At 24.9% G+C, this 562,402-nt stretch overlaps 9 protein-coding genes across 14 annotated transcripts; 5 read left to right on the forward strand and 4 right to left on the reverse strand.

Moving 5' to 3' along the window:
• Nucleotides 1-19,380: 19,380 nt before the first annotated feature.
• Nucleotides 19,381-56,646, reverse strand: LOC129606029 (transcriptional repressor NF-X1 homolog). The gene is made up of 3 exons (XM_055516080.1): nucleotides 55,801-56,646; nucleotides 50,616-50,744; nucleotides 19,381-19,463 (listed from the first exon to the last, which is right to left on the reverse strand). Exons 1-3 carry the CDS (start codon nucleotides 56,192-56,194, stop codon nucleotides 19,381-19,383), a joined length of 606 nt encoding a protein of 201 aa, XP_055372055.1. The 5' UTR covers nucleotides 56,195-56,646.
• Nucleotides 56,647-58,034: 1,388 nt separating this feature from the next.
• Nucleotides 58,035-60,339, forward strand: LOC129606117 (zinc finger protein 236-like). Its single transcript, XM_055516230.1, has 6 exons — nucleotides 58,035-58,199; nucleotides 58,262-58,368; nucleotides 58,448-58,894; nucleotides 58,960-59,139; nucleotides 59,203-59,496; nucleotides 59,553-60,339. Exons 1-6 carry the CDS (start codon nucleotides 58,101-58,103, stop codon nucleotides 60,244-60,246), a joined length of 1,821 nt encoding a protein of 606 aa, XP_055372205.1. The 5' UTR covers nucleotides 58,035-58,100; the 3' UTR covers nucleotides 60,247-60,339.
• A 12,103-nt stretch (nucleotides 60,340-72,442) lies between these two features.
• LOC129606143 (probable chitinase 10) lies at nucleotides 72,443-80,336 on the forward strand. Its single transcript, XM_055516264.1, has 6 exons — nucleotides 72,443-72,526; nucleotides 72,611-76,432; nucleotides 76,501-76,777; nucleotides 76,836-78,248; nucleotides 78,305-78,581; nucleotides 78,649-80,336. The coding sequence occupies exons 1-6, from the start codon at nucleotides 72,494-72,496 to the stop codon at nucleotides 80,039-80,041; spliced, it is 7,215 nt and encodes a 2,404-aa protein (XP_055372239.1). The 5' UTR covers nucleotides 72,443-72,493; the 3' UTR covers nucleotides 80,042-80,336.
• A 3,971-nt stretch (nucleotides 80,337-84,307) lies between these two features.
• Nucleotides 84,308-188,526, forward strand: LOC129606092 (ras-related protein Rab-30). Its single transcript, XM_055516196.1, has 6 exons — nucleotides 84,308-85,270; nucleotides 163,797-163,893; nucleotides 185,270-185,653; nucleotides 185,842-185,884; nucleotides 185,953-186,124; nucleotides 188,085-188,526. The coding sequence occupies exons 3-6, from the start codon at nucleotides 185,483-185,485 to the stop codon at nucleotides 188,365-188,367; spliced, it is 669 nt and encodes a 222-aa protein (XP_055372171.1). The 5' UTR covers nucleotides 84,308-85,270; nucleotides 163,797-163,893; nucleotides 185,270-185,482; the 3' UTR covers nucleotides 188,368-188,526.
• A 22,195-nt stretch (nucleotides 188,527-210,721) lies between these two features.
• LOC129606053 (inactive dipeptidyl peptidase 10) lies at nucleotides 210,722-388,858 on the forward strand. Of its 5 annotated transcripts, none has more exons than XM_055516111.1 (15): nucleotides 210,722-211,096; nucleotides 299,423-300,032; nucleotides 328,190-328,285; nucleotides 331,075-331,189; nucleotides 333,230-333,324; nucleotides 340,620-340,747; nucleotides 343,727-343,944; nucleotides 349,093-349,318; nucleotides 366,812-366,925; nucleotides 367,547-367,670; nucleotides 376,704-376,818; nucleotides 376,914-377,028; nucleotides 377,103-378,130; nucleotides 382,976-383,280; nucleotides 388,595-388,858. In XM_055516111.1, the coding sequence occupies exons 2-15, from the start codon at nucleotides 300,003-300,005 to the stop codon at nucleotides 388,655-388,657; spliced, it is 2,772 nt and encodes a 923-aa protein (XP_055372086.1). In that variant the 5' UTR covers nucleotides 210,722-211,096; nucleotides 299,423-300,002; the 3' UTR covers nucleotides 388,658-388,858. The 5 variants fall into 5 exon arrangements, with proteins under 5 accessions (XP_055372086.1, XP_055372088.1, XP_055372087.1 ...); XM_055516113.1 differs by having other exon boundaries at nucleotides 299,945-300,032; XM_055516112.1 differs by lacking the exon at nucleotides 210,722-211,096 and adding an exon at nucleotides 295,592-295,643.
• Nucleotides 388,859-492,540: 103,682 nt separating this feature from the next.
• Nucleotides 492,541-503,722, reverse strand: LOC129606114 (cytochrome b5-related protein-like). The gene is made up of 6 exons (XM_055516226.1): nucleotides 503,592-503,722; nucleotides 502,272-502,388; nucleotides 494,987-495,113; nucleotides 494,718-494,918; nucleotides 493,628-494,010; nucleotides 492,541-493,260 (listed from the first exon to the last, which is right to left on the reverse strand). Exons 2-6 carry the CDS (start codon nucleotides 502,379-502,381, stop codon nucleotides 492,762-492,764), a joined length of 1,320 nt encoding a protein of 439 aa, XP_055372201.1. The 5' UTR covers nucleotides 502,382-502,388; nucleotides 503,592-503,722; the 3' UTR covers nucleotides 492,541-492,761.
• A 4,276-nt stretch (nucleotides 503,723-507,998) lies between these two features.
• LOC129606087 (cytochrome b5-related protein-like) lies at nucleotides 507,999-510,617 on the reverse strand. The gene is made up of 5 exons (XM_055516188.1): nucleotides 510,220-510,617; nucleotides 510,005-510,131; nucleotides 509,730-509,933; nucleotides 508,967-509,349; nucleotides 507,999-508,908 (listed from the first exon to the last, which is right to left on the reverse strand). Exons 1-5 carry the CDS (start codon nucleotides 510,300-510,302, stop codon nucleotides 508,386-508,388), a joined length of 1,320 nt encoding a protein of 439 aa, XP_055372163.1. The 5' UTR covers nucleotides 510,303-510,617; the 3' UTR covers nucleotides 507,999-508,385.
• Nucleotides 510,618-512,257: 1,640 nt separating this feature from the next.
• LOC129606081 (cytochrome c oxidase subunit 4 isoform 1, mitochondrial) lies at nucleotides 512,258-513,852 on the reverse strand. 2 transcript variants are annotated; one of them, XM_055516181.1, is made up of 3 exons: nucleotides 513,786-513,852; nucleotides 512,593-513,042; nucleotides 512,258-512,525 (listed from the first exon to the last, which is right to left on the reverse strand). In XM_055516181.1, exons 2-3 carry the CDS (start codon nucleotides 513,008-513,010, stop codon nucleotides 512,392-512,394), a joined length of 552 nt encoding a protein of 183 aa, XP_055372156.1. In that variant the 5' UTR covers nucleotides 513,011-513,042; nucleotides 513,786-513,852; the 3' UTR covers nucleotides 512,258-512,391. The 2 variants fall into 2 exon arrangements, with proteins under 2 accessions (XP_055372156.1, XP_055372157.1); XM_055516182.1 differs by lacking the exon at nucleotides 513,786-513,852 and adding an exon at nucleotides 513,691-513,775.
• A 632-nt stretch (nucleotides 513,853-514,484) lies between these two features.
• LOC129606130 (intraflagellar transport protein 52 homolog) lies at nucleotides 514,485-522,648 on the forward strand. The gene is made up of 7 exons (XM_055516248.1): nucleotides 514,485-514,613; nucleotides 514,680-514,782; nucleotides 514,891-515,005; nucleotides 515,073-515,497; nucleotides 515,575-515,823; nucleotides 516,638-516,942; nucleotides 522,517-522,648. Exons 1-6 carry the CDS (start codon nucleotides 514,501-514,503, stop codon nucleotides 516,938-516,940), a joined length of 1,308 nt encoding a protein of 435 aa, XP_055372223.1. The 5' UTR covers nucleotides 514,485-514,500; the 3' UTR covers nucleotides 516,941-516,942; nucleotides 522,517-522,648.
• The last annotated feature ends 39,754 nt before the right edge of the window (nucleotides 522,649-562,402 follow it).

Here is a 562,402-nt window from a genome sequence, read left to right on the forward strand (position 1 = left end):
ACTGAACGATATAAAAATAATTACGATTTCGTTAAGCAAATCGAATAAATAAAGGCTCGTCTCTTAAAGGGAATTAAGAACTTCCCTATTGAAAGTGATTTTTCCTTGATAATAGAATTTTCTTGGAAAGAAATATTGTGAAAATATACGGCAGTGTGCCACAAATATTTTTTTACATTCCTTTTCTTGGAAAAAATTTTATATTGAACTTTGAAATTTCGAATTTATCTACAATTTTGATTATTTTGATTCTACTTTAATGCTTATGCATGCTAACATATATATGTGTACACACAAGAACGAGATTAAATAAAGATTTAAATAAATATATTCATATCAAGAGGTAAGGCGGCATACTCCCTTAAAAAAATATTTTATTTACAATAATACTATCTTACTTTAAGTTTCTAATTTACATACTTTTAGGAAAAACCACAAACTAAACAATGGTTATATTGGGAAACTAATTAGAAGGATCAAGATAAATATTAAGCTCAATGAATGAATGTAGAAGAAATTTCATGTTTTGGAAAAGCCCATAGTGTTGAAAAAATAAGTTGTCGAAAAGGTGACAAAATTAACAATCCATTGATTTTTCTACGAAATGCAAAATTTAAGAATTTTGCCATTTAGTGTCCCAAAAAAAAGTTATGCTAAAAATTTTAAAAATGCATTATTCAAGATACCATGTAATTCGAACGGGGATATCGTCTAAACAAGGCTCTCCTTATGTCATTTTTTGGCAGAACAACTGAATAGCTTTCTTTTCTTTACGGGTTTTAAAATTTGACGGTCGTTTCGGCCTAATAAGTTTTCAAAAAGAGAGAATTTTAAAATTTTAAGAGACTAAAACTTTTAAAGTATAGCTGAAAAATCTTAAATAATGAAAAAGCTTTGTCAAAATTGAAGCATGAACAAACTGAAAATGATAAGAAATATTTTTTCCAATTTTATTTTAAATGCTTTTCTAAAATACGAAATCAATTGAACCGTAATGAATAGTTGAGAAATTTTTGACAAGCATCATAAATAAAAATTTTGTTTTAGATCAATCACATCAATAAATTTTAAGATGTCGAGCTTAGTTCGATTTTGAGATGGTAAAGGAAATTGAAAACATTAATTCACGTACTTTACCGAACATTGTTTTTGGCGACTTTCGTATCCCATAATTTGTATGAAATTTGAAAAACAAACGAAAAAATTTTACGTTTTCCTGTCGCACTAAAATCACAGTAACTAATGTCACGTAAAATGCAAATGATATAGTACCACTATGACATTATGTGGCATGTAAAAAAAATATTTTCAAATCATTAAGTACTAATTAATGTCAGTAGAAAATTTTCCGAATTCTGCATAAAAATTTTATTAAATATTAATAGTTTTATACAATATTATACAAATGTGTATATAATTTTCATAATTAAAGTACATAAGTTATGCATAAAATATAAAGGTGTATTATGTGTAATTATACAATTTCATGTTTATTTTATAAAGAAATTAAGTGATTGATTTTTCTGGGAAAATAACCAACTTTTATTTACTTAATTATCAATTTTAACAATCAGGCAACCATAACTATATAATTATAATAAAATTTCCATAAAAAAATACATACATACATAAATATACAAAATATTTGTAAAATAACTTTTCCACAAGGTGTGTATATAATAATCAATCAACAGCTTGTAATCATCACACGTGAGCACACGAAAACCAATACTTAAAATGAGTTACAAATTTAGTAGAATAGAAACAAAAAGAAACTTTTAAAGAAAAATTACATAAAGTTCATGTTTCTAGAATAAAAATAGAAAAGGTGTATGTAAGTAACTCAAGTTGTAGATAAACCCTTAGGGAAATCAATCATTTAATAATCATTTAACCATTTATCATGGTTAAAATTGAATGATTTTCCAAAAAAAAAATAGAAGAAAATAGACGAAAAAATTAATTTATATTGTTTTTCTCTGTTTTCGAATTTTTATTTGAGTGAAATAGACGGAACAGAAGATAAAGGAAATAATAAATAAATTCCCAAGTTTTTTTAAGGATATGAAGTCAATTAGACAGCAATTATTATTCGTTCTCCTTATTTTTCACTAATTTTCCTTCTATGAAAAGTTTAAACTTGAAGTTAAAGTCTGTGCGCTTTTCCAAGTTAATTTTTTTTCTCTCAGCTTTAATTATGTTGACATGCTACATAAATGTAAAAGAAAATGAGACAATAAAGAAAATAATAATTGCCTATAATATTGAGTACAGAATGTCAATCATTTGAATTGAATAAGTGAGAGAATAGAAAAATGAGAAACTGTCACTAAACAAATGAATTGTGTGAATGTTTTGGGAAGACTTGGGTGTTAGAAAGGTTAATTGTGACTAGTTTGCGCACAATAATACAGAAACAAAAAATTAAGTTGTCATGGAAAATAATACTTATCACATTTTCAAAATACCTTTAAAAATTTTTTAAGTTCAATTTGGAAATTGAAGACAAAATTGGATAAATGAAGTAAAAAATATGGAATTAGTCAATTTTTTTTAATTGTCAATTGTGTAATAATCTTTTGCATCTTTGCAATTCAAGTTCATATGACTTTATTGCAGTCAATTTTTAAAAATCAATAATATCTTCAGATATTTTACTAAATGGTATGCGGTGGAATACATTGTAACTTTATTTGGAAATGAAAACTGTAAACTTGCCAGCAGTTTTCATATATCGTCGATTTTTGTTAGCTAAAGAAAATCTTTGGTTTAGAAGGTCAATGCCGAGAATTGCTATGACTTGTTCAGCCCAATAAACATTGCATACTGCATATAATAAATCACTTCTTGTAACTCTTATCTCTTTGAAGGCTAGATTAGTCATAGAAATATAGTTAAGAATTAAACTTTCATTTTTGTATTTCAATGTTTGTATATGTATAATATATGTAGATGTTATCAGGTAAATAAACTGTAAACTATATGTTATCAAGTTAATTAAGCTGTAAATTTTTTTTTAGGTCTTCAATGGTGTCCCTGCTTGCAGGCGCTCTTTACAAAACCTTACTGGACGTATATGGTAGATCTGGCGCTATTTGTCTTACAATTTATTGAAAAATTTTCACTATTTTCCAAAAATGTGAATTGTCTGCAAATTGAAAATATTTTGGAATATACACTACAATTTAAATTCATTCGTAGAGCTAATTTAATTTTCTATTCATTTAAGCCTTATAACAAGCTGGTGTCAAAAATAAAACGAAGAAACGAATGAAAATGATGGTAAAAAATAGAGAAATCGTCAGAACACTCCAGCTTTCCACTTTGACTTTGGAAGACGCAGGATGAATTTTAAAATGTGAAATATTGCATTTGCAGAGCACATCAGCAATGAAAATTTTAATTGCATTTTTAATTAACATGCTTCGTTCAGTACATCTTTAACAACCAAAAATTTTTGAACAAAAGCTAAATAACGTGGAAATGTAATAAAATCCAAATTTTTTTATTTTAATTTTACTTTTATAGTTTTGTTAAAATCTAGTTACATCAAAATAAAATTGTGTAGTTACATTTATATTAACAAAAAATCTTGTTGAACATTTGAAAAAAAAAAAAATTAACGAAATTATAATCAACTTTTCTCTTTAATAAAAAAAAAAACTTGAAAGGATGCTGTAACAAAATTAACAAAAAAAAATCAACAGTATAAGTAAAAGAAAAACAAATATGTAAGTACAAACTTTCTCATCTTTCATGAACAATATTCTGTAGTCTTTTTGAAACGAATACGAAAAATATAAAGCAAGTAGCCTCTAGATATTCTAAATATCAAATTAAAAAAGGATAAACTATACAAAGTCATAACTGCAAGAGAAAATACAGAAGAAGAAAAGTAAAGAAAAATGAAAATAAATCTAAAACTTATTTTTATTGTATAACAATGATAAAATCTAATGATGTTGATTGATGATGATAATGATGATGAAGATTAATTCCAGGAATACGAAAATGAAAAAATAAAATGAAATACAAGATATAAGAGAAAAATAAAAGAAAAGTAGAACGTGTAATTTCACTTGTAAGCAGATGTTTTCGAGATTTTCAAAAAACACAGTAAAAAACAATGTCCTCATTAGTTTCACTTGGTGGATAACAACTCGTTTTTGCTCAAACACATAGGAAAATATTACGTAGTATGACTTCACATGACCCAACATTAGTTAACACTATCAAAAGAAAAATCATTCTCCAAATGTAATTTTGCACACCAAATGTAATTTTGGAACTCTGCCACATTTTTATTAACCCTACTTTATAAATCCGAAGTTGTTACCCAGTATATTTCCAATTAATTCAAAGGTGTACAAAATCTTTCAAATTTCGGTTCATTACAGAGAATTGAATGCCCAATTGATATTCTTATCCCAAATATAGGGTTCTTATCAATGTATTTGAATTTTTAAAATGAAAAATTTTAAAAGAAAATTAATGCAAGCTAACTCTGTTTACAGACTTCAATACAATACAATAAAGCATAAATTTATTTTAATAATAAAATTACATCCATATATACGAGTAAACTCTTCTACTGCATGTTCATATTTATACTCGGGTGGGTCAATAGTGTATACGGAGAAAAATGAATGTAATTTGTTTGTATTGGTACATTGTGATATCATGTTGCTCTAGGCCTATAGTAAATATAATGATAAGATAACGAAAGTTAGTTATTTAGCATGTGCTTGAGTTTTGAAACTTCCTATATTTTCAAAATAAAAACCGCATTGCCATATCTTCAAATTGTAAATTACTTTAGAATTAAGTCAATGGTCAACAATATTAGAATTATTTTAACCATATCAAAAGCAAATTTAAAAAGTTTTGCTGCTATTGTTCGTTCTCACTTTTAAATTTTTAATGTTATTTCAACAAAGTATTTTTAACACTACGTGCGAACCCGATTATGTATAAGAACGTGATTATTTTACAATGGAACATGTATTCCTTTGGATGCCATTATTTAATTTTAATACCGTACATATTCTTTTCCAAACTTGCTATTCTATATTCGTAATATTATAAGTAGTAGCCAGAAAAATCAAATTTATTGCCAACCCTTACTATATCATATATATAACCACCAATTATTGAATGAAAAATTCAACTGACATTATCGTTGTTATATTACGAAACCAATAAATCATATTGCATGTTATATATATACCAAAGCACTTTTAAAAGAGAAAATTACCAGCCATATCAATGGCATAGATCTTCTAAACTATGAAACAATTCAATAAAGAATAATGGAATAATTATTAACTGGTGGTACCCGCTCGATTTTATCTTTATTTTATGTAATTTATACAGTCATTTATTGTAATTATAGCGAATAATTTAAACTTCATTTGGATAAAAACTAAAATGGGACGAAGAATGTACGAAGAATTTAAGTAAAACAAATTCATTCAGTTTCAATTTGACAACTGTCGTCAGGATAGCATTCAACTAGTTACAATATAACAATATTACTAGTATACACGTTAATACTATATAGAAGAAATTTAAAAAAAAAAATCAATTTTTTCTATTTTAAAATACAATAAAGTTCAGTGACATTGATCGAATCTTGGATCAAAAGAGTATTGTTAAGTTTAAAAAATATAAAAAGTACTTTTATTGTACTCTGATAAAGAAAAGGATTCATAATGAGGTCATTGAAAATTTTGGGAATTTTTGTGATTTTCTTTTGTATAAGAAATCAAGAATAAAATTTCTACAACAAAAAGAAAATAATCCTTTGTAAGTCAACTTAAAGGATATGTTCGGATTTCATAAAGTTGATTGTAAGACAGCGGATATACGTAGATCGTTTTTGAAAGGAAATACTTGGTATTAATTTCCGATAATAAAATTCTTTTTCAACAATGTAATCAAAAATAAAATTATGTTGATAATGCAAAAATTCATATTTCAAAAATATTTTTATAAAATCTTTAGAAAAAGTGAAAGTATTTGTGAAAAAGGATGATTTCAATTGAAACATCTCCTGAAGTCACTTTGGAAGAAACAATTTTAGTTATAGAATTGTAAATGAGCTGTTATTACCATATATTGAAGAATTTTCTTACAAGCTAATTAGGAAATAAATTGAGCAAACAACATGTAGAGGAACACATTGTCAGTTTGCGATGTGTTGTGTTCTTAATTAACATTTTGATACCTGCAGGATCATTAGTTTTTCTCTAACAATTTTCAACTACACAAATTTATTCAGGTCAAAAACTCTATTTTATTTAAATCTACAAGAATAAAAATTTATTTGGTATAATAGTGACATATTACAAAAAAACCATGTCCTAATAAAAGTTAAATGAATGTGGTTATATTTAAATATTTAAAAGGACCCTGGACCTAACACAGAATTTGATTCTATATATGTAAAATTTTACATTAATTTTCTTTTATAAATATTATTACATAATAATCAGACTCAGCTAAAATTAAATTTCTAATTTATTTTCTAATGTTGAATATTAATCTTAAATTCAATATTCATAAAATTTCATTTTATACAAAGCCACATAATAATGTTATTTTATAGTGGCTTTAAATACCACAATACCAGATTATCGTCACAACTACATTATTAATTAATTGAAATTAATTTGAGAAGAAGTAAAAGAAAGGAATGAGAAAATTTTATTTTAAAAATAACCTGAGGCTTTTCTTTTTTTCTAAACCAAAAGGATCAGTAGAAGGAACAAAGAGAGAAGAAATTACATCAACAATATTTGAATATATAGTATGTATAGATTAAGAGATTGAGAAAATATCTGATGTGATCAGCACATTACCGACCGCATTCTAAAAGGTTTGCATTACAATATGACAATTTCCTTTAAATATTTGCTTTAATTTCTATAAAAGACAGGAAGCAGGGTTTATTAGTGTATCTAGAAAAATTTAAATTTGATTTTTAGCAGAGGTGGATTTTTCGTGATCCAATTTTTATAAAAAACTTTCCTAGTTAATTTAAAAAAGTTACTAGTTCATTGTTGGAATAACCATAGTTGATTGAATAATGAATTGGTTGATTAGTTTTTTGTATTTTAGCGAAAATGTAAATTCTATTTATAGTAAAATCCAATAGTTAGGCGTGTTGTTAAATTGGCAGGCGGAACTTATATTGAAGGAGTCAGGAAAATCCTCCAAATATTTTCCTAAAAATAATGAAAAACGTGAAATCGGCCCGTATAAAGGCCCAGTTTCACAGACCTGAAATATTCGAAAAGTTGATCGAACCGTCTTATCCTCAAAGTAAACTCAGGTATGTATTTTAATGAAAATTGGTTCACTCGAACTTGAGATACTGATAGATAGACAAACAGACCGACAGAGATCCCTCTCCTAAAATAGTTTATTCACGCTTTCTTAACATGGAAACACAAATTAACGCCGAAAACTCGACATAATGTATGCATTGTGGATGTTAAAAACGAAAATATAAGGTAAGACGTTGAGCTTCTGTAATAAACGTGGTTTAATTCAAAATATACGATTTTATAAAAAATACTTTTAAGTTCACCAATTATCTCATCCGTATCTTGTTGAATATAGATATAGAAAAGGAGATTTTAAAAATTTTCATATCGGATTAAGTATAGTATGTTCTAACGAATTCTTATACGAAATTATCAACATTAGATTACTTAAGTATGCAATACAACAGTGGTCGACAAACTTTTTTGGTCGTGGGTAAAATTGGTTAAAAATCAGATTTTTTTAAACTCATAGCGGGTCAGCGGCAATTTTATAAAAAAGCAATTAAAAAGAATAGTTAAACGAAAAGTTAATTCATTTATTATATATTAATATAAATAGAAACATAACAGAAATAAATTCAATACACATATAATAAAAATAAATCAAAAAATAACAAAACCAATATTTAATATTATAAGTTCAAAATCAGTGACTTCCATGATGCTGTGCTGTTGCAGTTAATTTGGACAAGTTTGGTTCATATGTTGATACCTTAAGTCGGACACATTCATCAGAATGCTCCGTAGTCAAACTACTCCTGTTTTTATTTAATATATACTTCATTTGTGAAAATGTTTGTTCACAATTATAACTTGATCCAAATGCAGATAAAAGAGCAAATGCAACTTTTTTTAGGCATGTAAACTTTGCTGGAAGAGATGCCCAGCATGAGTTATCACGGCTACTACGAATTTAAAAATTCAAAAATCATAGTTTGTCAATAAATGGTTTGGAAAATAAAAAATTCTTTAATTTCGTTCAATTTTTTGTTATTTTTCTTACATAGATTTGGAAAGTTACTTTAAAAACTCGAAGCGGGTAACATAAAATCATGCTTCGGGTCACTCCGTGACCCGCGGGTCATAGTTTGCCGGGTGCTGCAATACAACTTAGCAAAATATTAAAACATACCCTCCTATTCTAGTCAAGCAGATGTTAAGAATAGCAAACGACTGAACAATAATATAAGAAACAATAGTATGATTTGATATATGAATAAAAAAAGTTATTAAAAATGAATGAAGAGCCAATCTAACCTTATAAATTTTTATTTAACTTCTAAAAACTATAATAAGCCGACAACTTTAATATTATACAACATATTGCAAGTATTAGTTTAACATTTACCACTTGAAAATTTTTTTATATTTTCAAATTATATTTTATTTTTACATTTATACTGTCACGGAAATTATATCTGAAGTTTTTTTTTATAATTTACATTTACAGATATTACTTATATAATCTGAATTTTGTCCCTTTCTCACCCCCTACAAAACTCCTTTATTCCCTTTGATTTCCTTTTGAATGAAAACAAAACGAGAAGGAAAATAATACATAAAAAAAGGAAAAACTTTATAATATGAATAATATTGATTAAGGAATGGTAAAAGAATTGTAGTCGACAGGAGGTGAATTGAAGTAAATGTAGGGATATGAAAGTGGAACTTATATTATGTTTAGATATAAAATGTTATGAATACATAAAGAAAAAATCAATATTTCCAGGTGGGTAAATTGAGTACACAAAAAAAATTGAAAATTATTATACATAAAAAGGAAAGGCAAGAATTCTTTTTTAGTAAGAGAAGTAGAACGAAAATGAAGATTATAATTGGGTGTTTAAGTTGATGTTTTTGGTTTTTATTTTCTTTTTCTTTTACTCTTAAATTTTTTTTTATATGATGTTGTTCTGTTTTTCTTTAATCATTTACTGAATTTGTATTTCCTCTCTAGATTTAATATTAAAAATTATTGTAGTTTTAACAATTATAAGTAGTTAAATCTAGTATATAGGATAATTAAATCAATTTCTGTTCAATTATTTAATGTAATAAAATTATTGAAACCAATATAAAATGAAATGAAAGAACTTTTATTGTAATAGAAAATTAATTAAAATATTGGCTCTCTCTTAAAAATAAGTGACGTTACTAAATCATAAACCCTGGAATTTATTAAAATCGCTATACAAAAGGCATTTAAAAGTACTCCAAGAAGCTGAGTACGTGGAGTATTTCAAAGACATATTAATAATTTAGTTGAATTCCATTAAGAAGCATCTTCGTATATATTCTATTCTTTAGATTTTAGAATTTGATTATATTTCATTATACAAAGCATTATTAAATTGTTAGTGAATCTTTTAGTTCGAAAAGTTTTTTGAAACAAAAAATTCACAATTAATTTTAATATGCGGTAGAAAATTCAACTTTAAACTCAAATCCTTATAAAATTTATATACCTAATTCACATTTATTTATTTCAAAGATTTTTTTTATATTGAAAATTTAAACGATATTCAACGAATATTTTTAGACTATTACCAATTTTGTTGATGCACCATTTGTACATTAATTACAATTAAACAATTGCAAAATAATTTTAAAAAATTGCTCTAGCATTGTGAAAATGGTTACCTAAGGTTAAATTAATATTAAATATTACAAAATAAAATATAAACGAAAATTCTATACAAAAATCAAAATCTTAACAAACAAAATGAAATCTTACATTGCGTTTAACAATCACAACATCTCCACCAATCTCACCTTTAAAAAAAAAACAATTTACGAAAAAGCAGTTAATTGTAATAGAAGTTATAAAAGCTGTTTGTTTTTAGAAAAAAAAAAATTAAAATTTTCCTGATTTCTACCAAATTTGTACGAATTAAATTGAAAAAACAAAAAAAAAAAAACACTGTAGTAACGTTGTAAGCAACAATTTTTATTTTTATTTTAACAATTTTTATTATCATTGTTATTGCATACTTTTAGGAATCTAAAGAAAAAAAATAACATTTACACATACAAAAATTTAACTTTTGTGTAATGCTTTTCTGCTCATATAATGTACGTGTGTGTGTGTGTGCTCTTTCACATTCAAATGGCGTAGGTAGATAATATTTTTGTCTTTTTTCGTGGAAAAATAAAAATTAGAAAAAAAATATAAAAATTTTCTTTTATAAAAAAAATCTCAAAATAATTTCTTGTTTTTTTTTTGTTTCTTTTAAAAATTTTTGATATTCTGTTGAAAAACAGATGGAGGCAATTTGAGTAATTAAATTAATAATTACATAACATTAATGTATACACGGAATACAAAAGGAAGAGATAATTATAAACGGGGAACTTTAGAATACAACGATCATGTTAATAAATTTCAAAATTTTCTTTTTCTTTTTTATTCTTTTTTTCATAAATTTTTAAAGAATTTTTTTTAGCGATAATTGAGTTAAAAGTTTGTAACAATTTCGTATTAAAATTTTAAAGTCTGCGAAAATATTTACAGAAAAAGAAAACAAATTTTGCATATTCTTAAAGAATTTTTAGTGAAAACAAATTATTTTCATAAATTTTAAGAGAATTAAATAAAACTTAAATGTAGTAATAAAAATATTTTTAGAAAATTTTACGCAATGATAGTTTTAAAGTATATAAGAGATAAATAATTTATTAGTAATGTTATTGTAGAATTTTTAATAGTTTATGATAATTTTAAAAATTTCATTAAGAACTTTTTATAATATTGAATTTCATAAAGCAGTTTAGACACATTTTAAGTTTTAAATGAGAAACTTTTCAGATTTATAACAAAATTTGTAAAATTTGTCAACTAGTTGCAATAAGAATCAATCCTTTATAAGTTTGGTAGTTTTTAAGAGCATTATAAAAAATTTTAAGAGCATTATAAATTATAAATAATAATTGAAAGTCTTACAGAGAATTAAATAAGAAAAAAATCTGATGTGGTCAGCACATAACCGACCGCATTGTATATTGTCTAGTTAAGTGGAATATTATAAAAATGTCTTTTAAATACTTGCTTTCAATTTTTAGGACATTATTGAGGTTATAGTTAACATACCTAGAAAAATGTAAATTTGGCTCTTAGTAGAGTTTCGCTTTGTGCTACCCGAATTCCCTGAAATGCTCGCCAGTTAGTTTCGGTAACAACCAAAACTCAAATATCAAATTTCAAGAAATTCCATCAATTTGTTCTGTGGATATGGTAAAAAATGTAAAATCGGCCCGCAAATCAGTTCTCGAGCCCTGATCTTTCCAAAAGAGTTATATGTTCATTGCTTTAATATGAGGAATTCATATATTAAATTTCAATAAAATCGGTTGATTATTTCTCTTTTTATACACAAAAGTGTATGTTCGGCCCGTAGTAAACGTCTAGTTGCCGATGCCTGATCTTTCCAAAAAATTTACATGTTCATTGTTTTAATACGGCGAATTCATATATTAAATTTCAATGAAATCGGTTGATTATTTCTCTTTATATACACAAAAATGTATATTTGGCCCGTAGTAAACGCCCAGTTGCTGATGCCTGATTTCTTCCAAAAGTTAGGAATTTTTGCATATGATCGAGCAAAGCTTATATATGAAATTTCAAGTAAATCGGTTGAATACTTTCTTCAAAATGGTGAAAAATGTAAAATCGGCCCGCAAATCCGTTTTCGAGCCCTGATCTTTCCAAAAAATTTATATGTTCATTGTTTTAATACGAAGAGTTCATATATTAAATTTCAATGAAATCGGTTGATTATTTCTCTTTATATACACAAAAATGTATATTTGGCCCGTAGTAAACGTCTTGTTGCCGATGCCTGATTTCTTCCAAAACATACGAATTTTTGCGGACGATCGAGCTGAGCTTATATATAAAATTTCAAGTAAATCGGTTGAATATTTTCTTCAAAATGTTCAAAAATGTAAAACAGGCCCGCTAAAAAGTGCAGTTCCCGAGGCCTGATATATACCAAAAGTTGATCGATTCGTGCCATGGTGGAAACAAACTTACATATAAAATTTCATCAAAATCGGTTCAGCCGAATTTGAGATACACGCGTGCACACACAGACCGACAGACGGACAGACCGACAGACCGACAGACCGACAGACCGACAGGTTGCTAAAAATAGTTTATTTACACTTCCCTACTATGGAGAAGTACGTTCCCACCGAAAACTCGATATGCAAAATTTGTTGCCATCACATAACCTACCTATTGTTTACACAATACGGTCGGTAAAAATATGTAAAAAACTTTGTTGTTAAATAATACAAAGATTGATTTAAAAATTCTTCAACACTATGCACTGAGAAAAATTTAATGTAAATTAGATATTTTTTTTAAGAGAATAAACATAAACTATATCCAAAATCACAGCAACCACATTTTAAAGCTCACATGAATGTTTCCCCCCTCCCCCCATTTATTTTTATTTTGAATATAATTTAAAACAGTTTTAGAAATATAAGGTTTTCGAATTAGTTCTCCTTTTGAGCCGTTTATGGAAATAAGCTATCTAGTTAGAATAATAAAAAAATTCTGAAATAATTGTGTAGCCTAATTCAAAATATTTTTAGCGGAATATTTATAGTCATATTACAAATAAATCTCCTCTTATTTAGTAACGTTTTGATTTGAATTTCGATAAACTTGTGTCCATCAAAATATTTTTTTTATTCAATCATATTTTATTTTGAAGAACACAAAAGAACTATTGCCAAAAGAGCTATTTATATAACTTTATTACAACATTCATATATCAAAATTGGATTTTCTACGAAATTGCTATGCATTATATCCCTTTAAGCTCTATTTTATACATATAATTGAAATTACAAACGTGTTTGACTATAAGAAGCATTGAAATATGTTAATGCCATGCCATATAAAGATAAAAATTATTTCTACTTTGAGCAAAAATATTACGATTTATCAAATATTTCATTTACATAGCAGAAATATGATTTTCGAAATGATTTAAGACCACTTCAGATATGCGTTTTTTTTGCCAGTGTAACTTTATAAGACATTAAATTTCAAATATATGTGCTTTGTGTCCTGAAATTGCCGGTTTAAAATACAAAACGCTCTTCTAGATCACTTTAGAAATTATAAAACTTTTTAAAAATTTTTCAAACAATCAACTACATAGTTTAATTCTTTTTATGGTTTCATAATTTAAAGGAAAAAAATCTCAAATATTACTCAACTTAAGTATAGTTTTTTTTTTAAAACAAAAACAAAAGTCCTTTTATTTCAATTAAATTAAAAACATTTTCTATTTTATATTGCTCTCGTACATTAATTTTTAATAGTTTTTTTATAATGTTTCTTTCATAAGTATTATGTTTTTTGCCTTCTATTAAAAACCAGAAAAATGGGCACAAATTAAACATTTTCTGCCACTGTCATTGTAATATGCATATATATATATTGTATGTTTTTTAATTATTACAATTTCATATTGCGGTTACGTGTTTTTTCAATTAAATTTAAGTAAATTAAAAAAATAGAAAAATATTTTCATTTTATTGTTGTTGTATGAAAGTTCTTATTGAAACTGGAAAAATAATAGGGTAACTAGGGAATTTTATATAATCATAGTGAAAACCATTCAAATCAGATAAACAATGTGTAACTATTAAGTTCTGGAGTTGCAATTCTAGCTCATATGAACTAAAAGATAGATCTTTTTTGAATAATTGCTAAAGCAAATGAAATAAAGTCTGCCGATGAAGAATATTTAATGAGAATCCCAAAGCAAAATCAAAGTATTGCTTTTGTTCGAAATTCATGGTTCTTTCTAATGCAATAGAAAAATTTGTAAAATATTCCAATTTTTTAATATTGAGTAGCCAAGTACTTCTTCCTTTTTAAGCCCCCAAAAGTATGCAATTTTCTGATTTTAATTTTTTTTATTCTTGAATTCTTCATAGAACAAAAACAAAAGTTTAATATGTTTAAAAATTCATTCATACTTGTTTTTATGTTTAAATGAATTTTCAATCCGTCTAAAATTCATTATTCATGTTATATCCTGTAAACAAATTACTTGTCATCAATCACTGTAGGTTTATTGTAAAATTCCTACAGCTTATTAACACTGTCCTGTCATATGACATAATATTTAGGAATATTATATTTTTTCTATACGAAACCGTTATTATTATAAAAAAAATTATATATGAAAAATTAATCTTTTAAATACCGTCATATAGAAATTTTCTCATCAAAATACAAATCCTTTTCTTTTAATTCCAAAATATCATAAATATTTGCAATTTTGTCATTTTGACGTACGCACAACATACCGTACAGAAAAAATGTATCACATACTCACTTATAACATGCGTGACAATAATCCTTTTTTTTTCCTTTTTTTACTCTTTTGATTTTTTACAATTTCAGTAAAGCGTTTCAATAAATCAAAACAAAAGATGAAAATCACAAAAAAAAGTATAAAAAAATAAAGCTCTTTACATAGAATCTCAGGTATCTACATAATAATGGCAAATACTTCAAATAATACCAATTTATAATACCGTAACAAAGAAAATAGAAAAAAAATTGGGGCTTTAAAGGAAAATAGAACAAAATAAGGAAGAACAGCCTAACTTTCTGCAACAAAAAATTCAAAATTACAGGAAGGGTGGATTTATTTTTTTTGAAAAAAATAATCCGTGATTTAGAAAAAAAAAGAGAAGAGAAAAAGAATTAAAAACCACTTTTTATGTCATTATTATGGTGAATTACCAAGATCAATCTATAAAAAAAGGTCGATATTTCCGACTTAATTTGCGATAAATACCAAATTGGGCCTACATGTATGGTAGGGGACTAAAAGTGTTTTTCTTTTTATTTTTATTAAGGAATTTGTTGAATTTTCCCTTTTCCATTTACAAAGCTTAAAAAACTATGAATCTGACAGTTCTTTTGAAAACTTCAGGAATTGCAACACAGATTCTACCTGTAAGACTCTATAACCAGAAAAAGTCACTGTTTTCTAAATAACCTTCATACTTTCTATTAAATTAACTTTCACTTTCATTTAAATGTCCTTTTACTTTCAATTAAATGTCCTGAGAAATCTATAATTTACTCTTCTTAAAATTTTCTAAATAAATTTTTGCATACTCCAATTTTAATTTTTGGACTATTTTTCCTAATATTGAAATTTACAAAAATCTTTTTTATTTTTACTTTTCTCTTTTTGTTTTTCGCTTACTTTTGACTGTAGGTAGTAAAAATCATTTCTTTTGTATTCTCAAAAAATCAGTAACAATGTGATGAGTTATTTTTTTTCATCAAATTTTTACGATCTAATCTTTTTGGTTGGTAGCAAATGTTTTTGTTAGCACGTAAACACAAATAAATTCTGCACACTTGTGAAAAAGATAAAAAAAAATTCCTCTTTTATCTTCGTTTATTGTATTTTTTTCTCCTTTCTACTTTTGTGTATTTTTTTTGCTAGCATTTTTGTTGTTCTTTTTTATTTTCATAATATTGATTTATATTTTTTTTTGTATATGAAGTATTTTGCAATCCTGTTATCCTTTCAAAAAAAAATCTTTTTAAGAATTTATAAAAAGAGAAGAGCAAGAAATAAATATGAAGAAAAGAAACAGAATGAAATAAAAATATGGTTTTTGTTTTTATTGTTTTACTAAAACAAAAACATGACGGAAATTTATAGAAACAAATTTATTTAAATTTTGAATGTCCTCTCATTTCTTTAGAATGTCCTTTAAGGATGTTTTCTAGTTTTGAATATATGCAAGAATAGTTTCAAATACGACAAGAAAAAACAAAGTTTTTAACATTTTGAAAAATGTACAATTGAAATGCTACACATGTGTTTTATTCGTATAAAGTGACATGAAAATGTCAAAAATAATATATTGCATATTTATAGGTGCATGACAATTGACAATTTAAAAATGAATTTTTTCTCTTCTTTGTAATAATTCGTGAATTATGACAATGTTATTTTAGATGAATGGAAGTGTGGCTAGATGTGACAAAATTTCTTAAAAATTTGAAATTCTAATTTGTATGCAAAACACTTCGGCATTTGATTGAAAATAAATTATTTTTGTATTCTAAGGTTGAGGAATCCTTTTCTTATAACAATCAATTTTTGATAAAAAGAAAATGTGGAACTATATTTAATTGCCTCTAGCTAATAAAGGAATGGTTAGAGATTAAATAACAGAATTCGAGATAGTTTCTATCGAATCAAGCCGTGCTTACATATTTAATGTTCTATAAATAAAATCATAACAAGTGTTCTTTTCAAATTTTTTGGTACACTAATTTTTTTCTTTAAAAATCTAGTAAAATATGAAGATAAATATTGGTAAAGTCATTAAATGAATGTTGTATTGAAAAATTGATCAAAAATGTTATAATATAATATAATTTTAATTGAATTTTAGTATAAAAAATCTAGATTAATTGTATGAAAATTCTAGAGATTTCTAAAGATTAGCTCCTCAATTAAAAAATTTGAAAAATGTATGTTAATTTTTTGAAATTTGTTGCGGCAGCAGGTCATTGTTTGAATTGAAAACCCACATATGTTATTTTACAAGATGAATTTTTAAGGAATTTTTCAATATTTCAAAATAGCAGAGAAAAAAATTTTTCCAAATTCTTACGGAACACGAGCACACTTAACTTTTGTATTCCTATCTCCTATCATCATTTGCATTTATTGGATGTGTACTAAAGAATTAAATGTTGTGGAGTAATGTGATTTTCAATTGTGATTCTCATAGAAAGCTTGATTTCGATTTTATACATATATACAAAATGTTTTTCAATTAAAATTATTCACTAATAAATAATTTGTATGAATAAACCTCGATACTCATAAAGCTTTAGTTTTCGAGGTAAATAAAAAATTCTATTAATAAGACAATTACAAATTCTATTAGTAAGACGACTAATTTTCTAAAAGCATAGAATAAGGTAATTACTTCTTGATTACTGTCTAATAAAAAAAAAATAATTTTCTTTTTTCAAAAATATGAGAAATCGCCTAATCAACATTTTTTGTAGGCTGAAAATAAGTTATTTGTTTTTTGTATTTTATTTCGCTTGTATTTTGTGTTGTAACATAATTTGTTTGCCATTTAAATTTTTACCTCATATTTTCTATTGTTGATGCCAAAATTACCATCATTATTCAAACACTTTAAAATTTTCAAATATAATATTTAAAAAAGAAATATTAAAATAAATAATAAAATTAGCTTATGGAAATATAAATTTTATTAAATGTGAAATTAATGTTAAAACAAAATTATTACTGCAGAGTAACAAAAAAAACAAAAACCAATGAAAACAAACAGTAACCTCAGGGCTTATACAAGAAAGAATCAGAATAATTTTTCTCCATCTTAAACAATTTAAATCTATTTCCCTAGTTGTACATTATGTCCCATCCTCAAAGCCCACTTATTTAATAGATTTTATATGAAATTTATGAGTAATAAAAAATATCAAAAAATTTAAACAATTTACGCACAGAGTATGTCATGTAAATGAGATAAGGATGTATCAAGTAAGAATTACTTTAAAATTAATAATTTCTTCTAAGATACTAAGAAATTGAAAAAATTAATAGAATGTGTTGATTTTAAGAATACTTTTAATAACGTATAAGACACCAAAATAAATAAAGAGCTTTCATTTCTGTTGCAAGATATAATTTATTATGGCAGGTCAATTCACAAAATTTACTATGGTTATTACCATTTTAACCAATTTCCGGTTACACTTAATGGAATATCGTGCAGTGATTTTATTATTTACTGATACATACATATATGTATATGTATATATTTTTAACCGTAATTTTTTTTCACTCTTTTGAAAAATAAAACCAAAAATAAAGTCTACTATATACACAGAGAGTAAACACCGTAAGTTATGATTTTATCAAGAGCTCGAAAATCCTCATATACAATATTTTCTGAGTATATGGTTATTTTTATGAGATTCCTTCACCACCAAAACACAGGAATCACAAAAAAAAACAAGTATAAATAAAGAAGTAAATACATGAAAATTGTTTAATAAAACAGAAAAGCAACAAAAAAAAAACAAGACAACAACGAAATCCACGAAATTTTTTAACGAGCACGCATTTTGCCTTTTCTTAATAAAACCATTTTAGGATTCTGTTTATTTTTAATTTTTTTTTCATTTTTCTTTCTTGTGCCGTCATTTCTTAACTGTTCTTTTTTGTTATCTTTAATAACAAAAAAATTTTTTTCTCTCTTATTAAAGTGTACGTATAAACTGCAAATAATGTTAGGCTCAGTGCGGTTTTTATTAGTGTAAAAGTGAAGTTTTTAATGAAATGAAAATTTGATATTAAAAAACAAAGTGAAAGAAAAATAAGAACATAAAAGGAAAAATTTCAACCCAAATGTAATAAATTACACTCATTTTTGGATTTTATACTCAAATTAATTTGGAGCATTTTTTTTCCTTTTGTTTTTTGTTTCTCTTAAATATAATAATAGAGGGCAAGAGAGCAATATTTAGTTAATTTTTTATTTAAGGGTTACCATATTTGCATTGTAATTTTTTTCTCGTTTAGTATGTCAAATTCGAAACGAAAATTTTTAAAAATTTAACAAAATCAAAAATCGGGATTATTTTATTGGTTTACATAATTATATTGAATTAATGACTTGCAACTAAAATATTTGTGTATTCATTCGCCTTTTAAGCTTAATATACAAGTCCTTATAGAATTCTTACATATATATGTATAACTCAAAACGCCATTTGTAGCTGGGATTACCAAAAATTTTAAGGTTATTACTTATTCGCACATGATTGTCATAAATAGTTTGGTTTTTATTCTCCTACACTGTGAAAGCCGGAGTAAATATCAAAAACTTTTTAATAATAATTAAACACTCCATCAAACTGAGTTGAGAGAAAATATTCTCTTTTTAACTGTACTTTGTAGGTCCGGCGCGTATTTTGAAATCGCTATTGCAATTATTTTTATTATTCAACTTGACTAACACATTGCATATAATCTGGAGTCCAAACATTAGGACCATTAGCACTCCCACCAGCCTTTTGGAAACCTATTAGAAAAATCAATTTACGCACCGTGAAATTAATTCTATTGAACTCTGTAACTTTAAATTAATTGTGTTGAACTGTATAACTGCAACTTCGCCGACAATTGGTTCTTTTAGGCTAGACATGTTTAAGAAATTTAGTTCTCTATAAAGTAAATATTAATTGATCTGGCAAACCTCTTGTCATATTTATTAAATAGGCAAATAAAAAAATTGTTATACCTTTAGAAAATTATACATATGTATAAATACAACTGCCCACATACTACGCAGATAATAATTTTAAAAATAGGATTAATATACCCCACAAGATTTTAAGCAAAACAAAAAATTAAAACTTGTTCTATTAAGGATAATGACGATGAACATTTTATGAATTTTTAAAATTTAATGAAAAAAACATAATGAAAAAACTAAATAAGAAAAAACAGCAATATTTTTTACCATTAAGTTTAAAACACCTAAAACGTCAAATAAAATAAGGAAAACAGCAGGATACCTCGGTTAAAAAAAAGGACGGCAACTGCGGTAATTAAAAAATAAAAACTGTTAAAAATTTTATTCTGTTGTTTTTTTATGTTTGTAATTCTCACCCCAAAAAAATTTAAAGAACATTTTATTATTTCTTACACTGTTTCCCAAGCGGGATGCCATAATTTTCTTAAATTTGTTTCGAATATTGAAATTTATTTGAATTATTTCTTTTGTAATGTTACGTAATCGCAGGATAATTTCCGACGACAAATTGATTACCGCAACCATAATAAATAAAATTATAAATAGAGAAACAAAAATATTATTCATAAATATTCTAGACGCGATGACACCACAAAGAAGGATAACTCAAAGAAGGATAAAAAGTATAAGAAAAAGAACAAAAATTTCATTGTGGTAACGTGAATTGAATAATTTTTAATTCGATTTCAACTTGTAAAATCAATATTCGATTATATGATACTTCGTGGAAAACAGTTTTTAGAAGGACTTTTTGGTTCTTTTCAATCACTATCTTAATATGCCCTACTACGTGCATTGTAAAACAACGGGGGCTAAGAATATTGGGGTGCGTTGAACACCAAAAATACTTCAAACATTTTTTGTGTTTTTGCGTAAATTTTTACTTAAATATCATGTCTGAGCCAAAATCTATCTGGTAATATAAAAACTCCATTATCTGCAGATATTCGGTGTTCAAGAACAGGTGTGAACTTCAGACTTATTTTTGGGAATGTGTAGTAAAATATTTCATTTGCCAGTCATTTTCAAGTTATCTTTACAAATAATTTTCCAGCAGAATTTTTAATCGAATTTAAATAACGACATCTTAATTGGTAATTCTTTTAAAATCGTCCAAGTTTCTGTACGGAACAATCTAGATACAAAAGCTATTTTTAATACTTTTACACAGATTAAATATATTTGTCTTCACTACATTTAATAAAAACATTCCCGAGCCAATCGATGTGGTTTAAATTTTAAATTGTCGGGATGAAGAATTTTAGAAATTCTTGTAATAGCAATTATACTCATACAAATTTACAATCCCTTCACCACTGGTATTAAAATAGTGGTAACAATTACTTAGTTCATTCATGCAATAAGTTTACTCAATAGTTCATACAATTTATGAACAACTCTATGTTCAACAACATGTTGCTCTGAACTTTTGCACAAAAGTATAATTTATATATAACATATGTATACATGTATACGTACATTTATTTATATAAATTTTTTATTCTATTAAGAATAAAAGGTAAAGTTTTTATACGCTATTCATCATGAATTTTGTTTATAAACACAAGGATTTTCTAAAAATAAATTTTTTTTTTGTATTTTATTATAAAAATTCTATTTATCTATATGTAAGTATATAAAAACAATTTGTTGATTATCCTTTCATAGTTTTTGAAGTGAAAAAAGGGAGGATTAAAAAAAATGAATATATATATATATAACAATATCCTTTTTCATACAATACGGGTGGTGCCAATGATATTTATTTGCAACCTTGTTTTTGTTGCTTTTTATATAAAACTAATGTAGGATTTAAAAAGATTCTGTAAATGAATAGTTGAATATGTTGATATTTTGGGATTCGATTTGTTCTTATAATAAGAAATCTACCACAAATTTTGAAAATAAATGAAAGCTCTTTGACCGCATTAAAGTATCTTGTATGAATTATTTTTAGAAATTATTTGCAAGGGTCAGTGTTTAACATAAATCTGTTCCCCATTGACTTAAGAACGTTAAATTGTGATTGTCTCAATCGTTTACGTTCAATTTTTATTACTTACATAATAAAATGATTAACAAAATTAATTTTCAAAAGAAATGAAATGAAAAGAACGATTGATTTACTTTTGGTTCTAGGATCCAAATTTAAAATTAAAATGTTCACAATTCAAATGTTAATTTTATTTTTTACGTTTTAACAATTGTAACTATACTTATAACATACATATAATTTATATAACCAAAAAAATTTTTTTTAAATTTTAATTTAATAAAAAAAAAATTTTACGTTGGTATTCACCTTAAATGTACAACAATGTCAGGAAAGCATTTAAAAATTAATTAAAAAAAAAAATACTTAAAATTCAAAAAGTCATTTTAAACCACGCAATTATAAGTATAGCTAATAGCATAAACCTATAATAGTGTAAACGGTAGCCCCATGTAAACTATTATAGATAATAGAAGGTGAACAATAAATTTATTTCGCGTAAATCTCATAGAAAAGAAAAATAAAATTTCACACCGCAATGCAACTGTATCCTTTAGTTCAACACAAAACATGCACTTGCAGAATCATTTTACAAATCATATGGTATACACTTGACTGGGAATTAGAAGATTATTATAGTTGAAAATTTATATAGAAACAAATTACATATAGTTTAACATTCTTAACATGCTAGCGAACACAACAAATGTTCGAAGAAATAAATCATAATAATTTTGAGCGACAAGCTAAATGAGGTTTTTATTGTTTTTAAACTTGAGAACTTTTAAAAATTTCAGCAAATTTTTTTTTTTTTGAAAAACTTTTATAGTTTGAAATATGAGAAATATTATACGAGTGTAAGAAAGTTTAATAAGAAAAATATTAGAAAATTATTTTATAACCAATAAGTTAACCTCTTGGTCACATCTGCTAAGAGAAAAAATCGCAGAAAAAGTTTCAAAAAATTAAATTTATAATTTCATTTATTTTTGATCCCATAAGATCCTTTTAGATGCAAGCAATGCTCAGAGAAATATGCAATATTAGGAAATTATAAATTCAAAATTATGGCGGAATAAAAATTTCTGCGTAATGAGTTCAAAAGTAAACTCAACTACAGAAAATATTAATACATTTACATTAAAACCTTATGAAGTCAAAATTACAATAATTTAGTAGAAAATTCGTATAACAATAAGAATTCGAATATTGTGGAATATGGAATATAAAAGTATTGGATTCTAATTTACTAGCTACTTTTCAAAACAAAAAAATTTAAAGAAAAAGGTGTTAGGTAATTAAATTATTTGCAGAATGAGACTTTAGAAGATAGTAGATTCATTAAACTATAGGCAAAGGATAACGTAGTTGGGCCACATAATTTAAAGACATTAAATGATAATATAAAGCTGAGAACGCAGAAAGTGAAGTGAGAGATAAATTTAGGCTGAAATGGTTGTATATTGTGTATTATGTGGTTCAAAAATTAAATAATTTGGAAAAAACTAGATTTTAGTTCCAGTTTATCTTTGTGATTTTAGACGGAAACTTTTTATAAACGAATTTTAATGTCAATATTCGTTGAATTAGAAATTCTTTTTTTTTATGATTCTATTCCAAAAGCTTAAAGGAAATAAGAAAATTTGACGAGAAAAAATTTGTATTTTCACATTTGTGAATCATTTTTCACAACACACACTCAATTAATACTTTTTGGGGTTGCTGCCGACATAATAAAAAGTAGATGTTGCATATTAAATTATAATTTTTATTAGACTTTAGGAAACAAAAATAATTTGATGATTAATTAAAATTAAGTAATTATCCTATTTCACTCAAGTTTTATGCTGATGATGGGAGTCGTTGGGTACCATTCATAAAGATATTTTCATGTTTTAGTACTATAGAACATTCAAGCAATGAAATTTTTAATGAAAATGTTTCTAATATAAGTAAAAGAAAATATTTTTGTTAGATAATTTTTTTGTGTGTGTATGTATATGCATGTGATTGTTTCACTTTAGGCATTTTTGGAAGACCGTGAGCAAGGTGGCTTGACAATGTAAGAAGTGTTCAGAAATTAGGACTTATATAAATTGGAAAAGATGTTAATAATTCTATTATATTGGAAGAGATGTGCAGAAGATCGAGTTGTATGGAGGCGAAGAAGAAGAAGTCAAAGCTATCGGGTTTTTTGATACTTTTTACTTATTACAATCTGAATTTCAATTAATTATAATTAGTAGTCGGAACACCTATACCGTAATTTCTTAAATTAAATGTTATGTCTGGGTAACTTTAATTAATCCTTTGTATAATATCTCTCAAAAATTACAAGTCAAATTGATTCAGATCTACGACAATGTATGCAACAAAATATAATAATACCATTATCTTCCAATTCCTCAAATTCGAAAAATGCTTACGTTTGATAACTTTAATTTATTAAAATGAAATGTCCTTTTATTTAATGATTCGTATCAGGGGCTTACTTCAGCTTTTTTCGTTTTAATTGAAAATGACAAAAAAAAATTAAAATTTAAATGAAAATTTTTCACTTATTGCGTGAAAAATAAATTAATAATTTTTCAGTGAATTTGCATGAAAAAATATTGAAAAATTTCTTATTATAATTTTTACCACTCGGGGGTCTGAAAAAATGCAAAAGTGAAATAATTGTTTTATTTATCCTTTTTGCTTCATTTGTTTTTAATTATTTAACACGTTAAATAAATTTTTGTATTTATTTTCAATATAAATTCAAATACCATCCTTATCACACCGACAAAATTTCGTTCATTACAGTTCATTAACATTTCTAACGTCAAAGTAAAGATGTTAGACATTCTGTTCTTTTATCAAAATTACCGATAACTCCATTCATGATCTTTCCATTTACGCTTTAAATGCAAGATTTTTTGAAAACTCTTTATGTATTTTTGGTAGCAACCTACTTTCACTAGCAGTTATATTAGTGTAAATCAAATGTTATTTTCAAAAAACACTATTTAATAAAAACTAAATAGAAGGAGTTCCAATACGAAGAACTTGGAAAATTTATAAGTCTTTAAAAATTGAAATTAAGAGCATTATTGTTAATATACATTGTTAAAAGTTTTTCCTTTTAAAAAGAAACAAGTGTTTATACAAGAGTATGATATTTCTTTTTGTAAATTTAAACTAAAAATATGCCTACCAGTATGATATTTACTCTTTTCTCACACAATTTATTCATTTAATCAATCCCATTCGGGTGCCTTAATATACAAGGATGTGCGGAATAAATATTAAATTGTCGTTTTTCATCTTAAATTTAATTTTAATTTCACAACATTTTGTATATGAAAATAAATTAATTCCCAGTATTTAATAAAAATATAAACACAGCAGGATATAATAAAGGATTTCTGATTTGTTCGTTACAATTTTTTTTTTTGAAAATGTAAATTATGATGTGGTTTACATAGGTGAATTATTATGCGGTTTAATTTCTCAATTTGATTGAATAATTTTTATTTTTTCATTTGCATGACATGACATTCAAAAATAAATTTTGCAAATATTGCGAAAAATATTCATGTTTGACTCAAAAGCTTGTAAGACATTTAATTTTTTAATGCATGAAAACAACAATTGTGGCGATTAAATTTATTTTAATTACATGTACTTATTTTAATAAGAAATATGTGACATTTTTACCATATATATATTATAATATTTTATAAATAACGTAGAAGATATATCTGGTACATGAATGGAACTGACATATGTATTATTTTATATTCAAAAGTAGCTATTAGAATGTATGGCAACTACTTGAACCTATGGTTCGAATTGGACTAATTACAATAGCAGCTCTACTGCACAAAAAATGTAAGAATTTCTGAAAGTTCTGTAGTGTTTTCTCTTTTGTTTTTGAGTTTGATTGAATGCGATTGAATCGTGTAATTACCGTTAGTTTCAAAACTCTCGATTATTACACGACGACGAACACTAAAGCATAATGTACGAATATAAAAAATTATAATTTTCAAATTAATTTCACTCAATGCACATATCGTTGTAAATTTTTTGTATTTGAAATACTAATTTTTAATATTTAAATAAATGACCGTAAAAATTTTTGCTAACGTGATTTGAATTCCCAAAAGTCTATTATAATTTTTACAGCACGTCACGCGCAAAAAAATTTTTTTTTCACTAAAAACTAGATAATTTAAATTAATTTTTTTAAATAGCTTTTTATTAAATTTTTTAATATTATTTATTTTATTGTCACATTTGGTACTCATAACTGAAGTGAAAAATTTTATGTTAGATTTAATGTTAGTAATTCATGCGGAAAAATAATAAATTTTTTTTTTGTAATAAATGTAAATATTTAGTAAAACACGTTCGAATAACTCCGATGCCTGTTGCTATTAAATAAAACTCTCAATATTTAGTGGAAAAAAGAATTCTTACGGCAAAGGAAAATTCAAAAACTATTTGGAAAATAATTTTAACTGCTCTTGAAAAGCCTTACTGAAATTATTTAATTAAAAGAAATACATATACTGGGCAAAGAGCCAAATGTACAGAAAAGTTAATGAAGATTTTACAAAATTTCGAGTAAAACTTATGTGAAATAGGTTCTTCTTTCAAGTAAATTTGCCCCACAATAATTAATTAAAAATTGTCTTCACCCTCAAATAACTTTCAAAATAATTTTTAGTTAAGTGTTTTCAAATTTTTATAAAATAAAATATTCAATAAAATTAAATAATAAGCGATCATTACCTTTTTAAATTGTTAAAGTAATAAAATTTTTCTTATGTGACTAGAGCAATAATGATGATGATTCAAAGTTAATTTAATTTTGCTATTCAAATTGAGATTCAACTTGTTTTTGCTTTTCTTCTTGAAAAAATTTTTTATAAAAGAAAATTTTACCATAAAATTTTATTTGAAAACTTTATTTTTCTTTCATTAACAGCCAAGTATATATGCTTAAGTATAAAATGTATGTATTTAAGAAATCATAGAGAAATTAAAGAGTCAATAAATGTATTTAAATTATTCTACAGAACTTTTTATCGAATAAATTTAAAATAAAAATAAAATTTAATTATTTTACAAGGAAAAAACTTTAAGCACATTTTAAAAAATTTCTGATTTTTTAATAAAGTAACTTTTTTATTATTTTAATATTTTTTTGATTTTTAAAAATTCCTAGTTAAATAAAATAAGAAACTAAATTTTTAGTAAAATAAATTAATTGTGAAGGTATTTTCAAAGTAGCATTATCGAAAAGAATTGTTTGAAAAATTATTGCATACCCATAGGATTAAAATCAATAAAGGAACTTTTAAAAGCTAAAATTTCACAAGCATGAAATTTAAATAAACATGAAATTATGGATCAAACATGGTTTGCAGACACAACTTATATCAATTAGAGCACAGTATACATAATAAAAGAAAGAAAGCGAAAGTGGTAAGTCACACTCTGCGGAAAGCAAACAACTTAATATCAAATCAAGCTCTGGAGTGGAATCCGCAAGACAAAAGGAAAGTGGGTACACCTCTTAATACATGGCATAGAATAATGTTAAAAGAAGTTGAAAGAAGCGGAAAACATCGTCAGAAATTAAGTACAGAGCACAAAACAGAGTAAGATTTAGAGGACATACAGAAATCTTATGTTCCGTACGGAATTTTCAAAGTGACTTTCAATAGTAATTTTTTTCAAAATCAAAATCCCAATTTTATGGAAAAAAATCAACCTTTATAAAATTGAGAAGAGCATAAACAAAATATTTTCCTTGTTTTTCTTTTATACTTTATATCAAATCCAAAAACAAATTCAAATGTTATAAAAATTTGATCCTACATATTCAAATTTTATAATATTATTAGAAAACTAATTTTAATAATAAAAATTCTAATCATTTTTTATTTAAATGAAGTGTTTATAGAAAATTTCTAACACCATATTCAATATATTTTATGACATTGGGACAACTATGTTAATATATCGACATAAGAGGAAGAAGTCATAAAAAAATTGTTAAAATATTCAAAAAATATAATAACACTATTAACTCTTTCATGCCAGCATTAAAAATTTGGATATGAAAATATTATTCTTTAGAAACACTAGCGTTAGTTTAAGCAGTACTAAGATCACTTTTATAAGCTCACAATCACCAGTTTCTCACTATTTCACTAGTTACTAAAAATATAAATGAGTTTCCGTAATTTCCTATAATAATCACAATAACGACTTAAAATTACAAGCCTTTAAAACTAGTGTGGTTTATTAAACACTATACAAAACTAGTTTTTTATTTCAATTTTTAAAACGTGTTGATTTGTACTTCTTGTATAATGGCGCTGCTAGCAAATAATTTCATTTTCTCAACAAAATCATTTTGTCTAAAAATTTAGAATTTTCTATACGCACTTAGAGAAGAGAAACGGTTAACAAATTAACTTTGAAAAAAATATGTGACTAAAATTTTGTATTCATGTCATAAAATTTTTCTATATATATAAAAATCTTTATGCAACAAATAAACACATTTGAAATTATAAAAGGATATTTTTATAAGTATCACACTATATAAAATACCTGGTTGATTAAATTTTTATTATGGTTATCCTTGTATAAAAATAAAAATTTAAAATTTGATTTTATCAAGTGAATAAAAATAATTTTTGGAATTCTAAATAATCAATGCTTATTTGTTTCTATAATAGTAGATTAAAATTATTATAATTTTATTTTTATAGACTTTTTTAAAAACTAAATTGTAAATTAAATCTTCAAACTGTATCTTAATACTTTTATAGCAAACTATATAACAGACATTTTAATATTTATTAGTAAAATACATATGTATGGACCATATAGATCGATACCAAAAGCAAAACAGGGAAAATATTACTGGACTAGCCTTTTACACCACTTCTCTCATTAATATGTCACAAAAATTAGCAATTAACAAAATCTACTTTAAACTACCAACTTATATTCATCCGAACAATAGCATATTGTGTTCCATATTAAATACAAACAAATCCTTGATCATAATTCTCTTACATAAACTTAATAGAAACTTTAATTAAAGATGCTATAGGAAACAATTTAAAATAAAAATTTCATATTTCATCACGTACTATGGCTTTCATTTATACATTACACAATTTTCTTCTCTTGTATGAAAAGAAAAATTATTTATTAAATATCAAATTCAAATTACATCACTGTAATTATATAAGCGTATACGTACATTTAAACTTAATTAATAGATAATTATTGTACTAATTATAATTGTACATACATATTCGCACATATATGTGACTACTATTTAATTAAATTTCTTATTATGAGCGCAGCTATACTAAAATATTTTTTTCGTTATATACACGTTCTATATAATTTCATAAAAAATGATGCTGGTATTTTATGGAAAAATATTTTTTTTTTAAATATATAATAAAATTAAAAATATCCTTTTCACGTTCTCTGGTTGAATAAAAGAAAAAATGAAGGAAAAAAAATTTCAAAAGAAAGTTTTTCTCATTAAAGAAATTCATCATCGTTTAAGGAAGACGCTATGTATATAGAATGTGATTACCGAAGTTATAACTTCAAAAGAATAATGTAAGAAATGGTTAAAAGAAAAATTCCTGAATTCTGGAATTTCTTTTAATTATAATTTTTTTTTTCTTCTATAACGTTAATCGTCCTATTTTATAATTATTAAATTGTCTAGTAAGGGAAATGTCTCCAAGCAAAAAAATTGCTTACTGTTAAAGAATGAAAGATTTTTGCAAAAAAAATTTTTTTTAAATTGTTGAAATTTTATAAATAATTCGTTAAATTTGTCCCATTTTTTGGTTTTAATTAAATTTAATATATATATACAGAGTGGTTAAAGAGTAACGAATTGAAGATGATGATCAGAATTATTTAGCTGTGAAAAACAATTAAAACCAGAAAAGGAGTTGGTTCCGAACCATTCAGGAGTTTTTGACATCTTTGCATTTTTTTTACAAGCTTGTTTACTCTCAATAATATGACCGGGATATCTCAAACCAATAAGGTATCAAAAAGGTATAAGGATATTATTTGTAAGCTTCTTAATTTAATTTTTATTTCTACAGTATGAAGAGAATTTCAATCTTGCTTAAGTGCATCTTTTTCAAGAAATCTGGTATATAATATTTTAAAACAAAAGGCAAATTCAAAAGTTTCTTTAACTTAACATACTTCATGTCAATAAGCACATACTTTCATTGCTCTTAGGTTTAAGCATACATTTTTCTTCCTCCATTTGTTTTAGCTTTGGAAACAGAAAATTTTGCAAAAATGTTTTTAAAGACTGTTTCGATAAATAACAAAATATAATGTCAAAATTTCAGTTCAATCAATTCAGTATAATTTCCGCTTCCTACATAAGCATATAAGGAACATCTAAAATGAATAAAAAACAGTACACTAGAAGATGTCAGGTCGAATTTATAAAATTGAACTAATTTATGTATCTTTGCACAAAATTTTATTTTAATAAAATGTACTTTAGAAGAAATGAACATTCAAAATTCTCTTTGAGAAAATCAAAATGATGAATAAGCAATAAGTAATAAAAATTCAATACATACATACATAAAAAATAAATTTAATTTGTAACTCTCAATCAAAACGTGATGATATTTTTACCTTTGTTTTCAAATTTCATTCAATTTTTTTTTTACATTTATGAGATATTTTTTATATGGAATGCCATTAAACATTATACATGAAATATTATATAACATTAGTATTCATATACATGTTTTGTTAATGTACTTTTCCTCAGAATGACAGTAAATTTGAATAACAAATACATTCAAATTAATTTCCATTCCATGAAAAATTGTTGATTAAATTACATATGCACGATTTTTATTCAATTCTTTTACTATATGTACATATTTAGTCGGAATGTCATTCTACATTAGACAAGTGAAATGAAGAATTTAATTTAATTTTGTTTCACATAAAACAAATGAACTAGTAATATAGGTACGGCGCAAAAAACATGTTTTTATTGTTAGGAACTATTTCGTATCTGTACACAAAATAATTGTATTAAGTTTTGCAAAAACGTTCTATACAATTGCATAGTACATTTTTCAGAAAAGTTCAAAGCAAAATAGAAAATTTTCTTAAATAACAATAATTCAACCTTTGCATTTTCCATTTCTCTTTTTCTTCTAAAACTTTCCACAAGGAGCAAATTATGAATTCATTCAGAATGAAAAATGATTCATAACTCTCCAACATTAATCAGAATGCACAATTTTCTTGAATTACTTTTCTTTTCCTATTAAGTTATAAAAACTTTTTTTTTTTACATTTATTTTTTAAAGCACCTTTACTATACTCTTTTGATTGAATTTTTAAAAGGTGCTAAGAGGAAATAATGCAAAATTGCAATTGTTACAGCAAGTCTATATACATAGATGAAAAATCCACTAGAGTAAAATTATTTCCTGAACTTTGTAATCATTTTATATCCTGTTTTTACAATTCTCCTGTTTAACATTCTAATAATAATAATAATAGTTGAAATTTCAAAAAGAAATGCTGTAAAAAGTGAAAAAAAATTTTTAACGTATGATAGAAATAATTGCATAACGTTAGGATGAAAGTAAAAAAAAAGTATAATTTTTCCACATCTCAAGTTTTCTTTGAATAAAAAAAAATTAAAATTTAATTCTTATGCTCTTATTTTGTTTTTTTGTTATTTTTACCATAAGCTGCACATTGCATAACAAAATTTATTTTACTTTATTTTTGAAATCAGTAAAAATGCCATTTAATACTTTTGGCAAGTAACTAGTTCTATTGCAGTTAACAAAAGGAATTTCGTACCCAATAAACATTTAAAACTTTTTAATTTACATTCAATATCGGATATTGCTCAATTAATTCTTTATATACTTATATAAATGAAATTTAATGCAATTATAGTATGATTTGTTATAACACTTTGAATTCATGTGAGAAAAATGAAAAATTTCTCGCATATTTGTGGTTGTGGTCACGAGAGTAGTATGTAAGGTTCAATCCTTTTGTCTTACAATGAAATTTTCGGTAATTTATCAAAAGTTTTCAATAATTATTGAAAATTTGTTAAGTATACCTAAAATGAGAATTTTACACAATGTTTGAATTGGTTTTGAAAGAATTAGTTTTTAAATAAATTTTTTATTCTTTTAACAATAATTGTAACTTTTGACGTGAAAATAGTTTTAGCATATATTTTACATTAAAAACTTATTGTAAGCAGTACTTTTCTTTATAGCAAAGTTACCTGCATTTAAAAAAAAAATACATACAAAAAAGCAGTTGTAGCTTATGCATTCAGTTATGTTTATGAACTCAGAACATGTACATACACAAAATTCATGCATTCCGACCCGAAATATAAAACTTGCTGTTATAAATTTAATACATAAATAGAATTGCAGAATGTAAAATTTTAAATCCTTCTCTGAATTAGGGCACGTATTTTTAAAGAAATTGTAAGTAAGTAAGGAAAATTGATTGATCTTCTCAGCTTTTTTGCTTCTATATGGCGACATGAGTCAAGTTTTTTTTCCTCACTCGCCCATTTTAATGTATGCTTCTAAACGAATACAATATATCAATTTTTTTAGAGTCTAAGATCATACAAAAGTTCTAGAAAAACCTATGTACAATATTTTGAGGGTTAATTTATATGATAAGATCTATGTAAAATCATATGAGGGTTAAATTAGAAGAGGACTTTTTATATATGAAAATTTGGTTACTTTTAACAATTCCATTTTCTCCAATTTCCTATAGTATATTCTTCAAACACTCTATAAATACTCTACGTATTTATAAAAATTTCCAAAATATATACTTATATTTAAACCTATCTGAATAAAATGTTAAGGTAAAGAAAGTGTTATACCAAAATAATTTTCTTAAATATTATACTTACATACCATCAATAAAAAAAATTTCAAATTTTCATGCTATTAAAACTAAATTACCCAAATATATATGCACATACACATACACACGATTGTATTATAAGTATACGAAAAATAATTTAATATTATGCTTTATAAAGAACTTAAAATTCATGTTCATATTAAATTTTATTATTAAAATTCTTTTTAAATTTTATTATTAAAATTCTTTTATTCAATATTCCAAATTTACTTACACGCACATATTTAGAAAAATTTCAGATATTAAAAACTCAGATCGCATCAATAATTTTTCAATAATTTTCAAAAGTTTAAAAAAGGAAAAAAAAATAAGAAGAAAAACAAGAAAATTTTTATAATAGAACAATGAAAATTTACATAGTTGATCTTGTAAATTATAAGATAATCGAAATGAAAATATAATTTAATTATTTTGAAATCTAATACTTTGGCAAACTTCTCAATTGAAAATGATTGAAAATTAAAAAATTTGATGAAAACGCTTATTAATTCCTGACACCAATTTAAAATTGTTTTCAATTTTTAATAAAATTCTAAAAATCCAAATGGAAAAAGCATGGGAAGGGATAGTCGATTGTTTATGGCATTTTCATTACTTGTATTAAATTAACGAAAGGCTTGAAGTATTGAGCCATTTACCATATTGGATTCAATTTGTGATATTCATGATCACTATATTCTGCAAAATAACCAAAAATCTACTAACACATTTGGGCAATGCCAACAAATTGTTCAAATTTACTTAAAAAATTTAATTAAAAAGTTGTTTTATCGTAAAATTTTGTGCAAACTATTGGACTCATTTTTGGTTTTAGGGGTTTAGCAATAAGAAAATTCTCATATCGATGACAGTTTTGATCACATTTTAAGAGACTCAAACATGAATTTATTATGTATAAGGTATACATAAATACAAAAAATACACATAAATTCATCATATAAAGGACGATCAAAATAAGAAAAAATAAACTTTACAAAATAAAAGAAAAATACCTAAAAGAAACATCCTTTAATTCACATATCCTTTAATTTATTTTATACATATATATGTATGTATGTATGTTATCTCATATTAAGTTTAAAATGAGTGCCTTTCTCTTCACCAAAATAAGGATAATATTTTTTTCTTTAAGATAATTTTCATTCTTTCATTATAAAAAGAAAATGAAAATTGCCTCCTGGAAATTCCTTGTTTTTTTTCTTTTCGCCTTCTTTTCTTATTTTAATTTCAACAAGTTTTTCTCCTTTCGAATTTCTCTTAAATTTTCGTCATGTTATTGAAAAATATACATTTTAATATAGTGTTTTAGTATATATATATATATGAATAAATATGTACAATACACGCAACGTATATTTTATGAAACTTCAAAGTTAGTTAAAGAAAAACAATAAATAACAACAATGATGATATTTTTCATAAGAAAAAGAAGAAAAGGAAAGGAAAAACCGGATTTTCACATGAATGAACCTTTGTAGAATGTCATATTTTGTGAAAAGAGACAAAATGTAATCAAAAACATGCGATACCCTTACCAGATGTTCCGATTTCCTGGGATTTTTATTTTCGTAAAGGATTTCGGAAAGTTCCCGCATCAAGATTTTAAATTGTACGGATAACAGATTTGATCAAAATATTTATGGTAATAAAAAATAATGTGACGCTTTGTTAATTTATGTTTTGGCTCAATTCCGTCCAATTCTCATACTACGTTCAGACAATGAAAAACCTATGATTTTCAGTCATTGTGACTGACAGCTTAAAATAAACAGTAAATATAGATTAGAAATCATATGATTCACAATTTCATACAAATATCTTTCATATTAACTCTATATTTGCCCTATACGTTCTGTTTATGCGAAAATCTGGCAAGCTTTTTCAATATAATACAATAAGTTCGTATAAGATATGTTTGTATAGTTCTTTCGTCTTCACGTGTTTGTAAAGTAATTTTCATTATTTGAATTTCAAATGTAAGTATAGATCCGATCCCTAATAAGTATATAACAAAGAAAATGCTCTACTAACTTATATTCTTTATACAAGCAAAATGAATAATACATTCCCGACATATACCTAATATGTATATATAAATGTATACACTCATCCATTGTAAACTCCCACAAAGAAAATGACATATCCTTCAGTAAAATATAAATAAATTGATAGATGATTATTATAAGCATAAAGTAACTTGTTGCTTAATATTTTCATTCTTTAAGAAACTTGACTAAACATACATAATATGTACATATGTGTACAATAAGTAAATTTTTAACATATTAAAGAAATTTCAAGGAAATCAAAAATAATCGAATTTTTTAAGTTTGAATTGGAGTATTAGGGTAATGAAAAAATTATTTAACAACGATTCATTAATTTTTTTCTTAAGAAAGTTTTGATTAAATTTAAAGCTCAGTTAAATCACAGAAGCAGATAAACTTTTTCAATTTATTTAAGTATTGTTTAAGCAAATTGGAAATAAAATTAGCGATTGCAGGTAACTTTAAAGTCAAATTTCATTTTTTCATTAAAAATTTTACAGATTGACTATCCCCGCATTCGCGGAACTCAATTGAGATAATTATGCGACTCCAAATTCTATTATGGAAAATTATTGCAGTAAAATGTTTAATAAAATTGTAATTTGTTATAGAATTTTGAGTTCGTCCTTTTAGTAAAGTTTAATTGCACATGGAAACTCCATATAGATAAATAAATTATTTTATAAAATCTGAACACTATTATCATATTCTTTTCTATCTAAAATAGCTTAAAATACAATAGATGAAGGCACGTTTTCTTTATTTAACATAATATTATTATTTTTATATTTCGATACATAATGCTGTTCTATAGGTTTATCATAAGAGCTTCAATTGTATATGGATAATTTTTATATTGTTAAACTACATTATTTTTGTAAATCCTGCTGGTATTTTCTGAACTAACCAAGTACACATAATCTATGTATAATTTGTGTTTAATTGAATCAGAAATAAGTGAAGTAACTTGTTGTTCATAAAGCACTTAGAATACACAAAAATACATTAATATATTTTTCCATATGGAAAACCAAAATGAACTCAAGTACTAGCATATTGCCACATTTATAGTACTAACAATATGTTAACAAAACTTATCTATAACGTTAGCAATAATATTGTAAGAGCTATGGTATAAAGTGCTACTACTTTTACTTTTTTTTTATATTTTTGATTCCCAACAGCATTGTTCAGTCTGTTTTTTCTTTTCAATATTTTCCTGCTTTCACTTTAACTTTATTCCCATTTTGTTTATGATTTTATGCTTCATCATTTTTTCTCATTGGACATTATTTATTTTTCCATATATATACATATGTACATACATATATATTAATATTTTTTATTAAGGTTTTAAGGATTTAATTCACATATGATTCTTTTATTCGATTTTTAAATGTATATAGTCATAAATATATACTTTAGTTTACCTTAGTATGATGAAAGGTAACTGAAAAATTATAATTTACCTGCAATGAGAGAATGAAAGGATATAAGAGGTTGATATAAGTATCCAGGAAAATTTATGACATAAAATTTTCGTGTTAATGGATTTTTTGACATTTTTATGTAATACAGTATTGTTTTTATGATTTATATTTTAATTTGAAATATGAAAAATTGTATAATAATGGTCGTTGTTCTTCAGAGCTCGTTTATATTGTATATGAAATCATATTTATATACAAAAAATAATGAGACGTCATGTAAATTTTTATATTATAAAAAACTCAATTTCATTGAAGAGATTAAGATCTACTACCTTCTCTTAATTTCGTACAACAAATAAATGGAATTCTTTTACTTTAAACTACAGTTCTTCCTCGACATCGAGAAGCCGAAATACTCTTCTATGATTATGTGTAAAAAAATTTTTTACGGATAATCATAGAGATGAGTAGGAACATGAATTCAAAAAGTAAAAAGGTTTAGAAAAATCATTGGTACGACTAGGAGTTTATAAGCATTACAACTTTATATCCTAACAGTCCGCACATATTCTGATACTCTTTAGAGAGTAAAGAAAAGCTTTTAGAGCAAAGCTGTGATTTGTTTGATTATAGTCAAAGTATTGTTTGACTATATTGTAAGGCAACTATTTATTATAATCATTTTAAATTTGTATTGTATCAATTAAAATTAATCAAGGATCTATTAAATTACAAAATAAATCATAGTACATTTCTCTGACCCAAAATTAATTTTAATTTGGTTATGCCGGCTTTCCATTAAAATTCTTTCTCTTACATGATATTTTTATTTGTCGTAAACAAAAATTTATTATTCTAGCACAGATATAAATTGATGTCACATCAATAATTTAATCAGTTTTTGAGCTTTCAATACATAAAACCACGATTTTTTTTTTGTTTTATAAAGATTAAAATTCATTTCAATTAAATTAAATTTTTGAAATGAAACTTTTGGTATTCAATTTTTTCCTTTTTCCAAAATAAAATTGATTCTTTATTCGCAAATAAATTCAATTATATTGAAAAAGCAATTGAAATCTGAGATTAAGATAATTTCTCCTATCCATATAATTCTTTTCTATTGTGTGAAAATTTAAATAAGAAGACAAGGATAAAATTCAATTAAAATTTTCGATTCGTGATTTTTCAATAATTCTCCCGAAAATTATTCTAACTCAAATTTACATTAAAAAGAGGAAGCATTTTACTGAATTTTTTCTCTTTATGACCCTTGAAAATTTTATTAAATTTCCTATTCTTTTTTCTATTAAAACATCAACAGAAAAAAAGAGAAGATTTGCAAACAATTTTCCGATTTTTGTTTTTTTTTGCAATTTTATTTCCTTTACACATAGAAATGAAAAATTATATAGAAAATAAATTTTTGAATAAAATTTATCTTAAATGCTCTTCCATTTCTAAGTAAACTCTCATGTCAACGACTCAAGGACTATATACTCTATTAAATTTACTTGGTTGTTCTTTCCTTATTTCTCATTATTTGCGCTTCACTTTTTTACTTTCTCTATTTACAATATCACTCTTAAAATCTTTACTTTCTCCTTTATATACAGTTTCCATATCTACTCAAATCTATGATATTGAGATTGAAATAAACATGTCCACTATATCCACGAATTTTACGTCCTTTTAAGAAATTTTATATTCATTAAGTGTTCGAAAACAAAATGACAAACAATAACAATAAATCGAAAATGTAAAAAAAATAATAAATTGAAAAAAGCATGTGTCCTTTTTGTTGTGGTAAAGCGAGACACAGAATCATTCGAACATACCGAATATAAATAAAGATATTCAAATTGCGAAAAATAAATTAAAAAATTCAATGAAATAGAAGATAAAAAATGGATAACGGTATTTTGTAATTTTCTCGGTCTGTCAAATATATCAAAAATAAATATTTTTGTATTTATTGCAACTTCATTGTTCATGAATTAATTTAAATTTTATTGTTATTAATAGAGGAGCAAAGCCATTCTTAATTTGAAAACGAAGATCAAATTTCTTAGAGGAATTTTTTCATAAGTTCCGCTAACACTTAGGATTAATATATCTTAATCATATTAACGACTTTATAGCAAAACCAAATATTAACTTATTTTTTATGAAATTTTAAAAGAATTGTAATTTAGCACTATAATTAAGAAGTGATTATAATACCAAGTTACTACTGTTAGTAACTTTCCGCTATACTTAGCAAACTACAATAATTAGTATATAGTGCGATAATTCAGTGTGAAGAAAAGATTTAAGCATATGTTTTAAAAATACTCAATAATAATCCGATTCTATTATCGTTACAAGTACGTCGAAAGTACAATTAACCTCAGGTGCATTTCATTGATAAAAATTTAATTCTTCAATTCAATACGACTATCATTTGAATGAAGAACAACCACGAAATCACTAGAAAATATTAAAACCCCTCTAGCTAAGTTTTTCCAAATTTCCGGGAATTGGAAATAAATCACGGATATTTCAACCTACATACCATTGAAAGGACATTTCTTTTAGTTTTTTTTTTGTTAATATTTATGTTAGCATTTACAAACTTTACATATATACTTTTTTATCTCCATCATTGATTTAAATGATGCTTATACTTCTTTTATTTTATTGTTCCAGTTATTTCAATAAATATTGCTGTCCTTTTCATACTGAAATTCCAACAATACGAGCACCTGATAAAGTTTTTATGATGAAAACTTTAAATATACAATCACTCTAATCGATTCTTGATGCGAAATAACCAAGTTTTATTGAAAAATTTCCTATGGATCACATTTCCGTAAGTATATGAAAATATTTTATGTACGACGAAATTGATATATACAAGTAATGAATATTGAAGGATGAGCAATCTCTTGAATATTTGTATAAAAGAAACATGTATATGTTTACACATATGCCTACGAATATATTGTGAAGGAAATGAGTAAAAAACAATTTTTATTAGCTTGCAATTTTTTCTACTTTATTGTCGTCATAAATTTTTTACAGTAACAGGCGCATACAAATATTTATTAATAATAAAATGAAATAAAAACAAAATTATTTGGCATTTTATTTCCTAAAATAAGCCGTTTTTATTTTTTGTTTTATTTTTTTTTTACGTGAATTGAATGATTGAAAGGAACCTGCATGAAAAACTGGATAGTTATTGTGATCTGTTTTACTCACAATTCTTTTTTTCCATAATAAGAATAAATAAAGTTGGGTGAAACCAATGGTTTGTAATGCACCACTTTTCCCTTCGACAGATAAAAATAATGCCTTTATAAACAATCTAAATATGTACTACATTATTAAAATTGCTTTCACTTACTTACGGAAAAATTTTAAAGATTGCATACATTTAGGTTTGAATAGTACAAATATGGTATGCCGCGGTAGAAGTCAGCTACTAGTTTCTCTATTTGCAAAATTTGAAAATTGCTTATGCTATAACTTTTATATGGAGGGCGGGCGAGGGAGATAGGTAAAAATTGTCTTTTACGGAAACAAGTTTTTAATAAAGATCTGTGTACATATGAACTTTCTGCTTTCTATTTTCAAGAGTGTAGAAGTTTTGTAAACATGTCTTCGGCCGAACAGACGGACAAAATGACACAAATAAGCACTTTTTTCAAAACTTTTTCGAAAAAGCGGTAAAAACGAAATATTCTAAATTAGAAAGTTTAAAATTTCAAAAAAAAAATGAAGAAGAAGTGACAATTTTTTGATTATTTTAACCACCTTTCCTGACTCTGGAAAGGTCGCTGACTTTAGGAAAACTTCTAGGATTTCTTAGACCATAGTTACGCATTTAAATTAAATAAACTGACAAGTGCGATTCCTACAATTCAAAAGCCAGTCATTCAATTTGATTTGTAATTTGTTTCACAGCTCTAAAAATATCTACTATATTAAAAGCAAACATCTAACCAGAACCATTCAAATATTTCGCTTGCAAGTAACATTTAAATCACTGAAGAAAAATATCAATATTTAGATGTAATATTTTACATTCGGTTTTTATATGCCTATATATGCGAAGGGATGTTTTAAAATAAATTCTTGTAAATAAGAATATTTTTTAGAAAAATATTTTGATTTACATTCGTACAAGAGAAATTCGTATAACAAAAAATATCGAAGGAAGATAAGCAATTTCAAATAATTGAATTGCAAAATTAATAAAAAAAGCAATCGTTTATAATTTTTTATTTGTTAAATTATTTGATTAAAATTGTCGAAAATATTCAAAAATCTTATAAATTTTTCGAATTCAAATTTAAAATTAAATTGTTTATTGTATGTATAGGGTGGAAGGTAGATAATATAAAAATTATTTTGATTCTTATTTGATTGATTGATCAGCTTTCATTAAACGATTAAGCACGTAAAAGTTATTTAAACTCAACGATGAATTGATTTTAAAAGCAAAAAATTCATTATTACTTTTCAATTGATACCATTTAGATGATTTTTCATTCATAATATAAAAATTTTCCCATAAAATTTGCCGATCGTATTTTATATTTTCTGAATGATATTTACAAGTTCTAATAAATCAGTCCCTATTAATTGAATGAAAAGATTTCAAATATGAAGAAAATTACAAATCCTTAAGTTAATAAAATGAAATCAAGAAAGGGAAATTGATGATTTCTGAGAGTTTAACATTAATCATTTAATCAATCGCAATAACCAAGTAAACCCAAATTTGCAAATTTGCAACTAATTTAGTTCAAACAAATCCAATATAAAGGAAAACTCAGTCGGCCAAACCGAGAGACCGGACGGTAGACTGATTCCTGGCTAAAAATTGCTTTCTGGTAGTTCTTCATAACGCAGCTATGGAGATGAAATAGAATTTACATCACTACGGCAGTTATTATTAATTGAAAATATTTATTGAATACTAAAAACTTTGAAATATTGCTAATTTACTTGACATAAAACATAAATAAATTCACACTTGAATTTTCAATTCATTCCTGTACATAAATCTTGTACACCAGGAGCACAAATATTTGAATTACGTTTAATGTTAAGCTCAAAAATCTAATTAAATGTAAACAATACACATTTGTGAGAGATACGTTTGTAAAACCGATGCAACTTACAGCAGAGTGAATACGTATAAATTACGTGAAAATTAGATTTTCCAAGTGTCATCGTGAAATAATATCAAAAATTTTGCTAACGCCCAAAGATATGCAATTAATTTTTTAATGCAAAAAGTTGAATTTCTTTAAATATTTAAAGGAAATCTTAAATTTGCATCAGAAATATTTTAATAAATATTTCACTTTTCCATTAAATTAAGAAAACTTTTTAATCTTCGTTACGTTTTATTACTTTTTCTTATCATTTTAATCAAGGATGGAATTCAAATCTAAATTAAAGAAAATATTTAATTAAAAGTTGAACTGAAAACTCCAAATGAATTTCTTATGAATCTACTGAAAATGTAAAATCAATTTATTGGCACGGAAAAAAGCCAGTAAAGAATTTCAAAAAATTAATTTGTAATTTCCCGCTGTTTTTTTTATTTCACTTTTTCTCCGCAAAATAATCGGACTTATTGAATCTCTTGATAATTTTCATAATTTTCTATTAAATAAATCCCTAAATCAGTCAAAAGAAGGAGAAAATAAACTTTCAAGGGAGTATTAAAATTTAATCAGGTCTCTTAAATAGTTAAAGCACTTCCCTTATTATAAAAGTCTTTTAAAACACAAAAATTAATAAAAAGAAAAAAAAAAGGATACGAAGGGAAAAAAATTTTATGAGTAATTCATAGTTCCAAAGGGAAAATTAACTTCCGCCACCGCCGTTACTTATAAATTCATTTTTTTTTCTATATAGAAATACCAGCCTTTCCTTAAGGTTTTCAAATTGTTTTAAATGACGGATGTACCAAAAAAAAAATATTCTCTTCTGTTGTTTTTTTTAATACTTAAAATCTATTTCGTAGCCAATGAGGAATGGGAAAACAAAACAAACGAGGAAAAATAAATATTTTCTTCCTTTTCATATCCTGCAGGCTTCAAATTCGCAACATTTAAATTAAAATATCCTTGAAATAGATATAAATAGGCAAAATAATATTCTCTTCTATTGTTATACTTGTGGTATCATATAGACAGAAAAAGTGAAATTTTAAAGTAATAAAAAAGAAAAATAAAATCCTTGTTGCGTCTTTAAAAGCACATTATCCTCTTTTCAATTCTTTTTGTGTTGTTCTTTGTCAAGGATACTTAGGAAATTTTTAAGATAAAATTAGCTGAAAAAAATGAAATAAAACACTGATTTAAATTTTATATTAATGCAGATTTCATTGATTTTTGATCATTTTATGAAAATAACAGACACAATAAAATGAAAAGATCTTTTCTATGTTATTAAGAATTTAAGAGTTTTTAATATTCTTCTATATGTTCAGAGCGTAAATATTAAAATATTGTATATGTATTCTTTACGCATTAAATTATGCTGTAAATTTAAGAAATCGAGCACGACGTTCATATTGTGAATTAACATAACGAAAATGGAATATGTATTTTCTATTGTTAGCAAGCAATAATTGTAGCGTTTTGTAGTAGAATCACAAAGACTATTGTCATAGCCTTTTCTAGTACATATATGGTACACTTATTTAACTTTGTTCGTCTTGAGTTTGAAAACTACAAGGTTTTTACGAAATTCCTAAGTCAAAATACATAATACTATTTTTTAAACTTTTGAAACATAAAATTGCTTAATAGAACTTTATCAATATATTAATATAAACGGATTTCCTATACGCATATATTTAAACATCATAAAGAAATGAATAATTGAAGTCTCGAATCGAACCCGTTGATATGTTACATTTTGATAAAATTACCTTTATTGTTGTAAACAAACGTACGTACACTGCTTATTAGAACCCCTCTATTTCAAGCAAAAACCAGATTTATAATCTACAAAATGATTTCCAAGATACAAGGAGTTCAAAATAATAAAAAAAATTCAATATAGGTACATAATATGCACATCTTTTAGCTTGTCATACCGCAAATATCGGAAATGCTTAACGCCTTTAATTTGAAATAACCATAATATTTTATAATAAAGTTGGATCAAACCAATGGTTTGTATTGTAGCACTTTTCCCTTCAACAAGTGAAAATTCTGCTTTTAAATACAATTTATGCATACCTATCACATCATTAAAATTATTTTCATTCATATTTAACTATTTCTAGGATTGCATATATTTAGGATGATGCATTCATGCAGTCTATGAAATAAATCAAAAATTAATATAAAGAGGGGTTAACATAATGCTCGATTTTAAGGGTTACTTGTGTGAGTTAAGAAAAATAATTATATTTTTTAATGTCACGGAATTTACCGCTAGCTTTTTATGTTTATAGAAATTTGAAAACGTTTGCGGTTTTTGAAATATAAGGCGCCAAAAATTCAAATTTTAAAAATTTCAAGAGGCGATAACTTGAGAGGGGGTGGAGATGGAAAAAAAATTTCTTCTAACGAAATGAACTATTTGTTAATGTCTAAAAGCCCCTACAATTTCAAGCTTCTACAGGCTGGGGTCTAGAAGAAAAACGAAATCAAAAATTTGGGAAAAAAGGTCTTTAGGTAACGGTAAATTTGAACGGCCATTTTGTTTTTCTAAAGTTTAACTATAGTATATCGCGCTAGGGGAAGCAAGCCGCTGCCTGTATGCGTTTGCAAAATTTCAAAAATGCTTATGGTTTCATTGCAACAAATAGTTAAAAAAGGCCATTTTTAAGGTTTTGGGGGGGTATAACTTTTAGAGGGGGGGAGATAGGTAAAAATTTTGTTCTACGAAAATAAGTTTCTAGTAAAGATCTATGTACATACAAAATTTCAGCTTTCTATCTTCAAGGGTGTAGAAGTTTTGTAAACAGACACACGGACAGACGGACGGACGGACGGACGGACGGACGGACGGACAGAGTGAAACTAATAAGCACTTTTTTTCAAAAATTTTTTGGAAAAGTGCTAAAAACAAGCGAATTCCTAAAATAATAAAATTCAACGGTTTGATTTGGATGGTTTTGACAAACATTTAAATTCAATTTGCTCAAGACCTTGCTTTTGTATTGTAAAAAAATTTTTCTATATTGAAGTTCTCAACTATGATTTTAAGCTCTTACCCTTTGTATCTCAATCTGTACAAGTGTTCTTTCATTAAATTATGTAAGTAATTTTAAATAAAGAACTCAAATATAATCAAATTTTAATTTTAAATTTTACGATAAAACAAAAACCATAATTTACTCTTACAGTGATTACTCAACTAGGAAAACTCAAAATCTTTCTTCTCTATTATTAAGTTTACTCTTAATTATCAAATTAACTAACAATTAAATGTGGAAAATATCTAAATATTTTTAAGTTAAAAAAAACTTAACAATAAAATAAAATTTTTTTTTATTAAATTATATATATATATACTTAATGACTATAATAAAGAGATAAAGTAAATTATTTTGCAAAAAAAAAAAATATTTCAATGTAAACATTTTTATCGCACTGCGTGATATACAACTGACTAACTATAATTATATAAGTAATATAAAAATATAGAAATGAGCGAACGCCGCATAAAACTAAATAAAACACAAAAACACAAAATTGTGTACAAAATGAATTATTTTATAAAGCGTGCAGTAAATAACCATATATACAAAATACAACAAGATATTATATTCGAAAAGAAGAAAATTTCAAAATGTCCCTACGGTATAATTCTCTTCCATCTAATTTTTCAAAAAAACAAAGCAAAAATTTAAGTATAAACAAAATTTCGCTTAGAAAAACATTAAGGTTTTTCTTGTTTTTTTTTTAGCTTTTACATCTTTATTATTATACCAACATTATGTACCAACAACATTTAAGATCTCTACATTTACTACTACTACAACCATCACAGTATATTTTGATATCCTAACACAAACCGTAATATAATTATTTATTCACTTTTACTTACGATAAAAACCATACGATTCATATGAAAATGACATGAAACTGTTATATGAAGACCTCAATTTCGACAAGTAAGTAAGAAAAAATATGGAAAAAAAATGAATATATTTTTAATGGCAGTGGATATGAAGAAGTTAGAATTTTTGGGGAATCTTTTTTCTTAACAACTTTGTTATTATTTTCTTATGAATTTTAGAAAAAAATTTATCATAAATTTAATTTTGGTATGCAATATTTATTATTTCATCTTTAATACAGTCCGAATAAAGGTTACATTTTTGAATATGAACCTGTTATCTATATAATCTCGCAAATATAAACCTGGTAACTGCAATAACAAATAAATTACTAAAATAATTAAATAATTAGTTAACAGTTTTTATATTCCCGATGGTATTCTATTTCAAAAATGGTGCTCCAAATTCTAAAACAACCAAGCTATTGAATTTTATAAATGCTATTATAAAAATTGAGTAAATTGTGTTTTAAAGAAATTTTTTAAAAGAATTCAATGATCTCAATAAATTTAATTCCGAAAACAATATTGCAATTACATTTTAATAGAACTCGTATAACTATAATATTAATTTGGCAGTCATAATAATTTTAAAAATCTGATGTGATCAGCACATAACCGACCGCAATGTGTATTGTCTAGATAAATGAAACTGTTACAGAATATTATAAAAATGCCTGTTAAATACTTCTTTCCGATTTTTAGGGCATTAGTAAGCTTATAGTTAACATATCTAGAAAAATGTGAATTTGGCTCTTAGAAATGCTTGCCAGGTAGTTTGGGTAACAACCAGAACTCAAATATCAAATTCCAAGAGATTCCTACAATTAGTTCCACAGATATGGTTAAAAATGTAAAATCGGCCCGCAAATCAGTTTTCGAGCCCTGATCTTTTCAAAAAATTTACATGTTCATTGTTTTAATACGAAGAATTTAAATGTTAAATTTCAGTTAAATCGGTGGATTATTTCTCTTTATATACGCTAAAATGTGTATTTAGCCCTGGTAAAAGTCCAGTTGCTGACGCCTGATTTCTTCCATAAGTTAGGAGGGTTCGCGGACGGTCGAGCGAAATTTATATTTGAAATTTCAAGTAAATCTGTTGTTCATAATGATCAAAAATGTGAAGCAGGCCCGCTAAGAAGTGCAGTTCCCGAGGCCTGATTTATCCCATAAGTTGATCAATAAACTTACATATAAAATTTCATCAAAATCGGTTCAGCCGAACTTGGAAACACGCGTACACACACAGACCGACATACTGACAGACCGACAGGTTGCTAAAAATAGTTTATTTACATTCCATTCTACCAAGGAGAAGTGTGTTCCCACCGAAAACTCGATATGCAAAATTTGTAGCCATCACATAACCGACCTATTGCATGCACAATGCGGTCGGTAAAAAGATAACTATAAAGATCACATTTATTTCCTCCTAAATTTCTACTTAATCATTTTCGAATGAAATTAGAAATCATTTTGAACATATCAATACCAATATAATAGAAAACACACAAAAGAAGAATAAATTTCTTCTTCATATATCCCAAATTTGGCCAGGTCAACGAGAACTGAGACCATACGTTAAAAAGTGCAATGTTCTTGTTTTTTGTTGTTTGCTAAATAACTTACATATGTAAATGAGTACATATATAAAATCATATAAAAAACATTTTCTTTTAAAGTACAATGTTAAGAGAAGAACATTAAGGATTCTGTCAGGATAAATTTTAGGATCTTAAGTAATAAAAAATGATAACAAAGGATGTAATATTCTAATTTTATAAAGTGTTAACAATGAAAAACAACAAAAAAACGAAAAGTTGTTGTATTTTTTCTTTATTTTTTTTTTTGGCTTTTGTGTAAGTAATTCATTGTTACATTATTGTGGGGGGAATTGAAATTTGTACGCATAGGTACTTATATTTTTGTTCCTTATCCATTTATGAATGATCTTTATATGTGTTTGATGTGAAAATATGTGCTTATTAGTTCTACAATAAAAATAAATTAGACAATTTTCTAGCAATATAAAAAAAATTGAATTCAAAAGTCAAAAATATTTACAATATGTAGTCGATCAGAGCCATGGTTTTTAAAATAGCACATTTTCCTTTTTCTAATTTAAATTAGTTGCATATGTTTAGGATGAAATGAAGGTAATAATCTCATAAGATATTGACTAGCAGCCTTAGATAAAGATCAATTTAAAGGATCAAATCTTTTATTTGTTCATTAGTTTTCTTTTATGTTAAAAGAAAAAAGTCGCTATCTTTAAAACCCAGAGACGCAGTCAAGGGAGTGGACAGACAAATATTTAAAGTGAAACTGCTAGAAAGTACTTTTTCTATTTAATTTTAAAAATATATGCAAAAAATTAATTCTAAAATATCCAATATTACAGATTTTCTAAGTTAAATATAAACAAGCGGAGTCTTTTACGAAAAGAATGAAAACAAAATGATTTAATAATGTAGATAGGTTAGTAGTAGTGAAGGTCGCAATTTGGTATTCCTGTAATTTATCTTCAAATATGGATAATTCAATCATTCATGAATTCTACGAAGATATATCATTCTTTTGCATGGGGTTCGCTAGATTGCAATTTAAATATTTAAAGCTATAATCCGAATTCAGAATTCACATTAAAGCTGCTTCTTATATGATTATAAACAATTTCTGATCATAATTATCAAGGCACCTCTTGTCTTACCGAAGTCGTATTGGAATTCCCTTATACTTGCGCATTCTCCAATTCCTCTTTAGTAACTTAAAATGCTTGTATTGAAAATACTTGTTCGTAACTCTTGTACTAAAGTTCTAAAATACTTAATGTTTAAAACAAAAAGAATAAGATTTTGTTGTTCTTCCGATAATTTATTCAAAAATATACCAATTCCATTTAACAATGAAATTTTTTCTCTCCGATTGTGGTAAAAACTTTCTTTTCGTTTTTTTTTTTTAATATTTATAAGAGTCAATTAAAAAGCTTTTATAAATTAAGAGCACCGCATATAAAAAAACCTACACATGCAAAAAGAAAAAATTCAATGTCCTTTTGTTTTCATCCTGTAATTTCTTTAAACTTTTTCTAATTTCGTTTTTCCAAAGAAATTACTTGGAACAGGGAGGATGGTAATGTTTCAGGGGATTTCCTTTTCATGTTTTTTCAACAAAAAGAAAAAAGTGTGATCTTATTTTAATTTTTGATTTCCTTTTTTCTTTTCTTTTACTTGTTTTACCTACCTACTAATTTTTTTTTCACAATAACTTGGACTTGACAAAGAATTCTAATTTAAAAACTTTTCTTTTAATATTCTTTTTATATAGTAAGTAAAAGGAATCTACATGATGTTGTAAGTTGTACGATAACAAGAAAAAAATTAGGATATTTTGGGAAATTTCGAAATTCATTTAAATAACACCAACAAGAGAAAAAAACAACAAGGTTATAAAATAAAAAAAAGTTTCATTATAAAGAACAAAGATCTGTTGAAGTTTTGTTTCTTATTCTTGGAACAAAAAATATAATATCAAATCTAGGGAAGGTAAAACAAAATTTCAAATTTTTGTTTTGGAGAAACCTACTTAATAGCAAAATTAAGTGCTAAAAAGAAAACAATTAAAAAATTATTCAAACAGAACTTATGCAGTCGAAGAAAAAATCGTAGTCGTTTAGTCAAAATTGTTAAAAAATTCATAAAAAAATTAAAGATGACAGCAAAAATTTCAAAGTTTTTTATCAGAAAAAATTTGCATAATGGCTTAATATTTTCATTGATAACAAGTTTCTATGTAAAGTTCTGTTGATTTTCGTAAAGAAAATGAAATCGTGCTTGGTGAGGCTGCGACAATATTCAATGAAATTCAAAATTTTCATATAATTTGGAAATAATTCAAATTAGTAAATGCAATACGACGGTATGGAAGGTTATAGTAGCTGAATTGAATGTCCTTATAGGAATCACATTTTTAACAGTATGCTTTTTAGGTGACTTAAATAACAATTTTGCCCTTCATTTTTCCTGTTCTATATTTTATTGCTTTTATTTCTAAATTTTCAAATAAAATGTGATAAAAAGAAATTGCATTCAATTCTATAGATTAAGATTAATTTGAAAATATTAAAATTAATAACGAATATAAAATTAGTAACTCCCAAATTAAATTAATTTGTATCCAATTCAATCAACAGATTGAATTAGATTGTATGTATAACAGGGAACAACTACTTAATTCCAGAAAATTAAATTCAATTGATTTGAAATTTAAAATTTAAGTAATATGAGGATTTTACTCAATGATTTAAAAAAAAAAAATGGAAGTATTTATAACACTTAAAATGAATTTCAATAAAATTAATGAGGCGAGAATTTTAAAACTTAAAAGTTTTCGGAAATTGAATTTCTCACTTGAATAGTTTTTAATAAGTAACTGTTTTATTAAATTGATTTTTGTTTTTTCTTTTCTTGTTTTTCAAAAAACTTGAATATTTTGCACATACATACATAAATTGAGTCTTACTCTTATAGTCAAATTTAAGATTTACACATTATTATTAAAATTGAAATTCATAATGATATTTTTAATGTTCAACTCTTTAATGCTCGAAAAACAGCTCTTCTTCTTAAAATCAAATATCTTATAAATCTAACAAAAATAATTGTTTTAATAACAAGTCTAAGTTTAAAAAGTTCTAGATTTATTTTGTATATATGAAGCTTCTATCAGCAGTTCATACTACAGAATAATTTTTTTAACAAGTTTTCCCCACAGTAGTAAAAAATCCTATTCTGCAACTTACCAACTTACAATTTTTTGCTAACTTCTTTTATGGGCACTACGCTTGCAAATTTATTATTGGCACTTTATATGCTCTTACATTTAACGAATTATTATAAAATAAATTATTATTAACATAAATGGTATAAACTTTTGAATTTTAAAAAAATATTAATAAAAAAAAAATTGTTATTTAAAAATTGTTCTGGAATATTAATCACTTATTTTAATTTTGAGGTTTAATTAAGACCTCAATTAAATTATTTAATAAATTATTAAATAAAATTTAATAATATTTAAATATATATGCATACTTATACGTACAAAAATGTAATGTTTTACAAATAGAAATAAAAACATGGGAATTTTACACATATACTTAAGTAAATGCAATAGAAATTGGGATAAGTAAAGTAAAATTAAAATTATGATGCACACATTTACACAAATTTCATTAAATTATTTTTTGTTTTTTATCAATATTAAAATTTCTCTATATTTATAAATTTTATAAGTAATTAAATATTTAAATTGTATAAGCAAAAAAAAATAAAAATTATTGACATACCTTCAAAACCCTGTTTAATTCTCATTGCATCATATTTATCAAGTGCTTTTTTAACAGCTAAACGTTCAGCATCATTTAGAGCTAAAACTAATTCATATGCTCTATCTTCATTTAATGGTGTTGTTGGTCCTGTAATTTATATATAAAATGAATAAAATGAATAAGAATATGATTTTTTTGATTAAATTAAATAGAAATTTTTAAAATATAAAAAATTATTGGATATACGAACACACCAGGATTAAAACCAATTTTATTGGAAATGTGAAATAGGAAAGCACTTACATAATAAACAAATACTACTTATTTAAAATGGGCCTGTGAATCAGATTGCAATCATAATTAGAAGCAAAGGTAAGCTAATATTATCATTTCAGATTCATGATTTTAGCAATTACTTAATGAGCAATTAAAAAATTTTCGCTTAAATTATTAATCCCATTACAAATCATCTTATTTCTTAAACTAACGGTATAATTATAAAAGTGCAATCCAATCCAATATGCATGAGTTTCCATAAATACTTAACTAAGTGCCCTTTCAACTATTCATATTCTTAATACGTACCTTATGACTTTATTAAGAGAGCGAAAGAAAACAAAAATGACAAAAGCAACATAAAATTTATTTGAATAAAGACACGACACAAAAAAACTGTTCAGTTGTACAAACTGAAATTCAATTACAGAAAATGGTTTTGGTTTCCTAATTTGATTTTCGAAATTGATGAACAAATGTGAATTTTATCTAAGAATTTATTTAATGGTTTTACTTCAAAATTGAATTAACTTTTCACATTTTAATGCATCAGAATGTTAAAAAAAATTTCCTGTTGCTTGAAAATCTAGGAATATTATGAATTTTTTTGATAATTTCTTTTTGAAAATAGAAGTTTTCAATGAAAATAGGAATTCGATAATTACTTAAGTAAAGAATATTCAAAAAAATAACAAGAATATTCCATAATTAATTAACTTTTGTTGTTCCATAGTATAGATTTGAGGATATAAAAATATTATGAAGTAAAATTTTTTATTACACAAAAACGTACGTATGGAAGAACGTTGCTAGTACCAAAATATGGTACTCACCGGATTAGCATAAATATATAATATGTAATTACTTATGTTCATAATTTCCGGTACATATATCTTATCTATTCCTATTACAAGATTATTATGCTACGTACTATGATATGTAAGAATATAGAATACAAGTACATATAAATAAGCGAAACTAAGGAGTCTCAAGCTAATACTTATTATCTTTTTATTATTATTACCCACATTATGAATTCGTATTTAAACTAATCATCTTTTTAATTAGAACAATAATATTCGTTCTAACATACCATATAAATAGTAATAAACAAACAAACATTAACTAACAAATAATACAAACACCATTAAAAAGTTTGAAAATGATATACTCACTTAAGTAGATATGGCAATTAATAAGTATATAATAAGATAAGAAGATACCTACTTATCTAAGAAATATTCATTTAAATGTATTTTGATCTAATCAACTATAGGTACTAAATTGAAATATAATCAGTTTCTTATCTCTAATCTACTTAATAATACTTATTACTAAGCAGTTGCAATAGAGTTACGATGTAGAAAAAAAAATTTAATAACAAATTTTTTCTTTAAGATTTTTTTTAAAGATTTTTTCTTTATTTATATAATTTACAAATATTTAGGCTTAACTTTATACAGCTTTACAAATAATCCTAACAAAATATTAAGCGACTAAGAATCGCAATGGTGTTCTTCAATCGAACGTATGTTCGAAGGGTGTACTAAATTTGTCTTACCGTTTGTAACGCTAAGAAAAAACTGTCTTAGATATAGACTCAACTGTATGTTTTTGATCAGAGGCAAATTCTGAGTTGATTTAGCTTTGTCTATCCGTCCGTCCGTCCGTCCCAACGATAACTCAAAAACTAATTGAGCTAAGTTCACCAAACTTTCACAAATGATTTATTGTAGTAAGTGCCAGAACCCTATTTAAATTGGACATGATTTTGGTACCGGTTCGGGTAGCTGCCATACAACTTCAAAATTTATTTGGCTATATCTCAGAAACTATAAAAGTTGTGATATTGAAATTTCACGCAAGCGAATATATTAGTAGGGCCGATGTGCTGGATAAAATTTGCTAAAATTTCTTGGCTCTTTCTGGTAGCTGCCATACAACTTCAATAGTAGTTTGGCACAACCATTATTTTGAAAAACACATAATACTAAAATTTTGCGAAAATTAATATGTTAATACGGCAACTTAAAGTCATAGTCTGCCCCATAGTTAGTTATGGCACATTAGTTATTCGCACATAGGATAACAAATTCGTACGGGTATCACAGATTTGACAAGGTCAACTCTATTTTTTTTCTCGTCTTACAACTAAAATTCATATATTAGAACAAAACTAAAAAGAGGTTTAAGTTAGTACTTAGTTGATTGATTACTATTGTTGATGAGTTCAATGTAAGAAAATTTCTAAAATGAGAAGTAATGCTAACAATAAGTAAATATATCAAGCCAATAAACTGAAATTATTTTCTGAAGTAATAACATTTACAGATATACATACATACATCATATATTTAATATAAAATGTATAGCATTAGTGAAAACTGAAAAGTAATAAAATTTAAGGTTTGATTACTTATTTGTAAAAAGATTTAGAAACAACACAATATTACCTACATAACTAGCTATACAATTACTTAAGTATATTTGCGTATTATATCCAACAATACTAAATCCAAAAGTATATTGCAATGTTGTAAAATATTCACTTCATAAGCAAAATATATACATATATATATATATATATAATCAATTCATACCTAGCTTAAATACCATTGAATATACATACGTTTACTAGGTAAGTATATTGTTAGTAAATAATATAAAATATCAAATCAATCTTCATTATTCATAATTTATTACAAAATCTATGTTATTTCTACAATATAAATTGAATATTTTTAAAATAGAGTAAGTAATTAATAACTATAAATATATAACTATAACTATATTCTTAAAAATATGTATTTTAATTTTAAATATTTCCACCCACATACTTACAAAAAAAAATTTTTAGAAAATTTCTAAGTCTCAGTCATTAATATAAATTTTTACATTAAAAATTCATTACATTCAAAAAATAAATATTCAAAATTAAATTAAGGAGAAGCAATATAAATAGGTTCGTAAAATTCATATATGTATATAAGTACATATATTTAGGTATTTATTTATACAATATACCTATTTATAACTAGGTATATTATTGTATATATAAGTACTACTACTTTATGTAATGTAATAAAATAAAAATATTAATAATAAATATCATGGCACCGGAACTGAATATATAAGGATATTGTATCTAAAGTATATAATAAAAACATAGTTTAATAATTAAGTAGGTATGTAAAATTAAATATAACATCAATGTATTACGTACGATTCTATGCGCTTAATTTGGATGGACTAAAATTTTCGAAATAGTTTTATTTAATCACATTAATTACTTTCTCCTCTCTTTATTTTAAAAGATATTTTCAAATAAGGAATTTTGAGGAATGCTTCAAATTTATTTATAAATTTGTATATACCCATACCTATATACACTTATACTTATAATACAGTTATTAACTAGCAAAATATTGTAATACATTATACATATTGCAAGCAGTTAAGTAATTAAGGAGATAACTACCTACCATAACGCACCTTGAGAATAATAACTTAACAACTAAAAACCGTTAATTTTATAAATAGACATGTAGATGAAAGCACAAAATATTTCTCTATATTTTGCCCCGAATCACGTAATGATACTACCGCTTTTATTCAAAATTTTCTGAGTTCAGTTTTCGGACTTTTTTTTAGGAATATGTTTTTCGTTAAAGTCAATACCGTGATATTTTGCGATATACTTAACCCAAACTCAAAATATATTTTAATTTAATATCGCGAAATACTGAAATAATGCACGGTTTTCTTAAATCAGTTGCAGCAATATTTTAATTTTTAAGTAACAATTTTATGAAAAGAAATCGAGATTTAAACCGCAAAAATTCAAAAAATTGCAGTTTTAAATTTATTTAAATAAAATAATTTCTTTTTTTATTGAATAAAACTCCGCAATATTTCGCCTTTTTTATTGTACATTTGAACTCAATCTATTTGAAATTATAAATTAAGAGATAAATTATACATTAAGAGTTACACTGCTATTAATAAAATGCTAGGTGCGTTTCTCAAAACATTTTAAATCTCTCGTTTGATAAAATTTTTTACAAATAGTTAATTAAAATTTTTTTATAAGAAAAAGAAAACGTCATTAAAAATTTTTAAAAATGCTTGCATGCGTGTATAATTAGAACAGTTGTTAGATGCTTATATAGCCAATTAAACAGTTTAATTGATGAATTATTGATTTACAGAATTTGAAGTGTTAGCATAAATTACTAGAATCACGCATACCTACATACCTATTTTTAGTTTCTTAGAATTTCCTTGTTTTATTACTTGCTTACTTAATTAATTTACACACATTAGGTCCCTACTTAACATAAAATAAAATGTGATCATATTTAAATTTTGTCAATATTTATCAATAATTCTGGATATATCTGGATCTCGAGAAACTACGTGTATCTTTTTTTGCATACAAATACATATACATTTTTCTTAATACTTATCTAACTAGTTTGTCAGATAAAATTTATATCACCTATATGCATAAATACATTTTTATCCGAAATATATTTTTTAAAAGTATAGTCTGTACAAGGTTTCAGCCCATTTTTTAAATTTTGTAATATATTTATTAACATAAACTATTTTTCGCGCTAAAATGTAACCTAACACTCCTGTAGCAATACCCTCTTGCAGAACTACAAGTGAAATTCGAAAACTTATATAAAATTTTTTTTCATGAAAAATTTATATAAAATTTTCGCAACAATTGCAACTTGCTTTCTTGCTTAATAATTAGTTAATCGATGCATAATCAGTTCAAATTCATAAATTCCGGTAATAATTCTTTAATAAGTACTTAATACGAAAAGAAGGCCTACATATAAATCATTATAAACCGCGTAATCTAAGATAAACATATATTAATTTTGAGCATAAATTACTAATATATATTTTAACAAACCTAATGAAGCAGTATGATGTGGATCTCTTACAGCTGCATTAAATTTTGATAAAGTTGGAACAGTGGCTGCTGTATAGAAATTCCTTTGATTAATCCTATTAAAATTGTTCATAATTTTGTCAACATTTATTTTACTGAATTGCCTTGAAGGTGTTATTGTTGTTAATGATTTTTCCTTCACTGCTGTAGCTATTTTGCTTGTAATTGATGGTATGCTAATATTTTTATTATTATTATTGTTGTTGTTGGCATTAAAATAATCTAAGGTTGTTGTCATCTTACTATTATTATTACTATTATTGAATAATAATTTCAAATTATTTGTATGATATTTTGCGAATGATACAAGAGTTCGACTAGTTGACATTGTTACCTTTAACAATTTTTGATTCATTTTGAAAAAAAAAATTATTTTTTTTTTCCTTTTTTTTAAATTATATTCAACTTTTCGTTTAATTACCAATGATGTCACGAGTCAAATTATTTTAAAAATTTAAATATAAACAAATAACACTATAGCCTTATATGTACATATATATGCATGTACATATATATAAAATTATACAATGTTTATGTAAATATAATACCTTGTATTATATCGTGTTATGAATTTATGTGGAAACACAAATATAAATAAAAAGAAATTCGATATCTAAAAACAACAAATTTTTTTCATTAATATTATAGACTAAATATTTTTTAGTTTTTAATCAAAATATTTTTTTTATATTATTTTGAGATTTTGAAAACAATATTTTAAATATTCGGATTTATTTTAAAATATAAAATAATTATATAAAAAAAAACACTAACTTTTCCGTTCAAATACCAATCAAAACAACACGACCGAAAGTTCTCACTGCACTAACACATGCATTAAGAGAATTGCAAATTTTTTTTTATTTCAAAATGTCAAGAAACATGTGTCAAAAACTGTCAAATGTCAAACTCAATTTTATATTTACAAATGTCAATGCACGTTAACGTTTAGAAATACGGCACACAAGAGCTTTTTGTGTTAATATTTTTTTAAATCTACTGCATTGAATGATTGTTGATTTGCGCAATAAGTTATAATAATACTCAAACGTTGGATCATGTTAATCATTTCAACTACACATTTAAATAATGGATTTATATCATGTAACAAGAGCTTTGTTTTTCAAAATTTGCATCTAAAAAATTTTGATCGCAAGTTTTGAGTGAAATTTTTCTTTTTCAAACAGGAAAACAATAACACGTTTTTATTGTGATTGATATATTTTTCACTTGAAGAATTTGAGAGCTTAAACGATTTCACATGTACTCTTACAAATATAGAAAAGAAGAATTGCAATTAACTCTATACGAATCAGAACATTGCACAGGGGACACTTCTACCGTTCTGTTTTCAACTGAAATGATTAGGCATTGTTTATTAGGAGCTGTAGAATATTGAGGAGTGATTCTTTTATTCACATTAAAAGCTATAAATTTAATAAGGATGCAAATGCACCCTTTAAAATTTGAAAACTGTAACATTTTTTCCAATGACTTCGAGTAAAATATAACCAAGATGCAAATCAGTTCTTTAACTGCTGTTTTATTTATTTAAAAAAAATAAATAAAACAACAGCAACCACTTAAATCAACTGTCAAGTCGCATGACGTTTCAAAATTAGAAAATAAAGCAATTTGAAAGTGCTGCTATAAAGCTGTACTCTTATTTCTTTCAAACTTTTAACTACTTAGAAGCAAATTTTTTTTTTTTGCAGCTGTCAAATTTTCAAGTGCCACTTTGACTTAAAAGACTTGCTTAAAGAATAAAATGAAATAAATTGAATTTGCAATTGAAAACTACATTTATATTATTATGTCATGTTTTTTGGTAAATCAAATGAACTTCAATGTAAATGACAAAACATCTATATACACTTTTGACACATTTATTTGCATTCTTTTATAAGCAAAGGAAGTTTTGAAGCAGAAGAAGAATTTTCATAAGAAGTTTCTTATATATTTAATAAACATATAAATTGTAGTTTTCAATAGTTTTGGAATTGAAATTCAATAACGTCTAATTATCAAATGCGTTTTACGTATGGTTCCAATTTACGTAGTTTATAACTGCACCAGCACAAATAATAATTTATTTTTGACATTTAAACTTTTGACATTTTAGCTATCAAATTTTTGAATTGTTTATATGTTTTTTTAATACACAAATTAAAAATTATAGAAATTTTTTCAAAAGGAAATTAGATTTTTGAATATTTTTGTTTAATCAATTTACATGTTTTGTTTAATCATTTACTAGAATAATGGACTCATTGGAATGCACACATTGCAATAAAATCTTCCAGAACAAGTCAGTACTAAATCGCCACTTACAATCTCATTTATCTCTCAAGCCACATCAGGTTTAATTAAAAATAATTTTTTTTTAATAAGTTCTATATATTTCATGTTCATAACTTTTCAGTGTAAAATATGCGATCAGAGATTTACTCAAAAATCTTCTCTTGAAAGACATCAACTAACTATTCATAACAAGGAAAAAAATTTTAAGTGCCGAAAATGTAATTTAAAGTAAGTATTTATTATCACTTTACATATTTATTGTAACTATATATATTTTAAAAAATAGAAATTTAAAAGATAATTTTAGATTTTCACAGAAATATAATGTTGAAATTCATATGCAACGTGCTCATTTAGCAAAAAAGAAAGGTGTTGAAAAACATTCATGTCCTAATTGTTCCTGCGAATTTAGTAAGTTAAATAGCTTAAATCGGCATATATCACAGATACATACAAATTTTAACAAATCTACTGATTCAAACAATGATTCTATCGGAAATTTAATTGAACAATTAAAAATGTTGCAGCAGAACCCTATAAATGTTGGTTTTGATTATATGGAATTGCAAACAGTTCCAGAAAAATTATTGTCGGATTCACAAGAAGAAGTTTTAAATATAAGAGAAAATTGTGAAGTTCCAAAAGAAAGTCAAGAAAAAAGAAAAGTAATTGAAAAGGAGAACTTAAAAACTTTACTTAATTTTCCCTGTATAGAGTGTGGAAGGGTATTTCAAAGAAAATTTGATCTGGTTAGGTAATTTTTTTTAAATTTTTGTCCAACTTTATGCAACCTATTTAAAAACTTAATTTACAATTTAGACATATTAGAATTCATAGAAAAATACGACCCTTCTCTTGTACAAAATGTGATAAATCGTTTACTTTAAAGTGTATCTTGGATAGACACATGAAAACCCATGTTGAAATGGAAAGGAAAATTCAATGTAGATTTTGTGACAAAAAATTTATTTCACAAGTAAAACTTGAGAAGCATAATAGGTAAAACAACTTTAACAAATTTGAAAACTAGAAAGTTTTGTGACTTTCGATATTATATTTTAGAATTCACATTTTACCAAAATCTTATATGTGTATGTTGTGTGCAAAAACTTTTAAACTAAAACAGAATCTTGAAAGTCATCAAAAACTTCACGAATTCAACAACATTCGCGAAGAAGAAATTGAAAAACGATTAATTCCACCCATAATGATAACTGATAATCCTCTTTTAGAAAATGTGGAATATAAATATAGTTGTACTAAGTGCGTACTAAAATTCAAATCCTTAGCACATTTAAGATATCATGAAGCTAAACATATTGGAATAAAAAAATTTAAGTGTAATATTTGCGAAAGGTAAACGTTTGAAAATTTAATGTTTTAATAAAATTTTAATTAGATTATTTATTTAGGCGTTTCCTTACAAAAAGTTCTTTGACATGTCATCAATTAGTTCATAATTCAATCCGTCAATTTAAGTGTCAAATATGCTTAGCTAAATTTAAAACCGCATCAAACCTTAGAAATCATTTACTTATTCATAGTAACACAAAAAGTTTTCTTTGCGCCTATTGTTGTAAAACTTTCAGAAGAAAAATGAGTTGCCAAAAGCATTTAAAAACTCATATCAAAGATGTTTTATTAGAATCTGAGCCTATATTCTCAGAAGACAATCCGAACATTAAAGAAGTACAAAGTTTGTCCAGGGAGGTTTATGTAAAATCAATCAATGATACAGCATTGGATACATATGATAATTTACTTCATTCTTGTACCATATGTAAAAAGAATTTTAAAAAACCAAATGATTTAGAGCGTCATAATAGAATACATAACAAAGAAAAACCATATCGCTGTGATAAATGTGATAAATCTTTTACTTTAAAAGGAACACTAAACACACATATGAAAATTCATGAAGAAAATCGAATTAAAGTTAATTGTACAGTATGCGGTAAATATTATGCAACTCAATCAGCATTACAATTGCATTTAAGGATACATACTGGTGAATTACCATTCAAGTGTGAGCATTGCCCAAAAATGTTTCGAACTGCTGGTCACAAAATTGCTCATTCAAAGCAGCATTTAAAGAAAAGAAAATAAAGTAAAAGTGTGTATTCATATACAATATTTTGGTACAAAAAAGTGGAAATACAAATTTCCATGTAAAGTTAGTATTAAAGAATTTTAATTTGATAATTATTAGAGAGTGCAATTATTTTATTAAATAAATTGTTGAAATGTGTATTAATTTTAAGAGAAAAAATCTGTTTTGTTTTCTTATTTAAATTTTTTTAATTTGAAACTGAAATAACTGAACTAAGTTTAGCTTTTAAAATTATTTTGAAAACCATTTTATTCAAACGAAGCAAAAAGTTTATTTTTTTTATTTATATGCATTAAGAATTCTTTTTTGGTTTCCAAAACAGGTACTTATGCATAAATATTAATTTATTAAAATATTTTGACTCAATTTATGGATTTGGACCAACGGTTTTCTTTTTAACAAACGATATTTGTTATGGAGTTTAAAGAATAATCGAAAAAGAATTTTAAAATCAATATTCTTATTTTTAGCTTTTATTTGGACTACTTTAAATTTCACAAGATTTATTATGCATATTTTAGTTACCAACTATCATAACAAAGTGATGTTATGACTGCTTAAGCTTTCTTTCTTTAATCTAATCTTTATTGATGAAGATGTCACATAAAAAGTAAAAATAAAAAAAGAAAACAAATTGTTATTCTTGAAAAAAAAAAAATGTTAAAAGGTTAATAACCAATAAAATGTAATTAGTTTAAAATTTTATTACTACTAAAGTAGAACAGGTTTTATATATTATTCTTGTGATGGAATTGAAATTAGTTTATTGTTATCAGTTAATATATTTTATTATTATCTTGTAGTATGTATTTTGGTATGCCGTGCCCCCGGGGATAGAACATGAACTTGAAATTAAATACAGAATATAAACTAAGTTCAATAACCTTTCATTATATTTAAAAATGGCCCCAAGTTATATTTTGTTTTCAAAAATTTAAAATAAAATTGCTCATTATTTTTATTTAAATTATTATAATAATAAGTAAGTAATTAAAATTAATTAACTTCAATTATTGCACACATGCATTTATACAATTTAAATATTAAATTTTATAAATTTTTAATTATAAATTTTCCAAAACAAAATTGAAATAATTAAACGCAATCTAATATGTTGTAAAAACTTGGATTATCAAATTTCGCTGATATTTATATAAAGTTATTTTGCAAATTTATTTGAAAATGAAAAATTTAGTTTATCTTTCTGTTTTTTTAAATAATTTTTAAATATTCTTATAATCTTTATTACCCGTACAGAAAGTCAATGACCTATTTAATTTTTTTGTTTGTTTCATTTTAAGCTAATCAAGTTTGATAGTAACCAAAATATTAAGCGCCATTATTTATAATTTCAGAAGCAAAGGATGGTTACTTGTTTTAAATAACATGTTTTTGTTATCCCTATATAAAATATTGATGGTGTCCTGCAGATTGAATTTTTTTTTTTGTTTTTTCGTGACTTAATTTGATGACAGAAGTTCGAATTCATAAGAGAAAAAGTCATTAACAATCATTTTTAAAAAGTAACAAAAATTCTTAAATTTATGTTTTCGAAATTTTTGAGTGTAATAAAATCAGCATTAAGTGATGAAGCAAAAAAAAACTTGTTAGTTATCTTTTGATCATAAAACCCATTAAGAAAATTTGTTAATAAAATTTTTGAAAATTAAAAGGAAACTGTATAAAAGTATAAAATTTGCAAATATTTGGAATAAACAGTTTAGCAAACTGAGAGCATTCATTACAGGTTCTAAAATATAAACGGAAGTTGGTCGGTAACATTTAGTTTTAAGTCATTTTAAAAGGCAGGGAGGATTAAATTAGGTCAGAAAGTCTAAATTACTTCTGTAAAGAAATTTTTAAATATTTTTGTAATTTTTTTTTTTCAAAATGTTTTAAATCATTCAGACAGAACGAGAATTGCTGATGGATTTAAAACTTGAAGAAAATTGTTAATAAATAGTTTTCAAAAACAATTATTTAAAGTTATTATTTGCACATTATGCAAATTACATTAATATTCAAATCAAAATATATAATTTAAAAATTCGTATTACATTACAATAACGATAACTGCTTTGCTAATTGCTTTGCTAAGGATAACTGCCAAGAATGGGTTTTAATGTATAAGATATAATTGTGATTAATGTACTTAATTGAAATATGAACATTTCAGCACTAGAAGCTGTTCTAACATTACGTCATGTTTTTTTTTCTAATTTATAAGAACGTACACTGCTTGCGTGTATTCTTCAAGTTTCATATTTGTATCAAGTTTCTCGCTTAAATCTTTGGATTATCCTGTAAGTATTTAATAAAATATAATGAAAATAAAATAAAATTGATGACCACATTTACGTATTGATTATAGAAAAATTTAATATCAAGCTTAAATAATGATAAATTGTTAATAGTGATAATTATTCTTGACACTTTTATTTACCATAATTTCTGTAACAGCAAAAAAGCAATGATATGGGACAAATCAGGATTTAGCAGGATTCAAAATTATTCTTGTTAGTCCGGAAATGCGTGAAGCTTTAACTCGTTCAAATTATTCTGAAATAAGTAATTTTTGTTTTTCCAAGACTATTCAAAATAGCAAGTAGTTTGCAAATTTACCAATAGTCTCATTTTTTTAGATCACAAATATTATCAGTAATTAATCATCTTTTTCAGAACACTTTTTTTTTTGAAACCTGAATAAATCCTTAAATTCTTTTATTTGTTATTTTCTTAAGAATCATTCGTTGACCTACAAAAAAAGGAAACTAAAAATTTTATTTTTTAATTAAATATAAACAAATTTATTTTTTTTTTTTAAATTTTTACTATATTTACCAAAAAAATAAAAAATTGTAAATTACGAACATAAACCGAAATATAACAAAAATCACACCTTAAAAATCAAAAGAAAAAGAAAAATAAACGAAAATTGTAACAAAAATTTCTTTTCCTTAATAAACACACAACTGAAAATCACCTACAGAATTTTTGTAATGTCGACCAAAAAATTGCAAAAACCAAAAACAGTGATTATGACAATTTTCAAAAAGATAAAATAAAATTTTAATTCATAAGTTCTATAGGATATTTGAATATTTTGTTTAAGTTCGATTTGATGTAAAGATCGTAAGTAAAAATGTTTTTTAATTCCTTTTTAAAGCCCATAGAGCTAACAAAGCCAATTTTTAATAATTTCCCACAAAAGATAATATAAGCAAGGAGATGTGATGCCCCGGCGAATAGTTTTTTTTCCAATAAAATTTAAGAAAATATTTAATAATTAATATTATAATGTTCTTAATTTAGTAAGAACTAAAGAGCGTTCGATCGTAAATATTTGCATGAGAGATCGGCGGAGCGAATGAAGTTTTTGGCGAATATGAATTTCTGGTATTATGATTATAGAATTCACTTAAATTTTAGGCGAATGAGCTGTAAAATCTGTCGAATGAAGATTCTGTGTGACAAGCTTGGCGAATGAAACCAAAAATCAAAATAATACATGTGTTTTTTGGATATTATAGCATTTATAGTGATATAATTAAAAAAGCTAAACTATTATAAAAAATATTGATTGTTTAATATTAATTTAAGTATGAATAAAACGAACCAAAAACATTTCGAGCATTTAAATAAATTAATGGACGCTACCCCATAATTGCTAAGGATAGGAAAATTAAATTTTTTTTGTAAAAAAGCAAAAGCAATGCACATATGTTTGGTGTTAACCTTATTATTTTTCGTAGGTTTTCTGAAGGTAGGAGTGAAAGCATTCTTCGATCATATTTTAAAATATCATTCGATTCGCCTAGTCCATTCGACTCGCCTATTCGCCGATCATATTTAGGGTAAAAATTTTGATTTTAATATTCTTTGATTTGAATAGCACTACAATTAGGGCTAATTTTTTGTTTTAAATTTTTTTTGAAAATTATTAGACTTTAAAATATTTGTTTAACTCTTCCTTATCAATAAAGGTGAGTTGTTTTAAAATTTTGTCGATTTTTATTATAATTTTAAAGCATTAATATTCAAAAATATCTTGGATTTAGCTATGTACTATGTACCCATTGTACCTATTAGTTGTGATTTTCTTATGTTAAATTCAAGTAATAGTGTTACAAAAATTTAAAACTCTCGTATAATACCATTTAAGAATAAGATTGTTTTGGTACAATTTATTAAAATCATCTATAAAGATAACAACAAATTAAAAAATAAAAACAATAATAAACAGCAAGCAGAAAAAAAAATCAAAAAAAAAAACACAAAAAAAAATGTTAATGAAGAAGAAGAAGAAGAAGATTGCGACGTCGCGCGATACGATAACTTTCATTTCGATCCAACAGGAGAAAAAAACAACATTACGTACGAGTACGTATAAAAGCGAGCTTTAATGGTTTTCAAAATGAAAAGATATATGAGGAAAATAAATGCGAGAACAAAGAATTTCTGGTGCGATTGGGATCATATTAAAATATTCAATATAAAAAGAATAAAATAAAAAAATATAAAAAAGTAAAAGAAATTTTTTCCCTATTGGGTTTTTTTTTTATAATTCTGATTGTATACTTACAAAAATTTTTGGGTATAAATAGAACATCGAATGTCTTTAGAAGATTCAGTTCTTCTTTGAAATTCTGTTGTGTCACGTTCGAAACCGAAAAACTAATTACAAAAAAAAAAAGAAAACGGTTCTAGAATATTTTGTGTGTATACGTTCTTAAAGAGATCGTAAAAATTTAAATTGAACTCGTCGGTTTCGGTGATCATTTCAATTAACAAAGAAATCTATTTCTAATATTTACAAATTAAAATATTTAAGAAATTTTAATAAATAAAATAAAAAAATTAATATTGATTATAGTGTGCTTTTAATAGTGTCAAAAAAACAAATCAAACCAAAAATTATTTAAATTTTTGAACAAAAGGATTAAATTTATGTTAAGAATTAAGTAAAAAGTGTTAAGAATAGCAAGTGAATACAGAAAGAAGAACAAGAATAGAATTTAAAAAAAAAATCATATGTACCTACATTAGAAAAGTGAGAAAAAATTGCACCTAAAAAATTTTTAATTCGTGATTAAAATTTGTGATTAAAAAAATAAGAACAAGGAAAATTGAACGAAAAGAGAAAAAAGAAGAAAATTTCAGAATTGTTTTTTAAATTCTTAAAAATTAATTTAAATGTAAATTTTTAATGGAGATATCAAAATAAATAAATAAGAATAAAGATTAGTGGTGATGTTTTAAAAAATTTTGAAGAAAAGAAAGAGAAGAAAAAAGAATATCGACAAGTTGAAGTTTCTCTACATCTTTTAAAAAATTATAAGGTTTTTGTTTTTATTTTTGGTTTTCTTTATTAAATTGATTTTTAACATTTTTGAGTTTTTTGATCTTTAATTTTATTGATTTCCAATCCAATGTCTACATTAAATGAATATTTGAAAAAAAAAAAAAAAATCGATAGAAGTTCATTTTATGGAATTTTAAAATTTATTATTTTATATACCAAAATATTAATGGATTTTTTATGAATTCAGTTTATTTTTCAATAGTCTTACAAAAAAAAAAAACTTTATGAGCAAGTGATTTTTATAGTTTAATTTGCAAAGTAACAAATTACAAATATTGTGTACATTCTGAACAGTGACTTCCAAAAATAATAATTTCTAAATCAGAACTAGAAATTAAAGCGATTATATACGGATATGCTGAAACAAGCAGTTCTTCTATATGGAATGATTAGTAACGCAATACCCGTTTCATCTCAATTTTAAGTCATCATTATAAAAATCAATTTCAATGCTATTAACAAGGGCCAGAAATTCATGAATTTTTTATTTTTGAGAAATAAAAAAAACGCAGTTTAACTGTGCAATTAGTGCATCTTTAAAAATTCCAGAAAAAACGAGATTGCAAGTCGAGAGCCACTGGTATAGTTTATAAAAATTCCCCACGTTTATATTTTGATTAGAATCCCTACGTTTTTAGATTCGAATTAGAATCTATAAAATGTGATTTTATATCAAGAAAAATTCTGTCACAATATTTTTCCAAAAATACCGTGCCTATATATATAGTTCTATATGAAATTTAAATAGTTTCATGTTAAAAATATTTCGCGTTAATTAAACAGTAAAATGACATTTTTTTTCTGATCCGGCTTTTTCTGATTCTGAAATGATCCGGCTTGAAATAATTTTCTAAATTGCTTAACTGAACTTCAGAAAATAAAGTTTTCAGTGATAAATCAATAAATCAAAATATTGACATGCTCATCTATTTTCATAAAAGAAAGTAGATACACCAAAGAGATTGTAGCTACTAAATGAGTCTGCATATAGTGCAATATTAATTGATGAGATGCATTTAAATAAAATCATCTGAACTTAAAATGTACACAAAAATATTTTTTATTTATTTATTCATTATCTCAAAGAAAGCGCAATTACTAGTACAGAGTGTATAATATTGGTAATGGATTTAAAAATGCATTAAACTCTGTTTGTTTACTGTAATTTACTATGTAAATTAACTAAATGCACAAAATATTTTGGGTAAAATAAAATTTCTTTAAATTTTATATTTGCTTAACATATTTAAGAGAAAACCAAAAATAAACAATGCAAAGAGCACATATAAATTATTTCATAAATTAAAATTTTGTTTTGAAGCTTATTACCCAGTTTCATCGTTTTATTTACTTTGAATTTATATTTTTTTTTAAGTAATGCTCCTCTTACCCCTATCACATATACTTACAGAAGGAGTTAAAATTGCTTTATTAACTAATACTAAATAAGTTTGAAATTAATGAATTTTTTTCTATCATGTCAGTTCAGAATAAATCTGGATCTATATGTTGATTAATTACAAATTACAAATTCTACTGTAAAATTTTGAGGAACAAACAAATAACTAGGTTTTTGAGTCTTGTTTGCTTTTATTATAATTTTGACCTAAATTAACCTATACACCATTCATAATGTAACCAAAATGGTTTTTAAATGACAAAAAATAACTTCTATATAACAAAAAATTTTTCCCTAATTTTTTATTCAAATTAATTTTTTCTCACATTTCATTTCCAAATACAGCAAAAAAAAATCAAATTTTAATAATAATAAATTAATAAAAAGTATTATAACCTTGCCAAAATTAAAATTTAAGATAAAAAAAAAATGGAAAAAAGTTCTAACGGTATTTTAATTATTTTAATGAACTTTAAGAACACCCCATAATAAAAGAACAAAATAAATAAATCTGAATCATATCGAAAAAAATTCTAAGTTTCGAATTTCTTTTTTTTTTCGAAAAAAAAAGATTCTTAATAAAAATTATTTGATGTTTAGAAGATTGTAAAGATCGAGCGAGTTAAACCTTCCCCTTTTTTGTCTTTTATTTTTTTTGTTTTTTTGTTTCTTCTGTTTTTTCATTTTGTTATTTATGATTTGCTTTTTTTTTGTGTTATTCGTAATTAAAGATTAAATCGATTTCATCGCGCTTTCATCGATGATTTCATTATTTCTACGTTCAATGTATCGTACACAAGTCAACTGACATACAACCATAATATACTTACAGCAATCCCTCGCTTAACGTAATTTTTGGGATGAAAAATTTTTTACGTTATAGAAATCCAAGATAAACCAGAGATTCCCAAAATTTTTTTCTCGTAGACTCCTTATCGTATTTTTCAATTTTTGATAGAGCCCTGCTTTGATAGATTTATATTTCTAGTACTTGCAAGGTACACCAATATATGATTTGAGAATGTTAAATAAAAACTTATTAAATTCAAATTTTTTTATTAAATTTAAATAATTTAATTATTAGTTTTAAATAGAAGTAAAGTAATTCCCTACATGAGCAAAATTAAACAAAAAAGTAAATTCACATACATATTTATAAAAAATAAAAATAATTTAATGGGAGGGATGAATTTGGTGGTTTGACAATAAATTATCAATGTGTGACATTAATATAGTGAGGTTCAACCTCAATTTTTAATTTTGTAGACCTCCATTTTCATTTAATAGACTCCCAATTTTTTTTTACCTTCGTAGATCCAGGTCTCCATGGACCCCTGCGGGTCTATATGGACCACTTTGGGAATCACTGAGCTTAACTAATACTTATTATTTGCCTAAACTAGTAAATGTTATTTTGATAGAGAGAAAATTAAATTTAAAAAAAATTAGATTATTAAATGATTTTACTTTTAAACACAAAGAAAACATAAAATATAATATACATATACATAAAACATATAAAATACATACATAAATCATAAAGAAACAAAATTTGTTTAAAACTGACACAAAAATTTGTGTCAAAAATGAAGTACACAACTATATAAAAATGACATTAAATGAAAATTGGTTGGAAAAGTAAAATTTACATACTTGTATTGAAAGTCTGTAGTAAGAGGTTACGCTATGGGCGAGGGATTGCTGTATACAAAATATGTATGTGTAACGTATCAACATAACGGAATTTAATCAAATAAATTCTATTTGAATTATAAATGAGAAAAATGGTTAAAAACCTTTTTTAATTTATTCTATATTATCTCACATTCTTACCTACATACATACAATCTATTTCTTTTATCTTTGAACATTTAAGAACATTTTTGTACATAATATATATGTACAATAACCGTTTTACAAATAATAATTTGTATGTATAGGTGCATGTGTACCCATTTACATAATATTACTTTTATATTCGTTAATAGAATAGAAAAGTGCGCCAAAATACCATAGAATACATGAAAAAAACGTAAAAACTTGATTTATGGTTATCATTTTTACTTGTCTACATTGGCACCTACTTTGGCTATGTGTATGAGGAGTTACTTAACTAAGTAAGAAAATAAGCAACTTGCCAGTTTTAAATGAAAAACTTTACCTTTAAAATTTTCTACTAATGAAGTAGTTTTTTTTTGTTATAAATGAAAAGAAAGTAATCAAAGATATAAAAAAGAAATGTTTGGCAGTTTTTTCTTCAATTTGGAATTATGAAAACGTCTTGTACGAAGTATGAATTAAAAAAGTATACATTCCTTATTTTCTTAGTTGATTCTTAGTACATGCTTACTTTTCTTAATATGACGTTCTAAAATAGGCTCTTGAATATTTGTATACTATTTTTTTTATTATTTTTTTTCTCAATAGGAAGATTTCAAGGTAGCCTCACAAAATTTTGAAAAAAAATAAAGATTTAACAGTTTCTTTTCACTTTTTACAATTAACTGTTTCCTTTCACTTTAGCTAGTAAATATGTAATTGAACTTGCTAAAATTTCAAGAAACAAAGACTTTTATTAAACTGAGATAGGTCTCAAACTGTAACCAACTGCAATAAACTATAAAAATACTCTATATAATAAATTGTACATCATTTTAAAATTGAAGCGACAAAGGTTTTAACTTACATTTGCATCTTAACACATTTTTTCATTAATAAATTGCAAAAATATAAATTTTTTTGTTACTTAAGCACTGTCAAACTCGACTCCTATGTGCACTGTCAATCTCGTCTCCTATGTGCACTGTCAATCTCGTCTTCTATTAAGTTTCTAGCTATAAGAGTAATCACAGTTGAAAATATATCAAATTTAATCTAATGTTCTATCCGAGTAGTTTGATTTTCGTCAAAATGTTAGTTAACCCTTTTGTTCACTTACCTCTTCAATTGTCAGGCGTGAAAGTTATAGATAATTATATTTTTGATTTACAGCCTTCATGTTTGTATTCCTTTTTCTTATAAAGTATTGGTAATACATAAATTTTAACACCTTCTCTTTTGCAACTAAATCTAAATATTATGTAATATTTATACAATACATAATGCTTATACAGTATTTGGACATGTGTAAATTCTATGTAAACATATTTATATGTAGGTGTGAATATAAAATAAAATATACCTATGCCACAGGCATACCGGTATACATACTCACACGCTCATACGTATATGTTCTCAAATCATTTTGTACTTTGACCAACCTGTTTTTATTTTGGTCACTTTTCTTTTTTATCTTTATTTATCTATTAATCGGTTATTTAACATATCCAATCTGCCGTAAAACTATTTATACAGCATTATATTATCACGTGTGTGGGTATTTTTATATTCTTTCATGCCGGTAAGAGTAAAATATCAAGAAAACTTTTTTGTATAAGTATATAGAACTTTTGCTTCAATTAAAAATCATTTATCATCTTTTACACAATATTATAAAAGGTGCTAATATGTAAGTCGGCGGTTACGCTTAAACTGTGATATTTTTTTTCTTCATTTGGTATAAGAATTTAGAGTATAATTAATTTCACTATGCCTTCGCTTGTGATTTAATTTGACCGCATGGTTTCTTTTGTTTTTTCTTTTAGTTCTTCTATTTAACAATTTTTATTTCTACTTTTTTTTTTGTGTTATATTTATTTCTTATGAATGAGTTGGGTATATGGAATGCTAAATATTATAGGATGTATGTATGTATCAATATACATATTATTACGAATATTGTGAAGTTTACCTATGTACACATTATGTGTAATGATTGGTTAATAATTACTGCTTATAAGTTAAAGGTATTTGTATTTCTTTATTGGCATATAGTAATAAAAATCATGTAAATATAAAAAATAATAAAAGTTAATATAATAAATATTTTAACAAGTGATTGCTGAACTTGAAAATTAATAAAATATGGAATCATTTTATAAATATGATTTTAATTATTTACAATTAGGTACATTTTAATGAATGAAGTAATAATAGTCAGTAATATACACATAATAGTAGTAATAACATTTGTTGTAGCTCAATTGGAAAATATCCAAAATTGTCATTATCTCAATTTGGAATGTTAACATTAAGTTGAGAAATTATTTTGTATGCTATGCTTACTTTGTCTGATAATAGTGAATTGTTTTCATGCTCACGTCTTTAGTTCAATTTTATTTAAAAAATTACATGAATTTTTGATTGTCTTAAGATGGTATAATTATTACTAACGGTAATAATTATGCCATCTATTTATTTTTTAAAAAATTTATCAAATATTTAAAATCGAAAAAGTGCTTTTCTCATTACAGTGTCAAACTATACATGTCGAACTGTACTTACATCAAAATACTTTTTGTAAAATTACAGTCTTACAAGTAGGTGCAGATATTTTCTATGAAATTAAAATAAGTAAGTTTAAGAAAAGCAGAATTTTTGTAACAGAATTAAACTTTGACAAAGAACAAGTACATTTGTATTTGAAATTTGAGATTTGAATATCGTATTTTTACCGTAAATTTATTTATGCTAGTAATAAAATATAATTAAAAAGCCAAGTGCATTACTGTATTAGGATAAAATTTGGACTACATTACAACTGAAATAAATATTTTTAACTCTATTATCACTTTGATGCTTGATACATTTAATGTCCTTGCAAATCGTATAGAAATAATTTTAATTTGAAAATATTTCAAACTTTTATGAAAAAGTGATTAATTCTATTTTAATATCTTTATCACCTTAATATCGTTTTCCTTTCATTTTATGTAGTTACATACATGTATATGTAACACATAAACGTACGTTTATATATAGGTATCATTCCATTGAACAAAAAAATTATTTATTATTAAATTTTCATAAAATTTAATTGTTTATATATTCAATTTATTAAGCGTATTCTGAACGTGTCACCTTTAAATGACTTTCATGTCTGGCATGCATTTACGGAAATTTAATGATTCACTTTATTGTAAACAAAGTCAACAGCATTTATTTAAGAAACTAAACTCTAAGGCATAAATATTCTTTTCATTATAATATACGTATGTATGTATGCATATATAACATGATTTGAAAAAGTTCCAAAAGAACTAAATATATAAATAATAAACAAATAATTTGTAAATTATTAAGGTCTCTTGGTCATTAGCCCATAAAAATTTATTAAAATTCATGTCACATATCATCAATGGTTATTTCTTTGAGGTGTTCTTGTTAGAAGCATTTCACTGCTTTCAATTAATTCAATTCCACTATCATCGTTTTTCTTTTTTTTTTGCTCAATTCCTTTGTTATTATAAAAACGAATAAAAACTATAGCTATTTTTCAAAGTAAATTCATTTAAATATTTTTTAAATATTTTTCTTTAACAATTTCATTATAGTTTGAACGCTGAACAAAAGAGGTACACCGTTACTGTGTGAATAAAATAAAATGATATTTTTAAATGGAGCAGCACTTTTGCTGGTAAGTTCGGCATTATTCATTATAAATAGAAAAAAAAATTAATTTGAAATATTTGTTATTTTCATTGTTTTTATTTAATTTTAGCTCAACGTGTTATTAGTTAGCGCTTTGCATGAGCCTGGACGTGGTATACCATCATTTGTAAGATCAGCAGTTGAAAGTGTATCAAAAGAAGAATCAGAAGATAATGGAGAATTTAATTTTAAAAATTTGGCAAAGTTTTCCATCAAACCAGAATTTGGTGATTTATTTTTACCTTTACGGAGTGCTGTCGAAACAGTACCTTCGATAGGACCAAAGGATGAAATATCAAATTTGGGAAAAAGTTTTATACGTGCAGCTGTTGAGTATATGCCACCACACAATAGTGAAGCATATAGTGCAATTGAATATGTAGCAGAGGAATCCCACCCAAATGCTGTGTATGTTGAAAATATATCACCAATTAGGAGAATATCATCATCGTCGTCATCAACTAATCAAAATATGGGTGAAAAATACGCTGCTTTTGTAATACCAACACAATATGAAAAAAATGATCCTCAACCGTATAGATATGGATCACCATATCAGCAAATTGTTGACGTTAATTCATTCCGCCAACAAGTTGAAGAATCAACATTACAGCGTTTACGAATTCGTGATAAAGATTTTAATTCAAAACCTAAAGTTTTATGTTATTTTACAAGTTGGGCTCATTATAGAGATGGTGACGGTAAATTCGCACCAGAGAATGTTGACACACAACTTTGTACAGCTCTAATTTATTCTTATGCATCTTTGGATCCAGATTCGTTATTAATTAAACAATTTGATCCCTGGGTTGATAATGATAATGATTTATATAGGAGAACAACTTCACTTGATATTCCTGTTCTCATTGCAATGGGTGGTTGGACTGATTCTACTGAAAACAAATATTCAAGATTAGCTGCAAGTGCATCTGCTAGAAAACAATTCGCCTCGAATTTAGTTCTATTTTTAAAAACTCATGGTTTTAAAGGAATTCATCTAGATTGGAATTATCCGAAATGTTGGCAGAGTGATTGCAGAAAAGGCCCCTCAAGTGATAAGCCAAATTTCTCCAAACTAATAGCTGATATCCGTTCTGAGTTTGATCGATCTGATCCCGATTTACAGTTGGGAATTGCTATTTCTGGCTATAAAGAAGTTATTTCTGAAGCATATGACTTAAAAGAATTGTCTAAAAATGTTGATTATCTAACTGTTATGACATATGATTATCATGGAGCTTGGGAATTGAAAACTGGACATGTAAGTCCTTTGTATGAAAGACCATCTGATAAGTATCCTCAATATAATGTTGATTTTACAATGCAATTATTAGTGAAGAGCGGTGCTGCACCTGAAAAGTTAATAATGGGAATTCCATTTTATGGTCAATCATATACCCTCCGAAGTGAAAGATCTACTCTTGTAGGGGAAGGAGCTGCAGCTGAAGGACCTGGAGAGCCTGGTGAATTTACTAAACAACCAGGCATGCTGGCTTATTATGAAATCTGCCAACGAATAAGAAAGAATAAATGGTTAACTGGAAGAGACCCTTCTCACAAATCTGGGCCATATGCCATGTTGAAAAATCAATGGGTGGGATATGAAGACGCTTCGTCAGTGGAAGCTAAAGCGCGCTATGCATCAAATAACGGTTTTGGAGGTGTAGCCGCTTGGACAATTGATTTAGATGATTTTAGAAATCGGTGTTGTGGTGAATCATTCCCGTTATTGAAAGCAATCAACAGAGCTTTAGGCCGTTTATCCAGTCCGCCTCCAAGTGGCACTAATTGTCAGAAACCGCAAGAACCAGTTACACCGGCCGCTCCTATAATGACAACTGTTAGTGAAAACGGCTCTCCTCCAATACATGAACATACAACATGGCCTTCATGGCATCCAACTTCAAGAAAACCAGAAACATCTACATGGTGGCCTATTTCAACATCTACAACAAGAATGCCTCAAACGGTGACAACTACTACAAAACCTCCTTCAAAGAGAACCACAATGACAACTACAAAAGTAACCAAACCACCAACAGAACATACAACCATTCCGGTTCCCTCGGTTATTATGCCTGACAATCCATTAGAAGGAAGGAAATGTGACGTTGGGGAAGTGAGACGAAATGAAAATAATTGCAATTCTTATTATCAATGCGTTTTTGGAGAGATGAGGTTGCAGTATTGCGCCGGAGGTTTGCATTTTAATGAAAACATAAGATTATGTGACTGGCCAGATTCCGCCAAATGTGAGCTTAATAAACGCGGCGAAACTCCTAAGCCAGTGGCTCCTATTAAGAGAACAACAACTAAACCAATGCCTTCAACAAGTATAATTAGAAGCACTACTACAAGAAAAATTACAACTACCTCAACGACTACGAAAATTCCTAATACAACAAAGCCTGCAAAGAGAACCACAACCAAAAAACCTTTCCCAACAACTGCAAGACCGACGTTTGGCGCTCTAACAAGTTGCGAAAATGGAATGTTCTATCCTCATAAAGAATGTGATAGTTTTTATGTTTGTGTTAATAACCGCAGAATTACACAGCAATGTGGTCCTGGTTTGCAATGGAATATTAAGGAAAGTAGTTGTGACTTAGAAGAAAACGTGAAATGTGTCTCAATTACGCTTTATAATAAACTTTTAAGAATTTCTCATCCATTATTAAAATCAAGTCCGCTTAAGGCTTTAGCAGATGATCCTTGCGATGGTAATACTTTTGTACCATACCCTGGAGATTGCAATCAATATCTTATATGTAATTGGAATAGACTGGAAGCGGCAAGTTGTTCTCCTGGTCTACATTGGAATCAAAATGCTCAAGTTTGTGATTGGCCAAAAAATGCCCATTGTTCGGAGGGTTCTGGCGGAAGTTTACCTGAGGTCGATAATGATGGACATGAAAATGATATTTCAAGTATGGTAACAACAAGAAGACCAGGATATGCTCCAAGTTTGGGAACAACAACCACTACAAGTCGCCCGACTTTTCCAAATGAAAAACCAGTATTAGACCCATTGTCTGGTTATTACAAAGTTGTGTGTTATTTCACAAATTGGGCTTGGTACCGTAAAGGAATTGGACGGTATACTCCAGATGACATAAATACAGATCTTTGCACGCATATTGTATATGGATTCGCAGTACTAGATTATTCAGAATTAACGATTCGAACTCATGATTCATGGGCTGACATTGACAATAAATTTTATGAAAGAGTAGCTGCTTTGAAAGAAAGAGGTGTAAAAGTAAGTTTAGCGTTAGGTGGCTGGAATGATTCTCAAGGTGATAAGTATAGTCGCTTAGTACGAAATCCTGCTAGTAGGGCAAGATTTGTAAGGCAGGCTACAGAATTTATTGAAAAATACGGCTTTGAAGGCTTAGATTTAGATTGGGAATATCCCGTATGTTGGCAGACTGAATGTAATAAAGGATTCCCCGATGAAAAAGAAGGATTTACTAGTTTAGTAAGAGAATTATCAGCCGTTTTCAGACCTAAGCGATTATTACTTTCAACCGCTGTGTCACCAAGCAAAAAAATCATTGATCTTGGCTACGATGTACCTGAATTAGCAAAATATTTCGACTGGATCGCCGTTATGACATATGATTATCACGGTCAATGGGATAAAAAAACCGGTCATGTTGCTCCATTATTTTATCATCCAGACGATGATTACGATTATTTCAATGCCAATTTCTCAATTAATTACTGGATAGAGAAGGGAGCCCCGTCTCGTACGATTGTTATGGGAATGCCACTTTATGGTCAATCGTTTACAATATCAGACGTCACAAATCATGGTTTGAATTCACATGCTCCAGGACCTGGACAGGCCGGAGAACATACGAGGGCTGCTGGATTTTTAGCTTATTACGAAGTAAATTATGAGATAAACTATTTTTATTTATTGTAAAATTTACATTGATTAAAATAACTCTCTTTTAGATTTGTGATCGTGTTAATTTCCGTAATTGGAATGTTGTTAGAGATGAAAAAGGGCGAATGGGCCCTTACGCATATAAAGACAATCAGTGGGTATCATATGACGATCAAGAAATTTTAAAACGTAAATCACAATTAGTTCGCGATTGGAATCTTGGAGGTGGAATGGTTTGGGCTTTGGATTTGGATGATTTCAACAATCATTGTGGCGAAGGCGTACATCCTTTGTTAACCACGATCAGAGAGATATTAAGAGATCCTCCAGGCGGTCCGGGATCTAGTAAGCATTTCCATATTAGTCCTTATTTTATTTTATTATTACTATTCTTTAAATATAGCTATTGACGTTGATTATAATAACAATAAAGAAGAGGAAGAACCTGGTTCAGAAGGAGATTATGAAGAATGTTATGATGAGCAACATGAGAGTATCCCAGATAATATTGAAACCAATATTGTGTTAGTAGAACCAACGTCAACTGGAGATTCCGAAATAATTGAAGCACCTCATGACTCAATGGATTACATCGACCCCAATATGGAAGTTGAAGAGAATGGAATTGGATCACCAGGTTCTGCATCTAGTCAATTAACCAATGATTTTAAAGTGGTTTGCTACTTCACAAATTGGGCTTGGTATAGACAAGGTGGTGGAAAGTATTTACCGGAAGATATTGACGCTGATTTGTGTACACATATAGTTTATGGTTTTGCAGTTTTAGATCGCGATTCATTGACAATAAAACCTCATGATTCTTGGGCTGACCTTGACAATAAATTTTATGAAAGAATCGTTGCTTATAAAGCTAAGGGTATTAAAGTAACAGTGGCAATTGGTGGGTGGAATGATTCAGCCGGTGACAAATATTCACGTTTGGTTAGAAATCCAAGTGCAAGAGCACGCTTTATAAGACACGTTGTTGAATTTATTGAAAAGTATGGATTCGAAGGTCTTGATCTTGATTGGGAGTACCCCGTATGCTGGCAAGTGGATTGTAAGAAAGGTTCTCCTGACGAAAAAGAAAGTTTTTCAGACTTAGTTCGTGAGTTGTCTGAAGCTTTCGTGCCCAAAGGTTTGCTTTTATCTTCAGCCGTTTCACCAAATAAAAAGGTTATTGATGCTGGTTATGATGTTCCACAACTGTCTTATTATTTCGATTGGATTGCCGTTATGACATATGATTTCCATGGTCAGTGGGATAAAAAAACTGGGCATATTGCGCCAATGTACGCAACACCAGACGATGATCCAACGTTTAATGCCAATTTTACAATCAACTATTGGATAGAACAAGGTGCTGATCGTAAAAAATTAGTGATGGGAATGCCAATGTACGGTCAATCATTCTCTTTAGCTGAAGCAAGTAATCACGGCTTAAATGCCCCTACTTATGGAGGTGGCGAGGCAGGTGAAGCAACCAGAGCTCGAGGATTTTTATCGTACTATGAAATATGTAAAAATATTCGTAATAAAAAATGGACCGTTGTTAGAGATAAGAGAGGACGTATTGGACCTTATGCTTACAAAGGAGATCAGTGGGTGTCATTTGATGATTCACCAATGATTAGGCATAAGAGTGAATTTGTAAAAGCCATGGATTTAGGTGGAGCGATGATTTGGGCTTTAGATTTAGACGATTTTAAAGATTATTGTGAATGCGAATCTTATCCTCTATTAAAAACAATTAATAGAGTTTTAAGAAATTACCCTGGTCCTGATCCTAGGTGTAGACTTGAAGAGAGAGCTGAAAGTAAGATTTATTTGTTATTAAGATACCTTAATTTAATTCAAAGTAATTTATTAAAGTTGAGTCTGATATAATGAGGACAACGACTCCAAAACCGCAAAAAACTTCAACCGTTTGGTGGTCTCCTTCATCAACGACGGGTGCTCCAACAAGAAGAACTACTCGATTAACTACCGTCTTCACAAACCGTCCTCAAACAGGAATTGATAAAGAAAATGAAGTGGATCTTGAAGAAGAAACAGTAAATCTTGATTGCGCGGGTCGAAATTTTGCTCCACATCACCGAGATTGTAACAAATTCTACACTTGCCAATTTGGTGTGTTGATAGAACAAAGGTATATAAAAACACTTTCATTCTTATACAGAATTTGACAAAGACTTACATACTTATTTTTTTGATAGATGTCCCGATGGTTTACATTGGAATGAAAACCACTGTGATTGGCCGCAAAAAGCTAATTGCATTGTTTCAGATAGAATGACCACGACACAAAAAACTACTATGAGACCAACTACACCGAAGACTGAAGCTACTACGACTAGAAAAATAACAACAACAACAAGTTCATGGAAACCTGAACAACGTCCAGGAACAACATCTAGGCCACAATCACCAGACTCAAAGCCACCGGTAGTGCAAGGAGATGAAAAGTATAAAGTTGTCTGTTACTTTACGAATTGGGCATGGTACAGACCAGGAGAAGGAAAATACAGGCCAAGTGATATAGATGAAAATCTTTGTACTCATATTGTTTATGGCTTCGCTGTTTTGAATAGTCAAACTTTAACGATTAAAACTCATGATTCGTGGGCCGATATAGATAACAAGTTCTATGAAAAGGTTGCAGAATACAAAAATCGAGGTATTCGAGTAACTTTAGCTATCGGAGGTTGGAATGATTCATTAGGTGACAAGTACAGCAGATTGGTTAGAGATCCTGAGGCTAGGGCTAGATTTATCAAACACGTTGTAGATTTTCTTGAGAAATATGGTTTTGAAGGCTTAGATTTAGATTGGGAATATCCAGTTTGCTGGCAAGTGGATTGTGACAAAGGCAAGCCTGATGAAAAACAAGCATTTGCAGCTTTTGTAAGAGAATTATCAGCTGCCTTTAAACCAAGGGGATTGTTGTTATCAGCTGCTGTTTCGCCAAGTAAAAAAGTAATTGATGCTGGGTATGATGTACCGGTTTTAGCAAAATATTTTGATTGGATTGCTGTTATGACTTACGATTTCCATGGCCATTGGGATAAAGAAACTGGGCATGTGGCTCCATTGTATTATATGCCAGGTGATAAATATGACTACTTCAATGGAAATTTCTCAATTCATTATTGGATTGAAAAAGGTGCTCCGCCACAAAAATTAGTGATGGGAATGCCATTATATGGCCAATCATTTACATTAGCACAAGGTGTTACAGAGAAAGGGTTAAATCAAAAAATAACTGGTCCTGGACAAGCTGGTCGCTATACAAGAGCAGCTGGTTTCTTGGCTTATTACGAGATTTGCGAGAAAGTCAACAGTGGCGGTTGGACGGTTGTACGCGATAATGAAGGACGTATGGGACCATATGCATATTCTGGAAATCAATGGGTGTCATATGATGACGTTGAGGATATACGAAGAAAATCTCAGTTCTTGAAACGTATGAATTTAGGTGGGGGTATGATATGGGCTTTAGATTTAGATGATTTCAGAGGACGTTGTGGCTGTGGTAAACATCCTTTATTAAGGACCCTTAATCAAGAATTAAGAGGAATATCTGGACAAAGATCAACAAATTGCACATAAAAACACAAAATTTAGAAATAAGTTTTAGATTTAAACTTCGGTTATATTTTAGATGTAAAAAGAATAAACAAAAAATGTTCTCATAATATAAATATGTAGGATATAAGCCTGGGGAAATTTTTAATTTTATTTATGAGTTTTGTTCACTGTAAATTGCATACATGAAAAAAGTAAACATTCCAAGAAAAAATATTAAAAATTGAAAATTCTTAAATCGACAGGTTTATGTGCCATGACAAAATAAATTCTAAATAAAATAAAGATAAAAAAAAGAAATTTATAAAGGATATATTTTATTTTCATTTATAATTCAAAAGGAAAAGCTATAACAATTCCCCAGTAAGGGAATATGAAAGTCGATAAAGGAAAGCAATCCACCAAAAAATATCCTTTTTTCTTTTATATGAAGGACAAGCCTTTTTTTGTTTTAAGAGTGTATAAAAAGTGATATATGTAAACTTGGAATAAAACTGTTATAATCTTTTAGTGTTCTTGTTATAATTTTGTTGTGTATGAGATTTTAGAAAATAATAAGAAAGCAAATTAAAGCAGTAAGACAGGTAGCCGTTGCTAGAATTTAAGTATTATTGTCTTGAAATATTGTCTTTTTAGAGTTCTAACAAGGGTGGTTTGATACAGCTGATTGAAGGGCACTTTAAAAATTTCCAGTTGGTTCTTCTGCCTGGAATATTATCTTGAATTCCCTTTTTGGTCGCAAAAGAAGACTGTTAAACATTGTTTCATGATGTAAAGAAAAAAGGGTTTTTTCGAATTTTTTTTCAATTATCTTAAAGATTTTCTCAACTATCGTTTCCGGATCTTTTTAGAATTCTGCGTTTTTGTAAATGTACTGCATAAAGCCATCGTTTCAATTTTGAAGTTCTTCGAAACTGCTGTTTTCCGAAATCTTTTGCTTATTTTATTTGAACAGCATTTGTTTTACTTGTTTTATGATTTTTTAGTTTTCACCTTCGTTGCTAATAGGAGGTTTTTATTGACTGCACTACTTTGTTTTAATTCTATTGCAATGGAGTTCTAAGTAGTTATATGAGACCTGAGTTGGTAGGTGGAAACTTGAACTTTACCGTATTTGACTTAATTATATTAAAATTAAATTCATATTGTGAGTTAAATCTGTACAAGCACAACTCTCTGTAGGAGCATTAAATATTCAAATTAAACATATAATTTTGATAATTACTTATAAATGTATTGAGATACTTGACAGTAAATAATAAAAATTTGCTTGACAGTAAATTCCTGTTAACGCTGATACGTTAAATATGTTTACATAAAATCTAAAATAAAAATATCTCACATATTTAGGATATCATTAGTGTTCGGAATCAGATATAAAAATTTAAGGTTAAAAATTTAATTATTTTTATCTATTTAAAGCCTTCCTAGACTAATACAATCAGCACTTTTATCAGAATTATTATTTCAAGTTTTTTACTAAATTCCAGTACTCAAATGTGAAGTACTCAATTGTATTTAAATATTTTGGTATCTACTCATCTCCTAAATATATGCAATATATTCAGTTTCTTATAAAATATAAAACATGCAGTATTGTAATTTACAAATATTTTTCTCTTAAATGTTTATTTTCTCTTTAAGTTTCATCGTTCTGTAGGTTAATGTATGTAATGTGTAACGTTTTGATAAACTTAAAAAAACTATAACAATTTTGAACCAAAGTATAAATGTAATAAAGTATATATGTATACCTTTCAACATTTCCAGCACATTTCCACAAATTCAGTTTAAAATTGCAGCCAAACGACTGTATCAAAAATGATGTCTTTAACTACAGACAATATTTTGTATGATAAAAAAAATTGTATTAGGTTTCTGTTAGCAGAGAAGGAAACTACTTTATTATTAGATGGATAAACCTTGCTCTAAAGCGACTGCAAAATTTTATATCTGCTGAGTATGCTTGTATTAATATATGCCCACTAGATTGAAATTTTATTATTATAGCAACTTGTGCAACAGAAATGCAACAAAGGTATGCATACGCAAGTCCACGTTATAGGTAATATTTAATGTATTAGTTGTAAGTTTTCTGTGTAGAAGCTATGCATTTGTTGCTCTTTTTGTGCTTCACTTGTTTGCTTAAAATAAAATTAATCTATGTATATAATTGTACATGGGTACATCTGTACTATATACTACATTTTTTATAAGTTTTTGTGTGTGTTGGTATACTCATAGTTTGTAAATAATACACATTTAAGATTCAACTAAGAACAGCTGTTATTGTTTATTTTTTTTCTTAATGTATGTGTGATAAATGTTGTTATTTTATCTGTTATACATGTAAATAACTAATAATAAGACTTTTCTCTAATATTAAGTATGATATGTCTACTACGTAAGTGTTATCGTTGTATGTTGTGCACTGTAGAAATTCAAAGCTATAAATTTAACATATAAATGAAACGTGTAATTTTATGTATTGTGTATTTATAAACTTAAAACCTTTCATTAATGTGGTCGACTAGTATAGTTTCAAGATACATATATCGCAGACAATTACATAGCAACTGTCTTTTAACATCTTTTACCCAAAGTTTTCTTTGTACGTATTATAAAATCATCAGGCCTGAATAATTAATTCCATTGATATTTTTTTTTTTTTTTTAATTTTACAATATCACCATAAAATCTTTCGTTGTCATTAAATATTTTCAAATACCGTAATATATTATTTGATTTATCGGACATACCTTATTTCTTAAACGGCAACACTACGCAAAACTCTCTTTTTAATTCTGTTTGTTTGTGTTAGTTTCCGAAAGGTGTAATGAATCTGTTATGAATTTGGCAATCCACCAAGAATGTTTTTACGTGAAAGGACTTTTTGTGTTAATTTAAAAATTTTAGTTATTAGCGCAGTTTTAAAAACTAAAAATTGTTTTATACATGTAACTTTTAATATTTATAATGCTAATGATTGCCGTATTATTAATATGATTTAAATTTTTCAAATCTTAACGTACAAAATCTTGAAAATCTTTTTTATTTTTTTTATTATAGAAATTTTTTAAATCAATAATAATTTTAAATCAATATTTACAGTCCATTAACCTCTTGTTTACTGAATTTTTCATGTATTATTTAAGCGTAATAAAGAAAAAGCATCATTGAACAGTATGTATAACATGATTTTTATTTATTTTAACAAATGCTTAAAAATGCTTCTAATCGTAATTTCCCAAAGGCCCTCTTTCGCTTGCAAGTTTCTGGTCCTATGCAGTAGCAACATACTTCTCCTTGAATGTAAGCTTTTCATTTTGTTTAATTTAAATTTTTTTTTTCAATATTATTGCACATTCTTATCAACGCTGGCCACCATTCAAATCAAGTTGATAGCAATTATCCATGGCTTGTATTTTTGCTTGAAAAGCAATTGGAAACATCCCTGTAGGTTTCAAATATAAAATCTATGGCATTAAAACAATCGCATTCGACAACTACACCGAAGTATTCATTTCATTTAATTTATTTCATAGTAGTATACATGTCAGTTAACAATAAAATTCAGTAACTCAGATTACAAATATAATACATGAAAAAGTTAAAATCATATTTTTGATATAAAAAAGCAAAATCTCGTTAATTTTAACGTATCTCCCAATATTACAACAATTTACTTTATATTTAAATATTTCTAGGTACAAATATTGATTTAATTATAAATGTAACCTCATAGTGAACAGGAAAACTTAATTTACACATTTTTACGTCATTATTTCACTTTTCTTTCTCTTATTCTTACTAGTGTATGTTTTATATTATATACATATTTACACACACCCGTAAACTAATTCTGTATAACAGATAACTTTTTTAAATAAGTAAATAAACACTGTAATATCGCAAATATTATATAAAATAACTGTTATACTACGATTATACAACTACAACAAAACTTAAATAAAGTCAATTTACTATAAAGAAAAATAATAAGAAACAAATTTATTTTTCAACTTTCATTCAACATTCAATTTCAAAAATTTTTTAATTTTCAGTTTAGAGTAAAACGGCATAGTGAAAGGTTGTATTTTGTTTGAAATTTCCGGCAAAAAAAAAAAAAAATTAAATTTTGTTGTTCTTTTTTTAATTATTTAATAATAAGAATATCGCGAATTTTGAATATTATTTGTTATACTTTATATTTTTATTGGAAAAATAATGTAAAAACAAAATTAATTTACTGTTCTACATTATTATATTATTTTTTATATGTTTATTGTTAGTGTTATATTATTATACTTATAAAATTATATTTTTATGTAATAAATAATAAATTTAGCGGTGTAAATAATATAAATCAAAAATTTATTAAAATTTTATTAAAATTCAATGAAAATAGCTATAAATTTATTTATTGTTATATTATTTTAATTTTTGTGCATTTAAATAATTCAAAATTATCACAAAATATTTTGGTGTTCTATTAAAAATTTATGCAAATAAGCAAAAAAAAAAATTTTTTATTGAAAAAATAAAAAAACTGGGGGGTGACAAACAAACGGAAGTTAAAAAAAATTTATTATAAATAATAAAATTTTTATTAATTTAAATAATAAAAAATAATTTAATTTATATTAGAAATAATTTTGAATTCAAATAAATTAAATTTGTTATAAATGTGTATGAATGTTATTTAAAAATTTATAACAAAATTATATTGATATACCTATAATAAATATTGGAACAAATGTGCTAGAAAAAATTAAGTTCAATTATTATACACATGTGCATATATGAGTTTGATAAAAAATAATAAAAATATAAAAAAAAAATAATTTTTGTGTACAAATGAGTAAATAATAAAAAGTATATAGGTGAAAATAAAATATAATTAAATTTTACAGCGAGGGTGAATATAATAATATCTTGTAGTACCTTATAAGAATAATAACGTTAAAAAAAATAATAATAAGAAAAAGAAAAGGCAAACTAAATACTTACAGTAGAACGGATGTATCTATATTGTGTTCGCGAAAGAACACATCATTTATCAGAAACAATAGCGGCAACAACAACAACAACAACAATAATAACAACAAGAATATAACAACAAAAAATATAACTAACATTCTTTGTTTTTTTCATTATTATTTTTTGGTGTTCCTATACTAAAAAAAAAAGAAGAAAAATAAAAACAATTTCTCTTTTTTTTTTTTTATTTTTTCTTCAATCATCATAGCAAAGGTGTGTGTCATGAATATTTTTTTAATATTTCTTTTTTATATTTTCTAGTGTTAAAATAATATAGAATGTAACTGTGTATGTACTTAATATTTATATACATATACACATTATATATTTGTAATAAATGTTATAACATATAATTTATAGTTAGAAATAGATAAAAAATTGTTTATATTCCAACGGTATAATAGTGGGTACATATATGCAAGTATATGTATGTATGTTGTCACATATAATATATAAATCTATGATATGAGGTTCGAGTTCATATGGCAATATAATTATAAAAATTTATAGAGACAGCAACTATAACTAAAATATGTATATAAGGTATATTTACCTAGATATCAAAAATACATGTACATTATATACGTGCATGTGAATATATACTATATATGTATGTAGTTAGATAAAATAAATAAAAATAAAGCAACGTAAAGAATAAAGCAAAGAAACGGGAAAAAATAATCTAGAAAAAAAAAAGGTTATGATTAAAAGAAAAAGTTGAAAATTCAAAAAAAAATAAAAGAAAAGAAAAAAGAATTCTCATTTTTTTAATATGTAGAAAAAGTTTGAGACAAAAAGTTATTTTTTTGGGAGAAAAAAAAAAAACCAAAATACTTGTATATACTTATTCTTTATTAAGAAAATGAAAAATCATAAGAAAAGAAAACCATAAGACAAAAAGAAAATGGAATTATTTTAAAAAATTAGAAGAAAGAAAATTTTAATACCGAAGAAAGTAAGAATTAAAAGCAAACAAATTACTTACCAAAAGTAAACACAAAAAAAAAAATTGAAAAAGTGTTATAAATTTTTCAATGTACTTCATAATATGAAAGATTTATATTTTATTTTATAATTAATGAATTTTTAATTGCACCCAAACCCCTGCCCCCTTTCACCTTACAAAATTTTATACTCGAATAATACAAAAATTCTAAATTTTAAGGTTTTCATAATTTATGTTTAACACCTTTATTATCGCGTTTAATACTAAAGAGATACCATAAATCAAATACATGTTATTATTTTTGAATTAGTGATAAACCATAACATTATTATCTTTATTTTTAGTAAGACGAAGTATTGTAATAATATTTACAGTTATTTTAAAAGTTAATTCTAAATTAAAAGCCTTAAAGTAGGCTGATGGTTATCAAAAACGAATTTTGATAAGCGACTCAAATATATAGCTTTTCATATACCGGAAACAATAATTAAGGTTACAATACGGAAACGAAGCGTATAGGGAAATGAATAAATTTGAAAGGCTAGTGCATATTTTTTTAATTTGTTGAATTATTATGAGAGTTATTAATGCAATTGCCATAAATCTTCAATAACTTAATTTAATCATATAGGTTTTGAAATATAATACAAACTATTTTAAAAACAAGGGTTCTACTCCTTATTTTAAAAAAGAAATCTATTGAAGAGAATATCTTATTCTTCTTTTAAAGAATAATGATTAATGTGTCATAAAATTAATTTTATTATTTAAGTTTCTAATTACATTTTTGATTAACATACACGGATGATGAAAATATCCAACAATTAATATCGTTTTTAGGTACCGAAAATTTACAATTTTAAATAAAATGATTCAAAGCGATTAATAGCTTTGAGCATAGTCTCAATGGACTAAAGTAAAGTATAAGGAAAAGTATAAGGAAATTCTAAGGTCTTACTACTTATATCAAGTTTTGCGAAATAGAAGAGTCTTTGTGCGAGGGATTACTGCATACATTAGCATAATTAGCTTACATATAACTGGATACATTTTGTTTTTCTTATGTTTTCTTTTTCGAGAACTGGGTCCGTCGGTTTAAACACATAAAGAAAAAGCCAAAAATAACCCAAGCTGATTTATAATAATAAAGTCTTAATTTTGTTTTCATTTATTTTAGGAATCAAGATTTAATTTACCATGTATAATTTAAAATTCAAATTTTTACCCTAATTTATTTTCAAACTGAATTACTTAGTATATTTTAAGAAATTACCAAAATTCAAATTGTAATTATATTTTAAGGAACTTTTAATTAAAATTAGGGGTACCAATTCATTAAAATATTAGTTATCATGAAATCTTAACTTATTAGATAGTTATTTTTAAATTAATAAACTTTTATTACGAATAAAAGTTTATTAATTTAAAGGTATATAAATTGTCGTACGTAATGCCTGAAATTGATTCAGTCGTTCGAACCAATCTTTGCCTAAATAACTGTTTACGGTCCAGATTGAAAGGAAATTTAATGTAACCTTCGTAACGTATATATACTTACAAAGAATGTAAATTAATGTAAGCCTGGTTTATAAAATTTACGTTTTTAATTTCGTTATGATATTGGAATTTTTTCAGTGATAGTTGGTTTGATTGGTTAACATGGGTATGCTATGACCCCAATTAGCATCGTACCTTGTAATATTACGGTTATTAAAAACATTATAACTATGAAAGCCTTATATAAAATGATACTGGAATGTAAATTACGATTTATATCAAAGCTGACGCTTAAATGCATTTGATTGAATTTTTAATCAAATTATAATAAATTTATTATAGACAAACTCAGATTGCATTGTTAAATGTTTCTGTATAACAATTTACCATATTAAATTATATTTTGATGATGAAATTTAAAATAATGAAATTATGTGAATTGGGCAAGACGAATTATATGTGTACGTATATGTAAATATTTTGTAATAAGATTTGATATTTAATAAAATCTATTTATACATACATACATATACATATTTTTATTTATATAAAATTTATTTATTGTATGGTGCATTTTTAGCGGTATAATAATAATTCACGTTACATAAAAATTTTATGCTTAAATAAATCCTTAAGTGATTTTTTGTTGTCTTTTGTTTGAAATTTTTTTTCTGTGTATTTTCTTTTCTTTCTATATACTAGTATAATAAAAAAACGCGGTGCATTGCAATTGGTATAAAAGAGTAAACAATATGACGATGAAAAGCGGAAATAATAATTTTTTTTTTATTATTTTTCATTTTTTATTTCTTTGTACTTCAATTATTTATATTATAACTATTGGATGGCATAGAATAACTATATATGTACATTGTGTTATACTAAACATAGGTGTATGTACAAGGTATGGCTAAACTCATTGAGTTCAAAATCGATTTAATAAATTGGAATAAAAATTATTATATATGTATGTATGTATGTGTATAACTATAGTAGTTTTTATTTTTAGGTTATAAACAAATGGAAAAATATTATTTTTTCTTTAGCTTCTGTTTACAATTTTGTTTTTGTTGTTATTTACTAAATTATTTATAAGAGAAAGAAAAAAAAAACGTATTAGCTAAATTTTCACCTGTATCGCGTTACCTGTTTAGTATTTATATTTGTTATATTGTATTATTTATTCAGTAGTTTTTCTGTTGACATTCACTTATACCTTAATACATAAGTATGTAAACATATACGTACATTTATATTGTATAAAATTTCATAACATGCACGAATATAATTTATAATATACCGGTAATGTTATAGATTTTTTTATTCGAGTACAAAAGATTAAAGTATTTTCAATATTGTTTGAGTTGAAAGTACTTTGTATAATATTGTTAAAAAGTTCCTGTATAAATATATATATACAAGTATGTATACATATTATATACTTAGAGTGTACTTAGTTGTTTTACAGTTTATTCGTGCATATTTACTTGATTAATACGAAATTAATGAGATATACCGTCTATAGTTATTTAAATATTTTTAAGCCCAATTAAGGGTATTTTAAAGGAATTTTTTTAAAATAATTAGTATTAGAGTACCTACATATATACTTATACTAAAATGCTTTATTTGTTGATTTCGCTGAGTTTATAAAATTTGTTTTCGAACTCAGTAATCCAACAAATGAAAGAAAAAAATTTCTTGAATAGTATACAAAATTTTAGTGAAATTTGACAAAGTAGTTTCCGTTTATTATAATTTTTTAAGACAGTTTTATAATATTAATTTTGTACACTGGCCATTCGAATTTTTAAGTTGTTTTATAAAAGTTATGGTAGACAGAATATTATGCCCGCAGTTTTTAGAATGTTTGATTTGTTTGTTTAATTTACACTCTAATGTATATTTATCACTTAAGAGCTTATGAAATTCGAAGCGAATCTAAAATTTTTAACTAATTATACGAACGACTTGAAGTTAAAAACAAATCCACGGTCTCGAATCAGTTTGAATTAACAGAAATTGTAGAAGGAATAAAGAGTTGTAAATTCAGTATTCCGTTCAATAAATATTTTTTTAGTGGCAAAAAAATAACAATGTTATTATCTTTGAAATTATTTATTGGTTTTAATTAGTATACAGAATTAAAGCTATAATCAATCTTTAATCACATACTCTAACAGTTTTTTTGGCTTTACTATTCGTATTGAAACCGTAGAACTATCCTATCAACTCATAACAAGCTGAATTGTGCTTTAATACTGTAAATTTGAACTCAGTTGAGTTCAAATTTACAGTATTAAAGTTCTTAACTCACTTGAGTTAAGAAATAAATGCGTATTAGGTAATGTGGCCAATTTTGTTCTGATTTTAATATTAAACATTTCATATTTGTACTTCTGTATTTTAAAAACTTATGCAGATTGAAAAAGTAAAAATTGCTTAATATGCAACATTTAAAGTATTTTTTTCTTTGTATTAAACTACAACCTAAAATGTACAAACTTTTTAATAATAATGTATGTAATTAACCAATAAGTATAATTAAATTATTAAAATTCAAAAAACAAAATAATAGAAAATCATATGATACTAATGATATTTTTCGTTCAAAAATATTTCTCTTATAATTTTAAATATATTAAATATAAAGTTCACGGACAACCTTGTCTGTTCCTCGAATAAACGTTTATAAATGACATCTGTTTTCTTCATGTAGAGCACGTAAAAAAATTTTCATGTTAAAAATTTTTCATTCAATTAATTATTGAAGCGATAAATGATTTTACAAGACGCAAAAAAATTTTAGAATTTTCCTAATAATTCATTATTTGACAATGATTGTCATGTAAAAACGTATGTAAGTTAAGTGTAAGTACATAATCATGTTAATAAGTTTTACACGCATATCTTAGAATGTTAAGGGGAATTTAGTTTACGATGAAAAATTGCTTATAAAAAATATATTGAAAGAAGATTGAAAACCATAAACGTGATTATTGGCGGAAAACCATAAAGAATTTTCACTGAGTTTTTCTCTATTTATACAGAATTTTCATTGTATGCCATAAGAATTAAGTTAAATAGGGTATATATAGTGAATATATCAGACAAAAATAGAATTACATTAGTTAATGTTATGTGACTTACTGTTTTAAATATTTTTATATGTGATTCAAGAGTAATAAGTGATTTCTATTTATGATTGGCAAGTAAGTATATAGTTTCATAATGGCTATCAGTCTGATAATATCACCTTTTGTTATCCTTTAGCTTTTATTGGCCTTAAGTTTGGTAGGCAGTAAATATAAGTATCTGCACTGATCTAATCTAAACAATATATTTATTTGATGACAAATTCATCACCTAATTCAGATTTTAATTTGATATCACTTAATTCTTATATTTGCTTTCGCTTTAACAATTCTAAAAATAACTCCTTTACTATTTTCAGTACAATAAAACCATCGCTAAAGTTCATCAGGGCTACAAAATAATCATCAGGGTATAAAAATAATGGGGTTTAAATAAATGGTGCCTTTTACGATTTTTTTTTTTTGTTTAATATCCAAAATTTGTTTAAAAATTTAAAACATTTAAATTAAAATAACAGTTCGCGGGGCTCCAAACCCCTTTGATATTCGACAAAATATGGTTTTAAAAGAAAGCGATAACTGAAGTTGACAATATGAACACAATAATTTTCCGATATCGTGTGATGTCCGATAGAAATAATATTATAAAGAGTGAATACGTCCGACGGAAACAATGTTATCAATTATAATAGGAAGTGAATTAAGAAGATTTCAACAAGAGTTGAAAATCAATTGTTGGTCGATTAGAAGCAACGTAGTCGTACTGAGATTGAGTACTCTCTAATGTTTTAAAAAAATTCTTTTATTGTTTTCCCTTATCCCATGAACAAATGATCAACGGAATTATTTTCTTCCTACACATTTCAATATAAAATTTGTAGAATAATTTAATTATGTACTTATATATATATATTTTTTCTGCATTACTTACTTTCCTCTTGCATATTTTAATAAATTTAGAAATTGAAATTATTTTGTAAATTTTGCAAAAGCATTACAAACTGCAATATAATAAAATTTTAAACTACTTATAGTTATAAGAATAAATATGCAAGAGACTCATATGGATTTATCTTAAATTCTTGGAACACTCGGAAAGAATTAATTAAAATTTATGTTGAATAAATTTTATGTTATTTAAATTGTTTTCTTTTATTTTTATGAATTTTTTTTATTTATTTTTAAAATTTAAATTTTTTTTTTAAGTATATATTGTAGTTTTTATTACGTAAATACAACATGTTAAAATCAAATATATTTTAGTATGTGTATGATATGGATTATGTATATCGGTATTTCCTAAAGAGTGGTTCACCAATTATCATTTATCAGAATTGCTTTACCATTTTATATTTTGTTGGGCCATGATGAATTCATACTTTTGAAAATATAATTTATAGCTTTGTAAGTACATGTAATTGTAAATTTTACCTATTTTCTAAATTTAGAAAATTTATTCAATATTTATTTTGGAATGAATAATTTTTCTATTTTAATTTGTTAATTTTGATTATCATTTCTACTAATATTATACTTAACCGAAGATTAGATTGGGCAGGAAGATGAGGAATCAAAAACTCTGCATAGACTAGGGGTGGGTTCATGGCGATAGCATGACAAAGTGGGTTCATTCTGACATGGAAAAGTGCATATACTTATATTGAAAGAATCATGCAAAATATATTTGAACTGATTGTGGTGTATCGTCTGTGGTAACTATTTGTATGAGAGTTTGAGGTTTATGATTTAGTTGCAGGTTCTATCTGGGCACTCTTTCGTTCACTTTTCGTATTTTAAATTCAAAATCTTCTTAACCATTTTTTAATAAGAATTTAATTTAAATTTTCGAAATTTTTAAGGGAAAAATTGGGTCGCGGTTACAGATCTCTGGGAATTCATGTTATCCATTCATACATCCAAATAAATGCTTATACATACATATATACATACATTATGTTGAGAATAAAATCTTTATACATTGTGGCAAATTTTATTTATAGAATATTTTTTGATATTATTGTTATGCTGTTTTGTTTCCGATGGTTTTTTGTTTTGTATAATTTTGGATTTTTCAAGTGCAGATATTTGAACAGCTTTTATTTACTCGTAAAAGAACTATTTTGTTCTAAAAAACAAATAACTACAAATTTTTAATTTTATGATAAAAGAATAAGAGCAGCGCAAAAAATGAAAAAAAAAACAGCATCTACATAAATAATTTCGAAATTATGTTTTTTTTTTAAATTTTATGTTATATGTACTCTTATATCCCAGATAGACAGGGGATTGGTGTTTGTAATAAATTAAAAATAAAAATTTTAGATTGCAGGTGAATTTTGAATATTGAAAAATATAAAAAAAAATCATGTAAAATGTGTACTCATTTTATTAGATTTTTTGTGGAATACCTGCTGTTTGAAGAATAGACAAAATTTTAAAAAAACATTTTTACAATCTCAAAGTTTCTAATGAATTTTACAGTTGGAAATACTATTTTATAAGATGATTAAGTATGAATACGAAAAAATGTATCACAAAAATGGAAAATATTAATTAAATTTCTGCTTTTTATTTAAAATTACTCAAACTCGATTTTACATCTTAAATTTCTATAAATGCACGTTCATTTAGAAAATTTTAAGCAATTCGAGTTTTTAAAATTATACGGAAATAATCTCATTTCATTTATAGAATTTCTTAAAGTTCACACTATGCTTATGCTAACTTAAATAAAATAACGAATTCCGGGATTTCATATGAAAAAAAATCTTTGCTATCAAAATATCAAGTATAGAAAATTACTTGAGATTTCCCAGCGATGCATAAGATCTTTGAGCTTACTTTGCACTCTTAACATATGTGCCAACCATAACTTGTTAAACACTTTATTCATTTAAAACGTGCTGTATAACAATTAATGCTATTATATGTGACTCAATTGGTAATTTTAAACATAAAAACTTGCTGGGAAGTCTTTTTTCCAACGTATCTAATATTTGCTGGTTATTCAGTTCGCCATCTACTCAATTCGGTTCTGTCTCCAATTTATTCATATATTTTTTTTTATTTTAATATTTTATATAAAATTATTATTTGAATTAAAATTTATAAAAAATTTTTATATAAAATAAATTTTTCACTTCATCATATTGTAAATGTGCTTCTACAGTACAATTTTGTCTCTTCCTGTTGTGTGGAACGAATGGCTCAGTGGTGACTTGATTTTATTTTTAACCACTATACGTAGTTGTCGAAGTTTTATTTTGTTTTTGCCATGAATTATTTATTTATGCAAAGTTTGTATTAAATTTTAGCAACTCAGTGGTTATTAACCACTATATAAAAATCATGTGTTTCATAATAAACTTTTGAAAAATTCTATTGTTTTATTTTATGATTTTATGACTTTATCCATTGCGCTATTATTACTTATAATTATATAAGTAAGTAATTATATTGTATAAGTTTATAATAAAAATGGTTAACAGAATTATGATCTCCAACGCATTCAAATGAAATTTTTAGCATCTGTTCGTTTTTCTGCTGCAGATAGTATACAATAGAAGATGTTGGAAGAATTAATTCGAAAATAATAAAAAATTCTAAAAATTTTACGTCATTTTAATAAGAACATAATTGGTTTCAGAGTTATAAAAAAATAAAGTGCTTTTTAGAAAGATCTGTTACTAAACATTCTAATCTTAAGGATGTTCTTTTTAGCACTGATGAAATTTTAGCAGGTTTTAGACATTAACAAGTAGTTAATTTTGTTAAAATAAAATTTTTTTCCACCTCAAGTCCGTCTCAAGTTATCGCCTGTTGAAATTTGTAAAATTTGAATTTTTGGCACCTTATATATTTGCGAAACCGCAAGTTTTTTACAATTTCTAAAGCAAAAAGCTAACAGTAAATTCCATGACATTAAAAAATATAATTGTTTTTCTTAACTCACTCAATTAACCATTAAAATCGAGCATTATGTTAACCCCACTTTATATTAATTTTTGCTTCATTTCAAAGACTGCAAAAATCGTTCATCCTAAATATATGCAATCCTAGAAATAGTTTCGTATATGAATGAAAATAATTTTAATAGTGTAGTAAGTATTCATAGATTGTTTTCAAAAGCAGTATTTTCACTTGTTGAATGGAAAAGTGTTACAATACAAACCATTGGTTTGGCCCAACTTTATTTAATTGTTACTTTGTCTCGATCCATTCTGCCATTCAGCTTTGCGACTATACCATATAGAACTTCCGAATTTAGTTACTATTATGTGTAACAATAAATACTTTAAAGCTAATTTAAGATAATTCAGTCTCTCATAGGGTTCACATTCTAATAGTACAAAATGTTTAATATAAAATTTTTAAAAAAAGTTGAAATAAAATTCTCTTGAATTAATCGGCTTTCATGTTAGACTAAACGACTTAGGTTATCAATTAGTACTGCTATAAGTAGACCTCATATCAACTATTTTGCAATATAATATTGGACTCTGTTATACTTTATACAATAATTTACAATATTCGTAAAACAAATTCAAATTAAAAAGTTTAATATTTTTTCTTTTGTAAAATTTCAAAAAAAATTTCTACTTGAATTATTTCAATAATTTTATGATTTTCCCCATTTTAAATATTTCGTGATTCATTGTAATGAGGAAAACGTTTATTGAATCGAAAGTATAGAATCGATTATTATAAATTGTACCATAAATTATACTTATTATTTATTACAAAGTTTCTTTTAATTAAATATTTGATTTATTCCATTTTTATTTTGATTACAAAATATGAAAATGAGTAGCATACCACTGCTAATTAATTTAATTTCATAATTTGCAATATTTTAAGAAAAATTAACTATAATTAATATAGCATAAATTTCAAAATTGAATACACTAATACAAAAATTTATTAAATTAAAAATATTTCTAAAAAAAAAATAGTTAAAATGTTGGCATGAAAATGCAAAAACGTGGAAGTTGAACAAACAATTTTTTTTCTTTTCGATTATATTGAACTTTTTTAATCATTAATCTAATCTAATTTGATTAAATAATCAAACACGATTAATTTTAATTTGATTGATTAATTTAAAAGAGCAAAAAAAATTCAAGTGTTTTCTAGAAAAGCTAAATACGATTTTAAATATGGTTAAAAGCGAATTAATTGGTATTCATGCATAAGAATATAATGAAGAAGATGGGTAGGGTTGCATAATCTTAAGATGATTTTCAGTAAGAAAATTTTAATATTATACTTATTCAGTCCGAAACTCAGATTCACAATTCTACATATACATAGTTAGAAAATTGAATTTAATATTTATCAAGGTCACAAATTGAAATGAATTTGTCAGGGTCACTTCATGAATTATTTTTTAAATCAATATGTAATTACAATAATTAATCTAGATTAATTCGATTATACTTTGTACTTCTTTGTATATAAATTTAATAGAAAATTTTAATTCAAGATGTTATACAATTTTAAACAGTGAAAATTTTATGGTATTTTTGTTAAATAAATGTCATAAATAAAATAGGTTTGATTGGCAACATTTTTATTAATTAAAATTTTTTATAATTTTCCATGGTGTTTTTTTTTTGAATTATTGAACTAAATATAATCTAATTTAATGTTTCCATAAAGCGGCAAATAATTTCAGGGATAATTCTTTGACCAAATTCCGATAGATGTTTCAGATTCACCCGTTTTCGAACTAGAGACTGTTACAAAAAAGGTACAAATTGCTGTGTATAAAAAAAATGCTTATAACTCCAAAACCATGTGACATTGAGTAACCATCGGGGTTTGGTTTCACAGACGATTGATTCCTCTTTGTTTCTGGTTCTGGAATCTATTTGCTTTAAGCTATAGTTTTCGAGATAAAACTAGTTAAAATCAGAATTTTTGTTATTTTCTTTTTTGAATTTATTTGAATTTTTAAAAATTCGAAATTTCTCGAAAATTTGTGTTATTATTTTTTGTTTTAAATTTTTCGAGATCTAAAAGTTAACCTATATAACATGGTTTTTGCAATAAAATGTGTTAAATGTAATTAAAAAACTTGTCGACAATACATATTTCATAAATTTTTAACAGGCTGTACCTCGAAAACGAGGATATATGCAGCTTTCTAATTATTTAATTTTTTGCTGGAAATTCATCAAAGAATCGTCTCTAAAATAATTTGCCACTTTATGCAATACACTCTGTATATGAGCTTATAGATAATAAATTGAGTGATAAAGTACTCTACCCGCTAGTGTAAGTACACGTTCACCAATTTTATTACACACATTGATAAAATATTATTATCAATAATTTGTGATTAAATAATTTTGATAATTTTAAAAAAGAAGAACGTGGCAGTGAGTGAAGATGATAACATTCATTCTTATTATTGGTCTTTTTTTTTGTAAATTTTTTGCTATTTTTTTAATTGACATAGGTGTACACCTGTTTGTTTGCATTATAGTAACCTGTTTAGTTAATTAAAATTTTTATAATTTTTTATTGCGTATAATTTTTTTCTTTCTTGTATTCTTTAACGATAAATTTTGCTTTGGCATTAATATTTCCATAAATTAAAATCATTCATCCAAACTGAATTTTTCAAAAATGAATTCTATGTAATTTAAAAACATTATTTTAATTAATTAGTGTACCTATGACTCTGCTTGCGATCATGGATTAATTAAGCCTTTTGTTCTACTTTTGTTGTCTTTTGTTCTATTGCTAAGTCTAATATTCTTCTATGATTTACAAGAATTGTGCAAAATTTTTGTATTCCACGTCTAAATAATTTTATTTATTTTTTTTTTACAACAACCCTACATACTTAAAGTTAAAACACATTACAAAATGTTTAAACAGTTGGAATAGAAATTCTGAAATATTCGACTGATTTTTCGATTTAAAAATTCAAATCGTTGGATTTACATATTTTTATTTATTCAATAAATTGTAGAACTAAATGAATTTTTGAAATTCTTTTAAATGTCTATATGCAAGTGAATATAGAATATTTTATGAATTTTTAATATCGTATGATAATTTACGATTTAAGGTAAACGCTAAAATATTATGTGCACAATACTAAAATTTTTAAATTGAAACTTTTATTTCTCATTTTCTAAGTATTTATAATTAACACCTTTAATTATTATTTTGTTGTTAATTAATAGTAACAGTATTAATAGATTTGTTGAGCAACAAATTAAAATTTTAAGTGCATTTTATATTAATGTTGATTTAATTATAGTTGAAGAAAACAAGAAATATCAAAAGATATTTTCCTAAAATTAAATCTCTATAAAACAAAGGAATGTTTCTTTAATCTTGTTTTAATTTTTAGTCACGATTTTAATATGACAAATTTGTGGTGCATTAACATAACTTAACTGCTTATAAAATCATGATCTTGACTTAAATTAAGTGTGCTATTGAGAGTAATTACATTGTTGTTTTAGCCATTTTGTAACTTATTACTTGTATTACAATTTGCCTCCAAATTCATTCACTCAAATTATAAATTCTCTTGAAAGTTATGATAATTTTATAGTAAAATATTATTTAAAAGAGTTTTTTTCTAACAGAATCTAATAATTTATTTAGTTAAATTACCTTTTATCTATTTATTTTTAATGTTTACCCTTACCTTACCAGCTGTAGATAAAATTGCGTTTCCATTATTTCTTATCTTTTAATTCATTTTGAATTAAATATAATTTTTTACCTTAATTCAATATTTGAGCGATAACAAATTTTTTTTTTGTAAATGAACTTGCATTATATTGATTAAAAGTTATAAAATTAAAAAAGTTCAATGTCACCGTTAAAATGTGTTCACATTTACGTTGACGGTCATTGATCGTCATTGATTTTCAGAAGCAGTATTATAATAACAACAATTTCCGAACACCAATTAATCCAAAAATCAACAATTTCGAACACCAAAAGAGAAAACAATAATTTAGAGTGGTGTGCTCAAATTTTTTTTTTTGATGATATTATCAAAATATAAGGTGTTTGCGTTAAGTGTTTCGGCGCCACACAAATAATTTCAATTAAAATTACGAGTATATAAAAAATAAAGCAAAAATTATAGTTAAATGTTGGTTATTGAAATAAAAATAAGGTTACTAAAATAATGATAAGTAAACAACAATTGCAAAATAATTGGTTTAAATTAATTTTTCTTTTCAAATTATAAAATAAGAATTGGTGATTGATTTGCATAATGCTAATTATATTGAATTTGAATATGAACCTTAAATTTTGTAACAAAGTATTTTCCTTGAACTTTTCAAGTAAATTTTTTAATTAATAATCTAAGTATGTGTTGTGTTATAGGAGTTAAGTGACGAGATATTTGAGTGTTAGTTGATAATTTTATTGAATTTTTTTATTGCATTTTATAAAACGAAAATGGTAGATATTTGTTTTGGTAATTTTCGTGTCGGAAAATGAAAAGGATTGCCCAATACTAATTTCAAAATTTTATTCTGTTTTTTTTTGAAGCAACATTAAATTGGTTGTTGATGCTGAACTCCATACTGGAAGACCGACCATACATAAGAATGCTCTGAAAACTCCTTTAAATATTAATATTTTATTTTGTTTATTGAACAAAGATTTTCTATTAATAATTGGGTATTTAGTAGTTTTGTTAAAAGATCTAATTTATTGACAGTCGTAGCGATATATTTGACTTAAAAAAGACTTTTTGTTAAGGTAAATTCTCAAGTGGATGATATAATTCTTTTCCCATTCTATACCTGATTTCCATTCGAAGCAAGAGCTCGATTTGGTAAAAAATTTCTCCTTCTGGTGAAAAAAATCGCCTTGGTATTTGAGCAATTAATTTTTATTTTCTACCTTAAAAGGAAACTCCTTATTTATTTTCTAGGTAATTTATTGTTTCAGTGGAGTTTTCAGAAGCTGTCAATAAAACCGCATTTGCATTGAGTCCAAATCTACAGTTCTGTAGTTAAGCCATGTCAGCTACAAAAATATTATAAACTATTAGAGATAGCGTAGAACTCTGTGGTATTCCCAATTTTAATTTAGTGAAACATATTTTAGATTAAGCTTATCTAGTTTGGGTAATATAAGCAATTTTATTTCTCTTTAATCGGAAAAATAATAATGCAGAGATCTCAATTAATAATGCATATTAACTATAGGTAAAAATAAAGAGAATTCAATTATTTTTAAATATCGGATTTAAAATAAGTAATTTTTTTAATAATTTCTATTACTGATCGCGTGCTCAAAATTAATGTTTATTCAATTTTGCATACAGTTTGTATAATTTGAGTTAATTTTAGTCAAAAACTTTTTTGTTAAATACAAAAAAACAATTTTATTTATATGCAAATTTTGAAAAAGCTATCATTTTACGTAACTAAATTGCTATTAAAAATTCAGCAAGTTTGACGTGAAACCTTTATTTATGTAAGAAAATTATACAAAAGTCTACAATAGAATTGATAATTTTTTCTCATTTTTATTTTAACTAATGAAAGTCTTACTAATATTAAAATAATTTTTGCATATTTTATAACATTTTAACACCCAAAATGTCATTTGAAATTTTCTCATAATTAATATTATGAATGCTTAAAAATTAATTTGTAGTTAAAATAAATAAAGGAAAGCTTTTTCATTTTAAATGTATTCAATTTGAATTTCACTTTGTTGCCCTATAACATTGTTACTTTGGTTAAGTTACTTTATATTCTGTGTCTTCGTTTATAACTTTTGCGGTAACTTTATAAATATGTTCTAAAATGATAGTGAAAAATGGTTAAGGTTTATAGAGGGATAAAAATTTTCTTTAACAGAAAAAACGTTTATATTTACAAAACTACAAGCTTTTCAAATTTCTATAAAAGCGAAAAAGTAACAGTAAATGCCATGCCATAACAAAACATAATTATTTTTTTTAATTGACTAACATAATCGTATACAATTCGACCAATTTGTTTCTCTTAAGTTTTGCCTTGTCTCATCCTGAATATATGCAATCTTTTGAAATACTGGTATATGAACAAAAGTAATTTAAGTAATGTAGTAGAATAGTAGACTGTTATTAAAAGTAGTGTTTTCACTTGTTCAAAGGAAAAGTACTTCTTTACAAACCATTACTTTTATTAACTTTATTTGAGTGAATTTTTCGAAGATATTGCATCTTTTTTGGTATTAAATCCTGATTGATTTTTTAAAAATTTCACAGGAACTCGAATACTAGTGGCATGTGTTCTTATCTTAAAGTTAGTTGTGACAACTACGGTACATTACTTCATATTTCATTATTGCATGATTTTTTTCTCAGCCTCAATGCTAGTCAAATTAAAACGCAATGTCAATGTCAAATATTAGCAAAATTTTAATTAGTTTTAAAATAAAAGAATATGAGGATATTAAATTAAAAAAAAACTAGAAAAAAAAGTAAATAAAAGTTTTGTTGAATTTCAAAAGAAAACGAAAAAAATTTTTTCTCTCAAAATAACATTAAAATTCATTAGGGATTCAAAAAATATTAAAAAAGAAAGACAATTTTTTCATTTATAATTTAAACAAAAAAGCTTTCAACGTATAATTTTGAATTTGTGGCTGATAATTATTTTTTATTTTAGTGTTTTAGTAATTTAATTAGTAAATTAACAACTGGTTGCACAGGGTGTGTGTATTTATTATTTAATCCGACTAAAGTAGCTATTACTGTACCTATTGAAGAGAAGATTAGAAAATTTTTCATAATTTTGAAAATAATACAAAACTTACAATTTGCTAAACTAAATTGAACATCGAAGGAAATAGTCAAAAATGTATATTTAAACATTTTTGACTATGCTTTCAAGTAAAAGTCACTTGATAACAGAATTATCGAGTTATTAAAAATAGGAATGACTTTAGGAAGTGGATAAAGCTGGCTGAAAGTGCATTATTAACAGGCAGGATATGCACAGTGATGCATTAATAACAGCTTTATAGTACACAATCGCTTAGACTAGAGCAATCGTTCTCAACTATGTTAAGGTGGCGGCATTTGGTAATTTCATTTTAAAGAATTGCGGCACCCATTTAACATTTTATATAAAATGACGATGCATGGCGTATTTCAAATGGCGCCATTTTATTGAGAGGCTTATAATGCCCCAGTTGAGAAATACCGGTGTTAGTGGGAGTAATTAAAGAGAAAAAATACTAATTTTTAGCTACTAAACTTAATCTTAAAACCATTTCTGAAGGGTATTGTGTATAAGGGTATTTGCTAAAAACTGAGTTTCAATATATAGCTACAGTTTCATCGAAACAAATGCAGAGGTTTCAAACACCAAAAATTATAAATTATAGAAATGATTATAAAAGAGGGCTTGAAAATGTGCTAATAGGGCTATATTTTGTAATTTTTGTACTTTTGGAAAATTAAGCAATCTTGTTCCACGTGATGGGCTTATACAATTAATAAATACTCTAATTAATATTCTAAAATTAAAAAATTTTGTTAAATTTTATTGCTTTTTCTTCGATTTTCTTAAGTATGTATACTAATTTATTTTACTTATAAAAATAAAAAAAAAATAGTTTTTGTTATACGAAGTGTTATACCGTTTTACATAATTTTCTTTTTTATTATTTACACAGCTTGACGCCAACTTTTTGTATCACCTACACTTAATTTCCTAATATCGTGAATTGCTCGTATTATATATTGTTCATGATTTGTGAGCTTAAATATATTTTGTCGTATGAATATATTAAAAATGCAACTATAATATAATAACGAAAGTAGTAAAATAAAAATTTAATATGTTTAATATATAAATAAAAATTTTGAAATTTAAATTTTTCACAAATTCATAAAATCGTATTATGTAGAAACAAAACGTGGCTTTATATAAAATTCTCTAATTTGTATGCATCGATACATAGTACGAATAGGTTATTTAAAATTTATCAATTCAAATGTTGAAAAATTACAAATAAATAAAAAAAAATTTTGATTTTATCGATTTGACAGCATTAAAGAAACATTTGGTTTAGTTTATGGTATAAAAAACAAATTTATGATATGGTCATAAATTCGGTTTTTACAAAATCATATTGATCACCCGCACTACTTAAGTAGTTGATATTTACAGTTTTAGAGCGGTATGTGTTGATAATATACAAGAATCTACATCATGGTTTGAAAATTTTTTAGCTCTTTTGTGAGGGAATCTTGGTTAAAATAATACATTTTTTTGACCTGCAATGCGGCTGGTATTAGGGGTTTGTAAACTAAACCATTTATTATTCTTTTGAGTCCCATCTATTGCTATAATACTTCTATAGTATTGCCCTTGTTCGGACATTGTCGCTCTACTTCATTATAAAATGCATTTTCTTATCTGATTCTATTTCAATTCTGCGGATTCTTTTATATGATTTCTGTCTGTGTAGAGTGCTTTAATCTCCTCTTCGTACATTACAGTTAGTACATACATAATGTATTTCCTTACAAAATGTCACTTACTTTCATTCTCTAAAATAATTCTCTAACAGAGTTGCAGATGTTACCGCTGCTTCCGAATCTCTCTTTTCTACTTGTTTTATGTTGCACTCAAACAGTTTCTTAACATAACCTACAATTCAATTTGTAGAGAAAACAATTACATTATGTCAAATGAGACATTTGGTGTGACGCAATGGTACATTTCTTATATACTTAATTTAATATTAAAACTATAACATGTAATATTGAATTACAAAATTATATTGTAAATCAATTATTTTGGATTCCATATGCCATTTAATAAAAAAAAGAACCTAATTTTATTTTTAAAGGAATTTTTTATTAGTCCTTGAATTGGACATAAATTTCAATAATTTTCTTTATTAAAAAAATATCGTAAATGCACCATTGTGGCATGATTATTTGTTTACATTCACAAATACAATTACATAATATCCTTCCCAACATATACGAAATGAGAGCACATATGAAATGAACAAGTGTTCGGATTTACTAAAGATATTGAAATCCTTGTACTCTCTTTTTACATACACATACATATACATATGTGCATGTATGTATGCGTGATATTGAAATAAATATTCAAAACAAGTTTTATTTTATTTATTTAGTTTTTTCCTTCATAATTACAATTTTACAAAAATAAAAAAATTCAAAATGTTTGATGGAGGGGTTGATTATTATACTGTTTGTTGTTATACAGAATTGAAATCAACCGCAAATAACAGTTATCATAAAAAATGCAAAAGAATAATGATGAAATAACGAAGCAACATACAACTGGCACCAAAAAAACAAAAATAAGGAAAAACCAAATTAAGGCAAAAAAAAAATGTTCAAACAGGGAAAAATTTTATAATATTTGGCAATTGTAGAGTTTTTTTTTATTGTGAAAGAGGAACCTAACAACGTTATTTTCATTGTTTGTTTTTATAATTTTTGTTCATGTTCTCATTTTGTCATTCAGTGTTTTCATTTGAAGAGAAAAAAATTAAAAAAAAAAACAGTACCCAAGGTAACAATCATTAATAACAGTAACTTGGAATTTTTTTTCTTTCTTATGTTTACATAGTTGGTTGCATACCCTATGATTCATGTGTAATTTTTTGTACATATGTACATGTGTTTGTTTATGTTTGGTTATTCATGTATTTATTCTAACAATTTTATTTTTTCTGTTTTCATATGAAAAGTTCTCTAGTATTAAGACAACGACTTGAAAATAGTGTACACAATACAATTATCTTTTACCTTAACGAACCAACTCTGTTACTATTGTATGGTCAACACAAAAAAACTTATAGAATGAACAGTAGTATGTAGTTAAATTGTAGATTCATAAAAAATATTCGGGTTACTTATACAAACAATAAAATTCCGTTTTCCACTTGGATTTTTTAATAAATTATGAATTTATTGCGTGTCAGAATATCAGCAGCGATGGAAAATTTTATTTTTCCAGAGTTCCACTATTTTCTTATGTATGTACTCGTACTTATAGTTTTGTTGATAATACTAACTAGATATATATGTATATGCTGCTGATGTTAGTTAAATAATTATCATGTAATTGTAAAATCTATTTTTGTGCATAATGTTATACTTTGCTTTTAGGGTAACATCTGTAATTATGTTGCACCTCGACGTTGCATCGAGTGAATACGAAACTTACGTATGGTTATGACCAAAAATTTGTTTCCCTCCAAACATATTGTGCCCTGTATTATGAAGCCATTTAAGTTTTTTTATGTATTTTTCTGTGTTACGCTTCTATGTCATTCACCTCTAACCTCTTAATCATGTCGACAATGGTAATGTGCATTTATCTCATATGAATAAAATTTTTGTTGAGGTCTGTTGAATTGAAAAATTGTGTTTCCTGGAAATTTTGTTTGGACTTAAAATTTTTGGGTAAAAAATGAACATTTTTATATGCTCTTATCAACAATTTTGAACTCAAGTGTGTAACGCCGATAAAATTTGTAAATAATATAAAGAATTCAGGCTCAAATTGGTACTCAGACTCCATACGTAAATTCAAAAATGTTGTAAAATTTTAAAATTTTCTCAAAAATTTCCGAATTTAATTAAATTTAAGAAATCGAGTTCGGCAACTTAAGCAGTTTTTTCTTGAAATCGCATTGTTATTCTATTGAATCATTTTATCAAAAATCAAACCCTCATCTTCATGGATATACTTATATGTTAGTGATAAACCTATGTCTATTAATATTTAATTATAAAATAAATTTAAGTTTACTATAAAAACAAAGCATATACAATGCAAACATTGGTAACACAACTTTAGAATTAAAAAATAGTAGCATTAAAAATATTCCATTAGCATGGATAAAGTGTGTTGAAATGCTAACTATAACTGGTATTACTAACATTAAAATTTAAATCCCTCGATTATTTTATTTTTTTTTTGTTTATGATTTTTCAAACTTATTATACAATATGATTTCTTTGTTATTAACTGTGCTGTTAACTCGCTATACTTATATATACGATTAATATTTTTATTATAACTCTTATTGTTATTATTATTGTTATTATTATCATTATTATATTTTTGTTATGCATATTGGATGCATGAAAACAATATTATTTAGTAGAGCAATACCAAACTGGTCTTTTTAAAATTAAAAAAAAAATATCAATACAAAAACAATAATGTGTGTACCTATTTAATGTGTGCATGAATATTTTAATAAAGTGGGCTTTAGAGTTGCATTGCATGGTATAACGATGGCATGTATGTAAGTTTAAGAGAAAATATAAAAAATGTTCACTCACAAAATGTATTAAGTTGAATTTTATTAGTAAGTTTTATGGTACCTGTTGTGATTGCTATTGTTATGACGGGCAATCAAATGTGTTATATTTTTATTTTTTTAGATTTAATTTTCTTTTTATAGTTAATTTAATTCTTGGCTTGTGTCTTTCACGTTTCTTTAAGTTTTAAAATTTTGTTGAATGAGAAATTACGCTAAATGGAATGATATCGTATTACTTTTAAAATTTTTTTTTGTTGTTGGTTTGTCTTGTTTTTGTTTTCCTTTTACTTACTTTAATAACTTGCTAAAATGAATTACATTGCATAATAATTTTGTTGATATAACAGTAATTATGTTCGTGTTAAATTACAATATATAGGATTCATTTTATTTTATGTTTAAAATTAAAAATATTTATAATTTTTCAAAATTTTTATAAGTAATTTTAACAGTAGGAGGACTTGTTGAAGCAGGGTTGAAATAGTTGAATTCAAAATTTTTTTGTGCTAATATATTATTTTTTTCTTTTTAAAGCAAATTAGAAGTTTTAATTTAATCAACAAACCACCACCTTATCAAATAAGTTGAGGAAAAGCTTTTTGAAAAATTGCATTGTTATTAAGTAAAAACCGCTAAGTAATTGATTTGAGTAACTGCTATAATTTTTCAAAATTATTTCATGTTAAAATTTTTAAGCTCGTGTTATCAAAAAGTCTGCTGTACATTAAAAACGTACATATTATTTTATATACAATGTGCAAAGTGCAAAGGCTACATAAAATTGTAAATAGATTAAATTACAGTAAAAGTAAAAACAATTGAGAAAACTTAATTAAATAAATTGTTATACAAAATTTTAGAAATAAAAAGGTAAAATTGTAAATTTTAGGGCCATGGAATTCACGGTTCAAATTTGTAATAGATTTTACCTCAACTCAACATAAACCAGCTCTTTTCCTATTAAATTTTTGTTATCAACTTTGCTTTAAATTTTTGCTTTTAAAATTATTCAGATTTTCGGGTTTCAAATGGCATAAATTATAAATTAAAAAAGTGGTAAAATTTTGGAGAGTAATTCTTATTATTATTAAATATGACTTGATCAAGTCCGAACCATTCCCATACAATGTTGGATTTTAGATTTGAAAACGAATATTTTGAATATTCTATTGCTGGATTTTAAAGTACCTCAATTAAAGCAGATTTGCCAGATCGCCACAGAAAAAACCCAAAAATTTTCTAAAGTTTTGAAGTTCAAAATTAAAATAATTAATTATACTAAACAAGTAATCAATTTTTTAACAACACAATTTCAATCAATTACTTAAGTTTTTTTTATAAAATCTCAAATAACGAAAAATTAAGAAAAGCATTTCCTTACCCGACAATCCAAAATATTAGAAAAGGTGACCTTTGTTTTGTACTTATAAAATTTATTTTTCTTTTATTTTGCTTCCTCAGCATTTTGTCTCTTTTTATTACCAATAATAATAATAAATTACAAATAAATAAAATTTGAACTTTAATACTTCGCAGAAAACTGCTTACTGTATATATTTTATATGACGACGATGACCTCAATATTTTGTTGGTTTTTTTCATTTTTATTTATTTTTTGTGTTATGAGAGAATAATAGTAGCGTAATAAAACGCAAGACGAACTACGACAATGATAATAATAGTGAGTAAAATAATAGCCATCAGAGGAATTCAACTACAGTATTTTTTAGTTATTTCGCGTTTTCTATAAACCTATACACATACAATTTTGATATGATGAAGATGGCGATTGGGAATGAGGTCTTCTGAAAATTTTTAACCGGATATTTTTTTTCGCGTTCTTTTTTTTTTATAAATAATTTCAGTACCTACATTAAAAAAAAAGATTCACATTAAAATAGAAAAATGAAAATGGTAGATTATGTCAGAAGGAGGAAAAATTTGTTAAATTGATTTTTCTTTGTTGTTTCCTTTGTTCTCATATAATTTTTTTCACATTTCGTATTTTTAGCACTTTTCCAAAAATTTTTTGAAAAAAAGTGCTTATTAGTTTCACTCTGTCCGTCCGTCCGTCCGTCCTTCCGTCCGTCCGTCCGTCCGTCCGTCTGTCCGTCCGTCCGTCCGTCCGTCCGTCCGTCCGTCCGTCCGTCTGTCCGTGTGTCTGTTTACAAAACTTCTACACCCTTGAAGATAGAAAGCTGAAATTTTATATGTACATAGATCTTTACTAGAAACTTATTTCTGTAGAACAAAATTTTTACCTATCTCCTCCCCTCTAGAAGTTATACCCCCCCAAAACCCTAAAATTGGCCTTTTTTAACTATTTGTTGCAATGAAACTATAAGCATTTTTGAAATTTTGCAAACGCAGAAAAGCAGCGGCTTGCTTCCCCTAGCGCGGCATACTATATTTGAACTTTAGAAAAACAAAATGGCCGTTCAAATTTACCGTTATCTAAAGTCCTTTTTTTGCAAATTTTTGATGTCGTTTTTTTTCCAAACTACAGCCTGTAGAAGCTTGAAATTTTAGGAGCTTTTAGACATTATTAAATAGTTCATTTCGCTAGAAGAAAATTTTTTTCCATCTCCACCCCCTCTCAAGTTATCGCCTCTTGAAATTTGTAAAATTTGAATTTTTGACACCTTATTTTTCCGAAACCGCAAGCTTTTTCAAATTTCTATTAACGCAAAAAGTTAACGGTAAATTCCATGAAATTAAAAAATATAATTATTTTTCTTAACTCACAAAATTAAACCTTAAAATCGAGCATTATGTTAACCCCACTTTATATTAATTTTTGCTTTATTTCAAAGACTGCATAAATCATTCATCCTAAATATATGCAACCCTAGAAATAGTTTTGTATATGAATGAAAATAATTTTAATAGTGTGATAGGTACATAGACTACATAGACTGTATTTAAAAGCAAAATTTTCATTTGTTGAAGGGAAAAGTGCTACAATACAAACCATTGGTTTGACCCAACTTTATTTTGTGTTAAACTTTAAATTCTCACTCATCATAATGTTTTATTTAGGTACATACCTTTAATATAATAAAAAATAATAAAAATAATAATTATGATGATGGTATGGTGCTAGTAAGTGGTAATTATTATTTGGAGCACCATAATTTACCATGAAATAATTTTGTGGTATATTATACCGTTTTAATTAGGTTGGGGTATACTTATTTAATTGTTTTGTTATACTTACTAGTACCTAACTATACATATACTTACATATGTATGTGTTAAACAGTCAAACATGTGCTAAACAGTCAACTCGTATATGTAAATTTGATATATGAAATATGATCAGAGTTATTAAGAGTTCAACTTTCAACCTTGGTTATGTTGTTGCGGTTTCTTAAAGTGATTTTTTCGTTTAAAATTTTATACCGAAACAAAAGAGGATTTTATAATAAAAAATTAAAAATAGTACATATAAGTATGAAAATATGTAAAGAAAAAAAAAGAGATTTTTTTTCTTTCTTAAATTACAAGAAAATTCATATTCCCATGACAAAAAAAATAATGTCAAGGCTACTATTATTGCTGTATATATACCGTTCCGTATAGTACAGGGCATTTTTGATTTAATTGAAACTGAACGGGTTAAAATTATATTGATAAGATTTTTCTGGAAATTTCTAGTAATCTAGTATGTTATAAAAAATTATAACAGTATAGTTTTATTATTTTTCTTTTATTAGAAATAAGTAGGGTTAATAACATTTTTCTGCTATTAAAACTATTTAAAATTCTTATCTTTTCTGCTATTTTGACCTCATATCAATGCCTTTCTGGTGAAATGGCTTCTTTTAAAACAAAATGTGGTGAAACAGGTTTTAACTACTTTGAAATGATAGTTAAAATTTGTCTCATTTCGAATCTGCAATGCTAATCGCCTTTGTTCACTTTACGGCCAACAGAAAGTACCCTAAAATAAAGGTTTTTGTTATTTACAAGCAATTGAATATTACAGAGGCTTATTTAACCGTCTACACTCACACTTATTTTCGTAAAAGAATTTACTCACACTGGGGTCTACCAGACTCTGATACAATATGTAATATTGCAGAAAAATATTAAAAACGAAATTATTTATAATTTAAGTTTTTTTTAAATAATTGTCATCTTCAAAAACACATAATATTAGAAAACATGAGAAATTCATATTATTTTAATACTATTAAAAAAACTAAACTTAAGTCGAGATTCATTAAATTAAATCGAATAACAAAAAATAAAATAATTAAAAAGAGCCTTCATTTAAAAAATTCTAATCATATATGTGTTTATGTTCTGCTTAAACCTAGGTTTCTTAGAAAAAAAAACTCTAGCCTGCAATATCAATCTTATTTCTTTTCCAAACCCGTTTATCAGATTTAATTCATAATTTACCAGCGCAAATAGAGGTGCCTTGTGTAAGTTTCAAATGGTCGAAAAGTACAATTTGCATGAGAAGGAACTTTTCTTATTGCCGGTCCTTACTGTTTGAAGAAGCAAATTTGGAACAAAAAAATTTTTATGAAAAAAAGACTAAAATCCAAATTTTTTACACAATACTCACACTGGGTCTCTCAGACTCCAAGGCTATTGTTTTTGGTATTTCAGTGAAAAGATTTTTACTGTTCAACTTCTTATTGTAGATTAATAATAAAAAAGAAAATTTATTACTTGTTGAATTGTTTACACTAACTTTGAAAAAGAAATCAATAAATAAAATTCTGTTTGGATCTACTAGACCCAAGTGTGAGTATCACATGTTAAGAACAGTTCACAAATTTTGCCGAAATCAAAAGTAATTTTAATACATTTTTTATCGTTCTATCAGGCTCAAGGGCTTATTTTACTGTGCAATATGTTAGAAAAATTTTTAACGGTATTTGAACTTTACTTTTTTATTTGGGTAATTTTTTATATTCGTTGAATAACTCTTTATATATTCTTGTCATTATTCACTTTCCAAATTATATTCATTTGCAATTTTTGAAACTAATAACGAAAATGTATCGATTTTTTTTAAATTTTCCTAATAATTTTCATATACATTTGTTATTAATATTTTTGCTCTGATACATTGAATAAGACGCGTCCTGTCATAATTGTAAACGAGTTTGATTTTGCTTCTGCGAGAAACGGGGAGAATTTCATAAAAATACGATGTGTTTTTACACGCAAGTTCCTTAGAACTTTATTTTTTATAACTTTTTATTAATTTCTAAAAAAAAAAATAATTTATGAAATGTATGTAAAAAATTGTAATGTTTAGATATGCATATGCACATAATATTAATACACACGTAAACTGTTATACATATGATATATGTAATTTTAAGATTTTTAACTTAACATAAATGCAATATCTTATCTATTCTATTCTCTTGTAAACCATATAATTATATATATAGCAACAAGAATAATAAACAGAACAGTAGCAATTTAAGCAATTAAGATATTAAAAATATTATTCAATGATTGTAAGTTGTTAAAGTTATTCTACATATTTTTCCATTTAAAGAGCATTATTTTACAAAATAAGAAGAAATAAAAACAGAAAATTATATGTTAGCATCGTGAATTCATGTCCAATGAATTTCAAGATTTTAAATAATGATTGTACTTATTATTCGAAATCATTTATGATTTTGAGATAATTTGACATATTGTGTATAAATAAGTATTATAAATAAGAAACCATATTTTTTTTGAAATCTTTTAGAATCACCGAATTGAATAAATTCATTTTGAATACAAATTAGTTGTATTTTTATAATTCGGTGGTTATAAGAAAAAGCGCTGTAAGTGAAGTTTCATATTTGTTTAATTCTATTTGAAATATTAATGCTTTTGCTTTTTCCGTTTTTCTCTTAATTTGGGAAAAGTTATGCTAATTCTTTATAATTTTATGTTTGGATTTTGTCAAAATTTGGTCAATTCCAACTCAAGAAGTTCCAAATTAAAAAAAAACAATGCCAGCAATAATTTTTCAAAAAAAAATAATGTACAAACTACGATCTAAATAATTGACTTCAAATATAATGTTTTACTTAAGGAATATTTTCTTTGAAACAAAAAAAGTTATGATTGACTAATTAGACCCAAATTATTTTTATGTAAGATATTTAAACCAGAATTCACGTATATTAAAGTGACATCTTTTAAGAAATTTTACAAAACTCTAATCAATGACAATAGTCAATTAAGAAACATGCATATTTCACCTTTTTTGCATGTCAAAGCACTGCGATACGTTCTAATCCTGATGATAGATCATTTCCATGATAAAAAAATTTGTATAATATGTAGTTATCCGAGAATTTGCCTCAGTCATCTTTGTCTACATATTTCTTCTTTAATAATTTATAGGAAAATTTTTTATGTGCAAATATTTTTTTTATAGAAAATTTTCACTACAATTTATTCATATAAAAATTTTTGGCCTTCTTGAAGAGCTTATTATTTTAGTTTTCTCTTTTTTTTGTGAATTCATCACTTGTTTACATTAATCTTTCTATGCGATAATTTAGAAAACTCAAGTACATACTATATATGTATATGTGTTCCTCAAATATGAAAACAAATTATGTATGTATATGGTAAAGAAGTTGTTTAATTAAAAAAAAAGAAAATAATCACATAGAATCTTCAAAAAAAGTATCCTTGGTCTTTATTTATAACCTATACATGATATATCAAGATTATGTTATAGCAAGGTGATCTCTAAGAATTTTTTTAATGAAGAATGTTTTATTTAAATAAAAGAGTCTATTGGCATAATTGTATTCATAACATTGGTATAAAAAAAGAGTATATTCTTTAAACTATGTATCTGCTTTAAAACAGGAATTAATATTATAAAATTGCATTATAATGTTGTATAATACTTAAAATAATTGCAATAACAATCATAATATTGAACAATGTGCTTCTGGCAATGCTGGTTTATTTTTTATACGTGCTAGTGCAAAAGTAGAAAAATAATATTTTTTTAGAATTTTATGATTGCTTTTTGCCATAATGCTTATAAATAAATCGATTATCGACGCAATTATTAACATACAAATATCTAGAGTTTTAGAGTTGAGTATGTAGCATATAATACACATTCTTAAATCTTCCATATTATGTTAAGGTATTTTGACTTATAGAGAAATTATTCTATTGATGTTGAAGTGTTCATTTGAATTGCTTATTTTTGTTTTAATGGTTCAATTTTATAAAATTTTTATTTTTCTCTGAAATTGAATATTGCGCTTCGATTTTCGGTTCTGAAATCATTAGAGTTCTATGCAAATTATATGGTGTGGTTTATCTATTTTCTAGGCACTTTTAAAAATAATTAAATAGAGTTCCAAATACGAAAACTGGTACAGATTTTGTGTAAAAGACATGGTTAAGATTATAGAAAATTTGTGTGACAAATTGGCGTTCAGAGCGTCATAGTGCTTTCGGGTTTTTGTAACACCAAGCATTTCGTGTTGACTGGATTTTAAATGTGTTCTCGAATCTATATTATTATTTAATTAAGTTTATAGTCAATATTGGGCAGTATTTTTTGACTTTTATATAAAAATTTAAAAATTTTACATAATATTCCAGCAGTTATTCATTTTTAATAATTTTTCTTATTTTTATTTTTCAGGTAAATATTCTATATAAAATATATGGAAAAAAATTCAACTTAAATTGAAATTTTAATATTAAGGTAAATTAAAATTTTTAAAATCAAAATGGTTTAGTTTATGGTTATTCATACTCAAATTGTTGTCGGCTGAGCTCCAAAGTGGTTGGTTTTAATTATTCAGGGATTATTTTTCAAACATAGCTATTTTTCGAATAAAATTCATGAATCCTTTTCAAATTTAACAATAATTTCCTTTAGATTCAAGTCCTTTTAAATATTATAAGGCTTGTCACAAGAACAAATTTTATATTTTAATTTAAAAATATTTGTTGGTTTTAAATTTTAAATTATGTATAAAATTTGCATAAGATTTTTTCAAAAATTTTTGCACGATTATTATTTTTCCAGAATTTTTTTCCTTTTTTTGAATTTCTGTTTAATTTTCAATTTACTACTTCAAAGAAAAACTACATAATTTCTCAGTCTCTTCCAGAAATTCATAAGTATAACAAATAAAGTTGTCTGGCAAATAAATTCAACTTTAGCCTTTTTTATTTTTCCTGTTAAGATTTATTTTTTTATATTTATAATGAATAATATTTTAAAAATTTTACTGACACATTAAGAACTTATGTAAATTAGCTGGAAAATATAAACTGCTTAACACAAACAACCTTTCTAATATTAAAATTCTTTAATTGAAAAAATAAATTAAGAAATTTTATTTTATTTGTGTCACATGCGACAAAATATAAAAAATAAAACTATTAATAGCTTAATCACATTTTATACATATATTTGGTGTCATAAATGCATTCACATTAAGTGCATTTTACATATTTAAAAGGTATACGACATATGTAGACAGACCCATGTATGCTGAATGCCTTTATTTGTTCATATTTAGAGTGCAAATGTACTTTCTGTGTTTAAATACAAAATATTGCAATTTATTTGTGTGTGATGAAAAAAAAATTTCATTTACAATTTTTTTTTTACCTTTATATTCGCGTGCATTTCAAAATAAATTGCGAAAAGGAAAAAATAATTTTCTTTTATCAGTTGAAGTTAAAATAGGTTACGAAAATTTTTTTTAGTTTTAATTTTAATAAAGAATAAACGAAGTAAGTAATTTTGTTTAATTAATGCGAAAATTTGATTAATTAAATTAATTTTTTTTTGCAATTTTTATCATTAAAAGACCTTACAAGGTTGCTTTTAATGCCTTGTTATTTTAAATGAAGTCGTTTATTTAAATGAAAAAAAAATGATTTTAAAGGACGATGCCTTCACGAAACATAATTTGGAGTGATAATTACGTTAAAAGGTTTGTAATGTATTGTAATTATACAAGGTGATTCAGTAATCAGTGATACATATAACATATACCATAAGTTAAGGTATGAAAAACGAATAAACTTTTTCAAATCTCATCGGTTTCCGAGGTACAGCAATTTTAAAGAATTTTTAGGAAATTTTTACTAGCTGAAGATTTTATGCTTTTTACTTCTCTTCCAAAAAAGATAGAAGCTTTAAATAAACAGTTTTTGAAAGGGCTACTACAGGGCTAGTAAAGCAATTTATTATTTGAATTTGTGTTTTGAGTACTGTCGGAATACCAGGTATTCGAACTTTGGAAAAAAAATAATTTTTCCATTCTTCAATTTTTTTTATTTTTCTCCAACCAGATAATTTTGTACGAAATTTTTTGAAACTTCAAAGTTTTTTCTTACAGAACTTTGACTACTTTCTCAAGTTTTAATTTAAGTAATTAAGTGTTAAAAAATCTTGTGTGATATTGGTATAGGAGATAGATGAAAAAAACCTTTTCTATGTCAAGATTATAAGAAACGCAAAAAAATGTAAAAAATCAAGAAATTTCCATTATTTTTGATTTTTATTGATTTTAAGTGCTACAATTCTTAATTATTATTGGGTTTTTAATCAGATAAATCATTCTCAAAAGCAGTTGACTAAATTATTGTATACATTATGCCACTTATTATATTGAACCCCTCTGTATAATTAATTATTCTTTTTCATGAATATTGTATTTTACAAAAGTATATTTGAACAGCGAAAATTCCATTTTATTCCACAATCCTTGAATTTCATATTGTAGTATTATATGGTTGTCAAACTCAATTCAGAGATTTTTTTGTCTAAGCTGGATTCAACGATTCATCTATGAAGGGCAGTATGTGGAATTCAAACTTGAAAGTTTTGTTTCAAACCTACAACATTATTTATAATTGAACTAGAGCCCGACCTCAACTAAGAGGTTTAATAAATAATTTTCAATTATTTTCAAAAGTATCTTTCTTAAAGTAAAAGAATCTTCAATTTTCGTTAGAATAAATCTTAAAAAAACCATGAACTTTATTTTATTAGTCAATACATGCGTAAATAATTTATATGTTAAAATAAGTTATAAGAATATCATAATTTATTTCAGGAAAAGTTTTTTTTTAGAAATTCTTCAGAAATTTAATTTTCATATTAAATTATTGTTGAAAAGTCCTTCAGGATTATATTTAAAATTGGTTTTTTAAATTCGATATTTTGCAATTTATAATAATATACAGACTTACGAACACTCAATAATTTGCAATTCAAGTAATTTAGGATGGAGATTTGAGGAAAAGATATCCTTGAAGCAAATTATTATATTTTGAACATGGTTTTTTATTTTATGTACATATGTATGTGTTTTTAATAAAATTCAATTCTGAGTATACCCTTGCCCTTACAGAAGTTGGGCAAAGGCATAATGTTGCAGTGTTTGGTGACTTTAATACATTACATATTTAATACAGTAATTTCTAGAAACCTTAATAAATTTTGTACTGAAATCAAAGCAGTAAAAAGGTGCATCATTGGGATTGCAAACCACAAGAATTTAAAACATAAAAAGTAATTCCACAATTCAGTAATTAACAGTCTGTTCGGAATTACATGATGAATTCACTGCTGATAATTAGCGTAATCCTGAACTAATTCAAGTTTTTTATTCAATTGCACCCAAATGCCATGGTAATAAATTTAAACCAAAAGAGCTTTAATAATGTTATTCAACTAATTTTTCATTACCAGATAAATACAAAGAAAAAATTCCTGCGAAATATTTTTTTTCAATAAAATATCTTACGTTGTGTGTACGTGATGATTAATTATAGATTAAAGTATAAATTAAATTTTTCATGCACTAGATCTCAGCTTAAATCTCTGATGAAAATCCTCTGAGTTTAAGATTCTTCTTTTGTTGTGTTTCTTTTTAAGCCATAATAATAACGAGAACGCGAATCTATCAAAGCAATTAATCAGGATATTGTTATCCTTTTTAATATTACTTTTTTTTGTCTTATTTTAATTACAAATTAAATCATATTTTCTGTTTTTGTCCTTTTTTTTCTTTTTCCGTCGTTTTAACTAATTTTACTTTATCTCTCTTTCCTTTCTTTTTCAGTATTATATACTTTATCTACTTTTTTATATCTTACGTAATACATTATTTAAACGATTTTAATACATAATAATGTAATTTAAAAAGGTAATAAAAGTCAGTTTAATAGTTTCAAAAGACAGTTAAGACATTGAGAAAAAAAAACGAAAAGCAAACAATAACTGTGATTAAAAGAGATTACGTAAAAAAAAATGAAATAAATAACCGTTATTATTACCCTTATTTATTATATAAAGTATGTAAGTATATGAAGACATATATGAACTTCATAATACAGGATGTCCTATTAAAAATTGAGCATGATTTGAGAAAGATGAGAAGGAGGACAGAAATAGGGCTACAGAAATAAGAGGTAAAGTATAGAGAATATAAGCGAAACTACAATGCTGCCTTGATTTACATTTCAACAATTTTATGTCATTACCAACCGCAATTTGCTGTACAATTTCTCAGTATAATTCAGTTTTAAAGTTATGTGATAAGCAAGTCATTAATTGATAAAAGTGAACTTCTAAGAAACGTGAAATTGTAAATAAAATTTTTCAATATTAAATTTTTCTCAGCGTATATCGGATATGATTAAAGTAAAAACTTTCTTAGTAGAGTTAAGTATAACTTTGGATTTAAGTGCTATTTTGCCTACATTCGTTTTCACATTTTTCTTCAATGTTTTCTAGGCTCAGTAAGTCTTGCCTTAAAACGAACGTAAGCATCCGTCATAATTAATTATTCATTCCATTTTAAATTTTAAATTAACTAAAATTACAATTTTCAACCCGTTAATATCAGTTAATACCATAAATGTAGTAAAATTTTTGTTTCATCACATAATTAATTCCTTATATGACACACTCTGTATATGTGTACATTAAAATTTTATGTAGTATTTCTAAAGTGAAGTTTACCAATCACTGATAAAAATCTTTACCTTTTTTTTTTTATTCTTTCTTCAATTTTATTTTGATTTTGATTTTTTTTTTCTGAATGACATCACAATTAAGTTGAACATTGTTGATTGCTGTTCAATAAAAAAAAAATTTAATCATAAAAAACAGTGTGTAGCTCAATTAAATAGCGATCAAACCAATTCATGTAAACTTATATAAAAAGATAGTAAGAAACATTGAAATTAATTTAAGAAATTTTTAATTTTTTTTCTTATGTATTAAACTTTCTTACTTATTATTTAGTTTTAGGTCAAATCGATGTTATTTGTGTATATAATGTGGTGCTGTATATGGTGTTATATGCGTAATGGAAAATTGAAAAGTAAAATGTATGATATAAGAAGTGTTAAAAAATTCCGTAATTCCAACAGCTATTTATTAGAATACCGTAATAATTAAAAGTTAGTAATATACTTAATTTGTTAAATGTATAACAGTTTGAGGTTTAGAAAGTTTTATTTAATTACTTTTAATTGATAGACATTTTACTTTCCAAAGATTTTTATTGAAGTAATCTTGTCTGTCTGCACGAAACTTGATAATAAATTAAGATTTTTATATTTATTGTAAAAAATATTGGAATTTTTAATTTTGTTTAACAATAAAAAAATTTGGTCGAAACTAAAAAAAAATTAAAATTCAATTAATAAAAAAACTACCAGTTTTTCGTTTTAGCGGGCGGGAGCACCAAAAAAAATTTTGGGCAAAGTTTTTTGGGAAATTGTAAAGCACTGCAATTTATGGGTTTGCAAACATTAATAACGTGTGATTAACTTTGTGAGAACAAAGATCATTTCTTTTTTTTTGTCTCCAGATTAAGAAAATGTTATTTTTTTTACGGTCATTTTTCTTTTAAAATCGCAATTCTTATGAAAAATTTTTATTAAAATATAATATCGTGATTTAATTAAATTAATTTTGTTGTTTAATTCTATTATTGTTTTACAATGTTTCGTTTAACTTCTTGCCTCCTAAAATTATGAAATATTAAACAATTAATATTAGTCATTATACAAATGTAAGGCTAGTTACCAAATTAGTCTCATACATTTTTTACGTTCCTATTACACGATGGCAAGATGCTTCGCTTCAAACAACTTCGGAATAGGTTGGGTAGTTTGTTTTATAGAAAGCACTACTTTGTATGGATATCCTGTTAGGATAGGGGTTAAAAACTAACATTCAATTCAAATATTTATGATTGGGCTTATTTTTTTTTTCAAATACTTGTGTGATGTTTCAAATACTTCTTTGTATAGCCTATAGTGAAATTGGAAGCTTCATACAACTAAGCTGTTAAAGTTTTATGGTATTATATGCTCCGAAATGGAACACTATAATAATTGCGTACTAAAATTCAGATCTAATGTCAACCTAGTCAGCTATACAATTTTAGTTTTTCAATTAATCTAAATCTACATTTAAGATCTACATTTATATGTTTATTTCGACGTTTTTGCTTGTATTCTTAAAATGTGATATGTTCTACTTAATTTTTTAAATCTAATTTAAGACGGCAAAATCAAAAACTTTAAAATGAAAAATTTGTCAAAATTTTGAATGAGTTTTTTTTCATAGTGTACTCATAATTATCTTCATAATTAAGTTGTAAATAATTCTGATTTTTATTGATTAACAAAAAAGATTTATGTTAAGTGTTTTTATTTTATATTTTGTTATTTGCTTTTTCTTTTAGATTAAGAAATTTACAGATATTGAATTATCAGTAATAATTATTTGTATGTAAATTATAAAACAATGAAAGTGAAAACAATTATTATTAAATCAATTGTTTTTAATCTCCCCCAATTATCACTATATGTATGTAAGTATGTAGAAATAACACACAACACAATTGTGTGAAATTAAATATGAAAAAAAAACTTTTATTCTTTAAAAGAGTATGGTACATAAATATTCCGTGAATATTATGCACGTGTGTGTATGTACATAATTATTTAGATAAGGATTATTTTAAGTACTCAACTGTATTGTTAATATGAGTACAATTTATTAATTAATTTTTTTATTTTGGTTTTCTTGATTGTTATATGAGAATTTAAAATGAAAATGCTGAAATTAAGATTTGTAGTTGAAGCTTAGACATAGTTCTTAATTATTTTGTGATTAAATCTGTGGTAAATGTTTTTATAAACATATACGTAATTGCGTCAAAATAAAAGCTTTCTTGAGAAAAACCTACAAAATATTTAAAATTTCGGAAAAAATTAAGTTTGTTTAGCGTAACAATATAGGTAAATGTACAATACAGCGATAGCTAAATATATATAAAAACCATAGAAATTAAAAAAAAATGATCAAAGTAGGCGGGAACGTACTCTAAGTAGGGTATTGCCTATGTTGTAACAAGGTCTACCGGTTTTTGTAAACAAGTTATTTTACAACATGATATTACGAATTTTACATGTCCTTTCACAGTGTTCAAAAGTAATATGACCATTTAAAATAATTTTTAAAAGTTATATAGAATTTTGAGCTCTTATTATACCATATTTGCCCATTCCTCTTCCTGTCGTTCCGTTAAAACGATTACTTTAAAATCGAATAAGCCAGATAGACCATCCTTTTACAAATTAATGAAAAAAATTATAAATGTTTTAAATTTAATTTTATTATAGAATTAAAACGAGCTAGGCGGTGGTTTATGAAATTCCATGTGAAATTGCGACAAAATTGCTAGGCGGTGGTTTATCACATTTCATTTGAAATTACGGTAAGGTTTGTAAAGGGACACTCCAATATTTACTTGCTTTGACATCCTTATAAAATTCATAATATACTTTCTATAAATGTAAATTTATTGGCCTGTTTTCAATATGATTTTTCACAATTAGGTCTACTTATCCGGAAGTACTATACGCAACATGAAATGTTAGTTACACCATAATGAACATACGTATTGATTAAAAATATTTTGCCATTAAAGTAATTTAAGTAATTTAATTTTTAAACAATATAAAATTCCTTAATACAATATAATATTGTTGCATTTTAAATAAAACTTTGTCGTGTAAAATTTATTGTGAAAAAAAAAATTAAATTAATTAATATACTCATTTTAAATAGTCTATTGTTATTTTAAATGCAGCAATTTTACATTAACAGCAATTATATTATTGTTTCCATTTAAGATGAAAATTATTATTTTTTTACATAATTTCCTGAATTTTAAAAAATAATTGCATTTTTTCTTTTGTATTGTCTAAGTGTTGAATTAAATTAAATTATGCTGATTATAAAACGCATTTTTTGCACTTAAATTTGAAATAAAATTTTTTTGTTTAATTTTAATGTCATTATTAAAGTATATTAAATATTTTTTAACTGTCAATTTTGTAATCAAATGTAATACACTATGTCCAGGGGACGGAAACTTTTTTCAGAAGGCGAGACATTTTCAAAATAAAATTTTTTCGCACATTCAAATGTTGCTTAAATAGAAATGAGATTCATATTTACCCTACTCATTTTTGCATTTCAAGTCAACGCGAACTCAATTCTTTGAATATACACTTATTTTGAGGCATAAAAGTGAATATACTTTGTAATTGAGGCAAAAAAGTGCTTTTGTGTAATCATTAATAAAAAAATAATATTAAATGCTTTTCTTTAAATTTTTGGTTATCGTCATTATTTTTTCTTTTCTTTGGTATTTTATTGTAATTATTCCTACTATAAAATATAAAATACTTTACGATTAAATTGAAAATAACATGTATTTTTTATTACCTATTGCCATACGGATCTAAATTTCAATACGTGTTCAATGCGCTAAATGCTCAAATGAAAGAATGCCATTTTTTCTAATGGCGAATGGGGCTCAAGCTTCGACAAAGTAAAATAGGTTTCTCACTGTGTTCAAATAGATTTCACTCATTGTCAAAGGATTTTTGTTGCCAACCACATTTCGTCACTTTAACGCTCTACAAGTTTCTTAATTTTTGTTTAAAATATAATGGTCGTTTAGCGGGCCAAAGAAAATTTTCAAAGGGCCGCAGATTGCCAACCGCTGCTCTACGCTTATATTTGGATTTTTAGACTTTTTTACTACAAATTTTATATTAGAAATTTAATAAAAATATATTTTTATGACTCATTCATTATAATATCTAACAAAATCTAATAAAAACCAAATACTTAAATAAAGTTTTCTTATATTTGAAAAAAAAAGCAATATTATGAGCATAAAGAAAATAATTAATAAAAATAAAAAAATAATAATTTTTTCTATGTTTAATTTATGCTTCATTTTAACAACCCTCATCGGATTTCAATGATACTCTCACTATAAGAAAAAAAAATTATTAAGTATATACCAAAGAAATGTGAAAACTATTTTATAAGTAGAATACATAATGAATATGTGTCTATTATGTTATTTAACAGGGTGTATGGAGAAAAAAGGATTAAAATTTGAATTGGTTTGAGGATCATAAATTTATTGACAATAGCATAAAATACAATGAAAGTAATATAAAAGAAGTAAATTGTTTGTATGCGAATATTTCCATCCCTATCATAAAATCTATTGTGTTTTTCCCTATACATTTTCCACAAATTAGGGGAAAAAAATTAAAAAAGTTTTATTAATGTGAACAACTTTACTGCTCTTAAAATTTTTAAAATCATTTTAAAATAATAAAAAAGGCAAGTTGTAAAATATATGTGTAAGTTCGGTATTAAAGTAGAATTATGATTTTAAATAAGCGCCAAATACGAGCAAATATAAAAATAAACGAATTATAAACCTAATTTTATGGCTAAATTTAAGGGCCTAGTTTGAGTCATTTTGTAAACACCGATATAGTTGAATCGCATCGATTCTGATCAGCAATGCTTTTGATAATTAAGTAAATAACATATAAGATTTTTGTAATTTTTCCGAAACTCACTGTCTTCCATTTCGTTTCTCATTGTGATTAAAAAATTATTAATTGTAAATGCTTTTTAATACAATCACACCCCTTAATAATTTCATACACATAATTATATAAGTAAAGCTATAGAATTTATAAATATACATATATATTAGAAAAGCTTAGGCAAAATTGATAATATATATCAATACACACTTAAATATATATATACGTATTTTTATTAAATGACACGGAAAATAATTTATATTTGCTTTTATTAATCAACATAAATATTGATTTTCATAAAAAAAACAGCATAAATTTTATCCTTTCGCTATTAATAGTGAATTATATATATAAACATATACATATATTATTTTATACTGAAATACAAGGTTATATAACACATACTTAAGAAGTTTTAATCAAATGTTGGAAAATTTTAACTTGTATAACGAATAATTTTCCGAAAATAAATTGTATACGTATTTAAGAATATTTTATAAAGGACATTTATATTTGTCGAATATCCACTGTAATTATTTTTTTTTTTTTGTAATTTTACAAAATGATTAAATAACATTCAACATTGTTTATTTTCTTTACAAGTTCATGATGATTTAACGAGACTAAAGCAGCGGAAATGCAATCTATACGAGCACCAAGTCATTTACGATAATTTTAATTAGAAATATTTTAAAATTATTTTAGTAATACTACAAATTTAACTTCCAAAGATGATCCTTTCGGCAATTTTCTATTAAAAGGGCCGAGTGAACAATTTTCCGTTGAGATAGCCATGATTCTCTTTTAGTTCTCACGCATAATTACTAGAGTTTTTTTATACCGGTTCCGGTCATGCAGAAGATTCTAAAACAAATGTGTACTTATATTTACATATAAGTTTATTATTGTTATAATAATATGTTATATAAAAAAAATTTCAACTCTTTCCCCAACTATGAATAGAATAGTACGTTGAGAGCGTACGGGAAAAAAATGGCAATAACAAAATGTCACCTTCACAATTTTAAAATTCTTGTTTAACCCTATATATGTATATGAATATTTTTAATTGAATCTGTAAAATTATGCAAAATGTTTATAAAAATATGCAGTAGTTTTCATTAATTTTTATTCAGAAGGATTTCTTTGCAAAAATCAGTTCGCTTAAATATTTATTAAAACAACTGTATATACATATGTATATAATTATGTATGATAAAAATATTCTCAAGACTCGTACAATACATATAAATAGATTAATATGTTTACAATGTGTGTGTGTTAATCATATAGCATAAAATTAGAATAGGTGAAATTCTTCTTCTATGTTAAGATCTCATTTTCTTTTTTATTATTATTTTTACATTTTCAATACTACATTCTAGTATATTGTATCATGCATAAATAAATATGTAAATATTTGCACATTTTACATACAAATATGTATTTTTATATATATATATATGAGTTTTGTGATTAAGTTATGATTAAATCACATTTTTTTCATTTATTTTGTGTAAAGGGATTTTCATAATAAAATATTCTTAGTGCAAGGACCTTTCATAATAACATTTATATTGTACCATGAATTTAATAATTTATAAGTAGATATGTATATGTGTGTAATATGGGGGCAAAAAGGAAAGTACAAAATTATTCTTAAAATAATATTTTAGATGAACAGATAAAGCACAAGAACCACTACAATTTGTATTTTATTAAAATATTTATGCACCTATATACAAGTGTGTATATAAATTATATTATTATTTTTCAACTTCCTATATAAATAAATGTTTACACATAATATGTATACATAAATATTAGATATTTCTTTGTGAAGGTCTAATTGTATATTTCAAGCTCTGTTTCTTAAAATAATATGGAATTTTTTCTTAAAAAAAAAATCTTTGTTCAAGTTCAACAATCTCATAATAAGTATGTTTATGATAAATATTTAAATAAGTGTATGTAGCGTTTCTTTTTTTGCATAAATTTAAGAAAATTCAAAGAAAAACAAAAATAGAATTGACCTAAATTTTTTAAAGGAAAATTGTTACAATGTGTGTAGAATAGAGTAATAGTGTGGCTTATATTTGAAACTATTAAGTTTGACTATAAAATACACTTAGTATTAAAAATAATAATATGCTTATCATGTATGATAGATAAATAAATAGTCAAGGAAATCATAAAAGCGTTAAATTAAATTGTTAAAAATGCGTTACGGTTAAATATGAAATTTTTTTCTTTTAACTTTAAAAATTACTTTAATATTTTGACTTTCGTTACAACAATACCGACAACGCCAATTCATTGTTATTTTTACTAGTGAGTCTCATATTACAATAAGTTTTAGTTAAAAATCAAACTATTTAACATTATCCGATGAGGAATTTATTATATCTGCAAAATGCGTGGCTATAATGGAGTCGATGAAAAGGTATAAAACGAAAAATGAATACTCATCTTGATGTCCACCCGTATATATCCCGTATATATCCCGTATATATCCATATATACCCGTATATATCCCGTATATATCGATATATACCCGTATATATATCATGACCCGTATATATTCAAAAATATGCAATTTATTTAAAATTCCAATAAAATTACAGGTTTTTTCTCGCTTTTTAAGAGTAATAAGCAGATAATCAACTATTTGTTTTCCTCTTTACTTTGATTATTCACGACAGTGGATGAACTTACAGGAACTATCGAATTCCAAATTTATTTTTCTTGCCAAATTCAAAAAATTTACTAATTTGGCTTATATGAATTTGCAAAACTTCAAACCAACCACAAACAATATAACAAAAACCATGTGGTTATTGTTACAGTGTTTTTGTGTCTTGAGAAGTAATGCATGTGCACTAAACAATTTTTCTTAATTTCATTTCATTTATTATTTATGAATATAGTTAATTTTCAACAGTAAATTCGTTTTCGCATAAGATCAAATTTTTAAATTAAAATTCAATGCGTACACGTAATTTTTTCTCAATTTTCCACTTTAATTACTTCACTTCCCAATTGAGCATATTTATTTCAATAATAATATATTAATAGTTATCGTGGGAACTTACAATTAAGAGTGACTCCAGTTTCAAATATAAAAAAATATATTGAATTTGTTGCTGAATTGTGAACGATTACGTTGCAAATTTCGAAAACTTAGATTTTTGCAACTTTTGAAATATTTTACCAGAATTAAAATCTTTTTTTGAATTATGTGTATTATGACTATAAAATTGATTGATTTTAATTATTGCCTAAATTCAATGTTAATTTTAATAACAAAAAGGGAATTCCAGACGGAAAATATTTTAGTTGCAGACAATTTAATTTTTCTTTTTTAGTAAGAAAAATTTATTTTTTGAACTTTATATTTATATTATGAAAAATTACTAAGATTTTAGATTTAATCTTATATTAAAATTATAAGTTAGTTTGAGAGTATATTTTAATTTTTGGGTTAATACGCAAATTTTATAAAATCATAATCCACTGAATGCTATAATTAAAATTTAAAGGATTTTAAATGTTACGCTTTCTAGCCAAAAAATTAAATTTTTAGTATATTAAATTTTGAAATTCTGAATTGATGAAAATTCAAAACATCATAAGCCAAAAACCATAATTCTGCAGGTAAAACAATTTGACACAAAATAAGTTGTAAAACTAAACGCAACGCAACGTAAGACTTAACGTAATCTCTGTAATTTTCAATTTTATATGCAAGAGAATATTAAGAAAGGGACTAAATTGTAAACTAAATACGTAGGACTCAAAAGTAAAGTGGTCTAACCCTCATTTCCAAACTTTTTGCTTTTTTATTCAAAATGTATATAAAATTAGGTCCCAATTCAATTTCATCGGCAAAAAAGTCAAATATTACCTATATTTCGTAATTTTTTTGGCCCAAATCCAAAACTTAATTTTTTCTAGTTCAAGTGGCCTGTAACATATTGAGTGAAAAATTTTTGGGGTGAAAGTTAGGCCACTTTGCTTCCGAACATTTCATATACCAACTGTATTCGTAAGTTATAGGTTAAAATTATTCAAGCGAAATTTGAAGCTAAGCTAAGATTTTTTTGATTTAAGACCATACACTTAATTGCAAAATTAAACAGACCATCAAATTAAATTTGTTTTAAATTTATAATTGTCTATTGTCATCAAATTTGACATGAAATTAAATTAAAAAAGAATCCATTAAAATTTATTTTAAGTCTTTATACTTGTTAAGTATGTTATTAAATATTTAAATAGAATATAGAAAAGAAAAATTGATGATTTTAGTTGGAAAATTTTTGAAAAGCAACCAAAACAAGTAAAAAGTTTCAAAAAAGCAAAAACAAAATAAGGTTCACTTTTCAATGATATTTATTTTAAGTTTAGATTTTATATATATGTACATACGTGTGTGCATTGTATTTTTTAGAAAATATTAAGTAAATAAAGATGGGTGCCACAAATATTATTATAATTTAAGAAAAATTGTAAAGCATCAACTATCAAAATTAAACAAAAAAAGAAAACAAAGATAAAAAAAAAATTCCAAAAGGAAAACTTTTTATTTTTCTTGTTTTTTGCGAATTTTTATTATTTTTGAAGAGTAATGACTCAAAAAACTTTTGGAGTGTAGAATAAAAAAAAAAATAAATATGAAAAAAAAAACTCAAAAGTATAGAAAATCTGATGGTAATCATATAATAATGATAATGATGATTATGATGATTTTGATGGTTTCAAAATGATAATGATGATATTTAAGACTAAGTATAAGTGTGTATGAAAGTTTAATAAATAATAATTTTGTAAAAAAAAATATAAAAAATTGCTCGCTTTTTTATTATTTTCTAAAAATCAGTAAAAAAATCTCTTAATATCACTGACTCTCTTTTATATACGTATATATTTAATAGTATTGGGAGTGTGAAGACAAGTTTTCTATACACATATACGTATGTATATGTATAAAAGTGCGTAAATGTATAATTATTCAGAAAAAATAAAAATATGTATGTAGGTTAGAATTAAAAAATTTTATAATAGAGGAGATTTTTTTTTTTATTATTTGAATTTAAATGGGGAATTTGTGGTAATGAAATGAGAATTTCATAAGATTTTTCAAGAGTTCCACCTCATTTATTTCTCATTTTATGTATAATATATGTTATAATGTTTGTATAATGTATGTATAATATATATATATATGTGTTGTCGTTATGGATACATTTAATTAATTTGAATTGGAAGTTTTTCTTTTTTGAATATAATCTAATTGAAATTCATATTTTAATGAATTTACAAGTGTAACTTGAAAACACTTTACATAAACTCCTTATATATATTACAATTTTATATGTAAGGATAATGCAATTTAAATTTTGTAAATATATATATGTAACTTTATATTAGATAACTATTCGAAAATTTTGTACAGATTGCTCAATATTCGGTATAACATAATATAAAAAAAAAAAATTATAAATGTGGAACTTTGTGGAAGAGCTAGGACGTATTTTGATTTGTAAGTTAAAAGTATTTTGATTTTGCAATTGTTTTTAAAATATTTTAGCAATTTAGTTGTGAATATATGCAGGTTTTGTTTAGTAAGTGTAATGAAGAAAATATATTATGTTGATATATCTATTTTGATCATATAATAAGAGATTTTTTTAGAAAATTTTTAGTTCTAGTGGTTTTTAACACACTTCCAAAATATTCAAAAGAAAATATAGCTACATAGAAGTAAATAATTACAGAAGTATCTTGATTCGACACAAAACTGTAAGTGTAAATTTCGACACAAACATGTAACTCACTATAAAAAATAGCAAGATTTTCAAACTCACATAATTTAAAAATTGTTATTAAATTCAATTTTATGTCATCCTAACTTACTGCTATAACTTGCATTATTATTGTATGGTATAAAATACATAATTATATTTTACTTTTTAGTTGGCCCACAATTCTAAAGACTGAGGGTCCTCTATTTAATCGAATTATATTTATGTAGTGCGTTATAAAAAAGAAATAGAATAAATACCCCAAAAAGTATGCAACTTTTTTTAGTAATATACAAGCAATTTCAGTTGAAGATTGTGGTTCTGAAGCACTCACTTTCGCAAATTATGCACTTTTCAAATTTTGAAAATATTCATTAAAAAGAGAATGCAATACATAAATGTATGTGCACTTTAAACTAGTAAAGGATAAATAGAATTCTCATATATTTCAACTTTATTAGAATTGGAATATGTAACTAAATAACATGTTTGAAATTTTTATTTAGAATAACTATAGAAAATGCAAGAATTTCTTTCGAATTTGCAAAAATGAAATAAAATTTTTGTTTCAACATTTTGATATTTTCATTCCAATTATCTACATTGGAAACAAAGTTTTAAAAAAATGAACTTGGTAAAATTGAAATAAAATTTTTCAGAAAAGGAAGTACTCTTAAATATTATTTTTTAAATAAATATTTTTTATGTATGTAGTTTTGTAAAACTAAGGATTTCATAATCTGAAGTAGACGTACATAGTATAGTCCTTTGAAACTATAATTTATTAAGGCTTATTCGATCGTATTTTTGTTCAGTATGAAGTCATCATATAATTAAATATTTTTGTTTTCGAACACTCTGTTTGTAGTTAAAAAATTTATTTGTAAGGTCTATTTAAAAGCATTTTCCTAATAGTGGAAGGTATTTGTGTATGACTTCATTTTTGGAAACCACATACGATCTTTAAATATCACAAATGATGCTTTCCTTACACTTGCATTATGAACCGTGAAATTGTAAAAATGAATCTCACTGTAACAACATTGCTAGTAAAAGCTCACCATGACAAATCTGTTAATCACTTTTGTCCTTCATAATTTTTAATTTCTCTCAAATTCAAAAAAAAATCTTCAGTTTTTTAAAATTTACTCCTAAAGAGGGAATATAAGAAATATTTAGAAACTAAATTGATAAGAGTTTATTTTGTTAATATTCCAGCAGGAGGTGTGTGTTCAATGATAATAATATTTCTAGAGCATGCAATTACATAGTCTTATACTTTTTAAGTATGCATTTCTTGTAAGTTTTATGTTTCAATGCTTTGCTATGTTCTTTTAATAACTTAATTGGTCAAAGATATACGAAACATTTCTCTTATATATTTTTATATATAACACAATTGTGCTTATAAGTGTGTAGGTAATTTTATTTAGAACCTGATTTAATTCTTATTTGTGGCATATAGTTTTATTCTAATTGTATAATTGCCTAATTTATAACACTGAATAGTTAAATAGTAATAGAAGAAATTGTTAAATTTCTACTCCTTAAATTTAAAGAAAAAAAACAACTTCGTTATCCTTTCAAAAACATTACCATATTTGACTCAATTATGTTAATATCTACAAACATAATTATAATAAATATGTAAGAGAAATTTTTTTTATATAAAATTTAAATAAGAATGTATCTCTTGGCTTTAAATGATATCCTTTTTAGTTTTTTACCTCATTTATTGTTGGTTTTTTTTTTAATCTAAATCAAGAGATTATAACTTTATTCCTGTAAGAAAAAAATAAAAGCAAAAAGGAAATAAATTCCGCAGGATTATAATAGAAAAATTTTCTATCTGGTGTTTTCTTATCTCAAGTCATTTTGTTTTTTTTTTCTCATTTTTCTTTTTCTTAAATAGATTTTATCCTTATAGTAAATATAGATATGCGGTGTAATATTGTATAATACAAGGGAATGAGGATATTATTTTAGTTTTCTCTTATTCATATACTATAAAATGTATATGAATATTTTGAAGAATATTTGAGACACGGCGGAAAAAAAAATATTTATATTTTTTTTCTCAAAATGTTGGGAATTATTATTGAAATAGTAGGAAAAAAATTATTTAAATAAAATATAAAAAAATGAGATTTCTAGGTTTCTCTTTCTTCATTCCTTCATTCTAGTTTTGTTTTCTCAAAAAAAAAAAAACAAAAAATAATATTCTTGGAAAATTTCCTGAAAAAATAAAATGATCATTTTTATTTCTTTATATTATTTTAAAGGATATAATAAATTTTAGTTTCCGCTTTTGATTTTCTGAAATTTATATAAGTTGGATAGTTCATCAGCTCGAGTTTTGCCAAGCACATTTTATGCGTAAGTTAAATGCAATATTTTTGTTTAGATTCCCTAGACATATGCAATATTTTATTTATTGATGAACTCGACAAGTTGAATTGTGTTATACAATCTAAGTCGAAATAAAACATAAAACAACAAAAGAAACTTTAACATTTAATTCCATCTAGAGATAATTTCGTATGATTTACTATAGAATTAGAGTACAACTGCATACAAATTTTTACGAAATTATGTTGAACAGTGCTGATTAGCATTTAATGAAAACATTTTTATGCACTAGGGACCAATTTTTAAGAACTTTTAGCTTCATTAAAAAAGAAATTTTCTAATTTTTAACCGAGGAGATTAAAACATTTCTACAAAGTACATACTTGTATGTATTACGTAATCTTAAGATGCTGTCAAGGATCCATGATCTGTTTAATAATTATTTTAAGTTTTATGGTATCCTATTTTTTATTTGTTGTGCACAATTTCATATTTTCTATTTACTATGAAATAAATTTGTTTCATTTCTTTTTTTTATTTAGGTTTTGTAATCTAGAATTTCTTGGCAAAATTAGAGAAAAGGAACCAAAACATTGAAAAAAAGGAAGAATAAACGAAAAAAAATTTTAATTCTTTATTTTATTTAAACTCAATTTTTTGAAAGATTCTAGAAAGAAGACACAAAAATGAAAACTAACTATTATTAAAAATTTAAATATCGCAGTGAATATTTTTTTTATTGCAGTTTCTCTTATTTGTGTTACCCTATTTATTTATTTAAATTAGATGAAATTTTTTATGATAATTAAAAAATCAATTTAAATATCAAATTTTGCAGTATTTTTGAGGAAGTTTTTGTTGTCAAATTTTTTATTAAAGGGTAATTTGAAATTTAATTAATAATATGTTTTTTTTTTTATTATGAAATCTAAATCTCAAAAGGACATTTGAGTAAGGTTTGGATTATTTTTTCGGTTGGTTTATCGTTGATGAAACTAAAGATATTTTTAATTCAAGCCCAATTTGTTTCTGGAATTTCAGTCGAGTTTGATTCAAATACGAGTATCTGCAAATCTAGAGCTCTTTATTTGAAAATACTTTGCATTGCACTAAAAATTTGAAGTATTAAGAACAGTGGTTGAAGTGGGATACTCAAAGTGGTGGGATGGTAAAAAGAAAAAAATATTATTTTAGTTATTTTTTAAAAAAATAACTCAACAAAATTTACCAAACTTTGGAAGTAAACTAACGAGAATATTTATATTCAAAATTAAATCAACTAAAAATTGAATCAAAAACTGTGCAAATTGTTACCATAGAAATGTATATACTATGTAGTAACGAAAATTTCATTAATAGAAAAAAATTATACGTTACTATTTGAAATTGGTCTTATTTAAAATTACATACATACATATATTTAATTTTTTGTTAAAAAAATTTTTAAAATTCATTAGAAATTTTTCTTAAATTTTAAAAATCATGTTCCGGAACTCATTTTTCTCTCCTATTAAGTAGTGGGATGGATTTCCAATTATTTAAAAATACTGGGATGGCATCCCACTCAATCCCGCCACACTTCGAGCACTGATTAAGAACAAAATACAAAATCCAATTTGAAATTCAATAATACTAATACAATAGTATTCACTGAGCAGATAAATACATGAACATAATATTATTATTGGGACTTCACTTGAGCAAGACCAAAATTTATAGGTTATTTACTAATAAACTGATTTAAAAATTCTATAATTTAAGAAAATAAATAGAAATATTACATAACCATACAATTTTTATATGGCTCTAGATTACCAAGTAACCGGTTGGTTTTGAATTTAGAAAGTATTCAAGAAGAACAAAAAAAAATTTTTTTTGGCGGAAAACGGTATTCAAGTATAAATTATTTTTTTATTAAAAAATACCACTTTTTCGAAATTAGCGGATATTTTTATTGAATATCAAACTAGAACTAATAATGGTTGCTAGCGTCAGACAAGTAATATTCTTCAATATTTTAGTAACATGTTGACCTAATTTATTTTGAGTTTTTTGCTTATAGATTATGCTTTTCTCAGAAGGAGAATGTTTTAGGCATTCTTAATTGGCTGTAATGCACTCCCATGTCTCAATTTCAGTTAAATCAATTTGAATTAGAGTTAATATCCGAGTTAAGTTGAGTTGCATTGATTAACTTTTGGAGTGAATTGAATTTCATTTTGCATTTTTGATTACAATTAGTACAACAAAGAACAATTCTGATTGTAATTTTATATTTTAACTCTATTTTTTCGCCCGGATTATAATAAGACTTGCATTTTATTATAAATTCTTAATATCATTTGAGAACTGTACAATGCCACATCAGAAATGTTCTGGCCCCATTAGATTTTTTAAATTCCAAAATCCTTAATGCTGATGTTTTCTGATATTGTTCCGCATGAACATATTAATAATTGAATAGTAGTAAAAGTATAATAGTTGGAATTTCAATCGGAAGTTTATTTATCCATGTTGAAAGAGCAAAAATTTGCCACATGATTTACATTATTTATAATGAATATTAATTAAAAACTCTTTGTATGATTAAAAGAAAAGCAGCTTTCTAAAACAATCTAAAAGTCTTTTAGATTTTTGCTCAAATCGAAATACTACACAAAACATTTTTGTCAGTTAAAACTATTTCTAAATTAAATTTTGCCGATAAAATTGGCTTTTTACAAGAGCCTTCAGCATTAATTTATTAAGAACTTTCTATTGAAATATTCTACTGGACTACTATATTGAGAGACATATAAAGGATAGTACATATATACACTATAATTAATTTCATGCATATGGTCTGAAATCTGCTTTCCCCAATAAGCAAATTATAACAATATTACTCTTCTTCTTTATGAATTTTCCTTAAAAAAATATGAAAATATTTTGTGTCCTTTAAATTTTTTTTTTAAATAAAATATTTATTTTCGCTTTCATTTTTTATGAATCTATATAGGTGTGCCAAAAATTAATATTCTAGCACATATGTGAGCTAACTAACTTAAATGCATATGTGTTTGTTTGGATGTGTATGTGATAAAAATAAAATTTTATTTTAAAACTAATAAATATTTTTCCTTCTTTTTCAAGGATATTTGAAGACAATAGGTGTGTCACAAATGAAGTTTTCTGTTTTTCTTTTTGTTTTTTCTTGTTTTGTTTTTATTATTTTATTGTTTTTGTCTTTTTGTTTTTATTTTGATAAAATATGTACGTGTATGATAATGTCAGTAAAACGTTTTTCTTTTACAAATGTTTTTCTTTTTGTTTTTATTTATAAGGGTAAAGGTCACCGCATTGATTTATCTTACACATGCTTTTATATTCATGCATAATAGATAAACATACTTACAAATGGTATATATACGAGTATGTGCAAGTGTATTTTGTTTACAAATTGTCTTTTTTTTTTAAAGATTTTCCCTTAATTTAAGTAATTTGTTTTTTTGGATTAAGTTTTAAAGAGGGAAAAATATTTTGTGTTTGTTTTTGTATTAATGTTTTCTCATAAGTCATAAGATTGCCTTCAAGCTAAAAAAAAGCGTAATGTGGACGGATGATATATAAGTTAGGCACGTAATGTGTACGTAGATATTAAATAATTTTTATCAATATAAATATTTTTTTGTCCTATAAATTTGGTTCATTTCACATTTTTCACGTTCATGTTAGAGCAACATATGTGGTGTTGTATGTATACGCATTCAAGGACTTAGAATTATATTATTAATGCTAAATCACATTGAGAACATTTATATATTTTAATTTTTAAGATAATGTGGAGTATGTACTAATAATTAGAAAATTTATGTTGCAAAATAAATTTAGTGTTGATAGAGAATTTTGCTTGAAATGACTACTTAATTGGAAAATTTCTTAATGATTAACATGTTGCACAATTTTTTGTAATTTCAAAAGTAAGTACAGATTTAAAAATTCGTATCCGTATTTGCTTTAAGTGTAGTAAAATTGTGAGACCAAAACATGTGATTATTTTGTAAGTATTGGTATAACAGCAATGAAAACATCGTCATTCTCTAATTAAATATCTCGCTAATTTTACAAATTCAAATTGGAATTATTATTATTTAAAATTCAATTACTATGTTTTAAAAATTCGAGGCATGTTATAAAATTTTCATAAAATTCAAGACAAAATCTAAACAAAATCAGAGTTTTCATTGAAAAAATGAAAAATTCTATTGAGAAAATGAGAATTTTAATTCGGTATATGCAACTCTCGTCTAGTGATTCCAAAAACGCTAAAGAGAGCAACGTTGTAAGGTATTTTGTGTCGGAAAGTTATTAACTTTTCCAAGTAAGTTCTGCACAGTTTTAAAATAATTTTCTTCTGTTGTTGTTTTGCGACTGATTTAGTCTATTTATATTAATTTATATGGAAAATTTATTAAAATTCCGATTAAAGAAACGATTCATATTTGCGTATTTTGCTCGTAAGATTTCATGAGAAAAATAACTGATAATTTTACTTTATTCCGTAACAAACTGCTAGGGTTTCAAACACTTCAATTACTTTTCTGTATTTATTCCTGTTTTTGATTAAACATTGGTTATTATTGCACACTATTTCCTTGTTCTTTCCATTAATTGCTCTTCGTTAGTTTTTAAAATGTTTATAAAAAAAAATATAAATTAATCTTGAAGAAAATTGTTATTTTGCATATCCTTTCCGGAATTATTTACTATTTCCTTTCTACAATTCTTACTTTTCAATTTATTTTATTTGAATAGGAAGTAAAATGGTTCTTAAATGACTTGTTTCTTTTTCGTTTTCAACCATCTTGGCATTATAATAATTAATCGTTTTGTAATATAATAAATTATTGAAAATTATAGATTGCTGTTAATGATTTCTGTAAATTTAAACTTATAATTTTTACTCTGGTCATATACATATGATCAGATTTTATATGTATAATTACAATGTATATACAGGAACGACTGTACATAACATATACAACAGGTGAAAAAATTTCGAATTCAGTATATTTTTTTCTCATTTTAAATGTATATACTTAATTAATGCTACAAGAAATTACAAAGTTACCAGCAAAATGAAAAAATATCTACCATTATAAAATTGTAGTAGAAAAATTAAACATATATAAATATAATTATAAAAGTATACGTACAAATGCAAGTGTAGAGCAATGGTATTTTGTATTACATTGTTGAAAATTTCGATGGTAATTAAATACGAAAAAAATATATATATAATTACAAAGCATTACTACTCTAAGACACAACAAGTTACAATTTTAGTTACGAAGTCAAAGTAAAATAATTGAAAAAAAATATAAGGTTTTAAATGTTTTCATATATTATGGTCGCGTCGAAAAAGTACGAGTTTGAATTTGAAATTTTAAAGTTTAAGAATTAATTGCAACTTAATTTTAAACCGAGACGTGTTTTAAGATTTTTAAACATTAGTATGCAAATTTCAATAATTTCCGATTTATTGATCTGTGGAAAATTAGTCTTAATAACATAGAATTTTTTTTAATATGGAAATTATTTGAACAAAGCTTTTTAATTGTGGGAAAATCATAGAAGAATTTGTACGTGAAGTGGTCAAATTCTTAGTTGTATTTTAGTTTTATAATGTAATATATTGGAGTGGAACAATAATGTCTTCTTCTTCTTCTTGTTTAGCATTACAGCCCCCTGCTGGCCAAAGCTTCCTCTCCCATTTCCATTTAGTTCGATCCATTGCTAGCGTGTTATAGTTCGTCACTCCAATAGTATGAAAGTCCGCTGGTTACATATCTAACCATATGCGTTTCGGTCTTCTTCTTACCCTTCTTCCTTGTTCCTGATGTGTGAATATTTTCTTGATTACACATTTATTTGGCATACGAATAACGTGGCCCAGCCAGCTAATTCTTTGTGCTTTTACAAATCTAACGATTTTCTGATAATGGATCAGTTCTTCTAATTCATGATTAAACCTTATTTTATATATGCTTTCAACTTTTATTGGTCCGTATATTCTTTTTAGATTAACAATGTCAGTCAGTTGCAATTCCGGTCACCTATAAGTTCAATTTTTTGTACTTTTTTTAATGCTATTATTTATATTGTAGTTCGATATAATAAAACTGAACACTCGTTAATTAAATTGTGTAATTGAGGATCTTTCAGTTCTCTAATACACTTTCGAAATATTCATTTTTCGCTCAAATTTCTCCTACAATAAAAGAAAACATTTTTTTAAGTTCAATTAAAAGCCATTAATTTTTATATGAAATCGATTAATCAAACAAGAACATGGAACCGATTCAATTAATTTCTTTCATTTTCATTTTGTACTGAATTCGAATATAATTTTTCTTTAATTCATTTTCTATAATTACAGTATTAAAAATAATGAAAAAAACAAAAAAATTATCAAAATAAAAACGTTAAAAATTAGTTTTAATATAACAAATATAAGCCAGTTAGTTTTTGCGTTACTGAATTTACCTGTTATACTCGTATAGCATAAATAAATCACCTTTGTTTTCATTTCTAATAGAATATTAATTTCGATTCGAAGAGAGTTGGGAGCGCGAATTATTTAAAATATTTTAACTCTTATAAATATTTATTTATTCAATTATAGTTTAACGTAGTTAAATTTAAAATAGTTAAGTCATTTGTCTTAAAATTGAAAAAAAGGTAATCATTATTATTGTAAATTTTTGTATCTAATTAATTTTGTAATTCATTATTGGTATGACTTAACAGTCATAATGAATGCCCATAATTGAGTAAATATTCAATGAATATCACAGTCTTATAAAGTTAAACAAGTTGAATGTCAAGTTAAAAAATTTTAAAATTTTGTATTGGGAATAAACAATGAATTTCTTTCAAATGTAATATTTTAAAAGTTATTTTATATTGATTATGTCAGATAAAATCCTAGTATTATGTATGAAAGAATTATCGAAAATAAGTCGAAATTTAAAGGTTAACCTATTATAGTTTAATTCAAGGTTTTCAGAATTTCGGCTAAATAAGGAGCCATTAAAAAAAATTGATCACTCAAAATTAATTGCTTTAATAAACTTTAATAGATCGTATTATTTAAAATTTTTATATTAAAATTTTATTTAAATCTGTTAATATTTTGTGAAAGACATTAGCCCTATCAAGAGTAAAACTAAGAAGCATCTAAGAAATTGTTTTATTATTGGAGTAAATTTATAAAATCTAATATTTACTATACATATTCAAATAATATCGACACAGTGACATTTTGAAACCAAACCGAAGTTATGACCTTTTGGTATTCCGGGAAATTGTATTCGTTTGTGCAATATACAACCAAAATTTTTTAGATTCGTTAGTGCCATTTTGAAGGCGACATATACATATATACATGTTATTGAAATTACTTTATTCTCTTGACTACAGTGTTATTTCGATTTCTGAGAGAATAGAAAAACGCGTATTAACATAATAGGAGAAATTACTAAAAATTTACACGAAGTTCTTTAAATTGTATTTAATTGCCTTAATATACTAATTGCTCTCCAAGAAACTATGTATACAGAATTAGCGTATAATCTGCCGCTATCTACTCTATTATTTACTCGAATTTATTATATATTTATGCTTATATAAAATATTTTTTATCGTTAAAATTTTTAAGTACTTTTATAAGTAAACCAAAATATTTTTATATTTTATCGAAAATTATACAGTCACGATCCTTATAATTTACAATTTTTCCATGATCTTATTGGTGACTTTAGGCAAACAAAAGCTATTAATTACATGTAGGTATACATACGAATTACAAGACTACGTTATTGTGTTGTTATAGCTATAAAGCCTTTGTTATTATAATTTCTTGTTTTTAATTTCTTTTTTGTTTCTTATTACTTATTTGAATTTATAAAACTAGTTTTATTTGCGATTGAATCTAAAAATTTAATTCTGAAAATAATTTTGGAGTCTTTTAATAAATTAAAATTTTTAATTCAAGTTTTTATTTAATAAATTCATGTAGTATAAAAAATATTGTAATACTGGTTTTTTATTTTTTGCTATAATTCTAAAAAAGCTTTAAGAAAATGTTCTACAGTGTCGTTTGTCCATTTGTTTAAATTTTTTTACAAAAATTTTCGCTTTTCAAGATAGAAGCATTATAAGTATAAATGACTCATTTCCATTCCATTCGGTAAAAGTTAGTAGTATACGACAACTCGCATAAGCTTCAAATTAAAACAGACATACTGACAAAATATTGGATATTTTTTTACTAAAACAAAATTCTGCTACGAAACTTTCGCTCCCCTCTCCCCCGAACACCATTCAGAACAAACTTTTACCGACTTTTGACACTCTAAAGATTACCAGTGGTATATATTGTTGCATCCCTTTCTAAATAACGCCGTATAAATGCAAGCTCTATAAATAAAAGGTTTTAATTAGAATTTCCAGTTGCAAATGTGCCATTTTATGAACGTTCAGTTGGATATTCCCAAAATTTGGCTTTAAATATCAATATAAAATAATATTGCTAAACAAAAATAAAATTTGTTAATTACGTCATTGCCTGATTTCTAAGGCAAAGTAAAGTTTCTATTTATTTAGAACTTTTTTAATTTACGGGTGATCTCAACTTAAAAATGATTAGTTCAGGTGTTTTTTTTTTTAATTTTGATTTTAATATTTGATTAGAAAAGTTTTATAAAAATTTTTTTTTTTTTTTAATTTTTATAATAAAAATAAATCTTATTTTGGATAGTCATGAATATAAACTGTTTAAAATGAATTTGAATGAATTTTTTTTATTCTATAAAAAAGTACAAAAAAAAACAGGGTCAACGTAATGAAATGCCGCCATTTTAATGTAGGTAAGTTTTATTGAGCAAATTTATAGTTCGCAATATATTTTTAATTTTGAAGTTAAAGAAAAAAATATTTTGGTCATATAAAATTATAATAAAATTTTAGAATTGTATGAATGTTGTAGGTGTTGTTGAATGAATAACAATTAGAATTATGGTATATGAGCAGCTTGTTTGTATGGAATCGTAATTTTATCAAGAAAAAACTTTGTTAATCTAAAAACTATACGTTGAATGCAAATTATTTTTTACAATATAAGGAATAAACTATTGTAAAATTGTAAGACAGTAGTAGGTTTAAAGTGGTTAAGTCATTATACACTAAGTAAGCAATATACTAATATAGTATAGGATAGTTGAACTTTTCGAATTTTTCTCAAAATAAATTTAATTATTTAGAGAAACACTTGTTAAATACCACAAATTGTTTAATTTACTCATAACCATTAATTAAATTCAATTACTTAATAATGATTTGCTGACAAATTTCTATTGTAGCTTTACCATTATAAAAATTGTCCAGATGATTTCGATTTTTTAAAGTAAAGATGTTAAACAGGTTTTGTTACTTGCACTCAGCTATCTTTTACTGTATGTTGACTAATTTATACATCAAATATCAAAAATGTGATTGAAAAAGCTTGAAGTAAAAAATATTTCATATACCTTAACGTAAGCGTTTTATATTTTTTTTTTGTAAATTTCAGTGATTCATTACTGTTTAATGGTGTTCATGTGTAGATTAACAAAAGTTTACAAGATAAAGTTTTGAACATCACAAATCACGACTACTTGTGTCATACTTTTTTATCTGAATATAAATAACGTAATGTGATGACCAAATAAGATTAAAAAGAGGTGATACAAGATGACAAGATTTTTCAATCTGTTCTCTTATTTGCATTTAGATTTTGAAATCTTGATAATATTAAACAGTACGTTTTTTTATAGGACTTGAAATGTTATAAAACAAAACAATATTATCAATTTAACAATATTTGTTTTTAGCCAAAAAGACTTTTAAATTTAGATTTTTAAAATATTATGAATTTTCGATTAAGTAAAAGCAATGATAAGGAAAACGAGGAGATTTAAACTTTCGGCGGGTAACAGTGTCTTCAAAATATTTCAAGATAAGGAGTGTAATATGAATTTGATAAATTTCTAATTTAGAAGCTGCATACGTAGATAGCATTTAAAATTTCATCAACTTTTCTGGATAAAACTTGTTTTGGTTTGATAACTCTAAATTGACTTTGGCATATAATAGTGGTCTTTTTTGTATTTGATATAGGTATCTAGGTGCGAAATCATTCTCCCTTGGTTCAAGCTAACATGAATAGCTATAAAATGAAATAAAATTACTTATTCTCCTTTAAAACCAAAATCTTTGATTATAATTTGAGTGAAATTAAGAGCAATTTGGTATGGTTAAATTTGTAAGTCAGATTTGATAACTTTCAGCGGATTAATATTGAATTAACTTTTATCTACTTAAAAAGTTACATTATGCACATAACTTTTAGAAATCCTTAGTTCCATTTTGTTATTATGCTTCCATTTTATTATTATTGTAGCTGCATAATAAAATTTTATCCTAAATTTTAAATTGTGAACAAAAATTCCCAAATGTATAGAACAGTTTGTCTCCTATTAATTTTGAGTACATGTGTTAAGACCTGCTATCTACTAGTGAAAAGGAATTTATACATAATTCTATAAGCACATAATTTTTTCCCAAGCATGTAGTATGAGTATAGTCAGCGTTTACACAGACTACATATGAATAGAATTTGAAGTAAAAGAGCTTTATCAGTAAATCTCATTTCCATATATTCATTGAGTTAATCATAATCGTGATATCTGCAAGTATAATAATAATATGTAGTTTGCATACAAAATGTGAGTGCAATATAGGTGGCCATATTTGGCAGATACTAACTATAATATTGAAATATAACTATAAAATTTGTTATAAATTTTACATGCACTGCAAATAATAAAAATATTCAAATTTTTTTCAAGACTGAAAATAAGTACAAACATTATCACGATTACAATTTACAATAATGTTGTTGGCCGGATCTGTGACTCATTCAAAGATTATATCTTATATTTTATTTGGTTTTTCAAGTTTGGTGTGATTTGTTTTTAAAGATCCGGTCAAATATTTAAGTAAATCTTAAACGAAAACAATTTTCTAAGATGCTTCGAATGGTTAAGTAATTGTTTGTATATATTTTACGTTATTTAGGTATCATAAATAAATTTTAACAAATACAAAAGGAAATTAAAAGTTATTTATACAATGTTAAACCTAAGATGCAATTAAAATCGTAAATAGTTTAATCGTATTTAAATTATATCGTAAATTTCAAGGTAGATTTTTCATTTTATTTTATTTTAAAAGCTGATATAGTTTCTTCGCAAAACCTTTAAAATTATTTCAATGTGTTGGTTGCTTACGCACGTATTGTTTTTGCTGTTTTTGAAGCCTTTACTTTTATACAAATTACTTTAAACAAATCTGAAGAAGAAGAAATAGCCCAAGGAATATATTTTACTTATGTTCGTGCAGCTAGGCTTCTTTGATTTCCTTTTAATAGGAGCAAGGGAGGCCCTCAATTTTAATCACCTCGGAATTATCCAAAATGATTTAAATTTTATTGAATTATAAATTTGAATCCGGAGACTCTAGATATTGCGAATTCTCTATATTACGCTAAGTAAACTTGGGCTATTTTGCTTTATTATAATAAGAAGATTATTTTCCTATTTAATTAATTACATTTTTCTTTCTAATCTAAAACCAAATGAAGTTGAAGAAAAGATAATTAAAAATAAACGTTATTTTTTTTTGTTGCATGACGAATTTTTTCTTATGACAATAAAATTTTAAAGCTTTCCTTTTATAGTTTTTGTATCTCATACTTTGGAGCTCTTTTAAAGGTCAAGCCATTAACCTTTTCTGTCATATATAATACTGTTCTTCTTTATGCCAAAAGAAGATGGTATAAATTTATTTTTAGATATAAAAAGAAAAAAATAAGCATTTCAATGGGAATACATTGTGAATTTTTATATTTTTGGTCTACAATTTGAAAAATTTGAACCTTATTATATATGGGAGTATGAGAGATTCGAGAGGGCTATGAAATGAAATGAAAATCTTTATCCTTCGTTTGTACTCTAATAATTTTAATAGAATTTTTATTTTTTTTTTGTGTATGATAATAAAAATTTACCATAAGTCCATAAATTTTCCATAAATTTGATTAAAATAACTTCAAAAATCGCAATATAAAAATTATTGTCTCAATGGTGGAGAAGAAGCTACTAAAATTATTTTTACCGACCGTATTGTGTAAACAATAGGTAGGTTATGTGAAGGCAACAAATTTTTATATCGAGTTTTCGGTGGGAATGCACTTCTCCATAGTAGGGAAGTGTAAGTACACTGTCGGTCCGTCGGTCTGTCGGTCTGTCGGTCTGTGTGTGCGTGCGTGTATCTAGAGTTCTGCTGAACCGATTTTGATGAAATTTTATATGTAAGTTTATTTCCACCATGGCACGGATTGATCAACTTTTGGGATATATCAGGCCTCGGGAACTGCACTTTTTATCGGGCCTGTTTTACATTTTTGAACATTTTGAAGAAAGTATTCAACCGATTTACTTGAAATTTCATATATAAGCTTTTCTCGACCGTCCTCAAAAATCCCTAGCTTTTGGAAAAAATCTGGCATCAGCAACTGGACGTTTACTCCGGGCCAAATATACATTTTTGCGTGTATAAAGAGAAATAATTGACCGATTTCATTGAAATTTAATACTTGAATTCCTCGTATTAAAACAATGAACATATAAATTGTTTGGAAAGATCAGGGCTCGAAAACTGATTTGCGGGTCGATTTTACATTTTTCACCATATCTACGGAATTTCTTGAAATTTAATATTTGAGTTCTGGTTAACTGGCGAGCATTTCTGGAAATTCGGGTAGTACAAAGCGAAACTCTACTAAGAGCCAAATTTACATTTTTCTAGTTATGTTAACTATAAGGTTACTAATGTCTTAAAAATTGGAAAGAAGCATTTAAAAGACATTTTTATAATATTCTGTAACCATTTCACTTAACTAGACAATATACAATGCGGTCGGTTATGTGCTGATCACATCAGATTTTTTTTATAAGTGGTTAGGTTATGTATGTGAATAACGTAATTTTTTATTAACTAATATTGTGAGGTAGGTTGAGTGATTCATCCATCAGTTATTATAACTTTTTATTTTGGTTTTTTTTATAAAAGCTTTTCAATTTTTTTGCTTTACCAATATTTTATTTACATTCACATGTATGTATAATGTTCAACAATTTAACTCTTATGTGTCGGTTAAGATATTATGGTAGTAGATCTAGTCATGACCAAAACATAAAAAACATGTTTTTTTTTTTTGAAGCACGCGTAAATTATTATCAGAATTACAATCATTAAAAGTAAAAAAAAAACATAAAATAAATTTGGTATTTTTTGTATGGATTAGTTGCCATAATTATGGCAGAAAAAGCGAGTTAAAATAAATATTATGCGGAATATGAAATAATAATGGTGTAATTTGAATTTCCACCTGAAACAATTTACTTATATGAATTGTAATAATTATTGATTTTTCTATTTTGGTAATTATATACATACATACATAATTTTTTATTAAAATTTAGTAATGTTTGTTAATAATCAATAATAATTGCAATAGCTATGATCACTTTAAATCGGAAATACATTTGGTTATTTTATGTCAGGCCTCAGTCATCATTTTTTAATATGCAACTTCCTGCAACATCAGAAACCCAAAGCAATTTACAAGAATATCAGTAAATTAATTTACAAAAATATGAAGAAATTTGGGTAAATTCGCTTCTCAAGCACGCACCTACATGTTAAGAGTGTTGTAAGGAATTAAGTGGAATGCTACACTCCGTGATGACACTTTTGTTTGTATTCTTTATGATGGGTTTTACCATATTTTATCTGTAAGCATTTTAAAACTAAAGTATAAAGTCAAATTAATAAATTGCAAAGCAAAGACTGTAATTACAAGAAAGCCTTTTCTTAAATACCGAAAAATAATTTGACTACAAGATAATGAACACAATGAACAGAGGCGGTTCAGTTAATAAAAATGTGCTTTCCCGGCTGAATTCAAATCAGTGTCTTTCAGCTTTTTAAGAAGGAAAAAAGATATTTAGGTTTTTATTAAGTAGTCGAATACAATGAAATATTTTTACAAGAATCTAAAGAATTCCAGTATATAATATTAATTGGGTTTTGATTTATGCATGTCCGATCTTTTGGGTTGAATTCCAATTTAATTAATATAAACTGGAAAGCTTAATATTATTACCAAAACTATTTCGTTTCAAATTTAAAATTTAAATGCAGAATTTTTTTTGATTTGGTAAAAGAAAATATTTTAACAATATCCTATGATGTCATGTCATAACTTTTACCAAAATGAAAAAATTATTTATGCATTAAATTTTTTTACTTATAAAGAATTTACTTTTATTTTTTTATTTACTTTTGTGTCGTAATTATTTTTGCGGTATAGAGAAATACCATTTACTTATTTACTTTTTACATTGAACAATATTAATGTATAACATTTTGTTTGAATAAATTGTAATGTGAATCATACAGGCGAGCAACTCTGCCATTGCACGTAAAAAAACCTCTACATTTCATGAATAAGAGAGCACTACATTGTACAGTATATAGATGAATTGATTTAATCGATTTAAAATGCAAAAAAAAAAATATTTTTTTTTAACTTTACAAAAAAAATTTCGATTCATCGATTGTAGATTATTTGTATACTGAAATTGAGCGATCGTTTTCTTGCCGTATTGAAATTTTCTCAAAAGAACAATGAATGACAAAAAATATTTAAAAGTACCAACCTACATATGGTACTGGTACACAATGCAAATCAATATTCAAAATAAGAACAAAATATATAAGCAAATCAAAAAAGGAAAAAAATATAAGTGACAACAAATGCAAAACAATTGAGATCAAAAATTATTATTAAAAAAAAATTATAAAAAAAAATTAAGGCAAAAACAATTAGGTAGGTTGGCCATGCCAACTTTATGATACCTATACATACACATGATTGATTCTGAGATTTATATGCCAGCTACCATAGGAATTAATACGACTAACACCTCGTTCAGTACGTTTTACTATTACGACTGAGGCAATCGTCAGAGATTCTGAATATAACAACACGGTCATAAAGAAAATTATGACCGTGTTGTTACAGCTCTTTAATTTGGATCTCAAGTTCTTCATCAGTATCTATAGTACAAAATTGTAAAGTGCTTTGGCAGAAATCGCTGTTTTTGATAGAATAAAATCTTAATAGGATAATAATATTTTAAACACTTTTGTAAAAATGAGGTTGGCTTTATTACTTACGATGATATTAAGATGGGCGGTTATATGAAGAGGATGGACAGACAAACGGGAACCCAGATAACCGAATAAGCATAGCAAAACTAATCCAAAATTTGATCCTGAACAAATATATACAACTTGTAATTTTTTATACCTTTGGTTTAAAATTTGAAGAAAAACATGAAAAATTGTAAAATACGCCTATAATTATATTTGTTAATATTGTTCACAGCTTTTCAAGAGTAGTTTTTCCATTAAAATATGGTTCAACTTCTCATTTTTGCGCATATTTCAGCTGGAATATCGCAAATTGGCAATATTATATGTTTAATGTTTTGTTCAAAAACTGCAGATGCACGATCGAAGTTGACGATCACAACAGTAAAGAATCACGCCAAAATGAAAAGTCTAAAACAAAAATACGTGCTCTACGCGAAAGGTAAATCTATAATACCTTGCTTATTTAATTCTCACGGGTATATCACAAAAAAAAGACGTCTGAAAGTGAACGATCGTTCGATCTAATATTACACATATGTAAAAAAGAGAAGAAAATTATAAAGAAAAAAAAAAATTGAATAACTTGAAAAAATATTTCATGACTATGGCTTAATATTGTAAACGCATATTTAGATCAGGTTTCAAGAGTTCAATAACAATAATTGATATTACATAAAAGAAAATATTGAAAAGAAAAAATTGTTGAAACTTGAAACATTTTAGTCATTGCGGATGTCATTTTTTAAGTAATTTTTTTTTTCAATTAAATTAGCGTTTGTGTTTTACTTTAAAGCTTTTTTTTCGTATGCGTATTTAGCGAACAATACTAAAAACCAAAAAAAAAAACTGGTCTTAAACCCACACCTGTTAGAATTTAGAATATTTTTATGGTTAGTATGAAAATTATAAAAAGTTATTAACTCTACTGTTTTTTTTTTTTGTTTACCATTTCAGTTAGTAATTCTTTTGAGTTTATTAAGGTCCATTTAATTGCTTCCGGAGTAGAGTTTATGGTTAGAATGATGGATGGTTGAATAAAATTTAAAATAAAAAATTCGTTTGGTATACCAGATGTGGAGATTTTATGAATATAAAGTAATATAGTTGTCCGACTATATTATGTATGTGTGTATGTATGTACGTATACTTGCAAATATTTGCACATATTCATACATCAACTGTATGTTTAAGTAAATATTTTATTATATGAAGGTAATATTATTTTATGGGTTGTGACTCATATACAAACAAATACTTATAAAATATTTTAGTGATTTTGGATTAAGAATTTATATTGTTAAAATAAAAAAGTGAGAAAATTATTAAAAAGTTTTTTTTTTCTTTCGTTGTTTTCTGTTTACTAAATTCATTACTGTACGCTTTAATGCGACCTCTTTTGTTTTTTTTTGGGTAGTTGTTATACTTAGTTAAGTTATGGAATGAAGATGAAGGTGATCTGATAATATATGAAAGTAAAAATACACAAAAAAAAATTAAAAGAAATAAAATATAAAAATAAAAATTAAAATGGTATTAAGTTTCCGCAGGTTTTAAGCAAAAAAAAAAAACAGGAAACTATAAAAAATTAAAAATGTGCGTTTCAATAAAAAAAAAAAAAATTTGCTTAATTTATTTGTTATTTTGTTTTTTTAAGCTTAATTATTGAAATTCGCGAAAAAAAATCAAAATATTTTTAGATATTTTATGTTTAAATAATTTTATTTCAAAATAAAAAATATATTGGACTATTGGACTTGATTCGGAAATTATCTTAATTCAGATATGGCATAATATGTGTATATGTATGTATATATGTACATATAAATTATGTTAATGAATTTATTTTCGAATTTGAAAACTTGAAATTTTATTGTTAATGTAAAATTATAAATTGTTTTTTTTTTTTTGCTTTTAATTGATTGCTTTAGAATAATACAGAATGTATATTATTCTGTCAGGTCGAAATATTCTATAGCTTAGGAGATAATTTAAAGTCCTATCGTCTATCTTGCTATTTTATCTTGCAAGTGAGAAAAAAGTATTGTATAATGTAATTTTCGAGTGAGAGGAATTATTCCGTATTTCGTATCTCGCTTTTTCTATAAAATGTATGCGAGACGTTGGGTTCATAATTTGTTAAAAAAAATTAAATTCAAAAATCCGATTGAAAAAGTAAGAAATTTTATTGGAAAAATCAAAATATTCATTAGAAAAACAGGGAAATCTGATTTGAAAGTAAATAACAAGTAAGAAGAAAATGTGAGATACACGATCAGGCTGTTAATAATCACTACCATTTCTAAACATAGAAATAAGTTGGTGACACTTAACCAATATAAAAAAAAACCCAATTTTTCTTCTTCTCTAAATGATAGAATATTGAATTATAGAGCAAAATTTTTTTAATAAAATTAATATTTTGCAGGATTCCTTACTTTTGCAAATAATGAAGTTCTTTTATAATTGAAAAATAGTGGGTACAGAGAATTTAAAACAAATTAGGGGTTAGGGAAAACTTTTAATTCCAATATACTTAAATTAAAATTCATATACTTACATAATTTACATTATTATACATTATTATTTTCATGATGATTACACTTAAGGATTGTAATATGTTTATCTTATAGTTTATTTACGTTTGAAATTCAAAGCCAGTTGAAAATTCAAATGTAATTTGTACAATTTACAAGTTTTTAAACTCCAAATTTTTTAATTATATAGGTAATTTAGAATTTATAGTTAAAGTGTAGGTGTCAGCATTATTTCAACTTCTAGTATATTGCATATGTTCTTTTTAATATATTGATTACAGTATTCGTTTAAAAATGTTATCGAAAATTTGTAATTTTACAATATTATGTAAATATCTATCTGAAATACAATAATAATATACATATGACTTTATCGGTTCCAATATTGGTATAATATTTTAATATGTGTACCTTATAGTACATTTAATTTTGGTATACGTTTTCTGTGGTTTATTTATTATATTTGGATAGATGCAGATTATAATTGAAAATAATTTATTTTCAATAAAACAAGTAAATTTATTTAATGAAATTATCGTAATATTCAGTGTGGTACATTTTAGTTTTAGATCATAAATGCAATCAAAATTGTCATTTGACAATAAAGTAGAAAATTGTTAATCATTATATTGCATATTGTTATACATTAATCATTAATTTTAATAATTACACATAATGATTATTAAAAACATAATTTTCAATAATTATTAAATAAATATTGAATAATAGACCACATCAGGGAATAAATTTATTGTTAATCATGATAATAAAGATATAAAAGTAAATTTAAAAAAAAAATATATTACATGACAAAATAAAATTACTAATGACTTTTATATAAAATTTTGAATATAATGGCAAGGTAAATGACCTTGGAGAATTAATTAACTTATAATTAACAAATATACTGTTGTATAATTATTAATTATTGTAGTTGCATCAATAAAATTTGTTTTTATATATAGGATGTAAACCACACCTTTTGTGTATTGTATTCAAAGTACAATAGATGACTTTGTAATATTTAGTGAATTTTTACCTACCAAGTGCGGTAAATTAATAATTTATGAAGATTTTTTTTCTTAACAATGATAAAGAAATTTTCATTTAACTTAACAATTTCTTTTTTTTTACTTTTTAACAGTTTCTTATTAATTATTTTTGTTCTTCGATATTTTGTAAGAGAAATTTCATATGAAAAATACTTCATTTTTATTTCGTGCATGTAACTAGTGGTTAGCGAGATGAAAAATTTTTAGAAGGGCAGTGAAAATTAACGGTGTTTATGAAGAGGACAATTTTTTGTTTAAAGAATGAAAGAACGGTTCTTGTAAATGATAGACCATGCGAAATACGAAAAATGTTGAATATGCTTATATCTTATAGTTAATTTTCAAATCCATACTTTTTTCTCTAAATTTTCACTTTTGTCTAAGGAATCAAAACTTGGTTTCGTATGGCATAGGGATGCTGAACTGGTAGTATATTATGTATGACGTCTCAAATATGTTTAAATGCAGTGCAGTCGTTGAAATTCATGTTAAGCAGTTTTATATTCTAGAATTAAATTAATTGTAAAGTGAAAATTTAAAGAATTTCAAAGCTTCGTTACCTATTTGTCTGTAATTTAACATAATTTTCTCCGGAATATATTCCTTACGCTTTCTTAACTTTTAACTCCTTTTTTACGAAAAATTTTAAATTCTACTTATTTCAAAAGTTCTTGTTTTTTTTTTTGGGTAAATTTTTCATTATTAGCAGAATTTAATCTCCACTACATACAAATAGGTAAAACATCGGATATATGAAAACTTAGAATACACTGTTTTTTTATTCATTCCAATTCCTGTCTACATTGCTGTTATTCTTCTCTTCTTTTGAAAATATTCAAATCTAATTTTTACATTTTCATCTACTTAAAAATAAAATGAGAAAAAAAAACGAGCTCATTAAACTTTGTAATTGAAGTTTTTGAACAGTTAACTCCATAAGTATATAACACTTTTTAAAAGATGAATGAAATTAAATTTAAGGATTTTTTTGAAGACAGAATGAAATGAAATTTAAAAGGAAGAAAAAAAATTTTAATTTTATTCAAAAAAAGTATGAAACAGAATTTTTATATAATTTTATGCTGCAGTAGGAATGCAAAAGAAAAATATAACACTTAAAAAAAAATTTTTTTTTTCAATATGCTTGCCTCTTTGGATTTTATGATAATTTTCAATTAAAGAACAAAAACAAAAAGAAAAAATAATAAAGAGAGTAAAAAATCTGCACTAAATTGAAATTTTTTTTTTTTTCATTCAACATTTTATTTTTTTCCCCATAAATTTATCCTTGTCTATAAATTTCAATATGGGGCACTCTGAATATATTCAAAAATATATACATACAAACAAAAAATAAATATATAATTTTCTAAGCGCATTTTGCACGTACAGACAGTTAATCCCAACTATCTTATATAATATCCAACGAAATATAATGATAAAGTCGGTGATGTTGATGATGATGATGATGATGTTGATGATTGTTGCTGAAAATAATGATGATCTGTTGTATAGTGTTGATGGTATATACTATGAATGATTCATATTTTTCCAATATCCATTGACATTTCATGAGCAAAAAAAGAAAAAATTAAAAAGTATTGCACATAAAGAGCAAGAAAAATATAATAAAAATGACTGAAGCAAAAAATTTCAAAATAAAAAAATTTACATTTTTTCGCATTATCGTTATTGCTATTTTTTGGTTGGTGAAACTAATGAATATTCAATAAAAAAAGTAGGCTGGATTATTGAAATCAATTTAAGTTTTATAATTGGTACATAAAATTGTGAAAATGATATTGCTCAGGCTTTTATATTTGATTAAAACTTGTCATTACATTTCGTGGCACTCGGGCAAAAATGTTCAAACCGACCATAAGTAAACACCAAGTATTTCAGGTTTTAAAAGTATCCTTGTTCATATTAATAATTTGTCAAAATGGTGTTCAATTCGGGCGTCGCCATTACAATTGAGAATAATTAATTAAATTAAATTGGCATAATTTTCGAGATAAAATCACTATGTTTTATACATAAATTAACAATATTGAGGAGGCTACTTACAATTTAAAATAATTTAATTTTGAATTTTTACTAAAATAATTCAAGAACTTTAAAGCAAAATATTCATAAAAAATTTTGATGATATTAAAAAAAACCATTTGAAATTATCATAAAATTAACCTATGTTTGTAAAATAGCACATTTCCTTTCAAAAACTCAAATGTAGAGCTTGTATTTATATAGCTTTGGATCGAAGTAATGAGAAACTATATAATAAATCAATTCTTGCATTATCATATGATTTTGCAGAAATTTACGATAAAGAAACAATTTTTCAAAATTAATACTACTATGAAGTTGGAATTTTAAGGCAAATTAATTTAGTTTATTTGCAAGCTGCGTTTGGGTAAGAAAACGATTATCTTTAGTGTCGAAGAAAGTGGGGCTCAAAAATAGATATGTGGCAAATATTTGGTTGTAATAACATCGGAAATGAAGCAAATATAAAGAAATTTTGGTTACTCATCCTTACTTTGTGAAGCCTAAAGCTGAATATAAAAAAAAATTTTTCTAGAGAAAATGCATTCACTAGAATCTATTTGTGTCTAAATTTCACCTTTTCTTTCTTCAATGGTATAAAAACCTTAAAAGCAAACGGATAGATGGACTATGGGCATATTTATTTCAAATTTTTTTAGAAATGTGGCAAAAAGAGAGAGAGAGAGTACAGAAAGTGGGTGGAAGTATCACATGAAGTGAGTGGTTGATGGGAAAGAAAATCAAAAGGAGAATTATTTCATTTTAAATTTAAAAATAAATTTTATTAAATTAAATTTTTTTTTTTCAAAATTTCAAAATTTATAAAATTTATTATGAACTTCTTACAATATTCAGTATCAAATATTTTTATTCCATTATATTTTAAAATATGAATATTTTGAATTTTTCATATTTTTTCCAGTTTTTCTTTGCAAGTCCTCTGTGAATATAGCAAGTATATTTTAAAGTGCATTGAGGCATACATTATTACATGTACATATATATATACATTGAAATATAAACATTATATATATATATATGTATATTTACTTTTACATACAAAATATATACGAACACATTTTATTAATTCAAAATTTAATTTTGTTCTTTTCTTGTTTAGTCAATTCTCTTGTAACTATGTGTAATAAAATATAGATATATGCATATACATATATATATTTTAGGTTATTATACTATACTATACATATAAAAGATATGCACAATATAGAACAAGATTAGGTTTACTCATATACATACATACATATATAACATAAACATATATACACGAACAGATAAAAGTTATTTAAGCGTCAAAAAGTTTTTAGCCTAATTAAAGGATAGGATATAGTAGGTATACATAGACTGAAATAATAAGTACCCGCAATTTACATTGTTCAACGTATTGGAATTTTTAACACTTCATTTCATATCCTCTGTTCTCAAAAGTTGCTCCTCTCTCTTTCTTTGAGCTTATGCAAGGAAAAGAGATGTGGAATTAATGTAGAGTTTTCAAAATGTTGCAGAGTGTAAATTAGCCTGTATAGATATGTAAATATATAATACATATATACATATAAACGCTAATTTCTCAAGTAGTAATTATAAGATATTATATCCTTGCTTTTTTATGTTGCCTTACTGAAGTGCAATATTCTGAAATATCATGTGACTTTTATAAGATATGATTGTGATTATAAGAATCCTTATATTTTGTTTTTTATTTGTGCTTCCATAAATTTATATAAATCGAAATATTACAGAATGCGATGCCAAAAATACACTTATATAGGCAAGATATTGACAGCACTGTTTTTAGTGTAAAGAGTAAAAATATGAAATAATATTGATAAGGATTTTATAATTGATAAATGCGGTGGAGAAAAAGTACTTCCAAAAAAAATAGGAGTTGTACAAAAAAGCAAGAAGAGAATAAGAATCTTGTAATTGATTGCATGTTTCAAATTTATTATTATTGGGTTATTATGTAACAATATGATTGTCGAATTTTTTTTCTGATAACAGTGTGGGTTAAAATTATGATGACAGGATACTTTTCATTTATTTATTTATTTATTTTATTTTTCTCATGTTTTCTTATATTTTTTGTGATGTTTCTCTGGCTCGCTATATCGTATCATAAATAATATGAGAATATAAAATTGTTGCTGTTTTCAGTCCAATAAAATAATATTATCCTTGTAGTTTTTCTATTTTATCTCTATAGAACATGGATAAATTCGTTCTTTTGGTCATAAGAAAAATTCATTTATATATCACGTACATTTAAGTAGATATAGACCCACATATTATGTTTGTAATATATATTATTATATGTGTAGATTTATATGGTGCGGGGTATAGTATAGTAGAAGAAAATTTCGATAATAAAAAATATTTTTGTTGTTTGTTTATTATTTTTATGAGGCACAATAATAATAATAGCAACTATCTACCTTCTTTCTTAAATCTAATAAATTTAAAATTTATCTAATATTTAAGGATAATTTTAAGCAATATGTGTGGTTATATTATCCTTTCTTTCTCATATATATGCAATTTATTATTTCGTAATAGTTTTTCTTCTTATTTTTTCCTGTATAATAACTGTATAGTATAGGAAATTTTTTTTTCAAGCTTTTAAATTGAAAATATATATGAAATAGGATTGTAGTGCATAGGATATAGTGTTCAAAAGGTTTAAGAATAATAAAAGTATTTTTTATAGATGTTAAGAGTTTAGATGAAAAATTCCATATGCGCACATATACAGTGGGAACACAAACCTAATACCTTGTTCGAAATTTTGAAATTTATATGATGGTTACTTTTTTTAAAACAAATAAAAAATTTCAATGTTTTTGAAATTTTACAAAGCTGAAAATTAGGTCAGTCCAATCTTTTTGTTTATTTAAAATTACTCTTTTTGCTCCGAATATCTCGATATGTACTTTATGCAAAATATTCAAATATAAATTAATTTAGTTTGCTCTTATTTATCCACAAATCTTTTATACTGTTTTGGATTTTCATGCTCGATTTTGTTTCTTCTTGAACAAAAGAATAATTTCATTCTAGATTTCATATATTCTAAGAATTTTCACAAAAGCAGTTACGAATAAGAATTTTTAATACACAATTTTTGGTATACGTAAATTGAAATGAGAGGTCAAAAACAAAATTTTAAATATAGTTTTCGAACACTGCTGTTTATGATTCGCATTTAATTTTCGACATAATTCTTAACCAAATGGTTTTACTTATAGCTTTTTGTTCATACCGCTCATAACACTCCCAAATTTGAATTAGTCATTTCTAGTTTCTTTTAATTAGGGACAAGAATTTGCACGCATTCTTATTTGTCGTTTGTAGCAGAATGCCGACCAAAGTCGGTGTCGCAATTGATTTGGCATCGCGGCTCTTCTGTACTTGTATATAATCTGGTTCTACAAATTATAAAAATTTATAATTTACTGTAAAGTTTAAAATAAATCTGCTAAATTATTAAAATTTTAGGCAAATTATCTTAAAATTCGATAACTTACACTGTACATCTGCCTTAGCTACTGGTTCTGTTTATTTTTGTTTTTTATATATGAATAGGATTCATTTAAAGGAAATTTTATTCATATTATATTTTCTTTTTTCTTATAAAAATTTAAGTTTTATTTTTATATTCAGAAAAAAAATAAATGCTTTATATTCCAGTACTAATGGTTTTAAATATTTATTGGAATGAATATTTATTGAGGTGAAGTTTTCTCTTCATATACATTATATACCTTGAAATATATACACTTATATGTAAGAATTGAAAATTTAGATAAATGACAGAAATATCATCATATTATATAAGAGAAAAAGTTAAATTTGCACGTATATTACACATTTATTCAATTTATACTTGTATTTACCTAAAATGAATATAAAAAATAAAAATAAAAAAAGAAAAGAGAAAATTAAATTAATTTAATGTTTATATGCTCTCAGGTGTATAACTATGCATGTATGTATGTGGGTGTGTGCATTACTGTAGCATATGCCCATATATGTGTGAACGTAGTAGAACTTAATGTCTATCAAAAATAGATTCTAAGCTTATTGTAATAGTTTGTTAGGAAATTAAGAATGAAAAAAGAAGCAGAAATTGTTTTTTTTTTTTATTTTTCCTTTTCTAAAGGATTCATTTTTGGTCCTTTTTAAGATGATTTTTGTTTTGAATTTCTTTTCATACAATGTTAAATTTCTTTTTTATATGTTTATAAAATTTATAGTATAAATATATAGACGATTTTTATAGAAAAATTTCTACTAAAATGAAAAATGCTTTTAAAAGTATAAAATTTTACAAGCATTCATAAATTTGTAGTATCTACATTAAAAATGGAAAATTTTTTGATGACTATGGAGTCTAATGAGAAAATAATGTAGCTTTTTTAAAATCTATTTTTTTTTTTTTTTTGTGAATTTAATTTAGTTCCCTTTAGGGGATTAATTTATTTAAAATACCCTAAAGTGAAATTATTTGCTTTATACGCGCATATATACAAACTTTGTATATATTGAGAGTAGATGTAAACTTTAGTCATGTGACAAAATTATTGTAAAATATTGTGTTGTCAAAATTAAGACTAAGACTTTATAAATATTTTAAAAACTTAATTTTTGTTGCTTGCGGGAGTATTGTAATTTTTTGTTCTTTCCAAATTTTTTATACAATTTTAATGCTTTAAATATTAAATTTTAAAGGTATTGTGTTAAGGTTAAACCAATCTTAATAATGTTGTCAATAAAATTGTAAAAAAAAAGTTTTAAATTCAAAATATAGTAAAAATAGCTACTTTAGTAATAGAAAATGTGAATTCCATTATTGAATTTGTCAGTCAAAATTTTGAGCTATAAAAACGCTTGTATTTAAATGAGATTTCAATTGCTTTAATGAAAGGAGCCCATTAAAAAATGAAGATGTCATAAAAATGAAAAAATGATTTAAATGAGAGGCAGACATTTTATTAGGGATGTGCAATTAAATTACTTTTTGGTATTCATGAATACTAGTTATTTCACTGAATACTTTTAATTGTTACTATAGGTACTTGTTACTTTTTACTCGTTACTAGATATTCCCTTTGTATCTTGGTAATCAGTAGTCGGACAGATATAATTTAAAAAAAGTATTCCTGGATTTTGATAATGAACATTAATTTCGGAAAAAATTTAAAAGTATATCCGCTCTTCTTTGCTCAAAAAATAGGTTCCAAAAAAAATTGTACCATTTTTTGGGATTTTTTTAATTTCTTATTGTTTTTTTAGCTTCTATTACACGATCGGAGAGTATGATTTTTGATTTAAGTCGATAAGAGTTATCAGAGCTTCTTTAATAAGAGCATATTGAAATTCTTTATCAAAACGCTATTCCAACTACAATTTACTTTTACACAAAATTCATAAATGCTCTTCACTTATACATAAGTACAATATTTTGATGTAATTAACATCACAATGTAATAAACGCAACTATACAACAACAACAACACATGAACTAATTCTATCAAGAGTCTGCCACATTCTCATTGTTCCATTTACTATTTATAAAAAAAAATAAAACTAATTAATACTAAGTACTAGACGTGGCAATAGGAAATATTGCGTACGAGTATAGAGTAACGAGTATTCTTGATCTACGAGGAACCAGTTGCTTGGAGTCATCGAAATAACGAGTAGTGGCTCTCTCTCTCTAATGTGCCTATCCACTTCTGGATGTTAGCGGTTATATATGTCGTTGACGATTGCTGTTCTTGTTATATTCTTGCAACGATGTTATTGTGCTCTTTACGGTTCGTCGCCACATGCATTAAGTCGCCTATGTTTGAAATGCCAGTCCAATTCCTGGTGTTTCTCAACCATGATAACTGTTTTCTTCCAATATCTCTGTTGCCTTCAATTCTCCCTTGAACTATCAGTTATAGAAGCTCGTATTTTTCGCCACGCATTATATGTCCAAAATACACCGTTTTTCTTCTTTTTACATTTGATAATAGTGGTTGTCAGTATTAAATTTTCCAACTTCATTTTTAATTTTTACTATCATTCGCATTATTTTGTTTTATATGAATTTGCCATCATCTCTTAAATTTTAGAATTCTCGTCTATACTTATACAATTAATTAAATTTAATTCTTTATAGCTAAATTAAAAAAAAAAATTTTAAACCATCATAAAACATTTAATTCACAATTTCATTAAAATTCATTCATAAAGGACTTTCTAAGTACATAATCTAATTAATTTCACATAGTATATAGGATACGAAAGAAACTAATGACCTGATTTTAAATTTGTTTTTTTTTTTTTTTTAAGGATAGCCAATTTTAAATATGATCATTCATTTGTACACAGAGGATTATGGTTGTATAAATGTGATTAACATCATTAAATTTTCGTCATAAAAACATCCTCATTCTATATCAAAAAGGCTATATAAAATTCTGTTATATTGTGTATCTCCTCATAAAAAAAGAAATGTGTATAAGTACGACGTGGTACTTTATCAAATTTGTGTACTTGTTAGGTAATATAAAGATTAAAATTTTAAAAGGTAAAATATCGTATACTTCACTTTTTTATAGCTCATAAAGTGCGGTAAATTTTCATTTATTTTTTTTTTGGAAATTATTCAAATGTCAGTAAAAAAATTCAGACACAACTGTTCTATGAAAATGCTTAAGCGGCTGTCATTTTTGTTTTTTTTTTTTTATAATCCTAATTTTAATATTTTTTGTTTGAAAAGTTTTTATTATAGACATGAAACGTGCTTGCTTATTAACTAAAGTGAAATTATTTTAAAAGTGAAGTACAATAAATATTTTGTTGTTTAAAGAAAACTGAAAATGCTGTTTAAAATTTTTAAGGTTGTTCTTTTTCCTTGGATTATTAATTAAGTAGAGGCTTTTGTCAATTCCAATGCATTTGTTTTAAATTAAAATTTAAGGAAATTGTGGTTCATTCGGTCAATTGTGGTTCTAAGGATTAAATAAAAATATCAGAAAAATTTTAAATAAATTTTTAGAATAATTTTTTGTTTTTTGGTTTCAATTTATTTATGTTAAAGTGTTTTGTGTGATTTTTTGAGAAATTTGAAGATTAAACTAAAAATTTTGATTTTGAAAGGGTCTGGCTCACAAGCTTTTTTATTACATTTATTCTTTAGCACTTTTCAAAAAAATTTCTGAAAAAAAGTGCTTATTAGTTTCACTCTGTGCATCCGTCCGTCCGTCTGTCCGTGTGTTTGTTTACAAAACTTCTACCTAGAAGATAGAAAGCTGAAATTTTATACGTACATGGATCTTTACTAGAAACTTATTTACGTTAAAGTTATACCCCCTAAAACCCTAAAAATGGTATTTTTTTAATTATTTATTGCAATGAAGCCATAATTATTTTTCAAATTTTGCAAAGGAAGAAAAATAGTAGGTGGCTTCTTGTATCTTGGAATACCATTTCTGGACTTTAAAAAAGCAAAATGGCGGTTAAAATTTACCGTTATCTGAAATCCTTTTTTTCCAAATTTTTGATGCCGTTTTTCTTCTACACCTTACGTTAGGTTACAGGAGTCTGATACAGTCAGCAGCTCTGAGATATTCATAAATATTTTCTTTCGTTAGAAGAAAATTTTTTCCCATCTCCACCCCTCTCAAGTTATCACCTCTCGAAATTTGTAAAATTTTAATACTTCGCACCTTATATTTACGAAACCACAAGGTTTTTCAAATTTCTATAAAAGTAAAAAGCTAACGGTAAATTCCGTGTCATTAAAAAATATAGCTATTTTTCTTAATTCACACAATCCTTAAAATCGAGAATCATGTGAACCCTTCTTTAAATTAATTTTGCTTTATTTCAGACTGCATAAATCGTTCATCCTAAATGTATGCAAACGTAGAAATAGCTCCGTACATGAATGAAAATAATTTTAATAATGTCGACGGTATACATAGACTGTATTAATTAAAAGCAGTACTTTCTTTGTTGAAGGGAAAAGTGCTACAATACAAACCATTGGTTTGACCCAATTTTATTTACATTGTTGTAAGTTTCTAATACATAGACAAACAGTTGAAAATTCTACTTTGAAACCAGCTGTCTATCCATGCAATTCAAAGACGATTTCATGATTCTCAAAATTTTTCGATTCGTTAACGTTATTGGTAGTAAAGATCTGTGTTATTGTTTGCAATTTTAAATTCAAACAAGCTTGAGAGGACACTCCTTATTTAACTTGCTTAACTTTCTTTTTCAAAAACAATTAATTATGTGCCAATAATATTAAACAGTATATATTTCTACAAATGACAAAGCTCCTCATTTCACAAATATTTACCTAATTTCCTTTAGGATTCCATGAAATATTCTTTTTGAATGAGTTTATTGACCATTCGCTTTATATTCCATTCAAAAAATTGCGTATTTTATCAACATTAAAATTGAATAATTTTTATTTCTAATTTATTTTTTTATCACAAAACCGAAAGTGAATTCAATTCCCTCACTTTCTGCTCTTAGAAATGATTCATGTGTAAACGTACTTATTTCCATGTCACGTAAATTTTTAAATAAAAAAATTTTAAAGGTATTGTAAGTAGTGTATAAGGTTTAAATGTAGTAAAAGTGTTCAAATGTAAATTTTAACATTTTAGTTTTGTATTTAATTCTTGTGTCCAGAGTTTTTCTAAATTTCGCTTTGATATGTTGATAGCAAGGACGTGATAAAAATAGTTTATAAGAATAACGAATGCAATAATTTTTTATTCTTCATTTTTAAGACGTAGGGTGGTAGAAAAATTTGGATATTATGGATCTAGATTGACAAAATTCTCGAGATTATGAATTATCACTGTAAAAAGCTCGTAAATAGAATAATTAGAGTATTGAGTAAAATTAATTATGAAAATTTGTTGTGACAGTTGGCGGATCACAATATAATTTTAGCTTAATAAAAAAAACATTGCAGTTATAAAGTTCTTTTTAAGTAGATGAGAATTAGTTGCTATTGATTTTAAAGAAAATTTCTATATTTGTAATTAAAAATAAAATTAAAAGTGAAATTTTGATTTTGTTTTCCCTATGTATGCCTTGATGTAGGATAAACAGCCAACTCATGGCCTATGAATAGTCGCTGAAACTGACCTATTCTACAATTGTTCAATATCATTTAACATTAAGAAAGACTTCAATTTAATCTAAAATTTATCATTGTGTCTTTGACTTTGATCTAAAACTTTTCGTGCTACCTACATATGGAGATTGTATATGTACGCAAATGATAGTACTGTAAATCTTATACATATTATGTATCGCAACGAATTTCGTTCAAAGGATTCAAATTGCAGTTGTAGTCCTACCCATGAAAATTTATACATATACATACGTCGGTACATAAATACATACATAAATTATTGCTTTCATTAGAAATGCTATTGTTAAAGATTTCTGGAACTACATACACAAAGTTTAACCAAATTTGAATAAAATCAAGATGAATTTTTCTATTGATTTTAAATTGATAGTGTAGAAATCACGTTCCCTTCAATGATAGTTTAATAAAGAATTAAATTGAAAACTTTAATAAAATTAGAAAAAAAATGATTTTATTTTATTTGTTGTTGACAATTTTCTTAAAATGTCACATTTTGTCTTTCAATTTAATAAAATAAAAAACGAGAAAAAAAGTAGAGTTGACCTTGTCAACTCTGTGATACCCGTACGAATTTGTTATCCAATATGCGAATAACTAATGTGGCATAACTAACTATAGGGCAGACTATGACTTTAAGTTGCCGTATTACCATATTAATTTATGCAAAATTTCAGTACTATGTGTTTTTCAAAATACTGGCTGTACTAAACTACTATTGAAGTTATATGGCAGCTACCAGAAAGAGATAAGAAATTTTAGCGAATTTTATCAAGCACATCGGCCCTACTAATATATTCACTTGTGTGAAATCTCAATATCACAGCTTTTATAGCTTCTGAGATATTGCCAAATAAATTTTGAAGTTGTATGGCAGGTACCAGAACGAGCCAAGCAATTCAAATGACTTTTATCGAACACATTGGCCCTACTAATATCTTCGCTTGTGTGAAATTTCAATGCCATAGCTTTAATAGTTTCTGAAATATAGTCAAATAACTTTTGAAGTTGTATGGCAGGTACCAGAAGGAGCCAAGTAATTTCAACGACTTTTATGAGACACATTAGGCCTACTAATATATTTGTTTGTGTGAAATTTCAATACCACAACTTTTATAGTTTCTGAGATATAGCCAAATAAATTTTGAAGTTGTATGGCAGCTGCCCGAACCGGTACCCCGATCACGTCCAGTTTAAATAGGGTTCTGGCACTTACTTCAATAAATCATTTGTGAAAATTTGGTGAACTTAGCTCTATTAGTTTTTGAGTTATCGTTCGGACGGACGGACGGACAGACAAAGCTAAATTAACTCAGAATTTGACGCTGATCAAAAACATACACTTGAGTCTATATCTAACACCGTTATTTCTTAGCGTTACAAACGGTAAGGCAAATTTAGTATACCCTTCGAACATACGTTCGTACGGGTATAAAGAGTAACAGAAAATTTTCCATTCAAAATAAATTGAAATTTGTTGACTGCGCGAATAACAACACAATTTTATATTCAATTGATGAATAAATTTTTTTCCAAAATTGTCAAATAGATTTTATTGTTATAATTTCTTTTATTTGTTTAGGTTTTTTCTATTGTTTTTTTTATTGATATTTTATAGTAAATTTTGATTAATATTGATTTGTGATTTATCTGGAACTGCAAAATAATTATATTGTCGGCAACAAAATAAATTAAAATATCAATGAAATACAGACACCTAAACCACGTCACACCCTGCCATGCCATTGAAATTAATTATTTAAATAACTAGTATATAACTATTATGGTAATGCCGTACGTATACAAAATGCCTTGTGAGATTTTATTCTATATAAGAATTTAAAATTTAATTTACTATCGATTTTTCGATCGAACGTCACCGAAAATGTTGAATGGTACCAATGAAATATAATATTAAATTGGAATTAATATAAGAGAAAAAAAAATTCCATTAAGAGAAATTTTCTCTTATTTTATTTTCAATATTGTCTCAAATTTCTTAAATTTGTACTATTATTTTTGAAAATGCCTAGAAGAAATTTAAAGAAAATTTTTACAGAATTGGGGCAAAAGAAAGAAAATTACTATAAATATATAAAATAAATTAAGATTCTAAGATTAAGATTTTATGAATTCGATTTTTCTATTTCTTATTTTATTTATTTGTATTTGATATTCAATCAAATGTCAAGATATTAAGTAACAAAATCTATCAATCATTTTGGTTTGATTACGATTATTTTCAAGTTTAGGAATAAAGTCAAATTTATTGTTAAAATCAAAATATTTTTATTTTATTAATACAAAAATCAGTTTATAATGTCGTAAAGTGCTGTATATTAGGAATTAAGTCTATATCAATATCAGGAGTCAATATTAGGAGTCAAATTGGAATCTACAAAGCTCAGTTAAATCGCGTGATATGTGAGCATTGTTAAAAGTCGCATTAGATTATATGAAACCAAAAGATTAACATGAGTAAGATTGTTTGTATTATTAACTTTTTTAATGTAAGTACATAAATCCCGGTTCATTCTTAATAAATAAATTAAAACTCAATAATTGTTTTTGCTTAGAAATAGTTTCATTAACTAATTATTTTATGATTTTTTTCCATTACAGATTCACAAACCAATGTCAATTTAAAATTAAATTCAAATGATGGTTTTTGGGACCAAAGATAAACAAAATTGATAATTGCTTTCAGAAATAAAAGCTGGTAAGTAAGGAAGTGTAATGTATGTATTTATAAAACATAGTGTTTGAAATTTGTAATTGTATTGTTTCATGATTAAATAGGGAATGCACATATAATATTATTTTTCAAAATGGATGTGATACTTATTATGTTCATTTCCAATTACTTATATTTCGCAGTTATTAAGTTCTCGGAGTAGTGTTGGCCTACGAAAATTTTCAAAAGAAATTTGAAATTTAAAATTAAAAAAGTAATTTTATTTTATAAATATTTATTTAATAATTCGACAGTGCCGAACTAAAATTAATTAAATGTGTTCGAACATAATTTTATATCCCTACTTCTTTGTTAAATAAAATCTATTTTAAGGAATTTTAAATGTTGAAATCTTGCAACGATCTTTCTTACTTTCGGGTTCTTTTAGGAAATTACTACCAATCTTATTTTCGTCCCCAAGAAGTATGCATCAGAAGGAAATACCACAATATCAATTTCAAATACAGATGAGATTATTGAGTTCTCATTCAAACAGATTAATTTTTAAAAAGAATGAATATTTAAAAAAAATGTCCTGCTTTAGAAGCCATTAGTTCGACCCGAGTTTCTTAACAATTTAATAATTTTAAATATTTCTCAATGTAATTGCAATGTTGATGTAGTTAGATGTAGAAAATCTATGAAAAAAATTTATGTATTCAAATCTCTATGATCAATATTTTCGGATATTATTAATTCATGACAGAGCAACAAATAAATTTCAGGCCTATATATTCGATGCAAGATCTTATCATCAAATCTGTTGCAATGATATGGAAAAAGAGCATTCAAAAAATTTGTTTTTGGTGTTATTTTTTCTGGTATAAATGACAACAAACTAAAAGAATTCAAATACACAAATGATTCATTTAGATGCAAATAGTGTTCTATTTTTTCATTTTCTTATATATTGGCAGAAAAAAATAGAAACCAAAACATAAAAGCATCCTTTTTAAATTTTCAAATCTAAATTTTTCTTTGTCACCACAATATTTGCTTAAGTCTTTTGAATACTAAAGTAAAATTTTATGTTCTTAAGTTTTTCTTTTGGTTTTTTCTCTATTATATTTTGTAGCTAGCTAGTTTAGATTTTCCAATACTGAAATTCGATAAGAAGTCCTTTTTATATGATAAATGAATTAAAAAAGCTCTTCAATTTAAAAACGAAAATTTTTTGTTTTATTCTAGATTCTGTTTGTTTTTTTTTTTTGCTGTTTTGCCATATAAAGTAAAATTAAATATTTACAAAAATGGTTTTAGTTTCTGTCTCTTGTTTTATACATAAAAGGACTGATTTTGTTTTCCTATAGCAATATTATAATGTTTAATGTAAGTTTGTAAATATATTACACATACAAACAATACCGACAGTATATTTATGAAAATGTGATATATGGCATACATACCTACATTAATATAAAATATTATAGAAAATTTAAAGCTTTTCAAGTTGAACTAATTTTTGTTATCGAAAAGCCTTGAAGTACGAATGAAATTTTCATTTAAAATATTTTTGGGTAAAATGATGGTTTGTACCAATTTGACTTTCATTTTGTTTTCATATTCAATACACTTATATATGTATGTTTACATACGTATATATATTTTATAAATAAATAAAATATATTATGTACGTGCTTACAATATTGTAAATCAATAAAATTTATTATATAATGACCTTGAAAAATAATATTAAAATGTCAAAAAATTAATATGTTTTTTTTTTTGGGTAAGAAACGAATTTGAAATAATTGCATGAGTGTGAAAGTGTATGAAAAATATTACAGATTTAATACTTAGGGTTATCCTTTTTATGGTATGTTAATTAATTACTTATATTATTATTGATATTTTAGTTAAATGGAAATTTTTTAAAGGTACCTTATCTACGTATATACCTGAAGAAAAAAGTTTTTCAAAATTAAAATTAGAAGATATTAAAACCTTAATATTTAATATATAGGACCTTATTTGTTTATTTGATCATACATTAATTTAAATCCTCAAGGATTTAAATTAAGAAAATGGGATGATAAAAAGGTAGGAATTAGGTATAGATTAGGTGTATTTTTAGAGTTATTGTCATTTAAATTTACTTAGGGAAAAATAATTTATTAAGGAGCTTTTATTAGTATTACCGTTACCTTATATAACATTTTGATTCTTTATGATTAATTTGAATTTTGCTGTAAAAATTTGAGATTGATTAAAAAATTTAGAACTACTTTAAGGGAAATTACTTGTATTTTATTCTATTAATCTCCGAACAAATTACTTATTATACATACTAAACTAATAAAATATTTGTGAATGTTATGTTTCAATTTTATAACTGTGACATTTTTCGCATGTTATTTAAACATATTTGAGACGTTTTAACTGGCAAGACTATGAGAGATAGAGAAAAATGTTATATGGAATAACTTTTAGAACACATTGTGGCGCACCAAAAAAGAAAACAATAAAAAATTAAATAATAACACGAATTTTCGAGAAATTTTCAGTTTTTTAAAGAAAAAAAATCAAAAACAAAACCAAAATTCTGACTTTGATGAGCTTTATCTCGAAAACTATTGCACAGATCAAATTGATTGTAAGACTGAAAAGAATAAGTAATAAATCACTTGCAAAAAAAGACCCCGGTGGTTACTCTATGTTACACGGCTCCGAAGTTATATATATTTATATATATGAACGGAAATGCTGTCACCTTTTTTATCAACAGGCTGTAGCTCGAAAACGAGTATATCTGCACCCCATCCCTACAAGTTTTTGTTGGAAATTGATCAAAGAATCATCCCTTGAAATTATTTACCATACTTTATGCACAACGTCCTGTATAAATCATTCAGAACTCAAAAGCATATGTATAATATGACGAGGCTATATTATAACTTGCAATTTGAAGGCATTATCATTGATAAAAATGAAATTTGTCATTTGGCAAATTTTTTTTTTTTTTGATGGGCACTGCCAACTCTGATAAGTAAGAAGTGATTTATACGCGAATTCAAAAATTTTTAGTAATTTAATAAATTTTGAATAAATTTATAATAAAAATAAAAAAATAATAAAGTACAAATGATAAAGTACCTAAGATATACTCTCATCACCCTGTATTGTATATATAACCATATTAATTGTTGTTGAATTCAAGTAAAATATTGTGTTTTTTTTAGTGAATTGTTCCAATTTTCCATTTGGTAAGAACACTCGCAATAAAGTAAACTCTTATTTTAGTATTTAGTAACGTGGTAATGCCATTTTTATATTTTCCAGTCATTTTTTAAATTTTGGAATCATATAAAGGTGACAATGACGTATGAAGGTAGAAATCACGTTCCCAAGATGTGTGATATTTCCTAACTTAGAAAATTGTGAAGAAATTTCAAAATGACGAATTGACCATTCTCCTGAAAATTATTGTAAAATACTGCCCCCTAACATATGCAATAAAATAAGACTGTCTAAAAAAAGTATTTGCGAATGTTTAATTTTTGTTGGTTTTTTTTTAACTCGTTCTATTATTTATGAGATTTTAAAATAATTCCGAACCATAGTTGCAAACCATGTAACATTGCCATATTCCAATTACCATTTGATAAGTAGACTGTATGGTTAACCTTTGCCATTTGAATAAATTAATTACAAAATAATCTCACATAATTTATAGTTTTCGAATTTTTACTTTTTTTTCTTAATAAAAAATTTCAGCAATAATTTCATAATTTCAAAATAATTCAAAATTAAAAAAAAAATATAAATCTTCATGAGCACAAGCAAATAAATTTGATTTCAAATTATCATTCATAGCTACTATCTTTTGTGTTGATTAAAGAAACTTTTGTTTTTTATTGTGACTCTTATAATTTAAAAATTTCCAAAGGAATTAAAATTTATGTTGATTTCTTGCGTTTTTTTTTAATAAATCTTAAAAAGAAATCATAAAATTGTGATCATAGAAAAATTATTTTTGATGATGGCGAGGTCAAGAAGAGAGCCAATAATTTATTTTTAATATTTTTTTTTTATTTTTTTTTAATTAAAATATCGCAATTTCTCTTTTATTTGTTTTCTTTTAATTTTTCCTATCATCAAAACGATCACGAAATAATTAATAATATCGTTGGAATATTTTTTTTTTTGTAAATAACAAAAGACTAAAAACCATAAATAGTTGTTATATAAAATTATATTTGAATTAGACTGTAGGTATATGGTACACTTTAACATACTTACATACAATATTTAAACACCAAGTCTATGTAGACATTAAGTGTGTAATCAAAACAAAATCACCTGCAAATCAGTAGTCTTTTCTTTTCTTTTAAAACTGTAATAATTGACTTATAAAAAGAAGAAAATTTTGCTAATAATATTTTAAAAATAAATTTAATTAATTTGAACCACCTAGGGTTATAGGGTACAAGGTATAACCTGTTTCTATAATTTGATCACGTTCATTATAAAGGTATGAATTGAAGAAGAATATTGGAAAAAATAATAATAAAAAAAAGTAACAAATTTAAATTCCAATTACAGAGTTAATCGCAAATCAGCAGCAACAAAAATTTAAACTCAAATTATTTCGAAAGTTTTTTAGTTTGTTCAAAATTTCCCCTATGTAATTCAAAATTTGCTTTCATAATATTCAACAGGTAACTTTTTAATTTTGACAAAATGCTGTGTAGAAATTTTGAAATGCACTTTTAATAAAACTTTTTTCCCTTTTGTTTTTGTGTTGCATAACACTCTATATGGCTATTTCGTAAAATCACCATTAAATTTTTCATATTCCAAATAAAATTCAAAATGTTCTTATTAATTTTATTGAGCGCGGCAGTTTGTTCTCGTCAATTTTTAGTTTTATTTATAGGGTCAGTTTGTCTAATAAACATAATATTAATCTGTCAATGCATATTATGTTTATAAGACTTGTACAACTTTCGAAATGTAATTTTATATTCGCCTGACTAGAGTAATTACCGACTGACCACTGAAGTTGCTCGTTATCTAGAATCTATAAATAGAAAGTTGTGAAAGTTTGTAAATTTAATAGCATTAGGACAAAAGATTTTTTATAATCTCTGCGACGCTTTAATCTCTTTTACTTCTTTCTCTTACGATTTTCTCTTAATCCAAAATAACTTAATTTAACACCGGTTCTTATTGCGTTATAAAGTTTACCAAATTTTTTACATGAGCAAAGAGGTAACACCATAGATTTGTTCCAGTAATATATGGATTTAATACAGGAAGAAATCTAGTGTGTTGCCTCTATATGTTATATTTTAAGTAACCTATACTTTTAGCAATTTATTTCTGCCGTCATGTTTCTAATTATACTTTTCCTACGCTCCTAAAGATATGCAATACAGTGACACATACGGAAAATTATGTCACTAAAAGATATCTTTATTTGCTAAGCATGGGGACTAAGAGGTTATATTAGAGATAAAGAACTCTAAATTACAACGGTTTATTTTAAAGACAACCAAGCAAAAAATGTTGAAGGTTCTATCCCGTCATTCAATCAAGTGAAATGGAGTTTTAATTCGTGCTGAATCTGTATGAAAACAACTATTTTAAATGATTCAGAGTATTAAGAAAATTGTGCTACTTCATTCAGAGTTCATAACTCTTAATTCAATTTCAATTTATTTAATTTTACTAAAGGCTTGAGCACCACATTCACTTCCGTTGTATTTATGTATATATATAGAAGTGCATTATTATCTGAGCACAAATTTTTGCACTATAATTGTGAACATTTTTGATTATGACTCCAAAATTTAGTTCGTATATGAAATACCATTAATAGATTTAAAATGTTGTTTTGTGTAATACTTTTGGGAAAATTTTTTATTACCAACTATATACGATGGTTAAGTTTTTGTTCATAGTTTCAATTTCAATTCAAAAGATAAAGAATAACAAAAATTATAAAAAAAAAATTTTTTTTGATAAAGTTGTTAATTAAAAGTAACTTCCATTGAAAATATTAAAAACATTTTAGGTAAAAAAAAGACACCTACTGATAGGCCATCAAATTAATGGATAGAACTGGCAAAAAAAAAAAACAAAAATAGCAACAAAATTATAACAAACATAATGGTATAGAAAACCGTAATGTTTTACAATAATAATTGGTTGCTACTGAAAGAAGGTGCATGTAATAAGGTTTATACAGCAAAATGCATATACGAATGTTCATGTAATAAGTATGTTTGTATGTTTTAAAGCTTATTGGAATATGTAGTCTATTTTGGCAACAAAATGAAGTTATTATAGGATGTGGTGTTTTGGTTTTTTATTTTGCTATTTTGCTTTTTGTCCATCACGAAATTTCCATTTATGGAATTAAAATTTTAGAAAAGTATAAAATTAGCCAACAAAAAAAATTATATTTAAATAAAATATTTTTTGTATATCAAGCAGTGTTTTTCAATTTTCGTTAGTAGAAAGGTCTTAGCAGGTTTTAGATTAATTTCCATAATATTTTTTTTTATTCCAATTACTTAAAATTGAAGAAAAATGTTAAATTGCTCTAACAAAAAGTAAAAGTAAAGCATATTAGCTTTCCTATGTGGTATTAAAGAAAAACTTACTATAGATTCTTGTTGTTTCAAGTAAATTTAGTTTAAAGGTTCAGCACAAATTCGAGTTTGAAGTAAAATTAAAAACTGTAAACTCGGCTCGGACAATTTGATTTGGTAACCACAGAACAAATTTCATTGCATGTTCGAAATGTTTTATTTGTTGTAATATGATTTTAAATTGTTCATAAGCTAACACATGTCTTAGAAATTATAGGTATACGCTTAGCAAAAAGTTAAAAGAAAAAAAAATATTTTCCTTCATTTAAAAATTATGACAAGGAGTTCACTTGATTTTTGGGATCGCTCAAATTATTTTTTAAATTTTTTTCGTATTTTCTTGAACAAAATTTTCAATAATCGAGAACATGGTTGATTTTTCTTGTCTCACAGCCTAGAGTTGTGTTCGTCCAGATATTTTTTTTAGTTTCAACAGTATTTTTCTCAATCAAACTATAATATTTTTAATTAACGTAAAGCGAATTTCTTTTTTGCTCATTGCTATTAGGACTATTATGTTTCTTTGGAATTACTGTGATTAGCGAATTAATTTCCATAACGAAATGAAATTTTACCATTCAGATTATTTTTATAGTGCTGGACCATTATTGTGTGAGAACCACTTTTTCTGAACAAAAGTGATAATTTGATTTTGCTTTCTTTCATTAATTTCTGTATTATTAACTTAACAGAATATTAAACGTTACGTTAAAGCCCTTAATTCTGAGACCATCTGATTAACAATGTAATTTTAAAAAGAAGAATATTTTGCACATCTTACAAATCCAATGATTATTTACAGCTCCTTTTTTGTTCACAAATGTTGTCATTATAAATTTTTTCTGACCCAAAAATATAAGAGGTGCTTGTATTGTTTTTAACAAAATACTTTCATATTTAAATGTTAATAAAGATCAAAAGCAATTTTAGCTATTTTAAAAATTTTAATTTAAGGTGAAGACACCTGGCGGTTATTTTGTAATTGAGATGTTCCACACAAAAGCAAAATCAACGTGTTTAAAACAAATAAACAAAAAAAAAAATTGTTTTCTCATTTCGAATCACAAAATTTTGTTACATAATCGTTGAAATAAATGTGAATTTACTGGCGTAATAATTGGGAGTAAAAGTACAAAATTAAATTAAATTTAATTGCATGGCACTTGTACAACACAACAATTTTCGATTATTAAATGCATTTTTTGGTTTTTGTTTTTCGATTTTAATTTTTATTTTATTTTGCAATTGTATTTTGTTAATTTTCTCTTAATAGAGCATTTTTATGTCAAACATTTAACATCAATGTCATTTAGAAGTTTACACGACTTGTAAACTCCCTATACGTAGTATAATATTTTTATTTTTGTTGTTATTGCAATTGAAATTTTATAAAATTTTTGTAATTGCTTAATATTATGTTTGAGTCTTTTGGTTGTTACTGATGTGAATTAGGTTATCGATATTCAATTAAAAATCAAGCGAATTGTATAGGTACTTATGTTGGTGAAGGGAAAAATTTCATTAAATTTGTATCGTTGTATGTGCTATTGAAATTCTGTATTGATTTTTTTTAGAAATATAAGGGCTTTTTTTTATTAACTTGGTGAGGTGGAAAGCTATTAAGAGATTTTTTTTATTTATTTAATTTATGCTCTTTTGTTCTTTTTTCTTAAAATTGTTGCTGTTTTTGTTGTTGTTGCTTTTGCTTTTTCTTATAATTTAATTGGAAAATAATTATTTTTCAATTTTTTTGTGTCGATTATTCAGAACTTTCGTTGTTGATTGTTAAAGAATTGACGGAAATGGAAAACTAATTAAGGAATCAATTTTGTTTTAAGAGATTTTTATTTTTTTTTTTGGATTTAATTTTTATTTTCCTTTATTTTGGGTAATTATTTATAAATTTATTTTATTTTTTTTTCTAAAATATTAATGAATGTAAGTCGGATTAAGTTGAAAATTTTAAATACTTGCAGATAAATGAATAATGAATTTACATTATATGAAGAAAATTTTGAAATACACAATTATTGTGTACCTTATAGTAATTTGTATTTGATGAGTTTGAAGTAGATTTTAAGACGATTGGATCGGGAGATTTTTTATATTATGAGAAGATTTTGAAATCCCTATAAGTATGCAATATTATAATATAAATATTTTGGGTATAAGCTTCTTTTTTCTTGTAAAATACCTTATTTTGGAGTAAATATTAAAAAAATTAAATATTTAAAAGTGACTAATTATTTATTCTAATCAGTAAGGAGTTTGTTAAAATCGTTAAAGAATAAGCTAATGTTTAATAAATTTACAAACAATTTGTTTGTTATAAATTGTTGGGTCATTGTTTATGATAGCGAATAATATGTAAAATAGAAGATAATTGAAAAAATAAGTATGAGAAATTAATAAACCTGCCTCGTACTATAAACATTTTAAAAAATTATTGTCACATTTCCATAAATTTTACCTGGGCCCATTAATTTACAATACTTTTCCGGTTTAAAAATATTTTCTTCTTTAAAATATGAAAGGCTTATAATCAATTTGCTTTGTTAATCCATGACTAATTAATAATATTCATGTTACGTATTAAATTCGATTATTATTTTCCCTTTCGGATTTTTCTCAATTTTTAAAATTAATTTTTGTTTAATAAAATTGTGAAAGCCAAATAATTTGTAGCCCTAAATCTTTTAGTTTTGTCAGAACTTCATTTAAAGTTTTATGACAAAATTTATTAAAATATTTTTAATTTAAATTTTTTAAATATTTTGCTCTTGATTTTATTGCTTCTATATAATTTTTGCTACCCATTTTTTAAATATACAATTGTAATACAAAATTCAAAAGGAAAATATGACAATTTTCTTAACACCTCTCCGATTACATCAGCATTATTCATCAGTTCATTAAGTAAAAATTTTTATTTTTTAAAAATTCGATATAAAATTATTAAGTGTCATCTACTTGGTGTAATTTGCCGTCTACACTTTATAAACTTCTCATTCCAAGAATAAAAGATTTCTATGAATTTTATGTTTGTGTGTCTTTCTTCACTTTAGGTTTATATTTACGATAAAATATAGACTTGTTGTATAACATTATAAGCTTTTAATGGAGAATTTTATATACAAAATAATTATGATGAAAAATATTTAAACATAGAAAACAATGTTTCTATATTATTCTATTAAAATCATATAACAAGATACAATAGCCATAAATTCAATTAAGATTTACGGAAATTAAAGATCATTTTACATATTTTTTCCAGAAAAACAAAAAAAAAACAATACAGGGAAAACCCAATTGTTTTGTTTCCTTTTTAATGTTAATGTTTTTAATTCATAAATTTTATCTTTAATTTTATGATAAAATTAAGTGATTTTTACACGCAATCTGAACGTTTTAAGATAAAAATTATATTTTATTTTGTTTCTATTTTTTTTGTAGGTTTGTATTGTTCTTTGATCCTTTTTGTCCTATACGTTTTAGTTTCATTCTTAGACGCAAATTACTGCGTAAAATAAAAGTAATAATATTAAAGGTTAAAAGGCAATCATTAACACGATTTTACTCTTCCATACCCAGAAAAAACATATGACGTGTGTAATAACTTTCCTAAAAATTAGGCTCATTGATTATTAATTATAGGTCATTAAGTTAATTCGAATCAATTATTCATTTTTGATTAAATTAATTTCATATTGCAATATAATTATTATTAATTTTTTTTTTATTAAAAAATTCTAATATGAAAGCCTTCAAAATAATTAATTTTCCACCAAAAATTCCAAATGAAATAAAAAAAAAAATTTGAACAATTGAAATTGATTAAATTCTGTGATGTAGAAATGCAATATTATAATAAAAATATTCAAATGCAATATTGATGTACTAATTAAGAATATTAAGATTATATCAGTTAAATAGGTCACTCCAAATTTCTTAAATTTTCGAAAATAGAAATTATGATTAACCCTTTTTGACGCAATCTCATTTATTATTTTCCTGGTAAGATGAAGTTAAAAATAAGATACAAAATTGAAATATAAATAAATTTTTAACCAATCTACATTGGAAGTGTCCCATTTGAAAATGGATAAACTAAATCGGAGTTAACAGGGAGTGGGCCATTTTATAATCAAAAATAATCAATAACATTCAAAAAATAAATAAATTTTAGGTTAGGAGTCTAAAATTTTAACAGTTTAAGGATACCAATAAATTTTTTAATTCAGTTGAAAAAATTTATTCCTCCATCTTCCGAGTCATAATTTTCTTTAATTTTATGATACTGTACAAATATTATTAAATTAGAAATCAATTTCTGATCGCCATATAATGATTTGTCACCATATTGATTTCTTTGACATTGTAAATTTCATAAAACTTCTGGAAGAGCAAAATTGGAATAGTGTAAACTTAGTGTGGATGTATAAATGTAATAATAATACTTTTATGTCTTAAATAATATAACTAACAAATGCCTAGGATTTATTTGCAATTTTCTCCTAAAAATATGCAATATTACAGGTTAATAACAATATTATGTACTTCCTTGGAACATAGCTAGTTTTCACTATTTAGAACTGAAAGTATTGTAATTAAATAAAAGTTTAAAATTTAAAATTTGAAAGGAATGCACCAACATGGTTTGAGTGAATTTTTGAATTTTTTAAATAAGCAGCTTAAAAGTTTTTGTAATAACTTTCCCGAGAAATTGCCAGGATTTAAAACAAATTTCTTTTACACAGAAAGCGAGAATTAATTAAATTTTGCCACATCTGTTTTTAAAAATTATATTGGAATAATTTATTTTTGATGTCGGAGCAATTATTTGAACGATTTTATTTAAATAGAAGCGGGCAAACTAGAAGCCAATCTATTCTTAGAAGCCAAATGCGAATAACTGACTTAAAAATTTTTATTAACTATAAAAGTTTTACATTTTTCATAAATTAATCTCATGTCTTTAATTAGCAAGAGAATTACAGACTAAATTTTACTCTATTTTAAAAAAAAATTAGTCTTAATTAAGTTAGTTGTAAAAATAAATTGAGTTATTAAATTTTTAAGTTTCATCAGATATTCTTGTTATACAATTTCAACTTCTTCAAAAATATTCATTAAAAATTTTCAAATTTTTAATAAGATATTTCTGTATCTACTTCCTTTTATATACAACAGCTTTTCGCAAAAATGTACTTACCAACAATTTCGTATTTTAGGTATAATCTAAAAAGTATCTAAATTCCGTGAAAATCTTATACATAAAATTACAAATTTAAAATAAGAAATTTTCAAAAAAATTATTTTCTAAATTTGTTCACACAATGTTGTTCTTAATTTAAAACATTAATCATTCTTATATTTAGGTTAGATTTTGGTATTATAATCTGTTTAATAATTTAAAAAGAAAACAAGGTTAAGGATCAGTTAATTTAGAGTTTGTAAAAAAAAAAGAAGAAAGCTGCACAATTAATCTCTTTTTATCGTATTATAAAAGCTTACAATTTTTTTTTGTAAATTAGAATTAGTTCCATAAAAACCATTCTAATTTACGTTCCATATAACAGGAAAAAATAACTGATGTGGTCAGCATACAACCGACCGCATCGCGTATTTTTGAATGCTGTGAATTTCGACAATTTTAGTTTCTGCGAGAGTGTGATTTTAGTTTTTAATGAAATATTACTATTTGGGATCCTATTCCCCTAAAAACTTGATTAGTACCTTAGATGCTGCCAAAAATATAAAATAAGCCTGTAATAAGGATCAAATCTCTCGTAAATACTTCAACCTTTAATCAATTCGTTAAACATCCAAATTTAGGTCATATATAAGTTTTCATTAAAAACGGCTCAAATGAAAATTAATTACTGAAGTTCACAAGTCACAATATGATCGCTAGACTGAAATCCAAAATTCGAACTTTGAAATTCGATACCCACACAATACCTCACCGTATCGAATACTTTCAGAAACAAAAATATAACTTTTGTTTTGTTTTACCCTTTGAAAATAAAGTCTCTAGCTAGAGGCATTAAATATTTTCTGTTCCAACATTTTAATATCCTTTAATTTTTTCCATATACTTTTTTTTTCCTTCTTTTCCTTATTTTTTGTATCATCATTTCATTTTCATATTAAGCCATTACAGTTGATAAAGATTTGACGTAATTATTCTAAACTTAGACTTGAAATTTATTCCAATTTCCTTCTTCTTTACTTAAAAAACATAAGTATAAGGCGACAATATAATATATTTATATTAATATAATGATTCAGGTTTCAAGGATATACAAGCATACTATTGTTAGATAAGGTGTCTCAGAAAAATTTCTTAAAGCATTTCAATTCGAAAGGCGTTGGGAATTTTTTAAATTTTTATTAAAAAATTATACTAGAAGAAGAAATCGAATGGTGAATTAATCTGCTCTAAGCAAGATAGCACCCAACTTGCTAAAAGGAAAAATTGGGTTTCCAATATATGGTAATAAGTTAAAATTCGAAAACCTCTATTCATAATATTATAGAGTCCATTCATTGGGATGAGGCTAAATTGTCGCACAAATTTGAAATCATGCGGAACAGGCCAAAATAATAATATTCGAATTTTGAGTCTACCTTGAAAAATTTACATATTCAAAATTTCGAATAGCAAATATAAAGCAATATGGCGTTAATGGTTCTAACTACATCTACGTGTCAAAGAATTCCTATTTAAAGCCAATGAGTAAATGAGTAACTTTTGCAATTCCAACCTTGTAGCTTCTTCAAAGAAATTTCTGTTAGTGTTTGTCTCTAAATCAAATAATATTAAGAAGACATTGACATGTCTATCGGAATTTCCACAACACCCTGTTAACTATTAAAAATTTTTGACATTCACAAAAAAAAAGAAAAACAAAAAATCATAAGACCGAAGTAAAGAACACTACAAAATGGTATTTTGCTTCCAAAAAAGAAATTATGACGCCTAATTTTTCTTTAGATTTTTTTCTCCTCTATTCTTTTGGTTTTCATTTTCATTATACTTGTTATCCACTTTAATTTCACTTTTTATTTTAGAGAATAGGAGAAAAAAGGACATAAGAGTTTTTAAGGAATTTTTGTCATTTTCATTACAAGTGAACTATTGCAGGACTTAGCAGTAAATTTGTTAGTTTGGTAGTCGTTTTTCTTGGCACCTGCCATACTTCATTTAACCTTTTTCTTCTCATGGTTTCATTTTCATGTTTTGTTTTATTGTTAGGTTTTTCATTTTTTCTGTTTTGAAATTTTCTTGTGGTAAAGTAGATTTGTAATTTTATTTTAGTACTTTGTTTATTATGCAAGGATTTTCTGTTCTTTTCTTCAAGAAATTAGGAATTTATAATATCGTAAAATAAAAATGAAAGGAAAAACAAATGAAGTGAAGGTAAAAGGGGAAAAAGAAAGATATAAATAACAGACATAAAGAATATCACGTAAAGAGATAACAATTACTAAAAAGAGAAAAGAGTTATAGGAAAAAAAAAATAATAAAGAAGAGGAAAAAACAAAATGGAATTGAAACAAACTGCAATGCAACAAAAGTACATTTAGTGCCAAAGGGCAAGTTAAAAAAAGTTTTATAAATTGTTGAGATACGGTTAAGATTTTATAAATAATAATTTAAGGGCTAAGAAGTCAAAATTTAAAAATTTTTAATGTTGAGTCAAGTCATAATTTACTACTATAGCTTGTTATGAAAGTGATTGAAATTAAACTAATAACAATTATTAATAGTGACCTTAACTTGTATTGAAATGAACGGGGCTTGTATGTTTATCTATAAAAATATTTGTCATAATTTATTCGTGTTATCCGTGTTGTTATGTATAACTTATTAAAAATTAATTACATACCTTAACTGCACAATATTGATAATCACAATATACCTTCCAATAGTTTCTTATTTATAAAACAACGGTTTATATAGGGTTTGTTTGTAACAAAATTGGTAAAAAAGGCGTGGGTATCAGTGTCTATTTACAATATTTTTACTCTTTATGGTATAAAGCTGCATTTAAAATCTAATTTTGTGGAAACTGCAAACATTATTTGGACTTCTTAGATTAACAAAAAGAGTGCCTTCCTTTTTCTTAGTGAAATATTAGTATAACAAACCGACTGATGCTATCTGAAAATCTATAAAATCTAACCCATAAATTTGAATACTGAAAATTTCATTTCTATTTAACTATAAGAACTATAAGAACGTTAAAATATATTTTATAATCTAATTCACATTCCTGTTGAAGCATTATTTGATACTTTTTAATATTTTGCCACCCTCCTAAGTTTATGCAATAAAAGAAATTTTTCTAAATTGGAATTATTGTTCAAAGGAAAGGTGCTGCTTATTGTTTGATTTGAACTAATGGCAATCTACATCTACATAAACTAATGTGCTCTTTTTTAAAATTCCAATTTTTAATTTAAATACAAGATGTAGGCAAAAATGTGGCTTGAGGAAGATAGGTATTTGTGATAGAAATTTAATTGGAATGAGAAAATAATAAAAACAAACGCTTCAGGTGTTTCTTTGTGTAAAGGAAAGAAAAAAAAAACCAATTTATTTGTGTGGAATAGGAAAGCAATAAAAATATAAACGGAAAATATTCAATTAATTAAATTTGATTATTATTGAAATTAAATATTGATTTTTTTTTCTAGTTTAACACCGATTGCGATATTTAAAACTATGTTTAATTGTTGTGGAATATTATGTTTTCCTCTTTGGGTATTGAATGCTAAATTTTTTTTCTCTAAGATTGAATTACGGAAACGAGATATTAATTAATTAAAAGTTATGACTGTACGTATATAAAAGTTATTTTGATTGTTGGTGTAATTTATTTATTACAAAGTATAAAAATTTTATTCATTTTATTCATTAAAACTATACAAAATTATTTTTAGTTGACTTTGAAATTTCTAATAAAATTGCTATGAGTTGCTTAAAAATCCAAAATGTTGGTATTTGTTTTAATATCCAACGACTCATTTAAAATTCTCTCGCCGTTGCGTTTGTTTTGACCATTGACTTACTTTCATAATTTTGATAGATTGACAGGAATTTCGTATAGTTCCGACAAGAGGCAGAAATTTTCTAGAATTATAAATAAATTTATATAGTTAAGGTTCTTAAATCAATTATTTTTAACCAATATTTCTTGTTCCACACTATTGATTAGTTTTTTCCATTAAGGCAATTCTTATTAACGTATTAATTTTAGAAATAAGCAATTGTTGAGGAATTACTGCATAGTCTACTACTTTAGATATAGGCTTAGGCAATTAATTGTGTTCCATTTTTTATTTTACGGGAAGCGTTCCCAAATATAGAATAATGGAAATATAGCAATTCTCATTTTAATTTTAGAAATGGATTGGAGTGGTATTTGTTGTATGAATGTTGTTAGAGCAGTATCAGATTACTAAGTTGAAAATATAAACGCATGATTTTCTGGTCCATTTTTAATCAAAATCGATGTTTTAATAGGTAATTTCGCAAAGTACATATCATTTAAAATTCGCAATATTTACGATATTCAAAATAAATTATTTTTATAATACTATTATTTTATTTTTAACCATTACCATTTAAATTAGCAATTTTATTCAAATATAATTCAACAAAAATATTTGTGACACAACGCCTGCTTTTTGTGCAAATAAACATTCATACAGGTTTGCTGATGATTTCATTGCTAAATTCTTCTATTTTTTTAATTATACTATGTATCTATAAAATGATTTCATTAAATTTTCTTAATGACAATTCGAGTTTTATACACTAAAATATGCTGAAAAGGAGAATTTTTTAATTTCTTACCTATACGAAATCTAGAGTAACAAGAAGACTTAATTTTATTCAACTCAAATTAATGACTCATTACATAATAATTTCTAATTAAAATTGCGTTCTGTATTAGAATACGCGGATATATGGTACATATAAGCATATATGAATAAGGGTGTATTCAGGTTTGTACGGTTGTATCTTCTTATGTCATCATAACATCTGTTATAAAACATGATGCAATTTTTGTTATACAATCGAATATAACAGATTTTTTTAATAATTAATTTTCAATATTATCATAATTGTAATAATTCTAAGTACTTTCATGATTGATGAAGGTGAAAAATTAGCACATCACGTGTCAAACAAATTGATGACAATGTTGTGAAAATAATGAAAAAGTAGTTGATAAAATGTAACAAATTATGAATATCGAGAGCAAGTGTTAATTTTTTGTAAATTACTTAATTCATAATTGTTGATTTTTTTTTTTGTAGCCGAAATACATTTAAAAATTTTAAATATATTTTTTTAAGAATTTTGTAAAATTTTATAATTTTTTTCATTTATTCATGTTATTACAACCATCATTATTATTTTACATGAAACCAATGAAGCGTTAACCCTTCACTGTCTGGCGCATTTTTCGATTTTGTTTTCACTTTTTCATTTCAAGTACATTCAAAAAATCTACAACAATGATAACTTCTTTTACAACTCCTCAATGTTATATTGTGTCTCGTTTACAACAATAATAAGAAAAAGAGAATAAAAATAATCTTTGAAATAATAAATTGTAAAATAAAAGAAAATAAAAATAAAATTATGATATTCACAATCAATCATTCACAATTCAATGATTTTTATATTCTTTTTTTGTTTAAATACATATGCAGTAGGATTGTAAAATTGTATGTGCAATTGTATAAATTTCAATTGGATGCTCATTTAAAAATATTTAAAATTTTTGTTTTTTGTTATTTTTTGTATTATTTGTGTAATAAATGCGATATACTTTTCATTATTGCTCTTTTCCACTAATATATTTCAATACAAACACATATTGCACTACAAAAACAAGAAAAAAATTAAACTGAAAAAGACATAAAGTATTGCACTCATCCTATATAATCATTCAACGGTATACAATAAAAATGTTAATAAAGTTTCCTCAATTTTCTATACGGTAGAGTTACCTGCATTGAAAATGATAAAAATATAATAACAATAATGTGTAGAATAAGAACAAAAAAACAATAAAGAAATATGAAAAATAAAAAAAAAAAGTGTTAAAAAATTTTATTGCGGTTTGGCCGACTATGCTCTTATTCGGAGATCCAACTGCAAAAGAAGTGCTCACTGTAAATTTCTCTATAAACCAGAGAAATCCAGAAAAAATAATTTTCATTTTCCAACAAAATCAGTTACTTATCAATAAAATAGTAATAGAGACAAGACAAGACAGTTTTTACACCGCTATTTGCTTAACATTTATCTCCTCTTACTTGAAAGCTAAAAACTAGTTTTGTGCGCTGTCTCAACCCCTACCGAATCACCAAAATCACTTGTGGACTATAAGATTTTCCGCTTTGAACTCGGTCTAGTAAGTAATCAAGTTTATTCAAATTCCGTTTGATCCGTAGATATATTAAGTTCGTTGATAACAATTCCGAAATTTGATTACTTCCTATGTTATCATAGTTAATACTGCAAACTAGTTGGTAACCAATTATTTTTTCATTTCCCTTAACATCACATATCATGATACATTACACCTCACGTCATATGTCACATCAGAGTAACCCAAGGAGCCCTTAAGCCCCGAAAAAGTTTTTCAATATCAAATTTTTTTTTTAAGTCTTTTATTTTCGGGAAATTATTTGCATAATTCTTTTAGAATAGACTGGAATTTCAATATCTATGAAGCCAAAGTTCTAATTTTTGTAATGGTCTTAAAATTCCATCACAAAAGAACAAATAGGAAATTATGCTATTTCGTGGTTTTATTCGCTTAGCCTATAGTCAGACGTTTTAGAAACCAAAATTTCAATATTACTTTTTTCTCATTCATATTATGCCACAAACATTTACTGCATTTCAATTTGTATAAATTAATTAAATTAAAATTAAAACCTTTTTTTTACTTATAGGGTAAAATAAGTAACTTACCTCACCTTCAAGGCTTTGTATAGATTATACAACATGTATACGAGTTTTCCACATATTTATGCTTCATATATTCTTAATATACCGACTTGTTGAATGAATTGAAATTATATATTGTGGAAAGAAGGTATTTAAGCGACATAAAATGTTACAATTATATACTTATTTGTAATAATTATTTTTATATGCATACATTATGTATGTATGTATGTATGTATAGTTTATATACATTGAAAAGACATGTATAAAATCAATGATAATAAGTTAACCGGATATTGATTTAATTGGAATTTTGTCCTTGTCGGCATTCACTGATAATGTCACTTATTTTACCATCCATTCAGTTATTTGTTATTCATATAATATATTTATATATTTATGGATTTATATATTATATCAACGGGGTTATATAACATATACTTGAACTTCATATGGAAATTTGTATCATTGTAATCATATGTGTGTATGTATAATTGATTTTCTTCGAAATATTTCAAATTTATTTTTTAATTTTAAGGGTTTTGGAAATTTCATTTTATGAATGAAATTTGATATTTTACATAATATAATGTAAATATGTATGTATATATGTTAAATATAAAATTAATAATGCAATTATGTATATCGTTAGAATGTGCATAGCATAACTTAATATAATTAAATGCATTGAAATGAACATAAAATTGAATATTGTGCTTTATTTTTGATCTGACCTATATAGATGCAAAGCAAAATAATTCACAGATATGGCAATGAACTCAATTAGAACTATACTTTTCATATTATAGAAAAATTTTCCATTTATAATGTTTTTTGTTTAAATCTACATGGTAACAAGTATTAAAAAATGATTTTTATGATTTGATATAGAAATTAATTCTTACATAGAACAAGACAATTCAACTGAATTAAAACAAAGAATTATTTGAAATAAGACTGATTTTGTAATAAGTAAAAGTAGTTTTTAATTGATTTGCTGCTATATTGCTAGTTTTTAGCTGCCATATACTTTTAGAATGCAATTTTTTCTCTTATTATGGTTTTATAAGGAAATATTTTTGATCTTGTGTCTAAGTCAATTTTAATTAAAAAGATTTTTTAAATATATAGAGTAAAATATTTTAATGAAAAACAGAACCGTGCTAATGAAATTCTCGTAGTTATATAAGAATAGAATTTTCATTTTTATGTTATTCAATAAAATTTGAAATTTTCTATTGCTTTAATGCTATTGTTTAATTAAAAGATCAACTAAGTTATAATTTATTATATATTAAAGATATTCAGATTGCTATACAATCGTACTTTCCTAATTAAACAATGTCATGTACAGTAAAGCAATCCTAATTCCAACAACTCTTACCTGTCGAAAATATAAGTTTAAGAAAGAATAAATTCGAGGAGAGAAAAGACAAACAAATATTTGAGAACCTTAGTTGGTTAAAAATTAAAAATAATTTCGATACAATTGAAATTCAATTAATGATGATTACAAACAAAAGTAGATCAACTGGTTCAACTGGTTAAAATTTAAAGATTTTTAGTTTGATAAAATTTATTACGAAAATTAATTTAATAATAAAACTATAATAATTAAAACAAGCCTATGGGACTGTAGATTATTATAGTTTTTTGTTGAAGAATATCTATTTGTATTGCTTTAAGCTGACAACACCTACAAAATATTTAGAAGAAATTCGGTTCATTACACGTTATTACTTAAAACTTATTATCAATTAGGTTTCACTGTGACACAATAAAACAGCTATTTTTATTAATGTACTTAACTTCTATGATATACATATATTTTCGTTACATAATTATAGTATACTATGCGCGTATGTATATGTTTTTATGTAAAATTTATTATAAATATACAAACTATATAATATTCTCCGTATATTGGCATATGATGTTAATTTATTGCAGATATTTAACTTGGAATTATACCTGTATGCCCACTAATATAGTCCATTGTACTTTTATTCTGAAAAAATGCATTATTCCGTGGTATCCTTAATGTACAATGAAATAATTACAAAGAACTAAGTGAGAATATAATACAGACATTATGATGACATTGTTATGACAACACATGCAACCATAAAATATAAAACGCAAAATATCAGAAAATTGCGAAAATTTCAAACTTATGTTATCGTTTATATATATGTATATAGAAAACAATATTCTCCTATTACGTTGATTAGTTCAGGGCACATTCATTTTCAGTTTTTTATTAAGTAATTAATTAAGAACAACAAAAAAAAATTTTTACAATATTCTAATGACATATAAATTTTTAATATTATGTACGTTATTGTCTTGAAATTGTATACTCGCATTATAATTTTACTGTTATAATAAAAACACACCTTAGTTTTCAACAATTCATTAATAATTTAAAAGCTTATACTCGTAGGTATTATACTTATATTTTTCGTTTTTATATTTTAAAATTAATAGAAGCATAAAAAACAGGTCTAAAATTACTTTTCTCACTTAATTAATAAAATAATTAAAAAATTTTGTTTATTATGTTTACTATTTTTAGAAAATTATCTGTTCAGGCCGATCCAAACCTAAACCTTTTGATTTTTTGACACTCTACCACTCCGCTCCCTCCTTCAACATTCTTAACTTTGTCACTTTGCAAATATTATAGCTCTATTTTGGAAAATTTTAACCTCTGATATTAAATTGAGAAAATGAAATTCAATTTTATTAATGACAAATTTTATTTTTCCTTTTTCTCTTACAGGTCTTCTCATTTTAACTCATTTACTTTTACTTATTATTACTCCAAGGGTTGTACTCCTATATATATACAGTCGTTTGTATAAATGCGACACACCATTTTAAATTAAAAAAAATATATAAAAGTAAAGAAAACAAAATAACAGACCGCAAAATAGAGGAGTCACTTTTAATATTTTAGGTGGCACACACATAGGAAAATAGCAAAAATTATACCATGGAGGATTATAAATTTTTATTTAAGGTTGTATTAGTTGGTAATGCTGGTGTTGGTAAAACATGTTTAGTTAGAAGATTTACACAAGGACAATTTCCACCTGGACAAGGAGCAACAATAGGTGTTGATTTTATGATTAAAACAGTTGATGTTGAAGGTGAAAAAATTAAGGTAAGCTAAATAATTAACAAGAGGCAAATTAAAATAAAAAAAAATAAAATTAAAACGAAAATTATTTTTAGAATTTTTAAGAGTTTTTATAGTTTATTTTTAAATTACAAATTAAATTGTAAATTTATTGAAAGTTGGCGCGGTTTTTGTGAAGTTTTTTTAACAATTTTATTTTTTGTTTTTTATAGTTACAAATATGGGATACTGCAGGTCAAGAACGATTTAGATCAAGTAAGTCTTGAAATTCCAAAATTTATTTCAAATTTTCATAATTTTTTTGTTTTTTTTTTATTTTCCAGTAACCCAAAGTTATTATAGATCAGCTCATGCCTTAATTCTAGTCTATGATGTTTCTTGTCAACCAACATTCGATTGTCTACCAGAATGGTTAAGAGAAATTCAAGAGTATGCAAGTTGTAAAGTTTTACAAATTTTAGTTGGTAATAAAACGGATCGTGATGATAGAGAAATGTAAGTGCCTTTCGAAATTATGTTTCTAAAATTTTCCAGTTTTTTTTTTAACTATTGTGTATTTTTAAGATATAAAATTTCATTCATGACTTTGATTCAATACAAATAGTACAAACATAAAAATATATGAATTTCATTATAAAATGTATACAAGGGTAATTTAGAATATTCAATTAGTTGACTCTACTAGATCTGGGTTACATCATAGGTTTTCTTCCTTGAATGGAAAAATTCAATAAATTTTAAATTTTAAATTCAATCGAAAGCGAGTGGTCTAACTAACAAGTTTTCAAAACTATTTTTAACTCGTAAAACAAACTGTTGTAATTTAGGAATATTGTTACGTTTGAGAGTGAATTTTTAATAATCCGTCGAAAAAAATTAATCACTGATTTCAATTTGGGGTTCTGGCAACCCTAATTTGTCATCCTTTAAGACTTGAATATTAATTTGTTGTGTAAAAGAAAAAATTCATACAGATAAACTATGCAGAAAATAAAAATAATTAAGTGCGAAAATGTTCTGGAAGAAAAAAAAAAGATTTAGTCACCATAAATGACGTGTGTTAGCGAAAAACTCAACACCAAAATGAAAAGGTTATGGACAACCGTAACATATGTCTACCATCAAAAAAAAATGGAGCAGTACTTCTAACTTCTACCAAAAGTTCTTTTCAATTTTTTAACATTTTATAGTCTATACAGTACAAATTCTAATTGTTTTTTCGTACATATTGAATTTCAAACACGCATACAAAGAAAATGGGTACCTACATGATTTGCCACTATAGCAATGTGGTATAGTTTTCAATTTTTCGAGATGAAATTAAAAGTTTGCAATTTTAAAGAAAAATATAAGAGAAAATTGTTTAACTTTTATTTGTTTTTTTGCTGAATCATGAAAATCGAAAAAGAATTTTTAAGTTCTTGGCACGATTTCAGAAAAACACAAAAAACAAAGTTAGTTGGTTTCACTTAAATTTTTCAACTTAAGATATTTTGATGAAATTTTTTTACGTTCAACATCTTTATTTTTCAAAATTAAAATTCAATAAAGAAAGGAAACCAATAATTTTTTTCACCAAACACTATTGATGTTTGTTAGAATTCAGCAATAAAATTCAATATTTAAAAATATGGAACTGAGAAGGATATAGTGAGCAAAAGTTTTAACTTTGAAATGACGGACTTTTATAATTCAAATATTTTTTATTAGAGTTTCTTATTCGATTATAAATTTATTGATTTGCTGTATAGATTTAGTAATTTGTTATTTCACTTTGTCAGCTTTAAGGATATTTTTATTGTATATAATATGAAGATTTAAGTCGAATTCAATTTTATTACTCTGACAAGAATAACAATTAAATATGATTTTAGTAATACTATTATTTAGCTGTTTCGATGAACTTGTAAAAGAACATTGAAGATAAACTAAGCAACGAGTTCCAAGTTTTAATCTAATTTTGAAAAAGAAAAATTTATAGACTTCGAATGATGCAAAGGGAAAACGTTTATATGTTGCTAAAATCTACTTAAAACTCATGTCAGAATTTGATTTTTTATAATTTCGGAACTAGTTGAAAAGCTAATTGAGAAACATTGCCAAAATTTTAGCTAACTATAGAATTCTGATTGGCAACTTTCATTTTAAATCAAAACATTATGGCTATCTTAGAAATTAATAAGATTTATTATTAAATTTTAAGCTATGCTAAATTAAAAAGAAATATACGATAAGCCTGCAAACATCGGTATATTCTATTGAGTAATAAACGCACCTAGTACATACTTGATTTTGGGCTTAAGAATAATATATTTGAAATGTATTGAAAGAGGGATAGAACTCATGATTAATTATATGAATCTTTTTCATTATTTTTTTATAATTTTTAAATTTTGTTTTAAAAATACATAATAATTATTATTTAATAGATAATTTTCTTATTTTATATTTTCAGACCTACCCGAATTGGTGAAGAATTTGCAAAACAACACGATATGTATTTTATGGAAACATCAGCAAAAGAAGCTGATAATGTTGAACGTTTATTTTATGAAATTGCAGCTGCATTAATAGACCAAGCAAGAACAAAAGATGCAACAATGTTACAACGACACAATAATAATAATGAATCATCGATAGGTTTAGCTAGTCTAACAGCTAAAGCAAATCTTTTAAGTCAAAATACAAGTAATTGTTGTGCTAATTTAGGAATACATAACAATGGCAAGGATATATAATTGTAAATATCCTGTTTATGAAACACAAATTGTTTAAAATTTTTCATTTGTTTTTTGTTTTTTTTTTTTTGTTTTTTAATATTAAAATATTTTTTAGAAATTAGGGAATAATTATGCAATAAAAGAAAAAGAATTGAGAAAAAGAAAATGGAAGAGATTATTAAAAAATCACAAACTTTAATTTTAATTGTGAATATCAAAACTATAAATGAGAAAATTTTATATAAGAAATAAAAATAATAATATTAAAATAAATATTAAAAAATTTAGGTTTATTAGTTTTTTAAAATAGTTGACTAAATAAAATATATAGGACAAAATATTGTAATAAAATAAGGAAAAACAAAAATCTGGTTAAAAACTTTAATCAAAAATTAATAATCAAAAATTAAAAGTAAAAAATAATTTGAGTAAAAAATCAAAATCACAAAATTAATATTAAAAAACTCTAACCAATAGAAAATGATGTTTTGGAATCATTAAAATTTAATTAATAATTAATTACAAATTACAATAAAAAGAATGTGACTTTTCATACGTATTGGTATGTGAGCTGCAATCAAAAATCTATTACTTAAATCTCAAAAAAATTTAAATTTAAATTTTGTGTTCCGAAAAAATTATTAGACTACATAAGACCCTTTCAATTTCCAAAAGTATATGTTTGATGCTTCTTCTTTTGCGGAACAAAATTTGTAAGGAAGCGTATACTAAAATTAAATTATTAATGTACACATTAATAATTAATATTAAGCATATGTAAGAATTTCAGCAAAAAAAAATTTTCCTAAAATCTGTGTATCTCGAAAACAGCTGATATTTCCGAAACAAAAATTTTACCTATTTTCAATCTTCTTACCATATATTTTTGCATACCTTTGTGAGTAATTCTTTGCATATATTAATGAAATAATGAATGTTAAATAATAAATGAGTTTGTTATGTCCGTACTGGATTCCGAGGTATTGAACATATTATTTGATATTTAGCCAATTTGTACATTCGGTATACTATTCATGGATACAATAAGTAAAATCTGTCTTAGGGAAATTTTTCGATAAACGTCAAATCTTTTAATTTAAATGTCTCGAAATGGAGATTGAGGCCAATATAAAAATAATAATTGGGGTCACGAAAATTATTCAATTTTACTTATTTAGCCGAAAATTCTGTTTTTTTACACTTTAATTTTAAATTATTATTTTATTACACACTTTTAATAATTTCTTATGTTCTTAATTTATTTTGTCCTACTTTATATTTTGCCCCAAAATATGTAAAATTACATCATAATTTTGTAATAGCAAATATAATTTTTTTCACATAAATATATTATGTATATTTGAACATGTATATGTATACAAATATATGTTTTGGTTATTGGTATAACCATGGTAATCTACCATTTATTACATGAGTTAAAAAATATGTACTTATAGAAAAAATGTCCTTACTAAATAATTTAAATAATCAATTTTCTTTTCGTATGTGTCCCGATTTTAATAAATGTTTAAGGCAGCCTTACTTGTTTCAAATTGTTAATTGTTGTACAAGTTGTTTAAAGTAAAAATATTGTATATTCAGCAAAATTGAGAAAAATTGAAACAAACAAATTATGAAAAATTATTTGGTGTTAGGCGCATTTGTACTTACTTATATTTTTGTTCAATATTCAAAAAAATTGGCGATCAATTATGTAGAACATTTCAACTTATTAGTCAAAAATCACAAATTTAATTGCAGTGATATTGTTGGCTATTATTTAATTTTTTCAGTCAGGGCCGGTTTATAATCATCGTTATAAATCATGTTCGATAAAATAAAACTATAAGATCTGCAACAGCTGTTTGTTCGATAATAATCACTACTAAATCGAACATTAAAAAATCTACAAAAGTAAATTATTTAAATTTGGCAGAGAATTAATCAATGAAAAAAGCAATAATATTTAAGTAAAAACCCCGATAGCATGATTGAATAATCACATATTCGATAATTTCTCAATCTAGGTAAGAATACAACTAGCTATGTATCCTGAAAAGTTAAATGTGTTTAAAACTTGACAGCCATTAAATTGTTGTTTATTATCTTCAGACATTGTTGGCAAACAATATTTTGACATAAATTCTTGTCTTTAATTTCATTGAATGTTTGAGTTATTGTCAAATTAGAACATTTACGAATCAAAAGTCACGTTCTTTAATTATAATAAAGACGAACATTTGAAAAAAACAATAATAATTTTAAAATAAAAATCTTTTGAATATCATAAATTTTAAGGAAAAAAAAAATTTGTTTTTTTTTTATTTTAGGGTATAAAAATAAAATTTAATAATTTTTTGAGAATCACCTAGTGCACTTATAATTTAAATATTAAAAATTTAATATTATAGAATATTGTAAATTAAATAATAAATTAAAAATATTTAATTAATTCTTAAAATAAAAAAAATTGGTTAAAAAATGTTCAGTTTGTTTAAAGAAAAACTGTTAGTATAAAATGTAAATTTTTTAGTTAAAAATTCCAAAAAAAAAAGTTATAGCAAAAATTTAAATTTAATTAAAATTGTTACTAAAAAAATTAATTATATTTCTTTAAAATAATTAATAATTTCTTTATTTGTATATGTATTGTAAATTTTTATATATGTATGTATGTAATTAGTTTAAAATTATTTTCAAAAGTCGGCAAAAGAACCTGTTGTCTAACTAAAGTAGAGAATTTTTTTTTCATAGTATATAAGTAAGGTGTGATTGTCGTTATGTTAAAATTTCTATTGTTTGGTTATGAAAATTATAATTTCGAAAAGAAAATTCTTTCTAAATTTCTAAAATACAATAATTCGGAGATAATACACAAGTCAGCAGGGTTAAACGTGTTTTGATGAAATTGTGAATAAAAATGTTGTGCATTATAAGATTTTTCATGTCTCCAAGAATTAGAAAAATGATTTAGGTAATCATTCTCCCGCTGGCCATACTTAAAGTTGCTTCTGTATTGATTTTCTATTTTCTTGGCTCAAACCTGTAAGTTGGTGTTCTAATTTGCCAATGTTCCAACTGTCGGAATAGTGTAGATTTAGACATTTAGCCATTTTCCTCCGACTTAGTGGTGTGGATATACCTCTAGCGCCTTCTCAACATTTGCTATTATCTCGTTTCTGATTGCACTAAGAATCTCATAATACTTGGCAAATCCCTTCGTTTGATCCTAAGTGGCTAAGATCCTTTCTACAGCCTTTTTCCATTCCCCCAGATTCAAGTGAACTTTAAGCTGAGAAGTCTTTTCCATTTTTTCCGATTCTTCTTGCAGTAACTCCTTCTTGTCTAGTTGTAGACTTCATAGGCGCACCTTTTCCCACTCTGCTGTTGTGGTAATTTCGGCCTTTGCCTACTTGCTGCGTGTTGTGTAAGGAGGAATTGCTCTAGTATTTCTGATTAAAACAACAGAAAAAAATAATTATTTGATTTGCTTCTTGTTATCCTAAATTAATGAAGGATATTTCACTTTTTTATCTTTCTACTAGTAATCTTATGTAGTTTTATTTAATTATTTTAATTCTAAAAAAAATTTCTTAAAATATTTGAAATTATTTTACTTTATTCCAAAAACTTTACCAAAATCTATGTTGGTTTTTTAGTTTTAAGATTTTAAAGTGATTTCAATTTCATTTGATTTCTGTGTTCTCCTCATTTTCTCAACATTTAGTTTATTTTGTAATTTTAAAATTTTTATTTAGATTCGAATTTTCACCAAAGCACTATTCACTCACTAAATTAATCACAATCTAGGTGCACCTGCTTGGGCGCCAAATAGTTTCTAGTGGCGAGTTTGTATCTTTTATTTTAATAAAAAAGGCTATTTGACTTTATTTTACTAGAAAAAAGTATTTTGAAAAAATTTTGAAGGTAGTTCTGACCAAAAATCTGTTCTGTTGACAATGTCGCAATTTGTTAAGTAATTTTTTTGTGAACGATGATAGGGTTAACGCCTGAAATAATGTGCAACGTTATGTTTTTTATATTGTTAATGGGTACAAACACTTTGTTCTTGTTGTTCTTCTGGTGAACAATTATGTTTCTGAAGCTCAGATTGTGGGCTTCTAAGCGATATGTGTATACCTCTGTTTAAGCTTGAGGTCTCTGTATCATTAACATCTTTGCTAATTCCCTATTCAATCCTCTGATAAATACACACAATAATTTGTTTCTTCAGGTTTCGATAACCGTCTCGAAACCATAACTTTGTGTTTTCAATTTGTTAATAATTAATGAAAGTTGATGGTTCACAGTGACCAAAAATGAGTCGCTACTGGAACCGATTTGCTTCAGCATAAAGAACTGATATTTGAAAATTTGCGGATATATTTTGACTAGCACTGAATCGGTTTCGGAATCATAGTCTTGTGTTTTCAATTTGTTGATGATTAATGAAAATTAATGTTTCTTAGTGGTGTAAAATGTAGTCAATAGTGGAACCGATAGTGATGAATAGTTCTTTAACTTTGTCAGGGAATCTTCTTATTTCCTGTCTACTGTTTTTGGTGCTGCTGAGCTTTGTAATCTTCTACGTATTTGACTTCTGGTAGGTGCAGATTCAAATAGACTAGAAGACTTGCAATTCGTTTTTCGAAGGGTTTCAGTTGTAGTTAATGTTCCATTTTACAGTCTGAAACTTTTAATTTTCAAACCCTTGAACTTATAGATTTTTTTTGCTGAACTTAGTCTGATTTTAATTATGCCTTTTAATTTTTTCCCCCTGTGAAAGAGTTTCTGTGACGTGCATGTAGTGGTACTGATACTTTCACTTTTAATATGATGAGTGCTATGGACGCGCGGTTTCGCATGTGTTATTATTCTCGTTTATTTTACTGACATTTATTTTCTGTAGTTTTAGGTGTGTTGATTTTTCCTTTGCTTTGTTGTCCGTCTATGGACAAGTAATTATACGGAGGCATTGTAAAATTCCTTTCTTGCTGGTAGCGTTCGAAAATTACTATCGGCCTGCTGCAGTATTAGTTACACTCACTTATTACGGGTCGTTTTAAAATTTTTCACTTGCTATTTTGCGGCCAGTCCCTGCTACAAAAATTATTTTTTTCAAATTTAAAAAAGCGTAATTATTATGGGACAAATTAACTTTAAACATTTTTATGCTCAAATTAATTACATTAATATTCTTAGTTACCAAGAATAAATTCTAAATCTAAGTTCAACCTAGAATTATCAAGAAGAAGCGCACACATGGCGTCAGCACTTTTTTGTGGGAACATATTTTAGAGGTGAGAATTCTCACGATGAAATATGTTCAATAGAAGCATGTTTAAACTTATTTTAACATAACGGTTATTTGACCTATTGTTAACTCGTATACATATTATGTTAATGGCTTATGTACATTTTTTAGTATATTTATATATCCATACCGTATAGAACAATACAATTAATAACTCCAAATCACAATGTTTGTTACTATTTCATTTCACCATGAGGTGAAACCTAAAAAATTTAAAATGAGATGCTGAATCTAAAACCGTCTTTAAATATCTGTTATAAAGTTAAAATTCTATTACCCTGTTTTGATTGGAATTTTTTTTTTAAATTGTGCTTATATTTAACAATTTAGCGTTTCCCTATTTTATTTTTTATATGCGAGTTTTCCCTATTTCTTGGAAATTCCCTATATGGGAATTTGGAATGATTTGAGTTCTGGAAGTCCTACGGTATAGCAATCAATCAATTAATAATGTTTATTCTAAAATACTTTTATTGTAGCCAATTATTATAAATTTTTTCTGTTATGTAGTGAGTTGTATAACAATTTTGTCCCCCATATTATAATTACATACAATACACAATATCCAAATATACACAAAACTTTCTATTTACATTCACATCTTACCAAGTATTTTAATTAATTGTCTACATAATTATTGTGTTTCGTTTAAAATTTGCAGATTTATATTTAAATAATAAAATTTTTATGTTAAATAACAATTAATTACAATATAATTGTACTTTATATATTTACAAATATTATTTACATACATAAATTATATAAATAATATAACATAGTACATGATAGGTGAATATATTATAGGTGAAAACGAAAACATGTCAATTTTAATTAAAATTTTACTATTGAAAATATAAAATATTGTTAATTAAATTATATATAATTAAATATTAAATTTAATTATTATTTTTTGTATATATTATTTAAGAAAAACTAAATAAATTACAGATTATTTCTGGTGTATAATACATTTGATTTTCCTTCTGATTTAATATTAATTAATATTGTAAAATTTTTGTATAAAAAACAAAACGTGTATTTCTTTTAAACTATTTTAAATTTAAATTTTATTTTATAGTTTAATTGTTATTAAATATACTATTATTATACAAATTTGTATAAATCTTAAGTTATTTAATAATATTGTACATTTTATATTGTAATGATTAAAAATTCTTTTACGTATAATTGATTTCACAAAATAATAATTTTCTATTTTATAATTTAAATTCTTCGATTGTAATTATAATTATAATTTGTATATTTTTTTCTATATAATAAAACAGAAATAAAAGCTAAATAATATTTATAAAAAATGATTTTTATTATAACTACCCAACTATTGTCGCTGTCGTTTTAAAAATAACCATTCGATTTTACCCGGAAGTACAGTGGTAAAATAGTAATAAGAAAATTCACCACTTAACCACAGAATATAGAGGAATTAAAAACGGTTAACATTTTACAGAAGTAGTATAGATGCCGCATAAAAATCTTAATGTAATTAATATGAAAGTTAATTACAGGTGAACTTTACATTCACATTTTTGTGAAAGTTGAAGTGTCGTTAAAAAATTAAATCATGCAACAATTCTCATTTGAATCAAAATTATACGCTTTAGTTTATTATTCAACATTAAAAACCTTAATATACTTTACAAGTGTAGTGATGCCTGCATCCAACAGATGTCACATAAAGCACTTAATGTATAAGATAAAATATTAATTCCGTTTCTTGTCGCTTACAATCAAATTTTTATTCGTTTAAATTTCTTTCACAAACTTAATTTAGCTGAAATTGAAAGTTATTTAGACACTTGTAAACTAACTTCCCTTTAGACACTTCTAAACTAACTGAATATAATATTGAACCGAATTGATGGAAAATGGCAGAACAATCTTAACAATCTTTCAAATATACTATAATATATTTAAAGTTTGATGTGACAGCTAGTGGACAAAATGTCACACGAATTCGGTAAGTGTTTTTAATTTTCATTTGGAGTAAATGGTGAATCATTGCATTTTTAATAATTAATAACAAAAGTAAATTTATGTTTACATTTGCACTGGCTATATTTTAATTAAATTTTCAATAAAAAAGTTGATAATGTAGTTTTATGAATTGTGACGATAAATATATATAATATAGTTATTCTATTATCAGCTAGGGTAACAATATGTAAACAAATAGAAATTTAATATTCATAGTTTAATTTGGAATATTCAGTTTAATTGAAAAATAATAAATTTACTTTAACCTTAGACTTAAACCAAATTTTTTTTTGCAATTATAACAGAGAAATTATGTAACTGTTTGTAATATTATTATTTGCGTTTACAATAAATAGTGAAGTCTCAAACCTTTAATTTGGGTTTTTTTTTTACTTTTAGTTCTAAAGAGACAAAATTTTAAGAGAAAACGAAATATTAATTGCAGGAATATTAAAAGAGAAAAATACATAAGGGAAAATCTGCAAAATTAAAATGACAAACGCTTGGAAAAAATAAAGAAAATATTTTCAATTTTCTTTTTTATGATGTCAAATGCCAATGTTATTTACTTTTTTTTTCTATTCGGGAATTTGGAAATCTGGAATGATTGGTACATTTTGTTATATTTCGCTATTACGTTCCGATCCCTCCCGTTTATTGGAAATATTTCTTTTTTCTTTTTTTTATTTGAAGCCTTATTTTCTTGGTCAAGTTTTCCTTTTTTTTTTCTACTTGTCGTATTTTTTTTTTTTTATTTTTTTTGTTTTCTGTTTTTGTTTGACTGATTTAATGAAATTTTAGTTGTTCAGTTTCAATTGAAACGTGAATGAGAACGGTTTGGTTATAAAAACGATTGCGGAACGCGATACAAAAAAAAAAATAAATAAAAATAAAAAAGAGAGAAAATAATTTTTTTTTTCTTAAAATATAAATTGTTCATTTATATATAAACATATTTATATACACAATAATATTTACATATATATATATATATGAAATTGTGTATTAAAGGGAAAAAAGAAGAGGAAAAAATTTAAGAAATTTTTCTTTTCAAGTTTGGATTTTTCCTTATCATAAAATTTTACTCTTTTGGAAATACAATAAAAAATAATTTAATATTAATATATGTACATATATGATATTCACATGTATATATATACAAAATACATACATACATACATGTATACATAAGAAGTACTACAGCAATAATTCATCATCTGCATAATTTTTAAAGTGGAATTTTTTACTATAGGGTAAACATTTGTTTTCGGAGTTGTATACAGTCGCAGCGATTGAATAACATTTAAAATTTAAAAACTCTATTTATTTTCTTTCGTTCAATTTTTTTTTTTTTTGTAATATTTAAATTATTTGTTTTTTTTCTTTAAATTTTCAAGTGGGAAAATAAATTGAATATGGCGATAAATTTTATTTAAAAATATTAAAAAGGTTTTTTTTTTTGTTTTTTCAATTCTCAATGGTGCATCATTGTAAATGAATTGAATTATTTGTGTTAAAAAAAAATATATTAAAAATAATTGAAAATTTTATTAAAATTTTAAAATATATTTTAAAAGCAAATGAAAATAAAACATAAATAATTTTAAAATTTAAAAATATTGAAAATAAAAACAGAAAAATAAAACAAAAAAATTGGTGGCATGTAAAAATTAAGAATGAAAAAAAAATTATTCATTAAAGTGAAAAACAAGTGTAAATGGGCAATGTAAAATTGTAAAAAATAAAAGTAAAAAAAAAATTGAATAATAAAAAATCTATTTTTAAAAACGTCTGGCAACTTTTATGTAAAAAAAAAATTTTATTTTTTTTGTTAAATTGCAATTTGGAGTAAAGCAATATTTAGAGCATTTCATTCATTTATTTTTTTCTTATTCATTTTTTGAAAAGGTATGAAAAATAAAACAAATAAAATATTTTAAATAACATAATTGCATACACATACACAATCTCGCAATAAAATTAAATTGAAATATGACAAAAAGTCAAAGAAATGAAACAAAGTATAGGTGGAACGAGTAAAACATGACAATTTTTTAATAAGAAATTTTACAACTTAATGGATTTTTAGCAAAAGTAAAATTTTATGAATTAGTTATCGCATATTTCTTAAGAATCAAGAGAATTTGCCAAAGAATTTTATTTAGGTTGAATGCATAATTTATTATGCATTTTTAACTCAAAAAGTTTTGAAACTCTTCCATATAATGTCAAAAAGCCATGAATTTTACTGTAATGCTTTTTAAACTCTGTTGCTCCCAAATCGTAATTTAATATTGAAATAGGCTTAGGTTTTTATATTTCATATTATCATAGGTATAGCTAAAAATCAGAATGAAATTATGATAATTGCATTAGGCTTTAGAAATTAATAAGGAAATTGTTTAGTGTTTACACAATTAATTTAAAACTTTATATGGCAGCATATTTCAGTTTGTAATTAGCTGGTTGTTTCGAAAGGAAAAGAATTAAAGACTTCTATGTTATTATTTATTCTTCGTTTGAAATTGAAATTGAAATTAAAATGAAAGAAAATTAAAAATCGATAATAATTTTCCTTATAGCGATTGACATTTTTTCATTTATATTTTGAAAATAATTTAATTAATATTAATCTAGTTCTGTTGTAAGTTAAATAATAATATTGTAAATTTAAATTTGTTAGATTTGTTGAAACTTTTGTAATTAACTCTTATATTTATATTGAGTATATGTTTTTGTTGTTCTAATGATTTAAATTTGTAAATAGAATATAAAAATGCTCCCCGAAAACTATGCCGCATTTCATTATTTTAATTTAAATAGATAAAATCAAAAATAAGTATAAAATGTTAGAATACTATGACCAGAAAAAATGTGAATTTTGAATTGAAATTCTAACGAATATAAAAGCGATTGGATAAAGGTAAAGAGACATAGGTGTTAAATGTTATAGGAATTATACGATATTATGTATGAAAGTGTTTTTCAATATTATTATACATATATTATTAAACTAGGCAAGCAGAATTTGCATGCAAATTTTATGCAAGTAACTTTGAACACCCAATACTAAAAAAAAGTTTCTTTTAAGTAGAAATGTTAGAATTAAATTCGTCACACGTTACATGTGTATGTTGGGAATCTATAATTTTAATAAAATCTAATTAAGATTAGATTTATTTATATTTAAATTAAAATTTCCCAAAAAAAATGTCAATTTTTCATTATGCAGATTTATAAAATTTTTCATTCCATACCATTCAATACTTGTATGAGCACAGTCTTCTATTTGGCCTTGTATAAAATGATAAATTTTCAAATCAGGCTCTCCGACTATTGATTGACATGATGAAAGGTAAAAAGTTTGCAGTCAATTCTCTTTATTTAACTTAAACTTTTGCAAATTTCTACAGAATTTTATTAAAATATTTTGATAACTTGTCATTCTTTTCTAATTACTATCACTTTCATTCCTATGACAAGTTCAAGTGAAAAATTATTACGGGTTACAGTTACGAAAATGCTCTTTGCTTGGACCTTTTCTTTCAATGGTATTTTAAGTATTAAATTCTGTTCTCATATTATTGTTGGATAGATTGATTTTTTTTTTATGATAGCGTTCATTCAATATTTTCATGCTATTTCAGTCGGCTATCGTACGAAATAAAAGTTTGATGAGAAAAAAAAGCAAAAGTTTAAGAAAAACTTAAAATTTATTTCTGACGTAAATTTTTCTTGTTTTGGGACCCATATACTTTAATGTAAAAATGTCTGGTCTCAGTCACAGGACATTTCGATGCGAAATTTTATAAAACAATTTTTTTTTTTTAAATTTGATTAACATAATAAAAATCCATTTTTATACATACATGTGTCTATACATATATAAAAAAAATTTATTTTATTGAAAAATATTTTTGCAAAAAATAAAAATGTGAAAAAAAGAAACAAGTAGAGGTTCTTTTTTTCTCTCTTTTTATGAACTCATAAATTGTGACATGATACGACAATTTTCGTATTTTTTCTTTTTCGAACATTTTCTTGTTAAAACAAATTAAAAGTCTAATAAAATTTGAATAGAACCCCTGAGGTAAACAAGAAATCTCATCCGAGAGAAATTTTCAAATTTCTTTTTTTTAAATTTTCCACCTCCTTTTTGTTTTCTCTTGTTTATATACATTGTGTCGCCAATAATTTTGCAAAGTAAATATATTTTTATCTAAATTTTTACGTACAGTATAATCTCGATAATTTTTACAAAAAGTATGCCGATTTTTGTTGATTGGTAATAATTTATAGTGTTTCAATTATTAAGCACATATGTAAGAGGACAAAGAGGCAAAGATGGAAAGTTGAACATAAAAATATCTTAGCGTAAATGTGCAAGAAATTTGATATTAGTTCAAGTCTTATAAAATATTTGAATAATTTAGAATATCAGGCTTTTACTTAGGCATTTCGTCGATTTAAATACCTTCTTGAATTAAGTGTTTATGTGGTGTGGCTTTATTGAAAAACAACAATGCGTAATTAGAGCGATAAAATAAATACGACCTACCACTTCTAGTGCGTTTGTCAATTAGCGTTTCCTAGATTTACTCTGATATAGAAAATTGGAATATGTTTTACATTATACCATTTAACCAACATTTTTAATGATATTGTCATCTTAATACAATTAAATCACATGAGTCTAATTAACTATACAATTTCCTACAATATTCAACTACAGTTATAAATTAATTTTGCTTACAACTTTCATACCATATGTACAATAAGTATAACCTTTATGACATTTACAACAAGTATGACAAGTATGAAAGCGAGTATGATTCTCGAAACTAAATTGCAATGTATAAGTTATATTCCATCAATAACCATATAGAAATAATATTATATAAAATGTCCGTCATTCTATTATTAATAAAATATAAGTAAAAGAACTTTTGAATATAATCTTGAATTGGCGGATTTATGAAGAAATTAAAATTAAAAAAGTTTAAATTTAATCTTCAATTTACGATTTTGTATAAACAAAAACAAAGACGGTTTAAAATTTAAACCACCGTAAATTCAAAAATGTTACATGATTGCCTTAATGTTCAGACAGACAGGTAATTTTTAGTTTTCCGATAACTGCTTGATTTTTAAATCGTTACACGCCAATCTAATCAATTAAGCTATTGCAATATTTCGAAACGATTGCGTTAACTAAAAATTGTAGTCAGTTTGTAAAAAACTACAAATTGTTTGATTGCTCAATATTGTATGAAATCAAACACGTTGCATTTGAATGCAAACATGTGGAATACAAATAAGCGAAAACCAGTTACAAAACTAAAAATTGCATGTTTGTCTGGACCATCACATTATTTTAAAATTAAATTTATGTAAATGCTAATTTAATATAATATTGTGCAATAAAATAATATCCTAAACCATATTGTGCACCAATATGGTTTAGGATTCAAATAATTACTGAATGTCATAATTTAAAATTTAATTTACAAGAAATCAGACACATCGCTATATTATTTTTGGTGTGTGATATATCGAGTGCTTATGGTAGAAGATTAATATATTATTATCATTGGAATGAACCTGCTTATGTCTGTGTATTATACATACATACGTACATACATTTTTAATATAAATAATCTTATATAATTTATGAGTTATTCTATATACACACGCACGCAAAGAAGAACCGGATGCCTACTGAAAGGAAATTTCAAATTTTTGTTTTGCTTTTTCCGGATTTAAAAATTTTTTTTTCTTTTCTTTTTTCACGGTATAGAGGAATTTTTTCCTTATTTTTCTTATTTTTATTCTTTCATTTTTGTTTATTATTCTTGAATCATATTTTTGCCCTTCATTCGTTTAAAATTTTTGACACTTTATTTTTCATTTTCAAAAAGCAAAACAAAAAAATTACCACTTTTTTTTACCTTCTTTTTTTTGTCGTCTAGGTGGGTTTTTTTGGAATTCTTTTTTATTACATTGTTTTTTTTTTTAAGGATATTTTGTTAATATTTTTTTAAGCAAAGAAAATTGACAAGCAAAAGAAAAAAATAAAAGAAGAAATGGAGACAAAAAATATTTTTTTGCTTTCATTTTGATGAAAAAAAAGCCCGAAATCAAAAGGAACCGGGAAAATAAAGTTGTGTCTAAAGTGTTAAGAAAATTTTTGTTTTCTGAAAAAACAAAACCAACAACACAAATAAAAAAGAAAAATTAAAGGAAAATTGTGAAATTCAAGCGGTTTTTCTTCTCTTTGCTCTTTCTCTAATGTTTTTAGGCCTGTTTTATTTTCATTATTAACTTTTTTTTTCTCATCTTACACTTCTGAAATTAAAATTTAAAAGGATATTTTTTTTGTTTCTCATTCTTTTTCAAAAAAAAGAAAAGAAAAATGTTGTACTGCTTGTATAGAAATTTGAATATTTTTTACTTTGTCTTAGAAATATGAGAAAAATTATAAGGAAATTTAAGGGTAATAAAATGAAAATTTATGTTTTTTTTTTTCAAAAAAGGAAAAAAGTAAACAATTTTTTTTTTTGATAAAATTTTTTACTTGCCTTTGTTTTTCTTGTACTGTTTTTTTTTGCATTTTCCTCATAGAGGACAAAAATTTCAGAGAGTTGAGATTTTCTTTGAAATCTAAGAAGAAAAAAAAATTTGAATGTAAAATTTTTACTGATAATTTTTTTTAGAAATATAAGAAATAATTTATTAAATTGTATAGGCTTTTAAAAGAGAACAAGGGAGAAACACAGGAATAACAAAATGAAATTATATTTTCCAGGGAAAAAAGAAAATGGAACTCAAATGTAAAACAAAAGAGAAAATTCGGATCAAACCAATAGTTTTTAAAAGTATCACATTTCTATTAAAATACAAGGAAATACTTTTAGGAAAAATGATTATTCGAGAATAATTACTAAAAAATGTTATAATTATTGCATACCGTACGGATGAGAATAAAAATAAAAGAAGCCGTAGTAATGATGTAATTAGATAGCTAATTTATGGTCACTCGAAATATTTTTTTAATTATTGAACTGTTTGTATAGAAATTTTGAGTTGTAATATGTTAGGAGTGGCAAAATGTACAGAGTACCTAACACCAAAGGTGCAGAACTTACATTTTTGTCAAAGCATTTCATTTTTGCATATTGCATTTTGCAGTAGAAAAGCAAGTCCGGAAATAATGCATTAGTTTTGTAAGAAACGGGTTTATCAGCGAAACTAATGTTTGAACAAAATTTCAAATTTTCCAACCTTACAAGTTTTCCAAACCATTAGGCGAGTGGGCAGTGTAAAATTAATAAATACATTTTGTTCCAATTTTTTTGTATAAATCTGCTTAAAAGTGTAACAATTTGAACTTTAACTTTTAAAATGGAAAACTTTTTTTTTGTTTTTAATGAAGGTTTCATAATTTCAAAAGAAATCAAAATTTTTAATAGAATTTTTGTTTAATAAATTTTATTTCGAAAAAGAAATATTTTTTCGAATTTATATGTAAGTAGTTTGAAAAATATTATTTCTTGTTGACTTTGCGAAGGTATGTAAGGTAACATGTTTGCTTAACTTTAAAATTAACTACCTTATATAGAAAATAAGTTTTTTATAATATCACTCGAGAAAAGAAATTGAAATTAAATATTAAATATTGCTAATTTTTTTTAAAATTATTGTATCCTGCATATTATTCAAGAAACTTAGAAAATTAAAGGCAAAGGAAAATATGAAATTACAAAAGTCGTCGCTGCTTAAACGAAGCCAGTACACAAGGTGGCGTAAACTAGTATGCAAGCGTGTAGTAAACGGAAATAGGAAAATTCTAGTATGAGATGATATAGAAAAAATTCCTATGTATATATTTGTAAGAATATATTTAATTTAGATTAGTAATTTACAATACCGTTGTATAGCACTGTTTATAGTCACTGTTTTACTTCTTTCATACTGTGATAAGGAATAACGAAAAATTATTCAAATTTTTTCTAAACGAAACCTAAGGGAGGAAAAATTCTAATCCTTCATTCTCATCAAAATTTATATGTATAACCTACCAACTATATAGAGTTTCATTTGAACATAATATTATTGTACAGAAATTTAATTTTCAAAAAAAAAAAAATCATAATTTGGAAATAGGCCATTCCGTATAGGAGGAGGATAAATTATAAAAAAAGCGCGGCTCTGAGATAACGATTAATTTGAAGATTCAAATCAGTTTGGTATCTGTTTACGCTGTATAAATTATGAAAACAAATGTAATGGACGAATTTTTCAGACGGACGGGCAAAAATTTTTTTTTTTGCAATAATTAAACTTTAAGGTTTAAAAAATCTTTGTCATTTAGTTACTTTGATTTTCACGTTAGTTTTCACTATGATTTTTAAAATATTATTAAAACTCTAACATTAGTTTGTATCCTGCAGGATATAATGAATATGATATCCTTACTCATGAAGTACATCAATCAAAACAAATCCAAATCAAGAGCAAAAAACAAAAATTATTTGTAAATTCATTTGAAATTCGAGTGGATTTTTTGGTTTAAAAATTTTTGTATTGTAAACAAAAATTCAGGAAAATGCATAGAAAATAAAGAAATGAAAATATTTATTTCCATTGAATTTCAAATTTAAAATATTGAATTCATAGTTTTCCGATTGCATTGCGTATAAAATAAAACAAATAAATCAAATTATTCAATTTAATATTAAATTCAAAATAAGTTGCTCAATGTTTGCTCAATAGAAAAATTGAATATTTTAAATGAAAGTTCTTTGAATAAGAAACTATTGTTAAAAAACATTCATTTTCAAATTCAGTAATAAAATAAATAGAATAAAGAAAATTTTGTAAGGAGTACATACATTATTAAATTTATTTTCGAAAATGGAATCAACGATTTCCGAAATGATCAATGATTTCCGAGATGGAGCAGATTTGAGAGATTTTGAAAAAAAATATATATATAAAACAATTCATATTTTCTCTAGCTGCAACTTCCTCTGTTCTGAAGGAAATAGAAGCAAGCCCCACGTTATAGGCAATTTTTTCCAGTTACTTCAACTAAAATGTGTTATAGCATTTTAAAATTCATGAAGTTTTACTGAAAAGTAAAATTATTTCCGTTTGTTGTAAATTTTTTGATTAATGATCCTATAATAATATTATACATTTTCTAAAACCACCCTGTAGATAGGAAAAAAATATGATAAAAAAAATTTTAATATTTTCAACCATAATTCTACTATAGCATTAATTTTTTATATGAAAAAATTTATTAAAGAAGTACACGTGCTCTTATTGTGTATCTTTTGTTCCTATTCTACTCAAGAATTATTGATTTTTCAAAGAAAAAAAATTGCCCTTATGGAAAAGCAAACAAAATTGAATAAATAAAATTGTAGGTTTTTAATAATTTTCAAATAATATCCTTTCCTTAATCTGTATAGATAGACAGATGGTATTGTGTGAAAGTTGAATTGAAAAATAATTGAAAATTCATAAAAAATATTAAAAATTCAAAATAAAATAACTGTAAGGGCGACATTAATTAAAAAAAAAATTTAAATTATAAAAATATTTTAAATTTAAAAAAAAAAATATAAACATATTTTTTAAAAATTTTTCTATTTAATTTTCATTCTATAAACTTTTGTTTCAAATCCAGACCATAATAGAATTTTAAAAGAATTTATAAGTAGGTCTATTTTCAGTGTGTATATAAAAATTACCTTTACAGTTTTTCTAAAAAAAAAAAAAACAAACCTTTCTTTAATATTCTCTTTGTATTGGAAAATAAAACTTGAATAAATATTATTAAAGTATCCTTTGATTTTCTTCTATACAATAACTTTTATGATGGTAAGAGAAAGTCCTTTAAAAGCTTTTTGATAAAAATTTAAAAAAACACAACGAAACATTAAAAGTTTCCGCAAGAAAAACAAGGATTTTACAATTTATTACTAAGGATACAAATTTTTTTTTTTATATTTTTTATTTTTTCAAAACAAAATCCACCTTTGTGAAAATCTAGTCCTTTTCTATATCAGGTGAATCAAATTGTTTATTTATTTATTTAATGGTTTTTTTTTTAGTTTTAATATTATATAATAGAATTTTCAGAAATGTACAATATACAGAGTGTTTCAATTTTGTAATGATTTAACGGAATGAAAGTTACATAGGGAATGAATATTGTCCCCTCATGATAGCAGAATCCAATTAAATAAAAATTTTTTTAAACCTAATTTATAAGGTTTTTAAAATTTTATAGAAAATTTTATAGCAAAACAAATTTGAGAGCTGGAATCAAGTTACTGAAGTAATACTAGTGCATTATGGTAAATATCAGGTCAAGTTCTGATTTCTTTAGCGCTCTATGTGGTTTCCAAAAAGTGAGCTTCTTCCACTTTCAAAGCAATGAACAATATCAATTACTATAGAAAATTTCGCATAATAAATACTTCGCTGTTTTCCGACACTCATTGCATATGCTTACTTTGCATTAATGGTAGATGCGGCACTGGTAATTATAGAAAAACAAAATTCGAAAAATTCAACTAATTTTCACTAAAAACGTGATTTAATTGCAGTAAACAGTCGCAAAGTATTCCTGTGACAATTTAGTCATTTTGTTTTGAGAAAATATTCTATACGAAATGTAGATGACCAGACTTATAGTTGTTTTCAATCGGACGATAATCTGCTTTAGAAATAAAGAAAACAGTTCATTATTTAATTAATTTATCATGTAAAAGATTTTGATATTGATATGCAATTTATAAATGTGCAAGGAAATTATAATGTTAGAGTTTTTGCTACCTATATACAAATATTATAGGACTTAAACTTTTGTTAATCAAATTTTGAAAATATAAGAAATTTGAGAGCTGAAAAGAATAACTAAAGCTGCAGAGTATAATTAAACATTAGAAAAGATCTTGGATTCAGCGGACACCCTCTATTTTGGATTCGTATAATTTTTCAAAACTTAATCCAGAAATGTAAATTTTTCTTAATATTTTAAATTGATTTTTAAATATTTTCAGTTTATATCTAAGGTTTTCTCTACAAAATAAGAAGTAACAAGAAAATTGGTTGGAAATTTTAAGCACAATATTACTAATAAAGTGAAAGAATGCAACCAAAAGAATAAAATTTAAAATGGACTCAATATGGTTAAAATTTAAATATCACAAAAAATAGTTTATTCTATGAAAATCTTACTGAACCACCTATTATTTGTCGACTATTTTACAAATAAAATATCAAGGACATTATAGTAATTTAGATTAATTACAAAAAGCATACCGAAGCACTTAAATAATAAAAATGTCCTTGAAAGTTTTTCGACTTAGATTTTATAATAATAATAATATAGAATTTTTCTATACACACATACATACATATACATAATATGTACAAATATATTAAGAAATAAGGAAAAAAAGACGGGAAAAATAAAGAAATTGAAAAGGAGAATTTTAAAAAGGAAAAGTCTTCCATGTTCTTGAAAGAAATGAAGGAAAAAACGAACGAAATATAAATTTGTTTTTGCCATTTTCTATTTTAAGATAATAAAATTCAAGTATGAAAGGATATTTTATTTTTCACTTTTTTTTGTTGTTGTTGTTATTCCTGTTTGATGTAAATTGTTTACTAATTTATCAGAAAACGTGATATCCTTTTTTAGACTTTCATTTTTTCTTTGTTTTGTTGTCGTATAGAAAATGATAAAACTGAGATTTTCTTTCTTTTTTGTTTTTGAATTTTTCAGACGCCTTAATGAATTTATAGAATTCCTTTTATTTTTTTGATAATTTGAATTGCGAGTGGAGAGAAGAGGAGCTTGGCCGTTAAAGTGAGTTTAGAAAAAAATTTAATTTTGGGAAGAAAACAATAAAAAAAAAACAAATTTTCTATTCCACTTTGTTCAGTGTTTTTTTCCACTTTTAAAGGATACTATTTAATTAGGATGATTAGAAAATGAAAAGGAAACAAAAGAAAAAAAACATTCTTAACTTTTTTTGTACTTCTTTTTTTGTTTTTTATTTCTGTTATTATTTTTTTTTCAAACATAGTGTGTTTCTTTTTAAAGGGTTTTCCGACTCCGTATTTTATGTACGTTCATTTAAATTATAATAAAATAGAATTAATTAATTATTGAGGAAATTTGATAAATTGTTTTGGAAATTAAATTTGGAAACTTTATTTAGAATGCAAGTTCTTGCTTATTAAATTTTATTTAAATTTTAGTTTACTGTTATACAAAACTACAATTATTTTTATGGTGACTTATAAGAGCTAACAAAGCATTTAGTTGAAATTAATATTTGAAAATTCTTCTTACTACAGTCCCTCTCCTTAAGGATTAAAATAAAATTACTATATGGGCCTCTGAAATCCATCCAATTTGAGAAGTCCTTCAAAATAAAAAACAAAAATGCCCTATTTAATTTAGATTTCGATGACATACAAGATGGTTTATAATGCAAATCATTTAGTTAACCGTCAAGTTATTATTCAGGTACTTTTCGAAATGAGATTCCTGAAAGCTTTAAAAATTTATTAATTTTATAAAAATAATTCATTGAAATGTTTAATAAATTTGCCTGAAATTGTAAAATTTCCTATTTAAAATTAAAAATAACAAATTTGCAATTTAGTTTAAATTATTACTTACCTGAAAATGCACAAGCAGAGCTAGATCCCAGATTGTTGAAATTTAGCTATTAATAAAACAATGGGGCTGGAGTTTTCGTAATGTGCAATATTGCAAGCATAAATCCCTTGTTCTACAAATCCTTTTTCTTTAGAATTATAGCCTGATTCCAAATTATTTAGGAAATTTCTTCAAGTAGTCAATCTGGAAATTATACAATATTACAAAAAACAGGAGAGTATGAACTATAAATAAAATGAAATTTTAAGAATTTATTCAAGTTTGTTATTTTAAAAGACATATGGAATTATTAATAAATCTACACTGAATTTTTTCAATTAACATGGGTACTTTATAGAAATTTAGAACTCATATAAAAAATTTCAAAATTATTGAAAATTAAAAAAAAAAAATCTGATGTGGTCAGCACATAACCGACCGCATTGTGTATTGTCTAGTTAAATGAAAGTGTTACAGAATATTATAAAAATGTCTGTTAAATACTTCGTTCCAATTTTTAGGACATTAGTAAGCTTATAGTTAACATACTTAGAAAAATGTAAATTTGGCTCTTAGTAGAGTTTCGCTTTGTACTACCCGAATTCCCTGAAATGCTCGCCAGTTAGTTTGGGTAACAACCAGAACTCAAATATCAAATTTCAAGAAATTCCATCAATTTGTTCTGTGGATATGGTGAAAAATGTAAAATCGGCCCGCAAATCAGTTCTCGAGCCCTGATCTTTCCAAAAAAGTTATATGTTCATTGCTTTAATATGAGGAATTTATATATTAAATTTCAATGAAATCGGTTAATTATTTCTCTTTATATACACAAAAATGTATATTTGGCCCGTAGTAAACGCCCAGTTGCTGGTGCCTGATTTCTTCCAAAAGTTAGGAATTTTTGCGTATGATCGAGAAAAGCTTATATATAAAATTTCAAGTAAATCGGTTGAATACTTTCTTCAAAATGTTCAAAAATGTAAAACAGGACCGCTAAAAAGTGCAGTTCCCGAGGCCTGATATATACCAAAAGTTGATCAATCCGTGCCATGGTGGAAACAAACTTACATATAAAATTTCATCAAAATCGGTTCAGCCGAACTTGAGATACACGCGTGCACACACAGACCGACAGACGGACGGACCGACAGACCGACAGACCGACAGACCGACAGACCGACAGGTTGCTAAAAATAGTTTATTTACACTTCCCTACTATGGAGAAGTGCATTCCCACCGAAAACTCGATATGCAAAATTTGTTGCCATCACATAACCTACCTATTGTTTACACAATACGGTCGGTAAAAATTATAAAAGATCTTTGATTTCAAATTTACTTTTGAACCCAGCTATAAACAAAAAAAATCTTTTTTTTTTAGATCAAATATTTTTTTGGATTGACATTTTCATTTCAACAGTCAATGAAATTTTTATATACGAAAATATGTAAATCGAATCAAAATAATTTTTTCAAATAAAAATCTCACACATAAGAAAAACAAATGAAATACAGTCGTTCTACGATGTGCTTCAGCCCTGTGGTCTTCGTATAATACTTACACGTCATTTGGATTTTAACATTATGCCGAAAAATTTTAAGGCTTTTCGTTTTTTGTAAATTTGATCGCGTATTTCTTTAAAATCACACATTTAGGTAGTTTCCACTGAAATAAAAAAATTTACAAAAGCATATTTCTTTGGTAAATAATCTTTGTTCTAATAGAAATTTGCGATATGAATTTTGTTTAGATATAGTAGAGCATTGGTTTTTTGTTTTGCACGTGGCCCACCAGTAAAATCAATTTGTTTGTACGAGTCTCTACTTGAAACAAAATGCTTTTTAGATTAAATTTTCATAAAATAAAGAATATTTTTATAAAAAAGTTCATAAACATTTTTTTATGAATCTCATTGAGAAGTGAGATATTTTCTGATACGAATAAGCCAAATTTTCATTTATCTGCCTCCATAATGAAGAACAAAATTTTGGCATGCTTTGAAACGAGTTGATGGAACGCAACTATTTCACTAGAAAGAAGATACTTCCTGAGTTCTCTATAGCTCTTATACGAAAAGTTTCAATGATTTCGTTACAATAATTTAGCTCCAACTCCACTATAAAGCAGTTTGCAGTCCAAACTTCAAAGATTGTTTCAATAACGCGTTCAGAAACACGGTAATAGGCTATGAACCGAAAAACGCACTATATGGAGGGGTTACTGTATTCAAGAACATTTTTTTCGGGACTTTATATGTATGCTTTTCATGTATTTTTATATTAAAATACACAAAAAAAAAAAGAATTAAACAAAATTCAATTTTTCTATTTTTAGGTTACAAAATAGTAAAAAGAAAAAAAAAAACAAAAAAAAAAAATACAGCCATCAAATTGAATATTCGAATAAAATCAGTGGTAAAAACAAAAATCAATAATCAATTAGTCTCTTAATAATTTTCAAGAGTGGAAAAATAAATAAAAAATTTTATTTGAAAAAAAAAGAAAATAAAAAAAAATTAAATAAACTAAAAATTAAAGTTCAAAAGTGTAAAATTGAAAATTTATTTTAAGAATTAAATAATTTATTAAAAATTAATAAATCATTTTATTATTTTGGAAAAGTGTGGAAAAAATTCAATTAAAATAAATTAAAAAAAAAAAATAACAACCTGTGCACAACCGTCAAATTTATAGCCAGCATCGCGATTTTCAAATTCAAAATTTAAGAGAAAAAAACAACAAAAATAGTTATGGTAAATACGAAAGTAAAAAATATTTTTATTATTTTTTACAATTTTTAATAAAATAAATATTTATTAATTGAAAAAACAGAGTGTTTCGGAAATAGTCATGAGCATTTTATATATTTGATAATTTTAAAATTAATTTGTAAAATTTTAAAGTAATTGCTGAAAATGCTTTCATTCTAATACCTTTTAAGTAATTTTATAATAAATTGAAGTTAGGCAAATAAAATATAAATTAATATTTTAACTAGCTATAATTCGTCTGCTGAGAAATGAAACAGTGTATAAAAAGAACAACGTACACGAATTATTAAATTACTTTCCAATTTTGAATTCAAATTTGAAATCCAAGTTATTAAACAAAGACTAGTTAACATAGTTAACTTAAGCCCCATTTATTTTTATGAAAATTCTACAGGTAACTTCATCATAAATTCTTATCATAAAATACAATGTAATATACTAATCTATATCTTCTCATAACCATTTTTGATACACATACCCATATATGCATATGTATATCAGTTTCATGTTGTAATAATATATTGGTATATGGCAACATTCTTTCATTTTGGCACTTGACCATTAATGTGGTGACCAGAACCTTATTAATTGAGTGAAGACTATTAATTAAAACTATTCAAAATTTAAACCTTACAGTGAATAATTTTATATTTTATTATTATTAATAATAAATAATTATCTTTTGACTTACAAAAAGAGGTTCTTGTGCCTTCTGCTGAATAATACAAATCTAGCATATAATTTCATTTGCATGTGCAATTTGAAAATTCTATACTGTTTTCTTACATTAAACTACATATTTGAAGTTTAATTCTTTTCTACACTAAAAGAAATATTGGTTAAAATTATGGCGAAAATTATTATTATATGTAGCTGTCCAATGTATGTAATTTGGGAATTATATGTATATGTGTATAGAAATTGAATATTATGAAGCTATTTTTATAATAATTTAAAATTTGTAATAAATTGGAATATTATAAATCTTTTTCTATATAACACACATAGCCACATAGGAATTCACATATATAGGACCTTATAGAAATGTATTTGACAATTAAATATTAAAACTATAACAGCTATTTCATTCAGTTTAACACTGACAAAATAAATTAAAATATAGACAAAAATATTAATTAAAATTTTCTAAAGTGATTTTTAAATATTTATAAAAAATTTTTAAATAATTAAAAATTAATTAATAAATTAATAATTTTAAATTATTAAAAATTTATTAATAATTAAAAATTTTAATATTTAAAAAATTTTTTTAAATATTTACGAAAATCTAATTTACTTTAGAATATTCCACATTGTATAATAATGTTGGAATGAAATATTCAATTATAATAGGATGGTGAGAAATACTAAATTGAAAAATATTTTATTAATAATTTTATATAATATCTTAGTAGTGATATAAAAATTGTTGAACAAATTAAAATAATGTCAATATCATGAAATGCTTATGAAGCGTGGAAAACTAAATTTTAGACCCGTTTACACTTTCATTCTTTTACCGTTATTGTTTTAATATTTTTCTGTTCTTCCTCTTTCTTATAATAATTTTGAAATCAATAACATGTCTCCTAAAAATATGTTTTTGTAATAAATTATAAATTTTAAAGTATTGTAAACGAGAAAGCGAGAGGGTCATTAGAGAGGAATGGAATAGAATGCTGAGCTAATAGAATACAAAATGTAAAGAAGCTTATTGGAATTTATTTTGGTATTTTTTTTTAAAATTAAATTTTTTAATCCAAAAAACAAGTTTTTAATTTAAAAGAATTGAACAAGTCAAAAATATGATTAAATTCCGAAACGCTCTGTTCATAAGAGAATGAATAATTTTTTTTTTTATACAAAATACTTCAATAATTTTTTCTAAAGCATACATAATATATATGAGTATATAATATATAAATACATTTACAAATATTTTCACATATTTTTTTTATTACACTTTATTAATAAAAATAATCAAAAATTTTTTTAATATTTCTTTTTCTAATTTTATTTCCACTATATTACAATTTTCTTTCAATTCAAAATGCTTCACAATAATTAAAAAAAAAAAGCAATAATGCCTTTGAAATATCAAAACGCATCACAAAAAATTATAACACATTTTTTTTAACACTATTATATTTTTAATTGTTACACTCACACATACACATAATAGCACATTTAGAAAGTCAAGTACAAATTTTTTTTATTAATTTGCTATAACATTAATTAATTATTAAAAAATCGTAAAAAAAAAAATATTTTTTAATTACGCAACAATCATTGCATAAATAGATAGAAATGAAAATTTTATTATAATAAAATATTTTTATTGCCTATAATTAGGATAAAATTAAGATTTTGCTTCCAGAATAAGAAATTTGATTTTTGCTTATTTATTTTTTGCTTCGCTTAATATAAAATAAGAAAAAAAAACTCATTAAATTTAAGAAGTAATTACTATAGTTTTAGATTATAAACAACTTAAGAGGAAAATTATAATTTTTTTTTTATGGTATAGTTGTATAAGAATTGTTTAATAAGTAATTATATTAATACGTAGTATTAACCCCCTTACCATATCGTCTCATCTTATTGTAGACTAGGGCATATAATTTTTAATTATAAAATAATTTGGAGATTTAGTATCACTTAGTGGTTTTTCAGAATAGGCGGCATTTTTTACTTATGTATACTCTTAGGGCTAAGATAGACATGCAATTTTTAGATTTGCAACTGATTGATTGCCTATTTGAATTCCATAGGTTTATATTCAAGTGCGCACACATGCAACTGTATGATCGCATGCAATTAAAGAATAAGATTGCAATTTTTAGTTAACCCAATCGATTTGAATTGATGCAATAGTTTAGTTTCTTATAGATGTACGGGCAACGAGTTTAAAATTGCATGTCTGTTAGAGGCCCTAATTTAGATGTATTAGATTGAATTATTTTCCTTATAAAAATTCTATTAAATTATAACGATACTATATTCTGGTCGAATTGCTTTTAATTAAATAAAATAGCTTTATTTTTTTAAATTAGTTTAAAATAGTATTTACGCTAGTATCGTGCTTATGCGTACCACGGAAAAATTCCTGAAAAATTTGAAAGTTGATCCTATAGGTATTTAAAAATTTATAAATAGATTCTTGATATTAAAAATTTTGTTTGAAATATGCAGATTCAAAATGCATTTGAATTCAAATATTTCAGATTCAAATATGCATTTGAATCTGAATAAGAGAAATTCCGAGGTACGGTCATATTTTGTTTAATTACATAATAAAGTCATTCAGTATTAATTGCAATATTTATGTAGTTCCAAGCTTCAAGTATTGTTATATGTGGTCCTGTTATTGCTTATGCCAGTTTGATCCTTCTTAAAAGGTCGTACTATTTGTGGGCTCAGAAATGCTGTAAAATAAAAAAACAACACACATTAAAAGGAACCACGTTATTGCGAAAATATTCCGATTATGGTTAAAAGTGTACTAAATACAACCATAGTAGTAATTAATTAGTTTATAAAGTTTTCAAAGTAAAATTTACCTTAATTTAGAAACCAAGATTTAGAAACAAACTCTTCTTAATATTAAGTTTGCCTGTCGCGTTTTCAATAGTTTTAATCATAGCATAAATGAACCAGTAATTATTACAAAGCGTATGATTAAATAACTCATAAATTAATAAATACGGATTTATTAGACCACTTGTTCTAACGGATTTTCATTAATACAACGACAGCACAATTTTTTTAATTTAATTTATAATTCAATTCAATTGGGAATACGGCACTGATTCTACTATAGCAATTTGTAATTGTCATTCTACATATTGTATGAAGTCTATTAAATTCTTTTTTTCATTAATTAAAATTTCATGGCATATGCGAGGTATACAAATTTAATTTATTTTAATAAAACTTAAATTAAGTAATAAAAACAAAACTGAAAACAGTGGCTTTTATTTTCAAAATAAAATTTACAATTGAGAATTATTTGAGAATTGATTTTAAATGAGGAAAAATGGGAGGAAAAGAAATAAAAATTATTTTCACATATAATATCTATTTAACATGTGTGAAGACCGCAAATATATTATAGATCGGATGAAATTTTTAATATAAAAATGGTATATTGCGTGTTATCATTTATATTGTATTGGGAATTTGAGGCAAAAAAAATGGTAAAATATTGTACAAGTGTACGTGTGTATATGTATGCACCCTTATAATACATTTTTTCATTTGGTTTTTTTCTCTCTCACAAGCATATTGCTATTATTGTATATTAATTTCATGATCCTAGAATATTACATTGAATTTTCTATATCTATACACAATTCCTTTGAGATAATAATAATAAGGTTCTGATTTTTATTAATACATTATTCGTATATATAAATCCTCTACGAGTATAATAATATAGAAATGTAGGAAGGAGATAAAAGGAAATAAAAAAATAAAACAGAAAAAAATAAAACACAATGTCCTTGTATAGATTGGATGTATTTATTTTTTGGTCTTTATTTATGAGATTTTCGTTTAATATTTATAATACTTATTTCTACTCAACTCTAGTTTATTTAGGATCACCTAAGAAAACACATTCATTGAAAAAGAAAAATTAATAGAAAAAGGTTAATATTGCCAAATTAATTGAGAGAAAAAATTATTTTTGACCTTTAAAGAAAAACCTTTTGATTTCTCTATAAAAAAACTTTTATAAAGACCATTGGGATTTCAAAAAAAAATTTTTCAAAATTTTTACGTAATAAAGTTTTATTAATATTTTTATTTAAAGGAAAGGTAGATAATTCAAAGACTTGAATTGTTTGAAGTAATGAAAAATACAAAATTTTCATTGAAATTAAGAAATTTTCTCAAAAAAGGCTTTAATTTTAAAAACTCATTTTTTTTAATCAGACAGGGAGGAAGAAACTAAACATGCGTTTAGAAATCTCATTCTTAGAATTTTATAATTTTCTCTTTTTAGCTAATTGGATTTCTCTTCTTTCTTTTCAATATATTTTTCTCATCGCTCTAAAATTACAGAATTTTTTATAACATTGTAGGTGAACGCGAATTTATATAAAAAAATTGAGACACATACTTCGTATAACACTTATCTTCCTCTCTTGAATTACGTTTTTTTTTCACTCTATAAGTAAAAAACCGAAGTAGTGCCTTTACCGATGAGTTAATTAATGAGATTTTACGATAACATGAGTCGTATATTAATTGATCATTTAGAGTTAGCAAATGTAAGTTTTGAGACAAATTAAAATTTGAAATTTATTGTAAATGCAAAATGTTATATGATAAAAAATATAAGAAAAAATTTCAGGGGCACAAATCACAACAACTATAAAATTTACTCTTTTGCGTATAAGCTACTATAAAAGATCATTGAATAATTTTCGATTAGAAAATGTTTTACACTAAATAATTTCTGGGTCCCGTATATTTATTAGAAACCAAGTCAAAAAATACCAAGAACGTGATATTTACAACATTCTAGTACTATAATTTTAATCTCAATATCTTGAAATTTTTAATTTTAATTTATTTCAAAGACGAGAATGATATTTAGAGATTTCAAGTACTCATTAACTTCTAATTATTCAGCATAATTGTGTAGTAGAATACAAAATATAAAGTTAATTACTTAAGTTTAACCAAAGTATGTTTTAATTGTTTCTAATACCAGCTTTTTTAAAAATGGCATTTCATTTAATTAAAAAAATTTTTTCCTTATTAAATTCTTAACAAAATATTATGGTAAACCCAATGTTAATAACTTCATTATTCTAATGTAATATTAAACACAATTTCCTGCTTCTTCTTCCTGTTTTTGTTTTTGACTTTTATAAATACAAAACCTATACTTATATAATTTTTTTTTAATTATATACGCAAAAATAAAATCTTAATTTAACGCATAAAATACAAAAAGCTACTTACATAAACTCCGCATTTAATACTTAAAAACTTAAAAATTCTTTATAGACACAGAAAGCATAAAACGTATATGTGTGTATTCACATGTGAAAAATTAAAACAAAACAAGTAATTCTTCAGTCATTTTATGACAAACAATTAAAAATGTTCATAAGGAAATATAAAAGAGACCTCAATTTTTCATGATGTCCTTGAAATTTTTTTTTGTTTTGTTTTTTCTATTCATTACGTGTACATTTACAATATCATATTTTTTTTTCTCGTTTTATACTTTTGTTTTCCTTTTTTATGGTAAATTAGGAAAATTAAGCCTACATGTGTTTACGGAAAAAGCTGATTTCGTATATGCATGTGTGAATATGTTTAGAAAATTTAATACAAGCGACCTAAAAAGAAAAAATTTATGATAATATGCATGCTATGCATAAACACACGTACATAGGCTCTCTTTTGAATATATCTAGTTCTCTATAATAATATTTAACCCTCTTTTTCCTGAAATATTTTTCCCTATGTGTAGTTTATAAATATGTGGATTTTTCATATTCATATTATGGTATACATACATGCAATCCAAATCCTATCCAACATATCTGAAATTTAAATTTAATATGACATTTATATTACGTCGTATTGTCCTTAAAGAGGAACTTGTGTTTGTTTTTTTTTATGTCGCTTTTATTATCCTTTGTAAATAATTGCATATATGGAAATTCTTGTATTATTTCTTTGTTTATTTTTTTGTTCTTGAATTTTTTTTTGTCAAGGTACTATAAACAAAAACATCAAGTAAATCCAATCTATGTAGGTACAGGAAATCAAAACTATTTAAAGTTATATGAGACCGTATATGCATATATTGTGTACGTATAGTGAAAATTGAAAGCAATTTTCATATTTTTTACCTTGACTTGCATAATTATTTTTGCTCTATAATTAAACAAAAAAAATTAAAAGAACATAGATGAAAAATAATAACAAAAAAAAAGAACAGAAAATTCATATCTTTTTAACAATATTGCATTAACGTATACCCCGAACTCTATAGAAAAAAATTTAATGTGGTCAGCACGTAATCAATAAACGAATTTCAAAATATTTATTTTCCTCCTATAGATTACAATTATTTTAACTAAAAATTAATCCACCAGATTACAGCAAAAGTGCAGTATTATACGAATTTGTTTTAAATCTTTAAGAAACTCAGTAAGGTGCTAATTAATTTACTTATAATATATACTTCTTAGAAATTTTTGTGAAAGGAAGAACAAAGTCGATAGACAAACAGATCAAGAGTCTCTACGAATAGTTGCGTCGCTCTTTTGGGATATTTGGGATTGGCCATTTTCATGGAGAAGTCAGCATGTGAAATTTTATACCATTACAATACCTTTCTTATTATATGCGGCACAGTTGGTAAAAATAATTTTATAATTATATTTCATACATGAAATATAAAGAGAAGGTTCGCTCTTCAAAGGAAAAATAAAAAAAAACGACGTAAAATTGAAGAATTTTCGAAATACATGGAATGTTTTTTATATAAAAGATTTTTTTGAATTAAAAGGGAAAAAATCTACGAATTTTTTTACGAAAAACGAAACAAAATGTTAAAAATAACAAAAAAAAAAAGGATATGTTTAAAAGTAATCAGCTTAATTTTAATGTATTTTTGTCTTCATGGGCCAGACTCTTGTTAATTCTAGTGTTCTCGTTCATACAAAATTTAGTTTATCACAATTAGTACGAGGTACTCTTGAATTTAAAACAAATGGTACTCAAAAAAACAAATTACAGTGCTTCTTTAAATTTAGAAAGCTAAAAAAATTTTTTGTTGATTTTATTAAAAGTATCGATTTTGTTCCATTCCGTCTCGGTATAGTTTACTTTTATGATATTTAAAATTTGGGGCGATTACTATGATTTCAATATTTAGTAAAAATAAGCTGCTCCGGTAGTCAATTTAACTACGACATAAGTTGAACATTGTAATATTTGTGAAAATAATGAGGACGAATATACAAAGAGAGTATATTTTGAGCTCGGAAGTTTTCTTATTTTGTTACAAATTTAGATTCTTAATAGCTTTAATTTATCTTCTGTTGAAATTTGATCTATGAAATCATATTAGTGTTATTTACAGTAGAATGAATGGAAGCTAATAAATTTTGTTTTTTCAGTATTCAAGTCTTAATTTCAATATAATTAGATTGGGTTTGTAATTATGTACTATATATGAATCTAATTTGTTCATTTTGAAAATAAATAAATTTTTACTCAAAATCTTTAATTGAATTATAAAACCAACTACAAATGCCGTTTTTTCATTTGTATTGCATAAACCATTTTCAACAAGCATAAACGAAAATCAAATTAACTTACAAAATATTGCATACCTGTTGGCGTTGGCTTTCATTTTAAATAAAAAATTTATTGATTAATTAGTAAGTCTTGTTTTGAAACTCCATTTTAATAAAAAAACACTTAAGCACCACTCAAAATGAGATTATAGAAGTATATTGGAAAATTTTTCAATAATTTGTGAATTTAAAAACTTCATACTAGATAGCTTCAATAAAATATTGAAATTCAATAAAAAGAAAAACAAAAAACTTTCAAAGAAAATATTTTTGTTGAAAATAAATGGAAAATTTTGTAAATAATTATTTTTTTTATATTAAAATGAGAAATAAATAGCTTAGTAATTGAAATATTAAAAAATTTTTTAAAGAAATTTTCCCAATTTTCTTCATTAAAGTACAAAATGCCAAAATTATTGGAATTTAAATCAACAATTTTTTATTAAAATTTTCTTTTTTTTCAATCAAAAGAAAAATCATACTAACAAAGCAGCAAATTAAAGTGAAATTTAAATTGCAAAATTTTTCGCAAAATTGAAATTTTTAAAATTCATACACATAGAGAAGCATCGGTCTTTACTTGACATAAACTTAGAGAGTTTTGCTGAAGTTTTCTCTGGATTTTCACATTAAGGTTAAATTTAGATTTCATTTAAAATAATAAAATAAAATTTTAAAACGTATATTCTTGAAATTCCGTAGTAGTTGCCATTTTTTAACAATATTATCCTTATAATTAAAAAATAACATTCGTCCAAGGCACTTTATGATTTTGCTTTAACATTTTTGTCAATTTTTATTATTGGTTTTTGAAATATATAGCGAATTTATTTCCTTTGTCACTTACCCCTAAACCCATTAATATTTTAGCGGGTGAGATACTATTTTGTAAACTGAAAATATTTGAATGCTTTATTGTTGATATTTACGAAGTTCATTCAGAAAACCACTGAAAGGCAAGCTTAAATAATTTTTCTCATTATTTTTTGAAATTCTTTAATTTTTATTAAAATTAACAAAAATATCTTCCCATTATTACATAGCATAATTTTCATATTTTTAAGATCTTCTGCATCCTCTATGAGAGTACTTATTATTCTGAAAAAATGCACAGATATAGAACGTGTTCCCTTATTTTAAAAAAAAAAAAACTTTAATTTTGATAACTCTTACAATATATCCAAAGATAGCAGTATAACGTAAACTATATAGGATCAAAGTAAATTTCATATAAAATTTTCCATTTATTTTAATTTATTCATTATTAATATCGATTATATGCAAAATCATTTTATATAAAGTACTTTATATTATGTATATTTCTGTAATCAAAGTCTGTATATTATGTAATATAATTATTGAGTACAAATTTTAATAAGTAATAATGTTATAATTAATTAACTTACAGTACTGTGCTCAATTTAATTAAGTCCCCTTTTGATGAAAATAAAAATGTGACAGAAATGATTCAACTGTTACAAGGATACTACTTAACTATAGACTGAAAATTTTATAAAATTTTTGAGGATTTTAGTGCACAATCTATTAAAATTTTAATATACAAGCATATTAAAATTTAGTAAAATTTAGTAAAATAAGTATTTTTTTTGATTTGGGAACTTTAAAGAGAAATTTTTGTTAAAATTTTAGATTTAAAAATTTTTATAAAATTTTTTTGCTTCTCATATTTTTCTTCTTCTATATTATTGTATGTGTGTTGGTTTTTATTCGTGCAAATCTATAAAAGCAGCGTTTTAATTTTAAAATTGCAATTTTTCAGCAAAGATTTTGAGTTTTCTTTCCATTTTGTTTTGCGGTTCGCTTTATTTATTGCCATAGAGATAAAAGCAATAGAAGAGAACACATTGAAATTTCTTCTGTTGTATATTCTATTCTATGGCATTATAAAATATTTTTTTATTTTAAATAAAATTAAGTGAATTTTAAGTATAATAAAAAAAACATAAAAATATGCAATTGAAGCTTTAATTATGGGCTTTCTATTAAAATGTGATTTTCCGATGGATGTTAAGAAAAATATTGTTGTTGTTTTCATAAATGTTAAAATAATTAAAATGTGGTGAATAATTATATTAATTTAAAATTATTTTTGATATTTTTTTTTTAAATCATCTAAATAGTCCCGCTCTGTAATTTTTTACTCTATTAAATTTTTTTATATGGGATGTTTCAAACTAAAAAGACTGAATATATAAAAAAATATGTGGACTTCAAATGAGACTTGCTCCAAGATTCGACTTGGTGTCAAATATTGTTTTTATGTATCAATTGATTATATCGTGGTTCAATTTTGTTTAAAATTTAAAAAGTTAATATCTTATATTAGTTGGCTAATTTAAAAATTTGTTGAATACATTCAAAGGGAATGCAGGCATAAAACACTTTTAAAACTTTTAGAAAAATACTTTTATATTTCAAAATTTTTTACAAAATTAATTTTTTCTGAAAATATCAAACAGTTTTCGTCAAATATCAATTAATTCAGCATGCTATATATTGAATACTTTAATGGAATCCAATTGGAAAACCATTAATTTGGTAAATTTCCTTATGGAGTATAAAAAATATAATGAGTGAGTTTACAGCCTTATTATGTATCTCACTTTTTTTTAGAAGAAAACGAGATACGCAATACCGAAGAATTCTTCTGACTCAAAAATCAAATTATGCAAATATAATATAATAGTTAATCACTTTCTTCTCGTTTGCAGAGTAAAATAGCAAGATAGACGATCAGACCTTTAATCTCAAAACAGACCTATTACAAATCACAACTACGAACAAGAATAATTTTGAAACCTCCTATATTAAAATTAAAAACGAAAAAGAAAATAATGATATTTTTGGAACTATACAAAAAAAAAAATTTAATGTCCGTAATCGTATTGAAAATTAAAAAAAAATGCCTTCAATAAGATGTGTGAATCTCTTGTTGTAGTTGTCTTTTTTTCAGCAATAAAAATTTTTTTGTAAAATTTTTTTATCATTGTTGCTGTTGTTGTTGTATCATCTTGAAAATTACCACTTTTTTTTTTTTTTCAACTATAAAATAAAAACTATATTTTTCTTCTCTTTCTATACTACTAAAATTTTAGCGTCGTTCAAATCGAAGATTGAAAAGACGAGTAAGCTATGATATTTATGAGGTAAATTGCAAATAATTTTTCTGCTTAATATTCTTCAAATTTTTCAATATTTTTTTAATAAAATGATGGCTTTAACATACAAGTTTTTTTTTTAATTAATTAAAAATTTAATATAAAAATAATTTTACTATGATTGTATTACTCTTAATTTCCCAAAATATTCTATTATTAATATTTTACTCAAATATAATGATATTTTTTAATTGGCCTAATAAAATAATTATTAATATTTTTGAAATTATATCCTTGCTTTTAAAAATTTATTTATAATTAAATAAAAATAAACTAATAAAGTAAAATTATGTATTTTAATTAAAACGCTTAATTGCATATTTATAGGGGTATTTAATTTAATTTACGTAATATTAATAATTTTAATCTGAGCTACTGCTGAATTTTTTTTTTAATGTTTTCTCTCATTTCTTTTAAGCAATTAATAAAATTTATTTAATAATAATAATTACATATTATATTACATATATATTTTATTTACTTAATTCATTTATTTATTTTTAATTTTATTAAAATTAAATTCGATTTCATCTTGTTATTTAATTTTATAATTATGTTGGCATTCTATATATTTGTATAAGATCAAATAAGTAATGCAAATAAGTAGAGGAAATAAGTAAAGAAAATAGTGAATAAATTTTAATCAATTTAAGTGAAAAAAGTAATAAAAAACAAAGAAGTATAAAGATTAATATTGGGGGGATCAACTTCTCATCAACTTGTCGTATTTTCTTTTCCTTTATAAATATTTGTAGTTTGTTAATTAATTAATTATTTTTTTTTTGGTTTACTTAATGTATAGTGAAATGTGTATTTACTGTATTAAAAAAAAATGGGTAAAAAAAAATTCATCAAGTTTGGATTACTTTGTATTTGTGTGCTCATAGATATTGAACAGACTCTCTGCTATGGATATGAGAAATTTTTTTTGTATGCTTAAAAGGGTTTTCATTTCTTCGAAATGTTTTTCAAAATTTTGTAATGGAAGTAAACACAATTTCGAAATTGTTCTTGCTTAATGCAAGCGGTAATTAATCAATTTTTTCAGTTTCAACCATTTTCCTACCATAGAGCCAATACATCTGAGAATATATTAAAATTCTCCCACAATATTTTTACTCGAATTTTTAGAATAGAACAAACGTGATTTTAAGCGTTTTTCTTTTAAAATGGTAAAATGAGTTATAAAAAAAGCTTCGAGTACATTAAAAAACTTTAAAATATTTGGCACAACAATTTCGAAAAAAAAAAATTTCATTATTAATAATTTAAAAACACAGTAAAATTTTAAGAAATTGTAGAAGAACTTCACATAATAAATTTAAATTTAATTCGTCTATTTTGATTTCGACAAATTTAATTTGAGACAGCTAATACCTAAATGTGGTAGTAAACAAGAAAATCAAAATAAGTTAAAGCTGGAACCACATTACAAAGAAAATAAAATTGGGTCAAACCAATGTTTTGTAATGTAGCCTTTTGCAATACTATGAAAATTATTTTCCCTCAGATACAAAACTATTTTAAGAATTGCATAAATTCAGGATCAATAATAATTTGTGCTGTTTTTGAAATAAAGCGAAACAAAATTTAAAGAAGCGGTAATATAATGCTCGATTTTAAGGGTTAATTGCGTAAATTAAGAGAAATAATTATATTTTTTAATGGCATTACATTAACCTTAGCTTTCTGCATTTATTGAAATTTGAAAAGTCTAGCAGTTTCGGAAATATAAGATGAGAAAAATTCAAATTTTACAAATTTCAAGAAGCGATAACTTGAGAGGTGGGGAGGTAGATAAAAATTTTCTTCTACAGAAAAAAGTTTCTGCTAAAGACCTATATATATGTATATTATAACTCAGTTCTCTATCACCAAACGTAAACATGTCCACGAACGGATAGGCGGACGGATAAAGTTAAACTAATAAGTAGTTGCTAAAAACTGAATATATTTTATTGGCTTACATTTATTCCTGATTGCTGATGAAAATTAAATTAAGCGTTCATGTTGCGCATTATATCAAAAATGACAACTGTAAACCACATACGTCTATATTTCAGCTCAAAGTAAAAATATCCTGTCGTATATCAAAAGGTTTTTTTAAATTTTACTTACTTTAATTAAATTTCTTTTCTTTTACCTTAATATCTTTCAGCTTTAACTTTAAAACAAATTTCTTATTTTAAAGAAATTCATAATTTAAAAAACATACATTTTTCTTAAAACTATATTTTCATTATATAGTCATTGAGTCGTTATAAAAAATTATTTTTAAAGGTAAAATAAAGGTAAAGAAAACATGAAAAACAAAATAAAGGAAATAATTTATATATGATAAAATATCCAGAAGAAAAAAGGATATAATATAAGGATATTAACGTTAAGAAGAAAAATATTATTTCCATCTAATAACAATGTACTATAAAAAAGGTAAACTACTCTAGATACATAAAAATATAAATATACATATTTATTTATTTGTATATAAATTTGTAATAACTGCGAGTTTATTAAAATACATCCGACATACATACACACACATTTACAAATTTTATTCCTTTATATGAGTAGTTATAAATAAACCTAAAAGAAAATTTATTGTTTATTTCCTGAATAACATGCTTACATATTATACACATAGATAGTACGTAAATGAAAGCTTTTATGGTATTGGTGAAACAGTGCTTTTCAATTTATTTAGTAAAGTTGATTTAATTGAGAAAATTTTTGTAGAACAATGTTCCTTGCTTTGTATACTCTAAATCTTACAATATTACTTATCCCTCAATCAAAGTTTTCTAAATTAGCTTATTGCTGATGGAATTTTCATTTAGCTAAATATCTATCAAATTTAATTATTTGTAGCTATAAAATTTAACAGCTATTATTAGGGGTTTTACTCGTAATTATTTCTTACCATATTAATAAAGAAATTTCATGAGTGCTATTATAGCTGCTTATGCAATTACATTCATTGTGGCTTAATCCTGGCCGCATAAAAAAGCTATACGAAATTTCTTACAATTTATCTCCTATACTTTGTGAAACACTGTTAAGTGAGCTTACTTTTGTACATTAATTTTATTCTTTATACTATACAATGTGCCTAAATACTACCACAATAAATGTAAATATTAAAATTATGCATGCAGACATTTTCAGTTTTCAGAGCTTTATTTATTTATTTATTTTTTTTTGTTGGTTTTCCTTTTTCCATATTATTTTTTCGCTTGGTTTTCTGCCATGTACGTAAATATTAAAAAATAAAGAATATAAGAAGGATATATACATAATAACTGAAAAGTCCTTGTATATTTTAATGGATAATTTATTATTATATATGGAATATTATGACATTTTTATATGCATCATAAAGCTTATAATAATAATTTTAAAATATATTATAAATTTAAATTAGGGAAAGACCACAAACCTAAAAAAGATATTAAAATTCCATATTATGTACATGTGTACTTTACATACGTATAAAAAATTTAAAGAAATAAATATGAAAATTTTCCTAAAATTCACTACAACATTATAGGAAGGAATTTTAAAAAAGAAAAGTTATTTTGCAACAATTTTGAATTTTGTAAATTGCAATTTCATGCATAATTTCTTCAACATCTTATTCAGCATCTGATAATGCTCATAAATTTATGTTATATTCTCGAAGTTTAACTTATTTTTTCAAAATTAAGTGTCTAAAATTATAATGTAAAACATTTTGAATAAATTTTAAAAATAGATTAAATTTATAGCTCTTAAAATTTATAAATATGGAGTAATATAAAATATTAACCATTTCGTTTGTAAAATGACAAAATAATTAATTTAGAAATAGAACTATATTCTTGGTTAGTCAGTTAGTTATTCTTGTGAAAAATTAATGTTAAAGTTATTTATTTGAAATCCAAGGCAGCTTCACAAAATAGTAGCTGTTATACAACCTTGCACATAATTATTATATTTGATTCAGTTAATGAAATAATTGAAAAAAGAACACTATTAAGTGGTATAAATGATTCGATTCTTACAACTACTCATTAGCGCGGGTATAACTAATATTTATTGGTCCTGGACAAGTACCTTCGTATTGGTCATGGAAAATTTATAGTGTAATGGTATACTTAAATGGAAGTGTTGTGATCCTTGAATGATTCTGAGGAGTAAGCAGATGATGGTTTTTGAACCCGTAAGCAGATAATGTAAATTTTATCCTTTTTTAGAGAAATTTGAAACCAAAATGAAAATTTAAAGCACTAAATTTAATAAATAGGAACGGAAACTTCACTTTTGATTTATTCTTTTCAAAATTTCCTTTCTCATTGACATTATTGTAAAAAAAAGAAAAGCTTGCAGCCTATACTTATTTAAGGCACCTGCACATAAACACCGTAATAATGGTTTTTCCTCATTGAATGTCCAATTTAAAGTACAAAACAAAAGTAATTTTCTTAAAAATTTCTGTTTACTTGCTCGTAAAACAAAATGACTCTTTGGTTTACAAAACAGAACAAAAAAAAAACCTTTAAGAAAATTGAAATTAATTTGAAGTGTGTGTTTTGACATTCAATTTATGCCTTTATAAATAAACAAAGCTATAAATAATTTGCGTATTTTGCCATCAAAATTAATATTTACACGAAATAAGAAAGAAAAAAACAACTACCTATGGTATACAAAATTTAACAAAAACAGATCCATTATCATTTATTTGATTATGTCAGTTTCTAATTTACATACACACATACAATGTCAATTTGTGTATATATACAATAATATTATATGACATTTACAAATACTAACGAATTTATACTTATATTCCTTAAGGATATATTAAAATGTCTTTAGGAAAATATTATAGGTCAAATTTTGATAATTTGTGTATTTGTTTTTCATTTTAAAATTAAATAATTTAAATACATAAAATATAATAAACTTCTTTAAAATTTACATATAAAGTGGTTTTTTCGATTTTATTATTTTATATAATATTTAAATATGTAGCTATAGCTATGCAGTTACAATAGGCAAAATTTAACTTTTGCCTACTTATAGGCTTTTATTTATTTAAAATATTACTATTAAAATTATGCAAAATAGATGAGTCTATATGCATATATAAATTATAATTGAATTTTGAGTATTTTAAAAATATATGAATTCTATATTCTGTACACTGAAAAAAACGAATATCTAAAGTGAACATAAACTATTTGGAAGATCATATTTCTGCTTTGTAAATAAAATATTTGATAATTCGTAATATTTTTGCTCAAAGTAGAAATAATTTTTATCTTTATATGATATAAACATATTCCAATACTTCTTATAGTCGAGAAAGCTATATTTATTTCAATTATATGGATAAAATTAAGCTAGAAGGGATAAAATGCATAGTAATATCGTTGATAATCAAATTTTGATATATATGAATGTTGTAATAAAGGTATATAAATAAGTATCGAATAATAATATAAATATAAATGAATATCGAATGTTTTCGCAGACACAAGTTTCTCATATTCAAATAAAACCATTACTAAATGAGAAAGAATTTATTTGTAATTGGGCCATAAATATTTTTCAATTCCCTGAAAAATACTTTGAATTTAACTATGAAATATATACAAAATTATTGTAGCTCATTGAGAATTTTTTTAAGATATTTAGCTATTTCAGAAGCTCTGGTTAATTTATTTTTCATAAAGGGCTCAAAAGGAGAACTAATTTGAAAACAGTACATTTTTAAAACTGCTTTGAATTATAAAAAAAAGGGTAGAAAATACATTTATGTGAGCTATAAAATGTGGTTGTCGGGATTTTGGATATAGTTTCTATCTATTGTTTTTAAGAAAATATTTAGCGTAGATAAAATTTTTCTCAATGTAATATTTATAATAAAAATGAATAAAATAATAATTATGATTTAATTTAAAGATTTTTAATAAAATAAACAAGTAAATGATTGAGCGAAATGATTGAATTTATATAAGCAAGTATAGTGACCTTAAGATCATAGTTTTTAAAATTATCCATTTGAATTGTCCACTAGAAGTTTATAATAGTTAATGCAATAAATTAAAGACCAATTAAAATGCTTGTAACGCAATTATTAAAAATTACTTTTGAAGTTTAAATTCAAATGAAAATGTTTCTTTTTCTACAATTTTTGATCTCAGAAACCATTACGATTCCAAAATAAACGTTATGCAAAGTATTTACTGTACTTTTAGTGAACGTTGTTTGTTTATTCTGTAATTCTTCAAAGAATGATTCTAAATTATATTTAAAATATGAATACACATAATAAAATGTAAGTTGCACATTAATCGGTTTATTATTCTTACTGGTTTATTTATTTTTAATGTCAATTTAGGTATTTGAATTTACCATTAATCTAAATGCAGTAAGTAACAATAAAATATATACATAGTATTAATTAATAACAAAAAAAAAAACAAATAATTTAAACTTAGAATAATGTTAAATGATTACAAATGTAAGAGGCCATAAAAAATTAATTTTATATAATTTTTTTATAATTGGGAGGTGCACATTTTGGAAACCACATAGGGCGCGAAATAAGTCAGAAGTGGGTCGGACTGAGCCTCGTTGTTATGAAGACATAATTATTAAACACTGACTTTAACTATATTGTAAATTGTTGTCTAAAATCAAAATGATAATATTTAATTAATCCCTTTTTGCTGAAGATTTTAGAAAATTTATTAAGTATAATTATACTACGTACTCTTATATTATATAATTTTAGTGGTTGAATCACTGAACATCATCACGGTCTTCATTATTTTATAGTCTCAATATTTATTTTACTCTCCCTTTTTTAATTTTAAAATATAGAAAAGGATAATTATACAAAACTATGAGTGAATTAATAATGAATTCAACAATATAACAATCAACAATAATTTGAATCTATTTTGTCATAAAGTTCAATATTTATCATTTATAAATACTTAAATTATAATTTAAATATTTAATAATTAAACAAAAATATTTTTAAAAATTCATTTCAAATTTTTTATTTATTGAACTAAATTGAATTTAATAATAAATTATTTAAATTATAAATTATCAAAATGAGATTTTACTAGAAGTTAATTAAAATCATATTGTTATTTGAATAAAATTATTTTATTTTTCAAATATTATTTTAATTTTTAAATAGTTTTGTATGTACATATGCAGCAGTATGTATACTTAATGAAATATTCTGATTATATTTAAATGTTAAAGGTATCTACATATCCTAGTTTTTGTTTTTTTATGTATAACAAATCTATGTGGAATTGAATTTAAATACAAGTAAAATATAATAGTTCATGATATTCAATGAAATTTATAATTAAAATTTTTTCTGAGTTGGTAGTCTCTTAAGCTCTCTTTTTATTGGAATTTCATTACAATTTCCATAAAATATATAATATGAATTTTATATTTTAGAAATGCTGAAATTCGATAGTTGTTTGTTATATTTGCTACTTATATAATTTGAGATACTAAATTGACTTGAATACTACGGATTCCGATAGATGAACTTCTTATATTTAAATTAGGATTTAGCTATCATTTTATAGAAATGTAGCTGAAGAATCCAAAACATTTAAATTCGAAATATGGAAAATGAACTACTACCTAGTAAAACGATCTAAATTTCGATGAAAGAATCTTCAAAATCAGTGTTGTGTCAAAATCGTTGTATTATTATTCTTCGTTCTTTATTAATGGCGAACATAAAAACTTTTATAATTTAAATATTATGCTTTAAATTAGCTTTTATACATAACATATATTAATATAACATTATTGCTATTGTAAATCAAAAAAGACGAGCTCTACTTTCATTTGTATTCTCTTTTTTTTTAATATATTAAAAAAAAATATTTGAGAATCCCCTAAAGATATGCAACTTTGATGAAATATTTAATATTACTAAAATTGTATAGCAGAGCTTTTTATTATAGCGTGTCTCCTTTCATTTCAATACAATATACATGCACAAACACATACAATTATTTGTTTGTATATTTGTTTCGAAAATTTCATATTAAAATATTATTCATCTCTGAATCTCAATATTATATCCTTGATATCTTTTAAAGAATTATTGTTATTTAATCTTAAATTGAATATGTGTACTACATGTTATTTTCATTTTTAATATAATAAATATTATGTATAAAACTTTTATACCCAGTATCTACGATATTAATAAATAAAAATTCAATAAATTCAAAATAATGAATCCATAAAAGATAAATAAATTGAAAAAGTTCCTTTCAATTTCATTAGGTACATACCAGTTATACATTGGAGGAAAAAATCAATTGAAAAGACAGAACACAAACACAAAAATTAATTTTTATTATAAGCTTGTATGTTGTAGGTGTTACCTTGACCTTACATCGAATTGAATATATATATATATATATATATATATATATATATATATATATATTGAATTAATTATGTATAAAGACGATGATCAATTTAATAATTCTGCTCATTAAATTTAACTAGCTTTATACAAAATAATAATATTCTTTTGAATAAAAGATTGTGTGTACTAAAAGGAAAAAGACCGTAAAGAGAATAATAATTTCTATAGAAAAATTGAAATTATATTGAAGAGAACAATTTTCTAATTTATTTTGAAATTTTTTATTTTCCACAATTTCTACCTAAAAAAAAAAAAAATTGTTTAATCATTCGCAAAATGTATAGGTATTGAGTGTGCATTATAATTTGTATTCAATTATCGTTTATATTATGATTCATAATGAGAAACGTTTTTTTGCCCACCAGTACCTTTGATATTAGTATGTGGGAATATGAAATGAATATCTCAATAGTGTTATTTGGATAATTTTCATGCATTCTATACTTTTATAAAATTTTCGGTCAATATATTTATTAAATATTTGAAAATTTCAGTCAGATCATGTAAGGATCGAAATAGGTTCACAAAAACTTTGTGATTTAAATTAAAAAATTATTTGAATATTAATTTTATAAAATTTATTTTGTTCCAATACCTTATTTCATACATTTTGCTGTTGTATAAATATTTTAGTTTAAATATGCTTTAAATTTCCTGGTTCTTTGCAACTATCTAGTATAAATTACTTATTTATTTAATATTATGAAACCAACTGGCATCGGTTCAATATTTTATCAAAATATTGAACGGCTCTATCTTTTCCATGTGATATCCTTGCTATGAAATTTTATTCAATTTTATAAGAAATGTTTAATTGTTCGTTTTATTAAGAATTTAAGAATGTCATTGTGAAAACTCGCACAATCTTCTATAAATCTTTAAATCGTGTTTTAATTTTTTAAGTCCACAGTGAGAGAAAATATGCTTATTTTTTTCAATTTGCCTGTACGTTCAGTAATTCTAATTATTTTAAAAAAAATTTTTACCTCCTCCATTGTTTTTATTTTGCAATTATTATCTTACTGTAAGCTGCAAAAATCTGAAATTTTAATTCCGTTTAAAATTTATTCCTTTAGAAGAAAAATTTTTATCAGAAAGATCATCTAAATATCATCTTATCAAAAATTATAATTAAATATTTTAGATAATCGCGTAATTTCATGAATTTATTGCTGGCTCTATTAATGTTGTTCTCATCCAATAGAATATCTCTTTTATTTAAAAATTAGTCAAGCTGCTCAAAGGAAATGTGCTATACTATAAAAATCGAAAAATATTAAAACATCGGTTTCATATGAAATTATTTAAATTCATATTTTTTAGCCAGGAATGTGACAAGGTTGTTTGAATCTATGTGAAACGCTTAAAAACCATGAAAAATTTTAAATAAATTTTTTAGTTGAAAGTATAGAGATATGTGTTTGTTTGTTAAATTTTCTTGTTAAAATTTCAAGGTTCCTGTTCTCAGAAATTTAGAATCCTGTTCGGGGTGAATTGTTCATATAATAAAAGAAAATTTCAATCACATACAAGTATTTCGGATGAATTACTCATTAACTTTTTTTCGCCTAAATGGGAAGTAATTTGTGATTGAAAAAGAATAAGTGAGTAAATTCGTGAGCAATTTTAGGGTATAAAAAATATAAATATTATTATAGAATAAATTTGTAAAAAAAATATAGAATAGGCATTGCTAATATTCGCAAGAACGTTATAATAATATGAACTGCAGAATTACATGAGTCCAATGAAAAGAAATCAAAATCAAATCGAATTTGATAGACTAAAATTGCAACTTCGGTCATTTAATGAAATACTTTTAATAATAATATTACATTTAACTAAATATAAAAATATAAAAAAGAATGATTAAATTCTCATTCTATAGAACATTTTTTTAAATAACAAAATTTTAACGCAAAAACACACAACGTGTACATTTTCATTCGTATTTGTATTAAAAATACAAGTATATTCATATATCAAGGCAAAAGTCTAACTCTATTTTTGTCCTCTTTGTTCTGTGTACCGTGAAATTTATAATATTACGTGCTTTGTGACTACAATGTGTTTTTATATCTGTTTATATAAGTATGTTTAAATGTAGTATGGAATTTGTAGTGTTGTACAGAAACCAGTGTTTTTATTATTGTTCGTGTTACTATTAATTTTTTATATCCTTTTTCTTCCTTTTTTTCCTATTACATTTCCTGATTCTATTTTATTTATCTGTAATTTTTAAGTAACTCTATGTGTTCATACGAGTATATACGAGTATAATGTTTTGAAAATTGTAAAAGTAGTTATACGAGTAGTCAACAAAGTACAAATATATTTAAAGAAATTTTTCATTTTTCTTTTATTGATAAGAGAAAATTCAAGGTCCAAAAGTATAGAGAAAAAGGAAAAAAGGAGAAATGAAAATGGGAAATAATTTCTATATGCTACTTTAAAAAAAAAATTCAATTGATTCATTTTCATTGGCTGATTTAGGATTTATTTTTTATATCAAAATTAAATTAGAACGATGAAATTTTAAATACCTAGAAACTGTAGAAAGTAATTAATGCCATAATGGACTTTATAACAATAACATAGTGCAAATAACAGTCAGGTATCTAAAAGCAAAAAAAACTACAAATAGAGCAACTAAATATGCTCAATAATGCAATAATTACCAAAAAAAATAAAATCTTTCTATGCTATTAGTTCAAGTAATGGGTTTTATAAAACATAATTGATATTTATTGCAGGATAGCACCGAAATTTGGTGTTTTTCTATTCAATTATTATTTGATTCTCAATTAAAATGAAATGAATTGGGATGAGAGTCAGAAAATCCAATATTTTTTTAGTAATGCTTTGTTTTTCTTAATACATAATATTGCATACCATCGGGCGTACTAAAATTATTTAAAACTTATTGTGTCAAATTTAATGCTGTTCTGAAGAAAACTTTTTAATAATTATTGTATGCTCCATAAAATTCTATTATTCGAACCTATTTTCCAATAAAATTTGCTCCCAATTTCACTTATAATTATTATTTGACTTAATGGTGTAATATAAATATAATGTAAAAATATAATATTAATTTTTCCCGACTAATTAGTGTTATACTGTTTTATTACATGTTTCTAACACATTTTACATTGGAATATTACAAACATATATTAAAATAAATTACTTTATATAACAAGGAAAAAACAAAAATAATTCATCTATAAATAATTTTAATTAGAAACTGTTTTATTACCTTCCATATTATTTTCGTTGATTCTTAGAATTCTACCCACTTAAAAGCCTTACATAATAATATATTATACTTACTTGTTATGTATGTGTATAAGAATATTTGTGTGTAATAATTTAAAAGTCGTCTATACAAAAATATTCTTTGGTGTTCAATATAATTCCTTATCTTTATTTTTCCCTTTAATATTAGTCTGCTTTGAATTCTCATATCTATGCATATAATAAAAATATCACAATATTTTTACGATGGAGTCTTATGGTCTATATGGTCGCCGCCTCGTCAGGTTTTTTTTTACTTTGTTTTAGGTAAATAAAATCATTCAGTTAATAATCGATATAGATTTATATATTATATATATATGTATGTATGTTCGTCTATATATCCTTTTTTTTAATTATTTACATTATTCTCTATTATTAACAGGAATTTCATGTGTTATAAGTTATACACGTACGAGTATAAAGACATAAATATTTTTTAGGCTGGTTCAAAATTATTTTTTAGGAAATTATTCAATAATAATTTAATAATTGGTGCTTTCAAAGGAAAAAGATAAAAAGGCATATTATGTAGTCTAATGAGAAAATATTGATGTAATAGAATAAAGACTATTACATACGTAGTAAGACAATAAAATATTTATCAAAAATGCTAGAAATTTGTACACAATCTATAAAATTTCGGTCAAAATGAATATTTTATTCACAGCAAGATTATGATCGGAATTGGTGGCTATGTGTCTTAAAATGGAAAATTTGTATTCATTATTTTCTCCTTGATATTTATTGGTTTATTGGTCGGACGCTTTTAACGTAATTTTTGTAATGGAAAATAAATTGAAATGTAAAAATTTGTTATAATAAAGAAGATTTATTATGTGTGCTATATACAAGTGTATATAATGAGTTAAAAAAAGTAATTATCGAAAATATTTTCCATGTACTTGAAACATGTATCAGAAAAATTTTGTATGTAGTTGTTTATAATTTTTATTATTGATTCCTGTAAGAATAAATAATTGAAATTTCTTCATACAACTGCAGAGCTGAAGGAACGAGCCAAGGCAGAAAAATTAATTAAAAAATTTGATCTTGGAACTCAACTTGAACCGGTAACCTACCGTTTTCTAGGGGGACGGTCTACCAACTGTGCTACAGAGGTATGAAGATATTACCGGTAAATTATTGATTGATACTGTAATCTACATGATTATTAATTATTGTTTTCTTGAGATGATATATTCAATCTTCTATTTGAACCAAACAGAATGAGAAAAGATGATTTAATCATACGCAAATTACAATTGAGGCTCTAAAAAATAAATTGGTCAAACCCATAAATTAACAATTTCGGAATAATTGCCTAATTTAAAGTATTGGGAGTCAAGCTATAAAATGGTCATTTCTGTTCATAAGAGCATTGTTATAAGCAAAAGATTTAGTTTGTTTTTGTTCAATTAGCTTTTTACTCCACCTCCTCTTAGTTCTGTTCTCATCCCAAAAATATGCAATTATTACGATGCGCAAATGCAATATTCAGAAGAAATCTTCGTTTTAAAACTCCTGGTTGATCCAAATTCATTCAGCTTTCAAATTTATAGAACTGTTGCAATAAAATTCACTTCGTCAATAACACTTTTAATACACTATTTTTAATATTTACAAATTTTGCTCTTCTTTATCAAAAATTCCAGAGTAAATTACCTGTAAATCACCTCCTTTTGTCGAAGATTCTATTTTTTCTGTCTCTTTTCTTTGAAATTAAAATTATTTGGGAGCTGAAATAAAAACAAGAAATAAATATTGATTAATGTCAGATTAAATGTCAAATCTTTGAAATCTCATATGTCATTCTTCTTCTTTATCACTTAAATTATCCTGCATAAATGAAAAATCAAATTCAATTTTATTTTCATATTGGTTATCGGAAAAAAGAATAAAAAAAATTCTTAAAAATTTTCTCTTAATTTCAATTTTATTTTAACTTATTCTGACATTTTATAAGTGTTCGTTTGAATATATTCGATCTGTCAAAATTTTAATCCCATAAAAATGTCAATCAATATTTTTTTTGTCATAACTAATCTCATACATATTATATGATTGTAGTGTTTATTTGTAACTTCGTAAATATTTACGTATGGACACGTGTGATACATTCTTTTTTAAGATTGCCAGTTTGATAATGTTAAAAAAAAAATTAATTTTGTATGAGAAGAGGTAATTTTTGTTTTTTTTTTTAGTTTTGACAGGTAAACTCAATTTTAGTATAAAATTTTAATATCCTTTGCGTACATCACCATAATAAGATTTTTTTTTTACTTTTATATCAGTTGATTTGATTATAACTTTAAATAAATTATGAATTTTCAATACCCTTTAGATAATTTTTGGGTGGAAAAGGGAGAGTAATTTAATATTTTAGGTGAGTAACTGTTATTAGAAATTTTGATTATTATTTTCTTGATATATTTTAAATTAGTTTTCCAGAAAAGTTGTTAAGTGCTACAGAATATGTCAATCAGCTATTGAGTTTTCGTCAGTATACGTGTATATATGAATATACTCGCCTACTCTCATATTCAAATATTATTATGACAATAATACATGGTGCCAATACTGTGAAAAAATATGAAACTACGATAAATTATTTCTTGTATTTTAACTTGTAGTTATGAGTCATTTAGATGGAGTTTTTCAACCAGTTCTCACTCTAACACCAATTGAACTCAAGAAATAATGTGTATTTAAAATTATTTTTAAATTTTCGACTAATATTATTTGACTTCTGCTTTCTTACTGTTGTTTGTATTATTCGACTTTGTCTAAAAATTTGATATTGGTATAAATCAATTACATTGTATACGTGGAAATTAACTCAAAGGAGCATTTAGGACCACTACTTAATTAAGAACAGATAAAGCCTTCTTTCACTTTTTCCTAGATCTGTTCATGAAGGATGTTTTTAATGTTTCAGCTTTTGTTGCAAATATTATAATAAGGTTGAAATAAGGATTGATAGGATGATTATGAGGATGGTATGAACAATAAAATTTTTCTTAATATGAAACAAAAAATTTTATTAAACTAATTATGTAAAGTTTGGTTTCAGTTTTCTTTCATAAATTTGTGTGTTAAACATTTCATAGCAAATTAAATTTTAAAAGTCCTGAAATTAGTTTTCTTTTATCTTTCGATCCCGTCGAAAGAGCAGTGTTATTATATTTTTCGAAAAATTTTTATTAAATTTTAAAAACAGTCGAACGTTTTCAAACTTACAAAAGCTCGTTTTAGCTTAAATTTAAAAAAATTTTAAATTTTGTGTAAAATTAAACTTGATGTTGAACATTTAGTTGAATTCTGAAATTTTCGTCATCGTCTTAGCCTAATAGACTGAAATTTCATATAATTTTTCATCATACAGGCTATTAAATTTGATATTTTGAATTCATTAAAACTAAAAGTAATTTCCCACACAATTTCATATACTTACTCATATTATTTTAAAGGACAAAACATTTTTTCAAATTTTTCAAAATAAAAATCTCGTAAAAAGTTAAGAAAAACAAGAAAATTAAAAGAAACAAACTTTTATTATTATCAAATCATAAAAATACAATTTATATTTTTTTCTTTGAATAGTTTTCTTATTTTTGCCTTTTTTTCTTTCCCATATATCCTTTTTCATTTTCTAATATTACATATACTTATAAACAAAATAAATCTCATTAGTATACTATAATTCCGAAAAGAAAAAAAAAATAAATGATTTTTCTTGGGTCGTTCATTTTTAGTTTCATAAAAATATCAAGAGAAATATTATTGATAATATGTGTGCGTACGTGTATATGTGGGAATGCGTAAAAGCAAACTTAATAGCTATAAGAGCACCCCATTATCATCTTTAGAATTAGTTTTTATGTTTTGTTTTTTTTGTTTTTATTACATGATTCATAAGAACAATATGTAGAGGGAATGAAATATGTAAACAGAATATAAAATAGCAGGATCTGCGAAAAAAAGGATCAAAAGCACATTATATAATAAGAACAGAGTAAGAAGAAGAAGAGAGGCAAAAACTAAACAAATAAAAAAAAAAGGACAAGATGATATTCTCATTTGAATTTACTTTGCTTCCGTTTTGACAATGTCGGAAATATTTCTTTTTTTCATCTTTTGAAAATAATATTGAAACTTTTTATAAAATGTTCTAGGCAGGCAGGAATGGTGGTGGTGTTAAGTGAGTGGATAATGGTTCATAATAAAATTAGAAAAGAAAAAAATTTTTTTTTCTCATCTCTTTCACTCATTTTATATTTTTTCTGTTTTAATAAAATGAAAAAAAAAAAAGGTTTTCAGAACATTAAAGGATTTTTGACTCGTCCTTAAAACAGAAATATTTATTATTCTTTTATTTATTCGCTTCTCTTCCTCAATATTTTGTTCGCGTTTTGCCTTGTACACTTAAAATATTTTTTTTCTTTGCTTTACTTTTATTTCAAATTGTTAATCTGTAGTAAGTAAGTGCGGTTATGATTGGTTTGTATTAGTATATTAAGTAAGAAGAAAAGAAGAGGAAAAAAATAAAATAAGAGGAAAAACTAAAATAAAGAGTGACATTTCGTTATTTTCCTAATATTGTAGATAAATTATCTTCCAATAAAAGATTGCGTTCAATGTTCATTTAGTAAATATTTTCTTTCTTCATTTTGTATACAAATTAGTTAATTATATTATACTAGTACGGCTGATATTGGGAAAATTGGTTCATTTACATTATTCAGAGTAGTGCAATAACTGAAAATTAAATACACTCTACAGCCACTCTCTTCAATTGATTTTCATATTATCGTTTAGTGAAATAGGTTGTATACAATTTTTGGATTTCCATGTGAATGTAAAAGAATAAGCACTGTTAGAAAGTGAATATTTTTAGGATCTATATAATATTATTGAAAAGGGAAATAAAAATTTGGTAATATGACTATATTGGCAGTGGTGCGTGTAGTGCTAATTTGATATATACAAAATCTATGTTTGGTCTTCAAACTTTTAATCACATTTCTGGAAGAATAATGTGGTCCGAAATTCGACTTCAGAATTTTAAAATGTGGATAAAATTTTCAATTATTTTAGAGTTCAATTTCCTATCCCATATGTTATGTCACTTAGATCTACTCTTAGAGATCAAGTTGAGTTTGAACTTTAATCTGTTACTATTGCCTTTTGAAATTTTTCAAATAACACCACATATTTTCATTTCATAAATTTGCATGAACAATCTTGTTAAGAATTGAATACATTTTAATTCATTCATAATATTTGAAATGTCGAATTCATATGATTCCCGCCGAGTTCTGTTATAAAAGTAATGCCAAACTGTGTCAAATAATTTGTGCGTTCTCTTAAATAATTAAACAGTTAAAAATTAGAATTTACAGTGGCAATGATGAAAAATATCAATACAATGTAGATGATTTTGTGAATTGACTGAAAGACATAATGTAATTAACAACTTAATATAAAAAACTACCACTACTGGCTACAAACAATTATCTTGTATTCACTCATTATGTAGACCAGTATGATGTGGCATATTCATTTTATAAATCTCTTTCTTTCCTTTCTTACAAGAAAACCAAAATGTCTGCCTATGTGTTTATCAAAAAAAAAAAAAAAAATTTTTTTTTTCTTTAAATTTATTTTTTTAATCTCATAAATTACGAAGCAAATTTTAAAGGACATGTTGTGAATTTTGTTTTTTTATTATACATTTTTTATTTTTCTCTTTTATTTTCCTTTAAAATAAAATTTTACTTAAATAAATATAAAAATACAGTTATACACAAATACACTATACTTATGCTTCGGCTCAAAAAGTACAAGAATATCTGCTTTTCTCCTGAATTTTTGTCAAATGTTTGTAACCAATGTGTTTGAATTTTGAAATGTTTTGATGCATACATCAGTTAAATAAATGGGCACAAATTGATGACAATATTGTTTGACAGTGTCATTCAATAAGAAAATTTTTCCACAATTATTGCCCTATAATTTTTAAATTTTCTTTTGCATAGCCATCAAGTATAAAGAAAGATTAGTAAAACATTGAAATATACGTATTATGTACGAGCAATTGGGCTAAATTTTGGATAATATTGAAATAAAATGGGGAAATGTAGGGCTAAGAGATCTCATTTAAATTCTTTTGTTAACCCAATGTTAGTAGAAATGACAAAATTTTTATTAATTGAATATCACTTTAATAACATTTCATCATTTCCCGGATCATAATTTGTAAACCTACAATATTTGAAATGCATAAACGTGGAATACATGAAAAATGGAAAATTCTTCCGTGAAATATTGAAAATTTTTTCAATTGCCGCGAAATATGCAAAATTATTCCCTCAAATATCGATCACATTTTCAATATCCTAAACATCAATAGCAAGAAACTACTTCTTTTGGAATCATAAAAGGATAGAGTGCTACTCTTACTATCCTTAGCTAGAATGAACAAAAGAGTCTGTTAAAACAAAAAAAATTACTTCAAAAAAGTTGAGGCAATAAAATAGGCAATTGCCCAGTTATATTATTATTACCGTCAAATATAAACCTACCATCATTGAAACCACATCGTTAAAACCGATCATAAAAAAAGAAAAACAAGCATAAACCAAAATTTAATTTCAAATTTTTTATTTTTCATTTCCTTTTCTTTTTTAATATTCTTTTATTTTTTTCTTAAACTAGTGACAGAAAATTTCATAAAGATAATAAAATAGACAAAAAAAAGAATATATCCTTGTATATTTATGCACACTCATACACACATACATACAAAAATATTAAATAAGAATGAAACCTTTAATGTCCTTGATGATGATTTCTTTTTCTTTTTATTTTCTTTACTTTTTATCATTTTATTTTCTTTGTTTTTTTTTTTTTGTGTTTTACTTTTATATTTTGTTGACGTAATTTTTAAGATGTAATGATGAATTTATTAAATTAATTCAATTGAGTGTATGATGTATTATTATTTTTCTTATATGTAAATTTGTTTCCTTATCTAAAATAAAACCATGAAAACATTTTTCATTCCATATCCTTTTGTTTTGCTTCTCTTTTTCAGAATAAATATTGAATAAATCAGAAAATTTTTTTTTTCGTTTATGAAATCGCTTAAGGGTTTTTCTTATGTAAATCTATATATTAAATCTTTTGTATGAAAAGGAGAAAAAAAACACAAAAACCAAAAAGAAATTGAATTAAAAATCACAATGCGATAGTTCTGATAGGAAATTGAAAATTATTATTGAATTTTTTAAAGTAGTTTCCAAATCCTATAACATAAAAATGATGTTAAATTCGAGTTTCGCATTTGGAATGACTATAAATTTATTTTCATTATACAATACATGCTTACACATATAATATAGAGTAATATCATTAATACTGATGAAGAGATTGAGATTTGACTATAATGAAATGAAAATATTGGCAATGCTAATATTGGACTTGAACAGCAAAAAATCGAAAAAAAAAATTAATTTTCATTTCAATGCCGGAATCGGTTATGAATTATTCATTTTAATTGAATTGCGTTAACAGAAAATAAATTTGGAGTCCTTAAAATTTTGTAGTCAAATTTTCAAATCATGAGTGACAAAGCTTTAGATATAGTTCAATTAAAATATCATATTATCATCATGACTTTTAAAAATTGCATAGCTAAACAGTTTTATTTTATTTTATTAAAAATTTTGAATAATTTTTATATTGAAATTTGAAAAAAGAAAAAATGGGAGAGTTTGTTAAATTGATTTTCCTCCTCCTCTTTTTTTTGCATAAATTTTTCTGTGTGTGAGTCTAAAGCAGAATTGAATTTTTATTAGAATTAATACATAAAAAAATGTGAGGACTTGAATGGATTTTGTGAATTTATTCTATATTCAATCAATGTTAAATATATTAAAATTTCAATTTTAATTCTTGAACATAAAATTTTTAGATTTATTGCTATTTATTTTGTGATGAATATTGACGGTATGAGAGTAAGTGATTTTGTATATCTTCAAAAATTTGTGTAGCCGTAAGGTAGAGTTGCAGAGCTTGCATAATTTGTAATAATCCTATACAAGTATTATTCGTACATCAATTTGCTATTAATATTAATATTAAAACCTGCTATTTAAAGTTTAAATGTGAGATTATTTTCCTTTTATAATAATTTGAAAAAGCTGGGATCAAACCAATAATTTTAGTGGAGCAACTAATTTTTTCTTAAACAATTTTAAGATTAAGAATAATTTTTTAATGATATAAATTTAATAAATCGATTCATTTAATTTGCAATATAAGGTTTGAATTTTACTTAACTTAATTGAATAAAAAATTTGAACTTTACTTAACCATGCAATATTTTAAAAGCTGAGGGCTTATTGAATATGAAATAAATTTTCTTATTAACAAGTAGTTTAGCAAATATTTGAAAAAATCTTTCCCTTATGTTTCATACGACATGCATACTTATACATTCTAATTTTCCTAAGAGTCTCTGCCTGCGGTAATAAACAATCAGTTGGAGTAATAATTTCCAAAAAAGTAATTGTTCATTCAACTTGATTACTATTTTTAAAGGTACATGAAGAAAGTTCCTTGAAAGAACTATTTCGTAGTCCGCGATTTAAAAATTTTAAGCTGATTTTTATTAGTTTTCATTAAAAAAAGACCGCCGTTTTGCCTATGAAAAATTTATTTGCTAAAATATCTGGCGCATTCTGTTATATTTCTGTAATGTTATAGAGAATAGTCTTATTAAAATCTTAAGTTTCCGACCAAATGAATAATAAAGTTGGGTCAAACCAATGGTTTGTATTGTAGCACTTTTCCCTTCAACAAGTGAAAATACTGCTTTTAAAAACAATCTATGTATATCCACCACACTATTAAAATTATTTTCATTCATAAACGAAACTGTTTCTAGGATTGCATATATTTAGGATGAACGATTTATGCAGTCTTTGAAATAAAGGAAAAATTAATATAAAGAGGGGTTAACATAATGCTCGATTTTAAGTGTTAATTGTGTGAGTTAAGAAAAATAATTATATTTTTTAATGTCACGGAATTTACCGCTAGCTTTTTATGTTTATAGAAATTTGAAAACGTTTGCGGTTTTGGAAATATAAGGCGCTAAAAATTCAAATTTTACAAATTTCAAGAGGCGATAACTTGAGAGGGGGTGGAGATGGAAAAAAATTTTCTTCTAACGAAATGAACTATTTGTTAATGTGTATAAGCCCCTAAATTTTCAAGCTTCTACAGGCTGGGGTCTAGAAGAAAAACGAAATCAAAAATTTGGAAAAAAAAGACTTTAGATAACGGTAAATTTGAACGGCCATTTTGTTTTTCTAAAGTTTAGCTATAGTATATCGCGCTAGGGGAAGCAAGCCGCTGCCTTTATGCGTTTGCAAAATTTCAAAAATGCTTATGGTTTCATTGCAACAAATAGTTAAAAATGGCCATTTTTAAGGTTTTGGGGGGGTATAACTTCTAGAGCGGGGGAGATAGGTAAAAATTTTGTTCTACGGAAATAAGTTTCTAGTAAAGATCTATGTACATACAAAATTTCAGCTTTCTATCTTCAAGGGTGTAGAAGTTTTGTAAACAGACACACGGACAGACGGACGGACGGACGGACGGACGGACGGACGGACGGACGGACGGACGGTCGGACGGACGGACGGACGGACGGACGGACAGAGTGAAACTAATAAGCACTTTTTTGCAAAATTTTTTTGGAAAAGTGCTAAAAAAGTAATGCAATTTTTTGCTTTGGAAAATCTAGAACATACTAATTATCCTTCTATTTTCATTACAAATTTCTTAAATTTACATTTGAAACATTTTTAAATATTCTTTGTAATTTTCATGTTTTTCATCCTTTTCTTGTGATTTTTTTTTGTACAAAATCTTAATATTTATTTTTTTCCTTACATATACATACTTACAAATATAAATTTTTTATTTATTTTTAGTTTAAATTTTAATTAATTCTTAACTTTATTCTTCTTAATCTTTCTAAAGTCATCTGTTGACAATATCATTCACAGGATAAATAGGCCTCTATTTAAATAACTAAGAAAATAAGAACACGAAAAAAAAACATACTTAAAAAAAATATTATAGAGAAAAGAATGAGGAGTAAACATTTTCAATGAAAGAGACAACAATTATTTCAATAAAAAAATATATATATGTATATTCTATACAATTCATATACTCGCACATACGTACATACATACAAACATTTTTACGTTTTGTTTACATAAAATTTTTATGTCCTTTAAATATTTATATAAATATCCTTTTCATTATACAAATATACAATTTGTATGTAAACACATCCATACACATGTATGTTCAAATAAAAACCGTTTACAATATAAATGTAAGTATATATATGTAGTACAAACATTTGTAAATTTCATTTCAAATTTCCTTTTTTTGTTTTTTTGAATTTCTATTTTGCTCTTTCTAAATTTTTATTTTCTAAGAGATGTTTCTTACATTTGTGTATACGAAAGTAGAAAAGACCGAATACACATTTCTCTTTTCAAATATTTTTTCTCAGTATACAAAGGATGTTGTACGAGAAAATAAGTGCCAAATATAATAAAAATTTAAATCAACATAGTGAATTGTAAAGGAGCATATTTCCAAGCGAAAATACTACTTGTTTTATGTTACGTGGTAAATTTGTAAGTTGCTTTCTAATTGTTACATAGGTTTAGGATGAGAACATGCAAGGGAAAATTTTCTTCAATTTGATCTATTCTCCTCGATTATTATAATTTCATCTCAGTTTCTTCAGAATTAAAAAAAATTAAACTGGTAGACAAATTAAAACTAACAACCAAATTGTTTTTTCAATTTTATTGAAAATGTTTTAGAAAGTCAAAATTTTTCAAATACACAAAAAAAATTTTTCTTCAGTATTCATCTCTTATTTGCATATAACAATTTTTCTATATAAAGTGTCGTGTGTGTGCGCTTTGTTTAATACACACATATTATGTATATAAAGAAAAAATATAAGATGTGGTCGGTACATAACCGATCGCAATTTTTTTTGTCTATTTTAGTGAAAATTTTGTATAAGATTATGAAAATGTTGTTTTTTAAAATTTTAAGGATGCTAATCAGCTTTTAGTTAAAATAAATAGAAAAATTGTAATTTTGGCTGTTAGTAGAGTTTCATTTTATGCCATCCCTCTTCCCTGAAAAGTTCGTTAATTATTTTCCGGTTATGGCCATTTCTATTCCCTGAAAAGTTCCTCAATAACTGAATCGAATATTAAATTTCAACAAATTTCATCAATTAGTAAATGTAAAATCAACGTTCAGTTCGGCTGGCGACTCCTGATATTCCCAATAATTTTATAAGTTCATTTTTTAAGCGTTCTGAGTTTATATATTAAATTTTAAGGAGAACAGTTGATTATTTTTCTTTATATGCTTATAAAATGTGAGTTTGGCCCGTAATAAACGTCCATTTTATAAGCGCCTGATTTCTTCCAAAGTTAAAGTAGTTTCTCGTATTGTCAGACGAAGCTTATATGTAAAGTAAATCTGTTAATTTTTTTCTTAAAAATTGTCAAAAATAAAAAAATAGGCCCTTAGTAAAGACCCAGCTGCTGAGACCTGACATGGCAAATTATGACATAACAAACAAATTGTAACATAACCGTTTCAGCCGAAACTGGATACCGGCTCAGTCGAAATTGAGTTGCAAACTGAACAGGCAGACTGACAAAAAGACTGACACGCATCTCTCTTAATATAGTTTATTTAAGCTTGGAAATATTATACTATTATGAAAAAGTGCGTTCCCACCGAAAACTTGACATACGAAATTTGGTGCCATCACACAATCTCCCTTGTTTTATGCAATGCGGTCGGTAATAACAACAAAAATGTCATAATCAAGGAATGTACACAAATACTATAATTATATTTAAATGCATGTTGATATAAGTATCCTTAAAAAAAAAGTAATTTTTCTTATTATTCTTATTCTCCTCATTCTTATTATATTGTTGTTATTGTTATTGTCCTTTAAAATTTTAACATGACATTACAAACAAATGTCACAGCTAATTAAAATTTAATGTGTATTTATACTTAAAAAAAATTTTTTTTCATTCCTACTTTCCTTTTTTTGTTAAAAGTGCTTAATGAAAATAAAATATAAGAAAAATATACAACAAAAGAAGAAAATCTTAAAAAGTTTCTTAAAAAAAGGACACTATAATAACAACAACAATCATTTTTTTTCTCTTTATATTTGTTTGTCATAAAAAACATTTTAGAAAAATTAAATAAGAAAACAAAAACACTTTTTTGAAAAATAAAAAAAATAAGCTGTCTATTTATTTTATTTCATTCGTCCTTTAAGGACTGTCGTTTTGTAATCATTAATAAAACATAAAATATTTAAAATAAGCAAAATATTAAAAGATTAAAATGAATTTTTTCGAATCTTTTACTTATGCAATTTTTAGAAATTTTTAAGTCTTAGAAAAAAATTATTAATTTTCATTTCATTTAAAAAAATCTCCAATTTGACACTCACTTGACCTTCAAACTTTAATAGTTTAACAGATATTATCTTTGAAGGCTGTTTATGTAGGTCCTTTTAAACTGTTTCCCGTCAAAACAAAAGATTTTAGTTCCATTACACGCTCTGACATAACAACATGTGAATTAAAGTTGCGAAGGAAATTTTTCAAGAAGAAAGATTTTAATGAAATCTTTCTAGGATTTTTGTATTGTACGAATAATTTTTTTAATTTTAAATCCTACGGAAATTAGTACACTAAACTGAAGTTAAGTGACCTACCTTTACTACTTATGCGCAAATAATTTGTTGAAAGTTATCACAGTCCAATTCGGAGTTATTAAGCTTCGTATTTCAATAGAAAATAATACCAATAGAAAATAAAAATTCACATTTCATCGGCTAACTGCTATTTTGATCTAAACGCCGCAATCTAAAATTTTGGTCGTGACTTTGGATTTAAGACTACTTTCATAGGTTTTCGAGGATAATCTTTCAGTATAACTATGCAGTTTTTCGCTATCTCATTTAATTTCATATATACACAGATATTATTTTGATCCTCTTCCATATATAAATCGATCTGTGACGCATTTTGATCCGTATCTAAAATTGTTGGCGTGCGGATGAAATTTTCTTATAAATTTTTTAAAATTATAATATAATTCATATAATTTTCATATAATTTTGTTTTATGCATGTATTTAAAGGACCGTTAATAATTCATTTTTCCAATTAAGCTCATTTTCCCTAGACTTCAACACTTAAAGGCTTTGATAATGTATTGACGGTTACATTTAAAGGGACTTCGATATATTTCCTAATACAATTTTAACGTTTTCCTCAAGTACTCCAAATTCTCTAAATTACGCAATTGACTGACATTTACCACATTGCCTATATATACGTAAAGTATACATTTAAATCATTTAGATATTTCACTTGAAAATTGTATGTATGTGCGGTTGTACAACATATCTTGTAATTTATCTTACATTGTACATGATGTGCATCCTTATATACATTACGTATTCGCATGATGTTATAGGACTAGATACGTAGGTGACTGTAATACACATATAAGGATACGACATTGTCATACTTATTATTTATTACCTTAAACTTATTAAGCTTCATTTTCTTTCAAGTGGATCCTTTTTTTTTTTGGGTTTTCTTCTCAGTACCTTTTGGTAAAATATTTATCATAAATCATAAAATATAAGAATAAATAAAACAAATTGTTATAAGAGGGAAAAGAAATAGGAAAAACTTTCCCAAAGTTTTTTAATTAGGAAAAACATAGACAACTTTTTTTTATAAAATAATGGAATGATTTTTTTTTGGAAAGGTCTCATAAAACTTCTGCTTAATTTCAACCAAATGTTAAAATATAGGGAATGAAATTCATCGCAAATTTTATTTCATTTTATTCAGTACCAAGTGACTAGCCAATGGTGTGAATTATGAATCATGGTTTAACTACTTGTTATCGTGCTCACCAAATTATTGAATCGTGTCTAAAAGTAATTTATTTGAATAAAATTATTTTAATTGGTTGTCCATGAGCTTTTTAAAACAGTTATGACGAATTTGGCGTCTGCATCGTATGTACTTTAAAAATAATTAAGATTTTGTAGGTTAACAATATTGTCTACGTAATTTTTTTGTGGCTGACCTTGATTGTGAATACATGCAAAGTATTATTTTATCTTGATGACAAAATAAGTACAAGAAGTTGAATAAATTTGGGGCTTAATTATTGTAATTTGCTATTTTTCATGTAATAGAAGCATTTAAGAAAACTGCAGAGAAGAGACCTGTTATATTTATATTTCTTTAAATATCTTACTTCAGTTGTTTCATTGAATCAAACAAAATTTAAAGCGATGGCATGGATAAATTGTTTATTTTAAACTTAAATGTTTCCAATTTATTTAGAAATTTTGATTTATTTTTCCAATTTACGAAGAAATTTTATCACAATGACGTTGCAACATCATACAATGTGTCATGTTGTATCGAACTGAAATCAAACTAGTTCGATGTTATTTAATTTACGCATCTTATTTATATGTTTAGAGCTCTTTCTTTTACGGTAGGTATAAATAGATGTAAATCTAATTATATCTTTATTTCAGTAGAATGCTAGTAACTAATTTTGTAAACAAGTGTACATAATGAGCAAAAACATATTTATGTATATACGAGAAATAAATTATATAGGAAGAGAGGGAATGAAGTAACAACACTAAACAATTGTAGTTAATTTGAGTTATTATTAAAGGTGAAAGTTTATTATATACCGAAATAATGAGAACTCTGATAAAAAATACACCAAAATTATTGTCCTTATGAAATATTTATGAAAATTTTGTTAAAATTGTATGACACATAAAGAAAATAAAATAACAACAAAAATAGATAAAAATAAAACAACAAAATGGAAGGAAAATTACATTAAAAATGTAAGAAATTTTTTAATAAAATTGAATTTTTTTTTTGTTTGAGAGAAAAAAAAAACTTTTATGATTCAAGTTACTCAAGCTGACATTTTGTGATGGCTCTCCAAAGGATGCTAAAGGTTAAAAGTTTTTCTGTTTTTTTTTTTTTTAAGGATTCTGATAATAAGTTTCCTTGTGTAAGTTTAAAAAGAAATTTTCTTAAAAAATTACGATCAATTTTAATAAATGAATGCAAATTTAAAATTGTTGTTAAACTTTTATATAAAGGATTTTGTTTGTTTGAAAACCTGCATACTTGTCTTTTTAAGGTGTATAAGTTTATCATAACATAACATTAAAGTTTTGGATGAATTTAAAAATTTTAACTATCTACTATAATAAGATGAGAAGGAACAATAATAAGAAATTCAACATGAATATGAAAACGCTAAATTCTAAATTCTAATTAATATTTGCATAAATTAGTAACAATCCGCAAAATAATTAAAAATAATTATTATAATATTCCTACATAGATATTTTATATAGAAATACATAAATATATACATAGATAGGATCTAAAGCAAAATAAATAAATAAAAAATAATTTTTCGTTATTAAAGAAATTCCGTGCGATAATAATTATTGCAAATATTTAAAAATATAATAGTTGTATAACAGTTTTAATATGAGCAATGTTGTTTCTACTGTATAAAGTATTAAAATTTGTATGCTGCCTTAAATTCAAACAAAATTGTTGAAAAATTTAAAAGAAAAATGAAAGCATTCTGTTTCACACCTCCCTCATCATCAGGGACCAATACTTGTTAAAAAAACAGTCATCCATTTTTTCGCTTTTCAAAAACAATTCTTATTAAAGAAGATTCGTTTTTTAATCGTATATCCTTTAGGCCTACACCTCCCTATACTTCCAATCGTTGAGTCTTCTTATATAAAGAATTCGTTAATTTATTTTCCAAAAGAAATTTTTGATTTTATTTTGTAATTCCAAAAATTTTTTTGTATTATTTCAAATTCAAAAAATTTGAAACAATGTTATGTGTTGTGTTGAATCAAACTCAATTAAATATTGCTCTAATTTCGTTAAAATTGAAAATTTTCACTGGGAACTCAAAGTATAATGCACTCAGATGCAACGTGTTCACAAACAAATTTGGAATAACTTTATGTTTACAAGAATATTGACTATTATAAATACATAGTTTGCTTAAAAAAAATGGAAAAATATTTTTGATAATAAATTCGAGCAGTAAAACGTTAATATTTCATTATATTTGGTTTAGAGCTTAAGATTTTATGTTGGTACCTTAATAAAGATCTTATCAAATGTGTGTATATAATTCCAAAACGTTTTATACTTCATTTACAAGGACATCATTCAACTTGTTTTATTTTCATTCCATAAATTGTGATATTCAATTTTCTTAAAAAAATTTTTGTCTTTAATATTTTCAAATTATTTTCTTTTCCTACGCTTCTTCTATGTACTTTTTCCTATTCTTGGGTTCACTTTTTATGTGCTATATTGAAATGAAAATTTAAATGAATGACCTTTATGTACCAACACACATTTCTATACATTCATAAATATAACTTTATTTTTGTTTTCTGGTCATAAGATTTTTATATTTTGTGATTTTGGTGAACAAAAAGCTGTACACATTTACACCCTTGCATATTATTATATTTTTCTGAATATAAACTTTCTCTACAGAGGTTAAAATTCTCATTTTAATATTTATTATACTATACCATATATATTTATGTATACGCATTATTATAATACATGAATATATTTTTATATTTTTATCGTTCTGGTGGTGGTAAAATTAAAGTGTGACACAAATTATAAGAGTAATAGAAAAATTAAAGTATAATACCATATTTTACGGGCATAAAATTTCGTGTGAAAGAAAATGTAATGTAAATCAATTTGGGGTAGCCGACTTTATTCAAACTGAAAATAACATTATTTAATTGAGGCTGGTTCTAATTAAAATATTAAAATTAGTTTTTGTATAAAAAGCCTTATTCACAAATATGTACGATCTCGAATTAGCTATTTGTAAATCGACAGATTTACAAGAATACGAGTATGTACGTATGTGGATCACAATATCAGTTGCTTTATAAAAAGTAAAATAGGGTTATGGTTGTAGTGGAGGGTGTATAAATTCTACAACATGTCCTTTGAATTTCATATAATTTGCGTTCTGTTATAGTATTATAGTAACTTTTAATTTTGACTCCTTTACAAAATCCAAGACTTTTTTAATCCCAGCCTATTTCGTCTTGTTTTTGTATGTGTATTTGATTTCGAGGATGATTGCGTAATTGTGTGTTATTTGCAACTTATTTACAATATAACCAAACTTCAAAAATTTACATTCTCTTAGTAGGTTGAAAACAAGAACAAGAGCGATTTTCCGCCGCGAAATGTCAGAATTTATATATAATACACATATACGAATGAAACTGTCCAGAATCAAGCAAATTCTAAAATTATTATTTTACCATTGGTGGCTTGTTTTGCGTCATCTGCTTTCATGTGTGTGTGTGACATTATATGCAAAATATTGTGCAATATATGCAAATATTGTTCGCAGCTTTGGTTCTGTTTCTACGGTTACTATAATATTGTGCTAAAGAATATACGAAACTATATCAAGCATTTATAAAATATAAATATACCGCCTTTAAGTATGCAGTCATAAATTAATCATAGGTTTTGTTATAGTAAGATTCAGAACTTTTGTAATTCCTGCTGTCCTTAAATTCTAATTTTTTTAAATTGGAAATGTTTCCTGTTTCAAATTACATCTCCCCTTTTAACGGAAATCTTTCAGCAATGAGTTTAACTGGTCAAAAATTGTGTATACACGTAATACATTAAAAACATATTATATGTACAAAATCATCATGAAATGTAAATGAATACTAATTACTTACGATTTAAATAAATTCACTACATAGTTTAAGTATATTATTGTGTACTTATATTTTAACTACGTAGATCTACATTGTACATACGTATATGGTATCCCATTTTTAACAATTTCCACCATATTACTCACATAAAAATTCTAATCAGAGAATACATTAACATTAAATATGTATGATCGTATGTGCATGTGTAGGTATAAAATTGTACAATTTTGCAAATAAACAAGATTAAAAAGAAAATAAATATTAAAATATTAAAGAATACGGTTACTGTTATACCTAAATTTCCCTTAACAGTAAATACGTTATGTATATATGTGTATGGCATGCACATTAAAACCAACATACATAATATAAATTTTTATTATATGCGGTTGGTTGCCTTTGTCGTAATTAAAAATAAAAGTAAATGTGAACATGAAAAGAGAAAATAAGTGTATGTGTACAAAGAATGAGATAAATTTTACAAAAGAATGAGAAAAAATGAACACGATTAAACATGTTGTAATGTAAATAGTGTATAGCAGTAATCGTTGTAATAAATAATGAAATAAGAAATCAGGTGAATTGAAAAATAACAGGAATTTCGTGATTAACTGCGTGGCCGAAAAATCTACAAAAGAAAAACGAAAAAAAAATGGAAGAAAACGAAAAACAAAGAAAACCTATAAAAGCGAATAAGCTAGATAAAATCTAAATATTTATTTTCTCTTTTTATTTCCTTTCTATTTGTTCTACGATTTATTTTTTATTTTTATTTTTTTTTTTTGTTGTACAATTTGATTATCCTGAAATAAATGAGTTTTTATAGTTTTAGTAGGAATAAAACTGTAAAAGGACTTTTTTTTTTGATTGTGTAGGTCTTTATAAGGTGGTAAACGGAAGTACAAAGAACCTAAAGAATATAAGATAAGAAAAATCAAAATTTATTATTTAAATAGAAAGAGATAGAAGAAAAATGAAATTAAATGTGGGTGAAAAAAATAAGAAATGTTCTATGTAAAGCGCAAAATACTTTTTGAGGAATTGTCCAAGAGTAAAACTTTTTGACTTTAATATTGAAAAATCGTGAAGTTTTCCTTAAAAAATGTTATTATTTACCAAAGATTTTTGTTTGATTTTTCAGTGTTTTCCGCTAAAATTACAGACTGTTTTTAATATCATGAGGAATATAATAAGTAATGTATTCTTTCTTGTTATCCATATGAGATGGAAATGTGATTTTACAGGAGTCCATAACTTTTGTAGAACAAAAGAAGTAATATGAGCATTCCCAAATTAGGTGCAATGAAAAAGAATATAGAATTTAAGTTAATATTTTTGCTCAACCATATTTGGTTATTTGAAAGGTTAAGAAGAAATCCAGATTTCAAGTGGCCTTTGAAATTACGAGTCGGAACTTTGGTTTGAAATTAAGTGAAACATATTGACAGCATATTGTTTCATACAAATTGTGTCAAATGGTTTTGGTTATTATAAAATACTATATGCACTAATTTCATATTAAGAATTTATAATTAATCCTCGTACATAATAAGGGAAGTTTTTATAATGGCACCTAATATAGAGAAATAATCAATCATATTCTTTAAGCAATATTGGATTTCGGGAATCAAACATCAGCCAGGAGCTAGTTTTCTATAATATTTCGCCATATTTAACAAGCTAATTGCCCCAATTTATTGAAATTCAATATATTTTGAATTATATTTTCAAAACTGGCGAACATTTTCTTGAAATCGAGTTGCATAAATTGAATATATACTGAGATTCAAACTTACATATTACTAGGTAAGTTTACTAGAAAGTTACTAGCTTCTTTAAAACTTGAAAGAATTGAAATGTGCAACATTTTCGTGAAATTAGAAAAAAATACTTTACGTTCGTTTGTATGATAAATTTTTTTATTTCAAATTAAAATAAAATAAATTACTCAATTTTGTACTCTGAGTAAAAATATTTTATTAAAAGAAACTTCTTAAACTCTTCCGAGAGCTTCCCCTTTTTTAATTCAATTAGAAATATTTAATTGAAAAACTTTCTAAAAAAAATTATTCACACTCATATCCTTAAAAGGGAATAAGGTAAAAAATGAGTAATTCTATAATGGCGATAAAACACACAACATAAAAATTTATTATTATTCTTTCTTTTGTCCAATTAAATTATTTTGGTTTTTTAAAAAATTATGAGAATAAAGAAAACAAAATACAACACTTTATAAGTAGAGAAAATTCTATAGAAAATGAAAATACGTAAACGTAATAATTTTTTATTTTTATAGCAAATCGAAAAGAAATTAGTATTAATGTGACATTAATGACATTTTATTATTATAATAGAATAATGCCATAATATTTTATAATAGGGTTGTTATTGTTGTGTATTATAATCAATAAAATAAGTAATAAATGAGAAATGAAAATTTTAATATTTTAGTAGATTTTTGTTATAATAATTAAATTTATTTTTTCGACCTAATATAATTTACTTGAATAAAATATTATAAAGTCTGTATTTTATTAGTTACTTTGAAAATTTCTTGCGTGATGGCTAGAAAATTGAACTCATTACCCATGAATATAAGTATAGGTAATACAAAATTAGCATGAACTGTTAAAAATTGACCTATGTCAAAATTCTTAAATTAAGAATATTATAAAACTAAATTATAAGGTAAGCATCCTTTCTCAAAAAAATTAATAGAATTTTCAAATTTCTGAGGAACAAATTGCAAAAAATAAATTAATGTTCAGTCATTCATTTCTTCGGAACTTCGGAATATTCTGCATAAAAAATTTTTCATATTCAGATACGTACTGTAAAATATTAAAAAATTTATATCAGATAGAAATCAGTTCTATTTCAACATGAGCAACTATTCACTACTTTAAAAATTTAACATAGGATTTTCGAGGATTTTGCCATTGATTTTTGCTGTTAAAATACATATAAAGTAAGTAATAATTTCTGAAATAATGAGAATTTTGAGTTCTCCATATCTCTAGACGAAACGGAAATCAGAAGAACTATTTTTAAATTTTTACTTGATATTCCTTTTCGATAATCTTCTGAAATATTCTCGAATTGTGTGAATATTCTTTTAATATTTTTTGTATCGAAATTAAAAATATTGCATAGCCTTATACAAATTCCAAGAAATATATTCATTATCGTATTTTTATTAAGATTTTAATCGTAATTATTGGGTATAAACTTTCCGCCTTTTATTACCAAGATAAATAAATAAAAAAATATAAAAGAAAAAAAAAGTTGATGATGATGGAAAAAATATTTTATTTATAGTTCATTAATAATAAATTAATTTCTTATTTTCTTTTTCACATTACTTTTATTAATAGGTTTATTGCTGTTATATACGGGCATTATTATATTGAAATTAAAAAATTATAGAAAGTACGGTACAAAATTATGAAGGGACTTAATAAGGGATTATTTGTTAGAATTTGTTAGAATATTCTAATTTTATATAATGAAAACAGCATGTCCATCTGTTATAAACGCAACAGTATATACACACTTTTATGTTCTTTACAAGTATTTAAACGTAATTTTATAAAATCATTCGATTATAATTTTCAATAACGTGCAGATCCGTTCAATAACGGATATTGGGTGCGAATCCTATTTGTTTAATAACGTACAAATAGGGCATGCGTCCAATATCCCCAATAATTACTGCAAACTTAAACTTTATTGTATCATACCTGAAATTACTAATTGTTATTACAATAATAATAAGATTTTTACGCCCAGATTGCATATATTCAGGCGTAGTATACAATTTTAATTTTAGTTAGTTTTTAGCACTTTTCCAAAAAAATTTTGAAAAAAAGTGCTTATTAGTTTCACTCTGTCCGTCCGTCCGTTCCCCCACTCTAGAAGTTATACCCCCCAAAACCCTAAAAATGGCCTTTTTTAACTATTTGTTGCAATGAAACCAGAAGCATTTTTGAAATTTTGCAAACGCAGAAAGGCAGCGGCTTGCTTCCCCTAGCGCGGGATACTATAGTTAAACTTTAGAAAAACAAAATGGCCGTTCAAATTTACCGTTATTTAAAGTTTTTTTTTCCAAATTTTTGATTTCGTTTTTCTTCTAGACCCCAGCCTGTAGAAGCTTAAAATTTTAGGGACTCTTAGACACTAACAAATAGTTAATTTCGTTGGAAGAAAATTTTTTTCCATCTCCTTCCCCTCACAAGTTATTGCCTCTTGAAATTTGTAAAATTTGAATTTTTGACACCTTATATTTCCGAAACCGCAAGCTTTTTCAAATTTCTATAAACACAAATAGCTAACGGTAAATTCCATGACATTAAAAAATATAATTATTTTTCTTAACTCACATAATTAAACCTTAAAATCGAGCATTATGTTAACCCCACTTTATATTAATTTTTGCTTTATTTGAAAGAATGTATAAATCGTTCATCCTAAATATATGCAATTCTAGAAATAGTTTTGTATATGAATGATAATAATTTTAATAGTGTGATAGGTATACATAGACTGTATTTAAAAGCAGAATTCTCAGTTGTTGAATGGAAAAGTGCTACAATACAAACCATTGGTTTGACCCAACTTTATATAAAGTTAGTTTAAATAAAGTTTTAAATAATTTTTGAAAAATTATTTAAAACTATTATAAATATTACCAAAATCACAATGTTGAAATTGAATTCAAAATTTGAGACAACAACACTAAATTAAAATGTCGCAGCTTTTAATATTTTTTATTGTAATTTGGATCTTTCATGTTATTTGGCTAATTTCAATTTTCATATTTAAATATTATTTAAAAATATATAGTCTCAGTTGAATATCTCAAAACCTGAAAAATCTAATATTTTCGAATTAGATCTGCATTAAGTTTATAAACTGAATTTAATTAAGAACAAGGTTCGAACAATTAAAAATATGGAAATTATTATTATGTAATCGGAAACAAGAACATCGGGAAATTAAAACATGTGCACTTAAAAATAAATTTAATTTCTACAATAAAAACCATTAAAAGAATTTATTTTATATTCCTTTTCAAATAATCCATGATATTAAAATAAAAATTTAATTTATTTTAATGATTCATACACAAGGAAATCACATTTGGTATAGCAATAATTAATGTTTTTTAATTATACGTGTATTATAATGGTATATTTAAAGTATTTGAGATGAAAAAAAAAAAATAATAATGAAAATATAAAATAAAAAATTTTCATTAAATTTCACAAAAGTATTTCACATAAGAAGAAATTAAATTGGAAGGAATTCGAAAATGTTGTATGGTAAAAGTGATTTTATATCATTCTCATATTCTATTTCTCAATTCAATAAAAATAATTTAATACAGGGTGACGTCTAGTAGTGACTTTTAAAAATTAAAATTAATACTAATACGGTTAAGATTTTGATCATTAATTTCTCATTCATTTTGTCTATTCTGCTGGATTTTTTCAATTACGATGTGGTAGTAAAATACTGTGATCAAAATTGTGTCGCTTGTTCCACAAGTTTATGTAAATAGCATTTGCAATTTTTTCATTATTATTGCATACAAAAAACATACCTATTTTTAGTATTTATTTAAAAGAGAAAAAAATTAAGATAATTACTTGCAGAATATAAAAAATTACGGTAACATTATTGAAAATTTAGTGCTCGAAAGCATTTCTTCAATTTTGAGTGATGTTAATTGTGAACAACAAGTAAAACTGAGTACTTAATTGTACTTGGACAATATATAAACATTTTTAATTGCATAGGATTTTTAAAAGTTGGGCCAAAGTATTGAACAGGAAAAATTTTCAGAACAAAATTGCATTTTAGAATTGTTTTAAGTGTAGCAACAATGCTTATGAAACTATGCAATTATTGATATTTTCACTCAGTAAAATATCGACTATCGTAAATCATTCAATGTGTTTCGCAGACAATAGACACACTCTATTTATATTTACTTTAATAAAATTCATACACAATTTCTTCAACTACTTACTTTAATTATCACACACAATCTTTATAACACCGATTGCTATGTGATATACTCTTATCGACGGGTAAATGTACATTTAATTTTCACACTCTTGATATCACACATTAATTAAAAAAATTTTTGTTCCATTTTAAATTGTACATGAATAAAAATTTTGCAACTACATCTTGAATTACTGTCCTTATAACTGTTCAACCCCCAGATTTATTTTTAATAATTTCTTATACAATAGAAAGGGAAAAAATGATTTCAATTTAATTTTCATTATTTCTTCTTTTTCTTTCTTCTTCTTCTTGTTTTTATAAAAATAAAAGGATATTAAAATATGAAAAATCTTATAGAAAAAAAAAAGCAAGTTGATTAATTTTGCACCTTAGGTGATTTATTTTTTAAAGATAAAAAACTTAATAGCATTTTGCAATGTACACAGCGTAAATACGTGTATGTATGAACCGTAAGAACTCTATGCACATTATCTTTACATCACAATAAAGGCAATAAAAGAAACAAAAAATGGAATGACTCAGGTAAAAATAACTTTCATGAGTCTTGTATAATTTATTCAGAAATAACAGGGTAGAATGAAAAGAGAAGGTTAAGTAGTAAAAATTATAAATTTAGACTTACATAAAGAACGAAAGAAGAATTGAGCCAATAATAAAATGAATAATATTGAAAAAGTGTGATAGTGCCAGAAAACAAAATTAATTTTTAGTGTATTTCATAAATCAATTTGATAAGACTAATAACTTGATATTGTCTAGCCAAGAATAATATCAATTTCAATTTGATTTTGATGAAAATTTAATGTTTAAAATTAAGCAGAAAAATTCATTTAAAAATTAGCAATCAAACATTCAAAGTTATTTAAAAAAATAGAATTTGTTAATTTTTCACCAGAAAGAATGAAGGGTATCTATTAAAACCAGTTTATTAGGCATTTTACGATTTTAATGTTCAAATAAAATCACAAATTCCTGGACGGACAATAAAAAATCTCGATCACATTCAATACCTATTGTATATGATCCTTTTTAAATGGCAATTAAATTCTAAAAAAGCAATGTTCTCTAATAACAAAATTATTTTCTGAATTACCAAAAGCTTGATTGCCTTGAATATTATCTTGAATCATGGATTTTGTCTCGCTTTATTTTCTGTTCCACAAATTTCTGCTCTTTATCAATTAACTCTATTGTTAAAATATTCTTCTATATTTCACTTAAATTAAATTTTCCCAGAATTATTAAATTCTTGTGAATTTTCATTGTTTTCTCTCAATTATTCTTTTAATAAAAATTTTTTGTAATTTAGTCATTAATTTTCTTTAACTTTACTTTTATATAATAAATTTCAAATTTAATATTAATTTTTGAAAAAAAAAAAAATAAATTACATAATAAAATTTTGCATATAATAAAAAATTCTTCAATCTTAAATCAACAAAATTTAGTATGCTTCTTACACGCAACTCAATTATACGCAATATTGAATAAACTAAAATACTTTGAATGAATTTTTTGTAGCAGACTGTATACAATTATAATTTTGCGTTATTGCATATGCATGTGTAGTAGTTTTTTATCTCTGTCTTTTCCAATTTATTGTTAAAGAGAAATGGTTGCAAAGAGATATCACAAGTGTTGAGAATTAAATAGAAGTCAGAAAAATTCTTAAAAAATATAAAGGAATTCTTATTGTTAAATGTGTGTTTGTAAACGTGCACAGTGGCAAATTTATATTATATAAGAAAGGAAATCACATATTCTTACATTCATATACATATGTATGTGTATATTTTAATATTAATATGTTGAAGATAATATAAAAAATAAAAATAAATTTAATACATTTGAAAAAACAAAAATGTCACATTATTTTTTGTATGGTATACATACATCTATACACGAATATATTCACTCTCATTTTGAATGCCAACAGTGAATTATTAAAATACTTATCATATTGTTTCAGAATATTTTAATCTTTTATACATATTACATACATCCATACATGTACATAAATGTATGTATATGAAATATATGAAAAATATGCACATATTATTAAGGACCTAAATTTTTGAACTCAGAAAATGAGGTTGCTTAGAATTACTTTATGTTAAACAAAAAAAAACAAAAAATAAAAATTATGGATAATGAAATAAAAAATTATAGGGTATTAAAAGATATTTTCGTGTCTTACACATACATACATATACTAACAAAAGTTATATGGGGTTAAGCATTTTTCATTCTTTTTTATTGCTTGTAATAATTTAAGATGGTTAAAATTAAAATTAATTAAAGGGGTTTTGAGGAAAATACAAAAAAAAACAAAAACACAATATTATTTTCTAAATAATTGTATAATTATTTTAAATATTAAAATATTAATGAGTTTAATTACATTGCATTAATTTTTTTGGAAGAAATTATATTTGGAATTTGGGTGGGCCAATTAAGTTTTTCTTTATATGAGAGACATTTTGCAAATTAAATGTGATTCATCTTAATTTGGGTAATAAATAAAAGAATAATCTTGTTTAAATTTTAAATAAGATTTTAATATAATTTTATTCCAATTTTGAACTCACAAGATCCGAAGCAGTTTCATCTTAGCAGATATTTTCTCTAACATTAATTTTCGATGGTATACGCAAATATTTTTCAATATAATTATAATAATAATTAATATACTAATGTCTTTATGGCCACAACATACTAAATCTGTTCTTTGATTAGAACTTTTCCACGAAAATTAATAAGTTATCATTTTTATATCTAGATAATATTCGAAAATTATTATAACTTTTCATGGAAGTTAAGGAAATCATATCATTAAAAAACTTATTAAAAGTTGAGAGTAATTTTGGAATTCTGAAAGGCATTAGTAGATCGAATATGAACACAATTTAGCTACTTTTATACAAAAATCTATGAGCGAAATTCATGATAATGACCTGCTAAACAGCTACCTATTTAAAACTCAAAGACACAATGAAACTAGGCCATGACTATCTATGATATCATGCAGCAGACCTATGCTTCTTTCAGCGGGGGAAAAAATATTTTCAATTTAAATAAAAAATTTAAAAATATATGAGATAGTTTGGTATTTTAAAATACATGGTACTAAAATTATTGAATTGACTAAAAACAATAGTTCAATAATTTCTTCAAAAAGAAATATAAACGGTCCACTCCTGATATTAATTAATAAAATTCTGGATTTAATCTTTTAATGCGAATTTCGACCAATATGTAATTATTTTGAATTACGCAATTTAAGAGACTAATAACCCGAAATAAAATAATTTAGATTTAATGTTTTGAATATTATTTTTTATACTCATTTCATATGGTGAATTCAGAAACATTAAAACCAAAATTAATTTTTTAGTTTATGCTCAAATTGTATTGCAATTTTAAATACTATTAAAACAGAAAATTTCTTTATACGAAGAAAAATTATAGTAATGGTAATTATTTTGTAACATAAAATTCAAAATATTCATTTTAATAGTTTTAATATTCAAATTTTAGAAGTCATATTGAACGAGTACAATAAATTAATTTCTTCATATGCAAAACGGAAAATGAAAGAAAATTTATAGGATAATTAAAGAGAGATAGCATTTTTCATTCATATTTTTTAATTAAATATAATTTATAAGTCTGGGAAATAAAGTCAGTTTTTTATGATATTCTACCAGTGTTTTAATTATCTCAAAAGTTGGTATTGTATGATATAAAGCTTTCTCATCCATTCAAGTCATATGCGCTTCAGTAAGACAAAGGAGAGAATTAAAAAGAAGCTCCGGAATTTATTCAGGATAAAGAAATTATAACCAAAAGCGCTGCAATAAAATGGAAGACGCGATTTGCAGTACAATAACAGATTTAGTGTTGGGCGTCTGTGTACTTGCATTGAAAAATATTGTATTTAAAATAAATTGAGTAATATTGATGCGGAAAAGAAAACAAGTTTTCACATGTAACGATGGAAAAGCAAGTAAATTTTACTAACTTTTTACAAAATTGAAACTTTCGATTCTTTTAATTTTAATTTCATGAGATTTTCTTAATTTTCGGCAAAAATCTATTCGAAAAAGTTTTTTTATCAATCAATTTTATATTAGATTTGTTACGGAACCCAATGTTTCCAAAAATTCCTTTTTTTTTTAAGTGAAATCGATATTTTAATTTAACCTAAATATGTTAAAAAAGCAAAAAAAACTTGATACAATATTTGAGAAAAATTGCATATATTTCGGCGCAATTGTTTTTTTTTATTATATTTTATAAGTGAATAGCATCCGTTGAATATTTTAATAAAAAAATAAAATAAAAAACAACAAAATATTCTTTGTAACAAGAATCTTGCAATTCAATTTCCACTGAATAGTCTCTTTATTTTGAGGATGCCAGCAATTTTATATAATATTACACATACAACGAAATATCCTGCTAGATATAAGACAAAATATTATTGATCGTTTTATTATGTTAAATGTATAGAAACTATTCTAAATATTCGCCTTGTCAGAATCATATTGAAAATTTTGTTTTTGTTTACATAACATACATACATGTTACAGAACATACATACATATAGATACTCTGAATATATTTTAAATGTGAATACAATTTTATAATACTCGTATTACATGATATAGAGTAAATATTTCAATGTCCTATCTCATCAAGTGCAGATGTTTCCTAGATTTTGTTTTTAAAATAATATACTATGAACAATAGAGGAAAAGGATATTCACTTACATTATTATGGAAAATGGAACTATCGTGTATAAGTTATTTTGTTGTTCACATGCATACATATATTTTGTGTATATTTTCCATTATTTATCACTGCTGATACTGAAAATAATATTTAAATTGAATTCATATTGTTCAAATAATAAAATATTTTATACAAGGTCTTTTATGAATTTGTTTTTTATAGTTTTTCACCAAAATTTGTTCTATTATGCCTAAATTTGGTGGGGACATTGAAAATTGCGCGCTTGTAAGGCAGCATTTGTTTTGTAATTCGGATCCACTTCTTGAGTTATAACAATTTTACTCTTCAAAATTTCATTTTCACTAATACTTCTTTTATAATACGAAAATATAAGCAATAAAATACTATTAGTTCTCTATTTGTTGTTAATTTTACTGATATTTGTACTTGTATTAATGTACTTTGATTAGTTCCGGAGTAAGAGTTGACAAATGTATAAAAAATTTTAATTTTGATATCAGAGAAGGCAGCTTTTTTTTCAACTTGGACAATGGTTTCTTAAACATGAAAAAATTTATTCCAGGATATTGTAATTATTGCTGATATTGAATTATTTAGTTAATTTACTTAAATGTTCCGTAAAATTTAGCATGATTAAAAATTTTAATAATACAAATTTTTCAAATCATATATTGCAAACACATTCATTTCCATTCAGATTTAGTTTGATAGCATTTTAATTTTACTAGAAAAATTTCTTAGAAAATTTGGTCATAAATTAAAATTTCAATGATAGAGAATTAAATAATTCAAGGAAAAGATTCCCGTTTCATATTACTGAGAATGAAATGTTTTAATTATAGTTTCTCAAGAATAGCTAACCTATTTCCATAAAATATATTCCAAAATCCATTTCATCTCCATTTAATCATCATCTCAGCCAATTATGCATCATAGCATTCTACACATATTACAATTTTCAAAAAGCAGCAATATTTGATTTGGTATAACGCATTTTGATAAAGCTCTATACTCTAAATAATTCGCACTTTTACATTCAATTCATATTGCAATTAAATTTTCAATTGTAATTAAAAATTGTAATATTATTAAATGTTATAATTTGCAATTAAATGGAGAAAAATTTTATTTTTAAAAATTATGGAATTGAAAATGACGTTATTAAAATAAGAGTCATTTAAATGAAAAAATTCCTCATAAAATAAGAAATATTAATTTTTTTCTATTAACAGCAAAATATCCAACAGCTCACCCTATATAATAAAACTGGGCTACACATAACATAATGCATTGTTTTCATAATGAAGTCAAATAGTAAAACTATTCATCCATTTTGTTTTTGTTTGTTTTTTTTTATGAAAATGAAATTATGTGATGGAATTCATTTTTATATTTTGTTATACATACATAATATGTATGTAGTGCAGATCCTTGTGTTATAAAATATAAAAATGTTTATATCCTTTTTTATATTCATATTATAATATAGACAAGAAAAATATCGAAAAAATTATGGCACTGGTTTAAAGAGATAAAACAGTGAATAACACAAGAAAACACAGAAAAAAAAAAATAGTGTGGAATGCTAACGACAACGCAGGAATTTATAACAATCTCTAATAGTTTACTGTATATTTGTTTGTATGTACATATATGATAGGTCATATTTTGTATTAAACGTACATATTTAGGATACAAGTATGTAAAATGATCATAGTAGTATAGTAATATAGATTATATATTTTGTTCATGTTCAATTCAAAGTATGTGTTTATGATTTTACACTTAAAATACATCATGTATGAATGGTATAGGACTTGTATACAATATATTATAAGTTCTTAAAATATCATAAAAATAATTTTGAAGGATTTTTTTTTTTTGTAAAAATTCATATCATATACATACATACTTGTATTCATATTATATATGTACATAATTTTTATATTATTCAAGTACAATATAAATATAACATTTTTGTATGTAAGCGAAATTATTTTTAGCATTGTAAAATTTCACTCTTAATATTAAATTTCCGCAAAATATTATACATAAAAATTTTTCAGTATTGTACCCTTAGGTTTAGGATAATATATTTTTAAAGATGTTTAGCATTTGAACTAAGATTGGCGCCTTAGCGTGCGGCTAATTGAATTTTCAATTTAATTTTAAAATTTTTATTTGATATTTTAATTTTAAACTCATAAAAGTTATCGGCTGAGCACAATTTTAATTCGTACGACATATTTTTGGAATTGCGAAAAAAGCGTCTTAAGTTTAGTAAAATTTTAGTTTTATTATAGTTTTAAGGTTTTGAATGCAAAATTTCGTTAAAATTTAACACAGGGCTCGAAAGTTACAGGAAGTTAAGTATAGTGGGTTCAGTACGAGTTTAATTCATATCCACGTTTTCGTTTTTAAATGTTCACTCTGTATGACTTTGATCAAAAATTTAATGGATATAGATCAGCACAAATTCAGCAAAATATTTGTTTTCTATTTCTCATTCACTTGTGTCATAAGGTTGAAAGAATTTGAACAATGGTTTTTTAATGAAATCTAAATTAGATTTGGTATGGAGTTTGTAACCACTTGAAAGAGTCCTCTGCAGTACGAACATACTTACATGCATTTATTGCAATTTAATTTAAGAAATTCCACTAAAATGTTTTGGTGATTTCTAAAAGTTTCCTATTTCATGCAGGCAAAGCCACATGTACTCGACTATAACCTAAATACAATGTGTTTTGTATCCAAAACTGTACAGTACGACATTTTTTTCAGATTTTAAATGAATTTTAGGAAATTTTGCAATTTTGCGGTCAGAAAAAATGCTATTGCTCTTGTTCACGCTCCCTATGTGTATTGTCATAGAATTTATAAAGATGAAAATTCGTAATTCATTTAAATTACATCGGGGGTGTGAAATATACAGAATTCTGCGAGCTCATTTTGCATTATGATTTATTTAAAAAAAAAAAACTTTTTTCTTTATCTTCTTTCTCATATTTTAGACATTTTTTAACAAAAAACGAAAATTATAAATTGCTGTTTTCATGTGTGTATGCAAGATTTTGGTCTTATTTTTTTGAAAAATTGAATGTGGCGTAAAGTAAAGAACAATAATGGAAACTTTTAAAGTGTATCCTTGAATAAAATAGAATCCTTATTGAGAGCATGGTACGGTAAACGTACAATATGCAAGAAAATTTGATTGATGGGAGGAATAAGAAAAAAATTTAATTTTTATTTTAAAAAAGTTTTCATTCTTTTTTGAATAAAAATTTTCAATTGAAGTTATTAAGATTTTTGAATTAAATTTTTTTACGGTATGTAAGGTAGTGTGTACCAAAAAAGAAAAAAGAAAATTCTTTTCTGTCTACTTAAAATTTGTCCTTAAATTGTCTAAAGTTAAGCATTATTTTTTTTTACTTTGAAGAAATATTTTCTTTTGTTAAGTCCAAAAAATTTTTAAATAATGTGTAAAGTTTTATTTAAAAGTATTCTTTAAATTTTTGTTAAAATTGTAGAATTTTCGTTTTTCAAGAAATTTGTTTAAAATATGAGATTAAAGTGAAAGTTTTTCTTAAAAAAAAATTAAAATTCGAAGACATTTTTGATTTGAATAATGAAAATTGTTGCTTTTCCAATTACTCTTACTTCGAAAATGACAAGATTTTGTGTTACAGATTTTCATATTATTAAAAAGGACGCTTTATTAACGCAAAAAGAAATGATATTTGAAGTGAAACTCTTACATAATGGAATACAAATCGGGATCAGTTTCTTTTTAATATAGAAATTCTTAATTACACAGAAATTGTTTCCTAATTCGAATTCCTAAAATTCTGCTCCAGATAAATTTGAAATAACATTGATAAAATGTCACAAAGATCTCATAAAAATTAATTATAAATGACTTAATTTTTAAGGAAGAATGACACTTATGTGTTGAAAACATTCAATTGTGTTCAAGAGTTAAAGCCATGTTTGTTTGAATAAACAGGACAGGGTTTTTTATCATTTCGTACTTTGATCCATAACAGTGTTATACTTCAGCGCTACTACATTTTACCATGTCTTTAAAGTTTTCTTTTTAGCACTTTTCTTCAAAAAAATCTTCAAAAAAGTGCGTATTAGCTTCACTCTATCCGTCATCCTCTCTATCTCATCCGTCCGTGAATCCACTTGCAAAACTTGTTCACCTTTGAAATCTAAAATTTCATATGTACATAGATCTTTGCTAGAAACTTATTTTCTCAAATGAATTTTTGGAACTTTATATTTCCGAAACTGTACACTTTTCCAAATTTCTATAAATGCAGAAGGCTAACAGTAAATAACATGTCATTAAAAAGTATAAGTATTTTTCTTAACTCACGCAATTAACCCTCAAATTCGTGTATTTTTCTTTTTCATCCTAAATGTATGCAATCTTTGGAATTTTTTTCGTAAATGAATAAATAAGTAATTTTAATAACGTAATAGCTATGTAGCAAACTAAATTTTTTTTAAAGCAATATTTACATTTATTGAAGGGAGAAGCACTACATTACAAAGCATTTGTTTGAAACAACTTTATTTAAAAGTTGTTTTCTCTTTCTCCTTTTGTAAACAAATGGTTTCTTGAATAATTTTGTTTAAACATTTTGCATTCGTTTCTTGCCAATTATGTCTTCTAATTCAGGTATATACACAGATCGCTTACTATTTAATAGGAATAAATTAAGACCTGAAAACTTTTAGTCATATATCTAGTACCAGATGATAATTTATAAATACTTTTAATATTTACAATATTGTATTTAATAATAATTTTACTTACATTATGTATATAAGAAAATTTGACGTCTAATCTTATAAAAAATAAACATACAATCATTAATACGTCAACGAACCTATCGGTCAATGCTAAAACCACAAATTTCGATTATAAACATAGTGCGTGTTCTAAAATGACATGTCAATTACATAAATCATTCCCATTTAACACGATAAAAGTGAGTGACGAAAAACACAAAAAAAAATTTAAATTAGTTTCTGTTTTTTTTTTATTTTCATTCTTGCGATGAAATTATTATTTGCTTTTTCTGGCGTTAATTGATAGCAGCAATAATCTTTGGTCTATCATTAAAGGAAACAAAAAAATAGAAAACAAAAACAGAAATAAATTGATGGAATTTCGTATTATCGAACTTTATTTGACACATAAATAAATGTCTTTCATTCTGAATGAAAATTGATGAAAAAGAATAATTTTTTTTTTATTTTCTAAATTTGTTGAAACTAAAATTGTGTAGAAAAATTAATGTTTAAATTCTTGATTAATGTTTAAATGAAAACGGAACTTTTCATCTGCGAATTTGCGATATAGAAAATTCAATTTGAAGAACAATATATTTTAAGAGTAACACATAAAGTTTTAAGGGAAAAATTTCCCAATTATTGTTATGTTTGAAATGGCAAAGAGCTCATTTGTTTAAAATAAGCGTAACAGAATTTTAATGGGTTCAATTATAAACTTTCATAGTTTGCTCAAATCAAAGACTTTTTATAAATAAAATTTGAAATATTACAACAAAATTTCATTACATTACTGAAAAAGCTGGTCACTATTTTGGTAACCATAAAACATAACTACTACTTTATATTTGAAGTTGGTAAGAAACAATTACAAAATTAGCAATATTTTTGCCTCCATACATGTTTATTCTATAATGGTATACATAATTGATTTGTGACATATAAAATGTAGCTAGATTTTATTGACCTTACGAGATTCTTCATGTATACATGATAAACAAAACATTCCTAAAATTGCTGCGTAATATTGAAAATTTAGCTTACTACTATGACTGTTTTTTGTTTGCACAGTATTAAATCATTGCTGCAATAGCTAAAATATATGCCGAAAATTTGGTCAATTTATATAGCTATCCTTTACTATATAGAAAATCTGGAAAGAGAATTATGCTTAGTTCAAGTAACATGTATGCAGTTTTGACTGAAATAAATAATTTTGAAAACAATAAAATTTTATGCTGTATCGGCAATAATATGTCGCTCTGAGTAACGAAAACAACTTGTATGTTTTAGAAGTATAAGACAAAAAAAATGTTAGGAGCGCACAAAACTGGGGCATATGCATTAATATTGCTTTTTTGAGTATAAGTTTTAAAGTTTGCATTTCCTCTAAAGTCAGACATTTGCTTTGAATGTAACGAAAGTGGAAAAGAAAGCTCAATTCTATTTTTTAACTAGAACTTACATACTATTTTAAATACAGCTCATTAAATAGTATTCTTCCAATTCTCTGGTGACAAAATATTTTGAAATATCAAGAGTTCCAAATTTTTTTTACAATAATTTTTAAAAATAAACTTTCATACGCCTAACCTGTATATATATTTTTTTTGGAATTTTGAGCTACTTTCACGTCATTCTTCATTCTAACGTTGCTGTTTATTAATGTGTGTTTATTTTTGGTACATTCTATTTTTAAAAATGAAAGAAATTTGATTGTAGAATAAAAATTTTTAATAACTTAATACAAAATTTTATTATTAATGAACTTGACTTGAAGGTACATCATGTCAAAATATTAATATTTAATATTACAAAAATCAATACTAATAATTTCATTTTTATACAAATGAAAAATAAAAAGATGTTTTTTAAGATTTTGTTAAGGTGTGATGAGAAATCTACACTATGAATTTATGTATATATTTGATCTATATTTAAACATGGTATTTTTTCAGAATTTTACAGAAATAATATTTTACCAATTTTCTTCATTTTAATTAAAGCAGTGATATATTTCAAGCTTTCAGTCTCCTAACCATTGCTCGTCCACACAAATTGTCAAATTTCGGTTTTACATTATGACTTTTAAAATAATGTCACAAATATAAAATTGTGAGCTGCTTTAAATCAATACAATTCGATAATATTGATAATTTTTTTAATTTATACATTTTATTAGGACCTTTAAAATTTTGATCTACAAATGGTTTTTGTGTTATCATTTCCTGTACCAGAACGAAGTTTTTTACATTTAGTGAATTAAATTAAAATTTAAGAATGTGGTCAAAATTTTGTAAAAAAATCTTAAAATTTCTAAAGATTTCTTTCGAAATAGTGGGGATAAAGAAAGCTAAAAAAATACAAAATGAAAGAAATTGGTATTATTCTAGAGTTTGAATGATTTTGTTTTCAAAAGCACATAAAATGCAAAAAGGAGTAGGGTTTACTTCAAGTCCTTTATTACGTCTTTCAAAAAATGCTTATTTGAATCCCCTATCTTTGGAACAGAAGCTATAAGCAAAAAAAATTATAGTTAAGTAAAAAGCTCCTGAAAATTCATTAAAATCCCCGTATGTCGGCATTCACTCTGAAGCAAAAATTTTATCCATTTTTGATCGTCTAACCCAGTAATGAACAACCAGCAGCCCGACAAATTTTGTTTTTACGACTTGAAAAAAATTGCGTTTGTTTCACTTATTCACTTATTTACTTATTGTTTAAAAAAAAGTTTTCTCAAAGACAATACTTTTTTTGGTTAAATGTTGGCTTTTCGCAGTATGCTCAATGCGTACTCAGATCTTTTGTACACTGTTTTGTTTTAGCACAGTCTAAAAAATTTAATTCAATATACATACATATCTATTTCTTATACGAATTTTTAATTTTAGCATTAGCTAAAATTAGTTTGAGTCGGTTAATTTTCATCAATACAAAAAAATAATAAAATAAGTTTGATAAAATTTTAAAAAATTAAAAACCACGCTTATATGCTCAGCAAGCCGAGCTGTTCTAAACCTCAACATATAACATATAACATATTTTTACAGCACTTTTGGGTAGTCTCTTCGGAAGTACGTACCTTTGCGAACAGCTTTTTTCAAAAATGAAAATTACTAAAAACTCAGCTCGAAATCAACTGAATGATGAAAGGTTGGAAAGCTGTTTACGTGTCGCAGTTTCTAATAAATCCGCAAATATTTTGAAACTTGTCGACAAGAAGCAGTGTCAAATTTCTCATTAAAACTTTTAATACTTATTTCTATTTTTTCTTATTATAATTTTTCAATCACTATTTTTATAATAATGTGTTTAATTTTAAGAAAATAATTGTAATATCTAAGATACATTCAATAAACATTTAAAAATAACTGCAAAATATCTATTAAAGTTACTTATTACAGAAATTAAATTTACTTATTACTGAAACTAGAAAATAAATCTGCTATAACTTCGGCCCGTGAAACGATTGCTTTTTCTCATTTAGCCCAATTTAAAAAAGGTTGCTCATCACTGGTCTAACCAATGTTGTTGCATACCTTTCTCAATCACCTTCTGTATTTAAAAATTTAATATCAATAAAATGTAATCAAGAATTTAGATTCTATATTTCTGATTAAAAACTTTATAAAGCAAGTAGTTGGATTCCACTATGTTATTTTTGTTATACCGAAATTTGAAATATTAAAATTTCACGTTATAACTCTATTATTATACCCGTACGAACGTATGTTCGAAGGGTATACTAAATTTGCCTTACCGTTTGTAACGCTAAGAAATAACGGTGTTAGATATAGACTCAAGTGTATGTTTTTGATCAGCGTCAAATTCTGAGTTGATTTAGCTTTGTCTGTCCGTCCGTCCGTCCGTCCGTCCGTCCGTCCGTCCGTCCGTCCGAACGATAACTCAAAAACTAATTGAGCTAAGTTCACCAAATTTTCACAAATGATTTATTGCAGTAAGTGCCAGAACCCTATTTAAATTGGACGTGATCGGGGTACTGGTTCGGGTAGCTGCCATACAACTTCAAAATTTATTGGGCTATATCTCAGAAACTATAAAAGCTATGGTATTGAAATTTCATACAAACGAATATATTAGTAGGGCCAATGTGTCTCATAAAAATCATTGAAATTACTTGGCTCCTTCTGGTACCTGCCATACAACTTCAAAAGTTATTTGACTATATTTCAGAAACTATTAAAGCTATGGTATTGAAATTTTGCACAAACGAATATATTAGTAGGGCCAATGTGTCTCATAAAAATCGTTGAAATTACTTGGCTCCTTCTGGTACCTGCCATACAACTTCAAAAGTTATTTGGCTTTATCTCAGAAACTATAAAAGCTGTGATATTGAGATTTCACACAAGTGAATATATTAGTAGGGCCGCTGTGCTTGATGAAATTCGCTAAAATTTCTTGGCTCTTTCTGGTAGCTGCCATACAACTTCAATAGTAGTTTGGCACAACCAGTATTTTGAAAAACACATAGTACTGAAATTTTGCATAAATTAATATAGTAATACGGCAACTTAAAGTCATAGTCTGCCCCAAAGTTAGTTATGGCACATTAGTTATTCGCACATAGGATAACGAATTCGTACGGGTATCACAGAGTTGACAAGGTCAACTCTATTTTTTTCTCGTTTTTGTATTAAATAAAGTTGGGTCAAACCAATGGTTTGTATTGTAGCACTTTTCCCTTCAACAAGTGAAAATACTGCTTTTAAAAACAGTCTATGTATATCCACCACACTATTAAAATTATTTTCATTTATAAACGAAACTATTTCTAGCATTGCATATATTTAGGATGAACCATTTATGCAGTCTTTGAAATAAAGCAAAAATTAATATAAACAGGGGTTAACATAGTGCTCGATTTTAAGGGTTAATTGTGTGAGTTAAGAAAAATAATTATATTTTTTAATGTCGTGGAATTTACCGTTAAATTTTTGCGTTTATAGAAATTTGAAAAAGCTTGCGGTTTCAGAAATATAAGGTGTCAAAAATGCAAATTTTACAAATTTCAAGAGGCCATAACTTGAGAGGGGGTGGAGATGGAAAAAAATTTTCTTCTAAAGAAATGAACTACTTGTTAATGTCTAAAAGCCCCTAAAATTTCAAGCTTCTACAGGCTGGGGTCTAGAAGAAAAACGACATCAAAAATTTGGAAAAAAGGACTGTAGATAACGGTAAATTTGAACGGCCATTTTGTTTTCCTAAAGTTTAACTATAGTATACCGCGGTAGGGGAAGCAAGCCGTTACCTTTCTGCGTTTGCAAAATTTCAAAAATGCTTATGGTTTCATTGCAAAAAATAGTTAAAAAAGGCCATTTTTAGGGTTTTGGAGGGGTATAACTTCTAGAGGGGGGGAGATAGGTAAAAATTTTGTTCTACAAAAATAAGTTTCTAGTAAAGATCTATGTACATATTAAATTTCAGCTTTCTATCTTTAAGAATGTAGAAGTTTTGTAAACAGACACACGGACAGACGGACGGACGGACGGACAGAGTGAAACTAATAAGCACTTTTTTTCAAAAAATTTTTGGAAAAGTGCTAAAAATAATAACTCATTGTAGATGTTGAAAATTTTTCTAGAAATATGTATGCAAAATATAATTTCGGAAATATACACAATAAAGCCAGTTATATGTGCTGTTCCCATAAAAAATTTTACTGCTTTAGAATGACAACGACATTGAGTTTTTTTATTAATTTTAGTTTATTTTACCAATTAAATTTCGAATTACCCTGTATATTATTTATCGGAATATTTTTATAAATGTTATGGAATAGAAATGATTTATATGTACTGCACTCATATTATGTACATTGCTGATTGGATGAATTAATTGGGCATATAATTTATAATTTATGAATGACATGAGTAACATTATAGCGAAAATAAAATTATGAATTAACTTTTATATAAAATCGTTTTACATATTGTAATAAATGGCCTCAATTTTCATTTGGCTGTTTTTTTTTTGTTTTTCAATATGATGCGGTCACTCGAGAAAAGATGTGGTCACTCACAAAATTACTTAACAATTTTATTTTATTTTCACAAAAAAGAAACCAAGAAAAATAATCAATTTTTTTTTCTTGTAATAAAGTACATATGTAATAAATTCCATTTAAGAACATTAATTTAGGAAAATTGTGTGTCCAAAACATTATAAAAAGTTTTTTAATATTATATTTATAATTTGTTTTCTGTTCATATATAAAAAAAAACTTGTGTATATTTGAATGCAATTTATTATAAATTATGATTTATTTTTAATAAAATTTCTTGTAAAATAATCAAATCATAATTTATTGGTTTCAATATTTATGAAATTACAAAAGTATATTTTAAAAATATTATTATTTTTCCGGGTCATTAAAACCAAACTGTTAAGAAAAGTATAGAATTTGTAATTGGAATTATATGAAGCCATCTCAAAAGCCATTTCTAAGAAACTAGATTTAAAATAAATTTATAATTTATAAATAATTTTTTGAACTGGAATAGTTTTTGTTGTATAAATCAATGAAGACGACATTAAAATAATTTTTATTGAATTCAGAATTATCTTGCAATAAATTTGTGGTATATAAACTTGTTTGTTATAGCAGATTAAAAATATTTAATACGCAAATTCATAAAATTCTGAAAGAATTTTATCACATAGCTCGTGAAAAATTTCTCAAAAAATTGACACACCTGCTGGAGTATACAACTATGTTTCAAATCATTGTAAATAAGGTGTATTAATACGAGTATTAACTTTTGAAAATAAAAAATTTGTAAAAATTTAACTGCTGGTTACTTCACTTCCCATAGGATTCTATTCTTAGTGTTTATAAAACTTTTCAGCATATTCAAAAAAATCATCTGGCATGACACTGATATTAAAATGATCTCTTTCGTCACTCCATCTCATTCCATTGTATAATTCCATTTTGATCCATAAACATTTTCTGTTTATATCAAATCGGAACAAATAGATCATCTTAAATTTTCGTTGTTTAATTATAGCAAATTCCAAGCAAAACTGCGAAAAATTCTGCTTATTAGTTTTAGTCAATCAAACGATTCGCTTAAAAGCCGAAATTTTATAATACGTAGTATATTTCTGTTTTTTATTGCGTTTTAGTCTATCATAAATATGTTGCAAGTATCGTTCTCGGTAATAATTCAGCATAAAAAGACAGAAAAATTCATAAATTCAGCGTAAAAGGACAAAAAATCCGTTAAAATCAAATATTCTTTTCTACAGGGTTTTTTCTGAATTTCAAATATAATTTTCATTTTAAGTTATAGCAATCTAAGATTTTTACATTTTGTAGAAATTAACAAACTGTTTATTTGTTGGGAAGTATTTTTGTTCCCTCTCCAAGCTGTAACAACGCAGAATTATTAAAATTCTATTCTTAATTCTACTTTTAATTTAAACTCACCTACATAAAAGTCGAATATTGCCATTACGTTAATGTTTCTTTTTCAATTGTTTTACTCAACCTTAAAATATGCAATATTTTTTACATGCACATTTATTAAATTAATACTTAGGTTACTAGTTAAGTGTTAAATTAAATTTTTTAATTAAATTAAATTCTTCTCATAAACAGCACTTTAATTTGTTCAAGAGAAACTTAAAAAAAAATATAAAATGTGCTACTTTACAAACCTTTGTTTTGATCTGAATTTATTTTCCTTTTATTTTATACGAAGTAAACAAAATCTAAATTTCCTTTAGTTGACATTATGTCATCAATAATTCAACATTAATAATTATTCCATCTATTGTTTCTGTTTTTGTTTCTTTCTTCTAAATTAGTATTTGCTTTGACAATGATTCTGAGGTTCCCTTGCCTATAAAAAATCAAACTATATTATTTATTGTTTCTATTCCTTATTTTATTGTTTAATCAAAATTCGTGAGCGTGATAAAATTTTGAATAAGGATTTTGACGGATCGCTTGTCAAATGAAATATTTAAAGAGAGAGAAAAAAAAAAGAACAAAAATAGAAGAAAAAAGGTTAATATTAGAATAGAAAAAAAAAATGTAGTCAAATATTTGATGACTTCTTTTCTAAACAGCTGTCGAATCAAATAAAAATGAATATGAAGAACAAGGAAATTACTAGATAAAAAATGATAAAAAAATAAAGAAAAATATTAAGAGGAAAGCACCGAGAAATCATATGAAAAAGTTATCCTTGTTAAATTTTTTCCTATTTTTGTTTTCTTAGTGTTTATGGAAACAAAAATTTTTTGACATTGATGTAAAAGGACTTAATTTTCGAATATACGAGTGTATATTGTATTATTCACTTTGAAGGAAAATAAAAGATATTAGAGAAAAAATCAATATTTTTATTAAACATACACGCCACGCCGCTCGTTATAGTTTATTATGGTTTTAAGAACTTTCGTCCATAAAAAAAGATTTTGAATGAATAAAAAATTTTTTTTTTCTTTTTGGACATGTCAAGAATTCATTAATATAGTTCAGAAATATAGTTTTGATGAAAATTGATTCATATTCGTCAATTTTTATTTTTGGTATTTTGATTTAACACCAATGATAATATCCACCTTAAGGGGATGAATATACATAGCAATGTATATTAAAATTAGAATATACCAAAAAAGTTTCTTTGAAAATTACAGTTGTTCTTTTTGTTTTTAATAAGAAAAATGGGAGAATTTTTTCTTGTAACACAATGAATGAGATAATGTTGAAAAAATAAAGTTTATTTTGGAAAAAAAACTTTTGATTAAATTATTTGATTTACATTAAAACTTAATGATTTTGTTAAGTTTTTCCGGAAATATTTTGATTTACAAAGGACTGCTTTCCAAACATAAGGTCCAATGTATTAGTAATCCATAATTATTTATGGTTAATTTTGAGAAAATTTTAAATGTTTAACCTAAAAGTATGCAATATGATTGGAAAAATTTTAAATTATTCCAAATATATTTTTAAAGATTAAATATCCGTTTAATACCACGTCATTAATTTTCTGATAGTAATATGACAAGTACTATTAAAGTCCTTTTAGTCCCCGGACGGTAAGCGGAAATACCAGTTATTTCTGAAATTAAAATAGGTTTACTTTTCATTTTCTAGTTTTTCTATTTTCTAAATGATCTTTTCTTCGTCTCCTTCCAATTATTTTTATATTTTGTAAATAATTTTGGTTTTTTTTTTTGGAGTCTTTCTTGCCAAAGTTTTCTTACTAATTGAAATACTACGTTACATTGATTCTCTATGTTGCACCTTTTTCTTATTGTTACAACAGAATATTACGTCGTTTAATATTGAGTACTTTTAGTGTACCTTTAAATACCAGTTACATAAATAATTTAATATAAATATTTTTGTTTTTCTTCAATAAATTCATTAATTTAACAGTTTAAGGGTTAAAATTAAAGATGCATAATATTTTGTTATAATGTTTGTTATAAAAATTTACATTCAATTAATTTATTTATAAATTTACAATATTCTATCTTTTTTTTTTGTATTCCCAAAATCAATTAATTAAAATTACATTAATATTTTGTTTTCAATTCCTTTGAGAAATGAAATAACATTATAAATAATGATTATTAATTTAATTATCTTGAACATATATATGTATAAAAATAACATTCAAAGATTTTATGTAATTAAATAAATTTTGTTAACTTACTAATTATCAAACTAATTAAGGAGAATTACAAAACAAATAGGCAATTTCCTGTTAAATTATTCTCTCAATTAACATATTATGAAAAATTTTTTACTCAATTTAACAAAATTAATTTTATAAGATGAATTTAATTGGATTAACATTACATTCAATTTACTATATGTATATATACATATAATATAAACATTCTCAATAAGAGAAAATAAATAAGAAAATTTGATTAAAGAGAAATGCGACAAAGTGCAAAGCAAAAGTAAGAAAAAAAAAATGAAAATTTAAAAAAAAATTAAGAGAAAATCAAATCAATCAGTTAAACAAAGCGTCTACAAAAAAACAACGACAGCAACAAAAAACATCATTAAATTTTTTTTTTCTTTACATGACGTCAAAATGTCAATAAACGCAAAATTTTCTTTTACTCAAAGTCAATTTCACTTTTACACAAATTTTCTAAAATTTTCAATTTAATTTTTAAATTAGAAACTCGTTTAGAATATATTTTCTAAAGAACTTTTGGAACGGAACTAAATTTTTGTTATACATATAAAAGAGAATATATAATTGTGAACAATTACTTTTAATTCGTGGGCAAGGAAATGGGAAATTTTATTAGTCAAACACTTGATTATTGTCAACAAGATTTTTACAAAATGCAAGACCATTTTTGAAAAAAACAAATTATTTTTAGTAAATTGAAGTTCTTTAAAATTCTAAAATCTAATCTGAAGATATTTAAGGTCCCATTTCAATTAGTGTTTCTTAAACAATATACTTCTTATTTCGCTTACCTGAAACCCATCAATACTTCGCCCCAAAATACTGATTTAATAAAAATTGTTTCATCCTAAAATTTTACTGGGTTTGTGTTTTACTAAAAGTTTGTGACTATTCTACTAGGCTAAACAAGATATTACTCATTAATTAAATAAGGTAAATCAATTATATTAGAGAGTATGAACAGAGGAACTACACTAAATCGATGTATGTCCTCTATAGTACGTTTCGTAAGTAAAAAACAAAAGAAAAACAAAAAAGATACGGAAATTTTTTACAATTATAATTTTCTCAATAACATTTTCTGTTTTTATTCAAAACTTTTTATTTCAAATTCTTGGAAATTATTGAAAAACTTTATAAAAATTATAAAATATCTTCAATTTCCTGAGAAATATCATTATGATTTTCAAAAGTATAAATTATTTAGTAGTTTTTTTCGTTATACGAGTAATAATTTTGATAAAATACAAACAATTGTAAGAATGACGTAACCAAAACGTAAATTATAAAGTAAATAACTGACCCCATACATTTTGAGAGGAAATTGTTCATTATTATTATAAAAATTCTTAATTATTACAAACGGTAATTTTTTAATATAACAAAGATTCCAAAAACAACTTCCTTTTACAAATATTAAAATTTTTTTGAACAAAATAGTTCTACAAAATTCATTTTTGTTGAGGCTTAATGCTATTCTACAGGCCCTTAAACAAACAAAAATCATCAATCTCGTACAATATTGAGTGTGGGAGGTATTATTGATGCTATATGGGCTGATATTTTTAAAAGTTGACATTAGCGATTTTTACTGTTAGCGTTCTGTGTATAATATAAGATGTCGAATATCCGAATTTACGAATTTTGAGAGGCAATAACTTAAAGGGCCGCTAAAATTTTAGAGTCCTATAGCTATATCGTCTAAAAGAAAAACGGTATCAAAAATATGACAAAAACGGATTTTAGATAACGGTTAACTTTAACGGCAATTTTATTTTTTCGAAACTCAACAAATCTGTGCCGGGGTAGCATTTGTAAAATTTTCAAAATTTTTGTGGTTTCGTTACAATAAATAGTCAAAGGCTGACATTTTTAGTAATTTAAGGGGCTAATTTTTATAAGGGGGTAGATAGGTAAAAATTTTGTTCTACGAAAATAAGTTTCTAGTCTACATCAATTCATGTATAAATTTTCAGTTTTCTATCTTCAAGTGTGTAGAAATTTTGTAAATAGGTACACAGACAGCCGCACGGACGGACAGAGTCTAACTAATAAGGAATTTTTTTCAAAAATTTTTTTTGAAAAAGTACTAAAAACAATTCCATTTGCTTCACAATCAACAGGATACGTGAATTTTATTTTTTAACATTGCGTATTTTTTTATTGATAAATAATAATAATAAGAAATAAAAAATTGAGTACATTCTAACAATAAAATAAACATTTGAATTCTAGCTATTACGTTTATAACAACATGATTAACACAACACAATTTTATTTATAAATAAAAAAATTCATGTTTGTTTGCCGAATAAATTTCAAAATATTGAAAATTTTTTTACATTAAATTCTTCATATCTTAATTTATTTTTTTTAGTTGTATAAAATTTTACTTTAAAAATAAACAAAAAATTTCAGAAGAAAAGATTTTTATAATCAATTAAATTTTGAGAAATGTTTATTTAAAGTTAATTTGTTTGAATTTAAATTAAAAAAAAATTAATCGTTCTATATAGAAATTGTTTTTTTATCAATAATAATTAAATTTAATTGCGCTTCTAAAGCAGATTTATTGATCCCCAACACTGTTGAGATTTTTTTTAAAAATCGCATAATTAACAAATTTTTCAAAATCTAATTTTTGACAAAAATGAGATCTACATGATTGTAGTAATATTTTTGAATGAAAAATTTACTCTAATCATTATTACAATTTTTGTAAAATGATAATGAATTACCGAAAGTCTATGTACACGAATAATGTAATATAAATAAACGATTTCAGTATCTCCTGAAAAATTTTATAAATTTGGAGTTATACGGTATTGCATACAACACGATGATATTAATCTTAAATTTCTCACATTTCATTTTCATCATAAGGCGTCTTGAATAATAGCTATGTACATATAGGCACAATTGATAATATTTTAAGTAGGTACTTATGTTTGTTTAATAAAATGAAATTCTAAATTATCTAAATATTAAATTTTTCAATTACAATTTTATATCATAAGTATATTATTATTTATTTAAAATTTAGGCAACGTGTTAAAATTATTTTATTCAATTTACAACAATAACAATAGAAAAATATGTGCCTATTATGCAAAAGTATAAAATTACTTAGTTATTCAATTTCGGGTTTTATTTTGTTTGTTTTCTTTTTTTTTGGTGGAAAAGCACGTACATTATTTTCGAATTAATTTACACAAAATACAATAGAATAAAAAAATAATATTGTATTTTTTTTTTCTTCGTTCCAACAATAATTCCCAAAATAATACATAAAACCTCCTAACATCAGGCATGTCTAAATTTGCGGGTAAAAGAAACAAAAAGAAAAAAAAAAACATTAAAATTCGTAACATAAATACCTCACTGTAAATAAATAAATGAATTTAAATTAAATCCTCATATGCATATATATATATGTATATATAGTAGGTACGTGTAATAATTCAATTTGCACTGAAAAAATTTAAACAAAAAGGTGATAAAGTATACAATTATTATGTGTGCAAGTGTGAGTAAAAGAGTAGTAGGGATTATTTGTACACACTTTATAATTTATGGTATTGCCAAAAAATTAGGAATATTTTGAACATAACGGTATAAAGAGGAAAATAATTTTGTTTGATGCATCCTTAAAATTTGTGCCTTGAGGTACACTGAGAAAAAATGACTTAGTTTTTAAATTTCTTTATTAAACAACATACGTTTCCGAGTAAGGGCAAATAAGTATTTTATTCGGTTTACTATATAAATTATTATTTTAAGGGCTCAGATAGATACACAATTTTTAATTTTGCAATTACTTCTTGATTATACCATCGTTGCGGACATATCTATACGCAATTGAACTATTTCGTCAATTCAAATCGAATGCGTTAACTAAATTCAGTTGCAGTCAGATTGTAAAAAATTAAAAGCTGTTTGATTGATTAATTGTATGCGGTCATACTGTTGCATGCGTGTGCCCTTTTAAGCAATTAAACAGTTGAACAATTAAAAATTGCATGTCTGCCGGAGCCTTAAATTATTTTTATCGAGATTTGTTTGAATTTCGCTTACCAATTTTTAATTTAAAATTACATATTAAGCTTGTCGCATTTGGTAAAACTTATTTTATATTGAAATTAAAACTGAATCAATTCTGTTCATATCCTGAACTAATTCTTACAGTATATGCATCATATTTGGAAATAAGAAATAGATCGCTGAAATCATTTCAGTAGCAAGGATTAACTTTTGACTCTATATTAATACCGATTTTCATAAAGTGAATAGTGAATATTCGAGTACCCCAATAACGTAATTATTAAAATTATTATTTTGACTTCACGAATTTTTTAGTTCAGATAATTTTTACAAAATTTAAAAATTTTGCAAATTTAGATGGCATTTTTTTTTCAAATAATTTGGTTACTCTCTTTTTTCTCCTATGCAATAGTAGCAATAAATAAAATATTATTTCCAAAACCTTTTGATATAAAATACAAAATATCATAAAAAATTATAATTATTACTAATTTTAATTATAAGGGTATGTGTATTTGATTAACGGTATTTAAATTTGCCATTTCACCTGGGTTTTGATTTAATTAAATAAGATCAAGAGTCAATATGAATGGATTTAAAAAATAAAAAAAAAACTAATTATATTTGAAATTAATCTTCTCAATTAAAATATAAATAAAATGTTATAAAGGGTTAAAGATTTTCTAATCTACAATATCAATATCAACTCATATTTCAATATTTTCATGATTAGCTTTAAACTATAATGAGTATAGAGGCCTTGAGCAAAAAGGAATCAATATCAATCGTGAACGACTCTGATGTTGGAATTCTTACAAACTATTTGTAATTTTTTATTAACAAAAACGAAAATTACTTCGATTAGAAAGTGAAAAATGGAAGGTAATTAAAATATTAATTGATTGGCAGTATTCTATTGAATTTGTCATATTATATTGAAGGCCGAACTCAAATATAAAATTTCATACAAAATTTTTTTAATTCGGCATTTGTAGCACGTATTGGTGTGAAAACAATACACCTTTTTTTCATATATAACCATTTGTTATCCTTTCTACAAAATAGAAAAAATATGAAACAAATTGAAGGCAAAAGGAATGAAAATTTTTCATTTCATTTTGCGGCTCCAAAATTTTTATGATTTTTCTTCGTTTTTTTTCTTTTTAACAATTTTTGTTTTTCATTTTATTTTTTCCATCTTTCTGTTTTTGTTTTCTTAAATATTTTATTCGAGACGAAAAAGGAAATTCGTGTTTTTCTTTAGAATTTCCCAACGCGTAAATGTAATTAAACTCATCCCTTTTAATCGTTCAATATTACTTGATACACGCTCATGAATTTTATTTTCATCATTTTTGAATCATAAGAGAATTGAAAGTGTGTTGAATTTTTTTTTTTCTCTATATAGGAACCATAATATACGAGAAATGTTAATTTTTCACCCACTTTTTATTTTTATGTATTTTTTTTTTAAATGCTTATATAGTAAAGTGTTGGTATAAGAGTACGTGTTTTATGGTAGAAGAATCAAAAAAATCTTAATTTTCCACTTAAAAATTTGGTACATTTTTTTTTTCTTTCAGTTTTCTGCCTTTATATATTTTGTAATCTTTGGTTGTATTGTGAACGCGGGAAATTGGTGAAAAGAAAATATGAAAAATTGAAACAACAAAAAAGATTATTTCTTGTTTTACACATATAGAAAATTTTCAGATTAAAAGAATTTTTTAATGATGGTTACAAATTCAATACTGTTTTTAAATTATTTGCAATTACATATACAGTAACCTTACGCTGAAATTGTATTAACTTAAAAAAGGTGATTTGTTAGGTTTTAACACCAGTTTTTAGACTAGATCATTTTTTAAGGTAGATTGTTTTGAAAAGTTGATGGAGCCATTCTATCAAAGATTTTGAAATGCTTTGAATATTAAATGAAAGGGGTGCTTTAGGTATGTTAAGACGCAGTCGTTCAAGAGATGCAATACAGACATTTTCGATATTTACTTACAGTCACAGAAAATCTTTTGATTTATAATTGTGTTAAATAGGTAAATTGTTAGATTTTGGCAATTAATCTGGTTTTACTGTAGTTAACTGCAGAGAATTTATGCAAAAATATGTTAACAATGCATTTGGAAACCAATATTTATTATTCAAGACCACAAAAATTCAAAAAGTTTATTTAAAATTTTAAAATTTTATTAAAGTTCGCATATGTGATACAATATTGAGGTTTGAAGTTTTGATTAAATAAAATTCAGGCCAACTCTCATTACAGTTTCCAAATAAGTAAGTTCACTAGTTTCGACTGTGACGTTAAATAATAATAGTTCTGAAATTAAAGCTTTAGTTCTCTTACATTCTTGATTAATCTATATATTACAGTGTTTTCTTGATTTCTAATTAAATTTCCTACTCAATCCTGTATTATTTTCAATGAATCTTCAAGAATATCAACAGCATTTTGCAAAAAAAAACAAAATAAAATTAAATTTGATAAAAAATATTTTTCAATTTCATTTCCTTAATGGTTTCCTACTAATATTTTTTTTATCTGTTATCATTTATCCTTCATTATTTTTGATATTCTTTGGTTTTTGTGATTCTTTTCTTGTTTCGTGTTTGATTTTACGTTGCGGTAGAAAATTGGTTTTCCACAATGATTTTAATATTTTTTTTTTATTTTTTTTCCGCTTGTAATATTTTGCTTTTTAATACATCAAAATTTTTATTGTAATAAAATAATGATGGTAAAATACTGGTAGATATTGAGAGCATATGGTAAAAATATACCAAATGAATTTTTATTTTACTTAATAATTTCATTTTCTTTTTACACCCAAATCAATAGAGAAAATATTTTAATATTTTTTTTACTTTATATTTACGAAATATCTACGATAAAATAAATCTTATATTTTAAATATATCATATAGTCAGAAAATTTTGTTAAGTAACTTAAGCTTTACTATTTCTACCATCATTTTCTATACCATTTGAATGGGAGCAAAAAAGAAAAAAAAAATTAAACCAAAAGTTGTCAAACGTAACAAATTTGATTAATGAACTTTAATTCAACTACAAACGATAAAAAGAAATTGGATAAAAAAAAATGTTTGAAATAAATTGGACGGAATCACGTAATTTTCCCGTAGAGCTTATATGTTTTGTCAAATACTTTACTAATACTTTCTTTGTTTGAGGCTTTTAATAAAATAAGGTTCGAACTGATTGGAATAAGAAATTTTTATAGATTTTCTGGGCACCGTAATACAAGAACATGGCATACAATTAGTAATTTCAAAAGTGTATTCAAAATAATGGCTAGTACACTCATAACTTTACAAATTTATTTAAAAATAGACATTTTCGCGAAAGTAAACTTCAAACATAATTGGAGATATTGAAAATTTTAGCTTGTCCAACCAAAATGTTATGTATGCTTTTATATAAAGAGAATTCTAAAATATTTAAACTAAGTGTCGTAAAGATAATTTTTTAGTGCTATAAGTGTTTATGCTAAAAATATCAAAATTTTACTGTTAATTGAATATTATTGGTGCTACATTAATATCATATTAAGATCATATTAAAAATATGACTGTGATATAAAATTTATAGTAACAGAAAATTATTCTTAAGAAGACCAAGCTCTCCTAAAGACAGTTTGAGCATTAACGTGTTCCTCTTAGTGTTTTCAATTGCCTTACGATGCAATATCGATTTATTTTCCGAAATAAATTCTTGGATCAGAAATTCTCTCATCTTAGGTATAATATTTTTTTTCCCTATAATTTATTAAAAAATTTAAATTTGTGTTCGTGTGTTATTGAAATTTCATAGAGCAGAACTATTTGAAATCTATAGAATATTTTCAGCTATAATTATTAATTATTAGGACTTAATTGGGTATTTCACTTTTTCATTTTGTTCAAAAATCAGTGAGTATCATAAATGTATATATTCGAGTAACAAAAGTTTTTTCATACTGTGTATTTCAAATAGACTTTAAAAATTTTTAAATACCTGAAAGGTGGAAAAAAATAGAAAATATTTTAGTTTCCTCGATTTTCTTTAAATTTCGACATTGTATCGGGAAAATGGAAGGATGAAATAAGCATGAATTTTTATCAATATTTTGCATATTCCAATTTGTGTTATATAAAGAATGTGCTCGTATACAAAACGTTGAGCCAATTGTAGTTATTGTTCAATATTAAAGGGAACAATAATTGTAAAGTCTCTAGCAAATTTTTCACTCATGTTATTTTTTTCCATTCATTTAGTGGTAACGCTAGAATGCAAATATTTTGTTTTTCTAGATTTGCAATAATGAAAAATTTTTAATCTTTAAGTCTGTCATTTTAATTTTTTTGTAAAAAAATTCAAGAATAAAATCTGTTTTTTTCTTTCTTTTATATGAATTTTTAAACAGACATTTTGAAATGATGCAGATTTAAAAAATTTGTGCTATACATTAATTTTTAATTGCAAGAATTTCAATTTATTTATGAGTATGAGGAAGTTTTATGACTAAGTGAAATAAAAAATACATTTAGATTTTTCCGCTTCCACATTTTCAATATAAATTCAGAGTAAGCATAAGCTTACTCTGACGAATCTCAGTAACAAAAATATTTATTTTGCAATTAATAAATTAAAAAATTTTTTGCAACAAAAAATTAGAAATAGATTCTATTAAATTCATAAATAAATTTTGTTGTTAAAAGCAAATATTGCATAACTACATTTCGATAATATTTCAATTTTATTCCTCAATCAAACCTTTTATAACTAAATTTTTAATCCCTCATGTAATTTTGGAATTTTCTTTGAAAATATATACGAAAAATTATCAAAATTTTTTCTAAAATTTCTGTAAATTTCTGTCATACAGTCAGCTGGATGAATTTATATCGAAATCAATTTCAACTTTCCACAATTTTCTGCTATTTTCTTAGATAAATAAATAAAATACTTAATAGACATTTTTGTCATAAATGTCTAAATTTATCAAGATTAGAATAATATTTAGCATAAAAAACATTATAATTTGGAAAACTATTTAAAAAATAATTTCATATTATCAAAGTTCTCTTTATGATTGTGAAGCATAGGCCTTGTATAATATAATGGCTGTTTATAGGTTTGTATGTTTTATAAGTTGGAAATTTTATGATTTTCTTCTACATTTTATTTGTCTACTTCATTTTAATAAATCAAAATTTGGTTTTTTCATTTTTATAACAAAAATAAAAAAGTTTCTTTTGCTATAGAAATGTTGTTGAAATTTACATTTTATCTAACACCATAAATCATTCATAATAAAAATTTATTAAAATTTTTATTGATTTTCGATAAAAGTCGGTATAATTTCCGAAACGAAAAGTCTATTGCAGTTATGAACATCAAAACATTAAAGATGTGTATATGAATGTGTTTCTTCTGCAAAACAAGAGTAAGTTTAAGAGAATGTTACTTGATTTTAAATCGTTTTAAAAACACGAATTTTGTGAAAATTGTAAGCTGCCCTGATTTTATACTAGTAAATCTCCATTCATGGAGCCAAAATACAAAATAACTTGTGAGAATTTGAAATTAAAATATTCAATTGAGAATTCTATATTTTCTGATTTTACCATCTGGAGACTTTGTTATATAAGCTTAACTTAAAAGCCTGTACAATGAAATTGGAAATCTGTCAAAAAGTACAATATTAACACGAAAGAATATTTAAAAAATAATAATAATTGATATGGACTCTAAGTTATTGATCAGAAATCTGCATAAGGTCATTCTGTTATAGATTTTTCTGGGGAGGTTGTACAGTTATAAGATTTTCTGATTTTAAAGGTAATAAACAGTTATTTTATTAGTTTGGATTTGGATGAATAATTAACCGCCAACCCAGTTACTTTGGCAAAGATTTTCATCTTTGTACCCTATAGTTAGACCATAAAGTTGGAAGGAATTTCTTTTATTCATTTTTTCGTTTTAACAGCACAAGCTCTGATTAATTTTACAAAGAATACATAAATTTTATGATATTTCTTTAATTTGATTTTTTTTTCTTTAGTATTTTCATATTAGTTATGTTTTTTTAATAAAAATATTTTATTACTTTTTGAAAATTTTTCTCTTTGATGAAACAGTCTTACTGTAAATTCACGGTAAATTACCCATTTTTTTTTAAGAATATTAAATTACATGGGTTGTTTTTTGACGAAAATATAAAAAATGGTAAACATAATTAAATTACCAACTTAGTTTATTAGAGAAAAAATTTAATTATGCAGTTTTGGAATTTTTGATGAAATATGAGAATAAGTGAATAACAAATTAAAACCGTATTTACCGACTGCATTGCATGCAACAAGAGAGATTTTGTAATGGCATCAAATTTCGGATGTCGAGGAGTGCATACTTCTCATTAGCAGGAAAGTATAAATTAACTACTTCTAGAGAGAATGATGTCGGTCTCTTAATCTGTCTGTCTGTCGGTGTATCGGTCTGTGTGTGCACGTTTGTCCAAACTAATTTAGATGAAATTTTGTATTGGGATTTATTTCGGCTATATTAAGGATTTGTCAACATTTGAGGTATGTTCGCGAATTACACCTTTCTGCTGGCCAATTTTACATTTTTGTGCATATAAAGAGAAACAATCAGTCAATTTCTGTTGAATTTAATATTTAAACACATTTTTATAATCACCTGTAAGATTTTGATTGAACAGGGTTAATTTAAATTGCGGTTATGTGTTGGTCACACCAGATTTTTTTAAAAAATTTTTGAGATGGCTATAATTGCGTTTTAATGGCTGCATTTTGGTGAAATGTCTTGGACTTCATGCCTTAAAATAGTGTTATTTCCGTTCTTGTTTGAAGAAAATGTGCTAAGACAGATAAAAATTCTCTTTCTCAATTGAAAAATTGATTGCTCAATAAACCAATACTTGAGTTTCTTATTTCCAAATTTACTAAATACTAAATCAATTGAATTTTAAAACTAAATTTGTTAAACAGTTTCGTAGTACACACTTCAAAGCATCACAAATTAAAATGGCAGCATTTTAGTACACGATCTATTAAGTTTCGAAAACATCCATCAGCGGTAATATTATTATCCTTTTCTTCACGGAAAAAGAAAACTAATAAACAATACGAACAGTTCGTGGCAATCATTAATTTACTTCTAAAATCAATTCTCAACTTATTTATCAATCAAAAGGTAGATTTGAATGAGTAAAAATGACTAATAACAATTTATTTTATTTTACTGCTTGGCGATTATTTCAAAAATTTTTTTTCTTTTTTAGTTTCCAAAATTTCAGTCATCATTTTTACTTTTTTTGATTAATTTCTTTCACAATATTTTTTATTAACAAAAGTAAATTAACGAACGTCTATAACAAAAGAAAATAGAAAGAAAAAACTTGAAACGCATAAATCCTTGTACGTTTCTTAATAAAGAAAATCAATAAATTTTCTGGAACCTTTCTTTTTGTATATATATATACATACTTAGTATTTTTACACCCTTAACATATTTAAATCGGATGGGGTCGTTTTAATGAGTTTTCTTTTTTAGTTTTCCTTTTTATTTTTCGCCTTTATTTCGCCCATTTTATACTTAAATAATATTGTATATTGTAATATTTAACTGAAGCAAGAATTATTTCTGTAAGTAATTGTTATATAACGCAGCAGGAGGTTAATTTTAATGTTCTTGATTATTCAACCAAGTAGGAATTGATTTGAAATCGTTGCGATAATGCGGTAAGCAAAAGTACATGAAAAATTAACAATGAAACGGATCATTGGAATCAGCAAAAAAAAAAATGTCTTTTTCTAATTCGAAACTGTGTAGGATTCAAAATAGATTTTTTTTCCTACTGATCGGTAATGACACACAAAATTTTTTATTTCCTATCCACGCATTCTTTGATTTTTTTTGGTATTAAATTGATTATTGCAATTTATCTTAATTAAAATTTTATCTCACTCTAAAAGATTTTGTGTTATTTTTGGCCAGCATGGTCAAACTATAGATCTTTATTGAAATTTTAAAATTGCCCCGTTTTTAAAATTATTTTTTGTTTTGTTAGTCTTTTAATTTGTTATGACGGATTTTAAAATTTTACCATGGAATTTTACATTTTCTCAATATTCGCCTCATTTTTATTTGAATTTGGCTCATTTGCCCTTCTCAAAGTAGCAACCCTGCTCGGAAATCTACTATTTTTGTAGATTTGTAGAGATTAATTCCTAATAATATGCAGGAAAGCCAGTAAATTCGATCTCAAAAATAGAGTGAAGTAATTTAAATAGAAAAGAACTAAGAAGATCTCAGTTGTGTCTAACATAATTTTAAATTTGGTTCGGGAAATAGTTATAAATAGTTTATAAGAGTTATGATCCCCAAAATTAGTGTAGTAGTCAATAAAACTGATAATAATTCGGTTATAATTTTAATGGATACTTTTAAGTTACCATGATTAATTACTATAAAATTGCAAGAGTAAAAAATAAAAACTAAAAAGGAGGCACCAACTTTTCTCCATAATTATTTCAGAAAGTGGAAAACAAGTAATCTTTTTACCCTTTTATAATAAATTTTTCACCTCTTCATGTGGAAATTTATCATTTATAAAGGCAAAGAAGGAATGTATAAAAAAAAAAGTTTAGTGTAAAGCAGTATGAAAAAGGGATCCTTAATTAAGAAAACTAAACTACAAACGCAATGCAGTGATGAAATTTTTAAAAGTTTTAACGCCATACTGAAATAAAAAAAGTTTTCAAATTTCTTTTTTTTATTTCTGAATTATTTTTTTAAGTACGAGTAGAAGGTAAAATATTAATTAAAAGTTAAATTAAATTATTCTGTTTATAACGAAACCAGTATTTTTCATTTACAACTCTTGTTAGTCGAACAATTAGTCAGACCCGGATCCAAGATAACAAAAAAAAACAAAAAGGTATAGATGCAAAAAAAGTATGATAATAAAAAATAACATTTTATATGCGGCAATAATTGGTTTAAAAAGCTTAAAAGGATAATAAAACAAAAACAAGAAATTAAGGGACCTAAAATTGAATCAAAAAAAAAGGAAGAAGAAAAGGAGGAACACTTTTTTTGTAAATGACTTTAGGAAAAAAATAAAAATCATTGGAAAAAATAAATGTTTTCTTTTTTTTGTTCCTCTTTATTCGAATAAGTCACGTAACCCAAAAATTATTATATGAATGGATTCTCAATTATTGTAAAGTTTATTTTGTTGAAAAGGTCTGGAAACCAGAAAAAAAGAAGAAAATTATCTAGATATGCGTGTTTCGAAAACTAAAAAGCGTTTAAGCATGCAATCCAATTAAATAATAAAAATTTTTTTTTTTGTTTTTCGATCATTTAATTTTAAAATTAAATAAAAATTTTGTCAAAAGCTCAAGAAAATAATATAATAAAAATATTGAGATTTCAAAAGTGTTATACGTATAAGTAACAAGTTTCCTTTTTCCATATAGTTAGCATTTTAAATTGATTATAGTTTGATAACTTGAGTTCTAATTGAAATATAAACGATTTTAGTATTAAAGAATTTAATCACAGTTTAAAATATGCAATTTAAGAAAATTTTTTTCTGTTTGCCATCCCAAAATGTAAAGACCATTAAGCGCAATGTACAAACTAGTTTTAAAAAATTCGAAGTATTTTCCTTTCATTTCAGTCATATATTTTGGTGTATTGTGACGAAAATTCTGATCCTATGATAATTTCCTGATATTAGAATATGGAAACTCTAGCAATTTTCATGATGAAAATAAGAGATGAAAAAATTAAATTTGAGAACAGAAGAAAAGCGATTTTCCGCGACGATATGCAAGAATTCTTATGGAATGCACATATTTAAATGAGACTGCCCGCCACGAAATTAATCGACGACGGTAAAATAGCTTAAATTCCTATTTTACCACTGGTGGTTGTTTTTTTGAAATCATGTGCGTCAGTATATGCAAAATAGTGTGGATTTAATTTTGTCGTTCCGCTGTTGCCGTTCACAGCTTAAGTTCTTCTGTTTTTACAACGAAACACAATATCGCTGAAAATACAATTATTATTAAATAAATAACATACCCTGCGGAATAAAGACGCTGACTATGTATAAATTTTAGCAAAAGTAAATTGAAGCAATTTACGATTTGTTGTTGTTATCATTGTCATTATCATTGTCACAATCTTGATTAAAATAAATTTTTTAAATTGTTATCGAACAAATGTAAAAGTTACTTCCCATATGCAAAGTTTTCAATGTGATTATACAGCAACTTGTGCGCCAAATGCGTTGAATTCCCGCAAATAAATCACATAAAAAGCACGAGACAATGGACGGGCTTTCTTATCATTTAATTATGTATGTATTACAACCTTTTTTTTTTTTTTCTTCACGCGGGCCGAGGCCTATACGTCCCACTCACGTCGACCCATAGGATCTTTTGTGATTCCCATCCCCCTACATTAGCTCAATTCCTAGGCCCCTGACAAACCGCAATATGGCAGCCACATCAAGCTGCGACATCCACCCCGGGGTCACAAAGCCCCCCCCCCCCCCGAAGCACCTCAGCCCCAGGCGAGCAACCGCCTCGCACTCACACAGTAATATAACCTTACATCATATTAAGATTTCATATTGGTAAGAAATTATCCTTAAAGTGGCAGGCATTTAACATAAAATCCATAAATTTCTTATATTCATACATTCAAACATATATAAGATTTATGCATTTGAATAAAAACTCCCAAGCGCACTGTTATATTCAATTATAGTTTTTTTTTTTAATAAAATATATTTCAATTGGACATGAAAAGCAATTATGGCCCGGATGCAATTAAAAGTAAAAATTTAAAAAAAAAATAACTCAAAACAATTTTTATTTGAGTAAGTAACTGAGGCAGGATATGCTATAATAAAAATCATTCATGATTCCAAATACTATGCTAGTGTATTGAATGAAGTGTTAAAAATAAAGGAAATTAAAGTTCATGCAACAAATTAAATACTAATAAAAAAAATGAAGTTTTTATGAATTAATTTGGAAATATCCGCATAAAATAAGCTGCAGTATATTGCAAATGAAATTAAGAGTTTTATTTTCATATTGGCTTAAAATTACTGTGTGATTTACATGATTTTAGAATGCAAATTAATTTATAAAATTTTTTTAATGCAATCAAGTAAAATTGCATGCTGAAATCTGAGCATTTAGAGAAGGAAAATTTATGTGGCAAGAACCATTTGTAGCACGATAATATTAAAAGTTAATATTGATGAAGTTCTTTTAGGGAAATTTCCGGCAATTATACGGTTTTATTATACGTTATAATTGTAAATGAATGGAAAATTTAAATTTCTTTTAATATTAAGCACGGGAACTTTTAATTTTGCTTTAAAACCGCATTATTTCTATAATAAAAATATTAATTCATTCGTGTATAAATGCAAATGTTAAATTATAAAAATTTTAATTAAAAATAATTTAAAATAATATAAAAATCTAATTTGCCTAATAAGATAATGATTATTTTAATAATTAGATGCAGACGCTCGTCATTTTATATATAGAAAAATTTTATTATACAACCTTTTAATGTACACATATAATTTATGCATTATAAAATATAATAACGCTGTAAAAATTGTTCACACCTTATTTATTAGAATTCTTGCTATATAAAATAACTGAGTGCGTATATACTTACCATTTCGAAAATGAAAAATAAAAAGTTCTTTTTTATGGAAATTTTCACTTCCTTTCACTTTATTATGCACCTAAATTACATACATTGTAACTGTGAATGTAAGCAAGAAAATTAATGTAAAATAAATGTAAAAAGTTGATTTTTTTTTTTTTGTACCGGAAAAAATAACCGAGAAGTGAAAATGAAAGTGAATTTTCGCACTTAAAATTCATGAATTTTAATAAAAACAAGAAAAAAGTAAGATAAAATGAAAATGAATATATAAATCTAATTATGTGCTCTTTAATTTGAATTTCTGATTTGACATTCAAAAGTTTTATAAAGGCCCACAACCATAAAATTTACAAGAATATTATTTTTTTTCAAAAAGACAAGAAAAAATGTTTTATTACTAAAAATTTATTATTACTTTTCATAATTTAGTATATGAAATATACTAGATTTTTATTTATATGGGTTCTGTGTGAACATCCACGCTCATCGGTAAATTTTGTATCGACACCCCACAACCCCACGTACTAAAACCCCAAAAATCAGCGAATTTTAAAATTTGCGCCAGATACAAACCCGTCAGATCCTCAACGCCATCAAAAAAGAAAGCCCAAGGATACGCCTGTTTTTCCATATCAGAAATGGACAGACGCAAAGGATATGTTCCACATCCTACACCTTCGCTATACCCTGACATCTTCGACATATATACTTATGCCTCTTAGTCACTTTCTCATGGGGGCAATGCCCTGTCAGCGTCCCCATCGTCTGAGATCAGATAAAATGCCTGTAAGGAATATACTCACAAAAAATATTATTTTAAGTTCAAATATAGCTTTGTCTTTTATAATTTCAAATTGAATTGTATTTTAATAAATAGTTCAGAGCTCCTCATACTGGTACTAGTTCTTTTATATAAAAAACATATAAAAATATAAAAAATATTTTTATATATAAAAATATTAAAAATTATAAAATAAATTTGTGAAGGTTGTACAAATTTCTGGCTTGATTCTTATATTCTTGTTTTATGATATTAGGACGTTCTTAAATTTAAATTCGAATCAAAATTTTATTTCCCATAAGAGTTTGTACTAAAATTCATTCTCTTTCTATGTTGATGCTTTAGAAATTTGAAAATATCATTTAAATATTTGAGAAATTCTAAAGATTCCGAAACAGAACGTTAACTTTCAGCATAATTGCTTAAAAAATTCTATTATTTTTTAGTAGTGATTAAATTATTTTTAAGAATAAATTATACTGTATGAAATGGGAAGAAAAAAACTTTAGTTTTGGAATTTTTGGCAGTAATGACTTTAAAAGAAGAAAAAAAAATTTATAAGGAATAAAATATAAAAGTTAATCCAATCTCTAAAATCGCTTCAAGCATTCAAAACAACTAATTTGAAATATAAATCAATTTTTTAGGCTTACAATCGTGTATTGAATGTGATCTATTAAGAGATCTGATAAGTTACTAAATAAATAAAATTTTTTATAGAATTTATTCAATGTTGCAAAAAAAACTTTATAATAGGCTCAAACATGTTCCGAATGATACTTAGTTAGAATTCAATAATTAAGTTTAATATTATTACACCAATAACATGCAGTTATCGAACAATTTTAGGGCCATTATTTTATTAAATTATTTTCATAAATAACTCATTGAATTCATTTATAAAATCATACTAATATGCTTGCTAAATCAACAATAACAAATGCAGATTCAGTTCTAAAATATTAGAGAATTTTAATATTAATTTTTTTTTGCATTAAAGCTTTATATACAAGTAAATAATTTTTTGGCTTTTATTTAAAAATCTGCTTTTTTTATATATTTACGAGTATAATATTTTATTAAACAACTGATATATTCCTATAATGCAAGTGCAGCCCCTGCTTTAGCCAACTATATCTAAACCAAAATTATAATATGCTTACACTTTAAGGAAACTCTACTGCTTAAAACATTACAATTACAATAATTAAAAAATTTATACAAAATAAATATTTACAAATTATTGTATAAAATATGAGCTACAATTTTTTAGAAAATTTTTTTTTTTAAATTTTAAAAATTAAACACAATTTTTTTAGAAAAAAAAATGTACAGCAATAATAACAATAAATTTACATATAGTAGTTTAACAGCACCACCTACCGAGTGAACAACAAATATATTAAGCGAGGTAAAAATAGAAGCAAAAGAAAATAAAAAAAGGCAAAAATTTTTCTTTTTTTGTTTTTTACATTTAGAAAAGTTTAACAAGGAAATTCCATTAAATTCATTAACTATCATTGTTCAAAATTTCCTATACCAAGCAGTCAACCACCTACTTAAATTTAAAAAAAAAATATACATTGATAATTTTATAAGTATAATATTATACACGCACTTACACACACAAACACACATATAATAAATTTTCCTAAAATAAAAGTTTTAAAATTTTTTTTTTTGTAAAAAGCGGAAATTCAGAAATGTTTTAAACTTTTTCAATAACTTTTTGTTTTAAAATTTTTCATTTTTCTTGTTTTGTTTTACATTTTCCTCTTAAAATTTGAAATTTTTGTTATATTTTATTCGTTCTAACAACACATACATATCACAAATATTTGTATGAGACACTTATACTTTTTACATATCACGACATACAAAACTGCCTAAAATTCACGTAATTAAAAAATTTTGAAACAGATTTTTATAATAAAATTTTCATTTAAAATTTTTCTCTACACCTCTACATTTTATTATTTGAATTTTTGTTAAAAACTTTTACAAAAATTTACAATTCTTTGTTTGAAAAATTTTAATTAAAAATTTCAGAATTTATTTAAAGGTCTGGTAATTAATATGTTTGCAATTAGAAATAATTTATAAAAAATTTTGAATATTTTCAAATATTTCAACTTCAAGCTTTTTTCTTCCTATTTTTTAATGGGCTAAATGAAACAGGGTATTCAATAGTTATAACATGTGGGGATATGAACAAATAATTTTAGTATGAACAAAGATTTTCATAATTTCGTTTATAAAACAATTTTTGTTTTGCCGCGCTCAAATCCGTACGGAAAATTAATAATTCAGATAATTTTGGATCAAGAATTGGCTTGTAACCCTTGCTGTGCCGGCTCTCGACAGTAAGCGAGACAAAAACAAAACCACAAATTTGGCTAGGAGCACATTTCGTATGTCATTACTTTTTTTTGAAATTAATTCGCTTAATAAGTTATGTGTGGTTCAAAAATTTTTAAAAAAATTTTTTGCAATAATTTAATTTAATGTTCTACCAAGCAATAATGACATCAAATTTATATTGTAAATCTATGTTCAGTGTCATGTTTTACCCTACAATCATGAATTTACAAATGATATAAGTTTCTTAATAAAAATATAATACGCAGTTTTCCGTTATCCACAGTTACAATGGACAAACTCACCTTCATAATATTTTTAGAGATATGAAATTTAATTGCTATTTTATGCTGCACATCATTCCTTTTTAATATAATGTAAAAATCCAAATAAATCACCGTTTCCATAATTTGACATTTCGAGTGTATTATTTACTTAAGGTCTTGAAAATAAATTTACATACCTACGCAAATATTGTATATAAATGCTGTGTGTGCAAGTATAATAAATAATATTGCTCTGTGTCTATTGAACAAGGAAAAAAATTTTATACTAAAATTGACGTTAATTTATCAAAATGTTATATGAGTTTTATAAAAATAGAAAATGTTTTCTATATTAAGAAATTTTATTTATATTTAAATGCTAATTGCTTTAAATATGCAAGAAATACATTTATTTTCCGAAAATAATAAATCCTAATTTAAAAATCTAAATATTTTACACGTTTGTATACATATTTTTCTAGATCGAATGCCCGTCTCCTCCCCGTTACACGCGCTCAAATAAGAGCACTATATGCACTATTAATTTAATTCACGATTTAATTTTATAATGAAAGCAATTTTTAAAAAATTATCATTTTAATAATTCCCCTAAATATATGCAAAATTTATCATGTGGAAATAATAACTAATAATTAATAAGAAATTTATTTTAAAAACTCATTATTGACAATAATTAAACGTAGAAGTTCAAAATTTAGCTGTTTAAAGCAAATATTCCATTTAACCAATGCCAGGAGTCAGGAGAACAGAAAAATCTTGCGTATAAGAGGGATGCATTAATAAATTCAAAAAACTGAAGACAAACCAAAATTTACGGCGCTCAATAAAAATTTTTGTTTTGTCCAATTTCAATAAGTTTGATCTAGCCCAGCTGTAATAAAAATAATTTATAAAATATTTCGAATTGCTCCCTTTCTCCTAAAATTATTGAAATATTATAGAAAAGGAAACTCAAATTCAATTCCATAAAATTTTTATTATAATTTTCATGTTCGTTTTATTCGTTATCTATAATAAAAATCTTAATTTAATTCAAATTCAATTTCAAATTATTTTCTACTAGATAAATAATATAAAAATTACCAGATAATCAAAATTATAATAAAAAATACAAATAAACATAGTAATCAATCAAAATCAATAATATTTGATATAATAATAGCAAAATAAAAATTGCCAGGAGGTAATAATTCCAATTTCATAAAATGTTTACAAAAAATATACAATATAAAAACTATTCACAGAAAATTTTGTAAAAGCACCATTACACACAAAAGAAAAAAATAAATAAAAATTATTAAAAATTACATTATTATTTAATTTGTATTTTAACCTTACACACAGCAATAGAAATTATTTTTGAATATACAGGCACACTTATACTCACATTCACTCATATTCTTATGTATGTATAGAATATTATGTACTTGAATTAAAATGAAATATAGAAATGAAAAAGAAAATTATTATTGAATATAATAAAATTAATTTTATATTATTATTTTTTTTCATTTTCTTACAATTCCAGGATCTTCCAAAATTTAAGAAACAAAAAAATAGAACAAAATAAATAAAATAAATATTATCAAACTTATTAAATTAAAAACAACAAATCAACTAAACCAACAAACCAATCAACCGTTCATAATAACAAATTTTTAGAAAATCCAAAAAAAAAATCAAAAAAAAAATTTAAAAAATCATATCAGATACGTCATTCTTCTTCCATAACATCGACATAACCGAACAAATCTTAAAGGGATTTAAATAAGGCAAAAATTTAAGAAATCCAAAAGTAGAAAAGTGGAAAAAAATTTAAAAAATTTACTAAAAATTTTATTTCCATTGTGAATTATTACTTTTGTATTTTGACATTCACCATATATTTTCTTTACACATATACATATCTACATTTACAAAAATTAAATAATTGAAATTTATTATTTGTTTTAAAATCGTACTCACCTGTCTTCGCTAATTTCATTTTCGCATTTACGATAATATAATTTTTTGATTTCATATCAAAAATTTTTGTAATCATTAAAAGAATTTACAAAAACAAAAAATTTTACATAATTTCTCTTACATCTTTTTATCGTTAAATTAATTGAGATACCATAAAATTAGAGATTTCAATCTTTTAATTGAAGAGAAAACGCTCGTGTGCAATATAAAATATAAAATTGCAATTATACACAAATATACGTAATTTATTATTCATAATAATTAATGCTGCAAAATCACAAAAACAAACTATTTCAATTATATTTAATAAAAATAATTAATAAAACATGTGAACTCAAAATTTACAAAATAAAATTGGTTTATGTGATTTTATGTATTTTAAATGTTAAATATTTATCTTAAAATTTTGAAAATTTAATAAACATAATTATTATGAGATTTAACGAGACTTAACGAATCTTAACGAAACTCAACGAAACTTAACGAAAGTTGAGATAAAACACATTGAACCGATTTTAATTTTAAATTTTTCATTTTATTTTAATTTTGTTTACTATAATTGAAAATGCATTGCGTCTAGTTTTAGTTATAAAAAAAACATAATAATAAAATTGAATGAAAAGTAAATTTAGAAAAATAATAAAGAGAAAAATATATTGGGGCTTTTCTGCTAAAATATTAAAAAATAACTAAGTAATATTAAATAAAAGAAAATTGTTTGTGATAAGTTTTGTGCAATTTTCAAAAATGAAATATTTAAAAAAGAAAATGCTTTAAATTTATTTGCTTTACAAAAAAATACAAGGAAAATGCTGAAAAATTAAAAAAAAAAAAATAAAAACTAAATTATGAAAATTCTGATATGAAAATAATAGGTTGATCCTGCTTTAGCAATTTTTAACAACTATACAAATAATAAAGCGTCGAAAAAAACAAAAATCAATGCAAAGTCAGAAAGCTCGAGCGTTTTCTTTCGCTAAATTTTTTTTTTGCTAAAATTTTCAAATATTCAGAAAATTTAAAATTTGTTTTTGTTTCATATTTTAATATAAAATTTTCAAAAATATATTTTGATCTTTTATTAAATTACATAATATAACAGACTAATAAATATTATATAACAAAATAAACTAAAACAAAAAAAAAATAAATCAAAAAAGATGACTGAACAAGATAATTTTGAGGATGAGGTAAAGTATAAATTTTTATTGAATAATTTAATTAAAATTTAATATGTAAATAAATATATAAATTTATTTTATTCTATATACTTACTTATATTCTTAAATTCTTAATTAGTTTGTATGTATACTAATAAATTAAAAATTTATTTAATATTTAGATTTAGTTTTTAGTTATGTAGTATTATCAGCAAAATTAAATAATATGCTAGATATCCTTTTTATATAATATTATTATATATTTTATATTATTCTTAAATATTGTTATTAAAATAAAATAAATTTATTTGTTTTTATTAACATTTGTGAAACTAAGAGACGCGTTCAAATTTTAAAATGGCATATGAGCTGATTTTCAAATTTTCATTTAATTTCATAAATCTATGTAATCATTATTAAAATTACTTAACATTTTGTTTTTAAATAAAAATTTATACTATTCAAAAATTTATTTAATTTTATTATAAAAATTATTAAAAATTAAAAATAAAATTTTATTATATAAATAAGGTGAAAATTAATGTCAATAAATTGAATAAATAAAAATACCAACTTTATTTTGGCTTAAATTTAATATATAGCGCAAACACGACAACGCATATATTGAAGAAATTGCAAAATGCATAAAACTTATAAGTAATATTTTTAAATTTCCGGGTTTGACTCTTATTTTCTGTTCCCATTCTGTTCTTCAAATATAATTTTCAAAATAAAAACGTAAAACGTAAAAGAATAAAAAATTTTTAAATTCGCTTAAAACTAGAGCCTTAAACTGTAATTTGTATAATTTATTTTTGGCTCTGTCGTTCCCGTAGCTACATATATGACAGTGTTGATAAATATATTAGTGCAAATATCCTTTTAGAATAAAATATCCATTTTGAAGATTCGATAAAAAAAAATTTTACGAACCATTCGAGATCTTCAGTTGAAGTTCAATTTAAAAAAGTAGGAAGCCAAAATTTCATGAACTTATGAATCTAGTCAGAAACCAAAAAGAATAACCAATGACATGTACAATGACATGATAATGTCGAAAGCTGTATTCGTTATAAGTAAATATCAAAAATTTTCGGTCATGGAAGTAACGCTACCATATTAAATTGTCAATTAAATTGACTTTTTGGTCAAAAGGTTTGGAATTTCAAAAAAAGTGTAAAAAAATTCAAATTGTGAAAAACTTCAGTAACATTAAAAATCCATAATTTTGAAAATAAATCTTCACTTTTGGTAGTACTGATATATGAGCATTAAAAGAAATTTACTCGCTCTGAGAATTTTATAAATTTCTAATATAAAACAAATCTTCTGACGTATTCTTTAATGAAATTATAATCAGAAGCTTCGAGTTAAAGGTTGTAAAATACTTTAAATATTTTAATAATTTTACGTTTTTTTTAATATTGACAGGAAAAGGTTAAGAATAAAAAAATACAAAGCAATATTACTTGTTTATATTAACTAACTTTTTCGAAAATATCAATTTATCTTGGTCGAATTACGTTTCGAATTCATTTCGTTTCGAAAATTTTCATTTCATAGAATTTCAGCTTGTAATACCCTTATTGTATTAAAATTATTTAAGAATATTGTAATTTAAAAATCAACGATGGTGATCTTAATCATTCTACGAAAATTTAAAAATAATTTTAGAAAAATCTTTAAAAATTTAAAACTTTGGTCCTAACATTGCTTTGATCCTTTTTTCCTATTTCTTCTTATATTTTTGTTTAATAATAACAATTTGGAATAACATCTGGAATTTTAAAGAACCTTGATTTTTATTAAAATTTAGTTTTGCTTACATTTCTTCTTCTATTTTTATTTGTTTATTGGGTGAGGCGCAATCCGAAGAGATCACGGAGTCTCTGTACTGCTCTGTATTGAAAATAAAACTTGCTGTAAAAGGAGCAATGCTAGAGAAATAAAGAAGTGACGTTTTTAATGCTAAATTGTACCTATTTCTTCTGGTAATAATTTAATCAGTAATTTATTGAATTAAGAATCTGCGAGGGCTGAATTTATATCAAAAGTTACTTCATTACCAGTATTACCAACGCGATGGAGGAACAATAAATTGTCTGAGAACCAAAAATTAAATTTTAAATAACAAAAAACCAAATCCGTCTAATAAGTCATTCACTTAATCATTCACCTACAAGATATCTATTAGGAAACAATAGAAGATTTATAATAAAAATAAAATTTCTAAAATTAAATAACCATGAACTGAACATATTTAGCATATGAGAGGAAACTGTAAACTTTTCAATGTCGCATATGTAAAATACAAAAAAAACAAAAAAACAAACAAAAGTTTCTAAAATAATTTGAAGAGGATCCTTGAAAACAATAGCATATGCAAACGTAGGAAGATATTTTATTTATATCTCTAAGTACATGGCACATATAATACCATATAACCTAATCGAAGGAATCAGTTTGAAAGTAGGTTTTCTATTATAGTATTTAAACAGAATGTCTCCTTAAACTTTTGATATTGAAAATTTGAATAAATTTGGGCTTTTTCTACTATTACACAAAAAATTGAAAAGCACATATGCTTTATCAATGTCCTTTTTAAAAATACCTATATAACCGAATTTTATTTCAACTTTTGCTATTTGATTATTTTTGTATAATATGTGTACATACACACATGCCGGTATATCAGTTTTTTTTGTCTAAAAATTCACAAACATAAAGTGTGTATTCGAAAATTTGTACAACCTTGAAACATAGAAAAACCCTTTTCGAATTATTTATTTTATACCATAAAGAAACTATTTTGCAGGACATAATATTATAAATTCGAAATGAAGTCCAGAAGTGCATTGTGCTGTTTTGCTTAATCATTTACGTGTACAAAAATTTTGAAGTAAATTCTAGAACTACGTTTTAATTGGTCCCAATGACAATTATGTTTTTATCAATCTGTTCAAATATGTACCAATAAAATATCATTGGAATTTCAATCCTGCGTTCAAAGATATGCAAATTTTAGTTTTTTTGTTCGAATTAATTTGAATCCAAGGTGTTCCAACCAGTTTCTATCAATCAAAATTTGTACCAATAAATTTTCTTTCAAAAATTTCTAACCAGTCTGGTAGATAATATTAATTTGCACAGATCAGACGATATTCCAATAAATTCTCTTTTGTAATTTCAAACCAAAATAAAAGTGATTACTTTACAAAAACTTGTTGATATTCCAAAACCTTTGTCGTTGCGAATACCCTAAATGTATTGCAGTACATAGGACATTTTCTACAGATTTTCATTGAAAGTTCCGCCAATTTGCACAACAGGCATAGGAATTCCAAAATATTTACTGTTTGCAAGAATGCCTGTGAGTTAGCCAGGTAACCCTCATTCATTCCAATTTGCAATATTTTTTTTTTTATTACTCTTATTTTGTTTTTTCAGAAAAATTTAAAAAAAAATTTCTACTACGGATATAAAAAAGAGAAAAAGATTTTATATTTCCTTTTCGTATTTTAAGGATTTAAATATTTGATAAATGTGATTTTCATATTAGGATGAAAGTATAATATATGAGTTATATAGCACTTTGATTTCCGGAAATAACAATATGCAAATATTTTACACATATACGATATAAAAAAAAAACTGTTCTATTTTATGTTGTTACTTAAGTATATTGCGTTATATCCTTTTATTTTACAAGATAAAGAAAAAAAAAACCTCAAACCAATGAAAATTTATATTTGATTCTAAAAAATCATCAGGATTTGGTTTCTTTTATTATTTTTATTTTTTGTACAAATTTGTATTAAAATTGTTATATACAATCATTTTGTTCTACATATCATTTCTTTTTCAGCTACTTATTCCATTCTCTTTTATGAGTGTTCATTTGATTTATATTGGGGCTATACAAATTTATTTGTTTCTTAACATTTCCAGTTATACTTATACAGTGAGTTAGGAAAATTATTTTCATATTACCGTGCACATTTCATTTTATTTTAAAAAAATTTGAAAAATATTGCATTTGATTAGCGTTATGAGGTTAAAATAAGTTTTGTATCCCCAACGGTGTAGTCCAATTGATATTCAATGGCAATAAAATGTTGAAACTTAAATGACATTACCTACTTTCAAGTGAATTTCTTACAAGTACATGAATAATTTAGAATATTTTTTAAGCAAAGTTGTTAAAACATCGGGCACTGTCAAGAATTTAAAAGTGCTTTTAAAAAAATTTCAATATTATTTTGAACTTTATTAAGTACCATTTTATTAAATGAGAACTTTAAGACCATGTTTAATTGTCTTTTTATTACAACAAAATAAAAAACCTATCAGAAGACCTTAAATTGTCGAAAAGAAATATTTTAAAATTATTTTGATGCACTCTGTAAATTGTGTATTAAATCTTTTTTTAAATTTTATTCGTACTCAATTTGTCCCTTTACTCTAAAATGAATGTGAAACAGCAACAACGAAATATCCTAAAATATTAAGAATAAATCTTGTGTATGTCAAGAGAACTTTATGATTGCACATTTTGGTTTGATTTTTTGATCCTATTTTTTCTATTTATTCTATTTCATTTTTTATACCACAAAATTAAGAGGATGAAATTCTTGTACGTTTTCATTTTGCAGTTTACATAAAAATTTAAATTTTTTTATTAATCTGACCCCATGAGTAGCTCTCAGATAACTTTTAGTACATACACGAATACTATGACATTTTTTTTTCAGAATTGATTTGATTGCAGCTTATGTAAAATATTCGCATGAAAATTTTTCTATTTAAATTTTCTATATTTTTAATAAATGATTTTCAATTTGTAATTTCAATTTTATTGCAATGTTATCGAACAAGGATTTTTTAATATTACAATTTAATTTCTATATGTTGATGACAATGTCAAAAAATATAACAAAATTTGCTTGTATGCAAAAAAAAAAGAAAAATGATTTAACATTTTTGCAATAGGAAAAATTCATTTGAAATTTTTCACAATGGAAATTTTTGAATTTCTAAATTGAAATTTTATAATTTTTTTGAAAGTTTTTCAAAATTGAGATTTTGGTTGTGATTTTTAATATTAAAATTATTATCCTTCTTTTACTCGTCAGCAATAATATACTCTTTTCAAAAGTTGTGGTTTTACTTGCTGGTTATGAGTATTATTTCACAAAATTCGATCTGAAGCAGTTTAAATACTTTTATCTGAAGTTAGAAATCATGGAAAGAATAAGAAAACTTCAAGAACATAAAGCTCAATAAGTAAATTTTACAATATTACTAACCCGATATTTATATTACATTTGATAACTTAGTTAAGACGTACAAAACTTGTTACCTTGAACTTTATTTGCTTCATTTAATGCTCGTTCCAAATACATAACCTCTTTTAAAAATTGCCAAAGTAATAATCAAGTGAAAATGAGTTGAATTTCAAAACTTTTTATTACATTTTAAAAATTTTAATACCGAATTTCAAAATAATTCAAGATCTAGTTTTAATTTATAAAATATTCAAGTAATTGCATTTGTAAAATTAATGGTGAAATTATTGAAATAAATTATAGATTATCCTTCTCCGTTTATCAGTGTAATTTCAGCAGAAGCTTATAAGATGATAAATTTTTGATTTTACTCAACAGAACGGGTTCTTGAAATGGAGTATGTATAGATTTTAATAATCCAAATTAATTATTTTGAATTGAAGAGCAGATCAACCAAACTGAAACAGAATTTGAGCCTCTAAATTTAAAAGATGAACTTTTTAATTTTGGTTCACAACATTCATTGAATTTTAACCAATTTTTTAAAAAATATCTAACGTGAATAGATCGATCTTAAAAATTTGCTGTAAAAAACAATATTTCAAGGCTAGTTTGCAAGAACATCTAGTCTATGAAGTTCGAATTTCATAAAAAATTTACTGTTTAATTTAATAAAGAACCAGTTGCCTGTAATCAGAATTGATGAAAATTTCATAGTCAATTCTAAAACACCACTATCTCATGAATCTTTAAAAATTAGTATAATTTGATTTTGATTCTCGTCTGCTCGCATTTTTAATGTCTAATGTTTCTAGAATTTTTTACTTTTATAAGAGAAATAAACTCAATAAATAAATGTCTAATTAAATACACATATATTCACACAATATTTTTAAAAAAAGAAAAATAATAAAAATATTCTATTTTAAAATATATTCAAAAGGGTGGAATGAAATTTAATAGGAGAAAATTTTAACACCTACAAAGCTAAAAACATATTTCCTTTCTTCATTTCTTTGATAATATGAAAAGAAATCCTAATTTTTACTGAAAATTACCTTCACGCACCCTAGCAATTATGTAATGAAATAAGATATGTTGTTATTATAATATATGTATATGTGTATACACATAATATTATTATATAATATGAGGATTTATAATAATATGGATGACATTATCAAAGTTTGTTATCTTTTAAAAGGAACTCCTTTCATTTCAATATATTTTTTGTTAGAAGGAAATAAGATAGCTCTCAGTATGGGGTTAAAAAAAAAAATAAAGAAGAAAACATACTGAATTTCAAAATATATACTTAAGCACTCTTATACACAGGGAGGTTCGGTGATGTTCGTGAATCTACTCAAACATATGAAAAGTAATGGGTGTAAATTAATTTTTCTAGTTTCTACTCACTCGCTTGGTTTTGTGTCACAAAGCTCATCAATCAAATGTGTATTTTAAAGCTAATCAATTTCTATTCTCAGTGTTGCTAGACCTAAAGCACTGACTACTATTTACTTTACAAAATATCTGAGAAATTTAAAGCCAAAATTTTTACGACTTCTTTTATTTGTACTTTAGAATGGGGCTTTACTGGCACGATTTGCTTAAAGTGAATAATAATTAGAGTTCTACTAGACCTTCATTTAACACCAAATCTCAAGAAATAAAGTGAAAATAATTTAAAAATCTGAAGTTGAAGAGTCTCACAAATTGATTTTATTAGATGTTTTCCGGAGTTTTTTTGGGAAAATGTAAAATTAAGAATATTTTTGAAGAAAACTAACTTTGACTCTCAATAATCCAAGAAATGGGGCTGTATAAAGAAAATATTCCCTATTATTATCAGGCTCTTCTATGAATGTTGTATTATCCTCTTGCGGAAACCAGGCACTCTGTACACTTTTGTAGACTTAATTTTACTTATGTGTGCATGTGTATTAGGTATGTATACAGATAAAAGGATTTAATATTAACTTTATGTTATCAGTTTATACAGTTCTCATAAGAATTTTCATTTCTTGCCTTCATTTTTTTTTTTTTGTTGTTGTCGTTATTACATACACATATCCTTTATGTTATTTCATTGTGCGTATGAAAACGGATTTATTTTAACTTGAGAAAGATATTTAAATCGCTTCAATGAATTTACTTTTACCGTGATTACATTTTTTATACTCATACTTATTACATACTTTTTACGTAAATATAATTATGTATATGTATACATAATATGTTTATCTATATGTTTTTTTTGTAATAGAAATGTGCATAATATAGGATCAAGATTTCAAAAAGAAATTTATTTCATTGATTAGTATGTTTTTCTTGTTTTTTTTTTTTTTTTTGTATAATATTATGTGAGTTTAAGTACTGCATTACATGGTACAATTTTAATTTGAATAATTTATTTTTTTTTTTACATTAAGATGAGGAAGTGTGATTTCTCTATACAAGAAAGAAGTGATATTGTATTTTTAATATTGCTTTTAGCTTGAATAACTTTTAATGTAGAAACAATTGTAAGATTTTGTCGAAAAAGATATGAGTCTCTTATATATTATAAATATTTAAAAATTTATCTAAATTCCAAAGTCTCATACAGCTTTAGTTAGAGAAAATTTGATATAAAAAAGTTTGATTCTAAATTTAAGAAGTTGGACAAATTATCCTTGCATTGAAAATAATTGAAATGTCGAACAGAAATTATGTAACAATATTTATTAAGAGTAAGTACTAAAAGTCCAGCAGCATATTTTTTGCGCACAGAGTAAAGACAAGAAAAAAGAAATATTATAACCAAAGTAAATGCAATCAAAACATGCTTATTCAAACCTTCTACAACTCAAACTTGTTGAATCAAACTCTTTTATTCGAAATTTTTTAATTTCGCTTTGTCAAATTCGAAATTTCTTCTCTATATGGAAAAAATTTATTTCTAACACAGATTGTAATTCGAATTAGGGAGACAATATTTTTATTTTAATTTTATTATAAATCAATAATTTTCCGTATTTAAATGTGCCTACAAATCATTATGTTTATAGCTTATAAATTGTTCCATAATATCATATGAGAAAAACAATCGAAAACAGATTTTGTGCCCTAGTATTTATATAAGAACTTTATATGAATCTTGATGACTGCTTATATAGTACAATAATTTTATTTATTTCAATCGCAATATTAATTAATATATGTCAGACGATTGCTTAGTACAAACATTTTAGTATAGGAAAATAAACATCATTTGGCCAATAAACGTCAGTAACTATTAGTAGGCTATCAGTAACTATAACAAAAACCATTATCATTTATAAATAGAAAGCGAAGAGAAAGAACAAATGTATACTATAATACTATTTATACGGCAAGTTAATAGAAAGCGTCACATAAACTAGGAATAAATTAAACAAAATCTGTACTTTATTGATTTATCTAGTCTTAAGCGCTCTCTTATTTATGTTAGCACTAAGAAAAAACAGACGAATACAAATTAATTCCATGCAACATACGCTTCGCTAACTCATGTATTATGTAGTCATAACTCTGACGCGATACGAGCTAATACCGCGCAAACATACATGTCGTTGACTCACGTATTCCAAAGTCAAAACTGTGACGCGTAAAATAGTAAATCTCGACCCGCTCAATCACCTTGACCGACACAAGTTGATGAATGAAAATCATATCGGAAACCACGAAAGAAGCGACTTTAAGTATAAAAGTTGAGGCATACTCTCATCAAGAGGCAATCTAAATGTATTTGACCAACCCATAACAAGAAAAGGGAAACGGAGGAAAAAAATAACATTAAAAAGAATTGTGTGAGAATTTTTGAATATACAAGCACCTTAATTCGTTGCATTAAATTGGTAAATAATTAAAATTTTTTACATACTTATGCATAAATAAGTACAATATATATGAATGATTCAAGTTATATACGAAACAGATGCAGCATACGCAAATTTTAACGCTAACTATTTATTCATAAGTACGTAAAGATTAGCATAAATAACTTTAAATGCATAATATTCTTCGAATTTTGCAAAGGTGCTCTTGAATGATTCATGTATTAATCCAATCGTTTTCAATAGAAAAATTCGTTCGTTTCATATATGAAAATATATTTTTTTTTGGTTCAATATTGGATTTGTATGTATACAACAGGCTTCTAATGTGTTAATGCATAAGTTCTATAAAACCTTTGTGTATCCAAAATATTGAAAAATATTTAAAACGTGACAAAAAAATTATGGAAACATATGGAAATTTTGTATCTATACCACCATATTGATTTTAATATTGGTAAAATTCGAAAAAAAAATTCTTTAAATACAGAAGAGTATGAAATTATAAATTGAAAAGAAGACACTAAACATGTTCGAATGATTTATTCAAGCAATTTTTAAATCCAATATAAAAAATTTTAATTCCTAAGTCTAAGCACAATTTTCTGACTAAAAATTATATGTTCAATCCTTTATGCTTTTAAGTGTTCGTCAATATTATATTGAATGGGATTTAATAAATTTTCAGCTACAATTTTCTTCAATTTATTTCTGCTTAATTTAAGGCAAAACTTTACCAACTTTTTCACAATTTTATATGGAACACTTCACAAAATAAATTTTATTTTTATTTTTTCTAAAAATATTTGGCAATTTTTTTGTTAAGAAATCTCCAACTTTTAAGAGTGCTAACTAAATAAGGATGTCAACATCTTTTACAAGGAAAGAAAAGAAAAACAAATTAAAAAAAAAAAAATTTCAATTTTATTTTCTAGAAACCCGAGAAAATTTTTTTTAGTTAAATTGGTTTTTTTTCAATTTGTAAAAATTTCGTAAAAAATTTTTTTACCATCAATCAAAACTTTAAAATTTCTGGAAAAAAAAGCCACTGTAAAAAATTCTTTTAAAGTAATTTCTTATGTTATTCATTTTGTTATGGTATTCGAACAATATACATATTTATGACGTCAGAAGTGCCTTGTAGAAATCCCCATATTGAAGAATATTATTATGTATTATGCTTATACTCGTAGTTCACACTGTATTTCTAATAAACGTGTTGGTTTAAAATTTTCTCACATAGTTTCGGTAAATCATCGGATCAAAATTAGCCTGACAAAAGCGAAAACTCAAGAATATTTCAGAATATATTTATAACAATGAGACTAATATCCCAAAGGTTACTATGCAACAATATTTGAATTTTTCGCAGCAAAGCACTGAAACTATTTTTACAATTCAAAATGTTCACCAAATCAAAGTTTTGGGAAACTTACTTTAAACATGTTAATACCAAGATTCTGATATGAATTAGAGTTTTCAATTTATTTCGAAAACTACTTTGATTTTTTAAAGTTTATTCAGTTAAAAGTAATAATTCCAACTTAGGTAGTTTTCTCTAAATGCCACAGAAATATTTAAGAGAATTTAATTTTATCTTGCGTTGAAATAAATTATTTCATCTCCTAAGACTTCATTAGAAAATTTATTTTGAAATGCGCTTTTCAGTAAAACAAAAAATGCGATTCATTACAGGAACAAAAATCATTTAATATCTATTCGAAAATTTCGGTTGAATAATATTTTATTTGATACTTGAGCAATATACATACATAATATTTGAAGTTCGAAACATCACCGACATTACAGGATTTTTCAATAGACGATAAAAGAGAATCCAAACCAAACCCGATTCCCAAATAATATAATATGTATATGAAATTATTCAAGCTATACATATTTACACTTATTTAATATACATACACACAAATATAACACTGAAACTAAAGTGTACATTTCTGTTTGAATTTTGTACGAGAACCATAAATTCATAAATAATTCACGAATATTAATAAAGTTTTTTTTTTTTTTCAAAATTAAAAAAATTATACTTTGAAAAGAAGAATTCGAAAAATATTAGAATGGTAAATTTAAAAAGAAAAATATTATCGTATAAGAGAAAATGAAAAATTTTTATTAAGAAATTATTTGAAGTGAAAAATAATGATTTAAGAATTTAATTAATTATGAAATATGAAAGAGAAGTGAACCACAAAGCGGCGCATTTTAAAAATAAAAAAACAAGAAGAAAGTAAAAGAGCATCACACATAATTACCAGAAGAACAAGAAGAAATATAGTTGACCTTGTCATCTCTGTGATACCCGTACGAATTTGTTATGACTATGGGGCAGTCTATGACTTTAAGTTGCCATATTACCATATTAATTTTTGGAAAATTTCAGTACTGTGTTTTTCAAAATATTGTGTGTGCCAAACTACTATTGAAGTTGTATGGCAGCTATCAGAAAGAGCCAAGCAATTTTAGCGAATTTTATCAAACACATTGGCCCTACTAATATATATTCGCTTGTGTGAAATATCAATGTCACAGCTTTTATAGTTTCTGAGATATACCAAATAAATTTTGAAGTTGTATGGCAGCTACCCGAACCAGTACCCCGATAATGTCCAATTTAAATAAGGTTCTTCCACTTACTACAATAAATCATTTGTGAAAATTTGATAAACTTAGCTCAATTAATTTTTGAGTTATCGCTAGGATGGACGGACGGACAGACAAAGCTAAATCAACTCAGAATTCGACGCTGATCAAAAACATACACTTGAGTCTATATCTCAGAGCATTATTTCTTAGCGTTACAAACGGTAAGGCAAATTTAGTATACCCTTCGAGCTTACGTTCGTACGGGTATAAAAATGACAAAAATAATGTCTATAAGCATTAGAAAAACGAATGAAAAACTTTTTGATTTAATGGAAAGGAAATTTCATAAATTCTAACTGTATAATTAAGATAAATCGAAAGTAAATGCGAATTATTATGGTAATTATAATAATAATCCAATTTTAATGAAAATCTTTTCTATCAAAGCGTTAAATTAAATGAAAATGAAATCATTAAGAATAAATGAAGTGAAAAATTTCAAGTACGTCTACAACAAGTACACGGCCTTTGTTCATTTGTGTGCAATTATATAAAGACAAAAATAATATGTTAAACTTTTCTATTACATTTTCCGTTTTCAATCTTATTTGAAATATTTTTTAAATATTTGAATATACTTAATTAAATTAAAATATTTCTCGCAATAATATTAACAGAAATTTAAAATTATCTAATTGAGCGTCATTGTTAACCTTAATTCACTATTCTTACCAAATTAATTACATACTTTTTTAGAGCATAAGAGAACAATTTTCAATAACTTTTATGCAAAATTTTAGAAAATTTTTTGGAAAAAACAAATATTCTTCTAGTTAAAGGCTGAATCACAAGGTTATTTGTGTATAAGACAAATAATCTTGTGATTCTAATCCTAATTAGTTGCATCAGAAAAATCATACCTATAGCTACTCCAGTACAATGTATGCATGCATAATCTAATTATTATTTTAAATTCAAAAAATAATAAAAATTTTAAATTTTAATAAAATTACAAAATTTTTGGTTTAACCGAGATCAATGTCAAAAATCGTTTATTCGAATCATTTGTGTTAGATAACACTAAATGCGTAAATGTGTCATTAAGAAATAATTTTAACAAATTTGCGTTTTCAAAAAAATTTATTTAAGTACTCTCATGGTGTAAACAATTATATTATTTTTTCAATTTGAAATTGTGTTGAGCCGTGAGCCTAACTCATGGTTAATAAATAAAGTTTACATAAATTTGGAATTCAAAAAGTTTGCATTTTATCTATCAGTCATCTTAATTAATTTGATCTAAACTATTCTTTAACTGGATTATATGATTTAAAATTAAGTCTTGATGACTCAATTAAAATGATTTTCAAAATTATGCATTGTAAATTATTTGGATATCTCAGAAAAATTTTTATTTTTAGTAATAGATTTCATTGTTATATACGCAGCGAAATTATTTCTGTGTGGTATTATCAACTTGTAATGTTCACAAACAATATGGTCTCAGAATGTTAGCAACATAAATTTCTACGAAATCAATCTATGATGTTTCAAGGGAAAACTAAAAATCAAATTGAACTAAAATAAATAAATAAATATTGCCTGGGTTAAGCAGTATTTTCATAGAATTTCATAAGTATTATATTCCTTTTCGCAAAACTGTTACAGTAATGAAATCTTCCACAGAAGCGTTTACTATTTTTCATTGTGTGAGATCTTATGAAATTTGCCATACAGCTTAAAAAATAGCCCTGATAATTTGCTTAAAATAGTTTGTGTAACAATCCTGGAATTAAATATGGCAAATATTCTCAAAACATTTTCACAAAATCATTGAGTTTCACATAATATTTGGAATATGATTTCAATAAATATAATTTTCCAATGTCTATTTTGCAAAATATTCAAGCTATAATCAGTAAAATTTACAGCAAACTATTTTGTTAACATATAAACAAAGTGGCACAAAGTTGAAAAGGTAAACCAAATTCTGTTCTCATTAAATATTAAAATTTTAATAAAAAAATTTTCAATAGTCTCCGATGGTGATACTCAAAAAGGTTTTGAGCATTTTTTATAAAAATTTGAATAGTTCACCAACTTATTTATTTTTTCTTCTCTCAATTAAATGTGTGCTTAAATAAAAAATTTAGTTTTTAAAATTCAAAAACGAATTTACTCTTACAATAGAAAGAAATTACACTCCTTTTAGAGCAAACTTTATGAATATCTTAAAAAATCTTTAAAAATATTTTCCTTAAATAACTTAAATACATATTTAGGTCACTTTCATAAAATCCAGACTTCAAAAATCTCATAAGTGTCTTGTAAAATAATTCAGTTACTTGAACTCAACTTCAACTTCATAGAAAAACCTTTAGAAATGGTGTCCTTCTTACAAATAAACGAAAATGAGATTTTATGAGAAGCAATTCAAATGTAACTCAATTAGAATCGGGAATGCAAATAAAGGCAAAGGCGAAAATTTTGTTAAAAATTTCATTTTTATTTTTATGCATGCTACTTCTACAATCGAAAGCGTAAATTTATTGAATTTTTAAGATGAAATAAATTAAAAAAATGTTTTCTTATTATAACAGTATGTAATCCTTTAAAAAAAACTCTTAAGTGAGCCTGATTTTATGCAATTTTTTAACTAGATCGCAAAGAATGTTATAATGCAAAGTAATCAATAATGAATGCGAACAAAAGAATGAATAGAATTGTTAAAAATTTTTCTGTTTTTTTTTTTTAATTAAGTTGAAATTTTACTTTCTATTCACGTTATTCTTAAGGATTTAGCACAAAAAAATTTTCATTTTTCCAAATTTTTATAATTTTATTTTCTATCTTTTTATTATAATGAAACTTTTTTTTTTATAGATTTTCTTTACAATTTCTCTCTTTTTTTTTATTTTAATTACATTTTCCATATAAATTTTGCATCTTAAAATTAAATAAATTAAGATTTCCTTAGAAAAGGAAGAAAAAGGATTATAAGGATTTTTCTTTTGCAAAATATATTTTTGGTTTTTTTTTCTTCAAGTGTACAGCGTAAGAAAAATTCTATTAATCTTTTTGTTTGCCTTCATGCACATTTTAAATAGAATCGTCTCTAAGCCAATAAGAAATGGTATTTAAAATGAATGCAATTACTATCCAAAAAAATTGAATTTAATATGTAATATTGAATAAGGAATACATTTGCAAATGTACACTTAAATTTGTAATACGCTACCCTAAATTGGAACATAAAAGATGAAGAAAATTGCTTAAGTATAGACAGTTGATACAGAAAACATAAACGCTTTTTAAACTTTATAGGAGTGTCTTCTAAATTTCTAAATTTAAATTTTCTAATTCTCCTACTAGATTATAAAAATTATTGAATTAATTAAATAAATTTACTATTACAAGTTCCAAATATAGCTTTTTTCTGTATAAGATTTCTATGCAGGATTTAAAAGTATACAACAATTATAAAAAATTCTGTGATTACAAGCAGTAATCATCCATCTTAACTTTCGCAGTTCTCAATTTCATTACATTTTCTCTACATTTAATTAAGTTTATTTAATTAAAAACTACATAGAACATTTTTAAAAATATACTTGAAATTGCAATGGATTTTATTAAGAAAATAATTTAGTCGTACGAAATTTAAAGACAGAATTTAAAGTCCTAGTCTAGAACCTTCTCAAGCTCAAAAATTTTTACAATTTTTCCCAGAACTTATTATACAATCCCGAATACATGATTGAATCTAAAAATATTTTAAATGTTTTCGTTATCAAAGTCCGCCGATTAAAAAATTTTATATTTAATAAAAATCAATAATTTTATTTAAAAAACAATTAAAATTAAAATTTCAGCTAAAATTTACATTAATTTCAGCCACATACCATAAAGTATAAAGTCTCAGAAATTTTATAATAAAATCTTAATTAACAATTTGCCCTTGAACTTTGACAATTTTCTAATCTTATTATTTGTCTTATTATTTTAAGAAAATTATATCCTTCTTAATATTTTATTGTAACTAAGAGATTCACAAATTTTTAATCATACTCGTAATGTTTCTTATTTATTTGTGAAATTTTATGTATAAAGAGATTTAAATGCTCTTAAATCTGAAGAAGTTTGTATAAGTGATACGGAAATAAGTACATGATTTAAAATGCTCAAATAATATTGATTCTAATTAATAAAGTGTATATAAGAGCATTTTTTAAGCAAAAGATGTTTTTAACTTAATATTTCCATTCCTGCGAAATAATCAATCAAAAAGTCAAAATATTCAGGATTATTTGATTAAAAAATCTTCAAATGAATTGATTTTCCAATACAAATTATAATGTTGTAGAGTGCTGTGTAACGTTTTGTCTTCAAATAAGAATTTTTTGTAAAGGATCGAAGTGTATACAATTTTTCGGCTGAGTGTTATTTTGATTCATACGCCACTTTCGTAATTTCTGAGTTAAGATCACTTTTGTAGGTTCAGAAAAAACTAAACGCGAAATATAAATCATCACAAAGAAATTCACAATTTCTTTCAGTCTAGTTCAGTTTTGAATTTCAAATATTTCTCGATTAATCAACTAAATTCAGCTCTTGTTGAGTAAAAGTTTACATTATGAAAAATTGAATTACGTCCAATTCCCAATATCACTGAAAACTATTGAAAAGAAGACTTATTGCTAAATAAAATTTCAAAATAAACTTAAATGGAAATTAAATTTTACTGTACTCAAATCAACTTTTATAATTTTTCTTAATTTATTCAATTAATTTTTAAGAAATTTATCAAATTAGTTATTGAAGCATAAAAATTTAAGATAAACTAAATTTTTTACCATAACATTTTTTTTTTTTTGGAAAACCCTCATTATTTTCTTTTTTTTTATAAAGTTTTCATAATTTAATGATCAGCTCGGAAATTTCTTCAAATATAATTTTATTAATGAGTTTAAAACAAAATTATTCTACGAACAAATCAAAAAGCGTCATAACTCATAAATACAAAAAATAGAGAGAAAGGGATAAAACTTACCTTTTCGGGGAAAAAAAAAATTTTCTACTTGATTAACTTTAAAAATTATTTAATAAAATTTAGAGAGGAAAAAGTATTCTTAATCTGAAGAGAAAAAAAAAGATAAAAATAAAAGCTAAGAAAAAAAAATCACATTACCTACATTTATTTTTAGCTCTTATAAAACTTTACTCTTAAACTTTAACTTGAAAAAGTAAACTAAAATTTAAACCATTTTTTCTTAATAAAAAAAAAACTTTTTCTACTTTTTTACTAAAATTAAATTTTTTCTCTCCTTTCTTTAACTGCTTATTGTATATAAAGTTTTATTCTAGAGTTGGGAATTTGCTTTCTTTTTTTTTGAAAAAACTAAAAGAAAAATTTCTGATGAGAACAGCACATAATCGACCGTATTAAATATTTTCTGGATAAAATTTATAAATTTCGAGTTGCCTGAAAGAATAAACTCCTTCTAAATATCTATCAATTAATTGTTAGATATGTTTAGAAATGGAGAAGCGGCTTCTGGAGGAAATCTGTTTCCTGCCGCCTGGTACTTTAACAAAATTTGAATGTTCATTGTTTTGGAAATACAGACTTGAGTTGAAAAAATTAATTTTAAGAATATTTGTTATTTCTTAATAATAAGCAAAAATGTAAATTCGCCACGCATTTCACTTTTTCGGCATCTAAATAGCCCGATAGGCCAGACATGTTGCTAGATAGAGTTTATGAAGAAACTTTCAAATAAATCTGTTTAATATTTTATTGAAAATTTCCAAAATTTCAAACTCGGCTCGTAATAGAAAACATGGCCCTAACTCCAAATATTGATATATCATCAAAAATAGTAGCATGGAAATTTTATACACATACAGCAAAAGAACGTACAGGAGACACGAAAAGGTGTGCAAAGACTGAGCAACTAACAATTTCCATTGTATAAAAAAAATGCGTTTTGAATTGAACACTTATATCATTTTGTATTCGATGCTATGGCAATACTTTCAATATTGTATACAATACAGTCGGTGAGAGCACAAAAAATTATTCTCATTAACATACAAACTGCTTAGTTTAGTATTAAATATTTTTTATTATTACAAAACTTGCTTTTTATACAAAATTTAATAAATGATCGTTCTCATCTATTTTTAAACGGCAATGTTACACTGGAAGTACTCTGGTATTTGAAATCTGGTGAAGAAAAGAATAGTGAAAAGAATTTAAACTTTAAAAGCTACAACTTCTCTATAAGCACAGTTTGAAAAATTATAATGTAGAAACAAATTTCCACAAGCAATTTCAAGTATGCTATTATCGACGAAGGAGTCATAACTGCAAACCAGATTTTACGAAAAGGAGCTCTTTTAGAGCATTTTCCAATTAATTTTCATAACTTCTAAGCAAAAATTATCTGTTAATAATAATATTATACCAACTCCAAGGTTATTGCCATTCTGATTAAGCTTTGAAATGTTCATATGAGGCTTAAAGTATATTGGCAAATATTTGCCAATATACAAATTATTAGCCAAGTTGGCAAATATTTTTTCATTTATTTTTTTGAGAAAATTAACAAAAATTTCACTGGAAGTTCAAATATTTGAGATCCAGATTTTAGTTTACTAAACACCTGACTTTTCTAATCTTTAAATTATGTTTTTATTTTATTTTTAATCTTTTTCTGTTGTTTTTTTTTTTGTCGTCATCATTAATTTTTAGTGTATGACTTTTTTCGGTAGAATAAATTTCTCATGAAAAGAAATTAAAGTGGGAAAGGAAAATTTTCATAGAAACAAAAAGAAAAGAAAAAAAAATCAAATAAATAATAGTAGGTATTGTACCTTTTTGTTTCTAAGTATTTTTCACCCAATTTAACCAGATGGCGTTCAAAGTCAATTTAGAAGAAATAACATAAAGACTAAAACAAGAAACTTAAGAGGAAAATTAAATATATTTGACTTTTTCTTCTACATAGTCGAAATTATAGTGAAAAAGGATTGAAATATAAGTACGGGAATGTTTATGTTTTGTCAAAAAAAGCAAGATGATGTGATTGAGTATAGACGAATATAATATGTGTGTACATATGTGTGTATTTAATTGAAATGAAGGTTAATAAGCATTAAGTTTATTTTGTTGAAACTAAAAAAATTTTAATTATTCTTTCCAAACCATTTTGTTAATTTGTTATAGCTATGTACGAAAAACGATAATGATTACGGTTTTAATTTTTCTTTTGATTTGTGAATAATGGCTGTAATATTTTCAAAAGAAATTTTTGCGGATTTGAGTTATAAATTTCCTAATTTAATAAAAATAAATACGAAATCAAAATCAATGAATTCTAAAAAAGCACTTTATCTTGAAATTAGTAAAGATGCTATTTTTCTAAAAGCAATTTTTTACTCAAATATTTTATTCATTGGTTAAAATAAAAATAAAAAATTGCATACTTTTCGGGGCCAGAAAAAAAAATATAAATGTTAACGTTGTGGAATTTCAGGGGTAATTAAATGAATTAAAATTGTTAATTATATTTTTGAATAGGACGAAATTTACTGTTAACTTTTTGCTTTTTCAGAAATTTAGAAAAGCTTGGCAATTTTAGAATTATAAAGTGTTGAAAACTGAAATTTTACTAATTTCGAGATGAGATATATTTATCTTAAAAGGAGAAAAGTTTTGATAACAGACCAAGGGGTGAACCGACAGCATGATATTAATATTCAGAAATTTTTTCAATTTTGTTTGCATGATACTAAACTTGATTTTAATGATGTCTTCGGCTCTAAAATTGAAAAATATTACAGAATCAATGAAAAATATAAAACACTATACAAATCATTAATTACTAAAAGTATGGCTCGTTACTTTTCGTTAAAATAATAGTTTTTCAAGTTTTTCAGTTCCTTTAGAAGGATGAAAATAATATTTAATAATTGAAGACTTTATTGATTTATACCACATGCAAAATGTTTGCAAAATTTACGGTGGAAATTAAATTTTTGAGAGAAATTTTAAATGCAAATGAAATGTTTTTATATTTTAATATTAAATGTTATACTACAAGTTTGAGCTAATATTTCAACTTCCTTTTAGTCACAACATTGCTTTAAAAGTGGACTACTACTTAAGCAAATTAGTATGGATAAGAGTCAATTGATTCATTTGAGGAGGCCATTTTAAATTATGGAAAAACCTATAGTAGGCCTTGCTCTGACAATTTAACCTATACCAATGCAATGTTTACTATAGATAGACATATCTATTGCTTTGTAGTCAAAAAAAACTAAGAAAAACAAATTTTCCTGCAATCAGATTTGAAAATTCAATTATTCTTCCAGGATAATCTTTAGTAGAGAAAACGAAAAGTATTTATGAATAACATTGTAATTGTTTTAAGTATAAATTTATAAAATTACAAATGAACAAAATATTACTAACACAAATTAATTCATAATTGAATTAATATGAAAGTCGGTACTTCAGGACAATAAAGGAAGTGAAAACAGAGGAAGTGCCGATTTATTAGTATAAATGTCATTTTCAATTACCATTTTAATTATTTAGATGCACGCGTATATTGTAGACTCGCCATTTTAAAATTTATTTTTGCTAATATATTTCCTTACAAATACATACACTACAATTCTACAATTTCATTATTAGTCCTTAGATACAATATAAACAATTATACAAGTATAAAAATAATACAAGACTGTAAAAGTAACAATAACAAAAATAAAACATCACAGGTGTAAAATTTTACCCAGAAATCCACTTAAAAAACAAAATATTATAAAAAAATTATGATAAGATTCTGTTTTCAACTGCTTATACCTTCAATGCCATGTATTTTCAATATTGAAAATATCCCCAGTTAAAGCTAAAATAAACGAACCAAAACGGTAAAATAATATTAGTGTACCAGGGAAAATGTTCTTTTCCTTATTATTATTTTTGTTATTCTCGTTATTGTTATTACAATCATTCTAGAAAAAAACACAATTTTATATACGAGGTGTGCCATTGTAGGTAATCATTTTTTATTCAAAAAATTTATAAAATATAAAGTAGAAATAGAATAAAACGTGCGTAGCATTTTCGTTGTTTTGCAAAATTTCAATAAAATTTAATAAAGAGTACGAAGAATTCAAAATTTAAGTTCCAAGCTTGCAACTACTAAATAAATGTTTTCTCATTACATGTTTTATTCGAATGCGGTTAAATACTTTAAAGTTGAGAAATTCTTCAGGTCAATAATTTTGAATGATTAGTTTTTGTACAAATAAAATTTAACCCATTAACTCAGGTCAAATACAAGTGCAGCTCAATATTTTATGTTCAATTACCAAGTTCAATTGCCATTCAGGAAAAAATTTGTACAAAGTTTTCTGATTTATTATTGCAATTTCATTTATTGGTGAATTTGATTATTCAAATTTCTGAATTAGATGAAAAAAATAAGCTTCGCAAAGAGTAGCATGGATAACTAAGAGTAACATGAGTAATAAGACCAAATTTATGGCTGCGTCAGGTATGCTCCAGAGGCCTACAATGAAAAATTAATTATTAATTTATTGTAATTTAAAATTTAATTTAAAACTCATTTAAATTTGCTGTGTAAGTTCCTACGTAGGTCATTGTAACTGTTCTATATAAATTATAAAAATTTCAAAATGTTCAGAAAATATTTTTAATTCCAAATTTAATTAAAAACGATTTTTCCTCCCATCGCTTAAGTTGTTTATTAAATTTTATTTTCAACAGGACACTTAATAATAAACTCTACATGAGTATACAAGAAATTGTAACATACTGTACATTAATTCAAATTATAACATTATGTACATATTATACAATGAATTAAAAAATACAAAAATCAGGTACAAGCGAACACATTAAATGAACTGGAAATAACATTCTTGTAACAGGTGTTTCATAACTTTTTATACTCATCCTTAAAAAGCAAAAACAAACAGCAAAAATAAAGGACACCTAAGAAAATTCATGAAAAACTATAATATACATATAAAGCAGTCAAGAGCAGAGAAAAATTTTATAGTAATTTTTTTTTTTGTTTTTGTAAAATATCCGAATATTATCCTTGAAAAAATTATAATTTATTGTTGGGTAGTTAAAATTAAGCGTACTATATAGAAAGTAATAATAAACCGAACGTACTAAGAAATTGAAAAATTATACAATATAATTGTGGAATTTAACACTTAGTTCAGTGAAAATGGAACCATCAAAAATATAAATAAGAAAAAATTTTTAACTAGTATACTCGTATAATAGATATAATAACGACAGGATTATTAAGGCCATTTCTAATAATGTAATAGCATAATACACCTTCAAAATCCTTAAAATATAAGAATGTAAAAAAAATTAAAATAAAAATATCTGAGAAAAATTTAGAAAATGGAAGAAAAATAATTTTTTATTTAAGAAATCCCATTAAAATTAATTCCAGACAGAGATTTATTATAATATCTTTAAAAAAAAAAGTTGAAGAAAATAAAAAATTTAAAAATGAAAATTTAGTCAGGAAAGCTAGCCCATATACTAAAGAGAAAATCTTTTAAGATGTAGGATTTAAAATCACAAGAGTATATGAGTGTGTACTTATAGAAGACATAGTCAAAACTAACAACTTCAATACATGAATGAGAATTTCTTGTGAAATCCCAAGAGGTTTTTCACAAAACAGATTCAATTTATTTTCTATTTATGCATAATTGAAAACAGAAAAATAAAAAAATAATAAAATACACAGAATAATTATTTTTTATGAAGCTTATTATCATAATCTTTTGAAAAAAAAATAAAAATGCAAATACTATGGAATTCACAGGAATGAAAATTCAATTTTCGGAAAGGGCTATATTCAAATTTTAGGACATTTTATCTCACAATTTCTTTAAAAAATATTTTTCAAATGAATTTTTAATTTAAATATTTTGTAATATTTTATTTTGTAAATATGAAATATTTAGGAATAAAAATAATTTTATATTTTAAGAAAAAATAAGTCAAAATCCAAATTGCAAAACAATTTGATAAAGTGTGTGATGTGTTGTGTATATTATGGAAATCAGTGAGCAAATGCAATATAAGCAACTCCAATACAAAATAATTAGGCTCAAACTTTTACTGGTCCATTGTCTGGATTTTTTTGAGTTTATATGAGCCTTTGGAAAATTTGGGAAATATAATATTAATTTTTAGCTTCTAGTACTAGATTTTATGATTAGAATATTACAAATTCTATATTTAATCCTGCATTGGAAACACTACATATTTGTTTCTAAAACTAGTCTTACTCAATATTATAAGAAATTGCATATGTTTAGGAGTAACTTAAAATATAATTTTATGAAGAAATGTAGCGTAAAAATTAATTTAAACTACCATCACCCGTCTGCCTTATATAAAGTTTCGATGGAAGGTCAAAATCTAAAACCTCAAAGAGAAGAGGATATAGCGATCATGTTGAACAATCGCACTGGTTTTTGAGCCTGTTTTATAGGCTTAATGAGTTAGGCAGGCGGAACAAAATTATAATTGGTTTATTGGGTAATGAGCGTTTTAACGTGATAGCGGGCACCAACACACTCTTTATGTGGACAGATCCATTCTGTGGAATTGGATCACAGATGATCCAGGATGAACTCAGCAAGAAGATGGGAGGAGCGAGTTTTGAATTATGGAGAGTCCCCCTGGGCTGAGGCAGGCTAAAGAGCTTTTGGAGAAATATTGCCAGAATCGATATAGGGAACTGATACGAATAGGTAAGAATCAGGTAAAAATGCTGTAGAGTTTTCTAACGACACACTGCCGGGTCATATTAGGAGGTTGGGCATGGGACGCAAAATAACTTGCAGGTTCTGTTGGGAAAACGGAGGAGATCATGATGCACTTTCTTGATGAGTGTGGAGCGTTGTTCGACAGCAAAAGGGATTCTTTTGCGGGTTGCATTCAATTGATCTTGACATTTCTTTTCAAATTTTTTGAGTAAGAAGGAATAACTTGCCAAGTATCTCATTTTCGTTGAATTTGTAAATTGACTGAAAAATAGTTAAAGCATAATTCAAGCAAAAATTGTATTTGTGCTTTTCGTTTTAAAGGGAAAAAAGATTGGAGTTAAAAAAATTTTATTCAGTTTTTTGTCTTGGGGTTTTGTGAACGAGCGGAAGAATAATTGCAAGCAGTCTGAAATTATTTTGCAAGTTTCTCTTCAATTTTCTTTCTAAATTGTTTAATTAGAAGGAAATTGAATTTATTTAAAATTTGCAATATAAATTTCAAATAATATAATTGGTCAGAAAATCTTGTTATTGTTCGAAATATTTTAGAATTTTAAAAATTTTTCACAAAAAATTCGATTCAATCATTTTGCAATTTTGAACTTTTAAAATTAAATTTTTTGGACACATCAGTTTAACTTCATTTACTCTTACTTATTTATTTCTTACACAATATGTAAGAACATGAAATATCAAGTCAACAAAATACTTCTTAAAGAATTTGTTCAATTCTTCTACATATTTAAATATTTAAATGAAATCTGTCTGCATCATATTGAGAAATTTTTACATACATCTTTCAATACAAGTATATATTTAAAATTCTAGTTGTTATTTACAGAATGTAATCTCATAATATCCTTTTGAGTTATTTTATTCTCTATATACATTTCATTTTCTTTTATGAATATTATAAGAAAATTCTATACATGATTCTGTATCCTGATATTGATTAAACAATTAGTTTTTCTGACAAAAATCAAAATCATGTTCAATTTAAAACATACAAATTTATAGTTTAGAAGTGACCACCCATTTCAAATCATTGAATCTTTATATATTAAAGTCAACTACATACTTTGTCTGATGGATATGTTTAGTATGCATTTGGACATATTATTTTACAAAGAGAAAAAATGTTATTAAACTTTACAAACCATTTGAAATGTAATTTCTGGCTGGGATTTTATTGCTTTAAGTATTCATTAGACATACGAATTGGCATAGAACTTTGAATATGATTGAAATGAATGTATTGTTGATAAAATAATTCCATATGGGATAAAATTAGAAAATACTTCCATAGAGTCGAAATATTGCTGTCATATCAAAAAAGAAAAAAACGAAACATGAATCAAATGCTTCACTCAAATCACATATTAAATTTTTAATAAAACATGCATTTAAGAAAAAAATTGTAGTCATTGTATGTGATTGAAGATTAAGGATAAAAATGTGTGTGTAAGGATAAAAGTAGAAACAAATTTCATTTTATACGTTTTCTAAATGACATTAATTTTTGCAAAATTTTTTAATATTTCAAAAAAAATTTTTTAGAAAATGCCATTTTTTTGAATATTTCTAGTATCCTTTTTTTAAGATCTTGTGATTTATGAAAAAGTTTGGGTATAACAATGAGTGATTTTTTAAGAATTTACTTTTAAAAAAAATTGCACCCGCAAAAGTTGCAAATTTTGTTTCAATTCGGTTCGAACTCAATCGTTGCCAGCTACTTTTCCAAACAAATTGCATGTCAATGTTGGTTATAATTACATTTCGGGATCCAATCTATACAATCTATCCAAAGAATCAAATGCAAAGTCTCTTTTCCGTATATTCTGGCCGGAATATTCGAAATTCTACGGTAATATGATTTTCAAAGATGTGATCAATTCCACGTGATTGATTTAAAAAGATATTTTCTCTAATATTCCAAGAAAATGAGTCCGGCAAATTCGATGATCAATTCACAGGATACCAATGCAACTAATGGATCACAATATTACCTGTTAGTTGTATTTCCATGGAAAACTTTTAATAATTCTTGTATCTTAACTTGAAAATACTTTTAAAATTTTCATTTCCTTGAAATTTTCATAAATAATTTTTTGTTTTATTTTTCGTTTTATAAGTATAGGCTCACTTGTTCGCATATTTTGGTATCTAATTAGTCAAAATTGTCAAAAGAATTTTAATTTGCCAAAAGGTACTCATTCATATTTTCAATCTAATTAAAAAATTATTACAAAAAATATTTAACAATTATTTTAATTAAAAAAAAAGTTTTACTGCAATTTTAACACATAAATAAAAAAAATCTAAAAATTGTCAGAGAAAATTTTAAAAACTTTTCAAATAGAGGCAAAATTTGAAGTTGAAATGTGAATTTTTTTTTTCAAAGAACATTTTAGAAATTCTGTTATAAATTTACTGAAATGGAAAAGTACTTTAAAAAATTTAAAATTTTTGAACCATTTGAAATGATTAATTATTTTTATTTGGCTCAATTAAAGTTTCATAAAAATTATTGCGGTCTTTTAACTGATTATTATGAGAAAGGCCAGTCTTTAACATTTTGTCCGTCATATTTCTCCGATTTTAGTGCATAGAAATTATAAATCCTTGTAACAAAATAAAAATTTTCAACAGTATGCTTCAGTTTTTTTTAAATTTTGGATTCATTGAATTCGATTTTACGAACTAGAGCAAATTTATTTATAAAGTAATTAACTACAAATCTCACATAATTATAAACACGATTAAACTAATTTTCTAAGTTCAGCAGACTATTAAACTTAAATAAATGTTTCTAAGTTTTAAAAAATTGGCACAAAAATAATTTGGAAAGATCTCAATAAAAAACAAATTTTTACTTTGTTCGCTGCCAAAATTTTCAGATGGAATTGAAGTGAAAAATACAGGGCGAAATATGAGCTTTTGCTGAATCAACCGGAGATGAGATATATAAAAAAAGCTACGAACTATAAGTTTATAACTGCATAAATTTTGAGAATATTTTGAGGAGAATATCCTTCGAATTCTTATCGGAATACCAATATTTAAAACATCCCTCCGAACAAAAATTGTAGAGCTTTGTAAATTTTTGCCGTGTACATATTTTTAGAATCTTGTTATAAGTTAGTATCAAGGATCAGTGTTATTAGTTAGTATAGCGTATATTTGATTAATTTTATATTTTTCGGCGCTATAAACTACTTACATATTTTGACTTTTTTGTTACTTTTTACATTGATAGTAATTGAGCTGATAACTTTCAAGACAATTTGTCAAAAGTTAAAATTGTATGTGAATTTCAAAATGATTTTGGCAAATTTAAATTTCAAATTTGTTCCGTAATGTAAATGCAATACCCTACAAGCTATTCTAAAAAAGCAGTATTTAAAAAAAAATTAACAAAGACGATCTCAAACCTGATTTTTTACCATTTGAATGCGAGGGTCAATTTCGTTTCTTTTAACATACATATTTGCCAGAATGCTCATTTTTCAGCAATTCACTTTGCTCATTTGTCAGAAATATTAAATGAACTGCTGATTGTACATACTCATTCCCAATTAAAAATTAATACACTTTGTAATGATTCCTAGGAAATAGAGTTTCTATTTCTGAATAATCATCAGATTTATATCGAATTTAATTAGGATAATCAAATATTAAAATATCAAAATTATGTCAGCCTTAGGTAGCTCTGGATGAGTACGATTTTGAAATAATCACAAGTGTTTGAATGAAAAACTTTAATAGCTCTTTGAAAATGAATAGCATGGGTTATGCTCCGTATAATTGTTGCAAAAAATGGATTGCTCTCTTTATAAATAAAATTTTTTTTTTTAATTAAGATTTTTAATACAAAAAGAATTCTGTTTCACTCATGCATTTTAATCTTCTGTTAAATTTTTATTTAAAAAAAAAATGTTTTTTCTCTAAATTATCGGTCTCACTAACTGTGTTATTCTAGCATATCTTTTGTATGACATTTGCATGAAAACAAATTTATATTTCATTAAAATGGAGAAAAAAATTGGGTTAAGCAGTATATGAAAAAAATTTATTTAAGATTGCATGCTTTGAATAAATTAAAATTAGAATTTAGATGTAAAGATGTCCTTAGCAGGTCTGATGATAAAATCAAATTTAATAAATTTTCATTTTATCTTTTAAATCAGAATAAAAATTAAAATTGTCAGATTTTGTTGTTGACTTTTATTTCGTTTTTTCTAGTTTTGTTGTTATCCTTTCAGTCGCTATTGTTTTTAATGAATTTGTTTTTTTTTTGGTTTTAACAATTTTAAGCTTGAAAGGATTATAATTTTAATTTTTAAGAAAATAAATTCAACATTGAATATTTTTTTTTGTTAGAAAATTATAAAAAAATATTTAATTTAAAATTAAAATTTATAGTATAGCAGTTTTGGAAATTTGTTATAGCAGAAGATTACCATTAGCTTTTCCTTTAGTGTTAGTTTTTTGATGTAGAAAATAATTAACTAATAAAATTATTTGTTATTTTTTTGCTAAAATCTTAATAAAATAGCAAGTATTTTCTATTAAAATTAATTTTATTTTTCAGTTGGTATCTAGCAATCCGAATCAAAAGAATTGGCGTGGAATATGTATAGCAATATTAGTTATAACAATTGTATTGGCACTTATAGTAACATCAGTTGTAAGTATTGATTTTCAATTTTAATGAAAATAATAATTTTAACATAATATTTTAGTAAAATCATCCTTGCATAATTGGAGCACCATAAATGTTTATTATCATCGCCATTTTTAATGCTAATTAATTCAAATAAAGTTCTTCTTTTAAGTTCTTGTGTTTTAGATAACGCTTTATTCTGCTAATATTCTGCCTTAATATAAATCGAGGAATTCATATAAAATTTATGCTCAATTGAATTAAAAAACAAGAATTTCGTCTAGGTATTATGATTTTTATGGTAGACCGTGAACGAAGTAGATACATGCCTTTAACGCGAATATTTGGAAAATGAATTTAACGAAATCTGTGAATTATTCACAAAAACTGAACAAATTTTACAGATTACTAGGTGCTTATTGAAATCGAGAGATATAAACAAGTGTTCTATTAGAGATTTTAAAAAAATTTTCTCTTTTTAAAGTGTTTCGTATTGAATTATTGTCAGAACACGTTACCTCCAAAAATAATTACTAAAAAATATCTTTATAACCCCAAAATTTTTCAAAAAGGTTCCATTGTAAATGTATAAAAATTGAAATTTTAATTTTCAAAACAAAAAAAAAATTCACCCTAATAGTCTTCTTACTTTTAATGAGATTAATAAGATTAACCCACAATAACAAAAAAAAAGCATAATCTTAATCTCAAATAGATTATGAACCATTTTACGATTTAATTCAAATATTACCAGTACCTATACACATAATACAATAAAAAATAAAAATAATTTTAACAAGAATTGAAGAAATAATCCTTAAGTATTTTAATTTCAAATATTTATAAAGGATTCTGTTTTTATTTCTCTTGTTTGTACCAAAGCACAATATTGAATTTTTTCCATTAAATTTCAATAATTCTGAAATTTTTGTTCATTTCGAATTTATAAGAGAATTGCAGAGAGTTCTTTGTTGTTGAAGAATATATGGCTTCGGAAATCTATACACAATTTTTTTAAGAAAAAAATTTCCCATTTTCCTATTTTCACTTTTATTTTATTTCACTTCTCATTCTTGAAACATTTTCCATTTAATTCTTTAATACTTTTTCTATTCGTTGAATCTTTTCAGTATAGATCCTTAATTAAGTACATATTTTATCAATTAAGCTAATTTTGTGAAATATTTTCCAAATCATTATATAATAAAGTTGATGAAATGAGAAAATTATTCTTAGAATAAATAAATGAAATATTTTTTTTTTTTTTGTTGTGCTTGAGATTAGATTCGGAAATTCCTATCAGTCGAATTATCCTATTTATTAATGTACGCACATTTAGAGAATTTTCATCTTTCTATTTTTCTTCTTTTCATTTTATTTTCTATAAATATCATAGATTTTATTTTTCTATATTTAGTAGTTATATAAATTTCTAAATTCAACTTGATTTTATTTGGAATTTTATAGTAATAAAATTTTATAATCTCATATACATTTTCTTTTATATACTCAATTATTTTTGAAAGACACTCTTACACTTATGTATTATATTGTGTAGGTAGTTACTAAAAATCTTTCCAAATAATATACTGAATATTTTATTTTAAATAATAAATCTTTTTTAGATCCTAATATGAACATTATATTAAATATTTAATCCTTGAAGAAATATATTTAAGAATAAGAATTAAATGAATTTATATACATAAATTTTTGGGTATTATTTTGATATTAATTGATTATAAAGAAAATAATATATCGAATTAAATTTGTCCTTTCATTGTATATTTATATACTTAATAATGAACAATATAAAATGTCCATTTTATAGTTTTTCTCAAAAAATTTCTTAAGGTTTATTATTTATGTATGAAATAAATTTATTATTAATATATGTATTTTGAAAATAGTTAAAGAAATAATGTGATTAATATAGGAAGATATAAATAGAAGTTATAATTTAACACGTTGGATCGAATTTTGGGCTATTCCAATCACAGAATTCCATTCTCAGTCGAAAAGAATGACAAATACAGTGCCAATATAAACACAATTAAGGTTAAATCCCTTTCAAAGTTATGTGAAATCCTTCAACAATGAGTTCAAATGTCGGAGAATCTTGTGCGAACCCAATAGTGGTTATCATTATTATGAATAATAATCACTATTGGGTTCGCATAAGATTCAAAAATCATAGGCTTTTCGGTGATAACTAACCTATATATTAGTTTTACACTTCACGTCGAATTCAATTTGAATTCACGTCGAATATGTTACCCAAATAATATAGACTTTATTAAAACTTTATTTTTTTTTAATTGTATGTATAATATATTAGAACTTTGAAATATTTTTCAAGTGTTGCTTTAAATATGTAAGACAACAAGATGATAATTAAAACTAAAATTACAATTTTTTTTAAAAAATCCACCAAAACTCAATAATACAGAGAAATACTCTTAAACAGCTAACGAAAATTTGAATTCTTAAAAAATTAATTGAATTTCAATAAAATATTGCATATTTTTAGGGATACTAGTTTTTCTTCAATTAAAAAGTTTGGAAATTCTTTTTTTTCTATTTAAAAGATGTGTTTGTCTTAACATTATTTACTTAAACAATACAAAGATTAATAATGATTGCAGGATACTTTATTATTTTTGATTTAATTTGTAATATTCGTAATGTATTCATAATTATTTTTACTAAGAATAAAATAAAAAGTTTTATAAAAGAAACATAAAGTTTTTGAAATTAAAATATTTTATTATTAATATTTTTTTTTTCATTACTTTTCTACATATTATGTATAGGTATTACTTACCCCTCCTGATGAAGGACCAAGAGTTAAAGGACAACGTATTAAATTACAAGACGTCATTGATGGATTATATCTGCCTCAGCGATCAAATGGAACATGGATAAATGGTAAATTGACCGGAAATAAAATAAATAAATAAATAAAGAATAATAAAAAATACAAGATAAAAAGAAGTTGTACAATAAAATAAAATTTATTCTCAAAAAAGGAATAAATAAAAGTTAAAAATAAAAATAAAATTCTTTTAGAAAACAAAAGAAACTTATGCACACGTTCTCAAGTTTTTCACATCATTCTGTTAACAAGAACTTAATATTGTATTTTATATAGTGCAATCTGAAATCTAACACTTAGTAATTAAGTTAAGAAGTCCACATATTTATAATTGTTAGTTAACGATTATAAATATGTGGACTTCTTAACTTTGAATTATTTGCTTGGCTTATAATTAGAATTGTATTTCACAAAAATTTTCAATAAAATGAAGTGAGAATCACGATTACACATTGGACGTTTACTATAATTGCAGTGTTATAAAACAAATTTACAAAATTTCTGAAAGTTTCTTAACTTTGTTCTAATCTATTATTAAATTTTAAAACCATCAAATCAAAAATGATCTTCGTTTTAGATTTTATAACATTATACTTTGTACACGAAAATCTTCTTTCAATACTATTAGCATTCTGGAATCTAAAATAATAACGAAAACCCGCAAAAATAAATTGTTGTAAAATTTTTAAAAAATTATATTTAATAAATTATCAATTAAGTAACAAATTAAAAGTTGAAATCTTATCTTCCAAGTCAGTTTTTATACTCACTATTACCGGTATATGTTCTTTGACAGTTTGACACTATATAAATTTTATACTTATGTATATTAAAAATTTTTGATATTTCATTTGTGTAACAACAATTTCTTTCTGAATTATTGTTTTACTTCTAAAAGGTCATCAAAAGTCTTATTTTATACAACAAATTATGCGTTTATCTCATACAATATTGACATTAAGATAGAGGCTTATCTTTTTCCAAAATCTACCTTTTAAAAACTTAAATATAGAAATATGTCGTACTTAATTCGACTCTACATAAGCTAAAGGATTATATAAAATGTTTACATTATTCTTTGTTTATAAAGTTTTATTCATATAGACCAGTGATTCCCAAAGTGGTCTATATAGATCCTCATGGGTCCATGAAAACCTACTAGGGATCTACGAAGGTAAAAAAATTCATAAAATTCAAAGTCTATCAAATGAAAATGGGAATCTACGAAATGAAAAATAAATATGTGATAATATTGTATGAGATTGAATTTATTTTTTGTTTAGTTTTTCTCATATAAGAATTACTTTACTTTTATTTAAATCTAAATGAATTTAATTAAATAAGTTTTCACATCATATGCTACTATTAGAAATTTAAATATATCAAAGAAAGTAGCTGGGGGTCTATCAAAAATTTAAAAACACGACAAGGGGTCTACAAGAGAGAAAAAGTTTGGGAACCTCTGATATAGACGATGGTGTCATAAAACATAAATTAATTAACGAAGGCCGCCTACATCCCACAATTTCTCTTAAAAAAATTTCTCTTAAACAAATTTCTATTCCTCTAAATCTTTAAAGATAAAATTAAATTTACATGGAAATTTAAAATTTTATTTAAACACCAACAATTCTTTAAAAAAGTTTTAAATTTTAAATATGAAGTCAAAATCGACAAAAAATAGTATGTATATATAGATAGACAGGATTAATATCGAAGTTCTCATATATTTTCATAAAGATATTTTTAAAATTATCCTTGCGAATCTTGATTTCTTCTTTTATTTTTCAATAAACTTTTTTATTTAGAGAAAAGAGAATATCTAAATTTATCCTTAGCACAAAATAAAAATAATCTTTATTATTGTTCATTTTTTTATTCTATATATTTGAGATTACGTGAATTTTTTACACAAGAATAAAAATTTTCATTATATAAGTGTAATATTATATATACACACTTATATATTGTACATATAATATTATTTTCTATCTCTTTTTCCCATTTCTATCGTTATTAAATGGCCGTCTATTCTAATTTTTATTTATTTTGTTTTTCATTGTTTTTTTTTTCTCTTTTTTGTGTAATTTTAGCGGAAGAATTTTTATATCAAGATCAATGGGGTCAAATATGTCTATTGAATGTTGCGAATTCATCAGATCGTGTTCTGATGTCCAATATTACTTTTGTAAGTATTACAATAATAATAAAAAAAAAATAAAAAAAAAAAATAATGATTTGTATTTAACCGCTATTTATTAAGTCAACACGATTGTTACAATGTCAAAACAATAAAAACACACTCAATTTCTCTTTATATTGCAAATGTATACATTTATAATGGTATAAAATATCGTAAAATTAGAGAGGACAAACAATTTTATTGCCATATCATTGCATTCTTATATATTAGGAGTAGATTATTTTCATATTGTTTTGTTGTCATACTTTTATTTCAAGTTGTTTTAATTTTTTTTTTTGTTACTTTTGAACCGAAAATATTCAAAGGACATTATCTAGATTAAATTTCAATATTTTGTTTTTCTTTTTGTTTTTCATTTTCTTATTCCGTACAAATGAATTGGTTTGTGATTTTGAATATAAAAACATGTAGATGTTGTATACGAGTGGTTTGTATTGTTCTTTTAATAAAATTTTTTATCTTTGAAAAAGAGCTGAACAACAGAAAAAGTAAGAAAATGCTGGAAATGAAAAGAAAGTATTTTTTTTTTGTTCTAGAAAAATTAAGTTGTTCAAAGTGTCTGTTACAAGGATACTAGTATATTGTTGATTATAATATTGTGTTTATTAACTGCGTTTAGATTATTCTGATAGTGTGGACGATTCATCTGAAATGGACTTTATTAACAAACTAATGTAAATATCGAGATATAAGGTCAAAGGCTTTTTGAAAGAAGAAAAAAAAGAGAGGAAATAAAATGTTAAGATATTCGAAAGTATTTAGGTAAATTGAGAGTATGGCAAAATTTTAACATTTTTTTTTCATTTATAATAAGTCGAAATCTGTAATTCTCTCACGATATCGACAAAAAGAGAGTTTTTTCTTTTTTTTAATTGGTGTGAAAAGAAAACTTCCTTTTATTCGGAATAAAATACTTTTATTTTTCGCTAATATATTTCGTGCGCTACATACGCACTTTATCAAAGCTGATTTTCTTCTGAGAGTTTTTTCTATTAAAATATTTGAGAAAGAGAAATACTTATTGTAGAGAGAACATTTTACTTACGAAATCATTTTATAAAATGTAAAATTTCCATGCATTTCCAAAACATACAATTATGTTTGTTAAATGCAAAACACGGTTATTTCGCTGTGACTTTCAATACCTTTTGCTTTCATCTGGAATACAGTATAAATGTAAATTTCAGCAAGTTTTATGAAAACGGAAATCCATGTATAGTCAGACCCGGCTCTATAGTGTCTTACGCGGTTTTCTTAAGTTTGCGCTCCTATATAAAAAATAACGCATAACAAATTACTTTCGTATACCTTTATCATTCTGATTACAGGATTAGTCATAGAATTAAAGCCTAGAATCAAATTCAAAAAATTTAATTATTTTTTTTTTTTATTTTTCATCCCTGCTTTCCGACGCCCATTTCAAATGCACTATGTGTATTAATATGAATTTTCTTAGGAAAACCCACAAATATCCTACACGCTAGAATATTTGTGGGATGCATGTGCGTATAGAGATATAGATACGTATAGGATAGAATAAATGAATATTTTAATGTAATATTCTTCGAATTAATAATTTTTGTTTCCGGGACTAATTTTAGATAGTATGAATCTATCGGACATCTACTGCCGCGTTGATTAAAAACTTAAATAAAATTTTATATTTTCATTTGAGATTTGCTCAACATCCAGTTTAATTAGGTCAAAACCTAAATTTATAAAAAATTATAGTACGTTTTATTCTCCCATTTTTAATAAACCTGTTTTTCTTTCAATTTTTAAAATTTTTTTATTTATAATTTATGTAAATATAAATAAAAAAAAAAATAAATTCAAATATTCTTTGATTTCAATTCGAATAAAAAAAGTATTTTCTTTTTTTTTCTCCCAAGGCATTCACTTGAAATAAAAATAGAAATATATGAATTTCTGTATCTGAGTACTTTTCTTCTTCATACCTTCCAAATATATAAAAATAATTAAAAAAAGATACTGAAGGAAAAGAATTAAGAAAAAAAAACATAAAAAATAGTGTTCATCCTTTAAATTTCCGGTCACACTTTCTTGAACTTACAATATCCGCCTCTTTAAAAATTAAAGCATAAATTTTGTATTCCTAAGTTAATTTGTCTTTAGGGGATTCGCAGGACAATAAAAAAAAATATAAAGAATCACATTGAGCATTTCACCATTTTATGTACCTTTGTTTTGTGTGCCTTATGCAAAATGGAAAATTCAAAAATACACAAAGAAGAAATTTTTTTTTTTTTTACAATAAAAGGAAAATGGAGACGAGAGAACAAAAAAAAAAGTTTTTCTTTAGGCTTGGACACGCTTTTAATTTTCTTTTTCGATTTAATAAAAGAATGAAATAAAAGAACGCCACAGGAAATTATTTTAATTTTAAATATTCCTTTCGGGAATAAAACCAGAAAAGTCATTTTAAAACATTTTCTATTTCTGTGATTTATTTTTAAGTGTAGAGATAAAGCTTACTAAATTATGTATACAATATGTATTTATCAGACCGGAATGTTAAAAGTAAAATAATTATTATTTACATAAGCCCAATAATTATTGAAATATTTAATTTTATATAGAAATTGTGTGGACGTGATCTGCTTTCAATAAAAATTTTCTTTTTGCCTATTTTAATATTCCCAATAAATAATCACTCTAGTTTTTGCACCCCTTCAGAATAAAAACTGGAAATATATTTTAAATATGATATTACTTTCCATGAACTTAATTTTGATTCATTCCCGCAGTTGATTTCCAACTATGATTTCATAAGCATTAGTTAGGATGTTAAGCCTTTCATTATTCCATCACAAATTTTCAAAGAATTTTTTTTTTTTGGAACAAGGCAATTCTGAGTTTTCTCTTATTTTAATATAGTTTGTTGGTTTTGCCGAATATTTTATTTTATTAAAAAAAATTTTTTCGTCGTCTCCCTATCGACGAATTTTTTTACCCTGAAAATTTTTACCATTACCGTGACCATCAGCTCATCATTGAGCGTAGAATTACAGGTGGTCTGTCTTTGCCATCCGTCCCTCTTGAGGAATCTATCTAAATAACCGATACTAATCTTCGATATTTTGTCCAGTCTGGCCAGAGCTAAATACTGGCAGTGATAGTGAAAAATGGTCTCCCTCTTGCTCATTTCGCGGCATATATTAATGTAATTCACTTAAATTAATTAACAATATAATTCAATTTTGTGAGAATTGTTTTCTTTATTTAGATTAAATTAAACTATTTAACAGAAATGTGCTATTTTATAAACCATACGTTTTGTCGAACGCATTTTTGATGTTTCTGCTGTATTTTTTTCGAAAATTTGTAAGTGAAATGAATTTTTAATAATTGTATAACCTTAAAGTTGAAGTCAATTGCTTACAAAATACACTTTAGGTACCAACTTATTTGAAATTCTAAAATTTCCATGACAAAAATCTAAAAATTAACTGTAAAAGTTCTAAAATAGTGAATGATAATAATATTTATGCGTACAACGAAAACAGCATTAAACAATAGAAGTATAAAATAAAATCCTGCACAAGCGTACAATGTGACGACAATATTTTTAACATTTTAGGCTCCTTTTTGACTTCCTTTTTCTACAATTCCAATTTCCTCTGTTCTTTTATTCATAAGGAATCATTCGTTTTTCAAATCATTCAATATTTTTGCAATGATCAAGGATAAAAATAAATTTCCGGTTCAAATTTTTTCAACTGAATGCTTCTTTTAAATTTGTTTCTCATGCAAGTTAAACTTGATTTTCAATTTTTCGTCTAGTTTTCAATATTTGGATTTTGTGTTGAATTTTCTTTTTCACTATCATTGGTGACAAACGGTGAAGTTTTGCCTTTCATTTTTTTGTTTTAAATACTTTTGGTATTATTGAACAAATGCATAAAATTTAAAGAATTTTTAATTCGTGCAAAAAAAGTATTGCGTCGTTTTTTTTTTATTTTTTCCTTTTTCTTTATAAAGGAAATCTGTTTTCATACTCCAATGAATCGAAATTTCAATATTGTACTTCCTATGGCATATTTTTTTTCTTTAAAATTAATATTATTCAGCGTTTAAGTTGACAAATTTTTCATAACTGGTAGATGTGAAAATTATTGTAAAAGTTCCAAAAATAATTTGTTATGCAATACCTGGTGAATATTTTGCTGAGCAAAACTATAGTACTGGTGGAACACATAAAGCAAATTAAAATTCGAAGAAGAGATTCGAATTGACCATTGTAATTATTAATTTCATCTTCAGTTTTCAACTACTTCTAATATTACTACATTTAAACTCAATTTCAATATGGCGTAAGTGTAATTTTTTATTCCTACATTGTTGGTTCAAGCTTCACTCTGCAGGGAAAGTTTTACTGATACAGGAAAATTATTTAAGCAGCACTAATTTTTAAAATTGTAATAAATTAAATTGGTGAAAGCAAAAATTTTAAAAACGAGCCCAGACAAATTCTTTTTGTACCCACTTGAGTTTTTTTCCTATTCGTTTAATACAAACCTTGTTTATGAAATCTACTGAAATTAGGTAGAGTAGAGAATTTCAAAGTCAATTCGAAATGTTCAAGCAATTTTAAAATTTTGGCTAACAAATTTATCATGTCTATCTTATGGTGCAAACCTATTTTCGTTTTAGTAAACTTAAACTTGGAAAATTCAATCGTAGAATCGGAATCCAATAGGAAATTTTGAATAAAAGAACATTTCAAAAATATAAGCAGTTTGATTAAATTTTCTATTGCAACAATTCCAAACACTTGCAGAAATTCTAATAGAATGAGATTAGAAATTCATTGAACATAAAAACTAATTTTCCAACTCTAATATTCAATAGCCAACTTACTAACTTTTATACAAGATCTTTACAGCAAATCATTACATATATTTATATCTAAGGAACTAATTTCAATTTTCAAAAAAGACATTCGAAAAATTTTTATCATTCAAGCCCTGGAATCAATATAATCAGCTAATATACATGCATACATAATAAGTATGAAAACTTAATTTAGGCAACATTATAGTTGATTGAAATGTGTAAAAGAAACTGATTGAAATTTTAGAAGAAAAAAAATTTCTGTAATGTCTGCCACTCTTGAACTTATTCATTTAGAAGCTCAAATATCTTTGTGTTTTGGACAAAGATTGATGATTTCTATTCAATTATTATTATTTACGTTATTCTCTACAATAATTTTTTTATTTATTTACTGTTTTTGATTGATGTAAATGTCAGAATATTTATAGTTTAAGTAACAAAAATAATATTAACCCGACATGTTTTTGCTGCCAGTGTTTTTGGCAATTTATAATTTGTCACAACCAAAATGACAAAATAGAAAAAAAAATTGAGATTTTAATAATATGGAGAGTGGAATGGAGAGTTTGTTTTGAAATATGAAAGAATATTATGGATTTGTAAATGTGATTAGTTTTTATTTTCTCTTTACCTCACTCTCTGCCTCTCTCGCTTTCTATTGAATAATATAAGAATGTTTTTGCAAATATTTGAATAACAATAATGAGAAAATTAAGAAATAAATTTTTGACATTTTGATTTAGAAATAAACAATTATTTTATATTATGTGTGTACATCTGTAAATGATTTTCAAATATTCATTAGTTTCAAATGGAACATTGAAAAGGAAGGTCATTTAAAGGATATATTTACCAATTCTGCTTTAAAAAAGAAAAATATGTGGACTTTTTTCACAAATTCTCCACAAATTTTTAAATTTTTTTCTTTTTATTAAATTTTAACACACATATAACAAGAAAAACATGTAAACTTTTTTCAAAATTTAATTATTTTATTTGGAACAATTTCAAAAAAGTTTTCATTCCCATTAAACTAAAAAACAAAAAAATTGAGCACAAAACTTGAGTTTTGAAAATTTCCCACATGTCATCATTTTCTTCGATTTAATTAAATTTAGGTACAAAGTTTTCATTGACTCAATTTTGAAAATAAACTTTATAAACATTTTTATTTAAAGTTTAAAAAAGAGATTCAATGCACCGATAAGCTCGAATAAATTTAGTTGAACAAGCAAATTGTGTATATTGAGGGATGGTAGAGATAATCATTTATTTTGAAATTATAAAAATTTAAAATCAATACAAAAAAAAATCTGAAATATTTTAGCGAATTGAGTGTATCGAAATCTTGTCAAATAGAGCCAAAATTTATTGTCAAAAGTGAAATATTTTATTTCATTAAAAATATTGCAGAAGAATAACCAGCGGCCTCACTCTGAAATTTGATTTTCTTGAAACGATTTTCGTATTTGCAAAAATGGTAAGGTAGTACTATAAAAATTAATTGGTAATATCTCATCATTTTCTTCCGAAGACGAAAATCGTTTCATGAAAAGTGTTTTACACAGTAAGGTCCCAGGAGTGTAAATTTTGTAAATTTTTTTTCTTCTACTTCTAAAATTATTTCTTTTCAATTGAACAGAGGGTTATTAGCAGCAATACTACTGTTTATAATAATTCCTGTTTACATTTTTTCCTTTTCCATTCCTAGGAGGAGTATAGGGCTAGTGCATGACGTCATTTACTATATAATGCCCCAGTTTCATTGCGTCATAGAGTTTTAACTATAGGTAGGTGACTAGCGTGCCTAAATTTGTTAATGGTTAAACGGCTGATTTTAGATTTCACATTTCCAAATTGGGTAGAATACTGTACACATTTGCGGAAGTTCGGTAACAATATTTAATTGTGTCCGAATTCAAACAAGTATTCGTAAAAATAAATAATAAGTTGTTGAGTAAAATGACATTTTTTAGCAGAGATTTAGTTAAAATAATTAATTTACATAAGCAAAAAATCATATTTTTTTATGATTATTGCCTAAAAACAGTAAGTTCAGGATCTAAATGAAATTTCATATCAATTCGAATCCTCTTGGATAATTTGATAATTATTTCGACAGAACATCATTTTTATTATTTAATAATCTACACTTACTCATATATAAGTTTTAGACCTATAAACAATTTTTTAAAATGAAATGTGCTATTTTACAAAAACAAATGTGTTTTTAATCGACTACATTTTTCATTCAAGTGAACACTACATGAAATTGCAACAAGAATATTGTATTTAAAACAAATTTTTTACCTAATCCTTAATATTAATCCTGTAAAATTTGAATACATTAAATTAAGACATGTTGTACATTTGTAAAAATATTTTAAATTTTAATCATTTTTATTACATTTTTATATTTGCAGAAGGATTTATCGCCATATACATTTTCATTATCGCCTGACAAACGTTTTATATTGGTATCACAAAATGTCCAAAGGATATATCGACATTCATTTATAGCACAATATACAGTGTTTGACATTCAAACGAGGTAAGGTTTTTTTTAATATAAATTTTTCTATATAAAAATTTACACACAGTATTTTTAGTAATATTTTTATTGTACGTATATAGGGTATATGTGTGTCTTTTATATAATGTAATAATATATTATTAGTTTAACTAAAAATGTATAAAGGACCTGCATGTTTTTATAAACACAAGGACATATTTTTACCTGTTCAATGATGTGTTAATAAAATTACAAAGTAAAAAAACATGTTTTGAATTTAAACATCATGTCAATTTTTACTTTTTCTTTTTTTTCGTCCTTTTATTATTTTCATCATTTATTGTACAATTTAAAGTCATGTCCTTCATTTTGAATTGGTGTTAGTTATTGAAAATCTACAGCTATAAGTTTTTCTCTTTTATTTTTTGTTGTCTTTTTACAATTCATTAATTACACGATATGGGAATTTATTTTTACAAATTTAAAAGTTGATATTTTTATTTTGATAGTTTAATTGAAGGGAAATGAAATGTCAATTTTTTAAAACTTAAAATCATTTTAAATGCCATTAGAAAATTATTTAAATACGATGCTTACACATTTTATGTGAACTAGAATATTTCAAATTTTTTTAAGTGATCTCAAATTTTTTATTGAAATATACAATTTTATAGGACGAAAATTAATTCCTTAATTGAATGTATTGAGCATTTTCAGAATGGTAATTTCAATAAACGGCTTTTAACTAAAACAACAGAGGCTTTTAGGATTTTAAAGAGTTCTCAAAATTAATTTAATTTCCATACAAGAAATTCTTCTAAATTGTTAAGTTTGTTTTCAATAAGAAATTGTTTTCAATAAGATTTAAAATCAAAATAATTAAAAAAAATATATATAATTTTTATAAGAGTGTTTCTCAATTCATATTCATAACAAAAAATCAATCTGTTCTTATAGGGTTTGAAATTTAGAGAAGCCTCGAACCAATTGAACCGTTTAGTTATTACAACCAAACTTGTAGTATTCAAACTTGGTGAAAATTTTGTGCTTTTTGCGATATACAAATTCAAAAAAATTCCATATTTTTTTATAAGGAGGCCTACAATAGTAGATTAATTCCAGGTTCTAAAAAAAAATCTTTCAAGAAAATTTTGTTGAAAACATAGAAAAAAAAATTTTATTAAATTGAAATATAAAGTTCTAACTATATTATAACTGTCCTCCTAAAATTTAAGTGGAAGGCAGAAGGATTTTAGTAGTAAAAGTAAAAGTTCATGTAATTTTTACGTAGCCCGGTTAATGTGAGACACGTTATAGAGCTTCTTTGTAACACAATTCATATAGAATCTGGAATTTGTGTTTAAAAAAAATGCAAAAAATTGCAAATACATTTAAAACGTTTTATTAGCAGAACAATGAGAGCTAGAGAAAAATGTTATATAGGTTAACTTTTACCTCTAATTATAGCGCATCGAAAAGAATAAACCAAAAAAAATTATAACACAAATTTTCGAAAAATTTCGAATTTAAAAAACAAAGTCGAAAAAAAAGAAAATTCTTATTTTGACGCTTTATCTCGGAAAGAATAGATCAAATTAAATAAAACATAAGACCGAAAATACAGCGCAATCAATCAAGCCTGTAAAACAAGTCATCGATAGTTAATCTATGTCGCATGCAAAAAAAATCTTGTATGTTTTTAGAAAATATCAGATTACTTCCCCCCCCCCCCCTACACCCCCCTTATATAATTTTTCCTGGAATTTTTTATCTTCTTTGATAAAATTCTTTCATCCGAATTTCATTCTTCTGAATGATTCTTTCGTCCCTGAAATTATTAGCCACCTTATACGAAATACCCCGAATACTTATATTTCCCACAATTTGAATCTTTCAGAATAATTTCAAAATCATATGAACTTTAATTCTGTCATTAGTTCTAATCCGAAAATTTTCCTATCTGGTACGTTTATACATTTCAAAGAACGTGGTATCGGTAGCATCCTTGCCAATTAAAGTGTGTGGAAATTTTGTTTTAATAGGTTGCTTTTAACTGTAATATTATATAACTATATGCTTTCATACAGACGGTATGTAATATCCGTAATTTTTACTTTCAGATAAATTTAGTTTTTATTTCTCATTCGTTTAATAATTCAAATCACTTTACCGTTTTTATATTTCTATATTTTGTTCAGAAATTGATGTCTTCCATACATTATAAAATTTTTATCTGAACTTGAAGTTTTTATGTTCCTTGTAAAAATTTACTACAAACATAAATTATATTTGTTCTTAAATTATACGAGTATATAATAAAGAATATTCGAAAAGAAAAAGACCTCAGTACTTAAAAATAATATGAAAATAAGTGAACCGCTTAAAGTTTATATTTTTCTTCAATGTAAATTGAATGAGTCCAAGGAGAAAATGGTTAAAGAAGGAAAAAAAAACAAATGCCACATCCATAAGAATCCAAAATTATTACAATTTTTCGTTTTGTTTTGTTGTAACGTTGTACAAGTAAACATTTGACATAAAAATAACATTTTACCGTTTTTCTTTTTTTTTCTGGTTTTCATTTTTAATGACAAACACCATTTCCAGCTCATATCAGGTTTGTTTTTTTTTTCATTTTTATTGTTAAAATTTTCCATCGTCTTACCTTACCACCTTGTTTTACTCTTCTACGTTCTCTCATACACTCTCATACATCAAACTTTTGACATTTCATATAATGCAATATCGTTTTTTTTTTCGTTGACTGTTTGTTAAAATAAAATGATGTTCTAAGTGATGTTGACATTGATGTTTTATGCTCTTCATAAAAATAAAAAAAAATATTAATGATTATTTTTATTCTCTTTTCTTTTTTAATTCTCTTTTTTTTAACATGTATGTAATCCCGATGCATATAAAATAATATGACATATATAAAATAATATAATATATATAAAATATGTGAATGTTATATGGAACACAAACCATAATTAATAAAAAATTAATAAAATGAAACAGTGAAAGTATAAAACTTTCAATACGGTCACGTGAAATTGGTGAATCATGGCCATATCTGCAATATGCTCAATTTATACCGCAAGGAAATGCAATAATAATGATCTATAATTCTGATATATTTTATACACAAGGACCACGTTCAAAACATATTTATCGTGTTACAAAAGATGCAAAACCGGGAATCATATCGAATGGTGTTCCTGATTGGTTATATGAAGGTAATTTTAAAAATATTTGTATACTATATTTTGTAATGAAGTTATTAGGATATTGAAAAATGCATTATAAAAGTAATTATGTGTTAATATACTTATTTACATTTAATACTGATTTGAAAAATTTCATAAATGGACGAGGTACAATATTAGCACGGAAAATAATTAAATCGTATCAAACCAATGGTAATTCAAGAGTAGTGAATTTATTTGCAATATTTACTAAATATCATACAATATTTATTTTATTGCATACATTTGGGGGTAGAGCAGAAAATTAATGTTACTGAAAACAAAGAAATTAACTCTCACTAATGGATTTTCAATTAGTTTCTAATGAATTTTATTTGGTGCACGCTTAAATTAATATTATGTAGATCAATATAAGTGTATAAAAATGCATTAATAAACATCCTTACTTCCCTCATTAAATTTATATGTTACCATGCCACTTCCTAGAAATTGGTGCTTATAAAAGATTATATCCAATTTGAAATCGAAAAAATCCAATAAACTGCCATCATAAATGATAAAAAATTAAAAGTTATTCGTCATCATTTTATTTTGCCCATTTATTATGGTGTAATTTCCAGATGACACTCTAATAGCTAATTAAAGATTTTACTATCCAATAATTATCGTTTGCTCATTTCATGAATTTTTGATTACATTTGACTATTTTAAATGTATATGTATGTACAGTTGAAATTAAATTGCGGTTTGCTAATCATAAAAACATCATTTTATTGAGAAAATTAAATTGTAATGATATTAAACTAAGGATGAAGAAATAAAATAAATTTTCATATTTCTTTTAATTAAAATAGTCATTTTCATGTTTATTACTTAATTAGTTACGAATTAAGTATGCATCTAAGCACACACAGTGGCTGAGAGCAATAAATATAAATTTTATCTGGATACAATTATAGTAATCACGTTATTGAAGCAATTTGTTATTTTGGAATTCTGTAATTTATAAATTCGTAATTCAAGTAAGTTAGTAATGCCTAAAGAGTCTTTTGAACTTACTGAACTGATTACTGGTTTAATAAAAATTGCGAATACGGAAAAAAATATGGATCGATAATGTCACCCTCAAACCTTTAAGCTTTCAAATTAAGATTACAAATTTCAGAAAGCAGTCATTTACTAATAATTTTAGGTTAGTTCAACGATTTTCAGTTGACTTTAATTCACAAATTATAATAATCAAAAAAATTAATATGTAAAATTTACTAAAACTTCTGTGTTTAGTGTACTCGTTAGCTACACATATCTAACCTGCTAATTTCCATATAAATCAAATGAAATTTTAACATACCATCAGATGGAATATGTAAACTATAATATCAATTTTTATTTCATTATAAATAACTATATACAAAAAAAAAATTTGAATTAATAATACAAAAATGGATTCAAGAGAAAAAAATAAGAGCATCCTCTTGAGACTAAAGAGCAATAAAACGAAAAAGAAAAAAAAAATTGTTTTCTTCCAATGGGAAAATTTAATTATTTCAAAGATAACATAAGATAAGCAAAAGCAAAAAGGTCAATATATCCTTGCTAGAGGCAAAAATTTATTGAGTGTAAGTGGTAGTTGCAATTACAGTATAGTTATTGTTTTCGAAAATAAAATAAACAAATATTTAAGAGGGAAAACAGCAGTTTGTATTACTTTCGTAATAATATGAGTAAGATGGTAAATTAATTCTATAAGATCAAATAGATTTAATAACAAAATCTGAGAATATTTATACCTGTAATGTTAATTTACTTTTATTATAGAATAATTATTTTTACAGAATTTTGTAGCTTAGCATACAAGAAATGTTGAATTTTTATTATATTCAAGTGGAACTCGATATTTGAGTGGCAACAATTTATTTGATGTTTTGGCTTGAACAGAAGAAATTCTGGCCCTCCAAAACAAAAGTACAGTAATTCTCTGAACAAAAATTTCAAAAAATGAAAATGGACTTTGGTCCACAAAAGTTAATGATTTATTAAAAAAACTGTTAAGAAAACGAGGTTAATAAAAGTTCGTAAAAAAATAATTTTAGATAATGGTAAATTTCGACAGCCATTTGCAAGAAGCAAGTTAATGTTTGTGGTTTCGCTATAATAAATTGTCCAAAAATTGAAATTTTAGGAACCTTTAAGGATCATCAATTTTAAAAGTACATTATTTTTAAAGTAAAAAAATGAAATTTTCACGTTCCATTTAATATTTCATATTTTGTCATTTACATTGTTTTCATTTTGGGCAACCAAATTGTATTACAGTATAAAGCAAATTATTATTATTGGATATTTTCAGTTTTCTCAGTTTTATTGCAAAATTTTATTTTTTCCTCGAATTTTAATATCATTAATTTATAATATAGGTTTGCAGAATTTTTATAAGTTCCTAGAAAGCACGCTATTATTTTGCACTGAATATTATTTTTATAAATTTGTAAAATATAAATGTGGTGGTGATGATGATTTCAAGAATCAATTAACTTTGCATTCTTATTACCGCATAAATTACAATAATTTCTGATAGAGTTAAAGGAAAAAAAAATAATTAACCCTTTTCATTTAACCCTTCCTTCATTTAAAATCTAAAAATTTCATGTATGAACTTTATGAGCACCTCTTTTTATGCCATATAATATTAATCAGTCTTTTCGCCTCAATTAAATCAGCTTAAATAAAAAAACACGGCCAACTTATGTAAAGGATAACTTATGTGGACAACTTATGAGAACAACTTATGTGGTAACGCGCATTTACTCCGCTAAGAAAGAATTCGGAAATCATTTCTCAAAATTTTGCTGCTCAATAGTTTACCAACACATTTTTGAATTTACAGAAGCTATTATTAATGTAAAACTCCTTAATTTCCACATTGGTTTGTTTGTAAAATTTCAATATTCAATTACATTTCCTCAATATTTATTCTTCCTTATACACAATGCACCTTTTGATAAAATTTATCTTTATCTGTTCATCTTGTTTAAATTTTCTTTCTGAGTCAAACAACCATAAAATTTTCTTAATTATCACAAAAAAAAATTAGAGATAAAAATAAAAAAAATTTAATTATTTTCCAATCAATTTACTACACTGGTGATGAGTACAAATTTTTTCAAAATTTATAGAAACATCTCTGACGACATCTGCAATGAATTATGATTTCAATTTGTTATTGGAAACGTCATGTAATGCCTAATCAATTTTATTGACATTTCGAATTCATTCGCTTGTTTTTTTATTTTATTTTATTTATTGAAAAAATTTTCTTTTATTCACTGTTGGCAAAATAAATAAATCAGAAAAAAAAAGAATAATTTTATCACACTTTTCATTTAAAAAAAAAAATAACTTTCCAATTTCTAAAGAAAACAGATTTTTTGATTTTTAAAGAAAACAACGCCAAAATAAAAACTTTGTCTTTTCAATTTCGTTTTATTTGATTTAAAAATTTTCTAGGTCTATAATGGTACTACAATTGAACAAATTTAAAGTGTGAACTCCATTACCGACGTGCATGCAATCAAATCTTAAACGTTTCTATCGTAAAAACAAAGTAAACTGAGCAACTGAGCGGCTGGTATTTTCAAAAGCCGCTATTTAAATATTGTTTCTTGACTCCTTTTACTTAAAATTAAAATTCTCATCCTTTAAAATTGTATGATGATCTTAAAATTATTATTGAAGGAAATATGGCAAGGAACAGACTACAGTAAGAAAATATATGGATTTGAAGTTAGTTTTGAAAGAAATTGAAACAACGTTTCTTTAAGAGGCCACTTGGTTGCTCAATAAATCTGACGGGCTTCGCCGGCAATGAGCAAATTCAAGAGATGTTGAGTGATCCTATACAAATTAATAAAAGCAAGACATGCTGGTCTGCACAGCCACGGTTCTCAATATAATACAAAAATATTTTTTCAAAATATTATTAACTATTCTATACAATATCTTTTGAATCCGAATTTTTTAACAAATTAAATTATGAACAAAGAAGTTAGTGAACTAAGGGGTTACAGTATCTGACCATTGGTGTAGTGGTTATAGCACCGGTCCTTTATCCGAAGGGTCTCGGGTTCGAACCCCGGTCAGGGGTCACTATAAAAAAAAATTATATTCAATATTATAACTTAATATACAATACTAATAAATATTATACAAGTAATTTTCATATGTTCATAATATTCGATATTAAAAAAAAAAATAAGAAAAATAAACTATAAATATTAATAACCTTTAATAATATTTAATATAAAGAACTACGGCAGGCTAGTGACCTAGTAGTTAAAACTCTATGACGCTATGAAAAACTAGCATAATATCATGCACTAGCCCTGTGCTCCTTCTAGAAATGAATAGAGGAAAAAAACGGGTTATAGTAACTTACAGAGCTTGTTAAGTTTATTTCTAAAATAGCTTTTAATACTTACATTCAACAGTTCTGCTCAAAGACCTTATATTGTTGCTTATGTATTTTGATATTCCGTGCTATTTCTCTTTGAAATCGAATTAAATATTCAATATTGAATATGAAGTGTAATTATGTACATGAAAAAAAAATATTAAATTTTCTTTTATCCTCCACTGAATTAACTTTTGAATTTTCAACTATTCACTTGATTTTAATAATGCCAAATTATTTTATTAGAGGTTATGGTATTTTATTGATAAAAAATTATACCCTTAAGGTGACGTACTTAGAAATCGACTCTGTGTATACACATATTATGTATATGTACATGTAATCTATGCATTTATTTTATGTAATGACATATTATTTACGAAAGAAGTTTCTCTTTTGTAAATAACTTTCTTTTTATTGTTCTTATATTATTTTATTATCCTTTATATTTGTATTTGCAATATTAACAAATATGTTGTTTTCTTTTTATTCTTATTTTTTTTTTTTGTTCATTGATTGCCTTTATCGAACTTGCTCTTCTTGAACTTTTTTATTGTTAAACAATGATAATCAACAATAATAATAACAATAATAATGATAATAACATATAACATAACATATAACATAAAATTGAAATAAAAATGTAAATCGATATCGATCGAACGATGGTGGAACAAAACGAACAAAATCACAAATGAATGAACAAAATATCGAATAATAATATATAGAGGAAGTTTTATATTCGAATCATGCAATTTGGATGTCAGATGATGGCCATCAAATGTTATATGCTTCATTTAATGATAGTCTTGTTGAAGAGCAACATTTTGCATGGTATGGTACACAGCAACAATATAATAATGATGGTATAAAAAATAATTTCAATGGTAATATTGGTAATAGTAATTCTGGAGGAAGTGATTCACCATTATATCCAGAAATTAAATCTTTAAGGTAAGTGTAAAATATCATATTTTGTGCATTTTTCCATGTAATTTTAAATTTAATTGCATAATTTTTGGGGCATAATTTTGAAAAAAAAAAATTTAAATGAAAATTTTTATGTAAAATGAAACCATTTTAGTAAATTTGAACAGAAACTAAACGAACAAATATTTAAGTAAAGTTATCTTATAAAATTTACAGGTTATTTTATACTTTAATGATAAAAGGAGAAAGGAGGAAATCCATTAACAGAAAATTTTGAAAAGTTTTCATTTTCTGTTTTAATGTGGTGTAATTTTATATACACACACTAACAGAAACCATAGATTGAATGAATTTTCTGTAAATTGAGTATTGAATTTAATCAAGAACATATACAAAGCTATTAGTGGGAAAATTACATACATATAAAAAAATTTGTGTTTAATATTTTGCTGTGGGAAACTTTCCATTGTGATAAAATTTTATTAAACTAAAAAAGTTTTTCTTTTATTTTCATTACTTTTATTAGATCATAATCGATTGATTGAATCGAATAACGGTTTACCATAGGAAATGGTAATTTTTATATTACAAGTTATTTTAAATGAATTTTGATAGTGTTTAGGTAAAAATGTTTAATATAAGAATTTCATTAATTTAAAACGTAAGACAAAATTAAGGAAATTTAGTTTAAAAATTCATTAATTACAAAGATAGTCGACGTTAGGTTTCATACTATTTCAAGTCTGAAATATTTTTCAGATGCATTTCAGTACCTTGTTTAGTCTTACTAACTTGGCTCCTTTGAACTCACCGCTCTTATTCTGATTAATTATTTAAAAAACATAAAAAGCGATTGATGCTATAGCATCCCTAAATTTTAATCATCATTAAAATGATAAGCCTATGAAAGAGAGGACGTCTATTGCTGTAAATTATTTCTAACTTGTGCTGTTCAGAGTGCATTTCCTTAGATACAATTAAAAAATTACGTGGAGGACGTTAACAAACGATTCGTATTCTTTTCTCATAACGCATAAATTTGTTATTTTTTGCTATTTGGAGTTTGAGAATTTAGGAAACAATAGGAATTTAGTAGTTTAGTCCTGGAATTGGAACAAAACGTATAATTTCGAATAAATTCATTTTATATTGGTAACTAGGCTTCAATAGAAACCATAGGTATTAGGGAACATTTAAATTTATATGAGCTTTTTACAAAAACAGTTAACCTGTTATATCAGTATTCAATACCAATAAACAAAAACATATTCAAATTGAGCCTTTCGGAATTCCACACTCGAGGTTTTAATGTATCCGGGATTGTAGGCTCATAAATCCTTTTAATTTTTAGTTGAAATATGACCCGCAAACTCCTTGAATTCTTAGAAATGTTATTCTAAATTAAAACTTAATCACTACTCTAAATCTTTTGAATTTATTAAAATCTATTGTTTCAATTTATTAACAAAAATAAATTCTAAATGCACAGGAAAATTTCATATGTCACGTTAAATTCTCCTTTAAAAATTTCGATTTTTTGCTCTAAATATTTTAAATAACATTTTCAGAATAAAATTTTTTTTATTTCGTGATTTTTTGTTCTTCTTTTTTTTTTTGATGGCAATATAAAAGAAAAAGAACATTTTATTTAGAATTTTTAATAAAATCAGGAAAATATTAAATAACAACCGCATAACTTGTTTGCGTGTAATATAAACTAAACGTAGCACTATTTTACCACAATAATGGTTTCCCATATCTACTACATATCTCTGTACGTACACACTAAAAATAATCAATATTTTCAACAAAAGAAAAACAAATGGATTGTATTCTCTTGGAATTTATAATAAAAATACAAGAGAAGTATTTATATACACACTAATATGAACTGATTTAAAAGTTTTTTACATTTCATATCGGAAAAATTGGAAAATACGCGAAAAATTTTTAAACTAAAAACTAAATGACTAAGAGGGTTTTCAAAAAAATATAAACACTTGGTGGTTGAGTATAGAAAAAGCTATGCTAATCTATAAATTATGTTTAAAATGAACTAAATTAAAATTTACACATAACTTAGGAAAGAATTGAAGTTGATTAGTGGAATATAGACTCCGCTATGAAAAATTTGAATTTCTAAAACAGAACTATCGGACTCGTCAGTATGCGACTTTACATGTCAATCATTTTTATCACATCAGATTAATGCAAAATTATTTTAATTGAAGTTTCGAAGAACAAAAACTTGAAATGTTTTAGGAAAATAATCAGGAAATCTGCAACAGGAAGGTAAAACTGCCCAAATTGAAATTAGAAAAATTGTATTGTATTTTTTATAAAGCAAATTAAGGAATTTGAAGTAATTTTTTGAAATAATTTCTGAGTTTAAAACCAATATAGTCTTCAAATTAAAAAACAATTCTAATTTCGATAAATATTTTTTATCAACCTAGCTCTAGAGAATCTACCTAGCCCTTTATAATATTTTTTTTTCCCGATTTTCATCTGATTTACAAAGCAATAGTACATTTTTCCAAAAAAAAATAATTTGACCAACTATGAGGCTATTTTTATTTTAATATGTTTATCTTTAAAAGGTTCTAGTTGGACCAAAGGTTTACTGAATTATAGATTTCAAGCCTAACTATTCAATTACGAGTATGCAAAACAATATATCAATTTTCTGCTTAGATGGCTTAAGTCACTTTCCATATTGAGATTACTTGATTTATTAATCACCAAAACAATTTGTATTTTCTAAAATTTAGAATAAAATTCAGTGATTTAATTGAATACAAAAAACTATGACGCTTACATAGTATGCTATTTTTGTGTACCAGAGTATCTTAGCCAAACAAGAGGTTTGGAAAACAAAGAAATTATTGTTATCTACTAAAAACATGCTTTTCGAATTCACTAAGCAATTACGAGATACCGAACGCTCGAAAAAGTCCTCTTAGAAAATTTATCGCCCTAAACAGTTTTATTGAGGTATGAGCTCCTAAATCAGGTAATCAGGTGAATATTATTGAAATATTTTATTTATTTCTGTTCAGGATATTCAGAGTGCAAGTACAAATACTTTATTTTTTTTTAAATTACAATTTAATATACATATAAAATTCTTTTTACCGATATAACTTCCTTTTTCAAAGTGTTATCGTTAAATTCGTCAACTCCTCATTCTTCATTTTACAAAATACATTATTCTTATTTTTTTAATATCCTTCATTGCAATATGATGATAAGGTTTTAATGCGCTCGAATACATTGTTTGTATGTGTTATGAAAGGAACAAAGAAATCTTTTTCATCAAAAATACATTAGCGAACAACATTTTACTTTTTCACTTTTTTTTTTATAACGGAATTATTAAGGAATCGTCTTCATCGTCGTCAACAATATCTGCTTTGAATTTAAAATAAAACGTGTAAGTTTCTAATAATAGAAAAAAAAGGAAAAGGTTGAGATAGACACCATAAATTTAAAATGGGCATAATTTTTTTTTTCCAACTTTCAAACAAAATATTTTACATAATTTAAGGCGTTTCTAGTATTCTCACCGTAAAACCAAAGTTGATGATAGAAAAAAAATAAATAAATTACTTTTACGTTATGAATCACTACTGTATTAACTTGTAAGCGATACTCACCTGTTGCATTAACTGTAATATTAGTAAAAGAAAAAAAAATATTTACCACGTTATATTCGTTGTCAGTAAATAAATTATAATAATATTATGAAATAGAAATGAACTGAAGAAATAGAAGAAAATTTATTTTAAGTAGGACAATATAAAAGTTATGTAAAAGCGGTAAGCCTCATTTAAAAGAAAATGTTAGTCCTGTCTATCTATCATAACATTATTAAAATCGTTATTTTATATTTAAGTTAGACATAGAAATCTTCTTCGCTCGTTATAATTTCAATTATGACATAAAAATTTAAAATCTTGCAATATTTAGAGCGAATTTATTAAGGAAATTGGTTAAATTATAATTTTAGAGCAATCGGAACGCTGTTTAATGCAGATTCATTTGATCTGTAGTTCTTTTGAAAAAATTCTGCTTATCGAATTAGAAATAATTTTAGAAATTAAATTATATTAGAGTTTATCAAAGTTATTCTGCTATTATTCACAAATTATTATCAACAAATAAAAAATCCAACAGCTCGTAAAGGTATTGTGTTTGGTATATTTGCCGAAATATCAGCACGTATTAATAACGTATTTAAATTAACGTATAAAATATTCAACTAGCTCGAGAAATACTCAAAATCTGTGAAAACAAAGCTTTATAAATTAATATAGGCCGCAGTTAAAAGAAAATAAAAATCATCACATTAACCTCAGTTATTGATCTAAACGACAGTGTGCTAAAAAAAATCCCGATACTCCCAGTTTTTAATAATCAATCCAAGCTATTTTCGGTTACAATAATTAGCTTTTTAAAATTCTAGAAAATTCATGAGAAAAGGGCTAAAGGAAAAAAAGTTATCGAATGTAGTCGTGCATATCATGAAAAAAACTGAAAACAACTTTACATAAAGTTTTTACCAAGAATTTATTTGGAAATCGATCCTGCTAGATTCCAGGTTTCTAAAAGGCTTCTGAAAAGACATGAAATAAAAAATATCAAAGTGACACACCGTTATAGATCTTGTGCTATAGCTATAAGTCTTATAGATCTTGGAACTTTTTTTTCGAGGGCATTCTACTTTTGGTTTTGAAAAATTTATCAATAATAAGTTGTTCTCGTAAAATAAAAAATTGAAATTGAAGTTGACTTGATCGGAAAAAAATTGTGGATTTTTGCTTTCTTTTTGAATTACAACATTAATGATAATAGAAATGGTGCTATTTATAAAAAAAATTAAAAAATTTCGGATAATGTTTCTCATATTCTCTAATTTTGTCCAGTTCTAATAGATAAAGGTGAATGTGTTGACATTTCCGAAGTAAAATAAAGAAATCCTAACAAATAATTTATTCATGTGGTGAACACTTTCAATTCAATTTTTGATTCAAATTTTTAATTGCATAGCCATTAGAATGACAAGTAAAACATGTTGTCCAGTGTTTGAAAATTTTGGTAGTAATTTTGTTTTTTTAAGTAGAAATGGTGTTGCTGACGTGTTTGCATAACATTTTTGTTTTATATAGTTTCCGTTCATATAATTTAACTTAAAAATTAATTGAAAAAAGATTAATTTGAAAAAATATGAAATTTTAAATTAAAATTAAAAAGTTTGAATTGCAAAGCAAAAAATTCAAAACACGTACAAAGTAATTTCATAAGTGTCACTATCTAATCAAGCACGTAGCACAAATTAGTCACACACTCCTTTAGATATTTTGTACACTAGCTTATAATATAGCAATATTCTTCTTGATTACCTGATGAACAAAATTCTTATTTTAATTTTTAATCCACATGAACTGAAGCTTTTATTATTGCACAATCAAAATGATTAGTTTTCTTTTTCTTTTTCTTTCCCCTTTTATAACTAATTTAATCCTTTAGAAAATTTAAATTTTCACAATCTACTTCACTTATATTAAATATTTACATTTTCATATAGTATGAGACTCACATCTCTTCAATACCATGGCATTATTATTACCTATATATGTTTAAAATGTGTGTGTGTGTGTGTTGCTTTTATTACATTCTAAAATGTTAAATCCGTAAAATAAATGACAACTAAAACGTTTTTATTACCTTTACTTTTATTTAAACATTACATTCGATATTTTTTCTTTAAAATTTCAAGTTAATTTGTAAAATTTTTTTACTTTATCGTAAAATGTATATAAGAAGGAGCAACATATAAAAAATAATACAAATAAGGAAAATTTCGTCCTTCATACAATCACCTTATTTTCATTTTGTTATTCCCTTTTTAAAATTCAAATCATGAAATATTTTTTCAATATTAAGAGAAAGTGTTATAAAATAAATTTATAATAGCGATATCAAAGTGAATTCAATACCATGACACTTCAGCACGTTTTGCTATATGTCCACAAACACACATAAAAATTTCGTATATAGCATATTTTAAAATGAAACCCACATTATAACAATTTTAAGTTATCAATATAACATAATACTGGTGGTAATTTTCTTGACAGGACTTTTAAGACTAATGGTGTGTTCGTTTATACAAAACGGAAATATTTTAAATAAAATAAATAAGGGAAGTATTTTTATCAATTTTTCATTGATTTGAAGTGTTTACTCCATTTATTTATCTTAAATCTATAAAATCGACTCGAATTATAAGCATGACTTCATAAATGATGAGTGCATGAAATAAGTAACTTTTCTTACCGATAGTATTATTAAAGTTCTTAGTATTCAATAGGTTGTGAATTCTACATTAATTAAAAATTGGAATCACAATCTTAGCAAAATCAGCCTATTTTAAACTGACCGACGTATTAATTTTGGGTATAATTGTAAGACTTGAAGACGTTGCACTTTCGTAGGATAATCTTTGACATGGTTTTCATTCATCAACTTATTTCGGGGAACATTGTTACGCCGTTTTTGTTGCAGCAGGTGTCTGTTAGGGAGAACTGGAACAGGTCGATAGATCACAATGCGGATTATGTTAGGAATGAGCTGATAACTAAGATACCTGATTGCGTGCCGCCAATTCTAACTCTGGTTAATTCGATCTTGGTATCTCTGGTTATTTCGATCATTGACTTTTATTTTTTCGACTTTTTATTATCTACCAAACTTCTTAGATTTAATATGATTTTCCTCTCTACAATCTGCGAGCAAAATTTTCCCTTTATAGACAGATAAAGACGGTTTAAAATAGTAAGTGTGATCGAATTGCGTAAATTTCTATGAATATGAATTAGGCACATAATATATTATGGTTGTTATTAGTTCAGATTCAATTATTTGTTATTGGAGTATTTCCACATTGAATTTTAAAAATGGGGCATTGTTGAGTAGACGCAATTTATTTGTTTGAAATGAATGATATCTAAAATCAATATCGTGCTAAAAGTCATTATACTCAAAATATTTAATAATATTCCGAAATTAGTAAAAGTCTTATAAAACATTCTAAATAAAACTAGACAAGTTTTATTGCCACCATTTTTATTTTTAATTAAAAATCTATTAAAACTCGATACTATATCAAGGTTCCTTTGAAATTTTCAACTCTCATAAAAAATTGGAATCGCGGTAAAGTTTTGAACGTGCAATGCTGATTTGTGCCAAAAAGGTTGAAAGACTCGTCATCATATTTTCATTCTAAAACTCAAAATATAATATTTTTAGTGATTTTTTATTATCTCTCAAATAAATTTATGAATACACGGTCTAAGTATTCTCATTAATGTGGTTGTAACATTCATTCAACTTTTTCATAGATCCTTTGCAATAATAAACATTCGATAAAAATCAGTAACACATAAATATTTTTCTAACAAAATTAACTTAACAGAAGAACGAACGTGATTTTCGAGAAAAATTTAAATTAAATTTAACTCACTCCCCAGCTAAATTTTCATAACTTTTTAGAATGGAAAACTAATGAATTTTATGTTCTTGTATGAGTGAAAGGAAAAGTTTTTGAATCCGCTACCTACATACATATAGATATCATAATAATTTCATAACGTTATGAAGTTAGAACGTGTATTTTCATCCTTTACTCATGTACAAAATAATTGTCTATTTAGTTTTAATAAACCTAAATCATCACCATAAAAAATTGTTTATAATTAATTTTTAAAATATATACTTTTTTTAAGGAAACCTCAAATTATGATTCATAAAATATAATAGTTATTAAAATTAACTGCCATATAACGTAATCAACATAAAAATAGTTTAAATGAAAACCAAAATTTTTAGTACCCTTCAGTATAATAAGCGTATTAAAGCGTATATGTAATTAAATGGTTAAATGAAATTTTAAGATGTTTGGAACAGCTCTATGTCGCAAAAAAACTTGAAAGGACAAAAATTAAAGCAATCATTAACATAAATTGCTTGAATTTGGCGGTTAATCAAATCATTTAAAATACAAATATGACGTATTTTCTGACTGTAAGACACCTCTCCTTTCATAGAAATTTGATAATTTGTAAAATTTCAATGAAAACAATCACGGAAACTTGGAATTATTCTAATTTGTAGGAGATATAGAAGCACGTTAAAGTAGTACAAAAAATTTAACTAGCGAAATAAAGCGTATCAGTAATCTGCTACAATTTAAAACTCAAACATCTCCAACAAATATTGCTATTTTTCCAATAGTCAAATATTTAGGAATCCTACCAACAAGATGGAAATTAATAAAAATTTTCACCTCCTCTAAGATTTCCTATAAAAAGACAAATTTGTGTATGAAATTGCAATTTTCTATTTTGAACAATATTGAACACATAAGACCTCCTTACCGAACGAAATTTGCTAAATATAATTACAAAAATTTCGAGATAAACGTAGTAGCAAAATATTATTCTATTCTCAAAGCAACTTTGTCATACAATCTTTTTCACGAAATTATAAGGGTTTCTTTTAATTTAATATCACAAAACAATCCCTAAATATGCGAATGAAGATATTATAACATATAAGAAATTCCCTAAATTTAGATTTATCCTTTTAGTAACGATTACACATAAAAAAAATCTGATGTAGGCAGCACATAACCGACCGCATTGTGTATTGTCTAGTTAAATGAAAGTGTTACAGAATATTATAAAAATGTCTGTTAAATACTTCTTTCCAATTTTTAGGACATTAGTAAGCTTATAGTTAACATACTTAGAAAAATGTAAATTTGGCTCTTAGTAGAGTTTCGCTTTGTGCCACCCGAATTCCCTGAAATGCTCGCCAGTTAGTTTGGGTAACAACCAGAACTCAAATATCAAATTTCAAGAAATTCCATCAATTTGTTCTGTGGATATGATAAAAAATGTAAAATCGGCCAGCAAATCAGTTCTCGAGCCCTGATCTTTCCAAAAAAGTTATATGTTCATTGCTTTAATATGAGGAATTCATATATTAAATTTCAATGAAATCGGTTGATTATTTCTCTTTATATACACAAAAGTGTATGTTTGGCCCGTAGTAAACGTCTAGTTGTCGAGCCCTGATCTTTCCAAAAAATTTATATCTTCATTGTTTTAATACGAGGAGTTCATATATTAAATTTCAATGAAATCGGTTGATTATTTCTCTTTATATACACAAAAATGTATATTTGGCCCGTAGTAAACGTCTAGTTGCCGATGCCTGATTTCTTCCAAAACATACGAATTTTTGCGGACGGTCAAGCTGAGCTTATATATAAAATTTCAAGTAAATCGATTAAATATTTTCTTCAAAATGTTCAAAAATGTAAAACAGGCCCGCTAAAAAGTGCAGTTCCCGAGGCCTGATATATACCAAAAGTTGATCGATCCGTGCCATGGTGGAAACAAACTTACATATAATATTTCATCAAAATCGGTTCAGCCGAACTTGAGATACACGCGTGCACACACACACCGACAGATCGACAGACGGACAGACCGACAGACCGACAGGTTGCTAAAAATAGTTTATTTACACTTCCCTAATATGGAGAAGTACGTTCCCACCGAAAACTCGATATGCAAAATTTGTTGCCATCACATAACCTACCTATTGTTTACATAATACGGTCGGTAAATATATAAAAAAAAAAATTTTTTATATAAAAATGTCATCGCAGGCACAGGAAAAAAAAGAGAATCATTATTCGGAATTCTCAAGAGAAACAAAACGAAAAATTTTTCATTAAAAACAAAAGGAAACCTTTTACATGGCTTTTACATTTACAACATTAATAAAAGGAAAAAAAAAAATTCGGTTGCCCGAAATAGAAAAATAAAAGGAAAATGAAGGAATCAATTTAAAAAGTAAAGTGCTGTGCGAAAAATACAAATTTGAAACATTAATAAAAACAAGAAGAAGAAGCAGGGGAATAATTTCATATGAGTATTATTAGAATTGCTGAGAAATTTGACAAATTTTTCTATTTTTCAAATTCTTAGAAAATAAAAATTTATAAAGTGAGTGAAAACTAATATTAAAATACCATTTCTTAATTACTTTTATGGCGGTAATACTTATGTGAGACGCTTTGGTAACTTGAGACGAATTTGGTAACTCTCAATTTTATTTAAAATTTCAACTACATTTCTTCAATAAAAGTAACTTACTTTCGATGTTATACAGTAAAAAGTATAAAAAGCATGCTTCAGTGCGATTGGGACTATTTCAATTGCGTCTTCCAGTATAATTCAAGTCATTTAAGATAAATTTGCCGAAACTTCAATTTCTCTTAATACCGAATCTTATGCATATATTAGACGGTCAATATCAGATTTTGTCTCGGAATTCGGCTTAGAAATTTAGGCAAATTTAAATCGAGCAAGGTGGAAAGAAATTCTTTCGCAGTGAGCGTGTGAGGGAATTATCTGTATAGCTTTGATCCCAATCGTGTTACTATATCACACTGAGAAATTTCTTACTGCTAATCACAAATAATCATAATTTTCAAACTTTTTTCTTTAACATAAAATTAATAATTATTGAATATTTGAGTAATTTTGCCACTTTGATTCGCGGAACAAGTTTACGAAAGTAAAAATTAAACTCAGGTTTTATATTAGGTTTTAAAGGAGCTTCACTTAGCTGACATTTCTCTTACAAGTTGTATGAAAAATTTTATTTAGAACCCACTTAATTTAATGTGTAACACATTAATAAATTAATTAAAGAATTCATTTTTCTCGCAAAACCTTGAATAACAAATTATTCAGCTTGTGAATTTCTATGAGTAATCCATTTGAATTATTTTGATGCACATTTTAAAGAACGTTAAGATGGAAAGCTATCATATACAAGTATTGCTCATATGTTGATATAAAAACAATTTTATACAATTTCCGTTCAAAATTTTATTTTAAAATATTTTAAAATTAAAGAGCTTCCGGGAAATAATAACATTGTTAAAATGTTCTATTCATGTCTATATACATACCTAATGTGCAGAAATTTAATTCAGGTACACGAGTATGTGATTCTAAAGAAATTGAATTTTCACAAAATTTTCAATGTTTTTTTTTTTTGTTCCCAGACATTCGTAATTTTCTTTTGAAATTAAAATGTTATTTTTAAAATTTCAAAATTTAATTATATATGTGGTTCTTTTGAAATAAATACAAAAAAATGTGGTTCTTTATTTAAAATTGTAAGCAAAAAGTCAACTTACATAATATATACATACAATCATATGTAATAGAGGTTAAAGGTATACATATTATGCTTACATTTATTCTTCTACTAAACAATAATAATGTTACCTAGGTAGTTGTGTGCTAGCATTAAATTACCGTCCCATATTGTAGAACATTTTATCGTAATGTAAAGCACTTTATATTCTACAAAATACAATTAGTAAAACACCAAGAACATAATGTAAGAACTACATACATATAAATTTGTATAGAAATGTATACGAGTATGTGCAGAAATTGTACAAAAAAGCATATTATATAAAAGAATTAGGCATCCATAAAAATCACATCTTGCATTATAATTTCATTATTTCCTCTTAGACAATTTGCAACATTTTAAATGAGAATTTTCATACTATTTAAAAAAATAAGAGAAAAAAATTTTATTTTTTCAAAGTATAGGGTCTTGATCTATTGAAAATTTTATAAAAATTAAGGTTCAACTGTTGACTAAAATTGTTTAAATGTCGTTGATTTAGTACTCCCAAATTTTCTTAGTAAAACACACCAAACCAAAGAAATTTTACCTAAGTTTTGATTGTGTATACAGTCAGGGATGGATCTATCATTTATGCAAAGTAAGCATTTGCAATGGGCACCAGTTAGCAGAGGTGCCATTAAATTAAAAAAAAAACCTAAATTTTGAAAAATTAAAATTTTTTCCAATTTATTTTATTATGTGTTTTACAAAAATTTTTTTCTTTCTATTTACAACCAAACTAACTTGATACCATATCTCTGCATACAAAACATTGCAAAACAAAAAGCTGAACTTTTAATTCTAAGCGTCAATTCTATGAATAATCTTGCATTCAGCATCATAAAATTACAAAAATTTGTTGCTTATTTTTCATTTTTTTTAAAGTGAGGCCGCATTTTTTAGGGCCCGAATAGGGTACTGGAACTGGGCCTGTTTACATTACTTTATTAGTAATAACATAATTTGCTCAAATTAATTGAATCGCATTATTATAAGGTGACTTTTCATTTAAAATGAAATATTGCAAATTGAAACCTTTGCATTTAGAAGAACTTAAAAATGTGCCAAAATAACAATGTGTCACTTTATGTATATTTATTTTTTCCTACAACTATATAATTTCCTAGAGCTCGAACTATTTACGTTATCATTTCTGAAGAAACCAAAAGAGTCGAGAGATCGTAAATGGTCATATTCGCGCTACTTTCAAAATAAAAATAAACTACTCAATTTGTTCCGCAATAACCCTATTGCTATTGAGTTAAAAATTGAAAATTTTAATGGAAAAATTATTATTTATAAAAACTTTTCAAATGTATTACAATAATGAATGTGTCCAGCAATCATAATGGACAGAAAAAATTTAATTAAAAAGTTGCATTTTTCCATTAAAATTAAATTTATAATTGGTTTTCTTCTGGAATCTTTTCAATTCTATCACATTTAGATAGAATACCATTCTATTTATAATTTCTATGATTTTTAAGTGACCTTAAATTTTTGAGTAAATATAATGTCTATGAACTTGAGTTCCTTTAATACAAATTTACGTTTTAATTAATAATTATTTAATTTTGTACATTATTAAAATAAATTGCTCTTTTGATTCATTGAATTGCAATTTTTAATGCACCAATCCAAAATATCACTTCGAACTCATTATTTTTTTTAATTAACTACTCTTTAACTATTTTCATACTAAATATTTAATAAAAGCTAATTTCAATTGTTAAAAGTAAATTCAATTTTCTATTGATGAATGTATAAAATTTAATTGATTTTCAATTTAAATGCTTTTAAAAATTAAAAGATGTTAAATAGAACAGTGCCGGTCACCTGTTATTATTACAATAGGACAAAATTAACCACATGATTTGTAAGAGCAGCAACAAAATATTGCGTTAATTCTAAATTACGAAAATTTCTTGATTTTCATTAATTTTAATATTCAGATCCGGATTTTACATAGGGAAAATTGTTTTAGAAAAAAATCCTGTACCAATACTAACCTTCACTAATTAACAAAACAATCATCTTCTGTAACACAATTTGCTATAACTAACATTAAAACATGACCTTCGAATTACTGTTTTACTTCCAGAATTAAGAAACATGAGTTTATGTTCTCTTTTTGTATTGTTGTATTAGTAATTTCCTTTCAAATTTTTTTGAACAATTAACAATAATGCTTAATCTTGTGTCGTGTATGATAGTGACATGCAAAACAATAATCTTCATGTTATTCGATGCCTTTTTGATTTTTTTCAAAACCGAATGGGATTAACTTCTGCTAGCGAAGGGTAAACAGAAAACAAACTAAATCATTCATCTCCAGTCCTCCCCATTTTAGTCTCATTTACAATAAAGAAAAACATAGGAAAAGAAATAATGCTTTACAACAACATTCATTCTTCAAATCACTCGTGTTTTAAGAAAGCAATTGAAAAACTGAAAAAAGGAAATTTAAAACCACTATAATTATTATGATTTGTTGCCATCATCACTTCCATAATTTGTTGTAAAATAGTAGTATAAGTGCTTTACTAACATCATAAATCCTTTATTTCTTTTTCCATATAGCAAATTTAATGGACTTTAATGGATGCTTTATCAAACAATATCAAATAAATTTTATTGATACTTTATATTGAAAGAGAATAGGATGCAATTGGTTTTTTATTGATTCAATTGTTTACTCTTAACTTTTAAAATTATCGCAATATTATTTTTCTATTAGACGCTTTTAAAAGTTTTTCTTTTGTGTATCGTATAGCCGCCACAAAAAATCTTTTTGAAAAACATTGAGAATATTGATAAAATGAAAAATTAATTGCTCTTCTCTAAAGTAAAATTTTAAATGAAATTTATTTGTTTTCTTTTTATTTTGGATTTAATTTCTTTTTAAGTATGGTATTTAATTAAAAAATAAATTTACAATTGAATTTAATGGCGAAGGAAAAAAAAAACCATAAAGCTGCACATTTTTAACTAAAATACTTAAATAAGTCAATTTTAGTAAAACTAATTTAAAAGGTTTATGTAACCATCAAAAAAGTGAACAATTTGAAAGCTTTGCATAGCAGTGTATATAAATGATTCAAGCAAAGAATGAAGAGGAATTGCAAAATAATTTGTAGAAGAAAATAATATTACGTACCCAGCAATATAAGCCATATTTCAAGTATGTTGTGATTCTGATTTCTGAAGAATTTGTGTAATTTATATTTTTCGTTGTTTCGGTTAATAAGCAATGTTCAATTATGAGTCAGATAACTCACGTCCATTTACTCATTTTATGCATTATTCAAAAATGTAACAAGTAGGGCTTGCCTAAAATTTCCTTTTATTGTAGAGAAAAGAATTACGACTTGAACCTTAATTATCTTCGATTTAATCAACACGTTGAGTATGCCAACAACATTAAAGCTAACAATTTAATTTAGACGCAAATATATTCGAAGCTTGTGATTTGTTGTAGTTGTCACATAAATCTTAAACTATTTGAATGTTTCTTTTAAAGCTGACACAATCATATTTGCCGTTTTTTGGCTTTAGCTTGTTATAAATCAGAAGCAAAATACCAAACCATTAATTTACCGATTAAAAACAAAATTTGTACTTACCAAAATAATATAATATAGATAAAATTCTAATATATTCCAATTTAGATATTTGTTACCAATTTATAAGAATTTTCCAAGTTTTTCAAATATTGTCGACGCACTTCTTACAAAATAATTTGAATTTTACACTTAACATTAGCAAAACAAATCTGTTTCCAAGAATTCCTTTTCTATTGTCATTATTATTACTATAATTTATTGAAAATCACAATATAATTCTCAAGGATCTCAACTACATATGTATACGATTCTAATCCAAATCTATTATCATAAACTAGAATTTATTCCTTTCCAATACCACGTAAATGTTTAAATAAAAGTAATGGATTTGCAAATTTTATTATGTAAATTGAAGTTTCCTTTAATTATAATTCTTAATATTTTGTGCAAATCATCCTGTATAAAATTTTTTTTTGTACTCGCATACAACAAGTTAGAAATCCTTTAATATTACAATCCTTGTATCATTCTAGTTTTATTTTTTTTTTTTATTTCCTGCTCTATATAAAGTTATATTAGTGAAATAAAGCGAAAATGCCTATTATCCTTATACAATCACATTTACTAAAATAATACATTATGGAAAAAAAACAAACTTTAATCTCCATATGTATGTTATGTCCTTTTTGTTTCCTACTTAAAATTCAAAGTAGGAAATTAGAATATTACAATTCTCATTTAAGTTATACTATTATAATAGTATAATATAATATAACACATTATGTTTTCCCGTACATTTAAATGTATGTATTTTTACAAGGTGCTCATTTAAAGCAAATTTATAGTAGAAATCAGGAGAAATATTAAAATTCTTTTAGGCAAAGGAATGTATGTACAGAACAGTCATTGTCAATAATTGTCATTCAATTATTTCTTGATATTCAGGAGATTAAATTAAGACGTTTATAGAACGTTAAACTAGATTTATTTACCACATTTCTAATTCAATTAAGTTCAAAAGTCTTGAGAATCGATTAGATTAGAATTTACGTTCGCATATTGCAAAAATATCGAATAAAACAATCATAGAAGCCTACTCAATGTGTCCTCTTCTTTATTTTTCACAGCAACCTTTCCAAAGAGCTTATTCGGGATGTTAGTCGCTATATACACCAGTTAGAACGGATACCCTTAAATCTATAGTAGCAATAAAATTTAATTAGAAACGCATTCTACCATAGATTTCAAAGAATTTCAATTTTAATTGTTAACAAACACGGCCAAAGCCTAATAGTAATGAAGTAATCTCAACACTTTTGTAATATTTACGGTTTCCTCACTAATCTTATATTTTCTACTATTATTTTCAGCAAATCTTTCCTTCAAAAATTTTTATATAATTAAATAGTAATATAATAACAAATAATATTAAAGAGGCTTCTAGTGATTCTATTTTCCTATACATTGAAATAATTTTGACGATCATAGTTTGGCTAAATCTCTCAATGATCAAGCATTTTTCGTATCAACTTGTATGAAATATTTACTCTGTTTGAGAACAATGTTTTTTTTTGTTAAATTCTCTAGGAAAAACCCAAATATTTACCTAATGTCTTTACTATTATCATTACAATATTCAAAAGTCCTTTTTAGGTAAATTGTTTTTTCGTTCAAAGATTTTCAAAAGAACTTTGCAAAAACCCTTTCTGGCAAATATGTCTGTGTGGAACATTTATTTTTGTTCTCTGTTGCTTCTTGTAAACTTTTATTTTTTTATAAATAATGTTGGAAATTGTTTCTTTTTTTTTAACAACAATTTTAATAGTGTGTACTAATAGGTTCAGTATAAACAAAAATTAATAAATAAGGATTTATGACTTTTAGAGTTCTTTCTTTTTTTTTGAAAAGACATATTAAAAATTCCAAGAATGTAGTCTTTCTATAAAGAAATTCGAGATTGAAAATTGAGTTTAAAATTTATATTACAAATTGAATCAATAATTTCAATATCGATAGTGTTAAGTAAACTGAAATAATCAAAAATTATAAATGTAGTATGAAATTATTTTCCTCTTGTACAGCAATTTAATTTCGCAAAAGACTTGTATACATTACAAGAATAGGGAGGTTAGCATAGTGAATTTCAAAATTTTAACATTAATACATAATAAATATGTACTATTAAATTATATTACAAAGAGCAGTAGATCATTAAGCTTCAATAATTCCAAATAATTTTTTAAATTTAGGATTCATATGGTCCGATTATAATATCTCTATAATCGGATCACATCCATAATTTTGTTCAAATTTTAAAGGACATATGTGCATATATAAAAATCTATTTTTCTAGTTTTGGTTAGATCTGGACCAATAATTTAGACTAGACCGACAGGAAATGCTATAGTTCACGTTAACAAATATCAGTTGTCCATACGATTGAGTATACACTACAATTATTAAATAACGTCATACTCAAATATTAATAATCATATGGACTTTATAAGGTTTCGACAAACTCTTTAGGTTAAATTTTTATCTAATTTCCTAGTATCTTAATTTCCATTCAAGACGATGTCAGTGTCGTTATTTATAAAAATTAAATTATTTTCTAAAATATTGTGTTTTTCTTAATAATAACAATTAAAAAATTTTCGTTTTTCAGATATCCAAAACCTGGCACACAAAATCCAGAAGTAACATTGAAAGTAGCTGACTTAGCAAATCCGAAGAATATTGTTACAAAGCATGTTCGTCCACCATTATCATTAAAGGATGTGTAAGTTTTTATTTCTTTTTTATTGTCTTAATTGATTAATTCCATAAATTTTAACATTCATTAATAACATAGTTAAATTTTCTATTATCGTATTGGTTTCAATTTATTTATGGTTTACGAGAATAATTCGTATTTGAAATAAAAAGCCACGTTTTTAAAACATATTTTTAATTCACAAGCTAAAAATTATACTAAATTTCCAAAGAAAATATTGTCATATTTATTTCAAAACGCGCGCAAATACTATTATGGTTGTAATACTGTAAAAATAAATTTCTATTTATTCAATAGTCCTGATTTAATTGACATTACTCAACGTAGCCCCATAAAATTTGTTCTTCAAATCATCAAAAACTTCTACTACATTCGGGACAATTAAATCAATAGGGATTTAATTCTTTGAGTGTCTATTCTTGTGATTAATTGATCATAATAAATTTCAAGTGTTCTCGTAAAAAAACAAAATCAACGACACCTTTTTCTCTATCACCTTTTGTTTTTTTGCATAATATCATTGTAGTTAAATCAAAAATACGATCCTGTCTAGACATTTTGTATTACTTTTGTAAATATTTTTAATTATTTATCATTTTGTTTTGGTTTTATTAAATATAATTTCAGGGATCATTATTTTACGAGTGCCAGTTGGATAAGTCAAACAGAAATTTGTATAATTTGGTTGAATCGTGCACAAAATATGTCAATAATTTCATTATGTAAAAGCCCTCTATTCCATTGTATTGAGGTAAGTAAAAGAACTTTTTATATTTTTAATAAATTAGACAAATAATATATAAGGACAGGCGGTTAAAAAATTTATTGAAGAAATTAATAAAAAAATAGAGAATTAGTCTTTTAGAACTTTAATAAAAATTCAGTTTTTGAAATTACCATACGTTTTGCTTTTACGCCCAAGCTGTGAACATCGGTAGGATCACGAAACAACACAACAAGCCTATATGAAAATAATTTTCTAGGTTTTCGAAAAAAATCATAACAAAATGTTTCCTAAATTCTTGCAATTTCTAAACTAGTCGAATTTCATGCCTCTTTAAAATGTCTTAGTTGAAAGATATGAATATTTTGGACATTAAGCAGCTCAGTTTTTTCTAGCAAATGTTTAAAATTTAAAAACATGTCTTAATTAACAATAATTGCATTAAATTGAATTTCACAAATTAATTACCAGAAGTGTTTACTAAATTTAAAATACAAGAATTAAATTTTTCATTTCAATTCAAATTTGTACTAAATTGTGAAGTCCTAATTAAAATAACAATAATTTACAACAATAAATTGCACCCTCATATAGTTATTTTTAGTATACATAAATATAGGGGACCAAAATTACTCATATACTCGTATTCAGAAAATATTTATATATTTGCACATAATTCTATTTATGTAGAGAAATCTGACCACTGATCTGTAAAATGTAAACCATTTTAATGTGGTTTTCTTTAAAAAAAATTTTTTTAGTTTATAAACTTATTTTTATATCAGAAGGTAAAAAATATTTTTATAGGTTTCTTTTGTGGTTTTTATGTGGTAATGTTCTGGTTTTTAAATATATACAAAATAATATTTTAAGGATTTTATTTTTATTATATTTTACAAGTTTCAATAATACTGAGAAAAGACAAACTTTAATACAAAAAAATATTAAAATTTGTGGGGTTTCCATAAAGAATACATAAATTTCTTTTAAGTTAAAAATATTAAAAATATTAAATTTATATAAGAAGCATATGTAATAGAAAGCTACGCAAATAAGGATATTATTAAATTTTTTAAATTATAAACGAAGGTGAAATTGCATACTTTTAGGGACGTCATGTAATTTTTTAATTTTTCTCGAATACACTAGCAAATGCAATTATATTAGTAAAAAACTCTAAGTGTTTCGACTTGCTGACATTTAGGAGACATTTATTACTTTAAATTTTCAATAAAATTTCAATCATTTAACTGTGCCTTTAATTTAATAGGGCCTTATACCAAGTAAAAAAAAATTTTATTTAAAATAATAATTTGAGTTATCAACTAGTCACTAGTGTACAATGAATTTTATTTTGCAATGAGAATATTTCAAGGTTTGTATTGAAACTAAAACTGATTTGAATCAGAAAAGATGTAGAATTTTAGCAAATTTAAAACCTTTAATCAAATGAAAAATTGAAGTTTGAAATCATCCGCGCTTAATAGTTTTTTATTTCATTTAATAATAAATTATCTTGGAATCTTGTGTAATATTGATAAATTTATTAATAAAATAAAATAAATATTTCATGAATTTCCTCTGAATTTATCAGAGTGCAAATTATTTAATTTTGTTTAACCTGTACTTTAATCATTGCTTCATATTTCATAATAGTAATATAAAATACAGAGAATTTGGTATAACTTTTATTTCAAGCCTTATTTTAGTACCTTTACAACTATTTGATGTTCGTCTTTTTCATGAATGAGTGTGACATATAAAACGGAAAATGAGCAAGCAAAAATTCAGTGAAATTTTCCAAACAAAAATCGCCTATATACAAATAAATTGACAAAAACTCCATTTTTTAAAAGCTAAATTGCATAAAATCTTAATAAAACTGAATTTTCAGAACAGACACATTTATTATTTTAAAATTTATTTCATATCACTTTATTGTAAGTCATTCAATTTTCAAAATTAATCGATTTTAATTTTCATTTAGAATCCTAGTGGTTACACAAAAAATTGGTACTATAAACAGGGATATCATAAATACATCGATTTTCAAAATATTTTCTACTCTCTGCTCAAATACAACGAATTAATGAGAAATTATATTTCTTCTTATATACCATGTTCTATATAACCAATAATAGAGGTTCTAACCCTATCATTCAGTAGCATTATCAAAAATGAAATTTCATTATAACAAAAGAAAAAAAAATTTAATAGATTTTCTTCCAAAAGAAGATATCCTTAAAATATTTTTCCTTGATCTATTTTTTGCTATAAATTACAATCAAATATCATTTTTCTTCTCAAGAAACCAATATTGATACAAAAGAGCTATTTTCGTATTTTCGGTTATAAATCACACAAATTTTTTGAATTGAAAACTGTTTTCCTTTTTTTTTCATTTTTCTTAAAATAAATAAGTAGATGTATATATATTAAACACACACACATTTTGGCAATCGCCTATATATATGCAATGAATTTACAAAGAAAATTCTTTAATATAAATTTGATTTTACAAGAAATTGACACGTGCGTTTCTGCTACAGCTAGTTGCGTTAAAAATCAATTCATGCTGCTTATTACTTGTATTATTATTTTTTTGAGTGCCATGATGAATATTATTGTTGAAAAAGATGAATACAAGCAAATATAAATAAGTTTTTGCCAAACAAAGGATAAATTATTTATTTTTCCTTCTTAATTTATCACTTTATTGAGAGGAAAAACTCACATAAAATAAGGAGTGTTCCCTGTCTTTTAAACGATTCCCTTAAAACGTGCTTGCATAAATAAAAATTGGGTCGATTATATAAATTAGTTGTAAAAGAGCACATTTGCCTTCAAGAAATTAAATCTAAACTTGTATATAATTTTAAGCCTTAATATTAAAAATCAATTTCAATAAAATTAAGTTTCTTATTGCTAATATAATATTGCATAGGTTTAGGAGAAAAATTTAGCGATGTAATTTTATATAAATTATGTATTCAAATTATGTATTTAAAATTTATTTCGATAATAGCCAAACTATAAGAAGTACAAGAGTACTCCAACATAGCGTTATTTAATCATTGACAATCGCCTATATATATGCAATGCTTATTTATTATTATTTAACAATTGATCATTAAACTAATCATTAAAAAAAACTTATAACTTAACCTATGATAACTTTACAAATTTGGTTACGTCCCTAAAAGTATGCATCCGCCAAATTTTAAAAATACTTATTGCTAAAACACAGTAACTTTTTAAAAATTTGCAATTTAACGACTCTAAAGAGCTACAACTTTTTGAAAAGGAGTATAGGTGATCAGTTTGTGCTAGAGCTTTGTTTTGGTGAAAGAGTGAATTTTTCCAAATCTTGCACCATTTAAATTATACATTAAATGAAAGATTGTGAGAAACAGCGAAACTTGGATAGAATTTACTAACAATCTCCTTCAGAATTGATTGAGAAACGGGAATATTTTGACAATTACTTTAATATTCTTTAAAGTTTGACAATAATTGTAGGCAACACTAACGTATTTCAAGTGAAACCGTAAACTTATGACACAAAATCTCCTCTAGGCTGTAATATTTAAAGGCAGGAGCTTGAAGAAAAAATTCATGTACTTCAGAATAATAAGTATATTTATAAAAAAAAAAAACTTTTTATAAAGGATACAAACATTTTAATGAATATAGGTCCGAAAAATATTTTCAGACCCCTCTTCAACAATGTAAACAACAAAAGATAACCATTCGGAAAAAATTTAATTCATTTTTTTTTTGCTTTTGATTTGGGATGGCAGGCAGAATTTTGTACCAGCAGCTCTCCATTGTTATTATTTTTCTTCCTTTAAATCTCATAAATTATTAAAATGAAAATCTTAATTTAATATTCTTAATCTATTTTTAAACAATATATCATTACCCTTTTTAATATATACAAAATTACACAATATCTACATTATGAACTAAGGTTAAGTTAAAATGTAAATTTCAAAAGGATGTACAAGGATGAAGGTATAGCTTAAATATATCAATTTCAGTTTTTTCTAGTGTGGTTGCTATAATTTGAAATTTAGATGTAAAATCTAAAATTATCCGTTTAACATAAGTATATTTATATAATGTTCATATTATACACTATAGATAAATTATAGTAAAGGATAATAATTGACATTACGTAACTGAAGGTCAAAATTTCACTAATTAATCAAATAAACTTAAGAATTTTTGTAAAAATTGAATTTTCGTGTTAAAAGAATTTTTGTGCAGAAAATGAGGAATGATTATAAAAAAAATTGGTACATCCGACCCTCATTATTGTTGAGAATCTCAACCTGCTATTAGTGTTAATAAAAAAAAATGTAAAAATTTTAATCAAATTAGCAGAATTTTGAGCCAAGCCTAATTTTTCTATATTTCATTTTTGACAATTTTACCATAAATTTGTTGTAGTTGGCAACTTTAAATCGATTCATTTACGTCAAAAAAAAAATGAAAAGGAAGTGGGCCTCTAGGCTTATTTTCTTTACAGGCAAAAAAAGTCATTTTTGTCTATCATCTATTTGATGTCGGCTATTGCTTTGGAAAACAACCTAAACAAATATTCTGCCGAAATATGAATCTCAAAATTGATTCTTTCGATTTGACCATCTAAAATAAAAAAAAAAAACAATAAAATTTACATAAAAATTTTCACCTGTTCTGTCTTTTTCTTTAAATTTGAAAACTATTGAAAGTATCCGTCAAGGTTTTTCTTAATTATAATTTGATATTTTTTTCACGAAACCAAACACTCATCTTACATCATTTAAAGATACTTAAAATTGATAAAATCCGATTTGCTTGCCAAATCATTTGTTAAAACGAAAAAATTATTTTATTTGGCAAAATTATCATTTCCAAATTAAATTCTCTAAAACCATTGTACGTTTGTATAACAATTATGTTCAGTATATTAAAACCATATTTTGTATATTGTATGAAAAATATTAATTATTGTGCAAAAAATTAGAAAATGTCACAGTCAGATATTGTTTTTTAAAAAATTATAACAATTTATATTTTTTAATTGCAAAACTATTTTGCAATAATTACAACAAAAAAAAACAGATAGTAATTACACAGCTAAATAAATCTGGCCTTGTCACGCAAGATGACAAAATTTTTTTAACATTATACCAATAACAGAAAATTGGAGCATATTTTTAAATTCAAAATAAATTGTTGGAAAATTTAATTGTTATGTAAATCTAAATTTTACGGAAATCCTTTAAAAACTAAATTTTATTTAATATTTACAAAATTAACATGTTGCCTTCTTAATATAAATATAAAAAGGATCTCAGAACAGTAGTTGGTAGTGATTTCATTTATTTGATTTAAGGTCATTATGATAATAGCATTATATCCCCGTTTCGACTACTCAAAATTCCCATATGAAATTTTATAATTACAATTCGTGCCTAATATGGAAAACTGAAATATTAAGTAATGGCAAAAATTTATTTGTTCATCAATTGTTATAAAAAAATCTTCAATTTTTTAAGGACTAATAACAAAAGAATTTAGGAATTTGGTTTTTAGATCGAATTTATTTTTACACTGAAGATGAGCATTAAAGTGTTTGGACCTTAAGTGGAAAAATGTTGTTTGATTGTGAAAATTTTTATCGTTTTTCATCAAATAGTACAAAATTTTCGATTTTCAATTAGCCAACACTGATTTCATTGCAATATGAAAGTAATTATATGTAGAATATTATTTGTTATTTATTATAGGTAATTAAAATAAATTAATAATTTTGAATAAATTACAAAATGTTTTCATTATTCTGTTGATATCTACAAACATATTTCCCCATATTTTGATTACAAATTAAATATTCTATATGTTATTTAGGGTTTTCTATCTCAAGGCTTAAATCTAAAATAAAATAAATTTGTGTGGCTGAAAATATATAAGGAGATGGGTAATTTATTTTTAAAAATTCTCATGTTCTGTTATTAATTTAATTATACATAAATAATACTTTGCTTACGAGATTTTCAATTTCCAAACGAGTTTTTTGGACAAAGAAATCCAATCTATTGAATTGAATTGTTTTTGATTTAGATCAGATTTCATAATGCCTAAGAGATATTACTTAGTAAGTTAGAATGATTTAGTTTTAGAAATTTGAAATTTTTAGATTAACACCTAATTAGGTAAAATCGGTATATTAAATTTTTTATAAAGAGAATCTTTAGTATTGTCACAACGTTTACATATCATCATCGCGTTAAATAATTTTATGACTAAATTGCTTCAGTACAGAAATCAAAACTTAACAATCATTTAGAATTTCATATAAACATTAAAAATCGGAATTAAAAGATGTACACACACAGAAACATTAAATTAATAGGTTTATTTTGTTTTGCTCATACACACATTTTCCTCCTGAATAAATTAATTCTCATGCACTAAGAATAAAGTTAGAAAATAGGAATAACCGCACACTTCAATTGTATGATGAAAAAATTTTTAAAACTGAAAAATTATTTCATGAAAAAATTAGTAGTGTGTCATTAACTTTGACTTTATACAGAAGTTAAGGCAGTCACAATATCATGATTGCATATTGCAAAGTGTACAAATGCAAAACAGATTGGAAAGCCAAATCGTTGATATTTATTTTACTTTTTCATAGACGAACAAGCAATATATTTGTGTATAAACAATTTAAGTAAAATTTAATCTTTAATTTTCCAAAATCTTAAGCCTTAAACATTGGAATATGATTTTGCCACAACAAATACGAGTTGTTCAGTTTTAAATTCAGTCCATTGTACCTCGGATAAATACAAATAATCCTTTAATCATGTTTTTCATAATATGTACCATAATCGAACGGCATAAAAAGAAAAAAAAGTCTGTTTCAAGCTTTTAGTTTGGTACAATATTATTTTGTTTATTGTAATATGCAAACAAAATTATAGCACATTATATGAAGGACTCAAGAAATTTCTATATAATAGCACAACTTTCAAATGACACGCTTTTATTTATTTAATATAAAATTCAAATGAAGAGGAAAATAGCAAATATTTAGTAAATTATTTATGTTAGAATAATTAGAGAAAATAAGTACACATTTTGAAAAATAATTTTGTTGTTTGCATTAAAATTTAATTTTAAATATGCAAATATAAAATTTTCTTTAAAGTTCATGGATTCTTTTCATTTCATTAAAATATTATAAGAAAATTATGTATCAGACTTCCTCTTTCAATGGAACAAAATATTTAAAAATAATTATTAATATTTTAAAATCGTTTTAATTATGTAGGTGTTTGAAATCGTACTGAAAACTTTTAAGTCGCTAACATGTTTTGCATTTTGAATATTTAGAATACAAGTTGCCAAATTAAGAACAAAGTGAAAACACTCATTAATCTTTTCAACAACAATATTTTCCGTTTTTTTAATGCTTTTAATGTAGCAGCTCTTATTATACTAGTGATAGTAATATTACACTAGTGACAGTAACACTGTTATACAACTTCAAAAATAATTTATTTATATCTGTAAAACTCCTAAAAATTAGGGTAACCAAATTCAAAATAAACTTGTCTAAGCATAAATAAATCAAGTATTTCTTTAGAAACTTTTAGTTTTTACCTAAATCACCAAGTTAATAATTATTATTCGTACAAGTATTGTAGAGCTCAAGCACTCCACTCCAAATCATGTTGAATACAGTTAAATTTAACGAAATGAAAATTTAGAAACTTTTCAATTGAATTTTCTTTAGTAGAATTAAAATTGAATTTTCAGCAAATTATTAATATTATTTGAATTTTAAATATTGTTGGAACTGAATATGTTTAATATTATGCTGAAATGTTTATTCTTTAACATAAAACTAAAAAGCACAGGCAACCAATGTCATTTGAAATAATTTTTTCTTGATCACACTCAAAAAATCTGTTCTGCCGTCCATTTGTCAGCAAATAGTTAAATATCACAATTATTACTGAAAATGAAATTTTAAAATTCATTTTTTATTTTGAAAAAACTCAGAAAATATTTGCATTTTTAAAGTCTAAATTTTCACTATTCATAAAATGAAAATTAATATTTCAAAAGTTGTAAGGGTAACAAAATATTCTTAATACAAGTTTCGAGCTCATGTATAACTTAAGTAAACTACTTCCCATATAATGGATTCAAGATTTGCACCTTTTGGTTCAAAAAAAAAATTCCAAAAATTCCAACACCTTCCAACTAAATCTTAAAATAAAGTTTATAATTATTTAAAGAATTCCACTAATAAATTTCAACTTCATATTTTCAAAAATATCTATAGACACCTTATCTATTTTATTGTACGGCAAAACCCTTTAAAACAAATTGCTTTTCCTACATACATAATTCGTATAGAAAAATGAAGGAAAGTTATGCAAAACTGAAATTTTCAGTTCCTTTTTCATACTTGGGAGAAAAAAGGACTCAAAAACTTTTACCATTAAATTTATTATTCTTTTTTTTTATGTTTGCTATAATTTTTCCTTATTCAAGTAAAATTTAAAATAATTTTGAAAATAAATATTATGAGCTTTGTTTCTTTTATTCCACAAAGAAGAGATTTTAAATTTTAGAAAACCATAAAAAAAATAATTTTCGGAAAAAGGATATTAAAACTAAACATTCTAAACATTTTTTAAATAATTGCATTGCAGAAAGGATACAAAAACCTAAAAAAAAAAATTCATCCTTTTATAAAAAGTTCCTTGAAATATTTGTGGTTTGAATTTTAAAATTTAACTTTCTTTTATGGTCACATTTATTTTAGAGTTATCAAAGTTAAAATAACAAATCACCTGTATATTCAAGCTTATATTTTATAAGTTGAGATAATAAAAAGTTTATTATAAGAGTAAGGTAATAATTTCTTTAAAATTATATCGTAATAATTCTAAAGAAGAATAATAAAGGATATTAATTTACTATACTTTTAAGCTCCCTCAGAGAGTTTTGTATTTAAATAAATCTTTTCTTGCATTTTATTTTTTATTACAGAATATTCGAATTAGTTCAGATAATCGAGGTTGGGTTGATACATTGTCTGTGCCATTTTTTGCTACAAATTCTTCATCTTATATAACAATATATCCTTGGAGAGATGGTGCAGCAGGTGCATATCTTGATTTTAAATATAAAATTTTATTATATAATTTAATAAAATTTAATGAACAATTTCTATTTTTAAAATTTTCTCAATCTTAAAAGGATATTTTAAACATTTGGTACATGTTCAAGTTATGGGAGGTAGAATATTACCATTAACACATGGTCGTCATGAGGTCAATAGAATATTACATTGGGATCAAATACATAATATTATGTAAGTTCAATTACAACACTTTTATTTACGATAATAATATAAAAACTGATTGCATATACATTAAAAAATTATAGTTATTTTCTTGGAACACCAGAAAGATTACCATCCCAACAGCATTTATATAGAGTATCAGCAATACCGCCAAGATTAGGACAACCAATGCCAGATCCACAATGTATGACATGTCCACCAATAAATAAAGGTGAAACAACAACAAAACCACCACCAAAATTAGTTACAGCTTGGGATGATGATTGGGAGGAACAAGAAGAAGAATTAGTAACATTACCACCACCTCCAACGCCACCAACACCACAACGTAAAAATAAAATAATTGATGATTTTGAATCAAAACCATGTTTATATCATACAGCAAGATTTCCACCAACAGCAAGTGCTGATTATATACTTATAGAATGTCTTGGACCAACAATACCAACTAGTGTTATTTATTCAATAGTAACAAAAAATGTTAGTATGTTCAGTCAAACATCATCATCATCATTATCATCATCGTCATCCGAATATTCAAATAATAATCATATTAATAATCAAATACCACCATTGGAATTATTAATGACTGTACAAAATAATACGAGACTGAAACAAAAAATTGCAAAAACAGCAATGCCACAAATACGTGCATTTCCAGTTATGATATCTGGTGGTTATCATGCACAAGTAAGATTATTTTTACCACCAGGTTTACGTGATGATGAAATAACTAGATATCCAGCAATATTACATGTATATTCTGGTCCAGGTACACAATTAGTTACAGATAATTGGCATGTAGATTGGAATACATATTTAGCTAGTTCAAAAGATTATATTGTGATACAAATTGATGGTCGTGGTTCTAGTGGACAAGGTTATCAATTATTACATGAAGTATATAGAAGACTTGGTACTGTAGAAGTTTCTGATCAAATTGAAGTTATGGAATATCTTAGGGATAATTTTGCATTTATTGATGGTCGTCGTATTGGTATATGGGGTTGGAGTTATGGTGGTTATGCAGCAGCATTAGCATTAGCTAGTACACAATCAATATTTCATTGTGGTGTTAGTGTATCACCAGTAACAAATTGGAGATTATATGGTAAGGACTATAATTATTATAAATTCTTTGTTTATATAGAATAACATTCAACCATCCTTTTAAGCTAAAACCTAGTTTCAAGACAATAAAAGACCCAATAAAAAAGTCAGCAACTTCTTGTTGAGTTTTCATGAAAAATATAAAGAAATATGCTTTTCGGGCTTATGCGTTATAATTTGAACATTATGTTCGCTTATATTACAATAGTATAACAGTTATTGCGGTAATTTTATTTAAAAAAAACGGAACCATATCATAGATGAATGCTATTAAGGATTAATATTTTTATTTTTAAATTCCTACTATATATGAAATTCAATTTTCTCATCCTTCTATGTCAAATATATTTTCTTCTCAAAAAAGGATAAAATATTTTCTTTGTTAATTTAATTTTTCAGTCACTTGAAAAATATTGATTTCATCGTTGCTATCTTAACCCGGCTTTATAAAATTGGGAAAAAATTATAACAAATACTTAAAAAAAATTTTCAGGAGGTCATTTAAAATACCCTACACCACATACAATATAAACTATAAAAGCAAACTTCCATATAAAATTGTTGAAATCAAATATCATTTTGTTGAGTCCTTCAGAAACATTAACGGCAATAACAGCTTGCGGTAAAGAACGTCATTAAATCCGTATCAGACAGCTTCTCTAAAAATTTTTGGTTTGTACTTAATAAAAAATATTCAATTATGTGAATTTAAAACAAAACAATATTTGAAATTCTATATAGAACTTTCAAAATAGAAAATTTAAATAACCTAGAATTTCGAGAGAATTTACTTCCAAAACTATTCGAAAGAATTAAGTCGGGAAATTATATAGCGGAGAACAACAAAAATATTCACAGAAAATTTCTTTACTTGCTTATAGGGTATTACACGAACATTATCAGAAGACCTTGAAAAGAAGCTTATATAAAAATAATAATAAACCTTTTTTCAAGCAATATTGATTTGATTCAAAGATATACGAGTACGGTGGTAGTATTGACGTACAGCATAGATGAAATTCAATAATTTTCTTTATTGTGATCAGAAAATTTTCTTTACAAATTTTTCTGATTTTTATTGAAAACAAAGTTGACCTTCGCAAATCAATTTATACTATGTGACGTCATAGAGATGTTAGCTAATATGGCACAAGAGACTTTTGTCTTAACATTTATCGAGAGAAAAACCAAAACAAACGTTTACAAAGAGAACTTAAACTGTCTTTGAAAACTTACACTTCTTTAATCATTCAAGAAATCAAATGTCAAATCAATGCCTTTAATATTTGAAAATCTCTAATCAAATGCGACTTGACTTGAATTTTTGTTACTTGACTTAAATCTTCATCTTTTTAGAATTCTGACACACGCCACATAGTACTTATAAAATGACTCTCAGAGGCCATTACAATCATTATTTTTCTTTACCAAATTCTAATAGCTCTTCAATTTTCATGTCATAAAAGTTCAATCAAATGAGAAGAAAAATAAAAAAAAAAAATCTGATGTGGTCAGCACATAACCGACCGCATTGTGCATTGTCTAGTTAAGTGAAAGTGTTACAGAATATTATAAAAATGTCTGTTTAATACTTCTTTGCAATTTTTAGGACATTAGTAAACTTATAGTTAACGTACCTAGAAAAATGTAAATTTGGCTCTTAAAAGAGTTTCACTTTGTGCCACCCGAATTCCCTGAAATGCTCGTCAGTTAGTTTCGGTAACAACCAGAACTCAAACATCAAATTTCAAGAAATTCTATCAATTAGTTCCGTAGATATGGTGAAAAATGTAAAATCGGCCCGCAGATCAGTTTTCGAGCCCTGATATTTCCAAAAAATTTATATGTTCATTGTTTTAATACGAGGAATTCATATATTAAATTTCAATGAAATCGGTTGATTATTTCTCTTTATATATGCAAAAATGTATATTTGGCCCGTAGTAAACGTCTAGTTGCTGACGCCTGATTTCTTCCAAAAGTTAGGAGGTTTTGGGGCCGGTCGAGCGAAGATTATATATGAAATTTCAAGCAAATCGGTTGAATAGTTTCTTCAAAATGTTCAAAAATGTAAAACAGGCCCGCTAAAAAGTGCAGTTCCCGAGGCCTGATATATACCAAAAGTTGATCGATCCGTGCCATGGTGGAAACAAACTTACATATAAAATTTCATCAAAATCGGTTCAGCCGAACTTGAGATACACGCGTGCACACACAGACCGACAGACGGACAGACCGACAGACCGACAGACCGACAGGTTGCTAAAAATAGTTTATTTACACTTCCCTACTATGGAGAAGTACGTTCCCACCGAAAACTCGATATGCAAAATTTGTTGCCATCACATAACCTACCTATTGTTTACACAATACGGTCGGTAAAAAGAACAAAATTATAAAAAAATTTTATGATCTCTTGAAAAATTGACTTATTTTTTTGATTAAAGATTGCGGCATCCAATAAATTTATTTATTAGAAAATCGCATAACCTTCAAAATTTTTAATACAATAAAATTATTATTGCTATAAGGATATTTTGAAATGATATTCGATAACAAAAAAAAATTCAATTTTATTCATGATTTAAGCTGAATTTTTTTTTTATGAAAATAAAATTTAATAAAAATTTTATGTAATTTTAAAATAAATTAAATTTTTAAAATGTCTACGTAGATAAACAGATTAATAATTATTTAATTGAAAAACATAAATTTCAAAAAAAAAAAAAACATTTATTTAAATTGAAATAAACAATGTTGTATTGTTTCAGAGCCGAATTTCGAAATTTTTAAAGACAGCTGATTTTTAAAGACAGAATTGATCTGAGTTCTATTTGATTGAATTAAATTAGATATTGGACAGCTTCCTTGCCTAGAATTCTGAATTTTTTCTGTATGTACAACTTAAAACTCCCAAAAAAGCAGAGTAGTGACTCTTCCATAATATTCGACGACGCATTCCTGTGAATTTTAAAATTTTCCCATTTTTATTATGATATGAAAAGAAAAAAAAACGCCTTCTTTGTAGATTTTTTTATTATGATTATCCCGTTTCCAAAAAGTAATTACATTCAGAAGAAAATTCAGATCTCAATTACAATTGTTCCGTATACTCCCTAAAATGGAACAACAAATCTTCAATTTTTTTTAATTCAAAATCAATTAAGTCCGCTTAAAAAACATCCCACAAATCCTTAATCCGAACCTGTAATATTAAAAAATAAATAACAAAGATTTTCATGTTTATTTATTTTATTTCTCTCCTCTTAATCATTTAATTTATTTTTTATTAAAAACAAATAAACAATTTTTTTAATTTAAACAGGTTGATATACAAAAATTATTACCAAAAAATTTTATGTTTACTTATTGATAATAATACGATTATTACCTTGTTATTAATTTTATGTACAAATATGAAAAATTCAGTCTATATCTGAAAGTATCAACAATTAAGGACCATAATATTTGGTTTTCAAAGATTATTTTACCTCATTTTCACTGAAAATTAATATGAAATACAAAAAAATTTTAATTAAAATTTAATTATAAATTGAATATATAGTGCGTTAGGGTGGGTCACAAGAATTTTTCTGTTTAAATCCATAATAGTGATGTGCGAATACTAAATACTCGTTATTTCAATGCTAGTTACTTTGAAAATTCAATGTAACTGGTTCCTTGTAGAACAAGAATACTCGTTACTCATTACTAGCAGATAATTTTCATATTGTACCTAATACTAAACTAGTATTATTTCTATCATATAGTTAATGAGATAATCAGAATGTGACAGATTTTATTAGAGTTGATTCATGTGTCAATTGTGTTGTATAGGTGCGATTATGACATTGTTATGTTAATTACATTAAAATATTGTACTAATGTATAAATGCAGAGAATTTATGAATTTATACATTTAAATACTACCAATTATTATCGCATGTAAACACAAGAGTAAAATTAAAATTTAGTTTGAAGAGCGTTAGCGTCACATTGACATTATAATTATGACTCAAAAAATGTATTACTGGATTTTAATAAAGAAATTGAATATGCTCTTATTAAAGAAGTTCTGATATCTTGGGAACCATAACTCCAATCGTCTTAATTCCGATATTCTCCCGACCCTGTAATAGAAGCTAAAAGAATTAATAAAGTCCCAAAAAGTGGCACAATTTTTTTTTTGGACCCCTATTTTTTGAGCATTTGGCGCGGTTATACTTTTCAATTTTTTTTCGCAAATTGATGTTCTTTATCGAAATCGAGGAATACGTTTATTTAAATAATGTCTGTCTGACTTCTGGTTGTCTAGATGCAATATTACAAAGCCTTAAAAAAATTTTTAGGAGTACCTAGTCACTAGTAAAAAGTAACGGATATCGATCTGTAAACGAGTATTCATGAATATCATAAAATAGCCGGATTGCACATCCCTAATTCATAATATTTAAAATATATGTTAATTTGTTTAGGTTACAAATTTGTAATCAAGCACCGCAGATTTCCTATAGTTTGTGGCTTCCTATATCTCCCTAAAAACCCGATTTTTTTTTAAATTTTCTGATTTTTCCCGGAAAACAATGTACGCCGCAAAACCATCTGTCCTCTGTAATGTCATAGTCTATGACCGGACAAAATTTATTTTATTGTTATATGAATATTTTTTGATTGCCCTTACATTTTTGAAGACAAAATCTCTGAAAAACCAAAACATACGTCTTAAACTGTCGGCCCACCCTAATTTACACATCAATTTAGCTGTTAATTTCCATATTTTAACAATATATCATAATTTTATATTATGTATTACAACAATTTCATTAAAATATTATTATTATTATAGCATCAACATATTCTGAACGTTATTTAAGTTTTCCAAATGTTACCGATAATTACAAGGGTTATGAAGAGGCTGATTTAACAAAATATGTAAATAATTTACGTGAAAAATATTTTCTATTAGTACATGGTACAGCAGATGATAACGTACATTTTCAACAATCAATGATATTAGCAAAAGCATTAGCATCAAAGGGTGTTCTATTTAAACAACAAATATATCCAGATGAAGGTCATAGTTTAGCTGGTGTTAAAAGACATTTATATCGTTCTATGACCGGATTCTTTGATGATTGTTTTAAAAAACTGGTAAGTTAATTTTGATTACCAATTTTTAAGATCAATTTTTGTTAAAAATAAAAATTGTATTTATTATTTTTTTTTTTTATTTTATATAAAGTGAACTTTTAATATTAGTTGAAAAAAGAAAGAAAACTTTATTTCAATATTTTGATATTTTTATTTAGAAGAAAATTTTAAACACTCAATTTATTTAATTATTATTTTATTTATTTTTTCAACTTTATAAATATTTATAACTATTAATTTTCTAATTTTCGAAATAAAATAAAAAATAAAGTGTTATACTATTAGTTAACTAAAAATATTCCTCTATTATATATAAAATTTTCACAATTTTCCCTTTTTTAATATCTTTTATATTATTTTTGTAATCATTTTATAACAATTTTTAAAAAAAAAAATGTCATCATTATAAATTTAATATTATATTATATAAAAATAAAAATAAAATACAAAAAAACCAAAAAAACCAAAAAAAAAATTAAAATTATTTGCATCATACTTTTCATTGGTCTAGATTGAAGATGATCCACAAGAGAGTTCTGCTGAACATTTTCTAGAATTCCTATAAAAATCTTATATAAAAACTGAAATTAATAAGCGAAACGCAAGAGTACCTTAATCATTTTAATCAAAAAATATTCATATAACATTAAAATAATTTTAATTTTAATATAAAAAACAATATTAAAAATGTTAATGAAATATAACAAAATATTTTCATAAAAAACATAAATTAAATGTTGCCAACAGAAAGTAAAAAACCAAAATTGTGAATTTCATTCAGTGTGAATGTGTGAGTGCATACAATACAAAGAATAAATAAAATAAAAGTCAAGACGAAACTCTGAATTTTCGAATAAAGAAAAACCAAAAATATTTAGAAATTTAAAAAATTATTGAATTTAAAATTTAAAAGGATGAAAGCTAATGAAAGAAAAACTATTTATAAAGTAGACCAAAATTATTTTTAAAAATTTAATAATTAGAAATATTTAGAAATTTAGAATTTAATTATTAAAAATTAATTAATAATAAAATAAATCAATAGAAAAAAAATAAATTTAATTAATATTAAAAAAAAACATTTAATTAACAATTTCGAAAAACAAAAAACAAAATTTCCGTGTTTAAAATTAATTAAAAAATTTTAATTAATAATTAAAAAAAATAATAAATTAATGTAATCATTTGTATAACATAATAATTATATTTAATTGTCATCATCATCACCATCAGTCATCATTAATTGTATAATCATCGCATACGAACACAAGTCTATCCAAAATCGAACACAAAAACCTTATTATAATTATTATTATTAACCTTTACATTTTTTCGATTCACTGAGAAAAATATGCATTTTCTATATATAAATGTAGGTAAAAAGAAAAAATAATATACAAACCCTTTTTTTACTAAATACAAATAATGTATGTATGTATGTATGTATATTGTAAATTACTTATTTATTAGTAAATTACTGAAAATAATCAGCAATTAGTATTAGGTATTTTACAATATTTAATAAATTGTTAATAATTATTGCTTTTTTATTATAACAATTATATATTGAATTTTTAAGTTTTATTTATAATATTATTCGTTAATATTAATTTTATTTATACTCGTAATTGAAATTATTTGAATTTAAACTTGTATTTATTTCGATTACACTAATAATAATGAATAATATCAGCATATATAAAATAAATGTAAATTTATTTGAAAAATTAATTACAAGTTTAGTTTGTATTGTGTAATTAAAGAAACTGCTTTAGTTATTGTTTTAAAAATGGTTTCTATTATTATTTTGAATGCTATATGAGATTAGAATTGTACAGAGTAACAAAATTATTTATTATTTTAAAAGTATATTACACCTGTTTCAATTCAATTATTAAATTAGATACACTAATTTACATGTAACTAATACATGCAAGAAATTTACAAATGAATTGAAGAATTATTTCATTATTAATTGAATTTTAATTTCTAAAATTATTGAGTCAATATATAAATAAGCGCATATGTGTTATAATTGAAAATATTTGAAAAAGGTGTCTAATATACTTATTATTCTTTCGTACACAATCGAATTTTGACTTTAATTTTTTTGACTTCTGTTTGAATAAAGGAAGACAGTTGTTTGACGTATGTTAAATAAATAAATAAATAGCAACGATTTCCCGTTAATTATCCCGCATTATTGATTTTTCTGACTCCATTCATATTTTTAAATTTTTCATTATTATTATTTAGAACATAAAATAGTGTTGTTTTGAATATCAAATTTTCAAATCAAAATAGTTATGCTGAAAAAAATTTAATTTCAAAATTATTACTCGATGCAATGTGACCCAATGCGAAAAGAAGAAAATGAGAACAATTTAAAATGAGTTGGGACATTAAATGCCTGCTCAAATTTAAACTCTTTTACCTATGAATATTGAAATAAATACAATAAATAAACAAAGAAATTTTGATATAATATGAGATGAAAAAATTTAATTAATTATAAAAAATTCGATTGTGTTACAACTTGAACAATATAAAAACTTAAAACACACACACATTTCATATTTACATAATTCTTATATTCTACATTGTTATTACATAAAATCTTTCTTTCCTGCATTAGTACACTAAAATGTAAATTCATTTAAATTTTTTCTCTGTGTATTATTTCCTGCCATTTTTTTCCCTAGCTTTATTAGTTTTAGCTATTTTTCAGTTGTAAAATATAATTTTTAAAAATTATGAACTCTTAGTGAAAATTTTAATTTTGTTTAATTAATATTTTCAATTGTTGACCATTGATATTTTGACATAATTATGAATTTTTAATATTTACTTTATGAAATTTTAATATTAAATATATTTAGCATAATAATGCAAATTTTTCTACACCGAAATTTTAGAAAATTTACGAAAAATAGTACTCTAGTAAGAAATGTTACTTTCACTCTCAACTCCAAAAATTCTAACAAAACAAAAATATTTCGCATATAGGCAAACAATTTTTGGAATCTTCAATTGATATTCGCTATTTATTAAGGTACTATGCAAGCGTTGTTAACTGTAGCTGCCTTTAGTTAGGAATTTTGACTATAATATCGGTAAACAGTATTCGAACAAAATATTACATAGAAGAGCATTGTTAACAGATGATTTTTCTGCAATTTCATTTTTGGTCTCTTAATACGTACGATTACCACTTATGTACGATTCGTCACCATGTTGTCAATATCGATCAGTTCATTTTATTCTATCTTCCATATTTCATGAAATAGATTTATTTATATTTTAAAAGCGATTATTCAAATCTACGAATTTTTATTATTAAAACACTATCTGATTATTAAATTTTAATTAATTTCGAGTCCTTGAACCATTAAACTATTTCCAATTTCAATTCAGCATAATATGCATATAGTATTATAGAAACAATTATGTAATTAATTTTAGAAAAATTAATGACCCTCTTTATGAAATATTAACGAAATTTAATTAACAATTCAAGTTGCTAATGAAAATACGTGATTCTGATACTACAAATCCTCTATAATTTCCACTTAACAAAGAAAAAATATCAACATTATTATTAAAATTTCTCTATATATGTTCAAGTTTGTGCGTCAATGCGAATTACAAAAATGCTTTGACAAACAAAATAAACTTTAATAATAATATAGTTTTTATTTCAAAAATGTTATTCTTTCATTTTAAAAATTTATTATTATAACCCTTAATATCGGAACTCGGAGTATTAAATCAATTAACATAGATGACACCAATTATCATTAAACAACATTAAAATAATATTTTCAACTATTTTTGTTACAAACATAGAAAAGGAAATTATGAAAAATTTAAAAAAAATATTATCTGTGAGCAACTGATAAGGATTAAATTAATGCTAAATTTAAGGTTTAAAATATTTTAATTTTTCTATTGATTGGGTACCATTCATATCAGCTCATTTTATTCACTAAATACCGAGAGGTATAATAGAATTTTCAAATTGTTTCAATTTAATTCGCAATTCTCTATAAAATAAAACCATAATAATAGCACAATAATTTTAGAGCATTTTTATTTTTCAATTTTTTCACAAATTTTATCCCAGCTATATCAAATAGCTTTGTGTAATTTTCGTTATAGATTAAAAAAAAAAAACTATACACGTCTATGTTAAAAATTTGTAGAAAAAAATGAACAGTGCAACAAACATAAAAATTAATTAAGCGAACGTAATTTGATTATTTATATTTTAATGAACTGGAAATGGTGAACAAGAACAATCAGACATTTTATAACATTGAATATTGTGTATTTTATTTGCATTATTGATTTTAAAGGATATTTTCTATAGTACATCGTATGATTTTGTTGTATCTACATTTAAATGAACGTTTTAGGAGGATATAAACAATTTAAATTTAATTTTACAATTATTATATTTTATTTGTATTTTAAAATATTGATGAAACAAGAATAGGAAATTAAAATAATTTTTGATAGTGAATCACAACAGAATTTTTTTAAAAATTTTTGTGCAGAAAATTATTTTAGCTTTTGTATTTTTGAAATTGAAAAAATTTTTTAACTATAATTTCAAAATAAAATTTTAACCTACACATAGCATGATTATAGCCGGAAGGAGGGGGGGAGGCACTGAAATTTTAGTAAATAGCATTTTATTAAATATTTATTGTAAATAATCTGGTAAAAATTTCATATTAAAAATTAAGGTCATTGGGGCCATGTTTAAAAATTTTTTCACCTAATTTAAATTATTTGAACATTATGAACTTTGAATTTAATTATTTACATTTTGTATGAATTTCTAGATATTTTTTGTGGAATGGAAATTTAGTCTACTGATATTATATTAAATTTCTTACTTACAAGAAGGAAAATTTTTAAATTAAAAAAAATTAACCCATTACGGAAATTTGAAAAAATTTAGGATTGATTTCTGTATTTTATTGTATAATGCTTAAAATGAAAATTAAAAATTATTCCAAAAATTTATTTATTTTTTTTTATTATTATTTAATTCATTTTTGCTTTTTAAAATATTTAAATTTAAAAATATGTCTATGGATAACCTTGCATTCCTGTTAAACTTTTTAAGTGTCTATATATTAAAATTTTGAATAATCAATGTATATATTTTTATAAAATAATAATGTAAATCTATATGTTAATATTAATTTAAATAAAATTATATTTAATATATTATTGCATAATTTAAATATAATTACTCATTTATTTATATTATAAATATTATTATATATTTCTTTTATTTTTACAGGTTCCACCAGAGACAAAGGCTGGTTTAGGTAATGGTGGAACAGGTGGAACTGGTGAGCAATAAATTAGACTTTCTAAAAAATAAATTTAAAATGAACGCCAAACGTTCTCGTTTATATAAATAATAATTAAATAATATGCTAGAATAAAATCAAAATAATTAAAAATTTAAGAAAATATTATTTAAAAATAATTATTTAGCTAAATATAAAAATTTCTTCCATTATTTATTTGCAAGAAAACTTAAACCAATAAAACAAAAGCAAAAACACTATAAAATTTACTTTTACTATAAAAATACCTTTAAGTATTTAACTATGTAAAGAATTCTTTAGAGCAAATTAAAACAAAACAAAAACTCAAAAAAATTAATTTAAAAATTAAAAAAAAAACAAAAATTATTTTATAATTGTAAAATATTATGGTTGTGATAATTAAAAAGCAAAAATAATTTTAATATTATTATAAAATTAATAAAATTACTCAAATCTTACACAAAAGAAAAAATTTTAAGGTTAATTTTAAATTTAAAATTTAAAAGATTGATTATTTAAAATGGGCGCCACTATAAAACACTAAATTTTATTATTTTATTTAATTTTAAATACCACGATATTGTGAAACAATAAATAAATGATTAAAATACTATTTATTTCAAAGTTCACAATATTTATTTAGTTTTTGATTTATAAAATTCTACTCTATTAGATTTTATAAAAAAATTGCATATTTTGTGGAACACGGGGGGGGGGGGGGGGGGGAAATACTCCTAAAATAAAATAATATTTGAATATGTTTATGCGGTTTTTAGCACTCAGATTTATATTATTACGACTTCTTCTAAATAAAACATTTAAATTTAATGAAACGCATACAAATTATATGAAAAATAATAAAATTTTCATAATAAGGAAAATACAAGCCAAAAATCATATTAATTCGGCCATACTTGAATATTTATTGTCATTATTCATTATTATTGAAAATACAAATTGTATTGATTGTTTTTTTCATATTTATATATATATATATATATGTTTTATATATAAAATGAAATCCAATTAAAATCTTATTTAGTATGATTAATTGTGAATTATTTTATCATGTAAAAAACTGACAACAATGATTCGGGAAAAAATTGAGAGTAATATTAATAGACGGCGTTCTTATTTACAATGCAGTGTAAAATTATTGAAATTAACAAAATGAAAATTTGAAATCTCTAATAAAAATTGATCTATTTAGTATACAATCACTTGTGCTTGTATTGCTTATTCAGAAAGAGGGGATAAATTAAATTTAAAGTTCAATTATCGCTGAAGCCCTGTGTACCTTCTTTATTAAATTTTTAGTTGTTAACGTTTATAATACAACCAAAGATGAAATTATTTAACATAAATTCTGTTAACTTTTAACAGAATTATTTAACATAATTTTGTGTGGCTGGATTTTTTAAGTAAGACAAATTTAACGTTCTTTAAAAATGATTCTAATGATTATTAACAATCCATATTTTTACATTAAACTATAAGTTAAGTTTTAATTTATTATTAACATAATTTCAATTTAAAAAGATTTTAAAATTTTCAATTTATAATTTTCAAAATGATTCAGTACATTATAGTTTAAATTATAAAAAAAGCCATAATTAATTAGTTATAAGGAATTAATAATGAATTTTTGCTCAACTTCTTTAATGCTAATTAAAATACGTAATATCTGTATTTTGTTGAAGTTTATAGATTCAAATTAATAATTATTATTTAGGGAAAACTAATTAATTAATCAATTATAGTCATAATTGGTTTACTATCATAAAATTATTATAATTTGCTTCTTAATTTTGTTATTTTAATTAATTTTTCATGTTAATTACTAAAATAAGAGTTAAATCCATAGTTGGCATTAATTAAGGAAAATTTATCTTCTGTTCCATAATAAATAAAATTTTCAAATCTAATATAAAATCTAAAAGGTTAATGAAAAGAAAATCAGGTTTCCCACGTTCAAATACATTAAAATTAACTATAGTGCTATACTTAAAACATGCACTAGTGTTAAAATCCAGGATGATTTAATAGAAGAAAACAATCTTTGCATATTTTTCATATGTTATATACGAAACAACAGCAATTTTTGTTAAAAATTTCAAAGCAGCGTGAAGATCTATAGTACTTTGTCAAATAAGGGTGGGACTTTACTTTGCATACACCACCTAAAATATTTCATTAACAAAATAAATTTTTTTTTGCAGATTTTTAAATTGCAATTAATCAAAAATATGTCATCTTACTAATAAAGTTTATGACCTTTCTTAAGTTCCCAATTATTATAATTTTTATTTATCCATTAATTATTCATTTATTCAAACTCTTGAAAATATTGGGGTCTTAAGACACATTAAATATATTCATGTATTTTGAAATTGCAAAAAAAAAAGAAAGTGTTATAAAAAATATTATTAATGACTTTTATTTAAAAAAACATAATGCATGCGCTCATTAATAATTATTATAGATTCATAGAAGATCTTTTAAAAAAATTTAACAAAAAATTGTAGTAAAATTTCTAAGAAAATGAAAAGAAGAAAATATAAAGAAAATTTAAAAGCTTCTTACAAAAATATTTAAAATAATGAATTTTTTAACCCTGCCATTCAGTTAAGTTAGAGTAAAATGCCAACCCAATCTTGACATCAAACCATTAACTTGCTTTTTTTTTTATTTTAAGAAGAACGATATTACTAGTACAGCACCAATCAATTAAGTGCATCACTTAGAATAAAAAAAAAAATAACATAAATTTTTGTTTTTGAAAGCAACCATTTGTCAAAAGAAAGAAAAATTGCTCATTTTTTTTTTATTTTTTCCTTAAATAAAAATTTAATAAGTTTTAATCTACGATATGTCCATGTATGTATATTTGTACGAAGAAAGGGTTGAAAATTTTATTTATCAAAAAAAGATAATCTTGAATGATAAAAGTCTTTCGTAACTGTTTATAGCTTATTTTCTTGTCAGGTTTAGAGAGTAAATTAGTTCTCATTACGTTTAGATAATACTAATCATACAATTTTGTTCATTAGAGTTAGAAAGAGAACAATATAGATTTTTAAACAAAAGTTTCTTTATTAAAATGATAATGACAAGTTATGAAATCAATCTAAGCAAGAAAAAAGCCCATTCGTTAGGGACGTAAAGATATTTTCCAAAAATTTATTATACTCAAGACTTCGAATGCAGAATCGAAATAAGAGTTGGTTGAAAATTTTTCTTTTTACTTATTGTAAAAATGCTTCTATTACCAAATGTTTGGGGAATAAATCTTTTCATTAAATTTTAGCAAATTCAGTAAATTTAAAAAATTTTGGATAACTTTTGCCTAATATCGGGAAATTCTTCCTAAAACTAAAGCAGAAGTTAAATACCAATAAATATTTATGTTTATTGAAAATGTTTGATAAGTCAACTCCACGGGTTTTGAAAGTAGTTTTCCTTATATACTTATCATGCTTATCTGTTCCACTTCTCAGCTCCACGGCCGAAAATAGAGTACATAATTGATCTAAAAAAACACATATATAGTTGAGTTCAATTTTAAGTACAATTTTTACAAACAGAATAACTTTGGCCAGAAAAAAAGCAGCACAAATGTGCGTTTCAAATTAAGTAATTATGATATTGAGTCTGGGGAAAATTAATTGATATTAAAGTAGGTACAGCCTACAAGGACCTGATTCTGGTATTCAATTGTAATAATATTTGTGTCTTCAGTTACTTATTGTGCGGAAGTTGGAAAAAATTTTCCCTTATTTCACATTTTTAATATAAAATTAAAGCTCCGAAATAAAAGACCACCAAATAGTCAAGAAGAGCCAGTTATAAAATTTTTTGACCTTCTCTTACAATAAACTAATTATTATACATATATATTTATAATATATATATATATACATAAAGATAATTTTATAAAATATTTTCTTTAAAAAAAAAATTGTTTGTAAAATTTTTTCCATTTTTACTCTTAAATTGCTTTTTGTACACAATTTTCTTTTTATTTTGTTTCATTTCTTGCATCTATATGATGCACTTTTATTATACATTAATTGTCTATAAGAGATAAAAATTCAAGTGTTTTGGTATTAAGTGGCACTAAAAAAGAAGATTCCCTTTTAATTTTATTTTAAAGATGTTTTTGTAATAATTTTTGTTTTTATAATAAAAATCGATACAAACTGTAATTAAATGGAATAAGAGTAAAACAAAAAAAAAAATTCTTTCTTCTTCTTCTTCATCATCTTCTTCCATTCTTGAATTTTCTTGTAACCTTAAACTATCCTTTATAAGGAGTTCAAAATAAAATATAATAATTATAGTATCATTAGTATTAAATGAAAATCTTAGATCATAAAAAATATTGTCTGTGCTCATTGAACCAATAAATTTGTATATAAAAGTTATAAATCTTAATACCTGTCTAAATAATAATGTTTAGGTGTTAGTAAATTAGAAAAAAAAATAGAAAAATTTAAAAAAAAAATTTAATTAATTATAAAATAAGCTAAATAGTCAAGTAGCATGTAAAATTTATTAAATAGAATGACATAAATAAGTTGTGACATTTTAATAAATTTGTGTTACAATTGGTTGAATTTTAATGCATCCTATTCATAATTGTTGTAGATACATATTTAAAGCCGAAATATTAATGTATATATGGATTCTTAAGCATTAATATCATTAGGCAAAGGTATAATAAACAATTAAGCTTCCCGGAATGAATACATAAGGGTAAAAGTAAGTAAGGCTCTGTACTACGGTATAATGTCATATTATATGTTATTGTTGTCAAAACCAAAACAATAAATTTTACAACAAACAAACTCTACACTGCATAATATATTCAAAGAATAACTTGAAGAGTTTAAAAACCTAATTAACTAAGAGTTTGAAAACTTTAAGAGAGAAATTAGGACTTTAAATGAGATTAAGTAAATTTTAAATTGTGAGTTTTAAAATAGTATTAAATTTTCCATATATTTCACTAAAATTGGTTTATAAAATGGGCCAAAGAAATTCTGAAACAAAAATGTTTATTTCTTAACTTAATTCATAGGATTCCGAAAACGGAAGCTTTCAATGGGTTATTGTTAATCGACTTGAACTATGCGTGACATTTATTTGAAAAAACCATATTTTGAACACAAATTTATTAAATCACAACTTATCCTTAAGAATATTCGAACCTATTATTATACTTAAAAAAATAAAGTTACCGAAAATAATTAATAAATAAAAAAAATTCAAAAAAAAAAAACCTATACTACTTACATATTTTAGTTAAAAAAAAAAACAACAAAATTTGACCCGGAGAACAGCGTCTTAATATAAAAGAAAAAAAAATTAATTAAACAATTTCTTGAAATAAATCTAAGGAAATTACTATTATACTGTGCCTTTCCATTATTTAAAAATTTAAATTTTAAAAACTAAAAAATATGAACAAAATAAATAAATATATAAATATCAATATATATATATATATATTATATATGTATATAAAATTTATAATTTACAATCCCATTTTAATATAGAGGAGAACTTGTTGAAAGTAAACATGTTAGTTGTCCAACAAGTTGTAAACAGTTTACTTATAATTTAATGCACGATTCCTATAAGGACACTTATAAAATATGCGCACACATTGAAAATTTTAATTATTTAACATTAAAGTTTTTTCTTTTATCTCTTTCACTCCAATTTAAAAATAAATTCTAAACATTCATTTTCTTTTTTCTAAAATTACTACAATGTTATTAATGAAAAAATACAACAAAAATAATAAAAATAAATAAAAACATTTTTCAATCGAAGAAAAAAAAACAAACAATAAGGAAAACAAAATTAAAACTTTACCAAAAGTTTTAATGTATCCTGTCAAAGGATATTACATTAAATATTTTTTTATTGTTCTTGTTCTTATTGTTTTTATTTTCTTCTTTGACTAAAATTTTTTTTTACAACAACAATATATATTTATAAATTACATGATAAAAATTAAAAAGTTTGTACAAATATTCCATAAAATTTAATATTTTTTTTCCTTTTTTTATAATTTTTGTTTTTATGTAAAAATTATTTAAAAAAATTTTCCTACCCACAATTTTTGTACATATTTTGATATTTTCCTTTAAAAAATTTTTTTTTGTATAACTTTCATAAATGTTCCAAATCACAAAATTGTATAACATACTAGGAAATTTTGGGAGAGAGAAATTTAAAAAAAAAAGAGATAGTTTTGAAAAGAGAAAAAAGTAATAATTTGGATGAGGGGATACGAAAATGAGGGCTGAGAATACTGAAAGGAATTTGCTAACAGGAATAAATTTTTTTATTTTTATTTTTGTTTTTTTAAAAGATAAGAGAATTTGTTGTTTTTCTTTTTAAATTATTTTGAATTTTTTTTTCTTATTTTGATTAATTTTTACAAAAATATTTTGATAATGATACCGAAAATTTTTTGTTAAAATAAAAATTTACTTTAAAGAAAATTTGAAAATTATTTTCTGTATTAAAAGCATACCGTAAATCATACACGTGTTCCATATTTGGAAAATGAATAAACGATTAAACAAGATGTTTTCACTGCTTTATATGGTTGCATGAGACCTGATAAGTCTCTTTCGCAATCCAAAGTATGGTGTCAACTTTCACAATCCAATACATTCTAAGATACTTGAACTTGAAGTCTTACTTGAAGTAAGTCTTTCGACTAACTTTTCTATTTTTGTGTACAAAACAAATTGAATTCTCTAATTTAAATATATGAACTTTAATTTCGTTAACCGAACATCTTTTTATATCTGAAATGGTCTAAAAGTTATTGGAAAAACAAAATTACAAAAACATTTAAGAAAGGCATTCAAAATGCTTTCTCTATGATTTTGTAAAAATATTTTATAAAAAAATTTAGTCTTTAGATTCTAGGCTTCAAAAGTCTACTTATCTTTTTCTAATTTAATTTTACGTAATTGAGATAACAAGTTGTAAATGCTTTAACTTTCTATGCTCCGTTATGGATACATAAAAAACATTTCATTAAAAGCAAACCAAGATTCCTTTATGTAGAAATATTTAGCTCGAAAATTAATGAATATACGAAATTAATAATATCATAATGAATATTTTAAAAAAATAAGGAAAACGAACCGTTGCCATTCATTTTTATTACAATTCATTTGTGAATTGGAATATTTTCTTTTTTATTCAAAATTTATATACACAAATATATTTAAAATATTTTTAATGGTCCTCGTTAATTAATATTTATATAAGAATTACACAGAGTGCAGTACCTTAAAACAGATATAAAAAAAATCATTAGAAAATTTTGTAAATTCCCAAAATTCTGGGAATTATTTTCTCACCACTCTCGTTTTCACTTCGATATCGTTATAATAATTAAAATTTTAAGGGTCCAAAAAAAAAAAAAGAAAAATAAAACAAATAAAATAAAAAAAAAAAACAAAATAAAATACTCACCATATGGTCAATATAGCGAATATTTAAAATATTAATGGTATTATTAAAGAAAATCAAAGAAATTAAAAATTAATTTTATAATACCAAAGTATTTAATAAATAATATTATAGAAAAATAGAACTACAGCCATCTATGTTGAATAAAACAAATTAAAAAGGTGAAATTAAAGTTGAAAAATTCTCAAAACCAAATAAATTCTCTGTACCTTAATTACCATAAATAGCACATTATAACCAAAAAAAAAAAATTAGCAAACTCAACAAAAAATAAATGTGAAAATCATAGTTATTAAAATTATAGTTATTTAAATTTAATTCAAAAATTACATCAAATCAAATGAATATTTAAAAATAAATAAAATTTTATAAAATAATTAATTATTATCTTGTTAAATAAAATTCAAAAAGCAATAAAAGCAATAGAAACAATAAAATTATTTAAAATAGAACTAGAATATTTTTTAATTTCTATTTATAAAATATTATTTTATATTTGTATATCAGTTGGTGTATAATAATAAACTTCATTTAACATACTCATATATTGACGAACGTCATACAGGCTTACACATTTTTTAATATCCCGGCGTATAAATCTACAATTTTGCCACAAATTACATTTCGATTACTTTTTGAACAAATCGAATTGAATTAAATGAATTGATTTTGAAGCTATTTTGTTTGGTCCGAATATGCCAATATGCCCATATTTGTAAACTGAAGAAAATTTAACTCATATTTTTGTCTTTTTCTTGAGCATAACAGGCATATGCTATTTAATTTGCACAAACAGTTTTACGATATACTTTTCATTTTATAATCCAATCTATTATTTTAAAATGAAAACGTCCTACAATGTTACATACATTTTTCCATTTCAACTACTAAAAGTTAGAATTATTATTTTCAATTTAACATTTGAATTATTTACTTTAGAAAGAAATTTTATTTTAAATTTAATCTAAATTTAATCTTAATTTAAGATAATTCGACTCCAATAGTTAAGTTTAATAAGTTTTTATATTTCCAAAAAGAAAAATAAATAATATTATGTAAATTCTTCTATTTAATTAATTCATTTTTCAATTTTAATTATAAACAATATATTGTAAAAATAATAAGTATTTTCAAATGAAACCCCATAAATTTTAAGAATACATTCTAAAATCTTGTTTGTACTTACATTACAACACTTACATATTTATGATATACATATATTTGTAAAACATACTTAGTCTACAATAATTTGGAAAAGGAAATTTAATATAGAGTTCCGATGAATATTAGAAAATGATGTAAAATTTCAAATCAACTTTAAACTAAACAAACTATAAAAATTATTACAATTTGATATACCAAGAAAAATCGAATGGTGAAAATAAATAAATTCGACACAATACACCAAAAAGATCATATATAAGATCATTATATAAACGTTTAAATTATAAAATTATTTTTAATTTTAATAACCATATTATTATAACTGGTCTGAAATCCGAAAAATTTGGTCAAATTGTCCATAATATTGTTTCTGAAATCATAATTTTAACATGGCTAAAAAAAATTTTTATTATAAGGTATTGCCATATGTTATGATAAAAATTAAATATTTTTTCAATTTGAAAATTATTATAAAAAATTTATTTATATTAAAACTAAAACATCAATATATTTAATAGAAAATAATTATTTGTAAGTATATAGATTCTAATATAAATATAATTTAGAATAAAATTAAATAATAAAATAATTAATTATTAAAAAATTATTAATAGAATATTATGTTTATATTAAATGTATGTGTATGTGTGTCGAAAATATTAAAATAAAATAAAGCCATTAATTTTATGTGAATATTATACGAGTAGAAATATTAATTTTAAAAATTAATTTGTATATATAAATGTAAATTCTTAAAATAAAATATATAAAATATAATATAAATCGAAAATTTTAGAATTAATAGTAGTGTAGTGGTATTAAATAAATTTTATCTCCATAAATAGGAATATTATAAATTTTTAGAAATTTTTAACTAAATTTTTTAATTTGCTTTTCTGTTTCTTTAAATTTAATTAATATAATATTATGGCAATACTCAATTATGTAAAATATTGCTTATTGTTCAAATTATTAATTTGCATGGAAACTATATAGAAATTTACTTAAAATTTTTTTCTATGTATAAATAAAGAATGAGTATAAATTTGCTCTACTTATAGACTGAATAAATTATTTTAAATAAATTTTGAATTAAGAAAATATTCGATTATTCCTTTATAATTTTAAAACATCTAGCAATTCTATTACTCAAAGAGTTTAATTAAAACATTTCAAATTGAATTGTGTTTGTTTTTATCTAAATTCAAATCACTCTATATGGGATATTCTAAGAATAAACGCAAAAATTTTAGAATGAAAATTTTGAAGAGTTTGAAAAAGAAATGATTTCTTGTAAAATTGAAATAAAGATATTTAATTTTGTTAAGTAAATAACTGCAACTGGCATCCTGAAAATTTTTCATTTCAGTCTCTTCAATAAAATTCTAAAATTTACTCATTTGCTCTTGGATCCCTCCATCTTTTATTTTTCTTTTGTAGAATTATGCAAAATTAAATTCAATAAAATGTCAATAATTAATAAAATATTTTCGAAATTCGAATAGTATTGTACACTAATATCGAAATATTTAAACTTAACCTAAAAACTTGTACCTAAACTGTATAAATAGTTTTAAATAAAAATTGAAATCAAAATAATGTAGATAATAAATTAGTTATGAATAATAAACTGAAAACAAAAATTATTTATTAAAAATTGTACATAAATAGAGAATTTAGATATTCCAAAAATTTAGAATATACATAAGACATTAATTGGAATTCCTTTAAATTAAGTTAATTTAATTATTTATAAAATGTTACTAAAATTTTGTTTACGTATGTATCTCAAAAATATTGTTAATAACAAAAAACAATTAACTATTCGTATAATTATTTTAACCAGTCAGTAATTCTATTGTTGAAATTTAATAGTTGTCTCGAGAGAAATAGATGAGACACAATTCGACTCGGCTGAATTTAATTTAATTTTAAATATTTGATTTAATTTGCTCTTTCGTTACATGTATATTAAATAATAATGTATAAGAGAAAGAGAGAGAAAATTGTGCAAGCCCGAGACAAGATTACCTAAATTTTTCACACGAAGAGAGAAGAATTTCTATATGTAGGTGAAAAGAACTGCTTGTATGAATAAATCTAATAAAATTTATGTAAAGATAATTTTATTTTAACTTTAAAATCGTTTCAGTTCATAATAGAAAAATCATCAGTTTAATTATAATTACAGTAATATTGGAATTTTCCCTCAGTTATGAAAATATTTTGATAGTTCTTTTGGAATATCTATCTGTTCTTCTTTTAACATTCTAACTATATTTTAAATTATACATAATAATTATTCAAAAGAACTCATTATATACGTTTCTCGTTTTTTTATTATTCACCATAAGAGTTCTCAGAAATTTGAGTAAAAATATCAAAATTTAATCTCTCTCATTTGAATAAAGAAAAATGTAGTCAATATTTTTACATTAGGAATTTAATAGGAATAACTAGAATTCTACATCAACATTTTCTTCCCCTATGGTGAATATAAAAACGAGCTATATAAAGCGATTCTTAATTCTCAAATTAAATAATTTTTCAAAATTTTTACAATAATAATATAAATTGTACATAGCTATAAAAACTCAAATATATTATTAAGAAAATTATGTGTATAAAATTGATTAAAATTTATTCCATATTAGAATTTTCGCATTTATGCAAATTAATAACAATTAGAAATCGAAAAAAATATTATTATATAAAAGGAAGAAATATTAATAATTAATTAATATAGAAATTAACAAATACAATATTTATAAATTAAGACTAAATAATAAATGAAAACTATAAAACTCTATACAATATATTTTCGAATACTGAATTTCCTTAGATATTATTATTAGAAGTGAAGTAGTATGAAAAATTCTATATATACATGTATGAAAATTCCTCCCAAAAATCTAACTATTTAAATACCAAAAAAAAAAATAATAATAATGGGTGGAATATAATATTAGAAAAAAATAAATATAAAAAAATTGTTAAAATTATATTTACAGAATATAGAAATATTATATTAAAATATACATACATAGCTATATATATATATATATATATATATATATATATATATATATATATATATATATATATATATATATATATATATATATACTTATAGTAAAGTAGAATGGTAAAAAATATGTGATTTCGTCAATACTATTAAAGAAAATTATATAATAATTATTAAAGAGAAAATATTATTCTCTATATATACATACATATATAATTTTTAATTAATTATTCATTTGAAAATTTACAACTAAGTTTAAATTTCTGTAAAACAATTAAATACCAAAAAAAAAAAAAATGTAATCTGCGAATATAAAAAAATATTTATTTTAACATTTATATCTAAGTTTTGACTTTGTATTATTGAAAATATTATATTTTATCTGGTTATTATAATTTATAATTCGAAAATCTAATAAAAATTATTATCTAAAACATAAAATTATAATTTACAAGTTATTTTCTTTATTTATGAACTGCAATTGAGTTTGATTACTTTCAGTGCCCCCGTACTTATGCAATATTCACCAAATTTAAATTTAAAATTTTTTTATTGTGGAACTCCTATAATAACAAAATTAAATTTAAGTATTTTCAAAAATTTAAATGTATTGCTATATACACCTTAATACATAGCTGATTAAAGGATTGGTTTCGCATCTATTACGTGTGTATATACTGGTAATACTCCAGATTCGAAATATACCGTGAGCACTATTGGGATCTGTAAGGTCATCTACAACAATTGTAAACTTTTTTCAATATGAAATTCGTAATAAACCATTTGCTAAATTCCAAATCAAACAATATTAATCGGGCAAACTGATTCAGACTTTATTAACTTAACTGATTATCTGGAACTACGTATATATACCAGTTTTATTTACAAATATTAAAAATTAAGAGTTTGCTTTTCAAAGTCAGTTAATCAATACAATTACTTACAAATCTAGAATACTAAAATTGTCAATATTTGCTGTTATAATAATATGAAAGATATCTGTAAAGCAGATACTTAAATTGGCTCTGATATTATACTTAAATTTCAGTTAAAGATGACTATGACATTTGTATAGAACATTGTAAGTTAATAAATACAACCTGTACAAAAATAATTTAATCTTAACACCATACTATTTTGCACTTCATCTTAACAAAATAATAAATCATATAGATTTTTATAAATTAACATCTACGTAGAAAATGATTAGCCCCGGAAGTTAATATAAAAGATTTTTCATATTAATGTCCTACTATTATATACTACCATTTTTGTCCTCTTAACCTAATCACAAACTTTTTCCAAACCATTAACTACAGAACTTTTTTGTTTTCCCTTTTTTTTTCTTAATTCACTTTAGTCTTCTAGCTAAAAGAGCCAACTTCCGTAGAAAATTTATCAATTGAATCACCCTCATCTTATAATCTATTTATTTAATTTTTATGGCAAAAAATTTATTCTAGATTAATATACAAAACCCATATATAAATAAAATATATACTTATTTTGTTATATGTATAACAATTATTATTGTTGTGATAACAAAAAGTTGTCATTCTAATTCCTTACCTTTTTATGTTATCTGTGAAAAATCAATTTACTGTATTGTTTTTTTTTTCTATTTGAATGATTCTAACTAATTTTTCTTACACCCACAATTCGAAAAAATAATATTTAAAGATAAAAATTAAATATACAAAAAATTTTTTGTTGAAGATTTTTTATAGAATTAAAACCTTATCTAAAAAATTGGAATGAGAATTGTGTAAACATAAAAGCAAATAAACGACATTTAAAGAGCATTAAAAGAAGATTCGCTTCAATGATTATTTTTAATTCGCTTATAATTTTTAAACTTTAAAAGTCATTTTTAAGATGCTATATTTACTGATGAATTTTTAATAAAGTGTGGGTGATAAATTAGTTTGAATTTCTGATTTTTTAACATATTTTAAGAACACATCAAATTTTTCAAAAAGGTGAATGAGAAATTAATATTGAAATTGCCGTTGTAGGTTACAAAAATGTTGGAAACAGAAAATCAAACCAGGAGTATAAATTTTCGCGTCCTGTGTCTTGATATTAGTTCAAAATTATACAGACGGTACAAAAAAACACACACGTAGTAGGTATGGAAATAACATATAAACCCTCAACTATCAACTCTCAGAGCTCATACGAATTTCGTATTTTGCACAATTATTTTGATTTCTGTTGCCCTATAAAGCACATGAATACTTATAGTGATTAATGGAAGTTACTTTATTGGTGTAAGAACGAGACCTGAATAACTTCAATGTATCACTACGAGCTTTAACATGCATAAACAAAAATAGAATCAATGCGACCTGGAATATTAAGCCTAAAGTACAAATACAAAAGGTCTAGTATAAAACAAGAAAAACGCTCTAAAAATATTTTGTAATTTAACGATACTGGATTGAAATAGGAAGGTGAATATTATTTGACCGGATTAAACTGATCAGCACTTTAAATTTTAAAAAACTCCACAAATGAACGCCCCTTAATGAAATAATGAAATTTTTAAAATATTAAAAATAAATTTCTCAATAAAATTCTCAAAGTATAATAATATGATTTTCATTTTATTATCTTACAAAATCTCTTTTAAAAATACCTCAAGCCTAAGGCTTGTAAATTTACAAATAAAAAAGATTTCTACCAAATCATATTTAAAAGATAATTCTGGAGCATTTACAGATATAAAATAAAAGTCCTATACAGTTGTAATCGCATTAATTCCGTAATGAAGATTAGAAAAATTAGAAAATAGTAGTTAGCTGGTAGAGTGTCTAGACCTAGAAAGCGGCAGGCCACTGATTTGAGTCCAATTCGAGGAGAAAAATTTTTTAATTTCTCTGCTTTTAGCTTTGATTACGTTTTCCATCTGTTCTGTAGTTTTAGGACGAAATTTCGATTCTATTATGAAAATAGAATTTTTTTTAGAACTAAACTGCGAAGTTGTCATTAAAATTAATCATATAATTGAACCGAATTCGTCTGAATTATTAAAAAATAAATCATACGCACGCATGAAAAATTTAAAATATCTTTAAAAATAAAAAAAACCTTTTACTCCTTTACATAAATCCTTTTTCATCACATCGTAAATTTCATCAATTACGTTCTTATTTCACATTTTCAGAATTCCTTCACTCCAAATTTTATATAGGTATACTTTTACATTTCCCTTTTTTTGTACAATTCCTCTGAGATTTGTAACCATATTGTAGAACTTTGAAGAATTCTTTTTATAACTTGACCACAAAAGTATCAAATCAACTTAATCGTATAACCATACATCGATTAAACAATATAATCCGTATGAGATTTCAAACGGAATTTTCACACATGATCAAAAAGGAAACCAAAAGAAAAAAAGAAATTAAATTTTTCTTTGCAAAAACTTTTCTTTTCCCTTATACAATCTAATACATGCTTACATATTTTGAACAAAAGTTTAACATATTTTAATTCTTGTATGGAAAATTTTATAAATCTTAGAAAATCCTGTGATAAAAATTAATTCTCAGCAAGAAACTTACTAGAGTTATCACACCAACTTGTTCTTTTACTTTATACTTTATTTTCTACTTTATTTTAAAGTCTGTTATTCAAAGTTTTTCATGAATTTTCAAAAAAATTATTGAAAAATTAGGCAAAGGATAAAAGCTTAGAAGCAAATATATGAAGGGAAGTTTAAAATTTTATGAATAGAATTTCAAGTCAAAAAAGGCTTGCTAACGAGTAACTTCTAAAATAATTAAAATTACAAAAACTGGAACTACTTTACGCTGAATTCATCATTGAATTGTTCCAAATTCCAAGCTTAAGAAAAACTTTGTGTAATCACTATATTAAGAAAAAATAAGTAAAACCGTTTTACTCGGTGCAAAATGATTGAATTATACCCTGCACCATTTTAGTGAAATCAGTTTTACAGAAACCGGACATATTTAATCATAACTGGCTACACGTCTACCAAGTTGCATAAATCTTACTTTACTATTTTCCAAATATTTAAAATTAGTCTTTGAAGTTTTATGGTAGCTATCCGAATCAGTACAGCCATTTCATTAAAATTCAGAACATATCAATGTTAAATGTAATTGGACACACCTATACAAAATTTGATATTAACATCTTAATTAGTTATTGAAATATTTAAAATAATTCCTTAAAGTTTTATGGCAACTGCACAAACCCCTTGTCCAAATTGACCTAATTACAATAGCAGTCACTCTTGGCAGAAAACAAATAACTTGCGATAGTGTGGTGTCCATTTTTTTATTTGTTTTTGAGTTATCGTGAGATCGGACGGACGGAACAATATGCACACATGTCCATACTGCAGATGACTCCTTCCAGTGGTTGAAAACTCCGTACCAAAGTTAATATACCCTTCACGAAAGTGTAGGGTATAAAAGTTGTGAATTATCTCTATTATAAGTGGGACATTACTATGGCACCATACTCAATGTTTAAATTAAATTCAAATGTGTTTTTTATATGTGTCTAACGTTTTGTATAGGATCAATATAAATTCAACTGCCCTTTACTTGAAACTGAATTTTGCTTTCTTATTTTTTTCTTCCATAATTTTCATTTTTTCATACATTTTCAACTTCGAACCCTAATTATATGTTCAGATTTATATGTCAAGTTTTGATTTAGGTTTTGTATCGTACAGTTTTTTTTTCTTTTTGTAAAAAACTACCAAATTAAAATTATTCTGTAAATTTATTTTCAATAGCTTTAAGAATTTTAATATAAAAAATATTTACAAATAGAATAGCACGTATGAATTTCGAAGAAGTTGCATTGATTAATTTTATTTTGATATTTTCCGTGAATTTTGAATGGTAATTTTTCATTTAATGAATTTTTTTATTTAAACTAAAATTTTCATTCAATATTCAAAAATTCTTTTAAATGAATTATTTAAAGAGAGGAAAAAGTATAAATGATCCATAATATGGTTAAGTAGATAAAACCAGAAAATTTCTACCAATCCAGCAACAGTTCAAGAGATTGGTATATGCTGAGAAAAGTTGGATTCAACAATAATATTGAAAATTATTGTATTCTGCAAACTATATCCAAACAAATGACCTATTCGTCTTTCAAAATCTGATTGAGAAGATAATATCGAAATAACGCTATGTCTGCCGATATAAGAAAGTGCAAGCAATTGTTTTTAACGATATTTCTCTCATATTAAAAATTCTGATGTATTAGCATAAAACTATCGTGTTAGCTTTTGAAATTTTATGAGGGTTAAAACGTTATTCTTTGAAACTACAAGCGAAATCAAATTTCTATATCAACCAAACAGGAAAAGTAAAGGTCTTCTAATCAGAAAATATATAATTAACTACTTTCAATGACCAACTATGTAAACTTCTTACAGTTTCGTTTAATTGTGTCTCCATCACAAAATGTATGTAATAGTTATAGAATATTTGAGAGTATTATTGAGTACAGCTTAAATAGAAGTGCTACTTTTTAATAACTTAAAATAAATTGACAACAATCACTAACAATAAAGAGCGTTCTTCAAAATTTAATTCCCAAAACTTCACAATGCATTTCAGCAATTTATCAAAATTCACCCATTTCTCTTTAATTTTCATAGCACTAAAGATGAAAAATAAAGGTCATTGATTTAACAATAAAAATAATTTAAAAAAAAAGAAAACGATAACGTCCAATGCAACCGGATATATCAAAATACCAAAATAGAAGAAAAAACATCCTTTTTTACAAATTTGTAAATTATTCCGCAACACAAAAAATGGCAAAAAAAAAGAAAATTAAAAATTTTTATATTTGATTCGGATTTTTTTCCTATTGTTCTTTTCATTTCATTTTATCTTAACTTTCCTTGCCCAATAAATTTTTTTTTTATTACATTTTGCAACTTCTACTTCTTACTCAGGAACTCAACTGATACAATATCGACGAACAAAATTTTTTCAATTTGGTTTACATTATCCTGCAAGGATTCTTTTAAAAGGGGTATTCAATAAAATTTCAAAAACAAAAAAAACAAATCCATTCTTAACGTCATTTAGGACTGTTTCTGAATGATATAGTTCAATAGTTCTTCATTTCTGTAATTCAATTTTTAATATACGTTAGTTAAAATCCGATGTTGAACAAAAGAATTGCTCAATAATGGAAAATTTTTATTTGTTTGATGATCCTTTTGTTTTATTCCTCTTTTATTTTTAATCGCTCGAGCATTACAAAAATTTTTCTGAATATGGTGTGATAAAAATTACCTGCGATAATGCAAAATTCATTTGTAAATATGAAAATTTTTTGAAAGGGAAACAAAAAACTACATAAAATTTAATTTATTTTTGAAATTTTTAAAAATTATTGAGAAAAAAAATATAAAAGTAATTACTTGTCAGCAAAATTACGTGTTCCTGTAGAAAATCAGTCTTAATTTAAATGATTATATTAAAAAAGACTAATATGGGTAATACAATATCGTTCTGTTCCAAACTGCAATCATTTAACAAAATTGAAATCGTAAGAAACGCCAATTGGCTTAGAGCTGAAATTGTTTCGGTTAATGACTGAATATAAGCGAATAGAATGTTCTAAAACAACATATTAATTCTAAAATTTAAAAAACTTTAACTACTGCGGCAATTTGCATCTTCTAATTCAATTTTTAGTGCTACACAAAAATTTGTTTTAATAAATGACCATTTTTTTATTAAATTTTAATAATGGAATTTGGTTTAAAAACAATTCATTCATTCATTTAATGCAAAGCAACAATTTAAGGGAAAAGAAGCTTTAAGAGAAATAATGTAAGCACAAAACTTATTATTGATCGTATAAAACGAACTTAAAAGAAATTTTTCGCAAAATACTTTAAACCCCATTTAAATAAAAATTCTAGTTTTCCGTAAATAACAAGAGTAATACTGAAAATTTAAAATTTAAAGTACAAAACTATAAAGTTAGGGTTTCCCATTTACCTTTTCTACAAAAATTTTATTTTTAAAATAATAAGGTACACACACGCAGACACAGTGTTCTCCTTGGAACCATCAATATAAATATAAAATTTCAACTTAGTCATCCTACCTATACATTATATTATTTCTCTATACATTATCCTTTTAAAATCCTAATGTTTCGTTTCACATAAATTAAAGGAATAAAATTTAAAGAATCATTTCCATTTGGGAATTTATGGAGGAGAATTTATGAAAAAGAAATAGAAAAAAAAAGAAAAAACCTTAATTTTTTTGTATTTTCAATGAAAATTCTCATTTCTCATTCAAGTCCAGTTCGAGCTTGGTAGGAAAAAAGGAAATTTCAATATTCCAATAGAAGAGAACCTTCTTTTTTCTATTAAACAGCATAATATTTAACCCAAAATGGAAAGATGAAATTCAATTGTTTCACCTTTTTTAAAGGAAGTTGAAGCGGAAATACCTTGAAAAAATTTCTCTAAACAAAAATCTTTAATGGTTATTTTGGTAAAAAAAAAAAACAGTAACTAAAGAACTTGTATTTTAGTTTACAAAAAAAATGTTGGTTTATTGATTAATTTTTTTAAAGCTACCATATTGTGCATGGTTGGATAAAAATCCTACTGGGGATAATAATAAAATTTGTTTATTATAAAAACAAAAATATAGAAGTGAAACTAAAACTATTGTTGAAAAGTTTTTCATAGATTTTTCTTCTGGTTTTTCCTTCATTCTTTTTTTTTTTTAACTTTAATTTTATGATAAAAATATGGGCAGAGGGAAAAAGAAAATATGAGATTGGTACTTTAGAAAATTCATTTCTACAATTCTAAAACTTTTATAAAAAAAAAAAGTTTATGATGAATAGAAAATTTCTACTTCTTTATTTGTTAAATTATTTTTAAAAAAACAAAGTTTTCCAATATAGAGATTAAATGATTTTAAATAGAAGTTGATTACAAGTAAAAGAATCTTGAAATATCTATGAAATTGAGATCTGATCAAACACAATAATGTTTAGAATATGCAATTAATAAAAAATTTTTGTGGTTATAGGAATTTGTTGGACCAATAATTGCGAACTCGATATGATCTGAAATTACTGGTATCTCATTATGTATTTAATAAACCACACAACGATTAAAAAAGCGAGATGCAAAGTACTTCTATTAATCTTCGAAAACAAAGTAATTTTAGATCCTACATAATATACTCAGCCACATTTTCGTAAAAAAACAGACTCGCATAATCCAAAAATATTCCTTTGAATTTAAAATCATAATGAGCAACACTAATTCAATTTACTCTAGGTTTGGTTTAGGTTGAAGCAGCTATCCCAAGATACACTTAGTCAAGGAACGCCCATTGTGATACGGTTGGATATCCATATCCTCACCCTGGCGTGAACCAGCACGAGTCCTTTACAGACCGGTTTATATCACTTGAAATCACACTCGTCAAGTCCGTTTTCCGCAAAAGGAAATGCGACCTAGGGAACGTTCGCCCTTTCCGTGCCAATGTTGGGCATGAGCACAGAAAATGAGTCTACGTCCCCTCCTCCTTCTTATCATAGCAGTTCCTGGCGTGTCGGCAACCAGTTATAATTCTATAATAGCTTCGATGTTACGCCGAGGGAAAGACATCAGATCCGCCATTAAGTTTAAGTCAATCAAAATTAAGTTAATTAAAAGTCAAAACTTTTGATTGATTCGGAACGGACCTTCATAATTGAATATTTCTTAAAATGTTTTAATTTCTAATTACTTTAAATTTGATTGCCCAGTTAATAAAAATCTGTTATATAATATTGATTAACCTTATGAGGAATACAATGAAAAAAATTTCATAAAATTTTATAACCCTTTCTCTTTAGATATTAATAAAATATTTCTTTTAAAATATGTGATTTAGGTTAAACTAACTTTAAATGTGTATAAAATATAAGTATTGGATTACATTTTTTCTACATTTTCCATGTTAAGAGCCTAGAAATATTCTCTTATTTATAGTTAAATAAAATTTTATATAAGCACAAATAAACAGAATTTTAAATGAAGTTTTCAACTAACACAAAAAAAATTATAGTAAAAATAAAAATCCTTGAAATTTTTTCTTTCTGTTGCAATTTATAATCTACTACTATGGATCTATAGTGCAAGACCTCATTAGTACCAACATTAAGAATTAATATGATGTAATTTTAAGAACAAGGAATTATTTTAAAAAAAGAGGAGACATTCAAATGAAAATTTTATTTAATTCTTAATTAATTATGTAGTAAAACTATGACGAATTTTATTCTATGAATTTCTAATTAAATGTTAAAAAAAATAATTTTTAAATATTGTCCTTTTATGCATAATTAAACATTTTATTAGCATTCTATAAAATTTAAAGCACCGTAAAATTGAAGATTTTGTTTTAAACATAATTATCTTAATAATTTTACTTAAACGCATTGAAAAATTTAAAAACTAAGTTAACAAAGTTTGGTCAAACCAATGATTTGTAATGTAGCACTTTTCACTTCATCAACTAAAAATATTGCTTTTAAAAACAATCTAACTATGTACTACTACATAATTAAAATCACTTTCATTCATATACGAAAAATTTCCAAAATTGCATACATTTAGGATGATACATTAAAAGAGGCGTTAAAATATTGTTCGAATTTAATTGCGCGAGTTAAGAAAAATAATTATGTTTCTTAATGGCATGGCGTTCTGCACTTGCGGAGATATGGAAAAGCTGCCTAAAATTGTAGACTGCCACATCGTGTGGTCTAGATTTGATTTTTTAAAATTGAAATATGATATGCCGCGGTAGAAGAAGCAGGGCACTACTTTTCCGCGTTTGAAAAATTTAAAATGTAGCATTTTTAGCATTTTGGGGGAATAAAAGTTTTCTAAAAATTTCCACGGACGGACGGAGAGAGTGATACTAATAATTATTTTTTTTTTTAAATTTTCATGAAAAAGTGCTTAAAAAGCAGTTTAGTCAACTTATCAGAAATATAGGGGGATCTTTTAAATATTTGAATTTTAATTTAAAAAAAAAAACGGAGAAAAATTGCAAACATTTTGTAATTCTTATGTACAGGTCTATAAAAATATTGTTGTTATTTACATTATCACGATCACGTTTCGTTCATTCCATTACACATGAATTTGATAATATTCCATTAGGGCCGAAATTTTGTCAAATCCACATTATATATTATTTTGGAAAGCTGAAATTAGCACATAATTGTTAATATCAACATAAGCAGTTTCGTGTTCATTCAAAGAAAACTATGTAGGAACATCAAATATTCTGATTTTGACTGATCAATTGGCAAATCAAAAACATGAAACTGATTGCTAAATTAACAGAATTTTATAAATAATATCTTTAAATATTGATAGTTTGAACGAGTTGTTCGATTATCAGTGCTTCATTATCATAAATTTGAAAACCAAACTCGGTCGAGTTGATTTTCAAAACTGTAACAAATTACGCAGTGAACGAAATCCATTAGATGGTCATCGTATTTACTAAAGGTACATGATATAAAGTGATGTGCCTTGGAAATTGAAAACTGTTTAAAGTTTCTTGAAAATTTTATAAAATCCTACATCAACTGTACAGCTTCAATGTCACTATTTATATAGCACACTAAAAATTTATAATTTAGTCAACTATTTTATTTTTAATTATTTTTTGTTTTTCTTTCTTCTCTATAATTTAATCAGTAGTAATTTTTTATATTATTTAGAAAGCAAATCACTAAATTTTCCATTTAAGGATCATTAACAACATCAGAATATTTCAATCTATCTAATTTTGGAATTAATCTAGTGAAAAAAGAAAACTTTCCTTACATTTTAAATATATCATTCAATTTATATATAACTTGCTTTTGACTTTTGTATAAAGTAAAAGGATGATAATTTGACATATAAGGTTAAGTAAATCTAAAAGAAAAGAAAAAAACAAGAAAAATTTCATAAAAAATTAACCATTATGTCCAGAAGAAAGAGAAAAAAAAATATTGGAAATTTATTTTTGTCAATAAAACAATTTAAAATATGTGCATCATCAAGAGTAAAGATAAATTAACTTCAAAATCCAAAACTGGAGATAGCTACAAATAATTTATTTGAATTTCATCCTTTATTCCATTTTATTTTATTTAAGATTTCAGACACTTTTTGATATTCATTCTTGTTCGAAGTCATACATTGTGTTATAATCAATGGTCGGTTTAAGCCGATTTCTAAAAAAATTGCTATTCAAAAAGAGCAGTAAAAGCCGGATTTTTAATCAATTTATTTTCTCTTATATACCATTAAACATTATTATTCTAGCTTTCTAGAAGTAACAAATGAAGTTCAGTTGAATTAGAGCACAAAATATCTACCTTCAAAGTCATGCTATTGTTTAAAGCCAATTAGATAAAAGTGAATGGTTTAGTAACTGTTTATTCAATAATTTCAGTTATATTTTTGCCGCAAATATACTGATTTTTGACAAATTTAATTATTAACTGTTTCTAACCCTATTATATTGGGATTATTAGCATTTTTAATGCCAAATTTGCCATAATAGACTTTAGTTTTGCATTAAGTTTTTAAAAGATTAGGCCAAGTGCATTTTTAGCATAATCGCATTTTAAACAAGCATTGATTGAAAAATCATTGAAAAAATAAAGTTCTATAAGGTTTCATTTTTGTAGACAGCTTTCATTGTGTGATATATGCATTACATGTTTTTGTTAATCAATTGGCTCTGAATAGAATCTTGCAAATTTATTACTTCTTATTTTAAATATTAAGACTAAAAAGATGATATCTATGCAAGTTAAACAAAATAAATAATGTTTGTTTTTTTTTTACTAAACTCCTTTAAACTACCAAATTTTTGAAATTTGGTATAAAATGGCCTTGTATTTTTATTAATCTAGAGCAATTTGCTCGATCAAATATCCCAACACTGATTAATAGAGACTTTCAATAATGATGTAACCTGAAGATTCTTCTTTTCAAATTTAATTTACTATTAAAACGCCTCTAGTATTTCAAATACGACATCTTTTTTAAATTATTATGAAATCTGCTAAGCACATTAGAGCCTAAACACTCTTTATTGCGTCTCAGTTATAGATAGTCAGTGAAAAAGAAAGCATTTAAATATTTTTTTTCAAAAAATAACATTTTCAGTTAATAGAATTTAGAGTTAGTGACTTGATATCAGCTACAAATTTCAATTTATCTAAACCTCTATTGAAATTTAATAAAGCAAAGTAAGCGAAAGCCACTTATCAACCCAATATTGAGGATATTCAAATTCAAAAGATCTTTTAAGTTATAATAAACTAATATAATTGATTTTTTACGTATAAAACTTAGGATTATTAATGAAATATAAAAAAATACAAAATATCACTTTCGGTAAAATATCTTTCGAAAAATAAATACGACAGACCCTCTTGCCTGTATTAATTCTTAAAAGAGTATTGAACCGATCAACCATGACAAAAGCTTTTTTTTTTTTATATATACCTTATACGAACTTTAGAATAATATCAATACATATTAACACTATACATCCTTTTATCCTTTCATGCTCACATCTATGTGATATTAAAAATAAAATAATGATGATAATGATTTTGAAAATGTCCATTGATATTGATGTTAGTTGTAATATTATGATGATTATACCCATTTTTAATAGTATATCATAATATAGATAACAAGAAGAAAAAACAAAATAGAAGAAAAAATAAAATAGCAGCAAGGACATATTATGAATTTGACTTACAAAATCTACACATCCTCTTAAAAAACCATACTCAGACACATACATATGTACTCGTATCTACATAATATTATATGTAGACATAAATGAGAAGAGAAAAAAACAAGAATATTTTCATTTTTTTATCAACTTTCCATTTAATCCTTTTTATAAGTATTCTTGTATAATGTTCACTTGAACAAAATAGTCAGAGTATATAGAAAAGAAAATATTTTCTAATATTATATGCATAATGTCCCATTATTTTAATATTGTATAGTATACTTTTAAGAGATTTTTACAAAAAAAAAAAATAAGTGGCAAATATATGTAGAAATATTGTATTACAGTTAAGTGAAGATGGCCATTCATTCGTAACAAAAAGCTATAGCATTTCTTCTATTTTTCTTTTTCTCCTTTTTTGGTTTTTGAAATTTATACATGCTTTTTATAAGAACAAAATTATAAAAGTTATTTTAGTGTAAAAATAACATAATTTTTGACCATATCAAGTAAAAATGTAATGAGAAAATGTTTTTATAAGAAATTCAAGTGAATTAATGAAAATTAAGTAAAATTCATTGAGATTTCAATAAAAAATGTAGACCTTATGTACAAATTGTCTTTAAATTCAAAAAAATTTGGTAGTATAAATTTTCTGTATCATTTTGTTATATTAATGGACTTTTGAACCTCAATTTTTAACTTGTATAAATTATAGAAAACAAAATTTTATTTTGTATATAATTTTCATGAACATTTTTCGAAAAATCATTTCCAATTCCTGAAATAATTCTAAAAGAATCTCAAAACTCCCTAATTTCGACATTTTCATATTAAAAGTGTCTCAATAATAATTTAGAACAAAAGATTTCTTTGGAATTCGTATAGTTTATAAATAAAATTCAAGACTGACTTGAATTGATCATCAATTTTGGGTATAAAACCTATACTGAACTGGAGTTGTAAAATTCTTTTATAACGATTCCTGTAGAAAATTAAATATACAATGATTGTTTACAATGAGTGAATGAAAACTGCTTCACGATTCTTAATGATTTAATTAATTGAATATCGAAAAACACAAAACCAAAGCATTTTAAAATCAATTTACAGTCAAACGTATATAAAACAACATATCCGAAATGTGAATAATCTACGTATCTATATAAAATCACTTATAAACGATTCTAAAACTCTTTCTCCATTTTAAATTTTTTTATCCAATTCTACTACCTATGAAACTTTAACATTTTTTCCACAATTTTCTTCGCATCTTCCTTCCTTCGCATCTTGTAAAAGCCTCAAATTTCTAATAATTAACTTCAATAACGTAAAGGAAGAAATTATTAGGTAACTTTAAATATACACCAATTACGAACTCAAGAACTAGCTAATTTTGTCAAACATATGTTCCCTTTATGCAAATTTTTTCCATACTTCTACATAGCATGTATTACATGTACTCAGCATCTGTTATCCTGGAAGTATGCCTTATTATATGACTTCGTTTTTTATACGAAATTGCAAGAAACTTGTTTTAACAAATAAAAACTGGTGTTTTTCTTAATGTCAACTTTTATAATTCAATTTTATATTTTTGTTTTCAAAAATACAAAAACAAAAATTATTATTTTTCTTCACAAAACTTTATGCAATTAAATTAAAATTTTGTAGTTATTTTTCTATATTTTTTTTTGCACAACATTTCATTCCTATATAAAAACGAGAAAAATATATGTATGACCATGTCAACTCTGTGATACTCGTACGAATTTGTTGTCCTATGTGCGAAAAAATATGTCACAATTAGGTATGGGACAGACTATGAGTTTAAGTTGCCGTATTATTTCAATAGTTTCTAAAATATAACCAAACAACTATTGAATTTGTATGGAATCTACCACGAGGAATCAAGAAATTTTATCGACTTTTATCACTCATAACAGCCCCGGTTATATGCTTGTTTTCGTGAAATTTCTATAATATAGCTCTAATAATTTCTGAGATAATGTTTAATAACTTTCCAAGTTGTATAACAGCTATCATATAAGCGCTCATGATATCTCAATAGCTTCTACACAAAATAGTGGCCATGTTATTAATAGTTTCTAACTTATGAAGAAATAAATTTTTAAGTTGTGTGTCAGCTACCAGAGCCACTACCCCGATCACACCCATTTTAAACAGGATTCCGGCACTTATTATTATAACTCGTTTGTGAAAATTTGGGTATCTTAGTTTTTGAATTATCACTGGAAAAGATGGGCGGAGCGACGGATAGGCAAAGCTAAATCAACTCGAAATTCGACGCTGGTCAAAAACATATGCTTGAGTCTATATCTCAGACCATTATTTCTTAGCGTTACAAACGGTAAGGCAAATTTTGTATACCCTTATAAAAGCAGAATACAGTGAAAATAAGGAAACACTCGTAATAATCTTGTTTGAGACAAACACACTAATGATATTATAACAGAATAAATCTCTTGTATAGACAAAGAACATCTAAATAAAAGTCTTAAAAATAAATTGAAGCTTTTCTTAAATGCATTGTTCTATATTATTCAAACAAGAAGTATAATGATGGCTGGATGAAGATAAAACATAAACTTTATCATTATTTTGAAAATTTGTCAACTGAATAATGTAAAAACAAAGAAAATTTTTCTTATAGAAAGTAAAAAAAAAATATTAAAATTTAAGAAAATTTTGACATTTTACATGTTTGCACAAAAGCAAAAAAAATAAAAGAAAAGTTTTTCCACTTACACAACAAAGATGTGTGTAAGAAAAGTCTTCCTAGGAAAAGTTTTTTGAGTACATGCCATGAATTACATTTTAATTGGGATTTATCTATATTCGTTCACACATCCATATATACATAAAGTGTTAATGCTTTGAGATAAAGTGTATAATAGCCATAGCCATATTAAACGGAAAGAAGTATAGAAGACAATGTCGATTAAACTCATGGTTTTTAAAACAGTGCATTTCTTTTTAAAAATTTAAATAAAGAATTTAAATTTGCTTTACCTAACTATGTAGATCGCTTCCAGAAATAATATTGTCTTACTACTATATTATAATTTTGCATAAATTTAGGAGAACGGTTAAAGAAAATTCTCAAAAAGATATGATTGCACTATTAATTAATAATTAAACTTACATCCAAGGCTAATGAAATAAGACCATATGATAAGAGGATGCTTGCCACTAAGATTTTTGCTTTAGTAGAAGTTCAGTTTAGCTTGTAGTAGTAAAGAAATGGCTGATTAAATATTATCTTCGTGAGAACGGGAATCTAAAAAATAATTTTTTGCCAGTGAAATAAAAATTTTTCGTCTTCTTCTTCGTCAAAATTTTAGTTTAATTCGGTATTTTTACTTATATGACACAAATTATTGCATAAAATTTGGGGAAATTCAGCTTCAGATAAGCCAAATTAATATTAAGAATCTTTTGTTATATCTGAAAACTATCTTTTGTTTTAAAAAAGTAAAAATATTTTAAAAAACCAAAACTTCCATTTTCATAACATCAACAAACTACACAGGAGCTAGAAAAGGGAGATTTGAAAAGACAAAAGTTCTATAGGAATAATATGTGTTCACCCACAAAGGGCTAGTTATGTAAAAAATTGCAAATTTCCAACATTTTTTTCTATTCAGTTTTTTCCCATATAGTGCTGAAATTTTATAAACCGAATAACAGTCTGACAAGCAGAATGAAACCAACAAGTACATTTTTTTTTTAGAAATGTGCTGAAAAGAAATTTCGAAGAAAAATATTTTTCTTAAAAATTACTATCATCACTTATAAACTCTAAAGGATTAAGTAAAAAAGAACTACTTAAATTTAGAAAAGGATTTTGAAAACTATCAAGTAAATATTTGATTAATTTTAGCTACTCTTGTCGGAAGTTCAAGTATAAATAAATCACATGAAATTAAATTAATGATTGAGATAATAAATAAGAAAAATATTTTCAAATGGACAAAAATCAGATTGGTTAATCAACTACAAAATCGAGCAATTGAATTTATTTATGATGCACTTTCGATAAAATTAATTTATTGATGAAATATTTTATGGATTACCGTCTTTCAATTTACAAGATTTGAGGAGAGTGTTGAGTAGTTTGTAGTTTAAATACAGGATTGCCTCGAAAATAATAAAATTCAAGAGTAAAATGGTAATCGGCTACTCAAACAATATATTATATGATTGAGAATGTGGTAAAATTATTTAATCCACCTTTATCAAATTTTTTATATATGTTCAGTAATAATTAAGTAATATATTAAATATTTTCTCATAAACCCAGTGCCGGTTCTACCATTTATGTAAAATATGCATTTGAAATGAGTACCGCATAACAGGGGCGCCATTGAAATTAATTTGATGATACGTACAAGTATACAAAGATTGCAAACATTGCAAAAAAAAGTATCTGATAGTTTAACTCCAGACTTTAATTCTCTAGGACTAATCCTAAATTCAGCTTGAATAAATTATACAAGAAAGTGATTTATAATACGCAATCTGCAATATTTATTGAATGTTGTTCATGGATTGTAAAGCAAAACGAGAGGAAACGCAAGATTTGGGAACCGCGTAGGATGTCGAACAAATCAGAACCCGGCCTGCATAGACCCTTTAATTAATAAATAAATTTTTTGAACCAAAGAAATTCATTTAAAATAAAAACAAGTAATTACTATTCTATTCGAATTTCTATTATTTTCTATTTAACATTTCGAAACAAAAGTTTAATAGAATGAAAAATGATGTCGACTTTTCAATTTCACATATAAATAACCAACATAAATAGCTCTTGTACTTTTAGAAACCAAAAAACAATCAATTGAATGAATAACAATAGAAAGGAAAAAAAAACAATAATATAATAATGAAAAATTCAATAAAAACTAGAGAACAAGAACGAATCGGTTGAGATCCTTTTTTGATTTTTTGCACTTAACTAAAAAAAATTATTATAAGATATTTAAAAAAAAACCCTATATTGAATATGAAAATTGGGAAAAGTTAGAAATAAAGAAGAGAAAACAAAATATTTTCAAATAATTTTTGTGCGGAAACAAAAAGAAATGTTGGTAAACCAAAACACAACAAATAAAAAAGGAAAATATAAAATATTTTCTTTTTCAGATACAATAATTATTATGTATGTCCTTTTTTTCCTCCATTATTCTTGGGAAACATTGACCTTGTTAAATAGGAAAAAAAACCTTAATAATCAATAACGAAGGAAGGATACTTATTGTTTAGTGTAAAATAGAATTTAACAAGTAATTTTAGTAAACCACGAAAATTGAGAAGGAAAATTAAATCAATTAGGTATTCTATTTCAGTTTAAAGAAATACTTATATAAATATTATAGCCAAAGTAATTTTGGAAATAGTTGTACTTGTTTCTAGGAAAGCACGATTCGGAGTCGAAGTGCGAATTAAAATTGGATTCGGAATCGAGTCTAAAAATTAAAATTAAAATTTTAAAGAAGTTTTGATCACTGTAAGAGGTTAGAACAACTAATTTTTGGAAATTAGTATGCAAAAATCAGAAACCATATTAAATTTGAAATTCAAATTGTTGAATCTACTCGAATTCTCGCCTACAACTTGCAAGTGCCAGACACTATTATCAATTTAATTCCATTTTATTTCCCAAATGTTTTTTAAATATTCCTAGATATTTGAAAATGGCAGTCTAAAGGAGTCACCTACATATGTGTATGAAAAAATCTAGGATCTATTCAATTTTCTACACCATTCTTCAAATAACTCAAAAACTTAAACCATTTAAATATTAAAAATTGCAAGCTTTCAACTTCTTTGTCGCATTTTTACTCACTATGGATTGAAAATATGCAATTAATATTTTACTCAGTCATAAGCAAGATTAATAATATGCCCAACTTTTCTACAAACTAAAACAAATATTTACTTTTGGGTTTGTATTCCCAGGGTTTGTATTCATTAAGGAAATAAAATAGAAATTTTCAATTTAATACTAAATAATTTCATAAATTAAAATCTTAAATCATATTATTCATTTCATATATTTACTTTATTTTTTGGAATCTATTTTAACTACTATAGTAACCCACACTGACCTTCAGGTTAAGCAATTGCATTCGTACAATATACTGAACCTACATGTTTTATTTAAGGTAAAATTTTATTAAGATATAGAGCAAAAAACAAATTAAACAAAATTTTGACTCTCTTCTCTGGAATAGTGGATGAAACACAAAAAAAAATTATGAGAACATTTTAAAGATTTCATTTGTAATTCGTATAATAAGAAAGGGAGACAATAACAACAACAAGAACAAAAATAAAAACAAGAGAATTTTTTTTTAAGAGAGAAGACCAATCATAATAATTTGTAATAGACGCACATGCACACACGTACACCAAAAGTACTTAATCATGAAAATTTAATGTAAAAAATGTTCGCCGTACAAAATAAATTTTTTCTTTTTTACAGGAATCCCTTTGAAAACGTGAAAAAATTTTATTTTTCTTTTTTAATGGTTTTCTATTAGTATGTGTGCTTGTATTTGTGACCTTGTTTTTTAGAGAATTTTATTTTGTTATGTTATATAGCTATACACTCTGCTACCTTCTTTTATTCAAGGTTAATACCACATAGTAGAAGATATTTGAAAATTTCCCACAGGAAATAATAATATGAATATTGTTGTAAAGAGATGTACATGACATAAGGATAAATGAAAAATAGGATGAAAATTTTTCTCCTCTCGCATTTTTTTTCATGAAAAATTTATAACCGCACGATATTATCATTAATTAATCAAACATCCTATAATAATAACTAAAAATCTATATAAATTCAAGTATATTCATAACATTCTGTCCAATATAATAATTCATTATCCTTTGAAAATATTCAAAGAGCGTTTATGAGAAAAATAGTTAAACGGTAATTGTTATACGAATTGGGAAGAGAGGAGTTGAAAAAAAAATTTATAAAAGAATTTAAATTTCTTGTCCTTCTGATCAAATTCTCATTTTATTTTCAATTATTGAACGACTCATCTGAATTTATATAGAGTCCATGCAATAATATTGTTTTTATCGTTGTTTTTGTTCTTTTGTTGTTAAGAATAAAGATATCAAAAAAATGTTTTCTTGTAAAGAAAAACATAAAATTCAATAGAATTTTGTTTTTTTTTCTTTTTTCTTCATTTTTTTTTTTACAAAGGTGAGAAAATTAATTAAAAATTTAATTAAAAATAAATTTAAAAATGACATCAAAAATACTCTTTTCTTCTTCTACGTGTATATTGTAACAATGGCATTGTAGTATTTTACACTATTGTTAAAAAAGAAAAAAAAAATTTTGGTTTTTGGTTTGAACAGCATGAAAAAGAAATCATGAAACTGAAAAGAATTTCAAAATGGAAATTTATGGTGAAATTATGCCAATCTATACTAATCAAAACTGACACCAACCGCACACAACCATTTTAAAAGTTATAAAAAATGTAAAACATAATGAGGGCATCAAAAAGAAAACTGAAAAAGAAAATAATGAAAGCTTTACATAATAAGGAGAAAGGAATTTAATTAAAATGAGAAAATTGTGTATATGCGAGAATCCTGACAAGATTTACCTCGTATTCGAAATGTAAGAGAAGCAATTTTTAAAAAACTATGCTTTAAACATTAAATCATGCCTAGTTCGTATTATGGAAAAACTAAATTAACTGAGGAATGTTTTAATAACGATTTTGTAATTTTAGTTTTCCAGAACTAAAATTATTGAACTTTATTAATTTTTAAAAATTAAGTTTCTTAACCGGACCTGAATATACCCTTTAATTAAGTTTCTTAATCAGTTTGTAAATTAGTCATTGCACTGTTGCCCCCGTTGTACAAATCTACAAAAATCTAACTAGTCATTTATTGCACTTAAATTCAAGTAAATTAAGGCAATAATGTGCTGCACATAATAATAATAAAGAAATCCAGAAAGAGTCAAAAATTTGTTCAATGTAATTAATATTTAAAGCAAAAACTCTTCACAACTCAAGAATCTTCATTGAGCAGAATCCAACTCAAGAATCCAAGTAGAAACTTGGTTATAATGAAAAAAATTTTTACACATTTCTTCCTTCTCTAAAAATTTTAGCTTTTTAAAATTTTTAATATGTTCCGGTTAAGTCCTGATTAATATGCAAACACCAAGTTATGCTGAAGCAAAAATTTTCGAATTTTATTAACTTATTTGAATTTCAGATTACTCGAGTTCGCTTAAATACACGAACTGAATTTATATAAAATATAAAATGGCAAAATGTTGTACTACACTCTTTATAATAATTGCACTAATTAAGAGTTTTACAAATTTTTTGGTGGAGTGTAAGGTAAATTTTTAAAAAGTTTTATTCATAAATTTCATTTGAGCAAAAAAAAAACATTTTTTATTTTTGGCACACTGTCAACAAAATTGGAAAAAGTGTTTAATTATCTTAGTCAGCTTTCCCTTCTAAACAATTTGATAAAGAAAGCTGAAATTTCATGTACAAATAGATATTTTCGGAAAACCTATTTCTAAAATAGAATGAGAAAATTTATACTAACCTTGTCCGCTTAAGATGCTATGACCTCCCCCCGCCAAAATTCATTTTATAACAATTTGTTGTATTGAAACCATAATAATTTTGTAAATTCCTCTGCAATAGGAAAATGTGTTTTGCTTCCACTCTCACGAAAATGCGTAGGCAAGTACTACAATGATAAAATGGTATCTGAAATTAACGGGATTATAAAAGTTATACTAAATCCGCTTTATTTAATTTTTGATATCATTTTTGTTTTAGACAGTAAGTTGTAGGAGTATGAAATTCTAGACATTGATTCTTTTCGTCAGATGAAAAGTTTTTCCTAATACGCTAAGTCGGGAAGTCTGCTTGGCTTGCGTTTTTTTGTCCAAACCCTCTCCCCTATAAGTCGAAAGGCCTCGAGATTTACATGCTGTTCCAAATGTGCTCTATAAATCACGGCACAGTTTCTTATTTCGTCATTTGCTTGGGGAACACCCAGATCGCTATGAATATCATTATTGCGAACATACAATGGAGATATATTTTGCATGGTCATGAAATAACTCAACTAAGCGATTGTTTGCATTACATTGCAATATATGCAAAAATTGCATATATTGTTCAAGTAAAAAGTGCTACTTTACACACCATAGGGTTATTCTAACTTTATTTAAAAAGAAAAAAATAAAAACAAGAGTGTGCGTACTCCCATTTTTGTTTTGATAAACACTTGATTTTTAATATTTAATTTTTAAAATGCTTTCATTTAACAACTCTTTCAACTTTCAATTTAACAAAGTTCAAAAAAGAAATAACAAAACTTTTGTCATTAAATTTTTTGTTTTTAAAATAAAAAACAAAGCAAAACACTGTTTCCAAGGGACAGGATAGATTATTAAAACAGAGAAAAAATAAAAAACTTTCACGTCATTTACAATAATTGAACGAAGATTCAAAACATTTGAGCACGACAAAATAAAGGTCGTAAGGATAATTTCGGTAATATGACAACAAAATTTCCAGGACTTTTTGTTGTTTACGAGACAGTTGATTGTAAAAATTTTGTACAATTAATTTAAAATCCTTTAACAATTTTCCAAAAATTATGAAAAATTTTAATTTACTTAAAATGAAGAAATGCAATTTTATTTTATGATGGTCGTTTAAAAGTTATAAGTTCACAAATTAAACTCAAAATATAACATGAACGCTTCAAAATAACTCAACTTTTCAGCTATTTGTTTTGTTTGTTCATGCACTTCATATTAAATCGATTTTGTATGCCAACTGTTACACTCATGCATAACCTTGGGGTTCATTTAACAACATCGAATAGACAGGATACTTTTTTTGCTTCCAAAAAAAAAAAAAAAAAATTCCTAAACAATGTTAAATTTCTGCAAGTTGTTGTGAAAGGCCTTACTTCTTTTTACAAATACAAAACAAACTACAAACCTAAACTAAACAATTCATTCTATTTTCCGTAAATTCACTTGTATTGTTTTTTCTCTTTCAATCCATTGTTTGCGGAAAATTCTAAAACAAAAGAATGCCAATAAAAGGTTTACAATGTTTTCTAAGGGCATAAAAATGTAAAAGTGAAGCGTTCATTATTTTGAAAATAAAAAAAAAATATGTGCTTTTGTTTACTTATTCCAAACCGAAAAAAGGAAGGATTCAAAGATGTTTTGAATTTTGGATTTTTTTTTTTGTTTTATGCTCACTAGATTTTATCAACCATATATACAAAAAACAACCGCTAAATTGTTAATAGTATTTTTGAACAAAGGATTTTTTCTTTTGTTCTTTAATTTCCTTGAACAATTAGACAGTAATTTTGATGTAAAATGGGTGAAAGTTTCCTTAAAACGAAACATCAAAAAAAATCTGATGTGGTCAGCACATAACCGACCGCATTGTATATTGTCTAGTCTAGGGTTACATAATATTATAAAAATGTCTTTTAAATACTTGCTTTCAATTTTTAGGACATTATTAAGCTTATAGTTAACATACCTAGAAAAATGTAAATTTGGCTCTTAGGAGAGTTTCGCTTTGTGCTAACCGAATTCCCTGAAATGATCGCCAGTTAACCAGAACTCAAATATTAAATTTCAAGAAATTCCATCAATTCATTCCGTAGATATGGTGAAAAATGTAAAATCGGCCCGCAAATCAGTTTTCGAGCCCTGATCTTTCAAAAAAATTTATATGTTCATTGTTTTAACACGAAGAATTCAAATATTAAATTTCAATGAAATCGGTTGATTATTTCTCTTTATGTACGCAAAAATGTATATTGGGCCCGTAGTTAACGTCCAGTTGCCGATGCCTGATCTTTCCAAAAAATTTACATGTTCATTGTTTTAATACGAGGAATTCATGTATTAAATTTCAATGAAATCGGTTGATTATTTCTCTTTATATACACAAAAATGTATATTGGGCCCGTAGTTAACGTCCAGTTGCTGCTGCCTGATTTCTTGGAAAAGTTAGAAATTTTTGCGGACGGTCGAGAAAAGCTTATATATTAAATTTCAAGTAAATCGGTTGAATATTTTCTTCAAAATGTTCAAAAATGTAAAATAGGCCCGCTAAAAAGTGCAGTTCCCGAGGCCTGATATAACCCAAAAGTTGATCAATCCGTGCCATGGTGGAAATAAACTTACATATAAAATTTCATCAAAATCGGTTCAGCAGAACTTGAGATACACGCGTGCACACACAGACCGACAGACCGACAGACGGACAGACCGACAGACCGACAGACCGACGGACCGACAGGTTGCTAAAAATAGTTTACTTACACTTCCCTACTATGGAGAAGTGCATTCCCACCGAAAACTCGATATGCAAAATTTGTTGCCATCACATAACCTACCTATTGTATACACAATACGGTCGGTAAATATAGTCTAGCATTTTGGGTCCTTGGATACGCTCTTTGCTAACGAATTCGTTTAACATTAAATTTACTCTTCTCTAAGTAATAAGACAATAAAATAACAATTTCGAATCTAAAATAAATAAAATTTAATATTTTTTATTCCACAATTATAATTTAATAATAGCAATGACGCAAACTTACTATAGGTACATTTTGATTTATTTCGACACAAAAAGTTATGAACTAATTGGTTACAAACAGTTTTGAGATCTATGTTTAATTTTTTTGTATTTCTACAAATTTATTAAAAAATATCGAACTTTGAATAGAATTTTCCAAAACTACTAATATTTGGCAGCAACCTGACTAATGGTGCAGTGTTTATTGAACTGGTCCTTTAACTGAAGGGTCTCGGCTTCAAGCCCCAGTCAGATCACTATAAAAATTATATTCAATATTACATAGTTTTACTTTCATAGTAATTATATTCAATATTACACAGTGCTATAAATTTTTTTTTTTTTTTTTTTTTCCTTATTCACTCCTAGAAGGAGCATAGGGCTAGTGCATGATTTCTCATCTCACACAGTGCTATAAATAATAGATTTTAAATGATTCACATCTCTTTCAACATTGAATATTATAAATTTAGAAGAGAAGGGATCAACACTCTCATTCAATTCTTACTATGCAATTGACGCATAAAATTTGTGTAATATGAAAAAGGTATGTATAAATATTAAAAATTCTAAATAACTTTTTATATAACAGTATAATCCAATAAACCTTCAAAATATGCTTAAAAACAGATTATCTTAAAAATTATTAAAGAAATTGATTTAAGATTCTAAGTGTATATATAAACCAATTCATTATTAAAATATCACTAACAACAACTACAATTACTACACTATAAGTAGCCATATTTAAAATTAAAACTAACTAACTAAAGTAACCATGCCTAGAAATTGGAAATGGAAATCACGTGCGTAAATTCAAACACCTAATCCAAAGAAAATTCGTTTTTCAATGCCAACATAATACATTTTCACCACAAATCTGCTCTTCGACAAAATTCTGTTACCTACATGAATAACAATTAATATTCACATATTAATATAATATCTCATTCCCATTATTTATTTCTGCTTGATTTCCTGTAAGATTTTCTATTGCAAAAAAAACCTGAATAATAATATGTTAAACATTATTCAGGTTCTTCCTCCCATATCTCATTCACAATTGATATTTAAGGCACAACGGCATCAGCTCTTTTTCCTTTTCTTTGTTAATTATTTAAAAAATAATATTTAAAATTCAATTTTATCAAAAATCTATAGGTACTACAAAGAGATCAACATTTCAAAGTTTTCGAATTTTTTTCAAAAATTTTCTTCAATTCCTTCATCTTTTTTGTTTTCATTCAACTAAAAAGTAATAAATAATTCAGGAAGAAAAAAAATATAATATAACAAAAATTTTATATAATAAATTCCCACAATTCAAAAAAATAAATAAATAAAACAAAAAATTGTAATAAATTATATAAGTTTTCCAAAAAAAAAAAAAAATAACAAAAAAGAAAAAGGCGATGGACGATAAGCGGAAAACGTAAAAATAAGAGAGCATAATGAAAAACTGCTGACGTTAATGTAAAATCTACCAAAAATAATAAGGATATAATAAGAAAAAGCAAAAGAACAAAAATATTACAAAAGAAAACAAAAAGAAAATTTCAGTTTCTTTCATTTCAATGGCCATGATAAGAAAAACTATACAAAGAAAATAAGGAAATTTTCCAAAAAAAAACGAAAACTCCTCTTACGTTCTTATTTTATTAACAACAAAAATTAATCCTTTTTATTGTTTCTCATCCTTTTTCCCAAGAAAAAAAAAATTCTTTAAATAATTTAAACCTCTATAATAAACACAACAGAGAGTATAAATTACAATATTGCTTTACTTATTGCTTTCCCACCTCTACACAGAAAAAAAAATTAAAGCAAAACAAAAAACATTAACATTTAAGGATATTAAAGAGCAATAAAGTTGAATAAAAATTGTATTTCTTTCGTTTTTCTTCCTCTTCATCCCTTTATAATAATATTTTCTTTTATATTTCTTAATATTAAATTTCAAATTCGTAAATTATAAAATCAACATTGTAGATTTTTGGTATCATTTTTTTATTCCTTCATTAAAATTTTAAATAATAATTATTTTTTTTTATAGTAAAAATAATAATTATAAATATTATATTTGATTATTATGATTTTTGTTTGTTTAAATTAAAAATTTTAATATACAAAAAAAGTAATGCTAAAATTTATGATTTTTCTCATTAAAATAAAAAAGTTTGCCCGCAATAAAGATTGTTCTTTTAAATGTTTATGCTATTTGAACTTAGAAAAATTTTATTTGAAATTTAATTACGAATAATGATTAATTGGATAATAGAAAATATTTTATTAGGGGTTGAAAACAAATCTGTAAGACCAGAAAGATCTCATTCTCAATAGTCAGTACCCAATTATAAAAAGTTCTTTAATATTATACATATAAAGAAATACACATTGCATTTGTAATTAATTATAATAATATCTTTAGTGTTATTGGCACAATACCTATTTATATGTTCTTATGATTATGTGTTTCAAATAGAAGATTCCATTTAGTATCTCATGTAAACAATACTTGGTGTACGATCATACAGATTTCAGTATTAAATAATGAATTATTAACAAACAATTATTCCCCGGAAATTTTTTCATACATCTGTAGTCAATAGTAGCGGTAGAATTTTACAATATTCTTTTAACTCTAAACCGGATCATAAAATATTCATTTTGGAGTCTCTCTAAATTGACCATCACTGATAATAGTTTTTCTAATTCTAATTTTTTTTTTCTATCTGATAATACGTAGCAATAATTCTATCAGAATTATTTCTACGTATTTTGCTGTGTAATGGGCTAATATTCTAACTTCATAAAATTTTAATTGTGGTGAGTCTACAAGTAGATAGTTCTTAGATATTGTTACACTACTAACATTACTGTATCGCCTGCAAAGATAACCATAGATATATGCAAATCATTTGTATAAGGTAAATATATAATATAGGACTTATAATGATGTCTTGAGGCATGCATACTCTAATTTCCCTAAGCGTACAGTAGTATAAGAGTACAGTTGTTTCTCTAAGCGTGCAGAGGGCATTAGTTATTTACTACTCTTTTGTTTAATTCTGTTTAATTATTATTCTAAATTGTAAAAGTATCAATGTGTGGAGAAACCCTTTAGAAACCAAAGTAGCATGTGTTAAACCAATAGGAAACCTTTATAACAAACCTTGCGAAACTCTTTGGGCCACTTTTAACGGTCATTGTCGAAAATGTTCTTTTCTTCTATTGCTTTTCCTGTAATATTTGTCATTCCGTGCACTTGGTTAATTGTTGCATGCTTCGTTCGAAAACCAAGCTGGAGGATTGGAGTTAATTTCTTACCTTCTGTTTTCGGAAGCCATATCATTTAACATGACACAATTTCTCTTAGATTTCTTTTAAAATATCGAGTTATGGCATTTTAAATTTGAATTTAAAGCATTAATTTCTGTATGCTTACGCAAAACAGCTTTTTTTTTTAATATATCGTAAATGTTAAATAATAAATTACTTTACAATTTTCATATTATCTTCTTTCGTATGCAGTGCTACACATTTATTAAGTATTAAATACTACCATACTTAAGCAATTTTGTATGTTAAAAAAAATTTATTACAATGTACAATTTACACCTGTTTAGACATTTGAAAAATGAAGACTCAAAAGAATTTTTTTTAATCATCGTTAAAATATTGATTCGTAAAATTAATATTGGAAAAAAAAAAATAATGACATGACAAAAATGAAAATCGGAATTTCTTTAATAATGTGAAAAACATCATCAATTTACTGCCATTATATTTGTACATCAGCATTGAAGAATTCACGTAATAAACAGCAAAAATGCCTGTATTGAAAAATACAAAAGAGAAAAAAACGAGAATTTCCCTGATCATTTTTTAAAAAATTGCTATAATATACAAAATAAATTTTTCATCGATTTTAACAATAAAATCGATTCTCTCTTTTATAATAAGAAAACTGTACAAATTATTTATGTTGTTCGTGATAACGTTCAGTTGGTTCTGTGGATTGTGGAATTTTTAATTAACAGATGGCCATCATATTGTCGTTCTTAATAAAAATGTGATGAAATGCAGATTAAATCATTATAAATTTTAAAACTAAGGAGCATTATTGTGCTACACTTTAAAGATTTTAAAATCGAAATAGAGTGATCTTGGAAGGTGTGACTGGTTTTTATATTAAATGTATTATATGAATAGGTTTGATGGCAGATGGAATAGTAAAGAGGGTAAGGAATAGACAGCCGGTATGATTACAATTAACTATAGCCGGTATGATTAAATTAAATTTTATGGAAATTCTCGTTCTCTTCTAACTAAAATCTTCATAAAACTAAAATCTTCAATTTCGTGTTAGTCGATGGAGATTGTCCATCAATTTGGACTCTCTATATAATAAAGCATCTATATAAATTTATATGCTTTCATGCATGGATACATGGATGTATACGAAATCATCAATAGAAATACGAAGAAAGGATTCCTAAATAGTTCACATTGAGAATTTATCTTTTGTAGTTCAGTACGTATTTATGTGTTTACGTTACAATTGCAAAATTGCTCCATTTATACTTGGAAAATTTAATAAAGTTTTTAACATTCTTCACATTATAAATTGTAAGTAGGACAAGTCTTAATAATGAATCTTGGAAATAACACAAATATCTTGTAAATTATTATGTATATTTCAAAATATTGCACGCCTGTTACTCACATTTAATTTATGTAAATAAAATTGAAAATTTATTATATTTTCACTCTACATTTGAATGGTACATACATAAAATATTCAAAATTTATGATTATTTGAATTATCTTCTGACTATATACAGAAACTTAATCAAAGACAAGAAGTTTTTCTATGAAATTCATTTAAAATATATTTAAGAAATTGCACATTGCGTAGGAGAAAACCTCAAGGACTTGAATAATCCATTAATTAATTAAATAAATAAGTAATGTTATAATAGAAGCGTTCAGTTTATCAACTACCAATCCAAGTGTATTTTTTTTAGGAATTTTATTTTCTTTGTAAATTCAATTCAACCTGACTTATATTAGTACAAGGAATATACGACTTACATTTACAAAGAATGTTTTTATTGAATAAAATAAATTAGCCTCTTAAATCAACTTGAATTGAAAATAAAGAAAATTCATCTGATTGAAATTATTTTGAAATTCATACAAAGTTGCATTAACTAAATAAAATTAAATAGAATATGTATAAGAAGGAGCAATACAATTAAAGAAAACGTTATCTAAGTGCATTCGTAAAATCTTTTATTTTTTATGAGTATTGTCGCAAAATTTTATAAGTATTGAGTAAAAATTACATTGTAAAATTTAAGTAATGGGTTTAAAGAATACCAGCAAACTTTACGAGAGTACTGAACCTTGAGTGCATAAATATACAAAATTATATGGAAGTATGAAAAAGGTATAAAAAAGGTTCTTTAAAAATTTAATTCATACCTATACATTTTTTGACATTACAATACTGTTTGCTGAAGTATATAACTTCATAACCAAGAAATTCAGGATGATTCCATATTTCAATCACTTATTCATAGTCCCATATTTCAACACTTATTCATATTTTACAGAGGTAAACTCCTATCGTTCAGTTAAAATTTGAGAGCTTTTTATCTCAGTTAAACAAACCGAATGGTTTTCTTATCGGATTCTGCGAAAAATTTTCCATGTAACAAGAAAAATGTTGCAGTTTTCATGTTTCATTACCAGATTCTTTTTATATGAAAGTAGTTCCTTCTAGCATTTCTCCAAAAAAATTTTTGAAAAAAGTGCTTATTAGTTTCACTCTGTCCGTCCGTCTGTCCGCGTGTTTGTTTACAAGACTTCTACTCCATTGAAGATAGAACGCTGAAATTTTGGTTGGTACATATATCCTTAATAGAAACTTATTTCCGTAGAAGAAAATTTTTAGTTATTTCCCCCCCTCCTCCCTCTAAAGGTTTTACTCCGATTTATTGAACGAAACCAAAAACATTTTTCAAATTTTAAAAAAGCAGAAAAGTAGTAGTTGGCTTTTTTTACCGCGGCTTATTTGAACTTTAAAGAAAGCAAATAGGGCGACACTTTTATTATTTTATTGTTACCTAAAATTCAAATACGTTTTTTTTTTCAAATATTTGAAGTGATTTTTCTTCTAGACCTCAAGTTATAGAATCTGCTTTTTAATAGCTTTTTGACACTAATAAATAGTTTATTTCCGTTAGATGAAAATTTTGTTCCATCCATCTCCACATCATCTCAAGTTATAGTCTCCCGAAATTTGTAAAATTTAAATTTTTGGCACCATATATTTTCGAAAATACAAGCTTCACGAAAATGCAGAAAGAACGGCAAATGTCATACCACTAAAAATATAAATTACTTCTTAACTCACGCAATTAACCCATAAAATCGAGCATTATGTTAATTGGAGCCATAAAATCAAGGCTCTTTCAATTTTTTTTTGTCATCCTAGATTTATGCAATTTTTGAAATTTTTTCTTATATGAATGAAAGTAATTTTAGTAATGTATGTAATCCATGGATCGTTTTTAAAAGCAATATTTTCATTTTTTAAAGAGAAAAGTGGTAAAATTTTGGTTTGACCCAATTTTGTTGTTTCAATTTACCAATAAGTAACTAATTTTTCAAAATAAGAAAATCACTGTGAGATTTTCAATAATGGTTGAAGTTTTAAAAATTAAAATAAATTATATAAGAAGTTAGATAAATAAAATGCCAAGCTCATTCCATCTTTTCAACTTATGAATTTTTCACCAACCGATTTCTTCTAAAATAAGAGGAAATCTAAGCACACATAAATTGGAAATTTTATTTGAACAAAACTTTGTACAAATACCTTTAATCTAGGGTATCCTTAATATAATTTGTAAGCAACATTATGAAAATAACATTAGTTTCAATTACATCTAATTTAATTTTGCATATAATGTTTGCAACTAAATCACATTAATTATAAAAAATAATTTAAATAGCTACCCTAAGTGTTATTAATTTTAAGCTAATTTTAATTTTTAAAATTATAATTTTAATACAAAATTAATGCCTTTGAACACAAAGGATAATAAATTCACTTTTACTAAAAGGAAAGAAAAAAGCCTCTAAATTAAATTCAATCAATCTACTTAATCCTTTTTTTTAATTTTAATTAAAAAATAGTTATCATCATCATTACATCTGTTAATATTTTTATATGACCTTGAACTGAACATGACACAAAAAAGCGAAAACTCTGCTAATCATTTTTTATGTCATAATTAATTTCCACTCAAAAAAAAATTCTTTAATAAAAATGTCAAAATCTCCAAAAAAAAAAAATAACAAATATAAAACCTATTCTAGACAACACAATATAGACATGAGACCTTTTTCAAAAGTCCTTTAAAAAAAACTCTTTATCTATAATAAAAAAAAAATCAGAAAATTAGAAAAAGAAAAGCAGAATTTATTTGCATGTTCACTTACACTCAGGCATCCCATATTTAATTTTGTATTCATAAAATATCAAAGGTAAGCTTTTAAAAAAATTTATTATACCCCCGTTAAACAGCATAATCTTTATTCTACAATAGAAAATGACAATAACAAAATCTTGCGATAACAAACAACAAGAATAACAGCAATAATAAAATGTTGCGACGTTGCGTGAATAATATATGACAGAAAAATTAACAAATCTAACATACACATACATATATATATATATGTATGTATATGCAATTTAATTAAATGTGCACTTATGTAAACAAAGGTTATTTAGTGCATAATATCACGATACATAAATTGATTCCATGTTACTAAGTGTGAGCAAAATCTTCAAGGCTCTGCCGAAGATTATTTTAATAAAAGGTTCCTAAAAATATATTTAGATACATGCATTATTATTAATTTGTCTGTCTTATTTCTTGTTCTTCAAATGACCGTAATCTTGAATTTCTATAGGACGAAAAGCCTATACATTTAATAATTGTGGAACAGTAAACTCGTGATAAATTGCATTTTATTTAAACACATATACTTATATATTGTGTACTTACGTCAGAAACTCAAACAAACTATCAATTATTTCAATTTATTTCAAATTAGCTAGTTCAAGGATCATAATGCTACGAGATTACGAAAGCAGAATGAAATCAAATCAAATTTCACTCGCACCTTTTATATTCATAAAATATAATTTGCAAGGTGTTGTTATCCAAACTATTCTAATGTCGTTTCTCAAGAACAACTAAAAATATTGAGAAATACACACTGTAGTTAAATTTTTTTCAGTCTCTTACATAGCTTACAATTTCTAGAATAGAAGATTTGTGTAAAATAATATTATTCACTGAACGTAAATTAAAATATATAGAAATTAAGTACATTTGATGGTTATCAAATTTAACTGCACTTAATCTAACAAGAAAAGATACGCATATCATAAAAATTTATGTGAAAAATAAATTCCTATCTTGACGAGCGAAAAATTTAAACAGATAAGAAAAGCTTATATTAATTCCGCTATTGTTTATAGAAAAGGTGACAGAATGCAAAAATATCCTTTATTTCATTATGGCACAATTTCATTGATTTTTACAAAATCGTCGGGTACAGCAAAATATTCTCCCCTAAAGTTATGCATAAGAATAAATTATATCTAGCTCAATATTTTATTCAGCACAACTGAGATGGAAAGGTTAGCGGGCTTCTAAATCGTAAAAATATTCAATTTTAAACTTCCTTTGGAAGCAACTTTTTTATTGCAATATACATAGTTATTTGTTTTTGGATTATAAAAGGAAATTGAAGTTTACATTTGTATTATGATCATATTGGCCGATTTCTGTTAAAACAATAACAGTTTATGCTGCAGAAAATAACAAAACAAAATTAAAAAGGGAGAGCTTCTGGATGAAAAATATAGAATGAGTCAAAATTGCACTACCGATTTGTGTACACCAATTTGTAACACTGCATTCATACGAAACATGTAAATTTGTACAAAACATCGAAAATATTTTCAAGGGTGCTCTCTGCTTTTTTCTGGGCACTGAAAACTGTTTTCAAAGAAATATAGAATACAAATCTTCATCAAAATTTTTCCATAAACAATATGTAAGGCGATGCCTCGCCACAAAATTATGACAATTTTTAGAACACTAAAATCACTTGTATTTTGATATCAAGAGGACCAATCATATAAGATATTTTTTATTTCTGTGTAAACGTACGGATATCACATATCTGCAGAATGTAAAACAATAAAAATAAATTTCAATTTTTTTTTCTCCTTCTTTTGTTTTTTTTACCTAAATCCTAGATGACGTTTTTAAGTATCCTTATACGCTTGCTACATTCATACATATGAGATAAAGTGAATTTTTATACTCGTATCATTCTAGATAAAAATTTATTGTGCAGATAAGCGCGTTCTCATATTCCCATCAGAAAAACATTAAGAGAACTTTTGCGTTTTATTTTCATTATTTTTGTTTTGTGAATGCGAAAAATTAAAAAAGTAAAAAATAAAAATGAAAAGTAACTGTATTTTATGTTCATCTCTTTCATTAAAAAAAAAAATAAAAGAAACATTTTTCGATTTATTCAAAAAGTTTGGGTATATAAAATATCTTAGTTATAGCAGTCTTGTAATTTACGATCAAAATAATGACTTATTTTCAAAGAAAAAATTTATTATAAGGACATGAAAAATGAAAATACCGTAGTAAGTATAGTATTAAAAACGAAAAAGAATAAAGAATCAAGAATTAATTTTTTAAAAGCAAAAAATTTATAATAAAAATTCCATTAAATATTATTTAAAAAAATAAACATTTAAAATATTTTTTAAAAAACCTATAAAATGCTCTTAAACGATCGTTGGAAGTGCTTCTTACTACGATACCTATGAAATGTCAATTTATTTGATCTATAAAATTTTCTAAAAATATTTAAATATTCAAGGCTTTGTATGAAATAGATTCCAGCAGACTCAATATTTTTAATAGTAAAATTCTAACAAAATGAAGGTTTTTCTTTTCCAGCTTCATCTATTTATTTACCTTCCACAAGCACCCGGTATTTTCAATTACATTTATAAAAATTTCCCTTTTTTCTCCAATGTTCTTTTTTCCCATGTCATTTTAGAAATATAAGTATATAGAATAAAAGGATAATAATAAAAATAATGTCCTTTTCCTTCTATACCATTATAATTATTATTTTTCACAACACTTAATCAATTCATGTTTTGAAGGATATAAAAGATTTTCATATTAGAGATGAATAAAATAAAAATAAAAATTAACGATTTGGATGACCATTTACATTGTATTCTAACACGGATAAAATGTATAAAATTGTTATTATAATTTTCAATGTTATGTGGTATATTTTTGGAATGGTAAATTAAGTTTGATGTTTTAATAAAAATTTCTTTAAGGATTCAATTCATTTCAGAAAAAAATTAAAGTTTAATTTTGTATTGTCATCCCTTAAGGATCATTTTTTGTTCATTCTTTAAAATTGGATACAAATACAATATATTAGCGTGTCCCCTTTTTTTAGCATTATAAAAAAAAATTTTGAATGGATTATGGTTTCAGCATCGTTTGTTTTTACCTTTTTTAATATACTGTTAACACTGTAGGTGAGAGAGGAAAAAATGTTATGTTTACATTGTTTCCCCTTCAATAAAGTTAAACAGCAGCGTATTAAAAATTACGTTCTTTCAAGTTTATTATTTGGGAAAAGTCATACCCGTATTAAATTTAATCTTAATTAAAATCAAACAAGCCTATTACATTAAATCTAAAATAATTATAATCTACATTTTCATGTATACTATTTAAATAACACGTTTACTAAATTTTACACATTATACCATTGACCTGACCATTCTTCTAACCGTACGCTTGTTTACAACTGTACGTCTATAATTTTCTATACAAATAGATTTTTGCGTGAAACTCAGAAAAAATTTTTATTAACCTTATCCCTTTTGGAAGTTATAAACCTTCAAAATCCTAAAAATATAAATTTCTTAAATTTATTATGTCGAAGACGCGGAATTTTGAATCTGGAAATTGATCAAAATCAATAATTTACTTTCTCCACTGCGAAACGCCATTTTATCAAATATTTTATTTTACAAAATGGACGTTGAAATTAATCTTTGAATTCAAACACCATATAAACGCCTTTTCTAATTTTTTTTTGTCTCCCCTAAAAGTATGCAATTTTTTCATATACATTTGTTAATGAAATAATTTAAGTATTAAGTAAATAATTTATGTATTCACTTACTCGAGAGAAAAGTACTATTACACTAACCATTCGTTTGATACAACCTTATTTAGTATCAATTATAATTGATTTATAGACGTATATTTTACATGCTTTCTTAATGCAAACAATATATTCACTGTATATTCTATATGTAACACATACAATAGTCTATTCTCAATACAAGTTAGGTTGTTCTAACAAGAACTGACATTTTATTAGAATAATTTTTTAAAATATATAATTGGGGCATTATATCTTTAATAACGAGTAGGCCAAATATCTTTTATTAAAATAAAAGAATGTATTGGAATTAGGTGGGACCAAAACATTAGTGTTTTATAGATATATGAGTTTTATATTGTTTAAGTTTTGTAGTATATTAGTAGGGTACTCAATAAATTAAAATATTAGTAGGGTGTAAGTAATTTTCTTTTTACAATTTTAAGAAGGCAAGTGAAAGTGATTGTACAAAAATGTTTTGTTTTTGCACGTAACAAATCGTAATTGGAATTTGTAAATTTCTAATCCTTCGAAAGCTTTTGATTTGAAATGCGGTGGCTAGAAACATGATTTGATTTTTTGTTTTGTAAATCATAATTTATTAAAATCTAAGACCACATGATTTCCTAATAATAGTACAAACAAATAAACTTTATTTTTCTCCAATATTTTCCTTTCATATTCTTACATAATTGAGTCATTATTATTTTACAATTTATTCAGAAAATTTCATTCAAAAAATCGATTCAAATTCAAATATTAAACATAAATTTTCTAATTCAATCAACACTGTATAATATTTTAATATCATACAGAATACTTGTTATACACATTCTTCCACTTATATGTTAGCTATATGGTGATAACTCTATCAAATAATATGAGCATATTAAGAGCATTAGAATATTATCAAATCTATTTACACTACAATTACCATAAATTTTTAGTTCAATATTCTAAGACTAATTGAACTATTCTGAAATGATTATTGAATCCAATTTTAAAGATCACGTTATAAAAAACCATCTCAATGAATTCATTTACATTTTATATTAAAACTATAAAGATAAAGAACTACGATAATAATTTTTCTTTTTTACTTTTTCTTATACTTCTTATTAAATAATTCAATTTATGAAAACTTCTGCTAGAATAAATTTTAAAAAATGAAAACATTTTTAGCTTCCATTGATCGTACATTTTGGATAAATGCATTTTTTATGTACCCCCATCAAAACTTGTACATTATATTTTTTGTAATAATATGCAAAAACTATCCGTTCTCTTAGTGCTCGTCTGTGCAACAAAGTATTGAATCAAGACAAAAAACTTGTGAAAACTTCAAAATTGCAAAACTTTACATAATATGCAATATTGTAAATGACAAGAGAATAAATTTCACTTCAAAATTTTTGGTTTTTTTCTTTGTTTATTTTCTTTAGTAACAACTGACAAAAAGAAATCAAAAGTAAATGTGAAATATGGAAAAAGTTCAAGAAAATAAGAAAATGAAAACTTTTTTACTTGTGACACAAAATTTATTCTAAAAATCGTTAAACATAAATGTAATTTATCAAAACTCTTTCACAAAACTAATAATATAGGGTGCTGCAGAAATTAATCTAAAAAATAAGATTTATTAATAATATTTTTCATACTTTGGTTATTACTCATATTTAATTTGGTTTAATCAAAAAAAAATTTTAAATTATGAGTTTAGCTTCTAAATTTTGGTTTATAACACGTATAAGAAAATTCATATTGTTGTAAAATAGAATAGTTTGAATCATATAAGAGCTATGCCTTTAAATTCAATAAATTTTTCATTAACCGGTCAATTATAGGGGCTGTTGGGCATGTGTTTTTCAAAATGTGGCCACCGAACCATTACGTGAAAGAAATCTGAGATATATAATTACAGCATCACCCATTATAAATTCAATAAATTAAGAGCCGATAAATGCGCATAAATGCTCAGTGTTTCGAATTCCCTTCTGCTCCTTCAATATTTTGTGCCGTGATTTTTAATTTATAAGTGCAAAACGTTCTTAAACTTACTAGCATCACATAATTTAAATCCTAGAACTCAGTTTTAACAATATTTAACATAACACAAAAATTTTTTAAATTCACTTTTACAACACAAAATCAAATTCAGCTGTCTTGTATATTCAAAAATCGAGAAACATGAATATAAATTACAGCGTGGTTTTAAACCTTTTAAAAATTTTAAGTTCTAGAAAGTAAATACAAAATTATTATTTTGGCATATGCTTTAATTTTAATTAGCAATTTAGTGTAGTTTATTACAATTAAGTGCAACAAGCTTCCCGAAATTCCACTTAATCATTCATGTTTTAGCCTCATATTAAAATTTTTCAACATTAGCTTGATAGCATAATGTTATTGTAATCGAAATTAACTTAACCAACTCAACTTTATATGCACGAAAATTCCAATAAACAAAAATAGATCTCTATAAGATCAATTTCTGGACCCTGTTTTAAAATAGTTCCTTTGTTAAAATAATATTACATTTATAATAATAAATAAATAATAAATGATTTTACTATAAAGTATTCATAAAATAAAAATATTTTTTTTGGAATTTAGCCAAGACGCATATTGAAAAATGAAAATGTAACTTTCAGTTTTTCCCTAAATGAAAACGAAGATAAAATAAAGAATTAAATGTTGTTCAACTAGAAATTGTTATCAATGAAATATCACGAATTCATGATTTTCCAAAATTTCAGCAATAAGACAACAAAAAAAATTACACAAAGTTATTGGATCTTTATAAATTTACTCTTGTTATTTGGTCTTTTAGATTTGCAATAAAATAAATTTCTTTACACATGAAAGGAAAAATGTTTTTTGGCAAACAATAAAAAAATATTGAAAACATATCTTTTTTTTTGCTCCAAAAATACAAAATCAAAATATTCAAAATTTAAATTATTTAGGGCAAGATAATGCAATATTTATATAAAAACTTTATTCTCAATTTATGTGCTCTGAATGACTTGCAACAGAAACTCATTCTGCGCGAGAACCAGATTCTTAAATACTTGAGAAATAAAATTTGTTACAAATCTATTTGACCTTTTATAGCTGGGTACCATTTCTGTTTCCATACATACAAGCTAAAGAAGGAAGCCGTCGATTAATAGGCAAGTTATACATTAAATGTTGTCCAATATTCGAATATTTGAATACTATGCGAAAATTGCAATATTGACATCGATACTACATCAATAATATGTCGGTAATAATCACAAAAAATCTTCCTTCTTTAGGAAGATTTTTTCTTAAAAAATGCTGCTTTTCAAAATATTAAACTATTTTAGTTTCAGATCCCTAAAGTTATTTTAATTTAATTAAATTAGAATTTGAATCAAAACAAAACTCAATTTTCTAATAAATTTTGTTCAATTTATTGTAAATTGAAATATTCCAAATATTTTAACATATTCAGTTTTAAATCCGTCGTCTCTTTACAGCTCTATCACTTGATCTCAAATTTAATCATTCAACTAATCCAAATTTTTAAAATATTCCAACTGCATACAAAGAAAATTTTAAATGTATCATTTGTAGCAGTTCTATACAACATAAATGCACTGATATTTCAAGTGTTTCCATTCGTCAACTCAAAACATCTAAAATAGAAGTTCCCCTAAAGGCATTTTAAATTACCCAAAGGAATAGTTAATCTTTGTATGAAAGAATCTACTTTAAACAAATACAAAAATGCCTCTGTAACAATTGATTAAATCAAATAAATCATTCAGTTTGTAGTATAGCCTTAAGCGCAACTTTACTTGACAAAAAAATCAAAGTTCAAAATATTTAGTATGTTATTTTAGTGAATTCATTACACACTTCAACGCTTTCATACACCACCAATAACACAAAATACAAACAGAATAGAATAGTTGTTCAACTTAATCAAAAAAAAAAAATTTCTCATACACACTTTTCACATACAAGCAGAATTGAATTCCATCTCCCTATGGGGTGTTTTAGAAATTATCCTTAGAATGTTTTTTTATTGTTTTGTTTTTTTTTTCTAATCTATTTGTTCAAATATTTTTTTTTTGTTTTCCAACTCATAATGAACTTTATTAAATTATTTGCTGAAATAGAAAAAATCAGAATTTTTCTTTCTCTTTATTGTTTTTCGTTTTTTTTAAATGAAAAATTTATTTTATCTCTTATTGACTAAAAGAATAAATAAATCCTTTTGTAAAAATGTTAGCTAAACGAAAAGTAACCTAAAAAAAATCATCATAACCCGATTTATATTTTATTTTTTATTTTATTTTTTGTGTAGTTTAGCCGGAATAGGGATATTATCTAGAGACAAAATTAAATCCTAGAAGTAAATAAATAAATTTCATCGTTCCTCTACTCAATTTTAGGGTTCTCTTAACTAGAAAAATTATTTACAATAAAGGTTTAAACTGCATTTCCAAAGCATTTCTTAAAATTCCTTTACAAACGGCAAAAAATTGTTATTTAAAGGGGGTCGTTATTTGAAAACTCTAAATGCATTTTTATACTCCAAACAATTTCGGTGTAGTTGAGATCAATTTCGGTCTTTTGATCAATTTTGTCTTGAAATCCTGTAGAAATGAACATTATCCCATTATTTTAAACATTAAAGATTTGAAAGTAATTAAAAGTTTTAAATTTGTGGCTATTTGATTATAATCAAATAAAAAAATATTTCAATTAACATGCATCATAATATTTTTCTCTGTATAATCTTCGCCTATTCTGCAAAATTCTTTTTAATTTCTCAATAATCGATTTTAATATTGATCCTTACATTTCATACATTGAACCTGTATACATCCTAAAATGATCCTATATAAATCAAAATAATGATATCATAAACGAAGCTAGATATTTTATACAAGATACCCAAAACATTACAATATTGTAAAAATGGTTAAAAAAAAATTTTATAGAAAAAAGAAATATTTGAACAATTTCCCTGTGGTTTGAGAATTTAATTTTAAAAACTGAAAATAATCAAAATTTTTACTGTTTCCCAAATAACAGCTGATTCTCAAATATTACAATTATTACTAGCATTCTTAGTTGATTTGTTTTTTTTTCGTACAGCTTATATAGCTGAAGTGATCATGCATTGAAATCTTAAAAGCCTATTGTATCTGCTGCTCAGCATTAATGTCCAGCAGCTTTCCACAACCGATAGGAAATATTTTCCCTTCCCTTACAAATCAACGTTCCTAAAAAATTTTGGAATTTTTGAAAATATTTAAATTTCAATTGTTTCATAAAAGCACAAAGCAAGGTCGACAAATTGAAGAGTTTATTAAAATTTAAACACTGCATATATCAAATATTACACTTTATAATAATATCAAACACATTCTGAAACACTGGGTTATACCAACAGTTTAAGATTTTGTTATCATATTTAGTTTTGTAAATAACTACCCCTTTATATCCTTGATTTTTTTTTATAATATTAAAAAAAAATTTTGGGATTTATTATTATTTTATTGCAAATATTTTTATTTCATATTAAATTATAATAATATTGTAGGTATTATTGTCATCCTTCGTATATATATACAATAATTTTACATATTATGCATTAAATATTTTCTATACTATGTACGTCCATATAGCGTTATACATGAAATTTTCATTTATATATAATAAAATAATGTTAAACTCACAAAAATATGCCCAAGAAAACCTTTGTATACATAGCTAGATTTTTTTATAAAATAATATTAAATTTTTATAATTATCAAAAAAAAAAAAACAAAATTCGAAAAATTTAAAAACTAAATCATAGAACCTAAAAAATAAAGACCCAAAATATTATGGAATTCTTAGAAATATTTCGGATCTTACATAGCATTTGTAAATTTTCCAAAAAAAAAAGAAAACATTACATATGAATTTTTAATAATAACTATGTAAATGAAAAACATAGAGAAAAAGGTTTAAGGTTACCTCTTCTTTCTCTTATATGCAAGTTTACCAATAACTTAAAAAATATTTTTATTATTTCCTTTAATTTTAATACAATTTGGATTTTACGAGTATAATGTCATAATTTAAAATTTTTTTTCTAAAATTCATTATTATGAAAAATATTTTTAGGAAATTTAAATTTTTTTAATTTTATACGTTCATTTTAAGTAGACCTAGCAAGTTCCATGTCTATAAAATGAATCTGTTGTGAAAAAAATTTTAAACGAGAAAAAATAGAGTTGACCTTGTCAACTCTGTGATACCCATACGAATATGTTTCCCTATGTGCGAATAAATATGCCATAACTGACTATGGGACATACTATGATTTTAAGTTGTCGAACTACCATATTAATTTATGCAAAATTTCAGTACTGTGTTTTTCAAAATACTGTATGTGCCAAACTACTATTGAAGTTGTATGGCAGCTACCCGAACCAGTACCCTGATCATGTCCAATTTAAATAGAGTTCTGGAACTTACTACAATAAATCATTTGGGAAAATTTGGTGAACTTAGCTCAATTAGTTTTTGAGTTACCGCTGGACGGACGGACGGACGGACAGACAAACCTAAATCAATTCAGAATTCTACGCTGATCAAAAACATACACTTGAGTCTATACCTCAGAGTATTATTTCTTATCGTTCAAACGGTAAGGCAAATTTAGTGTACCCTTCGAACATAAGTTCATACGGGTATAAAAATAGTCCTATACTCGTAAATATAAAAATTTAGAACTTTTGTTGATAGATTTCAACAAATTAAATGATTAGTCGTTGATATTTTCTGTTGAAACTTAATTTAATTTTTGTTCTTTGTTAAATTCCAAAAAATAAGCGAATTTATCCGGTGAATGCTACACAAGTTTTAATTGTCGCATTATTGAAATTTTTAGTTCAAAAGCTAATTTGCTATTGGGTTTTGCTTCATAATTTTGTTGGAATTTGGAATATAAATGTATGCAGGTTGTTTGCAGCAAGGGGGAGGGCAGATATGATTATTTTCAGCCTATTGAAAAAAAGGTGCCAAATTTGCATATAAAAAAATCTGATGTGGTCAGCACATAACCGACCGCATTGTGTATTGTCTAGTTAAATGAAAGTGTTACAGAATATTATAAAAATGTCTGTTAAATACTTCTATCCAATTTTTAGGACATTAGTAAGCTTATAGTTAACATACTTAGAAAAATGTAAATTTGGCTTTTAGTAGAGTTTCGCTTTGTGCTACCCGAATTCCCTGAAATGCTCGCCAGTTAGTTTCGGTAACAACCAGAACTCAAATATCAAATTTCAAGAAATTCCTTTAATTTGTTCTATGGATATGGTGAAAAATGTAAAATCGGCCCGCAAATCAGTTCTCGAGCCCTGATTTTTCCAAAAAAGTTATATGTTCATTGCTTTAATATGAGGAATTCATATATTAAATTTCAATGAAATCGGTTGATTATTTCTCTTTATATACACAAAAATGTATATTTGGCCCGTAGTAAACACCCAGTTGCTGATGCCTGATTTCTTTCAAAAGTTATGAATTTTTGCGTATGAACGAGCAAAGCTTATATATGAAATTTCAAGTAAATCGGTTGAATACTTTCTTCAAAATGGTGAAAAATGTAAAATCGGCCCGCAAATTCTTTTTCGAGCCCTGATCTTTCCAAAAAATTTATATGTTCATTGTTTTAATACGAGGAGTTCATATATTAAATTTCAATGAAATCGGTTGATTATTTCTCTTTATATACACAAAAATGTATATTTGGCCCGTAGTAAACGTCTAGTTTCCGATGCCTGATTTCTTCCAAAACATACGAATTTTTGCGGACAGTCGAGCTGAGCTTATATATAAAATTTCAAGTAAATTGGTTGAATATTTTCTTCAAAATGTTCAAAAATGTAAAACAGGCCCGCTAAAAAGTGCAGTTCCCGAGGCCTGATATATACCAAAAGTTGATCGATCCGTGCCATGGTGGAAACAAACTTACATAAATTTCATCAAAATCGGTTCAGCCGAACTTGAGATACACGCGTGCACACACAGACCGACAGACGGACAGACCGACAGACCGACAGACCGACAGACCGACAGACCGACAGACCGACAGACCGACAGGTTGCTAAAAATAGTTTATTTACACTTCCCTACTATGGAGAAGTACGTTCCCACCGAAAACTCGATATGCAAAATTTGTTGCCATCACATAACCTACCTATTGTTTACACAATACGGTCGGTAAAAATGTAACCTCTCTCCACATATAAAATTTTTTGCTGGAAATTGATCAAAGAATCATCTCTTAAATTATTTGTTACCTTATGCGAAAGACCCTCTATAATAATTACGAATATGCATACATTAAAATACATTCAAAATTATCTACTTATTCCAGATTAACTTCTCAACTGTAGTGAAGAAAGTTCTTTAAAGAAAAAAATCCCAAATAAAATAATTGATTTTCTCCTAATTCCAAATGCGTTCGGGATAAATTTTTCATATATCAAAGGGAAAATAAAAACAGTACCTACATGTTTTGATTGTTAATTTAAAATAATTTTCATAATTTTGTTCTTTTCATCCCAAAATCAATATCCTTAAGAATGTGACTAGAAATTAAAATTTTATTTTCTTTAATTTTAAACCAACTCCCGCTATATACAAATAAATTATTAAATTTTATTTGTATCCCAAACCAGAAAAAAAACATAAACATTTTATTTAAAAATAAGGTCTAAAAAAAAATTAAATATTCAATTTTGATAAAGGTCTCTTAAAAAAAATAAATACAAAATTATAATTTTCCAGTGTTAAGAAAAAAAATATAAACAAATTTTGTCTAATTTGGACCCCAAATATAAAATAAAAAAATAAAATAATACAAAGTAGCGAACATTTTTTTTTTTTTTTTCAAAAATATGAAAAATTGTGTACTCGTATAACCTTTCGAATACCTTAAAAGTTAAGAAAAAGTACATAAAAAAAATAATGTAAATTTATTTGCAAAATATTCACAAATTTCTTTATAATAAAAATTTCTAATTTAAAAAATCACAGGACCAAAAATAATTATTTCAAATTAATTTTAATTGCAATATATTTCTTATTACCTTAAACTATGTTGAATTTTTGGAATATACTTTTACTTCAATACCCGCATACTCAAAAACAAAACGATTTCTAAAAGTTTTTTTATGAAATTAATTAAGAAAAGTAAGAATAAAAGAATTGAGTTTTTTCTTAGTATGCTTCACATTTTAAATATTACAGGTCTAAATTGAAATAGTAGAGATCTTTTTCGTAATACTTTACACGAGAATTGTAATTTTTTATTTTCTCGTTAACACCGAATGTCTTGTCAAGTTAAGAAGAATTTTTCCTATAAAATTTCAAGGATTATAAAATAATAATATAAACTCGTTTACTTTGAATACTCGAAAATAAAAAGCTTATTGTGCATCTCAATATTTCATTTAAAATGATGACAAGAAAAGTTTTTGAATATCACATATTCTTATAATTTAATTTGCAAGTGACAAAAACCTTTTTGTTATTGATATACCCAAAAATATTTACGAAAATCAGTCGTACCTCAGTGTTTTGAGTATAATGAGAAGTTTTATCAATATTTTAGCATTTGCATCCGAAATAACAACTAGGACGTTTATTATGTTAGGTTTTTATCATCCTCATTCACCAATTCCTCTAACAAGCTTTTCGAAATTTTTGATTCTTAATAAGACAACTCTTGAAACAGAAATTATAATAATTCTAATATTTAGAATCTATAATTTCATATTCAAATTTAACCCATTACATTTAATTTGGAGTGTAATAATAATTATAAAGCTCTCGGATTTATTTAAATGAATATTTAATGATATTTTGTATAATTACAAAATTACTAAATTACCAAATTATTACCATTACTAATTTATGTATACAACTTTAATGTCATCAAAAATAAATTGCCATTTTTAAATATCACCGCACTCGAAAGCTTACATGAAATTCTAATAATCAAAAATTAATTACGCTTTGAAAAAAAATTAATAATTTCCACAAGTATTAAATAAAATTTCCCTTTATACTTAGATATTTTAGTCCTTATTTAAACTAATTATTATATTTGTGCAAGTAGTACCAATATATAAAACAGTTTTAATATCACGTATTACAAAAAAAATAATTAAATAAAATTTTACCCTGTACCATGAACACATTTTTTATAAAACTAAATTCATTAAAACCTCAAAATTAAACATTGCAGTGATTAAAATTATTTGCAAAACATTTCCCATATATCCAGAAACTATAAACTACATTATAAATGTACAATTCGAGCAATTTCAAAGGATTAAATACAAAATTATTTTAAAATTTTTTAGCCATATTGTATAAATTTTTAAATAACAAACATAAAGTTCTAAATAAATTTTAAAATTACCAACATTAAAATTATTGTGGTCTTATGGTCATCGTTACTTTTCCAGAAATTTTTTAACTAATATTTTTATTCATAAAATTTTTACTGCATAATAATTAATTTTTAATATCCTTAAAACAAAGTATATGTATTATTTATGCCGAAAAACCGAATAATAATGATTTTTTTTTTTGTGTTTTTTTTTTCATTACAAATTTCATTTACCATACTTTTCGTATCCTTATAATTATTCCTGTCATATTTTATGTATGTAAGTAATTTTGATTTTTATGTTAATATTTTTCATTGTTTTTTGTTTTTGTATAATATGTATATATAATATTTATTTCACACATTTTAATGTTTACAAAAATAAAGTATAAAATTATTGCCCAACAAATTATTTTTTGCTTATAGCATGTTATCCTTGCTAATTTTTTTATATCACGCATAAAATTGTAATTTTATATTTGTATATTCATAGAATATTATTTTTTAGAAAATTCAATCCATATTTTTCACTTAGATAAGAATTTGTTAATCTTGTCAATAATTTTATAAAAGTTCGATAACTCGATTGTTTGCCAAAATTAATTGCAAACTACACCAAATCATCATTTTAACATGCTCAATGAAGCTTTATATTTAAAAATTCCTGTTGATAAAATTGATATTAAAAATCCGCACAAAATCTGATCAAAAGTCTTTTTTAAATTTTTTGAATTGCGATACTGAGAAAATACGATTTTTAGGTTAATGAGGTTTTCCACTAAATTTTGCCTAGAAATATGGAATTTTTTTTTTTTTTTACAAAACTTTCAATTTATGTATTAATTTTCCGGAACTAGCTAATAATCAAAAATTTATATAATCAATATAAATTGAGAAAATTTATAACAATCTGCACAGACTGTATATAAAATGAAGCGCGACACTCTTAATAATTTCAGATTACAATAAGAAATAGCCACATGTGTAACTTATGCATGCATATAATTTTCTTTCTGCAGAAGATTTGAATTCGGCTGGCATTGTATAGCATTTTCAATTAATTTTTGGAATTTTTATTCATTTTATGTTTAGAAGATTTTTTAACTTTAATCTTTAATAAGCAAAACTAGACATTCGGGCCATCGTAACCGTCTTAAAAATTTCATTTTATACTCAAAATTTATTACCGTTGTATCTTTCATAAAATTTATCAATTAAGTTCAGACAAACCGATTTTAATTCCGATTTCATAAATTTATTTATAATAATTTTTTTTCTCTTTTATTATAATCTTTATATGGATGTTATAAATTTTCTTCCCTTTCAAGAACATAATAATATAATTAATAAATCCTGAACATCACATTATTTCAGGAATTCATAAAATAATTCAACTTGGCAATAAAGAGAAATGAATATTAATTTTAATATACAAGTATGTTGTTACTTATTTTTATGTTGTATACATAAAAAATTAATATACCTATACTATTAAGCCTTAAAGAACTTTCGGATAGAATTAAGTAAGAGAAAAATTTTTATATAAGAAAATGAATAATTGCATTTAATACAAAAATTTTCATTTTGTTTAAAGTTTCTTTATTTAATTTATTTTTAAAGACAAAACAAAACTTTAAAGAAATAACTAAATATTTTGTAAATTTTAAATTAAATTTAAAATTTTATTCTTAAAGATTGAATAAAATAAGAAAAAGCAAAAAATTAATGAAGAAAACAAGAAAAATTATTTATTCCTTGAAATTTTTCTTTTTAAAGAAAATAATTTAACCTTTCTTTATGGAAATTTTTATAAATTATTTGTTAAAATTCAACAAATTAAATTTTATGAAAATTGAAATAAGTAAAATGAAAAAATAATGATTCTTGACAAAATTTATTCAAATTGAATTTAAAATTTCTAAGAAAATTTTAATATACAATGTTTTTTAATAAAAACTCCAACTAAAATATAAGAAAAATGGTAAAATTTTAGCATCATTATTAATATTTGAAAATCAATTAATTTGACCTCAATTGTTATAAAATTTCAGAGTTGTAGAGGAAATATAACATAACCCATAGGGCCTGGACGATTCATATCCAAATTGTAGGAAAAAAAAATAAAATTTTATTATGATATAAGTTGAATTTTGGTTTATTATGTTCAGGGTTGGGTGGAAGTTGATTTTTAAAACTTTTGAAATGATATTTTAATTTAATTTAATTCAGATCCAATTTAGGGTCTCAAAACCAGAACACAAAATTTTCTGAAAAAAAATAGAATTAATATAGAGTGCTATAAGTTTGGTGCTTGAGGCTTTAATCTGGAGAACCAGAATAAAAATTTGAAAATCAGAATAAATATTTGTATTGAAAGAGTTTTGGAAAATTAAATTTTTTTCAGGTTTTGAATCCAAATAACTACTTTTAAAGTATAAAAATTTAATTCTAAATTTGGTATAATAAATCGTGATTTGAACTAGAGTAACTTCGTGTTACAAAAACATATAAGAAGTGTTTTTGGAAAGTATTTCAACGTTCCTTTGTTTTAATTTTTCATTTAAAAGTAAATGACATTGAAATTTATGTTGTGTTTTGAAATATTGTTAAAAAATTTCGTAATCTCAAGCATATTGCTATAAGAATCAGAACTCATATTTTTTCAAAATTAATTTAACTAAAATTTCCAAAATTTTAAATTTTTGAAATTATAGATGCTTTAAAATGTTTGTATATACCCACTTGTTGTGACAGCTTTTTAGAAAATAATTAAATAGGTCGTCTATACTTACACAAATAAAAATAAAGCCCTAATTCTAAAATGCAAAATTTTAAAATTCTTTAAAATCATCAAAATTTTTAATAAATATAGAAAAATTAAATCTCGAAATAGAAGAACTAATAAATCTTCTAAAAAAATCAATTAAATTTTATATTCAGCATAAAAAATATTTTCTAAATTCACACATGTACCAATTTGCACAGATGGTATTAAAAATCGTGTCTGGTATATAAAAATCCAAATAAATTTTAGATTTAAAATCAAAAACACTTGAAACCACAGACGCTGATTTACATTTCTTTTTCATTTTATACAGAAAAATTAAAATTTTATTTTATTAGAATTGAATAATTTTAGGAGTACAAAAAAAATTTAATTTTGTCTATACCTAAAAGCATTACTTTTCTGTTTTGTACGCTAAACAGAATCGACAAAATTATCCTATTTAATCTTCTATTTTTTTATGTATATGTATATGGGTTCTATTCATTGTAAGTGCTGTTTTGATCTGATAATATAATTAAATTTGAATTAAAAATAAATTTCTATTCATATTCCCAAAAATCTACCACTACACATAATATACTTAATGTACGCATTTTGTTCCCAGTTAGTAGTTATAGAACATCTATTCAAACGTATATTATGAAAATTATTCTATTTATCCAAAAGCCAAAGAAGTATGATTAAATGTAGATTATATCGGCGATTCTATAATTTTTTCTAAATAAAAACAACAAAAATTAACACATGGTGCTTATACAATGCAAATTACAAAAAAGCAAAAAATAAAGAACAGTATAGCTAGGATACTAAAATTAGAAATATGGTTTCAGTTTGCTGTAACCTTTAAATAATTTTGTTGGTTTATTTTTGAAGTCTCAATACAAAATGTTAAATAAATTTATTCAAGGATAAAATTAATTTTAGTTTACTATATTGGTAAAATACAATTAATTTTATACATCTACAAATTTAACGTTCGCCACAGCAATATTTCAATTAAATAAAAAACAAATTTAAATGTATGAGCCGGACTACATTTTTAAGAAAATTTATGATAGAAATTTATACAAAATATTCAAAGGGAAATTTGTTTTAGTAAATTATGTAGCTATCTGACCAAATGTAAAATGGTCCTGACTCAGTTGCTTTTATATTACCTTCTATTCAATATATTACATTATTTAAATAGTGGAATGTTTATCTATAAAAATAATAAAATTATAGCAATTGCTAGAGAAACTAAAATTATATTAGTATTAGAATGAACAGTTTTTATTCCAAAAATTTTACTCAAAAAACAGGATTTTCTTTATTATTTACTTTTCTAGAATTATTAGAAAATTATTCGAATTCATTAAAATATTTTAAATGAATTTGAGATTCAAATACTTTTGCTAATTCGAGATATTGAATTGCTATTGCGAGATCCTAATTGTTTTCAAATAACACAGACAAACGTGTCAATCTTAACTAAAATAATGATTACATTTTAAAGTGAGTTGTATCGACTAGACTTGCCAGTTGCCCATCTTCTAATTACTACCATTGTGCCGTTCTAAATGTATAGTTCGTATATCATATGCAGGCGAATGTCGCCTGTGTAATTTGAAATATCCCATGAATTTTACTTTTTGTGTACACATTCATCTGAAGTCATAATTTGCTTAATAATGTACAGCATATAAAAAAACTTTACCAGCATATTTCCTTATAGTCAACACACGATATCTGATACTATGTACCTGTTTTTTTTTGACAGTATAACAGAAATTAGAACTCGAATCGATCTTTTTAGCACTTTTCCAAAAATTTTTTGAAAAAAAGTGCTTATTAGTTTCACTCTGTCCATGGATACATTTTTGTTTACAAAACTTCTACACCCTTGAAGATAGAAAGATGAAATTTAATACGTACATAGATCTTTACTAGAAACTTATTTCCATAGAATAAAAATTTTTACCTATCGCCCCCCCTCTAGAAGCTATACCCCCCACAAAACCATAAAAATGGACTTTTTTAACTATTTGTTGCAATGAAACCATAAGCATTTTTGAAATTTTGCAAACGCATAGAGGCAGCGGCTTGCTTCCCCTAACGCGGGATACTATAGTTAAACTTTAGAAAAACAAAATGGCCGTTCAAATTTACCGTTACATAAAATCCGTTTTTTTTTTAAATTTTTGATGTTGTTGTTCTTCTAGACCCCAGGTTGTGGGAGCCTGAAATTTTAGTAGCTTTTAGACATTAACAAATAGTTCATTTCGTTAAAAGAAAATTTTTTTCCATCTCCACCTCCTCTCAAGTTATCGCCTCTTGAAATTTGTAAAATTTGAATTCTCGACACCTTATATTTCCGAAACCGCAAGCTTATATAAATTTCTATAAACGCAAAAAGCTAACGGTAAATTCCATGACATTAAAAAATATAATTATTTTTCTTAACTCATACAATTAACCCTTAAAATCGAGCATTATGTTAACCCCACTTTATACTAATTTTTGCTTTATTTCAAAGACTCCATGTATGCATCATCCTAAATATATGCAATCCTAGAAATAGTTTTGTATATGAATGAAAATAATTTTAATTTTGTGATAGGTGCACATAAACTGTATTTAAAAGCAGAATTTTCACCTGTTGAAGGGAAAAGTGCTACAATACAAACCATTTTTTTGACCCAACTTTATTAATTTACTCAAACTGCTTAAATGCTTAAGTAATTTGTTTAAATAAAAAATCTACGCATTTACATAATTAATGAAAAGTTAAATTTAGGGCTTATTTTACAATTTTCTAGCTTTTTTTTTAAATTAATTTTCTTATTTCATGAAAATTAATTAATTTTGGTTTTTGTATTTTCAAAAAATTTAATTAATTAAAATCTTCAGTTTCCGAGAAAAATTCTCCAGTTCCCGATGTGCTATTGAAAATTTAAAACATATACGTAATATATCTATAAATATTATAAAATAAATTTGTTTGATTAAAATTGTAAATTTATTTGTTTAATACTAAGTATGCTAATATGAAAAATTGCAGTTAGATTTTCCATGAAACTCTCAAATAGTGATGTAGCAATGTTTGGGCAAGAACTCGTAAAAAATTTTAATGTTATTAAAATTGAAACTTTGGCATTCAATATAAAACCATTACATAGAATCCCCACCAATTCCTTTTAGCCTCTTCATCAACTTCCAATAATAATGAAATATCTACAACATTACGAGTAATGAAAGGTATTCGGAAGATCAAATGTGAAAAATTATCTTGATAAATTGCAAACTTGCATTTTTTCATACAAAAATTTACAACAATTAACCTTTATTTTTTTGTTTCAGTTTTAATTTAAAATACTACTTAAATACTCCTGTATTATATAAAAGAGTTTTCAAAACTAAAGCAAATAAATAAATCATAATTATTTACAGAATATTAACTTGATAAATGCTCTTCACCTTCTATTTAAAATCTAATTAAATTTTTATTATAATTATCCTGTTTTTTTGTTTTTTTAAATAAAAAAACTTTTATCATTCATTGCTATTATTTTATTCATGAAAATTAAATTAATAGAAATGGGGTTTCAACAATTTTACTTTGCAATAAATAATATACGAAACAGCTCTACCCTTATACACTTTAAATATAGTTTTATTTTAGAAAATAAAAATATAAATATTCTGTTGTACGTATATACATATAATGTACGTATACATAAAATGTATATATAGTACTATTATTTACAAAATACAAGGATTATTAATATTTTCCAAAAGCTTAAAGTATGTACTCCTCGCATTTTGTATAGCTTATTCTGAGAATTTATCTTTTTTAAAATATTTATTTCATAATTTTGTACAATAAAGTTGAAGTACTGAAATTGAAATTAAAATCACTATATAAAATAAAAGATAATAAAATTTCAATCATTCTCTATCAAATATACAGACTCTATCAAATAAATGAATTAAATATTATTTTCAATCCCAAATTATTAAAAAAAATTCAATTTATTTTTAAATTCCAAAAAACGCTTAATTTTTAATTCATAGCTGTTCTCGGTTTAATTCCTTTTTTGATATAAAACCTTACCAATTTCAACTGAGGTTCCGCCTATGCTTGATATAAATAGTAACTTAAATGTAATACCGTAAAATTTATGCCGAATATCCTAAAGGTAATAATATGTTCTTTAATGTCGTTAATAATGTGCATCTAACGAAAGCTTCATTATGCACGATTTATTAATAATTGATTGTGTAATTTGAATATATGATGACAGGGTCCAAGAGAACAACAACATTTTTGAAAACGTTTATAGAATATAAGCAGTCCACGCAAATTCATTTATATGTTGCGGCATCATATCATACGATCAAACAACAAGCTTTTATTTTAGCCACTTTGCGGGTATTGAGTGCTTTGAGTGCTTTCAAAACTTACGAAAAAATTTTAAATATTAATAAATTAGACCTCTAAAATTTTGCTAGTCTTGAGTGTTTTAAAGTCTATCAAAAACCAAATAGAATATTTAAACGTCCTTCTTCCAAATGAGTTGATAAAGAAATGATGTACCGGAAAATTGTTTCCAAATAACATTCTCAAAAATAATTTTTTTTTCGTCAAGTAAGAACGTAGACCAAATATTAGAAAACGAGATTATTAAGTTTTATTCTAGTATGTTTTGCTATACTTTTCTCTCTATCTGGCTGATATGAACATAGTTCGTACGGATTTAATATTAAGTTTCTATGTATGTGATTATAACCTTCATAAGCTTACATGCCGCATTTATTCGACCTAAAAGTAGAACGCTTATTTTAATAATATTTTGTTTTCATTTAAATTTTAAAATTTACGTGCTATATTGTTATTTTCTATGTGGCGACATAAGAAAGCGGTGACATAAGGATTAAAATTCTAAAAATCTGAAACCTTCTATTATGCTTTCATTACCTTTAAAAAAAAATATAATAGTCTTCTATTCGTTTTCGGTTACGTTGTAATTTGACCATATCAGTTTTATCCTTATAATCATTATACTTTTTACATCATCATTTTCTTTTATTTTTTATATTTCATTATTTTCATCTTAAATTTCACTTTAACTTTATTTTGCTCCTTTTTATTCACATTTGTTTTGTTTCTCTTTTCCCATTTTTCTCTTTTTTTGTTATTATTGTTCTTGTTTTATCCCCCTTTAGTTTCAATTTTCATGTTTACTAAAGTATAAACCTGAAAAGCGCACATTTGGACCTCTTAAAATCCCTTAAGTACAAATTGTGTATGAATAAAGAAAACAAAAAAAAAAAACAACATGAAAGCAATAACAGTTCTTTCACTACCACTCACTATACATACACTATTGCAGGTCCTTGTTGTTGTTATTTGTATTTTTCTTTTCTTGTTCGTGTTTATACTTTCCCATTTTGTTTTTTAAAGTTGATCTTTTGATTTCCTTTAAAAATTTGTTATACATTCATAGATAATACTATTATAGAATTGAAAGTTAAAAAAAACGAAAAAAAAAAATGCTAGAAACGCCTCAACACGTCGCTATATTGAAAATATAAAAATTTAATATAAGGAAAAAATCTGAAGAGTTACTCACAAAAAAAAAAGCAAATATTGCTTTTTTGTTTTTTTTCTTAAACTTTATTTTTTTCTCTTGATTTTTCAAGGATACAGGATACGACCACAATTTTAAATATAAAAAAGTACTTTATTACATATTTATTCAACCGATATATAAAACTATTTGGTTTTCTTGGTATACCAAATTTTAAATCAATTTTAAAACATCAGAAACTTACATAGATTCCTACATATAGAACGTATATCAAAATAATTATACAACCTTAGGATATCTTTATTTTAGAGAATGAAATAAGCAACTCTAGAGTACAATCATCAATTGAAATGGGGTAAAAAGATTAAATTTTCTGAACAAATATCACACAAGCTGATTTTTTCGACATGTGAAAATAATAAGTCAATGAAGAGGTAAGTGAACAAAAGGGTTAACTAGCATTTTCACGAAAATCGAGCTGATGAGTGAATGACGAATCTTTCTTTAAAGTATGTACTCCTTGCTTATTTTACAGTAACTTTTCTGATCCTACAAACTTCTCTTGGAAAAGTGGTAATCATAAAATGAATTTTACAGAAGTTTTTTTGCGAATTATAAAAAATTTTTTTGAAGGAGAAAACAGATGTACTTAATATTTGAAATGTTCATGAGATTTCCATATGAAACAACACATAATAGCTTTAGTAATTTCAAAATTTAATTTTTTTCAGCTTTGAAAAACTTTATAAAAGAATTTTCTAAAAATAATGAATAAAAATTAATTCTATGTCTCTTTTGAAAATTCATTCGAATTTGGCAACCATTCTTGTAATTGCGAATGTCATTTCAAATACTTACAGACAGCAAAAGCACCCCAATTTTGAAATTGAAAGACCAATAATACTGCAGTTGATTAATTTTGCATATATTAAGGTCAGTATAACATAAATTTTAATTAACTCAAAAAATAATCGTTTTGGTAGCGCCCTTTCAACTCTACAACCTTTCATATTTTACGAATGTGTATTAAACTGAAGGTCAAAAAATTTTTATTGACCTTATACTACGAGTATATGCATGTTCATGAAAAGATTATGTATTTTTGTTATATAATTGTGTATAATTGTAACATTATTCAACAATAATAAACAATTTTCAAATCCTACATTCTTTTTATTTTAACAAAAATTTTATATACAGTATTGCGTTGCATAAGGAGCGAGGAGGATGGAATACGATGCAAAACAAAAAAAAAGGAAATTCAAAACGAAAAGCTAACAAAATTTTTTTGTTTTTTAATATTTTATAAAAATTGTATAAAAACTCATGTACATATTATAATTAGTATGTAAAGTGTTTGGATCAAGTGAACATAAAAATATCGGACACGATGTTTACACACTTTGAATAAATAATGATGATTTATAAAATAAAATAAAAATTAAAAACGCTTAAATATTTAAAAAAAAAAATTCAAAATGAAAATAAAATTATTTTCCAATTTTCTTGTTATACGGAAACTTATTATTAAATCACACACAAAGTATACACGCAAATATCATATTGCTACCTACATGTTTGTGCATTATTTATGATTATGTACATATACAAGCAACACAATGAATTAATATGTATGTGTATGTACTATGAAAATATTGATGCAAAAAATTTTAATCTATGATATTTAAAAGTTATTAAAGGAAAAAATAAGTACCGTAGAAAATTTATGTATGACCTTTAATATGATCAATAATATTGACCTACATAATTTAGTTGGCAAGGTTAGTTCATTATTTTAATTAAGTGACTTTTGATAATTCATTTTTCTGTTAATATATCAGAAATTATAAATATTTTAAAAAGACAATATTAATTTATTATCAATTATATGAAATTAATTGACATTTTTTATATAAATTATTACGTCATATAAATATAAATTTTCCGGTCGAGCCAATTTATACTATGTGAATTATTTCATGTCCATATAATGATTTACATAATATATAATTTAATTAATTGGTCTTCTTAGGTTCGGATGCCTTACTAAAAATATGCAAAAGGATATTGAAATGAGCACTTAAAATTCTTTACGATTTTGAACAACGTCACAACACCGCAGATATGTACAATAAAACAAAAATCAACACCCAAAGGTTAACAATTGTACTATAAAAGCTGCTATTAATGCATAATGGAACATTAAAACATAATATCTCTTATACAGGAAGAGGAAATATTATAATTAGATCAGAACTCAGAAACATTTTAACAGCCTAATACCCTCGGTGACTCGAATATACAATAGACTACCTAGACAGCTACAATAAATTGATAACCACATTAAATTCAAAACAAATGTAAAACCATACAACAAAGAAAATTTAAGCTTATTCTAAGCAATTATAAAATATTGACATAGTTCCCTTCTCTGAACGAAACCGCGGATACACTTGCACTTATACATTTCATGCAACACTATACTATTAAAACCTACCTTTCATCCCAACACCAGCAGGGCTGAGGAAGATGATACAATTTTATTTTGATACTTTGTTAAATACATTTTATAAAAAATAAAATTTATTAAAAATTGAAATATAAAAATAAATAAATAAAAAAAAAATCATAATTGCAACCTACGACAGCGTAAAAAATCCCTAAGAGGGCGAGAAGATTCATCAATGACAAATCATTGGGAAATTTTCGTAAAATTATTCACAGAATCAACTGAAATTGTTTACTAAACTAATGAGACTCTTAGGTCAATAAAATATTAAATGAAACTTTGACAAAATCACATTTTTTGACAAAATTAATCAAAAAATGTGATATGGTCAGTTAAAAACTGACACCAAAACCTATACTTTCTAGTTTAATGAAAATGTTCAACAAATTAATAAAATGTTGTAATAATCATCTATTTTAAATACTTTTAGAGAAGGCTAATTGCTAGTTAGATTAAATCAACAAAAATGTAAATTTGTTTTTGGTTTTAATGAAGTCCACTCTGTTTAATTTGGTTTCCTTCTAAAGTTTATCAATTACTTTTGTTGGTAAACAAAGCTCGAATATTAAATTTCAAGCAAATGTAAAATCTATTTGTAGTGGAAGTTCAATTCCCGAGCTTTTATATTCCGAAAAAAATGACTGAATATATTAAAATGTCTAGTATCCAAATTTTCATAAAAACCAGTTCAGCCGAACACAATAGTATTAGGGTTTCTCTATTAATATACCATGTATAAATATTTTCTATATGGTAATACCATATAATAATGCCGATACCATGTATAAATATTTTCTTTTAAATTTTAAATAAATTCCAATTAATAATTTATTTAAAAAACTTTTCAAATTAAAATTAAAAAATTTAATAATTTTATTTTTTTCCTGATACACATTTACAGTAAACCTTGTATATGTATACTTGAGTCCATTGTACAATTTTCAAATAAAATGAAAATAATAATTAAATTAAAAATATTTTTTGGATAAATTTCTTAAAAGCCTGTGCGTTTTAGAATCCCTCCAATATAAATAATTCTGTTGAAATCCCAATACAAATTACGTTGAACTAAGTTCCCTCCTACTACGTTGAATCCTAAGTTAAATTGAATACAATTTACATATATAAATATAATGCACAATAGGTTCTATTATATTTGGCATTTACGCACGTACATACATACGCATTTATGAATATTTTATAGGTCTATTATACACCTACTTACTATATACATATACATTGTTTAATAAAATTAAATAAATTTTATTTAATATGACAATTTAATGTTCTCGCTTACAAAATATTATGATCATTGAAATAAAATAATATTACAGTATTACATATTTATCATTTTTAATGCTTTAGAATAGAAATAAATGTGTATATGTGCAAATTTTATAAAATAACTCTTATATTTTTAGGTATTTAATATTTTTTTTCTGTTTTGCAATCTCCCTTAAGTGTAATTCTTAAAATAAAAACGTTTTCAATTGTGTTCATGTAATATGTATATAACAATTTACATGTTATTTTAGATATAGAAATACTCGAATATATAAACAGATTATGGTTTTTATAAATTACTACTAAATGTTCATAATACACTTGTATTATACATACATATATTACAGTCAGTCCCAGTTATAAGCATATAACGAAGATACAAAAATTTATGCGATTTTTCTCGCTTTAAAAAAACATGTTTTGAAAAGTGTGTATTAATTCGATTCTGCCCGTCGGTCTTTGGACATGTTTACAAAACTTTTACACCCTCGAATACTGAAATTTCATAAGTACATAGATCTTTACTAGAAACTTAATTCTTTAGACTTTTTCCCACCCTCTATAGCCCGCCAAACCCAGAAAATCCCATTAGGATTTTTCAAATTTTGCAAACGCAGAAAAGTAGTGGCTGACTTCTTCTACCACGGCATACCATATTTGAAATTTTAAAAAACAAAATGACCGTTAAATTTTACCCGTTTTTTTATTTCCTGAAATTGTTTTTCTTTTAGACCTTAGGTTAGATAGGAGTCTGAAATTTAAGCTGCCGTTAGACACTAATTAATAGTTTATTTCGTTAGAAGAAAATTTTTACAATCTCCACTCCCTCTCAAGTTATGTCCCATCGAAATTTCTAAAATTTGAATTTTTTGTACCCTATATTTCCGAAACCTCAAGAATTTCCAAATTTCTATAAATACAGAAAGCTAACGGTAAATCCCATACTTTTAAAAAATGTTTAAAATAAATTAATGTTTTTTCTTCTTAACGCACACAATTTACCACTTAAATTTAAGCATTATATTAACGCCTCTTACAATTTTCTATTGCATCACCCTAGATTTATGCAATTTTTTGAAATATTTCTGTGTATGAATGAAAGTCATTTAAAATGTAATAAATTGTTTTTAAGAGCAGTTTTTTTCACTTATTATAGGAAAAAGTGCTATTTTTTGTTTAACCCAACTTTATTTGTATAGAAATATATTTCAAATAGGCATGTAATAGAATTTTGAATAATGTTTAAGTTCCTTGAAACATAAATTATAACAGTTTCAATGTCACAATTCCGATCTATATTCATGAACAAAAATTTATGTTCGAAAACTAGAAAAAATGAAAAATAAAATTTGTTACACAAATATAAGATTTTTGCTTTCATGTGAGTTACATACATACCGGCCTGACTGTATTTTATCTAAGGAAATATTTTAAAAAGAAAAACAATATTCGAGATAAATTAATATCTCAAATGACCAATAATTTTTATTTTCCAATAAACAATATTACACACAACACAAGAATTATTATAATTTACAAAAAATTTTGCAATCTTATGAATTTCATAAAACGTTTTAATCAAAATTTTATGAATAATATCAGGAAATATTTGTGGAAGATTTAAAACTAATTTTCAATTTCGATTTTATAATATCAACCATTAGGTTCATTCGTTTGTTTTAAGAACACTTAAATTGATCGCATTCATATTCTATTACCTGATAATTGCTGGAAGTTGTTTAAAACATGATTTGGCAATAATACAAATTCATTTCCTTTTAGACGTTCAGTTTAGGTTTGGCATATTATTGCAAACTTGATCTTATTATTAATTATGACCACATATACCTAAACACTGTCCCAATTATTTATGGTTAACACGTTTATTCTTTAGTAATTCCTCTTCAATATTTGTAATTTCCTCCTCATCTCATATTCATATCTGAGTACAAAATTGCATTTTACAGGCATTTGCATTTGGATTTCTTTCACTTGAAAAAATTCCATAAATTAGTTTGTTTCGAATTAAGTATAGCTATTTTAATATATTTTGCAAAACAATTGAAAAAAAATTAATTGTAATTGCTATGACAAGAACTTTTAAAAGAAGTATTGTAAAGCTCTGATTTTTATTAAATACTTCTTGTTAGAATTCACCAAATCTATCACAGTTCGTTATAAGCCCACCTTTACTATTCAAAATTTCAAAAATAATACAACACATACAGTTAGTACATGAAAATTTTTCCAAAATTATTTTCTTAATTTAACAGTTTATCTTTTAAGCGCACAGAAGATTACATTGAAAAGCATATTTCCAATTTTCATTCTGACACAAGGGCACTTCTATATAAAAATATTTTTATACAAAATGCTACTATTTATCGTGAACGTTAAAAGAGCATAAACAACAATACTTCATATAAATTATTTTCAGCAACACAAATGCTGTTAATGAGCGTCACATCTTCCTTACATTTAACTGACACATTAATTATCTTATGTCTTGACAAAAAATTCAAAAACCATTGTGGTAATTTTCATAATCATTTATGTATACATATATGTGTATAATGCAATAATTATGTAGCATAATATTAATCTATTTTAGCAGCAAAAAAATACAGCCAATATTTAATTTAATAATTATAATTAGTAGATACTCCCAAAATTTAAATTAGAGGAGGAAAATTTTAAATTTAATAAAGGATGTTATTATACTGATAAACAAGTATACAGACCCGGATTTATCATACATGCAAAGTATGAATTTGCAATGGGCGATAAAAAATAGGGGCGCCATTGAAAACTTAAAAAACCCCTAAATTTAAAAAAAAAAAAATTTCACCCAAAAAAAGGATTCCAAATTTTTTTTTATATATCAATTTATAGCGAAATTAACTTAATAAAATCTACCTACATGCAAACATAATATTTTGTTCCTACACATATTTTCTATTTGCACCATATAACAAAAAATGTTCATAGAATTAAAATTACTCATACATTTCTTTACTCTACACTACTCTTTAATTCTTATTTTTTATACGAATGCAGAAAATATTTTTTTGAATGATATGCATCATCAGATTACAATTATTAATATTATTACTTTTATATACATTATAGAATGAATTTGTATATGCCTATAAACACAGAATATTATTTCACACAGCTGTATACATTCAATCGTTCATATATATACATAAGTGAAATCGTCTCATATAATATACATACATATATAGAAGCAATGTACGCAAAAAATAAAAATATTCAAAAACACACATGCACACAATTTATATTGTTTAATATGAATAAGATCAACATTCATGCGTACACATATAATTATCTCATAAAGCAAAATTTTTATTTTTGAGATTGCTCCCTATCAACACTCGCTCGTACACATACGTATAATTATATCACAAAGCAAGGTTTTTATTATGCTTAGTGATCGTCCTGGCTACACTCGTTCGTACACATTATATTTAAATTGTTTCATACATGCAAAATTTTATTTATGCTTAGTTGTCGCCCACTCACCAAACAAACAAACACATTATTATAATGTATTACTTTTTCTGTATACTATTGCATTAGTAAACTACAAGAACAAAAAAAAAGAGAGAGAAGAATGAGAATAGAAAGAAATTAGAAAAAGAGAATGAGAGCAATATTCTTAAATGATGGAAAGCATAGCTTGATATTGAGATTGTGTATACCAATATTTTCTTTTTGTTTACGAGTAACAACAAAAATTTTAAATGAATTTCAACATTACATGATCGTTATGAATTTCTACTACTATATTTTGCTTTCTTTTTTGAAAAAACTGTTATCAATCACAGAATTAAATATTAATTGGTAATATTATCTACAACTTATATTGAATTGGAAAAATGTTGTTTAATAATCAAGCGAATGTTAAGAATTTTATGTTGAATTGATTTTGTGTAAATCATCCAAACAATAAAAGTAAAATGAAATGGCGCAATAATTTGTTTCACACATTTAACTCCAAAATTAAAAATGCATTTATTTCAATAAAATCTAAAAAATTTAATGAACAGTATAAAAGCTTGTACCAATATACATAAAAAGCTTAGTTTTCAAGTCACAAATTTTAGAACGAAACTTTGATTTTCTTTAAATTTTTAAAGGATACATAATATAAACTATAAATATAAATATTCAATTAAGAGGATTTCAATTATACATACAAATTGTAAGAGTTATTAAAAAGCGAGAAAGTAGCAAATAATTTTGTTTTTTGGAGAAAGTTATATATTTTACATTTGGCAACGATTGTTGAATTCAGAAAATTTTGAGAAATTACACTAAAATTGATTTTGGAAAAATCTGTATATCTAATTTTCAAACTCGAACTAAAAACTAAGACCTTGGCAGCCTTATACCATTTTTTTTTTTCAACTTCTAAAATTTTTAGCTTATTTGGTATGAAACTTGACTATTCGAATAAAATCCGTGCTATCTCAAAAAATTTTTGGTTCTGATTTTTTAGCCCAGCATAAGTTAAGGTATTGAAACAAAATCACAAAGTTAATTCTACTTATATTATGGCTTATGTACGTACCTTCTAAGGCCTTAAGAGCAATATGCCAAATAATTGTGAAATCTTAAAAAATCGCGAACATTCACATTAATTCTTAATACATTTCTAAAACCTTATGTTTAAAAGTATGTACAAACCTAAAATTGAGTAATTTCAGATAGAAATCGCAGTATAGCGTTTGTTTCTTTGTGTCAAATACCTAGCCAAATAATTTCTTATTTATGTATATTTTTCAATCAAATAAAAACATTTTCGACATTATCCAAAATACGTGACGTAAATAATCGAAGAAAAAGGATATTTTTTATTTTATATTTTCAATTTCTTCTCCGCAAAATTTTTTCTCCATTTTCTTTTCTATTTCTTTCCATTGCAGCAATTTCAATTTTAAATATTTTTGTTTTGTGTTTTTGTTGAAATTTGAATCCTTCTTCATATGAAATCGTTTTCTATTGGTTATTTAAAAATTTGTAAACAAAATAATAGATTTAATTTAAAAAGCCTTTTCATAACCTAACCGATAAAAACTGAATTTTTAGGAATTTTTGTTCTCTAGCAAAGAAAAAAAGGCATTATTTTGGATTGTATAATTTTAATTTCGTTTGGTAATAAAATTATGAAATTATTTAATTATAATTATTTCCTAATTATAAATAATTAGGAAATTTCTTGCATTTAACAGTGATATTTGCCAATAAATATTTGGTAAATTTACGTTTACCTGCACATCCTTTACAAAATTTAACCCAGTTTTAAAACAAATATTATTGCAATTTGCTATTTAAAATGGTGAATGCAATTTATGACTGGTATAATAACTACCTCAAATTTTGTTACATAAATAAATTGTAATTATATGTTAGTTTCTTATTGATTAGGTTTATTCAGTTATAGTTGGCTGATTAAAGCTGATTACAGTCAAAAGTAAATTTTGACGGACCATTGTGAAATAATTTTATGAAACGTTTTTTTGCTGATTTCAATGCAGGTAAAGATCTAAAGCTTTAATATTTTTGACGCCAAACCCAAATTATAATTTATTCATTGTTGATAACAATATGAAAAATTCAGAAATTAAATTTGAATAAATCAGAAACTGTAGAACATATTCAACTTGCAAAATACGATAGTTCACTTTGAAAGAAACCAATATTGCGATAAAATCTCAATAGCGAATAACATGCAAATACATTCTTCGACAGCAAAAATTGTCAAAGGTAATTTCAATTAAAGTCGTCGGATCTCATTAAATGTTAAGAAAGTCAAACTTCCAATTAAACCCTCAATGTCTAGTGACAAAATTCCTGATAACGAAACACATACTTTTTCACCGTGTTTTAATTACCACCATTCATTGTTTTCACCTCGTAAAATATTAACAGTAATTTTTATCACTTTAATAATAAAAAATTTTTGTATCAAAAGTCTAGACTTTCAGTAAAACAAAAACAATAAAAATTACAACGAAAAATACGTCTAATGTTACCGATTTTTATACGAAAAATAATTAATTTTTGTTGAAATTCCCACAAAAAAGCACACACACACAAATTGGGAAATAACAATATAAGTAAGATTTCAATTGCGAACAAAAGAAAATTAGACAAAAAACGTCGAAGAAAACTTTTTCTATTTTATTATTTTTCTTTTTTTCTTATTTCTTGTTGAAAGGACAAATACGAAATAGGCATCCAAAAAAATTATCTAGGTACACCAAAGTTTTTTTTTTCCAGATTTCAAAATTTCATAACAAAAGATTTTCAGCACTACAAAAAAGTATAAAAGAAATGAAATTCCTTTCAATTACAATAAACTTTGTTAACAAGTGCGAAGCAAAAAGTTTTCTTCAGTATAGAAAAAAATAGGAATTTAAAAGGATTTGCAAGGACTTTTTGAATTAGAAATATTTTTTCTATTATAAAAATTCGAAAGTTTTCATAAACACTTTGCATTTTATTTAATTTTAAATTTATAAAAAATATTGTGTATTTTATAAATAAAATTTTTATTTAAATTGAAAATGATAAAAGTTCTACAATTTGAATTAAGAATTTATTGAAGTTAGTAAATAATAATTATATATGCAATTTATTTGCCATAGTTAAATGGGATTAAATAGAAAATGAAATAGGTGTTTTGATCGAATGTGTTCCTTAACATATCGGTATTAGCAATTCAATCCTCTTCAGCGTATATTACACAATCGTGTTGTGTAGCTTTCAGTTCGTAGAACTACAAATAAATATTTTGTAGTTTTATGTAGTTTATAAAATGAAAATTAATATTTTGAAACAGATTTAAGCAATCAGTTTTTTTGTCTTTTCAAAACATATAAAATTAAAACCATGTTGTTCTTTTGACAAAATATGATTATTGTTCAACATACATTCAAGCTCTACAACTTTCGAAAGTTAACTCAATATATAGAAAAGATTAAGTATAGAAAGTTACTAATAATTGAAGCGGTTAGCGTACAAAGGATTCAAATTACATTTACATTTAAACACTTTTTTTTATTAACAATTTTGTGAAAATATTAATCTTTTTGTTACTTAACTCCTATGTACACTGTCAATTTCATCTTCTATTAAGTTTCCAGCTATGAGAGTAATCAGTTGAAAATATATGAAATTTAATAATGTTCTATCCGAACAATTGTCATAAATATATTATTGAAACAAACAAATATTATGAACCCTAAAACATAAGTAATTACGCTAAAAACCAGTTAAAAAGCAGTTTCCAATGTCATGACCAAAACATTAATTGCTCCTGGGCCTATCTGGGCCTATACCAATTTACTGGAGACATATAATATCCAACACTTGTATATACTCAACACTCGAAGATCTATTGCTTGTAATACGAATTTTTTACAAAAATTTTCTATATTTATTTACACAAAATTTAAATGACTACACAATGAGTCGGAGGTTCATTTTCACTCTTAGAATAATAGTCTCAGTAATATAGAGAAATGCTGTTTTTTTTTTTGTAAAATAAAATACATACTATGGCTGTAGTGTGCCGTACTTTTTTTTCATTCTTACAATTCCAATTTTCCTTTCAAATTTCCTTAAAATATTCAATTCACTAAGATTAAATAAAAGAATATTTTATACATTACTAGCATCAACAGCTATAAAAACTTACAGATGTTCAAATAACATTTTCATCATTTTACCCAAAACATTTACAAAACTTGTTTCTACAATAAAATTTAATATAATATAAAAAGCAAATAGGCGAGTCCTTATAGAATAAAAATAATATTGTGTAATAGCATTTCCTTTTCCGCACAAAATAACAAAACAAAAACATGGGACAAAAATGTCGCGATTAATTTTTATTTAAAATACACAATATATATATATATACATAAGTATTTTATAAAAGTTAATGAAAATGAGACAAAAAATTCTTAAAATTCCAAGAAATTTTATAAGAAAATTTTAACCGGCAACATTGGACACATGTTTCTTAGCAATTAATAATACACTTTATTGCTATTAACTTTTGAGTGTGGTATGAGAAATACCCTACCATTGAATTATGATTATTCTCTAATTAATTTTACGAAAAAAATTTTTTAATAAATTTTCAAACTTTCATAACCAAAAAGAAATTTTTAAAGAGGGTATAGCAAATTTGTTTTATTCATTCATAATACTTAAGATTTATTATGGCAATTGAAATCGTATAGTGACTCGTACAGTATGAGTTTATACATCAAGCATTTGTCATTGGATCTTGTTTCATTTTTTAAAAAATATAATTTAATATTGAAATGTTAACGTTTGTGAATCTCGTATAATGAACGAAATTGAATCGCGTCCAAATAATGTCAACTAATTGCTTGATATCTAAACTGCTTAAATTTTAAGTAAGTGACTATGAAATTAATTACAATTTACTACTAAATTACTATATTTTTAGCAATGATCTCCAAAACCCTAAAAATATCATTTTTTAACTATTTATTCTAACAAAACCACAAACATTTCTTAAATTTTGGAAATCAGAAAAATAGTGACTGGTTTCTTCTACCGCGGCATACCATATTTGAATTCATATATTTAAAAAGATAAAATGGCCGTTAAAATTTACTGTTATTCGTTCAAATTTTTTTAAATTTTTGAAATCGTCTTTCTTTTAGACCAAAGATTGTAAAAATCTGAAATTTTAGCAACTTTTAGACACAAATAAATAGTTCATTTTGCTCGAAAAAAAAAAATTTTCCACCTTCAATCCCTTCCAAGTTATTAACTTTTGAAAATTGTATAATTTGAAATACAAGTGCCAAGTATTTCCGAAACTGCAAGCTTTTGCAATTTTTGATAAATTCAGAGAGCTAACGGTGTCATCGAAAAGTGTAATTATTCTTCTTATCTCACGCAATCAACCCTTAAATTCAAGCATTTTGTTAACTCCTCCTTAATTTGTTTTCTTTTGTTTTATCCTAAATGTATGCAATTTTAGAAATATTTTTGTATATGAATGAAAGTAATTTTTATAATGTATGTAGTAGAAAAAGTTCTACTTTACAAACCATTTGTTTGACCCAACTTTATTCATATGCCATTATTATAAAATAAAAATATTTTATATATTCCAACACATTTTGTATCCGAAAGGTGATGTTATAACTCACATTTATAAAGTTTATCGAACATTTCCTTGTCTTGTAATTAAATATGAAATTTGAATATCTTTTTGAAAAATTGAAATTTTCTATGAAATTTTCAATGAAAATGATGAACTGAAAGACAAGGGAGGCAAAATTGAAAATTATAATATAATTAATTCTTAAAATATAATTTCAGTTAATGCGAAACTTTTAAAGGAATCTTTAAAAAGTATTAAATGTCTATTAAGTCATCATAATAATATGTCATAAAGGAAGAGAATGAAACTTTTATTGTTAAATAAATATTAAAAATAATTTTCTATTTAAAATAGGATTAAATTCAAATTTAGATTTGAAAATTTTTAATGAACAAAATTTTAAGCAAAATATTTATATGTATAATTGTATGTATTACGTAAAGACGATTATAAATAATTTATATTCAATTTTCTTCTTTAAATTCTAATTTTAATGAAATAAACACATAATTTTCAGATTATCGATATTAATTAAATTTTGAAAATTTAATAGATAAATAAAATAATGTTGTTAGTAAAGAAAAAAAATTTTGAATATTAAATATTTGGAAGAAAATATTGAGATAATTGTTTTAACATAATTAAGTATTATAACAAAATTTTCTATAATAATTATTATAAAATAAATTTATGAAAGGATATAATTTTCTGCATAGTTTATTACACACTTAACAAGCAATTAGCGGAATAACATAAGTTAAATATGGTGTATTGAAAATTAGAATGCATTAAAATAGGGATTAATTTATTTAGGCATTCCATCTCATTACTCATTTATTATGAAAATTATATGTTGATTACTTTGTTTGCAATTACACATTAATTCGATTGCATACATCATTTTTGTAATTTCCATTTAAATTTGTCTATCACAATGACACAATTTATTATAATGGCCCATTCCTCCATTTTTTCTAAATTTGGTGTCAATTTTAACATCTTTCAGATACACGAGAATTAATAATAAACCAATATTCAAGAATTATCATTTACAAATTATTGTATAAAATAACTGCTCGATCTAAAAATATTTAACTCGACTTTAAGTGAAATTACCTAGAAATATGCAATTTTTTCATTATTAAAAAAATAATATTAAAAATTGCACAAAATGAAAAATATACAGCTTGGATGGAATTTCCAGTTTGAATTTTATTAAATGACAAAAAATTACAATTATCTTAAATGTACTTGTGATAACATTCTATATAATATGTATATTCACCATTAGAATATTTAAATAGGAAAAGGAATATTAAAAGGAAATAAAGTGAACTGAACAACTCCCTGACTACCTCTGAAAATTACATATATTGACTGCTGTGCATAAAGAAAGTCTACTGTTTTAACATCCGATCTTATTAAATCATAAATCATTGGAGTAACAGTTGTATCAGTACACTTCTATTTATTACAAATACAAGAAATACAATTGCAATAATAAAAACCATTTAATTTAGCAGGCCTCTAATAAAATCACATTTTACAAGAAAAGGCAAATACAAGAATGGCACCATAAATTTTCGGGAAAATTTTTGCTTTATAACAATTTTTATATAAAACATTTTTGGTCATTTAACATCCTCCTTCTTTAAATTTCGACCCAAAAAATAAAACATTTTTTAAAGAAAATTCCAAGCATTAAGCAGTTAAGTTAAATTCTATTCTAATAATAAATTTTAATTTTAACATAAGTACGTAGAACCCTTAAATATAATCTTATATACAATTTGTGTTCTTGGAATTCTTTTACATAAAAATGAAGAATAACATAAAAATTTTACATTAAATTCTTTCCCAAAAAAACACCAAAGAATTCTTTAATTTGTTTTGAAAACAAAAATAACAAATTAAATAAAATTTATTACGATTTTTTTTTTAAAAAAATCCTTTTACAAATTTCTTATAAAACACGTAAATTTTCGCTTATTTATCCATTAATACAATAATTATTTCGTACAACGTTTCTACTTCTTACAACATGGTATAAAAGAGAAAATCCAAAGCCGTTTTAATCTAACAAAAAAAAATCTGATGTGATCAGCACATGACCGACCGCAATGTGTTGTCTAGTTAAGTGAAGGTGTTACAGAATATTAAAAAAAATGTCTGTTAAATACCTCTTTCCAATTCTTAGGACATTAGTAAGCTTATAGTTAACATACCTAGAAAAATGTAAATTTGGCTGTTAGTAGACTTTCGCTTTGTGCTACCCGAATTCCTTGAAATCGCCAGCTAGTTTCGGTAACAACCAGAATTCAAATATCAAATTTCAAGAAATTCCATCAATTCGTTTCGTAGATATGGTGAAAAATGTAAAATCGGCCGCAGATCAGTTTTCGAGCCCTGATCTTTCCAAAAAATTTACATGTTCATTGTTTTAATACGAAAAATTTAAATATTTAATTTCAATTAATTCGGTTGATTATTTCTTTTTATATACGCTAATATGTGTATTTGGCCCTGGTAAAAGTCCAGTTGCTGACGCCTGATTTCTTCTAAAAGTTGATCAATCCGTGCCATGGTGGAAATAAACTTACATATAAAATTTCATCAAAATCGGTTCAGCCGAACTTGAGATACACGTGTGCACACACAGACCGACAGACCGACAGAGGTTGCTAAAAATAGTTTATTTACACTTCCCTACTATGGCGAGGTACGTTCCCACCGAAAACTGGATATGCAAAATTTGTTGCCATCACATAACCTACCTATTGTTTACACAATACGGTCGGTAAAAAACTAGTTAGGACTTTTTACATTTATTTTAAAGCTTTAACCCGGTAGTTACGAGAAACTTACTAATAACTTCAATTTAAAAGAAAAAATGTAAAAATTTTTTTAATTTTTTTTTATTTTTACTTTTAAATTGTGATATTGAAAAGTTTCTTCTTAAATATTACTTTTTTCTTCCCTGATAAACAAGTACAGAAAAAACATTCATAGAAAATCGATTAAAGACTTCTAAGAGAAAAAGAAAAGTTTCAAGAATTTCTAAATGGAAAAATAAAAGTGCAAATGCACAAGAGAGAAAAATATTTTTTTATTTTTTTTTTATTTTTTCAAAATTTAATATTTGTTCAGAATACAAGATTATGCATTAATGGATTGATAGAGAGAATTTTGAACAATGCTATTTAGAAAGTAATTTTTTAAAAGTTCATAATAGGAAAAACAAATTTATGGGCAAATTAACATGCAAAAATAAATTTTTTTTAAAAGATTTGTTTACCTCATAAATTTAAGTTCTATTAATCGAATAATAGTATTTGGTAGAATCTAGTAAATAAGATAAACCTGTAGTACAATAACGTATTAATACCTTAACCCCTTAAACCCGTTTTTTACACCCTGTTTCGTATAAATCCAATTCAAGGTAATAATATATTGCCCTCATCAATGATAGAAAGAAAGGAAATTTTTATAATTTTACAGTCGAAATATCTTATACAAACTTTCTATAAAATTTTGTTGACTTATACGTTTTCAATGATTTGATTATTTGCTCTTAAGTTTTGTCTTGAATTCGAATTTACTATACTTCAAAATATTGGGACATTATAAAAATTGCACGAGTTTTTACACTAAAAGTGATTCTCTTAATATTCAAATATAACTTATATGATTATGTAGTACGTTCACGTTAAGGGAAAAGGACCTGTTTGCTGTTCTATTTCTTTAAACGTAAGATTGTGAAAAATTTTGATTGTAAGATTATGAAAAAAATTTTTCATAATCTTACAATCTCAGACTTTCACATTTTTCATTGAAATAATGCATTATAACGAAAGGAATTAAATGCATCAAAGCAGTTTAAAGAAATAGAATAGCGATGACGCCATGCTCTCATTTCCGTATAACTTAATAAAATTTTAAGGACAATTTCTTGGTTTTAATTCAAGAGCAACTTTCTGTTTCAAATTAAAACATAGAAGAGAATATGAACATAAAAAATTACAGGAATAAAAAAAAAATCTTTATTATTATTTTAAAGACGTTTTACACTTCACAAACTACAAATAATTTGATCATGAGGATCTCATACTTTGTTCTCAATTTTATGATTATCAGCTAACATGTTGCTAGTACATCAGGCAATATGTTGCAAAGCTATAATAAAAAGAATATGCAGAGCAAATACATAAATTTCTTAAATGCTACATAACTATCAATTAAGTGGAATTGATTTGATTATGCTTCAAGTTCTATACGAAACCGAGCACCTCTTAAGGAAGGAAAACGAGTTTTTTCATTATATTTCATCTTAATGATTAAATTATTGCAATAAAATATTCATCTCTCTTAACTATGTAATGGTTTTGGTTGATAAATTTTTTTTTTTCAATTTTACCATTATACCTAAATTTGTATTTCCTGTAAGCTAATCATTCAAGAAATAAATCATTTTCATTCAATTCGTTAAATATCTAAGAGAAATTTAATAAAGGAACAAAAAAATCAGATAAGAAAAGTTTTTTTTGAAGGATATTGAAAATATTGAAAAGTGCATTTTGAAAATTCAAAAAAATAAATGTGAAAAATTTAAATGCATTTCTTTTTCTCCCTCTCGTTAGAATTTCAAGAATAAGGAAATTATTTTTTATATAAGAAAAATTTTTCAAACTTTTAAATTCAAATTATGTCAAATTTTATGCTGATGCAATAAATTCAATAAATTATTAAAATGTCAAATACATATAAGAAAAATTCATGTTTTATAGTTTACATTTTACACACAGTAATTACTTAAATTGGAAATTTTATATTTGAATTTTCGTTTAAAAAAAAAATAATGAATTTTCATGAAAATATTATAATGATTTGCTTTTATGTAAAGAAAACAAGACGTTAATGGACGCATAAAAATTCTAGGTTTTTTTTAAAAAAAAGGTCCGAAACTATTCTACTGAAACAATAAGATTTTTATACAAAAAACGAGAACAGGTATAGTTGACCGCGTCAACTTTGTGATACCCGTCCGAATAAATTATTTTAAATGTTGGAGATACTGCTTCATACAACCTTTTGCTAACCTTTACATTTCTGGTGCTATTATAGACTAGTGTCTAGTGAGTTTTATTGAAAATGATAACAACGTAAACAGATTCCTTTGTTTAAGATTTCAGTTTTGTAGCCCAGAATAGTTTCTATACTATGAACAAATAGCTCATGAAATGATGGGGCAGCTACCATAAGCAGTCGAAAAATTTCAGTCGACTTTTATCAAACAACCGCGCTAACAACATATTTACTTGTGTAAATTTACAAAATTATGCGCTGAATAGTTTCCAAGATATAGCTATATCATTGTTGAAATTGTATGGCAGCTAACCGAAAATTTTATGCTCTAAACTTAATTTGTTTTTGGCTCTTCTTAAACTGGATTTTTGTTTAACTTTAGAATAATTTTTCTCCTACAGCTACTCATTAACTCAAACATATCCTGAATTTATAAAAATTTAAATAGCAGCAAAAAAAATTGCAGTAAATTATTTTTATACCAGTACGAACGTATGTTCGAAGGGTATACTAAATTTTTATACGCGTACGAACGTATGTTCGAAGGATATACTAAGTTTGCATTACCGTTTGTAACGCTAAGAAATTAAGTCTTAGACTCAAGCGTATGTTTTTGATCAGCGTCAAATTCTGAGTTTATTTAGCTTTGTCTGTCCGTCCGTCCGGCCCAACGATAACTCAAAAACTAATTGAGCTAAGTTCACCAAATTTTCACAAATGATTTATTGTAGTAAGTGCCAGAATCCTATTTAAATTAGGCATGATCGGGGTACAGGTTCGGGTAGCTGCCATACAACTTCAAAATTTATTTGGCTATATCTCAGAAACTATAAAAGCTGTAATATAGCTACTAATATATTTGTACAAACAAATATATTAGTAGGGCCGATGTGCTTGATAAAATTCGTTAAAATTTCTTGGCTCTTTCTGGTAGCTGCCATACAACTTCAATAGTAGTCTGGCACGTACAGTATTTTGAAAAACATATAGTACTGAAATTTTGCATAAATTAACATGGTAATACGGCAACTCAAAATCATAGTCTGTCTCATAGTCAGTTATGGCATCTTTATTCGCACATAGGATAAAAAATTCGTACGGGTATCACAGAGTTGACAAGGTCAACTCTTTTTTTGTTCTTGTTATTAATTAAATCTAACACTACATACAAAAGATTCAAATTCTAAACAATAATTTATTGGAGAACAATGTTTTATCTTACAAAAATTAGGTTTGAACAAGTTTATTTTTTCACAAAACTTCAAATATTTGTCAGAAATTATACAAAAACTAGGTAAAATTTCAATGTTAACGTTTTTTTTTTTAAATTTCTCTTGGAAAACGCGAAAATATTCTAATCTATTTTTCGTCAGCGCTTAGAGAATATTACAGATTAACTAAAAACTTTCAATTTTTCCGATCAAACTGTAAAAATAAATAGGAACAATAAAAACCTTGAACATTTCTCAATTGATCATAGCACGAAATTTACTATGAAAAATTAAATACTTTTACAATGATAATTATCAATTCTTTTTTCATTATCCTTATTTCTCTATATGTTTAAGAATATCAATTTCGATTATTGCCTAAGTTTTTTATATTTTTCACACAATTCCATATAAATCGCAGCAATAAAAAGTAATTTTAAACTTAGGTAGCAATAATGGGTGTATAATTCGAAAATCTTTCAAATTTTCAATTCTATTTAATATCCTATATATATATATAAATTTGAATCCTTAAATATAATAATTCAAAAAAAAAAAAAGAAGATATAAAATAGAAACGAGGCTTGTTCTTCCTAAACTAATTAAAATAATATGAGTAATTATTTTAATGTTGAAAATTTCCTATTCTTCCTATAATATTTTTTAACCTTTACCTTTTTCGCCTTGAAACTTTTTAATTATTATAGTGTTCTTTTCGATATTTTTTTTACTATTGCTTTTTTTATTGTTTTTTTTTTATTATATTTGCAAAAAAAGCATATTTCTAAACACAACACACACTATATACCAAGTACATGTAAAAGTATGAAACAATAATCTGTATGAGTTTTTGAACTTAAAAACTTTGAATTTAAAAAAAAAAATATAGAAAAAAACTCAATTAGAAAAGTTTTTAAAAACATAAAAGTTTTCATAAAATAAAAAAATAAATATGTACATGCATAAAAAGGATCCTTATTAAAACGAATAGACTCTTATTTTTTTGTTATTCTCCTGAATTTTACATTATACAATATAACGTAAGTATGAGATGCTTATCCTTACAAAAGAGCTTGAAGTTTAACGAAAATAATAAATTTTTTTTTTCTCTTCCACTTTAATAAAATATTCTTGTGCATTTTAATTCTTACAAAAAAATATTCTATTAAAAATTTTTTATTTCAAGGAAATATACAGAAAAAAAACGGATGAAAGGATTCTGGTCTTCATGGACATTGTTACTAAAAATTCAATTTAAACTTTACATTTCAATTTCGAGAAAAATTAATTTAGATTTTGTACGAATATTAGTTATTCGTTCAATTTCATTGTTAAGATAGAAAAATGGGTACAATTTTTTTTTAGTCCTCTATGGTATTGTTATAATACGAAAGTTAAACTCACAATTTCTTGTATAGTAATAATCTTTAAATTTCTCATAGAAATCGGCGAATTCTTTGCTAACAATTCAGATTGAAAAAGTTAAGCATTCGCTCTTTAATTAATTTTTTTAATATTTATTGTAAATTAAATGAGCAATAATGGCGTATGCCTTTCGAAAGCTCGAAAATTCAAATTTTGTCTTGCTAAATTAGTAAAAATTTCTGAACAAAATCATTATTTTCAATCTTCTGCAATTAATTTTTAATTATAAATATGGGCCATGATATTAGTAATTCCAAATTCAGAACATCTTTTGAAAAAACAAAAATTTTTTGATTTAAATTATTAAATTTTGATTTTTATTTTAAAAAATCATTCCTTTACACTGAAAAAAAAATTAATTTTATCATATTTTGAATTTCTGTATTAACGAACGAAGATTTTAGTACTTAAAATTAACAATGAAAATTAAATAAGCAATGAAAATTTATATTAATTTCAACAGAATTAAAATATTACCACCTATTCCAAATTAGCTTTCTCTATTGAAATAAATTCTGCAAAGCAAAAACCCTAAAAATTAAATAGTTGTTCAGGATTTCTTTTGGGGCCTGAAATCCGGGTAATTTTTAAATATGGTAACAAAAGAAAGTTTCAAAGATTTTTTAGATTCTTTCAGGAATACGCGCTACCTAATCACATAATTTGTGAAACTTTTTTAAATATTTTAATGGATAAACTTATTTAATCATTTCTATTGTTAGGATGGGTATCCTAACAAGTCCATAATTTTTATAAAATAAATATTTTTGCAGATTTTAAAAATTATATTTCTTCAGACTTATGAGATTGGAAATGCTTTTTGTAACGTACTTAATTCGGGAGGAATTATTATATTGGTTGATATACACAAGGAAGTTTTCATATATTCGATTTTATAAGCAGCCATAAAAATTATAGAATTTTCGAATTTAGTTTTACTTCTTGTAATGAAATACAACAGCAAAGGACGAATAATAAATTTCAGATATATACAAAATCCTTCAAGTCTAAGATCAAAATAATTGTTCTTTCTTTTCCACGAATATTTATGTAAAATTTTAAAATTTTTTTACTAACAAGTCCCGTAAATAAAATAACAATAAAATATAACAAAAACTTTTAAACTCTTATATAAAATGTGAACTATTTTTATTGAATTTTTAATAAATTTACATACTGTTTTGCATACATACCAGTACATTAAATTTTTCATGTTTAAACAAAGAAAAAAAATTCAAAAAAAAAGAAAAATACAAACCTTTTTCTTTAGCACAGTACAAAATTTGATTTTGCTTTTTCAGAATACAAAAAAAAAAAAAAACAAAAACGAAAATGAATTTACCTGCAATTTATTTATCCTTTTATTTTTTTTGTGCTACTCCTTTTCTATACTTCCACACTTTTATTTGTTATCCTTTTCTCTTATTTAGTACATTAGACTTCTTGAATTTCTCTCTTTTTTTTTCTTTTCCTTACTTTCTACATATGCAAATTACAATTATTCCACTTGAGAATTACTTATACGAAATAAAAGAAGATCACAAATAAAAAAAAAATTCACAAAAAAAAAACAAAAAGAAAATCTATTTATTTTGCAATGAAAGAAAAATATCCTTTTAGTCAAAAAAAAAATCTTGTTATTTTTTTCAAATTTTTTTTACTATTCTATTAGAATTTTTAGTTGAAGTGGCAGATAAAGACAAGAAAAATGTATTATGTATGTGAATATGTATACAACCTTACAAAAATTAAGGAAAACTAAAATATTTGCAGCTGGTATGTAAAAAAAATGCTTCACACTTCCTCTACATATTCAAAACATAAAAAAAATTCCATTTCCATTCACAACCATTTTTTTTTGTAAAATAGCCGTCAGGTTATAAAAACGGAATAGAATTTTATATAAAAACTTTAAGAACAATTGAAAGGATTGCGAAGAAAAGAAAAAAAAAATTAAAATATTGAAAAATAAATTTTTTATTTCATTGCCATAAATTTATTTAATGCAACTTTTATGAAAACTGAAAACTATACACATGGCAAGGGGTCGGTATATATTTCTGACTGGCATGGTACCTACTACCAGACATATGTACATGTAGTTTGAATATTTATTCCTTTTAATCTTAAGGAAAACTCTTGATTTTTCTAAATTCTGAAAAACTTTAAAAATTCCGCAATGCATTATGGAATTAGCGCGAATATTCCATTTTCAAAGAATGTAAAATTTACATACTTACATATATGTTGGATAAAATCAGATATAATATATCCCTGAAATTAATAGGCCGCCTGCAAATTTTGGATAAATTATAGCCGCATCTAAAAAATGTGGAAAACACAAAGTAATTGATTATTGCAGGACTTTAATTTTTATGTCAAAAATAATTTAGGTAAAAATGTTCAAACTCACAAATCAATTATTTAATCCAATGAATATTTCTCTTGCAACAAAGCGACAACTGGCCAACTGATGTGTAGATCATGTATTTTTCAGTGATTTTGCAGAAAATCTTTCATTAACAACTTTTTATCACGATATCTCCGATACTCTTCGTATATAATTGTAGCAATAAAAAATATTCAATTAAAAGCAAAAAAAAAACATGAAAGTAAGCAAATAATAATTAAGAATAAATAAATTGGAATTTTGTCAACAGCTGAGCAATTGCTCTATAAAAAAGAAACCGACATGTGTGAAAAAACAGACTGAAAAGACAAATGCCTGTAAGCGCAAATGGAGGACGTCATAAACATCCCCGAGTTATAGAATAAGCTATATAATAGAATCTCAAAAAATCAAAGTCTGCAATAGAATCTTCAATATATGGGGTTAATTTACTAAAGAGCTGACAAAATTTTTCTGATATTGCACTCTCCTTTTCTTTTATTCTTTATGTCAATTAATCAGACCTTTCAATGTAATAAGTTAGAAAAAAAATTTACTTTAAACATGAATCCAATCAATTATTTTATTTTTAGCTGTAAAAAGTACTTCTGTTTTTCAAATCACCCACAAATTACCCTAATATTACCACATTTATCAATTTTTAAAGGAAAGATCTTAATATTTATTCACTTTTCATAAAATTGAAGATATATCGTTCTCTTTCTATAGCATTATGGAAATCGAAACGAAATTTAATTTCTTAAAAAAGCCTTATAAGCAATATTTTTTTTACCAAACATTTTAATAAATACATAAAACATATTCGGATACCTCCTTAAAGTCCTTAAAAATAAATAAATATTTACTTTTTCCGAAATATTTTCTTTTACTCCTTTATATAATCACATGTATACAGTTAAAATTGGAAAATGTGCTTGGAAAAAAAAATTTAAGGAAGAGGAAGAAAAGATAACATTATCCTTTCAAAATATTTTTTTCTTTTCCTCAAGTATTAAAATAAGTAGTACTCGACTTTTGGTTTTAATCTTTTACACCTGACCTAAAAATAAAAAAAAGAAACATGCTTATAAGCTTAACGTACTTTCACCATTTTTCCACCATTTTTATTTTTTTTTTTTTCGAGAAAACCAGAAAATAAAATTCTTGTTTTTGTTTTTGTTTTTTTAAAAAAAGATCGTTTAACATTTTTAAATAGTAGGTCTTATGCATCTACTCTTTTAGTACGGAGAATAAAAGTAAAATTTACTTCCATTTTCTTTATACATAGAAACCATAAAGATACTTAAAAGGACGAAAAATAAACATATGAAACAAAACCAGAAAAAAAATATAAAACGAGCAAAGAATGTTTATTTTAAGAGGATTCTTAGGAATTTCGAAGAAAATTTTCCCTAATGTTCAATTCTTCAAGAGTGGGTTTAAGTTGAAAGTAAATTTTGTTATTTTTAAGCTATTTTTTTCTTAATAAGATGAAGAGAACTTACACACGCGATCTATATTACTCGTACATGTTAAGGTCCACACATATACATAGAGAATCTACACATTTTGATGGTTACGTAAACGAATCCATATCATACCTCTTTTTACTATCAGAGGCATTCTAATTTTACCCAAAGGATTTGAAAAGAACTTTTTTTTTCTTAAATTAAAAAAGAAAAGTTAAATTTTATCTTTGGTTTGACTAAATTGTTTTAATTTTTGTTATTTTTACTTTTTTTTTGGTTTTTTGCTTACTCTAAATTATTATAAAAATTATTACTTGCAAAGGGACTCTGTTTTACATACAAACAGAAAAAGACGAGGAATTAAAAGAAAAAATCAGAAATTTTTTTTTTAATGTTTTATAAAGGATAAAATAAAAATTGAAATATTTTTTGACTTGTTTAACTTTACGCACATTAAGTACTTGAGGTGCCTATGGGTAAAAAGAAAAAAAAGGAATTGCACAATTAAATTTCTGAGACTTAAAAGTGAATTATTTGAATTTTTTTGTTTAAGAAAAGCGAGAAGCATCAGCCATTGTAAAATAAAAATAAATTTAAAAAGCTATTTAAAATTGGTTTTGAATCTTGATTTGAGATGTAAAAAATTCTTATTATTCTTTTTTTTTAAAGTTACCTATTAATACAATGAGTTTAAGACCTTTAAATTCTTTGAAGTCAACTAATGGTACAAGTTATGTTATGTACTACAGGGAATTAAAGAATGTAAAACGATATTCTTATTAAGGACCTTGTATAATCCTATCTAATTAAATGTTATATCTTGGAGACAGTAAAATAAATTCGCAATGTAGAACTAATTCTCAAAGCCTCCCAAAAAAAATTAAACAAGTAACTTAAATTATTCCGATTAATATTCTCGAAAAAAAAATTTACAATAGAAAATATTGCATACTTTTAGGGATAGTAGTAAAAGTTTAATATAAACGTTAATGTAACGATTAAAATCGACGGTTCATTGGCTGAACTAAAATAAATCGGTAGATTTTTTGATGAAAACGTATCTACTGACGATTTTTGTTTTTATAGAAATTTGAAAAAAATTTCAGTGTCAAAAATATATGGTGTCAAAAATAGAAGTTTTATTAATTTCGAAAGGCAATAATTTGTAAAGGGCAGGGAGGTGAAAAAATGTTTTCTTCTACAAAAAATAAGCTATTTTTCAATGCTTAAGGACTGGAAATTTTGGAATTCCACAGCTTATACTATCAAAAGAAAAAAGATATCAAGTATTTGAAAAAAAATCGCTTTGAGATAACAGCCATAATATAATATAAAAAGTGTTTCTGGTTTCGGTATAATAAATAGCATTTAAATAATTAAAAAAATATAATTTTTGAAGTTTGAGGGAACTATTACGAAAAACGGACGTTTATATGTAAAAACTTCAAATTTCTATTTTTAAGAGTAGAGATGTTTTATAAATAGACGGACAAATGGACAGACAGTGTGTACCTCAAGTTTGGCTCAATCGATTTTAATGAAATTTTATATGTGAGTTTATTTTGGCTATGTAATGAATTGATCAACTTTTGGGATATAAAAGACATCAGGGATTGGACCTTTTTGTCCACTGATTACAAAACGAAACTCTACTAACTTTCTCTCTACTACTCTCTAACTTTCTTAATATAGTGAAGAAGTGTTTAAAGCAGATTGCGATCGATTATGTGCTGATCGCATCAGACATTTTGTCTTATTCTGGCATATATTTCGATTTGATTTTCAAAGCTTAACAAAAATAAAACTGAATGAGTTTGCAGGAGTTAATAAAAAGTGTCTCTCTGTTGAAAGAAAACTTCTTATAAAAATTCGTAATGTTCAAGATAAGATTAATATTATATTCAAACAAACAAATCAAAGATCTAAATATGTGTTAATTATGGTTTCTTGAAATCTTTAAAAATATGACAGTTTCACAAAATTTATTTAACAAAATTAATGGTGTCTTTTTTTTAGTAATTCTAAATTAAAAGTTCAAAACAAATTTTCAATTAAAATTATGAAATAAATAAACTTTTAAATTTATTTTATATTTATTTATTTTTATAAAGTTTAATAAACTTTATACACACACACAATTCTTCTTCTTGCAAAAATATTTTTCAAATGCAATTTCAAATGTAAGAAAACAAAACAAGAATATTTTTAATAAAACTTTTCAAACTCAATGATGCTGAAAAACTTAAGTAATTATGTGAGAATATACTTTGCAAGTTAACTAAAACTGTTTGTAGTTGTTGTAAGACAAGATTTCAAAACAAATTGAAAACTTTCTTAACAGATTTAGTATCAAATTAAGTCGTCGTTTAATTAATTTTTGCTTCCTTTTTTTGAAAATTATGAGAAAATTTAATTATTTAACTACTTGCTATGTTCTTAATTAAGTAGCATTCCAAACATAAGCATAATATAAAATTTAAAAGTTCAATAATATATTGGTAAAATAAGTCGTTTAATCAACTATTTATTAAAAGTTGAAAGAACTAGTTGAATAACTTATTATGACAATTTATTAAAGGTTAAATGACTAGTTACGAAAAAATATCATAAAATTACCGGACCATTGATAAAACGAGTGTTAAACGTCGCGATTTTTCAAATTCATTTACAAAATTAGATCAATTAATGTTCGGGTCAATCTTGATTTCACAGATTATGTAAACTTTATATTGATTTACCATTTTCGTTAAAAGAGCAATTCTTACGAATGGCATTTTAAAATAAAAAATTTATGAATAAAAAGGAAAGTAATTATTTAAATTACTCGTATATAGTTTCCTTGCATAAAACGTGATTTCAAACTTTCATTAATTATGCAAGCTAATGATTAAAATTAATATTTTAATTGATTTTAAATTCCAAAACTAAGAATTATTGAAGGTCCCCTCGCAATTTTGCTATCATAATATTAAAATTGATTTACTCATACAACTTATATGTAGCAATTCTTCAGGACTGCGTTTAAATCACTTTATCACCTTGCAATTTCTTACTGTGCAGAAGCACAGTTTTACAAAAGTACTTAATTATTGTCTACCACAAAATTCCGCATATATAAAAACCCAATGCCATTCCAAAATAAAAGCAAATTAAAAAAAATTTTTTTTTGGAAAGAATAACAACCCCAACATTTTAATCTATGCAAAATTACAAATGCATATTAACTTCATCTAAATTTTTTTCTGCATTCCACAATAATTTCACAGTTCACAGCTTATAGTTCTACACAGCAAAGCGATGCAAAAAATTATTTTATTTTAAAGCATTTTTTTTCCATGTAAATCTTGCAAACACCCTATTTGTCTTGAAAATTTTCCTCTAGAAAATATTTTTACTAAAAAGGAGAATTACAAATTTTTCTATTTCTCGTAACTACATTTAAAATTTATAAAATGCCATTTAAAACATAAATTACAATATTTTTTATAATGTTTTTCGAAGGAAGAATGTGAAATTGAAATGAAAACAGCTCCCGTGAAATTTAAAAATTTAAAATATTAAAAGTAAATTTTTAAAATAATTTTATACAATTTTTAAATGTGAGATTTTGGGATTTTTCACCTGAAATCGGACAATAAGCATATTATTTATACATAAATTTTTACTTATAGTTCATAAAAATATCACAAATTTCACTCTTAATTCTTTCTATTTGAAAGAAATTTTTAAATTAATTAAAATCCCTTAGAAGTTATTAAGGAAAGCTTAAGCTACATCCTGGATCATTTGCGTACCATAAAACTTAGTATTATCCTTTTCTGTATACCCATCTGTAATGAGATTTAAACTTAAGCAGTTTTATTAAATTTCATAAACGAAATAACATTAGTCATTAATAAAATATGAAAATATTTTTATCCTTATAACTTAAATGTGTACATGCAGATTATGGTAAATAAAATTCATTAATCAAAAGATTAAATATTAAAGGAATACATTTGAATTTATTATAGGTTTGCGTAAATTTTTTTATTTTGTGGAATATAGTAAGTTCAACAGCGTTCAACATTAAACTTAAGATGTTGGGTCATAGCAAATAAAATTACCAATTTATTGGTAACCAACTAGACTAGGTACCCCGCCGAACAGGACTAAGTACCCTAAAGAACTAGTTATGCGTGTGTTTATATTTTTTGCAATAATTGTACTCCAATAACAATATGAAGTATGATTACAATTGGTATAAACGAATGAGATTGCAAAATACAATAATGTCAGCTAAAGTGATACGCTCGTCAACCAAGAAAGTATTGCGGATTATAATTTTTTATTTAAGATTTTTAAAGCTGCTATTATGTCTTCTTTAGCGCTCTTTATGACTTGTTTATTATTCTGCATTATACTGAGTAATGAAAATACCCATTCACGTGAAACTGGAAGGATTTTATTAGCAACAAAGCTAATCCGTGCTGTTGAATTTCAGCTTGTTGAAAGCCATTTTGTACCACGCAACTATGTATTAGCTAAATAAAAAATGATTGCGTTACTTTTAAGCAAATATTTACCATCAACTGGATTCGACAGCTGCAAATTTTACTGTTGGGCATTTCTCTAAATATGTATGTAGAACTTTTTTTAGTTTAATCAGAAACAAATTTTTTTCGAATTTACTTTAACACCGGAAAATTGTGCTGCTTTTATTTTTGAAGGCACCGAAAATTTCATCCTATGCTTTCCAGCCAATTTGCCACGGTTATGTTACCTTTGAAATATTCAATAAAATTTTGGAAAAACGACAATTCTTTTGTGGTGAAAACCAATACAAATTTGAATAGTGATGAGGATGGAAAAGTTAAGTCGCTAAAAAATTTCCTTTTCGTAAAATGAGAACAGTCTCTTATCATTATTTTTGCTATTTATTTTTTCGGAACTATGTGTAATTTTCACAACCATTAGCATGGTATCATAATATCCTTTCAACAATTGCCTACAATTACTGCAGACAGTCAAAGTTCATATCATTTTTTAACTGAATTGTCCTTTTCATTTTTACTATACAAAACTTATGTTCAGAAGATCAAGCATACCAAAACATTTCAAATAAAATGTTTAACTTTAAAGAGTTTTATTAAAAAGGAAAGAAATAAACCAAAACATCTTCATTCATTTTATCCTTTCTAAAATATTTATAATAATATGTATTTTAGTTATCCTTCCAGACAAAATGGAGACTTTCAATTGTAATTCTTTTATACATTTGTAGTGTATTTTATTACTTTTTCTTCTTTTATCTCCTTTACTGATGGTTTAAAAAAGAAATTGCTGCTATAATTTCTATAATAATACAAGTGGTAAGTAAGCACTTTTCATATTATATATATATATATATATATATATATGTATGTATATGTACACTGAAATCTGATATCTAAAGAAGGATAACCATATTATAGATGAATTACTGTTATGGTTGAAACAAAATATTATTAAAATATCCTCACTTGAGTAATGAAAATCACATTTGAGAGTATAAATAAAATCTGTTGTAAGACTTGAATAGGGAAAAAAATGAGAAAATTTGCCAAAAATGTTTAAAAGGATAATACGAGAAAAAAAAGAAAAAATACTTAAATTTAGTTCTGATTTTCTTTTTCACTTTAATTGTAACTTTAAATTTTATAATTTTCTTGATTTAAGTTTTTAATTAAGTAAATCTTCAATTTTTAGGGTTCTTTAACTCAATCTTATTTAAGGAAAGGGCTGACATTTTGATTTGTTTGAATTCTTGACATGGTTAGTGCAGTAAGATCACCACATTAGTACGAATATTATTGCATTCTATTACTACAAATGTGTCGTTTGCCTAAGTCGACCCGTTCTCTTGGAAAATCTATCTAAATCCCTGATACTAATCTTCAATATCTCGTTCAGCCCCGTTACACATGCTGACATTTTAGATAAAAAATTTTATCAAAGTTTATCATTTGAAAATATGATATATAATTATGAGACAGGACCCAGGTAGAGTATAAGAACCTGAAATAATGAGAATTACTCCTTTAATAAAAAATTTCAGAAATATTCGTTTAATTTAAAGAAGTTATTTAATTACGAGTACTAGAGGATATTCGAATCATCATCCGATTTTATAGCAAAATCTTAGGAACAGGCTTTCAGCAAAAATAACAAAAATTAATTTAATAAAATCAATTCTTGAATAAATATTACAAGTTTTTTTAAAACAAGACTATAGAACCAAACTTTTGAAAAGATTTACTTACTTTTAAATTTACATTAAAAATTATAGCTGCAACTGTTCTGATGTCGAAAGTTCTGAAGTTTTCAATCTCCTGCTCGCCTATCACAACAATTTTCAATAAAATATAACTATTTCTATAGTAAAAGGCCCTCCGCTGATTATTTTGTTTAAAAATTATATTAATTTAATTTTAACATCTAACAGAGTAAATCTTCTTTTCTTCAAAATTATTTTTTTAATATCCATATTAAGGAAATCTTTAATACAAAAATGATGAAAGCGAAGTGAATTGTTAAAAATCCTTGAATTTTTTGTAAATTTAATTTACATAAAATCAGAGTCCTTTTCGTTTCTTTTTTTTGTTAATTTGACTTCATTAAACAAAATTTTTGTATTACTAATGAGCGACTAAATTTACTTCTTATTTTGTTTTTTTTCTACGATGATATTTAAGAATTTTCAACTAACTGTGACTTGTAGGGAAAATTGTTCAAAACTTAAATTTACTTAAAACTTCTTTAATTTTTCGTATACTTTTTAAACGAAGGTTATTTTTGTTTTGTTGTTTTGGAAAGGAAAAACTTATCAATATGAACTTTCCAAGGCAAAAATTTTTTTTTAGTAAACCTTAAAGAATTTTACTGTAAAAAAGTTTTAAAAATTTAATGGTAAAAAAACAAACACAACTATGACGAAATGAAATAGATTACAAGAGTCTTTTAATTATTTTAAAACAAAATTCACAAACATATTTAATTTCAATATTACCATTGATCATTAAACCAATGATTTGCAATGTAGTAAATGTGATTTGCATCATTTAAGTGCAAAACTGAAACACTAGAGCTTTAAAGACTAGAGATAAAGAACGGACTGCCCTGCAAAAGATCTCTGCATGAGCCATGACGTGGAGGAGGAGGAGACGGTGGCGCATCTTGTTCGGCTTTGGTAGGAAAATAACGGAAATTCCTTGGACCATTTTTCTTTTTACGAACTACAGATCCGACGAATGTAAATGCTAGGGGCCTTAGGCAATTTCTGAAAAGCTCGGGATAGTTTCTGGAAAAGCTCACGAAAACCATCCGAAGATTTTGTGGATATAACCGTATTACAACGGGGCTTATTGATCTATGTGTATCTTTCGGTAACCGTTAACGCGATGGAAATGTAGGAAAAGTAGTTCTATTAAGATTATTTACGTATTTCTAACACAAACTCATTGCATATTTGTAGACGAGATGTTATGCAATATAAAATACATATTAAATGAATGTACCTGTACTAGTTAAATTAGAACAGTAATTAAGATGATTAAGGAATATAAGCTTCATTTTCGACGAAAATATAGAAATAACTACATAATTTTCAATTCATCATCAAATAACTTTTGTTGAAATTCTAGAGCACACAATAAGAAAGAATTGCAAATATGTTAGACTTCTCAACAATTTTCAAATGAAAATTTTCAAAATTTTAAAATTACTTCCAAATTATGAATTTAGATAACTCCAGAATTACTGTTTTCCATTCCAATATAATTTGAAAAAAAAAAAGTCAATAAAGAAATTATTTTATCACCCTATCGGTATATAATGGACATTCTGTCTAATAAAAATGTTCTTCTTTTGTTTTAAATAAATTTTGATATTTTCAATTTACGATCATAACACTAATATGACAATATCATAACAATATTAATAATAATAAAAATAAACGATCTAACATAACATAAATTACGATGCTGATGTTATATAAGAAGCATAAAATGTCAATTAACTTCTATATACATTCAACACACATACATATTTCGTACATATATTGATGTATGTGCCTAAAACATAGAAATTATTATTTACAAATAGCATTATAACGATTGAAAATCCCCTTCTCTTTAATAGGTTTACTACATATTCACAAATATATTACTTAAAGACCATACACGTATGTACATATGTATATTTATACAAAAAATAATATTCTTACATATATAGATATGTAATATATATATTTACAACTATAACAACCAACTTAATATATTGAAGTATCCACAAATAGCTATCGTTCATCCTCCACGTTATTGCCTGCTGTTATTACTACAAGAACCTTGTAAATGCTTATACCTTCTTTTGCGACTGGTGTATATTTTGATCATACCCACTTAAAATAATAATATATACGTACTTAGTATGTATTTATGTTTGGTAGGAATAAGTTTTAATATTTTTCTATATATGAGGAATGTAAAAGAGAAAGTTTGTATATCCTTCTTATTATGTTTGCTTTACCCTGCAATTCAAAAATTTTTATTCATTTTGATTTAAGTAGAAAAGCCAACAAGCTTTTCTTTTCCCTTAGTTGTTTTTTTTTTTTGCTTTTTTTTATACTAATATTTGTGAGAATAAATTTTGTTCTTAAACAGTTTCTTTCAATATTTTTTCGAAAAAATTTAAGTTTAAGAGATTTCGTTCTGCTTGAATGAAAAAATTTCAAAACTTCGCTACTTATTTGTTATTTATTTTAAATATGATATTTAGTTAAAATATAAACTTATCTGGTAAAAGTGGTTTGACTAAAACAGCCAAGTGAAAAACTTAAAAATTCTCGAAAATTTTCGATATTCCCCACCGCAACTTAAATAAAAACAGCATTCTAATTTTAATTTTCTTTTAATTTATTTTGGTAAGTTTACTCAGACTATTACTCTGCAATACTGGCTCCATAAATTAAAGAATTAAATACCTTTGAAAACCCTCAATTCGACTCTTCGGCTCAAACATTTCAAATGAATCACTCGACTCCAATCCCGCTTGCCTAATTTAATTAATTAAATTAAATATCAACTTTATTTTCTAAATATGCTCTGTAATTTAACAACACTACTTTACATTTTGAAAATTAAATATTCGATGGAAACAATTTTGATGGTTTTTCAAGAGCAAATTACTGACATAGTGTTTGTTTTGTTTATTTGAAAGGTAAAAAATCTCATAACAATTTATTTGAGATTCTTCTATAAGACCCGTAAAGAAAATAACAAGATGTAGAACATATAAAAAAGCATGAAAAATGAAAAGGCGAAAAATATGTTCAAATATCCTTGAAAATGCTTTGATGACAATAAATTTCATTGTGAGTGTTGTAACACCATACTTAATTGAAATAATATTTCTAATGTAAACGATGAATAATTTAGCACTTATTTTAATTCTTTAATTGAATTGTGAATAAAGTAAACAATTTTTGTCCTAAAGTAGTGAAACTTTCTTTTTTAAAATTCTACAAACTTATTAAAATTTCTGAATTTGTTAAAATTTTTTTAAATATTTTTTTCATTTTATAATTAATTTATTTTGTAGTGTAATAGCTATGCAAAAATTTTAGTGCAAACATTTAACAACAAATCGATTAAATATTTTCTCCCAAAAGTATGCAATTTTGTACATATTAAATTAAAATGCATGCACACTTTTTAATTGCATTAAATGGTGTTTTAAGAGTGAAAAAAAACTCATAGAATCCTGTTTAAGCGCTATTAATACAAAAATAATAATTTTAAAGTTTCTTTTTTTATGTTGTTAATAATAATGATATAAGACGATTAAGATTATTAGAGCATCGTCATTATTTTGGCTATGATTTTACTTTTATAGTGAAATTTTCTTTTATTTGACAGAAATAGTGTTTTATTTCGACTTGTAAGCGTCAGCTGATGTAATTATTATTACTACAATTTTTTTTTAGAAAATATATTATTTTAATTTCGGAAATTTATTTGGATATGGCACGTTTTTGTAGCTTGCCGCAGAAGCTTTCCGTTAATTGTTGGTAGAACTGTAAAAGATTTTCTGTCAAATCGACAGCACAAAATTTTTTTTTTTGCTTTTATATTCATAACCTCAATTAGTAGAAAACTTAATTAGTAAAAAATATAAATCAAACTTTTTGACACCTAAATTTTTGTTGGCAGCACTGCCTCTGTAGTTCCAACAGCTCAGTTTTAACTTATAAGATCCCTCGGAGTCAGAACTGCGAACGCAATTTCAGCCTATGATCTAATTTCCTTCAAATTAACCAATTTTATTATACAGAATCCTGCTTGATTCAAAATTTTGCTGCAACAGTCTTCATAAAATCAATTCGAATCAGACGGTATCATTCATCTTATATTAAGACCCAATATTATATTTGAAGAATATATTACTCATTTCATTCAGTGATATTGCGGTTATTAATTCTATGAGAGGAAAAAAATATTAAGATCCAAAAGCTTTCAAATTCTCGATATATTTAACGACTTCATTTTCGAAAATATATCATTCTTCTAATAAATGTGCGATTAAATATAAAACAAAGCTAAAAAAATAATATTAGTTTATAGCATTTGGCATTCTTAAAAATCATCTGATTCAATTATTGTTAAATTTTCACACAAAATCTAAAAATCTTTTCCACATTAGAACAAAAAACAAACAAAATCTGAATAAAAGATTTATTGTTAAATAAAATTTTTTTATTTCTGTTCTTTTCGAAGGATATAAGAAGGAAATCTTTACCACTAATACCATAATCTATTGGCTATCTATGGATTAATTTTAATTGAATTTAAGGGAATTTTTTATATTTTTAACGCTAAAGGACAAAAGATTTAATTCTGTTTTGTTAGTCTGAAATAAAATAAGGCAAGCGATTCAGAAGGATAATAAAATATTTTCTAGTTTTATTTTTTGTTTTTTGTTTTTTTTTTATTCCTTTGTTGTAATCTAATGTATATAGAAAAATAAAAAGTTTCTCTAGAATTTTTTTTTAGTTTTTCATTTCTCACCAAAAAAGAAAAAAAAACTTTTTTTTTATTTTACATAAAAATTTATGTATGCTAAAATAAACACACATACACATGTAAACTAAAAGGAAAATTTGTGAAAAAAAAACTGTTTCGAATAATTTATAGAGATTTTTTCTGAAAAAGAAAAAAATAATAAAAAAAAAAACAAATAAAAGAGCAACGAAAATAAGTAAAAAATTCGTGACATTTTTGTTGAATTTTTAGTCCTTCTATAATCTGTTATACGTAATATGTCTCAAAAGTGTATGGTCAAAATTTTGATTACTGTATGTAATGAATGTATTTTAACATGTGTGTAGGCTCAAAATTTACATATTATTTATATTTTAGACTTAATAAAAATAAATATATCAAATTTACTCAACAATATGACGTTTAACATACATGATTAATATACAACCACACATTTTTCCCATCAGATGTTCTGAAATAAATAAATTGTGATTTTCATTCAAATATACATTATAACTATGTGTTATTTGTCAACATAGAAATTAATAGGACTTTATATTATTCATTTTATTCTTTTATCTACATGTATGTATAATTTAGAATAATTCAAGTAGAAGCTCAGAGTTTTGATATTATCGAAAAATTAAATTAAAATTTTTCTTTCAAAAAGGACATCAATTTGAAATTATAAATATGATAAGCCTACACATATTATAGTTTATCCTTTTTAGATTTAATTTTAATGAAATAGTCCTTAACTAGATAATTTCAATAGAATTATGATTGAAGAAAATTTACTATATATATTTATGTACATTTACAATTATATAAGAGAGATATTTCAGAAAATTATTATAAACTGTAATCAAAGGACTGGTACATATATTATTTTGGTTCTTCAAAAATATTATCTAGGTATATTTTCAAATCTTTTAAGAATTTAAGAGATTTTAAAGGACAAAATATCCTTTTCAGAAATTTTCGTTTTTTAATCAAAATATTTCTAAATTAATCCCTATATATTCTCTTATAATGTAACCATAGAATTTTTGACAAATATTGGTATGATATTCAATTTCATTTTTAGATATCTTTTATTGGGAATTCAAAGAAATTACTTGTATAAAAAAATTGACTTGTTTTAAGAATTAAATCTTATTAGGAGATATAGAATTCATAAACCAAATATTTTTAGATAATATTGAAAAATTTTTTATAATTTCTGAATGCAAGTAATAATATAGCAATTAATTAAAACAAAAATCATTTAAGTAGAATAAATTGGGCATTATGCAATATAATCAATCAAATATGTAAGATTTTATAAAAGAATAGGGCTGATGGCAAAAATGATTTAATGTTTGGTCTTAAAAGAAAAAATCACATAAATTTCTGGGTAGTTTGAAGAATTGAAATTTACTACTTACTTCTCACTTTGTACAACATGGTTTTTTTATAGAATATGAAAAAATATTGAAGAATCTGAAAAATATAGCAATAAAAATTCAACTTTAATCAAAATATCATTATGAAATTTTAATTTTACTGAGTTGATAGATGGTTCCTACTGTTAAGACTACATTTAATTCGAATTGAAATGTCATTCATATTCAGCCAAAATTTCATCGATCCCCGAATTCGTCGATTACGCGAATTTTAACGTGATTATTAAAAATAGTTTGAAATCCGTTAATATTTTTTTTTTTTCAAGAATTAAATTTGATTCACTACCTAAATCGTATCAAACACAATATTTTTCTGTATATACAGTGGAGATAACATGGAGATCTTATGTGACAGCTTATATTTTTCAAGCGTTGTACAAAAAACCAGCCTATAACATGATTCTAGGGAAAAGCTTTAAAGAGGTCATTAATATCAAATGAATACGGGATAGTAATTCGGTTGACTGTTCATCATCTCACAAATTCCATATATGCAAAAGAAACACTGTCTTTGGTTCTAGTATAAAATGATAATTTCAAAAAACAATTATTTTTTTTTGGTTTTTTAAAACTTTATTATGGTAAAATAAAAACTTTTCATTCCAAATTCATATAATAATAATAATTATTCTTTCACCAACTCATAAAAATAATTCAAAATCAGGTTTATTAAAATCTTTAATCTCTTAAACTTAAAATTTCTATATTTATATTAATAAAATAATATTAAAAATATCACAATCACAAAAAATTTATAAAATTTTTGTTTTAAAATATTAAATAAAAAATTTTGGTATACAAATAATATCAATATTAATAAATTTTATCCTCTTGGATATTTATTTGGTTCAATTCTAGCTAATTGCCTGTAATTACCTTTAATATGATCTAAACGTGTAAATTCCCTCCAATCAATATTAAATTCTTTTAATGTTTCAAATAATATTGGAAATAATTGTGGTAAAATTCCATGATCTAATGTTGGAAATAAATGATGCAATGTATGATTACCAAAATGTGTTAATGTTAAAAATTGTGATCCTTTAACATCAGTTGAATCAGCAACAGCATCAATTTGATATATACCCCAATCTTTATCAGAACGTATTGCATCACCATCATGTATAATATCTGGTGAATGATGTGCAGCATTTAAACCAATTAAAACAAATATAAAACTACATGCAGTCACCAATAAAATCCAATATAGAAAAACTTCAATTATTGAAGCTTTTGTAAATAAATACATTGAAATTGGTAAAATGAATCCAATTAATTCATCCCAATCTAAAACATTTTTTTTCAATATTGAATAAATTATTCTAAAAAAATAAAATAAAATAAAATAAATAAAATATGCCTTTTGTTATGAAAAAATCCAAAATAAATTGTATACAACGACACCAGTAGAATATACAGAAGCAAAAGTGTAAACATACAGATCTTTTACAGATTTACAGACTTACACAAGAAAACTTACAGATTTTTTTAAAATTAATAAGTTAAACGCATTTACAAAAGTTTTGAAGCAACAATTTAAAAATTGTGCTTATATCAACAAATACATACGTCACTATCCTAGGATTTTGTTCCTAGTATTCATTTAATATTCACTATACTTTGCATCAATATACTCTATGGTGTCAATGTACAAAAATTTCATTTCTAATATGCTATATATAAGTATACCTTGAAGCAAATTGTTCCCAACTTGTTAAACTATATATTATTGGGCCATAAAACCATGAACCAAATCTTTGTATCCATGTTTTTAAATTACGATTTGGTATATATTGAAAGAATGGTTCCAATAATGTTATCTCTAAATCATGAAATGAATTTGTATATATATGATGTGACATACAATGTGATATCCTCCATTCTTTATAATTTAACATAGATAAATTAAAGAATAACATACGCCAATTATCACGCTGATGAAAATAATTATGTGATGCAATAACAGTCCATGTCATTAATATTGATGTAATCATAAGACCAATAATACTGTGTAGCGCAACACTTGTTATTGCTGTAATAAATGTTGATAGTAGCAGCATAGTGTGAATTAACTGAAATATTAAAAATATAGATTTATTTTATGTATACATAAATATATGTTATGTTTATGTATAATATACGATATGTATATGTTAGCTTAGTATAAAAATTTATATTGGTAAACCGAATAAACATTTGAAGGACTCTAACTAGAACCGATATTATAGAAATTATAAAAAATTTTTATAATTCTAATTGTGGCATCCTAAAATTGTCTGAAATGAGTAAAATTTCACTCTCGATTATAGATTCAAATACGAGAAATACGCAAAACCTTTAATATTCTCATTCTTTGCTTTGTAAACTTAGGATTTTTGTTCTTATTTTGTTCTGTTAGTGGTTATTTAAATAACAAATTTATGAGTATATCGTGTATATTGTATATATCGTGTATTTATGAAGCGTATGGTCCCAAACAGAAAGGTCGTAAATTCACTAAAACAATTTCCTTTCTTTAAAGCCATAACATAAAGAATTTTCCCATTTAACGATTACGCTCCTTTTTGTTATTTCCAACACATTATTAAGCATTCAATTACAATTTTTTTTATTCGTTTATACGTTTCTACAGAATTCCGCCTTTCCAACTCAAAACGAATCAACTATTCTCCTTGATTTTATGATAAAGAACATGTTAAAAGTATTTCAACAAGTAATTCAATTTAAAAAGGCTGATACGCGTCCGGAAAAATCGTAAATTTAAATATTAGTGACTTACATCAGATTTGTTAACTGTATGATCAATATCCTTAATTTTTTCTCGTGCTCTTAATTTTAATGTTCTATAAAAACCATCATCTTTAAATGTTAATATATAATTTCTTGGTTCATTAGCATCACGAACTTTGTATTTAGCTAAAATTTGTTCAGGAATTGAACTTATATGATGTGCCTCAAAAGCTTCAGTTATATCAGTTCCCTACAAGAACATAAGAATATCAAAATTGCAATTTTTTATAAAAATAATCGTTTATCTAAGATTCTTACCTCAGTCATTTTTAACCAAAATGAACCACCAGGATGAATTTTTACAAAATCTTTTAAATCATACAAACCATCATGGATTCTCCAAAGTCCTTCAGCACCCTCGTCAATTCTTTTATTATCCAGCCAACTACACATAATTAAAAAAAAACGAAATAATTATTAACGAAAATCAATATATGAAATCTTCGATATCTAGTTAATTTTAATGTCAGTGCATGAAGAAGAAAACAAAATGAAGGAGCAATACTTATTTATATCAAGAATTATTAGATGTACTTTACTAAAACTTAAAATTTAACTATGTGCTTGACTTAAAAAATTTTAAGATAATCTGTACAGCCCAAAATTTCAGATACAGTAACACTACTGCAGGTAAAAGTAATATATATATAAGAATTTTTCAAGCTTCACACGAAGCTTTACCAGAAATTCCGACTGACGATTTTGAAAATTTTTTTATATAGTGCAATTATAACATTTTTTCTGTTAAATTTTTAATTACAGAATGGATCCGCATTAATTAAGTACAAAATTATTTTTAAAAATTTCTAAATTTTCAAGAGATTCAAACGTCCCAAACGCTCCAAGTCAATTTTATTTTACATAAATAAAGTTGTCTTGGTGAGAATTTTCATGTTATATAAATACAGCATCCTGTAATACAATACATGAAAATTCAATAAAATTTTTCATAACATTCTTTCTGTACACATCAATAAGACTTTAAATACCTAGAATTTTAGCTTAACGTTGTAGTTACACCTATTAAAATTTGGATAAAAGTACAACATTTCTTCTGTATAATTATAAAGTTCAATTAGACGCTAAACTCCAATTTAAATTAAATTTGCATACTTATTTTAAATTTAATTAACTTAATATAATTTTGCACTACAGCACATTGCATTTTAATCAAAGAATACTTTTGAAAACACAAAAGAAATATGCAAATGCATATTATTTACCTTTATATATGCGTGGTATATAACGTAAATATAGAAATTTTGTGTACAAATAATTCCCAATACACACTATAACTTTTACCATTTAACTTTATAATAATCTCAAATCACCCATCTCTAATTATCACATCATAAAATTCAACCTAAGAGTTATCAATTTATTAAAGCATACACATGCATGTAGATAAATATACATACATATGTACATATATATTATAGTATATACGATGTATGTATGTATATCTTAATAATAATTTTCATGTTTCACATTTATGGAATTAATTATCCAAAAATTCATTATTTTCAATTAGAAACTCCTTCGGATATATTAAAATATGGTGTTTCATACATTAAGCATTTATTAAGCAATACATATAACACTTTTAACATTATTCAGGTGATTATGTAATATGCGTTATACATATAATATTATAATTATTGTGTATACCTTGTATGTGGAAATATTATAGGTACGGATTACAAATTGATTAATGATTAATTTATTTATTATACATTTAATTATATTTTTTACGCTTTTTAAATCTTCTTCTTCTCTCCATAATATTATGGAAATGAATTTAATTATTAATTTTAGAATTAATTAAAATTAGATAGATGAGGTTTATTAAAATAGTTTTGATAAAAAGTTTATTTTTTCTATTTCTATTTAAGAAAATTATTAAGACATTATGAGCGGTTCGGGTACTAGTGCCCGCTTGTGTAGATTATTATAGGCATCCTATTATAGGCAATATGGATGTAGAAACTTATTCTAGACATTTTTTTTATTCTTATATTTTTTTCAAAAACTTGTTATTTTTTGAGTAATAGGGCCCACAAACTTTTTATATATCCGGATGTATACATTGTATATATTGGCCCGCTACGCAACATTGTTGCCCATGCTAGGCCACTCGCTCATAATGTGTTAATTTATTTTAAACATAAAACTAGTGCCTCGAGCACTGTTCAAAAAACATATCAATTAACCCTAAATTACATAATGTAGATGAAAGTTCAATTTTTTAAATTCAGTTCAGAAATTCATATATATATAAACTAATTTTGCAATTTGGAACTTAACACCACAAATCTTTTACTCTAAATTTTCAATAAAACCTTTTGAATTCTAATTTGTAATAGAACCACAGTAAGGGAAATATATACATGTAAATTAACCTCGAATTTCTGGTCAATTGGATCTAATATAAAAAACAATTTTATAACAATATTAACTGACATATATACTTACCGTATATATATCAATGGCTTACAACATTTTCCATACTGTTGTAGAAAAAATTAGATCTTTAATGAATCTTGTCTAAAGTGGAATCATTGAAATTAGAAAAAAAGAAATGTGAGAAAGATTTTTTGTTCAAGAGCTATAGAGTTTGTAGTTCTGTTCTTTTTTATAATTACAAAATCGAATCTGAGCTGTTAGATCAAATTAGTGCAAAGATTTGATATATTTTATTACAGAACAGTATTTGTTAATTTTTTTATATCGTACATTAAATATATTTTTTAGAAATTAAACGATCTTTAAAAGTTTTGAAAAATGGTTGGAAAAACGTGGGCTCCATATATGCGAACGTTAATTTAACAATTGATTTATGTGAACATGAGAGTAGAAATGTCCGGGTTGAAAAAAGGAGACTGAGAGACTCATACAAGCACTTCGAATTAAATTATTGGATGTAAGAATAGCAAACCAAATAAATATTTAGATAATAAATATATAAATATTCTTTTTTGGCAATTAAAATGTTAGAAATATTTTTTACTTTTGCACTATAAAATTTTTAACAACTAACAAAACTTTTATTCTGAGAAATTTTCGAACAAAACCTATATTCTAATGATGTTCAAAATACAAAAATTCAAAAATTTAAAAAAAAGTTTTCTAGAATTTTCTTTGAAGAAAAAAGTTCTCTCTGAATTTCGATTTGTAATAGCAATGTTCGGAATTTCTTCAAAAAATGTTCCACCGAAATATTCATAATAAGAGCATTAATTGCACTACACGTTATACATATATCTTTTATTTTCAAATAAGATTAAAAATGAATTTATCGGGTGATCGTACATAGCATTATACCTTCACACTTTAAAATCTTCCTGTAACACTACACATAATATCAAAAATGGTGAAAAATTTTGTCATTAATTACAAACTTGTTAATTATTTTTGTTAAAAATAATTTTTTTTTTTTTAGGAAAAGGAACATTCCACCTACCGATATTCTTTTAAAATTATTAATATAGAATAAGTAATTGTAAATTAATATTAAATCTGGATTATATAACAAAAGAATGCCGGTCAGAGTAAAGCTACAATTTCTTTTTGAACTTGAAAAACAAGTTTTCAATAAGATATTGGGGGATATTTTTGTTTTTGCTTTATCATGCATGCTTTACTGAAATAAAGTTCAATAATTTTAATAAGTAAAACAAGTTTTATACCTACGTCAATTTAAAATACAAAAACAAGTAGAACCTATATGTGTTAGTACAACAATATGTGGCTGTTAAACTTCAATTATAAATAAACTAGTATACAATATTAATCTTAACACAATTTATTGTAAGAATATAATGAATATTTAACTAGTAATAAAATGAATGTCATAATTTCTTAAGTTAACAATCTGGTTTTTGAACAGAATTAACACAATAATATTTTAACCTAGAAACCAAATTTCTCAGAATTATAAAGTTAACGCATATATAACAGGATTCGAAAATTCAAAAATCTTTTGTATACCAATGGTTACTCTTAACACCCAAGTAAAATACGTTACAGCACCTACCGTAATGCCTAATCAAAACTCAAAAATCTGAAATCGTCAAGGGTAAAGATTACAAAAAATTCAATTTCCGCTAAAAGTAAATATTAATTAAGGGCAAAAATCAAAAAAATTTCAAATTGCCGTTTTCTTACCTATTGCCTATGAAGACGTCATTATAGATTTTTGAAAGATACAGTAGTTTTTTAGGCGCATATACAAAGTATTAGCGTATAAGAGCTTATTAGTAATTTAGATTTTATTCCATAATTTTTGATAATTTTAAATTATTAAAAAGTTTTTGCATGATTTCCCTCCAAATTAATATGAAATTCGTTTATTTCATTTATGTAAACAAATTGAACGTGAGAATATTTGAAAAAAGATATTAAGTATAGAATATTCTTTTGGAAAGTTTGAATAAATTCTGAATATTCTCCAAAGTCACATTTAGATAAAGAATAATTGATGACGCTATTCGCAATTTATTTAAATATTACGATATTGTTAAAAAAAATCACTGAACTCGAGACTCCATTCTTAATGATTTGATCAAATTCGAAATTTAAAATTTTAATATTTCATTTAAATTTATAAATAATTTTTTGAAAACACTAATGAGCATTTTATAATTTTTTATAAAAACTTTATAAAATTTGTTTTTTATTCTCCACCAATTCGATATTTAATTTACGATATATTTATATTACTAATTATTACAGAGTTCAGATTGACTTGTTAATCTTTTCAACTGTGAAATAAAAATTTATAAAATATAATCATGTTGCTTATTTGGGACACTGCCCAGTGAAGTACCACCTGCATAGGCTGGGGAAGTCGGACTCACCCCTGTGTAAATTTTGTGGGGGTGGTGATGAGATCGCCGTGCACATTCTCTGCGGCTGTCCGGCACTGGCTGTTCGGCGCCGCAATTGTCGTGGACATGGGTCCCTAATTGTTCGGGAACTGTGGTCCACCTCCATTAGAGATATCTCCGGCTTTGTGGTTGGGACGGAGATATTATAGGTAGGAGCGTGGGGAGGCTACAAAAAATCAAGAGTGGCTGCGGTGCTTGGCTGCCCCACTCGGTTCCTTTGAAATCTACAAATCTACAATCTACAAAATGTTACTTATTTATACATCGGTACATTATGTATTTGAATTATAAAATTTCAAAAATTATATAAATTTTTACAATGAATTCGGTACGATAACGTCACATATAGCTACATTTACGTTATACATATTATTTACGTATGTCAATCACCGAAAACGCGAATTACATTTCCGCGTAGAACTAGACCTAATCAAATTGTTCTTACGTGCTTTTCGTTAGTTATTTGTACCCACTTCATTTTAATTAAAATTGTTTACAAAATGAACATTTAAAATATTTTATTAAAAAAAATAAAAACAAATTTAACTTTTTGATAATTTAATTAAGGTATGAATAATTTTATAATATAACTGCATAAATACCTGTAACTGACCATGAACACTCTATGTCATTTGTATTAAAGAATTAAAATCAAAATGAAAAAAAAAAAAGAAAAAGCTCTGAAACTTAATTAATTTCAGATTATATAATAAAATTTAAAAAAATATGCCAATATATAAATATATGAAGGTATGTGTGCATGTACATAACAAAATATATATAAGCGGTCGTAGTAAAATAAAAAAAATTTACACTTAAAATTTATTCAAGTTATAGTTGAAAAAAATTAAAAATTTTTTGGTCAAGTTCAAGTTCATGGAAAAAAAAACGCTCAAAAACCAATTGATTTGATTTTGTTGTTTTTATTCTTTCTGCAAATCATATTTTTAGATATTAATTTTTTGTTTGCGGTAATTATCCCAGATAACTAATTTTTATACGAATACACGTCCTTGGGCACCTTTCAATGAAAATTGAAAGTGAATGTATTGAATGGATTTATTTCGTGGGTCATAAATAAAAAATAAATAGACGAATATATAAATAAAAAATCAATAAAATTTGAAAAATAGCTTGTTACGAAACAATTTAATGAAGCTCAATACAAAAATCTGTCCATCATGAAAATTAGATATATGTAATACAATTCTGTAGGAGATGTAAATGTTATACTTTTTAGTGATTTTTAACAAATCACCATTATTCTAATGTTCTAATTATATTACCTTGTATTGTGATGAAAACATGAGAATTTTAAGCTAAATAATAATTATTAATACTATAACACTAAATTTAATACTAATAACACTAATTAAATTTAAAATATACTTTAGAAATCATCTGAATTTAAGAAAGAAAGTTTTAAATTTTTTACAATTTTCCCACGATTCAAGTAATTTCAGTTTTATGGTATTTGGCTTGCTACTTAATTGTTTGTTTAATTATGGATATTTTAGATACGAGTAATGCAATATGCTTCGGCATTTCTATAACTTAGAACTTAAATAACTTAAACTACCAAAAGACTCAGCAGCAAAACTTCAAATTTGACATTAGCAATTGTGAAAGTCTAAAATTGTCATATATTTTTTAAAATTTTGAAAATTAAATACGAGTATTTTATTACTTATTTTCAATTCATTGAAAAATAAATTTAAATTTTTGATTAAAGTAATAACAAAAATTTTAAAGAAATTTATTCTAGTAAAATTCTGTAAATCCGACTTTCTTTTTAAGTAAGTACGAAATAGTTTCCGCAACAGTAGAATCAAATTAATGAGTTGTTGCTCATCTGACCATTGGTGCAGTGGTTATGGCACCGGTCCTTTAACCGAAGGGTCTCGGGTTCAAACCCCGGTCAGGTCACTATAAAAATTATATTCAATATTATTATAACTTAATATACAATACTAATAAATATTATACAAGTAATTTTCAAATATTCGTAATATTCGATATTAAAAAAAAAAAAAAAAAAAAACTAAGAATAATAAACAGTAAATATTAATAACCTCAAATAATTTATATAAATAAAACTACGGCAGGCTAGTCACCTACCTAGTTAAACTCTATGACGCTATGAAACTATTGCATGAGAAATCATGCACTAGCCCTATGCTCCTTCTAGGAGTGAACAAAGGGAAAAAAAAAAAAAAATGAGTTGTTGCTCATATATCTTAAAAATCTTAATATATGTACTTAGTCATAAAACGAACTGGAAAAATACTATTGCATTATCAAACATATTTTTCTGACAGCACGTGCAGTACTTTGTTGTTAAACATAGGACACATTAATTTAGTACTAAGTTACAACTGAATTATCAAAAACGCAGTATACTCAATATATTGAATATAGTGAGCATATTGAAATCTAACAAAACGAAAATAAAATATTTTAAAATTTTAAAATTGTTGAAGAATGAAAAATGAGAAATTTTATTGTTTTTCTATTAAAGACAGCCCATAGTAAGTCTTAAATTAAAAAGTATGAGTTTTATACCAACATATGCGTTTACTTAAATATATTTTAGAGAAATTTTCATTCAGTTAACAGTCAACAAACATATTTATTTCTTAAAATTTTAATTTACTTACCTATAAATAGTTCGAAATCTCTGTCTCATATATGTATGAGGAAATTTTCTTGATATTTCAGATTTTTCCCAACTATTCTTCATTTTTGAACTTGTTCCATTCTTTTCCATTTTATAACTGGAATTATGAAATTCATTTCTATTATGATCATATATTGTACATAGTTAAAAAATTTTTGGATAATAAATTATCAATGGTGCTTCTTTGTTATGAACTCAACAAAAATTTATAAGGACAATATAAATAAAATAGGTTCCAAAAGAATTTTAAAGGTCAAACACAAAAGAAAATGTTTATTTTCATTTTTGTTATTAACTTGTTATCATAATACTCGAAAATAAATAATTTAAATATTACCTATGTATAACAGTTAGCAGTAATTTAAAGGTTTGTATAATAACGTATGATGGAAAAATTACAAATTTGATAAGTAAAAAGAAATGCATATTTTAAAAATTTTTTAATTAATAAAATATTCAGAGTTGCTAAATATAAGCTACTCGTACTATTAAAAATCAGGGGGTGAGTGTAAAAGTTTGAATCGAATCCATATATTCATGAGCAAATACAAATAGGTATAACATTAAATTTTAACATTTAATTCAATTTGTGTTTATGCACGTGAACTTTTAAGTTTTATATAACACTTTCTATACTCATACACATTATTACAATTTCTGTAGTTACAATCAAAAACTGCATAAGTAAAATTTTTTAGTTTTCAATTTTGCTCCAAATTTAAACACTCTCTACTTTTTATATTGTATTATGTGTATTGATTTGGCTAGTGAAAAAATTTGAGCTTCATTTACTCAAAAACCTGCTTTTTTAGCTGAACAAATTTTTGGATAGTTTTGATACTTTTAATTTTTTAATTTTGAAATCGTATACCTATAGTTAAAATAATGATTGCAATCGCAAATTATTTCAATAAGTTTCAAAATCTAAGATTGTGTGGAACCAATCTTCAATAAGTTCTAATTAAGTTCTAATATAGAATTTGAAACTGAAACCCTAGAAAAATTCAGATAATTTTAATATTTTAAAATTTTTTATAATTAGTTTGTTGTTCTTCTTTTTAATATTATAAAATTCATGTAGTTTTAATAAAATAAAATATTTTAAAAGTTCTGATAAATTTTTCCATGCCTAATATAGTGAACTTTTGCATGCAGTTTTTAAAAGCTCATTTCAGTGCACTAGCAATAGCAAATTATATTAAAGATAACAGAGTTAGTACACAAATAAAATTCCAATAACTTTATAACACTAATAACATTTTATTAATTGTTAAGCCAATAATTTTATAATATTATTTACCATTAATTATTCATGTAAGTTAAAAAAAATGCAATACTGTTATTTATTTTTCCTAGAAAATTTTTTAATTGAATGTATAATCTATTGAACCGGTCTTTTTTTTTAATTTAAATTGCTCCCTAACCTTTAAATTTGTACTTTATTTTTGTTCTAATATTATATAATTTAAATATTCCACATATAATTTATATAAAATTATTTAAATTTTGAACTGGAATTAAACCAGATAATAAAAATTGAAAGCAACACAAAATTCTTAATTTTAATAAATCACTTTCATTAGCAAATAACCAGATCAACGCGCGTCTTCAATTTTTTTAAAATGTTATAATTTTAAAGAACCGAACTGCTCTAATCAAATTTACAAGTATGAATGTTATAAAAGCTTAAATTTGTGATGATCTTTTCAGTTTATTAAAAATTTTATCGTCATAAAAAATAAAAAAATTATTTTTTATTTTAATTTAGTTTTTTATATCTACATACTACCCTTTGTTCCGATAAAAATTTGTTAACAAAGCTATTATCACCATGAAATAGTTTCTGACTTCATTTTACTTGCAACAATTAAAATTGTTCATAAACATATTGTTATATTTGCATTTTGTTAAATGTTTCCAAAATAATTTTAATGATAATTCAACAAATATTGAAACTATATTTAATGTAAGCCCGAAGTCAATTCAAAAACTGAGTTTCAAATACATTTGAGTAGAAATAACAAGCCATCGTGATAACAACAAAGGAACACATGTGCAAACAACAAAAGCCTCCGCTATATCTGGGTACCTCCGCGATGTCATATTGAAAAACAAATAAACTGAAAACAAAGTACGCGTCTACAAAAGTTGTGTGCGTCCAATAATGACATATACAGCTGAAACCAGAGCAGATACGTGAACGACAAAAAAAATATTGCGAACAGCTGAAATACAAACTTTCAGACAAATCTGTGAACACACCCATTTAGATAAAAAAAAGAAGTGCAGATATAAGAGAAGAATGCACAATTCGGGATGTCGTTCGATGGACAAAACAGGATGAGCTGAGACCGATTACCCAAAATGATGATGACTAGCAAACCCAACACAAAAAGACCACCAGATAGACCACCTAAAAGATGGGATTAGTGCTGAACCTCAGCATCCCAGGATCAGCAAAATTCATAATAGAGAATATTCATTCATAGTAGAAAATAGTACAGAATACTCGTATTTATTATTAATTGTAAAGGAATTAAAATTCAATATAATAGGAATTTATTTATATTATAATGGCCATAAATTTAATTTAAAATTCAAAGTACCCGATTATTAAAAAAAATTTTAAAACCGAAATTCTATACAAAATTCTATAGAACTAAATAGGAATGTATTTTTGTTTATTATTTATAAAAAAAATATCAAAATGCTAATTAATTTTAAATAAATTATAAAGTCTAGGAATAAAATAAATTATTTGTTTATGTAAAGACCGCATTGGGCATGTATGTACGCATGTAGAATATACTCGTACACCAGTATGTATATACCAATATGAATTAACATATTTTGCATTCTAATATTACATAGCCTAATTTGAATATTGCATTATAAAGAAACTAAAATTAATTTATTGTGACTCAAATACAAAGTCTACACACATACAAAAGTAATTTTTAAAAGATTAACGTTATTTTGTTATTATAATTTCATTATACTTAATTATTCGTACACATTTAAAGTGTACAAACAAAGTTTCTAAACATTTTTTTCAAAATAAAAAATAAATTTTGGTACCTTAATCATATATATGTAGTGTGATTGACCTTGCCAGCATAAAAATTTTAGGTAACCCACTATTACAGGTGTTGCTACTTTTCTTTTTTTTATTTTTGTTTTTATTAAGCTTTAATGATTGTGAATATTTTTTCTTTTCTCTATTTTTACTCTATTTCGAATATAAGCATAAGATTGTCAAGTAGCAATACACGCATACAGTAATATTTATTAACAGTAGAATCGCATTTATTTAAACTAATTTATTCATTTATTTATTGCCAGGACGCTTATTAGATTGAACATTTTTACTACAAATATTTTAAGAGTTCATACATTTTTAGTATTTACAGCTTTGTAATTTTTGTTTCTTAAGACTAAGATTTTTTGATTAATTTCAATTTAAAGGAAAAACGGCAAGAAAAAACCTTTTAAAAATTTTAACATAAATTACTTAAAAATAAAGACTTATACCCTACATTTTTTCCTATATATAAAACCTAGATTATTTTTAAATTAAATTTTTAAAGTACCTATATCTATTAATTAACCCTATATTTATCTTATATTACTATTCTACTAATTCTCTTATTAAAGGATTGCTGGAATTGTAACACGACTCCTGGAAGGTAGATAACATTTTATTAATTTGCTAGAAAACAGAATGTGTTTTGGCCATTTTGTGCAATTTTCGAAAAATAAAAAGTTTTATTTAGAATTAATTTTAAAATTTTATTTTACTTCCTTTGAAGCAACATTAAATTCGTCTTCGCAGCTGAGCTCCATACTGGTAGGCCATACAGAAGAATGCCCTGAAAAACCCCTTTAAATATTAATATTTTATTTTCTATATTCAGCAAAGATTTCCTATTAATAACTGGGTAAAGTATTTTTACAAAGAGATCCAATTTGTTGACAGTCCTTGCGGTATGTGATTGAAAAAGTAATTTTTTATCAAGATAGATTCCCAGATAGGTGATATTTGAACTAATTAATGTCATTAAAAGAGGTTCAAATAAGTGAATTAATGCACATAATATGTAAGTGAAAGGAGTACTAAAGAGTAATCGGAATATTTGTTTGACTAATTTTGAATTAATATTACATTTGTAGCCATCATATAAACATTTCTGTATATTCCATATTTTTAAATTTAATATCAAAATTTTAGATTGTAATCGTCTAAGTAAGACCTAGTACATATAGAAGAGTAGTCAGTATAAAAATTTCATGCATGGTATAGCATAACTGCGAGTCTACTGTATATTATAATATATGATTGTATGTACATAATTATAGTTTTTTGTTTGTAAATAAATCTCTAATGTACAGAAACTTCCGTTTCCAAATGATCTAAAATTACAGTTACTGTTTGGAGGTTTCTAATAGTTAAATCTATTAGTGATTTTGTTACAATGAAATTTGTCACAAATAATTTTAATTAAGAAAAGAAAGTAATAAAATACTGAATAATGAGCCAAAAATATCAAGCAGAAAAACATAGAGAAACAAATTTATGTACTTGTATGTTATATGTATGTATATATAAATCTCTTTAGTTTCACTATTGTGCATTGTATAATACATAGTATAATGCCTCTACAGTTCATCAGTAATCCACTAATAAATACAAATTTTATAATTTGTTCGAGATCATTTAAAGTTCCTAACCCTAGCGAAAAAATTTATGAGATAATTTGTTTTTTCTTATTTATATTAACTTATTTATAATAACATCAAATGGTACTTCTACTTTAATTCCCTTTTATAGTTTGTTCAAATGCCCAGCCTTAGAATTCCATATTGAAAAATGAATCATGTAAATTGAATAATTAATACACATTTAACAGAGTGTAATATTCTTTGCTTGCGTAATTGTATAAATAATATCAATATGAAAAACAAATATGAGGAATTAAAATGAAGTCAAAATTCAAAACGATTACTTAACTTATATATGCCCGCCTGTTCATAATGATATAGGGATATAATTAATTTAAGTATGTGATGATATTAACGAAACATTTGCGATGTCATAGAGTGCGTGTTAGTATTTAATATGAGCATCTAATAACATCTCAATTGGAATTTTAAAAAAATTTATCAAATGTGGTTATTCGCTTTAAGAGGTTTTCAAACGAAAATGATTGTCTCCTATATGAAGGGAATTTTCAAACTGATATCATTAAAAAATATTTCATATAACGTTGGGTCTATGCCTTCAATATGGTAATATAGTCAGTGGAGGAACTAGTCATTTTATTATTAACAAAAATTTCATCTCAAAGTTTCTACTTATTAAACTCGCTCATGAAGAAAAAAGCAGATATTGTGTGATTATCTGGAAGCAATGATTAGCATGGAAGCAATGATAATACAATTTTATATTATATTTGCATTTTCAATTCATCTTTCCTATTTAATACATTTTTAATTATTTATCAACCGGTTTACATATCCTATTCAAATAAACTTTACTGTAGGTAATTTCCCGCACCGGCTACTATATTATTAATATTAATATATTTTATTCACTCTAAAAACAAATGAAAACAATCAATTAAATTCTATAATTTTTGTTATTTTTATTTTTCATTTAAAAAATATATTTTATTATTTTTATTGTTTTCATCATTATTATTCTTATCTTATCTAGTCCAATGAATAAACAAAAATCTTATATTATAATGTAAATGCAAATACACACATATACATAATATATTATGATAAATACAGTATATAGCTCTTATAATATTAAAAAAAAATTTGGAATTCACATTGAGGAAAAATTTAAACACCCCATGTTTAAATATTCTATGAAACTAATATACATATTATATTTTTTTAATAACAATTAAGAATCACGTTTGGAATTTTAAATTATTCTCATCTGTTTATGAGTTGTAAAAATAATTATTTTTCATAAAAAATATACAACTTTAAAACTCTCGAAGGCACACCTTTTTTAAACAACTTAATATTTGATTTAAAATAATTTGTATTTAAACATTTTAATTGTGTTTTTAATAATTTTATTTTATTTCTTTTTAGATTTAATTATTTCATCTCTTGGTATCGGATTCGCTTCAATTCTTGCTAATTGCTTATGCTGTCCAATAAAATGATGTAACTGTGAACATTCTCTTAACTCTCCATTAAATTCTTCCATTGTATCATATAATATTGGATATAATTGTGGTAATATTCCATGATCTAATGTTGGAAATAAATGATGCATTGCATGATCACCAAAATGTGTTAATGTAAAGAAATGTGAATTTTTAAAATCAGCTCTTTCAATAACAGTATCCAATTGAAATAGACCCCAATCTCTATCAGAACGCATTACATCACCATCATGATGTATATCTGGATGATGATGAGCAGCATTTAATCCAATTAAAGAGAATATAAAACTAGCACCCAATATTATTAATATCCATGTTTTAAGAACAATGTATAATGTTCCACCAGTTGTTAAATACATTGCTAATGGTAGTGTAAATGCAATAATATCATCATAATAAAATACATTTTGTTTTTTCAATGAAAATATTATTCTAAAAGAAAGAAATATAATAAATTTGCCATTTTTAATTTTTAGGTTTATAATATTACCTTTTTATGAAAGACATTGGGAATAACGATACATAAATTAAAGGTCCATAAATCCATGAACCATAACGTTGAAAAGCTGTTTTTACATATGGATTAGGTATCCACATAAAATATGGTTCAAACATTGATATCTCTAAATCATGAAATGAATTTGTATATATATGATGTGATAGAGCATGTGAGATACGCCAATCATTAACATTCATTAAACCTAAATTAAAACAATACATTCTCCAATTATCTCGACGATGAAAGTAATTATGAGATGATATCACGGTCCAACATAGTAGAAATGAAGCAATTATTGTCATAAAATTACTATTTAATATCACGCTCATTATTGCTGTTAAAAATGTCGCCAACAATAGACCGGTATGTAAAAGCTTAAAATAATAATAAAAATAATTAAATATATAAATAAAAACATATATTTATTTACTTTTAAAAACAAATAAATTTAAGTTGAGATTAAAAGAAAAAAAAGTTCAAAGGTGATATAAATTCATTTTGTTGGGCTTTTTTTCATAGTAAAAATTGAAATCTGTATTAATTAATTCTGAATTTCACTTTAGTCTATAATATTATGTAAATATTAAAAAACAAAATTAAATTTATATAAACTTAATAAGATGTGCATCGAAGTGAATGCATTACACTCATAATTATGCGGATATGAGCGATGTAAGAGATTATTTTCAACTGTACACTACAAGCCTCGTTATACATATATGTTCTCAATTACTTATACAATTTATATACTTACATCACTCCTTGAAGATGGATGATAATCAATTGATTTCAATTTATCTCGAACTCTTTTCTTTAATGTCTTATAAAAACCATCATCATTCAATGTCAACGTTATATTTCTTGGTTCTTTTGCATCACGAATTTTAAATTTATTTATCATATTTTCTGGAATTATACTTATATGATGAATTTCAAAAGCTTCTGTAATATCAGTCCCCTAAATTTTATAATTTTACAATTAAAATAAATTAAATTGAATTTCTATTAAAAAAAAACAAAATATTTTACCCTTGTAGTTTCTAACCAAAATCTACCCCCCGGATGTCTTGAAATAAAATCAGAAAAATCATAAAGACTATCTTTAATTCTCCATAATCCTTCAGCATCATCTTCTTGTTGTTTTCCCAAAATCCATCTTTTAATAAATTTACAAAAAATAATCATTATTTAATATGAATTTTTGGTAACTAAACTTAATAAATTAAAATTAATGTCATACTTACTGTGATACCATACGAAATCTTGTATCGTAAAATGTTGATGGAAATTTTCTTGATATTACTGATTGCTTCCAATTTTCAGTCATTTTTCTTATTTTAAGATGCTCTGAATAACAATCTAATTAATTTAATTTTTCTTATTTCTCTCTTTAAACTTCTTTATTGCTGAACTTCTCGCCTCATACTGAATTTTATGTACTTTCTTAATCATGAAATTATTTAAGATTTTCAGTCGATATCAATTATTATTTTATGCGTTATCAGTTGGAGATTTTTTTTATTTGAACAAGATTTAAATTATCAGTCATAATATTACAAATATTGAATTAAAAATTATCAGTTTTTTATTTTTTATTATTGTTAGATTTTTTTAATAGGTATTTTTTGCTATTTTTAGTCACTTATACCTCTAGATAGATTTGTATGGTCAAAAAGGTCCAATTAAATAAAACTAGATTTAGAAAGCAATTGTTATTTTTCGTAAAGATAAAGAATATGTACGTACTTATTCACTTCTTGTCAAGTTTTCTCTATCAGAGAAACTAAATACATAGTATGTACATAAGTATATTTGTAAATGTATATGATTTATTTAAAAAGAGAAAAAATAAAATAGCACGTGTTAAGAATACAATATTAGGTATATGAATTGAAAATACAACTCTTTACAGTCGAACAAAACACAAGCTTTAAAGCTGAAACTGCTGAAGCAATTAATAGTAACAAATAGATTAGTAAAATAGTAAGTTACAATGAAGTAAATACTGTTATGTATTGGAATGAAATTCGAATCAATTATCAAATATGTATGTAAATATGTAAATACATAATATTTATGCAAATTAAAGTTATAGGCGTATATATGTATGTTTAGCTCAGCCGTGCATCTTCGTATGATGTATGTATGCAAAATAATAAAACTTGTTTAAAAGACAATTATTTAAGCTAATCAACTTTATCTCAATATATCGAGGGCTTATGTGGAAACCCTCTACCCAACATAAAAATTTTGAAATACTTTGCAACTAAAAGAAAAAAAAACTGTTAAATTCATTCTGCACATTTGTAATGAACAGTAAGAAAAGTAGTACTTTCGAATATTTTTCAAATAATCTCAAAATTTTCGAAATGTGATAGATTTTTCTTATTAGACCTTGATATTATGCAGTGCAAGTAGATCACATACATGATGATTCTTAAAAAAACCGTTTTATTTGAAGGTTCAATTTTTGTTAGAGTATACGTTATAGCCAGAAATATGTGAAAAAGTACAGATATCCAAAACAAGTTTAAATCCCCCCATCTCGCAGACAATTGACTTTTGACTTCTCTCTAAATTTAAATTTAAATATACTTAGTACCGTACCTACCTACATAAATGTGGAATATGTACCAAATTCTAGCGATCTCTTGAATATTTGAATTTTGTACATTTATAATATTGTAATATTTGCAAAATTAGTTGAGTTATGGATAGATACAAATATAATTTAAATTATCCCAACCTCAACCATAAAATAGTCAAAAATCACATTAATTAACATTAATTTTTTATATTTAAATTGATTATTCAAAATTTTTAATTAATAACGTAAAATATGTAGGTAGAATATAAGTCGAATCCAGGTGATAGATTATAATTCTGCTATATTAAAACTATTTTTAAAATGACCTATTTAGATTTATATTAGAAAATTTTCTATTCTATAAAAATTAAACGTCCATTAGAAATAACGCGAAATTAATAGAAAATCAAAAAATATAAGGACAATTTAAAATTAAACAAATAAAATAATGACAAAATTATTTTACACATAAATGTAACATTATATTAATCTTCTAGATTTTCTTGAAAAATCGACAAAACTCTACAATTGAACCTTTTTAAAATAATTAAGATAAATACAAATTGCCTTCTATTATTTTTTAGCCATTTTCTCTTAAAAATACTTATACCTACATATTTTGAAAACTTTATCTAAAAGAACAAAAATTACAAATTGAAATATGTATAGCGAAAACCAAAAAAAAAAAAATAAAATAAAAATTAAATCAATTTATTTTATCAACATTTTAATTTTTAAAATGTGATCTTCGTTTTAATAGATATCTTAATTTAATTTTTGTTTTTATGGATTTTTATTTAGAATAAACTTCTTATTTTGAATAATTAATCTATTTCCATTTGTTGTTTTGGTAATCCCATTTTGATGTTAAACCAAGAATTGGGTTCATTTCTAAATCGATAATACGTTTCAATTGGGCCTTTTGATGTTCTTCATCAAATGTGACTGGCATTTCAGAATAAACTAAAAATATAAAACAAATTTTACATTTAAAATTTGAACTTTTCAGAAACCTTTTTATCATCCATACCAAATGTATTCATTAATATACAAACTATAACTGCAGCTGATGCAAACATTAAACCAACACCAAGATGCATTTTCCATTCTCCTGTTGGAGCTTTTAATTCAGCGAATGTTTGACAGAATGATGCACGATAAAGTGCTTTTTTTTCGTCTAAGGTTAATTTTTTCCAATCGCCCTTTTCCTTTTCACGAAGATTAGCAATTTCTTTTGTTGTTTCCTTAAAACGAATTGCCGGCATTGGATAATCTACACGATCTGCGTAGCAAGCGGTTCCATTCCAACCATGCCCAACGATTTCACGGTTGCCAATTTTATCTAAAGTATGTACACCAGCAACACTACCAATTTGAGTTTGTACTCTTGGTGCTGCAATTTGAGCAGCTTTTCTTAGTGTGCTAATACCAAGCAATCGTAGAGCCATTTTGTGTATGGTTAAATAAGATTGTTAAGTTACTGCAATGAAAAAAAAACAAGGTGTTTATTGAATAGCAAAAATAATTTTTTTAGAATTTATGCATTATATAAACAAATAAAATCGATTCGACCATAATTATGAGTTTCCAGTTTGTATTTTGAAACAATAGTTATACAACAAAAATTTTTTCACCTAAATTTTTGAAATGTTTCCTTACTTAGAAAACTATATTTCAAGCTAAGGCTGAACTTGTGTTAAAATTTGCAAAATTAAATTTCAACACAAATTCCAAAATAATAGAAAAGCTATATTAAGAATTGTCAAATTGTTATAAAATTTATTGATTACGCGACCAATACACTATGTGCAAAATATTACATAACCAAAATTTTCTTGCAAATTTTTGCTTGATTTGAATCATAATTTGAGGCGGAAATATTGAATATTTAAAAATGATGAACTTAAGAAATTATTTAATAATAAGAATCCTTCTAGCAATGAAGTTAAAAAACGATGCGTTTCGAAGAAAATACAATTAATTTTTGCATTAAAATCAAAGTGACTGACATATTCCACAAGAACGAATTGAAATTTTATCGATTTTCTCGCATTTGAACTTCGTTTGACCTTATTATTGAATTTCGTAATTCCAATTAATTTACAATTTAAATTGCAATCAATATTACCAAAATATCTTAAAAATTTTTATAATTTAATAAAATTTATATAATAATCTAAATTCGTAGTATAAAAATGTGATTTTTTTATTTTATTCACTCACTTTGTCTTTCCCGCAGTTGTTAGATTTGAAAGAAAAAAATGACTAAATTTTTCACAGCTGTCAAAAGAATTTCTACAAATTTAATGTGTCAAAATTTAAAAAAATGCTGCCATTTATATTTTCTTTTTTTACATCTTGCGGCGACATCTATGAACGATTTGACTTATTTTTGTTTATGTTATATTTTTTTGTTCTATAAACAAAATCGTAATAAATAAATCGCAAATTATATCGTAAATTACTAAGTGTAATTAAAAGTATCGTAAACACATGATTATTACCATATATTTTGTAATCATAAACGAATTGTATTTTTATCTGAGCCTTACCTAAATGATGTTTCTTTTTCAACATAAAAGGCTACTTTTTTATTTATATGTTTAAATTAAACTGACGTAATATTTGACACTAAACTTCATTAAATATTTTTGGTTAACGAACCAACACCATCTGATAGAAAACAAAAAATACGATAAGACTAAACAGCCCCTAGTAGTAAGTAGCCTTACAACAGTTTGAAAAAAATTTTTTTTTTTTGTCATGAAGTCATGAAGTACCGTTACCTTGGTGAGGAAGCTACTTAATAAAAGTCAAAACTGAAGGAATACGCCATAAATTTACTAATGTTTTAATAAAATTTCAAAATATTAAATTAAATTATAAAAATTAATAATTAAATTTTTTGGCTAATAAATTTAAGGAAGATTCAATAGGAATGATACAAAAGGGTGTTGTTTGCTTTGATATTTCAAAAAATGAGTTATTTCAATTGGCTGACAATTACAAAACTTTGCACAGGAAAATTAAAGTTTCATGGAAAGTTGAACAGTAAGATGGAACATGGAAGAAAATTATTATGATTATTAGTTAGTAAAAACTATTTTTTTTTTATAGGAATGATGCTGAACTTTCAAAAGATGTTCTATCAAAAGCAAATATATTCATTATTTCTGGGCCACAAGACAAATTTACAGAAGATGAATTCAATGCTCTAAAAGTAAGTATAAGAAAATTATGTATGTATGTATATATACAGCTCTCAATAGGAAGTTAAACTTAATTTTCTTATAAATGCGCATTTAATGAAGAAATTTCTCTATTCTAGGAATTTATTGAAAATGGTGGCAAACTTTTAGTTATGCTAGGTGAAGGTGGTGAAAATGCATTCAACACAAATATAAATTTTTTCTTAGAAGATTATGGAATGTTCATTAATAACGGTAGATTTTTATTCATACGTTGATATAGAATCAGACACCAAAATAATTGTACATTTTAAAATTTTAGACACAGTACTACGACCACATTATTTTAAAAATTTTCATCCAAAAGAATGTATTATTGGTGGTGGAATTGTATGTGAATCAATGTGGCGTTATTTATTAAATGAAAAAATTGAAAAAATTGATTATGAATTTACTGATGAAAAATACAAAATACATTTTCAATATCCATATGGAGCAACAATGAATGTTTCAGAACCAGCAAACATTTTATTAACAACTGGACCGGTTGTATATCCATTTAATCGTCCATTAGTTGGTTATTATTGTAATGAAAAAAATGGTAAAATACTTGCTATCGGTTCAGGTCATATGTTTCAAGATAAATATCTAACTGATAAAACAAATGATATTATATTGGATTATTTTTTAAATTTATTATCAAATGATGATATTAAATTTACACATTTGGATTTTAATGATGTAGAGGTTTGTAAATGTTAAATTGAATTTTTCATTAATGCATACTATGCAATTACAGTAGATACTTAATCATATACTTTTAGATAAATGATAATAAAACTGTATCAGATATTGGTTTTATTGCTGAAATACCAAAACCATGTCTAGTTGAATCAACAGCAACTGATATACCAGCTGATTTTAAAAAGATGTTCGATATGAATATGTTTACATTAAGTAATGATTTATTAAAAGATGTAATTGATGCATATAGTAAACTAAATGTTAAATATGAACCATTGAAAATAATAAAACCACAATTCGATATACCATTACCACCGTTGCAACTTGCGGTAAGTGTTCTTATACTTGTTTTTTTTTTTTTTTGTAGTTTTTACAAGTTTTTTCTGCTGAAATGTCGAATTAAATTTCGAGAGAAGCGCAAAAATCTTGGTTAGAGGAAGGAAGAGAAATAATGAGGAATAAATTTAGATGAAGATTTGGCGACAGCTAATGACAAATTTTTAATATCAAATAATAAGAAAAAACAAAAAAAAAAAAAGAGTAAAAATTCATGACAATATGCATAAAACTTGTTTGCAAAAATATAAAAAAAAAATGTTCCAAGTCAATCAAATCAAAATAGAAAAAAATTTTATATGTATACATTGTATATGTATAAAATGTATGTATATATGTTCATACATATGTATGAATATATTGTGAGAAAACTTGTATTCTTGATTTAATTGAAGCCTTATAAAATATTTGCTCACATAATAAATAGTAATGCTTTCAATAAATTTTTTTTCTGAATTCCACAATAATTAACATCAGGTTTTTAACAGTGCATATTTGTGATAATTTCATTTAATATGCCCCTACATACATACATACATAAAAATAAAATATTCTCAAATGAATTTTCAATCAAATTACACTAAAATTCTTTGTTGAACATTATTAAAAATATTGTTCTTTAATTCGGTAGTCCAAGAATTCTAAATCCTTAATATATATGCGATTTAATTTTTAACACCCCACCAATGTACACATATGAACAAAACCAAGTAGATATAGTCATAGAAACTATATGTTAGAATACTATAGAATTCATTGTTATGTCTGACGTATTAATAAAATACATATTTTGTTTTTATTTTTTAGGTATTTCCACCAATATTTAGTGAACCACCTCCACCACCCTTAGAACTATTTGATTTGGATGAACATTTATCATCACCGCGTACACAACTTGATCAATTAACAATAAAATGTTTATCATCGATTAAAGATTCTCAGCAACAGAAAAAAGAATTTACAACAAAAGATTTGGAATATTTTATAAGAGAATGTGGTCGTATTGTTGGTATTGTACAAGAAGGACATGAAATTAATGCTAAAGAAATTTTATATAATGTTGGATTAAAAATTGCTAATTACAAGAAAATTGATAGAAAATTAGATTAAAGGTAAGATTTATAATTTCCCATCTTGTATTATTTATTATTATTATAATTTGAGCTATATTATTTTTAAAAGAATTTTTAGTTATCATACATGAATATTTGATGATGAATTGTAGTCTATTGAATTAAAATTGAATCTTCAATGCTATTGGAACATGTTATACTTAGGGAATGTTCAATAGCTTTATTATTTTTGCAAATAATTTAAGTGAATGAAATTAGAAACGTTCTTAGAGCTGTAGTTCTCTATTAAGAATGGTATTTGGAATTATAAGCGCTCGGAAAAAGAAACATGTTAAGCTACCGCATCACAAGTTTTGATGCAATAAAACTATGTTTCTAGTTGTAATGGTTATTTTAAATTTAAAGTCAAAAATTAATTAAATAATTAATTTTGGAATTAATATGAATAATAACATATGTGAAATGGAAATTAATATTTATTGCTATCTGAAGAAGTGTATTCGTATTACAAATTTATTAGTGTAATTACAACGATGACAAAAAATATTCAAAGATATGAAAATATTATACCTACATACCTCTAGCTTACATACATTATTTTTGCTCAGTTTTGAACTCTGTATCAATTTACATTGGATCGTTCGTTCTTAAATCGAGTATGTACAAGTAAATTAATCATAATCTGAGAGTTATTTCTCAATCAAAATAAAGTTGTTTCGAAAATGTTCATATTTTAAAAATTTTCCAAATAGTATAATTGAAATTTGGCACAAACAATTTTCGATAATAAGAAATCTCTATTTTTAAAGTAATTAATTGAAACTGTATTGGATAAAGTGGCAGCAGCTCTACAGAGTACGTAATTTTATTACAATGAGTTTAATGAAATTTTATGACTTCTTATAATAATTATGTACAATCAGTTTTTAATACAATTAACAATTAATGATAATGATGAATTCAAAATTATAATTTACATAATTTATTTAAATTCGTTTCATTTATTAAATAATATTCTTCCAAAATTTAAACAAAATAAATTGTAAAAAGCACCGAATCAAAATGTAAATACAAACTAAAGTGATTCTTTCATTATACTCGTACAATAAGAAAAAAGTAATTAGATACTTTTTATTTCATTTTTTCAAACATACTCGTAAAAATTCAAAATTCAATGAAGAAAAAGAAGTCTCAATGGATTCATAAATTTTTTGACTTTTTTAATCAATTCCAATGGGAATTCGCTATAGAAAAATATCCATTCATTTACTCGTAAGTATATATGTATAGAGTTTTACGGCACCGAACATTAAGAAAATCATATAGTAAGCAAAATTGAGGCACTAAAATAAAGAACAGGGAAAAACTATGTCTACAAATTTGTGATTGAGGTTTTTGTGGTTTACTTCCTTACTTTATTTTTTTCCTTAAGATTTAAGAAAAAATTTTTAATAAAAAACCAAACAAACTATAAATATGCACAAAAACAAAATTTAATTTATTTATAGTTGACATTAAAAAATTACTTTAATATTATTATGGATAAGGAATAATAGTTTCACGGTCTTAGATATCTTTTAACATGGGAAAATGTTTTGTTTTTTATGAAAATTTATAACAAATTCGTGGCAAAGTTGACATTTATTTCATTCACATATTAAGAATTAAAATTTAAAATTAGATATCAAAACAATTATAATCTACAATCTGTTTATCGTATAGTTTAAATAAAAATTTATTATCCGTAGACTCAAGTATATTATTAACATATAATTACTACTAATTATTTTGTACCTATAGTATATCAAAATTAATTAGTTTGATGATTTAAAAGTAGCAGAGTTTTTATGATATTAAAATTATATATTATACATGTATCTACGTATCTACGTATGTATATGTTCAAATTTTTCTAAGCATAGACAACTCTTAAATTTTTAATGATAATTTAAATTTATGTGTAAATACACAAAGTATTAGAAACTTTATGGTACTTATTTGATAAAGCGGATCCAGACGAACAAAAAACGACAAGAGACATTTGATTTATTAGGCCTTAAAATTAATTCTTCTGAAAATCTTTCAATTTTTACAAGATTTTTTTATAACTCGTGCAATATGACAGTCAAAGCCAATTTACTTTTAAAACCATAATTTTAAAGCTCTTGGACTCATTTGAAGCTAATGAAATTACTCTCTAGCAGTGTGCCATTGTGGTATGACACTTTTCTATTTTGCAGAATATTTATGTGCACTGGTCAATTGTACATACGTAACAACTTGTTGATTTTTCAGCTTTAAAATAGGCTTAAAATATCTTTTAAGCTGAGCTTTTTTCTCTCAGAAATCTTTCCCACTACACAATTTTTCTTTAATTATATTTATATTTACCAGAGTACAATAAGGGAATAAAATTAATAGATAAACTATAATCCACTGAATTGAAAAATAAATGGTTCTAACATTTGCAAAGAAATTATTAATTCAAGTGTTAAGATAAATTATTGCAAACATCAAGTAGAACGCAAAATTAACAATAATAAATTTTTGTTAATTTTTACAAGTATTTAAGAATTTTATTAATAATCACCTATTTTTTTTTTGATAGCGAGCCGAAACTCTTATATGATTAGGAAAGCTGGTTTTTGCGAAAATTTACTTAAATTATTGAATATATTATTGAAAATTTAGCGAAATTTTTGTGAACTAGCAAACTTAATACTGAATAAATTTTGTTATAATGTATAAATTTTTCTATTATCCTACCTATGCATTTTCTTAATATTATGAATCTTGTATACTTCTCTTTCTTACGGGTAAATTTAATTCATAACAAACCTTTTGAGCTAACATTTTGATTACTTCGAAATGCTATACCTCAAATATTGTATTCCAATAGATTGGCTGCTATACACATAAAATATCCATGAAAATTGAAAAGTGCTAAGTCTTCGAACGTGTTTAGGTTCAAAGAAAAATGTCAATGATTTTAATTTTAACAACATTTTCTTTTTTCGTAATTATTTGCAATTTAAAATATAATTTTTTAATCGTACATTTAATATAACCCTAAAATTATTAAAAATAATTACAAAATCTTGATTTAAAATTTTTATTTTCTAAGAAAAAAATTTTTTTTTTAAATTTAATTGCGATGCTATCATCTGTGTACGCCATTAGAATTTGCAAAAATTATAAAATTATAATTATAATTTTTTTTTTTTTAAGTATTATACAAAATACACGTTCTTAATAATTACACATTCAATTTTCACTTAAAACTTAAATTTGTTATTCAACTTTTTGCATTTCTTCTTTTACATTGCGTGTTTTAAAGCACGTTTCTATATAATATGCCCTATAAAAAAAATAATTGATTAATCTTGTTTTATTACATTTTGTAGTCAGTCCGTCGATTACCGGTCTATATATCTATACGATTCTTGACTTGAGAAAATTGAATTAGGAAACGGTTTTAATCCCGAAAATTGCATTTTTTTATAATTTGTTCTCATTTTTTTGTTCAAATTTTTAAAATCATAAATTTTTAGTTTTAATGATAAATTCAAATTTCTTAAATTAGCATATGGTGTACGTGAATACTCACTTCAAATTAGTTAAGATCAACACTAACTATGGAAAAATTCAACAAAACTAATCCATGTATGTAAAAAAAAAAACAAGAACTTGAACAAAATTATACCATTATCATTAATTTTATTTAATAAAAAAATTCAAGAAAAAAATGGCTAAGAAACTGAACGGATTCAGTTTAAATATGATAAACTTATGCCAATATGGTTAATGTTAGAGGATATAGTATGAAATTGCATGCCACTTTGTGCTCCATACCATTCCTGTGTTCCATTATTTTATATATGCAACTTAATTTTTTATAAACTCGTGTACATAACTCTAAACGTGTTGAAGGGTTCCAAATTATGGCTTAAGGTCAATAAAATTTTTGTTTGCTGTATTTCTTCTATTCTTTGTAGTAATACGGCATTAAAATACATGCATAATTGAACTTATGACTTTTATAGCTTTACCGGAATTTTATAGTCACGCTTTGTTATTTTAATTTCTGACATTTCCGAAAAAACAAATTCCCTTTAATTTTTAGTACAATTCTTTTGCAATGTCCATTTAATTCAATGTCACCTTACTCTGATCAACCTTAATACATCACTGCATTGAATTCTTTTAAATAAAAATAAATAAAATTCATTTGTGAAAACAAAATTCGCAGTTCTTCTTCCTCAGTAATTTTTTGTCAACATTTCTACAATCATCTTTTTCTTTTTGTTTTTGTTTGTTTTGTTGCATTTTTAATTCCTTTCGTTAATCCCAGCAATGATTGTTGGTGGTGGTATGACTGGCGATGTTTAAAATAATATGCAAGCTAATGTTATTTTTAATAGCTGAGCGCGCGGTGTAAATTAGAGTTGTTAAGATTTTAAGGTGCTGATAATGAACGCCATTTATTTTACTGTTTTCTCCTTCTTTACAATTTAATATTAAAACGCAAATTTATATAACATACATATGTACATATGTATGGATATGTAGGTATTAATGCTGAAATAAAAAACAGGAACTGTAATGAATCGAGTGTGCACTGTTTTATCGCGAGCTATACTTTGAGAATTTGAGTAAATGAAATTTGATTTGGATGATCTTTGATGGAATAGGTTTTTATTTTAAAATTATCTTTCAAAAATTGAACTATGATGAGGATGAAAGCTAAATTTCGTTAAAGTTCCTTTTTTCTTGTGGGAATTTGGGACCTAGAGTGTTGGAGTATTTTCACACTCCCTATATATGCGTCGATTGTAGTATTGAGTCTATACTTACATCTGTGGATTCAAAGTGTTATTCGAAATTCAAAAATTTTCTGAAAGTCTGCAATCTTTTCAGATCATCCATACAAAATTGAACAATGTTTCTTTAAAATTCTCATTACTAATTTTAATTAGTTTCAAAACTGTGACTAATATTGTCTACATTCTATATAGTAAGGAGTATGAGCTTTATTAAAAGAAGGCGATACGAGTGCTATTGATAACTTACATATAATTTTTATATTAAAGCCATTTATTGGGATAAACCTGCCATACAATTAATTTCTTCCATTCTTTTAGTAATGTTTGTGTATTTTAAAAGATTGGAATGATAAGAAATTCATCTTATATGCTTTTATATTATTTCAATACGCTTATGATACACTCTGTATTTCTTATTAAAGCAAATATAAAGGAGTTTTTTGAAAAGAGAATCATGAAAATATGCACAAAAAATAAAATGAGATTCGATTGGAATTTTATGATAAGAAAATTTTTGCATAGCAGGAATTCATTGTTTATATAAATTTGCAACGATTAACAAAATTTTTAATTTTGGAATGTAAATTACAATTTTTTTACTTAAAAAATAAATAAATAAAATTTTCAGATTTAGTAGACCATTTGGATGCAATATTAAATTTTATATTTTTGTCTTATGGACTGTATAAAGGGACTGACGACATTAAATTTATTTTTCTGTTTCTCTTTTGTTATTTTATAATTTCAAAAAAAAAAAAAAATACAAATTAAGTTTAATTTTTACTGATAGTTTCAGCTCACTGCGACTTCTTCTTCTTAGAGATTTTACAACAAAGTGGCTTTAATAACTTTGCATATGATGTACAGAAACCAGTTATGTATATTGTGAATTTTTACTTCAAATAAAATGTAATTTTTCTTATTATTTCGTTTTTTTTTTCAAAAACTAATGCAATATATCTTCATAATTATTAAAATTTGCATTTTGTTTTTTTAAATTTTCAGGTTAAGTTTTCAGGTACAGTTATCTTAAGAGAGGTTATTTTCAATGTATTGATTAAGATTTGTTAAGCCCTCTTGATCTTTTATCAAATCAGAAGTCGTTTTTTTTATTACATAAACATTGTTGAAATAGAAACTCATAAAATTTTTTTGTTATTATTGGGCCTAAGTCGCAATAGTATTTTAAATTTCTGAGTGATAGATCGAAATTCTAGCAGCTTAAAGCCTCTATATTGGTAAATTATTTTATATCGATCTCTAAAAAATTCAAATATTGTAATCTGAAATAAGAGGTTATTTTTTGTCTTCTTTGAGGGAAATAGCATTTGTAAATTTTTCTTTCTCAATCAACTATATTTAATATTTATTGATAGCATGTTTGAATTTTAATGAACGTATTTCATTTGGTGGAAATTCATTTGGTGGACATTTAAATAATTACCTGTTTAAACGTTAACAAGCCTTTTCTAATAATGTAATTTATTTGGAAAATTATAAATTAAAATTTTAATTGGAAAAGCATGAAAAATTGATAATTAGAAAAGAGAAATTCGATACCTTGAGTCTACGTGTTTTTAACCACGCACTAACTCCTATATAACCTAAACTCCTACACAAATTTTTTTTTGAAAAACATGTTCTGCGTTGATTTAGACATATAGGTCTGTACGTCGTTCTGGTTTTAGAAGATAGCTTCAAATGTCATCAAACAATCAGAAGTTGTTTCTTTCCAAACAAAGGGAACTGCACTCATAATTGTACCAATTCGAACAATGTGTTCGGCTAGCTTTCATACTACTGAAAATACTAATTTTAAATTTAAAAATAAATATAGTCATATAACTGCACAAAACCTGGTAGTCAGATAGTCAATTACAGTTTAGCTGCCTTATAACTCTAAAAGTTAATATATGAAAATTAGTAATTCCATAAATGCAAATGTAAGGTAATTCCATGAAATTTGGTAAGAAATTGTCAAATTGCAGTTTATACACGCTTCAAAAATATTATTAACTAAGTTTTGATTTTATACCTAATCAGATTTTCGACTTTCATTCTTAAGACAACGTTTAAAAGTTTTCAAATTTCTTTAATTATTTTTTCTAAAAAAATTAATTCAAATATGCAAATTATTCCACAATCTTATCTTGTCATCAACATTAAAAATATCTAAAAACAATTAATTTATTTAATTATATTTGCACAAAATACATAATGTATGCAAAAAATGTGGTATTTATATAAATGTACAGGCCAAGAGAATTAAAAGGTAAGAAAATTAAAAAAAAAAAACAAATTTTAATATTTTCATAAACAATAAAGGTAACAACATTGTTTACTGATTTTGTTTCCAGATTGACACGCTCTGTGGAACTTTTGTGGTTTTGAAATTTTTTTTTCTCTGTAAATTAAATACAACAACTACACAACACCCTCAATCAGTAAAATTGGAAAAATAAAAAAAAAAAAACAATTTAGAAAAAAAATCCGTCTTAATTTTTTTTTTGTTTTCGTTTTCTTACACTATTAAAACAAAACTTCACAATGTGCGTAAAAACTTACAACATCATTCTATTTTTTTTTATTTTGGCCCTTCCTTCTCTTATGCCCTATAAAATACAAATTGCATTCTCTATTTCTAACTCTTTCTTTTTTTCTATCTTTTTCTATAGTCTTTTTTTCTAGTCATTCATCAAGCACAATTTTTTTTTTTTGTAATTTTAGATCTGTGAGACGGATCTTAGCAGCTATACAAAAGTTAACAACATATTTTTTTTTTCTTATAGTGTTTTTCTATTTTTTGTTGATCTACTCTACCATCTATTTACTATATTAGTAACAATCACACAATTTTTACAATTCAGACCTTAAAAATCGTAACTATTTGCAACATTACCTATTTATACCTAAGTATATAAGATGAGTCTAAGTAAAATAATAATACTTAAAAAATTTTTTAACCACATTCAAATCTTAAAAAAGACGCCAAAAAGATAAAAATAAAAGAAAAATGTATAAATGAGAAAACAAAAATATAGAAAAATTGTCACAATTGTGAAGCCACAAAGCCATAAATCCGTATTAACAGTTGTTCCTATAAAAATTACTATATCATTATGACAGGGTGCTGTCCGAAGAACTTGTGTATAACGTTTAGAACAACTCCGAACAATAAATTTTTATTAAAATAAAGTTGCAATATTTTATTGAACATATTTTTGAACAACTTTTTGAAGAAGAACACTTAAAAATTAGGTCAAACGTTAAAATATTTTAACACAAGAGTTTTTGAGTTCAGCTTAAGTACAGCTAAAATTTGGGTAATTTGATTTAAATAAAATAGGTATTATTGTAATATGAAACTGCAGGTACTATTAAGACCTGTTATATCACTCTAATATTATTTTCTACAAGGAAGGATAAAGTTTATAACATCTAAATTGTATCAGACAGTCAATCCCAAGATATTCTTACTCCCATGTAAAATAGCTTTTCAAAACAGTATATTCAATTTATTATATTTTCATAGTATATCGGGATTTATTTTGAAATATGTACATAGTAAAAAGACAAGGACAATTTTTAATTTTCGACAAGTGTCGAAAATTAAAATTTTTTTTTTTTAATTTAAATATTAAATCGATATAGAAGTCGAAGTCGAGTTTGATTTGAAACGAATTTGAGTCACAATACAGAGGAGCTTTCAGTCGGCCAAAAGTCTGAGTTTTAATCAGAATTATGCTGCCGAAATTATGGAACAGCAATAAATTGGATAATAAAACTCAGTACGAATTCAAAATATTGAGTTTTGCCTGACATTTGTGCTATTTTTAATTCAGCTACGCAATTTCAATCAAATGGTTGCTAAAAGACACGATAGGAGGATTATTGTAACCTTGAATCCATAATTTCCTTCTTTAGGTGCATAAACAGTATAAAAGTACCTATATTTTATTTAGTCATAATAAATTGCAATCAACACCCTGCATATTTTGATCTAGAAATATTGGTATTTAAAATTAATTTTATATAAATTAAATACATATACACATAACTATACAATTAAGTAAATATTATAATTTCGATAAAAAATGCTCCAAATTAATACTGTCTGTATATTTTCACAAAAGTATACATCCATGCCATATGTAAGATGAAATTTCAAAAGAGTCTAACCAAAAAAACTATTTATATACTCGTAACAACTATTTTTATTCTATTGTACAATAGAAGTCTAATTTTAATATAGCAAATAAAACTGAAATGGTTTGATGAACAAAATGAGGAAATTCTTTGTTTTCCTTGACGATTTTTTTTTTCTGTTTTGCTTTTTTATTGTTTCTTAATATAGGTGAGGAATAATTAAAGTTTACAAATTTTTTCTAATTATTAATGTGGGTGTTTGTCTATGGTCAGTAAATATTTTAAACTAGAATATGTATATAATTATTTTCTGTATAGGAAATTGTATAAGGAATTAATAGATTCTTACATTTTAGTATAGGGAACATAATAGTGAATAAAGATTTTAAAATGACTTAGATAGTTGATTATTCTAAAAAAAAAGATCAAATAAACAGGAAGTTTCGTGAATAATTTGTAAATTTAAAAAAAATTTGTAAATCGTAAAGAAGAAATTAATTTGTTGCTTGCTAAGTAAATCGAAATATACGAAAAATTTTATGAGATATTGTTCCGGTAGAAAGCGGTATTGTCCCCTAAATAAATATCAGGAAGGACCATAAATAATCAATAAAATCTTAAAAATTATAAATTTTGTTCACGAATAAAGTTGTAAATTATCCAAAGGATCCGCATGGCGTCGGTTTCTAAAAAAGAACTTCGCCAATAATTGGCATAAAAAGACTAATGTAAGCTGGATTTGGTTTACATGAAAAGTATATAGGTATTACATGTAAAGTATAAAGGAAATATTTTAGCCAATTTGGATAGAGATTAAGAGGCAAAATTCGGAATGAAAGAGATAGTGATGATTAATTTTTTCTTACACTATCTTATGTAATTTGTTCTTCAATAAATGACGAAATTTCAAAAATATCTACAAAACTTAACATGCGCAAGAAATTTCAATATCAATAGGTTAAAGTTATTAAGTTTAACCAAAATTTTAACTAATTTCAATAAGCATTTGGTTATAACTGTAAATAATTTGGGAATTGGATCTGAGCATTTTTCTAAAACAAAATAAATTGAGTTCATTCAATCTCAATTTTAATCTAGTTCAATTTTCATTTCAGTTCCTAAACACGAATACCGGATACATTTTTACGCCACAAACTACGGAAATGCATACTTATTAAATCTAACAAATTTTTAAAAATTTTTAAAATGGATTAATTTTCACAAGATAATTTTTTCTTGTCATTTTTTACAAAACACTTTAATTCTAATTTTATTTATTTGTTTATTTATTTTTTGTATTTTTGTTTAATTTAATCATATCGTACTTTAAATAAACATGCGTTAAACTCATGTAAGAATTTTCTGAAATATGATAGTTAAGATAGAGCGAAAAAAAAATAATCGAAAACTAACAAAATTATACAAAATCAAATAAAAAAAACAACAACAAATATGGGGAAGGAAGAAGGAGGACAACTCCTTTCCAAAAACAAAATTATGCATAAAAGTATAAAACATCGTTAAACATACATAGCTGAGCAATGTAATTTTTTTTTTATTTAGTTGGACATATTTAGATTTTAGTTCTTTTTTTCTGTTGTTCTTGTCTTATTACACTCTCTTATTAGGGTTGCTAAAATATTGTGAATTTTGTTATGAATAAAAACAGGCTGAATTCAGGTTTGCAGTTTTTACTGCGGGAGATCTTAATAGTTAAAACTGTACAGCAATAGAACTACTCAAACAACGCCGCCAACAAAAACTCTGTTGTAAAAAATATTATGATTTATATTCTAACAATTTAGTTCTCTACTAATTGGGATTATGGCTAAATAAAAGCAGAAAAAATTTTTATTCTATCGATTTCAGAAAAGGTTATATACAGTGACACCAATAAAAACGGAATGCTTTTTGCAGCAAACTACAAAAACGTGCTGCCATTGCAAATCTTTGTTAGAACTGCAAACGCATATTATTCAACTACACGATACAAATAACAACAATCGGAAACGTAACCACTTTTATTATCATATTTCCTGTAGAATGAGTCTTAAAATTTAAACTTTTATGCGAAAATTTTGCTCCCGATCACCTAACTGAAAATTAAAGTAAAGACATCTCCTCGAATCATTCATATCCGCTGTGTTGTGCACTATTCTACGCTATCGAACATTTGATAAGGTTTTTTTAAAAAAAATTTGTTAAACTCTTGAAGCTCAAAGACTCGCGGATTTTATTTGGTCAAAGAACTAGAATGAAATACAGTTCTTATTCCATGAACAATGTCCGATCAAAATCTTGTCTTATATTGCGTTTGATATTCTCTTTAATAAACACATATGTATATATGTATATACAAATAAAGTTGGGTCAAACCAATGGTTTGTATTGTAGCATTTTTCCCTTCAACAATTCGTGAAAATACTGCTTTTAAACACAGTCTTGTATAATGCAATATGGAACGTTTGCTTTTTTTACAAGTTTGCTTTTTTTACAATATACGAAATACTATGCCTTTTATATGATACGGCAAGCCTAATTTTTGCATTTATGCATACATTTTATGCTTATCAGAAATTGGAATCTTGTTACGATTATGTTTGAATTGCTCTTTTAGTTTAAAGCGATTATTAAGCGACATCGTTGTTGTTTTATGGTGTTGTTATCTTTAAAACAAAAAAAAATTATAGTTATAAAATTCGTTTTTTTTTAATATAATTTGTTTGTGTTTTTTTTATAATTTCCAATGTTTTTTATGCTTGTTACACATATTTAGTATAAAGATGATGGTGTCGCCTATTCTAGGTCTCAAATTCTATAATTTTATTTAAGTCTTCACTTTTTTTTTATTGTAAGTTTAATTTAAAATTCTTTTTAGTTTTTTTTTTTTTGCTTAAATTTGCATTTCGCTACATTGGAATTCAACTCGTATTACCTATTCTAAAGTCAAAATGTTAGCAACATGAAATTTATTTTTGGTTTTTGTTAACTTTATAGTTACGGAAGAAAAATAAAAATTTAATTAGAAAATAAATTGGTTTAGTTATGGAAAAATTAACCTAACAAATTATAAATGAAATTTTATATACAGAATTTGGGATATTTTTCCAATTAGAGGTATAAGAAATTGATTATAAGCTAAATAAAAATGTACTAGAACTCAAAACTTGGATTTGGTGAATCGTATCTGTTGCAGGAAGCGCTCCAATAAGATTTTCAGTCTTTTAATGTTATTTACTTTAGCTCTTAGATTAAGTGAATTAAATTTGTTTGCATTTATTTAGGAATATTAATTGAAGGACGCAAGCAATCTGAATTACACCGTGTTATTAGCCTAACTTTAATAATAATTATTGTTTACTTTAATAATAAATTAAAGTAAATACTATAAATTAATAAAAACTAACTTTAATAATAAATAAATTTTATTTTAATATTTTCTAGTTGAATTTTACTGACACACTTACTTCTTTCCCTTACCGTTTTTTATTTATTACGATTACGATTTGAACTCTTATGAAAAACTACATTCCTCATTGACTATATGATATTCTTTTTAATACTCAATTCAATTAAAGCTGAAATTCAATTTTAGAATAAAAGAAATCATAATTTTTAGATTAAAATGTATAAAACAACAAAATATAAATTAAATTAAAAATTAGAGCCAAAATAAGTAAAATTTAAAGACTGTGGAGCCGTAATACGTAAAAATTATTTTATAATTAAGAAATTCAACATAATAGATGTTCGAAGGGTATACTAAATTTGCCTTGCCGTTTGTAATGCTAAGAAATAATACTCTAAGATATAGACTCAACTGTATCAGCGTCGGACTCTGAGTTGATTAAGCTTTGTCTGTCCGTCCGTCCTAGCGATAACTCAAAAACGAATTGAGCTAAGTACACCAAATTTTCATAAATGATTTACTGTAGTAAGTGCCAGAACCCTATTCAAATTGGACATAATCGGGGTACTAGTTCGGGTAGCTGCCATACAACTTCAAAATTTATTTAGCTATATCTCAGAAACTATAAAAGCTGTGGTATTGAAATTTCACACAAACGAATATATTAGTAGGGCTAATGTCGTTGAAATTACTTGGCTCCTTCTGGTAGCTGCCATACAACTCCAATAGTAGTTTGGCACACAGAGTGTTTTGAAAAACACAGTACTGAAATTTTGCATAAATTAATATGGTAATACGGCAACTTAAAGTCATAGTCTGTCCATAGTCAGTTATGGTATATTTAATCGCACATAGGATAACAAATTCGTAGAGTATCACAGAGTTAGGTCAACTCTATTTTTTCTCGTTTTTTAATAAAATTAATTAAATTGGTAGATTGTAGATTGTAGATTCTAAGGGAACTGAGTGGGGACAGGAGCATCCCCCCAAGCCACCGCAGCCATTTTTGACTTATTGTAGCCACCCCACTCTCCCGTCTATAATATCCCCGTCCCAATCACAAAGCCGGAGATATCCCTAAGGGAGTTGGACAATAGTTCCCGAACACTTAGGGACCCATGTCCAAGACAATTGCGGCGCCGAACAGCCAGTGCCGGACAGTCGCAGAGAATGTGCACGGCGGTCTCATCGCCACCCCCACAAAATCTGCACAGGGGGGAGCCCGACTTCCCCAGCCTGTGCAGGTGGTATTTCACCGGGCAGTGCCCCGTGAAGAAATTCGCAATAGTGCGAACCCGGCTCCTGCTCATCCCCAGCAACTCCGCAGCGAATCCGCCGGAGCACGCCGGAACAAACACCTTCGCATGACGGCACCCTTTCGTGTCCCGCCAGTGACGACTGCATTCCGCCGCGAGTAGGCAGGCAAGCCTGGCCCTCACGGCGGAAGAAGGCAGACCACAGAAAGGCAGCGGCTGCACAAAGGCAGCCCCAGATCCCCTCCGTGCCAACTCATCGGCAACTTCGTTGCCCGCATGGCCACTATGGCCCGGCACCCAAATGAGCATCACTCTGTTTTCCGATGCCAATTCCATAAGTGCAGCAAGGCAGCTCCAGACCAGCTTGGATGTAACCTGAGCTGAACGGAGCGCCAGCAGTGCAGCCCTGCTGTCTGAGAACACATAGATGGTGCGGTTTCTATACCCCCTTTCCAAATTGATTCTCAGACAGATCTCTATTGCATGTATTTCGGCCTGGAACACTGTGCAATACGGGTCAAGGGTTGCATATACACGCGTGTCTGGGCGGACACCGTATACGCCCGAGCCCACACCCGACTCCGTTTTGGATCCGTCCGCATACCACACGCTCGAACCCGACCTAAGTACCGGACCACCCCGATCCCACGTCCATCGATCAGGAAACAGAACCCTGTACTTGTGGTCGAAGTTGTACCGCGGCAGACAGGTATCTGACATGGTTATCCTTAGAATCGGATCGCCCTCAATGAAGTCTCTGTGAGTTCTGTGGGCCAACTTTAGCCCTGCCCCGTCCTCGCCAGAGAGAAGTCGGTAAGTCACCAGCCGAGCTTCCTTCAATATATGGAGGTGCAGTGGTGGCAATCCGATCATCACCTCCAATGCAGCGGTGGGAGCCGTCCGCATCGCCCCGGTCACTCCCAGGCAGGCCAGCCTCTGTAGCTTTTCTAGCTTGGCCCGCACACCCGCCTGCTGAGCTTTACGGCACCATACATTCGACGCATAGGTGACGATGGGCCTAGCAAGGGCCGTATATAGCCACAGTGCTATTCTGGGACTAATTCCCCAGGTCCCCCCGATGAAGCTCCTACACGTCCACAAGGCCGCCGTAGCTCTCCCGATAACTCTATCGATATGGGTATTCCAAGAGAGACGATCATCCAGGGTTACCCCCAGATACTTCACCTCCCTCGAGTAACTAATACGTTCACCAAACAGAATTGGGCTCGTTAATCTGTCCCTGCTTCTGCGTCTGGTGAAGGCGACCAAAGTGCTCTTGCTTGGATTTATATTTAACTCAACGCCTTTGCACCACCTTTCCACAACACGTAAATTTTGCTGTAGAAGATCAGAAATAGTGCTCTCAAATTTTCCCACATCGTCAGGCGTATCCCCAGACACGCGCCCCGGAGCCCCTGAGAGCAGCTATTAGATCATCCACTACAATGGACCACAGGAGGGGCGAAAGAACCCCGCCCTGCGGACATCCTTTTGCAGCGGAGATGAAGAGTATATCGTCAGCTATGGTGGACTTAATAATCCTATCCTGTAGCATCCGATTGACCCATCTGCTAGTCGTCGCATCAATCCCTCGTTTGTGCAACGACTCACAGATGACATGATATGGGGTGTTGTCAAAAGCTCCCTCTATATCAAGGAAGCAGCCAACTGCTACCTCCCGCACTTCCAGTGAGTTTTCAAGGACCCCCACCAGACTCTGCAGAGCGAGTACAGTAGACCTTCCCGACTGATAGGCGTATTGAGATTCATGCAAGGGATTGCTTCCCAGTGCACCGTCCCGTATAAATCTATCAATCACTTTTTCCATTGCTTTCAATAGAAAAGAAGTAAGGCTGATTGGACGGAAAGACCTTGGGTGGTTGCTTGGTCGCTTACCCACCTTCGGAATATACGTCACTTTAGCCACCCTCCATGCCTGAGGGATGTAACCCCACGCATAGCTGGCGCGAAAAATTCCCAACAGTGCTCTAGCGATATGTTGGAAACCCCTCTGCAAAAATGCAGGATATATCCCGTCATCACCTGGAGATTTGAAGGGCCTGAAAGAGAAAACAGCCCATCTAATCCTGCCCATCGTGAAGACTAGACGGGATCGTTGCCAGTCATCCCTCCTGGGCCAGGGTGCCCCCGGTTCGATGACTGCATTTGAGTGATTCCGAAGAATCTCCGAGTCAGGAAAGTGCGTTGACGCCATAAGCTCCAACGTCTGCCTTCCGTTCTCAGTCATGGAGCCATCAGGACGTTCCATTAGGCCCAACCTACTAGCATACTTTTTGGAAAGCACCCTGTGAAGACGCGCACTGCTGGGGAGTTCATCAATGCCCTTGCAGAACGCCCTCCACGAGATTCTCTTCGCTTTCCTAATTTCTTTATTGTATTTTGTGAGTGAGTCCTTATACTCTTCCCACGAACCTGACGCTTTGGCCCTATTGAATAGCTTCCTGGTCTTTAATTAAATTGGTAACTCTAATTGGTTTGTATATTTGTAAATATCTATACGATTTAATAATTCATCACAATGTCTTGGAACAATAAAATACTAAATCAAATCCTTTCATGAAGAATCAATCATATTTTCTAAATAAAAATAAATCATTGTGAATTAGCCCGGAAATTTCCCAAACTTCCACAAAAATCCCACAAAAACAATATTTAACTTCAATTTTATTTCAATCGAAGTAAAACTGGAGTCAAATTGAATCCATATTTAATTCAACAAAAATTAAAATGATCTTACAATAAATGCGAAACAAAAATTCAGTTCTTCATATGCAGTTTAATTAAATTTGGGGTGAATGACTTCTAGTAAAGGATTAATGTATTTGAATATAATGCTTTTATAGTCAACAACAATATCCTTTATTTTTTCATTGAACTTTTTCGAAAATAAGATATTTTTGACATTCTAATCCTTAATTTATTATATAGCTACTATAACTAACCAATTATTCAATCATTGTTAAAAAACAATTTCATTTTATCTTATAACGAGGCTCATTTACAATATTATAGTAGAAGAATGACAAACAATTTTTCATGTATAAACAATAAGCACATTGTCTAAAGAGTATCTATATAGATAGGAAATAAAAACAAAATCCTTTATCAAAACAGCACGTGTCTCTTTTATTTTTTGTGGCCACAAAATTTAATATGCGTGTATTTTCGTAACATATAAATGCTTGCTTAGATTACATTTTAAAAAACAAAACTTTAATAAATTAACTTTAGAAAAAAAATCTACTAAGGTGGCATTAACTATTTTATTGTATTAAATTTTATATAGTGTTTTTTTTTTTGTATTATACTTAGACTTATATACCACAGAATTTGGTGTTATAACAATTTAAAATAAAATTATTATTATTATAATCCCTTCCTCGAATATTCCCCTGCGGTCAGTCATATTGTATACGCTATGGTGACCTTATCTTATTAATAGTATCTTCTATATTTGTTTTAAATGATAAACTTCTATAATAAACAATTTAAAACATATTGTCCCCAAAACATTATTTACAATAGTTTATTATGTTCTCTTTATTAACTCGATTATTATATTTTTATCCTAAAAATCTGAAAACAAAAGGATTACATACTGTTTAACACCAAAAAATAATCAAAAGCATATTAGAAAATTAATGAATTTTTATAGAAAACACAATGTATTTTTTTCTTGCTTTGCTTTTCAATTCAAAGAGTTTATAAATTTAAATTTGAATTTTTTTTTAAAATATTCAAATGATTCTTTTTTTCCTCGTTCTATAAAATTACGTTTTAGTCTTTGACTTTTATAACGTTTTATCACCTGTGATCTATAATTTTTTTTTTTGTTATTGTATTCCTTATAAATTTTTTGGTTATTTATCTATACAAGAATACCACCTATATTGTAAGACCTTATTCTTGTATTATAGATAAAATGAATATTTTTATTGTATTTTATAAGAGAAACTAATAAAATTAACACTACCAACTAAAATGAACTCCTTAACAATTTTCCTGGACCATTAAAGTCTATTTTGTTTTCTCTATTTTTGTTCATCTACTTCCATTCGCTTGAAATAAAACCTATGTACTTATACTTAATTTTTCATATATGTATGTATATACACGTATGAATTTCAATAAACCAGCATTTAACTAGCACGATGTAGTACAGATAATTTAAGATGAGCAATTTATAAATTCCTGCTATAGATCGAAAAATACATAAATACACAAAATACTGCTATCCCGGGATCCGAAAGCAAATAATTTTATTAATGTTGCTAAAATATGTAGCTCTAATCAACTCGAAAGTACATGGTAATATTTTACAGTTTTGAAAATATAAACATATATTTTACAGTCCACTACATATTGTTATGTATTATAAATCGACGTCTAAATGGAACCTGAAGTGGGCTATTGCCCAAATAGGTTAAACAAATTAGGTTTTTCTGTCGAGGCCCGAATAAACAAATAAATATATACAAAAAAGTTAAGTGTAAAAAAATCCCAGCTTGTACAAAATTTAGTGACCAAAATTTTTAAGAATTTTAAAAAATTTATATGACTCTTTCCAATAAGATTAGGCGCTCTTTCTGTTTCATGTATTATTGTATGCCTTGCTTTCTTGTCACTTACATATTTTCTCTTGCAATTTATACTAATAATTTCTTGAAGATTTACTAGTATTGTACGCATCTGAAAAATTTCATTTGAGTGTGTAATGTCTTTTTAATCTTCTCTTGAAAACCATTACAAATACTGTTCCCAAAAAATACATTATAAACTATTACGTAATTTCAAAAAATACATACATTTATACTCCTATTTCGTAATCTTTAAATAATCACCATCAAATAGCAACTATAATAATTCTTACATTATTTTCTTTAACTATATTCCAATTATATTAAAATAGGATCATACAGAGATTAACAATAGGCACAGGTTAAACACTGCTTTAACACTAAAATAAAACATATATATATACTCGTATATACAAAAATATTAATATATATAAAGTGTGTGCATACAATTTTGTCACCGCAATAAATGTACCCAATTCACCTATGGTTCAATATAATGCACCTTAGGACATTTATTTACTTTTCTTTTTTCCTAAATTTTATAGCTGTTATGTTGTGTGTTAATTGATTGTACAACTCTTTTACGAGTTTTTAAGATTTCTTATTTCATTATGTGTTTACTTATATTGTACATTATGTGTATACAATAGTCATATTAGTATACAAAACAATTATATATTTTTGGTCACTATTTTTAAGTGAAGACTTTTAAAACATTCATAAAATTTGGACCTGCCAGAAGAAGGGATAAAAAAACACTGATCATAAAAATTATAAAAGGTGATTTTCTAAGTACAACATTAAAAATCATAAATTTTTTTATTAGATTAAAAATGGAATGGATTGAAAAAATGTTTGGATTGTTTAAAAAAAACCACCACAGCACACCACAGATAAGCACAGTCGTCATCAATTTGAAAAATTTTGAAACTTTTGTCAAAATTTAATTCAAAATAAAAAGAAAAAATTTTGAATCAAACTAACGAAGTTTTTTAAATTAGCATATTTCCTTAAAAAAAAAATTTTAGTCGTTAAACAAATAAAAAATTTTTGGAGTTGTATTATGTTCTTTTGCAGAATAATTTCAAGATGAAGTGGAAAAGCCTGTTAAAACATAATTATATTTTTTGAAACGAAGTCATTTATCTTGTGATTTTTGTAAAAATTTGACAAAACTGTCAGGAATTGTAAAGAAATTAAAATTGTTCTGATTTTGAAGAAAAAGGATTTTGCTCTAATGTGCTTTACTCTTATTTACTTAATTAATATCTACAAATTGATAGCATTTGAGTTTTCTACAATTTATGGTTTAAGAAAAAAAAATAGTTCAAGTAAAGATTAATACGAATGACAAACTTTAATTGAAACCAATTATTAAAGAAATTAAGAATATTTGATATGTTTTATCGGACACAATGCAATAAGCACAATTTTACTCTTATCTTTAATTCCCCATCTCCAAAACTTGTAAAAAAGACGAATCTTTTTCTGTACCAAACCAAAACCAAAAATCTATGATTATGTATAAAATTACAGTTTTCTATTTTAATAGACGTAGGAATGGGCAAAGCGAAACTGATGTTACTCTTGTGATGTTTTCATTTTCTTGAATAAAATTCTTTCGATATTAAAGTTGGTTTTTACCGACCGCACTATGAATGCAATAGATAGGTTATGTGATGGCAAACAATGGATTTGCATATTGAGTTTTTGGTGGGAACGCACTTTTACATGATAGAGAAATGTAAATAAGCTATTTTTAGCAACCTGTCGGTCTGTCGATCTGTGTGTGTGGACGCGTGTATCTCATGTTCGGCGGAATCCATTTTGATGAAACTTTATATGTAGGTTTATTTCGACTATGGCACGGATTTGGGATATATCCCAATTGGGATATTTAGTGTCCATAAAATTGTAAAGAAGTGTTTAAAATGCATTTTCATAATCTTCTGGAATACTTTTCTAGACAATATACACTGCGGTCGGTTATGTGCTGACCATATCAGATTTTTTTATCTATAATATTCTGAATAGATAACAATGAAAAATTACAAAATTAGATCGTTATTCTTTTATTCAACGAAAAAAAATAGAACAAAAGATTCTTCTTAAACATTTTCTAAATAATTTCCTCCAAACTTTGTTCGTTTTTTTTTTCAAAAACAAACAATAATATTCGATATCCTATAGTGATATCACATTAAATGTGACGTGTTAATGAGTTAAAAAGAAAATTAAAAATTAAATAAAAATAGGAAATTAAATTCTGATAAAGTAACAAAAAAAGTGAACGTTATAAAGTCCTACATAAACTACATACATTTATCTCCTCAGGGATTGCACTTTAGTAGATAGTACTGTGTTGTGACTTCCTTTCACTGTGAGCCTCAAAATAAAAAGAAAAAATTCAAATAATAATGAGAACATTATAAAAAAGATTAAATAAAATTTATCACTTCGATGTTTGTTTTATTGGAATTAAAATTTAATTTTAAATAATATAAAAGAAATATATTTATAGTTATGGGATGTTATAAGGTATTGTTACTATATGTGTATGCAAGAATATTCAGCCTATGTGTGTGTATTTTATAAAATTTACTTTCGTTTTCTTGTTTGGCTCTTTTATTTTGACAAGCGCCATAGAAAATCCATAAATTATAATAAATAAATTTTGAATCCAAGAAATAGAGTAAGGAAACAATATCAAAAATAAAATAGTGGAATAGAAGAAAAAAAACTCAATATCCCAATAAATTTCCCTGTTTTTGCAACTAGTAGAGAAATATCATACATTTCAAGGAAACTTTCAGTTTTCATTTTTCTTCGTACTACACAAACTGTTTGCAATTTGTTTATTACTAATTATTTCTTGCTCAAATATCAGAATCTCATTAAATAAGATTAAGATAGGATAAGACAAAACTGATAATTGCAATCGAAATAGCTAGTTTTAAACCATAAAACCCATAATATTGCTGTCATTAGTACAAGTAAGTTAATTGCAAAAAAAATCGAGAAAAAGAAAAGTTACCCGTATCAACTTTGTGATATCCGTACGAAAGCTTTACTAAAGTTTACATCTAAAAGAAGAATTCACAGAGTTTCTACTCCCAGACACACTTATGCAAAATTTGAGCTTTTAATCGACTCTTATCGAAAACATATATACTTATGTCCATATCACTGAAGTCTTATGTCCATATCCCTGAAGAAGGGGTTAATTACCCTGAAAAAGGAGTTAAGGGGTAAAATACTTTTCTGACACTTGGTTATACGAATATAAAAATAATCACTTTGATAGTCTAGCACAATTTCAATTAGTTGATCAATTAGTTTCAATGAAAAGCATTTATATATAGCTACAATGCTTGTCAATTTAAACTTATATTTTTACAGTTTAATGGAATCTCTTTCTTTCAAATGCTCTATTGCCCATCTCACTGGAATTTGAAGCAGTTTGAAAATTTTTTGGAGATTATCGAAGCTCAACGCAAAGAGCACACTTCAAACTAAATTTTCGTTATGGTTTTCTTAGTGACTAAAGTAAAGAACAACGAATTCCCATTTTTTATGTCATTTCCCCTATTTATTACCATTTTATACAAACACATTAAAATCATAAAAACAAATTTATTCACAACACCTTAACAATTTAATTTTTATCTTTAAATTCTTTAAAATTATCAAATAATCGTTAATGATGATCATTTTTATTTTAGTACAACATTATAAGCCTTATAAAACACAAATAAACTAATTTTATATTCGATGTTCGATTTTCAAAATAAAAAACATTGATTTCAATATCTTAAACAAAATTTTTTCTCAAATCAATACTTGATGCCAATATAGAACCTATAATAAGTAAAGTATCCAAGTCCAATTTAATATCAACCCATAAAAAAAAAATTACAACTTGAAATATATATATGTATATTTTTTTTTGTTTTTGGTGTCTAATTCAATTTGTACTCTTCAAGAGATTATGGTGTTCATGATGTCCTTATATTATGCCTTTTTTTATCTTTACAAAAATTTAACAGCCACCATGTAACTTTCAGCAATTTGTATTTCAAATATAATTTCAATAAACCTTTAAAACGATAATAAAAAAATTTATTAAAGAAAACAAAAAAAAAACAATAAAATAAAAGGAAATCTCGAAAGCAAAAAAAAAAAAAACATAAAATCCTTCTGAACTTCTGACCACCAGAGAATGATAAAGATCGTGTTTAACAACATGTTGCAAGATACAAAAAAATTAAAAATAAAAAAATACAAAAATTGAAAATTAACAGCAAAAGCAACATTGAAATAAATGAGAATCGGGATTTAAATATTTATTGGAACTTGATAATTTGTTGACTTATCACACAGCAACTTACAAATAAAAATGGTGAATTCAATAAGTAATCCTCATTTATCTTATTTATTTTCATATTCTTTTGGTTTTCTGAACTCACTTTTTGTTTTTTTGAGTTTTCTTTCTCTTTTGCTATTTATAAAGAGTTTTTTAAACGCATTTTGACAAATTTGAATTGCATATTGTTTTTATCATACTTTTTATGTTAATTGGGGTTTTTAATTCGCTTTTCCGATACTTTTACAAAATTTTGCATATTACGAGTACTTTCACTACATTTACTGAAATTTGCACATTTCCTGCTCTGAATCATTTTATTATCACCGCAATTGTAATAAGTAAAGTTGCCAAAGCAAATGGTTCACGTTTTTAATGACATTTTTTGAATATTTAGAAATTTAAATACAATAAAATTCTAGAAGTTTTCTGTTTCTTTAACGGGAAATGAAGAAAACTCAAGAGCTAGTGAAAAAGTGATTAAAACTTGATCTTAGATTTCATTTAAATTAGACAAACTACTTGAGTATCTCGGCAAGAGGAAACATTCCCTTTTTACTAAGTCATCTTTTTACTAAAAGTGTAAGAGGATTTTATTGCGCTCACTCACTGAATCATATATTTTAATTACCATATTATGAGCTGAAGAACTTAGAGATAATTTGAATCAGATAGGTTAGTTGTAATAACACAGTTAAAGCTTAAAAGTGTTTTGGTGATATTGAAGTAACTATATCAAGAACTATGTTAAATCAATATAGTAATACGGTATGGCGATATTTACGTTTAAGAAGGAATTAATATAAAAATTATGCAAATCTTCAGTATAATAAAATGTCTGCAAATGATATTCAGTGTTTTATTGCCAGAATTATTAAAACAATAAGGAAATGACAAAGCAATGTCTAGTAAATTTGTGTAGATAACTTAAAGAAAATAGAGATGAATGACTACACTTTTATTATATAATTTGCATGACTGACATGCCTTACATAGAAAAAGTGCTGATCAATTAATAAGACAATAAGGACACCAAAAAATCTTTGGAGATATTAAAAAATCGTTGAGTAGTTATTTATCATTCAAACTGGGAAATTTGAGTATTTTTAATAAATCTTATAAATCAATGTATACTGAACAACAACAATTTATGAACACCTGGAAAATTGAATCATGCTCTAAGAAGTCTGTTAACTTCGACTAATATAACACCAAATTTAAATTATTTCAATATATTAGAATACAAAGTGTTTCATTAAAATTCAAGTCATGATCTGAATACTAAGTAAGGATTAAATTTTAATTAATTGAATATTAAAAAATTTTTTACCCTAAAAACGACTTTTAAAAAAAAAGTTAAAGTGGCTCATTAATTAAACTTAGTAAATTGTTCCAAATTTTTTTTTTTTAATTTTAAGATTAATAACCTTATACATATTTATTAAAATATTTACAAATGTATTACATATAAATTAAAATATTTAAAACAAGGTGAAAGAAAAATTTTGAAAAAATTAAAAAAAATTAAATTTTTGTTTTAATTTGATCCATCAATCTATCAAATTTTAATCGATTCAAATTATTTTAAATAAAAAAACCTTGTGACCCCGCAAGACACACTTAAAATACAATAACAAAAAACAAAAAAAAATCTGAGCTGAATAGCTTAAATAAAAGGCTTAGATTAAAAATGCTTAATATTTTATTATTATTGTTTGTTTGTTTGTTTTTCGGCCCATTGTTCAGTCAGAATATTGAAAGTATAAATTAAAGAAGTAAAAAAGTAAGAAACGCAAAAATGAAAAAAAAAAAATTGCAAGGAATTTCATGACTCAGGTTGACACTTTTTTTTTTAACTCATTATTCTCCTGGACGCTTACATTTTTTTTTTTGTTTCGCTTCTTTTTCATTGTGTATCATAACGTGAGAATGTTTTATTTCTCAAATTCAATAATTTTTTTAAATAAAAGCAAAAAAAAAGCATTTTTTTTTGTATTTAAAATTAAAATTTTGTTGAATTTGCATAACATATCAAATTCTTAGTATAAACATAAAAATTTTTATTTTAAATAATGTATTTGAATTGTTAGCATAATTTAATTGTTAGAAGGAGTCATTTAATATGCTATACTGCATTTTATTATATAAAAATTAGCTAATCAGCTATAGTTAGTTAAATTTTTTAAATGCATTTTTTGCAGTAAGTGTGTATGAGTCGAGTATAATTTAGATTATTTACAATGTGTATGTGCGCATAGCGAATGTCACGACTATTTTTCGTTACAATTTTGGCAAAAGGAATACATAGGTATTGTCAAACGGTGAATGCATTTAAATACATTTTGTATTTTTTTGTCTGGGTTAAAATTTTAAGACAAAATGTACATGAGGGACTCAGAAGTAAAGTGGCGTAATCCTTGCTCCCAAAATTTTTGATTTTTTGTTAATTAAAAATATATTTAATATCATATAAAAATAATGACATTTTCATAAAAACAAACGAAAACTAATGCTCTTATCCTTTTCTTTACGAAAAAATCGTAACATGAAGGAATGATTATTATAAGAAAATAAAATATTAAATCTGATTTATCTCGGTAAAAAATTTATGTGAGTTAGACCGTTTTACTTCAGAGTCCCTCATATATACATATGTAAAATCTACCAATTTAATAATATTGAAGATAGAAGGAGATTCGCCTAGTAAATTATAGTGTTACCTCCTATAGACATTGTGCATTATTCTTCAAAAAAACTAAGCTGTTTTTTTCGTGTCATTTCCTATATAAATGTTCTTTTATTAAATGTTTATCCTAAATAAAGTTAGAAGGAGTTTTTTGTTCTCTTTTTTTCTGCAGAACCTCTTTTAATGTAAATTTGCTTAACGTAAAAAATATTCATACACTGAGGGAAAAAAAATGTAAAATTAAGTAAAAACAAGTAAAAACGTTTCAGTCGGTATAAACCGATTGAATTATACCCTGCACCTTTCGTTATTGTGTAGCAATTACTCGAACCTCTGAGATCATTCTATAGAAACTTCACGGACATGTCTGACCTATAATTGGACATCCGACTGCCAAGTTTCATCAATCTGACCTTATAATTTTTCAAAATATTTAAAATTAGCTGGTGGAGTTGTATGGTAAGTACCTAAACCTGTCAAGCAATTCCATCAAAACTTCACAAATATATCTGATCTATAATCGGACACACAACTGCCAAGTTTCATGAATCTGACTTTATTATTTTTCCAAATATTAAGAATAAGCTTTTAGACTTGTATGGGATCTACTCGAACCTGTTAAGCAATTCCACCACAACTTCAGAAATATATTTGACCCATAATTGGACACGTGACTGCCAAGTTTCATGAATCTGACTTTATTATTTTTCCAAATATTTAAAATTAGCTTCTGGAGTTGTATGGCAGGTACCCGAACCTGTCAAGCAATTCCTCCAAAACTTCGGAAATATATTTGACCTATAATTGGACACATGACTGCCAAGTTTCATGAATCTGACTTTATTATTTTGCCGAATATAAAAAATTTGCTGTTGGAGTTGTGTGGCAGCCACCCGAACCGGTGCAGCTATCCCATCATAATTTTTACAGCATGTGTAGAATATAATTGGACACATGTATACAAAATTTTATATTTATAGCTTTATTAGTTTTTGAAATATTTAAAATAAACTCTTGGAGTTGTATGGCAGCTACCCGAACCCGTTGTCCGACTTAGTCCAATAACAATAGGGTTCGTCCTTGGCACAAAAGAAAAAACTTGTGAAAGTTTGGTGTCGATTGCATTATTCGTTTTTGAGTTATCGTGCGATCGGACGGACGGACGGACGGACGGACGGACGGACGGACGGACGGACGGACGGACGGACATGTCTAAATCGACGCAGAATTTTACGCTGAGCAAAGATATATATATATGTCCATACCGCAGATGACTCCTTCAAGTAGTTACAAACTCCATACCAAAGTTAATATACCCTTCACGAAGTGCAGGGTATAAAAATCTTAAATCAAGTATAAATCACGATGATTATCGACCAACACTGAAACGAACTTAAAATAAGTTTAAACAAATTTAAAATAAATATGCCTAAACTTAAATATTTATTTACTAAAATGAAATGACTTACACTTGATTTAAGATTTCTCATGATTGTTTTAACTTATTTAAGATATTAATTTAAGTTTGAGTAAACTCAATTCGAATTTTGTTAAAATTTAAATTGAGAGTAGGGCCTATAAATTTAAGTTTACTTACATATTAATTTAAATTTAAATAATTTTTATTTCAACAGTTCAATTCAAAAATTTAATTAAAAGATTGGAAATTTTGAAAAGAGAACGTGCTTTAAAAAAAAATCAAACTATGGTGCGCAAAAAAATTTTTAAACTTTCAAGGATTGAAAAACATGGTTTTAATTTATTTTTGTATTACTTTTTTAAAAATTGGATATTTTTCGCTCTTTGAATACCATATTTCGTAGTTTTGAATATCATATTGATATTTTGTGATATGAAGTTACTTTTTTCAAAACTCCCAATTTTTCAATCAAATTTAAATCAATTGAAACAACAATTATTATACAAATTTAAGCAATTAATATGTAAGTTACCTTAAAATAATGGGGAATGTGTTTCAAAATCTCAATTTGATAATGAAAAGAAGTTTATTTGCAAATTCGATCTGAAATTTTACAGAACTCTCTCTTTTTAGGTAAATTTCTTATACTGTTCTGAGTTGCTAACTTTTTGCGATCTGAAAAAGAAAATATGTATAATTAACAAAATGGTAACTTAAAGATTTTGACATTTTATTAACATAAATTATTTGTTTTTTAGTAACATAAATGATTATTTTTCTTTCATTTACAATAAAAAATTTTTCTATTTTTAACAGTTCCGGTAACAGTATTTTCATCGTTATATATTAAATAATATTCAATTTTGTAAGTGGTTATAAATCAGTATTTCCAACTGCATCATTGATTGTAAATTCAAATTATATTCCTGCATAATTTGTAGAAAGTTAATGTCTTTCACTATGGCAGAAAAAAACTTGTTTTTTCTAAATTAATCGTACTAAATTTACCATATTGGATATGGAAAGTTAGGCCCTTTTCATAAGTCAACAAAAACTAGACCAGACTTTTTTGCTAATGTATGAGACGAATTCATTCCTGACGTTATATTACTAAAGTAAATTATTGCTTCTTTATGTTTATCTTCGATTCGCATTGGCTAAAGATATTTAAGAGGTCCACAATTTCTTATGAGTGCGAGGAATAAAATAATATTCCTAGAAATAAATAGAAAAAATAATGTATGAAATGAAAAATGAAATGTATCTGCATATAGCTTCATACATACAATAAGACAACTTATTTTGTAATTAATTTTATCAGGGAAGTTCACACATAATTTCAACCAAACTTGGAAAATCGTTAATTTTCAAATTAACGTCGTTTGCTACTAATTCTTCCACAATTAGATTAACTAATTTATTACTAATACGATTGTTCATCTTTTGATTGCATTGATATTGCAAAATTAAATGTTTTTCTCTACTTGTGGATGGAATTTTTTTAGAGAAATGCTAAAAAAAAATTTTTTAAATATTATTTATTTTTAATATAAAATACTATGACTAAATACTTCCGTTTAATGCATCAGATTCACTTTTTTTGTTAGCTTTCTGAAACACTGTTTGATCAACCCGAACTTTCACTGACCCACTCTGTAATAGAATTCGTAATAGTAACAGTATCGTCCATTCCAAACTAAAATCCGTGAATAAAAATCTAAATTAAAAATTTTTTTTTTAATTCGTGCTACGTACTTCTTGTTTTCGCCCACGAAGTAGTTTTTCGAAAGACTCAGCTCTGATACCAATATATTATATGTTTCTCGTATTTCGTCTTTCGAGGTATATTGCAAGCTTCTAAAAGTTATGTCAGAGCCTGAAATGTAGTTACATTCTTAAATAAAGATATGCACTTAAAGTATGCATATATAGTTTTGATTTTGCATAAAAAAGTTTAGAAATAATAATTTTCAATTCAAATGGTTTAAAATTTAAACTTTTAAAAAATTGAACCTTTGGCGTGATCACTATAAAAAATTGTTAAAATTTGCAGTTACACAATGTAAATTTTTAACTTTACAGTCTATATTTTACTTACACGTAAATATACAAAATGTAGTGTAGTATTATATGTAGATATATAGATGTATATATATGTATATATATCTATACCCACAAATATACTTCGTAGTTTAAACATTTTAAAATGCGTCTAATTTTTAAACCAAAAATGCATTAGAATTCATTGAAATACTTACGCTTTAGATATGTAAAATCCTCTGTTATATCTTTTTTTCTAAAAAATCGAGTAAACGTTTGTCATCCTTATTTTCGCTTATTAATATTACGGATTCGTGAATTTGTTCATTGCCATATTTTTCTTTTGTTGATTTGGGTTGTCCACTTAAATAATCGTCTAAAATAATTACCGGATTTTCTTCACTCATTTTATCAAATTCACTTTTATTATTATTTAAAACTTTTTTTTTATTATTTACTTTTTAAAAACATTTTAAAATTATTATATTTAATATGTAATCAATTTTTTCGTTTAAACAAGTCAAAACACGTTTATAAACACACAGGCGCGGTTCTGATGTATTCGTCGCCCTAAGCGGTTCCTAAAAAGTACGCCCCCCCCCCCCCCCCCCTTCAACCTTTTCACCTATTTTATTACTGTGAACAAAATTTAATAGGCATTGCACATTGTGCATCATAAAGCAGTTTCTTGTAACCTTATTGTGCTGAATTATAGAATTAAAGTCTGGAACTAAACTTTCAATTTTTTGTTTTATAAATTCAAAAACAATGTAATTTATTTAACTGTACGTTTTTTTATGAAGTTATGATCAGATTTATATCAATCACTTAAACTTGATTTTTTGATTTTAACAACCAAAAAATTTACTTTTTGACGTAAGTGAAACTTATTGTAAAAGGTTCTATGAAAATTATATCAAATGAACTTTTTCACAGCTTATTTGAATATGAAAAAAAGTAAAAAATTATTTTTATTTTTATTCGTAATTTTATTTTTATTTTTATAATTATTTTTATTTTTATTCGTAAAATTTGGCTTTTTATTTCACAAATCGCCTGAGAAATGAAGCAGCGTATAAAAAAAGTTTCGACTTGCATTCAAAAATTTAAGGAAAATCAAAGTTTCGTTCTAAAATTTGTGACTTAAAAACTAAGCTTTTCATGTACATAGCTATAAGCTTTTATACTGTTCATTATATTTTTTAGATTTTATTAAAATAAATGCATTTACTGGTATTTATAGGCTCGTGGTTTTGAAATTTCAGAATGTCGTTTTGCTTAACTGTTTTAATTTTGGAGATAAATGTGTGAAGCAAATTATGCGCCATTTCATTTTACTCTTATTTTTTGGATGACTTACACTACATCAATTCAGCATAAAAATTCTTAACATTCACTTGATTATTAAACAACATTTTTTCAATTCAATATAAGTAGTAGATTTTATCAATTAAAATTTAATTCTGTGATTGATAACAGTTTTTTCAAAAACGAAAGCAGAACATAGTAGTAGAAATTCATAACGATCATGTAATTTTAAAATTCATTCAAAATTTTTTGTTGTTAAACAAAAACAAAATATTGGTATACACCAGGGATGGGGAACCTTTTCTCTATATAAGGCCAAATTTTAGTCAATGCAAAGTCAATCAGGCCGCAAAGTTTAAAAAAAGTCCAAAGGTTATAAATTTTTGCTTTGTGTAGGTTGATGAAAACAAAATTATGTCAGAATATAAAAAATAACAAATAACAGTATGTACATTATTAATAAAATAATATGGTTCATTATTTCAATGACTTTTCTGTGATTGTTTGTTGCTCGATAACAATTTTATATTTGGTTCCAGCCTCGTTGTCTTCAATCTTAGTTGGTCTTCCAAAAATATCAACATGTGTTTGTTTTCAAACAATAAATAAATTTTGAACTCAAACAAATGTGTGAAAGCATTTTTTTAAAATTATTGAAAAAGTTTACTAGCGTGGCATACAATTATTCTGAAAGAAACCCGGACATAGGATTCAAATATTAATATGGGTTTGTTTTCAAACAAATATGTATGTAAATTTTGAATTCAAACGTTGTTAGAAATTTCATGGCTTTGAATTTTCCAATTTTTAGTTTTCAAATTTGAAAGTTTATGTGGACGGTTTATTTTTCTAAATGTTTGATTTGTTTTCGAAAATTTGGCAGCAAAATTTTAATTTTTAGGAAATATAAGAAATAAATTTTTTTAAGGACAAAGGCCACTAAAAAACAGTTAAAAGGCCGCATGCGGCCTTAAGGCCGCAGGTTCCCCATGCCTGGTATACACAATCTCAATATCAAGCTATGCTTTCCATCATTTAAGAATATTGCTCTCATTCTCTTTTTCTAATTTCTTTCTATTCTCATTCTTAATTTGTGTTTTTTTTGTTTTGTTCTTGTTGTTTACTAATGCAATAGTATACAGAAAAGTAATACATTATAATAATGTGTTTGTTTGTTTGGTGAGTGGGCGCCAACTAAGCAAAAATAAAATTTTGCATGTATGAAACAATTTAAATATAATGTGTACGAACGAGTGTAGCCACTAAGCATAATAAAAACATTGCTTTGTGATATAATTATATGTGTACGAGCGAGTGTTGATAGGGAGCAATCTCAGCAAAATAAAAATTTTGCTTTATGAGATAATTATATGTGTACGCATGAGTGTTGATCTTATTCATATTAGACAATATAAATTATGTGTACATGTGTATTTTTGAATATTTTTATTTGTTGCGTACATTGCTTCTATATATGTATGTATATTATATGAGACGATTTCACTTATATATATGAACGATTGAATGTATACAACTGTGTGAAATAATATTCTGTGTTTATAGGCATATACAGTACATAAAAAATAAGAATGAAAGAGTAGTGTAGAGTAAAGAAATGTATGAGTAATTTTAATTCTATGAACATTTTTTGTTATATGGTGCAAATAGAAAATATGTGTAGGAACAAAATATTATGTTTGCATGTAGGTAGATTTTATTAAGTTAATTTCGCTATAAATTGATGTATAAAAAAAAACTTGGAATCCTTTCCCTCAGTGTACAAGCCTCTTTGCTCTCTAGTACAAGTTAACAAACAAATTAATTCGATTTGGAAACAAAAATTGAATTATTTAAAAATTTTACTGAATTTAAAGAATTTTTTCACCAAATTCTGAAGGCAGCTCTAAAAAACCAAATTAGTTGAAAACTTTTAAAAATAAAGAAGAAAAATCGTTCATATCGTAAATTTTGTACGAAAATCATGTGAAAAATATGCAATCAAAAACATGAAAATTTTAACTAACTTAATTCCTTCAACATTGAAAAGTTGAGAAGGAGGGAGAAGACAAAAATAATGTAGTGATTTTAAATAAAATTCTATAAAGTTAAATTGCTAATTCGAACATTACTTGAACATATTCGAACATGGCCCGAATAATCGAATATGATTATACGAAATGCCTATTTTTTTTTAAATACTCTAAAATTTTTCGAATACTGAGCAAAATTTTTATTCATTCTGAGTATTTTTTGGATCTTTTCATTTTACGACATATAAGATTTAAATATAATATAAAACTGGAGGTCTATAATACTTAGACCTACACCAAGAAGTGTTCCTATGCGAAAAAGTATTCACCGAAGTACACATTTTTTTGAAAACGTAAACAAATTACTCTCAACTGCTCCTGAATAATTTGGAGTGTTATAATCCTGTAAAAGGCACACACTACCTATATTAAAAGATTTTTAATTTTGTATTTTCATTCATTATATAAGGTTTTCGGCATCAAACCGAAGATCATTCTGTAAAACCAAAATTATCGCATCTACTTATGTACTATAATTATCCAATTATCAATGATTTATAATTAATCAATAAATTTTCCCACAAATTAAAATTTTCTCATATTAAGAAACCGAATCAATTTTAATTTTCTAAAATAATAAAAAAAATTTTCTTTTATGGCACCCTTGAGATCTAATATAGAAAACAAATTATTATGATAATAAGATGCGTTATACGAGTACTCAATTTCTTACAAAATATTTTTATTTCCAATAATATTTTTAATTTATTTAACATTTTAAATTATCACAGGCACTCTTTATGATCAGGAATTGAAAATAAAAAAAATATAATTCAAAACTTCCCTTTTTCATTCAAAATTCATTTTCATTTAACTCAATTATATTTGGTAATTTTTTCTCTTAGTTTCAGTAAAGTTGTTTATTTTTAAATAACCTGACCTTTAACAATATTTCATCGGCACTTCATAAATTTCAAAGCATTTAAAAATGAAACCATTTTATATTTATATTTATAATAAATTAAATGACTCTAAATTCTTTAAATATTTGGATTTGTAAGGCATTTAGGATCTTTATTTGTATAAAGTATTTGTAACAATAATTGTAGTATGTATAAGAATCTATATTAGTTTCTTAAAATAAAAACATATATTTTTGATGTTCATATATTTCTTCCTTCCTCTCATACGAGTATAATGTAATTTATGAATTTAGTGAAAATTTCTTATTCCTCTGTAGTTTGGATGAAATTCATTTAGGATTTATTTAATATTGTACATAATTCAATTATCTCCGGCGTTTTAAAAAGTGGAAAATTTAAAATGGGACGGAAACAAAATCATTATTGAGTACTTAATTAAATAGTTAAACCGTACAACAATTATTTACGTTGCAGGGAAAATTATTACAAATTCTGCTTGTTAATATAAAAGATAATTAACAAATAAATTTTCTAGTATAGCAAAACAACATGATGATTGCAAAAATATTTTGAATTGAGTTTGACTCATAAAAAATCCATCAAATTTTCGATATTAAAAAGTTACTTTCATCATAAAAAATTCAAATAAAACTTACAAGTTTTTATATATCTGCATAAGAGTTCCCATATTGAGACCTTACAATTTAGAATTATATTAAAATAAAAATAATTTTACAAGCAAACACGACTATATAAGACAATCTCACGGCCTTTCAGTTCAACATTTTTATGGTCTCTTCAATAATTACTTCCACCTTTAGACAGTTCATTCATATGTAACTTCTAAAAACTGAATGTTCTTATTTTCTCCTGTTTTTATTCTTTTTTTTTTTATTTTATATATCACATATCCTGTCAATACAATTCAATATAAAAAGAAAGAGAGACAAATATGAAAAAAGAAATCCTTTTTCGCTTGCTGTTTTAAACACGTTCTTAAATTTTATATTAACAGGTAATATTGTAGATGTATAACAGTTTTTGTTTTACATTTATAATGCTTATACGACACTGAAAATTTTAATTCAAAAATTAAATTATTAAGGATTTCTGTTATATATTCAATAACATTTCATAATTACGACCATCTTCTTTGAAATTCTAAACTCTTTGGATCGGTAGAGTGGATTTAATTCTGGCTAAGAGTGAAATCAATGTTGGGAAAGTCATGGAAGACTCACCAATGAAGAACAAATAAAATTTTGTGGGTTCGAAATCAGGTGTTTATGTGAAAAATACAAGCTATAACTACAGCCTTTTCAAAGTAATTTCTTTTAAATTCTTATAATCACATTATTCGAAAATTCATTTGAATATTCGGACTATAGCTATTGAAAAATGGGACAATAGTCGCTAATAATGTATCGTGGGTCACTTAAAGAAAACAATTTACTAAAATACAACTGCTACTTTCGTTCTAAAGCGATTTTATTTAAAAAATTTTAAAATATACTTTTTATGATCAAATATAGTTAGAAATTTCTTCGAAAAATTTAATTTGAAAAGTCCACCTCAGAGTTAGCTGTATCAACTATAAATTGTCTGCTTCTTTATTACTTTTTTTTTCACAATAATTTTAAAAACTGTTTTCAATTTTATTTTATTTTTTTTTTTAGTTTTGTTATTTGCTCAATCAAGTGACCAGAAAAGAATGAAAACATAAAAATTTCATAATAATCTCATATTTTACTATATAACAATCTATAATATAATTTTTACATTAGTGTGTGTATGTAAGTCCTTATTTTATATTCAATATGTAAGCAGGTCTTCAGGTGAACGTGTAAAAAAGTACATACAGTGCGAAGAATTAAAAAAAAACAGTGCATTCTACAATATTTATAAATTAAGTTAAGCCAAGTCAAGAGAACTTCCTCGTTTCAAATTACTTTCGTTTTTCTAGAAATAAAGAAAAAAATTTTTTTGAACAATTTATCCAAAAGGATATTTGAATTTTTAAACTTGTTGGGTTCCAATGTTTAAGGTGGATTTTTTCTCGAGGATTCTATAATAATTAATAAGAACTATTGTGAACGCAATTCGGAATTAATATTTTATTGAGTAGCAAAGAATGAAATTTTGATAGAATTATTTTAGGAGAAAAAAAAAGAAATATGATAAAGGCCTGATAAAAAAGATAAAAATAGCTAAATTTAATAGATGACGAATTACTAAAAAAATGAAATAAGCCAGGAAAATCTTCTAATATCTAAATTACCAGGCTTAAACAGAAATAATAAATTATTTGATTATTTACAATAAAGAGTTCCTTTGTATTTACATTTTAATATTACACGCGCAAATATAAGGACTCTTAGTGCTCTAAAGTTTTTATAACAAAGCTTTTATGAGCCGTTCTTCATAAAAAAGTAAACTAAACAAATTTTTCTCAACAATATACCTTATTGTTTTATTGGAAAAATTGAAATTAACGTACAACTTTCGTCTATATAAACAATTTATTATACTAAGCAAAACTGCTTTATGAAAATTAACAAAATCGCTATATTTCTCTTAGTTCTGTGATCTAACCAAATTTAAATTTTTCGTACATTCAATATTAGATGAATTTTCAATCATTTCCCGAAATCCTAGACTACACGAATATAATAGACTAAACTAATAGACTTCATAAATAAAATTTGTTCACTTAACTCTCATAAAAGGATTCAAAATCAATTAAGTTCGGCTATCAGTCAGAAGCGGCTTTAAATCTAAAGAAAAATGAGTGAAATTTTGTAAAAAGTTTTGATTTCCAGTAACGGAAAGCACACAAACTATCATTTTAGAATAATTCAAATTCAATGATCCTCGTGATGATTTCTTCCATAAAAAACGTTGATCAACGAGAACAATCAACTCTAACTATTAAAAGAAAGCAATAACAATTTAACAAAAATTATAAATATCTATATATATATACATACATATGTATATATTATATAATATATGTTATGTAGTAAAAATGTCAAAAAAACAAGGAGAAAAGATTTCAAAAATTTAAAAATTTTCTGAAACAAATGTCAGTAATTTGTCTTCATATTTTATGGATATTATCAAATTAACAAAATCTAAAGAATTTCCCTTTAACTTTTATAAACTTTTAAAATTATATTTAAATTTGTTTCTGCTTATTTTCTCATCAATATATAAGAAGCGTTACAGAGCATTAAATTAACAAGCGCGTCTTCGTTCATATTCGAATATTAAAGTTAAAATACTCAAAATAAATTTTCATTTAGATTTTTATCATAATATTTTGGAATTTGTAAATTTGTAATTCTCTTTTTTTTTTTTAATTTTTTTTTTTGTGTATTCTCTCTCGGTTGTTTGTTTCTTTGTTTTCTTCTTCAGTTTTTGTTTTTTTCATTTTAAATACATATATTAAATATTATTATTAATATAAATAATATTTGTTTGGGTAATTTTTCACACCTCACCTTTTGTTTCTGAATTTTGGAAGGTATTCCAAATTTCTTATTATTTTTAGAAGTCAACTAACTTTTAAATCTTCTTCCTTTGTTCGAGAAGCATTTACTCTTCTCCTGTTACTTTCAAATGCGGTCACCTATTAAATTTTGTATACACATAATTTACTATAAACTAGTTGCAATTAATTCATTTTTACTGTCTTGTTCAAAATATTTAATTCAATATAAGAAAATAAGCTTTCCAGTTAAAGAATGACATTTTGGCAGGACGTGGCCGTCAAAACTAACTCTGCAAATATGCCGCAAAAAGCCACAATATTTAAAGTTTTATTTAAACAAAAAAAATTACACCCACATTTCACGGAAATTACGTTTTCTACACAAAACTTATGATCAACATACTTGCTTTGGCAAAGAACAGGACTTTTTGACTCTCTTCATTTTTTGAACACAAATTATAATTTAATTTTAATTGGTTTAATGGTATCCGTAACATTTATGTATTGGGGATTCCGATATTACTTCTTTTATTAACAAGCTGCTTAAAATAAGAATTAGCCTCATCGTTGAACATAAGTTATTGAAGCTCATATGCGTGTCAATACCTGAAATAAATGTAATACATGAAAACTTAGGCAAATTGGTGAAATTGTTTAATTATAAAGCTACCCATGACGATTTACCAGAGTATATTGATTACCATAATATTAAAATGTGACCACAATATACAAGCAAACGCAACTCACAGTTAATTCTTTAAGACCTTATATCTTATGGACAAATTATAGTACTACAATTGCAAACTGATTAGTCAGTACAGATGTTAATAGTCAAAATATTCTATTATTATAAAAACTATTTAAGTTTTTTAAATTTATGAAAAATTAATTTCAAAATTCGAAAACTCTGAATATTACTCTCAACAATTATCCTATAGTTGATAACACTAACCCTACTTTATTATCATATGAAAAAATGATTAGTTTTTTATGGAAATTTTAAATGGTCATCGTTTATTTGTTTGCTTTCTGAAAACTTTTAATTTTAATCTTTAAATATTCATAGCTTTTTTCTGATTGTACTTTTTTTATTAAATACGCATAATATATTATATACATAATATCTACATATATATGTAAACTCGTATAAAATCGAATATAATATAAGAACTTGATCACGGGAATCCTAATATTATTATGAATTAAAAGTGACAAAATCACACTTTTAAAACAATAAGAAAATATTCATAAAAATAATATTGGTGTTGTATGTATATTATGCACTATAATAAAAGAAGATCCCATCCCACCAGATCTCATTCAATAGAATTTTCATTTTAAAATAAAGTCTTTCTGCTTTTCTTTTTTGTTTTAATCAAATTCAATTGATTGAAATCGATTGACAATTATTGTTATTGATGGCGTTATAAGATTTCTTTGTTTCTTGCTATTTATTTTATTGTATATACAAAAATCAACTGATTTAAGTTACACAATGACAGCTATATCATCTTCTTTATAGAGATTAAAAAAGGCGAGAAGACAAAAGATGATCTTGATTGATATTTTCATTTTGTTTTTAATTCAAAAAAGCGTATAGTAAAGAGTATAGAATCGAAAATTTTATGTAAAAATTCAAGAGCAAACATTGAGATTAAAAAATTTTTCAAATAAATATTTTAAATTATTAGAAATTAAAAATATTTAAATTTTAAAATTAAAATATTATCATCTATTGTTTTGATTAAGAATTATACTATTAATATTGTAATATAGTTTTTGATTTTTTAAATCAATTAAGGAAATAAATTTATTGATTCATGAATGAAAAGAACACGTTAGGGTGAAATAGAATTCACATAAATAAAATAATTTAAAAAAAAAGAGTGTTAAATATTTTAAATAATTGATTGGTTGCATTGTCTAAAAGTGTTGAATCAATTTGAAATTCTTCTAGATTCGGTAATAAAATCTGAATTAATTATGTCAATTATATTTTTAATAGACACTGACTTTTTAACCTGCCATTTCCCGAAATGTAAAATAGTTGAAATAGTAAAATATTTGTGTATCCAGAGCTAACGATACAATTTCGATGGTTCCATTTATAGTCTCAAAAAAAATTTTTTTTTTGAGCGTTGTCAGGAAGGGTTAAGTAATGTGACATTGAAGTTATTAATTTATAAAGTAAAAGAAGGCTTATCAAGGCCTCGATTGAGAGTATTAACGGCTAAAATCAAATATAAACAATGTATGTTAATTAATTACAAATATTTCAATTTATATTATTCAAAAAGGGACCCGAATCAGGATGCAATTTAATTAAATTAAATTTTCATTAAATTTTATATGACAATATTGATCTTAATCAAGGAATCCCTAAATATTAAAAATTTTTCGATTGTACCATTATGAAGTCTATATTTAGCATTAGAAGTCTATATTTTAAGCTCTTTAATGGGCAGATTATCTCTTCTTGTTGATATCAAAGTAACTGCAAAAATCAACTTTCCCAATATTATTTGAGATTTTAAAAAAGTGCTGAATAGATATGTATAAGGAATGACAAGTTTCTACGTAAAGACATAAGGATAAACAAGTTTCTTTGAAGAACCAATTTCATCTCTATTTGTTACAACCTAAGCATGCATTGACTAAATGCTATATTCTTACTAAAATGGGATAACCGGAAGCATTTACATGGGTCATCATATGTTTTCTATTTTTAATAACACAAACACCGACTTCATATTTTAGAGTATTGAAAAATTATTAATGTCTCTCCTTTAATATAAGAACTTCATTACAAACACATAATATAATTGATCGATTTTATAATGCAAAAATAAACAAATAAGTAAAATGCCAATAAAATGTGGCTGTATAATCATAACAATAAAACTCATACGGAATTCAGAGTCAGAGTGCAATATTGTGGAAAAAAAACATATTTCATTCCTTTTATGTAGTGCACTTATCAAAAAACAACAAAAAAAAGCAAAAGATATTCTCCCCTGTGTAAGCGCATCCTATCAATTTTACATCCATATATTTTTTTTTATTTATCTTCCAAATATTTACCATTAACAGCTGCTAAATTTCTTTCCATCATCTTCAATCAAAATGCATTCCTTTTTTTTGTTTTTGCTTTTTTTGTTTTGCACTCCTCACATATTAAACAAAACAAAAATTTCCAAATCTTCTGTATCTATAGATTGAATTGATTTTAAGAGTTTCCTTTAATAAGTCGGTTTATTATATGCTCAGAAGTACATTCTGTTCTCACACATACATTTTATTGTTAAAGGAAATTTTATTTTTCTATAAAGACAAACAATTTTTTTTTTCACTCTATGCCAATTCTAGAGTGGTTAAGGATTTAATGTTTATTTAGGCCTGTATAATGGAGTGGAAGTAAGGACATCTTAACTTCTTCCTCTTTAGCCTTTTATATATGCATATTAAGAATCATATATTATATATGTATAAAATAAGAATTCTTTTTTGAGAAACTTATTAACACAAGTAATAATTTTTAGATTAATTTAAAAATATTTGAAACGTGCTATAAAATATTGAAATTTTTTAGCTGAATCAAGTAAGTAATTTTGATAGAGGAATTTATATAATTTTCAGTTTCAAACCATTTTCAAATATTTGATATATCAGCTTAATTAGCTTAGTTTGCTTCTTTTGATCGTAATGAGTAATTGCGTATGCATAAATAATTCAGATAGGGTAAAATTATTATAATTCGTACTTTATGGATTTTGAGAGTAGTTTGTAATTGGAACCCTACTTTGTATAGAAATTCTATTTTATTGGAGCTAAAATAACATATAAAATTAAATATTAAAGGTTTTACGATAATTTTCCAAACGAAAATATAAAGCAACCTGACCCAAATAAATCTGCATAACTACTCGTCTTAACTACTCTTAGAACGAATTGGGGAAAAAAAATATTGCAATTAAGAGAACGACAAAATCGTTTTATATTTATATTGTATGTTATGTATGTGTATGTATGTATATGCTATATATATATTATTAAAATTCAGAGATTATTCTTTATATGTTTTGTTTTTCGGTATACATTAAAAATATTTAGATTACTGACTTCAATATTCCTTAAAAACAGTGTTGTACTTGTATAAATAATGAAGTTCAAAAGTTGAATAAACAAATCAGTTCCAAATAAAAAGGAAAGGATATTTTAAGAATAATTTTATATTATCGAGTGTGCACATTGTATAAGTTATTTATTATTATTGTCAAAAAAAAAATTTGACTTCTTTTCCTTTTGACTTATTTTTGAACTATAACTTCAAATTCAAGCAAAGAAATGAATCATGTAATATTAATATAGAGTCCTAGTTAAGCACATACTCCTAGTTAAGCAAAATATTATATAGTTTACATTATTCAGGTTTTATTAAAGTGGGAGAAGAAGTTCCTTACGGATTTCTTATGCACATCAAAATTGGTGAAATTTCAGTCAAATTATAGTGTCGCATATAACTCAATAGTAATAACATAACAAACTAATTTTTTACCCGAATATGGAAACTTTTGCCGAAAATATTTGAATAAAACTTTTAGGTCCACTATTGTCCTTAGATGTGTACGTAACGTAAATAACAATATAAGTATATTAAAATTGATTTAAATACGAAGCATTTACTTGTTTACATTCACTTTCCTTCTTTTCAAAATAAATTTTTTTTCCCATATTTTTTGTTTCGAATATTATTCTCTATATTATTTCATTACAATTACCGTTTTCAATATTTTCGGAATTTTCGAAATTCGAATCAAAATAATAATTATTGTAAAAATGGTCACTAGTACATCTTCATATTATTTCAACACACATACATAACACGAAATTAAAGTCCTTTTACATAATAATACTTATAAGAACGCATGCTCCATAATTTTCAACAATAATAAAATATGAAAAAAAAAATTAATTCTCTTGGTAACCAATAAGAGTTAAATTTTTATAAAATAAATACTAAGGCAATTAAAATAAACACACACACAATAATAAATAGTATCTGAATATATTAAATACGATTGTACTAAACTTAATACAAAGGAATGAAATATGTAAGTATAAATGTAATCTTCTAGCCAAAACTTTTATATAAGAATAAAAATGGCTGTTTAAATAAAAGTTATTAAAGCATACACATACGTATGTACATACAACTTGCCGCAAGGATAAAGCTTTGTAGCACCTTACAATTTGTAGTAAACTTCAACTATTTTACGTACATTTTACGTACAACATACAGTCAAACAGAGTGTTTCTAATATGAAGTCAGTACGCTACAAATCTGTAACCCTATGTTAAAAAAAAATTTCTATTTTTAATTTTCCTACCTGTTTTACCTTCCTTATTCTATTCTCTTCTTGCAATAAAAGTTTTGCCAATTTTATACCCATCACCAATCATATTTCTGCCACAAATACTTAAATTATTTTTTGATATTAAATTTTTTTGACAGTTCAATTTATAAAAAAACCAAAAAATATTATTTACCGTTATTATTTCCATAAAACTTTGTAGCATTTTTAGTTTTTTCTATATATTTGACAAATTTTCTGTTTTTATAAAATAAATTTTCTGTCAAGGCTTACAACACTCAATAGTGCTTTGCAAAGGAGAATAAAAAAAATTATGGTAAAAATTAAGATGAAAAATAATAAAAAGGGACTTTGGAGCAAACTAAAAGTTGAAAACTGAAAGGACCTTGAACAACTATTTTTTTTACTATTTTTGAATTTTTTTTGTAATCTTTTATAGTTTTACTTTTCACGTTCTTGTTCGTTGTTAAAGTTTCTAGCTGTTGAATTTGATAACATTTACATTCGCTATATTTTAAACTTAATTATATAAAACTTTATTTTCAAAAATTAGTTGAACGCACCATAATTATCTTTGCTTGAAATTTGTACTACAAATTTTGTATTAACCTGTATCCTTGCCTATAGGTTAAAAAACAAATTTTGCAGTAAAATACTTACGTAGTTCAATTGTGATTCCTAATTCACTTGCCGTAACTGATATACATAATATAATAATTTTAGCCGAAATTATAAGTGTGGAACTTGGACCATTTGAAGGTGATTATATTGTTTGACCTCGTTGGCAAAATTAAAAGAAGAAAAATGTAATTTTACTTGTCAAAAATACATAAAAAATAGCTCAAAGAACACAAAACTTTTATGAAATCCACTTAAACTTCAGAGAATAAGCATTTGCATACAACGCAATGAAATGGTATACCTCTTCCGCCCGAAATACTTATGAATTCTTTTCAATAGAAATGTCAAAATATTTAAAAATTTCCTAAAACCTTTATTGTTTTGTACTGTTTCATCACCATATTTCCTGCTTCACAACTCTAATAATACCATTTTACTAAAAATTTTAATTCAAAACTTTGTAGGTGAATGCTCTTTTAGGAAAAGCAAAGAGAGAAAATCGAACAGATTAGAAAGTAACGAGGCTGAAACAACACACGTCTATTAAAATTCTATGCTACTTTCATATGCAATATCCAGAATTTTTTTGCATCAAATGTTTTTTTTTATATTTAATAATAAATTGTACAAAATGAAAACTACATAAATATGTACAAGCACCGTTCCTTAAAAATTCATCGAAATTCATAATATGTTTAAGACGGAATCTGTATCACTCCTTTTTTTTCAAAATTAACACAAAAGAAAACAAAGGAAATTTTATTTTGTTTTGGTTTTTGCCTATATCATATGTTAAAAAAATTTGTCTCAAAATTAAAATTTTTATATTTTTTTAATTTTTTTCTCATTTTTACCAATAAATTCGCAAAATAACCTACATTCGCAACTATTATAGCCAAGAAATTAAGGAATTGATAACATAACACACGCATTTACATACATAATACAAGTATATATCATATATGAATCTTATAAGTGTTTATGAAAAATCAAGTGATTCTACTAAAAAATTTCTGCATATCTAATGAAACTTCGACATCAGGTTAAAAATAAAATTAATTTTCAGTTGATTGACCAAATGTCAATTCGAATTAATGATGAAAAGCGTATTTGCGTTCAAATGACTGGACAGAACTAAACTTTTTTTTAAAAATTTTATTATAATAGAAAGAAAGAAAATTAAAAAAGGAAAATTTTAAAAATTTTTTTAAAGGTAAAAGTATTGTAGAACTCTAAGTAATTCCACAGGACTCAAAAATCTTTTACTTTTTAATTTTTTCATTTGATTAAACCATATTAAAAAAATTTTTAACTAAATGACTTGTAAATTTAGAACAACTCCACATACAGAATACGAAAATGGATATTAAATTAAGAATTATGTTACATAGACAAAAATCATACGATAAAAATTTATAATTAATGCCCCATTAAGAATAAAAGCATTCACAATTTGCGCCTTAACACCAAACAAATTTTGAGCTTTTATTAAAATTCGAAGATTCATCATAGAAAATACATTCAGATTGTAAAAGGAGAAGGTAAAATAACCACATGCTGGTAAAAACCTATTGCCAATGTTACAAAATTTAATTTATTTTCTAAAATACATCAAAAATTTATTAAAACTAAACATAATTTTGATCCTAAGTGTGTAGTTTACCCTAAATTCAAAATCATTAATGTAAGCTTAATATATACAGGTATGGCCAATATAAGGTCCCTGTAATGAGTTTATGAAATACCTTTACAATTTAATTACTCAATAAATACATTCTTAATATAAAAATATTATTTAAATACTCATAATTTCTAAGAGGTGTTCGGGTTTCAGTCACTCATGGCGAAACGACAAACAAACTCGACAGAGTCATTGTCGTTGACAACTGTCATGATATGCGCCTGAAATGAGAAAAATCATTCAGTAAAATAAACATCCGTAATGTTAACATTTCTAAAATAAGTAAAATTCACACCAGATTCGCTTCCAAGGTAAAAATTATTATGCCCTTAATGCAGTTTCGTACATTCGTATGACGAAAACATAACATGTATTCGTAATTTAATTGGAACCGAACCGAAGAATTTTAAAATTCTTACACCAAACCTTACATATACGATAATACCGAAGATACTATGACTTGCGCACAATTTGCCGTATATCTAGAGGTAAGTGTAGACTGAATTGTCAAGTCGTGTAGAACTTTCGCAAACATACTTTTATATTTACTTTTATACAGGGTGTCTGAATTTCGATAGTATTGCCGGAATCGAGTGTAAAAAACCTTTCTCTATCGCTTCATGGACATGTTTTTTCCGAGATATTTGCAAAATATTTGATATCAAAATGAGTCTTAGAATATCAGCATTCGACTTCGGTAAAACACAAGTATGATATTACTCGTATGAGTACACAATGGTTAAAAAAAAAGATATTGAGCATAAAAATTGGACGCTCGAATGGACAAAATTTCGAATGGACTGCCTTTAAAATTCGAAAAGGAAAGCGAAAAATGAAAATATCCCGCATTTTATTTGTTGGCCTAGATTTATCCTATCTTCCTATTTCCACTATAACATCAAGCCACACACACTCTGTACCGGCCTTTATTTATTCACATACACAGACTATAATTAGTTATGAAATTTTTTATTTTGTTTTTGTTTTTGCTCTGTTCTATAGATGGCTTCCTTTTTGAAAACGTTTCCAGTTGATTGAATATGTCAAAGTGAATTTTCATCATATTTTTAGTGGTTGCTAAAAATTTACTGTAAAAAGGTAAAAGGGATAAATTTAATTATCCCAAATGTTGTCTATAAAAATATAGAAAGAGGCTTTTTATTTTTTTTCTTCATTTTCATGGTCACTTTAGATTATCACTCGATATTTAATAATTCTCTTGTTTTTATTTTAAAAAATAAAAACCAAAAATAAAAATATTTTCAGACAAGGGTTCATCTTGTATCTTGGAATAAGCAGAAATGTTTACTCTTTGGTTTTGTTTCATTGTTTT

Source organism: Condylostylus longicornis, unplaced genomic scaffold (assembly GCF_029603195.1).
Source record: "Condylostylus longicornis isolate FDR11 unplaced genomic scaffold, ASM2960319v2 ptg000017l, whole genome shotgun sequence".
Lineage (NCBI taxonomy): Eukaryota > Metazoa > Arthropoda > Insecta > Diptera > Dolichopodidae > Condylostylus > Condylostylus longicornis.

Bases quoted from the DNA above. Each gene is read 5' to 3' on its own strand.
- LOC129606053 (XM_055516111.1), top strand. From the start codon at position 300,003: ATGACTGAACAAGATAATTTTGAGGATGAG. The intron at 328,286-331,074 runs GTAAGTATTGAT...TATTATGTATAG, and splicing joins CACTTATAGTAACATCAGTT to GTATTACTTACCCCTCCTGA. The intron at 367,671-376,703 runs GTAAGTAAAAGA...TTTTTATTACAG, and splicing joins CTCTATTCCATTGTATTGAG to AATATTCGAATTAGTTCAGA.
- LOC129606029 (XM_055516080.1), bottom strand. From the start codon at position 56,194: ATGAATCAAAAATTGTTAAAGGTAACAATGTCAACTAGTCGAACTCTT. The intron at 50,745-55,800 runs GTTTGTTAAAAT...TATAAATTACAG, and splicing joins ACATCATACTGCTTCATTAG to GACCAACAACACCATTAAAT. The intron at 19,464-50,615 runs GTATGTCAATAA...TTTTTCTAATAG, and splicing joins AATTAAACAGGGTTTTGAAG to GTTTCCAAAAGGCTGGTGGG.
- LOC129606130 (XM_055516248.1), top strand. From the start codon at position 514,501: ATGATACAAAAGGGTGTTGTTTGCTTTGATATTTCAAAAAATGAGTTA. The intron at 515,006-515,072 runs GTAGATTTTTAT...TTAAAATTTTAG, and splicing joins TGGAATGTTCATTAATAACG to ACACAGTACTACGACCACAT. The intron at 515,498-515,574 runs GTTTGTAAATGT...ATATACTTTTAG, and splicing joins TGGATTTTAATGATGTAGAG to ATAAATGATAATAAAACTGT.
- LOC129606081 (XM_055516181.1), bottom strand. From the start codon at position 513,010: ATGGCTCTACGATTGCTTGGTATTAGCACACTAAGAAAAGCTGCTCAA. The intron at 512,526-512,592 runs GTATGGATGATA...TTATATTTTTAG, and splicing joins TATATTAATGAATACATTTG to TTTATTCTGAAATGCCAGTC.
- LOC129606092 (XM_055516196.1), top strand. From the start codon at position 185,483: ATGGAGGATTATAAATTTTTATTTAAGGTTGTATTAGTTGGTAATGCT. The intron at 185,654-185,841 runs GTAAGCTAAATA...TGTTTTTTATAG, and splicing joins TTGAAGGTGAAAAAATTAAG to TTACAAATATGGGATACTGC. The intron at 185,885-185,952 runs GTAAGTCTTGAA...TTTATTTTCCAG, and splicing joins TCAAGAACGATTTAGATCAA to TAACCCAAAGTTATTATAGA.
- LOC129606117 (XM_055516230.1), top strand. From the start codon at position 58,101: ATGGACTCATTGGAATGCACACATTGCAATAAAATCTTCCAGAACAAG. The intron at 58,369-58,447 runs GTAAGTATTTAT...AGATAATTTTAG, and splicing joins TGCCGAAAATGTAATTTAAA to ATTTTCACAGAAATATAATG. The intron at 59,140-59,202 runs GTAAAACAACTT...ATTATATTTTAG, and splicing joins AAACTTGAGAAGCATAATAG to AATTCACATTTTACCAAAAT.
- LOC129606143 (XM_055516264.1), top strand. From the start codon at position 72,494: ATGATATTTTTAAATGGAGCAGCACTTTTGCTG. The intron at 76,433-76,500 runs GTAAATTATGAG...ACTCTCTTTTAG, and splicing joins GATTTTTAGCTTATTACGAA to ATTTGTGATCGTGTTAATTT. The intron at 78,582-78,648 runs GTATATAAAAAC...TTTTTTTGATAG, and splicing joins GGTGTGTTGATAGAACAAAG to ATGTCCCGATGGTTTACATT.
- LOC129606114 (XM_055516226.1), bottom strand. From the start codon at position 502,381: ATGGAAAAGAATGGAACAAGTTCAAAAATGAAGAATAGTTGGGAAAAA. The intron at 494,011-494,717 runs GTAAGTCACTAA...TTAATATTTCAG, and splicing joins ATACAGTTAACAAATCTGAT to TTAATTCACACTATGCTGCT. The intron at 493,261-493,627 runs GTATACTTATAT...TTATTTTTTTAG, and splicing joins TGGGAACAATTTGCTTCAAG to AATAATTTATTCAATATTGA.
- LOC129606087 (XM_055516188.1), bottom strand. From the start codon at position 510,302: ATGACTGAAAATTGGAAGCAATCAGTAATATCAAGAAAATTTCCATCA. The intron at 509,350-509,729 runs GTAAGTATATAA...TATTATTTTAAG, and splicing joins ATCCATCTTCAAGGAGTGAT to CTTTTACATACCGGTCTATT. The intron at 508,909-508,966 runs GTAATATTATAA...TCTTTCTTTTAG, and splicing joins CCAATGTCTTTCATAAAAAG to AATAATATTTTCATTGAAAA.